We start from the raw sequence: 576716 nt of genomic DNA on the forward strand, positions 1-576716 counted from the left end.
GTAGGAAAACAAGTGAAGCCACTCATCATCCAAGATCAACCTCAGCAATCAACTAAGGAAAAAGCTCATGGTAAAAAGACTGTACCTGAAACAAGCACATCTGAAGTAGTCTCAAGGATAAGAACAAGAAGCCAGATGAATAAGGAAAAAGGTAAAGTTGTAGCAGTCGAAGAAAGTCCAGTGTCCAAGGGAAGTTTAAATGCCTTATTACAGGCTATTGACTTTGAGCAGTCTCTACCAGTTCAAATTGAGTTGATACAGTCAGAACAAGAAAACACCAAGAAAGCCAAGGCCTCAAAAAGGCTTAAATCTGATGAGTCAGCTGAAGAGTTTGATTTTAAACCTAGAAGACCTATGACAAGGAGATTCCAGCAAGTACATGAAGCACTGTCAAGAACAGAGGAAACAGGGGAAGGGACACAACGTTGGCAAAAGAAAAACACAGGCAGAACAGTCATCACATCTAAAGAAGATAATATAGCAGCCATGAAGAGCCAATTAGAATCAGCTAAGCATGAGATTGCCAAATTAAAGAAAGCTGTTAGAAGACATGCAGTCATACACGCAAACTATTATAAAGCTCTATGGAAAGGGAATGCAACTGTAGAAGCCCAGTTGAATTCAGTGGTTGATGGCCATTCACAATTTCACACCTGGACAGTACCAGAAATCAAAGAAGCCAAGTACATCAGAAGGATCAATATGCAACTGAGAGCTGGGAATAAGGTTATGAAGAAACAAATTGAAGAGCTGAAGGCACAGTTAAGCCAGCTTAAAGGACCTGCTAAATGAGTTTTCATTTCAAGTAAGATTATGTTTCAAAAATTTTGATAAGTTTGCTTGATCTTATCTTTCTGCAGAAATCTAAATCCCTATTTGGCCTTTGGAAAGTCTAAAGAAGTTTTTGGCAATCAAGCACTCGATTAATAAAGGTCTCAGGTTAAAAACAAGCTGTTTTAAATAACTCAGCAGTTTCGTAGCGCGCTACGAAAATGCTGAAAGTGATGATTTCAACATAAATCAAGCAGTTTGGAAGTTGAAGCGGGAATTTTGAAAAGGAAATATATATAAGGCATATAAGGCATCATCTAAAACTATTAACATTAAACCAGGACAAGACAGGTGGAGAAGATATGTATTCGAATCCAATTTTAATTTTTTTGTCATAAAGTGAACATATTTACCACAGTTCAAGATATTTCATAACAGCTTGGTGCCTTCACACATGAAAAGGGTGGACAACACATCATGGACGTGGCAATCTTTTCTATTTGGGTAATCAAAGATAAAAGGCATGCTTCTTTGGATTCGAACATTTTGACGCAAATCAAGGACCGACAAACAGGGGTAGTTTCCTATGTTTCAGGGCAATGGAAAAGATGTGTCATTAAAGATCAAACATGGAGCCTTGAACATCCATTACAACCAAACTAAAGGGGAGCAGATGTCAAAGAATGAGAACCATTGTAATCAAGGCTATTATTAGCATAACACGGTGTTAGAATCCTGCTTGATTTAAATCTCTAAAAACTCCAGTCAACACTTTGTTGTATTTATTAAGTAGTTAAAGTTTAAGAGTGGTCAGTAATAGAAGTAGTTTTCGAATTCCCCTCATGCTGGAGGAGGAATCTCGATCAGTTAGAATAAGAGCTCTATATATAGCTGAAACAACAATGTAATCAGGGTTGGAAATTTTATGAAAAAGCTGGTATTTGGCCTATGTAAGACTCATTTTCAGTAATATACATGCTGAACTTTACTTCTCAGGATTCATGAAGGATTTTTTATGTTCAGAATATGTGATGTTGTCCTTTTCTTAATTCTTACAGTGGTATGGATGTATAATCACTCAGAATTCACTGAATGTGCTCTGACTTCCTGTATACATTTATAAACTGTGTGGTCCCATATGAGTTTATGTTCTGAATGTTTAAATGCTGAATGCCCTGACTTCCATGTAAGGTTGAGTTCATTGTTATATTGAGGTGTTGTTGACTCCATAAGCCCAATGGATAGTTTTGTTTAATGTGTTTCCACCATTCATATTTTTCACAGTTGTTCTACAAGAGTTAGCCATCTTATCTTTAATCAAAATCATTAACCCATCAAGAGAGAGCCCTCTCAGGTTGAGGAGGCTAAGCCTCAGCCTAAAGTCGGTTTGAAATAGTTACTTGAAGTCTTCCTGGTCTGCAGCCTTCCAGGGTCTGATTTTGAGATAACATATTCAAAGACGCAGTTATCGACGAAGAGGAACATGAAAAAACATTACAAGATGAGGTGGATTCCCGGAAGGGAAATACCTTACCGAAAGGGGTGGTGTCATTGGAAAAACTGTTTGACCTTTAGAATTGCTTCAGAGGTCTACCAAATGCCAAGACACATATTTCCACCCTCTTACGTGAGAAAATCAATCTCGGGACTGAGTGTGACCCCAAAAATGTTAACCTGGGAACAAAATGCACCCCAGAGGAAAAACAAGCTTTCATCAATTTGTTTCGAAAGTATCGAGATGTATTTTCTTGGACTTACGATGACCTGAAAGTGTATGATACTCAGATTATTCAAGATGTCATTCCTACCAGAGAGGGGGTCAAACCATTTCAGTAGAAACTGAGGAAAGTGCATCCCGCCTTGATAACCCCTCATACAAAAGGAGTTAAAGGAAATTTTTGGACACCCACATTATTTTTAAGGTCAGACACTCGACATGGGTATCTAATCTGGTACCAGTAATAAACAAATCCAGAGAAATACACCTTTGCATCGATTTCTGGAACCTTAATCAGGCATTGGACAAAGATAACTACCCTATTCCATCCATGGAGTAGATCCTTCAAACTATCTCAGGTTCCAAGCTCTTTTCTCTACTAGATGGGTTCTCTGGTTATAATTAGGTCCTGCTCTCAAAACTTGATAGGATTAAGACCACGTTTCGAACGAGGTGGGGAACATTCGCTTTTTGTCACATGCCGTTCGGACTAATAAACAATAGGGAAACTTTCCAAAGGGTTGTGGATATCACTTTTCGGGGGTTAATGGGGCAGAGTGTGGTGGTCTACTTGGATGATGTCACCGTTTTTAAAAAAAGAAGAAGTGATCATCTCCAGCATTTGAAGCATATTTTTGAAAGATGCCAAAAATATGGGATCTCTCTCAACCCTAAGAAGAGCATATTTTCAGTTTCAGAAGGCAATCTATTGGGCCACATAATCACCAAGAAAGTGATCACAGTCAACCCTAACCACGTGAAAGCCATAGCACAAATCCCTTAGCTAAGCACCAAGAAAGGGATGCAATCTTTCCTCGATAAAATTAATTTCTTGCGCAAATTTATTTCAGATTTTGCACAAATTACCAAACCTCTACAAAACATGATAAAGAAAGATACAGTTTTCAAATGGGACTGGGAAGAAAAGGAATCATTTGATCGGATTAAGGCAGTAATCGCGGAGTCACCTTCACTCTCAAGCCCCGATTTCTGCAAAGATTTTATCTTATACACTTTTGCTTCAGATTCGTCACTGGTCGTGGTCCTCACTCAAAAGGGCTGTGAACATGATGAATGTCTTATATCTTTCATGAGTATAGGACTCCAAGGGGCAGAGTTGAATTACCCAGACATCGATAAGCATGCTTATGTTGTCTACAAAGCAGTGAAACACTTCAGGCCTTACATCCTAAAAGACCACGTCACCGTAATGGTCCCCCATCCCGCTGTTAGATCCCTTTCGCACAACAAGAGTTGGGGGAGATAAGAGACAACTGGATGACATCCCTCCAGGAGTACAACTTAGAATTTAAGCCCTCGCACACAATAAAAGGGCATGGTCTTTGTACGTTGGCCACTAAGGCCACATATCTGCAGAGCCCGGAAGCTGACCGATTGGCCCAAGAAACAGAAGGATGGGAGCATGAAATTGAAATGTACCACAACGAACTCCTCAGCTCACATGACTCCCCATCATGGTATGCTGATTTAAAGCAATACCTAACAAAGGGTCGTTACCCGAAACAATGTCCTCTAAACAAAGAAGATCCATCAGACTGAAAGCAGCCTCATATCAGATGGTCCAGGGGAACCTGTTTAGGAAGCATCACCTTGGTGTGTTGCTAAGATGTCTAGAATATGAAAAAGCACATCAGGTGATCAAAGATCTACATGACGGATCGAAAGGAGGTCATTACGCGGGCGACACCATAGCGTACAAGGTTATGTGGGCAGTGTTGGAGAGGTAAATCCCCTCTACGGATAGAGGCGATCCATACTAGCCCAGCAAGGGTCTAGAAACAATCAATCAATGCTGCTATGCATGTTCCTAATTACAATTAAACAAGAGGTAAAGAGCACTTACTTGGATTCCAGCGCTGTCGTTTGATGAAGAGATGCTGCCTTCGCTTTGGCTGGTCACAATCCTCCGCGATCCCCGCGAATAGATACCTGCACACACGAAGAGGAAACAAACACAAGCGTAAAATCTAGTAAAAGCAACCATACATCAGTTAGAAAATATGTAATTCACATTAACCATTGCATAGACAAATGAGAATGGAACAATAATAGCAGTCATCTATTATTAATCGAAACAGAGAAGAGTACAACCAAATGTTCTGACGTCGGTATCCTTCTCAGGAGGGGCCAGTCAGCAAGCGTCTCAAGCATTCACCTTTGGAAATGGTTCTCCCAAGACAAGAAACTCTCTCTCACACAAGCAACACAAAACAACCTTCCCTAAGCTATCAATCACTTCCACACTTAGCACACCAAATACCTATAGTAGCAGCAATCTGAGCACTATAAGCTCTACACAATCCAAGCTATTCCAAACTAGCTGCTCATGGTAATGGTGGAGGTTTATATAGGAGAAGGAGTCTCCTAAAAGGGTGGAAGGATGAGCTTATCTTCAAGGGAAGTGGTTGCAAAGGGTCGAACAGACATGCCATAGAAGGGAGTCGATATTCACAAGACCAACAACCAAGTCTGGAGTTATCTGGAAGGCTGGCTGTTGGAACAAATTCGCCAAAACTGGATCAGCGCGGGTGCATAACTGGTCTGGCGCGCTGACGTCGCAATGTCATAATGTAAAAGGCCATGTCAGCGCGGGTAGGTACACAGAGGGGCTGCGCTGGTCATGAAATTTCGATCAGCGCGGGAAAGGCGTGTGCTTCCGCGCTGGCAGCGCCCTCAGTCTGTTATAAAGCGCCAGTCATCGCGGATATTTTAGAAACAGACGCGCTGATGAGGAAAACTTTGGAAAAGTGGGTTTTGGGCCAATTCAGAAGGCATGAACTTGATTATTGTGAATTCTTGACACAGTAGGGTGACTGACAGGGAGACAGTGACAAATTACTGTGTAACAGATGCCCCCTAAAGCATGAAGACCGAGAGAGTGGGAGGGGTGAAATTCTTTACAACACTTTGCCGAACTGGAACACCACCAGGAAGGACCGAATATCTCTGATAATCAAGTACATGCAGTCTAGGCATGGGCGCAGCCATCCAAAAGACATGCGAAGAGGTCTGTGGAATGGACGCAGCCACCCAGCTAAAGAGACCAGAATAATGATAAGGTATGGTCGCAGCCATCCATGAAGACTCAGGTATGGGCGCAGCCATCCATCAATGAGTCATGTAATGATCATCCACAAAATCGCAACCTGGACTATAACAGACAGAGATCCAGGGTCTCGCGCTCCGTCCCGATCCGAACAAAGTACAAATCCAAGCATGTGAATACAGGAGCTGAAGTCGAACATGCATGGACGTCATATGATTACTAGCCAATGATGAAAACTGTTAACAGACGCGAGAGGTACCACCAATAATGACAATGGTCCTCAAGGTACTATAGGTACAATCCGTGGCGTGTGAATCAATGAGCTGGTGTCGAACACCCACAGAATCATTCGATCGGAGGCCAATGATGTAAACCTCGCGTCGAACACGAAGAACCTGCCATTAGGGCATGCAGGCTCTAAGGCACCTGAAGGGAGTCTCTAAGTCACCTTCCCGGATAATGAGCTGAAGTCGACAGGAAGTGACCTTGATCGAAGGTGGGCCATAATGATTCCCACATCATCGACATGAGACAGAGGTAAAATGATTTGTGTGAGATAGCAGATGAGGTTGTATTATTGCAGAGGTCAACTTCTCTTGAACATACCGGCGGCACGACAGTGGATTTGGCAGTATTTGACATCAAATGAGCAGAGGGTAAGATGACGGTGGAAATGAGCAAATGAGAGGTCAAATAGGATAACCCATACCCACGGAGGTCAATTACGAAACAACATGAGAAAGTCCCACCCGACACGAATGCAGACCAGTGCCTTGTTCAAGAGCGACATACTGCCGACGCAACGATTGCAGTTCCATTTTCCCCACCATTTCTGGCAGGTACCCCGGTTATTTTTGGATGACAAGCTTGACGGGGATAGCATATGCTTGAAGAGTGTCATTTCGACAATGCCCGATGTCATCAAGTGTTTAACGAGCCTGACAAAGGAAAAACTCGGCGTCTTTTCATATTTAGAGAGTTTGAAAAGACAGCGGAAAAGGAAACTCCAGGGGGGTCCTTTTTCGTAGAGTTGTGTCTCTCGAGCCCGGAAAAGTATAAAACAATACCTGAAAGAACCGCCCGACCAGTATGATCGAGGAGTACTTTTCGTGAATAGTGACTTCGACCCGAAAAAGTAAAAAAGCGGTCAGAAGCACGTCGTTTTGGAGCCAATAACGAGTTCGAAACGACAAAAACCCGACAATCTTTTTAGTTTAAACAGTCAAAAAAAGAGCTTTAAAGGCGACCGCCTCTCATTCCTTTTAACGAGTCAAGGGGAAACTCGGCAATCTTTTCATCTTTAAACGGTCGGAAAAGAGCTGAAAGCAGACCTCCATTTTTATTCTCTTTAACGAGTCAAAAAGGGAAAAATACTCGGCAATCTTTTCACATTTTACAAGTCAGAAAAGAGCTTAAAGGTGACTCGTCCTAGAGGAACGAGTGGTATAAAAGGTAGCAACTGGTTCCGGAAATGGTGGAACTGCTCAAAACATGTAATGGTCAAGAGGCTGGCTAATAAAACCACTCATCGCTGCGGTTCCTCAGGAAAGGATAAACAACCAAGTGAGAGCATATGATCGGCCAAAGAGATGGTAGCAATGGAATGAAACAACCAAGGCTCATCTAGCAGAATTTAGCGGATAAAAATGGCAATCACGAGATGTAAATCGGGTATGGGTTCATTTTTACACAAGCTTGAACCGTGGAGAACTTTGCTTGGATTCGGTTTCATGTTTACACAAGCTTGAAATGAAAAACTATGCTTGTTATAAGTTCGCATGCCCCCAGCATAATAATGCAAATCGAGGTACATGCCCCCCAAGCTTCATTGCATTCGACAAAGTGGATGGAATGAAGGTTCACTTTCGAGATCTTGGAAAGACTCGACTGGGATTTTACGAGATCTTAATCAAAGACTCGATCTGAAAAGGGAGTTGTTTCATTTTTTTAATGAGGTTGACACAGTAAAAGAACTATCCTCATAACCCTTGTTTCATGTTTTAACGAGCTTGACACAAGATCAGGAACTATGCTCGAACACCTAGTTGCATTTTTTAAGGAGCTTGACACAGGAAAGCGAACTATGCTCCGACCAGACCTAATTTCATTTTTTAGGGAGCTTGACATAGGAAAGTGAATTATGCTCTGACCAGACCTAATTTCGTTTTTTAGGGAGCTTGACATAGGAAAGTGAACTATGCTCCGCCCGAACTTCATCATAATGAACAGGAAGTCGGGGCTTCCAAGAGTGGCGCTCCCGGTGGGAGGTCAATATCTCGGAAGTCAGGACCCAACGCCCCCAGGACACTATGCACGACGGCGACATTGTTGGATATAGGCACGGGGGAGGTGGCCACGTAGTTGATCTGGGGTGAGACAGATGCAACAAGTGGATGAAAACCAGGAGGGAAGGACAATTGTGCCGAAGGGGCTTGTGGAAGAACGAACGATAATTGATCGATCGTCACTATTCTTCCATCGTGTGGAAAGCAAACCACACGGAAAAGTGAAGAAACAAGGGCTCCCATGGCATACACATAGTCACGACCAAGGAGAAGACTGAAGTCTAAAGAACCTTGGGTAACCGAGACGTCTATATAGACGGTCTTGCCTCCCAAAGTAATAGGAATCTGCGGAAGGATCCCTAATGGTTGACTCGTTCCTCCGTCAAAGGCGGTGAGATTCGGTACGACAGGTACAAGCGATGGGGAACCCAAAGCTCGCCAAGTAGTAACGGGCATAAGACTAACCGATGCTCCTTCATCTAACACAGTGCCAGGCAGTGCCTTATTGAAGGCATAGGCGGTGACCCAGAAAGGCACATGGGATGGAAGGGGAGGGGTAGTCAAACGACTCCAATCAAAGGAAATGACCGAACTACTTGGTGGGGGAACCATATGGTTGCCCCCCTGCTCGGAAAGAACCGACTCTGAATCCTCTGGAGAGATTGGGATAGGAACACCATTATCAGGCTCCGGAGAATTTGACGAGACGAGAAGAACATGAGAATTTGGCTCTTCCGAAACAGAGTGAGCGAGCGGCGGACTCGAGTCGACACTATTTCCGACCAATGGTTGGTCTGGAACAGGCTGGACACAGCTGGGTTCGGGAAGAGGAGCCTGGACAAGAGAAGAATGTGAACCAATCTCATTGTCAGGAGGTGGATGATCTGCAGCTGCAGAAAGACGTTGATATCCAACGGGGAGTTGGGGTGAGGGAGCTGGGAGACTTTCCAAAACAGTGGAGGCTTTATCCATGAGTGGACAAAGGTGAAGGGGATGATTGCCTTCACAAAGTCTGCAGGGGATTCGAATCTTCCCTTTCCCTTTGCCATTCCCAACTGATGAGGTAGCATCGCCGTGAGGTTCAGTGGACGATGAGGGGCGGGCCGGATCACGAGACCATACTTCTAAGATCTTGGGAATGCCAGGACAATCATGAAGAAGATGGTCCTCCTTGCATAATCGACAAGGAAACTTAACCTTCCGCGGAGGAGTGAAAGGTGACCCGACTTCAGGTGTACTGGAGTGGATAGTTGGACTTGAGAGGGGGACTGTGTGTGTAGGCTCTCCCTTAGGGGATTTCTTCTTCTTGGTCTTCCTCTTCTTCTTCTTAGCCACCTGGTTACTCACATCGAGAATTTCACCAGGCGAAGTACAAGAGGATGACGTAGAAGTAGGCGTCGAAGGGGAGAGATCCACCTTAGGATCAACATGATGTTGTTCAGGTGGAGGGACTGATGGACTAACAACCGACACGACAGGGACCAAAGAGGTTGAAAACAACCAGACATGCAACCCAACAGTTAACCCTGGTAGGGACAACGTTGCCATATACGGAGCACCAACATTCCCAAGAGGAGGGAAATGCCCAAGATTCCCGTCAGGAGGGGAGCTTGGGTTGGTGAACCCTGGAAAAGTTGCCATTGAGAAATAAAACGAAACCTACTCAAGCTAACGCACACAAAATCTAACCAGGTAATGTTATCGTGGCCGAATAAATTTTTAAGACACTGGAACTAAACTTGACCTTTTCATGTTTCAAGAGTCGAGAAAAGGACGAAAAGATGACTCCAGTCTCCTTCGAATGTTTAATGAGCACGAAGTGACAAGACGCTCACAGGCACCTCTTCTTTTAAGGAGTCCGAAAAGGATCAAAAGTGACTTCTCTGGAGATTCTAGGCAAAAGGGTTTACCAGGCAATCCGTAAAACTGCTTATACACCTTAGCAATCGTATGAGAACCAAGGACTTTACGTACTGCAGTCAATCTTCCCGAATGCTGTGTTCGGTGCGTTACGGTTCGCAAGGCGGCAGACTCGGCTTCCTAGGGATCAAGGATAAAAGCCTAGTGGGGTCTCCCTATATACGCGACGGTACATGGGAGCACAGTCCGTGTTAGACCACTATCGAGTCACAGAAGGAGGAATCACCCAACCGTAATGTGAAACAATAGTGACTATGTTTAAAGACGCCGGAACACGTCTCTAGCCTAGACCTCTACAATATGAGCGTTATGTTCCAATGCGTTTTTAGCTTAATTCGGTTCATTTTATGGTTAATCTTGAGTTAAGTTTCGATTTCAGGCTCTATCGTATGTTCTCTCACAATTACCTAGATGCAAACTACATGCTAAAGAAAACCATTTTGTTCGATGAATTCTAACTATGAGAAGGTGAAGAATTTTCAAACAAACAAAATGAAATCAAACAATCAAGCAGCCTAATGCAGCTAAAAGCGAGGAAAGGAAACTTTTCTTTTGAAAATGCGAATCAATGAAATGTTCTTTTCCTTTTCAATTCTCAAAAGCAAAGCTACTAGTTTGATTTTCTTTCAATGGCACAAAGCATCTAAATGAATTTGGAGGAACGAGAACACCAAGCCAATCACTTAGTGAAAGCACACAAAGTTCCCAAAACATCCAACAAAGATTTCCAAATCGAAAGGAAAACCAAGTTCTGCACGAGCTATGTGATCTAAGCTCGGCAAGACAAGCAAGGATTCAAGCAAGGAGGAAGTGAAAAATGCTCGGAAACACAACCAGAGAACACTTCAACAATCACTGAACAAGCGTAAAAACAAATCTGAAGTTGGCTGGTCAAACAAGAAAACAAGATCCCGACGGAAGGCTTGACACACACCCGGCCACTAGATGCCCTAGGGCTAGAATGCGAAATCAACGGAAAAAGGCAAACACCCGGAGGATAAGAGCTACAACCAGTCAATTAGAGACTCAACACAATCCAGCAACTGCAAAAGTGATGGTGGAAATACAAACCAAGCAGCGAAAGCAAAAATGAAGGTATTCGCAAAACCAAAAACGAGCAAAAACGAAATCCTATGGAATAAGACTTCGCAAACAAGCGGCTCAGAGTTTAGGTAACGAAAAACAAGTCACAAACCAAGTGGAGAGAAGAGGGGAAAGTCACAGCAACAAGTTCAGGAGGTTAATTTGGACAAAAATGAATTCTACAGGATCAGCGCGGGTAGGCTTCAGCAACTCGGCGCTGAAAGGAGGATGCCCGTAGCAACTTTGCGACGTCAGCGCGGAAGGACACGGATAAAGCGCACTGTCTCAGAAAAACGAGGTCAGCGCGACTATTAATGGTACAGGCGCGATGACAGGGAGATCAAAGAAGCGGGGGTGCGGCGTCGGCGCGGAAGCACACGAATAAAGCGCGCTGTCTCAAAAAACGAGGTCAGCGCGACTGTTAATCGTATAGGCGCGATGACAGAGATAACAAAAAGGCAGGTGCGCGACGTCAGCACGTCTGTTTTCGTCAGCACGTCTGTTTTTAATTAAACCGCGCTGAGGGTAAAAATGAGTAGAATCAAAGCAACAAACTCCCAAACGAAAGGCAGAAGGTCTTTTAACAACCAAGACACTTCTCAGATGGACCCAGGAAGACTATAAGCAAAGAAAAAATCCCCAAATCTTGAAAAAGAGAACAATCAAATTCAAGCACAAAGGATGGACACGAGAGACAAAAGGCTGATCCCCAGTGGAGTCGCCAAATTGTTGGAGAGGTAAATCCCCTCTACGGATAGAGGCGATCCCTACTAGCCCAGCAAGGGTCTAGCAACAATCAATCAATGCTGCTATGCATGTTCCTAATTACAATTAAACAAGAGGTAAAGAGCACCTACTTGGATTCCAGCGCTGTCGTTTGATGAAGAGATGCTGCCTTCGCTCCTTCGCTTTGGCTGGTCACAATCCTCCGCGATCCCCGCGAATAGATACCTGCACACACGAAGAGGAAACAAACACAAGCGTGAAATCTAGTAAAAGCAACCATACATCCGTTAGAAAAGATGTAATTCACATTAACCATTGCATAGACAAACGAGAATGGAACAATAATAGTAGTCATCTATTATTAATCGAAACAGAGAAGAGTACAACCAAATGTTCTGACGTCGGTATCCTTCTCAGGAGGGGCCAGTCAGCAAGCGTCTCAAGCATTCACCTTTGGAAATGGTTCTCCCAAGACAATAAACTCTCTCTCACACAAGCAACACAAAACAACCTTCCCTAAGCTATCAATCACTTCCACACTTAGCACACCAAATACCTATAGTAGCAGCAATCTGAGCACTATAAGCTCTACACAATCCAATCCATTCCAAACTAGCTGCTCATGGTAATGGTGGAGGTTTATATAGGAGAAGGAGTCTCCTAAAAGGGTGGAAGGATGAGCTTATCTTAAAGGGAAGTGGTTGCAAAGGGTCGAACAGACATGCCATAGAAGGGAGTCGATATTCACAAGACCAACAACCAAGTCTGGAGTTATCTGGAAAGCTGGCTGTTGGAACAAATTCGCCAAAACTGGATCAGCGCGGGTGCATAACTGGTCTGGCGTGCTGACGTCGCAATGTCATAATGTAAAAGGCCATGTCAGCGTGGGTAAGTGCACAGAGGGGTTGCGCTGGTCATGAAATTTCGATCAGCGCGGGAAAGGCGTGTGCTTCCGCGCTGGCAGCACCTCAGTCTGTTATAAAGCGCCAGTCATCGCGGATATTTTAGAAACAGACGCGCTGATGAGGAAAACTTTGGAAAAGTGGGTTTTGGGCCAATTCAGAAGGCATGAACTTGATTATTGTGACTTCTTGACACAGTAGGGTGACTGACAGGGAGACAGTGACAAATTACTGTGTAACAGGCAGGTTTCTACTGGCCCACTTTATTCAAAGATGCTCATGACTATGTACGAAAGTGTTCGATTTGCCAAAAGCATGCTGGCAGGTAGGCAAGGTCATCCGCCCACTTATAACGCATAGCAGTTGAGGAACCTTTTCAACAATGGGGTCTGGACATCATAGGTGAGATCAATCCTCACTCGTCAAAGCAGCATAGGTATATACTCACGACCACTGACTACTTCACTGGATGGGTAGAGGCAATCCCACTTCGAAAGGTTAACGACGATGAGGTAATATCTTTTATTCAGCCAGACATCATCACCAGGTTCGGTGTTCCAACCTCGCTTGTTTTTTATAACACTACTTACTTTTCATCTTTGAAATTATATAATTTTGCTCTGGAAAATAGCATAGTGTTAAAACATTCCGCTAATTACTACCCTCAAGGGAACAACTTGGCTGAATCGACCAATAAGAACCTCATTCATATCATCAAAAAAACCCTTCTTTCAAAGCAGAGGAATTGGCATAACGTCCTTAGTAACACTCTTTGGGCTAACCGGGTCACTCCCGGAACCTCAATAAGCACATCGCCGTACTTCCTGGTCTACAGGAAAGAAGCCATATTTCCCCCCAATCTATATTTCCCCACCCTTAAGCTAGCCCAAGAGTCGCGAGGCACCCCTTTCCCATCTATACAAAGCCGGATCGATACCCTGGTGAAACTAGAGGAAGAAAGGTTCAAAACTAAGGAGAAGTTTGTCATTCACCAAGCCCGGATCAAAAGAGGGTTGTATTGGACCCAAAATTCAATAGCCCATTTATCAAACACCTATAATGAAATATAAGGATTCAAAGGCCATTCATCCCTTCGCAATGGCTTTCCTATCCTCTGACACACATCACATGCCTTGCAATATGCCTTAGAATCCTTATGCAACATTGGCTATCATAATCATGCACGCAGAATCTTCTATGTGGTCACTCTACCTGCATAGTGTCCTCCCGCCACTCCTCCATGTGCTTCGGTGAGGATACTAGATTGTTCAAATTCCGGAACATATCGACGTAGTATTTCATCAATACCGATCTTATAAAAGTGTCCCAAACTCACAGAAAAGTCAGCTACACGGACTACCAACTCCTTTTTCTGCTGAGTACAATATCCTTCTAGAGTTGTTCCAGTAGTTAGAAACTAAATTATATAATCAAAGTAATCATCTACAACTTGTACGACAAAGAGTTGCGCATTCGAAAACCCTTCTTCCAAACTAGTTAGTTCTTCTCCTGTCTCAATTTTGGATAGATGACACGGTCCCTCATTCAACCATCCAGGCTTCACAATCACCTCAAATTCATACTCTTGAAATAGTAATAACCACCTGCAGATCTTCCCCACCAACACAGGCTTGTTGACCAGGTACTTGAGAGTGGAGTGATCTGTATACATTTTAAAATATGCGTCCAATAAATAATGTCGAAACTTTTGTAGCATGTAGATCATCGCCAATCCTTCGCACTCTATAGTCGAATAATTCTTCTCATCCTTTGACTATTTCCTACTTGCGAAGTCTATGGGGTGATGTATCTCATCTTTGCCCGGTTGGGTAAATACCGCACCCAACACAATACAATAGGCATCGATATGCAGAGGAAATTATTTCTTCCAATCAGGGAACACCAAAATAGGTGCAATCACCATCTTTTCTTTTAACAAATCTAGACTGCGCTGACACTCTTCATCCCGGTAGAAGGTCATGTCCTTCTTTGGTAATTTTTCCATTGGCATGCTTATCTGTCCATAAGCTTTAATTACCTTTCTATAGTAACTAGTGTGCCGCAACATTGCGTGCAATTGCTTTACATTCTTTGGAGCTTCTAAATTGACAATCATTTCTATCTTCACAAGAACTACCATTAATCCTTACTTGCATACCACATGGCCTAGCAGTATCCCATAAGGCACGAAAAATATACACTTATTCATATTTAGAGTGATTTGGTATCTGTGACAAGTATCCAACATGAGGTGCAGACTTGCAATATGGCGATTTACCAACCCAAAGATAGTCCAGTCATCAAAATACACTTCTAAGAATTTATGGATGAATTTTTTTGAATGCTGCAATTACAACTCTTGAAAATATCGTGGGCACATTCTTAGGCATGAATGGCATTGTTGTGTACTGGAAGCATCCCCACTCCGTTGTGAAGGTAGTCTTGCTGCGATCCTCCGATGCGATCTTAATCTGATGGTACCCTGAGAACCCATCAATGAATGAATAAGCTTCCTGTCCTCCAACATTTTCCAAAAATTCGTCCGTAAATGGTGTTGGAAATGGGTCATGAATGCATGCATCATTGATCTTCCTCGAGTCTATGCATATTTTTATTTCACCCTATTGTTTCTTCTCTTGAACTACCATAGGGCTCACCCAATCAGATTCTTCTACTGGCTCAATAATTCCGGCTTCCAGCATTTTGTCTAGTTCTTTGCATACATTTTCCTTATACTTGGGATTTAGCTGGTAAGGTCTCTGTTTCATGGGCTTCACATCGGGCTTTAAAGTGATCTTCATCACTCCTAGATCCCCTACTATTCCCTTCAGGTCCAAGAACTTGGTAGGAAACAAGTCCTGGTATTTGCACAACAGCTCTGCAACTTTATCAACTGTATCTTCATCCCAATAATATCCTATGTTTGTAAACATAGGTTGCATGTGGGATCTAATGTTTATTTGCCTAGTCTTCAAAGTTTCTAATATATTAGGGTTCCCTGCTTTAGGTCCTTCAACCTCACGTTGTCCTTGAGTCTTTGGAATATTTATTTTTCATGGATCATCTTCTTCTTCTTTTGTAGTCACATTGTAGCATTCCAACACATGGCGCAACTGTGTACTCCAGTCCGGTTGAACCCATTCTACCTAATCTTTAGGCATTCTAAAGGTAGCGGCCATAATTTCCTGAAGCGCTTCATCAATGCACTCGAATCCATCCTCAAATTTGAAATTTAATAAGAAGCTCTCCCTCAAGATATGCCATTCATTCGTCCAATGGCATAGCTTTGTTTCCAAATACCAACTCATCAGGATAGTATCGAGGGTATGACAAAAGATATGTATTTATTAAGGAGTCAGGTAAAAAAGATATGTACCCATTGTGGTTGTGGCTCTTATCCCCAAGCTTTAGTCCACCACACCAAGTGTTCACACAGATCATCATTTCCACTATATTTCTTAGTCATCCAAGTATTAGCATATCCAAACCTCAACTTCATCATTCGCTTGTATTCCTTCTAGTTAGCGAAGCTTTCCTTATGCGTACCCCACCAATGGGAAGGCGTAGCGTGCACTACCAATTAAAGTGCTTGGAATCAATGTTCCTTGAGAACCTCCCTTTCAAACTCATCCAAAAAAATATTACCATTATTTAAGCCATCATAATACGAAAGTTTCCTTACCTCCGTAAATACGCACCACAATGATTTGGTCATCATATTGCAACGTAGCATAGATACTTCATGCAACCAATTCAACCAGTGTTCGAGCTCTTCATCTGAGTCTGAGGTACAAGAGTTGTCTCTATCCCAAGTGATCCATCCATTCGCAATGGGATTGATCCAATCTTCATCATGCGTAGTTATCTTGTAGATTTGATCCAAATCATCGTCCTCTTCATAGTCACGAACTGGCTCAGTGTAGCATGCTCCTTCAGTAGGGTCTAGTGGCACAATAACCCTAAGCACCCTCTTCTCGAATGTCATCCTTCGATTCTTCAAATTGATCACCACATCCATGTCAAAGGCCAAATAAATGCCTAGTAATGCAGGGTAAGGATTGTTGTCATCCTCTATTTCAATTACCTCAAAGTCAACCAATGCACTCGCTCCTTCAATGTCCATTGTTACCCAAACACATGTGCTCCATAGGAATGATCTTCTGCTGATTGGCCATGTGTAACTATATAGGAGACCATTGTAGCGCAGGTCTCCCCATCTTTTCCCATGTCTGCTTTGGTAGTACATTCACATTAGAACCCAAATCCAGGATGACTTGGTCCATTTCATACTCCTCGATCCGCGCGGTTAGCCTCATCTCATGCTCGGTCCGTTTCTTGTGTTTACCTAGTTTTCTCACAACCCATTGTTATGAAGGAATCTTAATTTTTCCTGTACAATTGTCAGTCATCTCCTAGAGCCCTTATACCACCTTCTAATCCATCAACAACTTCATACAAGTTTTGAGAAAAGTGGCTAACAACGAAGGATCCACATCTTGCACTTCACCATTTCCAACCGGTTTTTCCTGAATCCTTGACGTAGAAGCCTCAACAAAGTTCTTCATAGCCTCTATGAAAGTTTCTTTATCCCTGTTGAGGTCAAACCCAACTTCCTTTTCAGCAGCCTTGCACACCTATCCCTCAGTTTTTGGTTGCCTTCCTTTATCTTCTCCTATATCAATACCACTACGCGTTACAATATTAATACTATGGTCTTCTTCACGAGGATCCACCCTCATCATTTGGATATTCTACATAGGTTGTTGTGTGTTTTTCTCTTGCATCTTGATAATCAACACCGGGAAATATTCTATCACATGATCGAACTGTGTGCAATATTGACAGGACAGATGCGTTGGGTTCCGGTAGTCACGCACAAAATGTCTAGCTTCACCAAAGTTATAACAAATAACTTTTCCTCGACCTCTGTTGGCCCCTCCTCCTCTTCCTCTTCCATGGCCTTGGAATCCTCCGCGCGCTGCACCCGTGCCCTAATCCTAAGGCCGATTTTCTGCCTGCATTCGATAGGTAGGGGTCCTTTCCATCATCAACTCGTGACTTCAACAGTTTCACTCATCATGTCCAACCAATTTACAGAAGGTACAAAACAATTTTTGTGGTGTCTAAACAAACTTCTGCAAGAGGTGACAATTATCAGTTGCATGCTTCCCAACTATCTGACAGATAGCGCACCATAATGGTACTCCTGTGCTCGGTCCCGCGATATTTTCAGGCTTTAGAGTCACATGACCTCCTCCAATCAGAGAATTCTAATACATAGGGAAATGATCCTTATCATGTCCCTTGTCCTTACATTTTAGACACCAAACTTCAGCACACAACTCCAATTGAGCTTCCTTTCTTGTTTTAAGTTCTGCAACTCCATGTGTAGACTTGTCAACTGCAACTGAATCTATTGTACTCTAATGTCTGTATCTTGTACTAGAAAGGCTTCCAACCTCATCGTGATCTCCACAACATTTTCTTGTGTTCTTATCTTCTACTGTGATAATGGTAATCTTAGGTGAAGCAACAACAAAGAAATGTACCAGTATCTGTGTTGATCATCTATGATGTTCATATTAACCTGTTGGATCAGGAATTTTAGCCTCTGATCGAAATCCCATGAGGATTCATTTACCCTTTGTTGTATCTCCTTAAACTCTGTGATAGACTGCGCCTGAGACTTAGGCTTCTTAAACTCACTGTTCAATGCTTGCTGAGTCTCTACCAACATTGCACTGGGTTTTGTCTTGACAGAACTTGATATACCAAGTCAACACCCTATCCTGCAATGTTGTGACTAGCTGTGCTTTCTTTAGGTTATCATCAGCTATCTGTTACACTATCCACACAACATTTGCAACAAACCATAATTTCTTGGGGTCTTCGCTCCCTACCCCTTTAAAAATCAACATCTTCATTGTGTTTTCCATGTTGAATGGTTGAGGTGGAGGTGGAGGTGGAGATGGAGGTGAAGGTGGAGGTGGAGGTGAAGGTGTAGGTGTATGCGGTGGAGGTGGAGGTGGAGGTGAAGGTGTAGGTGTATGCGGTGGAGGTGGAGGTTGAGGTGAAGGTGTAGGTGTATGCGGTGGAGGTAGAGGTGGAGGTGAAGGTGTAGGTGTATGCGGTGGAGGTGGAGGTGGAGTGGATGGATGAGGTATCCTCGGGATACTCTAAATCACCAATTGCAGTGCACTTCACAGTGTATTCAGAATAGTTCCTTCATCGTCGCTTGGAGAGGATCCCAATAACGAACGGTATTCAGAGCATGACTCTCCATTCCTTCTGAAGGGTTGTCTGCTTCACGTAGTCCCAAACATCAAGGTAATGGCATAACCCATTTTTCACACAACAACATATTAATCCAAGTTTTTAGAGATTTCAAATACTTACCTCGCAGTCCCTTGAAGAGCATGCACTCTGATTCGCTATAGCTGATGGTCGTATCAATCGTGAGCTCAGTGACGAACCCTCCTATGATACGATCAATCCAGTGATCAACATTCCGCGTGATGTTATTTTCGGAAGCTTCCAAGTGCCTCACTAGCTCTGGAGTTCACACAATAGGACCGTAAAGCCTCCACGTACCCTGACTGTCTACTAATCTCGACAGCCATTCGTGCAATTTGCAAGGGAAGAAAGAGAAAAATATCTCAGTCTCATCTATGTATAGGTATCTATTCAACCACTACTCTTTGAATAACTGAGGGTTTCTGTTCTCCTTAGCTGCAAACGCATGCAACTTCCAATCGATCCACTTCTCAATTTCCTTCTTCGTAGGAAACCACTTATTCGACATCTCAAATTCCTCAGATAGATCTTGGTCTCAACAACAAAACCATTTGCTGTCTTGATGGGGCCTGAGCCAGGTTCAACTTTAACTACACCAACCAACAAAACCCTAACTCCTGGCCCTTTCAGCAACAACTTGCATAGCACAAGCTGTAGTCTCACCTGAAGCAGTCTTGGGGGATGCTAGAACCAGGTTTCTGCATCCAGAGGCCTGTGTGATGGTTTCCCTAATCCCTTGCAGCTTAGATTTGCCTTCGCACAGATCTAATCCTTCTGACAGAAAACCACTGAAACTCTATCTAAATGACCTTCAGATCTTCGCGAAGGTACTTAATTGTACTTATCATGCGTGAATATTACAAATCTACCAGTTTCACACAATAAATAAGCATTAATTCATATTAAACAAATTACAGAGTGCAGATATATAGACATATTAGAAGTAAATAAAAGAACATAGATGTATCATTTTCGGCCCCAAAACAGACTTTATTAGATATAAACATTCAGATACAGACTTATTATTCCTGCGCACTTAGATGCAGTGGCTCATGCACTCATCTTGTGGACTTACCAAGTTCTTTACAAACTCAGCTGCAGGAGCCTTCCCCTTTCGCCTAAGTACAGGAAACAGACCTTTCCTGCCTTAGCACCTTTCCCTTACAATGATTCCTCACTAAAATTTATCTTCTAAGACTCTCTATGACTCAATTTTATATAGCCTTTTCTTTACACTACCATGGTCCATGGACCATGGGAGGGTCTGAAAACAACTCTATTACCTACCCACCAAATGGACTAAATCCCCTTTGACTCTACTTAGCTTCACGCTCCACTTTCCACATTTCACGGAGACTTTACATTCAATACAAAAAATAATACAAAACTGACTCAAAACTTAACAAAATTTACCCCAGGGACCCTATCCCAACAGCACAACTTGCCATCTACCCTCCTTATAGCGCCAAATGTTGAGAATGTTGGAAATCCATCAACCATGGGGGTCTCCCCAATATGAATTCCCAATTAAACCTCACACCATTTAGAGTAGGAGCCCCAAATGGGAAATAAGGTTGGTTTCCATTATCCTTAGGAATTTTCCTTGGTTGCAATTATCAACATAAGAGATCATACAAAAAATATTGGAAACAAGAAATTAAGTTGACATTGTAAGGCATACAACTATAATGTATATAAGTTACTTTCTTATCAAGGAAAGAGAGAGTGACCTTATAGAAGAAAAGTAATAGTACTATCCTAAAATAGACACACAAGAGCATGGAAAGAATCATTGATTAACTTGCAAAAACATTCACAAGATAAAAACAATTATAAAAGAAAATAAAAATTCACATTCAATGAGATGCATACCGAATCCAACGAAATAGTTCATTTTCATTACTATGTGTTAGCATAAACATACACCACAAACAATGAAAGAATAGTCTCGCAATCATTAATGACAAATGCATGAAAGTGTGATGGCCCTAAGAGCTTCATATATTAAGTGAAACTCTCAAGATGCATAATTAAAATGTTGCCGCACTAGCCCCAATAGTGGAACAATAAGTCACTACTTTCTCCTCCAAAGAAATATATTCTCTCCTATGCCAAACTAGAGAAGCCAAGGTGAAATTTCCAAAGTCCCATTCTCTTGAAGCATGAGGATGTATTTATAAAAAAATGAGGTATTCTTCACCTCCCATGTGATTCTTGAGCTCCCTCATGACTCTTTAGCTTCTACTATGACTTTTCAAATTCCTATGTTACCTTTCAACTTCTAATGTCTCTATAAGTTTCTAGTGACTTTTCACATTCCATGTGGGACCCTTGGTCTTCAATACATTTTACATTTTCTCATTTTTTGGAAAGTAGAATAATTACATTCCAAAAATGATGTGGCAAAATACATCGACACATATGACTCTTGTGATGACACTTTGAGAATCCATGACTTAGTGATGGTGACATAAGACTTCATTGCATCAATGCCAAGCTCTTCTCTCTACTGCTATGAATTTGACTTATTCATGATATATACTTGCTTGTTCTTCATCTTCACCCTCCAAAGTGTCTAGAAGAGTGTTAGAACCATCCAAGTTAGCATGATTTTCCATGTCTTTGTCTTTATCCAAGATTCTTTCAGGTTCTTCATGATGGTACCTTTAGTGCTTTTTCTCCAAGTGCTCTCTTATAGCCTCTCCTTGATGACCTACCTTAAGGATCACCTTTCCATGTTGAAATGATAAAATTTGCGGATGAATTTCACTCATGAAAAGCCAACATTAGTTCAGAAACCACCTATTCTACCTTTTCTTGCTCATGGAATAAGTTGACTGAGATGAGGTAATAAGAAATGGTTTTGAGAGAAAGAGGCTAAAAAATGAACATTTGAGGACTCTAAGGACGGAGGGATGATCTCACGCTCTAATGGAACTGTACAATGCAGAGTAGGAGGAAAGATAGAACAAGGTACTGCACAGTGAGGGGTTGCATTCAATAATAAGAAATAAGACTAGCCACTATAATTGCACAACGCTCAATGATTGAGGGACAAGTTGAGTGAATTGTGCAGATGAGGACCTCAATGACCTATAGGTGACCTAATGCTCACTAGAAATGTGTAGTAGGAGGCCCACCAACTGAAGGAATTGCACAGTTGAGAAAGTTAAGGAGGCAAGGTTACACATTGTAACTGCAGAATGCATAGTAGATGAAAAAGAGTCTTAGGAGACTACACAATTGGGAAAGTTGGTGACACATGGAGGCTTCACTATCCACTACAAATGCACAATTTGTAATCTAGGGTAGGAGGAACTAGGAACTAGGCAGTTGACAAGGCTAAACAACCATATTGATGACCTAGAATCCAAGGTTGTTCAATGTGTAGGTGGAGAAGGAGACTATCCTCTAGGAATGTGCAGTGCATAGTTCCAATAGGCAGAGAATGCTTCAATGTGACTTAATATTGTTCAGCATATAGTTCCATGAGGGAGAATGGTTAGCAAGTTTCTGCAAGATAGTGGAAGCTCTAAAAATGACTAGGTGTGGGATTTTTGAAACAAGAGAGGATAAGGCATGAAAACAAGTCCTGAAATAATGGTCTCATACTCTAATAACATCAACAATATCCAAGAGAATTAAAATTACTCAAACTCCACATGCATACCTTGAAGTCAGCGACACTTATTTCTAAGTGCGACAATTAAAATGTAGCTTTGTGATAATTAAAATACAACCTATGATAATAGTGTCAACTGTAACCATATTGCAGCTAGATCTGCAAGGATCTCCTAGGCAACTAATGATAACTAAAATAAAACTCATCACACGCACACCTATATAAACTATGTACAAGTGTTAAAATTGGAAACCAAGGAAAAACTTCATGTGGGTCATATTATTCATGGCTGATAATATTTTTATTAGATTCCTCTCGTTGAGAGGTGTAGGATTGATTTAAATATCATCCGATTCTGATAAGTATTCATGGAGATATGAATTTATTTTGATTATGAAATTATTATCAAGCCGACCTACAACTCATGTAGGCTCAAAAGCCCAACAGTCGCATCTATTCAAACACCAACATTGTGTATAAATACAGGAGGAGTTTTCCTCATTTGGACTCACTCATCTCATCACATCTCTCTCTCTCTACTGCGCAGAAAAGAGTCTCTTCTCTACTGCACAGAAAAGGGTCTCTCCCTCACACATGTGAAGCTGGAAGCTGCTGAAACTAAAGTTGCTGCAGAAGTAAAGATTGACCTGCTTGGACTAGAAGATCTCCTCATTTGAACTGTGTTGTAAGTTCATCTAAACCTCCTCTAAAAGCCAAAAATTTTGGTGGTGGAATCAAGTCAATCTGACGGATGGTTTGCAGGATATCGAATACCCTACTTTGAAGCCGGAAGCTGCCGAAACTGAAACTGCAATTGCAGAAGTAAAGTTTGACCTACGTGGAATAGAAGATCTCCTCATCTGAACTATGTTGTAGGTTCATCTGAACCTCCTCTGGAAGCTGCAACTTTTGGTGGTGGAATCAAGCCGATCCAACGGTCGGTTTGTGAGATATCATCTGCCCTAGTTTGATGATGAAGCCGCTAATGCTGATGCTACTGATCTAGGGTTTGCTACTCCTGATATGAATAAGATTTATTGTGCTATTTCTCTCTGCTGAATTATTGAAGATAAAAGAAGATTTGATCAAAGGGTTTCCCCACACATTGTTGGGTTTGTCCCTGGCTAGCCACCACATCTTGTGTCTCTTGTCTTGGCTTGTTTTCTATCGATCGTTTAATATTCTATCTGCACTTTACTTTATGTACATGTGATTTCTAATATGTGGAATATAATAAGGAAAAGAAGTAAATTATTATAAGCATAGAACATACCATAACTTAACATGGTATCAGAGCTAAGGTGAAGACAAAGCTCGAGCAAGAGCAAGAGCAATCACCGAAAAGAAGATTGGCAAGGCTATCCTAAAAGAACGATGGGGTCCTCAACACTCTTTCCTACCGAAGAAAAGCTCCATGAGAAAGCTGACTATCACAGATGGAAGATGTCTCTCGATCTAACCCTTGAGGATCAAGGAGTGTTGGATCATGTGAGAGGCAATATTGTTGAGCCTTCATCAAATGCACCTCATGCTGCTAGGAACAAATGGAAGAACAGAGAAATTAAAGCGAAGAAGATCATCCGAGACTCTATCAACAAGTGCTTGGTGGCCTACATCTCTAAACTAGACACCTCCAATGAAATCTATGATAGACTGGTGAGTTTATTTAAAGTTAATGATGCAAATCAAGTTTTGTTTCTTAGAAATAAGCTGAGGGAAATCAAGAAGGGTAAAGATGAGAGTATGAGAGCATACTTCATAAGAATCACCGAGATCAAGAACGATCTCCTATCTATTGGGGAGACTATTATTGACAGAGAAATGGCACTCACAACTCTTGGAGGATTACCATCCAAATGGTACGTGTTCACGACTACTCTTCTGAACAATAATGTAATTCTTGGTTTCAAGGAATTAATGGCTAGATGCATTCAAGAAGAAATAAGGGTAGAAGAGCAAGAAATGCCCTTGCCTAAAGGTCCTCTTGCTGCTTTTTCTTCTCATGCTAAGAAAAGAAATAATTCTGGGTCTAAATCAAAAGGAAAGGTTGGATATAAGGGTGGAAGAAAAGGATGATGTTACATCTGCAATAAACAAGGTCACTATGCAAGGGAGTGCCCTAATAGAAAGGACTCACACCGGGACAATGATCAAAATCCCTCTGATGGCAATCAAAGGAATGAAAAATTCAATAGCAAAGGTAAGAGGAGAGCTGGGAATCAAGGAAGAGGACAACCATTCAAGAAGGCTAGAAATTCTAGGATTTATGAAATGCACCTGACCTTTGAAAGAACCTGGTATCCATCTCGGCAATGGAAGACAAAGGCTACAAGGTAACCTTCAGCGATGGCAAGGTATGTGTATCGAAGAATAATGTTAAAGATGCCTTTACTCTTGGGTTTCGTGTTGATTCATTATATCAGGTCGATGGAAGTCCACTAGGAGTCATGTCTTATGACACATCTCTTCAGTCCAAACTTTGGCATCTGAGGTTTGTCCCCCCTTCATTATAAAGCTATACTTGGTATAAGACAAATGGTGACAGGGATACCCGAATTTCGAGTAGATAAATAAGGTGTATGTCCAGGATGTGCCGAAGGAAAGCTCAAAAGGGGACCATTCCCCTCAAGCCAAAGAAAGACCTCCGATATATTACAGTTGGTTCACTCAGGCATATCTGAGGCTGGCATTAAGAGGGAGACTACTACACCACATACTCCTGAGCAAAATGGTGTGGCGGAAAGGAAGAACCGTATGATTTTGGAAGCTATCTCTATGGGTAGATGATGTAACAATGCCTGATGTGGAGGAACCCATGGATCCTATATATCCACCTGAGCCTTCCTCTTATAGGAAGAGGCCTTCATGGCTTAGGGGGATACTTAATGATGTTGAAGGACATGCTGCACCCCGAGGAACCTTCCGTGAAAGTAAGAAACCTAACAGGTATCAAGGGTACCTGACCATCATGAGCACGATCATACAAAATGAGCCTTCATCATTCTCAGATGCCATCAAGCATCAAATAGGAAGGATGCTATGACCGAAGAACATGAGTTTATTATGAAGAATGATGCCTGGGAAGTAGTTCCCAGACCCCGGGACGAGACAACTGTAACTTCAAAATGGCTTTACAAGATAAAGCTGCAGCAGATGGAAGTACGAAATAATATAAGGCCCATTTTGTTGCTCATGGTTTCTCCCAGAAGGAAGGTATAGACTATGATGTGATATTTACACCTATTGCTAGATATACAACCATCTGCTTGATCATAGCCCTTATGGCTTCACAAGGATGGAACCTACATCAGATGGATTTCAAGACCGTGTTCTTGCACAGTTCGATCAAAGAAGAGGTCTATGTGGAGCAACTCGAAGGATTTGAGATTTATGATTGAAAATCTCATGTATGCAGGTTGAAGAAGGCTCTCTATGGGCTGAAGCAAGCACCATGAGCATGGTATGAGAGGATCAATAGCTACTTGATGAAGCTGAGATTCACTAGGAGCGAAGCTGATCCTAACCTTTACCTTAAGGTTGAAGATGAAAAGCCTCTCATACTAGTGTTGTATGTGGATGACCTCTTTCTAATAGGTGCAGACCCTCTCGTTCACAAATGTAAGAGGGAGTTTTCTTCTGAATTTGAAATGAAGGACCTAGGACCGATGCACTATTTCCTAGGACTTGAAGTGTGGCAGAAGCCAAGGGAAATTTTCCTATCTCAAGGAAAATATGTGGTGAAGATTCTAAAAATATTTGGTATGATGGACTGCAAGCCTGTGACTACCTCAAGGATCTTAACTTTAAGAAGTTATATGGTAGTGATGTTGGACTAGATTTTGGATATGCCTCTGAATTTCAAAAACTCATTCGCGTTGATGTTCTTGGTGAACCTCCGTCCGAACATATGTTTTGCAGTTAGCATTGTGAGCTCATATTTGGTTGAGCCTCACTAGATTGGTGCCAAGAATATTCTGAGATGTCTTCAGGACACAATCTCTCATGGATTGAGATACACTGTCGGAAATATGAAACTGCATGATTATTCAAATGCTGATTAGGTAGGTAGTGTGGAGAATCACTGGAGCACTTTTAGTGTTGTTTCTCTTTGGATTCTGCTTCGATATAATGGATGAGCAGGAGGCAGAAGTCGGTTGCCATAAGCACCGCCGAGATCAGATACATATCTACGAGTATGATCTCGTATGAAGCTGCCTGGTTGGGGAAGCTCTTCAGCGACCTATTTGAATTTACATTGGATAGCACTGTGATTCTCTGTAACAACCAGAGGTAGGATTCGATTATTAAGGAATCCCGTATTCGCTGATTGCTCCAGCACATAGACATCATCTGAGATATGGTAAGTCGATGAGCAAGGAGGTTCCATCGCATTAAGATGATGTATAGGTCGATACACCTTGTCAAAGCTATGAGGAAAGATCTAATTTGTTATTTTCCTTAACGACTTGGAGTCGTCAAGAAACCCTTGTACAAGGGTCCTGCATGTTGCATACATTGACCTCTGGGAGCTCTGAGGGCTTCCGGTTCTTACTGGAGCAACATACGACCACAGGGTGACTCACACTCCCCTGGTGGTGTGCACTGGAACAAGATGATTCGCTCTCTTGTGGGACAAGACGATTCACTCTCTTGTGGAACAGGATGATTGTTAAAATTGGAAACTAGGGCAAAAATTCATGTGGGTCATCTTATTCATGGCTGATAATATTTTTATTAGATTCCTCTCGTCGAGAGGCGTAGGATTGATATAAATATCATCCAATTCTGATAAGTATTCATGGATATATGAATTTATTTTGATTATGGAATTATTATCAAGCTGACCTACAACTCATGTAGGCTCAGAAGCCCAACAGTTGCATCTATTCAAACACCAACGTTGTGTATAAATATAAGAGGACTTTCCTCATTTGGAATCACTCATATCATCACATCTCTCTCTCTTTACTGCACATAAATGAGTCTCTTCTCTACTACACAGAAAAGGGTCTCTCTCACACATGTGAAGCCGGAAGCTGTTGAACCTGAAGCTGCAACTGCAGATCAAAAGTTTGACCAGCATTGACCATTAGATCTTCTCCTTAGAACTGTGTTGTAGGTCCATCTGGATCTCCTCTGAAAGCCGCAACTTTTGGTGGTGGAATGAAGTCAATCTGACGAATGGTTTGCAAGATATCGACTGCCCTAGTTTTAAGTCGAAAACTGCCGAAACTGAAGCTGAAACTGCAGAAGTAAAGTTTGACCTATGTGGACTAGAATATATCCTCATATGAACTACATTGTAGGTTCATCTAAACCTCCTCTGAAAGCCTCAACTTTTTGTGGTGGAATGAAGTCAATCCGACGGACGGTTTGTAAGATATCGACTGCCCTACTTTGAAGCCAGAAACTGCCGAAACTGAAGCTGCAATTGCAGAAGTAAAGATTGACCTGCATGGACTAGAAGATCTACTCATCTGAAATACGTTGTAGGTTCATCTGAACCTCCTCTAGAAGCTACAAATTTTGGTGGTGGAATCAAGTCGATCTGACAGTCGGTTTGTGAGATATCGTCTGCCCTAGTTTGATGATGAAGCCGCTAATGCTAATGTTGCTGATCTAGGGTTTGATATTGTTGGTATAAATCAGATTTATTGTACTATTTCTCTCTGCTGAATTATTGAAGATAAAAGAATATTTTATCAAAGGGTTTGCCCACACATTGTGGGGTTTGTCCCTGGCTAGCCGCCACATCTTGTGTCTTTATCTTGGCTTGTTTTCTGTCGATCGTTTAATGTTATATCTGCACTTTACTTTATGTACGTGTGATTGATAATCTATGGAATATAATAAGAAAAATAAGTAAACTGTTATAAGCATAGAACATACCATAACTTAACATGGTGTGAAAGTTGAGGTGAAGACAAAGCCCAAGAAAGAGCAAGAGCAATCACCAAAGAGAAGATTGGAAAAGCTATCCTAAAAGAACAATGGGGTCCTCAACACTCTTTCCTGCCGAAGACAAGCTCCGTGAGAAAGCTGGCTATCACGGATGGAAGATGTCTATCGATCTAACCCTTGAGGATCAAGGAGTGTTGGATCATGTGAGAGGCAATATTGTTGAGCCTCCATCAAATGCACCTCCTGCTACCAGGAACAAATGGAAGAACGGAGAAATTAAAGCGAAGAAGATCATCCGAAACTCTATCGACAAGCACTTGGCGGCCTACATCCCTGATCTAGACACCTCCAAGGAAATCTACTATAGACTGGTGAGTTTATTTAAAGTTAATGATGCAAATCAAGTTTTGTTTCTTAGAAATAAGCTAAGGGAAATCAAGAAGGGTAAAGATGAGAGTATGCAAGCATGCTTTTTAAGAATCACCGAGATCAAGAACGATCTCCTATCTATTGGGGAGACTATTACTAACAGTGAAATAACACTCAAAACTCTTGGAGGATTACCATCCGAATGGTATGTGTTCAGGACTACTCTTCTGAACAATAATGTAATTCCTGGTTTCGAGGAATTAATGGCTAGATGCATTCAAGAAGAAACAAGGGTAGAAGAGCAAGAAATTCCCTTGCCTAAAGGTCCTCTTGCTGCTTTTTCTTCTCATGCTAAGAAAAGAAATAATTCTGGTTCTAAATCGAAAAGAAAGGCTGGATCTAAGGGTGGAAGAAAAGGAATATGTTTCATTTGCAATAAAACAGGTCACTATGCAAGGGAATGCCCTGATAGAAAGAACTCTCACCATGACAATGATCAAAATCCCTCTCATGGTAATCGAAGGAATGAAAAATTCAATAGAAAAGGTAAAAGGAATGTTGGAAATCAAGGAAGAGGGCAACCATTCAAGAAGGCTAGAAATTCCAGGCATGAATCTAACACTGTTGACAAAAAGCAGGCTAAATATTATCTACCAGCTGCTCTATCTACCTCTACTCCTTTGGACTCAATGGGAATTTGGCTCATTGATAGTGGTGCCTCAAGACACTTCACTGGTTACAAAGAAGTACTCCATAATCTGGTAGATAAAGAAACTAACCTGGAAATTTTCCTTGGAGATGACGTGAAATACCCCGTGAAAGGTGTAGGCAATGCTTCTCTCAAATTGAATCAAGGTAATACGATTCACTTACAAGATGTATTATATGTACCTGATCTCAAAAAGAACCTGGTATCCATCTCGGCAATGGAAGACAAAGGCTACAAGGTAACCTTCAGCAATGGCAAGGTACGTATATGGAAAAATAATGTTAAATATGCTTTCACTCTTGGGTTTCGAGTTGATTCTTTATATCAAGTCGGTGGAAGTCCGCTAGGTGTCATGTCTTGTGACACAACTCTTCAGTCCAAACTTTGGCATTAGATTTTCCCACCTTCATTACAAATCTCTACCCGATGTAAGACAGATGGTAATAGGGATGCCCAAATTCCAAGTAGAGAAAGAAGGTGTATGTTCGGGATGTGCCGAAGGAAAGCTCAAAAGGGGACCATTACCTTCAAGTCAAAGCAAGACCTTCGATATATTACAACTAGTTCACTCAGACATATCTAGTATGATGCTTCTGAACTCCTTGGGAGGATATTCATATTATCTCACTTTTACTAATGACTATTCTTGAAAGACCTGGATATACTTCTTGAAAAAGAAGGATGAAGTGTTCTCTTGGTTTCGACACTTCAAATCCCTAATTGAGAATCAAACCGAAAAGAAGATCAAGATCTTAAGAACTGATAATGGGACTGAATATGAATCTAATGAGTTCCATGATTTTTGTAAAGAGGCTGGCATCAAGAGGGAGACTACTACACCATATACTCCTGAATAGAATGGTGTGGCAGAAAGGAAGAACCACACAATTATGGAAGCTCTATGGGCCATGCTACATGATCGAAGACTTCCGAAGTTTCTATGGGCTGAAGCTGCAAACATTGCCGTATATGTACAAAATCGATGCCCTCATCAAGCACTGGGTTCCAAGACTCCTGAAGAAAAGTTCACTGGTAAGAAACCTGATGTTTCTCATTTTAGAATTTTTGGAAGCCCTGTATATTTTCATGTGCTGAAAGAGAATAGAAATAAATTGGGTGCATCTAGAAAGAAGGGAATTTTCGTGGGCTATGGTGAAAATACTAAAGGCTATAGAATCTATGTAGTCGGTCAAAGGGAAGTCATAACTAGTCATGATGTCACCTTTGACGAAGATATGGCTCTCAGCAAGGTGAACAATCTTCCGACTTTGAGGAGCTCTCATGAAGCCGACACTATGGAACCAAAAGGAAAGGATGATGAGTCAATGCCTGATGTAGAAGAACCCATGGATCCGATTGATCCTCCTCCACATGAGCCTTTCTCTTCTAGGAAGAGGTCTTCATGGCTTAGGGGGCTACTTGATGATGTTGAAGGACATGCTGCACCCTAAGGAACCTTTCATGAAAGTAAGAAACCTAATAAGTATCAGGGATACCTGACCATCATGAGCACGATCATACAAAATGAGCCTTCATCATTCTCATATGCCGTCAAGCATCAAGTATGGAAGGATGCTATGACTGAATAACATGAGTCTATCATGAAGAATGATGTCTGGGAAGTAGTTCCCAAACCCCAGGACAAGACAATTGTTACTTCCAAATGGCTTTACAAGATAAAGCATGCATCAAATGGAATTACGGAAAAGTATAAGGCTCGTTTTGTTGCTCGTGGTTTCTCCCAAAAGGAAGGTATAGACTATGATGAGATATTTGCACTTGTTTCCAGATATACGATCATCCGCTCGATCATAGCCCTTGCTGCTTCACAAGGATGGAACCTACATCAGATGGATGTCAAGACTTCGTTATTCCACGGCTCAATCAAAGAAGAGGTCTACGTGGAGCAACCCGAATGATTTGAAATTTATGATCGGAAATCTCATGTATGCAGGTTGAAGAAGGCTCTCTATGGGCTGAAGCAAGCACCCCGAGCATGGTATGAGAGGATCGACAACTACTTGATGAAGCTGGGATTCACTAAGAGTGAAGCCAATCCTAACCTTTACTTTAAGGTTGAAGATGATAAACCTCTCATACTAGTGTTGTATGTGGATGACCTCTTTCTAACAGGTGCAGACCCTCTCATTCTCAAATGTAAGAGGGAGTTGACTTCTGAGTTTGAAATGAAGGACCTAGGACTGATGCACTATTTCCTAGGACTTGAAGTGTGGCAGAAGCTAGGAGAAACTTTCCTATCTCAAGGAAAATATGTGGTGAAGATATTGGAAAGATTCGGTATGGTGGACTGCAAGCCTGTAAATACCCCGATGGAGCTTGACTTCAAGAAGTTAAGCGGTAGTGCTGCTGGACCTATTTTATGAAATGCTACCGAGTATCGGCAACTTGTCGGAGCATTAATGTTCTTAGTGAACTCCCGTCTAGATATATGCTTCGCAGTCAACACGTTGAGTCAATATATGGTTGAACCCCACCACATACATTGGATTGGTGTCAAGAATCTGCTGAGATATCTTCGTGGCACTATCACTTATGGGTTAAGATACACTGCGGGAGATGCGAGACTATTTGGATACATAGATGCTGACTGGGTAGGCAATGTGGAGGACCGTAAGAGCACTTTCGAGTGTTGTTTCTCCTTGGTATCTGCTTCGATATCCTGGATGAGCAGGAAGCAGAAGTCGGTGGCCTTATGCACCACCGAAGCAGAGTATATTGCTGCCAGCATGGCTTCCTGTGAGGCAGTTTGGTTGCGAAAGCTCTTCAGTGAGCTGTTTGGATTTACATTGGATACCACCGTGATCCTTTGTGACAACCAGAGTGGTTGTCAGAGAATCCCATATTTCATGATCGCTCCAAGCATATCGATATCAGATACCACTATATTCGAGATATGGTGCAGCAGGGAACTATAAGGCTCCAACATATCGGTACAGATGAACAGGTCGCCGACATTCTGACAAAACCCCCTGGGAAAGTAAAATTTTTGACTTTCCGAGAGCAACTTGGAGTTGTTCAAAGACCCTCCCATGAGGGTCATGTATGATGCATTGAGCTCTGGGAGATCTAGGGGGGTGCAGGGTGCTTCTTGGAGCAACATATGACCACAGGATGATTCACTATCCCCTGGTGGTATACATGTACACCCCGTGGTGACATTGTAGTAGGATTGATGTGTTCTCCTGTGAGGCATGGATTGATGTGTTCTCCACGGAAATTGTAGCAGGATTGATGTGTTCTCTTGTGAGGCCTGGATTGATGTATTCTCTTGTGAGGACAGGATTGATTAGTTCTCCTGTCGAGGCATCCTACCCATGCAGTCTGGGACTCATGGGAAGTACCTCTCATCTAATCAATGAGTAGGGAAATGAAGTTAGGGACCATAGTAATACCGATGGATGCATCATTGTATATACCATACTCCCTATGCTAGGATGACCTCCATTGATCTGGGATCAATGATACTGGTATGGGACCAGTGGTAGGAGTTATACCATACTATGACACTGACTTCAGGTCAGTTGAGACAGGTCTGGGACCAGTGGTACATACTCCGAGACTGACTTCGTGTCAGTGCAGTATTGGTCTAGGACAAGTGAGAGTGGTACATACTATGACGCTGACTTCGGGTCGGTTGAGACTGGTCTGGGACCAGTGGTACACTCTCTGAGACTGCGATACTAGTTTGGGACTAGTGGTAGGAGTGGTACTTACTATGAAGCTGACTTCGGGTGTTGAGACTGCTCTGGGACCAGTGGTACGCACTCTGAGACTAACTTTGAGTCAGTGGAGGATGATACTGGTCTGGGACCAACGGAGTTGCACTCACTATGATGCTGACTTTGGGTTGGTTGAGATTGGTTTGGGACTAGTGGTACATACTCTGAGACTGACTTTGAGTCAGTATGATACATCCTCGATCATTTCTTCTTCTTCATAATTCAGGCAAAAGAAAAGCAGAACAGAACAATGCAAGAGCAGAGCAGAACAGAGCAAAACAATACAGATCGGTACAAGGCAAAACACGACAAAGTAGAATAGGAAAAATAAAGCAAAGCAGGGCAAGGGACAAGATGTACAGGGCAGTGCATTTGATGGATGAATAGTAATGACCAATAGATAGATTGCAGATGAAGTTCTCCCTAGTTGAGAGGGAGTGTTAAAATTGACAACTAGGGAAAAACTTCATGTGGGTCATCTTATTCATGGCTGATAATATTTTTATTAGATTCCTCTCATCGAGAGGTGTAGGATTGATATAAAGATCATCCGATTCTGATAAGTATTCATGGAGATATGAATTTATTTTGATTATGGAATTATTATCAAGCCGACCTACAACTCATGTAGGCTTAGAAGCCCAACAGTCGCATCTATTCAAACACCAACGTTGTATATAAATATAAGAAGAATTTTCCTCATTTGGACTCACTCATATCATCACATCTCTCTCTCTCTCTCTCTATTGTGCAGAAATGAGTCTCTTCTCTACTGCACAGAAAAGGGTCTCTCTCTCACACATGTGAAGCCGGAAGCTGTTGAACATGAAGCTGCAACTGCAGATCCAAATTTTGACTAGCATTGACCATCAGATATCCTCAGAACTGCACTGTAGGTCCATCAGGATCTCTTCTGAAAGCTGCAACTTTTGGTGGTGTAATGAAGTCAATCCGACGGACGGTTTGCAAGATATCGACTGCCCTAGTTTGAAGCTGAAAACTGCCGAAATTGAAGCTGCAACTGTAGAAGTAAAGATTGACCTGCATGGACTAGAATATATCCTCATATGAACTGCACTGTAGGTTCATCTTAACCTCCTTTGAAAGCTGCAAATTTTGGTGGTGTAATGAAGTCAATCCGACGGACGGTTTGCAAGATATTGACTGCCCTACTTTGAAGCCGGAAACTGGTGAAACTAAAGATGCAACTGTAGAAGTAAAGGTTGACCTGCATGGAAAAGAAGATCTCCTCATCTGAACTACACTGTAGGTTCATCTAAACCTCCTCTGGAAGCCACAACTTTTGGTGGTGGAATCAAGCCGATCCAATGGTCGTTTTGTGAGATATCGTCTGCCCTAGTTTGATGATGAAGCCGATAATGTTGATGCTACTGATCTAGGGTTTGCTACTACTGATATAAATCAGATTTATTGTACTATTTCTCTTTTATGAATTATTGAAGATAAAAGAATATTTTATCAAAGGGTTTCCCCACACATTGTGGGGTTTGTCCCTGGCTAGCCGCCACATCTTGTGTCTCTTGTCTTGGCTTGTTTTCTGTCGATCGTTTAATGTTCTATTTGCACTTTACTTTATGTACATGTGATTGTTAATCTAGGGAATATACTAAGAAAAAGAAGTAAACTGTTATAAGCATAGAACATACCATAACTTAACAATGATTTTCTCTCCTGTGTAGCAGGATGATTAGTTCTCCTATGAGGCCTGGATTGATGTGTTCTCCTGTGAGGATAAGATTGATTGGTTCTCCTATCGAGGAATCCTACCCATGTAGTCTAGGACTCATGGGAAGTACCTCTCATCTGATCAATGAGTAGGGAAATGAATTTAGGGACCATAGTAGTACCAATGGATGCATCATTGTATCTACCATACTCCCTACGCTAGGATGACCTCCATTGATCTGGGATCAATGATACTGGTCTAGGACTAGTGCTAGGAGTTGTACCATACTATGACACTGACTTTGGGTCGGTTGAGACTGGTCTGGGACCAGTGGTACATACTCCGAGACTGACTTCGTGTCAGTGCAGTACTGGTCTGGGACCAGTGAGAGTGGTACATACTATGACGCTGACTTCGGGTCGGTTGAGACTGGTCCGATACCAGTGATACACTCTCTAAGACTGCGATACTGGTCTGGGACTAGTGGTAGGAGTGGTACTTACTATGAAGCTGACTTTGGGTCGGCTGAGACTGGTCTGGGACCAGTCGTACGCACTCTGAGACTGACTTTGAGTCAGTGGAGGATGATATTGGTCTGGGACCAGTGGAGTTGTACTCGCTATGACGCTGACTTCGAGTTGGTTGAGACTGATCTGGGACCAATGGTACATACTCTGAGAATGACTTTGAGTCAGTATGATACATCCTCGATCATTTCTTCTTCTTCATAATTCAGACAAAAGCATAGCAGAACAGAACAAAGCAGAGCAACACATAACAGAGCAGAGCCGTACAGATCAGTACAGGGCAGAACAAGACAAAGAAGAACAGGCATAATAGAGCAGAGTAGGGCAAGGGTCAGACTGTACAGGGCAGTGCATTTGATGGATGAATAGTAACAACCGATAGACAGATTGCATATGAAGTTCTCCCTAGTTGAGAGGGAGTGTTAAAATTGGAAACCAGGGCAAAACTTCATGTGGGTCATCTTATTCATGGCTGATAATATTTTTGTAGATTCCTCTCATCGAGAGGTGTAGGATTGATATAAAGATCATCCGATTGCGATAAGTATTCATGGAGATATGAATTTATTTTGATTATGGAATTATTATCAAGCCGACCTACAACTCATGTAGCCTCAGAAGCCCAACAATCGCATCTATTCAAACACCAATGTTGTGTATAAATACAAGAGGAGTTTTCCTCATTTGGACTCACTCATATCATCACATCTCTCTCTATCTACTGCACAGAAAAGAGTCTCTTCTCTACTGCGTAGAAAAGGGTCTCTCCCTCACACATGTGAAGCCGGAAGCTTCTGAAACTAAAGCTGCAACTGTAGAAGTAAAGATTGTCCTGCATGGAATCAAAGATCTCCTCATTTGAACTGTGTTGTAGGGTCATCTGAACCTCCTCTAAAATTGAAACTTTTGGTGGTGGAATCAAGTCAATCCGACGGACAGTTTGCAAGATATCGACTGCCGTAGCTTGAAGCCAGAAGCTACCAAAACTGAAACTGCAACTGTAGAAGTAAAGTTTGACCTACGTGGACTAGAAGATCTCCTCATCTGAACTACGCTGTAGGTTCATTTGAGCCTCCTATAGAAGCCGCAACTTTTGGTGGTGGAATCAAGCTGATCCGACGGTCGGTTTGTGAGATATCGTCTGCCCTAGTTTGATGATGAAGCCGCTAATGTTGATGTTGTTGTTCTAGGGTTTGCTACTATTGATATGAAAAAACATTATTGTACTATTTCTCTCTGTTGAATTATTGAAGATAAAAGAAGATTTGATCAAAGGGTTTCCCCACACATTGTGGGGTTTGTACCTGGCTAGCCACCACATCTTGTGTCTCTTGTCTTGGCTTGTTTTCTGTCGATCGTTTACTGTTCTATCTGCACTTTACTTTATGTACATGTGATTGCTAATCTATGGAATATAATAAGGAAAAGAATTAAACTGTTATAAGCATAGAACATACCATAATTTAACAACAAGTAACCATGTAGACATACTAAGCATAGTAATGTTTGAGGTAGAGCCTATTACATGGCTCTGACAGTGGATTCCCTTCATAGTCTATTAACTCATAGGCTCCCTTCTTCAGAACAAGTTTAACAATGTAGGGACCATGCCACAACGGTTCGATTTTACCAGCACCTAACTTATCATGGTCTTGATAATAAACCAAAAAAAGATCACCCTCAAAGAAGACATGCAGGGAGAGAAAGCATGTTTCATCAAGTTGGTTAAGTTTTACTAGGCATTCTTCTTCGGCTAAGGTGTCAGGGAGTAACTCAACAACTAATTAAGAAGAGATTTCACACTAGATAGGAAGGACGGATTCAACCCCATACATCAATTGGAATGGAGTAAATTCAGTAACAGATTTCACTAAGGTATGGTATGCCCATAAAGCAGAGAATAGCATAATATGCCAGTTGTATTTGTGTCTTCCCCCTCTTCAACTTGGTCAGTTGAGCCTTGAAATTGGTCAACATCCCTTCACACCAGTTAAACACGGTGGGTTCTAAGCATCTGAGGCACAACTTTAAATGAGGAATGGCCACTACATGGGGTGCTTGGGTCCCCGCTACTTGAGTTACTGTATATGCTAGGGTGCACAATGTCAAATCCCGGTGTTATTATTAATACTAGCATAGCCATGAAGAGCACTAGAAGAATCATAGAGTTAATTCATGTGGAAGAAGATCAAAACAAGTGGGTGTTTCGTCCATATGGGACTACTACATATTTTTTTATCCAGATGGGGCCATACAAAGGAGGTTCTGCTACATTTTCTATAGTTGGGCTTGCTTCCAAGCCTCTCCACATTTTTGGGAAGACACAATTTGAATGTGAATGGATCCCCAAAAATGCATCTGTTGCAAGAATAAAGAGAAAGGCCCACAAAATTCTACCAGACTGGGGCTATGGCATAGTTTACACAGTAGTGGTTATAAACTGTATTTTTTCTCAGAGCGTGGGTGCTGATGGTAGTGGTGGAGAGCTCATTCTTCATGCACTCCATGGAAACAAATTTGGGAAAGATGAGAGAATCATTACTCTCATAGAAGAAAAAGGTACCTACAATGGCTCTATTTACAGTCAGGTTCCTCCATATGATTATCTCTACTATGTTTCCTCGTTGTACGATGACCTGAATCCTCAGAGAATGAGAGAGTGGATGGCTTATCATGCCAAATTTTTTGGGCCTAGATCACACTTTGTTTTTCATGATGCTGGTGGAGTGCATCCCCAAGTTAGAAAGGTGTTGGAGCCATGGATTAGGGCAGGTTGAGTGACATTGCAGGATGTAAGTGAGAAAGAACAATATGATGGGTATTACCATAATCAGTTCCTCATTGTAAATGATTGTTTGCATAGGTACAAATTCATGGCCAATTGGATTTTTTTCTTCAATGTAGATGAATATTTATATATTCCTTGGTGGAAAACACTGGAATATGTGCTGAAGGAGCTCTCTGGCTATACCCAATTTACCATTGAGAAATGTTCCATGTTTGGAAAAACACCAAACTAAACATTCTTAGTGGAACAAGGAGCAACTTCCCAACTTTTGTAATAGTGAATTACAATGATGCACCTGCTTTTGACTTCCCAAGCATCATCAAGAATATCCCATCAATCAATGTTGAGACCCATTGGTCATTCATTTAGAGTAGTTTTTAACTTTCATGTAAATTTAACATTGGATGATAAAGTTTAAAAATGAGTACGACAATTAAATAGGTATTCCCTATTGAATTTGGAAGCTCCTTTCCAATTACAAAATATACACATCTATCAATGTAACTAGTCATAAATAAATTTATTTTGTCCATAATTACACCCACCCACCATTTTTCATCATTCATAATGATATTATTAATGATAATATTTCAAATTATTAAAATTATTAGATTCTTCCTTATTAATAATTATAGTCTAATAATTTCATTTTGTTTTCTATTCATTTCTATTTTTTATTTTTCTAGGGTTTTCAAGGTTCTTCCTTTTGTGTGGACTCTTTTTCTCCCTTGACTCTTCCTTTATTATTTATTGCTTTTTGGCATGATCAATTTTTTCGCACCCTCATCTTGATGATGAACCTCTTAAACAAAGTTCATAACATCGATAACTCCAAACTCCCATGCAATGGATCCAGAAACAACTTCCCAAAACCAAACATATCGACCAAGATAATAGAAATATGCTCTTAGAATTATTTTTAGTTGAACGGGAACAATTTGTGATAATCCATGTTCTAGGGTTAAATTCTCCCCAAAGAATGTATCAAGTTTTCACTATTGAAATGGTCATGGGACCATCTGTTAACGAAGATTTTTGTCAACATTATTTGTCTTGCCTCAACTAAGATCTCTCACCTCCAAGAATTAATTTTTTTTACACCCCAATATTGCAATTGACATCTTCAATGCTTTCATACTTATACCTCCTAGTTGTATTTGTATATCATGCCTTACAAGTTTTTCATGTGATTGAAAAAAAAGTGGGCCCCTTCCTTTATTCTAAAGCCAGAAAAAGAAGAGGAAATCTTTTTATAAAAGTTCATTTAAAAAAGAAAATACCTAAGTGTATAAGGATGGTGTCTCTCTCATGATCTCTCACAAAGCTCTCAATCATAACTGTATTATTATTAAAATCCTACATTATTATCAAAGTCCAATGTGTATCAAGGGGAAAGTGGGCTTATATACTTATCCATCACTCCATCCAAGATTTTTACATGGTCTATCTAAACGATCCCAAGTTCATTCATCTAGATATTTTTGAGTATATATCAGCTCTCATATTAAAAGGTTTAAAGAATCAATGTTGGCTTTCACACGACCAAAACATATACATCCCATACTATGCAACTCATATTATTGGATCATATACCATGAATAAAGAGTGTTGGAGCAAATTAAAAGGGAAAACTAACTGGCATGATGTTGCCTCATTGACACCACATTGGGGTCACTTTGGTAAATCATAGTTATTAATGAAAAAACCCAAAAGGAAAAGAGAAAATAGACACATAGTGAATATTGACATGGAATTTTTAAAGAGGTCTTTGCAGAGTCTAGGGCAACCCATAATTTGTGCTCGACACCGAGTTGTTCTACATGGTTTAAGTGAAAAGTATGTAACGAGTGAATCATTAATTTTAATGACATCTATGAGGCTGAGAAGCTTAAAGGACTTATAAAAGAACAATTTTAATTCATCTTTATATTATTTTTGATGTCGGATCTTCTGCTATGAACCTTGACTAGAAAGTTAGCAATCCAATTGATCTTTCATAAATTCATGTTCATAATACTGATCGTTCCAAGTGGTGATATGACTCAAATTAATATTGGAATAGAAGAGGACATGGTCTATCTTCTTATAAAGGATATCAACATCATTGTCAGTTTAACAACCTATATAACAATGGGGGGAAGCATATGTAAACAGTGAAAGAAAATGTCGAGCACTAATCCCAACGTTGTGGTCCAAGACTATATACACCTGAGAGCTACTCCTCGTGCCATTTTTTTACTTGAAAAAAAAGTCAAGCACGAGAATTCTATTAAAAAATGGGAAAAAGTTGATTTTTCAAATAAACTTATTCCACCTGGAAAATAGGTCTCCACCGGGACTTCAACAATGCATGGGCATTGCCAATATGTTGTTTGATTGCATTAATAAAGGAGATCATTTCCACAACAAATATCATGGAGAAACTACTGTTAAGAACGGGCCTTCTTGTGACGTAGAGATTCACCAGAGGGTGACGAAGGTCAAAATCCTAGACGATTATGGTGAAGGCTATAGACAATGATATTTCGTGGTGAAAGCATGAATAAGGGAAGTGTTTAGCTTGTGACCAAAGAGATATCTTACCTGGGTAACTACTTTTTGTTGATGTTTTTATTGCAACTGAACACCAAAAATATGTGGCCTGGGCACATTTTGTGATTAGGTGTGTGAATTTATAGAAGTAGGGAATCTTTATGTTGATTGTGGATTCTCCAAATACTTTGAGATTTGATAGGTATACATGAGGTCAAATAATTGACTAGGCTATATAAAATATTCTCGAAATATGCAATCCACTTAAACTCAAAGGAAAAAGTATACTTGGTTCCATACTGACTATGGAGAAGATTAGATGAATATCCATGGATTTAAACCAATATTACAAGTGTAAATGGGAGAAATTATACTAACTTATTTTGCCACGTTTGGAAAAACGCCAAACTAAACATGCTCTAAAGGGTCTTCCACCAAGTTAACCCTGCAACTGGACTTTTGGGGTTCCTGAATTTGAATGACAATAAATTACAATCTATGAGGCTACTTCTGAGCTTCCACATACCATTGGAAATACATTTCGTATCTCTTTCCAACAAAGTGGGTCCCAACTACATTTGAGATAATTTTCCATACAATAAATGGCTCTAAAGTCTTTGCACTATTTCCACCTTTTCATTTTACACCTTGAGTTGATCTTCATTCTTCCTACAATCTACTATGCTTTTTCCTTCATCCTCATCACCTTTTCCATCATTGGAAACATATTTCTAACACAAATATTATATAGGTTTAACATAAATGGGGGTATATTTGATTTCCCGAAAGGGATGAATTTTTACACACATGTTTCATAATTATCCAAGTAAATCAAATACAATTTGAATAAGTGCCTTGTTTAGGCTTAATATCTCTAAATGTTCTTATGCAAAGTTATGAACTTCCATTTCATCTTGTTCTGAAATGATTAGGAAGTATCATTATTAACAACTCTCATTGATCATAGATGGATGTCTTAATAGTACACAAGGGAGAAAAAGTATGTCGTGTAACTGATAATTCAATATTGTAAGTGAGTTTAATCACTTAATTGATTGGGTTAGGAGTGATTTTGAGTAGGAATTTGAGGATGACTTTATGTATGGTTGGTTGGAGGTAACTCTAATTGTTATTATGGAAATTTTCATGTTTATGGGAATTGTTAGCGCAGTTGTTGTGTCACGTTTTCAAAGGGAATTCCTCACCAAACTTGTTTCTAATGTTGGTTATGGGCTTGTGGCGGTACCCATTATGGCCATGGCATGAGCAGACACAATTTATTAGGAAAATAATGTGTTAGCTCAAAATGAATTAGAACACTGATATATGTCTTGTACTATACCTGGTGGTTGAGGCTTCCATGATCATTTTTTAGCAACAAAAAACATTTTATTTCTATCCTCATTAACCCTTTGGTACAAATATTTTAGCTTATGAAATGATAGGAAACTATTGGTTGCATATTTATGCTTATGGATGTCAAAGGCTTTTACTTTGTTAAACGAAAAATTCCTTAAGGGATGTTTCTTCCAACATTTGGAACAAAAAAGTGCTGATGCTAACTCTAATTCATCACATTTATGCTTATATTACAACATGCCTAGATAAGAAATGAGGAAGCTAACAATATTATTATTGAAATCTTCAATTAGATTTCCAATCTCAACACATGTCACCCTTCCTCTAGATGAAGTTCATAATTCAGATAGAAATATATTTGGGGCATCTTCCATGTTTTTTTCCTCAAGATTATTATTTACATAGCTCACAAATGTCTATAGTTTATTCCCAAGTAGTAAGGTAGTTGTCAGTGTGGGATTTAGTTCCCATCTTGTTAGTTATTCAAATCTTGTGGGCACCTTTTTGATAACCCAATCCTCTTCAGAGTCATCAATTTTTGGAGGAAAAATACTTCGGCAATAAATATCATTGGCTCCTATCAAATTTAGTGGGTCGATAAATTCATCTCAAATCCCCCTAAAGTGAATGGTTCATTGTCTCTTTTCATAACCTATTCTATTTTTACCTTTATAAATTACACTGGAACCTTTCAACATAATCTTCCAAGTTTTATTTTTTTTAGGGTAATTTTCAATATCTCTTCCCATAAATATATATCCTTGAAATAATATTGATATCTCTTCAAGAGCATTTGCTTAATGTCATCCCATGTACAAATGTTGTCACTGCCAAGTCCCATGAATTAGAATAATGTGCCATTTTTTAGTGTGGTATGGAATTTTTTTAGCTTTTAGGCATAAAAAATATAAGCATAATATATACAAAGGACCTCATATTGAAAATAAAAGTATCATAATATTAGTTTCTATTCCAATAATTTTTTTCAAGGCTAAAGGTGGGACATTCTCTAGTTAAACCAATCTTCTTGGTTCCTAAGTTAGAAACTCAAAAGTAACATGCTCTTATTTGGTAGAGCCTACTCCTTTTTGCCTTATCCATGCTATTCAAAGGATTGAAATTATAGTGATATTTCTCAACTTGTACCATTAATCCTTTAGAGGACATGGCCGCTTTAGAAAATTCTGGTTTTTAGAGTCGGTTTACTTCAGATTCCAACTTTACCAATCTAATGACTAGTTCCTTTATCCTTAAAAGTTTTGCAATAGAAGGAATAATTTCAACTTCAGCTATAGAATTGGTTTCATTATTTATTGCAACATTGGATTCAACAACCTTATTGTGGCCTAATTGGGATGTGGAACTTACCTTCAAACGACCCTGATCTACCAACTTTCCTACAAGGTAGTTAGTGGTTTAGAATGTTATTACTTCACCATGAAATCTCTCTCTTGAATCCCTAATTATACTCACGCATTTTATATGACATAAATTGAAATGGAAGACAATACATATGATATATGAAGAAGAGGTTGTCAATAGTTCCTTTAGTTAATCTCCTTACCTTGTGTTTTCCTAGATGAATGCAAAAGAATTCACTATGCCTTTGGAACCTCCCCAACAATGACATTGAAAATGATAAATAAAATAATCACCCCACTATTAACAATAATAGTGGTTAGATTTCTTGTACATTTATTATCAACCGAAGGATATAAATACTTAGAAGATGTCATTTATATTTGTGTCTTCAGATTCTTAATTTCCTCTAGTCATTTACAATGTGGTTTGCAGAAGGAAAATGTAATTGCATATTATTCTATGAAGTGGAAAATCACATCTATAAATAAGGTCTATTCATACACGTTTTAATAAAATCACCCTTGTTGAATTAAAGAACATTTTGTATTAAATAATAATTGCAAAATCCAAACATACATACATATATTATAGAGTAGTTGGTTGTTTGATTGTAATACAAATTAGTTAAGAAACACAATGAAATTACTCCCTTAGCCTGAAAATCCACTTACTTAAAATAAATCACTCACTTATCATAACACAAAAATACCTAAAGGAAATTTCTCACTTACCATAACATAGGTCAACATAAAGGAAATTAACCCTTATTCCATTGGGTTGCTCCTTGTACCTATTGAACAGATTGTTGCCTTGCACTACAACAAGAGTAGAGTTAAACCAATAGCTCACATGATTTATGAAAACATTGATATGTCAACAACTAATAATTATATTAAGGATATCGAAATCATGTTCTTCAAAATATGCAAATATTTATTCCTTGTTTTTAAAGGCATTGATCTTCTTTTTTACACAATGTTTTCTTAACAAGTAATTTAAAAATAATTAATATAAACATGCTTGAGAATAATAGATTATCAAGCATTTTAAAAACAAAGTTCTAAATTGAAATTCAAGAAAATAACTAATTACTAAAGCAAATCCTATGTAGTCATCACATCTTCAAACAATGTTTCCTTATTCGTGTAACCATTTTCAATAAGGAATTAATGACAAAATTATGCAGCATTTTACATGATCCATACCAACATGTACAATATGTAGCATGTGAATCTCTAGCAAATGGATATGTAACCATTTTCCCACTTACACATTATTTAACAATAAATACCTAATACTATTAAAATCCATTTTTATATATTTGTCTTCCAATCAATGTGATCCTACTCTACTTCAAAACCTAACCCACCACATTGATCTCTCCCAATGACTTCATCCTTGAAATGGGATGGTTCCCCCCCCCCCTTCCCTTGAAATTGTCGCTTTCAACTCTCTGATTACCTCCATCAACAAGAATACTAAAATAGAACCTTAAAGGTTCATAAAAATCTTGATGGGATCCCCAAGCTTGTTGTGAAATCCTTATATTCTTGCAACCTGGCCTTGCACCTAATAGAAAAAGGCTTGAATAGATAGATCACAAGGATCTGGGCATCCCACAAGCTATGTCCATATCGGTTGAAAAAAATTGGAAACCAATAATTAAATGGAAAATTTATTTCTCATTTTGTGGTAGAGGCTTCTTTTCCCTCGTTCGAAGAGAAAGATGGTGGGGATATTATTTTTTATGGTGGACCTTACTTCATGGGCTCCCATGGTATGTATATCAAATGCTAGACATTTGAACTTGAACACAAAGGATGACATCCCATATTCTATACGTGTTTGGGTTTTCTTGCCTCATCTATTGTTACATTGTTGGAATGATGAAACAGTTTGAAATATTGGCAATGACATGAGGAAATACATCGATCGTGTCAATTCCCCTCGAAGAATTCAAACTTGCACATATATTTGTGTTGAAGTAAAACTAAAAAGAATTGCTAGAAGTTGTCCAATTAAATATTGATTCATGGTAACATTTGTAGTATGTTGACTATGAACAACTCCCCTTAAAATGAAAATCGTGTCAAGAGTATGGATACTTCACAAAATACTATCCTAAGTATGTCCCTAATCCCTATCATCCAAAATATAATGGCCAATGGAAATAACCAAAGAATAGGAATTTTCGTCTCAAGGAAAACCCCCTCCAATCATAACTACATTAGTCTGTCTCTCACCTCCTCTCATATGGTGTTGAACTATGTTTTTCCACCCTACCCCACCACACCTGTTTCCTTCTCTAACAAAGGGAAGGATTAAATTAACCCTTCCCTTCACTCCAATATGTACATGATATTATCTCAAACTCTTGAAGACCAACCCAAAGTATTTTAGAATGGGTTCAAGACACCCAGTGATGAAGATGTTTCTCCCCTGTAACACATCCTTAAATTATTCCCCTCTTTTGAAAGCATGGATTTAGACCATGAAGAGGAAATTGATTGTTCTTCCAAGAAATATCAACTTGATATAGATATCCCAATTGTTTTAGAATAAGGGGATAAAAGGGAAATTTCAAAGGATGAACTAAACAAAGAGGACGTTCAAAACAAATAAACTTAGAAATTAGCTCATAAAACAAATGAACACAAAAAGAGGAGATTGTAGACAAGAACAAAAATATTGACACTTTGACTACAATGGAAAAATAATTAGTATGGACATGAGAAACGCAAGGAACAAGGTGGGCTCTCATCCTCCAAAGAGAGGAACCCAAAAATCCTTAATAAATAATGAATACAATTTCTTGGAATTGTGGGGGCTTAGGTAGCAAAGGCATGTTAGACTTAGTAAAGGAATTAATCAAAGCATAAAAGTCACAACTTCTCCTACTCTTGGAGACAAAATTGAAGGATTATGAAAACGTTTGAGAAATCTTTTGTATTTGGAATTGCAGTAATGGTCTTGTAGTCAATTACTGAGGTGCATTTATGGACCTCTGCATCTTATGGAATGTGTCAAACTGTTTCAACTAAACTCTAGTCAGTCTACTTTGCATGGTCTCTTGGTAAATCTAACCCACCTTCCATAAGGAGAAATATTTAAATTATTCAATGTTTATATTCCTATTAGTTATCAATAAAGATTCCATCATTGTATATCTTTAATGGACATGAAAAATAGATAAACTAAAGGGAAATTCATAATATTGGGGGGATTTAATATTGCCCTATATCAAAAAGAGAAGAGAGGATAAATTTCTAAGCTTGACCCATTTTGGGAGCATACGAAAGACCTCATCTCCTCTCTAGATTTAATTACGTCAAAGCTACAAAGGGGAGATTTTCATGGTTAAACAAGTGTTCAGACCATATCCATATCATGGTAAGGATAGATGGATTTCTTGTGTCTAGTACTTTCCTTGAGAAATGTTATTCCTACAAAATATGTTGGAAGTTGTTGTCGTTGGTGTCAAATTCCAATCATTGATGTCAAGTGATATAAAATTTTTTCTAATATTATGATGCCATTGATGTCTTGGTTGCTTACTGAGAGTTAGTTTTCTAGTTTGTTTGTTGATGGTTGGAAGTGTCTCATAGCAACTTCCCTTTGAAGGAATTTTATTTACTGGTACCTTTCTAAAAATACCATGAAAATTGCTTGAATAGATAGATCTCTCAGAGAGATTTCCAATGGTATATGACACATAGTCAAATTTCTAAGGAATGAGGAGAAGAATATTTTTCTAGAAAAGACAATGTTATTGACCAAGGATGACCTCAATGCATCACGTCATATGGGGTCTGGGACCGAAAATCTGTACTTACTCAAGTGGAAGGCTAGATGGGTGGATTAAATAAAATAATTCAAGCGGTTCAAGGCTATCCGTGCATCCGAGATTTGGGAGGCTCAACATGAAATGAATAGTGAAATAGTCAGATCTTGTATTTCCCAGTGCTCAACATGCGGTGGACACAAAACGAAGGGGAAACAAACGTGGTGCTTGTTGGAAGAGACATGTGGAATATTGATGGCATAGCATCATGAGGGAAGAAAACGTGGCACTATACTGGCATGGAAAAGTGATATCGCATAAAGGTGGCAGTGATGTGCCAAACAAGCCAATGACATGGTAGCAAGTAGACATGACATGTGGTATCTGTTAATTTTCTAGTGTTCTATGCTTAACACAATCACTTATTCCAATTCTTCTTCAATTACCAATAAATTTTTAATATAATTCAATCTTCCATCAATAATAAGAAATTGTAGATAGAATATTAAATCAAATGCACAATAGAAGACGGCTAAGAACAATAAAGACATAGTAGTTTGGTCAAAGACTAGGGAAAATCGCCACAAGGGGGAAACCCCTTTCCAAATTCTTCTATTACATTGTCCTCAAATGTTTATTAGAGAGATACAATGTCCAAGTACATCAACAAAGAGTCAAATTTCAAAGCCTTGGCTATCCCAAACATTAATCCAATATCTAATCAAAGATTAGTCAAAAAGTTAAATCTTGTTTAAAGTCAAATCTACAAATTTTGGTTGAAGTCCATATCAGTATTAGTAGCACTAACCAATCAATAGTCAATAGTCAAAGTAAGCTCAAAAATATTCAGTCAACCTTCCGAAAGATGTGGCCTCCTTTCTGTTGGTGTTCAGATATGAATTATAGAATTCACCCTTTTCCCACATTAATTGTCAACCCGCGGCTTGTCTGGTTATTTCAAGGTTACCATGCAAGGCCTATGCAGGCCACAGTTTCCCTACCCAACATTGAGAATTCAATCAACAACATAACAAAGGTGTAACAACAAGTAATAACAGAAACAACAATCAGAGTAACAATAATTTAGGATTCACAACAACACAACTTAATAAATCGTTACAACAATAAAGAAGTAAACATAAAAGAAATAAATTTTTGCACACCACTAATCCAACAACGCCTAGTTAGGAGAGTGGGCCCAACTCCCTGATCAAGGTTGTGGTAAAAGATAAAGAACTAATAAATACTTAAAAGATCAAGATTTGCATTGATCAAAATAAAAGTATAGAAGCCTATTATTACATGCTCAGAACTCTCATATCTCTCTTTAGAGGTGGTTAGATTTCTCAGCCCCATAACCTTCCTTATATAATTCAATGTTACAAAGATAGTATCAATGATACCCAAAGATTACGGCGGTTGTCTGCCTACAAATACATAGTGATAATTGAGACATAAACAGAATACGAAGATAAAAAATGTATTGGTCCAATGGACTTTCTTCGGTGGAATCATCATTGCAGCGAGCATTCAAAGATAACGTTTCCAGCTCCTCAATAACCATATGCTGAATTTTACTCTGCTAATCATCATCCTTTCAAATCTACAAAGAAACATAAGTTAGCAAGTCGCATAAGCAATGCTCCCCTAGGACTATGCTTCATTGATTAATAATTCACAAGGACATGACAAATAGATATACCTTAGTTGCTCAAGATACAATTAACCTTGCAAGGACATGAAAATAGGTGAAGGAAACTGGTAAAAAAGTAGGTAAAAAGTAGGAAAATTTAGCAACCAACACTTTCTTCACTCAAAATCATTGAAAATAGTCCCAAAAATCTGCCCATAAAATACGGTCAATGTCAAACTTTGACCTATGGAAACCCTAGCCGAAATTCTGTAGTCAATGCTGGTCAAATAGCCTAAAAAATATTGGACAATGTGCAAGTCAACTCGTCCTTCCAAGCAAATCCAATATCCAAAGTCAAACCATGCTCAAAATCCCAAAATTCAATGCTAGTCAAAGGCCCAAAAGAGAAGTCAAACTCATTCAAGAGAAACAAAATCTCACTCCTTCGCACATGTGAACTTGAACCTATAATTTTAGAGCTACATGAACTAATCAAGAGAAGATGTGATGTGTTGGTGATGCCTTGATTTGATATTCACCCTATGAGTGACATCAGTTGAAGATTTATTAGCTAAGGTATTACAAACTCATGTGCTGGTGTGTGTGTCCTGTGTTATTGAAGCAACGGATCGATCAGATTGCCAAGACACATACAGTAATATGGAAAGACAACAAAGAAATATAGTAAGAAACACGAAGACACAAGAAATTTAATAAGGAGTTCACCCTATTCTCTAGGGCTACGTCTCCGGTCCAGCTCTCAGTGGTGGCCTTGTTTTATTGTGTCTTTAAGTAGAGAAATTACAATACAGGGACTCAATGTGAGTTCTCCTGAAGCAAGTTTTGCTTGGCAGGGTGGTTCTTGGATTCCCCAAGCCACTAGAGTACACAAAATCTTCTTCTTCCTACCAGCTTTGTGACCTTCTGGTCTACAGTGGAAAGAGCCAAATGTGATGCTCAGTCCAAATAGATTCCTCTATGGGATGGCTTGAATCTTCAAGCTCTCTAGTGCTTGATGCTGCCGCTGGTCAACTCGACCCTCTGTCTCTTCTGCTTTGCTTTAATATTCTCTGTGTCATGTCCTCCTCTCGGGATTCTGGTTCCTTTCTCTGTCTCTCTTCGTCTCTTGGACTTCGACTGACTTCATTGTCTCCTTGATTCAACTATCTCTGTTCATGGCTTTAGCCATTCGATCCCTATGCCCATTCGATTCCTCTTCCACCGTTGTCAATTCAACTTCTGCAGCTACGTTTGGAGTTCCGTGGCTCGGCGTTCTCATCAGCTCACAGGGAGTGGCCACATGTCCTCCTTTAAACGGCACCAACCTGTGTCGTCGATTTGTTTCTTCAGTTACGTTGTGGATGAATCTTTCCTCCAATGTGGCGGTCAAACGGATTCCAAATCCCTTCTAAAACACGGCGTATTCCCTTGTCGATTCTGCTTCCTTCGTCGGGCGCGATCTCAGCCGTATGATCTAAGCCCTCCAGATCTGACGCCATACACACATTTTGCGCAATTGACTTGCTCGACCGATAGCGTGCGATCAACGACGGTTTTCTCTCACCTCTGGTTGCCACACGTCGATCAATGTATGGAATCGCTCCGCTCTCGTCCAAAACCTCTTACCGTTCAAGGGCGCCCCAATCAAAACCACCAGCTTCTAGAGCACGGGTCTCGCCATTGCGTTTTAGCACTCTTTCCTTTTCCGCCCACGGTCCTCCGGTTTCCCCACACGATCGAGTGCTCGGGCTTTTCCTTCACGACCTTGTTCACCCAGCAATGCTCTAGCACTAATCGCGCATCAAATTCCACCTCCTTTTCCCATTTTGGGGCTCCTAGGGCTACTTTGACCTCCTATGCGGTCTCCATGGGCCTCGATCAGCGTGCTTTGACCGAGGTCCTCGTCGTTCCATGTTGGCTGCCATTGCCACTGGTTCAGGGTGTTTTTGATCGCTGTTTTGGATTTCTTTAAAAATTTGTTCGACCTGATATAGTCAAGTTCTTTGTCAGTCTTCTATGGATCCAATTGGATCATTACCTTCCCATTGAAAAAGCTTTTGGACCACCAAAAGTTGGTTTTCAAGCATCGACTAAGTGAGGGTATTGTTTCTTCACTTGTCCAATCTCAATCCACTTTGCACTGCTCAGCTTTGAACCTTTGATCCCAATCCTGAGGTATTCGACATCCCCCCTATGCGTTGTCCTCACCATCCTGTCCAGCACTGTGTCTTCCTGCAATTCGTTAAGATATTCAGGTAGCAGGTCATCAATAGAAGGCAATTGAATCTGCTCTTCAAGGTCCTCAATCATTGAAGGTTCAAACAATCTCAAGCAATCTGCATTTACAACTGAGTAGATGTGCATGTAAGCTGGTAGATCAATGCGAAAAGCATTTTCACCAATATTCTCAAGTATCCTAAAGGGTCCATACCTGATAGGCTTTAGCTTTTTACCTTCACCTTGCATCCTATCCTTGCTGATATACAGCCAAACTTGGTCTCCAACTTGAAAACTATGCTCCATCTAATGCTCGTCATGCCTAGCCTTGTACTTGGCCTGGCTCTTTTCCAGCTGTTCCTGTACTGCCTGGTGGATCTCCTGGATCTGTTCAATCAACCTAGTTGCCTTGTCCACATCACTATGTCCATCAACCATGGTATCTTTACCAAGGACAAAATCCAAAGGAGATCATGGTGTGAAATCAAAACAGGTCTCAAAAGGATATCTCTATGTAGAAGAGTGCTTGGCTCTGTTGTAAGCATGCTGCACATAACACAAGTGTTCATCCAAAAGCTTAGGATGTTTGCTGCAATAACCTCTCAGTAACTAGATCACTGTCATATTTACTACTTCTATTTGGCCATCTGTTTGTGGATGAAAAGTTGTGCTTTTCTTCAACTTGGTGTCCGTCAGTTCTCACAGACTTGACCAAAACTTCCCCACAAATCGGGTGGCTCAATCAGATACAATGGAAGTGGGTAATCCAAAATGAACCCATACATGTTCAAAGAACAATTTTGCAGTCTGTTCAGCTGTAATCTATTTACTACAAGGTATTAGAATACACATTTTGTTGAACCTATCCACAACAACATATAAATAATCATGACCTTTCCTAGACTTAGGCAGCCCTCCAACAAAATCCATGGAAACACTTTCCCAAGGGTGAGAAGGAAATAACAATGGAGTGTACAAGCCTAGTTTTCTGTTGCTGGGCTTGCTTTTAGCACACATGGCACACCCTCTTACATTTCTAGAAACCGTCTCATTCATTTTCGGCCAATAGTAGAATTTTTGTAGCTGTGCAACTGTTTTACTTACCACAAAGTGACCTGATATCAGAGAAGTGTGTGCTTCCCTAATTATCTTTATCCTCTCAATTTGTGGAATGCAGAGTTTCCCACAATGATATAAGAGCCGGTCCTTTATATGATAGTCCAATTCTTCTACTCTTTTGCCTTGACTCAAAGTTGCATATACATCTTTAAAGTCCATATCCTAAGCATATTGTTCTATGTAGCTTCTATGTAGCATAGAATTATGCTTAAGTATGGTGGATGCATTTATAATGGGTCTAGATAACATGTCTGCAACCTTGTTATGTATGCCCTTTTTATATCTGATGACTAAATGAAACTGTTGTAGAAAACCCATCCATCTTTAATGTCTTTATTGCTGCAACTTAGTTTGGGAGTGTATATATTGAAGTAGTTGATGATTAGTATGTATTACTATCTCTTTGCCCATTAAGTAACGTTTCCACTTTTTCACACTCTGAACTAATGCATACAATTCTTTATCATATGTAGGATAGTTAACTACTACATGATTAAAAGTCTCAGAATGATAACATATGGGTTTACTGTGCTGTGTCAACACTGCTCCCATGGCATAGTCACTGGCATCAGTGTGGATCTCAAATGGTCTTTGTAAATCTGGCAGTGCTAATACAGGTGTTGTACTAATTCTCTCTTTCAAGGTGTCGAAGGCTTTCTGATGTTTGCCTTCCCACTAAAACACCTTATTCAATCCTGTTAAAGCATGTAAAGGCGTTGCAATCGAGGAGAAGTTAGAAATGAACTTCCTCAAATATTGTGCTGCTCCTAAGAAGCTTCTCACTTCTGTAGCAGACCTGGGTTTAGGCCAGTTCACAATGACTACCACTTTAGAGGGATCTATTTTTAATTCACCTCCCCTTACTATATGACCCAAGTATTTTAGAAATGTTTTGCCAAATTCACATTTTGAGAGTTTAACATAAATTTTTTCTCTTTTAAAATCATCTAATGTCTGCTTAACATGCTTTAAATGTTCTTCCCACGTTTTACTAAAAATTAGAATGTCATCTAGATACACAATAACAAAATCATCAAGAAAAGGTCTGAGTACATCATTCATTAATCTCATGAAAGTAGCAGGAGCATTGGTCAAGCCAAAAGGCATAACCAGCCATTCATACAATCCCTGCTTTGTTTTGAAAGCAGTCTTCCATGCATCTTTCTCTGTAACTCTGACCTGATGGTATTCACTGTGCAAATCCAGCTTGGTGAAATGAACAACTTCCTTTAATTGATCTAGAATATCATCTATGTGAGGAAGGGGATAATTTTTTTTTATTGTTATCTTATTCAGTGCTCGGTAATCAATGCACATTCTCCATGAGCCATATTTCTTTCTCACCAAAACCAAAATGATTGGTGACCCACATGGTGATGTGCTAGGCCTGATGAACCCTTTCTCGGGCAACTCCTGCACCTGCTTCTTGATTTCAACATTCTCTAAAGCAGACAACCTTTTATACCTATGGCTTCTATAGTTATTTCATCTCCTAAGTTTGACCCCAAATCTTTCTGAATAGCTGCAACAGCCTTCTTCTTCTTGCCCTCAGACTTCTAAGGTCTTAACTCTAGATGCAGAATCCAACAATGCTCATCATCATGCCCATCCTTTTTACAGTGAGTGCATGAAGCTTTGGCTTTCTGTGCAGTGTTAGCCTTCCTTGCTTTCCACTTCTACTTTCTTTTCTCCTTACTCTTGCTTTTAGTGGGTTGGGATGATCCCCCAACTTCTGGATTTCCATTCTTTCCTCTAGCTTCTAGATGAGTAGCTTGTACAAATACCTCATCTATACTAGTGGGATTTGTCACACGGAATCAGTCAAGGGTGCGGACACAACTGACCTTCCTAGAAGTCTAAGACATTCTAATGACAAACAAAACAAACTGGAGCTATCCTTCTCTAAACATACATTATGATATGAGAAATCAAGTGTTTCATTCTTACCTTTGTCCAAACGCTGTTGTAGAAGTCCAAGCTTTGTTGATCCGGATGAGCTTCTCCCTTTCTCCAAAACCTGCAATCACCAACAGTCAAACAATTAAATAGCACTTGATTATAACATAAAACAAAGCATATTCAACACATAGACCAAGGAGTACATGAAATAACCCATTAACAACAAGCTATTGAGAAGAATGGACCAATTTGCATTAAAGGTAATCAAAAGGAACCATTACAACCTGAGCCTTGGTGTTGTGCAAGCTCCTTCCAGGGTCCACAAGAGTTTTCCTCTACTTTGACAAAGCTCACCCACTTCCAAATAGAACAAGTAAAGATGGCAATCTCTCCTCACAAGCTTCTAAATGGGAGTCCTAATTCCTGCAGCATTTACCCTTAGAAATGTATAGCTTTCAACCTTCTTTCCTTCTGGCTCAATGCCTCTTTTTATAGTGCTCAAGAGGAAGTTAATCAGGTCCACCATCAATGGGATAGTCCCCTCTTTGGATGGGATCACTCCCTTATTGATGGGATAAGTTCCTCTTTGATAGGAGTGCATGAACCATCTGGAGGCGCTCAATACACGTCAAACAACCTTCTAGAATGCTCTAGAAATGACCACAAGTAAGTTTTTGAAGATAAAACTTGCGCATTTTAACCTTTTCAGAGGGACGCACCTGCCCCTTTAGATACAGAGCGTCCTTGGACGCAGACCTTATGAACAATAGGTGCGTACCCGCAGGCAAGGTTTGAGAGAACCTGCGTACCCAGAGATAAACATATTTATAAAGACTTTCTCTCTTTCTTGGAGTTTGACATGAATAGCAGAGGCATAAGACTTGCTCAAGAGGGTAGTATGACTGTTGATAGAGCCATACCGACTGTAAATAGCCATGGTGACATTTTTTAGTGTAACAGATTGCCCCCTAAAGTGCGAAGCCTGGAATAGATTATGGTTTTGTATTATCTAGGAAGGGTGAAGCGCTTTATCATTTCGAGGATTATCTCGTGGAGAACCTGGTTGGAACCTGCAATTTTCAACACAAAATACATGGATAAGATTATATCATCACTGAGGTAGGCATTCCCATACTCAGATAAAAACTTTAACTAACAGACTAACTACTCTGATACAGAAATGATTTTGCAGTACATCATAATCATAGACTTTTGTAGACACAGTATGGGCGCAGCCATCTGTTTATGGTTAGTCTACTTAGATAATGAATACAAAACTCCTCGCAGCCTGGATGGTAAAAATTCGATCCAGGGTCTTCATTCCTACTTCTCGAATTGGTACGATTCTAGCCATGCGAATAAATGAGTCGATGTCGAACATGGTAGAAACCACTTGATTACCAGTCGATGATGTGAACTGTTAACAAGCGTGAGAGAGACCACCAGTAATTTCAATGGTTCTCAAAGTACCCAGTACAATCCATGAGATGTGAATGAATGAGTTGATGTCGAACATTTCATGGAATCCTTCGATCGAAAGTCAATGATGTAAACTGATGTCAAAGGCGAGAAACCTGCCATTGATGCATACAGACTTCAAGGCACTGACGATATCTAGGTCATCTCTCTAGATAATGTGCTGATGTCGATAGAAAGTGACCCGTTGCGGGCAAGCCCACAACACGAAATCATTGTTCAAGTTGAAGAAATATTGCTGTAAGGACTGACTCAGGGATGGTCAAATGGATGACAAGTATTTTGCAGATGAAAGTTTTGTTTGCAGACCTCTTGGACACATAACGACACGACAGATGGTTTGGTGTTAAATAACTCAAAGTTAATCCCCAGAACCCGGTTGAAGACTTTCAAAAGTGGTTTGATCGACTGTGAGGTAAAAGATTTCCCAACCCAGGTGAATGAAAAGTGTCGTGTCCAAGAGTGGTAATAAAGTTTCTTCTGAGACAAAAGGTAACAAATAGGCTCATTCTTCTCTCTTTTCCCCCACCATTTCTGGCAAGTACCTCTTTATTTTTAACAAGCTTGAGGAGGATAACATATGCTTGATTATAAGCTCATCCTTCGGATGAGTCCAACCAAGTTTTGATTCGAACCCTAGGAAGGAGTGGTTCGTTCCTGTTTGTAATTGAACAGGTCCTTTACTGTGAAATGTTTAACGAGCCCAGTATAGGAGAAACTCGGCGTTTTTCAATTTTAGAGAGTCTGAAAAACTTAAGGAGACTCCAAGTTGAACTTTTTCGTAAATTTGTGTCCCTCAAGCCCGAAAAAGTATAAAATAATACCTGGGGGAACCGCTTGATCTTGCGACCAAGGAGTACTTTCATAATTAGTGTCACTGACCTGAAAAGTAAAAAGCGATCAAGGACACGTCGTTTTATTTCCGTATCGAGTTTGAAACGACAAAAACACGGCAATCTTTTCCTGATTTTATGGTCAGAAAATAGCTATAAGGGGACCGTCTTTTAATTCCATTTTAACGAGTGTAAAAGAAACGCTCGGCAATCTTTTCATGTTTTAGGAGTCGGAAAAGGGCTTAAAAGGTGACTCTGAGGTTTCACTTTTTCGTAAGTTTTAACGAGTTCGAAAAAGGGATAAAAATGTACTCATGGTTTTCATTTTTTCGTAAGTTTTAATGAGTTCGAAAAAATGATAAAAATGTACTCATATGGCCGACTTTCAATTTAATTTACGAGTAGGAAAAGACGGAAAGAACTCGGCATTTTCATTTGTTTTACGAGAATGAAAGATAGCAAAATAATCTCGGGATTTTCATGAGTTTAACGAGTCTTGAAAATAACCGAAATTGACTCGAGATAGGTTTCATTTTTACAAAAGCTTGAAACAAAGAAAAACTATGCTTCAAAGTAGTTTCATTTTTAGACAAGCTTGAAACAGAGAGAAAACTGTGCTTGATGCCCCCTAAGCGTAACTGCTAGAGTGCATGCCCCCCAGCTTCATTTCATTCAACCAGTTGGATGAAATGAAGGTTCAAGTACGAGATCGTTTGAAAGACTCGACCTAAAACTGTAAGAAAATTATGCAAAACACTGAAATAACTAACCTAAATATACAACTTAACATTTATGAGATCTAGTCAATCTCTCGACTCAAATCTGAACGAGGATTTGTTTCATTTTTTAACGAGCTTGACACAGTAAAAGAACTATGCTCGGATTCGGTTTCATGTTTACGCAAGCTTGAAACGAAAAACTATGCTTGTTATAAGTTCACATGCCCCCAGCATAATGACGCAAAACGAGGTACATGCCCCCCAAGCTTCATTTCATTCAATGAGGTGGATGGAATGAAGCTTTACTTTCAAGATCTTGGAAAGATTTGTGGGAGTTGTTTCATTTTTTAGTGAGCTTGACACAAGACAAGGAACTATGCTCATAGCTACTCTCTACAATCTACCTAACAAAAACTTTACTCTAAAAACCTTGATTCATTTTTTAACGAGCTTGACACAAGACAAGGAACTATGCTCTAAAATCCTTGATTCATTTTTTAATGAGCTTGACACAAGACAAGGAACTATGCTCTAAAATCCTTGATTCATTTTTTAATGAGCTTGACACAAGACAAGGAACTATGCTCTAAAATCCTTGATTCATTTTTTAAGGAGCTTGACACAAGACAAGGAACTATGCTCATAACTACTTTACAATCTACCTTCTTAACCTACCCTTGTTTCATTTTTTAACGAGCTTGACACAAGACAAGGAACTATGCTCAAAAAGTTCGCATGCCCCCAGCATAATGATGCAAAGCGAGGTACATGCCCCCCAGGCTTCATTGCATTCAACCGGCTGGACGAAATGAAGGTTTACTTTCAAAATTTAACTTGAAAAGGGAGTTGTTTCATTTTTAAGGAGGTTGACACAAGAAAAGAACTATCCTCATACCTGATTCATTTTTTAACGAGGTTGACTCAGTAACAGGAACTGTCCTTATAATCCTACTTTCTACCATCTATATAACCTATCCTTGTTTCATTTTTTAACGAGGTTGACACAAGACAAGGAACTGTCCTCGAACTAACTGATTCATTTTTTAACGAGGTTGACACAGTAAAAGGAACTTTCCTCGGACACCTGTTTCATTTTTTAACGAGGTTGACACAGTAAAAGGAACTTTCCTCATACCTGATTCATTTTTTAACGAGGTTGACTCAGTAAAAGGAACTTTCCTCATACTAACTGATTCATTTTTTAACGAGGTTGACACAGTAAAAGGAACTTTCCTCGGACACCTGTTTCATTTTTTAACAAGGTTGACACAGTAAAAGGAACTGTCCTCGCACACACTGATTCATTTTTTAACGAGGTTGACACAGTAAAAGGAACTTTCCTCGCACACACTGATTCATTTTTTAACGAGGTTGACACAGTAAAAGGAACTGTCCTCACACACACTGATTCATTTTTTAACGAGGTTGACACAGTAAAAGGAACTTTCCTCGCACACACTGATTCATTTTTTAACGAGGTTGACACAGTAAAAGGAACTTTCCTCGCACACACTGATTCATTTTTTAACGAGGTTGACACAGTAAAAGGAACTTTCCTCGCACACACTGATTCATTTTTTAACGAGGTTGACACAGTAAAAGGAACTTTCCTCGCACACACTGATTCATTTTTTAACGAGGTTGACACAGTAAAAGGAACTTTCCTCGCACACACTGATTCATTTTTTAACGAGGTTGACACAGTAAAAGGAACTTTCCTCGCACACACTGATTCATTTTTTAATGAGGTTGACACAGTAAAAGGAACTTTCCTCGCACACACTGATTCATTTTTTAACGAGGTTGACACAGTAAAAGGAACTTTCCTCGCCTGCATCCAGTTTCATTTTTTTAATGAGGTTGAGACGGGAACAAACTATCCTCACACTCACTGATTCATTTTTTAACGAGGTCGACACAGTAAAAGGAACTTTCCTCGTACCATCCAATTTCATTTTTTAACGAGGTTGAGAGAGGAACAAACTATCCTCGTTACATTGATCATGGCTTCCAACTAGAAGAAAGACATGTCAATGGACACACCTTGATCATGGCTTCCAAAAGGTCTTCATCCGAAGGAAGAATAGTTTTTTGGAAGGAACACACGTCAAGGGACTCAAAAGGGATAAGAACATCGTGTTCAAATAATCCCATAGAGTTTTCCATGTCAATTACCGGATCTAAATCAACAGTGAGAGGCTCACTTACATCGGTAACTGAAAACATGGGACCGGTTGCCACATAATTAACCCGTGGCAGGGTAGATACCACTTTAGAATCAGGAACATTTAGGGGTGTCATATTACTGGTAGTTGAAACAAGACTAGGGAACGAAATCTGGTCTACAGTCACAATACTACCATTGTGAGGGAAAGACATCACGCGAAAGAGTGTCGATACGACAGCTTTCATTGCATAAACATAGTCTCGCCCAAGGAGTAAATTGAAATCCAAGGGACCTCGAACTACCATAAGATCAATATAGACAGTTTTACCTTCCAAGGTAATAGAAAACTTAGGAAGGATCCCTAAAGGTTCACTAATGGTTCTGTTAAAAGCTTTCAGATTCTGCGTAATAGGCGCAAGCTGAGGGGAACCCAAAGCTTTCCAAACAGTTGAGGATAAAATACTAACAGAAGCACCTTCATCTACCTGAGTACGATGTATGTCCCTACTACCAGCCTTGACAATGATTTGGAAGGGGATGGAGGAAGGAAGACGAGGTTCTGTCAGTCTATTCCAATCAAAGGAAAAGACCTCAGTACTTGGAGGGGGTTCTGTAGATACAGGTGAAATGCCCCCTGGCATAGAAGAATCTGATGTAACAAGAAGAACCTGAGCGGTATGAAGTTCACTCTCCAAAGGGAAAGTGGGATCGACCGAATGTGAAATTGAATCGACCACTTGATCAACTAACAGATCATCAACCTGAGTGACATGAGTTTCACTCTCCAATGGAAGAGTGTGATCGACTGTACTTGAATTTAGATCAATCACTCCGTCAGTTGACGGTAGGTTGGGAGAAAGTTTACGGTAACCAGTTGGAAGTTCTTGCTGTGGAACAGTAAGGTTTTCCAACAATGTTGAGGCTTCATCCATGTGAGGGCAAATGTGAGTTTGATGACTTCCTTTGCATAACTTACAAGGAAACCTAACTTTACCCTTTTTCCCAGGAACCTGACTATCACTGGTTGATGGATCAACGGAAAGTTGATGAGATTTTTCTGACCAAACTTCCAAGACCTTTGGAATACCAGGACAATTGACAAGGAAGTGGTCACCCTTACAAAGCCTGCAAGGGTATTTGGGTTTACGGTGCATGTCGGAATTTTCCTCAACACAACTAACACTTACATCCATGGTTGGTTGGTTGACTTCTTTCTTATCTTGCTTCTTCTTCTTCTTCTTCTTCCCTTTCTTCTTCTTCTTAACCTCCTGGTTACTAGCATCAAGGCTTTTACCAGGCGAAGAGGAAGAAATGGAGGAAGAAAAATTAGGCAAAGAAGGTAAAGGGTCAACAGAAGGTTGGTGATGTTGAGATGGTGAACTCTGTTGAGGTGAAGCATCCGGTTGAGATGGAACAATTGGAGTATTTTGGGCCAACGAAGTTGAAAATAACCATATCGGTAAACCTATTGTAAACCCAGGCAATGACAAAGTAGCCATATAAGGAGGACCAACATTTCCAAAGTAAGGAAAAGTACTAGGATTCTCGTTAGGAGGGGTTCCTAGGTTGATAAATTCCGGAACATTTGCCATTATATTCAACTTCAGTGAATTTTATTAACAATTTTTTAAAACTAAAATTAACAATTCACAATTCACACCTAACAATTAAAATTCACAATTCACACCTATGGTCTCTAAAAGTAAAAACAAACAAATTAACACGCGCTATCAAATCTAGGAGTCAAACCACACACAAACAGTAGCCTTCCGGACCGAAAACACTAGTTGGTGATGAAATCCAACATCACAGAATTCAGTACAGAAGTGGTGGGTGGAACAGTTACCCCGACAACCTGCTTAATGAATAGACTGGACCAAGTTCCTCCACTTTAACCGTCTCGAGTGAAGTGAACCCCCCAGAAAATCCAAGTGAGTATAGCCGACGTCTGCTCCAGGTACAGTGGGATCTTCCCTCCACCGTCACCTTGGGTAGAATCCTAAAGATTATGGTCACTAAGGTTACCAACGGCCATAAGTACACCTGGGGGAACAGTCTAAACTCCGACAGCACGCAAGGGCAGAGTAGCAAGCTCAATCCCCTTACCGGCTCCTTGACAGTAATCCAAGGTTTACCGATAAGTGACCCCTGGCTCCTCGACAATGGTTAATCCGAGGTTTACCGTTTGTAATACGTACTGTCTGGCGTCGTTCCCAACGAGGGAGGATGGATCCCCTCACTGGTTCGGACACGAGCTCGTGCTTCTCCTTTAAGAGGAGCTTTCCCAGAGTGTAAATGTGACAATTGGATTTGATTCTATCACAAGATCAGCTACTTGTTTGGTTTTACTGTCTTGGAGAGTTAAGTACTCACCTACTCCAAGACACTAGCCTAAGCTATGTTGGTGCTTCAGAGCCCTAGAAATGTAAAAATTACTAGATGAATTTTAATTAAGCGCTGTGTTATTAAGGCTGTTATTACTCAAATGGGTAAATGGAGATGAAACCAATGGTGTCATGACCCGACTCAACGGAATGCAATTGAATATGATAATGTAATCTTTTCAATTCGATGAATCCTAACTAAAATAAGGAGAGAGTTTCCATTCACTTCCAACAATGCAAAAAAATTGATCACTAAGAGAAAATATAACAAATTCTCTAATGCACTAATTTCATTAAGAAAAACTAATGCAAATCAATTCCAAACCATTTTTTTATTTTTATTTTTGTGTAAATTCAAATCAAAGAAAACTGATCTAAATCTACGATTGATTTTTCAGAATGTAAACTATGCAATTGTAATCTAAGCACAATTCACTTGAAAAGTATGCAAAGGTAATCTATGCACATTTTTCATTCATATTCCGAAAATGAGAATTCTAATTATGCAAATGTGATCTATGCAAGAGAATTCTCAAACACAAGACGATTCTAATGTGATCTAAGAACCAATCAAGTGCAAGTCGAGAAAATTGGGTGAGAGTTCCAAAGATCAAAAAATAAAAACACTCAAAGGCGATTAACACTCATACACAATTTAGCCCCCCCCCCCCCCCCCCCCCCGGCGAATGAGGGGGAAATTTTTTTGCAAAAACGAAAGCAAAAAGATGCAAAATTGTGAAAGGACTGAGAGAAACCTCCAAGTAATGACCAAAGGAAATCAAATCAAGAATTTCTCAAAAAAGAGATTCAAAACACCCAATTGATGAAAGCTTAAAGCAGGAATGCCAAGGAAACAAGCCTAGGTGAAGATTTATGGCAGGTAACCAGTGGATCTGGGCAGTAAAAACTAAGAAAAAACAAAATCTAAGAGCAAAAAATGCAAAAAATGGAATTTTCTCAAATTTTGGCAGGGGACGCAGGCAACCCGTTAGCACAGGTGCAGGCCCGCTCTGTGCACACAGCAAAAATGCGTCCAGGGACGCACTGTGCAGCGCTCAGAGGGTGCGTCCTACTGAAAAACTCAAGAAAAACCAAAATAAAACTAATCCTAAGCTAACCCACCCAGAGACAAGGTCACAGAGCCAAAACCAGAAAAATAAACCAATTTTCTCAAAGCAAAGTTCACACAAAAGAAAAGACTCTTCTCATCAATGGAATCTATCCCCAGTAGAGTCGCCAATTTGTCACACGGAATCAGTCAAGGGTGCGGACACAACTGACCTTCCTAGAAGTCTAAGACATTCTAATGACAAACAAAACAAACTGGAGCTATCCTTCTCTAAACATACATTATGATATGAGAAATCAAGTGTTTCGTTCTTACCTTTGTCCAAACGCTGTTGTAGAAGTCCAAGCTTTGTTGATCCGGATGAGCTCCTCCCTTTCTCCAAAACCTGCAATCACCAACAGTCAAACAATTAAATAGCACCTGATTATAACATAAAACAAAGCATATTCAACACATAGACCAAGGAGTACATGAAATAACCCATTAACAACAAGCTATTGAGAAGAATGGACCAATTTGCATTAAAGGTAATCAAAAGGAACCATTACAACCTGAGCCTTGGTGTTGTGCAAGCTCCTTCCAGGGTCCACAAGAGTTTTCCTCTACTTTGACAAAGCTCACCCACTTCCAAATAGAACAAGTAAAGATGGCAATCTCTCCTCACAAGCTTCTAAATGGGAGTCCTAATTCCTGCAGCATTTACCCTTAGAAATGTATAGCTTTCAACCTTCTTTCCTTCTGGCTCAATGCCTCTTTTTATAGTGCTCAAGAGGAAGTTAATCAGGTCCACCATCAATGGGATAGTCCCCTCTTTGGATGGGATCAATTTGTCACACGGAATCAGTCAAGGGTGCAGACACAACTGACCTTCCTAGAAGTCTAAGACATTCTAATGACAAACAAAACAAACTGGAGCTATCCTTCTCTAAACATACATTATGATATGAGAAATCAAGTGTTTCGTTCTTACCTTTGTCCAAACGCTGTTGTAGAAGTCCAAGCTTTGTTGATCCGGATGAGCTCCTCCCTTTCTCCAAAACCTGCAATCACCAACAGTCAAACAATTAAATAGCACCTGATTATAACATAAAACAAAGCATATTCAACACATAGACCAAGGAGTACATGAAATAACCCATTAACAACAAGCTATTGAGAAGAATGGACCAATTTGCATTAAAGGTAATCAAAAGGAACCATTACAACCTGAGCCTTGGTGTTGTGCAAGCTCCTTCCAGGGTCCACAAGAGTTTTCCTCTACTTTGACAAAGCTCACCCACTTCCAAATAGAACAAGTAAAGATGGCAATCTCTCCTCACAAGCTTCTAAATGGGAGTCCTAATTCCTGCAGCATTTACCCTTAGAAATGTATAGCTTTCAACCTTCTTTCCTTCTGGCTCAATGCCTCTTTTTATAGTGCTCAAGAGGAAGTTAATCAGGTCCACCATCAATGGGATAGTCCCCTCTTTGGATGGGATCAATTTGTCACACGGAATCAGTCAAGGGTGCAGACACAACTGACCTTCCTAGAAGTCTAAGACATTCTAATGACAAACAAAACAAACTGGAGCTATCCTTCTCTAAACATACATTATGATATGAGAAATCAAGTGTTTCGTTCTTACCTTTGTCCAAACGCTGTTGTAGAAGTCCAAGCTTTGTTGATCCGGATGAGCTCCTCCCTTTCTCCAAAACCTGCAATCACCAACAGTCAAACAATTAAATAGCACCTGATTATAACATAAAACAAAGCATATTCAACACATAGACCAAGGAGTACATGAAATAACCCATTAACAACAAGCTATTGAGAAGAATGGACCAATTTGCATTAAAGGTAATCAAAACGAACCATTACAACCTGAGCCTTGGTGTTGTGCAAGCTCCTTCCAGGGTCCACAAGAGTTTTCCTTTACTTTGACAAAGCTCACCCACTTCCAAATAGAACAAGTAAAGATGGCAATCTCTCCTCACAAGCTTCTAAATGGGAGTCCTAATTCCTGCAGCATTTACCCTTAGAAATGTATAGCTTTCAACCTTCTTTCCTTCTGGCTCAATGCCTCTTTTTATAGTGCTCAAGAGGAAGTTAATCAGGTCCACCATCAATGGGATAGTCCCCTCTTTGGATGGGATCAATTTGTCACACGGAATCAGTCAAGGGTGCGGACACAACTGACCTTCCTAGAAGTCTAAGACATTCTAATGACAAACAAAACAAACTGGAGCTATCCTTCTCTAAACATACATTATGATATGAGAAATCAAGTGTTTCATTCTTACCTTTGTCCAAACGCTGTTGTAGAAGTCCAAGCTTTGTTGATCCAGATGAGCTCCTCCCTTTCTCCAAAACCTGCAATCACCAACAGTCAAACAATTAAATAGCACCTGATTATAACATAAAACAAAGCATATTCAACACATAGACCAAGGAGTACATGAAATAACCCATTAACAACAAGCTATTGAGAAGAATGGACCAATTTGCATTAAAGGTAATCAAAAGGAACCATTACAACCTGAGCCTTGGTGTTGTGCAAGCTCCTTCCAGGGTCCACAAGAGTTTTCCTCTACTTTGACAAAGCTCACCCACTTCCAAATAGAACAAGTAAAGATGGCAATCTCTCCTCACAAGCTTCTAAATGGGAGTCCTAATTCCTGCAGCATTTACCCTTAGAAATGTATAGCTTTCAACCTTCTTTCCTTCTGGCTCAATGCCTCTTTTTATAGTGCTCAAGAGGAAGTTAATCAGGTCCACCATCAATGGGATAGTCCCCTCTTTGGATGGGATCAATTTGTCACACGGAATCAGTCAAGGGTGCGGACACAACTGACCTTCCTAGAAGTCTAAGACATTCTAATGACAAACAAAACAAACTGGAGCTATCCTTCTCTAAACATACATTATGATATGAGAAATCAAGTGTTTCGTTCTTACCTTTGTCCAAACGCTGTTGTAGAAGTCCAAGCTTTGTTGATCTGGATGAGCTCCTCCCTTTCTCCAAAACCTGCAATCACCAACAGTCAAACAATTAAATAGCACCTGATTATAACATAAAACAAAGCATATTCAACACATAGACCAAGGAGTACATGAAATAACCCATTAACAACAAGCTATTGAGAAGAATGGACCAATTTGCATTAAAGGTAATCAAAAGGAACCATTACAACCTGAGCCTTGGTGTTGTGCAAGCTCCTTCCAGGGTCCACAAGAGTTTTCCTCTACTTTGACAAAGCTCACCCACTTCCAAATAGAACAAGTAAAGATGGCAATCTCTCCTCACAAGCTTCTAAATGGGAGTCCTAATTCCTGCAGCATTTACCCTTAGAAATGTATAGCTTTCAACCTTCTTTCCTTCTGGCTCAATGCCTCTTTTTACAGTGCTCAAGAGGAAGTTAATCAGGTCCACCATCAATGGGATAGTCCCCTCTTTGGATGGGATCACTCCCTTATTGATGGGATAAGTTCCTCTTTGATAGGAGTGCATGAACCATCTGGAGGCGCTCAATACACGTCAAACAACCTTCTAGAATGCTCTAGAAATGACCACAAGTAAGTTTTTGAAGATAAAACTTGCGCATTTTAACCTTTTCAGAGGGACGCACCTGCCCCTTTAGATACAGAGCGTCCTTGGACGCAGACCTTATGAACAATAGGTGCGTACCCGCAGGCAAGGTTTGAGAGAACCTGCGTACCCAGAGATAAACATATTTATAAATACTTTCTCTCTTTCTTGGAGTTTGACATGAATAGCAGAGGCATAAGACTTGCTCAAGAGGGTAGTATGACTGTTGATAGAGCCATATCGACTGTAAATAGCCATGGTGACATTTTTTAGTGTAACAGGATTAAACATGAGGATGGTATGCGTCAAGTAGCTGTATAGACCACCAATGTACTTCAAAAGAGTCTCTGGCGAGTCTAATGAGATGCCCAACATCAATGCTCTCTTTCTAAATTCTTGAGTATACCCTTGCACACTTTTCCCCTTCAATTGTTGAAGAGTTTTCCAACTCATCATGGCTTGTTGCATGTAGGCCAATGGATAGAACTTCTTTTTGATTGCAGAAACAAAGTCACTCCAGACATAGATGGTCTTACCATGTCTTTTCATATTAGCTTGGGTTATACCTTCCCATCAAACCAAGGAAATGCCTCCTAGGTGTAGGCTTTCCAGCTGAATATTACTCTTGTCTGAGTTTATGTTCTGTACCCTACAATACACATCAATTTGTCTAATCCAATTGTCCAACTTTTCAGCATTTAGCTCTCCATCATATATAGGCAAATCAACTTTAACATCTAGTTTAATCAAATATGCTTTCTTATTACGGACAGGGCTATTAGGAAGTGTGAGAAATCTTTCCTCTTTCCCCTTTCCTTTGGAGTGGTCATGGCAGTGAGACTCATCTTCTTCTTTATCTTGCTTAGAACCTGATGAATCTTCAACCTTATGCTTTCTAAAGTCTTTATACATTTTTTCTACCATAGACTTTATAGCTAGGAAACTTTATATGAATTGAGGGTCTGGCCCTACAGAACCTTCTTCTAACATTGTCTTTCGCGGATAGACTCTCCCAATTTCAGGATTAGTTTCCACCAACTCTCCTTCTCCTAATTTGAGCTTTGATCTTGTGAGCATTCACAGCTAAACCAACACAAGCTTGTCTAACCTTACAGCCTAGAGCTCTGATACCACTTGATCTGGTATTCACCCTATGAGTGACATCAGTTGAAGATTTATTATCTAAGGTATTACAGACTCATGTGCTGGTGTGTGTGTCCTGTGTTATTGAAGCAACGGATCGATCAGATTACCAATAAACAAACAATAAAATGGAAATACAACAAAGAAATACAATAAGAAACACTAAGACACAAGAAATTTAATAAGGAGTTCACCCTATTCTCCAGGTCTACGTCTCCGGTCCAGCTCTCAGTGGCGGCCTTGTTTTATTATGTCTTTAAGCAGAGAAATTACAATACAGGGACTCAATGTGAGTTCTCCTGAAGTAGGTTTTTCTTGGCAGGGTGGTTCTTGGATTCCCCAAGCCATTGGAGTACACAGACTCTTCTTCTTCCTACTAGCTCTGTGACCTTCTAGTCTACAGTGGAAAGATCCAAATGTGATGCTCAGTCCAGATAGATTCCTGTATGGGATGGCTTGAATCTTCAAGCTCTCTGGTGCTTAATGCTACCGCTGGTCATCTTGGCCCTCTATCTCTTTTGCTTTGCTTTACTGTTCTCTATGTCCCATCCTCCTCTCAAGATTCTAGTTCCTTTCTCTGTCTCTCTTCGTCTCTTGGACTTCGACTAACTTTGTTGTCTCCTTGATTCGACTATCTCTATTCATGGCTTTAGCCATTCGATCCCTATGCCCGTTCGGTTCCTCTACCGCTATTGTCGATTCACCTTCTGCAGATGCGCTTGGAGTTCCCTGGCTCAGCATCATCATCATCTCACAGGGAGTGGCCACATGTCCTCCTCTAAATGGCGATAGCCTGCTTCGTCGGTTCTTTTCTTCAGTTACGTCATGGATGAATCTTTCCTCCACCGTGGCAGTCAAACGGATTCCATATACCTTTTAAAACGCAGCATATTCCCTTGTCGATTCCACTTCCTCTATCGGGCGCGATCTCAGCCATCCAATCTGAGCCCTCCAGATCCGACACCATATGCACGTTTCACGTGGTTGACTTGCTTGACCGATAGCGCGCAATAAACAACGATGTTCTCTCACCTCCGCTTGCCACACATCGATCGATGTATGGAATCGCTTTGCTCTCGTCCAAAACCTCTTACTATTCAAGGGCGCATCAATCAAAACTGCTGGTTTCCAGAACGTGGGTCCCACTATTGCGTTTTAGTGCTTTTTCCTTTTCCACTCGCAGTCCTCCAGTTCCCCCACGCGACTGAGTGCTCGGGCTTTTCCTTCACGACCCTGTTCGCCGAGCCTAATCGCGCATCAAATTCCACCTCCTTTTCCCATTCTGGGGCTCCCAGGGGCTATTTTGACCTCCTGCGCGATCTCCATGGGCCTCGGTCAGCGCGCTTTGACCAAGGTCCTCGTCGTTCCACGTTGGCTGCCATTGCCACTGGTTCAGGGTGTTTTTGATCGTTGTTTTAGATTTCTTTAGAGATTTGTTCAACCTAATACAATCATGGTTCTTTGTCAATCTTCTATGGATCCAATTCGTATCATGCCTCCAAGTGATGCAACATGCAGTCTATTTATATGTGGTTGATGAGGTGGATTTTCCTTGCTCAGACCGACTTGTACCTTTGTGAAGTTGTGCGTTTAATATTAAAAATAATATTTTTCCTTGAGAAAATTGAATTGTTCCAAGGGCTAGAGGAGTCTTCTCAGGGTGAGGAAGGCTTCCCAAAGGAGGTAATTTCTCCCTGAGTTGCCAAATTTTAACACTCCCTCTTATCTAGGGAGGAATTTCTGACTGTGTCATAAATCTCATCTCGAATGTCTCATCATCATTGTCATCATATCATGTCATGTCTTGGCTCTGATCATCTCAACTCATCTATTGAAAACTCTCAAGTCTAAAGAAGAAGAATCATCATTGGGGATATAAATATGCCACCCTATATCCAATGAAAATGGGTGAGGTACAACTTACCATGAAAGGTAAGGATCACAACCATCCCATCGTCTATTGATCTGCACACCTTGATGCTCAAGAGTCAAGTAGTAGAACACATGCATCCCTAAACCTAGGGGAGATACCCAACTTACCAGTGGTAAGGATCGTACACACCTAGGTTACCTCACCCATTGTCCATATGGGTGACAATCCCAACAAGACCAACTTCTGGGTAAGATTCCAATTGTGGTATACTCTGCTAACCTGATAGTGGGAGATACCAAACTTGTCATAAAATACAAGGATCATGCACACCCTACAGTGACAATAGGGGAGATACCCAACCTACCACAAAGGGTAGGGATCATACAAACCTATTTTCCATAGATATCTCAATCCTAGGAGCTCAAATAAGGGGGAAGAGCATAGATCAGTGTCCTCGATCAGCAATGACCCTTACCCGGGAGGGTCACATCCACTAGGCCAAGCTTCTCTTTGAAGACCAAGAAATTCCCTTTCAACAAAGCCTTGGTGAGAATACCTATTATCTTCTCATCAGTCGAAATGTGATGGAGTCTTACAGTTCCTCTCCGCACCATATCTCGAATGTAGTGATATATAATCTTTATATGCTTGGACTTGTCATGGAACACAAGATTATTTACTATTCAAATCCCACTCTTGTTGTTGCAATATATCACCGTTGTATCCATAACCTACTCAAACAACTCTCCAAAGAGATTCCTCAACCATTCTACGTCACAAGTAGCCATGCTAGCTATAATATACTCAATGATAGTCTTGCTAAGGGCAACAAGACTTCTTCCTACTCATTTAAGATATCATGGCAGATGTTGGCATTATGATGCATGTGTTGTACTTGATGGCAAACAACTCATAGAAGATCAACTCACTTATATATATCTAGATGAATCTACGAAAGAGATATCAGATGACAATTCTCAGTATGACAAGTCCAAAGGGGGAGATTGTTGGCATTATGAGACAAGTGTTGTACTTGATGGCAAATCACACAAATGATAAATTATAGTGCAACAAATTTATTTGATAAATTATAGTGCAACAAAGTTTCCTTCATGTAGAGAAAAGTTCACGCACTTTTATGCAGAGAAAAGTTTATTCCATGTAGAGAAAAGTTCACACACTTTTATGCAGAGAAAAGTTTATTCCACATAGAAAAAAGTTCACGCACTTTTATGTAGAGAAAAGTTTATTCCATGTAGAGAAAATTTCATGCACTTTTATGCAGAGAAAAGTTTATTTCATGTAGAGAAAAGTTCACGCACTTTTATGTAGAGAAGAGTTTATTTCATGTAGAGAAATGTTCACGCACTTTTATGCAGAGAAAAGTTTATTTCATGTAGAGAAAAGTTTACGCACTTTCATGCAGAGAAAAGTTCCCTTCATGCAAGAGAAAAGTTCACACACTTTCATGGTTGGTTCATGGTATTAGTCCGACAATTTTTGATCCTATGGTTTTAGTCCTTGGTATTGCATCCAAAAGTGTTGATCTCACGCACTTTCATGGTTGGTTCATGGTATTAGTCCAACAGTTTTTTGATCCTATGGTTTTGGATCGTGGTATTGAGAAATGACTAAGGCTATAAAAGAGGAAGGAGATCATTTGGCAAAGCATCATCTGAATTATTGAATATCTAATAAAATGCTAGATCTGGAATACCGTGATTGGGTTATGGTGCAGATCTGGATCTGAGCTAAAGAGGGATCTCACCGGTTGATGGAAAACAAGATCTAAGGATAGATCGGGATCAAATGGTTTGAAATGAACTATCTCTATATATTTGATTATGCTTATTCTAGATCTGTATACTGACGCTTGTAATGATCTGAACTGGGTATAACTTGAGTTTGAAATCGCTGCAAGTCATGTTTGAATATTTATAGATCCGTACACGGGTTGGCTTTGGTATAAGCGTGTATGTATGCAGGTTTGGTTCATTGTAGTAGCGTATACAATTTGAGCTATGATATTTGAAGTCACAGGTGGTTCTGGTTGTTGATGGGTTCTGATGATAGTTTAAAGGTGTCAGTATTCTGCATATCCTGTTTGGTTGATTGTGTTTAACTTTAGTATTGATGGATGAGAACTAATATTGGATCAGGATCATAATGACTCATATTTATGTGATCTGATGGACTAGATCTGGGTGCTAACACATATATTATCCTTGTATATGTATTGATCTAGTGTTTGGGTGATTCAGAAGATTGATTGATTATGTGTTTCAATGATATTAATGGGTCCAGTATGAAAATTGGATGAAACATGGCCTTTCAGATTATGTGTTCTGCTTCAGGAGTATCCAGTATGAAAATGTATGAAACGTGGTACCTGGAGGAGAGAAGATTGTAGGCCGGTGCCTACGTACTAGTATCTTAGCTAGTACAAGAGCTAAGGGGGTGGTAGCTCCCTTCCAGTAGTAGTTGAAAACTTTGGAGCATTGTAGTAGGTAGCAACCTGCGTACTAGTAAATGGATCGGCTAGTACAAGAACTATGGGGGTTGTAGCTCCCTTCCAGGAAAGACTGAAGAACGAGAGAGGGTTGCAGCTCTCTGCAGGTAGAAGCCTGCGTACTGGTATAAGACTACACCAGTACAGAAATATTGTAAAAGGATTTTCTTATTAAGAAGAAGATTGAGATGACTTGCAGCAGGTGGTTTTCTCCCACATTGGGTTTCCACCTTATATCATGGTGTTCATGTGTGTGGCTTATGTGTGATGATCTGTTCTATTTTACTGCACCTGTTTATTGTTAATATGGTTAATAATGTTCTAATGCACTCATTAAGGATCAACTAACTGAATCATAAGAAGTTGTGGAAGTAGCATATATGAATCTCAATATGGAAATGAAAAAGTTTTATTGATGTGATAATACTGATTCACCCCCCCTCTAAGTATTATTTCCAACAGCAGATCCAAGGATAATACAACACCCTGTTGTGCTCTTCTTGTCAATAACATTTATGGCCCAGTCAGCATTAGTGTAACCATGAAGTCTCACATCTCCGACAATATATCTCAGACCAATATTAATCATCCCATGTAAATATCTCAACACATGCTTAGCAACAACCCAGTGTGCATGTAGAGGATCAGTCATAAATTGACTAAGAGTGTTAACTGCAAAACATATGTTTGGTCGAGTGTTCACCAGGAATATTAGTATGCCAATCAACTATCAATACTCAAAGGGATTTTCCAATTCAAGCTCTACAACTTCTCAACATAATTTATTAAATTTCATCTCCATTGATGTGGCCATTGATTTGCATTCCACCATACCAAATATTTCTAGCAGTTTCATAACATATTTCCCTTGTGAAAGGAAAATTGCATTGGGCCTCTTCCACACCTCTAATCCTGGGAAGTAGTGCATCAATCCAAGGTATTTCATATCAAATTCAGAGGCTATCTCCCTCTTACACTCGAGAATTAGAGGCTCTCCACCTGTTAAAAATAATTCATCAACATATAATACCAAAATAAGGGGCATACCTTGTACAACTTTGAAGGAGAGGTTTGGGTCAAGATTGCTTCTTGTAAATCCAAGCTTCATTAGGTAGTTATCAATTTAGGCATACCAAGCCCTAGGGGCTTACTTCAATCCATAGAGCACTTTCTTCAACCTGCACACGTGGTCTTCTTTTCTTATACTTCAAATCCCTATGGTTTCTCTACATATGCTTCTTCCTGGGGTATGCCATCTAGAAATGGGGTCTTCACATCCATCTAGTTTAGATTCCATCCTTTAATAACAATAATGGAAACAATAGATTGAATAGTAGTATAGTGGGAAAATGGTGCAAATATATCATCATAGTCCTCTCCCTCTTTCTAGGAGAAACCTCTAGCCACAAACCTTGCCTTATATTTCTCGATACTTCCATCTTCCCCATGCTTGATCTTGTACAACCATTTTGAAGTCACAACGGACTTTCCTTCGAGTCCCAAAACCTCTTCCAGTACACCATTATTCATTATAGATTCATACACTTCGGCCATACCATATTTCCATACCCGCTCTTTCACTACTTCTTCAAAGGTGTGTGGTTCAACTTGTATGGTGTTTCTCATAGCCACAACATATCCTTGATATCGACATGTCTTCTTACTTTCCTTGAAGATCCCTCTAGTAGTAACATATCTCTCAACATCTTGTAAAGTATCACGAAGCCAAAGTGGTCTCTTCCTGGCAGGAGGACCACACGAAGGAGGATCCAAGGTGTCCCTAGGTTCCAATGGATCATCAACAATATTAGACTCAAGTCCAAGCACAGACAGTCCTTCTAGAATATCCATGGCATCATCCTTATTTTCAACATTAGCAGGGGAAGGAATGTCCCTTTCGTTTCCAAGGAAAACATATTCATCAAATGTCACATCCCTACTAAACTCTATATTCCTTTTACAAGGCACATATATCCTATAAACTTTATAATTTTCATAGTATCCAACAAGTGTACCTTTATTTTTGGTAGCTTCTATCTTATTCCTTTGGTCCTTTGGCACATGAAAGTATATGGGGGAACCAAATATCCTCAAATTACCAACATCAAGCTTTACACTTGTGAAAACTTCTTCAGGAGTCCTGTCCCCCAAGGCCTGATGAGGAGTCTTGTTTTGAACATAAACAAACATATTTGAAGCTTTACCCCATAAAAATTTTGTCAACTTTTGATCATGCAACATAGATTAGGCATCTTCCATGATGGTCATGTTCAATCTTTCATCTCTCAATTTTGTCCTTATTTATTCCTTCTTTCTTGCAAAAGTCAACGAACTCATTTGAAATGAATTCTCCACCATTATCGGACTTGAAGACTTTGATTCTATACCTTGTTTGATTTTCTATCATCACCTTTAAATCCTTGAACTTATCAAATGCCTCGTCCTTATGCTTCAAGAAGAATATCCAATATTTGCTAGAGAATTCATCCACAAAGATTATATAGTATAGATAACCACCAATATATTTCACTGGCATGATCCACATAGATTAGAATGAATGAGTTGTAAAATTCCACAAGTTTTTCTCTTACTAGAAGGGAATGGTCCCTTTAACTTCCTTCCACTTGCACATCCTAGAAAAACCCCATCATGACTTGCTTAAACCTCAGGCATACTATACATCATCCTTATCACCTCAGGAATGGAATCATAATCAAGTTGAAAAACGTTTGGTGCCATATTTCACATTGATGATTGTTATCTTGTACTAATGATCGGATTGGTCTTCCATTGACTTTATAAATGCCTTCAATTCTTGATCCCAAAGTGAAGGCATCTCGCAAGCTAGACTCCATAGGCCAAGTAACAACCTTTCCTTTTATAAAATTAACCTCCATGCCCTTGTCCTCTAAGGCATATATAGATACCAAATTGTTTTTCAATCCTAACACATATGGAACATCCTGTAGATGTATAATTTCACCATAATCCAAGTGAAATGAAACAAAACCAAATCCATTTATAGGAGAGATAGAATTTTCCCCAAGAATGATCTTCAAATTTTTCTCCCTCTCAACCAGGTCTGAGAGGACTTTATGACACCCAGTGAAGTGTCTAAAGGCCCCACTATCTACCAACCAAATATCAAATGAATCCAGAGGAGAGGAACTAGACAGAACATAAATAAGAAAATAGTCAGATTGAGTAATTGAATTAGTTTCATACATTGAGTTCCTTGATCTATTTTGAGGACAATGGGCTTCATCACAATCAATAGTAGTATCTCTTATTCTTCTATAGTTATACATGTTGTATTTGTAGCCACAAATTTTGTTTTAGGACCTAGAAGCATCATTCTTCTTTAGGAAATCTCAGGCATAGTGACCTCGCTTATGACAATTGAAGCATTTAATATGTAACAAATATTTGTCCCTCTTTGTTCTTCTATTATAATCCCTAGATGTTGGAGTAGGAATTCCTGAATTAGATGGACCTCCTCTTCCTTTCTTCTTCTTGTCTTGAGTAGAAAATGCAGTAGGCTCCCCTTCTTCGTGCTTTTGAATTCTCCCTCTATATATCATTCTGGTCTCTTCTTGAGTGCGCTTTCCAATGAGCTCATCAAATGTGAGGAACCTTTAATTTTTGATAAAATTTGTGATAAATGTCTCTCAGATAGGTGGAATACCTCTAAGTGAAATTAATACCAATTCTCTATTAGAAGTAATTTCACTAGCAGAAAACAATTGATCCTTGAGTTGGGATATCCTCATGAAGTATGATTGCACAATCTCTCTCATATTCATCTTGGTGTCCTTAAGTTAATTTTTCAAATAAAGAATGTGACTCAATTTGTTGACTTCATATATCCTAAACAACTTATCATACATTTCATTGGACTTCTTCAACTTCAAAATATAAAAAATCAAATGTTCTCTTAATAAATCAATAATAATATTCTTTGCTTTGATCTCACCTTTGTTTTACTTGGAGATAACAATGGAAGCATTCTCAAGTAGCTTCGGTACCTTTCCTTCAACATATCCCAAGGCATCATTCTCATCCAATGTCACATCCAACCTAGTTATCCAAACAACATAGTTAGATGAGTCATCCAACTTCTCATCTATCTTGAAGTGTGAGGTAAAACATCTTGACCAAGTCAAATAAGCTTCTTCAAATCAGATTCCTTCAAAGGTGATTTATCTTGTCTCCTTGGGATTGTCTTTACCTCAGCTCTGATACCATGTTAATTTTCCAGTGGTTTATGCTTAACACAATCACTTGTTCCAATTCTTCAATTAGCAATAAATTTCCAACATAATTTAATCTTCCAACGATAATAAGCAACTGTATATAGAACAATAAATAAAATTCACAATAGAATATATGAAAGAAAAATAGAGACACATTAGTTTGGTTACAGACTAGGGAAAAACCCCACAAGGGGGAAAACCCCCTCCAAAATATTCTTCTATTAGATTGTCATCAAATGTTCAATAGAGAGATACAATGTCCAAGTACATCAACAAAGAGTACAAGGTCAAAACCTTCACTATCCCAAAAACCAATCTAATATCCAATCAAAGATGAGACAAAAGGTCAAATAAGGTCAAAATTCAAATATGCAAATTTTGGTCAAAGTCAACAGTAGTAGCAACAACCCTAACCAGTCAATAGTCAATGGTCAAAGTCAGCTCCAAAAGATTCCTTCAACTTGCCAAAAGATGAAGCCTCCTTTCTTCCATCAAAATTGGTCAAACAAATCCCAAAAATTTTCCCATAAAATACGGTCAAAATCAAAATTTGACCTATGAAAACCCTAGCTGAAATTCTACATTCAACACCGGTCAAACAACCCATAAAATCTCTGTCAATGTGTCATTCAACTTGACCTTCCAAACAGATCCAAAATCCAAATTCACACCAAGCCAAACCATGCTCAAAATCCCAAAAGTTGACATTGGTCAAAGTCCCAAGACATAAGTCAAACTTAGTCAACTAAAATAGACTCTCTCTCATTCACACGTGTGAACTTAGACCTGTAATTTAAGATTTGTACGAACCGACCAAGAGAAGATGTGATGTGTTGATGATGCCTCCAAGTTGACATGTGGTCTATTTAGATGTGGTTGATTAGGTGGATTTCACTTTCCCAAGCTAACTTGTACTTTTGTGTAGTTGTGAGTTTGATAATAAAAAAAAAAATATTTTTCCTTTAGTAGATTAAATTCTTCCAAGTGCTAGAGGGGTCTTCCCAAGGTGAGGAAGGCTTCCCAAAGGAGGGAATATTTCCTTAAGCTGCCAAATTTTAACATTATCCAGATGGCAGAATAAGTGGCATCCAAGTGGCGCCAGGTGGTAGTGATATGGCATAAATAATGATGTGGCACTCTGAGCTCATGGTATGTGGAAGGTGTATTCTTATGCACTAACTCACAAAAATATGGATCAACAACTTAAAAATTATCCTCTTTAAGGGGGAAACCTCCTTTACATTACATAAATGAACAATTCTTGGATGATACAAATGACAAGACCTCCTTTGTATATATAGGAGTCTAAGGGGTCACAATATAATTAGATCCTACATAACAATAATAATGTAAGGGCACAAAAATAACATTAGTGGGCTTCTATGGAGCACAACAATAACAATATGGGGGCTACATGGGCACAACAATAACAATAAGGAGGGATACACTAGTATTATAGGGACCTAAAGTGCCCCTCTCATTCAAAAAAGTGTTGTACTCAATGCTTGAGTAGTTCTGGATGATTTTGTATAAAATTATCATCTTCCCATATGGAATCTTCAGTGGGTAAGTTCTTCCACTTAATGAGATAATCTGAAATTGATCGATTTCGTAGTTGTTAGGTCCTTGTTTCTATGACTGCTTTAGGCTCAAATAGGATTTTTCCTTCTTTGTCAAGTTCTGGAAACACTGTTTGAAATGGAATATTGTCACCGATAACCTTATTTAAGCATGAAACATGGAAAATTATGTGTACTCGGGAAGATGTAGGCAACTCCAATTTATATGCCATAGTACCAATCTTTTGCAATACCTTGTAAGGACCACAGTACTTGGGTGATAATTTATAATCCTTCTTATCTTGCTTGAGAGACATTTGTTTGTGTGGTTGTAGTCGTAAAAATACCCAATCACCTACGTCAAAACTTCTTTCATAGTGACGCTAATATGCTTGTTGTTTCATTTGATTCTGCGCCAGAGTGAGGTTCTCCTTTAAGAGTTAGAGAACTTGTTTTTGATGCTCGATATGGTTTTCCATTGGTTAAACCTTATAATTTTTTCTTAAAGATGATGTGATGGATGGTGATGATATCCATAAAGTGACATAAATGGGGTCATTTTTGTTGTAGTACGGAAGGAAGTGTTATACCACCATTCAACTAGAGGTAACCACTTAACCCATTGTGTTTGTTTATTAGATACAAAGAAATGAAGATAGCCTTCCAAACATTTGTTCAGTATCTCAATTTTCCCATCATATTGAGGATGATAAGATGAGCTATGAGCTAATTGAGTACCAAGACAAGAAAAATCTCGTCCAAAAAGTTCCATTGAAAATGGGATCTTTGTCACTTACTATAATCTTTGGATTTCCATGAAGCTTTTTAATTGTTTCCATAAATGTAGTAACAATTGTACTAGCTTTAAAAGGATGAGATAATGCACAAAAGCATGCATATTTGGTAAGTCTATCAACTACCACCATGATGACACTCTTTCCTTCAGACTTGGGTAAACTTGTGATAAAATCCATTGAGACCTCCTCCCAACACTAACTTGGAACAGATAAAGGTTGTAACAGACCCGGGCTCTTAACTATCTCAACTTTATTTTGTTGGAAAACCAAACATTCTACCACACACTTCTAAATATCAGTGTTAAGGACATCCAAAAAAAAAATCCTTCTTGACCCTATGGTAACTTTTTTAAAATCCTGAGTGCCCTCCTAAGGGAGAGGTGTGCAATTCCAAAAGAATCTTTTGTTTGAGTTGGGAATTCTTACAAATATATAAGTGATGTTTGTACCATAATGAATAATTTTTCCAGCTAAATGTATCAGATGTATTGGGATCTTGTTGCAAATTTTGAATGAGTGACTACACCTCTTCATCATTCTGCCATTCATCCCTTTCTTTGGTTATCCACTCAAGTTGGATAATAGAAATGGCACAAAGCAATTTTTCCACATCCTCATCCTTTCGTGAGAGTACATCTGCAACAACATTTTTATTCCCTTTTTTGTAGATGATTTCAAAGTGATAACCCAACATCTTTGTCACCCACTTTTGTTTCTCTTCTGAATATAATATTTGTTCCAAAAATTATTTAAGGCTATCATGATGTGTTCTTACCTTGAAGTGTCTTCCCATTAGGTAAGTTCACCATTGCTTTAGTGCATGTAGTATTGCCAACATTTCCTTCTCATAAATAAGTTTTTGTAAATATGTACCTTTGATTGCATGATGCTAAAAATAAATGGGTCTTCCTTCTTGCATTAAAACAACACTAATTCCATTTCCTAAAGCATCACATTCCACAATAAAAGTTTTTGTGAAGTTCGATGTAGCTAAGACCGGTGCTTGGCACATTGTCTCTTTAAGATGTTCAAAGACCTTTGTTGCTTCTAGAGTCAACGAAAATGCATCTTTCTTCAGTAATAATGTTAGGGGTGCCACTATTCTCCCATAATTCTTAACAAACTTGTGATAATACCCTGTCAACATAAGAAATCCTCGAAGATTATTTATGCTTATGGGGATTTTCCATTCCTTAATGGCTTTAATTTTTTTATGGTCTACCTTAACGCCCTAATGATATACAATATGACCCAAATATTCCAGCTCCTATACTCCAAAGAAAAATTTAAAGGTTTTTACATATAATTATTTCTCCTCAAATAGTTTGAGCACCCTGTCAGCATGTTGAACATGATCCTTCCAAGACTTGTTGTAGATCATTATATCATCAAAAAATACTAACACAAAATTTCTAAGAAACGGTTTGAAAATGGAATTCATCAAACCTTGAAATGTCAAAGGTGCATTAGTAAGGCAAGAAGGCATGACCAAAAATTCATAATGACCCTCATGAGATCTGAATGTTGTTTTCAGAATGTCTCCAGTCTTCATTCTAATTTTATGATATCATGAATGAAGATCTAGCTTGGTGAAGTAAATTTCTTCATGTAGTTCATCCAACAATTCATCAATGACAGGAATGCGAAATTTATCTTTAATAGTGAGCTTGTTGAACTCCATATAATCTGGAATCATATGCCGTGATCCATCCTTCTTCTGCACCAATACCACTAGAGTAGAGAAAGAACTTTGACTAGGTTGAATTATACCAACCTCTATGATTTCTTCAACTACACATTCAATTTCACTTTTTTAGGCATAAAAATATCTCTAAGGGCTGAAATTTGGAGGAACATTTCCTAAAATCAAGTGAATCACATGATCATGATCACGAATAGATGGGAGGCATTTGGGAGTTTCAAACACCTTGGAATGATTGTCCAAGACTTTTCGATATATGGAGAAACGGATGATTTTGATGTTTGAACCACTGGTGAGAATAATTGTGAAATTACACCCCTTTGTTTTTTCTTCAAAAGCTTTGTCATGCCATTAGAGATGATTATCTTTCATGTTTTCCCTGTGATACCCCTTAATTCAACTTATTTTCCTTCCCAAAAGAAATTCAAGAAAAGTTCTTGAAAATTGAAATCTAGCATCCCCAAAGATTGTAACCATTGGACTCCTAGTACAACATCAGCACCACCCATTGGAATGGAAAGCATTGGATTATTCAATACATATTTCCCCATGGTTAGCTTGATATTATGGCACTTTCCACAGAAATTTTTAGTTCCACAATTTGCAACCATCAATTGACACTTTGATGTTGGATATAAGAAGCAATTCAATTCCTTAGCTATCTTACAATGAATAACATTATGGGTACTACCCAAATCGATCAACATTATTAACTTTTTTCTTCTTGATATATCCTTCTATATTGAGATTTTGAGGACTAGTAATTCCTGCGAATGCATTACAAGATATGCTTGGATTCATTTCTTCTTTCTCTGGGGTTAGTTCCTAGTGTATATCCTCCTCTTTTGATGTTTCTTGTTCCTTTTTTCCCTCCTCTTCACAATCTATGTAGAATAATTTCTTCTCAACACACTTATGAACTTTAGTGTATTTTCTATCACAATTGTAACAAAGCCCTTTTTCTCTTTTTTCCTCCAATTGTTGTGGTGTCAATCTTGTAGGTTGCGGAAGACTAACACTTCCATATTTATAGTTGTGAGTGGTAGAATTCCTTATTGGCATAATTTTGCTTTCAAATTTTCTTGCCACCTTGAATGCCTTCTCCAATGAATCTGATTCCCAAAGGTGAACCTCATGTTGGATGTTATCTTTTAAGTCCCTATCAATACATCAATTTTATGCTCCTCTGGAATATCGATTACCCTAATATTCATTTTTTGGAAGTCTTCAATGTGCTCTGCCATTGAACCTTTTTGTTTGAGATTTATCAATTGGATAAAGAATGTGTTTCTCTTTGTATCTTCATAATGTGTTATCATTTCCTTCGTAAAAATTGACCAAGTGACAAGAGGTTTATGAGAAAAAATCCATCTATGCCATACAAATTGATTGGGTTCTAAGTATGAAGATGAAATGCATACCTTTTGTGAGGGTTTCACATCCTTTAGATCAAAATATTGATCCATTTGTAGTATCCATGTTACCGGATCCTTTCCATCAAAATTCCTCATATATATCTTTGGAATGTGGTGGTTCTTAAACCCCACATTGGAGTCTCTAAAATCACAATTAATATTCCTTTTATCTTCATCATGATTTTCATGGATTACCTTGTCACCGCTAGGAAGCCTTTCTAGTAACAACTTTTTCAAACCTTCCTTTAAACCTTCTATGTCTAATTTTAAACCATTCATGTCTCCTTGTAAACCATCAATGTCTCCTTTTAAACCATCTATGTCACCTTTTAGTTCATATTTGGTTGCTCTTTGTGAGAGCAAAATTTGTTGCACTCAGTCCTGTAATTTTTATATATCATGTTGCAAGTCTTCCTCTTCATGTGTCATAGTAGAGCTTTCTGAGGGCTTAACGGGTGTAGAATTATTTTTCTTAGGAGGACTTTTAGAACCCAATACTAATATCTATGCTTCAATATGCCCTTAGAATCACTTCCTTTTTCCTTGATAGTGCATCTACCACAATATTTTGCTTTATTTTTTGTGGATAATTTCAAAGTCATAATCCAACATCTTTGTGACCCATTTTTGTTTCTCTTTTGAAGATAGACTTCACTTCAAGAAGTACTTCAAACTATCATGATATGTTTTTAATTTTAAGTGTCTTCCTATCAATTATTGACATTGTTTCTTAACTAAATGAAGTATGACCAAAATTTCTTTATCATATATGGTTTTCAGTAAGTTATTCCCTTTAATTTCACTACATTCAAAGGAAAGGGGTATTTATTCTTGCATTAAAAGTGCAACAATTCCTTGCCCTAAGACATCACATTCCGCAATAAATATTTTTATGAAGTCAAGTGTTTCCAAGACGAGAGTTGTACACATATTCTCATTGAGTTCTTCAAATGCTTTGGTTGCTTCTTTAGTCTAAGAAAATTCTTCATTTTTCAATCATTTTGTTATAAGTGTTTCTATTTGACCATAATTCTTAACAGATTTGTAGTAATATCTTGCCAATCCTAATAATCCTCTCAACTTATTCAAGATATTTGGGGTTGGCCATTCCCTTATAGCCTTGATTTTGTTCGGATCCACCTTTACCCCACTGTGTGATACAATATGACCCAAAAATTCCACTTCTTGAATGCAAAATACACACTTGGAAGGAATTGCATATAGTTGTTTCTCTTCTAGAAGTGTCAAACCTTTATTGACATGTTCTACATGTTCTTCCCAAGATTTGTTGTAAATTAGTATGTCATCAAAGAATACTAGCACAAATGTTTTAAGGGTGGGCTTGAAAATAGAATTCATAAAGTATTGAAATATTGAAGGTGCATTTGTAAGTCTAATGGGCATAACAAAAAACTCATAATGACCTTCATGTGTTCTAAAGGTTGTCTTTGGAATGTCTTCTTCCCTCATTATAATTTGATGATATCCAAAACAAAGATCCAACTTAGTAAATAAAATTTCTCCATGCAATTCATCTAACAATTCATCAATCAAAAGAATAGGAAACTTATCTTTGATAGTCACTTTGTTGAGCTATTTGTAGTCTACACACATACACCATGAACCATCATTTTTTATAACCATCACCACTAGTGAAGATAAAGAACTCTAGCTAGTATAAATGATTCCCACTTTTAACATTTTTGAACCATACGTTCAATCTCACTCTTTTGTGCATGTGGATATCTATAAGGCCTAATGTTAGGTGGTACACTTCTAGTTTGAAAATGAATAACATGGTCATGTTGTCAGACAGGTGGAAGACTCTTAGGAATTTCTACAAATACTTTAGCATGATTGTCAATAACTTTTTGAAGATCAACTAGAGCAGAGGATAGAGATATTTGAACATCTAATGAACATAATTTTGAAACTACACCATGGTGTCCCTTTTTTTAGAAATTTTGTTATGCTATTAGAGCTTATCATTTTATTGGGTTTCCCTTGGATACCTCTAAGCTCAATTTCCTTTCCTTCTAAGAAAAATATTGTGAAAAGAACTTAGAAATTGAGGGCCATTGTTCCAAATGATTGTAACCATTACATCCCTAATACAACATCAACACCACATGTTTGGATTCGAGTCATGGGAATAACCAATAAATACTCCTCCATATTCAACCAATGTTTTAAAAACTGACTCGCTTGAACCAGAAACTAGTCAAACTGGCTGGATAATTGGTCAATCGAGTTAAACTAGTAGAAAAACTAGGTTTAAGCCTCCTTTTCGCCCAAAATTCACAAAAATCGGTCCTAATCGGTTGGTTTATGACGAAACCACTTGGCTTATGGTCAAATTGGTCAGTTCCATCCTAAACCGGTTGGTTCACTGCCAAGGCCACGAAAGACCCACACATCGCAGTTTAGGAAGGTTCCAGGGTTTTTTGGAGGGAAAATAAGGGTTGTTTCCCTCCAAAAACACCCTCTCCAAGCCTTTAAAAAGAGGCTACCCCTCACATTTGTCTCAAACATCTCATTTGGAGTTTTTATGTGTTTGATTGGGAGATTGGAAAGTGTTGAGGTTTTGTTGGAGTAGTCATCTTGGAGGATTGGAGTTGCAGTTGGAGCTATTTTGGAAATAGTTTGGAGATGTCAGTGGAGTTTGCATTTCCAGGTAAGGATTTTCACTTGAAAAATCCTCATTTCATTGTTGCCCATGTATTATATTTTTTTATGTGTTCTATGCTATCAAATTTTATAGGCTACATGTCCATTTTTTTCCCTAAATTTAGCTTTGGTTTTCCATTTTTCTTAGCTGCAATTTTTTTTAAATGGCATATTTATTTGCAAATTTTCATTATTTCAAGCCAACATAGCTCCAAAATCCAAGGACAACACATGGATTCATTGTGATTTGATTGATGGGAAAATGAAATGCAATAAATCTATTGGAGGTGGTGGTGTTCTTAGATTGAAACAACTCTTGGCTGGGATAAGAGGCCAAGTAAATCCATGTGAAGAACCAAATGAAGTGTTAGGTCCTGTTAGGGAATAATACCTTTCCAAGTTTGAAATTTTTGAGGAGAATAAGGCTAGGGAGAAGGCCATCAAAGATAAAATTGCAAGGAAGAGGGAATTATTATAAGCCATGAAAGAGAGTGGGTATAATGATTATGAGATTCAAGGATCCTCTTCTATCCCTTCCACCAATGACCCCTTTCACTATGTTCCTCCTTCTCTTGGACATCAATCAAAAGGCACAAAGAGAAAAAACATCCATAATTATTTATCATACTCTTCCACCATTGCCTCTTCTAATCCCACTTCCTCCTAGCCAAGTCGTCAACCCACTTTGCATTTACATTGGAAAAAACAATGCAAAGAAACTTCTTATCAATACATTACTAGATGGTGGCATGATGCAGATATCCCATTTAATGTTGCTCACTCACCTTATTACCAAGTTATGTGTGACTTTGGTATAGCTATAGGAAAGGGCTTCAAAGGCCCTACCATGCATGACTTGAGGGGAGCTCTTTTGCAAAAAGAGATTTCTTCCATTGATGAGTATTTGGCTGAGTATAAATATTCATGGCTCAAAACAAGTTGTTCCATCATGTCAGATGGATGTACCGATGGAAAGAACCATACTATCATTAATTTCCATGTTTCTTCCCCTCAAGGAACCATGTTTTTGAGATTAGTTGATGAATCTTATAAGGTGAAGGATGCAAGCCTTCTATTTGAGATTTTAGATGACATTATTCAAGAAGTGGGGGAGCAAAATGTTGTGCAGGTCATCACAGATAATGCCTCAAACTATGTTCTTGCTGGAAATATGCTTGAGTCAAAGTATAGGACCATATTTTGGACTTAATGTGTTGCACATTGCATAGACCTCATGCTTGAGGACATAGGAAAAGTGGAGTGGGTAAAAAAAATGTGGAGCATTCCCAACGAATTACAAAATATATTTACAACCACTCATGGGTATTGATCCTAATGAGGAAAAAAACTCGAGGGAAACAAGATTATTAGGCATGCAATTAGGAGATTTGCAACTCACTTCCTCATGTTGCAATGTCTCAATGCTCAACTGGGAAAACTTGTAGAAAATGTTTTCTTGTGATGATTGGACTGAATCTCGGTGGGCTCGTAGACAAGATTGCAAAGACACCAAAAAGAAAGTGCTTGACAATTAGTTTTGGAAAATGTTTGCAGAGCTTGTGAATATTACCGAACCCCTTGTTAAGATGCTAAGGATGGTGGTTGTGTTGAAAATAACAACAAGAAATGCTAAAAATAGCATCGCTAAAAATAACATTTCAAAATATTCCAATTTTAATTTGTCCTTGAATTAAAATTCGAATTTAGTCTCACCAGTTGTTTGAAAAATAATTAATTAATTCATCTTGAGTTAATTAGTTGGAGAAATTCAAACATAAAGTCTTTGTGAAGTCATGCAACAGTTATCCCTTTGATTGAGGAAGTTATCCCTTAATTAAGGAGATAAGGATGAGTTTTATTTGAGTTGTAACTAGTCAGCTCAATTAACTGAGTTAATTCCAGTTAAATTAGTTCCAAACAGTTGGAGGAACTAATTGTGAGTCCAGTCAGTTAATGCATGCATGCATGAAACTAGTGTACTCCAGATAACTGAATATTCTCTCATAAATAACTCATGCATGTCAGTTCAGATAAAGACCCAGTTGAGATTAAAGGCAGGGACAATGTACTATCAGTTGCAAGATTTTTCCTATAAGAAAATCTCATGCATGCAGAAGGAATATAATTCCTTGAGGATTGCACAGTTTTATGGTGTGTGAGATCGATGTCACACAAGGTTACAGTTGGAGCACCCAGGGAAAACTACGCAAGGAAATAGGAGGTTTGGAGGATAGAGGATAATGCATCTGTGTTGTCTATTCTGTCTATAAGCAGTAGTGAGGGATTGTACTAAGAGCTGGATAGATGTGAGAGCTAAAGCTTTGTGTAATCCTGAGATATTTCCACTTGTATGATAATACAAATATCAAGGATTTTAGTTGAGGCATTCCTCATAGTATTCTCCTGTGTTTCATGTGTTATTTATTCTTCTTCTCTATTATATGTGTTCTATTTGATCTTTCTCAAATCGATTAAGCTTCCACAAGTTTGATTGTAGAAGTAGATTAAGTATTTTGCTTTAGTACATTGCATAATCAATATAATCTACAATGAGAATTTTCTACATGGTATCAGAGCAAAGGTGATCAGAGCTGTGAACAACATACTGAGAAGGGAAAAGTTTAAAGTTTGAAGTTCTTGATTGCAGGTACAAAATCGATTTCTTATCACACCTCAAAGTTCACCAATGGTGTTCAATGGCTTGAGACTCGAGTATGCCCTGATGGCAGCTCAAATTACATAGCATGGAAGGATCACATGGAAGCGGTATTAGAAGACAATGGTTTGAAGGATTTCATTGATAAAGAAATCCCCAAGCCAGCTGCAACTAATGCCCAAGAATTGGCTAAATGGAAGAAGTGTGTGGCGAAAGCGAGGATGATTCTTCTGGAGGGAGTTCGAGACCATATTGTCTTGGGTCTCCATGGGAAGGAGACTTCGTTTTCAATGTGGAAGACATTGAAGGACCTATATCAGAACAACAACAACCAGAGGACGTTGGCGCTCAAGGACAAGCTTCAGAAAATCAAGTGTGAAAAGGGCAACACTATTTCTACATATCTGAACAAGCTCACAACCTGCATAGATGATCTTGGTAGTGTAGGAATAATGACAGCTGATGATGATATGGTAAGCCTTGCTCTCCTCGGTCTTCCAAAGAGTTGGAATAACTACCAGGACTCAATGAATGGAAGAGAGAAATTGTCGAATTGGGAACGACTGTGGTCAAATCTGATGCAAGAGGAGATCAGAAGGAGCACTAGAGATGGTTCTTCATCTAAGCATGATGATGAAGAAAATCTAGCCATAGAAAGTAAGGCAAGGAAGGGGAAAGGGAAGGCTTCCCATTCCAAATCGAGTTCTTCTCATGGAGGGAATAAGATTGACAAATCTAAAGTGAGATGCTTTAGTTCTCATGAGGTGGGCCATTACACAACTAATTGCCCATTGAAGAAATCCAAGAAGGGATCCTCGAAAGGATAAGAAGGTGAGGCACTGGCCTCTCTGTTCGAATTGGATTTTACCCTCATCACATGTATGGTTTCATCGATAGTGGGCTGTGTTTGGTATCTAGACAATGGAGCCTCATACCACATGACCGGCGATAAGAGTTTATTCAATACCTTGGAGGAGAAAGACCTCAAGATGCGCATAGAGATGGGAGATGATGGAAAGTACCGTGTTTTAGGTGAAGGTACAGTTGTTTTTTAGAGGGAGCATGGAGATCCTCTCACCCTGGCTGATGTAAAGTATGCGCCTGGACTGAAGAAAAACTTGGTATTAGTCATTACGTTGGAAGACAAAGGCTATGATGTAGTCTTCAGTAAAGGAAAGGCATTCCTGAGACACATAGCCATAGGTCAGACCAAGAGGATTGGGATTCGAGTGAAGAATCTCTACAAGCTGGAGGTAGATGACTGTGTTGCATTGAGTTTGAAAGCAAAACTGGTGCAAAGCCAAGACATTGGCGAGTTATGGCATAGGTGGTTGGGCCACTTGCATCATGGGGCCTTGAAGATAATCCGGCAGTTTTTACCGAACTTCCCAAAGATAAACTTGAGCAAGTAGACACAAGCAAAGGTTGTACCTTGGAAAAGTACGCCAAGTCTTCCTTTCATGATCGAGACAGTCGAGCTGAAGCAATCTTGGAGCGAGTTCATACAGATGTGTGTGGACAATTCTTGACAGCCTCCACCGCGAAACAAAGGTATTATGTGATTTCCATTGATGAATTTTCTCGTAAATGTTGGATCTATTTCATGCAGAAGAAGGATCAAACCTTCTCAAAGTTTTGTGAGTTCAAAGCTTTGGTTGAGAAAGAATCAGGGAAGAAGATCAGGGTCTTGAGAAGCAACAATGGTGGAGAGTATGTCTCTCAAGAGTTTAAGGACTTTTGTGCAGTAGCAGGAATTAAACGGGAGTTGATGACACCTCATAACCCACAACAGAATGGGGTGGCTGAAAGGTAGAACAGAGCGGTTGTGGGGACATCTCAGGCGATGCTGCATGACCAAGGCCTACCACTTCACTTGTGGGCTAAGGCATGCAACACAATGGTCTATTTGCATAATAGAAGCCCGCATTGCATTCTTGGGATGAAGACACCATAGGAAGCTTTCTCTAGGAAGAGACCAGATGTGGGTCACTTCAGGATCTTTGGCTCGTCGGTATATTGCCATGTGACCAAGGATGCCCGGAAGAAACTTGAACCGACAACAGAGTTGGGGATACTTGTGGGGTACACGAATACACCCCACAACTATCGGGTGTATTTGCCTACTAGTCGGAGGATAGTGGTTCACAAAGATATTAAGTTTGATGAGTAGAAGGCCATGCGAGTTTCCCTTGAGAGCGAGCTCCAACTACAAGCTCTGGAGGAGCCTCAGACTGATGCGGAGTAGCCATAGGCAGAGGTTCTAAGAGTGGAGACATACACTCAAGCAGGTTCTTCCAGAGATGGGCAGAAGCACACGAGAGAAGTTGACAGATTGTTGTCGAATGCGAGAGAGAATGTGGGAGAACCATCTTCTCAGCGCAGATAGAGGAGGTCACCTGATAGGTACATTGGATACATGGCCCTTGTTGGGGAATGTGTTGAGACCAAGCCATCTTCCATTGAGGCAGCAGTGCAACAACCGATTTGGGTTGATGCTATGGTGGAGTATGACTCCATAGTTCGGAACAGTGTTTGGGATGTGGTTCCAAGACCGGAGAACAAGTCAGTTGTGAGTTCGTGTTGGTTTACAAGGTAAAGCAAGCTGCTGATGGTAGTGTGGAGAAACATAAGGCAAGGTTCGTTGCCCGTGTTTTCTCACAAGTCAAGGGGATTGATTATGATGAGACTTTTGCTCCTATAGCAAGGTATTCATCTATCATATCGATGTTGGCACTATCAGCACAGATGGGTTGGAAGATCCATCAGATGGATGTGAAGACTGAATTCCTCAATGGCAAGATTAAGGAAGAGGTGTACATAGAGCAGCCGGAAAGTTTTGAGACCTTCGATCGTGAGTCACATGTGTGTCGACTCAAGAGAGATTTGTACAGGCTGAAGCAAGCACCTTGTGCTTGGTACACCAGATCGATAACTACTTCACTGGGTTGGGCTTCACAAAGAGTGAAGCGGATGCGAACCTGTACCACATCATGGTGGAAGGTAAGGAGTTGATCATTGTACTTTATGTTGATGATATGATATTGACAGGTGATGATCAGTTGATCATGTCTTGAAAGGAGGACCTTGCAAGAGAATTCGAGATGAAAGACATGTGTCTCATGCACTACTTTCTAGTCATGGAAGTGTGGCAGAAGAAGGGGAGTTGTTTGTGTCTCAAGGCAAGTATGCCAATGAGATACTTAGGAGATTCCACATGGAGAAGTGCAAGCCCATGAAGACTCCTCTAGCAGGTAATTGGAGGAAGGAGGATGCTACTTCAGGAGAAGTAGTAGAAGCTACTGTGTATCAGCAGCGTGTGGGTTCAATGATGTACTTTGTGAACACACGACTAGATTTGTGTTATGCGGTGAACCAACTAAGTCAAGTTATGGTTTAGCCTACCAAGCTGTTTTGGAAGGTAGTTAAGCATGTTTTGAGATACCTTAGAGGCACATCTCAATATGGATTATGGTACAGACGGTCAGAGGGAGTGAAGCTACAAGGCTTCATAGATGCAGATTGGGCAGGGAATCCATCATATCGGAAGATCACATTATGAGGAATTTTCAACCTTGGTTCAACTGTAGCTTCTTGGTACAACAGGAAACAGAGGTCAATTTCACTAATCTCAGTAGAGGCTGAATACATATCTACAAGTCAGGCAGCAAGTGAGGCCATTTGCATGCGGAAAATTCTAGCTGGTTTGTTTGATCAGAGGATGGATCCAACTATGATCTATTGTGATAATCAGAGTTGTATCAAACTCTCTAAGAACCCAGTATTTCATGACAGGTCCAAGCATATCGACATTTGGTATCATCATCTCAGGGACTATGTGGCGAGGAGGATCATGTTGTTGCATTATATTTCAACCGAGGAGCAAGATGCTAACATTTTGACTAAGGCATTGTCAAAGTGTAAATTCGAGTTCCATATAGACAAGATTGGGGTGGCAGATAATCCCTTTCTTGTTGAGAGGGAGTGTTGAAAATAGCAACAAGAAATGCTAAAAATAGCATTTCAGAATATTCCAATTTTAATTTGTCATTGAATTAAAATTCGAATTTAGTCTCACAAGTTGTTTGAAAAATAATTAATTAATTCATCTTGAGTTACTTAGTTGGAGAAATTCAAACATGAAGTCTTTGTGAAGTCATGCAATAGTTATCCCTTTGATTGAGGAAGTTATCCCTTAATTAAGGAGATAAGGATGAGTTTTATTTGAGTTGTAATTAGTTAGCTCAATTAATTGAGTTAAGTCCAGTTAAATTAGTTCCAAACAGTTGGAGTAACTAATTGTGAGTTCAGTCAGTTAATGCATGCATGCATGAAACTAGTGTACTCCAGATAACTAAATATCTTCTCATAAATAACTCATGCATGTCAGTTGAGACAAAGACCCAGTTGAGATTAAAGGCAAGGACAGTGTACTATCAGTTTCAAGATTTTTCCTATAAGAAAATCTCCTGCATGCAAAAGGAATGTAATTCCTTAAGGATTGCGTAGTTTTACAGTGTGTGAGAGCAGTGTGTGAGATCAGTGTCACACAAGGTTACAGTTGGAGCACCCAGGGAAAACTGCGCAAGGAAATAGGAGGCTTGGAGGACAGAGGAGAAGGAATATGTGTTGTTTATTCTACTATGAGTAGTAGTGAGGGATTGTACTATGACCTGGATAGCTGTGAGAGCTAAAGCTTTGTGTAATACTGGGATATTTCCACTTGTATGATAATACAGATAGCGAGGTTTTTAGTTGAGGCTTTCCCTAGAGTATTCTTCTGTGTTTCATGTGTGATTGATTCTTCTTCTCTGTTATACATGTTCTATTTGATCTTGCTCAAATCAATTAAGTTTCCGCAAGTTTGATTGTAGAAGTAGATCAAGTATTTTGCTTTAGTACATTGCATAATCAGTTTAATCTGTTAGTGTCAGTCTTTACAGCCTTCCTCCAGTGATCAAATGTGCTCTTACAAAGTGATTTTGAAGTGTCAAGGTCAAATTTTGTCATTTCAGTGAGTCTTCAAGCAAAATTTGGTCACTAGGCATTAGGTCTAGGGTTTGTCCAAATGTCAGTCCATGTCATCATTCAGCTGAGCCTATCATCATTCAGAGGGTTTTCATTGTCATGTCAGTGTCTAATGAGTCATTTTACATCTTGTTCATGCTTCAGTTGTGCCTAGGCAAGCTCATTTCCCTCTCCTAGGGTTTTGAAGCCAATTTCTCTTGGGCGGCTAAATAACCGGAAAAACTTGTTTCCTGATGTTCATACACCTTCCCCTATCCTTAAAGTATCTTATCAAACACTTCCCATCCCTTAGATCCGCCAAATTCCTCATTTTTTCACAAACCCTAGTTTCTAGCTACAACTTGGCAATTTTCTAGGTTGGGCCTGTGTTTTGCCCTTTTGGACCCCTTCCCCTCACTCAATCTCTGAGATTCCACTTTCCCCTGCTTCCTAACATCCCTCCCTACTCCCAAAAATTTAGAAGCCCTCTATCCCCTTCATTCCGCTTCATTTCGACAAAATTCCTTGTTTCACACATCGGGACAAGTTGCACTCAAATGATGTTTTAGAGCAATAAAAGATGAATTTTGGAAAACTGAGAGAGGTTTTTGTCCACAACATGCCAAGGAAGAAAAACCTCTTTCACTTTTTTCACAGGTGTCATGGTTTTAGAGAAATTCCAAAATTACAATCGCCGGATCCAAGGAGTTTGACCGAGGCACTAAAACGGAGAAAAAGGCCAACCCGCTCCGTATCTTGGCTGAGGCTTCTCTCACTCACCATGATACTCATTAGTATCCTCCCAGCATCAAGCACAAGAAATTTTGAGGATTTTGAGGCATTTTTGGTATTTTTTGGCATTTTACAGGTTTTGGTCATTTGAGTGGTCTCACCCCCCGCGCGACCACTCATGGGGACAGCTCAGATTGAGGAAAACTCTACATATTTGGATTTTCCATGACAAAATACACTTGGATATGGATGGGTTTCAAATTTTATGGAGATTTGGACCTCCAAAAGCTCAAAATACATGCAAATTTTGACTTTCTACCCCTTTTTTGAGTTGCAGAAAGCTGCCTTGGGAGAAATGATTTTTTAGGGGTCAAATCAACTCCAAATTCATAAATTTCACTTGGGTTGGAAATTAGACTCCCAGACCTTTCCAACGAGCTATCTTGCACCTGATTTGGACACTGGGAAGGCCTTCAACCAGAGCTGAAAAGGGGCGCGACCACTCAGGATCAGGGGCGCGACCACTCAGGGAAAATTGCCAGATTTGACCATTTCGGCCAGCAAAACACTGTTTTTACTCTTGGATGACTTTTGGGCATGTAAATAAGAAACTTTGGTGTAATTTTCATGGCACATGGATGCATTTACTCTCCTTTGACACTTCTAGAACTTTCTTTGATGTAAATAGTGAAAATTTAATGCATGGATTAGTTTCCTAAGTTTTAGAGGCAAGTTGTTTTGACTGCCTATTATCTAGTTCTTAGTTTAGAATTAGTTCAAACTGCTCCTAGGAAGCTGAGCTCGACCCCTAGAGGCGGGGAAAGGAGTTAGATCAGCTATATGATGCCTTCTCATCCTCATTTTGATGGTTGGACTCTTGAGGGAGAAGCTCCTATTGTATATTTTACTTGTATCTCTGCAATTTGAGGAAAAGGAAGACCAGGGTTTTGCAGACATCATTGGGATTCTTGTGGACTATTGTGTTGATGGTGTGTTCTCTTATTGTAATTTTAAGTGTGTTTATGTGTTCCATCTCTTTCTTTACTGCTGCTAATTAAACAAATGAAGTGATAAAGTTTGAATTCATGCTTGCCATGCTCAGCTTTCAAATTTGTTTAATGTTTATGTTTTCCACTGTCTAGAGAGGATTCAAAGTCATTGTTTGCCCTCTTTAGCTTCTCTTTTTCTTCCTTGATCATCCATCTTAGCTAAAGGCATCAGCACAAACTCCTACCTTGCCCCAAAGACCCACCTGCAAAACCTGAGCTCAATCCCCGCACCCTAAATTGCACTCCCTCCAATTGCCACCAAAAACCCCCAAATCAACCTTTTAATCAGTTTACTAGCCTAATATCAGCGTTACCTTGATTGGTCATCTCTTCCCATTGAAAATCTAACGAGATTGACCGGAGAGAGCCTTCTCATACCCCGTAGGGCTAGCTATGAGGTGAAATGGTTTGATGTTGCCTTGAAGGTTTACCTTCCTCAGCCTAGGGTGAAATCTCAAGCGCTAACATAGTGGCGACCATACTGGGGAGAACATCTAAACCTTGGTTCATTGACGTGTTATTTCATAAGTCTTAGACGGAGCCTGAAGTTACGCCAGGTAGCCTTCGAAAACGGTCTTGTTTTACATCAGCGTTAGTAGATAAACGCTGCTTCAGTCAATCTCCGTGAGCTTGTGAACGTAGCGCTTCATTGACTCTTTACCCCAGTACATGTATCAAGTTCAGATCTGATTGTTGATAGTGGACAACGATCAGACACTTGCAAGGCTGAAATCATTCACTTGGCGACTCTAAATCAGTTTTGAAGATCAGATCCAAAGACTCCACTGGAGGATGATCCCGACCAGCAGAAACATGAAAGGACAACATGGACATATCAGGTATTCAAGTTGGAATTTTATCCAAGACATTTTGTTCTTTGTCATAAATTATTTCTTCTCTTTTCCCAAGAATGTCAAGAAGGCTTTGCAAAGTATATTATGCTTGAGAAAAGAGCCTCGGCCTGCAGTTGATTCTTTCCCTTTGAAGACTGTGAATACCAAAGATTTGCATACCTTTGAGCTTGATCAAGATCCTTTTTCCGAATTTTGTGATGGCCATCTTCTAATTGATGAATCCCAAGCAACCAAGACTGATTCTATACCTGCTGTACATACCCCTACACCTTGTAAAATTCCAGATCGGTATAAACCTCTTGTTTTACCTTCTGTTCTTCATGTTTTCCCCAAAAACTATGATCTATACTTGCCGATGTTTGATGGTGAATGTAAGAATGTCAACGCTGAGCAACATGTGCAGAATTTTGAGAATTTTCTAGATCTTTTTGAAGTTGATGAAGAAGATGTTAGTATAAGGCTTTTTGCTCTTTCTTTGCAAGCCAAAGTGAAGAGTTGGTTCAAAACCCTGCCTGATGCAAGCATCTCAGATTTCCAGCAGTTCGTCAAAGTTTTTCTCGATAGGTGGATGATCGGGCAGAACCTTTTCTTGATTGTAGAAGAGTATAACCAGCTGAAAAGATTGCCAGGTGAGACAGTACAACAGTTTTCGGCCAGATTTAATCAAGTTTATTTTTCAATCCCAGTTGATATAAGGCCTACTCCTAGATCTGCTCTCTTGCACTATCCGGGTGCCTTTGATCCGGAGATGGAGTTTCAGTTGAGAGAAAGGGATATTGCAACACTTCATGAGATGCAAAATAGTGCAGTGAATGTAGAGGCACATCTGCTGATCCGAAGGGCAAGGATGAAGGAAGAAGAGATGAAAAACATAGATCCGGCCGAATCAACATCTCTAGAGGTAAAGCTTGACATTTTGGTAAGTGGAGTGGAAAAGATGATGGACAAGATCAATCCAAGGAATGATTATGATGTTCATGGCGCGCTGATTGAAGAAGAACAAGTTGCTGATCCAAAACATTTTGTTTCTTACCCTAGTTGTCGTAGTGATTGTTTTATAGATCATTGTGAAGAAGAGAGAGCTGTTGATATGATGTGTATGTTTGATGATGACTTGCCTCATTATGATCAGTATGATGATGATTATGTTCTTCAAACAAACGCTAATCTTGCAGACGAACCAGCAGCTAGTTTGTGGGAGGAAAAAGTTCATTTTCAGCAGCTTGAATACAATGTTCAGCCATCACATATCAGCTATGACAGTGACGAGGAAAGTGCAGCACAGTTTGAAGTAAGTGGCGGATCTTTGCCTTTTTGTTTTGATTCATGTCAGTTCATCACAGACAACTTCCATGCAATCAGAAATCAATTTTCAACAAGTCTTGATCCAGACCATCTTGAGGGCAATGAAAATTTTGTTCAAGACTTCTCATATTCAGATTTGCAACCTTCGAATGCCATTGGTTGTCAAGTTGCAGATGAAGGCATGGAAGTTGACATATTTGATCAAATGATACAAGAAGGTTCCCTACCTTTTTGTTTTGAATCAATTCAGTTTTTGAAGGGTAGATTGCATAGTAAATCATTTAATGTTGAGGATGAGACAGATGACAAAATTCTTGAGCAGCCTGTAACATCAGATTTGCAGCCACCAAATGAACTTGAAGGGAAGATTACAGATGAAGGTATGGCAACCGAAATAGATGATTTGATGATACAGGAAGATTCTATACCCTTTTGTTTTGAAGCATTTCAGTTTATAAGGCAGAATCTTTGTAAAACTTCTCAAGAAAAAGATGAACAGCTAGAAGGATGTCATACATTTTCAATGGATACATTGCAGCGGTCTTTTCAAGTTTTTCATGATCCAGTTGCTGATGTTTTGGATGAGGTTTGCAGTCAAAGTCTTTCTCCATTGACCACATGTGAGCTTGAAACATGTGCTGATATGAATTTGATCCAGCAGTCAGTTTCTTTGTCATTTTCAGCAGAGGTCTCGTCACAAGGCTCAGATCAAAGTTTGCATTCATGGTATGAGGAAAAGAGAAGTAATCCATTCGATGAGCTAAGTTCCAGTGTGCTTGAATTTCAAGATCCTTATGCAGTGTTTTTGGAGGCGGATAGAGAATTCATATCATTCCACAGATCTGTTTCTAAGTTGTCATGGGAGTTGCCTTTCAGCAGTTCTCTTTTGTTGTTCATAAGCGAGAACTTGTGGAGAATTCGAACAGCAGATCGGATACTTGCTTGGTTACATTGGTTGTTTCATTTCACTTGACCAGGTGATGAATGAAACTGTTATAGTAGGTTTTGATGAATAAGCTCCACTTTGAGCATCATTTTTAGTTGGTCGATTATGTTTAAGTATTGAGTCAGTTCTTAGTTGAGTCATGAGTCCTTTGTTAGTCCATTTTCAGTCTTGTTGTTAAGTTAGTTTGAGTCGGTTTTCAGTCATGCATTTCAGCTTGAGTTTTTGACTCCATTGCCCAATGATTGTAAGGCACTGGTCTGCTCTCCCAGAGGTCTAAGGTTCTTGGCACCTCCAAGGAGCTACCATCCCCATTGGAGCCAATGTTAGTCTCAGTCTTTACAGCCTTCCTCCAGTGATCAAATGTGCTCTTACAAAGTGATTTTGAAGTGTCAAGGTCAAATTTTGTCATTTCAGTGAGTCTTCAAGCAAAATTTGGTCACTAGGCATTAGGTCTAGGGTTTGTCCAAATGTCAGTCCATGTCATCATTCAGCTGAGCCTATCATCATTCAGAGGGTTTTCATTGTCATGTCAGTGTCTAATGAGTCATTTTACATCTTGTTCATGCTTCAGTTGTGCCTAGGCAAGCTCATTTCCCTCTCCTAGGGTTTTGAAGCCAATTTCTCTTGGGCGGCTAAATAACCGGCAAAACTTGTTTCCTGATGTTCATACACCTTCCCCTATCCTTAAAGTATCTTATCAAACACTTCCCATCCCTTAGATCCGCCAAATTCCTCATTTTTTCACAAACCCTAGTTTCTAGCTACAACCTGGCAATTTTCTAGGTTGGGCCTGTGTTTTGCCCTTTTGGACCCCTTCCCCTCACTCAATCTCTGAGATTCCACTTTCCCCTGCTTCCTAACATCCCTCCCTACTCCCAAAAATTTCCCCAAGAATTTAGAAGCCCTCTATCCCCTTCATTCCGCTTCATTTCGACAAAATTCCTTGTTTCACACATCGGGACAAGTTGCACTCAAATGATGTTTTAGAGCAATAAAAGATGAATTTTGGAAAACTGAGAGAGGTTTTTGTCCAAAACATGCCAAGGAAGAAAAATATCTTTCACTTTTTGCACAGGTGTCATGGTTTTAGAGAAATGCCAAAATTACAATCGCCGGATCCAAGGAGTTTGACCGAGGCACTAAAACGGAGAAAAAGGCCAACCCGCTCCGTATCTTGGCTGAGGCTTCTCTCACTCACCATGATACTCATTAGTATCCTCCCAGCAGCAAGCACAAGAAATTTTGAGGATTTTGAGGCATTTTTGGTATTTTTTGGCATTTTACAGGTTTTGGTCATTTGAGTGGTCTCACCCCCCGCGCGACCACTCATGGGGACAGCTCAGATTGAGGAAAACTCTACATATTTGGATTTTTCATGACAAAATACACTTGGATATGGATGGGTTTCAAATTTTATGGAGATTTGGACCTCCAAAAGCTCAAAATACATACAAATTTTGACTTTCTGCCCCTTTTTTGAGTTGCAGAAAGCTGCCTTGGGAGAAATGATTTTTGAGGGATCAAATCAACTCCAAATTCAGAAATTCCACTTGGGTTGGAAAGTAGACTCCCATACCTTTCCAACGAGCTATCTTGCACCTGATTTGGACACCAGGAAGGCCTTCAACCAGAGCTGAAAAGGGGCACGACCACTCAGGATCAGGGGCGCGACCACTCAGGGAAAATTGCCAGATTTGACCATTTCGGCCAGCAAAACACTGTTTTTACTCTTGGATGACTTTTGGGCATGTAAATAAGAAACTTTGGTGTAATTTTCATGGCACATGGATGCATTTACTCTCCTTTGACACTTCTAGAACTTTCTTTGATGTAAATAGTGAAAATTTAATGCATGGATTAGTTTCCTAAGTTTTAGAGGCAAGTTGTTTTGACTGCCTATTATCTAGTTCTTAGTTTAGAATTAGTTCAAACTGCTCCTAGGAAGCTGAGCTCGACCCCTAGAGGTGGGGAAAGGAGTTAGATCAGCTATATGATGCCTTCTCATCCTCATTTTGATGGTTGGACTCTTGAGGGAGAAGCTCCTATTGTATATTTTACTTGTATCTCTGCAATTTGAGGAAAAGGAAGACCAGGGTTTTGCAGACATCATTGGGATTCTTGTGGACTATTGTGTTGATGGTGTGTTCTCTTATTGTAATTGTAAGTGTGTTTATGTGTTCCATCTCTTTCTTTACTGCTGCTAATTAAACAAATGAAGTGATAAAGTTTGAATTCATGCTTGCCATGCTCAGCTTTCAAATTTGTTTAATGTTTATGTTTTCCACTGTCTAGAGAGGATTCAAAGTCATTGTTTGCCCTCTTTAGCTTCTCTTTTTCTTCCTTGATCATCCATCTCAGCTAAAGGCATCAGCACAAACTCCTACCTTGCCCCAAAGACCCACCTGCAAAACCTGAGCTCAATCCCCGCACCCTGAATTGCACTCCCTCCAATTGCCACCAAAAACCCCAAAAACCCCCAAATCAACCTTTTAATCAGTTTACTAGCCTAATATCAGTGTTACCTTGATTGGTCATCTATTCCCATTGAAAATCTAACGAGATTGACCGGAGAGAGCCTTCTCATACCCCGTAGGGCTAGCTACGAGGTGAAATGGTTTGATGTTGCCTTGAAGGTTTACCTTCCTTAGCCTAGGGTGAAATCTCAAGCGCTAACATAATCTACGGTGAGAATGTTCTACAGGATGGGGAAAAATTGGCCATGGGCTACATTTATGAGGCTATGGATCGGGCAAAGGAGAATATACAGGCAACTTACCAAGATAAGTTAGCTAAATATGTCCATATATGGGAGATCATTGATAACTAGTGGAACAATCAACTCCATCGTCCTATACATGCAACTAGGTATTTTTTGAGCCTAAAGTATCATTGTAAAGCTCAGCCGGAGATCTGCAAGATGGGGAGGTCAGAGATGGATTGATTGATTGCTTGGAGTGCATGGTCCCTATCCATGCGGGCCAGTTGGAAATATATATACAACTTTCTCTTTTGAGTATGGCAACTGGTACTGTTGGCAAAAATTGGAAAAGATGGCAAGAGATGTGGATCAACCAGGTAACCAATTCCAATTTGTTTTTCTTTTCAAGTTAAATTGTTTAAAAGATTACAATTCAAATGATCTATAAATACTTGTACTTTGTAAATAAGTAGTGAAATGAAATAAGTTACTAATTAATGTCTTTTTCTTTGCATCACATTCGTGGGAGTCATTTAGCGGCCAATGTCCTCAATTGAAAAAGTTTGCAATTAGAGTCATCAGCCAAACCTGCAATGCTTCAGGTTATGAGCGCAATTGATTAGTTTTTGAGCACATACACACGAAGAAGAGAATTTTTTTGGAAAAAAAATAGTTAAATGATCTTTTCTTTGTGAAATACAACTTTTGACTAAGGTGGAACCAAATGATGAACAAAACACCTGATCTAGATCCCATTGTGTTGGACGATATTGATCCAACAGAGGAATGGGTGTAGGAGACTAAAGATCATGTGTTTGATGTTTATTTTGATATTGACATGGCATTAGCGAGGGATGAAGAATATTTGGTGGCACCATCAGTACCAAGATTAGTAGCCACATCAAGGAAAGCCAAACAACCAATGGAAGGCACTAGTCATGCAACTCAACTAACTCGTGTTTCCATTAGGTCCACTTCTATTATTATTGGTGGCAGTGCTACTGAAGTTGTAGATGAGGCTGAGGCATCCTCAAACTCTGAACCAGACGATGTCTATGTAGCTCCTGATGATGATCATGTGTGTAGTAGTGGTGATGAATTTGATGATTGATCATGTGTAGAGTCTAGAGTTGTAGTCTTGTAGTAAGCCAATGGCCTCATGGCTTGTAGCATTGTTTTTGGACTTTATAGGCTATTTAGAGCTTCATTGCTTATGTATTTTTTTTATGATATGTATTTCACTCGGTGCCATTTTGATATATTCACCTTTACATGGTATATAAATGAGAAAACTTTGCATATTCTGTCTCTATTCGCTTGGAATTATGGTTTTAAATCTTAAAAGTAGTTTTCTTTTCATTAAAAAATAATTATTTAATGTATTTTTAAAAAAACCAATTCATTGAGATCTGATCAGTCCTGGTTTGAAACCCTATTTATTAGGTGGATCGGTCGACTTGATATTCTGTTCTTGGATATGAAAACGAATTAAGAAGTTTTTCTAATTTGTAGTTAATGAAGTTATGGGTACTACCTAAATCAATCAATATTATTACCCTTTTCCTTTTGATATATCCTTCTATCTTTAGGGTTTGTGGAGTACTGATGTCGACTAATGCATGGAAAGATATTGTTGGAGTAGTATCTTCAAGCTATAGATCTTGTGAAGTTTCCACATCTTGATCTTTTTCATCTTCAAACTTCATGTAGAATAATTTATTCTCACTGCATTTATGCCCTTTACTATACTGTTGTCACAATTGAAACATAGTACCTTTTCTCTTCTTTCATCCATTTTCTAAGGAGTCAACCTTGTAATTTTAGGAAAGGGAGAATGGTTTTCTATATAGTTATTAGTGACCAATTTTCTAGTGGCCATATTTTTACTTTCAACTTTCCTTACTAGACTAAAAGCATGCTCTGGAGATTCAAAGAGACACACATCATGTTGGATGTTTTCCTTTAAAGTACACACAAATAGGTCTCACAAGTTATCCTCTAAAATATTCTTTACTCTGAGACTCAACTTTTGAAATAGTTAAATGTGTTATGTAACAAGACCTTTTTGTTGAAGATTTACTAATTGACTAAAGAATGTGTTTCTTTTAATATTCCCATAATGTGTTATCAAGTCCTTTATAAAAATGGACCAAGATATAATAGAATATTTTTTACTCTCACAAAGTAATTGATACCATAAATGTTGGCCTTGTTCTAAAAACATGGATGCAATATTGGTCTTTCGTAAGGATGCCACTTGTTGTAGATTGAAGTATTTCTCCATCTCAAATATCCATGTTACGGATCATTAGCATAAAATTTCCTCACATCAATATTTGGAATGTAGTAACTCCTTAGTGTTGACTTTTTTGTCAAAAAATTACTAATTGACTAAATAACGTGTTTCTCTTAAGATCTCCATAATGTGCTATGAATTCCTTTATAAATATGGACCAAGATATCATAGAATTGTTTTTTCTTTAAAAAATCCATTGATACCATAAATTTTGGTCTTGTTCTAAAAACATGGGTGCAATATTCACCTTTCATAAGTATTCCACTTGGTATAGATCAAAGTATTTCTCCATCTGAAATATCCATGTTACGGGATCATTACCATCAAATTTCCTCGTATCAATCTTCAGAATATAGTAACTCCTTGGTGTTGACTTGAAGTCTTGATGATGTGGATCTTGGATTGAAAATTAATATGGTTCTACGATTCAACTTTTTTCTCTCCAATTGTGATAACATAATCCCCATATGAGATTGATTCTCAACAACATTCTTCTCCTTATTTTCATGATTTCTTTGGATCTCCACATCCCTTTTAGGAAGTCTCTCCAAGATAACAATCATATATTTTTGTATTTCTTCCTTATTTGAATTCACCTTCATTATTATTCCTTCTATTTATCTTTTATATTCCTTCCTTATCTTCATTCATCTTCTTTTACATTTCTCTTTTAATATTTTCTTGAGAACCTGAAAATCCACCTTTTTCAACATACTACCATCTATTTCATTAACTTTCTTCTCGAATTGAGCTAACCTAGCTTCTAGGTCTTCACTTTCTTCATGGGTCATGGATATGATTTCATTAGATTTAATTAGTGTAGTAGATTTCTTTGGAGGCATGTTGCAAAATAATATCCTTCATCTTTGTCACAACAAAAAAATGGGTTCTTCTAATGAACAATTAGGTCACTAGTAAGTTGTGTACCTTAATTCGGATAATATCAGAATGACTGAAGCTTTATCAATATTTCTCTAAGACTTGAGGTCTTTTGGAATTGAAAATTCATTCTGAAATATTGTGATATGTAGTTTTACAATTACATAAGTGTGAACTAAATCCGATGTGCTAATTGAATGTTATAGTAACTTTCCCCAAAACTCACTATTTTTTCGGACTCTTCCCAGAAGCAAACTTGTTTAGCATGACACATGTCCAATTCTTGAAATATAATTTTAGAACATATAAATAAGGTTCTGATGCGGGAGCATGTGACTCAAAGGGTAAAAATCTTCCAAATTATTCCAAAAAAAAAAAAAAAAAATCTACAGGCAAGGGAGTGGGGTCCTTTAGCCTGCAATTTATATGCTTTCTTAGTTAAAAATATAATAAATTCTAGCAATAAATCATGCTATTTGTAACTAAGCCTTCAAGCTTTAAATCATTCTGTAAAGCATGCTTTTCTTTGTATCGGATAAGGACCGAGAGGGCCTATCCTTAGTTATAAATAAAGAGGCAGCAAAGCTCTCAAGAGAGAGGAGAGGAGCGAGCGCCTTAGCATTATTTTAAAGAAAGAAAACTATTCTCTCGGCGTCTCTTATTAATGACTCTGTAATATGCATGCATAGATTATTGGATAGTGTTGACGGTGTTGAATGGTTCTAATTCCTCACGCTGCAATTACTGTATATTAATCATCGAAATCATTTCCCCTTTTTGTTTTATGTTTATACAGGCTTGAAATTCAATTGCGCATATGTCTCTGTTTATACCAAGAACTCTTGCAAATTTTCATTAAGTGGTTGTAGTAGATTTGAAATCTTATAACTATAAGTTCTTACCATATTGGTCCGAGACCATATTGGCGTCGAGAGGTTCGTTGGAACTGTTAGTTGTATGCCGGTTTACAAAGCCTTCCGTCCGAAAGGAGCCATAGCGTGACAAAGGGCCGAGTTCCGAATTTGGGAGTCGAACTAATATAAACTGCGACATATATATATCGCCAGGTCCGTCATTTCGGAGGTAGAGAGTTATTACTTGAGTCGACCAACAAATTTGAGAGCCGAATTAATATAAACTGTAATATATCCATATCGCTGAGTCCGTCATTTCGGAGGTGGGGAAGTGTTGATTGAATCGACCACCGAATAGCGAAACTGCCGAAGTATTAAAGGCTGCATATAAGTGTATCGGGTCCGTTGAGAAGACCATTGTTTGAACGATCGCCGACTTGTATATACATTGGACGAAACCAACATAAAGGGCAGAGATATATAGCCGACTTATATACATATCGACCCGAACAGTATAAAGAGTAGAGATATATATATTCGTCAGTCCATGATATACGAGCCTTTGTCCATGGTAAAGCCCAGCCTATAATCGTCGCCGATATCAAAGAGGAAGGGGAGAACGTACCGTGGGCATATATAACGCAGATATATATATATATATATATATATATATATATATATATATATATATATATATATATATATATATATATATTTTGTGTGCGTAAGTCCTCCAATGGGGTATTTCTTTTAAGTATTCCCTGAAGAGCCACAATTTGTTAATAAAGCACGACAGTGGGGGTTTTTTTTAGAAATGAAATATCAGTTTAATGACTGATGCGCCCAGAATAGAAGAAAGGGAAATTGATCAAGAGATTGAAGAACTTGCGGGTAGATTAGGGAGATTGTCTCTAACGCCTGCACCCTCGCCGTCATTAGTGGTATCAGAGCCATCAACTGACATTGAATTGAATCTCAGGAGCAAAAAAAGGATGGATTTCAGAGTTGGAAGAGGACGAGGACGTGGTGGAAGAGGACCTGCTGTAAATGCTGAACTAATGGAAACAATAGAAGAGTTGCGAGCTAGAGTGGATGCATTAACTTCAGATAGAAATATAGATGATGGAGATGTCAGTGAGCCCGAAATTGAAGCTGCTGAAGAGGAGGAAGCTGTACAGGTTACTCTTGAGATGAGGTTCTTCCAGTCAGTGTTAAAATCTACAGCCAGGCCATGGAACCAATTAGTACCGGTATATCAAGGAGGACTGGACCCAGAAGAATTGATCGACCGGATTAACAACATGGAGAAATTCTTTGATTACGAGGAAACAGAGGATGAGAAGAAAGTAAAGTTTGTTGTCACCAAGTTAAAAGGCCATGCAACACTCTGGTGGGATGGTGTGCAGGCGGAAAGGAAGAGACTTGGTAAACAACCAATCAAAAACTGGAGCCGAATGGTAGCAAAGTTAAGAGGTAAGTTCTTGCCTAGTAATTATCAGCAAACATTGTTTAGACAAATGCAAAATCTTAGACAGAGAGCTTTAACAGTAAAAGAGTATACATAAGAGTTTTATAAAGTAAGCATAAGAGCAGGAGAAGCTCAAGACACAGATGAGAAGGTGGCTATATATATGAATGGCCTCAGGATGGACATTCAGGAAGAGATAAGTCTGTTGTCTCCTAAAATAGTAGAGGAAGCTTATCAGATAGCGCTGAAAGCTGAGGAAAAACTCATAAGGAAGCAGTTTGCCAAAGGGAGAGGGACTTTCAGAGGAAAAGGAAGTCAAGGTGGTGGAAGTCAAGGACTGGCACAAAATATTTTTCAAAGTTAGATCTTAAAAGTGGCTATCATCAGATAAGGATAAGAGAAGGGGATGAATGGAAAACCGCTTTTAAGACCAATGAAGGATTATATGAGTGGAGAGTGATGCCTTTTGGGTTGTCCAATGCACCAAGTACATTCATGAGGCTTATGAATGAAGTTCTTAAAGAATTCATTGGTAAATTTGTAATAGTATATCTGGACGATATATTAGTTTATAGCAGATCCAAGGAGGAACACTTGAGGCATTTAAATTATGTTTTACAGAAGCTGTAGCAAGAAAAATTATTGTTGAATCTGAAGAAGTGTTTATTTATGAAAGAGGAGCTGGTGTACTTGGGATTTGTTATCTCAGCTGAAGGATTGAAAATGGATCCAGAAAAGATCAAAGCAATTGTGGAGTGGCCTTCACCCAAGAGTATTTTTGAGGTAAGGAGCTTTCATGGTCTTGCTAGTTTTTACAGAAAATTCATTAAGAATTTTAGCAAGATTAATGCACCTATTCTTGAGACCATAAAGAAAGATAAACAACCATTTAAGTGGACTACTGAAGCAGAGAGAAATTTTCAGCTGTTAAAAAACAAAATAACTGAAAAGCTTGTTTTGGTTCTTCCTAATTTCAACAAAACTTTTCAAGTTAAGTGTGATGCCAGTGCAGAAGCAATTGGAGGAGTTTTAAGCCAAGAAGATAGACCAATAGCTTATTTCAGTGAAAAGATAAATGATGCAAAAAGGAAGTATTCTTCTTATGATAAGGAGCTTTACGCAGTTGTGCAGGCACTAAAGAAGTGGAGGCATTATTTAATGTCGAAAGAATTTATTCTTTATTCAGATAACCATGCATTGCAGTTTATAATGTAGCAGCCAAAACTCAGCCAGAGACATGCTAAATGGGTAGAGTATCTCCAAGGCTTTCATTTTGTGTTGAAACATATAACTGGACAATCAAACAAAGTCGCAGATGCCTTAAGTAGGAGAAGTGTATTGCTGCAAGAAAGTCAAATACAAGTGGTGGGTTTTGATTTTCTTAAGGAATTATATGAGACTGATTCAAATTTTAAGGAGGCATTTGAGGCTTGTAAAAGTCCTGTTTTGGCAGATAGGAGAAAGTGGCTGGATTATTTTATACAAGATGGACTGTTATTTAAGAAAAATCAGTTGTGCATACCCAACTGTTCAATGAGAGAAAATTTAATCAAAGAGAAGCATAGTGGAGGACTTGCAGGACATTTTGGTAGAGAGAAGACCTTTGAACAACTCAACAGATTTTACTTCTGGCCGAAAATGAAATCTGAAGTAGAGAAGTATGTAAGGAATTGTAAAGTCTGCCAGTATGCAAAAGGAAGGAGCCAGAACACAGGGTTGTATATTCCATTGCCAATTCCAGATAGGCATTGGGATATGGTAAGTATGGATTTTGTGCTAGGATTTCCAAAGACTCAAAGAGGCTATGATTCAATTTTTGTTGTAGTGGAGAGATTTTCAAAAATGGCACACTTTATTCCAAGTTATAAAACTAGTGATGCTTCTCATATTGCTAACTTGTTTTTTAAAGAAATTGTAAGATTACATGGAATGCCAAAAAGCATTGTTTCAAACAGGGATTCAAAGTTCGTTGGACATTTCTGGAGAACACTATGGAAGAAGCTGGGAACTAAATTAAGTTTCAGTTCTGCCTATCATCCACAAACTGATGGACAGACTGAAGTTGTGAACATAAGTTTAGGAAATATTTTGAGGAGCTTTACTGCAGAACATCCAAAACAATGGGATCAAGTGTTACCACAAGTTGAATATGCATATAATGACTCACCAAATAGGAGCACAGGACAGAGCCCATTCCATATTGTTTATGGAATGCACCCAAGAGGAATATCTGAATTAAGGAAGTTGGGAAAAGAAGAAATAAGAAGTGCAGAAGGTGAAGACTTTGCTTCAAGAATGCAGGCGATACATGAGCAGGTGAAACAGCAGCTACAGGACAACAACATTCAATATAAAACCAGAGCAGACATGAGGAGAAGAGAAATGAACTTTGAAGTTGGAGACTTGGTTTTGGCACACCTCAGAAAGGAGATATTTCCAAAGGGAGCATATAATAAGTTAAAATCCAAGAAAATTTGACCATGCAGAATACTGAGGAAATTCTCTGCAAATGCTTATGAGATTGAATTACCACCTGGTGTGGGAATATCACCAATTTTTAATGTTGCAGACTTGTACAAGTATGAGAATGAAGCTGCAGATGATACAACACAAGATCAAGAGACTCCAGAAATTGATTGGGTAAAACAATTACCCGCAGCCAAGGATTTACAGCCAGAAAGAATTCTGGATAAGAAAGTATATAAAAAGACAAGGGGACGAGAATATTTCCAATATTTGGTGAAATGAAAGGGACAGCCGATCGCTGAAGCTACTTGGGTTACAGAAGACATTTTACAGAAATTGGGCAAATCTGTAGATGAGCTCATGGACAGGAGTCCATGATGAATTTTGTCCTCAGGAGTCTGATGCGGGAGCATGTGACTCAGAGGGGAAAAATCTTCCAAATTATTCCAAAAAAAAATAAAAAAAATCTACAGGCAAGGGAGTGGGGTCCTTTAGCCTGCAATTTCTATGCTTTCTTAGTTAAAAATAGAATAAATTCTAGCAATAAATCATGCTATTTGTAACTAAGCCTTCAAGCTTTAAATCATTTTGTAAAGCATGCTTTTCTTTGTATCGGATAAGGACCGAGAGGGCCTATCCTTAGTTATAAATAAAGAGGCAGCAAAGCTCTCAAGGCAGAGGAGAGGAGTGAGCGCCTTAGCATTATTTTAAAGAAAGAAAACTATTCTCTCGGCGTCTCTTATTAATGACTCTGTAATATGCATGCTTAGATTATTGGATAGTGTTGACGGTGTTGAATGGTTTTAATTCCTTACGCTGCAATTACTGTATATTAATCATCGAAATCATTTCCCCTTTTTGTTTTATGTTTATACAGGCTTGAAATTCAATTACGCATATGTCTCTGTTTATTGCAAGAACTCTGGCAAATTTTCATTAAGTGGTTGTAGTAGATTTGAAATCTTATAACTATAAGTTCTTACCATATTGGTCCGAGACCATATTGGCGTGGAGAGGTTCGTTGGAACTATTAGTTGTATGCCGGTTTACAAAGCCTTCCGTCCGAAAGGAGCCATAGCGTGACAAAGGGCCGAGTTCCGAATTTGGGAGTCGAACTAATATAAACTACGACATATATATATCGCCAGGTCCGTCATTTCGGAGGTAGAGAGTTATTACTTGAGTCGACCAACAAATTTGAGAGCCAAATTAATATAAACTGCAATATATCCATATCGCTGAGTCCGTCATTTCGGAGGCGGGGAAGTGTTGATTGAATCGACCACCGAATAGCGGAACTGCCGAAGTATTAAAGGCTGCATATAAGTGTATCAGGTCCGTTGAGAAGACCATTGTTTGAGCGATCGCCGACTTGTATATACATCGGCCGAAACCAACATAAAAGGTAGAGATATATAGCCGACTTATATACATATCGACCCGAACAATATAGAGAGCAGAGATATATATATTCGTCAGTCCATGATATACGAGCCTTTGTCCATGGTAAAGCCCAGCCTATAACCGTCGCCGATATCAAAGAGGAAGGGGAGAACGTACCGTGGGTATATATAACGCATATATATATATATATATATATATATATATATACATACATACATACATACATACATACATACATACATACATACATACATACATACATATATATATATATATATATATATATATATATATTATTGTGTGTGTAAGTCCTCCAATGGGGTATTTCTTTTAAGTATTCCCTGAAGAGCCATAGTTTGTTAATAAAGCACGACAGTGGGGGTTTTTTTTTAGAAATGAAATATCAGTTTAATGACTGATGCGCCCAGAACAGAAGAAAGGGAAATTGATCAAGACATTGAAGAACTTGCGGGTAGATTAGGGAGATTGTCTCTAACGCCTGCACCCTCGCCATCAGGTTCTTTTATTTGTGTCCTGAAATTCTTGAAGATTTCATAGTCTGAAAATTTCCAAAAAAGAAAATATAACAAAAATATCAAGTTGTCATGTTTAAAATTTATTGCATGACTATTCAGAAACCCTAGCTTCCATAGAGTATAAATCTCAAAGTATAGCAAACCAAATTATGAAAATAGAACCAAATATTCCTAGATATTTCTTCTTAATATGGTCAAATTTTTTCTTTATGAAGCCTTACAGAAAAATATTTATAGTACAAATGCCAAATTAAATTGTTTGAGACTGAATTATGGAGCATACATAAACCCTGAGTTCATTAGAGCATATATCCTAAAATATAGTGAAACAATATTTGTAACTTGGACCAAATGTTCACCACGATTTCCCCTCAGCGTGCTCAAAATTTCATGGTTTTAGGCCTCACATAAAAAAATTATAGCGAAAATTTTGAACTAACCTATTTAAGACATAATTTAGAATCCTTTAGAAACCCTAACTTCCTTGGATTATATCTCTGAAACTTAGGCTCCTCCTGACACAAAATATGAGAAATATTAGCAATCAAATATAGAACACCAGAAGACACCAAAACCTTATATTATAACGCAATGCCTACCCCTACTCTCCTCGGGATACTTGGAACATTTTGACCATAAATCCTAGGATTAAAACTTGCAACGCTGAGGGGAAGGCCCCTCCATTGATTTTTCTTGTCATGAAAAGTATTTGAAAAAAAAAAAAACATAGACTACTACCTTGTCCACTCTCTCCACACACATAACAACATAATGATGCTAAAGCAACTTACATGCTTTGGCCCCTTGATATCCTTTTCCCATTTAAGACACCATCCAAGTGCCATGCACCACTGCCACCACCTAACATAATCATAGGATAGGATGGGATAGGGTGGTGAGTCACCCTCTCATTCACAATGAGGGTTCCCACTTCATAAATTATAGCCCAATTTTCCATTTGATCCACGATTTCATTGTTGTGCTTTAATACATGCCACATTGTGACCTCCTTTATTGCCTTCAATTGTGTTTTGTTTCGAATAAGAAGGGAATTGAAAAAATGGTTACTAAAAGGGCAACTAAAATGGATATGCCTAATAATGACCTTCAAATCCCCTAGTATAATTAACTTTTGAATTTGAAGATAAAGAGATAGAAGGTCTCCTTCAAGGACGACATATCTCTTCAGCTAGTTATTCGTAGCATTACCTAAACTCTATCCATAAGATAATTCAAATTTTCCACCAACGCACACTAAAGTCATCTACTTGCGTCTGCCACCCTTATTACAATAGCATTTTGTTATTATATTATAGGGTGATAATAATTTATGGGTTTTATGTATGAGGTACAACCTAATTGGTTTATGTGAGGTTTAATCCTCATTATATTTCATGTTTAAATTTTATGGAGAGTGAGTGAAGGTGGGAATCAATTATATTAGTAGATATCTAGACTTAATTGAGTTTAGCACAATTACGATGACAACATCCACCATTGAGTATATTGTTATTCTATCCCACATGTAAATGAACCTCACAATATAATAATGATTTACTCGAATTAATAACGAAGAGAAACAAAAATTTTAAAAAACTTGCATACTTCAATGTAAATTAATATATTACCAGTTGAGTATAGCAATATAATTTAATATGTTAATTCCTTAATATTAGTAAACATTTATTTTATTTTTAGATAATATTCAAATATAATTATTGATAAAAAAGGATAATTTCTTAAAGCAAAAAATTTCAATTTTGTTTTATATTTTATAAAAGTTTGTATTTATTTTATGAAATTTGTTTCCTTCACTTTAAGATTAATTTATAATTTATATTGATTTATTTTTTTATGGTAATTAAAAAATTATTTATTATTGTTTAATAATTATTTAATTACATTTTATATTTTCCAAATTAATTTAATAACATAATAGCAATATTGATTTATTTTGTCATGCTAATTAAAAAAATATTTATTATTGTTTAATAAATATTTAATTATATTTTATATTTTCAAAATTAATTTAATAACATAATAGCAATATAACAATAAAATATAACTATTTCACAGATATTGTATTAATTTAATTATTTTTTTTGTGTTTCACGAACCTCGAAGATCGATGACTACTACCTCCATAGTGTATTTGTATCAGGGAGATCCAACCAAAGGTATCACTTCATATTGGTTAAGCCACAGAGCCTAACACTCGGCCCCGAGAGTGTCAACAAAATTGAACTAGTAACCTCTCAATAGAAAAAATGCTTTAACAATAGAAACTCGATTAAATTGAACTAGTAGCCTCTCAATAGAAAAATACTTTAACAAAAGAAACTCGATTAAATTGAACTAGTAATCTCTCAATAGCAAAAATACTTTAACAACAAAAACTCGATTAAATTAAACCAATAACCTCTCAATAACAAAAATACTTTAACAACAGAAACTTGATTAATTATATTAACTCTTAAAATTATTTTATTTTTATCAATTATATTATACAACTTAATTATCTATATATATATATAAAATTATTATTTCATTTTTATCCATATAAAAAAAGTTTTTTTTAAAGAAATTTGATATACATTCAATTTACAAGTGTATTTCATTGAGTCAGTAGAAAATGTATTTCTACACCATAATCATAACATATTACATCATACTTTTTATCAATTAGTAATTAAAAAACGAGCCAAGAGTCAATGAGTCAATACATTATAATGATAATTATATAAATATATACATATTTTTAAAAATATTAATATTATTCTATATCAATTAATATTGGTTCGATAGTGTGATTATATAAATTTATGTATATATTAATTATTTATTTAATTAATATTATAATAAATATAAGAAAATATTAATCATAATATAAACCATATATTATATAAAATAAATTTACAAAAGAAAAATGATTATATAATTAAAATATTATATTTTAATGTAATTGTAAAATAATTAGTTTGTATTTCAATTTTAAGTTTATATTTTTTTAATTAACATAATAATAATTAGTTATTTTTTATGGCCATTTAGTATAAGCATGTATCACATTAAGGGAAGAAATTAATCACAATGAAAACATAAAAGTTGAAAATAATCTAGAAATGATTATATCAAGTCTAAATTGTGAACAATAAATATAATGCAAAATTTTCAAAGTAATAATTTTAATAAGTTGCAATCTAACAATTCTGTTGGGTGATTCTAGATTAATGATTTAGGATCCCTTGGATAGTGGATGGCGGGGATTTTGTTTTGTATATTTTTTGGAAATTCTGTTGTAAGTTTATTTTTGATAATGAGGTTAGTTTTCTCATAATTTTTTGTCACTTATGGTGAAAAGAGATATGTATGTAACCCCTAGCACAATGAGCATTGATGATAAGAGATGTCAAATTCTTAAATGCAACTTCTTATTCTAATTTTATAACTATTTTAGTCATCGAAAGGAAGAGGATATGATGTACATTATATATACCCTTTTGTTTTCTCTAATTGTTGATATAAATATTGTTTTATGTATATAAAATGTAACCTTTACAAAAAAGAAAACAATATTCCTTTTAAAAATTATAAAGACTAATGAATACCACAAGAATGTCCCATCATAAAAGGGTTGATTTAAAGTGCAATACGTTGCATCACAACAAAGTTTATTTATGTGTGATATGCCACATCGTACCAAAATATTTTTAAGTGTGATACACATGAAAAACACAATGTGCATAAGACAAAGTTTCACAAGCAAAAACAATCTAAATTCCTCTTGGGTGTGTTACAAAAGCTACATAAAGCATGTCCTCTGAATCATTTTTGGTGAAATACACAAAGTTTTCAAACATGTCACACTGAAGTTTAAAAGAGTTATGATACACATATCACATTGAAGCTTAAGAAAGGTGCCACATCACTGCAATATCTCTTTTCTTCTATACATCACATCAAAACCACATTCTTCCGCAATGAAACAAGTGAGCATTCTTCGTTGCATAAAAAAATTAAGAGATTGAAATTTTTATCCTTGTATCACATCGAACATTTTTTGGTGTGATTTGGCATTGTACAAAAAATTGTTTAAATGTGATATATTGCATTGCAACAAACATTGTTTAAATGTGATATAATGCATCACATCAAAGTTCCTCTAAGTGCAATATGTTGCATGTTAACAAAAACCTCTTTAAGCACAATACATATGAAAAACATAATACAAATAAATAGGACAATTTCACAAGAGAGTACAATCCAAAGTCTTTTGGTGCATTACACAAGCTTCATAAAACATATCAAACTTAGAATCATAACCTTCAAACTCACATCATTGATTATGACATCATTGATGACACTCACATCATTGATTATCATTAATGGCATTATGGCATATATTACTATAAACATCATTATGGGATTCAAAATTGGATTGTTTATGAATGTTTGTTAAAACTGGAATGGATATGACTTTATGTTTTTGGGGTTAGACTAACGCAACTTAGATCCATCTAAACTCAAGAACTAAAGCAACCTAGACTTTCTTTATGACCCCTATTGACCATGAGCCTATACTAGATAAACTAAAAATCCATATTATGCATTTAAACAAGACTAATCATCAGAGGACTAACCAATGTAGGGTATTTAGCATTGGAACCCGACAATTAAGATGAAGGCATATAGGGAATGTGCCTCTCAATTCATGCAAGGCGAGAATTCTACAAATGTATCTGGCAATCAATTAGTTGGAATTATCTATGAATTTCCTAAATCTCCTCTGAAGGATTTTTGTTTCCTGTAAGGGGTGACATTAAAGCATTGGCTATAATTGTCTTCAACATCCAAAATAAGTGAAGATTTTGCAAAAACAGGGTGTGGCGATCTTGAGTATTTCTTGGGTCTAGAATTATACCTCCAAAATCATCCAGAATTTCATGTTTACTGGGTTCTTGGCCTCTAATCTCGACTTCCCACTCACTAATGGCTTGGCGAGCCGAAGGGTGGGTGTCGTTCCTGTAAGAACTAGTTGTTGCAGAGACTCAGCGCTGATTATTCCCTTGGCCTCGACCCCTGGTGGGTCTCAGTTTCCCACGACCCCAGCGTCGGTTGCCCACGACCCCAACCTCAACCCAGCCCCCAACTGGTGCTTGAATTTCAACTGTGTTGTGACGCAAGTCACGCCATTTCCTTAAACAATCAACTGTTGGAGAGTTGGCTGGGGGTTTCAATTAAAATAGGCCAACAAACTTGGTTCCTCGTAGCAAGAGCATCGAGAGGGGTCTTTGACGTTCGTCCAAGAAAAAAGAACTCATAGGTCAAGTGAGGTTGAATACTTGTAGCATCCACAAAGACAAGGACAAAGAAATGATACCACACTCTCGAAATCCTGGACCTAGGCACTGTGCTCGCCTCTGACAATTACCATGGTGATTCTCCCTTGCCACATGTTACCTATAGAGAGTTCTGTGTTTCTGTCTCTCAGTGATCCACCACTTGAAAATGCTTTAGTGACCACCTTCTCATCTACATCCAAATGCCTCCTTCAGCTATAATATCGCTATGACGTCCCGCACATGGGATTACTTTTGTGGGGGTGACCACGCCACGCCCTTCTCTCTTTATTATCATTAACTTCATTACGGTAGCTCAGATCCCATGACAACCCTTATCTCTCACCCTGATTGAAGGTATAATTATAAATATAGTTATTAATTTTATGTTTTTTATTTTTATTTATTTAATGTAATTTGGCCAAATCAAAATATTAGACACAACATTACATTACAATATATCCACTATACTAAGCTAAAAAGCACCTCTCAACGTTATGATAGATAAATGATTATTATTTATTTTTTTGAAACCGTGCATAATATTTAACCTAATTAGATCACATGTGATGATTATTATTCTTGAATTTTAATTATTAAAAAAACAAAAGAAAAATCCGTTAGAAGAATTAGATTAACCATTGATAACTACAATTCGATAATGTACAATGTACATATCTCCTTTTTAAAGTAAACATTACGCGCACACTCCAAGCATGTATCTTACAATCGAATGTTTTTTTGAGATTAATAAAATTATGGTGTTTTAATTATTTTATTTTATATTATTTTAATTTTGTTAATAAATATTTATTTTTATAAATGTTTTTGTATTAATACAATATTATTTGATTGTATATAAATTTTGATATAAACTAATAAAATAATAATTAAAAATTAATAAAATTATAGTATTTAAAAGTTTATTTATTTTATTTTTAATAAATATTTATTTTTATAAATATTTTTTTATTAATATAATATTATTTTATTGCTATATAAAATTTTGGTAGAAATTAATAAAATAATAATAAAATATTATTAAATAAAATGGTTAGTATATAATAAATAATAAAATAATGTATATCATATGATGATCAATGTGGTTAATTTGGAAGAAAAAATCCAACATAATTCAAATCACAAAAGTTTTAATTCTGAAAAAAAATAACGTATATGATGCACGGGTCCTCCAGCATATAACCATACTCAGCAAAATGATACCAGGGTTACCCAACATATACTCACAGTATGCATTTAACAATGCATAAATACAACCGTCCCAGGCAATTAACTCACAAAGGAGTCATATATTCAACCATACAATGATTAAGGCCCTTTTCACCATAGTTCCTTTGTATCAAAACTAATCACCCCGCTTTACACCTTCTATCGAGACTATATCAGCCCTTTAAAACATTCATTATTCCTTATAATGAGGCCTTCCTCAATTTACTTTATCGGTACCGTTAAACTACCATAAACCTTCGTTAATCCTTTAACAAATGAATTAACTACAAACCATACCTTTTTCTGCTATTTCTACGACCCTTGCACAGATTTTGATGCACCCTTATCGCAATCACTCCTCACTCTTTCGCAGGTATTGTTAACAAAAGGCTCCTCTGGCTCTGATATGCGATTAACGCAATATTGGATTTCAAGCCATAGATAGTTGCGTCTATAGTAATATCGGATCTGCGCTTACCATCCACTTCCGATCTCTGAAGCCCCGACGCCCGATCGTCGATAAATCTCGACGCCAATCGCCAATATATCGCTATCGGTGATATCGCAACTCCACTAAACACTGTCGCTGACCTTTACACCTCTGACGCCCAATTGTGATTTAAATTGTGACCATTGATCTGGCCACGATCCAACGGTCCACGATTAATCGTGCACGTTCATTGTGATTCCCCAAGACTCGGTTGCGATTCAATCTCAATGGTGGATCTTCCAAATCCAACGGTTGCTGAACGTTATTACTTAATTCCTATGCCTGCCTATTTACTTTGATCTTACACCATTTTCTTCAGTTCTTATGGATTTCAGGATTTCGATAATGGTTCCTGTTCCTTGCTGTTTCGTTCTGCTGCTACGCGATTAAGTCCCATTTGAACTTGCCCCTGTGATTTATCTATCACAGTCATCCCATAACACTACTTTTTCTCCAACTGGGATCTCACCTAGTTCGCTTCCTCTCTGTGCATTCACAACACTTTTCCCTGCATAAATATACATATGCAATTATCTAATGCACTCAATCTATTAATTAACACTCAATCACGCATTATACAACTTGGAATTAAATCTCTGCACATATATAAGTCCACACATAATTACAAAATGGGACTCTATCTCTTGGCCTCATTTATCTTTACAGTGGCCTTTGATTTACAAATCTGCCCGTAGGCTTCAAAGCCACACTCTATTATCTATCTAGCCTCTCTATCTCTTCTATCAGGCACGTGGGTCCATCAAACATATATTTGTATGGAAACATTGGATCAGATCACATCCTTTCCTTGAATCACTCAACTAAAGCCCTAAAGCTCGCTACATGCATACATATGTGGAAGATAAAGTCTTCTAGAGACTTACCGCTTCCATCTTTTTCTCTGTTTTAAAACAGATTTGTCCCTTTATTTAGCTCGATGGTCCACATCCTCTCTTATCTAATTAAATCACTGAAAGGCCTGAATTACATTAACTTCAGACTAAGGAAAACTATTTCCTAAAAATACATGACCCCCTATGTCTACTATTTACAATGATTTTCCCTTGGGTGAATGCTCCTACATCAGACTCCTAAAGTAGAAAATATTCATGATCTCCTGATCATGTGTCTTCTGATCTTTGTCTTCCTAGATCCCACACTTTTTTATGTAACTATCCACATGATTTGTTCCCTTGTTGCTGCACTTTTGCTGTCTTTTGCTCCATTTTCCTCTTCTTGTCAATTAGGTTTAACTTCTGATTGATCTTTCTTTCTGCTGCTACCATTTTCCTCCATTTGGTCTGCTTCATCATCGACTGCCACATTTCTTCAATCTCTGTTTCCAGTACATCTTTGAACTGGTCCATTTTCTACTTTGTATTTCTGCTTCCTTCTCTTTGTTTCAGGTTGTTGTTGTCTTCTATGCTGACTCTTGCTTTACTTGCTTCGCTGACTCTTGCTTTACTTGTTGCCTCCCTATCATCCTTTCCCTCTTTCATGATTGAATCATGACTGTTTAGCACTTTCTCCAGTAAATTAACTTCTCTATTCCATGGATTGATTTTTTCCACAGAATCTCCTTCTTCCATCTTTAAGTGGCTTAGCTATGCCAAATCTCCTCCAGCATTTGCAACAAAACCTGCACTCACAAAACACTTGCTAGAATTAAAAACACAAGGTTGTTATGCTTTGTTTTCCTTTGGCAACAATTCAGTTTGTTGCATTGTTTTTTCCTCCTCTATCAGCGCATCAGTATGATGATTTGAACTCTCAACTAAATTCGTGAAACTGTCCATTAGTCTCTCTTTCATACCATCTTCTTCAATGATATCTCTCTGCTTTTGTCCACTACAGTGAACTCCTCTTGCAGTGTCAATCTGTTGAATTCTCATTATCACCTCCTTTCTTTTGTGACTGTTATTCATGACAATTCTTTTGTCTTCCTTCAACAATCTCTCTTGAACATCCATTCTCTGTTTTTCCAACTCCCTTCTTTGAAAATCTAATTTTCTATATAACTCAACAACTTTAATTGGAGTATATTTTGGAAATTTTACACAATTCTCCATACCTTCCCTTGTTATGAATAGATAATCAGATGTCCTTTGTCCTTTTGTTAAGTCTTTTGCATAGACTTCTTCTTCCTTAACATCTTTCAGTAGATGTTCTTCTTCTTCACTAACTGTCTCAACAACTCCCATAGCTATTTCAATTGTGCCTATCATCATGGTGAATTTTTGGTCCTTTACTATGTTTTCAGCTAACATAGTTTCTTCTTCTTCAGTACATTTTTCCTTGTTGTCCCTCTATAACTCTTCTCCAAGAGCTATCCTTGTCTCACCATCTTCATTAATATTCTCCTGCATTTGCCTTTCATCAATAACATTAATCAAACTTATGTGATTATCTTTCTGAGACTGTATTTCTTCTTTCCTCATCAAAATAACATTTTGATTCCTCATCTCCATGGAAACTTCTATAGACTCATCCATAGACCTTTTCTTCTATATGTAGTCAAAGTCCTCCTCTTCTTTTGAGAAGTTTTCTTCGTCACCTTTTGCTTCTAGGCCTTCATCTCCTCTGAAGATATCTTCAAAAGGCTGTCTTTCTTCTGCAATATCTGCCATCATACACAAACTATCAGTTTTAAGAATATAAGACCCTATGGTCTCATTTGATGGTTCAACCATCATATCTCCTTGTTGTTCTAAATCATTCATATGATTCAGAAATTCTTCAATGCTCTCTTCTTCAATCTCCTCAAGCCCTTCACTTGGTTGCTTGATAACTTTCCCCAGTTGTATATGAGATCTATTTATCTCATCTTCTTTCAAGACAGAAATTAGATTATGCTTGTCTTCTTCCTCCTTCATGACAATATCAGCAATTTGTCCTTCATTACATGTTTCACCTTCATACATACACAAATTGTCAGTTTTAAACCCATGCGACCCTTTGGTCTCACTTGAAGTTTCAATCTTCAAGTATTCATCTTCAGTCTCTCCCATAATTTCTCCTTGTTCTGGTTCACAAATGGATTCTTCCATTTCTAACTCAACTTCCTTGAGTTTTTTCCTCATCCACTTCACTTGCATTTGTTGTAGCCTTCTCTGTATTTCATGCCACTTCACTAGCTTTTTCCTCGAGACCCAACCTAGTCTCTAGCTTTCCTCAAGCATTCTCCTTAATGCATGGAGTTGTTCTTTTAATTCAGCAACTTCCTGGTCAATTTCCTCTTGACTCATCTTCCTGCCATTTGCCTTGGCATCCTTCTTCTCATATCTTCTATTGTGGCTTCTCTCTGAACCTCTGCTATGACTATCAATAATCATCTTCTTCTCTTCTTTCTTCATGAGCTCCTTTGCAACAAGCCTCTACAACAACTAGTCCTCCTTGTTGTAATCTTACCTTACTCAGCTCTCCTCACTCAGTCTTTTGGTAAGCACAGGTCCTTTTTCTGGAACCTTCTCTTGAGCAACACCTTTGCTCCTTCTAGGCTGCTGCAATCTCTCACTCTCTCTTGAGAACACTTCAGTTGTTCTCTCTGTCCAATCTCTTGTTGGGTTCTTCAAGTTCACTGCTACTTTTCCTTTAGAGTATTCTCCTTACTCTGTCTTCAAGAACACATATGTTCTCTTCTCACAACTTATCTTGTTGTCCCTTACTGAGATATTTTTATCTACAACAAACAATCTTCAATTCAACTTTGAGATAAAACACACTATCTTACATTCAAGATCTATGCATGATATTGCTTCACCATTCTTCTGCACTTTGAATGGCTTGTCTTCTGTTTGGTCTCCAAGTCCTCTTTCCTTCAGAACTTACATTAAATAATCTTGCTTTCTCTTTGATCCGGATTTAAACAGGAACGCAACAAATTACAGAGATAACCATATACACAAAGATGCAGCGGAAATAATACTTCATTTCATTAATGGAAAATACTGAAATATGCTTACAGACAGAAATGGAAATAAACTAGCTAGGGCGATGGTAGCTTATCTCTGAGAAGAGATGTGATGGCTACATGCCTCTGAACTGTGTTACAATGAGGCTCAAAGGCCTATTTATTGTTGAGAAACAATGGAAAAACCCTTAACATTCCAAAACCTAACCCTAGGAGATGAAACGCCAAACTGTGGGCCCCGTTTGGGGGTAAGTTGGTACATCAACTTCCCGGGGTTGTAACTTTGGCATATGATCTCCGTTTGACGCGTACAATAGCTCATTAGAAAGATCTATCCGAGCACTATCATTGTTGGAACGGGCAACACCAGTCCATTCCATGGACTCCATGGACTCGTGTTGCCCCCGGAGTCCCCAAAAAACGTCGTTTAGGGCCTCAAAACGGCTCCGGAAGTTCAGGACCCGAAAAACTGCTAAAAATAGTAAGTTGTGCTACAATTAAGGAAACTGAAAATGCTGAGAAAGACAATGGTGGGGGTCCAGGTGGACTTGGCAGGTGGCCACCAATATCCACCTGGATCATTCCTCCCCCCTTAGGAAGCAATGGTCCCCATTGCGTTGAGCTCCTCCATGAGATGAGGAAACTTCTGCTGAACTTGTTCCCTGGTGAGCCACTTGCCTTGCTGAAGGAGTTGGCCCGCTTTGACAACTCGATACAGTTGGATATTCTGTTGGCGAGTGTTCTTGATCTGTGTGTCCATGATCCGATCAGTTGCAGCTTGTTCCATGCAATCTGGATTTAATTCTATTGGTTTGAGCTGTTCTGCAATGTCGGATGTGTCTAGCAATGGTGGAAAGTATGGCCGAAGGCGGTCCACATTGAATACTGGGTGCAGGCCAAGGAATGGGGGAATGCTGAGCTCAAATGCATTGTCTCCCATAGCCTTAGTAATGGTGTAAGGACCATATCGGAGTGGTCTCAATTTCCGATAGGCTCCAGTAAGGCGTTCCTTTTGCAAATGCAACCAGACTTTGTCGCCCACCTGAAACTTGTGTGGCACCCGATGTTGATCATGTCGCTGCTTGTACTTGGCATTTGATTTCTCAAGAATGTCATGGACCTGCTGGTGAATATGTTGGATGCGCTCAATGAAGCTGGTGGCCTTATCTGTTTCGGACTGGACATGAGCTGAATTCATGTGAGTAGCTGCAAGTGGCATGGCCACATCAATGGGGCATAGTGGCTGGAATCCCAAACCCACCTGAAAAGGGCTATGGCCAGTGGAGCTGTGAAGAGCTCGGTTGTAGCTGTGCTGAACGTAGGGGAGGCTCTCGTCCCATGTGCGTGGATGCTTTGAGTTATACATGCGCAGAATGTGCACAATCATCCTATTGACAACCTCTGTCTGGCCATCAGTTTGAGGATGGAAGGCTGTGGACTTCGTGAGTTTGGTGTCCAGCATTGACCAGAGACTGGACCAAAAGGTGCTGAGAAACCGACTGTCCCGATCTGAGATGATAGACTATGGGATCCCAAAGTGCACCCACACTCGTTCAAAGAAGAGTTTAGCAGTGGCTTCTGCTGTGATATTCTTCTTGCAGGCCATCATAATGGCCATCTTTGAGAACCTGTCGATGACCACAAAAACACAGTCATTTCCATGCTTAGTGGAAGGAAGGCTTGACATGTAATCCATGGAGATGGATTCCCAAGGTCGACTAGGGGTAGGCAACGGGGTATAGAGGCCTTGCTTCTTAATGGTCGGTTTGGCAATGGCACAGGCAGTACATGATCGGATGTACTTCCCAACATCCTGTCGAAGATTCGGCCAATAGAAATAGTTTTGCAATACTGCCACTGTTTTCTCGACCCCAAAATGCCCAGCAGCCCGACTGTAGTGTGCTTCCCAAATCATCTTGGCACGCTCGCTTGAAGGAACACAAAGGTGACCGAGGTGGCATAATAGGGCATCTTGGAGGTGAAAATCTGCAACCTGCCGACCCTCCAAGAGTGTCTGGTATGTGTGGCCGAATTCTGGGTCGCTTTTGTAGAGAAGTGGCCAATCAGAAGTCTCGTGCTCACAAGAGTTGAGCACGGTGGTTAGCGCCATGATCGGTGGTCGACTGAGGCAATCTGCAACATTATTGGTGCTGCCCTTTTTATACTTGATATTCAAGTGAAACTGTTGCAGGTATGTAGACCACTTCTGATGGCGATCATTCTGCAATTTCCCTTGGGTCTGTATGAACTGCAGAGGTCGGTGGTCTGTGTGGATGACCGTTTCCTTCCCCAAAATGTAATGCTTCCATTGTCGGCAGGCCTGTACAATGGAATACATCTCTTTATCATAAGTGGGGTACTTCCGGACTGTGTCTGAAAGTGTTTCACTGTGATATGCCACTGGATGTCCATGTTGAGTAAGGACTGCCCCAATAGCATAGTCAGAGGCATCTGTCTCGACCTCAAATGGTTGTTGTAAATCTGGTAACGCGAGCACTGGTGTCGTGCAGAGGCGATCCTTCAACTCCCTGAATGCCTTCTGTTGAGATTCAGACCAAAAGAATTTTGCTTTCGCCCCGCCCTTGGTGACTTGACTCAAGGGCCAAGAAATATGAGAAAATCCCAACACAAACCTGCGGTAGAAGTTGGCAAGACCTAGAAAGCTTCGGAGCTCTGTTAGAGTGGTTGGAGAGGGCCAATCCCGAATGACTTGGACCTTGGCTGGATCGACATGCACCCCCTGTTCATCAATGATGTATCCCAGATACTGAACCTCGGTCATGCCAAAAGTGCATTTCTCCAAATTGGCACATAGCTTGTGTTGCCGCAGTGTTTGGAGAACCTGTCGGATGTGTTGGAGGTGCTCTTCCCAACTCTAGCTGGAGATCAGAATGTCATCCAAGTATACTACTACAAAGGAGTTGGTGAATGGCCGCAAGATGTCATCCATTAGCCTCATAAAGGTTGCAGGAGCATTCATCAATCCGAAAGGCATGACCAACCATTCGAAGAGGCCCTCCTTGGATTTGAAGGCAGTCTTCCACACATCTGAGGGTTCAATTGGTACCTGGTGATATCCTGACTTCAGATCGATCTTGCTGAAATATTTCGCCCCCTTTAGTTGGTCTAGGAGGTCATCAATCCGCGGGATCGGGTACCTATTACGGACAGTGATCTTGTTCAGCGCCCGATAGTCAATACAGAGTCTCCACGTCCCATCCTTCTTCTGTACCAACACTATCGGGTTCCCACAGGGCGAAGAACTCGGACGGATGTGACCTTTCTGCAGGAGCTCCTGAATCTGCCTCTTGATTTCATTGTTCTCCAGAACGGAGCGCCGATAAATTGGTCCATTGGGTAGCGGCGCACCTGGGGTCAGATCGATGGAGTGCTTGACTTGACAGTGCAGAGGAACCCCTGCCGGGGAGGTGAAGATGTCTTCGTACTCCTCCACAATCTTGTCCATCTGTAGCTGCCGTGCAGAGGGACCCCATTTGGAGGCCGCGGCCACTGTCTTCTTCTTCCCTTGAGGGCGTATCATCAGGAAAACAAATTTCCTGGTTTTGGAAATGATCTTACTGCACTGTTTTGCAGTAATCAAAGAGATGGCGACAGGTGGTGCTACCTCTGGTATCCTGAACAACTTATTTCCCAATGTAATAATAACAACACGGGGCCTTGATTCATACACAGCATGTCGCTTCCACAAGTATGGTTGTCCTAGTAATACGTCACAAACTTCAAGGGGAGCAATGTCACACAATACCTCATCCGTGAAGGGCTTGATGTTGTATGGAAGGCGACACTGTTGGCTCACGCGAAGATCTCGCCCTTGGTGAAGCCACCCAATGGTGTATGGTTGTGGATGTGCTGTGGTCGGTAAGCCCAACCGCTTCACGACCTCTGCCGAAATGAGGTTCTTTTGACTCCCGCTATCAACAATGAACTGTATCAGGAGCCCTTTACCCACATCTGGGAGTGGAAGAGACGATCCTCCTCCTCTGGATCTTCGGGTTCATTTTTCTAGATCTTTACGGTAGCAACAGTGGCGCTGGGATCCACATCAATGATCTGCTTCCCTTTTTCATACCCCTTATCGGGTTCTGACTCAGAGTCGGAACATGCATCTGATTCTGAAACCTTTAGCTCAGCCACCAGTGACTGCTTGGCCCGACACTCACTTGTGTTGTGAGTGGAGCTCTTATGGAACTCGCACCATTTTCCAGTGTCCTTTCTCGGCTTCGCGGCGTTGCTCTTTGCTTGCAGCTTCGGCTGGTTGTCTTGGGCTGTCCCGCCTTGGCTTTGTCCTTTGTTCTGTGGTTTAGGGGCACCTTTCCCCTGCTTTGGATTCGCAGATCCAAAGTCTTGCTTCTTTTGTTTAAACTTCTGCTCGACCTTGATGGCATACCGGTATGCTGCGCCGAGCGAGGGGATGTTTAGGAACTGTATTTCTTCCTGGATGTACTTGTGCAGGCAGCCACGGTATTTGAGTATCAAATGTTGCTCCGAATCCTTGATACCCACTTTGTGCGAAGGGTATGGAAAAGATTGGTGAACTCCGGCACGTCTTGGTCCCTTCCCTGCCGCAGCGTGGTCCACTTTATGTATTCATCCTCATAGCTTCCGACAGGGTAGTACTGCTCCTTGATGGCATCCCGGAACGAATCCCAGGTGGGTGCGGCTGAAAATAGTGAGCCAGTACTTTCATCCTTCTCCTCGCAGTAGGTTTCCCACCAGTCCTTGACGTGCGGGGCTGCTTTGAGAAGAGCAAAAACAATCTTTTCCCGACTCGAAAATTCATGAACAGAAAAATAACCCTCTAGCAGATTTAACCATTTATCTACGGCATCGGCGTCTATCTGACCCTCGAATATGGGGATTTCAAAATTAACTTGTACCTTAAAGGGTGTGGCGTTTCCAGAGGAGCTGCTGGAAGCCGATGCGCCGCTTCTGGGTAGCCGCTGAAGGATCTGCGCAAAGCTGTCCATCATCGCGTTCCGTTGTCGCTCGAGCGCTTCTTCGAGCAAGATTTTGATGGGATCTCCTACCCCCTCGTCTTTCTTCTCGTCCGCCATGGGAGGGCGTCGGGATTTGCGAGGCTGGTCTTGCAAAGGTTCAACTAGTTCAAGCCCTAACTCCTTATATCCCGACCTTGTTGGGGACATGCAAAGAAAAACAGAGAAAAAGCAGACCGCTCTGATACCACTGATCCGGATTTAAACAGGAACGCAACAAATTACAGAGATAACCATATACACAAAGATGCAGCGGAAATAATACTTCATTTCATTAATGGAAAATACTGAAATATGCTTACAGACAGAAATGGAAATAAACTATCTAGGGCGATGGTAGCTTATCTCTGAGAAGAGATGTGATGGCTACATGCCTCTGAACTGTGTTACAATGAGGCTCGAAGGCCTATTTATTGTTGAGAAACAATGGAAAAACCCTTAACATTCCAAAACCTAACCCTAGGAGATGAAACGCCAAACTGTGGGCCCCGTTTGGGGGTAAGTTGGTACATCAACTTCCCGAGGTCGTAACTTTGGCATATGATCTCCGTTTGACGCGTACAATAGCTCATTAGAAAGATCTATCCGAGCACTATCATTGTTGGAACAGGCAACACCAGTCCATTCCATGGACTCGTGTTGCCCCCGGAGTCCCCAAAAAACGTCGTTTAGGGCCTCAAAACGGCTCCGGAAGTTCAGGACCCGAAAAACTGCTAAAAATAGTAAGTTGTGCTACAATTAAGGAAACTGAAAATGCTGAGAAAGACAATGGTGGGGGTCCAGGTGGACTTGGCAGGTGGCCACCAATATCCACCTGGATCACTCTTCCCTTCAAGGAATCTTATGTTCCTGCCTACTCCAAGCCTCTGCTGGAATGCTACAATCTCCCAGAACTTCCAAAGTTCCCCTTACAGTATTATATTGCAACCTTATGCACATTACCTTCTTCAGTGTGCAACCTCCTTTTCATAGAAATCTCCCTCGTTCTGATTACAATTCTGCTCTGGTATAAATATGCTCTGATACCACTAATGATGCACGGGTCCCCCAGCATATAACCATACTGAACAAAATGATGCCAGGGTTACCCAACATATACCCACAGTATGCATTTAACAATGCATAAATACAACCGTCCTAGGCAATTAACTCACAAAGGAGTCATATATTCAACCATACAATGATTAAGGTCCTTTTCACCACAGTTCCTTTGTATCGGAACTAATCACCCTGCTTTACACCTTCTGTCAGGACTATATCAACCCTTTAAAACATTCATTATCCCTTATAATGAGACCTTCCTCAATTTCCTTTATCGAGACTGTTAAACTATCATAAACCTTCGTTAATCCTTTAACAAAGGAATTAACTACAAACCATACCTTTTTCTGCTTTTTGTACGGCCCTTGCACAAATTCTGATGCACCCTTATCGCAATCGCTCCTCACTCTTTCGCGGGTATTGTTAACATAGGCCTCCTTTGGCTCTGATATGCGATTAACACAATACCACATTTCAAGCCATATATAGTTGCATCTATAGTAATATCGGATCTGCCCTTACCATCCACTTCTGATCTCCAAAGCCCTGATGCCCGATCGTCGATAAATCCTGACGTCGGTCGCTGATATATCGCTATCATCGATATCGCAACTCCGCTAAACACCACCGCTGACCTTTACACCTCCAATGCCTGATTGTGATTTAAATCGTGACCATTGATCTAGCAACGATCCAACGGTCCACGATTAATCATGCATGTTCATTGCGATTCTCCAAGACTTGGTTGTGATTCAATCTCACCCATCGAACTTCTAGATCCAACGGTCGCTGATCGTTATTACTTAATTCCTCTGCCTGCCTATTTACTTTGATCTTACACCATTTTCTTCAGTTCTTATGGATTTCGGGATTTCGATAATGGTTCCCGTTCCTTACTGTTTCGTTCTGCTGCCGCGCGATTAAGTCCCGCTTGAACTTGTCCCTGTAATTTCTCTATCACGGTCATCCCATAACACTGCTTGGTTCTCCAATTGGGATCTCGCCCGGTTCGCTTCCTCTTTGTGCATTCACAATACTTTTCCCTGCATAAATATACATATGCAATTCTTTGATGCACTCAATCTCTTAATTAACACTCAGTCACGCATTATACAACTTGGAATTAAATCTCTGCACATATATATAAGTCCACACATAATTACAAAATGAGACTCTACCTCTCGGCTTGATTTCTCTTTATAATGGCCTTTGATTTACAAATCTGCCTGTAGGCTTCAAAACCACACTCTATTATCTATCTAGCATCTCTATCTCTTCTATCGGATGCATAGGTTCATCACACATATATTTATATGGAAACATTGGATCGGATCACATCCTTTACATGAATCACTCAACTAAAGCCCTAAAGCTCGCTACATGCATACATATGTGGAAGATAAAGTCTTCTAGAGACTTATCGCTTCCATCTTTTTCTCTGTTTTAAAACAAATTTGTCCCTTTATTCAGCTCGATGGTCCACATCCTCTCTAATCTAATTAAATCACTAAAAGGCCTAAATTACATTAACTTGAGACTTAAAAAAACTATTTCCTAAAAATACATGACCGCCTATGTCTACTATTTACAATGATTTTCCCTTGGGTGAATGCTCCTGCATCAATATACTATATATGCACAATAGTATATGAACATTTTCTAAAATTAAAAATAAATAAATATAGAAAAAAATTAATATTTAGATTTGTTTTTTGTTTTGTTTTGTTTTTGTTTTTGTTTTTTGTTTTTTGTTTTTGTTTTTTGTTTTTTTTTTTTTTTTTTGGTGTTCTTTATCCATAATGTTTGGTGTATTTAATCTATGCCATGTTTTCTTCTAAGGTCTTCTTCATACACAATATCAAATGTACTTAATTTATGAGTTGTAGATAAGTTGCCTTGTGTGGGGTTTAGTCTTGATTGGGTCCTAGTTTCAAACCTTATAGGGAGGAGTTGAGGGTGAGAACTATTTGTTTAAGAAATAGATTGTCCCTTGAGACATCAAGGCTAGATCATGGGGAGAGATTAAGAATAACACCCATTTGCAAAGAAAATAAATAATCTAAAAAAGCATCCAAAATCTTCCTAATATTGTAAAGTATAAAGATTAAAAAAAAAACATCTAAAATTCATTAAATATTATCAAATATTTTATCCTAAAATACAATGTAATATTATCAAATATTTTATCCTAAAATACAATGTTGATAACATTATATTAAAATCTAAAAAAATAATAAATAAATATATTTATAATAATAAATATTACCATAATTTAATTCATAATTCATAATTTAATTTCTATTATTTTTTCCTTTCTAAATTCTTAAAACTTATTCAACAAAATATTAAAATACAATATATAAAATTAATAATTTTATTTAATCATAATTATTACGTGTGTAATACTATATTTATTTAAAATAAATTTATATATAATGATTATAATAATATAAAAGAGGTTAGATTATTAAATTTTTAATATTAATATTATCAAAAATTATTTCAAAATAATCATATTTTCAATCAATTAATACCAGGAAAGGGAGATTCCAAATAGTTAAATCAATTTATATAGTTTTATATGACAATTAAAATATAAAAATATTATTATATTTTCAAATTTTAATCTATTTCTTTTCCAAAATGAATATTATCATAAACTTTTATGGATTTCTGTTCATATTGTAAGCTATAAGTAGGGAATGGGAAATGGGAATTTTTTTAAGTAAAAAATTGGATGATATAGAAAATTAGATTTATCTTTAATACATTTAAGTGACATCGATTTGTTAACATGACATAGAAGCCATATTTTTTTATTTGACATTTAAGCAATTATTAAGTAAGAAAAATGTTGATTTCATGGTTTCAAGGAGGGAAGAACTAATTTTCTTTAGGAAAAATAATCTCAAATTATTTTGGAAGGAGCTCTAACCGAAAAAGATACAAATTGGAAATAATATTACAGCTTCTAAATGGTTTGACTATGCAAGACAACTCTATGAGCAGGTTCCCAAGGTTGACCCTCCCCCCTTGGTCAACATTGATATTGAACTCTTCACGATACAAGAGGTAGAGATGGGTATCAAGAAGTTGGGTGTTGGAAAATCAAAAGACTTAACTGAACTCCAAGCAGAATATCTAAAGAGGGCTCCAAGATTCTTGCATCTAACATTACAAAAATCTTCAACAACATCATACAACAGGGGCTCCCCGCAGATTGGACAACTAATCTGGCAATACCTCTTTTCAAGAGCAATGACGTCAATAATCCCTCTAATTATAGGACCATCATGATAAACCCTTTGTTTGCAAAGCTATTTGGAAGCATGCTAGAAAACAAAATTAACAAGTGGGCAGAAGAAAAAGATAAGCGTGCTAAAGGGTAAGCAAGTTTTAAACCTAAACATTCCATAGTTGATTATTGTATAACTTTAAGGCACATATTGAAAAAGTTTGGGAGAAAAAGAAAGAAGTCTTTTGTTGCTTTGTTGATTTCAGAAAAGTGTTTGACTTGGTTCCTAGGGATAAGCTTTGGCACAAAATGGAGGAAATTGGGGTTCCTAAACATTTGAGAGTAGTTGTGCATAGGCTATATGAAGAGGTGAAAGTCAAAATTAGAACTTTAGCAGGCATTTCTGAAAGTTTTAGGAGCAATATTGGGGTCAAGCAAGGTTGCCCACTGTCTCCTACCCTTTTTGGTTTATATATCGACAAGCTTGAGGAGTGGTTAAATTCGCAAGGGGGTGATGGTATTTATTTGGGAAATTTTGTTATAAGGCTTCTTTTGTATGTAAATGACCTTCTTCTTATTGCTAAATTGGCTCTTGGTTTGCAAGAGCACTTACTATCCCTTGAGCATTTTTGTAGAAGTGTGGGGATGCAAGTCAATATCAACAAAACGAAAGTAATGGTTTTCTCTAAGAAAAGAAAACATAACTAGCATAAGTTCTACTTTGAAGGCAACATTCTGGAAGAAGTTACGGATTACAAATACCTTGGAATTGACTTCAACAAAAATCTAAGCTGGAACGATTGTAAAAAGAAAAGAACTTTGGGGGGTTGGAAAGCATTTAATGCTTTTCAAAATAGGTGTAGAGAGGCAGAGTTATGGGACTGGAAAACCACTCAAACTCTTTTTGGGCTTCTAGTGATTCCGGTGATTCTATATGGTTGTGAACCATGGGCCAGTAATACATTTGACATTCAATGGAGACAAATTGAAAAAATTCAAAAGCGTTTGATTACAAACAAATTTAAGATTAAACGTGCAGTTCCTTATGCTATCTTGTTAAGTGAAACAGGGACTGCTCCTATTGAAGCAATTGCTATGGTGCCAGTCATAAGGTATTTTAAAAAAATGAGCAAATGGAAGAAGGTAGATGGCCTAAGGTTGTCTTTAATGATAGATTGTGCAAGAGCCAAAAAACTTGGATGCAACAAAATAGCAAATGGTATAGTAAATGGGGTATTTGCTTGAACATGTATCACATAAACAACAAAGAGATAAATCTTTTGCTATGGAAAAGTTCCACAAGCGTACTTGGGATAAAGAGCTAGGAAGAAAGAAAAAGTACTATATTGAAGTGTTTAATCCCACTCATAGTCATCAACCAAAAGCATACATAGAGGCCAATATCTCTTGGAGAGCCAAAATTCTTATTGCTCAATTAAATATTAATTCTCATCAACTCCATTGTGAAACAACACGCTGGAAAAGGCCAAAGGAAGTGTGGGAGGAAAGAGTATACATTTTTTGTTCTTCCAAAAAAGTGGAAACAGAAAAACATTTCATTTTAAAATGTGAGACCTTCAAGGACAACAGGGAAAGTTATGCAGATATGCTGGGAGCGAACTCTTGGGATAATCTATTTAGCGAGGGGTTTGTCGAGAATCTAGGAGCATTTATTTTGAAGCTTCACAAAGAAAAGGTCAAATACATCAAGCAGATGAAGAAGCAATCTATCCCATAAGCTATCTTTAGCTTGGTGGATGTTAAAATAATTTCTTTCTTCTTTCTTTCTTTCTTTCTTTCTAATTATATAAAATCTCAAAAACAATTTGTAGGAGAATATGAGTATTTATTTAATGTCGCTTTTTTTCCAAAAGTATTATTCTTTTAAACTATATATCATTATTATATTAATAAATGTATATTAATAATTTCTACTATTTTTAATTATTAAATGTGTTTAAATTGATTACATTTTATTAATATGTTATTAAATTGGTAATATTAACCATGTGATAAAATAGTGATAAAAAATATCAAATAAGTGCTACATAGTATCTAGTCTTTACCGCTTAGTTTAAATGTAGTTAAATTAGAGTAAAAACAATAAAAATGTAATGGAACAAAGCCTTTGACTATTCCATTCAAAAGTGAAGCATTTTACCCAAAGAATATGTCATGTAATTGATTGTACCATTGAATTCCTTGAGTATGAGTGAATGGGGTAGATTGATTATTGTAGTGTGAAATTGGCCTTTAGTGTGATAACTATAAATAAACTTCTACCTGATAGAGTTATATTAAAGAGTGATATTAATATATATAATTCTCAAGATCAATGTCTTGAAAGTTATATGTAGCATCTTAGAGAGTAGTATACATGTGTATTGATGTTATTCGCACACACTAGTGTTATGTAATTAAATAAAATAGAGACTGAAAAATGCATGTTATCTTATTAAATATGCCAAAAAGTGAATCTCATATATTTGCATTGACCCACCAATAAATGAAAACTTTGAGCATGGGTTGTACTTTGTAGCCTCATCAACCTACCCTCAAGCCATAACTTTATGTAAAACGTAGTTTGAAAGTATATCTATATTGTGAAATGTAGACAATGTAGTAATTATAAATGTTTTTTTAATAATTTATTAATATACTATTATTTAAGAATGTGTTTATTTTAAAGGTTACAAGTTTAAATTTAAAAAGGTGAAATATATAAGTGATGAACTAGATTTTTTATTTTACAAATAAAGAAAATTCATAAAAAAATAAATTGTCTTTGATGTTATTATTATAAAAATGAAAAAAAAAAATATTAATTTAATAATAATAAATATAAATAGTGAATCCAATTAAAACATATTAAACCAAAAATAATTAAAAAGAATGAAGTATCGACTTTACAAAGTTTAAACATAAATGAAAAGATTAGTTTAATCTCATTTTAATATAATTGCTAAATTAAAAAATGATTTTTTTCATAAAAAATTTAATGTCATAAATGTCATCCATAAAATGTTAATTAATAGTAAAATATGAAAGGATTAAATTAAAAAATTAACTTAGAAATAAATAAATAGGTTAAAAATGAAAAGTAACTGTTATTTTAACTCATCATTAACTATCATCCATAAAAATTTAATTAATTGTTGTGTATGCAATCGTGAGCGTACGCTACATTTGACTTCAGACAAACTCACTTGAATAGCCAAGTGGACAGCGAATGTCACATGCTTCAGATTCGAGTTTGAGTTTGGCAATGATTTGATTCAGTTTGAGTTTGAATTTTTGATGAGGTTCAAATGAGGTTTGTCATTAGGATCGTGTGTATAGCCATTGACCTGGTCCATAGAACAAAACTCATAACTTCTATATGGAATTATAGGATAAAATAGTAAGAAATCAACATCAATAAATATCAGAAATGTTATCACGGACATGGAAACTGCAAGGATAAATTACAAGCTTGAGTTGTGACATGAAGTTATGAGTTTTGATCTATGGACTTCGTCAATGGCTATGAGATTCAATAAGGTTTGTCGAACCTCAAAAAATAAATTAAGGTTCGCCAAAATTCGAACCTCAAGGTTAAAGTTTGATGAACCTTATGACCTAGGTGGATAGTAGGTAGGAAAGGTACAAAACACTCATATGAACTATGGCTTCTCATTTATGTAAGGTGCAATACATCCATTTCAAGATGTAAATCGGGTTTGATGAACTTAAACGTGCATGCCTCCAGAAAATAATGATGCATTATATCTAATGTGTCAGCGATTCATATTTTATAAATTAATAATGGTTGACAATATATCGCTATCATTACAAAATAAAAATAAAATCACTTAGAATAATCAAAATTGAAAAATAAAAAATAAAAATAAAAATAAAATCGTTTTATAATATAAAAATTGTTATTTATTTTTTTAGTTAAATATAACACATTAATTAATGATCAAGGATTGAACGAATGCATCATTACTTACATGCTGCAATAATAATAATGTCACTATCAATAAACATTCATTAATTTAACTGAATTTCATGTAGCCATGCAATTACTTACATGCGGCAAAATAATAATAACGTCACCATCAATAAACATACATTAATTTAATTGAATTTCATGTAGCCATGCAATTTATTAGAAATATCGACATACTTCACCATCAACCAACAAAACATCTATTAAGTTGGATTTAAATGAGTCATATGATTTAATTCCAAACACATGCAAATTATAATTATTGTTACCTACAATTTTGCATATATTTACATAAAGCAAATGACTTAGTATAAAACAAATAATAAACAGATTATTAGCCATTAAATATCGAATCCCTCATTAATTGGTGAGTGGACTACACTAAAATGACATCTGACTTAAAAAAAATTATTTTTATAAAATAGTGATTATGTTTAATATTGATAGTTATTGATAACAGATTAAAGTTTAGCCATTAAATGTCGAATGCTTCATTAATTGGTGAGTGGACTACCCTAACATGAAATCTGATTTCAAAATATTTATTTTTATACAATAATGATTATGCTTAATATTAATGGTTATTCATAACTGCAAATTATACATTAGGGTAAATTTGAGGGGTACTCTTATCCGTATGTAAATTTGTATGATATTTTTCTAATTGCTTTTATAAGAAATTTGATTTTTATTTTTGCTCACTATTATACCTGCAATTGGTAGGACATAACATATTAAGTTTTTCTTTGACTTGCTATTAATTCCCCCTGATTAAAAAGATTTAGAATTTATACAAAGTTTAACATTATCAAGTAAAATTTAAATTCATTTATCTGAAATATTATTGGCTGAAATATTGTACCTCTTTGTGTAATGATGACATCACTAGTGTGTCAACTACATAAATTTGTAGAATTTCCCACTGTAGATCAACAGGTTATGCAATATACTAAAGCAAAATACAAGATCTACTTCTACAACAAACTTGCGGAAGCTTAATCGAATATGAGCAAAATCAAATAGAACACATATAACTGAGAATGAGAAATCAATCACACATGAACACAGAAGAATACTCTAGGGAAAGCCTCGGCTAAAAGCCCCGATCTCTATATTATCATACAAGTGGAAATATGTCTGGATTACACAAAGCATTAGCTCACAAGCTATCCTGCTCTCAGTACAATCCCTCTGCTACTCATAGATAGTCAAAGGCTTCTCATAAACCTTCTCCTCTACCCTCCAAGCCTCCTATTTCCTTGCGCAGTTTCTCCTGGGGTCCAATGTTGCCACCTGTGTGAATAGACCTCTCACATTGCTCATTAAACTCAGAAGTAACTACACAATCCTGAAGGAGATAATTCCTTCTGCATGGATGAGTTTCCTATATAGGAAAAATCCTCCAACTAATAGTACATTGTCCCTTCCTCTGATCTCAACTAGGTCTCTAACTAAACTGACATGCATGAGTTATTTATGAGAGAATATTCAGTTATCTGAAGTGCAGCAGTTACATGCATGCATGCATTAACTAACTGAACTCACAATTAATTCAACAAATTGTTTGAATTAATCTAATTGGACTTGACTCAGTTAACTGAGCCAACTAATTACAACTCAATATTACAACTCATCCTGATCTCCTTTAATCAAGGGATAACTTCCTCAATCAATGGAGAAACTGTTGCATGTCTTCACATAGACTCCATGTTTGATTTCCTACAACTAATTAACTCTAGATGAATTAATTAATTATTTTACAAACTGCTGCTAAGATCAAATTCGAATTTTTACTTCTCAATTTTAGTTCAGGGACTAACTAGAATTGGAATCTATCCTGAAATACTATTTATAGCAATGTTATTTTAGCATTTCCATTTTTTCATTCCTTGTTGCTATATCCAAGACTGGTACTTGAGATGTTATTTATAGCATTTCTATTTTTAACATTTCTTGGCAAATAGCATTTCTATTTTTAACATTTCTTGTTTCCATTTTCAACACTCCCTCTCAACAAGAAAGGCATTCAACTCGAACCCGATCCTAAACCTTTGGAATGTTTTGCATACAACACTTCTCCCAAGTGTTGTTGCTCCAACAACTCTAGAAACAAAAAAAATCTCCCAACTAACCTCCCTATTGGGCTAGAAACATCCTCTGATGTTTAAGCTTCCTCTGCCGCTAACAAGTGCTCCCTTTGTGACAGTTGAGCTGCTGCAACACTCCATGCATCTCACACCATTGCACACCTCTCTGTGCCATCTTGCACTGGTGCAACACTCTTGTACCTTTCGCATTGTTGCAGCCTGCTAGCTCTACACTGTCTTGGGATTCCTGCATTGTAGCTCTCTCTGCCACTCCATCCGTATTTGTCTCTTCCCACTCAGCTAGTCCTGCTACTCCTCATCGGGGCTCCTGCAGCAAGGTCTAATCAAAGAGGTTGGGTACGTCAATGATCCTACCCCTATTCCAACCTTCTTGGGACTATCACTCCACATCGCCCCACCTCCAACCTGGAGGTATGGATGATCCCTCTGCCCACTTGGCTCGAAATTTACCCCTACTGGAGGTCTCTGCATGAATGGATGCCTCCACTCAGTCTCCTCTCAGCTTCTCCAATTGTGGCTGCTCCACAACCTCCTGAAGCTGCTTCACCAATTGTGGCTCCTCCACAATTGTATGAGACTTCTTCTGGTGCTACATGTTGAGAGGTAATGTACTCTCCCTCTCAATCACCAAGTCTCTAACAATTGCCTTACTCCTCAAGGCTTTGCATGCATTTTTAACCTGAAGAGCACACAAGTTCTTGACTCGTGAACCGATCTGCTTCACCTGTCTTGTGGTGATGTGTCGAAGGAAAACCTTTCCCTTACTGAAGACTACATCATAGCCTTTGTCTTCCAGCATTGCGATAGACACCAAATTTTTTCTCAGTCCTGGTACATACTTGACATCAGTCAAGGTAATGCAAGCTCCATGCTCCCTCTGAAAAACAACTGTGCCTACACCTAAGACACTATACATTTCATCATTATCCATCGCTATGAGTATTTGGAGATCTTTCTCCTCCAAGGTATTGAACAAAATCTTGTTGTCGGTCTTGTGGAAAAAAGCACCACTGTCAAGAAACCAACCACATCCCACCATGGATGAAACCATGCATGCGAAGAGGGTGAAATCCAACTCGAACTGCGAGGCCAGTGCCTCACCTTCTGATCCTTCCACGGATCCCTTCTTGGATTTCCTCAGTGGACAATTTGTAGCAAAATGGCCCACTTCATGACAACGAAAGCATCACATTTTGGATTTGTCAAACTTCTTCCCACCATGGAAAGAACTGGATTTGGGATGAGAATCCTTCGCCTTACTCGCTAAGGCGCAATTTTCTTCATCCTCCTTGGATGAAGAACCATCTTTAGTGCTTCTCCTTATCTCCTCCTGCATCATATCCGACCGAAGTCGTTCCCAATCTCGCAGTTTCTCTCATCCATTTACTAAGTCTTGGTAGCTATGCCAACTCTTAGGAAGACCGAGGAGCGCAAGACTCACCATGTCATCATTGGTTTTCGTGATCCCTACACTTCCAAGCTCATCCCTACAGGTGGTGAGCTTGTTCAGATATGTAGAGATTGTGTCACCCTTTACACACTTGATTTTCCGAAGCTTATCTTTCAACGCCAGCTTCCTCTAATCGTTGTTGTTCTGATATAGATCTTTCAATGTTTTCCACATCAAAAATGGTGTCTCCTTTGTTGGCCTAGGTTGTCATCGATGTCAATATGGCAATATTTTGGATACTAGAGGATGACATGAAGCCAAGGGGATGCAGAGCAGATTCATGTAGAGACAGGAGCAAGGCCATCAGGATAGCCAAGCCATAAGCAAAAGGAGTTACTAGAGGAGCCATATTAGAAGAGCGTTGCATGTAATACATGCCCACGAAGAACCTACATGAGTAACCACATATATATATAATATATATATGCCAAAACAGAGTTAGCGGAGCTACAAGAGCAAACAGAGCATACATATATGCCATATATATGCCAAAGAAGAGGAGCAAACAGGAGCAGACAGAGCCACTAGAGGAGCAGATGGAGACGAGAGGAGCTAACAGAGCACCACCAGAGGAGCGATATATATGTATATGTCAGATATATATGCCAATGAAGAGGAGCAGACAGAGCCAATGGAGGCATGCAAATAAGTCATCGGAGAGCTTATATGCATGCAGGTAACAGCTATAAATAACCTTCGGATGCACAGAGAAATTAAGGAGCACGGTCTTTATGGCGGGTAGACGAACTAAATGGAGGAATGAGGCTGACCGTCGGATTGCGCAGATGGACGACAGATACAACACGACAGGCAGATCCAACGGTCGCGGGGTGCGGAAGATGCATAAGGTTTATCGGGTAGGGAGAGCAGGCTTAAGCAGTAAGCGGTAATGCTCGCACCGCCCTTGGGAGTCAAGTGGTATTCGTACACGGGCTCACAATTCCATTAGAACTGTGACGCGTGGCGGCAGGGAACAGTTGAAAACCGCTTTATCGCGAGTTAACACGTAGGCGGTTCACGGGATCAGGAGGAGCGAACATCGTCGGATCGCCTGATGAATGATCAGACGGTAGGTTTAACTTCACGTGTTTTTTGACTGATGTGACAGGAGAACGGCGTTACAGTGTGTCAAGTGGACCATTGCGATCGCCGATAGCAATTATCGCATCGGGAATTCAGAGCGGAAGTCATACAGTGGTAAGCGGCCCCTTTGCGATCGCCGATAGCGATACATATATATGCAGACCCATCGCAACATTGCAATATACGTTAATCTATTATCGCATCCGCCCATCGCAATGCTACACAGAGGGTTGTCCGACTAGAAGCGTCGATTGCGATAAAGCATGTGGACCCGATTAAACATTATAACATGGCTTAATATAATATCGCGTCCAATGGTGGATCGACTGTCAGCCATCAGCGATGTCATGAGCCCGATGTATAAAGGACCCCCAGAAGTCTTAAACGCTGATTGCGAATGCAAGAGCGGACCTGATGCTATATTGCGATTTGGCTTAATGTCTTATCGCGTTCATCAGCCATCGACGATCAACCATATGCTGCGACTGTCGATTGCGATTTCACTACGGACCCAACATAGGTATAGATACGGGTGCAATGATCCTTGAAGTACGCCCTTTAGCACTTTCACCTGTTTTTGCTCATATTTCCTGTGTAATTGATATTTGGCCTCGGGGTTTGGAGGCAAAAATGCAATACAATAACGCTCCCGATAGTTTAGGAGGTTGAAATAATGTCGATGGCGATTACAATCAGGACGTTGCTGTCCGTTAAATGAAGCGGCCCCTGCGTATGCCTGCTATCATGAGAAAACAAGAGTGTTGTTACAATTTTCTGAATATGTGTCCTCTGCATATGACTCGATCCTCGCCATTGATTCAACGTGTCCTATGAGCATGAATAGACAAAGGAAACCGAAAGATGGGAAGCTGAAGAAGCAAGCGAGCACAGAGGAAATGATAGCGAGCGTTGAGGAAGTCTAAGAGGCGGTGTAAGAGGAAACGAATGGACAGAGGCACGGGAATGCATAAAATAGTGAAAACAGAGGACTGTGGAGGTGGTTGGTGTTGCGAAGAACAAGAATATGAGGTAGCAGAAACAGCAGAGGTGGTTAAGCATTGTATGAAGTTGCTGGTGAAGGTTGCTGCAGTTGTTGAACACTGTTGAAGCAGTTGGAGAAAACAACAGAACAAAAAGAGGGTCCAAAATAACAGAAAGAGGGCCACAGGGCTAACAGGACAGCAGATAGTCGAAGGGGAGAAGTAGCTAGCAAAGAACATAAGCTTGAACAAGAAGTTGTTCTTTATGCAGAGCTTAGTGCAGCTAACAGTAGATTGACTAGAGCTGTGTGAAGACATTATCAGAGAGCATGAAGGCTATTGGAGACTATGCGTGGGCAGTGTGCAGAGTTGTAAAGAATCATTCATAAGAAGACTGGTTGTCATTGATATTGTAGTTCGGAGACTACAATGAAGTTGTAAATAGACAGAACTCAGCAGAGAAGAGTTCTGAGAGCAGAACAGTATTATCAAATGAATCTTGACAAGTAAGAAGGATTGGAATCCTTGGGGCTGGTGCCTCAAAAGCAAGAAGGATAGGAGTCCTTGGGGTTGGTGCCTCAAAAGCAAGAAGGATAGGAGTCCTTGGGGTTGGTGCCTCAGAAGTAAGTAGGATTGGAGTCCTTGGGGTTGATGCCTCAGAAGTAGGAAGGATTGAAGTCCTTGGGAGTTGGTGCTCTTAAGTCCAAGATTGGTGTCTTGGCAAAATAGAGTTGGTGCTCTAGAGGTTGGAACCTCACCAAAGTCCAAGTTGGAGCTTGGCAACTAATTGTAACCATCTATATATTGTATCTATTTTACTGCACAGTTTATATTAATAAAAGCATTTATTCTTGCTGTTCGTCTTGTGTTCTGAATATATATGTTTTAACAGGTAAAACAATAGTGGGAAAAAGAAATACTGATTCACCCCCCGTCTCAGTATTTCCAACATCCTTCCCATGGAGGCTCGAGACAATGTGGTCTCGAACTCCCTGCAAGAGGATTCTCCTTACTCTAGCCACACATTTCTTCCATTCTGCCAATTTTGTAGCATCAGATGTTGACGGCTTGGGGACTTCTTGATCAATGAAGTCCTTTAGATCGTTATCCTCTAATACTGCTTCCATGTGATCCTTCTAGGCTATATAATTCGAGCTGCCATCAAGGGCATACTTGAGTCTTAAACCGTTGAACGCCATTGGTGACATTGAGATGTGATAAGAACTCGATTTCTATATTCAGGAACCTCAAACTTTGAACTTCTCCCTTCTTGTATATTGTTCTTCGCTTTGATCACCTTTGCTCCGATACCATGTAGAATTTCCCACTGTAGATCAACAGATTATGCAATATTCTAAAGAAAAATACAAGATCTACTTCTACAACAAACTTGTGGAAGCTTAATCGAATATGAGCAAGATCAAATAGAACACATATAACTGAGAATGAGAAATCAATCACACATGAACACAAAGAATACTCTAAGGAAAGCCTCAGCTAAAAACCCCAATCTTTGTATTATCATACAAGTGGAAATATGTTCGGATTAACAAAGCATTAGCTCACAAGCTATCCTGCTCTCAGTACAATCCCTCTGTAGCTCATAGACAATGAAAGGCCTCTCACAAACCTTCTCCTCTGCCCTCCAAGCCTCCTATTTCCTTGCGCAGTTTCTCCTGGGGTCCAATGTTGCCACCTGTGTGAATTCACCTTTCACACTACTCACTAAACTCAAAAGTGACTGCACAATCCTAAAGGAGATAATTCATTCTGCATGGATGAGTTTCCTATATAGGAAAAATCCTCCAACTAATAGTACATTGTCCCTTCCTCTGATCTCAACTGGGTCTCTAACTGAACTGATATGCATGAGTTATTTATGAGAGAATATTCAGTTATCTGAAGTGCATCAATTACATGCATGCACGCATTAATTAATTGAACTCACAATTAATTCAACAATTTGTTCGAATGAATCTAACTGGACTTGACTCAGTTAACTGAGCCAACTAATTACAACTCATCCTAATCTCCTTTAATCAAGGGATAACTTCCTCAATCAATGGAGAAATTGTTGCATGTCTTCACATAAACTTCATGTTTGATTTCCTACAACTAATTAACTCAAGATGAATTAATTAATTATTTTACAAACAACGGCTAAGATCAAATTCGAATTTTTACTTCTCAATTTCAGGGACTAACTAAAATTGGAATCTATCCCGAAATACTATTTATAGCAATGCTATTTTTAGCATTTCCATTTTTTCATTCCTTGTTGCTATATCCAACACTGGTACCTGAGATGCTATTTATAGAATTTCTATTTTTAACATTTCTTGTTGCCATTTTCAACAAAACTCACTTCAGTAAATAAGAAAATTCAGTCAATGTTTTATATAGAATTCCAATGGGTGTGGACATGTCATGTAAATCTCAACCCTTAAGCTTTAGGCCTCAATGTTCATACTTTAGGCTTAAGTGTGTACAATGTAGGATAACATAGTGTGAGTGAAGGAGATGAGTTTTTCTAATAAGTAAAAAGATCCACTATGGATGAGTCTATGCTTATCTTGTAGTCTCGTCTTAAAGTCTTAGTATTGTGGGTGTCACATGGTGCAATACTTATCGAGTCTCAATCGATAGAATCCCTAACTTCTTTTGTTTTCTATAATTTTATTTGAAATTGATTGTATTTGTGTCGATACGTGTAATTTTTTATGTCACACATCAAATTCACAATTTGAAAAATTAGGTAACCATCATTGTATAGATTTTGAAATGGCCAATATTTGATGGTTAAATAACAAAATACAGGTAAATACGCGTCAAATTTAACCCCTAATATAGATAACTTTATAAGTGATATTTCTTTATATATTGTTGGAAACTTGGTTATACTGAAAGAGGGGGTGAATCTTTATAACATTGATTTGATCATTACTAACCAATTTGTACTTCTTATTAAACAATTAACTTATCCATTAATTAACCAACATAACATATGAGCACCAGATCAAAAACACAATACATGAAAAGACAAACTCAAGCCACATCAACAACAAAATCATAACATATGAACACAAGGGATATTAGGTGGAAAGCCTTCCGAGAAAAAAAACACCAAATGTTTTGTCGTCTTATTATCCCTGTCAATCTTTTTTTACAATGTATTGGCACCAACTAGTATACGAGCACTAACTTGTGAGATATGCAAGCACCCACTCGTTTTTTACATCAACTTGTGTAATCACCCACCTATAGGATGCTTCAACCTCTCTTTTCTTCTACAAGCTACAACTTGTTGGGAGCACCCACTCCCTCTTCTTACAGAGTCCAACCTATTCTTTTTCGGGCTACTACCTAAAATGAGACACCAATCGCCTAATAGATGAAGTTTTTAATATGATGGCTTACATGGCCTTTACTTCTGAATTTTTCCTTCTCTTTAACTCTATTATGTACTATGTCTTTGCCTCTTTTACAAATGTTTATCTCCTCTGCTCCTCTTCCTCAATTCTGCTTCACATCTGCTCCTCCTCTTTCTCTAAATGAAAAGCAATTCATGACGTAGTTCTCACAAAAATCCACCAACTTATTGTGTTGCATTCCAAACATCTATCTTTATATAACTAACCGTTGCTTTGTATTCCAATGCAAAATTTGAGATTGGAAAGGGAAATTGAAAAGTTGTCTCTTTGTATTCCAAAGATCTCTTTATGGTCCACAATTCGTTTCACATTATTCCAAAATTTGAAGATCAAAAAGAATAATTGTCCTCCAAATATCATTAAATGATTAACATCAACAATTGATGTGAGAAAAACTGCATTATTTAACTCCAGCATAGTATTCAATGTCAATATACTTTCAAATATAGGATATAGGACAAAGCACTTGAATCAATCGAAAGATTGGGAGTGGGAACAACGCACTGCAAGTTTTCTTCAGTTTCCTGCAAGTCTCCAATGGTAGCTAGCCATGGCTCTAATACCTTCCATCTAGAGAATATCTTTGACATCATGATGACATCACCAATAACCTCCCTCTTCGACATTGATGGCAACGTTAAACATTGCTTCTTCATTGCTCAATTTTGTTGATTTGGTCCATCCCCTTTGGTCCTAAGAATTATTTCTCCTTATTTCTCTTGGACAAGTGCACCATTTGCAATGTTTGTTTATTACCTCCCCCTTTAACATCAATGACGAGGTATTTTTCGTCTCTAATAGAACATCCATAAGATCTCAATATTGACTCAACTATGTTGTCTGCCTTCCCTACACAATTGGGAAGGCTCAGCAAGTCAAACAAACTTTGTAAACTTTGAGACCCAACAAGGCAATAATAATAATGAATTTAATCTAAAAATAAACAAGCATACAAAATTTGATCAACAAAACATTATGCCTCTTTCTCTTTTGTGACATCTGAATACTCTGATGCATTAGCATCCTTTGTTGTTTCCTTGCATTCTTTAGTTGGATTAATAGAATTTTCTACAAATTTGCAAGACCTGGTCCTAATAACATTTTAACCATTTTCCCTCAAATTCGTTTTCATTTAAAAGGTGGGGGAAATCTTTCGGTAACCATGGCACTAATAAAGATTATCCAGTCACATGCCTGGTCCTAATATGGCTCTTCCTTCACCAATATAGTCGAGAGGATGGTAGTTTCTATTGGTAGGTTAAGCATGCATATTTTGATTATTCTAACCTATGTGATGTGAGGCCCGCTAATGTGAATCACGATCAACATGATGTGAATGTGAACGAAGAAATCCTTCTCTTTCTTGTATGTAAGTCATGTGGTATTGATGCCACCTCACACTGTCTCCATCTTGTCTCCTCACAACTCCATAAATAGAGGGTCTATGTATTTGTCCTGGTTCCGAAGGGGCATGCTGTACAGATCATCCTGATGAAACCAATGGTATGCCCATTAATTTGAACCTTCTACTGTGGGAAATTAAGCCCCATGCAAGGCAAAGGCAACAGATTGTGGGTGATTATAAACATGACCTCCATGAGGACCTTGAATAAGGCTATGAGAATGACTAAAATTGGTTGTCACTGGTGGAGGAGCATTGCCATGTATTGTGTGTAGATAAGACCCCTCGGAAGTGTAACCAAAATGCACAAGTGATCCATTCCTTTGTAGCCTCTCAAGTTTTGTTCTAGGTAGTCTTAACCTTTCATGTGAATGTGTAGTTGGATCACCAACATTTTGAGGCCCATTCTGTGTAGGAAATGTTGCAGTGTTGTGCCAATTATGATGATGTGTTTCAACTGCAAGAAAGGTATGTGAGCCAAATGAGTCACTCAATCCCAATATTTCATTATGATTAAGTATATCAATATTAGTTAGGTTAGTAGAAGCTAGAGGACCATTGACAAGAATTCAGAGGTGTTTGGCCTGAGAAATACCATGAATGTAAATGGCTATTGACTGAACCATTTGAATGTTCACCATATAGGGCATTCCCTGTCATATTTGAATACGTCCCTAGTGGAGGCTTAATTTCCTCTAGAGATAGAGATTAATGTGATAATGAACCTTGATATGGATGCCATCGAAATCTAATGGGCATTTCATTATGATTCACATCATACAATTCTTCATTATCTGTAAAATTCTCAAGAATAATCTCTTCATAAGTATTACAACAATTTGTGTAAAGCCACTATCCATTCTTAATATTCCTACAACTTGGACATTGCACTACTCCTTTAGCTAACTAATAAACCAATACAATCTAGATGAAACAGGTGGCTACACTTGAGTTTGGAAATTGACTTGTCATCCTTTTTTGTAGCTGTGTCCAAACAGAGGAAATAGGAAATGAAGTCCTGAGCAGAGTAACACGGGCCCCGAGCCCTGCTTTGGCCCTTTACTGCAAGATTCCATGGTTTATGATTTTTTGTTAATTTTTAGGGCTAGATTGTTCTTTGTTGTAGATAATTGCATTTTTTATTTTTTTCAACAATTTACAAATTACATTCACCCTATTAACATCATATCACCATTAGCAATTATGTAGAGAGAGAAATAACATCAACAATGCATTGGAACATCAAGGAACAATAGAAGAAAAGAATACATGATAGAGACACCAAGATTTAGGTCAGAGACCAAAGCAAAACCCCACAAGGGGGAAAACCCAACCAAATTCTTCTTCTTAGATATTCATCAAATGTTCAACTAAGATACAAAGTACAATAATATCATGAAACATTAAGTCTTTCATCATTAATCACATTAGGGCACCTAGGGCCAATACTAGATCATCCTAGATCCTCATAAGATAGCAACAAACATACCTCTTAAGGAGGTATTTAGGATCCCTCCTATTATTGTCACAAGAATTAATGTCGACAAGCATCGCATATCCCTATCTCAAATCATATCACTATCACTATCACCATAGAAAGGAGATCGCATAGGCCGCAAATATGCCACAAAAGTGTGAGTTCAATGTGTTAAATGGAAGAGGATAAATGTCAATTTATAATTGATCCATCGTATGAAGGGACGCAACCTTTGGGTCAAGGTGACTTGCACATATATGAGGTCGACATGTATTTTGGAGAGAAACATAGATTCAAATTAACATTTAAATATATTTTCCACACGATTTGCAGATTACTTGCCCAAGTAAATTTGAGCCACATTAAATAATAGAGAAAGAAGAGCCAAACCAATTAATAATAATTTCCTTTATCCAATTGAATTCGTCCTTAGGGAAATATGGGATTCTTTTCGGGTAGTTGGGTTTCTCATGGGAAATTCATCCCATAGCTACCCAAAATTCAACAATTTTTACCCATCGCTCGCACCAAAATATACTTGCAATTTTCCTGAAATTATGTTATCGAACATACAAAAGTGGCCACTAGTTCTTTAAGAAAAATATGTAACCCTCTTCAATGCCTTCTTGAGGCTTGGGATTCCCCTGATTTCGCAGAAGATAACCCAAACATCTGCTACCACATAACATAAGCTAATTCATATTCCGTGTCTACTCTAACATAGGGTACGTAACACATCCACAGGTTCGCATATTGATAATGCTTTGTTCAATCATGTCATTAACGTATAACACTCCCACTACTATTCAATGTTGTCAATCAGGCATATATAACTTTCCACATAGTTTGCAGACTTGTAACGTCCCACAGGTCCATAATTATGTTAACACTTTAGACCATATCTTTCTAACACACAACTCAGGTCCATTGACTAGGTAACGTTCCCACTGTCATAACATATGCCTCAAGTCTACTCACCTTCATGTTCACTTAAGGCTGCATAACGCAATAGTATCATATAAAATATGTATGTTAATTTACAATTTCATATAAATGGCATAATAGGTTCTTGAATATTTAGTTCACTCTATATTGTTTAAGCTTCCTTTTGAATCGATGATAAGGAAGGTCTAGTTGGTTGGTTAAGGTCCTTAATCATGAAAACATCACCTAGTACAATTTTCTTGTCCAAAATTCTAGATGATCTCTTGGAATTGATTCTCTAAAAAAATTTGGTAAAATATGCTCTTAATGCTGCTCTGATTCTCAGAGATCCTTGAACTTCATCTTTCTCCCTTTCCTATTTGGTCGCCACGTTAATTTGGATCAGCTTAAAATGGCAAGTTTGTGTTGAAAAATGGTAGCTATGGTTGGTATTTTCAATGGCAAATCATGGAAGAAAAATCACATTCTGTTGTTTGACCAAGTTGGCCTGAAGTGCACAAGTTGGCCCCTCATTTGGAAAAGCCACATCCTAACACACATAAATACAACTTCGTTAGAGCTCAATTAGCACACATCACATCCATCCATTCAATTTGAAATCAACAGAAGGAGTTCACACATGTGAAGGAGACAAAAGGAGACATTTTGTTCTACATTGACCAACATCTATTCTCCTATTTCACCAATGTTGACTTGGGAGAAATTGCCTCTGTTGACTGAGCCTTTGATTGATATGAGAAGGTCGAGCTTGGCTGAGGTTCATTGACTCTTGGTGGACTGAGTTTATGTTCTATTTTTGGGTTGTTAACTGCAAGTTGACCACAAATCAACTTTTCCCTTTGACTGAGAACTGTAGTTTCATGTTTGACTCAGGTTTGACTAAATTTCAACCTCTTGTTCAGAGCTTCCACAGGCTGAAGTGACTTTGACTAAAATTGAATATTTTCTCTCTCTGTTGACTAGTTTGTCTTGGATCTTATTGAGGTTAGAAAATTTGGAATCTTGTTGGAATATTTTGATGTACATTTGATGAACTGAATTTCTCTCTCATAAGGAAAGATTGGTTGGGTTTTCCCCTTGTGGGTTTTGCCTTTGCTGCAAGCTTAATTTCTGGTGTCCCTTGTCCCTTATTTTATTGTTCATTGTGATCTCTATTGCTTTATTGATTGAAGTGAATGGTTGAAACTTTTCATGTTTAATTGCTTAATGATTGGAATATTATAAGAACTCAAATTGTACCATTGGAAGTAGTTATCAATTTGAAAAATTGTACTAGCCTTGTTTACACTAGTAAAATCAACATGGTATCAGAGCTTTGGTGAAGGGAAAGAGCATTGAGATCACCTTGAAGGGCATTGAGAAGCATTTTGAAGAATTTGGGATTATATTCCATGTTTTTGGTTGGTCATCTTCATCATGAATTCCTTCATCAAGTCTAAGAACAAGCTTGAAGGAGCTATAACTTACAGGGCATGGAAGGCTAGGATTGGCCTAGTGCTTGAATGGCACAAGGTATTTGTTGTTATTAAAAGAAAATTTACTGAACCAACTGGTCAAGCAGGAAAAGACAAATTTCAAGAAGATGACATTTTGGCAAGGAGCATCATCATAGAATTTGTTAGGGATCATCTAATTTCCTATATTGTTGATCATCAAACTTCCAAGGAGATATCTGATGACATTACTATATTGTACACTATCAACAACATCAACCAAACTATAATTTTGGGGGGTCAACTTTTCATATCAAAATGATAGATATTGACATTGCAGTGTCATATTTTGAAAGGATATCTCAAATAACAGATCAACTCAAAGTTATTGGAGAAGTATCCGATAAAGAATTGGTAAATATGGCAATGGGTAGTCTACCTGAATCCTGGGATCCTTTTGCAACAAGTATTAGTGGAAGAGAAAATGGCACCTACTTTTGACAAGCTTTGGGCTACTCGAACTCAAGAAGTCAAGACTCGCTTCCAGAGGGAAGATTCCAATTGAAGAATCTCAAGCCTTTGTAGCCCACTTAAAGCGTAATAGAAGAAGATCTAATTTTGGAAGATTTCAAAGAAGTTCTGGAAGAAGACCTAATTCAAGACTTGTTCTGAGATCTACTCCAAGAATGGGGAACCTGCTCCACCACGAAGACTTCATCCTCCCTCTCAAGATAGAAGAGAATTGGAAAATCTTCAAGGTTATCGTTTCCAAGCATATGGAAGCTATCAAAATGATTGTCCTCAAAGGAATCAAAGGGGTGACTATTAAAGGGAATAATGATCGAAAAAGGAAACAAAGGCACCATGCTTCTGTAACTGACCTTGATGAATCCTCTCATAAGAGGAGGCCTACAAAGAATGATTTTGATGATGAATACTCAATTTATTTTTCTTTCATAGGTTCAATTGCAGGTCATGATGAAATATGGTTGGTGGATAGTGGTGCCTCTAGGCACATAACTAAAAGTCGTGAGAACTTCTCTGAATTGGTTGAAAAGAAGATAGCTCAAAGACTTGAGCTTGGAGGTAATGCCAAATACGATGCCAAGGGTATTGGTTCATCTTCCTTCCAATTGGAATCAGGAGGTAATGTATCTATAGACAATATTTTATATGTTCCTAGTTTGAAGAACTTGTTGTCTATTTGTTAATTTTAGATAACAATGGTATGTTCTATGCTTAAGACAATTTACTTCAATGTTCCTTTAGTAGCCCAATGACAAATTCCAATTATATCCAATAGCAATCACATTAACTTATAAACATTGACAGTAAATGCAGATAGAACATCAAATCATATGTACAAGATAAGTTAAGACAAGAGGACACAAGATGTGGCAGATGCCACGAATAAACCCCAATGTGGGGAAACCCTTTGATCAAATATTCTTATTATTCTTCAATAGTTCAGCAGAAAGAGAGAGAGAGTACAAATATCATAAATGTAAGCCCAAAACAAATCTGCCAAATCAGTAGACAAACCAGCAGTCAATGCAGGCCTAACTAGAACGTCAACGATGGTCAAAACTACCCCAAAATGTCCTCTAATCATCTCAGTCAAGAGCAGTCCAATTCGGCCTTCCAAAAGAGTCAAAATCAACCCAAAACAAATCGGTCAAACCTAGTCAAAGGAGAGAGAAACACTTGTAATTTTCTGCAGTCAAATTTGAAGTCAACCTGAAGTCAACGTTGGTCAGCATGTCCCAAACTTCTTGATTTCTATGCCAATAAATGCGACCTAGAGAAATCAAACTTCTAGCCCAAAAACTGAGGTCAACGTTGGTCAAATCACCCTAAGTCAATGTTGGTCAACACCCTAAAAACTTTGCCCTGTTTTACCCAGAAAAAACTCGATCTCCTGCCACACATGCAAAGGACAGAAAGAGAGTTGCATGCCACACGTGCGAAGAAGAGAGAGAGACCTCCAAGTTGTAGGAAATAATCAAGAGAGAAGATGATGTGTTGAGATGATGTCTAAATGAGGAAAACATCACCTCTATTTATACAATTCGTTAAGGGTGAGGAGACCCATCCATTCGGCTTCATGACCTTGCATTTTACTGTGGTTGACCTTGACAATTTGTCCATAAGAGATAAATTCATAATTCCATTTCTGCTTGTCAAAAATGAGATGATCTTATATCAAAATTGTACCTCTCCGGAAGAGGAATCCAACGCAATAATCATCTCCATAATATGAGTTGTCTTAAGGTGGAAATTGGCCCTAGTTACCAATTTTAACATTATTTCATCTCTTGAGGACAAATGATATAGAATTTCTTTTTTTGATGGACAAGTTCTAATTTGGAAGAAGGATGCATATTTTGAATCTACTAACATCACTGGTGTATGAATTGGAGGCCTATATCGTCTCGTTTGTCGCTTAATCCAAGCCTTACTACACAACACTACTGATCTTTCTAAACTATGGCATCGAAGCTACGTTCATGTTTATTATAAAGCTTTATCTAGATTTAAAGATTTTGTTAAAGGTGTCCCTGAAATTAAGATTGAGCATGATGCAATTTGCAAGGGATGTAACCTTAGGAAAAATATTAAAGGAACATGTACTAGCGTGATAGTAGATCCAACGTAATTTTAGATCTTTTGCACTCTGATGTTTGTGGGCCTATGTTTGTCAAGACCTTGGATGGAAATTTGTATTATGTCTCTTTTATTGATGATTACTCTCGTAACACATGGATTTATCTCTTGAAATCCAGAGATGACGTATTTGAGAAGTTTCAAGAATTCAAGGCACATGTTGAAAATGTTGTAGAAAGAAGGATCAAGACCTTAAGGTGTGACAATGGAGGAGAATATGTGTCCAAAAAATTGATAGCAATATGCAAGGATGTTGGAATTAAGAGGGAGATGATAGTTCCCCACTATCCTCAACAAAATGGAATTGTCGAAAGGAAGAACATGACTAGTCATTAGGGGAGTTTTGAGGTCTAAAATGGGCCTCATAAGGAAATTATAAAATAATAGTGGAAATAATAAAAAAAGAATAGATTACACCATCAAATTTTAGAGGGAAAAAAAGAAAAACCATGTTTCAACTTGTATTTTCAACTTATCTCCCTATGGGTTTACTCAAATTCTGAGCGGCAACACTTATTGGATGCAAATTTTGATTCCTCATCTAAGGAGTACCCATGTTGCATACTTTCGTTGGACCCTTCTACATGAAAAATGAGAAATACATGAAAAATGTGATTGCAATTGTGTCTTTTCATGTATTTCTCATTTTTCGTGTAGAGGGGTCCATCGAAAGTATGCAACAAGGGTACTCCTTGGATGGGGAATTAAATTTTGCATCCAACGAGTACTCCCACTCAAAATTTGCTTAAAACCTTAGGGAGATAAGTTGAAAATAAAAGTTGAAAAAATAGTTTTATTATTTTATTATGTTTTAATACTTTTATTGTTTTACTCCAAAAATGGTGAATCATCCCCCATGGTTGACATCATCATATTGAATCCTATTGGTTCTTATAAAGTTTATTTTGGTTGTACATTTTTCTTAGGACGCCCATTTTAGACCTCAAAATTCCCCTAATGATGGAGGCTTCCAAGGCCATGGTTCATGATCAAGAGTTGCCGATGTTTCTTTGGGGAGAAGCTGCAAGAACAGATGCTTATGTTCAAAATAGATGCCCACATCGAATCTTGGACTGTAAGACTCCTGAAGAAGTCTTCACAATTGAAAGACCCAATGTGGAACACATGAGAATCTTTGGTTCTCTTTTTTATGTTCATGTGCCCAAGGAGAAAAGGACAAAGTTAGAACCCTCCGGCAAGAAAGGATCTTTTGTTGGCTATAGTGAAAATTCAAAGGCCTTTAGGGTCTATGTTCCAGGACATTTTTCTATTAAAACTTGCAGGGATGTTATCTTTGATGAAGATGTTTCTTTCTGGAATTCCAAGGGTTCACACTTGGGCTCTCATGAGGAGATACAGGTGGCCCCAAAAGAATGTGAAAGTGAAATCTAAAGAACTTGAACAAATGGAACAAGATCCTCATGAAGAATATGATGACCATGAACATGTTGAATATCCAAGAGCCATTGTACCTAAGAATAGAAAGAGACCTACTTGGGTTGAAAGAACAATGAAGTTGAAGGACAGGTTGCAACTCGTGGGACCTTCAAGGAAAGAAAGAGGCTGAAAAGTTATTCTAGTTATGCAAAAATGATGTGCAAGATCATTGAGTATAAGCCATCCACATATGAGGAAGCAACTACGCATCAAGTTTGGAAAGATGTTATGATCAAAGAGTACCAATCTAGAGTGAAAAATGATGTTTGGGAAATTATGCCAAGGCCTGAAGGGAAATTTGTTGTCTTCCAAATGGATCTACAAAATCAAGCATGCAGTTGATGGAAGTGTCGAAAAGTACAAGGGAAGATTTGTGTCCCGAGTATTCTCTTAAACAGAGGGAGAGAATTACAAAGACATGTTTTCTCTCGTTGCCAAGTATGCTTCTATTAGATTTGTCATTGATCTTGCTTCTATTACAAGTTGGAAATTGCATCAACTGGATGCCAAGACTGCTTTTCGGAATGGAGTCATTAAAGAGGAAGTCTATACTGAGCAACCTCAAGGTTTTGAGGTTCATAATAGAGAAACACATGTTTGCAAATTGAAGAAAGCCCTGTATGGGCTGACACAAACTCCTCATGCTTGGTACTCTCGTATTGATGGCTATTTTTCTAGTCTTAGTTCCAAGAAGAGCGATGTTGATCTGAATTTGTACTTCAAATTTATTGAAGGTGAGCCCTTGATGTTGTTGTTGTATGTAGATGATTTGTTTTCGACAGGGGCTGAAGTTTTCATTGTCCAGTGTAAGAGGGAGCTTATTTCTAAATTTGAAATGAAGGATCTTGGTCTTATGCATTATTATTTGGGATTGGAAATTTGGCAAAAGCCTGATTGAATCTTTGTTGTCCAAGGAAAGTACACTATTAAGATCTTTCGGAGATTTGGCATGATGGATTGTAAGTCCATGGACACTCCTATGGTGATGAATTTGAAGAAGATTTGGGACTGTGACTCTAATATGATTGATCCCTCTAAGTATCGAAAATTGATTGGCTCGTTGAACTATCGTGTGAACACTAGACCTGATATTTGTTATGTTGTGAACACATTGAGCCAATTCATGGTTGAGCTCTAACAAGTGCATTAGGTTGCAACAAAACATATACTGAGATATTTGCTTGGTACCATTGAATATGGTCTGAGATATGATTCTAATGGAAAATGGCAGTTGCATGGTTTCACTAAAGTTGATTGGGATGGAAGCTCTGATGATAGAAATAACACATGGATTTTATTTTAGCTTGGACTCCGTTATGATTGGTCAGGGAGATTGATCTTGATATAGAGAGAGAGAGAGACTTGTAGATTTAATCTCTCCCTTGGGCTATGGTTGAGGGACCTATGGATTGGTCGGGGAGATTGACCTTGAGAGAGAATGAAAAGTACCTCCCTCACTAACATGGAATGTAGAAAAATGGTAGCTATGGTCAGTGTTTTCATTAGCAAATCATGGAAGAAAATTCACATTTTGTTGTTTGACCAAGTCGGCCCCACATGTGGACAAATAGAACTTCGTTGGAGCTCATTTCGCACACATCACATCCATCCATTCGATCTGAAATCATAGAATGAGTTCACACGTGCGAAGGAGACAAAAGGATACTTTGTGCTCTGATTTGACCAACCTCTATTCTTCTATTTTCCTAACACACATATAAATAGAACTTCGTTGGAGCTCATTTCGCACACATCACATCCATCCATTCGATCTGAAATCATAGAATGAGTTCACACGTGCGAAGGAGACAAAAGGATACTTTGTGTTCTGATTTGACCAACCTCTATTCTTCTATTTGACCAACATTGACTTGGGAGAATTTTCTTTTGTTAATCGAGACTTTGACTGGGCTAAGAAGGTCGAGGTTCACTGAGGTTCGTTGACTCTTGGTGGACCGAGTTTCTTTTCTGTCTCGGGGCCATTGACCATAGGTCAACTCTTCCCTTTGACCAAGAATTACAAGTGTCTTTTTTTACTGAAGTTTGACTAAATTTCAACCCTCCTGTTCAAAGCTTCCATAGGCTGAAATTCGGTGTTTTTGTTGCAGACTTAACTTTGACTGAAGTTGATTATTTTCTCTCTCCATTGATTGGTTTGACTTGGCTTTTATTGAGGTCATAAAAATTAAAATATTGATGGAATACTTTGATGTACTTTTGATGAACTAAATTTCTCTCTCATAAGGAAAGATTGGTTGGGTTTTCCACTTGTGGGTTTTGCCCTAGTTGCTAGCCCAATTTTTGGCGTCTCTTGTCTCTTGTTTTACTGATCATTGTGATCTTTATTGCTCTATTGATGAAATTGAATAGTTAGAATTTTTCATGTATAATCGCTTAATGATTGGAATATTATAATAAGTCAAATTGCATCATTGGGAGTAGTTATCAATTTGAAAAATTGTACTAGTCTTGTTTGCACTAGTAAAATCAACAGGTTGGAGTGTATAATTTCTTCCCTTGCACGACTTTCATTTATATAGCAATGAAAATTATAGGAGCGGTCTACCTCAAATAGCTTATGCAAGTGGCTAAGCTATTTGGGGTGGAAGAGTGTCTAATGCCTAGTTTTGTGGAAGAAAGAAAGATGGATCTCTGATAATATATCCTCCATGCTTTCCTTTTCTCTTGCACTAATCTCACTGAGCTTACACTCCCATTACACTTTTTCCATCAAGATTCCAACCCATCTCTTGACTTCAATGATCTCATTACTTTTTACTTTGTTTCTGTGGATTTCACGATGACTAGTTAGTCTGCTTAATTTCTCATTTCCTCCATCCTCGTAACTCCATAACCTTAGCATAATCAAATGCAATGGCCTACAAAATCCTGATGTCTTTTCCCTCAACCTGACATATTTAGTGGGGCTAAAGAGTTACTCCATAGTCAGTTCAATATTATTCAACACGCCTCAATGCTTCCTCTGCCTTGGACTTTGGAAATCCCACGTCAACCATCATAGAAGTGGCAACCTTGTGTGCTTCCTCCATGTCATTTTCTCGCAAGCAATAACTACTTTGGCTCTCAAATGGACTATCAAGTTATGGGTTCAATATATGTTCCTTATATGCAGCATGGGTCTTCCATTATGCACAAAATAGAGTTATTTCAAACTACTTTGAATCTCGATTTATAAGGATTAAGTAATCATAGATTCAGCCCTAGGCACATAACCAACAAGCAACTTGAACAAGTGCCTTGTTTTCTTCCTCGTTCAACTTGTTTTCTTCATTCATTTCCTCATTCAACTTGTTTTCTTCATTCATTTCCTCATTCAACTTGTTTTCTTCTCCAAACTTTTGTAGGGTTTTCAAATAACTTTTGTTCTTTGATTTACTTAGGAGCCCACTCTATGCCACTTCTACAATCTCATGTTATATGTTCAAAATTATGACATTGATAGCATTCTATATTGAACTTAAATAATGGAGCAATTGAGTTATAATTTTTATTGTCATCGTCGTTCGAGATTCTATCTTGTCTACCTACACACTTACTTCTAGAATTTTGATGATAACTTTCATAATCATTTATGTGGTATTCTCTACAATCTTTTTCTTTATGACTGAAATTAGTGCATGAATTATAATAACCATAAAACATCCTTGGGCACCTGCATGAGTAGCATTATCTTGACGATCTTCTAAAGTTGTTATGTCTTGGAGGAGGTCTAATCTTCTGAAAATGCTTATTGTTTCTTGTATTGCGCATAGTTCCCTTGAGAGCATTAACATAGCTTCTTGAACTAGCAATACTTTCATCCTTCTTTCGACTTTCATTGTGATTTTACTTTTGAAGGATGATGGCTTCCAGTTTTTCTTCATACTTAACCTTTGGAAACTTGGAGCTTGCCTCACCTGTATAACCAAGACTTGTTTTGTCGTATGGTGATCTCTGGTGACTAAGGATGTCATCTAATACTTGTGTTCTCTTCAAATTTTTATTGAGCTTTTCTACCTCAACCCTTAGTGAGACAACTTCTTTCTCACACTTTTCGCAATCCTCTTCTTTCTTCAACATTTGGATTTTCATTACTTCTTTGACTCTTCTTGCTTCTTCAAGTTGGGTCTTCAAGGAAATGATTTCTTCTTCAATTATTCCTTCAAGGTCATGATTATTTTCTTCAGCGTCTTGGATCTACTTTTTAAGCTCTTTGTTTTCTTTCATGACTCTGTTTACTTCTTCCAGAGCACTAATTAGCTCCCCCTCAAGATCAACTTCACCTTCGAAGTCTTCCTTGCTTTCGATATTTCTTCATCATTTTTGTATTCTTGATCTACATTTTCTTGTTTTGTGATCACGAGAGAGCCTTCCTTCAAGTAGATATTTTGAAGCTTTTTCCAAAGCTCTTTGGCTAATGAGCATTGTCCCACTTTGACTCTCACAAAATTTGATAGGCCATTCAAGATGGCTTTCAATGTTTTTGTGTTGTTTTCCCTTAACTCTTTTGCAGTTGCTTTTGTTGATGGCATTTTTGAGGTTGTGTATTTTGTAAAAATTGAATCAAAGACATCAAACCCTAGAGCCATCAAATAAAATTGCATTCTTGAGCTCCATGATACATAGCTTGTTCCTTCAAACAAGAGGGGTTTTCCAACTTGATCAACTTTTGAATTCATGACTAGGGGAGAGATTCCTTCAGAGGGTTTGGAGGATTTCCTTCTTGATCATTCCATCTGTGTTCTTGGGATCTACTTCCAGTTGTTAAGTTGTGCTTGAAAGAACCTACTCTAATACCAATTGTTGCAAACTTGGTTATATTGAGGGGGGTGATCAATATAATGATGATTTCATCATTATTAACCAAATTTTACTTCTTATCAAATAATTAACTTATCCATTAATTAACCAAAAGAGCATATGAGCATCAAATCAAAAACAAAATACATGAAAAGGCAAACTCACACTACATAAACAGTGCAATCATAACATATGAACACCGGGGATTTTAGGTGGAAACCCTTCTAAGAGAAAACCACCAAACTTTGTCTTCTTATTCTTCTTGTCAATCTTCTTTTACAATGTACTGCACCAACTTGTATGCAAGCACCAACTTGCGAGATATGTGAGCACCAACTCGCCTTTTACATCAACTTTTGTAGACACCCACCTACAAGAGGCTTCAACATCTCTTTTCTTATGCAAACGCCAACTTGTTGGCAACACCCACTCCCTCTTCTTATAGGCTCCAACCTGTTCTTTTTTAGGCTACTATTTGAAAGGAGACACCAATCCCCTGATACATGAAATTTTAATATGTTGGCTTACCTTATCTTTACTTATGAATTATTCCTTCTCTTTTACTATGTTCTATACTATGCATTTGCATCCTTTACAGTTGTTTACCTCCTCTGCTCCTCTTCCTCAAATATGTTTCACAAATGCCCATCTTCCTCTTTCCCTCTTTGCCCAGCAATTCATGAAGTTGTTCTCACATAAATCAATCAACTTATTGTTCCGCATTCCAAACATCTATCTTTATATAACTCATTGTCTCTTTGTATTCCAACGCAGAATTTGAAATTGAATAGTTGTCTCTTTGTGATCCACTTATTCATTTCACATTCTTCCAAATTTTGAAAATCAAAACAAAATAAATAGTCCTCCATATATTATTAAAAGATTAACATCAATAATTGATGTGAGCAAAACTACATTATTTAACTCCAACATAGTATTCAATGCCAATATAGTTTCCAATATAGGATATAGGATCAAAGCACTTGAATCAATGGAAATATTAGGAGTGGGAATTAAGAGATTCTTAACATGAACATGAAGTTTTGCTTATTTTATATGGAGATTATTAACCTTTAAATAGGCTTTGCTACAATACTATGGGTTAATATCATGACTTATCAATACCACATATTCATTTTATAGTCAAAATATAATATAATTTAATTTAATTTTATAATGTTTTAAAATTAAATTGAAAAATAAAAAGGGACACTACCTTTAAGACAAATTTTAACCCTTTATCCTGATTACTACTAAAAATATTCAGTAAATATTCCATAAAAGTTAAATTCCTACTATCCACCTATTAATTATTAATAATTAAATTAAAATTCTAAAAATCTTATTTTAAAATAAGACACCTCTCTCTCTCTGTATATATATAAATATTCCAATTAGTATCAAAATCATTACTATTCCAAATATATCACTTAATTAAAAAAATCTTTAAATCATACAAATTAATAAAAATTATTAATTCATTTAAAACTATCTTAACTTGTCACATCTTCCTAGCACATCAGGTTGAGGATGGGCCTTGTTACCAAGGCAACCCACAATCAAGCACCCACAGTCAAGCCTCACGGGAGGTGGTTGTGCCATGTGCTAAGAGAGAAGACATGTTAAAAAATACAGTAAGCTTAAAGCTAATGTGGCTAAGGCCGAACGCAATCCCCAGCTAACTTTGACGGATGCCCATGCCCCTGAATCGCAGCTTCAAACCTAAAAAATTAGAGACAAACAAAAAAATCCATATCAACTCACCATTTTATACCATATTTATTTATTTATATTCTTTAAATTTATTTCTATTCTTTTTATAAGTTACGCTGACTCTCGACTTGTACGCTTAACTCGTAAATCATCCGTACGGAAATCAAACTCTCGCAAGGTCACGTTATCTGCCCTCCATACTACCCTATAAACATTTGGCCAATCTTTTGATCAACTTTCAAGTTCTGCATAATTAAAACTTCAAGCTCCCACGTAGGTGAATCTGGTGACTAAGGTTCGAGGTGGTTCGAGGTGAATATATATATATATAAACAGCAAAAATATATATATGATATAATTGTAAAATATTCTATTATTTCTTAAATATATATATTATAATTTTAAAATATTTTATTATTTCTTAAAAAAAATGAGTAATTATCTGTTTAAAAGTATTTATATTTTTTTATAAGAGATAAATCAATTTAATTATAGATCAATCATTATATTTTTTTAAAAGGATTAATAAAAATAATTTTATATAATCAAACATATTAATACTATTAAATAATAATATTAGATAATATTATTTTATTATTTTAATCAAAATAGATAATAAGTCAATAATTGATAATGTTATTATAATTATAGTTATTATTATATGATAGGTTTATGCTAATTATATGAAAAATATGCACATTCCTATGAGGATTAATAATTCATTCAAGACTCTTTTTAAATGGGGTGCTTCAAGGGGCACAGGGGCGGAACCACATTGTTTCCGTCTCACAAGCATTCAAGCATGAGAACATGGCAATGCATTCCCCCCAAGTTGATCAAGGCTCATTCATTCCCCTAGCGTTGCATGGCATTTAACAGTATTATTTCTTAAATATATATATGATATAATTTTAAAATATTTTATTATTTCCTAAAAAAAATGAGTAATTATCTGTTTAAAAGTATTTATATTTTTTTATAAGAGATAAATCAATTTAATTATAGATCAATCATTATATTTTTTTAAAAGGATTAATAAAAATAATTTTATATAATCAAACATATTAATACTATTAAATAATAATATTAGATAATATTATTTTATTATTTTAATCAAAATAGATAATAAGTCAATAATTGATAATATGTTTGATAAAATAATCTTGTTATTATAATTATAGTTATTATTATATGATAGGTTTATGCTTATTATATGAAAAATATGCACATTCCTATGAGGATTAATAATTCATTCAAGAATCTTTTTAAATGGGGTGCTTCAAGGGTCACAGGTGTGGAGCCACATTGTTTCCATCTCACAAGCATTCAAGCATGAGAACATGGCAATGCATTCCCCCCAAGTTTATCAAGGCTCATTCATACATTGTTTCCATCTCACAAGCATTCAAGCATGAGAACATGGCAATGCATTCCCCCAAGTTGATCAAGGCTCATTCATTCCCCTAGCGTTGCATGGCATTTAACAATATTATTTCTTAAATATATATATGATATAATTTTAAAATATTTTATTATTTCTTAAAAAAATGAGTAATTATCTGTTTAAAAGTATTTATATTTTTTATAAGAGATAAATCAATTTAATTATAGATCAATCATTATATTTTTTTTAAAGGATTAATAAAAATAATTTTATATAATCAAACATATTAATACTATTAAATAATAATATTAGATAATATTATTTTATTATTTTAATCAAAATAGATAATAAGTCAATAATTGATAATATGTTTGATAAAATAATCTTGTTATTATAATTATAGTTATTATTATATGATAGGTTTAAGCTAATTATATGAAAAATATGCACATTCCTATGAGGATTTATAATTCATTCAAGAATCTTTTTAAATGGGGTGCTTCAAGGGTCACAAGTGCGGAGCCACATTGTTTCCATCTCACAAGCATTCAAGCATGAGAACATGGCAATGCATTCCCCCCAAGTTGATCAAGGCTCATTCATTCCCCTAGCGTTGCATGGCATTTAACATTTCTCTAATGACAGATGATGCAAGCTATATAGGACATTTTTTATGAATCGATTCAAGTGGTAAATCTTCATATCTTTGCCGCAAATGGTTGGTTGTCCTTAGTCACCAAACACCACAGTCTTGGGTGGCCTCCCCACGCTCCATCATCATGTCAAGCAAGGGCAAACATTCATGTTGAAAGGTGATGATACTTAGCACACAAGACAAATCCATTTGCGGCTTCAAGGTGATTTGAGAGGTGAATTATGGTTTCTTATGGCTTAGCTCCATTCAGTTTAAACTGCGTTGCTTCAGGGAACTCCCCTAGCATTTTATTTATCTCTTAATTACAAACTTTTTACTCTATTGTTTTCTAAACTCCTCAGAGCATCCTTTGGTTCCTCCAACCTTTATAATGTTGGGTCCCTATAATACTAGTATATTCCCTTATTATTATTGTCATTGTAGCCCCTTATTGTTATTGTTCTGCCCATGTTGTCACCATATTGTTATTATTGTGCCCCATATATAGAGTCTGCTCGTCCGCTTGATGTCAATGTCTTTGCTTTTGCTTAAATGTTTATATTTGGATGACTCTCAAGTTTTATACATCGAATATTTAACGGGGATTATCATTGATGCATTCTAAAAATGAAGAATTTTGAGGAAAAATTGATGATGCAATTATACAAGAAGTTATGCTTAACTTTCAACATGATTTAAATAGATATGCAATTGTCTTAACAGTACTAGTGTTGTGTCTACTCGTTGAAATTTACATGTTTATGCATCAGATATATATATATATATATATATATATATATATAGAGAGAGAGAGAGAGAGAGAGAGAGAGAGAGAGAGAGATAACAATTTCATTAAGGGTGGACTCTTGAATGGTGAACCTGATTGATGTTGTTAGCTCCTGGAGAATGTGACTTGATTTCCCACTTTGATGATGCTTTTGTTCTTGCTGCTTCTTTAACTGCTTCAAATTATTGACACGTTCATAAGCCTTGTGTTCCTCTTCGTTACTCCTCCTTGCTCCTATAATCTCCCCCTTAGATCGTGTTCAATTTCATATAATTTGTAGTCTTTTAGGTTCTCCTTTTGAAGTCAAATTAGTGAAGAGAGTCTGTAGGTACTATCCCTAGCTTGTTTCTCAGATATTCAAATGGTTCTTTAGCAAGGGGTTTTGTAAATATGTCTGCTATTTGTTCCATTGTGGGTATGTACTCCATCTTCATTGATTTCTCAGCCACTTGTTCTATGAGAAAGTGGTACTTTATAGAGATATGATTAGACTTTGAATGGAGCAAAGATTTTTTGAAATGTTTATTGCACTTGTATTATCGCACTTGATAGATATAGATTCACTAAAATTTACCTTCATCCACAATACTTGTGTGCAATAGGCTGCAACTGCTATGTATTCAACATTCGCGGTAGATAGAGAAATTGATGTTTGCTTTTTGCTTAGCCATGCCACCAATGATTCTCCTAGGTAGAATGCACCACCGCTTGTACTTTTTTTGTCATCCACACAGTTCGCCCAATTTGCATCTATGTATGTTGTCAAAGTAAAATCCTTATCTTTCAGATACCATAAACCATAGCCTGTAGTCCCTTTCAAATACCTTATTATTCTTTTTGTTGCTAACAAATGGCTTTGTTTAGGTGTTGATTGATACCTTGCCACTAATCCAACTGCCAACATTATATCCGGTCAAGAAGTTGTTAGATATAATAGACTTCCTATTATAGATCTATATAACTTTTGATCCACATCAGGTGATTCATCATCTACACATAGTTTACATCCCATAGTCATGGGGGTTGAGACAGGTTTACAAACTTCTATTTGGAATCTTTTCAACATATCTTTTAGATACTTCTCTTAAGAAATGAATATGCCTCTAGGGCTTTGTAGGATTTGGAGCCCTAGGTAGAATGTAAGTTCTCCAATCATATACATTTCGAACTCATTCTTCATCTCTTCAGAAAACCATTCTACTAGACGATACGTGTTGCTTCCAAACATAATATCATCCACGTACATAACTATAATCAGTAACTCATCTTCATCAGCCTTAATGTATAGATTACTATCAGCTCCTTCCTCTCTTGAACCCCTATTTTTTAAGGTACTTGTCTAGTTTAGAGTATCATGCCCGACGTGCTTGTTTAATACCATATAGTACTTTCTTTAACCTGCAAACATAATTAGGCTTATCTGCCAATGAGAAACCTTCAGGTTGTTCCATATAGGCTTCTTCCTCAAGATCACCATTTAGGAAAGCAGATTTCACATCCATTTGATACACCTTGAAATTATTGTAGCATGCAAAGGCCAAAAACATCCTGATTGCCTCCAATCTCGAGATTGATGCAAAGGTCTCTTCATAATCAAGTCCTTCTATATGTGAGTAACCTTTACACACGAGTTTGGCTTTGTTTCTAACAACTTGACCATGTTCATTCATCTTATTTTTGAATACACATTTTGTGCTAATGATATTCTTTCTGACAGGTCTTAGTGTTAGTTCCCAAGTCTTGTTCTTCTCAATTTGGTCTAATTCCTCGTTCATAACATCTATCAAGCTTTTGTCTTTACTTGCCTCCTCGAAGTTCTTTGGCTCTATCTATGACAACATGGCTATATGAACTTGCTCAGATTCTTCTACTAGTTGCCTCCTTGTTTGTACTCCAATTTTATCTCCAATAATTTGATTTTTAAGGTGATTCGTTTGAGTGTATCTTGAAGGTCCTTTTGGATGAGTCTCAGTATCATCTATTTCTTCATCTTGTACTTCATTCTCCTTACTGATATGATGATGATGATGATCTAGAGGATTGATAAAACATGTGTTCTTGTTCTTATTGGGTAGCTCTTCATCAACCTTTACATCTATGCATTTCACAATCTTATTCAGTGTTTTATTATAACACTGGTATCCCTTACTTTTTGACGAATATCCCAAAAATATTCCTTCATCATATCGAGTATCAAACTTTCCCATCTTTTCATCATTATTTTTTATGTAAAATTTACTTCTAAATACTTTAAAATGTTTGATTGTTGTTGGTTTCATGTGCCATAGTTCATAAAGTGTCTTATCACAATTTGGTCTAAACTATGCCTTATTGAGAATATGTACATTTGTATGCACCACTTTTGCCCAATAAGTTTGAGAAATGTTTATGTCTTGCATTGTGGCTCTGACTATTTGTTGAACAGACCTGTTTTCTCTCTCTGCGACTCCATTCTGTTGTGGTGTGCCTACAATAGTATATTGTTGTTTCATCCCAAATTCATTACATAGGTCTGCAAACTCATCTGATATAAATTCACCTCCTCTGTCTGAACTTATGCACTTTATCTTGCACCCTGTTTGATTTTCTGTCAATGCCTTAAATGTTTTAAGTTTCTCAAATGCTTCTGACTTATTTCTTAAAAATGCCACCCATGTTAATCTTGAATAGTCATCGATTATCAGCATGAAATATGTTCTCCTCCTGGTGCTTCTATTTTGGAAGGCCCGCATAGATCCATATGAATTAATTGCAGGGGCTTACTGCTTGATAGTTTATCTTTGACTATGAATGATGTTTGTGTTTGTTTGCCCATTTGACATGACTTGCAAATAGTGTTTTGAGGCCTTTTTATTGTTGATAGATCTCTGACTGCGTTCTTCTTGCTGAGTTCGATGACATGATCAAAGTTGAGATGCCCCAGTCTCTTATGCCATAGCCAAGATTCATCTTGTTTGTTGAAGTAGCATTCCTCATTCTCTTCTTTAAAGATATATACATTATTCTCAGTTCGAACTCCTTTAGCCAGATGTTGACCTGATTTCACAATCTTCAGCTCTAAAGAGAACATCACAACCTTTGTCACAGATATGCCTCACACTCAACAAATTATGTTTTAAACCATCTACAAACAGTACATCTTGAGCCCTTCATCTTCTGTCGTTCAAACTGATTGTACCCTTTCCTCTAATCCCTCCTACTTCATCATTACTGAATGTGGCATTTCCAGTTTTATTTCATTCAGGGAAACAAACTTGCTTTTATCTCATGCCATATGTCTAGAGTAGCCACTATCCACATACCGTTTATTATTTTGATCTTGAGCGTACAGAACTAAGTCACACTTGTTAGGTTTCTTTTCTTCTACCTTCTTTCTCTATTGCATGCATCCAATTGTTTTATACATATTATGAGATGTTAATATACTGTGTTTAAGCTTACATTCATATGACGTGCCCAAAGTTGTGACAATAGAAACATTCAGTGATGTCAAGAAGTGGAGAAAATGCATTTTTGTCTAGTTTCATATTTGTTTTAATGTTCGTGAATCCATTCTTTCTCATCTTAAAATTTCCAAAATCAATTCCTCTGACATAGGCTCTACAATTTATGGCTTTATGCTCAAATTTTTTACAGCAATAACAAAATCCATAAAACAAATATTTGTATTTAGTAGTGGATGTTGTTTGCGAATCTAACCAACTTGACATTTGATAATTCTGTCTTTTGACGAAGTGTGGTTTCTGATAGGTTGTGTACTGATTCTCCATTTCCTTTGCCTTTTGTACTACACCAGTAGTGTTCCTTTGCAGTTGTTCACTTGATGTTGAAGTGTTGCTCAAATTTTTATTCTTAGGTTGATGAGAGTTGTTATTCTTTCTCCTAGCAGCTTTTACAAAGGTGAGTGTCCTTTTATCCTCTGCCTTAGATTTATTGGATTCTCTTTCATAACCTAACCATGTCTTTATGAGCCGAGACCTCTGAGAATTCAATATCACATGCAGTTTTTCAGATCCTTTTCTCTACTGAATATTTATGTTTAGTTCAGTTTGCGCTTTCTCTAGCTTTTTCTTTAGACATACCACCTCTTCCTCAGTCTTTCACCAAGTTTTTCCCTTTTATCTGTTGCAGTAAGATGTCTTCCACCTTCTTTGCTTCTTTAAGTTCAACTTTCAACTTGATAATGTCTTATGAATTTGATTCTTCCTTTACATATTTTAATAGGATCTCTTTTTGCTTTCTATTCTTTAATTTAAACCTTTCTATTTCATCTAGGGCATTGATTGACTCCCCTTCAAGATCTACCTCACCTTCCTTTTCTTCCTCATATTCCTGGTAATCGTTTTCAAGTTATTCCAAGGCCATCAGTATAAATTCACTCGTTCCATCTTCACTAGAGAATTCATTAGAACTTTCAGATCCACTGCTATATTCTTGAGCAGATAAAATTTTTCTTTTTGAATTGTCTCTATTTCTGCATTTTGTTATACTTGTTCTTCTCTTTCCCTTTAAATTGATTTTCCTTTTTTAAAAGAGCATTTTGATGCATAATGTCCCACTCTTCCACAATTAAAACACTTAAATGGAAATTTTTCTTTATATTTACCTATGTCTTTCTTCAATCCTCTGACGAATTTTGCTTCTTCTTCATCAGAACCTGAGCATGATCACTCATTTTCTTCTATGGGCTTGTTTACCATGAAAGTTGCCTCTCTACTAGTTACCTTCCCCTATCGAATTCTTATCTCATATGTTGTCAAAGAGCCACGTAGTTTATCTATGTTCAAGGTATCAAAATTTGTTGTTCCTTCTATAGCCGAAACCTTAGGATTGAATTTAGAAGGTAATGACCTCAAAACTTTCTAAACTATTAGACTTTTGTTGATTGTTTCACCTAGACTCAGCATGATATTTACAACTTCATCAACTCTTAAAAAGAATTTAGTTATAACTTTGTCTTCATTCATTTTTAACGTCTCAAACTGAGTTTTATACACTTGTAATTTGGCCATATTCACCTTTTTATCTCCATGAATATTTTCTAATTTATCCCAAATATATTTCGTTGTCTCACAATGCAATACTTTGATAAATTCAGACTCACATAGACCACTCAGAAGTGCATGCATAGCTTTTGCATTAGCTATAAAGTTCAGTTTGGCATATTTGTCATTAGTTGTTTCCTTTGGTTCTTCATACCCCATCAACACAACAGACCAGACTTCTATTCCTAGAGACATTAAAAATGTCTTCATTCTTACTTTTCAGAAGGCACAGTTTGTACCAGTCAATAGAGGGGCCTTATTTGTTGAGCATCCTTCTTGACTAGCCATTTTACTTACTTAGGACCTCCTTCCAAGTGTTAGATTGCTACTGAAAAACTCGTCTCTGATACCAATTGATATTTAAGATGGAATATCACTGGGAGGGAGGGTGAATCAATTATTTAAATTCTTTATTTTTACTCAACCTAATCTTCTTCTTATGTAGTTAATGATTTATGTTTGTACTCAATAGTTATTGAATTCTTTTTGCAAATTTCAAGGAGAGAGGTTTGCAAATTTGTTTACCAACAATTCAAAGCATTCACACAACATGCTAGAGTTAAACACATAAAGGCACCAGATATAAGTGGAAAACCCGAAGGAAGAAAATCACGAACTTTAGACTGAAAGTGATGTGAAAGCAAGCTGCAAGTCCTTTTTACATCAGATTTTTGTAGGTTCCAACCTACAAGAGGCTCCTACCTCAAAGGAACTTCCAACTCCCACAAGTTTTCTGCAGTCTACAACCAACAAGGGGCTCCTACCTCAACATGCTACAACATGTTCTCTTTCAAGCTGCAACATAGAAAAGAACATAAATTTCTTAAGTCACAAATGCTAGTTACCTCATATCCAATTTTTCTGTCAAGTTTTACGTTGAACAACTTCTTCTTTTCACTCTTCTTCTCTTCTGCTACTACTCATTCTTTCTCTGATGCAGACCACTTCCATTCAAAAAGAAAATCATCAAATTCATTCCACATTGTATGTTTTATAAGCAAGCCCTCTCGGTTGTTTGTATTCTTTGGAGGAATATGAAATGAAGTATAGACTCTTGAACTTCCAAAATTGTTCACAAGCTTGTCTTTTCATTTTCAATTCTGAAAATTATTTGTAATATAAGATAGAGTTAAACTAACAGCTCATTCAGTGATAATTACAAGAGACAAATCAAATTTGAATTATCTACATTTTCTTTTCAAACAAATATATGTATTTCAACTTTTATCTCAATGTTTAGCATTCACAATGATTACCATATCTTTTTCACTTCACATCACTTTCAGCCTTTTATATTCAACATTCAACATTTATGTACACTTTCCATTCAACAGAAATCATCACCAATGTGCTTGTGACATCAATAACATTTATCGGCATTAATCAATCAGCTTAATCTTGACATCTATGCCAATATTGCCAACAACAAACCAACCAACAAAAAATAAAAAACTAGCTTTAAATATTTGTAAATGTTTTATACAATGTTTCCCTATATCTAATGTTGGGGGTCATTCTAGTGTATATCCATTTCGAATTCCTGTGTCCTCGTCATGTGCAACTTAGGCTAAGAGAAACTAAGATTTGTTCTCGGATGGAAAGAGGCACTAGTTTGTAGGAAAAAGTTAGGATCTTAGGGCCCCACACTTTGCCTTTTTTGTTTTTATCGTGTTCTTTGTTTTTAACAGCAATGGTCTTTTTAAGAATCCACCCGCTTGACATTTCTTGCAAAGCAAGAAACAGACCTTGAGAAGATCCTCTGTGTTTCCAAAATGGAAATCTATCCCAGGTGGATCTGGATGCATGGAAACACAGACCCTGGATCCTCAATAGTTAGATCTGGTAACACAGGACAGATGTTGCCTCTTAAAAATTACTGAAATTCTGCACAATTTTCAGTTTCAAAAACATCAGAACAAGGGGAATAAATAGCATCAGGCCGGCTTGTAACCCTTTTTTTCTTTCAAGAACTTTTCTGTTCAAACTTCACCATAAATACTTTAAGATATAGGAGATTGCAAGCTTTGATACAAAAATGCTATTTAATTTCCATTTTAGACCAGTAACAAAAGAATGTTACATCAATGAATAGTTGAATGATAAGACTACAACTCCACTATAACTCTACAACAAATCATTCAAAAACAGAAAGAATGACTTATTGCCCATACCTTAACCAACTGATACAATTCCGCAATTGATTAAGCAACAAGCCCAATTTCTACTATTCCAAATTAAGCCCTTGAAAACAGCATCATACAAATCATTCTGAGAAACCTATTGATTCTTAGTATAGTTCTCCAAGATAATGTTACAGCGATTCATGGTGCTTGCATCAAGAAGATTGTGATTCCAAAGTTTGACCATAAACAACCTCCAGCACCTGCCCAGATAGTTTCATCAGAATTAGAAGAATAGAAGAGAAACCCAAAGTTTCACTCTATATAACTAGGCCACGTTGTTGATTCAAAATAAGGAAAGCATTATAAAATTACCATTGGAGAGCTCCAATTCGAGCAAGATCCTGACCATGATGCTTAGAAAATGCCTCACATGCCCAAGATATGTGGCCATCTGCTAGCACACTGCAATGTGAAAGTTGGTATTTAATGTTTATGCTTAAGTGTGAGTTAAATGTTCTCTCTTTCAAACAGCACAATATATCGCATGGATGATGAGAAAACTTTGGAGTGAATTTCTATAAAATTGTAAGAAAAAGGTTCCTGATGTGTTAAGGATGAGTGATTCCTTACTGTTGCTTCCTAACAAAAGAATTCCAAAGGTGCATAAGCTTCTTCTCATGCTTTGTCACATCTACAAAATCATCAAGCATCTGCACCCATAGATATTTTATCAGATAACATTTTTTAAGCATTTCAGTTCATGTGACTCAATGGTTCAAATGCACAAGGCAGCCTTCATTTTCCTATGCCTAGCATAATTCTGATAATATGCACTGACATTTTCCTCACTAGAACTGCCTTATCTTTAATTGCTGATGCCCATAATACTCGTAAACAACTACGTTTCTAAAATTAAAAATGATTTTGATTTCCAGAATTTAATCCAATGTTCTGAGAATTATTTTTAGAAAACATTTCTTTAATCGTAAGCAGATGCAAATATTGCTTTTGGAGATGAAATCCTTCACGTGAGAACTTCAATTATCTCACTGTTGATGATTTCTTACCATATTACTGAGTAAGGTTACTGTAAACTTTAACTGGTTTTCACTTTTTAAGTTCTTTCTATGAAATATTATGTAAATTTCTTATAACGGAACCTGATAATATTTCTGAAATTCTTTCTCAATTCCATAGTATTTCTCACTTTAAAACAGAAATGGTGTCAATCTCTCAACTAAAATAGCATTTTGTTTGTTATTACATGAAGTAGATCAACTGGCAGTTTCTTGTATATAATTTTTGAAGTTATTAATATCTCTTCGTAAATTTGAGATGTTTGATTCAACTTGTATATTAATAGCTGAGTAATTATGTCCAATTGAATTTAATTTAACATAAATGACCTTAAGCGCAACTCCTACTTACAAACAACCAACAGTTGGTTGATACGGTAGTGAATTTTCAATTAGCAAACAAATTGTGTATCAATTGGCTTTTCTATTGTTTCCAAAAGTCCCAGAGATTATTCTGAAACTTGCAAATACTGCAAAAAAAAATAAGAAGAGATCAGTGAGATAATATATATTACCCTCCTGTCTTCAAAGTCTGCAATGTCATCATCAACTTCATCTTCACTATCTCTATCTGATAACACTTGCGCCAAGGCCATTGGCTTCATAAAATAGACAAAAGAGTCAGAAATGTAACAAAAACTTTATTCAAGAAGGCTACGCAAGTGAAATTTTAAACAAGATAATGACAATTGAATACACTGTGGTCCCCAAATAAAGATGCACATGGAAGCTATAAAAGTACACGTTTATTTCGTTATTTAGGTGTTAAACTCATTGAAATATGCTACATAGCTAAATTACTTGAAATGAGGAAAAGTTTCTGAAACGGGCACAAGCTTCAGAAACACCACTTTTAAAATTTTAAGAAAAAGGGAAATGGTAGTAATACACACACACAGTTAATAAATCCATATCTCAGTAGTTAAAACTTAATATACAATGCTGGGCCTTGTCGCTTATATGGGAGATGATCCATAATGGTAGGGGTAAATAAAGATTAGGTAACTGGCAACAAAATTTACAGGAAGAGATGAGATCATAGCGGGCTATCTTTAAACAGGAGGAAGAAATTCAGCAGCCACACTGAACTCTTGGGTTGAAGTGGTCAGGAAAAGGGAACAACCTCCCCTGCCCACCATGGTTGAAAGGGTAGTATAGGGAAAGGTTGAATAAGGAATTCCTCCACCAAGCGTGGGAACTTAAGCTTAGAGTACATGGGCTCACCCCTTCCATGGCCCCATCAAATCCCCTAGAGAGAAACACCTCTTTCCTTCACAGCACTTTAGATTTGAAGGACCCCAACCTTGAGCATGTATGGATGGTCCCCAAATCCACACTCTTCCTCTATTTCAGACACAGAGAGACCATTTCAGAGCCTTCCAGGCGAAGAGAAGATTGAATTCTCCCCCACCCACACAGAACTTTCTTAATAGTTAATACTGACCTCACCAAATCCCAATACACAGAACTCAAGTTATCTAGGGACCAAGACACAATTGCATGATGAGAAGGGAAGTGGGTAGTTATTCATGATCTAAAGGCCAACATCCATGATTTGTCCCCTCTCGGATTTCTCCCACCCTTGGGCCAAATGACAATCTTGTTTAGTTGGGGGACATAGTAGGGGGAGTTGGCCAACAATATCCATTGGCTCATGGAGTTATAATGGTGCATTTTGGTATGCACTAGGTGCACTTCATGGCGCAGGTTGGTCCCACGACCTCTTTTTCCTCAAAAATATGCATGCCAACACCATGTCGATACCACCATAGACCCATGTGTACCGCTGGGCATGGTCATGTCACCATGACACTAGATCTTACAGTATCAAAGGGACTTGGGAGGTTTCCTGTCAAATACTAGACTATTTCCAAAGTAGGGTTACTATGGTGTCATCAGATGAACATGCCAAATTTTTGTGGGTCTAGTTCAATGTTTTAAAACTCCAACTCCGGTTCAGAAACGGAGTGTCGGCTCCAACTCCAACTCCGACTCGGTATCGACTCGGTCGGTTTGATTTCAATGACTCAGTTGTTGTAAAAAATACATTAAGTATTTATTTTTTATAAAAACACATAATTTTAAATATTTTCATTCATGTTTCCAAACACAAAGCTTTAGAATATAGAGAGAAGACAACATATCATCAAAGTAGGCTTATGAATATATCCATTATATCAAAATGGCATCCAGTGCGTTGTCCAATACATACATGAATGATGATATAGATATCAAAACAAAAACACATAACCAAGGAGGCTGGAAATGGCCTCTATAACAAAAGTAAACTGCAAAACATCACTAGTCACCAGTACTACTGGCTACTGCTAGAGGACCCAACATCATTTGGCTCAGACTCTGAATCAGAGTCAAACAGGGAAACCCATGGCTCCTCATCATCATCATCTCCAACTGCAACTGTAGCAGTAAAAGTGGTAGCACTAGTAGGTTGCGCAGCAGCGACACGCTGAGATAGATAAGATATGCGCTTCCATCGTGGCTGAGTAGAGGAAGTGCCTGCAACTAGAGGACTTGGGGCTAGGCCTGAGGCTGGTACAAGTGGAATTGCATTCAACTAAACATTTTATTCAACTAATGCCTCTGTCTATAAATCCAAATTAAGATCCTCATCAGAATCAAACTCTGTTGGATGACTCTCCACTACCCAATCTGATGTTGGATCAATATCTTCCAACACAATGGGATCTGAATCAAGTCTTTTGTTCCGCAATTGGTTGCGTCTAAAGCGGAGGTTGTATTGGACATAGACTAGATCATTTAACCATTTTTTATCCAAACGGTTTCTCTTCTTCGTGTGAATCCTCTCAAAGATAGACCAATTGCACTCACACCTAGTAGCACTTGAAGTTTGACTCAAAATATGAATTGCAAACTTCTGCAATTGACGACAATGGCTACCAAATGCCTCGCACCATTGTTCTGCAAAAAACATAGTGGTGTAATGAGTTAGCTCAACAAAATTACAAATTATATCCACTTTGAAATTATAAACAATTTACAAAATAAGAATTTAAAAATTGAAATTGTTTGTTTACCGAGCTCATCTGCTTCCCTTGCAATCCTTGCTAGTTTCTTGCCAAAGGTACTTGTGGCTTTGCTGAAACAAGTGATCTATCGGTGTATCTCCAGCTTATCACTCTCCATAGGGACCATGCGATCAATGCAGTCAATCAATACCATATCCAACCTCCCCACCCAAAGCTCCTGCCTCCAGAGCTTTATAATGATACCTTGGGTTTAAAAAATACCCAGCTGCATGTATAGGGCGATGGAGTTGATTGTTCCATCTTTCATCAAAGATTGCCCAAATGGGCCCATACTTAGCCACTCTATCCATGTATGTTGTCTTTATTTGCTCCTTTGCCTGATCCATAGCCTCATAAATGAAGCCCATAGCCAATCTTTCCCCATCCACCAACCGCAACACCTTAACCAATGGCTCAGCAACCTTCACAAACTCTGTTGCCCTTTTCCAAAATATTTCTTCATTAACTTTCTTTTTCAAATCTTTACCATCCTATTTGTGAGACCAATGGCTTTCATTCCATTCATCACTGGAAAACAACTTTTGCAAATTTCTATTTTGGGAAAGCATATATTGCAATGTCAAAAAAAGAGTTTCAAATCTAGTGACGACAGGCCTAATAATATCCCTGCCCCCTATGTGTTTCCTCATCAGGCTCAAAATCCATGAATGATTGTAGATACATTTTGTTATGCTTTTGGCATGCTCTACAGTGTTCTTGACCCAATCTAATTTGCCAATATCCTCAAACATGAGGTCTATGCAATGTGTAGCACATGGGGTCCAAAGGATGGTTTTGTGTTTTTCCTCTAACAGTTTACAAACAAGAACATAGTTAGAGGCATTATCTGTGATGATTTGAACAACATTAGCCACCCCCACCTCCTCAACAACCTCATCCAACAGCTGAAACAACAATTGTCCATATTTCACCCTATCAAATGCATCCACTGATTTTAGAAACACGGTTCCCTGTGGGCAAAAGATAAGAAAGTTTATGATGGAACGGTTCCTTTGATCAGTCCATCCATCTGACATGATGGTACATCCTGTTTTTTCCCATGAGATTTTGAAATCTTTCAAATACTCATCAATGGAGGAATTTTATCTTCGCAAACGAAGACCCCTTAACTCATGCATAGTAGGACCTTTGAAGCCCTTTCCAGCAGCAAGTATGGCATCAAACATAGGTTCATAATATGGTGAACGGGAAGCATTGAAGGGGATATCAACATCATACTACCATCTAGCTATGTAATCACAAGTAGTCTCCCTCAATTATTTCTTCAAATGGTCATCTAAAGTGGGCTACATATGACTTCTACTAGCTTGAGGACCATGTGCATCTGATGGAGAGGAAGTTGTGATAGTGAAATAACGTTTCATATTCATATCACCCTTCCTTTTCATTTTACCCTTACCCTTTTTTTCTTGCATGGACTCCAAAGTGGGAGGAACATAGCAGAAGGGGTTGGATGTATTAGTACAAGGGATAGATGAAGAGCCCTCAAAATCGAAATGGGGGTTGGTAGCCAACATTTGTTGTATACTCTTCTTCTTCCCAATTTCAGCCTCTATTTCTTTTTGCCTAGCTTTTCCTTCTTGAAACTTCTCAAAGCTATTTAACAACTCCTTCCTAATCTCCCCAATTTGTACTGATGGTGCTTCACATCGAGTAATTTGGCCTCTAATACTAGCCAAGTGTTGTTTCAACCTATGAATTCCCCTAGGACCCTCCTTAATCTTTCTATGACGAAATTTGCAATAAATTTGATTATCAACCATTTCAGCATATGCCCAACTAGCATCTTTCACTTTAGGAGCCATTTTTTGACTTGGAAATGAAAGGAACAATCTAAAAATGAAAAAAAAAAAATAGCATTACTTCAATGTTCATTTCTTTAACAAAAAAGACTCTTTTCAATTTCCAGATTTGCACAAAAAAATAAAAAAGCAAAAACAGATTTTAGAAGTGAAAAAAAAGTACCTCTAGGCACAAACTGCCTCCTCAATGCTGCTCCAACAAACGAACTCATCAACATTGCTCCAATTGCTGCCCAAGAAGCTCCTCACAGCTGCTCCAATGCTTGCCCAAGACTCCTCACTGTTGCTCCAAAAACAAACTCTACAACTCTTCACAAACTCCTCACAAATTCTCACACAAATGAAATGAGATAGTTGTGAGGAAATGAGAGGGGTTGGGTAGCTTTTATAGGGTTGGGAGAGGTAAACGGACCTCAAAATCACCCTAAAGAAAATTAGAATTAGCTATGGGGTCCAATTTCCCCCCCAAAAGACCTCACTGGTAGTGCATGTGTGTGGGTGACCGAGCCGGTCGAGTTATCACAGGCTCGGTCGAGCCGGCCAAGTCAGTGACCAGCCCAGTCGGCTCAGTAACAAATCGGCCAGCAGTTCTATTTCATCCACCGAGCCGACTCAGCCAGGCCTTGGATCAGTCTGGCTCTACTGAGTCAGAGTCGGCTTGGCCGTTTCTGAAAACAATGGTCTAGTTCTATCAATACAACCCCCTTCTTTGAGACAATTACATTGCAATTTGCTACTTCCGGCTAGCCTTATTGTACTTTTCAGTACATAGGGAGTCTGGGGGAGACCCTTTCCTCGATATCAATGTGCAAACATCTCCCACTACTCCACACTTAGTGAGGTCATTCTTCTCATTGACTTCAATGTCCACACTAGAGACCTACAAGTACTCTTCACGACAAGGTCAAGGATACACTTTTCCTCCAAGAGCTAGAGCTAGAATCTGCGAATCTTCATAGGAGTTCACAAGATAGGAATGGACCCCACACAAGTTATAAGAGACACCTCTTACAATGGGGTGAATCCCATACCTTATTGATCCTAAACCAGCTCCCTTGTTTTTCAAGCTTTAGGAACCTGTATTTGCTTCCCCATAGTACAGACCAATGTTGCACAAAGTGGAAGTGTTTTTAGGAAGAAAAGTGTAGGAAGCATCATTTTCCAAAAATCCTAGGAATCCAAGCATCTCAAAAGCATATATATATATATATAGATATATATTGCATTTTGTTTCAGAAAAACATTCAAAATGCCAAATTAGTTGTAGAATATATGAAAACATGTATATTTATACACAAATCAAGATAGAAATGGCATCCATAATACATTGATCATTAATTATTCGAGCATCAATCATATAGATTCTAGCAATTAGAAACATTTAACAAACATCAAATTTTTAAGCATATAATAGAAAGTAGACTGTAGATAATTAAAACATTGGAATAGCTTATGATTGATCTACCAACTACCAACATAACCAAAGTTGCAAAGTTTAAGCAGTAATGTTTACAAAATAGGCCATCAGACATCTATACACTTAAGCGTGAAAACTGATAAGTCCATATTCAAAACACTAAATTTTAATCTAACATCTATAGACTATGACAAACAAAATAGAGAATCTATCTACTATTCTCTCCTCCTTATGGTGCCACCACCACTACATTAGCCTCCACATGGTGGGAGTGAAGCAACTAGTGGTTGTGTAACAGAAGAGGAAGCCTTTGCTATAGCTAGAGTCCTAGACATGGGAACTATGGCACTAGATGGAGGTGGCTTCTCAACACAATCATCATCATCCCAAACAAGAGCATCCTCCAATTGCTCTAAATATAACATTCCATCCTTAAAATTATCCTTTGTATTTTTGTCCCAAACCTTCAAGTCTTGATTTGTCTTTGCCTCCTAAAAGTAATGGGACAGCAATCACAAGTTATAATGAACATAAACCAAGCTTTCTGGGCATTTTACATTCTACCTATTTCCTCTCATATTGTGGATGAAACTATAGGTGCTCCAACACCTCTCTACAAAAGAAATGTTCACCACCTATGAGAGCACCCACAATGCCAAATTTGTAGTCATGGAACAACACCGCCATGTATGTTCTACCACTCGCGAGAAGAGAGATTCCCCCAATCTCTGACTGCATGGTTGGTCCAAAAGGGACCATTGGAAGTGATGCAGTGGCTCAATTGTTGTTGTATGGTGTCACATTCCTCGTTAGGGACCATTTTCTCTCATGCTTTCAAATAACTAGCCTGAACCTCTAGATCTTGTTGTATTTTTTCTTGCTCTCCCCACCATGTGTTGGAGATGAAAGACATGACACATGATAGTATTTAGGAGTAAGAACATATGCTTAGCACTTCCCATTGTTTTTCCACCTTTGTACAAATATGGTTATACAAGTCAACATATTTAGGCTCAGCAATGTCTTTAGTATGCCCCAACATGCTATCCATCTGCTCCTACACCTCCCGAATTATTCGTCGATCTGAATCTGCAAACCTGATCATGTAATAAATTGGCTTCATCCCATGCAAAACATATTTAACTTGCGACCAAAATGACTGTCAAGAACAATGTCTTTCACTAAATTAGCACCATCTCTATCAATGCTCATGTCTTCCCATGCATCACTCATCACCAAAGCACCCAAAGATTGCCTCACCCTTAATAGGCACCTAAATGTGAGGTAATAGCTTGCAAATCTAGGTTTTGCAAGCTTAAGTACCGACAACTTGGACTAAGTGCCATAAAAGTAATTCACCCTTGTATGCCCAATGATAAATTTAATGAGATGCTTCCCTCTCTTGTATAGTTGATTAATCCATTTGCATTCCCTATGCCTAATAATACCATGTATCAAAAGGTTCAATGTGTGCACCAACCACTCGGACCAAAATATGTGTGGATATATCGCCCAATCATTTTTCCTACTCACTTACAATTTGTTGCATTATCAATGGTTACTTGAACCACATTATGAGTGCCAACATCATCAATTGATTTCAATACGAAACCTGCAATATTTTGAAAGGATGAAGTGATTGAGGAGTCATAGACAATAAGAAACATTGCACCGTTAGCAAAAACACCAAGAATATTTATCAAATGTTGGTTTCTAACATTTGTCCAACCATCTGATACAACGGATACTCTGGAATTTACCCACTCATCTATAAATTGTGTCAAAACTCTATGAACTTTCGATATTTCTCTATCTAATCAAATAATTCTAGCTTTCTCGTAGTTGGGGCCCTTGTATCCTTTATGGGTATCATTGAAGCCTTTTACCATATCATGCCAATATGGGGAGCGAAGCACATTGAATGGCGCAACACAAGCACAAAGAAACCGCACAATTTTTGCATCCACCTCATCTCTCCTACCAATATTAAGAAAATTTTGCTATTGTTCTTCCAAATTCATAGGTTCCAGAAATTCCATCATGAGAAGGTGGGTGGCCACCAAATTTAGAGGTTGCGCTTGTACTTGCATCAAACTGAAGTTTTTGTTTCTTCATAGCAAGTGAAACGCATTTTGTTTATGTAGCCTCCTCTATTTGGATGTATTTTTTCCTTTGTTCCATTGATACATTTTGGCAAATATTCATCCCTACACCTTTTTTCTTTTCAACAAATAGCAATTTCTCACAAAGATGCCTCCTCAGACGAGTATATGAGCCACTATAAGGTTTTCCATTATGACAATCATGAAGGCAAATAAATTTGACACTTCCACCACCTCCCCGCCCCCACAACTATTGTCACAAAAGGCTACAAGGGTGTTAGTTCATCTTTTGGATTTCCCTGTTTCATTTGAGACAACACTTCATGCTCTTCCCCATGAGACCCTTCCTCATCTTCATACATTGTATCAACAGTGTGACCACTATCCTCTTCTATTTCTACCCTTCAATGCCTACCCCCCACCAACACCATGAAGCCCACAAATGTAATGAACACCCAAAAGAACACTAGTTTCCCCCCTAATTAAATGGACAACCAACAATAGAATAAGGGAGAAGAAGGAATGGGAAAGAGTGCGAGAAGGAAGAAAAAAACAGAATGAAAAAATACAAGAAAACGAGCAAGTTGGGGTTTGCTCTTACCTATTCAACTCTTGAGAAGTTGAGGTAGATGGCAGCGTTTCTCTACTCCTCCAATCTCCTCTTTCTCTTCTCCAATCTCTCCTTTGCCCTCTCCAAGCTCTCACAAATCTGCTCTTCTTTTCTCATTCTACTCCTCCAAGCTCAACATGGAAAAGGCCTTTTAACCTCAATCCCTCTCTCTTCTCAACCTTAAAACAACTTACCGCACCTTCCTTTACCATGGATCCCACCAACAAATTAGCCAAAAAAAACGCACCCCACCAAAGGGCACATGTGCCTAGCAAAAGCGGTTGTGAAGCTTTCAGGAACCATGCTTGAAGTGGTGTGGAACGATGCTTTGCAAATTTGGAAGCTTCTCACTTCTGATTTTCTAGGAAGCCTATTTTTGCAGAGAGAAGTGCTCTTCAACAATGAGCTTCGAGGACGCTTCGCTTTGAAGCACGGATCCTACCCCTAATCAAGAAGGGGGTTTCTTCCTGCAACACTAGTGTGAGGACCAATATGGTTGACTCTGTCCTAGCCAACCAAGCCCTTCTCCCACATCAAATACCTCTCAGTTTCCCTCCCACCCTAGCAAACCACGCCCTCCTCACCCTTTTTGCCTCTTTACTTCCCTCCCACTTCTCCCACCCCACAATCCACCCTGCCACCCCCCACCCCACCTTTCTATGTATAGAGATTATTCTGCATCCTATACCACCTGCCTTAACGAGTTGCTCCCCCTATTTCCCACTTCGAGTCATTGGATACAAGCACAGCCAAATAAGGGATACTTTCCTTGATCATCTTGGAAGCAACCCTTGATTCTTATTCCCAATCTACTCCTTATCATACCAGAAAACCTACCATTGGTTGCTTCCCCATGAACCATTGGTTTGATGATGAATGCAAGAGGGTTGTTTGACCTAGTTTGACCATAGCATTGTTGGTCTGTTCAACCATCATAGTTGACTAGTAGTATTAGGTGTATCTCTTGTTGAACTGAAGGAATTCTCTAAGGAAAAGGTTGGCTTTTTCCCCCAAGTGGATTTTCCCAGGGTAAATCGTGTGCTCTTTCTGCATTGTGATCTCTACTATACTTGTGCTTTTATGGTTGAATTCCTAAAGTGTAATTTCTTAATGATAAACTGGAATTGCAAAAAGATCTATATCATTAAAGTAATTATCAGTTTTCATAAATTTGTGGTTGTAACTATTGCACTTGAAAAACCAACATGTTACCAAAGCTTTGTTAAAGGAAAGGACATTCAGATCACCCTTGAAGATCACTAGTAAAAGGGAAGAGCATTGAAAAAAACCTACATCTACAATCTATTTTCTTATCTATGACTATGGGTTCCTCTATGAAGTCAGAGAACAAATTGGAAGGAGCTACAAATTTGAGGGCTTGGAAGACAAGGATTGACCTTGTTCTTGCAAAGAATGAACTCCTGGGTATTGTAAAAGGCAAAGTCATTGAACCTTCTGACAATGAAAGAAAAACAAAATATGAGAAAGATGACATCACAGCTAGAAGCATCATTGAGGACTCTATTAGAGATCACTCAATTCCATATGTTACAAATTTTGACTCTTTAAAGAAGATGTATGATTGCCTAGTTGCATTATACACCATCAACAACATTGTTCAACCAATGAGCTTGACGAATGAACTTTGTGATGTTAAAATCTCAAAGAATGATATTGTGGCTTCATATTTGATGAGAATCTCACAACTAAGAGATCAATGTCAAGAAATTGATGAAATAATTTATGGAAGGGAACATCTGACTACAGTGCTTAATGGTTTACCTGAATCATGGGACTCATTTGCATCTAGTATACGTGGCAGAAAGGAAACTCCAAAGTTTGAAGAACTATGGGCTGCATGTGCTCAAAAAGAATGTATGCTCATATCAAAAGGAAAGATTCAAAGATCTGAAGAAGGTGAATCACAAGCACATGCAATATGCTTCAAGAAGGTTGGAGGAAGAAAGAAGTTTGGTTTTCGAGGAATAAATGAGGGTAGAAGACATGAAGGTAGAAGACTTGCTCCTCAAGGAAAGAAAGATATGTCAAAAGTTCAATGCTATCATTGTCACAAATATGGTCACTTTAAAAACCAATGTCTTGAAGGATCGAATGATAGAAAGAGAAAGGGAAAGCAACATTCTACCATAGCACACATTGATGAACTTCCAAAGCAACCTAAGAATGAAGACTCAAGTGACAAAGATTTCTTTTACTTTTATGCTCTGACATGTTCTATTGCAAATAGCGATGATTTGTGGCTAATAGAGAGTGGTGCCTCAAGACACATGACAGGAGATCATGACAACCTTACAAGTCTAATGGAAAGGAGACTATCTCAAAAGGTAGAGGTTGGAAATAACAACAGTTATGCAGTCAAACGCATTGGGAAAACATCTATTGAGTTCGAATCAAATGAAAACGTTCATCTCAGCAATATCCTATATGTACCAAGTTTCAAAAAAAATTGATTTCTATTTCATGTTTGGAAGACAAAAGAGATAGAGTAGCATTTGTTGATGGCAAAGTTCTTGTATGGCCAAAAGGGTCAAGTATAGGTTCTACTAGAGTGATTCAAGTTCATGAAGGAAGGTTGTATAGCCTCTTGAAACAGTTTGCTCAAGCAATAGTGCATAATGACAATAATCCATGTGAGCTTTGTCATAGAAGATATGCTCACCTTCATTATAAAGCTTTGCCAGCTTTAAATCAAATGGTTTCAAGTGTTCTAGAATTGCAAATGGAGCATAAGGAAGTTTGTAAATGATGTGCGCTTGGGAAGAATGTCAAGAAGCCTTTCTCCAAGGAGCAAAAGTAGGTCCAAAGAAATTTTAGATCTAGTTCACTCTAATGTATGTGGTCCAAAGCCAATGAAATCTCTTGGAGGCCCTCAGTAGTATGTAATCTTTATTGATGACTTCTCTCGCAAGACATGGATTTACTTCATGAAGACCAAGGATGAAGTCTTCAACAAGTTTCAAGATTTTAAGGCTAAAGTGGAAAACTTGAAGGGGAAGAAAACCAAGATTCTATGATCAGATAATGGAGGAGAATATACTTCCAAGGAACTCATTGTCTTTTATAAAGAAGCTAGGATTAAGAGGGATTTGATAGTCCCTTAAAATCCACAACAAAATGGAGTTGTTGAAAGAAAAAAACAGAACCATTGAAAAATTTGTTATGTTTTTATGGAATTAAGCATCAATGAAAACAGTGAATATTTAAAATAGAAGTCGTCATCGAATTTTGGATGACTAGACTCCTGAAGAAGCGTTCACAGGATAGAAACCACAAGTTGGACATTTGAGAATCTTTGGGTGTCATGTTTACATTCATGTACCTAAAGACAAAAGGAAGAATCTTGAACCTTCAAGAAAGAAGGGAACATGTGTTCGATATAGTGAGTCATCAAAGACCTATAAAATCTATGTTCCTGAACAGTGACAAGTTGAAGACAGTAGAGACATTACCATTGATGAGAATGTTTCCTATTGGAAGTCTAAAACAAGTTCCTATGGATTCTAATAATGATGAAGAACATGAAGCTCCCAAGAAAGAAGGCTCAAATCCATCCAATCCTTAAAAACATCCCATAGATCATCAAGAAGATCCGTAAGGGCCTAGCAATCAAGTGGGTCCAGTTATTGTTCCTGAAATCAAGAAAAGGTCAGCTTGGCTTACATCTACTTTATAGGAAGCAGAAGGACATGCAGTGCCATGTGGCACCTTCAGGAAAGCAAGAGACCATAGAGGCATTCTGGATATGCAACATTGATGACTATTCTCATTGATTTTGAACCTTCCACCTCTGAAGAAGCATTTAGCCAACAAGTTTAGAAGGATGCGATGTTGGAAGAATACCAATCGATTATGAAGAATGATGTATGGAAGATTGAGCCTAGACCTGAAGGGAAGTTAGTCGTAACCTCCAAATGGGCATACAAGATTAAGCATGCAGTGTATGGCAGTATTGACAAATACAAGGCGAGATTTGTGGCTAGAGGGTTCTCCCATAAAGACGGAGAAGATTACAGTGAGACTTTTTCTCTAGTTGCCAGGTACACTACTATTAGGTTTATTATTTCTATTGTTTCTTCTAGGGGTTGGAATTTACATCAGATGGATGCAAAGACTGCTTTCTTGAATGGTGTGATTGACAAAGAAGTGCACATAGAACAACCTCAAGGGCTTGAGGTTCATGGAAAAGGGTCTCATGTTTGTAGATTGAAGAAAGCCTTGTGTGGACTTAAGCGAGCACCTAGAGCCTAGTATTCACGAATTGAAAGCTTCCTGACAAGACTCGGTTTCTCCAAAAGTGATGTCAATCTAAATCTTTATATCAAGGTTGAGAAGAATGAACCTATGATTCTATTGTTGTATGCTAATGATTTATTTCAGATCGGTGTCGAGCATCTCATTATTTCATGTCAGAGGGAGTTGGCTTATGAATTCAATATGAAGGATCTTGGGTTGATGCACTACTATTCTAGGCTAGAAGTATGGCAGAAGCTTAGTGAAATCTTCCTTGGTCAAGGAAAGTTTGTTATCAAGATCTTGCAAAAGTTTGGAATGATGAACCATAAATCTATGGAAACTCCCATGGTGACAAATATAAGAAAGTTGAGAGACTCAGAGTCAAATTTGGTAGATCCATGCATGTATTGAAAGTTAATTGGCTCTTTGATGTATTTGGTTAAAGCCTTGTCAGACATTTGCTTTGCAGTAAAAACTTTGAGCCAGTTCCAGGTGGAAACAAGACATGATTATTGGATTGTAGTAAAGCATGTATTGAGATATTTGTTGTTGATTATGGTTTGAGATGTCTCAAATAATGATATACAATTGTAGGGTTATACAGATGCAAATTGGATAGGGAGTGTTGAAGACTAAAAAAAGTACATCCAGAGCTTGCTTAATTTGGACTCTACTATGATTTTGTGGATGAGTAGGAAGCAAACATTCGTTGAACTCAACGTTGCTGAGGCAGAATATATTGCAGCCAGCTTAGTGAGTTGTGAAGCAGTGTGGTTTCGAAAGTTACTCGCAAGACTATTTGATTAGGTGCTAGAACCAACCATAATATATTGTGACACTCAAAGCTATGTAAAGCTTATAGAAAAATCCATTTTTTCATGGCAAGTCGAAGCACATCGAGGTCATGTACCACTTCATTTGTGACATGGGGAAAAACAGAGCAGTGAAACTGAAGCTTCAATGCATCTCCACTGTTGAGCAGATCGTTGATATTCTTACAAAGCCTTTGTCCAGAGTGAAGTTTGTATACTTTAGGGACTAGTTTGGACTTGTTGAGAATGCTTCCCTTAGTGAAAGGGAGTGTTGATGAGATAGCATCAGGGACAAGCATTCTCCCTGTGTCAGCGATGTTGACCAGATCAAGGAGAGTGGCTTGTTGATTTACTAGTGCAACCAAGACTAGTTTAGTTTTTCACAATTGATAACTACTTCTAATGATGTAAACGATCTTCTTTTAGCATTCCAATCATTAAGCAACTATACATGAAAAACTTCAACCATGCAATTTCATCAATGGAGCAGTATCGATCACAAAAAATAGTAGAACAAGAGACAAGAGACCAAAATTAGGCTCATAGCCAGGGAAAAACCCACAAGGGGAAAACCCAACCAAACTTTCCTTATGAGAGAGAAATTATGCTCATCAATAGTACATCAAAATATTCCAACAAGATTCTAAATCTGACCTCAACAAATACGAAGTCAAACCAGTCAATGAAGAGAGAGAAAGTCAACTTCTGGTCAAAGTTTGATCTACAACAGTAAGGCTAAATTTCAGCATGTGGAAGGTTTGAACAAGAGGGTTGAATTTCAGTCAACCTTAGTCAAACAGTCTCCCTATAATTTTCAGTCAAATGCCTCAGTAACACCTATAGTCAACCCAAGTCAACGAGCAAGAAATATATATCAAGATGCAATCAAACACAGTCAAAAAATTCCTAGAATATTCGGCCTCTCAAGACAGTCAAAGAGCTCGGTCAAAACAAAAGCAATCCTCCAAGTCAACGCAAGTCAAACAGAAACAAATATGTTGGTCAACGCAAAACAGAAATCTCCATTTGACTCCTTCGTACATGTGAACTCCCTCTTGCTATTTCAAATCAAATATGTGGTGATGTGTGTCCAAATGAAGTCCAACGAACCTCTATTTATATGTGGTTTCAGAGGTGCCTTTTCTCACATGTGGGGCCGACTTGGTCAAACTTGAAAATATGAATTTTCTCCATTAGTTGCCAATGAAAATAACGACCATAGCTACCCATTTTTCAACACTCCCTCTTAGCTAGGGAGGTACTTTTCATTCTCTCTCAAGATCGATCTTCTCGACCAAACCATAGGTCTCACGGCCCATAGCCTAAGGAAGAGATCACAAGTACAATTCTCTCTCTGTGAAGATTGGACTATCATTGACCAATCCATAGTCCCACAGCACATAGCCTAATGAGATCACAAGTCTCATCATAAGGAAATATAGCATCAAAACATGTCCCATCAATCAAAATCGTTCATGAGGCCATACTCATATGTACAACTTCCATCTCCCAAAGCAATCCACAAGTCTCACAACCACAGCCTGTGGGAGGAATCCCTTTCTCAATCCCCGGCTATATAGTCTTACGATCAATGACCTAAGGGAGAGAACTCAAGATCAATCTCCACGACCAATCCATAGGTCTCACAATACCTACATAAGGGAGAGATCACAAACTCAATGTCCCTGACCAAACTGGTCTCGCAGTCACCATGACCTAAGGGTTCACTTTATGCCTCAGAACCAAGCTCCCCGACTAGACTCATTGTTAATTTATGGTATGTTCTATGCTTAGAGCAATTTACTTCTTTTCTTCCTATTAGCCACAGATTAGCAATCATATATACATTAAGTAAAGTGCAGATAGAACATTAAACGATCGATAGAAAACAAGCCAACACAAGGGACACAAGATATGGCAGCTACCCAAGGACAAACCCCAATGCGGAGAAACCCTTTGATCAAATATTCTTTTATCTTCAATAGTTCAACCGAGAGAAATAGTACAAAATCAGAATTCTGTAATTTTATATCAGCAGCAGCAAACCCTAGATCAGCAAAGTCAAACTTGGTCAAACAGCTTCGGATTGACTTCTAGTCAAATTGAAGAACTTGGTCTTCAACAACAATAAGTAGCAGCCCAAAACAATCCTCAAAACATGGTCAAAACAGCAGTATATATATCAGCTCCTGCAGTCAACCCTGACTAGTCAATGCTGCCCCAAAATAGTGGTCAAACAGAGGTCAATAAGGCTGATCTGAACTGCGGCTAGCAAGAGAGAGACTCCCCACACAAATCCGCAGTCAAGGGAGCCTATACGCTGGTCAACACAGTCCTCTAGCACCCAAAACATGTTGCTATACCTTCCTGCGTCCTCCTTCATCCACATCACAGCTTGCTGCCCTAACTACGTCCTCTTTCTTCTTCCCACGTGAGAGAGTCTTCTTCTATCTATGCATACCCAAGAGACTAGGAGAGAGAAGAGATGTGGAGATGAGATGATGAGAAAATATATCAACCTCTCTTGTATTTATATGAATCACTGGGCATGTGTGTCACATATTTAACTGTTGGTTGACCTTGACAATTTGTCAAGTAAATACAAATAAATTCATATCTCCATAAATACTTGTCGGAATCAGATGATCTTTAGATCAATCCTACACCTCTTGACAAGAGGAATCTAGGAAAAATATCAGTTGCCATAAATGAGGTGACCCACATGGAGTTTGGCCCTAGTTTCCAATTTTAACACTCCCTCTCAACTAGTGAGAACTCCATCTGCAATCCGTCTGAACGTCGCTACTATCCCAGCCATCAAATGTACTGCCCTGCACAGCTTGGCCATGCTTTGCTCTTCTCTACTCTGCTCGAACTATGAAGAAGAATAAATGATCGAGGATGTATCATACCATCCTCCACTGACCCGAAGTCAGTCTCACAGTGTGTTATAGAACTCTCATTGATCCCAGATCAATGGAGGTCATCCTAGCATAGGGAGTATGGTAGATACAACAATGCGTCCATCCATAGTACTACTAATGGTCCCTAACCCCATTTCCCTACCCATTGATCAGATGAGAGGTACTCCCCATGAGTCCCAAACTGCATGGGCAGGATGCCTCAACAGGAGAACTAATCATCCTATCCACAGGAGAACGAATCATCCTGGCCCACAGGAGAACTAATCATCATGTCTTACAGTCGCCACAGAGAACTAATCATCTTGGCCCACAAGAGAACTAATCATCCTGTCCTATAGTCGCCACAAGGTGTCACAAGGGAAGGTTGAACCTTTCACCCCGTACGTAGTGCACCACCAGGGGATGGTGAGTCGCCCTGTGGTCGCATGTCGCTCCAAGAAGTACCCCACGCCCCTGTGGAGCTCCCAGAGCACAATACATCATACTCGACCCTCATAAGAGGGTCTCTGAACGACACCAAGTCGTTCTCAGAAAGTCAAGAATTTGACCTTTCCTAGGGGCTTCGCCAAAATGTCGGCGACCTATTCATCTATACCGATATGTTGGAGCCTTATTGCTCCCCGCTACACCATATCCCGAATATAGTGGTACCTGATAAGCTTGGAGCGATCATGAAATACAAGATTCTTTGATAAACGAATCCCACTATGGTTGTCACAGAGGATCACGGTAGTATCCAATGTAAATCCAAATAGCGCACTGAAGAGCTTTCGCAACCAAACAACCTCACAAGAGGTCATACTAGCAGCAATGTACTCTGCCTCGGCGGTGCTCAAAGCCATCGACTTCTGCTTCGTGCTCGTCCAAGATATCGAGGCAGATCCCAAAGAGAAACAGCACCCAGAAGTGCTCTTTCTGTCCACCACACTGCCTACCCAATCAACATCAGTATATCCAAGTAGTCTCACATCTCCGGCAGTGCATCTCAATCCATGAGTGATTATGCCACGAAGATATCTCAACAAATTCTTGGCACCAATCCAATGTGTGTGGTTAGGCTCAAACATATGTTGAATCAACGTGTTGACTGGAAAGCATATATCTGGACAGGAGTTCACCAAGAACATCAATGCTCCGATGAGTTGACAATACTCGGTATAATTTTGTAAAATAGGTCCAACAGCACTACCACTTAACTTCTTGAAGTCAAACTCCATCGAGTTAGTTACGGGCTTGCAGTCCACCATACTGAATCTCTCCAATATCTTCACCCCATATTTCCCTTGAGATAGGAAAATCTCCCCTGGCTTCTGCCAGACTTCTAGTCCTAGGAAATAGTGCATCAGTCCTAGGTCCTTCATCTCAAACTCAGAAGCCAACTACCTCTTACATTTGTGAATGAGAGGGTCTGCCCCTATTAGAAAGATGTCGTCAATGTACAGCACTAGTATGAGAGGATTGTCATCTTCAACCTTAAAGTAAAGGTTAGGGTCAGCTTCACTCCTAGTGAATCCCAGCTTCATCAAGTAGCTATCGATCCTCTCATACCACGCTCAGGGTGCTTGCTTCAGCCCATAGAGGGCCTTCTTCAACCTACACACATGAGATTCTCGATCATGAATCTCAAATCCTTCGAGTTGCTCCACATAAACCTCCTCTTTGATCGAACCATGCAAGAACGCAATCTTGACATCCATCTGATGTAGGTTCCATCCTTGCGAAGCAGCAAGGGCTATGATCGAGTGGATGGTGGTATATCAAGCAGCAGGTGCGAATATCTCGTCATAGTCTATACCTTCCTTCTGAGAGAAGCCACGAGCGACAAAACGAGCCTTATACTTGTCCGCACTTCCATCAACTGCATGCTTTATCTTGTAAAGCCATTTCGAAGTGACAACTGCCTTGTCCTGGGATCTGGGGACCACATCCCAGACATCATTTTTCATGATGGACTCATATTCCTCAATCATAGCATCCTTCCATACTTGATGCTTGACAGCTTTTGCGAATGACGAAGACTCATTTTGGATGATCGTGCTCATGATCGTCAAGTATCCCTGATGCCTAGTCGGCTTCTTACTTTCCCGGAAGGTTCCCCTGGGTGCAACGTTCCCTTTAGCATCATCAAGTGTCCCCCTAAGCCATGAAGGCCTCTTCCTAGAAGAGGAGGGCTCTTGCGGAGGGGGATCAATAGGATCCATAGGTTCTTCCACATCGGGCATCATCTCATCTTCCTTTTCCTTCGGTTCCCTGGTGTCAGCTTCTTTAGATCCCCTTAGAGTAGGAAGATTGTCAAATTTTCTAAGAGCCATATTTTCGTCAAAGGTGACATCATGGCTAATCTCAACTTCCCTTTGACCAGCCAAATAGATTCTATAGCCCTTAGTATTTTCGCTGTAGCCCACGAAGATTCCTTTCTTTCCAGATGCACTCAATTTATTCCTTTTCTCCTTCGTCACATGAAAATATACAGGACTTCCAAAAATTCTAAAATGAGGTACGTCAAGTTTCTTACCAGTGAACATCTCTTCGGGAGTCTTGGAACCCAATGCTTGATGAGGGCATCGGTTTTGTACATATACGACAGTATTTGCAACTTCGGCCCATAGAAACTTTGGAAGTCTTTGATCATGGAGCATAGCACCGACAGCGTCCACAATTGTACGATTCTTCCTTTCCGCCACACCATTCTGCGAAGGAGTATATGTTGTAGTAGTCTCCCTCTTAATGCCAGCCTCTTCACAAAAGTCATGAAACTCATTGGATTCATACTCAGTCCCATTATCAGTCCTTAAGATCTTGATCTTCTTTTCGATTTGATTCTCGATCAAGGCTTTGAAGTGACGAAACCAGGAGAACACTTCATCCTTTTTTTTCAAGAAGTATATCCAAGTCTTGCGAGAATAATCATCTGTAAAAGTGAGGTAATATAAATATCCTCCCAAGGATTTCAGAGGCATCATACCGGATATGTCTGAGTGAACCAACTGCAATATATCGGAGATCTTGCTTTGTCTTGAGGGGAATAGTCCCCTTTTGAGCTTTCCTTCAGCACATCCTGGACATACACCTTCTTGCTCTAATCTGAACTCGGGCATACCGGTCACCATTTTTCTCACAATGGGTAGAGCTTTATCATGAATGTTAGCAAAACATCGATGCCATAGTTCGGACTGAAGAGATGTGTCACAAGACATGACACCCAACAGACTTCCTTCGACCAGATATAATGAATGAACTCGAAACCCAAGAGTGAAAGAATCTTTAAAGTTCTTTTTCCATACACATACCTTGCCATTGATGAAGGCCACCTTGTAGCCTTTGTCTTCCATTGCCGAAATGGACACCAGGTTCTTTTTGAGATCAGGTACATATAATACTTATTGTAAATGAATTGTATTTCCCTGATTCAATTGAAGAGTGACATTCCCTACGCCTTTCACGGGATATTTTGAGTTGTCCCCAAGAACAATTTCCAGGTTGGTCTCCTTCTCTATCATAGTAGAGAGAGCTTCTTTGTAACCAGTGAAGTGCCTTGAGGCACCACTATCAATAAGTCAATTTCCCAGCCAGTCCGGGGAAGCAGTAGTAGAGAGGGCCACTGGTAGATAATATTCATCTTGCTTATTGTTAACATTAGATTCATACCTGGAGTTTCTTGCCTTCTTGAAGGGTTGTCCTCTTCCTTGATTTCCAGCATTTCTTTTACCTTTACATGGACCTACCATTCCTTTGATTGCCTTGAGAGTGATTTTGATCATCGTCATGGTGTGAGTTCCTTTTATCAGGGCACTCCCTCGCATAGCGGCCCATTTTGTTGCAATTGTAACATCAACCTTTTCTTCCACTTTTTGGTCCAGCCTTTCCTTTGGATTTAGCCCCAGAATTGTTTCTTCTTTTAGCATGAGAAGAAAAGGCAGAGGGATGGCCTTTAAGTGCGGGCATTTCTTGCTCTTCCATCCTTGTTTCTTCTTGAATGCATCTTACCATCAATTCCTCAAATCCAGGAATTACATTATTGTTGAGAAGAGTAGCCCTGAATATATACCATTCAGGTGGCAATCCTCCAAGAGTTGTGAGTTTCATTTCCCTGTCAGGAACTACTTCCCCAATAGATAGGATATCATTCTTGATCTCGGTGATCCTTAAGAAATATGCTTGCATACTCTCATCTTTTCCCTTTTTAATTTCCTTCAACTTATTTCTAAGGAACAAAACTTGATTTGCATCATTAACTTTAAATAAACTCACCAGTCTATCATAGATTTCCTTGGAGGTGGTCAGCTCAGAAACATAGGCCACCAAGCGCTTGTCAATAGAGTCCCGGATGATCTTCCTTGCTTTGACTTCTCCCTTGGTCCACTTGCTTCTAGCAGCAGCAGATGCATTTAATGGAGGCCTCAACGATTCTGCCTCTTACATGGTCCAACACTTCCTGCTCTTCCAATGTTAGATCGAGAGACATCTTCCATTCGTGATAGTCAAACTTCTCACGGAGTTTGTCTTCAGCAGGGAAGTGTGCTGAGGACCCCATGACTTCATTAGGATTGCTTCAACAGCCTTCGGTGATTGCTCTTGTTCTTGCTTGGGCTTTGTCTTCACCTCAGCTCTGATACCATGATAATTTATGGTATGTTCTATGCTTAGAGCAATTTACTTCTTTTCTTCTCATTAGCCACAGATTAGCAATCATATATACATTAAGTAAGGTGCAGATAGAACATTAAACGATCGACAGAAAACAAGCCAAGACAAGAGACACAAGATGTGGTGGCTACCCAGGGACAAACCCCAATGCGGGGAAACCCTTTGATCAAATCTTCTTTTATCTTCAATAGTTCAGCAGAGAGAAATAGTACAAAATCATAATTCTGTAATTTTATATCAGCAACAGCAAACCCTAGATCAACAAAATCAAACTTGGTCAAACAGCTCCAGATTGACTTCTAGTCAAATTGAAGAACTCGGTCTTCAACGACAATAAGTAGCAGCCCAAAACAGTCCTCAAAACATGGTCAAAATAGCAGTCAATATATCAGCTCCTGCAGTCAGCCCTAACTAGTCAACGCTGCCCCAAAACAGTGGTCAAACAGAGGTCAACAAGGCTAATCTAAACTGCGGCTAGCAAGAGAGAGACTCCCCACACAAATTTGTAGTCAAGGGAGCCTATACGCTAGTCAACGAGGTCCTCTAGCACCCAAAACGTATTTTTGTACCTTCCTACGTCCTCCTCCTTCCATGTCACAGCTTGCTGCCCTAACTGCGTCCTCTTTCTTCTCCCCACATGAGAGAGTCTTCTTCCTTCTATGCATACCCAAAAGACTAGGAGAGAGAAGAGATGTGGAGATGAGATGATGAGAAAATTAATCAACCTCTCCTGTATTTATATGATTCACTGAGCATGTGTGCCACATATTTAACTACTAGCTCACCTTGACAATTTGTCAAGTAAATAAAAATAAATTCATATCTCCATAAATACTTGTCGGAATCGGATGATCTTTAGATCAATCCTACACCTCTCGACAAGAGGAATCTAGGAAAAATATCAGCTACCATAAATGAGTGACCCACATGGAGTTTGGCCCTAGTTGGCAATTTTAACACTCACTAGCCTCACAGTCAATTAACCTAAGAGAGTGGCAATCTTCCCAACCAATCCATAGGTCTCACAAGTCACGACCACAGCCTAAGGAAGATTGTCGATCATATGATGCTATACAATCAGTGCTCCCTCTCTCTCGAAGAGGGGTTCTCAACAACTCCAAGTTTCTCAAAATATGCAAACTTCATCCAAGACAATTGCTTTGTTAGCACATCAGCAACCTGCTTATCAGTGGGGACATACTCGAGCCTCACAACTCCCCTTTGGACAATATTCCATATGTAATGATACTTGATCTCGATGTGCTTCGACATGTCATGGAACACCGGGTTCTTGGAAAGTTTCACACGGCTTTGATTATCACAATCAAGGTTGCACGAAACGGGGAAACGGGGACGAGTTTCCGAAACGGGAAGCGATACGAAACGCGACCTCCCCAAATTTTGGAAACGGGGAAACGCGAATATATATATATATATATATATATTAGGACATTTAAGAAATATGTGCAATCATAAAGCATATATGATACATTCTAATTTATTACATTATGATAAAATTGTCAATTGTCAATGCATAAACTATAAGTATCTAAATTTGCATCACATTTACTCATGAATAATCACATAATGAAAATAGAAATATCCAAAATCAGCCACGAGAAATTTCTAATTTCTTGTCTCGTGCTTGATTGGGAGTCTCCTCCTACATAGTCGAACAACCTTAATGCTCTTGATTAAATACAAGTTTCATACCCTAGTACCCTACATTCTTTTGATTATTGGGAGTCTCCCTTGCATAGAGGGTTTGGTTCTCTTGATTAAATACAAGTTCCATACCCTAGTACATGATAAAATCCAAGGGAAACATTGCAATCCCCCCAATCTTGAAATCCTGAAAAACAGATAAGTCTGCTGGATTTTGAGTGAGATCTAAAATTCTACTTTCTCCATATGAAATCCAATGAGGGTGAAACCACTCTCAAACATCCTGAGTCATTTCATGGTAATGTTAAAAATTTAAGTAAAAGGATGAAAATGAAAAATAAAGGAGAATATCACTTTTACTTTAAGAATTTAACATTACCATGAACTGCTTATCAACACTAGGGCAAAAGTTCACTTTTATAACTTTAGACAGGCATCTGGAAGCAACTAGAAGTCACTAGGCTAACGTAAGAATAGATTAGAAAACAAATAAAATAAAATAAAACACAAGTAAATGCTGAAACGTGGGTCATACGGCCCTGAAACGCGTTTCAGGCCGTACTGGCCACGTTTCAGTTTCGTGAAACGCGGCAGTACGGCCTGAAACGCGTTTTAGGGCCGTACCAAACGCGTTTCAGTGTTTCGTACCCGTTTCCGTACGGAAACGCCCTTCTGCCCCACGTTTCCTGCAACATAGATCACAATATATAATGGTTGATTCAAGCACTTGATCAAACAAACCAACAAACAACTTTCAAAGCCACACATCTTCACAACAGGTTGAACATGCAGCTATATACTCAGCTTCAATTGTACTAAAAGCAACAGAAGTTTTCTTTCTACTAGACCATGAAATCATAGTGGAGCCTAAGCCAAAACAAAATCCAGAAGTGCTCTCACTATCATCAAAGCTACCAATCCAATCAACATCAGTAAATCCATGTGATTGCTATTCTCCATTAGAAGCATATCTTAGACCATAATCAATTGTGTCACGCAAGTATCTCAATATATGCTTTGATGCAACCCAATGCATATGTCGGGGCTCAACCCAAAATTGGCTCAACATGTTCAAAGCATAGCAAATATCAAGCATGGTGTTCACAAGATAATTCAACGAGCCAATCGATTTGCGATACATAGAGGGATCAAACAAATCAAAGTCATGGTCCCAAATCTTCTTCAAATTCGTCACCATAGGAGTGTCCATTGACTTGCAGTCCATCAAGCCAAATCTCTGAAGGATCGATATACTGTAATTGCCTTGCCCAACAAAGATTCCATCAAGCTTTTGCCAAATTTCCAATCCCAAATAGTAATGCATGAGTCTAAGATCCTTCATTTCAAATTCACAAACATGCTCCCTCTTACATTGGACAATTAGAACTTCAACCCTTGTTAGAAATAGATCATCTACATACAGCAACAACATCAAGGGCTCACCTTCAACAACTTTGAAGTACAAGTACGGATCAACATCGTTCTTTTTGAAGCCAAGACTCAACAAAGAGCCATCAATACAAGAGTACCATGCACGAGGGACCCGCTTTAGCCCATAGAGGGCTTTCTTCAATTTGCAAACATGTGTTTCTCTATCATGAACCCAAAAGCCTTGAGGTTGCTCAATATAAACTTCTTCATTAAAGACCCCATTCAAAAAAGTAGTCTTGACATCCATTTCATGTAATTTTCAACCTGCAATAGAAGCAAGAGCAATGTCATATCTAATAGATGCATACCTGGCAACAAGAGAAAACATGTCTTCATAGTCCTCTCCCTCTTTCTAGGAGAATCCACAAGCCACAAACGTAGCCTTGTACTATTCAACACTTCCATCAATAGCATACTTGATCTTGTAGATCCACATTGAAGATACAAAGGACTTTCCTTCAGGCATTGACACAATGTCCTAAATAGTGTTCTTCAATATTGATTGATATTCTTCAATTGTAGCATCTTTGCAAACTTGTTTCTCAGTTGCTTCTTCATAGATAGATGGCTTGGACTCAATAATATTGCAAATCATTGTTCCATAACCAAAATACTTCTTCAGCTTCTTGCTTTCCCTAAACGTCCCACGAGGTGCAACATACCCTTCAACTTCCTTCAAAGTTCCTTCAAGCCAAGCAGCTCTTTTTCTAATCTCAGGTACAGCGGCCCATGGAGATTCATCAAGTTTATGATCATCAGATAATTCATGAGGGTCTTGATCAATGGGTTCAAGTTCTTTAGACTTCGATTCCACATTCTTCAGAGCCACCTACATCTCGTCATCAAAGTCCAAGTGCGAACCCTTGGATTTCCAGAAAGCAACATCCTCATCAAAGATAACATCCTTGCAAGTCTCAATAAAACATTGTCCTAGACCATATACCCTAAAGGCCTTCGAATTTTCACTGTAGCCAACAAAAGTTCCTCTCTTTCCAGAACGTTCTAATTTTGTCCTTTTCTCCTTTGGGCACATGAACATAAACAAGACAACCAAAGATTCTTAAATGCTCAACATTTGGTCTCTCACCTGTGAAGACTTCTTCAAGAGTCTTGTAGTCCAAGATTTGATGTCGGCATCTATTTTGACCATAAATAGTTGTTCTTGCAACTTCTCCCCATAGAAAAATCGGAAGTTCTTGATCATGAAGCTTGGCCTTGGCAGCTTCCATAATGGTTCTATTCTTTCTTTCGACAAATCCATTTTGTTGAACATAGTAAGGAACTATCAGCTCCCTCTTAATTCCAGCATCCCTATAGAAATCAATCAATTCCTAGATACATATTCTCCACCATTATCAGACCTTAAAGTCTTGATTCTTCTTCCTGTAACATTCTCAACCTATGCCTTCAATTCACAAAACTTTTCAAATACTTGATCCTTGGATTTTAAGAGGTAAATCCATGTTTTGCAAGAGTAATCATCAATGAAAGAGACATAATACAAATTGCCACCCAAGGTCTTGTCAGACATAGGCCCACAAACATCAGAGTGCACAAGATCCAAGATTCCTTTGGATATACTATCACTGCTAGTACATCTTCCTTTAACATTTTTCCCAAGGGCACATCCTTTGCAACTCCATCATGCTCAATCCTAAGTTCAGGTACACCTTTAACAAAATCTTTCAATCTAGACAAGGTTTTATAATGTATATGAGCGTACCTTTGGTGCCACAGCTCATAGAGATCAATGGTGTTGTGTAACAAGGCTTGAATTGAATGTCCAAGGAGACGATATAGGCCTCCAATTCACACACCAATGACCTTGGCAGATCAAAAGGAGCATCCTTCTTCCATACTAAAACTTGTCCATGAACAAAAGAAACTCTATATCCTTTGTCTTCAAGAGATGATATGGACAACAAATTCTTCTTCAAACCAAGAACATATAAAATATTATTAATGGATACATTACCTCCTGATTCCAATTGGAAGGATGACGTAACAATACCCTTGACTTCGTATTTGCCAATATCTCCAAGCTCAACCCTTTGACCTATATTCTTTTCAACTAATTTAGAGAGATGATCATGATTCACAATCATGTGCCTAGAGGCACCACTGTCCACCAATCATATTTCATCATGACTTGCAATGGAACTTGTAAAGGCAAAATAAAATGAGTATTTAAAACTAAGTTGCAGGAAACGCAGGTACAGGGTCCGTTTCCGTACGGAAACGAAACGGAAACGCGTTTCCGCGTACCGTACGGCCTGGAAACGCGTTTCCGGCCGTACGGCCACGTTTCCCGAAACGGAAACTTGGCCGTACGACCGGAAACACGTTTCCAGGCCATACGTGCCACGTTTCCCCCAAAAAAACACTTATTTTTTTTTTTTTTTTTTTTTTTTAGGGTTTCCAGGTAGTAAATGTGATGTAAATTTAATCTTAATGTTTAAATGTTTATGTAAGTAAATGTATCATTCATGCTTTATGATTGCACATATATATAATAATAATTTTTAAATATTTTATATATATATATATATATATATATTCGCGTTTCCCCGTTTCCAAAATTTGGGGAGGTCGCGTTTCGTTTCGCTTCCCCATTTCGTTTCGCTTCCGCGTTTCCCCGTTTCGTGCAACTTAGATTTAAAATCATAATCAGATTACTCTCCAGATAGGTAGAGTGAGCTCATTTAGCATCATGGCCTAGAGTGAGGCCTTTGAATTTGGGACCAGATTGTTCAAACAGATCAAGTGCGTCCCTAGGGGTTCACCATGAGTTAGAGAGATTGAATAGAATGTTGCTGAACCAGGACTAGTTTGTATATCATGGATACTGACCAAAATCATGGTGAGTAGTTAATGTTAATGATGTACCATGTGTCACAATTGTTGACCAGATTATGGTAACTTGTTGATGTTGTCGATTTACAATGTGTCGTAGTTGTTGACTAGATTACGGTAACCAGTTGATGTTATTGATTTACCATGCGTCACAATTGCTGACCAAATTATGGTTATTGGATTTGTTATAACCTTTTCGTAAAGAAATTCGTCAACATGAGAACATCTAGTTAGTCATTACGAATACCTCCCTAGCTAAGAGGGAGTGTTGAATTTTGTAGCTAGGGTTGGTCTTCATAATTTATATTTCATCCCTTCAAATATATAATGAAAATGTAAGACATGTCCTTCACGTCATTATTATTGATTAGCCCTTGAAAAGAATAATGTAAGACATGCTTTTCATGTCAGTTCCAAAAGAGAAAATTTTGAATTTTGAAATTTGAATTTTTTGCTCCAAACTTTTCAAGTCAGCCCCAGTGAAGAGACACCCATTCAGATAGGCAAAAAACTAAATATAGAGCATTTGACCTCCTCCACAAGGCACCATTCAACCTCTCACTGAGATATTTTGGGCATCTCAACGAAGAAGAAGAACGATGAAGTAGGACGAAGTGTTAAATTTTCTTAGGGCTATATTGTTCTTTGCATTGATAATTGCATTTCATTATTTACATATTAAATTCACCCCACAGCATCATATCATTATTCAGATTTACAACATTATTCAGCAACATACGCAACTATATAGAAAGAACAATATCATCATCAATGCAACGGAACATAAAGGAACAATAGAAGAAAAGCATTCATACATAGAGACGCCAAGATTGGCTGGAGAGCAGGGAAAAACCCTTTCAAATTTTTTGTCTTATTAGATTGTCATTGAATGATTCAGCAAGAGAAAGTACAATGATCCATATCTTCAACCATAACCCTATCCAGTAAAATCAACCAAACAACATCCCTGATATGAACCCAACAATGCTAATAATCAAAACCTTGATTCAAAAGCCTGAGGTCAATTGTCAATGTTTGTGGTCCACTGTCGAACTCTGTGGTCAACTGACAAAATCTGTGATCAACTAATAAAACGAAACCCTAGGTCCCAACTGCATGCAGAGAGTGATCTGTGTGTGGTTGAAACCCTCCAACCGCACGCATCAGCCTACATGAGCATGCGTGTCTGCGGTTATAGCCAATAGTTGTTTGTGTCAAGCCTGCAGTTTATAAACCAAAACCATAGCATGCGTGCGAGCTTCAGACGCTACAATCTCGAACCTGTTTGAGCAAACTTCCATGAACCATCTCAGACCTGTGCGAGCCAAACCAAAGAAAGAAGAAGAAAGATCATAATGATGATATCCAAATGAGGGTCACTTGACTTGTATTTATAGCCATCCATGGGTGTCCAATTTCCCTTGTGGGCCACCCTATATTTTTGTGCACGTGGGATTCAATTCAAAAATACACTTTGCCTTGTCTAAATTGAACAATTCAATAGTCAAAATTGGTCTTTTTGAAAAGGGGAATCTATTTCCATGATTGGAATTTGTCACTGAACTACCAAATTAACACTCCCTCTCAGCTAGGGAGAAATTTCAACTGCATCATGTAATCATCACAAGTATCTTGTCATCAATCATATCCTATCTTCAAGTATCTCGTCATCAGATGTCATTATTATTCATCTTGGTTTATCTTTGCTTATTCTTGATTATCTCTTGATTCTCAGCTCATATGTTGAACATTCTCGAATCTAAAAGAAGAAGAATTTGACATTGGATGGGAGCCTAAGCTACTACCCTCTATCTATCAAGGAGCCACTACTACCACCCAGAATCACTGCCAACGAGGAGCCCAATGCTACCACTTGGGAAACATCAGAGCTTATAATCAGGGAGCCCCGCTCAACCTGGAACCTCATCGGGGAGCACATCTCAAACTGAAATCCAATGACAATGAGGAAGGTCCTATTGGACACTCTCACCTCATGTCCATGACAGTGGGGAAGGTCCTATGGGACACTCTCACCCCATGTCAAGCAATAGGCGAGATACCACTTACCAAGCAAGGATCACAACCATCCCATGATGCAATCAATGGGTGAGATACCACTTGTTATACGAGGTAAGGATCACAACCATCCTATTGTCTGTTGATCTTCCCAACAATGACACTCAATAGTCATGTGGTAGAACACTTGCATCATAATCAACTTGGGTTGTACACCTCCAAGCACTCTCAATACGTTGGCCAGACGGGAAATGGCATTCCCAACAAGCCCAGCTTGTGGGTATGATGCCAACTGGGGTATACTCTGCATAGACCAAGATAGGGGAGCAACATCTCTGATCCTATGGGTAACAAATAAGGGTGATACCCTATTGTCCAGAGATCCCTGAACCCCGGGAGCCCTCCATCTCAATTCCTCACCCTGAGAGCTCATACAAGGGGGAAAGAGTCAACTCAATGTTATTGATCAGTCCTGCTCTCTGTAGATCAAAAACATATCATCGTGCTCATATTTGGTACTAGCTTAAACAACTCACTGAAGAGTTCAATCATAATGTCTCAATAGCAGTAGTTTCCTATTCATGCAAGACATCAAATCAAATATTATATTAGAACAAATATATATCACAAAAAGGATACCTTATTCATCCTCCCTCTCACGGAGGCAACAACCAAAATCCTAACCTTGTTTTAGACAGCAGCATTGTCTCAATATATGAAGATATCTCAGTCTCAGCTATATAAAGGATTCTCTACCAATCGGATCCCACTCTTTATCATCGTAATGTATCATTGTCACATCCAAAACCTATTTAAAATAGTTTTCCAAAGTGTTTTTTCAACCTGTTTCACTGCTAGCCATGCTAGCAAAATCGTACTCAACCTCAGTCGTGCTTAAAGCTACAGACTTCTCATCCAAAATATCATGGCAGATTTCATACTAAAGTAGCACCCAGATGTGCTCATCTCATCAATAACGATCCCAAACAACATCAGTACATCCATGCAATCATATATCATACGAATAATATCTCAAACCAAAAATTGATCGTCCCATGCAAATATCTTGAAGTGAGCTTGGCGGCAACCCAATGTGTATGAAGTGGCTCAATCATGAATTGACTCAAATTCTATGCAAAACATATATATATATATATATATATATATATATATATACAGATGGGTGTTCACACAGAACAACAATGCTTCAATAAACTAACGGTTTCCAAGTCAAGTTCAGCAATATTTCTACATAACTTCTTGAAATTCAATCGGTCCTCGGAGTGTCCAAGGATTTGCATTTCCACTTTCCAAAAACTCTTCAATAGGTTCTCAATATATATTTTCTTTTCCAAGCTTCAGAAAGCTATTCACCATGTCATGATTCTTCATTTCGAACTTCAGAGGCCAACTCCCTCTTACTTTTATCATCAATGGCTTGTTACCTATCAAGAATAGACCATCAGCGTATAAAAACAAAATAAACGTCATACCTTCGACCACTTTTTGAAGTAGAGGTTTGGGTCAGCACATCTTACTTGCTTCACTAGGTAACGGTCAATGCAGATATACCAGGCTCGACAAGTTTGCTTCAAACCATACAATGCCATCTACAAACATTATACTAATCAAACCAATATACTCAGCCGCACACAAACCAATATTGTGCAATCAAATCAACTAAGTCAGCGTATCAAGCCTTAGATGCCAGATCAAAAACTAGTATCATAGCCATAATAGTCACTGCCAATATCAACTAACAAACTCTTCGGACTAGGTGTTAGGTAGATCTCACATCCAAATACCAAGTTATGACTTCATCTATTGTCATGTCAACAAATTGTTATTAAGCAATTTCAAACTCCGTCAGGTGATCCACATAATCATAATATGAATTATTTTATGCATCACGGATAAGTCATAAGTTTCATGCATTAATTGTGAGATTATTGCATATTGAATCACAATTGTTTATACTTCAACCAAAGCCAATGATGCCAATACTTCCAACATAAGTCACTGAAAGTCACTATACCCGTATAGCACTACCATCAAGGCAAATCATCAGTTATCAAATTAAAAACCTGATTTGTTGTCATTGTGAATTCAATCAATCCATAAGCCAAAGCATATCTATGAACTATTAAGCATCATGTGAAAACTCCAATATTGCTCATCTATATTAAACCAATAAGCCAAGTCTTGTTAAACCCTTGCAAATGTTATCAAATCCTATCATATACTAGCTTCAATGATCAAATCAAAATAACATACTTGATAAGCATATTTTGGTCCCCTGCAAACAAAAGTTTACTTAACCCATTCACATTCTCTATAGTAAGTCAAACATTCAAAATTCCCTTCTCATAGAACTTTCTATTGTCTGCTTTGTATCTGTAGGATTGTCATACTCCTATTGCTCTCTTGATTTCATGCATAAAGCTTCAATTTTTGTGACCTACAAGCACAAACGCACCCATAGGCCTTCTTTCGTGTGGTTGGTGTTGAAGAATGTAACTATGTTTGGTCTTCATAAATTGTACTTGAGTCAAAATGTAATATACTTGTCAAAAGAAAGGAAAAAATAATTTTTATTATTATTAAATTGACTTGTTAAAGCATGGGTTTCATGGTTGGGTCAATTGTCATAGGTTAAGCCTCCATTGTAGGCTTTAGGATTGGGTCAAAGCCCATATTGTCATGTTGAAATCCTCCTCCATCAAGTCTCCTTCAAGACGACCTCAAAAGAATCTCCATCAAGTCGGCTTCCATAAGGTGATCACATGTCGGCCTATATAGACACAATTGTTTGAATACTCATGTCGGCTCAATTATATTGGACAACCACTCTATATACAAGCACAGGGTCTTCGCATTAACTTCACCACACAGAAGTTCGGATAAGGGTTTCATAGACATATGTTTCGGTAACTTTACAGTGAAAAGTTCGGATATCACAGTGTGCACAGTTCATATAACTTCATGAAAAAGGCTTCGGTGCTATTACAAAAGGTGAGGTTCGTTATCATTATTGAGATGAAATCGTATTACAGTGACTAAAGGATTTGGTGCTATTACAGTGACCTCAATTCAGTTCTCTCACATGACCACAATGACCTCATCTCAGTGCTATTACAGTGACTTCCGTCCAGTGTTATTACAATGGTGCTTTCACAGTGTCTCAGTGCTTCTATAATGGTGCTATCACAATGGACGAAGGAGCTCAGATTGGTTGCAGAGGTGATCTCTTGAAAGACATAAGTGTGAAGAAGACTGACTGTTGAAGCATGATAAGGTTGACTTGATGGATGGAGCTAGTCTCAAGTCTAAGCTGTAAGGGTCTTGGTCGTCTCATCTTGAATCTACTAAAGAAGAATTTTGACTGGGCTTTCCCCTAGAGTGGGGTTTTTCCCAGGCAACGTGCCTACATCTTGTGTTCTCTTCTATTTGTTTGTTTCGCATTAGTCTTGATGATAAGAAAAGATAACTCGAAAGAACAAATAATAATAAATTATAATGAAAAACATCACAAGATAATGTCATAATAAGAGATATCGTGTAACTGCCACTCCTTGGATTTCTCAACATGGTTTCAGAGCTATGGTTAAGGTCAAAAGGCAGTTTGAAGACCACTCATACATCTTTGAAATTACAATGAGCTAGCTCAAGACACCTTGAAGAAGAAGAAGAAGGTTCAGATGTCTCAATGATGGGCCCCAATATGTCACAGTAAAGAAGTTTGAATCAATCTCAGAGAAGGAGTTTTTGGTGTAAATCAAAGTTACAATATAGGAACAAAGCTCGATAAAATACTCAAACAAGAATTCGGATATTGGTATACACAGCAAGCAAATGACAGCTATAACTCGAATTACATCAAGGTTCTCCAGAAGACCGAAGTCTATATAGTTGGACTAAAGTGCTTATGAATTACATAAAGCGTGACGTCAAATTAGAAGGCTACCTCAGAAACTGAAATATAACCAAAACTACACTGTTGACTGTATCCTACCATGACATCAAGGACCGAAACTTGATAGTATTGAAAGACTTTGCATCAATTATTGTATAGGAATTTAGATCAATCACAGTAATAAAGGACTAAGTCATATCCTTGCTGCCACCAAGGACCATGGTATGTCTATGTTGTCACCACAGAAATAAAATTGACTGAAGTATGACCGAAGCAAGGAAAGGAACTCGATACAGTTACCCGTGACCAAGGACAAGGCCATCTCCACATAACTAAAGAATCTGAAGTCTGTTCTAATTCAAGTCTTGAGGAAATTCAAGTAAGTATTGTCAAGATGCACATGCAAGTCTAATGAGTTATCAAATCAGAGGTATGTAATCACAAGGTACATATATAAGCTTTTAAATTTTCAAATGATCCTTGTTTATAACTAGTCTAGGATTAAGAGTGTACTCTCTAGATAACATATTAGAACCTTAATCCTCTCCCTCTAGGATTTACAAGTAATCTAGGATTCCAAGCAAAATTCCTTGATTGAAAGAAAGAATAACTTTTCATAGAATTCCATCCTCCATGGCTATGTAGGAAATCTAACTTAAGAAATTAAATCATGTTCTTGGTATCACATGTTTTGCTTGTAAGTATGTATTACAGGTATAAAAGATCATGGCTTAGTACAAAGAAGGCACTTCAAGGAATCCTTCCAAGGTTTGTTAAGAAACATCTCCAGGCATGTCCATACACTTTACGAAATTCTCTTAAAAGTACGTTCATCTTATTTTGCATCAGATTACTAACATCGTTATGTCTAGTTGTCTCGAATCATAATGATTCTTGTTTTGGGTGATTCATCACTTGATAAATCTACCCTCCTTACATCTTTAATTGTTCTTATAGAACCCTAAACAGGTTCTCTACAAAACTGTAACCTAAGCGTATAATAATGTTAATGTTTGAAACCCTAAAACTGCTTAGGGTTATTGAGAAATACTATTTGAAGCTTTTGTTGATGATGTCATGTTTGGGGTTTTGGCATGATCATGAAAACCCTAACTTGTTAGGATGTTGTCTGAAACCTCGAACCTTTGATGTTCTGGTAAAGTAGGGTTTGCTATGTTCTGAATTGAAACCCTAGATCTTTAGGGTTTGGTTAGGTCTATAAGCAAAACCCTTGCTATGTCTTTAAGGTCCTAGGAATGAAACCCTAGGTCTATATGTGTTTTTTTGGTTGAATCCCTAGCCTGGTCTAGGTCGGTGTATGCTTTATGGTGTCTGACATATGTTGCTTATGATTGATGATGAATTACTAGATATGTGTGTCGACCTACTTATCATTGGTCATAAGTCTTAGGGTTTAATGATTTAATCTAAGCCCTTGTCTGAGTTTGATGTTCTAGGATGATGTTGTTTGGTAAATCTAGGGTTTTCCAGTTGAACCCTAGTGGTAGTTAAATTCTCAAGTATGTGTGATATGACAATCTGAGATCTATCTATATAGTGATTGTTGAAATTGTGTAAATGAGAAAAATCTGGGGTTTGCAACAATCCCTGGTGGATGCTATTCATGTTATTTATTGAGCTGTGATTGGTCATATATGAAATCTAGGGCTTGTATCAAACCCTAGTAGGAAGTCTAACATATGAATTATGAAAGTTGTTAGATACTTTGAAGATCTATATTTGCTTGAATTGTTTTTAGGGTTTTCTATAGTAGGGGATGTCATAACATTGGAAGAAACATTGAAACCCTAGATGTAATGAAAGTTGTTATATAAACCTTGATGAAGTAGTATAGGGTTTATGACAAAGTCCCTAGCAAAATGTTGAAGAGTATGTCTCTTGTCTGGTATCCGATACATATAAAGCTGAAATGCTTCCGTAATTCTGATATGGCTAACTTCATGCTTCTATATTTTTGGTTGTACTTGCTATCTAAGTTCTGCAAGTACATAATCTTTAGATGGTGAAGACGATCAAAAGAAAAGTTGATGTCATAAGTATGATGTGAATGGTAATGATAACTCTTATGAGATGGATAGAAGCCACAAAAGATTCTCTGAGATCTCCCTGACTTGAAGAGGGAGCCTGGATAGAGAAAATCTCCCTGCTTGAGAGGGAGAGCATAGTTTTTATTGGAGAATGAAGTTTGAAGGATATGTTGTCGTATGAAAGAAAAGTATCTTCTGTCAAAGATTTAGTTGATAGGCCTACTGTGTTGAGGAGAGACATCAGGAAAACCCCAAAGGTTTGTGTATGTTTATGAATATCTGAAAGTATATTATTTATTAGGGTCATGTTTGTACAGGTAAATCTCTCGAAGGTTTTGAAAGCATGTTGGTTACCAATCAATTTAATTGGGAGAGATTTGTTGTCCTTGATTTGTTGGATCAAGGGGTGTTGAGGCTTTGTTAGTGAAGCATTCCCAGGAAGGACATCTAGTCAGCGCTTTGTGTTGATGTCTAGGTCCCGAAGTTGGATAGGTGATGTTGGTTATAGAGCTTTGATTTTGGATACACACTTGGATCCTTGGGTTGATGGTTAGCAAGTCTGATGGTACCTATAGAAGCTGAAAGCTTGGTTCCATCTTAGTCCCACCCAAATAGATTGCCCTGGTGAGGAATATAGTTCGTGGCATTGTGGTGCCCAAATTGTTGAGAGATCAATGGATAGATTGCCCTAGTCAGGAATCTAGTCCATGGCATTGCAGTGCCTAAACTTCTTCGTAGATGATGTATTTTGAGATCTTCCATGTACCTCTTTGATTATATGTAACTATGAATACCTCCCTAGTTAAGAGGGACTGTTGAAGAATGTAACTAGGAGGTCTGATCTTCATAAGTTGTACTTGAGTCAAAATGTAATATACTTGTCAAAAGAAAAGAAAAAAGAATTTTTATTATTATTAAATTGACTTGTTAAAGCATGGGTTTCATGCTTGGGTCAATTGCCATAAGTTAAGCCTCCATTGTAGGCTTTAGGATTGGGTCAAAGTCTATATTGTCATGTTCAAATCCTCCTCCATCAAGTCCCCTTCAAGATGGCCTCAAAAGAATCTCCATCAAGTCGCCTTCCATAAGGTGATCACATGTCGGCCTATATAGACACAACTATTTGAATACTCATGTCGGCTCAATTATGTTGGACAACCAGTATATATACAAGCACATGGTCTTCGCATTAACTTCACCACAGAGGAGTTTGGACAAGGATTTCAGGGACATGTTTCAATAACTTTACAATGAAAATTCACATATCACAGTGTGCACAGTTCAGATTGAAGAAAAAGGCTTCGGTGCTATTACAGAAGGTGAGGTTCGTTGTCATTACAGAGATGAACTTGTATTACATTGACCAAAGGATTCGGTGCTATTACAGTGACCTCAATTCAGTGCTCTCACATGACCACATTGACCTCATCTCAGTGCTATTACAGTGACCTCTATTCAGTGCTCTCAAATGACCACAATGACCTCATTTCGGTGCTATTATAGTGACCAATTTGGTGTTATTACAGTGGGACTTTCGCGGTGTCCCAGTGCTACTATAATAGTGCTATCACAGTGCATGAAGGAGCTTGGATTGGTTGCAGAGGTGATATCTTCAAAGACACAAGCGTGAAGAAGACTGACTGTTGAAGCATGACAAGGTTGACTTGATGGATGGAGGTAGTCTCAAGTCTAAGTTACAAGTGTCTTGGTCATCTCATCTTGAATCTACTAAAGAAAGAATTTTGATTGGGTTTTCCCCTGGAGTGGGGTTTTGCCCTGGCAGTGTGCCTACATCTTCTGTTCTCTTCTATTTGTTGTTTTCCCATTAGTCTTGATGATAAGAAAAGATAACTCGAAAGAACAAATAATAATAATGAAAAACATCACAAGATAATGTCATAATAATAGAAATTGTGTAACTGCCAATCCTTGGATTTCTCAACAGAGGGGAGGCTTATAACCGCACTCTTAAGCCTTCTTCTGTGCGATTTGGGCTTTTAGACTAAGAGAAACCCTCTCTTCTCAGACCAAAACTTGTTGCAGACCAACAACATCAGATATTTGACTAATTGTCCAAAAATCTTACATCAAAAATAAAGAATCTCCTATACATTTAATGCAAATGATAATAGATGTAGGGATCTTAAGAAGAGTTTATCCCTCTTAATGAACAGCCACTTAAGTCATCAACCTGTCTATCATAATACTGTCATGCATCAGCATAACTATTAGATCATAAAATCAAACTATATCAAGTTCTAAAACATATATTCATCATGGTCATAACATGTTAGCATCAGCTACTTCATCATCACGTATGAACATGAAATCAAACTTTCACCAAGGGTTAGAGTCATATGATTAGGGCAGCTAACAAGTGTATCATCATACTTCAAGGATCATAATCACTTCATCACTTATTTATTATATTATCCAATCATCAAGCCAAAGAATCCAATTTTACCATATGTCATAATTACTAAGATTATCAAAACCTAACCACGGTCAACAAGAAGATCTTGAAAATCAATCTTATTGTTACATTTTTATCATCAAGGTTGTCATGCTTATCACAAGAATTAACAATAGTATCAAGTCACCATATATCAAAAACAATGTATCTAGCTTGCTTCATAAAATCAAGAAATCCATCATGTCAAAAGTGTAAGATACTTAACAAATATCAAGTGCACCAATATACCACATGTGCCATAAATAAAACTTACTTTCATATGCATGTATGAGTCATTCATGAAGGTGAAATTACCATCATACCTTAGGGCTTACCTGCCATCCAATATTACAGTTGAGACAATATACTATACATACCTTATAACATTTAGATACCTTTGCACTTTGTATCACTTACTTGTCATGGGCAATTGTGGCTATTCTCTTCCATTACTAGCCATCTTTTATTGCACCTCAAATGATCCTTGAGAAGGATCCACTTATCACATCTCATCAGGAGGTTAGAAGTATCTAAATACTCAAATATACATGCAAGAAGTATAATCAATGGTCAAATCAATAAATCTAAACAAAAGTAAAGACATAAATAAGTAACATAAATCGAAAGAGTACTTGTCTTCAGTGAGAGGTGATCATCTCCCTGTTGAACCAGCGTTCAAGAGTCATGATTGTCCATTGTCCATATAACATTGTTGCCTTCAATATTTCAACCAACTTCATCAGCAACCAAACCTAATTGAGACTATCTCATTTACTGCTACATCAAACATGTCACAAGTGTCAGAACATCTCACTTTGATCATGTTAGGGTTTCAAAAATCAAGCCTTTATCATATTCCAGGGTTTCTTTCAAACCCTAACCTCATAACATCCATCAAACCCTAATAACCAGAATGCCTACGATTTCCTTCAAACGCTAGCCTTCTTTTAGGTCTCCACCATCTTCTCTTGCTTCCAACAAAGGTGTCTTTATAGGGGTGATCTTCAATGACTTTTCTTCAGCCCAGCTCTGATACCATGTTAAATTTTCTTAGGGCTATATTGTTCTTTGTTTTGATAATTGCATTTCATTGTTTACATATTAAATTCACCCCACAGCATCATACCATTATTCAGATTTACAACGTTATTCAGCAACATATGCAACTATATAGAAAGAACAATATCATCATCAATGCAACGAAACATAAAGGACAATAGAGGAAAAGCATTCACACATGGAGACACCAGGATTGGTCAAAGACTAGGGAAAAACCCACAACGGGGAAAACCTTCAAATTCTTCTCCTTATTAGATTGTCATTGAATGATTCAACAAGAGAGAGTACAATGATCCATCTCTTCAACCATAATCCTATCCAGCAAAATCAATTAAACAACATCCATGAGATGAACCCAACAACGGTAATAATCAAAACCCTGATTCAGAAGCTTGAGGTCAACTATCACTCTTTGTGGTCAACTACCGAACTCTGTGGTCAACTACCAAAATATATGGTCAACTGATAAAACCAAACCCTAGGTCCTAACTATACACAGAGAGTGATGTGTGTGCAGCTAAAACCCTCCAATAGCACGCATGAACCTGCATGCCTACCGTTATAGCCAAAAATTGTCTATGTCAAGCCTACAGTCGGAAACCAAAACCCTAGCACATGTGCGAGCTTCATACCCTACAATCTCGAACCTGTGTGAGCAAACTTTCACGAACCATCTCAAACCTGTGTGAGCCGGAACCAAAGAAAGAAGAAGCATGATAATAATGATGGTATCCAAATGAGGGTCACTTTACTTGTATTTATAGCCATCTGTGGGTGTCCAATTTCTCTTTTGGGCCGACCTGTCCTTTTGTGCACATGTGGGCTTCAATTCAAAAATACACTTTCCCTTGTCCAAATTGAACGCTTCAATAGTCAAAAATGGTCCTCTCAAGAAGAGGAATATATTCCCATGATTGGAAATTGTCACTGAGTTGCAAAATTAACACGAAGAAGGACAAATTAAACTTTAGCATTTCTCTCTCTTTCCTTGACTTCACATATGTGACTTTCTGGGCATATTCTGGGCAGCAAGGCTGAAATTCTAGGCAAAGCATTCTAGGCAGCAAGGCTGAGTTTCTAGGCATATTTTTGGAGGCAAAAATTAAGCCTAGGGGGATCAAAGAGGACCAAAGTTGTTGGGCAGATTGTTGAAATTTCTAAGTCTAACCTATTAGAAATTCTTCATGCACTATCCGGTTTATTTCACCTACTTGTTTAATTACTTAACAAGTTATTTAACCATATAAATACTGAAAACAAACACAAGTGCAGCCACAACCATCTACAAATCAACAACTGAAAGAAATAGACAAACACACAAGGGACACCGTTATTTTTGGACAATCATCCCCGGAAAAACCCAACTTGGGAAAACTGGTGCAGCAGTTCTGAGGGTTTTATTATTAAGCAGCTTTCTTGAGTACAACTAGGTGCCAAACTAGCTCACCCGACAGAGAAATCAATCTGGCAGTAATACCTCTCTTTGAAAGCAGATATTCGGCAAGTCTGCTCCACGAAAATCTCTCCAACGCCTCTCTGAGGCTCTGCGTCAACCCTCCTGGCCTCTGCATCAGCCTACAACCCTCTATGTCAACCTAGAACCCTTTGAGCTAGCCTACAGACGCTCTGCGCTGCCACTCTGGCCCTCTGTGTCACTCATACAAGCCCTCTGGCCCTCTGCGCAGTCACTTTGGCCCTCTGTGTGGCTCCTGTTGGCTCTACGTAGCCTTCTCTGCTTCTGTGCTAGTCTTCTGGCACTATCTCTACGTCTTTGCTATGCACTCACTGCCCCTCACTGCAACTCAGATCACTGGTTCAATTTCTCTCAGTAAACCCCGCTCCAGAAAATCGAACTGACTAATCAACTTGGTGTGTCAAATGTCTCTAACTAACCCTCAAGCCTCCTCTTATACTTTTTCTGTTGAGTCTTCAACGATCGAGATTAAATCTCTAATCAACAGCTAAGATTAAATTTGGTTTGATCCATGTCATTTAGAACCTTCCCACCCAGTTTTATATTAATACCCATTAATATTTTTATTTTCCTAAGTTTATACTTAGGAACCCATTAAAAATATTAATTATTTTAATATATCTCGACCTGGGTGGAATTTTCCCAAACCATTTCTGGGTCTTGAAGATCTCATGTGCTTTAGCCTCTCCACCAATTTTCATGGCTAGAGTACATATGATGCCACCCCAAATCAACAAAGATGAGTGCGTTGACAAGAGGGTTGTTTGACAAGGTTTGACCATAGCATTGTCAGTCAATTTGATAATCATAGTTGACTAGCAGGCTTAGGTGTATCTCTTGTTGAGCTGAAAAAATTCTCCAAGGAAAAGGTTGTTGGGTTTTTCTCCCAAGTGGGTTTTCCGAAGGTAAATCTTGTGTTCTTTTTGTGCATTGTAATCTCTATTATCCTTGTGCTTTTATGGTTGAATTTCTAAAGTGTAATTGCTTAATGATAAACTAGAATTGTTAAAAGAAGATCTACATCATTAGAAGTAATTGTCAGTATTTCAAAAAATGTGTGCTTGTATCTATTGCACTTGAAAAAACAACAGACCTCACATTTAAGAAGTTTAGAATAAGTTTGTAGGAAGGTTGACGTGAGAAGGAGAAAAAATTTCTAGATTGTTTGTTGAGCCAACTTTGAAGAACTACCCCAATGACCTAACCTATTCTTTGAAGTATTTTGATCAATAAAGTGGAAACAACTAATGCCATTTAGGAGGACATGGGGCATTTCATAAAATGCATGTTGCCCTGATCAATCCGAAGGATTGATTGCACATCGTAACAACCCATTCAGATGATCTTTTCGATGCTTTGGAAACCCTTATGTGGTCTTGATGTCTCCACTTGAAAGCTCCACATTCATTTTGTAGGAGGGTTTGGAAATTGCTCGCAAAATTGGTGAAATAGTACCTGTCACCATGATGCCCTCCTTGGTTAATGACACATCGGAGACATTGTGCCCACATTGGAGAATATTTTTTGGGGTTTTGTACCCACCTTAGAAGCTTTTAGTAGGAGATTTGAAGACTTCTTGGATAAGCTACATTTTTGGAGGGCCTTTGGACGCTGGATGTCGTAAAAACAAACCCCCCTTACCCTTCATTTATGGATAAGGATCATATTTGAGGGCTTGTGCCCCTTGATTTTTGTACATGTGTCAATAAAAAGCTCAAATTTTGTGTAATATAGATTATTTAATTGTGAAAAGGGCTTTTGACCCCTCCTTAGGCTAATTTAGGGGAACTTCGCCAAATAATGATATTTTAATGTAAGGGAAGTTGATTACCTCTTTTGTAAATTATTCTGGCATGGTTGGATTTGGAGGAGAAATCCCTTTGAGGGTTTGAATTTTTTGTGATTTTTCTCATGTAATTTGCTTACGGATAGAAAAGTCAAGTTACCTTTCATGGTTAGAATTGTGATGTGATGTGATGTGATTTTTTTTCATGCATCCTTATGGTGGATCTTAAATGATGCATGGTGAAGTAAGTTAGTTTATTTGCTTTATCTTCGTATTATGTTCCATGGGATAAATTTTCATGTGCTTTGTTTATTTGGTCTTTGCTTCATTGTCACATGTTAGTTTATTTGGTCCTTTGAGTTCCATATCATTGATTTATTTTAATCATGTGGTATGGCCAAGTTTCCCCTCTCCTAGACCAAACACATTATTCATCCAATTCAAAAATTCGAGAGCATTTCTGATCCAGTCAATTACTAAACTATCATGGTGCGTCGTACATTCTCCCAGATTTACACCACAATCTCACAACGATGCCTTTTTTAGGAGTTGGAGTGCCATCAACTCAGGGCTAGAGGACAAGCGGGTTTCTGCCCCACATACCAAACAATTCATCGCATCTTCACACCCTGATCCATTGGTGAGGATGCTTGTCATTGTTCTTCAAAGGTTTACAGTTGTTTTGTAGAGTTCCCAAAAGTGTTTGGCACAATCCCGAGGGAGGAATTATTTCACAAACTCTACAACATTGGTCTATATAAGACTACTAGCAACCATCATGGGACTGTGTGAGTCAGTTTTAGTATGCCTCAAGATGACACACGGCCTTTCTAATTTGATCTAGAGCACCACTAGATGTTAAAATAGGGGTGCCCCCTCTTACCAACCCTCTCTGCAATATATAACGATGGGTTGGAGTACTTCATGAGCATATCGAGGATGGGAAAGGTTGTCTTCTACATTAGGTGTTGATTTCCCTACTCTTATTCATTGATGACATGGTCTTGATGACCTCTACTCTCAAGGGCTTATAAAGACATAATGGCACACTAGCTAGTTTTTGTGACCTTCGACAATTGATGATCAACATGGGTAATACCAATGTTTTGATCTTCAACGCATCGAATTGCTCTCTTACAAACTTACATTTCTACTATTGGGAAATAGAGATTGAGATCACCACATCTTACACTTACCTTGGCATAAAGTTCACTAGGCCTTGTTTAGGTTTGTAGTAATCCCTCTAGCATTTACTCAGGTCACACCCTGGCCCTCATTGAGGGATAATGCTTCCAAGGACATTTTTAGCACATCCCAACCAAACTATATCTAATGGAGGTAGTTATCACACCCACAGTTCTCTATAGCTTCAGGATCTTAGGGGCAAGATTGTTCTAGGAAAAATAGACTAAGTTGAAGAGAGTAGAAACCTTACTTCTCAGGTGCATCATCCACTATAAGCAAATGATTCTACAACCCATCATTCAAGAAGAGTTTAGCGTCCACCCTTTCCACATCGAGGTCATTTTCCACTTGATCTTTTTCCTTCGTGGAGTCTAATCTCTTAGAGACTTCGCCACAAAGAGAGAGATGTAACCCTACCCTACACTTTGCTCATTAGAGGCTCTTGCTTCAAATCATCCCTCAAGTAGTTTTTGAGGTAAGTTCTCAAAGGTGCCACGACTTCTCAAGCCAATTACTATCTCCCTAGAGCACCTTCCCCATTCAAATTCTCCCTTTATGTGTCAAGCCATCTCCTAGTAACTAGATAGGCACTGAGTCAAGTTATTAGAGAGGATATCTACAAATTGTACATTCGAGTCACCTGGACCTCACCTTCAATAGGATTTGGCTCAAAGATGTCCTTCTACATAGAGCACTCCTGCAGCCATTAGATGCACTCGCTCAATATCCCTTTGGGACTACTCCAGGTCGATTCCCATTGACTTTGAATAGAGACAAAACACCATATACCACAATCTAATAGGATCTACCATGTGTGCCACCTTCAGGAGCCAAAGATGCAGATGCACCTTGTTTCTAGGTGTCTCCAATACTATGAGATCAAGGGATTCTATCACTACCCCTATCGAGACTTAGGAGCCTCCCTCTCTACTTTCTTTTAATACTAAGATCAGAGAGGCCTAGCCCTCTTCATCTAGGAGATCTTCACCCACATCTAATCTCTTGCACGCCATGCCCCACCCTTGGATGACCAAGCCGATCATCTCATACTTTACTATTGATTCATCAAATCAACGCAGCAAGTGACATGTAGAGTTCCAGAGTGCACTAGACAACAAAATGCCAATGGTGAGACCAACCAATGGTATCTAGACCACCTCATAGGTGCGGACTGTACACTAGGCCACACATTCTCAGAGCATTAGAGAGACCAATTCCAACCTGGTCCAGAGTAGAGCACCTCCCTCTCGTGAGATTACCTCCCGACTCTAGAGGAGCAAATAGAGATCCATTGGAGTTTCCTTCTTTTGATCTCAGATGCTAGAAGTATCCATCACTCCTACATTCCTGCCTGAATCAGAAATCCAAACCACCTGATGGTTCTAGGGGGCTCTGATAGCAAGCTAGTGCCTAATTCAGCCCCCTTCGCCCTCAGCCATCAAGCTCAGTAGACCTTGACATCTTCGGCCTTTACCACCATACCTTTGACATATCTTTGTCATAGTTTTATATGTATGTTCTAATTTTATGCTTATGTAGGTCTCTCTACGAGTTGTGCTTGAACTCCCACACCACACTCATACTAGCCATACTCTCCAATCCCATTGACCTACCTCTGTGGTCATTCGTAGCACATAAATAAAATTATCTTATCTTATCTAATTTAACACAGCATATTTTTTCCACATAGTTTTTGATGAATTTCCAATGTTATTATGAGTTAGAAGACATCTCTGAAGTCCTGGAATTGAACAGAATGACGAAGAAGGGCAAATTTAAGGAAACTTGGAACCAGTAAGGGAATTAAACATCAAAAACAGGAAATGTGATAACGAGTAGAAAAGAAAGAGAGGGAGACAGTTAAATGGAATAGGATAGAATACTTGAATATAGATGCATTGGTTTCCACTGTGTTTACGTTTTTCTTAACATTTACTTTGCTAAGGGGACTGGAAAGGAAAGAGAACAGTGCCTATATCATGAAACTGAAATGTCTAGCAAATGCCTTGGAAACATCTCACAGAAGTTTCCATTTTCAGGCCGAGCAAGGTTTCCAATGGGGTTACGGGGACATCAAAAAAATGGTACACTTCCAAAGCATTTCCATGCAGAAATAACCCCAAAGAGGAAGTTTTCGGTAACAGATCTATAAGCTTAAATATTGTCATTTTGACTGCACTATATTAAATCAGTCTCAGTTTCAACATAAGCAGCTTCTTAATTCATATTTCCTACATAAGCTATGTTTTCAAGGAGGGATAATCAAGTGAATAAATCCAAGAACAAGCCACTCTTAGAAACAAGAAAGAACATGTCTCTTTTATTCTTTGGAGTAAACCTGTTACCCTAGCTGTTTACATGTCGGACATAAAAGTTATTTTCAGAAAAGTTATAGATACTCTCAAGATGGAACCAATGTGGACATTCTGGTTCTCCAGGCTTATGTGGGAAGGGAGATCTTTTGTTGCCACTCTTTGACCTTGTGATGTACATTTCTATTGATGCATGATAAAATATATGATGCATTTGTAGAAAAGGAAAAGCAAACTATTAAACTAATTGAAACATATTAAATAAGCTTAAATGTTGTCCTTTTGGTTGCACCACATTAAATCAGTCTCAAATCGAAATTATAAGCTCCCACTTTACTTTACCTGTGCTCTGTGTGAATGAAAAAACTGTCGCTTTTGGAGAAGTATACGGCTGCAGGAATACCCAAGAATCCATATAAGAATATTAACATCGAAATGTCTAAAATCCAACAAAGAAAGCATGTATGATGTATCTGATCAAGAAAGTCACACTCTGGTTTTGGGTTCATGTTTTTTTAACAAGGCTCAACAATATCTCCATTAGTGAAACAACAAATTAACTTTCTGATTAAAACTTATAAAAGATATATGCAAGCAACATACCTTCGTGGTTCAGCTCGCTCAACAGATATTTTCCTTGTTTTTCCAAACTGCAGCCTGGGAGGTGGTGACAGGGTGCTTGCATCAGTTTGAGGACCACATTCACTAGTTCCAGGTGTCACCGTTGCAGCCAAGCATACACCATTTGATACAGAATCCCCAAATCCATGCTCGACAACTGAGGTCACTGTTTCTTGCCTTTCAGATGACAATGCAATATCTCCATTGGAGAGATTATTTTTTTTCTCTCCATCTTCCTCAAAAGAAATTATCCTTGCGTGACTAAGCTGAGGTGGTTCCTTTCTTGCAGGCAATGCCTGTGCTATAAGGCTAGCTTGTTCTTGTTCTGTGGAATTTTGTACCTCTGAATTTAATTCACCAGGTGAGCGATTATGAACAATCCTTGGTGAAGATGGCTCCTTTGATGTAAAGATACCATTTGAAAAAGGTCCAACAGAGGTGTCAAGTGAGTTCATTGCAACACAATTCGTCAAAGTATTTTGGGATCGGCATAAGCTGGCTGTTTCTGGTGAGTTTAGCTTTTCAATTTGGCAGTGAATGTATGTTCGACTAGGAACAGCTGTCTGGCGTCTCTTCAATGGGTTGAATCTTGAGCTGCAGAAAAGTGAACAAAGTAAGAAGTTGGAAAATTATGTGAAAACGTAATTTATGATTCGTCTAATGTCAGCATTTATTCCCAGCTGACTTAAAATCTCTGAAATAATATTGGGCAGTTAAATTTACCAGAAACAGAATGTTTTAAATCGAGCTTCATTGCCATCTGAGTCCAAAATGTTGCCCTGTAATCATGCAGACTGAAAATGATAAGGGAAAATCATATCATCATCTAAGCAAGCACTGAAATGATTGCAATATGAATAATCAAACCAAATTACCACCATTCATATTTCCTCATTGTGTAAGCTATAAACAACTACAACATGTCGAGAAAAAATTAATCTGTACCATAATCAGTTGCAATAGAACAGGTAGGTATTGGTATCAACTAGGTTGGAAACAATGTGCATCCCCTTTCAGGTATACTCCAGAAGATATCATAATTAAACAGAATAAATTGTATGTCATTCTCACAGTTGTCTTCAAATTAGAACCATAGTTCTCACTCTGAGGCAGAATAAAGCATAATATAATTGAAACAAAATACTGGAAAAGTCAGACAGTGGAAATGCCAATATCAATCAGGAAATCATCAACTCTTTAATAAGAGTAGAGAAGCTCAACCAAATCATCGATATATCAAACCAGAGCATGTCCTCAGGTAAAGCTTAAGTTAAAGGCATGCATACTTTACAGACCCATTTCATAGATGACTAAAAACTTCTGAACATTTAAATTTCATAACATAGTCAGCAGTGTTAGTGAAGAAATGCCTGTGGTATTTTCACATTCCAAAATCATCACTTAATTCAAGAGTATATATAAGAATGTATTAGAATATTATTCAATATTGCAACAACGATCTCTTAAATACAAATGTACAGGCTGTAAGTGGTAACGAGTGGAAAAACAACACCATGATTCTATCATCCACAAATTCATGCGTCTATTTGCCAACATGTTACGAAGTTTCTGGACAGTCACATAAACTGAGAAGTTCTCAGGTTTCTGGATGGTAATATAGTCACATCAAGCTAAATTGCTGTGAAGGTTTAGCAATGTTACAGAACAAGTAAATAACCATAATTGAACACTGAATTGGCATTTTGTGACAAGAAACATAGCAGGGTGTAATTCCCCAGACAAGGTACATTTACATAAGAAAGAACAACTTTATCAAGAACTATAAGATACATAAAAAACAAGCCAATTTGGAGACATCACAGAAAAAGGTAAGACCACACCACAGCACTGATCAGGCTTGTTATCTCCAACATCTACACACAAGACAAGTCCAATCTGCTAGGCACAAATCCTAGGGCCACTCTTTGGAAGTCCTACTGACTGTCACATCAGTAGAACCTCCCTGCACTTTAGGCCAGTTATCCTGCGGCATAATGGGAGATTCCCTAAGATCAAATTAGTCATCTGTCTATTAACACAGATCTGAAAATCACATTAGTGATTTGTGTGTTAATGATCTTCTGTAATTAAAGGGTGAGAAGACAAGTAAGAATGAGTGCCATGTCCTTTGCACAAATGGAATCAAAGCACTACGTGATGAAGAAGTTGGTAATATGAAGCAGAAATCAGCAAGTTAGGTTATACACGAACATCACCACTCAACTCAATAACATTGATGCAAAAAACTATAAGATAAGCTCATTAAGATGCTTTATCATTTATCAGTTTAAAACCAACCAGCATATGATGCAATCAATAAAGCAAATAGATCAGCAACAACCATCAAATAAAAGTAAACGCAGCCTTAATCTCCGTTGACAACCATTGATTACATCAAGGTGCAAGGAGGGCATGGGTACCATTACTGCAAAATCTAGTAGGCCCAGTGCAAAGCCCCACTAAGCAAATCTAGACCTTACGGCAACAAGAGATCGGCCATCACTGTCACCTCAGCCACCTCTCTCTAGCTCGTTAGTGGTGAATTAAATCCCACAAGGCAGGCTTCCCTATAAAGATCACCTAAGATGTTGAACAAGAATGATTTACGGTGATGCAAGGTCTAATGATTGGGAAAAGATACTAGCAGAGAATAGAAGGCTAAGATAAGTTAGTATTAAAAAAAAAACTCAATGATATGGCATGCAATGTCATATCACATCTAGAAGAAATAGCCTTCCACATATAGATCAACAAAGGGACAAGGCTATCAATTAGGAAAGCAATTTTTAGGGTAGGTAAGTGATATTTTTATGGCTGAAACATACATGGAACAGCAATAAAAGAGATGATGTCAGCCCTAATCATAGGGTTTTACCATGCAATTAATACCAAAATTTGTCTTTTTCAATTTATTAAATACAGCCCCTATCAAGAGGGAAAAAACACATCAAATAAAATTGCTATTAAATACAATTTGAAGAAAAACCCTAACCCTAACCATAGACACCTAGAAATTAGAGATAAGAGAGAAAATATGTACAAAGAAGAGGTTGATCAACACCTACTAGACTAGTGCCTTGATCTGATTGGGCACTATAGTCTTTTACGAAAAATTCTATGAAGATGGCCTTGATGAAAATGGCAAAGTAAAAACCTTTACTTAGAAACCCTAGCAACTTCCTTAGAAGATTTTAAGTTCAAGAGATGCATATAACAAAATTCTATTGAAGGATTCGAGGAAAACAATATAGCATACCATGAACAATCAAGATTTTAAGAAAACTATTGCAATTTTGACATGGCACACATGGAAACCCTAATTCACATATGATAGCATGCAAAAATGGATGAAGATCAACAACAAACTTACAAAATTCCACAAGAATCTCTTCAATCAATCCCAAAGAAGGCTACTCATGCAAAATTCCTGCTCAAAAGACAATTTGCTCCATAAAGTTACATTGCGACCAAGTAGAAAAAACAAACAATAGCTAGTGTGCACTTCCAAAAAGAAAAATGTGTGATGAATGATGATCATGAATAAGTGAGTGAGACTTCCCTCTATTTGTATGAGGGAAGCCAAGTCTCACTTCACTTTATATAGGGAGCCAATCAGTGTTATCAAAGTCGATGTCACTAACCGAAAAACACAGGTTAAGTATCGAATCAACTGATTCTTGTATGGAACCATCCAGTTTGGTTTTGTTGGAATTTCTAAGTCTAACTGTTAAAAACCCTTCATGCACTTTTTTGATTTATTTCTACCTACTTGTTCTAATTAATTAACAAGTTATTTACCATGTAAATACTGAAAATAAATGCAAGTACATGCTCAACACATTATAGATCATCAATTGAAGGAAACAAAACAAGCACACAAGTCACACCATTGTTTTTGGACCAATGTCCCCGGAAAAACCCAATGTGGGAAAACCGGTGCAGCTATCTGAGGGTTTTAATTATTAAGCAGTTTCAGAATAAAATCTAGGTGCCAAAACTGGCTCACCCAATAGAGAATAATCTCGACAATAGTACTTCTCAATCGGAAACAGATGTTCTGGCTGAAACCCCGGATAAACACTCCGACAACTCCCAACTCTAATCTGCCCCACGAAAACCCCAGCGTCATCCTCTACGGACTACGTCACCCCTTTCTGGCCCAGCGTCACCCTAGCATGCCCTGCGTCAGCCTCTGGAGGCACTGCATCAGCCATTAGGGCCTTTGTGTCACCCACGTTGGCTCTCTGAGGCACTGCGCGACTCCTGGCTGTCTCTGCGTGAGCCTTGGCTGCCTCTACGTGAAACTCTAGCTGGCTCTGCGTCCCTCTCTCTCGACTTCTGCGCTGATCCTCCTGATACTATCTTTGCCTCTCTGCTTCTGTATTCACTGCCCCTTGACTGCAACTCTGATCACTCTATCGATTTCCTCAACGAACCTTGCCCTAGAAAATCAAAATCTTGATCAACTCTATGTGTTCCCCAAGTGACCCTCAAGCCTCCTCTTATACTTTTCTCGTTGACAATTCAACGACCAAGATTAAGTCCCTAATCAATGGCTAAGATTAACTCTGGCTTGATCCATGACTTTTGGACCCTTATAACACAGTTTTATATTAATTCACATTAATATTTTATTTTCCCTAAGTTTAGACTTAGGGACTCCATTAAAAATATTAATTATTTTAATATCTCCCAAACTGTTTAGAATCTGTCCAAACCATTTCTGGGCATTGGAGATCTCATATGCTTTAGCCTCTCCACCAATTTTTTTGGCTAGAGCACATCCGATGCTACTCCAAATCAACAGGTTTTTTCACAGAACCGGCCAGTGCGATACCAAACCGACCAGTGTTGTACAATGCTACCAAGGACCCTTTGAATGCAATTTATTGAAAACAAAAACAACAATAATTTATGAGTGGGGAAGCCTAGTATTTGACCATATTTTGCTAATAATGCGAAACAATTAATGGTAATGTTAAATTCTTTAAGTAAAAGTGACATTCTACTCTATCTTTCATTTTCATCCCTTTTACTTAAATTTTTAACATTGCCATTAACTGACTCAAGATGTTAGATAGTGCTTCAGACCTCACTGGATTTCATATTGAGAAAGTACAGTATTAAATGCCACTCAAAATCCAACAGACTTAACAGTTTTTCAAGATTTCAGGATTGGAGGGATTGCAATGTTTCCATTGGATTTTGTCATGTACAACGGTATGGAACTAGCATTTAATCTAAGAGCACCAAGTCCTCAATGTACGTTCATGTTAGTGGCATTGATTATTGAACTCCCCTATCATGACCCTACTCAAACAAAATCTTGACTTGACATGCTAAGCTTTTTCTATCTTATTTTAATGCTTAAAGGGTGATATTGATGACAAAGGTCCCAATATAGGCAATGATTTGATGACATGTAAGTATTTGTTGTAAAATTATTTTTCTTGGATGTTAGAGGCCATCTAGGGCCTGTTTGTTGATATCTTTTTTATTCAAAGATGGATTGCACTCTGTGCTATTTTGGTTATGAGCACCCTTACTTCTATTTAAATGAGAACTTTTGCTTATTTGTGTATAAATGGCCCAAATTCGTCTGGATGCACATGAATACATATATATATGTGTGTGTGTGTGTGTGTGTGTGTGTGTGTGTGTGTGTGTTTTTGTTTAAAATTTGAATTTTTTTGTGTTTTTGTTTGACCAGTTTTTTAATCCGATTTTTTTACTAATTCTTGATTTGCGGGGCTACCGATTCAGTGAATGGGATTGGTTCTGATAACATCGGTGCCAATCCCAATGACAAATAACTATCAACCCAAAGAATGGAGATGAATAATCAAGACAGATTGAAAGTAGTAAGCATGGTTTTACTCTAGGCACACTACATAAATCAATGCCTTCTAATAGTGCCCTTCTTAAATCATAAGGACTCATAGGAGGTCCTACTAGACTAGAGTCAAAGAACAACCTCCCTAGTCAAGTGTGTGAACAAAGATACAATCAAGAGTGGTCAATCATCTAGTTTCCCTTTGATTAATATTAATAGGCTCATAACATTAAATGAAAGCAAATGATTGCTAGAATGGTTAGAGTGCCTGTTAATAGATGACCCAGCTTCCTTCAAGAAGAATGCTAGATGGGTGACAACACTGACTAGAGAAATAGATGGAGAACTCTAGCATCAAGTCGTTTAAAGACCATCATAGGGTTGTTGGTTGGTTGGCTGTCAAATGAGGAAATCCCTTGTATGTGCTAAAATTATGTTAATCGACAGCGAATTTGAAGAGAATAATTTATTGTGCATGTGTATGAGATCGAACAATTTTGTTTCTGCTATTTTTATACTTTCTTTACCTATTAAAATTCCAGCAATGCTTTTATTCAGTAAATCTCTAGTTAATAAATTTATAGCAAGTGATATGCTAGGTAATAAATTGCCAGTAATTGGGGTTGATAAAAATAACATGGTATCAAAGCTTTGTCTTTGAGAAGAAGGCCAATTTCTAAGTATTTCATAGAATCTATATTCAAAAAATTAGTTGAGACTAGGGAGGCTAGACTATTTCCTATGTAGAAAAAGGTTAGTTTTCTCGAGGCCCAGTAAAATGATTAACATGTCGGTAAATTTTTATACCCAAAAAAATATTTTATTGACAAGCACTGAAAACTCAAAGAGAAATTAACAGAGCTAAGCTTCTAACAAATTATGCACAATAGACACAAGAAATCCAAGCAAATAAACTTTTACATAGAAATTACCCTGGAAAACCCCAGTGTGGGAAAAACGAGCAAAGACGGATTTTATTAGGCTTCAAAGAAAATACTCAAGAAATAATTACAGCAATAGACCAAGAGAATGTATAGCCAAAAATGGACACAAAAATCATCCCTTTCTCCTTTGCAATGGTATAGCCTGAAGTATGGCCTCCCTCCAGAAGAGTATAGTCAATTTTCTTCAGCAGATCTCAGCCCAAGGTTCAAATTCTCCTCTGACAAGAAACTCGGCCCTTATACTCAACCTCTCTCTCCTACAAACATAGCCTAGGGTTTGGCCCCTCTCTCATTGCTCAGTACAGCCATGCTAGGACCCTCTTTCTCTGAACAAGACAACTCCTCCTCTCAACACATTGGCGTTGCTTCTTCTCACCCAAATCGGCTCTCTTCTCTCTCACTCAATGTGATCTCTAATGTGTCCTTCACCCACACGTTCCAACAATTTATAATTTCTCTCATAACCCCATTTCCTCCTTGAGATCTTTAAAGAAAAGATCAAAGGCCAAAATTTGATCTTATCACTTTCTTTGATTTTGTCAAATGGAAATACTAATTTCTAATGTTATAAACTTTAGAAATCTTAGTTACAAAGACAATAAAATCTAATAAAATTGCTTATCATGATTTTCCTAAGTTTGGACTTAGGAAGAATTAGAAAGTGTATAAATAAGTAAATTTTCAAGATATCTTTCGCATTCCTGAACATGAGGGCTATGCAGAGACACCTATTTGAGCTACAATTTTAACACTCCCTCTTGCTAAGGAAGGTGTTTTGCACCACCCCCAACTTGTCCCTAAAGAATTAAAACTTTCCCTTCATCAAGGTCTTCGTAAGAATGTCTACAACCTGCTAAATTGTACGTACATATTGCAACTTCATTGTGCCTAGTGGTACTCGATCTTTGTGTTTCGACCTATCATGAAACACTAGATTTTCAAAGAGCTTGATACCACTGTGATTGTCACAATGTATCACAGTCGGCTCCAACCACTTATCAACCAACCCCATGAATAACTTATGAATCCAAATGGACTCACATGATGCCAAACATATTGCCCTGTACTCAGCCTAAGCAGAACTTAGTGCAATTGACTTTTGTTTCCTGTTGAACCAAGAAATAGCTCTAGACCCCAAGCGGAAACAACAACCTGAAGTACTTTTCCTACCAACTACACTACCTACCCAATCAACATTTGAATAACCCACTAGCTTCACTCCATCACCCTAGACATTCCCATACTCCACAATACCACACAAACACCTAAGTATGTGTTTCGCTACCACCTAGTGCACTCACTTTGGCTCAATCATTAATTGACTGTGTATTAGTAGCAAAACAAATATCCAGCCTTGTGTTGACCAGATACATAAGAGAGCCAATCAGCTACTTGCATAAATGGGGTCCACCGCCTCCGACTTGGAAGCATCAATTTTCCTCCAATTGATCACCATCGGCGTAGTAATAGGCTTGTAGTCCTGCATTCTCAATTTCTTCAAGATCTCCACAGCATACTTCCCCTATCCAACGAAGATATGCCCATTTATCTACCACATCTCCAGCCCCAAAAAGTAGTGCATCAACCCCATATCCTTCATCTTGAGCTCTGAAGCAAGATCCCATTTGCAATCTACAACGAGATTCTCTAAACCTGTAAGAAACAAGTCTTCTACATATAACACAAGAATGAGTGGCTCTCCCTTAAACAATATGTGGTAGAGGTTTGATCCAACATCACTTTTAGTGAAGCCCTCCCCAGCAAATAGTTGCCTATCCTAGAATAGCAAGCACGTGGTGTATGCTTGAGCATGTATAGTGCTCTCTTCCACCTGCAAACATGGAAATCCCACACATGCACCTCATATCCCTCCAACTACTCTATATAGACCTCCTCCTCAATCACACCATTAAGAAATGTTGTCTTGACATCCATTTGATGGATCTTCCAACCCATCTCTACAACAATCGAAATGACGACCTTGATGGAGGGGTACCTAACTACAGGGGTGAATGTCTCATCATAATCAACTCCCTCTCTTTGAGAGAACCCCTTACCCATGAATCGAGCTCTAAACTTCTCAACACTACTATCAACAGTGTTTTTGATCTTATATACATCCACCGAGATCCCACCAATGATTTCCCTTCAGATCGTGGCATAACCTCCAATACAACATTCTTCATCATGGAAGAGTACTCTTCCACCATGGCATCCCTCCACACCTGTTGCTCAAATGCCTCCTACACACAAGTCCAGGGTCCTACAATCTGTAATGGTTGTCTCCCATCTTCCTTTTCTTTTCTCGCTCTTGAACCTTTGCTACAATTGCCATTGAGCCACAACAATTTCTGAAAGCATGTCCTCCTCAAATTTCACATCCCTCTGCACCATTATCTTCCTGAGTGCAGGAATGTAGACTATGTAATCCTTTGAGGTCTTGTTATATCCAACAAAGATACCCTTCTCCACAGTAGCCTCAAGCTTCGTCCTATTCTCTAATGGAACGTGGAAATAAAACAAGCACCCAAAAGTGCGAAGATGCCCAACCTCTAGTTTCTTTCTTATGAATGCCACTTCAGGGGTCATCCTCCCCAACACCTTGTGTGGACTCTTATTTTGCAGATAAATTGTCATGTTACACACTTCTGCCAATAAAAACATATGCAGATCTTAATCATGCAGCATTGCTTTCGCTACCCCGATAATCGGTCTATTCTTCCTCTTCAATACTCCATTCCACTGGGGGCTATATGGAACTATCATCTCCCTCTTACTTCTAGAATTTGCACAAAACTCCTTGAAAACATTCGATCTGTACTCACCTCCATTGTCAAATCTAAGCACCGTGATCTTTCCACCTGTCTTATTCTCCATAAGAGCTTTAGACTCTTAGAACCAACTTAAAACATTGTCCTTGGTCTTCATAAAATAGATCCAAGTTTTCCTAACATGGTCATCTATGAAGGTCACATATTAGTTGAACCCTCCAATAAACATGGTTGGCATGGGCCTACATACATCTAAATGGATCAAGTCCAAGATCCCCTTGCACCTGTTGTCACTACACAGCCATTGCACACTTCATGGAGTTCTATAGTGAAATTAGGGAGCCTGGTCATAGCCTCCCTGAGCACTTTGAGTGCTTCATAGTGCAAGTGTGCCATTCTCCTATGCCACATCTCTTTGGTTACTATTCTTGTTGCTCACCAACTCTTTGGTTAGCTTGTTCCTTCTCACTCCAAGCACCTTTGTTGTGCTGGAGTTGGAACCTTTAGGACAAATATACACCTTTCCATCTCAAAAAATCACCACATAACCTTTGTCCTCCAAGGCTGAAACATAAATCAGATTCTTCGTCAAATTTGGAATGTATAACACATCCTTCACTAGTAGAGGCTCCCTGGATTCCATCCAAAACATAACAGTTCCATTGCTGTTGCCTGTGCTTGGCATTGTTACCAAGCTCAATGTGCAAGTCCAAACTATTATCCTCCGACTAGTAAAATAGCAGTGTTCCACAGGCATGCATTCCCCAGAGTGGGGTGCACACACCCCACGCATCCCACGTACCCAAGACAGGGGGATGCTTGGGGAAACATTTCCCCACGTCTCCCCCTGGGCAAACGTTTCCCCACGTCCCCCTTTTTGGGAGATGTGGGGCGACGCGAGGGGAACGTTTCCCTAGTGTGGTGGACGTGTCTCCCCAAAAGGGGTGCTTCTGGGTGCACCCCCTCAGAACGGGGACGCCTAGAAGCACCCCTTTCGAGGGGGGGATGCCCAAAAGCACCCCTTTGAGTTTTAAGAACGTTTAACATTCAAGCCTATGGTCCTATTATTGCTATGCAATTCATGGTAATGTTAAATTCTTTAAGTAAAAGTGGCATTCTCCTTTATCTTTCATTTTCATCCTTTTACTTAAATTTTTAACATTACCATGAAATGACTCAGGATGTTTGAGAGTGATTTTTACCTCATTGGATTTCATATGGAGAAAGTAGAATTTTAGATCTCACTCAAAATCTAGCACACTGAACATATTTTCAGGATTTCAAGACCGAGGGGGTTGCAACGTTTCCATTGGATTTTATCATGTACAAGGGTATGGAAATAGAATTTAATCAATAGAACAAGCCCTCTATGAAACTTGATGTTAGTGGCAAATCCTAAATCATGACCCTATTAAAAATTTACCCATCACTCAAACAAAATCTTGACTTGACATGCTACATTTTATCTATCTTATTTTAATGCTTAGAGGGTGATATTGATGACAAAGATCCCAATACAGGTAATGACTTTCATGATATGTAGGTATTTGTTGTAGCCTAGAGCTTGTTTGTTGATATAATTTCGATTCAAAGATGGATTGCACTCTGTGTTGTTTGGGTTATGTGCACCCTTACATGCTATATAAATGAGAAATTTTGCTTATATGTGTATAAATTGTTTGGATTCATATGGTTACACATAATTATATATACCTTTTCTTTAAAATTTGAATATTTTAGGTTTTTTGGTCGATTGGATTTTTGTTCTAGTTTCTTTACCATTTCCAATCCAGTTTTGATTGATTCTAGGTTTAGTGGGTTTTTTGATTCGATCGCTTCTTCGGTTCCAAAAACATTGGTACTTTTGTTATCCAAATTGTACAGGCTAGACGCGACTATGCTCAGGGCAAGGGTTGTCACTCAAATCCCTGCTCTCTCTGTCCTAACTATCTCCCTACAGCAAGCTATCGGGGGTAGTCTCCTATGAAATGTGAAGATGAGAGACTCATTGGCAACCAACAAGTCGGGGAGACACCACTGAATGGCCCAGCAAATTGGTAAATTTAGCAAGTCTCAATATTAGATTAGATTAATTTGAAAAGACCAATGCCTTAATGGAGTCAAATACTTGCTTTATAAAAATTATTTACCAAGTAACCTGATGAACATTTATTGCCTTAGTATGGTTCACTATCCTAAATGAGATGCAAATCCTAAGATCTAATAAGTGATTGAGCCTTCGGCTCAGTGAGTGAGCCTTCGGCCCACCTTCAGCCCACCTTCGGCCCACCTTCAGCCCACCTTCGGCCCTCCTTCGGCCCACCTTATTGCTACTGTTGAGTTTTTTCAGATTCTATAAATATTTTGGCATTATATCGGCATTATATCGGAATTTATTTGTGGCTTAGAGGGGGTACTACTTATATAATTTTGGGCCGAAGGTGGGCCGAAGGTGGGCCGAAGGTTGGCCGAAGGTTGGCCGAAGGCTCACTCACTGAGCCAAAGGTTGGCCGAAGGCTCAATCACTTAGTGAGATGTAGAATCTTGGTTTATTTCAAGTTAAATGTCTATTAGATTAATCATTTCCCTTAGTTGTTTTAAAACTGGTATTTTGAGTAGGTTATGAGAGAAAAACCAAGAAGAAGCAAGCTATAGCTTGATTAATGATCCCTTCCCTGGAGTTCTAACCACCCAATGCCTTTGGCGCTGCGGAAACTGTGGCTCTGACGACTGCAAGGTCACCGTGTTAACCACTAAAAAGGGTCTAGGCTTCGCAAGTTGGGTGAGAGAGGTGGTCCTATCTCTCTATCGACCAAGGTTATGCTTGAAATCAGGTGAATTAATGCAAAACTAGGCCTAAGATGCAAGTGCACAATATGAGTGATTAATCTTAAGGTGAGACTATTAAGGTTCTTAAGTACTTAGGGACAAATGATGATTTTCAACTTGGCACAATGAAGTACCTAAACAATAAATAATGACAATCTTCACCACAAGAGAGTGCTCAAAATAAATGGTGCCAGAAAATGTTGCCAAGATTACCAATATACAATAAACAATATCAATGCTTCCTTCAACAAATAGATAAGGATCTCTATGCGCGATTATCAAATCTTCAGAATTATAACAATGGAACTCCAATATGCCAATTAGATATACAAGAGAAAGATGGACACAATTAGAATTACTTCGAGAGTCTTCTTATCACAATTATGATTATACTTAGATTAAGTGCTTTAAGAGTGAACAAGATTGTACATCCACAAGAGATATCTATTTCCACGATATCAATGAAGAGCAATGTGTTCAATTGTCCAATAAATGATAGCAATGAGAAACTAGAGCATTAATCCACAATGCTAATTTTGAAACTGATTAGCCAATCCCATCAAACAATTACCAATTCAATTAGAGCATTTGTGTTTGTTAATGCAAATGAGAGATATGCTGATGCAAGAGTGCAAATGGATGCCAATGATGCAAGAGATGCAAAAAATGCAATGAAATGCAAAATGGGACAGGCGACCAATGATTGCAGCAATAAGAAATGCACCCAATTCAACGAGAAAATACTTATACAAGATGCAAGGAATAAATTTCAAATGAAATTAGATGACATTTAACACTTTTGCCACCACTGTAATTTTTATATCAGACTTTTTTGCAGTATATATCAGACGTCAAGTTATTATAGCAGAATTCACAAATGACCAAGTAATGCAAGCCCAATAAGTGCAAATGATAAAACAATCAAAAAACATGACTGCTAGCTTGCCCTTATACCACTGCTATGTTATTTTACCACTATTGTAGGTGAATTTATATGGTTGTAGCAAACATATCAGATCTGGAAATTAACCTAACAGTCCACAAAAATTCACTTATGTGCATCTAAATTGACTTTAGATTAACTCTTAATGCCTTAGGTGAATTATTTAGTAAATTTAGGCTTATTTTAAATGTGTTTAAACTTTAGGCCCTCAATATGCTCGTCATAAAATGCTTCAGAATTCAAAATGAGAGGAGTAACAAGAATGAAGGATTATACATCCACAAGAGATATCTATTTCCATGCTATCGATGAAGAGCAATGTGTTCAATTGTCCAATAAATGATAGCAATGAGAAACTAGAGCATTAATCCACAATGTTACTTTTGAAACTGATTAGCCAATCTCATCAAACAATTACCAATTCAACTAGAGCATTTGTGTTTGTCAATGCAAATGACAGATATGCTGATGCAAGAGTGCAAATGGATGCCAATGATGCAAAAAATGCAGTGAAATGCAAGATGGGGCAAGCAAGAGACCAATGATTGCAGCAATAAGAAAAGAACCCAATTCAACGAGAAAATGCTTATACAAGATGCAAGGAACAAATTTCAAATGAAATTAAATGACATTTAACACTTTTGCCACCACTGTAATTTTTAAATCAGATTGCAGTATATATCAAGACCTCAAATTATTATAGCAGCATTCAAGAAATGACCAAGTAATGCAAGTCCAATAAGTGCAAATGATAAAACAATGATAAAATATGACTGATAGCTTGCCTTTATACCACTGTTATGTTAGTTTACCACTATTGTAGGTGAATTTATATGGTTGTAGCAAACATATCAGATCTGGAAATTAAACCAACAGTCCACAAAAATTACTTATGTGCATCCAGAGTTGCGGGGGAGCGCTCCCCCCCCCGGTCGCTCCCGCTCCCAATCCGCGCTCGGGCGGGAGCAGCTCGGGAGCGCGCTCCCAATAAAAAAATTTCCGCTCCCTGCCAACATCGGGAGCATCGCTCCCGGAGCGAAAATTACAGCGATTTGGCCGATGACGGGAGCGATCCAGCAGAACAACTAAAAAATAAATAAATAAATAAATCGCGGACGCCAAAAAAAAACAAATTTAAAAAAAAAAAAAATTATGTTTTAAAAACACAATGGGTTAAAAAAAATTTCATTATCACTTGAATGAGAGCAAGAGCAAAGGAGCGAGGAGAAGCGAGGAGCAAAGAGCAAGCCTGCAAAGAGGTAAGTAACTTAGTAATTTAGTTAGTTTAATTTAGTTAGGTAGTAATTTAGTTAGTTTAATTTAGTTTATTTAGTTTATTAACTATATTTAGTCAAAAAATCATAAATATAAATTAAATTAAATTAATTTGCAGATGCAAAAGCCTACAAATATCAAACATCATGGACCTGGCCATATTTCTTGGCATTTTCCTCTTCTTGGTCCCTTTTATGGTTATTATGGTGTTGGAGAGTAGGAAACGGAGGGGCCAAAATGAAGAGGGGGATGAAGAAGCTGGAGAAAGTGGATTTGATGAAAACCCCGGTGAGGAGGAGCTGGAGGAGGGTGAACATGACTCTCAAAAAACTAAACAAGACCAAACCCCATTGTGGAAATATGTTAACAGGCCTGAAGCAGGGAGAGGGGGTGGAACCACTAAATTTCATTGCCCCCATTGCAACAATGATTACACAGGTTCATACACCCGTGCCAGAAAACACCTCTGCGGGAAAAGGCCATGGGATGGAGACAAACAAATAGGAATCAAAACTTGTCCAGCGGTGTCAGCAACGGATAGAGCCAAATACACAAGGGAAGAGGAGGAAGCCCAATACAAATCAAAAAAATCAAGGGGTTTCTTTGAACCAAGCTCACAATCACAAGCAAAAGAACTCCTTCAGCATCCTCCCAAGGCAATGGATATGGAGGCACAGGGTCATCAGCGTTAAGGCGTAGAACCATATCAGATTTCCTTGATGAGGGGTGTAGGAATGATGTGGATTCAAAGGTTTACAGGTTTCTCTATGCATGTGAGATACCATTCAATGTTCTTCGCTCACCTTATTGGCACAAAATGGTTTCTGCCATAAATGATGCCCCTAAAGGATACAAGAGCCCTAGGTATGACAAGGTAAGAACCGTTGGACTTGATCATGAAAAAGCAAAAATATCACATTCTTTGAATAGAATGACAAGTTCTTGGACTGACCATGGGATGTCCATTGTATCTGATGGATGGACAAATGTAAAAGGCAAGCCATTGATAAGTGTTCTTGGTGTGTCTGTTAGTGGTGCCATCTTTCTAACTGCACATGATTACTCAGACAAGTTCAGGACCGCCATCAACATTGCAGAAACATTACTTGAAACAATTGACCGTATTGGGCCATACAATGTCATCCAAGTCATCACTGATAATGCTCCTAATTGTAAGGCAGCGGGAGCAATTATTGAGGATAAATACCCCAACATATTTTGGTCTGGATGTTTGGTTCACACATTGAACCTTCTGATGCATGATGTTGTCAAGAACAAAAATGCACAATACAAATGGATTGGTGATTTGTACAAGAAAGGAAAACAAATGATAAAATTTATTACAAATCATAGCAATGCCCATGGCCTTTTCCGCAGTCACTCGAGATTAGAGTTGTTGAAGATTGCGAAGACCAGATTTGGTAGCTATTACCTCACCTTCAAGCGCCTTTTGAAGGTAAGAGAGTCATTGGCTAGCATGGTATCAAGTCCACATTGGCAGGTATTAAAGGAAAGGGCTACAAATGCAGCTGACAGGCAAGGTTTTGAACTGGTGGAGGAGGCCGCTCTTGATGGTTAGTTTTGGACAAGTGTGAGGCAAGTATTGGATTTCACCAAGCCCATTTATCACATGATTTGGTTTGCAGATATAGACAAACCAGTGATTGGCGAGGTGTATGAGCAGATGGATACCATGTTGGGGCAAATAAAAGATATTGTTCATAACAGAGATCCTGACTTGTACAAACAGATTCACGATTGTGTGTGTGAATGGTGGAATAGACTTAATCTTCCACTACATTGCTTGGCGTATATCCTTACGCCAAAATACTACTCTACATCTTGGTTGGGCCAACCCGCACCAGGGAGTGGGATTAGGACCAAACCCCATTTAGATGCAGAGGTAACTAGTGGATATTTGCAAGCATTAGAAAAGTTGATACCTGATAGGGAGGAATGTGCAGTTGTGCACCTTGAAATAGGAAAATACTTCAGTGACACTGGTTTGTTTGGTACCTTCCATGTAATGGAATACAGAGACAGATTTGATGCTCTCACATGGTGGGAAACATATGGCGACCATGGACTTTTGCCAAAATTGGCGAAAAATGTTCTATCACAGGTTGTGAATACTTCTTCTGCAGAGACTCAGAGAGGTGTTGGAGCACCTACAGCTTCATACACAATGTGAAAAGAAATAGACTCAATGAAAACCAAGCAGAAAGCTTGGTTTATGTGCACTACAACTTGAGGTTGTTGAGTCATTACTGTGATCGGGCATATGAGGATCCCACATATAAAAGTTGGGACAATCACCCAGAGGATGACAATTTGGAGGATGGTATAGTGCATCTTGAAGAACTGGAAGAGGAACTTATAAGGGATGAAGATGAAGCAACTGCAGCTGCAGCAGCCATGCCACCTCCACCATCCAGTAGCAATGCTCGAGGTCCGAGTCTTGTTCCTTTGCTGTCGCCACCTCCATCTACACCCTCACGTGGACGGCATGTGCCTTCTAGTTCTGGTCGTCGGTTTGTGCGGGAGACTCCTAGAAGACCACTGCGACTTGCTTATACTCCTGGAGACTCTCGTGGCAAGGGCCACATGTAGATTTACAGTTTACTTGTCTTTTCTAGTTTCTATTAGTTTTCATAATTGTTGAGTCTTGAGTCCTTGACTCTTGACTCTTGACTCTTTCATATCATAATGATATTTTTTGTAAACAATATATGACTGTGACAATGAAAATTTGAAATTTGAAGTTGGCAATTATAACTCATTGGTAATGATTGTGAATTAAGAATATGATGCTTTGTGAAAGACTAAAGTTGTTTCATTTCATTTCATTATTCATGTTTCATTTTATAACATTTCATTTCATGTTAACAGTTAGAAGTTAGGACTTAGAAATATCTAAGATATTATTTCTTGTAATGGTTAAACTTAGCTTACAAGTACAACTTTGGTGATCAATGATGATAAATGTTATATACTGAAATTTCAATTTTGAAAGCTTGAAGTTGAAACTTTAAGATTGAATTTGATAAATCATGATTCACGAGACTCAACATGTTGCAGTTGTAATATGTATTTTACTAACTTGTGGACATGGTTGATGAAGATTATAACTTCTAGAATCTAGATGATTGATGTGATATGGTTCAATGATCAATTTATGGCTTTTTATGTTTTTTATATCTAATTCATCATTCTACATGTTTTTGCTGACATATATGTATCAAAAATTAAAAAATATAAAAAATATATATATTTTTAAAAAATCACTCCTGGATTCGCTCCCAAACCGGGAGCTTCTGAAAATGGTCGCTCCCGCTCCCGTTTTCGCTCCCGCTCCCGCTCCCAAGTAACATTGTGTGCATCCAATTTGACTTTAGATTAACTCTTATTGCCTAAGGTGAATTATTTGGTAAATTTAGGATTATTTTAAATGTGTTTAAACTTTAGGCCCTTAATATGCCCTTGTCATAAAATGCTTCAGAATTCAAAATGAGAACAGTAATAAGAATGAAAGATTAGAGAGCAAACCAAAAGGCCTAGTGGCCTTGTTGAAGGTTAGAAAGGCTCCCAATGAACTTGGCTATCTGCAATCACCAAATGTTCATTGACTATCTGTAATCACCAAGTTAGCTCTAGAATCGTTGCAAAACCAAAAGTTAGAGATGAAATACTAATGCAAAGTCAACCAATGACTGAAAAATGGTTGAATGAGGGATACGACGAGAGGCTAGGGCTAGGAAACAACAACACTAGAGCTAGAAAGGGAAAGTTAAAGGCTAGAAGGCCCAAGCAAGGGAAACGATGAGGGGCAAGGGGTCTATTAGACCCACAGCTAAGGGAAATAAGCCCCTTCGGGCTAACGTAGGGCAAGAGAAGGTCCTAAATGGGTCTGCGGCTAAGGGAAAGGCCTTTTAGGGCCTGCAACAAGGGGGTGATGGGAGGCCAAGAGGGCTAGAGGCCCTCTAGCGGCCACGGCAAGGGCTAAGGAGAAGAGTTGAGGGCCAAACAAGGCAGCCCAAAGCTGTGGCTAGGCCAAAAGAAGGGGGCCTAGATTATCCAAAGAGATCAAAGAGAAGCTCAATAGCTTCTTTATATAGAGAAACACCTCCAAGTGGAAAATAACCGCTAGTTGGTTTGATCCTTGTCAAAATAATCTCGACCGTTGAAAATAACTTTATCATCTTTTAATCTCCACCGTCGAATTTTTTATTTTGAGGGAAAATTTGAATTTCTCTTAAAAACCATTTTTTATTACTCCAAACATAAATATTTTGGATTAATTTCCTCAAAATTTTGACTTTGACTTAACCACTAAAGTCCAAGGGCTCAAATTTTCTTAAAATGTCCATTTTTCCCTTAGTGGGGGGCTTCCAAAATTTGACTTCTTTTTGACATACGAATTTTTTTTTTTTTTTTCCACTTTGAGCGAAATTAATTTCTCTATAATTATTTTTTGACTCAAAATTAATTAATTTTCTAGCTTAGGATTTTTATTTAATTTAGCCAGAAAAATTAATTAATTGACTCTAGAGGGGATTAACGATTTTTTCCACACTCAAATATTTTAGCCATGGTGTTTGACTGCGAGGGGCCATGCACTAAAATATATTTACATCAAATAATTTCAAATTCAACCCTTAGAAGTGGAAACACACATTTAGACTACACCCTCAATAATTTACCCAATTCTGTGACATAATATGATCTAATACGAAACCAAGTGTGTTTGTAATAAAATAATTTAGCCATGTTGTTTGACTGCAAGGGACCATGCACTAGAATTTTCCCAAACACACTCTTACAATAGACTCGATATAACACTAGGACTCACCTAAGACCTTGTCAACAAATTTCACCCTAGCTTTGAGGTTTAATATAGAAGAAAAACTTTGTCGATTAGGCGTGTTTACAAACACACATAATATGGGGAGGCTAAAAAACTTCCTAGGATGAAATACTTTGCCAAAATCAGAGGCTTACCTAAGTGTTGGTACATAATTAAATGGTCATACTAGCATCATTTACAATAAAACTTGCAGAAATTGGGTTTACAATGATATAATCATGTTGGTTGATGACTTTGATCTTTGAAAAATTCTCGACTTCCTCGTACATTGCTTTCTCGTAACGTTGACCAAATTGTGTATAACAAGTATCTACTATAGTCTGTTTTTCTTAGTACTAATTAGCTTCTAGAATGATGAACGATGAATTTAAAATTTAAATCAATTTATATTTTAGAATGGTGAATGATAGATTTAATTTTTAAATCAATGTAAATTCTAGAATGATGAATAATGAAAATGGATCAATGTATTTCATTGTTGATATCGTGGTGTATGGATGAATGATAAGTATGAATGATGCATCTACTAGTATGAACGACGAATATGAATCTATGTATTTCATTGTTTAATTCAATTATGTATGGATCAATATATTTATGCTTTCATTATTGAATATAAATTTGAAATATATATATATATATATATATACACACACACCCGACATCTCGCGGTCCCCCCTAAATTTCCCTAAAATTTGAGGGTACTCCCACACGTCCCTTTTATGCGTCTCCCTGCTCCCACGTCCCCCCTTCCCAAAGTCTTCGTAGAACATTGTAAAATAGTCTCGCACTCCAATCAAGTGACATGAAGCCCTATTGTCAATATAATGCACGATGGTGTTTGTTGAACAAGGGAGACACACAATGAGTGAGAACTCATACTCAAATCTAGCTGCAAACTCGTCCATCTGAGACATAGCAGTGACCTACTTCTTTTGTTTTCCCTTTTTCTAGTTAGGGGGCTAGCTGCAAAATGTCCTAGCTGGTGGCAAGAAAAGCATTTCACTTTGCTAGCATCGAACTTCATTTTATTGCCCTTCGAGTTAGCTCCTTTAGTGGATCATTTCTTGGCCTTTCCCTTGCCCTTAGAGGTTAGGACCAAATTCTCTTCCTCCTCTCCCTTCTTCTTTTCGTCTCCACGCTAAGACCCTTCTTGGATCTCCTCTTGTGTGAAATCATACCACAACATTTCTCAAGTAGGAAGATGCTCTTGTCCTGTGATGCATTTTAAAACAACATCCCATTGCTTTGTACAGCCATTCAAGGCTATACGCACCAGTTCAAATTCAAGGATTGTCTGCCCTACAACTGCCATATCATCTTGCACCTGCATGAGCTTCATAAAGAAGGAAGCCACATTCTCTCCCTTGTACATCTTGGTGCCATAGAGCATATCCTCTAGCACCATCGTCTAGTTTTGGTTGTCACTCCGATACAGTTTGGTGAGTGCATCCCACATCTCTTTGGAAATCTTTTTGTCACACGAATAGGGAATCAGGTGATCTATCACCTTGTCGAAGATAATCCTCTATTCCCTTACTTGTTTCACCTCATCGAGATCTAGCGCAACAGGATCTAACCTTGGCACAACCACCATGAAGTTAGCAAAGCTCCATAACATGTTCTCCCTGAGAACAATTGTGATCCGAACTTTTCACTGAGGATAGTTTGAGTCTCCTTCTAATGTGTCTTCATACCTGACACAAGTTGCCATGGTAAATCAAACCCTTGAAGAATTGTTTGCTAAAAACCATAGAAAGACCACGAACCCCTTTAAGCTTAAACTTGTGTAATACTTGAATTTCTCTCAGAGGCCTTTTTCTCCATGTTAGGGTTCTCTACGCCCAACAAAATGATTAATGTGCCAGTGACTTTTGATACCCATAATTTTATTTTACTAAAAACACAGAAAACTCAAATCTGAAATCTACACAAAATTAACAGAATTGAGCTTCTAACAAATTATGCACAACAGAAACAAAAAATCCAAGCACATAAAGTTTTAGAAAGCATTTACCCTAGAAAACCCTAATGTGAGGAAAAACCAGCAAACAGGGATTTCATTAAGCTAGAAAATACTCAGGAAATAATTACAGTAGCATATCCAAAGAGTGTGTTAGGGCCTATAAATATAGTAGTCCAAGAGTGTGTTAGGGCCTATAAATATAGTAGTCCAAGAGTGTGTTAGGGCCTATAAATATAATAGTCCAGGTATGGTTATTTATCCATTTATCCCACAGGGATATTGTAAATTATTTTTCATTTTAAATTTTTAGTCTTCAGAAAAGAAAAACATAAAAGAAAAGACAAAATATAAAAAGGAAAAAATAAATAGCGCGCTAGTTCAAATGTCATTGTTTATTAAAAAGTTTGTTTTAAAAGTTTAGAATAAAGTTGATATGGCGTTTGTCGTTTTTAATAAAACAAATGCACTTCCCGACGGCTGCGACCGTCCCTGTCGAGATCAACGGCGGGGACAACGTTTGGACCCCCCCCCCCCCTCCTCGAGCTTTCGGGACTTAACGAAAGGGAGGGGCCTGAAACGCAGTTTCCAAATATACCGCCATAGCTACATGTCCACTCACAAAGTTTTCGAGGGTCCCCTCTTGATACCATTTACCACTCCTGCCCCCCCTCAAAAACCACCATCTGATGCTCCCTTCCTCCAGTTCATTCCCACACTATCCACCCATGCCATTTGTCACTCATCCATTTGTCCACATCACCTACCCCCACATCATGTAATAGTTAGTTTTTAAATCTCACGCCAACGTATAAATTTCCCATTAATGTCCATGCTCCAAAAATGGTAACAATCCCATTAAACGCCCTCAAATTCTGTTATAAAAATCCCGCCTCGAACTGCAAATTTCCCTTTTGACAATTGTTTGATTTACGTAGGTTCAGCTTAAAGAATCTCTGAAGACTACCAGCCCCTCTGCAAAGTGATCTATTTCTGAAAATCTCAATTAACCAGTTCATTACAGCCCAGTAACTCTATTTCCCAATTTTCCCATTCAAATTAAGATGTCTCTGCATAAAGGAAAGGGAAAGATGCCTGATGAGAATCCTATGGTACCCCATGTCCCTGATTTAGATAAGATTCCTTTAATTGATACTCAGTACAAGATAGTAGAAAATCAATGTGAGTTTGATCTATATGAGTTGCATAATTGGGCAAAACAGAAATATTTAGACCAGAGTGATGATTTAAACATCTGGGAATCATTTCTACCCCAACTTACTCTTCCCCAAACTCATATTTTCCATGAATTCGCTACCTAGGGTCATCTCAGGTACCTCCCCAGCCAGAAAGCAGTAATTGCTCAGAACAAGGAAGTCTTGTTTTCAATTACCCCAGAAAGCATTTGCCAAGCCCTTCAGATAAATCCCCAGACCTCTTTACATCCCTTTTCTACTGATGCATTTATGGAGATATACAAAAGCTTACTTTCCCCCAGCGAGCCCATATATCTGAATGTTTTATGCCTAAGAAATCTGAATTGCCAAGAACAAAACCCCCATACTTTGCTTCTATCTTCCCTAAGATGTCAAGAAAAGTCATTTCCATGGTTACTTGTTTATTGGGTTATCATATAGACCAATGGGTTGATGTAGTAGTGTTAGGATTTTTATCAGTTTTTGCAGTTGGTCGGAAGCCTTCAATTCTTTTCAATTACAATCAGTTCTTATCAGATGTTATACATGAGCAGTTTCTCAAGTTCATAGTTGAAGGTATGTTCAAACAACAATCAATTTTAGTATATCTGATGTTATTTTACCAGGCAGACAAGTTCAAGGTCCAATTACAAAAGATGGATGATCAGGGTACCCCATTATCATTCATTTAATGGACATCTTTAGTCAGAAAAAAACTCGGAGGATTATTCATTTATAGATTTTGTGGATAAGTTTCTACATACATCCTTGTGTCTACTCAGCAGTGGCGTTATACCAAGAATTTCACTAGAGATCAAGAAGGTTTTGCATCTTTCAGAATAGTGAAAAGTTGGAGACTGGTATTTATAGAAGAATTATACAGAAATTAGAATCTAGGGGTGTGAGCTTCCTCCCTATAGATTGCGAGTGTTTGTGTCAGTGATAATCTTTGCCCTGGAATATGCTAGACAGATGTTAAATATGGATGAATTGCACTATGTATCAAATAAAAAGAAGGCACATTTTAAATTGAAGGCAAATATTGGGCCTTGTATTGTAAATACTAGAGTGACAGCAAAAGAAGTGGAGGAAATATTAAAGTAGATAAAATTTAAACCAAGCTTCACATGGTCTTATGATCCTTTGCGGATAATTTCAAAGCTGAGAGTTGAGCAAAAGAGCACTCCATATGCATATACACCTAGGTCAGAGATAGACTAGTATGCTAATTAGGAAGTTGAAGAGCAAATAGTCAGTCAATCATCTCTGCAAACTCCTATTCCAAAAGACAAAGAAATCAAGAGGCTAAGGGAAAGTATGTCCCCTACAGATTCAGAAGCTCAAGCTACAGATTTTTGTGTTTTCAAGAGAAGGAAGAAGGATTCAAAGACCACTACTAAGATTGATAGTAATACTGATCCTCAAGTAATAAATATTCAAGAAGAATCCCCAATTGAAAAGGATTTGCAAGAGCAGAGTACAATTGTTTTGACAGGTACTCCTACCACTTCTTTCCCATATGTATAGGAGACAACTAAGTCTCCTATCTCTTCTATATCGTAGATTCCAGCACAATAGAGTATTTTTGCAAGATACAGGAAGATCAAATTGAAGAATGAAGCTTTGATGGTTTCAACATATTTAGAGTTTTGGAAGCAAACTGCAACCACCCAACACAGATTGCTATCTACATTTGACACAGAAAAGGGGCAGTTCCAAATGGCCTTTTTGGAACCTACAGTGCCAACCCCCAGAAGTGTAGAAGATTACAAGGCCTCAACATTTTCTATTGATACCAAGAAGGTTCATGCAATAGATCATAAGCAAGCAGGTGAGATGATTTACTCACACTGACCAATTCAGCGATCGATGCCTCCAAGTTACAAACATCTCTAAATAATATGCACTCACAGTTGAAGATTGAAAGAATGTTTTCTCTGGCTAAAGACATTGTAATTAAAACCTTAGAAGATTTAATTATCAAACTAGGATATGATCATAGTGATGTCAAGGCAGTCGAGGAGATAATTAAGAACAAAAATGCAGATATTCAAGCCCTCAGGAAACAGCTTAAACTTCCAACAACAGAGCACCCTCAAGCTAAAAAAGTAACCAATCTGGAAAGTGGAAAAAGAAAAGTTGTTCAAAATAGTAGTTGAACAGAATGTTCAAATCCAGAACAAGACATTGAAGCACTATTGAAGGAAAGGGAACAATTGGAAGTAGCAGGTACATCAATAGCAAGTACATCAGCAGAAGGTAAATCAACACAACAAACAACACAAGCATCAACTGCAAATTCTTTTGAGAATCTAGCCCAAGCTTTAGGAGAATTGTCATTAACAAATAAGGAAATGGCGAAGTTAACAGCAGCACTCACAAAGATGGAGCAAAGAAAGATCAAAGCAGACAACGCATACCTAGCAGAGGTACAAAAGAATTTTAAATTAATTCAACAAATTCAAAAATATGAAGATCAGTCCCTTACAACTCAAATGTTAGCAGAAGCCAAGCACAATATTTGGCACAATATTAATGCAAATATTACAAAATTGTGGCCATCTATTCAAATCATTTTTGAACAAGAAGAGTTGGTGCATAGAGTTAAGCTAGTAATTGAATAGACAAAAATTGAAATTGAGCACAGACCAGCAGAAGCACACAGGATTATAAAAATGTTGAATTCCAAAACTAAAGATGAGCTTGAAGAGCTCAACATTCACGATAAAATAGATGTTGTAATGGAAGTCAAAAGAGTGTTGACAAAGAAAAACCTTATGGTGCAATCAGAAAATAAGTGCAAAGAATTGGAGTTACAAGTAAAAAGATTCGATAGAAAATTTAATGTATTGCAGGAGAAGGAGCTCCCAGCCTTAAGAGCTTCTAATGGCAAATTGATTCCATTATAAAAATATCAAGATCATGTTGAAAAGTGTAACTAGGTTCGGTCTTCATAATGACATGTAAGTATGATTTTATGTAATGAGATGTAAATAAGAAAAATTAAAATTATTATATTGACTTGCTTCATGGGTTTAATGAGCAAGAGATTTTGTTTTTGAGTCAAGACTCCCATTGAGAGTCTTTAGGATTTATTTGCCCTCTAGTCATAAAATGTTAGAGTCATTATCATCTAATGAAGTCATGTTACACTTTGTAAAAGGTCAATATTGTCTATGTAAAGTATCCTCCAAGAACTTGTCATCTATCCTCTTCAAGTCAACCTACAAACGATGGAGAAACTGCTAGATGAAGTCGGCCTAAGCTCAAGTGAACATGTCGACCTAAAGGACATGTGTGGAGGTGTATAAATAGCCTAACTCGACCTCCATTAGAAGCAAGCAACTCGACAAGCTCTCGATCAAAGAGAACTGCGAAGAAAGGGTGCAGAAGAGAAGTGTGAAGTAAGGGTCAAGAGATGTACGAAATAGAAGTGTGAAGAAGATAGAGCGAAGATAAGGTTTCTTTTGGGCAATACAAAGGAGGTTCTTCTGGGGAATGCAAAGTTAGGGTTTCTTATGGATCAACGAAAAGACTTTCTTCTGGAAGTGTAAAGATGAGGATTCTTATGGGGCAGTGTGAAGAAGGTTTCTTTTGGGGCTGTGCAAAGAAGGGTTTCTTCTGGGGCAGTAAAGGGAAGGATTCTTCTAGGAGGCCGAGATATCTAGGGACCGAGTTTCTCTAGAGGAGACCAGTGAAGACCTAGAGACTGCGATTCTCTATAGGAAGTCGAGAAGGAGCAGTGTGAAGAATATGTTGAAGACTCTAGGGCACATGTAGTTAATGAGATTCTTCTGGACTTGATAACTATTTGTGAGGCATTTTAATTTTCTTATTAGCACGATCTTCCCTTTGACATTATTATAGTGTGTGTTTCTTATTTCATCAAATAGTTACCACAAACAAAGAGACAAGAACACAAGAAGTTGCCATTCTGCCAGGGCCAAAACCTCTCCCTCTTGGAGAGGAAACTCCGCACATAATTCTTCTTATAGAGATACCAATTGACGAACACCAAGACCATGACCCTTGACTTACTATGCCACTCCAAGACCAAGACACCAATCCTCTTCTTCGTCGTTGATGAGCTCATCATAAATTCATTACTAAGATCTTCCTCATTGCTATCATTACTGAGAACATTATTGTGCCTTTACTGAGATACTCATTATGACAGTGAGATCATTGCTTCTGCACCATTACTCCATCTTCACATTGTCTCAACTACACCATCATTATTGTATCATCTTGTTGCACTACTATAGAGATCTTCCTAAGATCATAGTTGTGACTATACTTAGATCGTGATTGTGTGTTGATGTTATGCCAAGACTATACGATCCTCTCCTCTCCATTGTAGATACATCAAGACTGTGATTGTGTATATATACAAGTTGAGACAGAGTATGACTGAGGTTCTTTGTATGCATTCTGAGACTATAACTTTCAAGACAATAGTCATTGAAAACTAGAAGACATCGTGTGCTCACCACCGAGGATAACAAAGGTGTCCGAAGTCCTTTTTCCCACAAAACATCACAAAGAGACCAGAGATTATGTGTCACTATGCTTGCCACCGAGATCTTGTCACTATGCTTGCTCGAGATTATGTGTCACCAAAATTTCAAAGTGATCTGGAGTCCTATGATCTAAAGTTTTGTGATCCAATATGTCATCTGACATTCTGTAGTGAACTTCCAAGAAATCTCAGACAAGTCCGAGATTCTTCTTGTGCTTTTGTGGATACCCCAGCTGGGTATATATAGGTGTTATGTCTTCATTTTGAGCCAACTTGTCCAGGTGTATCGTTGTGTCTTTTATATGAGCCGACATGACATCAATATATATATATATATATATTTTGAGGTCGACATGATGTCCTCTTCATTGTTTTGCTTGCAGTCTTCTTCTTTGAAGGATGATGCTTGTCTTGGAGGGTTACTTGACACTAGGTTGACCCATGTACATTACATAAATGCTCAAGAAGAGCTCTTTGACATTATTTTGATTCTTTGACTTTGCTAGACCTATGGAATGAGCAAGAAACTCATTCATACAATTTATAAAAATAATATTTCTTTTTCTTGCCAAGTACAAAGATCAAAATTATATTGACAAATACTGAACCTAGTTACACTTTTCTTCAATAGAATAGAGACCAAGTATCTTTAGAAGGAGCCGAGGAGAGCAGTTCTAGATTAAGAAGAAAGTCGAAGAAAGGAAGAGGCGGAGCATCAAGGATAGTGACAAGGTTCTTGGAAGGATACTAGAGTCAAGGGTTTGTGTCATGGTCTTGGTACTCATCAATTGAAAATTTAGAAGAAGAATATTGATCGGGTTCTCCTCTCAACAGGTGAGAGGTTTTGGCCCTGGCTGAGAAGCCTATATACTATGTCACTTGTCATGTATTGTGCATATTGGTAATTGTCTTGATGAAGAGGACGCTTTAATAGGCTAACAAAGAGAAGACTATAAAGTAAAACTACATCACAAGCAATTATCTAGAAGAGAAATTGTTAACTTTGAATGCCCTACATTTCTCAACAGATCAATTATGTAATATTGTTGAAGATGCATCTAAATTTGTTATAGTCTAAGGAACTATAAGTGGAGAAGCTTTCATTGAATGCCTACGGCATGATCTCTTTATTCAGCATGAAATCCATCATCTAATTCTGAACAAGCCAACTTTTGAGACATACACAAAAGTAGATGAGATTCAATTTTATGGTAAATTTTGCCATTCCAAGTGAAGAGCAATGGGATAAGTTACTAGCACTGGTTGAACAGAGATAAATAGAAATCCTACAGTTTTGAGAGTAGGCAAACAGCAGAAGCACAAAAGTAGCTACAGTGAGCAACAGTTCACTTCAAAGTCTAGACAAAAAATCAGAAATAGTCTAGATTTCCTATTACTTAGTTTTATTTTGGAAATATCTACATGTTTTTAGTAGATATTATTTTGTAATAAATTTTATTTGAAGTACAAATTGATTCGAGACAAAGTCTATAAATATTTTGTAAAAAGACTTAGTAAGGGTTGGATTATGCAAGAAGAAAAGATTTTTCTGTAACTGTAAGCAGACAAATATATTTTTGAAGTAATCAATTCAGTCATACAGAGGCATTTTGGTTTCAGGATTCTTGTGTCAAGCAAATGGTGATGTTTCCCTCTTTGTAAATTTGTTTCCTTTCAAGTTTCACATGAATGTTTTCCTTCTTAAATTGTTTACAAGAAGATTAAGGGCCAAAATTATTTTCAGTACTCTGCTCTAGCTTGTTAAACAATATCAATGTTTTCTTTCTGATATTAAGTATAGAATTCATCTGTGTATGCTCTATATTTAATTGAACTTAATTCTTATTCATCTCATTCACACCACAACAGCTCTACGAGATCCAGGAGTTTTCCTACCTTGCCCTGTTTTCTACTCCTCTGTTTATTTTAATTGATTACTGAAGACCTTATGACTCCATGCCCAATGGACTTCTCTTCCATTTTACAACCAAAACTTTAAAAAATCTATCTTGTCCTTTCATACCTAGCCTAAAATTTAAACACTAAGATTGAAAATCATACAAAGAGAGACCTCTCTCAAGCTAGAAGGGCTAGATCCCGGCTTTGAAAATGGTTTGTGTTTACCTTTGTAATTTTCCTCCCCAGCCTAAGAAAACTACGAAGTGCTAACAGAGTGTACAACCAAGAATGGACACAAAAATTGGCCCTAACTTCTCTGCAATGGTACTAATTAAAGTACGGCCTCTCTCCAGCAGAGTACTGCCCCTTTTCTTCAACACATATCAGCCTAAGGTTCAGCCTCTCCTCCAGTGGGAAACTCAGCCCCAATGCTCAGCCTCTCTCTCCTAGAAAAAGTGGCATCTATACAAAATTGTAAAAGTGGCATCTATACATGTGTCCATGTGAGTAACAGGCAATAGGAAACACCATACATGCACGACACAAGTAGACGGCAATAGTTGTACGCATATGAGACAGTGATGGGACACGAAAGACAGTTGCGACCATACACAGTGTTACCGCTCAAACTAGCAAGGTATTCCTAAAGGGGCAAATGTTAGAACAAGGGCAACAAATGGAGATTTTGCCCACTGTCACATCAGCTAAGGCTCCCTACTATTTACATACTTTCACCGATGGGAGGGGACCCGATATATATGGAGTCACAAATGAAGGATAAATCAACAAGTGGATATATAGTGACCCAAATAATCCCTTTCTATAATAGGCTAAAGAATAGAGCTTGCTTTCTTTCTAAGCAAGGTACAATGTCTTCTAGGAGAAGGATGGGAGGATTTGGGGGTTAGGTTTAGGGAATATGACTTGTGAAAGAGGAGGATGCAGCTCTCACATCAATGGGACAACAGGGGCTACAGAAGAGGAAGAAGAAAGATATCTCCAAGGTCAAGGGCTTCAACTGTGGGGAGCTGGGACATTATACCTCTCAGTGCCCTAGGAAGAAAGGCACGGGAGAGGCTTATGACTCAAAGGTTGCTCCATCAAAGGCAGAGAAGGATGTCGAGACTGATGATGATTGTGCCATGAGTGCTCATGCGCCTCTAGAGAAGAGGTGGGAGACATGGAGCTATAGTCAAGAGGACTACAGAGTGGGCAGGATCCTTGAGGTGCGCAAACTCTTGGATCACATACGGCTACAGGAGCCCTTAACGACAGCAGCATGATGACAGGTGTCGAGTGGAGCAAGGTGTGATGAAGCAACAATGGCAGAGCTAGAGTGTCGAAATCTGAGGCAGCGCAGTGGAGGTTGCAGCAGTGCGAGAGGCACAAAGGTGTTTGTAGCAGCGAAGTGGTAGCAGAGGGAGCACAAGATAGCAGTTGAGGTAGCTTCAGCATCACGAGGCTTCCACACTGGCCAGGTTGTCAATGATTGGGTGAATTCAATTACTTACTTCTCGGTAACTGAGTTGCAGTGCAGCAGTTAGCAGTGGCAGTGCTATGGGCAGCATGGGCAACATTTTTGAGAGGGAGTTGCAGTACAAATGTAGCAGTGGCAGTGGCAGTGTCATGGGCAACAGTACAGGAAGCGGCAGTGTAGTGGATGTGGGGCAACAGGCCAAGCATCAACACAGAGGACTGATGCGGAGAATCAGTGTGATGCTTCTATGGTGAAGCATTGCTAGAGCACATTCCTCGCTAAGAGGGAGTGTTGATTTTCGGTAGCATTGGATGTGCTCTAGCCATGAAATTTGGTGGAGAGGCTAAGGCACATGACATCTCCAAGACCCAGAAATTGTTTGGAGAAATTCCACTCGAATGAAGAGTTATTAGAATAATTAATATTTTTAATGGGTTCCTAAGTCAAAATTTAGAAAATAAAAATATTAATGTGTATTAATAAGAAATGGGTGAGAAAGTTCTAAGTGGTGTGGATCAAGCCAATTCTAATCTTAACCGTTGATTAGGGACTTAATCTCGACCATTGAAGACTCAACAAGAAAAGTATAAGAGGAGGCTTGAGGGTCAATTGGAGACACACCAAGTGATCAAAGAATTCAATTTTCTGGGGCAAGGTTTGCTGAGGAAATTGAGTTAGTGACTAGAGTTGCAGCGAGGGGCAGTTCAGCAAGGGATTTTCATCCAAGGCTGAAAAATACATAGCAGAGAGGTAGCGCAGTGTCAGGAGATACAACGCAAGCCCTAGAAGGGTTGACGCAGAGACCAAATAGTTGACGCAGAGGACGCAAAAGGCTAATGCGGGTGACGCAGAAGCCGTAGAGGCTGACGTTGGGCCTCAAAGGCAGCATTGGGGAGATTCTGTGGGGCAAACTGGGAGCAGATTCGCAGACACTGAGCCGGGAGAGGGTGACACAGCTCCTGGAGGAGTGACGCAGGTCCAAAGCAATGCTTGGAGCAGCTTTCATTGTCCCGCATAAGGAACAGTTGGAGTTGTTGTCGGGTTTGATCATCCAGTTGTTGATTTGACGGAATATCTGTCTCCGGAGGAAGGTACTACTACTGAGGAAATTCTCTATTGGGTGAACCATTTCTGGCACCCTAGTTGTATTCACGAAATCTTCTTAATAATACAAACCCTCTATATGTTGCACGGGTTTTCCCGAATTGGGTTTTTCCAAGGACAATTGTCCAAAAATAACGGTGTCCCTTGTGTTATTGTCTTTGTTTATTTCAGTGCATGATCTGTATATTTGTGAAGGCTGCAATAGTGTTTACTTCGATGTTTATGCAATTAAATCACTTGTTAATGTAAAGAACAAGTGGGAGATTGTAAACCAGTAATTGCAGTAGGGGTTTCTGATGTGTTAGATTCAGGAATTTTCAGAATTATGACTTATTAAAGCATGGGTTTCATGCTTGGGTCATCTTGTTTTAGGTCAAAGTCCCCTTTGAGGACTTCTAGGATTTATTCTGAGTCATTAGAGTCATTGTACATTAAAAGAGACCCTTCTTGGGCATTCAAATCATGTAAAAAAAAATGTTTTTTAGTCAAAATGAAGTTAGTCTCCTCCACACCAAGTCAACCTCAAGAAGGGTAATTCGACCTCATTGGAAGGCTATATATACAAGGCAGTTCGAATTCATTTGGAGCAATTCACTCTCTCACACATAGTTTGATATCTGAATATGGAAGCTAGGAAATGTGAAGTTGGAAAAGCACTGCAAAGAAAGCTGGAAAAGAGTGTGAGTTTTTGGAGGAAGATAGAAGACACAAAGATCGAAATTTTGGGCCAACTCTCTCTCACTTCTGAGGTGTATCAAGGGAGATCAAGGTTTTCCTAGTCTATTCGAACTTGTTGTTGCTGCTACCACTAGGTCAAAATTGCTACTGCATGTTGATGTTGCTAAGTCGAACTTGCTTTTGAAGGGTTATCATCTGCAAGAAGGATTGAGGGTTGGCTTGGTGGGAACGAAGTCTTTGTCTAGGTCAAAGAGCCTTGGATTATCTCAAGAAACTATTAAAGGAAGAATTGTTGATTGGTTTTTCCCCTAGATAGGGTCTTTTCCCTGGTTGTATGCCTACATTTGTTGTCCCCGTGTTTTTGTTTTGGTAATTGCTTGATGAACTAAAAGACAAAAAAAAAACAACATAAAAATAAAAGAATCACAAGTAATTATCTATATAAGAAAATATTTCTTCCTTTCTGATTTTCTAACAATGCATTGTGAAAGAAGGATTCAAACTTGAGAGAGAGAGAGTTGGACAGACTTGAAGAAGATTGTGAGAGACAGAGACTTCGAGAGCAAGAGCAGAACTTGAAGGTTGATTCAGTGTTTGCATACTTTGTTGCTACCAATGATTTTCATGCTACAACTTGCTTAGATTTGGGTGAAATTACTCATTCTCTTGATCTCTCATTGTACTCCGTATCTCTACTGAACAATTGATATCTAATAGAAGAAGAATTTCGTTAGGTTTTGCCCTTGTGAGATTTGCCCTACTTATTGGACCTAAATTCTCTGTGTCTTATCTTGTTATTGGTTGTCTTCAATTGTGCATATGGTTTATGTTCTATCTACAATTGCTTAACGCAGCAAAAGAGGTTTTGGAATAAGTAATTGTTACAACATAGAATATCACAATTTTAACAACCATTATGTTCCAACTCAAGTGAGGAGGAACGTAGGAAGCCAAGGACATGATCTTTGTGCTATAACTAAAGAAGAACTTGCCCTCAGTCTCATCGATGGAGGACAGAAGATGTGAAGTCATGTTCAAGAATGGGCATGTGCTCATTCCTCAAGAGGATACAAACCTTGACACAACAGTGGACATCGAGGTTAGAGAGGGCAACTTATATAGGCTAAACGAAAAGCTTGTTCAGTCTTCGATACCTAACAATGACAACATATGTGAGCTGTGGTATAAGGGGTTGGGAGACTTGCACTACAAGGCACTCCCTACTCAAGGAGATTGTCAATGGTCTCCCAAATTTGAGTATTGAGCAGCAGGATATGTGTAGAGGGTGTGCCCATAGCAAGAATGCCAAGGCTACTTTTCCAAGCAGCAGAGTAGGTCCAAGCGGATCATGGACCTCATTCATTCAGATGTATGTGGACTAATGTCAATGGCTTCGATGCAAGGAGCACTATTTTGTCACGTTAATTTATGACTATTCCAGGAAAACTTGGATCTTTTTCATGAAGCCCAAGGAGAAGGCCTTCAGGTGGTTCCTAGAGTTCAAGGCTACTTGGAGAACTTGACAAGAAAGAATATTAAGGTCTTAAGGTCACACAATAGGGGTGAGTACACCTCCAATGACTTCAAGGATTTCTACAAGAAGGTAGAAATCAAGAGAGAAAGATGACAGTTTCATAGGACCCTCACCAGAATGGGGTTGCAAAGAGAAAAAATAATTCCATCATCAATTCTACCAACGCTATGCTACACGACTAGGAATATGCATATGCTTCTTTGGACAAAGGCATGTAACATTGTAATATATGTGCAAAACAGGAGTCCTCACAAAATTTTGGGGGACAAAAATCTTGAAGAAGATTTCACAAGAGTGAAGCCAGAGATAGGACACTTGAAGAACTTTGGTTATCCAATATACATCAATGTGCCTATGTAGAAGAGTACGAAGCTGGAGCCTTTGGGATAGAAGAGGATATTAGTTGGATATTGTGAGACCTCAAAAGCTTATAGGATATTCATACAAGCGTAGAGGGAGATGATTGGGAGCAGAGATGTGTTGTGGCTAGCAACAACCCCCTTCTTATTTAGTGTTATTCCTAATACTAAATAAGTGGGGACCCTTAGTTAAAAATTTAAAAATCAATTAGTGCTTAAATTTCCTTTCCCAATAAAACTTGCCATCATAAACTTAGGAAGACCCCCTTGAAAAATCTAAAAATCTAAGTTCTATGATAAGGTAAGACAAAAACCTTTCCTTAGGAAATATCGCATTGCAAAAGGATAATAGGATACCTCCTTACAAGCCGAATTCCAACATTGCGAGATCGCGATACGCGATAATAAACAAATATCGCATCGCATACATCAAGCACAACTTACATTGAAACACCTTAAATTGCCAATATGCGATGACGCATATCGCAAATCGCATTTCGCAAAAAACAGATTAACGAAGACTGTCATATATCACGTTCCAGCGATCTACGATATTGCGATTTCGCGATACAGCGACAATGCGATAATGCGATATAGCGAGCTATCAACTCTGCGATGTTGTGATTCTGCGATGTTGCGATCTGCGATATTGCGAAGCAAATCGCAAAATTGCTTCATCACAGATCTTTCGGGCTCGTGATTCAAAAAAGTATTTTCCATAAACTGACACCTGGTTATGCGCTTTAATGCTAATAAATGAGTTAGTTGCCAGTTATTAATGGAATATGGTTTCGTGCTTATCGAAAAATCATCTCACGTAAGGTGGTATATTTGATGCGTCTTCGGCATTTAAAACTTTCCCATCACCCTTCCTTATCATTATTCTCACTTCACTTGTGAATTGCAGGAGCGGAGAACAGAAAACGATACAAAGCAGTACGCAGGATAAAATGGGAAAGAAAAGCAAAGCTCCGAGCTCTGAAGAGAAAGAAATGGCGCCCTTGTATACAGACACAGCCTGTAACAGAGACGCTGGTATTGCTACATGGGAAGGCATGTATAATCTGCTTGAGGAGGAGAATCCCAGAGTAATGGAAGTTACTGCTACTGCGGGCTCACATAGTTCTTCTGAGACATCCATCACAGAGCTAGCTTGCTCATTCTTGCACCAAATAGCAACAAAGCCCAAAATTCTCCCATACACGGACATGGTTAAGTGGATATTGGACAGCGTTGATAACAGAAATAGGCAGTTTAAGACTCAGGGTCAAGAGCTTACGGAACCATTATTTTCACAAAATTTGAACTTTATATTCGCTAAAAGAAAAAAGCGCAAAAGGCGAAAAACGCATCAAGGAAACCCGGATCAAGAAACGGAGGCAGTTTCCGATCGCTGAGAAAAATTTCTCGAAAATGAAAGCTTCTAATTGCTCAGTCACCTGCAAGCCCCAAAAATTGCAAGAAAGCAACGATAGAGACAGACTAGAAAGAGAAGGCCCAAGAAAAAGCAGAAGCAATCCAAGGGTTAACCAAGTTGAACTGGGATTATTACTGGGCATACTTGGTAAAGCCACATAGCCAGTGGATGACTCTCAAGTGTATCATCAATTTGGCCGAAAACATGGCGCTAGCTCTTGCCGATTCTGTTTTCTCAGCTCAACTAAGATCGGAAGTCGGCTAGCCGACTCTTCTCAAACAGATGTTGAATGCATGCGATTTCAAGGACCAGATACAGAAGTAGTTTTAATTTTAGATTCAATTTTAGTTTTAATTTTGTTTTATTTTTCCTAAAATGAGGACGGCCATTTAAACCGCATCCTATATTTTTGTAATAAGTTATTTTTAAATTTAGTTAGTAGTATTTAAACCCTTCTCATGCATTTAGAGAAGGGTCCTGAAATTTGTCAAAAACTTATCCCCAAAACATGCACTTTTGTACCCTCTGAGGAGGTTTTGATGAATGAATGGAATAGGATTTATTGATATTCGCATTTGATATCTGCTACTGATGTTGCACTTTTGTACTCTTAGTGGATGTTAGATCAAGAAGAAATAAATCATTATCACTTGAAGCTCATGAGTAGGACTAGCTATAAATGGTACTTCTATCTCTTAACTATGTATGCCTTTGTGTTAAAGTGATATTCATGTCCAGTTGTTTATATATTGATGCATGAATGTCTGAGTTATCATTTGGCACTTTTGTACGGTGATAGCTATTTATTTATGCTTTGATGTTTAAGTAGCTTATTATGCGATATGTTTTTCACAACTGTTTCATCTAACTTTTTATACGAAGTGGTTCATCTTTATTGAATTCTTTTCTCATAACAGTTGAATAATCTTTATTACCAGTTGTTATTTGAAATCATTTTAGATCGCATAAAAGAAAGATTACGCCCCGGGTTAGTGTAGACATAGATATTTCTGCTTATTAGAATACAATTTCTACATTATTAGATTAGAGTTAGAGTAAAAGTATTCCATTTAGAAACTATTAGAAAGAGAAATATCAATCCTTCACACACACACATAAATTGGGAAACTGGTCCCATATCCCTAGTCGGACCCACTATACCAAACGGAAAAGGAGCTGCTAACCAAGGTCCGGACCGGGTGGGTATTCCCCTTGTTGTAGACCCGATTTTCGGGGCTTCAACATATTTGGCGCTAGAAGGAGGGCCCTAAACTGTGAATGGCAAGCAAATCTAAATCTAAATACCATTCTGAGAGTAAATCGCCCTCACCATCTCCCCCGACTTCTCCATTGCATTTAGAATCTTTAAATCCCTAGTCAAAAGGCGTTAGAGCAACAGCCGCTGCTACAAACCCTGACATCTCAGAACAATCTACTATTGAACCTCCTAAAGTTGAATCTTCGATTCACAAACTTCAGTGATTTTATATATCTCCTCAAAAATCTGATAAATCTCAAGGTAGTGTGATTTCGCAATATAACCCTGCTCATCATCTTACCAAATTAAAGAGCTAAAAGTTCGGTGTTCAGCCAACCGAGTTACCTCTACCTACAAGGAAAAGAGCAAGGAAGTCTCCTAAAGTTTCCGATAGCGAGACTCTTTCATCATCATCATCCATCTCAACCTCTTCACCGCGAAGTCAACCATCCACTCCTCCACTTCAGATCATTGTCCATCAGCCCACTGGAACTTCCGCAACTCCTTCTCAACCATCTGGAGTCGTAATATCGTCATCTTCTCAACCGCAAGGATCATCTTTTGCACTTTCCTCTGTTAGTAGTTCAGCAATGGCCTAATCTCCAATGAATAACCCAGGGGCAGTCTTAATGCCTGCACCTTTGAGTCAGCGAACGGCCATCCTGAAAAATGGTTGCCCAAGTTTAATCCTGAGGCAGGCATGCTAGCGAAAGAACATATAAATAACTTTATGCTATCCATAAATCTCAATGGAGTTACCAACGAAGACGTTGTTGTTCGACTTTTTCCTTATACTCTGCAAGGAACAGCCGAATCATGGTATTTCTCATTACCATCTGGATCTATTACTAGTTGGGATATCTTCCAAGAACAATTCCTGACCAAGTTCGGTGATGACAGGTCTACGGCGACACTGATCAACGATGTGTCTTACCTTAGGGACGAGTTGAGAGAGCCTATCAAAGATTTCAATTTACGTTTCAATAAAATCTTAGACAAAATTCCTACTGCTTCCCAGCCTAGCGAAGAAGTGCGAAGCGAATGGTACATCACTGCTTTACCATCAAACATAGCAATCTTTGTTGATAGAGCTAACAAAACAACCTTAGTTGAAAATATGAAAGAAGCAATAGCAGTAGAGAAACGTATCATGGCCCTAGAAAAGAAAAACGCCATAGAGGAACGAAAATCTAAGAAGGTTTCTTTCAAATAAGATCCCAAGAAAAAACAATCGAAAGATCCATTCGATTTAGAAGGATTACAAAAAGTTTTGAAGACCATGTCTAACAAGATGGTCGACATTAAGAAACAAGTGGCAGAAACTTCTTCTAAAAAGCCATACAGGTCTTTTAAAAGAAATTCTTCAACCGATTCCAAACCCCCTAACACAATCATAAGTGCTGAATAAAAAGAAGAAGAAGAGGAAATCACTACTGAAGAACATACCGATGAAGAAGTTGTAGAGTTACAAGGCATGTGGGATTTCATCCTCCCAGATGAAGAGGATCAAGAGGCATTCCCAGTTAGTACTCGCAGCAGAAATCAACTTGATCCTCCTCAACCTACACATAAGCCAAAGAGCGCAAGCTCAATGACCAAGGACAAAGTCGCAGCCAAGAAAGCATCACCTAAAGCGACTCAAACCAGCCCAGTCCAAACAGACGCATCAACTCCATCTAAAACGCTAATCGTTTCGGATGAAATGGAGTATAATATCATAGAAGATATGAAAAAGACTAGGGCCAATATTACTTTTTTTGAATTAAGCAAGTTAAAACACCAGCAAAAGGTACTTTTGAAAGAATTACATGCTATACCAGTGGCACCTTTACCAACCGTTGTAATTTCTCAAGCTTCTCATGACATGGGAAGACCTCCAACTAATACGATTAATAAGGTTGATCCAAACGATATTGCCTTAATTGGAGGAAGATCGAGATCTCATACTCCCCCATTTCTCCTTATGAAATTTTCAATAAAAACGTGCATAATTGCTTAGTGGATTCTGGAGCTTCGTCGAATATTTTACCAAGATCAATATGTGCAAAATTGAACGTTCAACCACAGAAATCCGTTGTGCGCATAGTCCAATTAGATCGATCGCATGTCAAAGTGATTGGCGAATTAAATCAGGTTACCATAAGGCTGTCATCCAACCCAAAGGTATGTCAAGTTATCGACATTTTAGTTGCTGATATTCCGGAATTTTATGGCTTAATTCTTAGCAGAGATTGGTCAAAAAAACTTCACGGATACTTTGCAACTGACTGGTCGCACATCTGGCTCCCTTACAATGGTAAACCAAACCAAATAAAAGTTGAGCGCGAACAACATCAGAAATATATAATAACAGAACTCGAGGGAGAAAATGAACCAGTAGCATATAATTCTAACATCATAGGCAACTATTCAGTAGATTCTTTCCTAGGAAATTTTAATGCTCATACTTCACCTTACTTAGAACATTCTGTTTTATCTCAAGTAGAAAATTTCTCTCAAACAGATAGTTCTAAATGTATTAATTTTATAGATAGTCCTGTAAATAAATCTTTGTTTTGGAAACTATTTTTTGATGGTTCTATGTCTAACGAAGGAGCAGGAGCAGGATGCGTGTTAATAAGCCCAAAGAGAGATAAAACTATGCTAACTTGGAGACTTGAATTTGAATGCACCAACAATACCGCAGAATACGAAGCTTTAATCCAAGTGTTATACAAAGCAATCGGATTAGACTTCAAATACCTTCAAGTTTTCGGAGATTCTGAAATTGTAATTAGACAGGTACGTAATACTATACACTGTTTATCGGGTCATTTAAAGCATTACCAATCTTTAGTTCAAGATCTGACTGAACACTTTATAGCATTTAATATTTCATCAATTCCCAGACTCTAGAATGCTAGCGCAGACCTCTTAGCCAACGTAGCTTCCAAGCTCATTCCTTCAGAAGATTTTAGCCCTGACCGATTTTCAATTGAGTTAATTTTTAGACCATCTATTCCTGATAACATTACCAATTGGAGGATTTTCAACGACGATCCTGATATCGTGAGTTTCCTCACATCTGAAAGATCCTACACCAATCAAATAATTGACGAAGACCCACATGACCAACAATTGCAACAGGATAGTACTAACAATGCTATACCTAAATCAGTAGTCAAATTAGAAGACCTTTATGATTTGAAAGATCGATTCAAAAGATCTACCAATTCAAAACTCCAAAGTTCAACTTTGAATTATGAATTAGTAAATCTAGGAACTGATGCCAAACCACAGAATATCAACCTAGGCCTTGGCCTATCCCTTGAAGAAAAATTAGCATATATCCGTCTCTTGAGGCAATACAAAAGTGTCTTTGCTTGGAATTACAATGAACTCAAAACATACGACACCTCCATCATCCAACATACTATTCCAATGATCAATAATGAAAAACCTCTCCAACAAAAGTTGAGAAAGATCCATCCCAATTTAGAAAATCAGATCAAAACTAAACTCAATAAGTTGTTGAAAGCCAAAATAATTTTTCCCGTTAGACATTCTAAATGGGTCTCCAATATGGTACCTGTTAGAAAGAAAAACGGAGATATTAGAATCTGCATTGACTTTCGAAATCTTGACAAGGCCTGCCAAAAGGATAATTTTCCTTTGCCCCCCATGGAACAAATACTGCAGGCAGTCGTGGGCTCAGAATTAATGTCATTCTTGGATGGATTCTCAGGATACATTCAAGTGTTGGTGCATCCCGATGATCAATTAAAAACTACATTCAGAACTAAATGGGGCACATACGCATATCAAAAGATGCCATTTGGATTGATTAACGCGGGTGCCACATTTCAGAGAGCCATGGAAATCGCATTCAAGGGGTTAGTTAATAAATCAGTGGTAATCTATTTGGATGATATAATTGTTTATTCCAAGAAACGAAACAACCATCTCAGAGATTTAAAACAAATCTTCCAACGTTGTTTAAGGTATGGGATTTCACTTAACCCGAAAAAATTCTTTTTTGCATTAAGTGAAGGAAAACTTCTAGGATTCATAGTGTCAAAATCTGGAATTCACATTGATCCTGACAGAATCAAGGAAATTTCCGCAGTACCCCTACCTCACAACAAGAAAGCCATGCAATCTTTCCTTGGACAAATCAACTTTGTAAAGAGATCTTTTTCCAGACTTTTCAAGAATCGTGTCTCCTTTACAAGAAATGATTAAAAAGAACGCAAACTTTAAATGGGGCCAAGACGAACATGAGGCATTCAATTTGATCAAACAAGCAATTATTAATGCTCCATCTTTAGCAACTCCAAATTTTTCCGACCCTTTTATTTTGTATACATTTGCCTCGGATAGATCATATGCTGCGATACTCACTCAAGCAAATCAAGAAAAGGCAGAAGCCCCAATTGCTTTTTTCAGTTCCAATTTACAAGGAGCTGAGTTGAATTATTCAGATGTGGAGAAACAAGCTTATGCTGTTTTCAAAACAATTAAATATTTCAGACCTTTTTTACTCAAAACACACACTAAAATCATAGTACCATTTCCAGCGGTAAGAAATCTTCTAGTACAGAAGGATGTGGGTGAGAAAAGGGCCAATTGGGTTACTGCTTTACAGGAATATGATGTAGAAATCAAAGCAGCAAGTATTGTAAAAGGTCAATGCTTTTGCAAAATGCTCGCAGGATCGTCGCTAATGTCCGAAAATCCATCTGCAGAGGTACAAGTGTACGAGGTAAGCCTAAACGATGTTGAGTCATTATACATTGATATTATTTATTATCTAAAGAATGGATATGCTCCTTCAGACCTCGATCATACCAAGAAAAGAGCTCTAAGGTTAAAAGCCAAACAATATCAACTCGTGAATGATGTTCTTTTTAGAATAAATTATGATTATGTTCTCCTTAGATGTCTTGAGAAATCTGAAGCTGAAAAAGTATTGCAAGAACTCCACGGTGGGCCAACAGGTGGACACTATGCCGGAGATGCAACTGCTCACAAAATTTTACGCGCAAGCTATTACTGGCCCACATTATTCAAAGATGCACATAAATACGTAAGGAAATGTCAAGTCTGTCAAACCGTTGCTAGGAAACAAAAGAAACCATCCTTGCCACTGCAGCCAGTTACCATTGAACAGCCTTTCGATCAGTGGGGATTGGACGTAATAGGTGAGATCGTTCCTCACTCTTCTAAACAGCATAGATATATCCTTACAGCAACAGATTACTTTACTAAATGGGTAGAAGCAAGACGGCTAATGCTGAAAATATCATCGAGTTCATATATCAGTTCATAATCACCAAGTTTGGGTTGCCTTCCGCTTTAATGTTTGATAATGCATCATATTTTTCGGTAATGCAATGACTGAATTTGCACTCAAAGGGGGTTTCAAGCTTAATACTCTGCCAATTATTACCCACAAGGGAATGGGTTAGCTGAATCTACAAATAAGAACTTTATTAGAATCATTAAGCGAACCATTGACCAAAATCATAAAAATTGGCATAAGACTTTAATATATGCTTTATGGGCGGATCGAATAACGCAGAAAGCCTCAATTGGTATTTCTCCCTTTAATTTAGTTTATGGGAAAGAAGTGGTTCTTCCAACACATCTGGCAATTCCCTCTCAAGCCTTGGTTCAATATATTGATGAAGCACCAACTTCTTCCTTACAACTAAGGCAGCTGGAATTAATTAAATTAGAAGAACAACGAGAACGGGCTAAGATAACTCCTGCTCATCATCAAGCATTAGTAAAAGCCTCTTTTGATTCCAATATGATATCCAGAAAAGATTTTCAAATGGGAGATCTAGTTTTAAAATGGGACAAGGCTCATGAGGAAAAAGGTAAACATACAAAATTTCAAAAAATGTGGCTTGGTCCTTTTCAAATCATAGAAGTCATAGGTCTGTCTACTTTCATGTTACAAGACTTAACAGGGAAAAGAGATTCTTTACCTGTTAATGGTCAGATCCTCAAAAAATATTTTCCATAGAAGATCATTCTTCTATTTTTGTAAAGTAGTTGTTTTTCTTTTCATAATAAAATCGGTTGTAAATGGTTACATTTGAGATTCACGAAAAAGACACAAATTCTCTTTTAGATTTTGTTTTTTCACTTGTATAAATAGAATTCCTTCTGAAAAATTAATCATTATTATTGAAAGATACAGTTAAAGACTCTAGACCTACAAATGATATTAGTTTCAACTATATAAATTTTGATGAAAAACTACCTTTAATTAGAAATTGTTTTATTTCAGTCAAATGAAAGGTACCAATAACAAAATGAAAATTCTCTGTAGAAAGGCTCTTTCCAAAAACTCTATCATTGTTGTCCAGAGTTGTCTTAAGGAAACAATGACTTCCTCCCCACCTAGGAAACTACAATTTTCAGAGAATTATCCAAAGATACATTTAACTTAAAGAATAAGAGGTCTCATCACGAGCCGACTTATCATAATCATAGATATTATAGCTTGCTGACTTTGCCAATACCGCATACCACAACAGGGCAATGACTCAAAATTGTTAAAATCAAAAGACAAGGGGTCTCATCACGAGCCAGCTTGTTCAGCGAAGTTAATAAATCAGTGAATGACTGTGTCATGAATTGGCTACCAAACCAAGACATTGTTCTTTAAGGACAAAAAGAAAGTGAAAGCAAAAAGTGTGGAAATGGATGTTTCTTTGAAAAGTTGTAAATTTCTCTAAGTAGGATACAGGATCATTGCTGGATAACAGGTAACCCTGTTGAAGCTATAAATGCTTGCTGGTAGCAGAGGCTCTACCTACGACAAATGAGCATATTTAAAACTGATTTATAGACAAGACTTTGTTTTTATCTTTATAAACCAAGTAATGACTAATGTAGATATAAGGACTAGCTTGAGGGAGTAAATAATCAAAGTTGAGAAAAGAAGAAACAAAATATCATTGATAGGTAAAAGCATAATGTACTTAATCTTTCTATAATAAAGTTTAATTTTCTGGAAAATTTTCTGTTTTGGAAGTTTTGAAAATTCAAAAGAAAAACAGAGATAACTGGTTCTTCCAAGTGAATCGCCAATTGTTGTGGCCAGCAACAACCCCCTTCTTATTTAGTGTTATTCCTAATACTAAATAAGTGGGGACCCTTAGTTAAAAATTTAAAAATCAATTAGTGCTTAAATTTCCTTTCCCAATAAAACTTACCATCATAAACTTAGGAAGACCCCCTTGAAAAATCTAAAAATCTAAGTTCTATGATAAGGTAAGACAAAAACCTTTCTTTAGGAAATATCGCATAGCAAAAGGATAACAGGATACCTCCTTACAAGCCGAATTCCAACATTGCGAGATCGCAATACGCGATAATAAACAAGTATCGCATCGCATACATCAAGCACAACTTACATTGAAACACATTAAATTGCCGATATGCGATGACGCATATCGCAAATCGCATTTCGCAGAAAACAGATTAACGAAGATTGTCATATATCACGTTCCAACGATCTACGATATTGCGATATTATGATTTCGCGATACAGCGACAATGCGATAATGCGATATAGCGAGCTATCAACTCTGCAATGTTGTGATTCTACGATGTTGCGATCTGTGATATTGCGAAGCAAATCGCAAAATCGCTTCATCGCAGATCTTTCGGGCTCGTGATTCAAAAAAGTATTTTCCATAAACTGACACCTGGTTATGCGCTTTAATGCTAATAAATGAGTTAGTTGCCAGTTATTAATGGAATATGGTTTCGTGCTTATCGAAAAATCATCTCACGTAAGGTGGTATATTTGGTGCGTCTTCGGCATTTAAAACTTTCCCATCACCCTTCCTTATCATTATTCTCACTTCACTTGTGAATTGCAGGAGCGAAGAACAGAAAACGATACAAAGCAGTACGCAGGATAAAATGGGAAAGAAAAGCAAAGCTCTGAGCTCTGAAAAGAAAGAAATGGCGCCCTTGTATACAAACACAGCCTGTAACAAAGACGTTGGTATTGCTACGTGGGAAGGCATGTATAATCTGCTTGAGGAGGAGAATCCCAGAGTAATGGAAGTTACTGCTACTGCGGACTCACATAGTTCTTCTGAGGCATCCATCACAGAGCTAGCTTGCTCATTCTTGCACCGAATAGCAGCAAGGCCCAAAATTCTCCCATACACGGACATGGTTAAGTGGATACTGGACAGCGTTGATAACAGAAATAGACAATTTAAGACTCAGGGTCAAGAGCTTACAGAACCATTATTTTCACAAAATTATAACTTTATATCCGCTAAAAGAAAAAAGCGCAAAAGGCGAAAAACGCATCAAGGAAACTTGGATCAAGAAATGGAGGCAATTTCTGATGCGCGATTAGCGCCTAGCGCATCGCTGAGAAAAATTTCTCGAAAAGGAAAGCTTCTAATTGCTTAGTCACCTGCAAGCCCCGAAAATTGCAAGAAAGCAACGATAGAGACAGACTGGAAACAGAAGGCCCAAGAAAAAACAGAAGCAATCCAAGGGTTAACCAAGCTGAACTGGGATTATTACTGGGCATACTTGGTAAAGCCACATAGCCAGTGGATGACTCTCAAGTGTATCATCAATTCGGCCGAAAAGATGGCGCCAGCTCTTGCCGATTCTATTTTCTAAGCTCAACTAAGATCGGAAATCGGCCAGTCAACTCTTCTCAAACAGATGTTGAATGCATGCGATTTCAAGGACCAGATACAGAAGTAGTTTTAATTTTAGATTCAATTTTAGTTTTAATTTTGTTTTATTTTGCCTGAAAAGAGGACGGTCATTTAAACCACATCCTATATTTTTGTACTAAGTTATTTTTAGATTTAGTTAGTAGTACTTAAACCCTTCTCGTGCATTTAGAGAAGGGTCCTGAAATTTGTCAAAAACTTATCCCCAAAACATGCACTTTTGATGAATGAATGGAACAGGATTTATTGATATTTGCATTTGATATCTGCTACTGATGTTGCACTTTTGTACTCTTAGTGGATGTTAGATCAAGAAGAGATAAATCATTATCGCTTGAAGCTCATGAGTAGGACTAGTTATAAATGGTACTTCTATCTCTTAACTATTTCTGCCTTTGTGTTAAAGTGATATTCATGTTCAGTTGTTTATATATTGATGCATGAATGCCTGAGTTATCATTTGGCACTTTTGTACGGTGATAACTATTTATTTATGCTTGATGTATAAGTAGCTTATTATGCGATATGTTTTTCACCACTGTTTCGTCTAACTTTTTATACGAAGTGGTTCATCTTTATTGAATTCTTTTCTCATAACAATTGAATGATCTTTATTACCAGTTGTTATTTGAAATCATTTTAGATCGCATAAAAGAAATATTACACCTCGGGTTAGTGTAGACTTAGATATTTCTGCTTATTAGAATACAATTTCTATATTATTAGATTAGAGTTAGAGTAAAAGTATTCCATTTAGAAACTATTAGAAAGAGAAATATCAATCCTTCACACGCACACATAAATTGGGAAACTGGTCCCATATCCCCAGTCGGACCCACTATACCAAACAGAAAAGGAGTTGCTAACCAAGGTCCGGACCGGGTGGGTATCCCCTTTGTTGTAGACCCAATCTTTGGGGCTTTAACAAGATGTTAAGTTCAACAACAACTTGGCATATAGGCAGTCTCATCAGTTGCCACCAATAGTGACGAAGGACAAGGAGCAAGAGGCTCCGAAGGGAGAACAAGCAACAGAGACTTCCAGTTCCTAGAGTTAGCCATCATGTGGGGAGGAGTTTAGCTCCTTCCAATTCTATCAAAAGATCCAAGTGGTTTGAGCAGATATTGAGGGATGCTAAGGAGCATGTGGAGAATCCTAGGAGAACATTCAAGGAGAGCAAGCATCCAAACAAGTTTCTGAATTACATGGCACTGATGAATAGCATCATTTTAAAGGCAGTAGACGAAGAGGTTTAGATGAAATCATGGACAAGGATGATGCATGGGGCATTGTGCCAAGACCACGGGAAAAACCAATTCCAGGTGGCTCTTCAAGGAGTACCTTCCTCGCTAAACGGGAGTATTGAAGATAGTAGCATTGGAAAGGTACTTCCACATAGTTCTAAGTGTCTAGGTGTGTCGAAAGTCTAAGTGTCTAGACATGTGGAAGTTGTCCAAAGCATCTTTGTCCTTAGCAAATTACTTTAATTAAAGGAATTATTAAAATACTTTCCTTTTTCTAAGAAATAATGACTTAATCTAATGAAATGGAAAACTTATTTGCATTACTGAATTAGATTAATTTCAACCATTGATCTCAAGTGAGGTTGGGTTTTAGGGCATATCTAACATTCAAAATCAATCACGTTCTATAACCTTTTTCCAAAAGAACAAGCGACAGATAAACTGTCTTTACTTTTTCAACTAGATCTATTATATATTTTCAGTCCTACAAAACTTTTATCTTCATGTAGCCTTCATTGTTTCAATGAAGATCTGAGATAAGAGTAAACTGGATACTTTCATTTTTTTATCATATTATCTGTTATAACACACACGAATGGATATCAGCGTGTAATGCTTTTCATTAATATGATACACTTACAAATACATGATTTATGACTTTTGGATTGATCTGCCAAGAGGTCTTTTCGACACCCAATGAATGTTCCTATTCACTTGTGAATCTTCATAATCATTCTCAAGTGAATATAATAGCCCTTATAGATTATGTTTCCAACAGTATCAAACTAGAATTTTACAGTTTTTTCTAATGTCAAGTAAACAAAATTTCAGCAGTAATAGGCCAAATTATATATTTACAACAAAATAAAGCGGACACTGGACTATACAACAGTGGGACTCCACACCTATATCAATTTTGTATGCTATGCTCTTAATGATTGCAATAAATCCATGTTAGCATCAAAATTTTCATAAAGGACAAATACCTCAGATCTCCAAATCTCATTCTTGACAGAGACATTTACTGCCTGGTACTCTTCAGTTACCTGTGAAACAACTAGATTAACTTTAATGAGGAAGCAAGCGCTATTTTAGTAAGAAACTGCAAAGCTCTTTTTTGAGGTAGGTTACTTCGGACTCAATGGTACAAGTATATTCTTCAAAGATAAAAAATTATGTTTAATTGCACATTTGCTATTTAGTTACCAACCCAGAATTCAAAGTTGAATAACTCATGGCAAGAAGTCAAATGTCTTCTTAACCCCTGCATAACAAAAGAACACAAGTTTTTAAAATGGCTAGCCTAAAATAATTGTGCAGTTGTGTAGTTCAGTGATTGAAATATGAATAAGTAACAAACAATTATTAATTAACAGTAATCTCTTGCAAAAGCATGGATCAGTGGATTCCAACAGCAACAATGCAGACACTAAAGAGGCCCTATAAAGGCACAGAAAGAAAATGGCAGTGTATTATTCACCGTAAAACTGGCGCAATGAACCAAACAAAAGGGGCAGGAGAAATCTTCAGTAACTGTTCAGAGAACCAAGAAAGAGTTACTATTATTTGAAGAAAATAATGACATCAAACCAAGCAAAAAACCTCATTTTGTTTAGAGAACAGAATAAAGCAAAGCCTTCTAATGGGAAAGTCAATGCATAACACACTGATAAGTATACCAAAGGAAAACATTCAACAAAAGATTACCAATAGCAAGGATTGACAGGTAATCGAGAAATTATGTCAAATACAGAAAGGTACATCAAAAAACAGTACAAGATCATAGATGGATTGTTTGTGCTGCAATCCATATATGTTGCCTGACCATGATAGAAAATAGAAGTTACACACATAACTGTATCAAAATACCACCTACAATTAACCTAATAGACAAAAATTTCTGACTGGGACCGAAAATAAGGCCAACTTCAAGAAATCCCAATTACTCTTTATTATGAAATTGGCCAGCTGCACATGTAAAATTCACACTGACTGTTTCCCACTTTCCCCGTACAAAATAATTCTAAAGGGATTTCCTCCATTCTACATAATCACCGTTACTGCACTTGGATTAGTCACTATATACATTCATTTTGGTCATCAAAAACCATGGAATTGTAACGTGTGTTATCTTTCATGCTACTCCAAAAGTGCTTACGCCATGTTTGGGGGTACATTACGTCTGTTCAGCCCCTGGATGGTCTGAAATGGATTGATTCATGAGAGATGGTACATAATACATCTATTGAAATTCCTTGGAATGAATGTTGATAACATTTTGGGGATCCACTAGAGCAAAGGATATAGATGTTTGAACATCTAATAAACACAATTGTGCAGTTACACCTTGCTGTCCCGGGTTTAGCAATTTTGTCATTCTATTAGAGCTTATCACTATATTGGGCTTCACTTGAATAACTCTAAGCTCAATTCCTTTCCTTCTTACGAAAATCTTATGAAAAGATCTTGAAAACTAAGGCCTACTGTTCCCAATGATTGTAACCATTGGACCCTAACAAAACATCAACACCATCCATTTGGATTGCAATCAAGGGACTATCCAGCAAATACACCACCCCCAACACCCCCCCCCCCCATATTCAGCCTAATACTATGACACGTCTTTGAACAATTTATGGTATCTCCATCTGCAATCATTACTTGGAATTTTGGTGCTAGATATTCTTGAAAATATCGAGCGGGGGAGTTGAATCACTATTTCGTTACTTTTGACAATATTTTACTTAGTTAATCTTGAAATTGAATTGACATCATATAATCAATCCTCCACAATGTATGAACACAGAGATTAAAGTGCAAATTAAAAATTGAAGAAGATTAGATAAGATCATTTTATTAATGTCCAATGAATAACCACAAAAGTAGGTCAATGGGACTGAAGGATACATCCAGTAGAAGTACAATGTGGGAGTGCAAATGCAACTGCTAGAAAATGCCAAAGCTAAAACTAGCATAAAATGAAATATAGGAGACAAATAGGACAGCCTCAAGAACATGTATATAACTGAATTAAAGGCCCTCGGTGATGTAGAAGACAAAGTGAATAATTCCAGGGTTGGAGGTCGATGATGTCAACAATGCCCAAGTCTAATAGTCGATGGAAATGGGGGCAACAGTGATGTTGGCTCGCTAACAAAGTCCTCCTAATCTGATAAGGTGTTTGTCTACACGATCTTGGGGGGGCAACAATGTAGGAACAAGGGATACTCCTAGCATCCAAAGTCTAACGAAAGAAGCTCTAGATAAGTCTCTGGCTATTCCACTAAGGCTAGGCTGTGAAAATTCCTACACTAAAGGAACCCCTACTACAGCAAATCTAAATCTACTTCACCTACTTGATTTTAAATTACATTCATCAAGTTATTCTTCTAAATACTGAAGCAAATTACTTATACAACCTACACTAACTAAATATTTGATCTCATGAAACAGAAAACAGAGCAAAGAACAACATACATAGGACACACTTATTTTTGGACACAATAGTCCCCGAAAAAACCCAATGCGGGAAAGTCGGTGCAGCAGTTCTGAGGGTTTATTACTATGCAGGAGAAATATCTGAATACAAATCTAGGAAGCTCATCTAGCAATCCTTTACAAAGAAAACACTGGCAGAAAATCTGAGTGAGTTTTACCTCACTTCACCCGACAGAATTCTCGCTGATCCGACACAAGACTGGCTAACCCCGACTATTTCTGCGTTGGCCCTGTGTAGCCCCTGCACTAGACCTGCATCACCTCTTCTGCCCTCTGCGTCAGCTATCCCAGTTGTTCTGCAGTTCGGGTTGTTCACGATAGTTCCGGCTTCTGCGTGACAGGCAGCTTTTCTACTCTGTGTTGGCCCTTCTATCTCTGCGTCGGGGCTGCGTGGGCCCAGACTGGCCCTGCGTCAGCTCTCCCGACTACAGCGTTGCCTCACTGTCAGTATTCTCCAGAAAGTCTTTCTCCCGGATTCTCATTGCCACTCTATTGTTGAATAATCACTTAGTTCGAATCTCTCAGCTTCCTAACCCCAGAAATCGAACTCTAGATCAATTCTCTCTCTATGTGTGTGTTTTTCCAAATGAACCCCAAGCCTCCATTTTATACTTTCCTGTTGAGCCTTCAACGACCGAGATTAAATCTCTAATCAACGGCTAAGATTAAAACATGACTTGATCCGCCTTCTAGATCATTCTCGCCCATATTTTGATTAATACCCATTAATATTTTAATTTCCCTAAGTTTAGACTTAGGAACTCCATTAAAAATACTAATTATTTTAATAAAATAAAATTCGAGTGGAATTTCACAAAACAGTGCATGGGTTCTTTAGAAATCATGTGCCTTAGCCTCTCCACCAATTTTCAAGGCTAGAACACTTCTAATGCTACCAAAAGCTTACATAGACAGGAGTCCATCATTGGGAGGCACCCTGCTCTGGGTGTGAGTGAACTGATGTGTTGTTTGGCACCTTCGCAACGATCTCGAGTGTTAAAATGGGTAACTAGGTTCGGTCTTCATAAATATGAAATGTACTATTGATTCTTCTATTTGTATAAAGAAAGAAAAATTATTATTATTATTTTGAAGCATGGGTTTCATGCTCAAGGTCAATTTATTTATAGGTCAAGCACCCATTGACTGCTTCTAAGATGTCATAGAGTCAATAAGTCAACTGAGTCATTGTCATATACGAAAAACCCCATTAGGCATCTTGTATCATGTCAAGAAAATTATTGTAAGTCAAGAAATGTCAAAAGACACCCTCCAAGACAATTCGGCCTAAGCAGAGGACAAGTCAGCCTCATAAGCGCTATTTGACCTCCATAAGAAGCCTATATATACAAGGTGTTCGGCCTCATTGAAAGAGCATCCAACAAGTTCATACAAGCTCAAGAAAGACAAGGAATAGCTAGCGAAGAAAAGGAGAACAAAAGAAGAAGAAAGTGACGTATTTTAGGACTATTTTAGGCCATCATCATCCACATGCGCGAAGAAAAATTGGGGCATATTTGACTGCAGTAAGACCGAATTGTAGAGTTGTCAAGAAGCTAATATTTTGGTACCAAGAAGACCTACTTTGGAAGTGGAGATATCTAGAAAGAGGAAGCACATCAAGCGAAGTTGAGAGTGTTAAAGTTTCTAAGTTTACTCAACTTAGAAACCCTTCATGCACTTTTTCTGATTTATTCGTACCTACTTGTTATTTTTGTTTAACAAGTTATTTACAAAGTAAATACTGAAGATAAACACCAGTGCATGCTCAACATATTACAGATCAGAAACTAAAAGAAACAAGAACAAACACACCACATGACACCATCATTTTTGGACCAATTTCCCCGGAAAAACCCAATGCGGGAAAACCGGTGCAACTATCTGAGGGTTTTCTTATTAAGCAATATCAGAGTACAATTTAGGTGCTGAAACTGGCCTACTCAACAAAGAATTTCCTTAGCAGCTATACCTCACAATTTGAGAGAAATCCCCTGGCTGAAACCCCGGAAAACCCTTTCCGCAACTCTTCAGCTCAAAACTACTCCTGCAACCCCAGCATTTGCCAATCTAGATTGTGTTAGCCCCTCTCCCTCTCACACTGGCCTTGCGTCAGCCTTTCTAGGACTGCGTCAGCCCCAGGAGGCCCCGTGTCAGCTCTGGGAGCCTCTGCATCAGCTGCGTTGGCCCCTCTGGTGCTCTGCACAGCACTTGGCTGCCTCTGCGTGGCCCTGCGTGAGACCTTGCTGGCTCTGCTTCACCCTCCATTGTTGCGCTGCTCTCCCGGCACAATGTTTTCCTTCTCTGTTTCTCTGTACTCAATTCCCCTCAGTTGCTCTCCCGATCATTGATTCTATCTCTCTTAGCAAACCCGCTCTAGAGAATAGAATGACTAATCATCTTGTGTACTCTCCAAGTGACCCTCAAGCCTCCTCTTATACTTTTCCTGTTGACATCTCAACGGCCGAGATTAAGTCCCTAATCAACGGCAAAGATTAGATCTGGCTCGATCCATGTCTTTTGGACCACTCTAACACAGATTCATATTAATACACATTAATATTTTATAGACTTAGGGACTTCATTAAAAATATTAATTATTTTAATATCTCCTAATCTGTTTAGAATCTGCCCAAACCCTTTTTGGGTATTGGAGATCTCGTGTGCCCCAACCTCTCCACCAAATTTCGTGGCTAGAGCACATCCGATGCTACCCCAAATCAACACTCCCTCTTAGCGAAGACTGTGCTCTAGCAATACCCCTCATTGAGTATTACTCTAATCATCCGGCATCGGTACCTGTGCTAATGCTAGGCCTTTCTGCCCACAATCCTCTGCACGGCTGCCTCCTGTACTGCTGCCCATGATTCTGCCACTGCCACTACTGCATCTGTACGACAGCTCCCTCTGCATCTGTGCTGCTACTGGTCCTTTCTCCCAACACTGCATCTGCACTGCACCTCCTTTCATCATGTTGCATCGTGCTGCCCGCTACTGCATTGCAACTCAGTTACTGAGAAGTAAGTAACTGACCTCCATGTTGGGCTAGAAACACCCTTTGATGTTGAAGCTCCCTCTGTCGCTAACAAGTGCTCCCTCTCTCTAACCTTTGCGCTGCTGCAACAACTCTCCTGCATCTCGCACCGTTGCACACCTCTCTGTGTCGTATTGCACCAATGCAACACTCCTGTGCCTCTCGCACTCCTGCAACCTGCTAGCTCTGTGACGTCTTGGGATTCATGCACTGTAGCTCTCTTTGCCGCTCCATCCGCATCTGTCTCTACCCACTCAGCCAATCCTGTTACTCCTCGTCGAGGCTCCCGTAGCAAGGTCTAATCCAAGAGGCTAGGTACCTCAAGGATCCTGCCCCTCATCGCATGTAGTCCGTCTAACTACATCTCGATGTCTCCCCACTTCCGCTCAAGTGGCGCGTGTGCACTCATGGCACAATCATCGTCTGTCAAAACTTCCTTTTCTGCCCGTGTTGGCGTTGCCTTAGTCTCGGAAGACTCTCCCTTATTCTTCTTCCTTAGGCACTGGGTCGCATAATGACCCATCTCCCCACAGTGGAAGCACTTGATCTTGGAGAGATCTTTCTTCTTTCGCTTCTCCTGCTTTCCCTCAGATGCTAGGGCCACATCCTCCTCCTCCTCCTTGACCTTGATCCCTTTGCTGCTGCTACCTATCTTTGACTGTCATTTGATCTCTTCCTGGCGAAGAGCTGCCCACATCTCGTCCCAAGGTAGGAGAGTCCCTCTGCCCAAGATGCTCTAGACGAACACTTCCCACTCTTTTGAGACAACATTCAGGGTTGTCCTCACCATAAGCTCCTGATCCGGTGTCGCTCCTATAGCAGTGAACTGATCTCAGACCTTGTTCAGTCCTCCGAGGAAGGAGTCAATCGTTTGACACTTCTTCGTTTGATACGACCTCATCTGGTTCTCGAGCAGCATTCTTCTCTGCACAGAAGTATGCTGGTACATGTTCTTGAGAGCCTCCCACATCTCAACTATCGTTTCCTTCTCGGCTATATGTGGTACCACATGATCCCCAGTCAATGATAATGCACTTGGCCCTCGCCATTGCCTCTTCATACTTGTGTCAGTTATCATTGGGGTCGACTGGGATAGCTATAACCTTCAAGGCGAAGTTCTTGACACAATTCTTGTCAAGCACTGATAAGATTTTGACCTTCCAGACTGCGAAGTTCGATGCTCCGTCCTGTCTATCCTGGTCTCTTAACCCGTATAGTGACATGACGCTCCTCTACTTCCCTCCTGGAAATTCTTTGATCGACTCCTCTGAGTCTCTACTTCCCGTGTGGAAGTTCTCTTCTGGACTCCCTTTCAGTCCTGATTTCCCTCCTAGAAATCCTTTTGTTGCTTGCCAAGATGACCCCTACTCTGATCGTCTTGCGTAACTACACTGTTGATCCAAGTTCCTCGACTAGAAACCCTCGGTAACAACTCCTCTAGCTTTTCTCTGTCAAGTATTGTTCTGACTACAATACCTCACCAGCTCCACTCTCCAATATTTCCACAGCCTTCTAGACTCCAGCAACTGCCTCTCTGTGAACTGTGTCAGCCCCACTCTGCCTCACGCTAGCTCTGTGACACCCCAGATGGGTCTGCGTCAACCCTGGGATGCCCTGCATTAGCCCTCTGGTCCTCTCGGTCCGCAACGCTGGCCTCTCTGAGGCTTTGCACAACTCCCGTCTTCTTCTGCGTGGCTCTAGCTGGCTCTGCATCACACTTCTTGGCCTCTGCGCTGCTAGAAACAACTTCTGTCACCTCGAGACAACTATTCTCTGTTGTTATTGCTCTGCTCGGCTGATGTCTCTTAGCCCTCCTGTGATTTGCAATCACGCTCTGATACCATGTTAAAGTTTCTAAGTTTACTCAGCTTAGAAACCCTTCATGCATTTTTTCTTATTCATTCCTACCTACTTGTTATTTTTCTTTAACAAGTTATTTACAAAGTAAATAGTGGAAATAAACACCAGTGCATGCTCAACATATTACAGATCAGCAACTAAAAGAAACAAGAACAAACACACCACATGACACCATTATTTTTGGACCAATGTCCCCAGAAAAACCCAATGTAGGAAAACCGATGCAACTATCTGAGGGTTTTCTTATTAGGCAATATCAAAGTACAATTTGGGTGCCGAAATTGGCCTACCCAACAGAAAACTTCCTTAGCAGCTATACCTCAGATTGAGAGAAATCTCTTGGCTGAAACCCCAGAAAACCCTTCAGGCAGCTCTTCAACATAAAACTGCTCCTGCAACTCCAGCATCTACCAATCTGGACTGCATTAGCCCCTCTTTGTCTCATGTTGGCCCTGCGTCAGCCCCTCTCTGTCTCATGCTGGCCCCCTCTCTGTCTCATGCTGGCCCTGCGTCAGCGTTTCTAGGCATGTGTCAGCTCCAAGAGGCCCTGCGTCAGCTTTGGGAGCCTTTGCGTCAACTGCACTGGCCCCTCTAGTGCTCTACACAGCACTTGGTTGCCTCTGCATGGCCCTGCGTGACCCCTTGCTGGCTCTGCGTCACCTTCCTTGGCTTATGCGTTGCTCTCCCGACACAATCGCTGCTTTCTCTATTTCTCTGTACTCAATGCCCCTCAGTTGCTCTCCCGATCACTGATTCTATCTCTCTTAGCAAACCTCGCTCTAGAGAATAGAATGACTGATCATCTAGTGTACTCTCCAAGTGATCCTCAAACCTCCTCTTATGCTTTTCCTGTTGAAATCTCAACGGCCGAGATCAAGTCCCTAATCAACGGCTAAGATTAGATCTGGCTTAATCAATGTCTTTTGGACCATTCTAACACAGATTCATATTAATACACATTAATATTTTATTTTCCCTAAGTTTAGACTTAGGGACTCCATTAAAAATATTAATTATTTTAATATCTCCTAATCTGTTTAGAATCTGCCCAAACCCTTTTTGGGTATTGGAGATCTCATGTGCCCCAACCTCTCCACCAAATTTCGTGGCCAGAGCACATCCAATGCTACCCCAAATCAACAGAGAGAAGATCATTTCAGCCATAAATCCACCCACGTGCGAAAATCAAAAAGTACTGGCAAGCCAAAAAAGTGCAATTCTGACGCAATGACTGAATTCTAAAGTAAGGGCCAAAAATTGCAGTCAATGAAGTACAACTGAAGCAGTTTTGGAATAGTCTGACTTGGGTTGACTTTGTGAAAGACAACCTCATCAAAAGAAGTTCATTTAGTATTGGAGGGGTCTTTGACAAGGGTCTTAGGTCTTGGAATTCATCATTTGAAGATTCTAAAAGAAGAGAAGAATTCTTGTGGGTTTTCCTGTCAAGAGGAGAGGTTTTGGCCCTAGCTAGCAGCCTATATTTTGTGTTCTCTTGTTCTTTTGATATTCATAGTTTGGTAGTTGTTTGATGATAAGAACCCAATAATAATCAAATAAAGAAGCTAACTACAAGTACATCAAATTGAAGTAAAAGAACATCACAAGCAGCTATCAAAGTAAGAGAAATCATCATCATCTAGCTACCCTTGATTTGTCAACATCGACGATACCAATTGGCCTCCCAGAGTAGGGGTTGAGGGTAGACTTGAGGTCTCATTGTTCTACTATCTAAAATACTATAGAACTCAACTTGTCGCTTATTGCTCTTATTAGAAGGTGTAGGAATTTACAGTGTAAGTTCCTTAGACAGAACACCAAAGGACACTGCTCACAAACAGATCAAAGATCAATACACCAGTATTCTTGACGTGGTTAAAACCCTCAAAGAGGGAAACAGTCCACAGCCTGAGCCAACACAGCCCCTTCAGACAATTTATTAATAAAAGAATGAAAATTTACATAAGCTTCTCTTATGAACGGTTCCCCTACAAACGACCCTCCATGCTCTTTAAATAGAGATCATGGACCAATCGGGGGTTAAGCCACGAATCAAGTGTCGGTAATACCAAGAAGAGAATGAATCGTGGATCACTACCTATCGTGACCATTGGATTGTAAGTTACAAAAGTACATAGTAAAGAAACACACTTTACCTAACTCTACACTAGACCAAGTTATACTTAACTATTTCCTATGTGTCGGAATATCCTAACATCCCCCCTTAAGAACAACTTGCGATAGGATTGAAGGATGTACAAATATGACACAATAGGAGAAAGAAGGAGACATTAGAGCCTATCCCCATTAAGTGACAACTTCCTGAACTCCAACCACTAATCGAATTTTAGTAAACTTCGCCTCTGTGAGAGCCTTTGTAAAGATGTCTACAACTTGATCGTCTGTTGAACAATATTGCACTTCAAGAACATGGTCGTGAATGAGCTTTCTGATGAAGTGCATGTGCAGTGCAATGTGTTTGTTGCGCTGATGTTGGACTGGATCTTTGCATAGTTGAATGGCACTTTGATTATCACACCAAAGTGTAGTCGGATGCTGTTGTTGAAAGCCAAACTCTAACAAGATCTGACGAAGCCACAGGGCTTCCTTACTAGCTTCTACGGCACCACGATACTCTGCTTCTGCTGAAGAAAGAGAAATGGCACTTTGTTTCTTGCAAGCCCATGTAATAGGTCCTGAACCAAGAGTGAACACATAACCTGCAGTAGACTTCTGATCATCAAGGTCACCAGCCCAATCAAAATGAGTGAAACCAACCAATATAGGCGATGCTTCTGCACTCTAATGAATCCCAAACTGAACTGTACCTTGAACATAACGAAGTATTCTTTTAGTTGTTTTCCAATGACTTTCATGTGGGTTTTGCATAAACAGAGCAATAAGGCCAATAGCAAAGGAAAGGTCAAGACGAGTATGGGTCAGATACAAAAATTTTCCTACAAGTTGACGGTATAAGGTAGCATCAACTTCAGGGGAAGTACAAGTGACTGAAAGTTTGGCTCCAGACTGAAAGGGAGAAGGGGTTGGCTTACAATCTTCCATGTGAAAATGGCGTAGAAGATCACATGCATACTTGGACTAGGAAATGGGAATACCTTCCTTGGATTGCAAGACTTGAAGACCAAGAAAATAATGCAAGTGTCCTAAGTCTGTCATTTCAAACTTCTTTTTAAGGTTGGACTTCACATGGTTTATAAGGTTGGGATCACTACCAGTAAGGATAAGATCATCAACATAAAGAACAAGAATGATAAGAGACTTGCCCACTTTCTTGGTGTAGACAGTATTGTCAGAATGACACCTAGAAAATCTAGTTTCTAAAAGAAAGCTATCCATTTTGGCATACCAAGCCTGAGGGGCTTGCTTGAGACCATAAAGGGATTTCTTAAGCCAACATACAAGGCTGGAGTCTGTTTGTATAAAGCCAGTAGGTTGTTCCATATAGATTTCTTCATGCAAGTCCCCATGCAAGAAGGCAAATTTAACATCCATCTGATGGACTTCCCATTTGAAAGAGGCAGCAAGGGAAAGAACAAGGCAGATAGAGTTCATTTTGGCAATAGGGGAGAAGGTTTCAGTATAGTCAATGCCTTCAACTTGTGAAAAACCCTTAGCAACAAGACGAGCTTTATGTTTATCAACTTTTTCATCTGGGCCATACTTGGTTTTGTAAACCCATTTGTATCTAACAAGTTTTTGTCCCTTTGGAAGGGGAACAAGATCCCATGTATCATTTGCCAATAATGAATGATATTCTTCATTAATACCTACGTCCCAATCTGGACGGCCTGAAGCTTCTGCAAAAGTGTCAGGATCATAATTAGTTGAAGCTTGAGCCAATAAAGAAGAGGCTCTATTGAACTGAGAACGTGTACGTCGTTGATCTGTAGGATCACCGACGAGAGCACCTGCTGCATCCCAAGTAGCACGGACCCAGTTTGGAAGCTGAGGAGCTGAAGGAGGATCCTAAGAAGGTGGGGGAGGATTGTCATCCTCGCTGTGAAATATTTTCAGAGGTAGAAGGGATAGAGAGAGGTGGCACACTCGTCGAACTAGGCTCGTAGGCCGATATATTTTCAACGAACATTACATCTCTTCTAATGATAACATTTTTGGACTTAAGTGGAATAAGTTTGTATCCTTTCACATCTTCAGAATATCCAACAAAAATACATTTTTCACTCTTAGATTCTAAAGCTTTATGTTTCTCATCTCGAATGTGGGCACATGCTTCACTTCCAAAAACACAAAAGTGACTTACATCTGGTTTAATTGAGCTCCATGCTTCTTCTGGAGAGATATTCTTCAAAACCTTAGTAGGAGTGCGATTTATTATGTAATTTGCACAGTTAATTGCTTATGCCCAAAAATTAAGACTAAGTCCTTTAGATTGAAGCATACAATTAGCCATTTCCTTTAAGGTGTGATTCTTCCTTTCAGCTACACCATTTTGTTGTGGAGTATATGGAACAGTATGTTGTATTTGAATTCCATTCTCAGTGCAAAAGTTGATGAATTTATAGTTAACATATTCTCTGCCATTATCAGATCTTAGCTTAAGAACTTGATGTCCAGATTTTTTCAACAAAGGCCTTAAAGGCCAAGAACATGTTAAATACTTCACTCTTGAGTTTTAAGAAGTATACCCAAGTGCATCTAGAGAAATCATCAATGAAATTTGAGAAATACTTGTGGCCAGAGAATGAAACAACTGGAAGTGGACCACATAAATCACTATGCACAAGTTGTAAAGGCGCTAAGGTGCCAAGAGCCACATTTTTCAAAACTATCCCGATGATGTTTTCCGAGTACACATCTAGAACAAACACCATCTCTGCAAGATACCATTGGAAGACCTGTCACCATATTTTCTTTACATAGATTTTGAAGGGAGCGATAGTTTAAGTGACCAAATCGCTCATGCCAAAGTTTGTTCACTTCATCATTATGAGCAACAAATACCGAGGGAAGATTTGATGACCCAAAGTTGTTAAACTTATACAACCTTGTAGAATCATCAGCAATGCTAGTAGCTAAAATTTGTCTAGGATCTCTTAGGTCCTTAATTACAACATTGTGAGGTGAAAATTCAATGATTCTACCTTCACTTGAATGAGTTATCTGATATACAAATAGAAGGTTGCAGGATAAGGTTGGAACACATAATACATCATTAAATTGATCATTGTCTATATGAACAGTTCCAGTCCCTACAACACTAAGAGATCATCACCAACATATATATTTTTAATATTATAATCATTTAAAGAAGAAAACATAGCTTTTTTTTTGCCATGTGATAAGAAGCTCCAGAATCAATGAGCCACTCATGAGAATTAGAAGAAGAAGATACATTCAGTTCATATCCAAACCGAGATGTTTGACAACCACATGCAGAAAGTATTATTCCTAAAGATGAAGTTGAAGTTGAAGAGTGCTCCAAATGGATGTTACGCTTCTTCATTGCTGCTTCCAAGGCTTCCATCTTCTTAAAGCATTTGGATTCTAAGTGGCCATCTTGATTACAAAAGTGGCAATGTCTATCAGTCTTCTTCCCTTGTTTTTATTTGCCTTATCATTTTTGTTGAAATGATTTTTCATTTTGAGACTGAAATTGCTTAGGACCCTTGTTTGGTTTAGGACCATTCTTTTTAGGATACGGCTTCTTAGGATTATTTGAATTTGGTTGTTGTTGGGCGGCGAAGGCTTTCTTAGAAGAGTTTCCAAGATTAAGAAGACCAAGGTGTAAGAGTTTTTCTTGTTCTCTTATTAAAGAATCACAAAAGGCATCAAAGGAAGGGGACTTGTAGTCTTGTCCTTGAGAAATGAAGGCTTCTCTTGTAGAATGGAAAGCGGAAACAAACACAGAGTAGGCTAGTCCCAACTTAGTAAGAATGGAATAGATAAGGTTACCATCTTCTTTCTTAACCTTAACAACTTCCAAGAGAATTCTAAGGGTCTTGAACTTGGACAAAAAATCTTCAATGGAAGAAAAATTATTGGGGTCCAATGTAAGCAACTCATTTTCGAGTTGGTGGGCTCTAAGTTCATTTTTAATTCCAAACACTTTAGTGATCTGATTCATTGCTTCATTAGGAGTATCAAGTTCTGCGATATGGAATCTAAGGTCTGGAGAAATAGACATCCCTATCAACCCACGTACTTGATCTTGCCTATTTTCCCGTTTGGCTGCCTATCTTCATCTTTCGGTTTGGTTTCTTGGCCTGAGGCTATTCTGTAAAGACCTTTACTTCTATTTTCCACAATGTAGGACCACCATTGGAAGTACTTAGTGCTGTCAAGCATAACTTGGCATGGACTTTCCATCTTAACAGAAACTGAAGCTATGGATGCTGAAACTAAGTGTTCCAATAGAAAGATTTCGAAAAATTAGGCTGATTCAAAAAAAACGGCTTTCAGATGAAGAGGTTATGGCTTTTTGAAGAAAAGTTTTTGAAGATGTTGACGAAGTGCGGGAATGTGTGGAAATGAATGATAATGTTATATTTAAAAAAAATTGCCCCCTTTCCAAACTTAATCTAATTAGCTCAACAAAAAGAAAGACTTGAACTCAGGACCTCTATTCTCATAAAGTAACTTTGGACCAAGTGAGCTACATTAAAAGGTTAGTAATTTTTGGAAAAGAGGAAGGGGGGGTTTTTTTTTTTAGTCACCGAAGCTTTGGAGTGTGTGCTTGCTTGAGAAAGCTCTTTTTTGCCTACAAAACAAAAACCACAAAACCCAAAACGGACATACAAGAAAAAAACAAACCTTATGGTTTGAAGTTAGCTTTACCCGAAAACTAACAATTTTCCTCAATGTTTCTGATTTTTTGAGATCACACTAAGGCGCGGCAGAAAAGAGCATACGCATGAGAAAATTCCTTCCTTTCTATTTCTAATTTGCCCAAATCGCACAAAGTCGTGGGGCAAAGAGCATATGCAGAAATGAAAGGTATAGATCCAGTAATAAAAAACAGAGAACTAAATAAACTGAAATAAACAGAGAAAATAACTAAAAACTGCAAATAAACATTGTATCCCTGTAGATTTTAAAAATGACGTACCTAGGGCTACCGAAAACCTTTTCGCATCAAACGAAAGGGGTTCCTCACTGGAACAGATGCTCCTAACACAATAGAGCAATCCTCTAGGCCTGAAAGCAGTCAGTAACAGTAGATCTAGGAAATGACAATCGGATGCAGTTCTACCGGCTTCAGATTTGGATCACCAAGGGATGCGAACCTCAAATCGCTCTAATACCATGTAGGAATTTACAGAGTAAGTTCCTCAAACAGAACACCAAAGGACACTGCTCACAAACAGATCACAGATTAATACACTAGTATTCTTGACGTGGTTAAAACCCTCAAAGAGGGAAACAGTCCACGGCCTAAGCCAATGCAGCCACTTCAGGCAATTTATTAATAAAAGAATGAAAATTTACATAAGCTTCTCTCATGAACGGTTCCCCTACAAATGACCCTCCATGCTCTTTAAATAGAGATCATGGACCAATCAAGTGTTAAGCCACAGATCAAGTGTCGGTAATACAAAGGAGAGAATGAACCGTCAGATCACTACATATCGTGAACGTCGGATTGTAAGTTACAAAAGTACATAGTAAAGAAACACACTTTACCTAACTCTACACTAGACCAAGTTATACTTAACTATTTCCTATGTGTCGGAATATTCTAACAGAAGGATCAACCTAGAAGTATGATGTGATCATCTGGATCGTCCCCAAGTGGGGCAAGGTATGTAGGATATGAGATATGTGTCTAAATATCTCCTTGATGAAGGTAAAGAGGGATCCTCTTGAATCTCTATAGAGGCAATGGTAGTGCACTTCAATCTCGTAGTATAGGGGGAACTTAAACATGAGGTGCCATGACATACCTATCAAATCTTATCAAATCTTGGTATATGGTGGTTAATCTCCGCTCGCAGTTAATGAGAACCAATCAAAAGTTGCCTTGAAGGGATCTTCAGTGAGTATATCCAATGTATGTGCATGTATGGGGGGCAGATGATGATGCCATATTGTAATTCAAGGAAATTCTCAAGGTAGAAGGAATTCATCAGACCCAAGCCCATCACGGGGGGAGTCCAAATGACCTGAACGTACAATTTGTAGACATCCTCTCTAATGGACTGATTCAGTACATCTCTAGGCAAGATGAGATGGCTTAGTGCAACAAGGGAGAATCTGAAGGGGCAAAGACGCTCAAGGGAGAATCTAAAGGGGCGAAGACGCTCAAGGGAGATTCTGAAGGGGCAAAGACACTCAAGGGAGATAGTCAAGGAAGAAATAATTGAAAAAAAATATTTAATTTATTACAAGCTCTTGTGAGTGACATGGATCCTCTGTAAGCACCAATTTACAAAAATTGCAGGCTCCAACGTATCAAAAAGATGAGGACACCAATCCTTACTAAGCACCAACTTACAGTAACTGCAGACTACAACTTGAACTCGACCTTTAATACACCAGAACTTGGCCTTCAAGACACTAGGACTTGGCTTTTAGACTAGGCCTAAACTAGATCTTCAAATAGTGGAACTCAACCCTGAAACTCGACCTTCAAATAGCAGAGTTCATCCCCCGAAACTCAACCTTCAAACAACAGCACTCAGCCCTGAAACTTAACCTTCACAGGGATAGAACTCAGCCCTCAAATTAGAACTGCATCTCGACCTTAAGAGAAATCTAAAACTCGGCCTCTACAGGCTCAAAATTCGACCCTCAAGACAGGCTTAACGCTCGTCCTTCTCACCAGAACTCGGCCTACTCGGCCTACAAAGACACATGTACTTGACCCTCAAAAATAGGCCTCAAACAAACCAAAATCCATTCCCAAGAACAATGCAAAAAACCCTTCAAAAGATGCGCCAAAACCGTTCCACATAAAGCTACTTCAACTCAACTTCACTTCAATTCTTATTCGTTCATGAGGTATGAACTCCAAACCTGCACCTTCGCTCTCCTAAAAACAAAATCGAATGCTTGAGTCGAGTGGTTAAAAATGCTCCTTTTGACGCTTATTTATAGTGTGTTTGGACACTCAGATAAGGTCGACTTATCCGCTCGCTAGGCCAACTGGTGCAACTAGCAGAATGTACAATGAATATTCAAAAATTCATTTCTCCTCAACCATTAAGCGTTAGAAGGTGTGTCATATATTATTGGAAAGTTCTTGGAATAAGCCTTCCAACCATATATCATATGCCTCCATTTGAGCTAGATAATTGGAGTAAAAATGCCTTCAAAGATAGGGTATCCAAATCAGGCTTGCTTGTACTTTGGTTGGGTCACCTTGACAAAATATTTCATATCTCTTCATTCTAATGGAATTAGAGCGAGTGCCATATATCATTGGAAAGGTCTCGAAATATGTTACTTGATATGTAATTTCCTCTTTCATTTGGACATCTTTTAACATCAATAACAATCATTTTCAACAATCTCCCCCTTTGTTATTGATGACAATACTTTGACATATGCTTCTTTTGATGACTACTCCTCCTGTTTGCATTTTATTCATACTTCTTATCAATTGTTCCCCCTGTTTGCATTCTCTTCATACTTCTTATCAATTGTTCCCCCTGTTGCAATCTCTCCCCCTTTGACATCAATAGCAAAGGGTGCTCCCCCTGAGTTTAGCTTCCTTTATTGTAATAAAGGAGAGATCACTCCCAACTTCTGCCTAAGATATTCAAAAGTTTCTCTGAAAAAAGTTTTGGTAAAGATGTCAACAATTCATTCTTTGGTGCCAATAGATTCCATCTTGACACCCAAGATGAATATCGTTTGTTTTCGAGTGCAAACAGGATTTTTTAGATATCGATTGCACTAGTGTTGTTGCAAAAAATAACAATGGGTACAACAGTTTGTTGTTGATATGCATTCAGCTTCAACTGTAGAAAGGCAAATTGATGACTGCTTTCTACTTGACCAAGATACGAGGCAATCTCCGAAGAAAAATGCACTCCCACTAGGGCTCTTTCTATCATCAATGCTAACTACCCAATCAGCATATGTCTATGTTGTTAATATGAAATTTGTACTCTTGGGATACAAAAGCACAAAATCGAGTCTTCCCTTTAAGTATCGAAATATCCTTTTTACCGCTTGCATATGTGATTCCTTTGGTGCTGATTGAAATCCTGTAACCATTCTAACTACCTACATAATGTCTGGTCTCAAAGTTGTCAATTATAGTAGACTCCCAATCATAGATCTATGAAGTGTTGAATTGACTTCTAGAGATTCATCATCCTTGCCTAACTAGAATCCAATAGTCATAGGGATACTCACTGGTGCACATTCTTCCATTCCAAAACACTTGAGCATCCCCTTGAGGTATTTAGTTTGCGCAATGAAATTTGAATACTCCTTCATCGGTTTGAGGAACCTATAGTCCAAGGAAGAAGGATAATTCGCCAATAATTGACATTTCAAATTCCTTGGACATTTCCTTGACAAATTCATGACTCATCATCGTTATTGCTTCCAAAGATGAGATCATCCACATATACAAGTGTAATCAATAAGTTGTCATTTTCAATCTTGATGTATAGATTACTGTCAACGACCCCTCTTTTGAAACCTTGTTGCTAAAGATAGTGGTCCAGCCTAGCATACCAAGCTCTTGGAGCTTCCTTTAACCCATAAAGAGCTCGCTTAAATTTGCACATAGTCTTTATTTTCTGACAAGTCAAAACATTCTAGTTGTTCGATGTATACTTCTTCCTTTAAGTCTCCATTTAGAAAGGTTGATTTAACATCAATTTGACAAACTTTAAAGCCTTTCAAACACGCAAATTCCAAGAACATTCTTATTTCTTCTAATATGGCAATTACAGCCAAATTTTCTTCAAAGTAAATTCCTCCAATTTGTGCATAGCCCTTACAAACAACGCTTCCCTCATTTCAGATAATTTGTCCCTCTTCACTCATCTCGTTTTTAAATACCACTTAGTTCCAATTACGTTTTTATCTTTTATCTATAGCACAAGTTCCTAAGTTCCATTTTTCTCAATTTGATTCAATTCTTCTTCCATAGAATTTACATAATGTTGGTCCTTATTGCCTTGTGCAAAGTCCTTTGACTCTATTTTGGATAGAAAAGCAAGATTGTCTTTTATTGGTGAATTAGTCATTCTTCTCCAGGTTTGTATTCCTGCATCAACATCTCCAATAATTTGGTTCTTTGGGTGATGTTTTTGCACAAATTTAATAGTTGTCTTGGTTGGAGACTAATGTCCCTTTACTTGTTCTTCCTTTGTAGTAATCTCTTCTTGGTCCACGTAGATGGTATCTTCTAAATTCTCATTTGTTTGTTCTGCTTCTTTATCTAGCCAAGTTTTGTCTATTCTTACATCAACACATTCCATAACTTTGCATAGTCTTTTATTGTAGCATTTGCAAGCTTTTCTTCTTGTTGAGTATCCAGGGAAGATTCCTCGTCTACTCTAGAATCACATTTGCCCAATTAATCAACATTTATCATCATATAACATTTGCTTCCAAAAATTTTGAAATACTTAATTGAAGTTTGCCTGCCCTTCCATAGCTCATATGGTGTCTTGTCTTTGTTAACTCAGAGTTGTGCATTGTTCATAATGTAAACAACTACAGCAACAACTTTCCAAAACTTATCTGGCAATTTGGCTTGTAGCAACATTGTTCTCATTATTTCTTGTATTGATCTATTCCTTCTTTCTACAACTCCATTCTATTGTGGAGTTCCTGCAATTGAAATTTGTCTCTTAACTCCATACTTCTCACAGAATTCATTGAAATCATTTGAGGTAAATTCATTTGATTCTTAGATTACTTTCATTTTCAACTAAGGCTTTGAATGATTTGAAGGTATATAGTGCTTCTAATTTTACTTTAAGAAATGAAACCCAAAACATTCTAGTATAATCATCAATAAATAACATAAAGTACCTTTCACCTTGCAGGGTTGGTGTTCTTGTTGGTCCACAGATTTGTGTGAACAAGCTCTAGTGGCCTTGATATCGAGCACTCCTTTGACTTGAAGCTCACTCTTGTATGTTTCCCATGTTGGCAAGATTTGCAAATGTCACTTGTTGGTTTCAATTTTGGGTGTATCTCTCACTACTCGTGTTCTGCCGATTTTTACCAAATTGTCAAAGCTCAAGTGTCCTAGCCTCTTATGCCATAACCAACCTCATATTTTTGTCCAATGTAGCATTTCTCTCCTTGAATTTCATCGAGAATATCAATATATACATTGCCTAGGGACCTTACTACTCTTCCCACTAATCTTACCAAGTTAGTCTTCCTTATTTCACAATATTTAGCATGAAAAAGTGAGATCATAACATTCGTCGCACATATGGATGACACTTGAAAGATTATATTCGAGTCCTTCAGCGTATAAAACATTTTGTGCTTTAATCCTACCATTGTCAAGGCTTACAATACCTCTTACAATGATTCTTGTGGATCCATTGTCTCCAAAAGAGACATCTACTCACTTTTCTTCTTTTAGAGTAATAAATTTCTTTTGACCTCCAATCATGTGTCTAGAGCACTCGCTATGAACAAACCATTGACTTTGATTGTCTTGAGCATACAAAACTAGTTCGCATTTTCTTGTTGTTGGTTCTTCCTATTTTCTCTTCCAAAACCATTCTCTTGATCTTATAGGGCAGTCTCGTGCCACATCTCCAAAATTGTTCCATCTATAACACTCTATCCTATACTTGGATAATGGTGCAAATGAATTATGAATTCAACAATCATCAGTATCTCTGATTCCAATGTCTACGAGCTTATTTTCAAAGGTTTGATAAGAACCTCTTTCATACACATTTTTCACATAAGCTTTACAATCTCTTGCTTAATGACCAAAATTTTTGCATGAAAAAACAGTGACCCGCAAAAATAGTTTGATATCTAGCTGAGTATGGTTGCCTTGAAGGAATAGTTCTTCTAAAATTGATCTGCTATGGAGATGATCCAAATCTTTGCTAGTCATTTTCCCTTATCATATTGTTGCCTACATTGTGAATAGACCCCTTGGGAGCATCAACATAGCTTTTTGGTGTAGAAGTCTTTCCATACTCCTCTTGACCTTGTCCTTGCTCTTGCAAATATTGGAGCTTTCAAGATTTTCCTCAACTTGCATACCTGGTGACTTGGTATTTGCATCTTCTTTGTATGAGGTCTCAAGCATAAAACCAAGACCATCTTTTCATATGGTGATATTTGACTCCTAAGAATAGAATTCAAGGTTTGAAAGCTTTCCATGTTTTTGTTCAACATAACTACATCTTTCCTTAATCGGACAAATTCTGCTTCAAGCTCTTCACAATTTTCTCCATTTTCTTTTGGTTGATTGTTCAACATTTCTTCCACTCTTTTTGCTTCCTCTCTTTCAGTGTTTGATTAAGATGATTTCCTTGGATAGTCTCTTTTGTTGAATGGTGTTGTCATTGATGCCAACGTCGATCCTTGAACGCCCCTAATATACGCCATGGATTGCATTAGTTGGAAGCTCCAATGGACAAGAAGCCCCAAAAAAAAGCAAGAACCTGCAATGTGTCCATGATGCCCCATGTTTGATGAGGATTTGGATGGAAAGATCAATGTGTTTGGACTCAAGCCCATCGTCATTTGATCTCTTCACCATGCCAATTCAAACGATATGTGGCATGCCTTGTGGTTCTCCATTGGGGCGATATGCTCATTTAAAGTTGAAGCCACGAATGTTGATCAAGGAGCCCAAATTGAGTGTTATATGGCACCTCTTCTATTGGAGAATATTGGCATCTTAATTCAAGAAAAGTAAATTAATTTATCTTGGGCATCATCTTAGGCATCATAGTCAAATTCACTTGGAAAGGAATACCAAATTAATTTGAAATCAAGTCAGCCCTAATTCTTTTGGCTCCAAAATTCAAAATTCAAATTGAAATTTGAAGTCAGCATCCCTCCAATTTTGTACAAGTCGGCTCCCTTAATGATACCCCTTCAACATCTATAAATGGCAGTCGAATCCTCCACAAAAGGACAACAACTCAACACCTAATCTTCTGAGATTTTGAGCAAGCTCTGTCAAGCAAATCTGAAGATAGGAAGTCAAATTTCTGGGTTAGTTTTGAAGATATTTCGTTGGAGTTTCTGTGATCATTATAGGCCTTCTTGACCTTCCTTTCGCATACATCTGTGATTGGTTCTAGGATACTCGCTCAGGGTTTTTCAAGTAGGTTTTTGGATCTATTTTTGTTTTGGTTCTGGTTCGTCGTGGGTAGACTTGTCTGAGATTTTCAGCCCTCTTAGGGCACAAATTTGTGGCACATTTTGGCACAGAGTTTTGACTTTTCGGCCCTCTATGTTAGGGCAATTTCTCGGCACAGTTTTTTTGGATGCAGTGACAATTCTGAGGCTTGCACCAGCATTGTACTAAGCCTCCTTCTTTATGCAAAAATTCAGTCTAGTTCTATGACGTTTTAATCAATTGCGGACTGTGATTAAAGCATGTTTTGATGCGCTAAATCTTCATTGAACTTGAGATCTGCTTTCAGCCAAAATTCTGAGGAATATTTGCAAGTCTGTCCAAGGACTTATCTGCATATATTCGTACGATTAGGGCATGATAAACTCGGATTATTTTATGAGGTGGAGACTAAAACTCTTTTACGGCCATTCCTGAATTCTTTTTGTGGACTAATTGAGAGTTGTTCCTGAGGTTGTTAAGGACTATTCTAGAAGGCTAATTCGGACCTACATTCGTTGATGTTTGTAGCCCTTTTGAGGTGGAACCCAGCACTGACAGAGTTCACTTTTCTCAAGATAAATCTAAGTTTTTGTTGATTTCTGCTGTAACATTTCAGGACACGTTAGTAGAGAAGTTTGGCCTTGATCTGATTTTTGTTGGTGGTCTAATTTGAAGTCTTCAATCCTCCTAAGGTACAAAACCAGTGGTACATTTTGGCACTTTTCTTGGTTGTCTGGGCAGAATATTGATGAAGGAAATTGTACAAAGTTTCAGTCGTGATCAAAGCGTAAATTGTAGGGTGAAGTGTCATGCTTTTTGAACTGATTTTTGAAGTGCCCTCTATGTAAGTACCTTAGTAATTTAAGCCCTAATTCAAGTGTTGAAATACTGAGACGGGGGTGAATCAGTGTTTCATTCAATTGTTATTATTAATGCCAGTTAAGAATTTCTCACAATTTGAACCAGAAAGAAAATAAAAAACTTTATTGAAAAGTGTTGAGGACACCAATCCTCTTTACAATAGTTACAAGCTCCAACTTGTAAAATTAATTGATTTTAGGGCTCCAACCCTAAGGACAGCAATCCTATTCAACAAAGAGATCTTGTAGGACTTAAACCTTAGAATAAAATGTTACCAAATTCAATATTACTGGGTTATCGTTATTCTCCAAAGATGCACATGTCTGAATGCTCATCAGATCAATTTAACTGGACAGTAAGTTATCTTCATCAGCTGGCAATGGTCATAAGTTTGCTTGTAATACTAGAGGCTGCTTCAATATCTGAGCTTCAAGACTACTAGTCCTTACAGGAACTATATATTCAATGCCACAGATGTAAATGGGCAGGGATGCTTCAACAAAAGAATTCACAATAGGTTCGAATAGTCTCAGCTCCACTGAACAGTGCCTGCCTGCATTGTATAAGGGCCCAAACAAATCCAAAGAACCAACTGATCACTGGCCACAAGTTCGAGTAGATCATCACAAGTCTGAATACAGGTCCACGTAGAAAAAGAGGATCACAAGTCATAACAGGTCTGAGGAAGTAAAGAGCATCACAGGTACAGGTCCGAGGAAATAAAGACCATCACAGGAACAGGTCCGAGTAGTATCTGAGGTTTAGCATCACAAATCAGAGAAGCATTTAATATCACATGTCCGAGAACCATTTAACATTACAGGTCTGAGTCTATTATATCTCTGGTCTGAGGACAGTGGAAAGTAAAGAATTTATAAACTGAAAACCACTACTCTACAGGTCTGTTGAAACAAGTAGTGTGAACTCTCACCAAATATTGAAAACTCGACCCTTATCTTCTTAGTTCTTCAAGTTCATGAGTTGTGAACTACTTCTCTGTCTTGCTTGATCAAAATTGGATACCAGAATGAGTGAGACGGAGCCATATTTATAGTGGATTTTCTTAATCATGAAGGGGCACGTCTATTTGCAAAGATCATGATCCTACACAAATCGGCAAGTATGATATAATATTGCAACTTAAAAAATTAATTTCTCTCAACTATAAGGAGTTAGAAGACAAATAAATGCTCGTTGGAAAGAGGACAAAAATAATATTTTCCTTTCGTAGGAGTGTTTTCATGGGGTTCCTTCCATTGGAGGGTTCAGCCATGTTTGAGGGTTTCTTCCATAGGAGGGTTTTCAATGATCAAGATAGGACCTTCTACATCATCATCATAGTTGTCAATGATCATATAGCTAGGTCTAGGGTTCTAGGGTTAGGCATAGGGTTTCATAAAAGGTTTAAGGTACATTACCACCAATGACAATTTCAATATCTGTGACAGTTCAAGAATCCACAGGCATCTTGATGGATCACACTTTGTGATTAAAAAGGACTGATCAGAATTTAAAAATGCAAGGGAACCACTACCAAACAAATTTGGAGTTGAGCAAAGGTGTTGAGGGACAAAAGGAAACTTTTTGTTGATTGTCTGAGGCATAAACTCCGAACTATCTAAAGCAATTTAAGGATGTTCTTGAGGTTTGTTTTCGTTCAAGTTTTGAAGGCTAATTGTCACAGCAATTTAAGGCATATCCGGTAACAGAACCCTGGTACTTCTTCAAATACCTTTCAGAAAGGTTTTTAACTTTTTAGAGATTTGATTTCACATCTATTAGGGCATCATTGTTTTGAGGACAGTTTCGTTAAAGCACTAGTTTTGTGAGTGAATTCTTGTGATGTCCCCAATTAATAATTTTGCCAAGGGAATTCTCAATTTTGCAATTTTTGGCAGTGAATAAATATTTGGCATATTTATAGAGATGCCACCCCCAAACATTAGAAAATCCAAGAAATTCGATGAGAAGTGGAGAGTGGGGGCCACTCCAAGGGAATACGCACCCTTTCAAGGAATTCAAATTGGGTGAGAGAGGGAATTTGATGGCTGGAGCCCACAAGGAGAGTGAGGGATGCCTAGCTATAAATTGGAGGTGAGGCTCTCATTTTAGGGGCTTTTTGATCATTTGATAAACTTTGTTGTTGCTCAAGTTGTTCAACTTAGTCATAAGTGATGTTGAGCACTAGAGTTTCCCAAGGAGGAAACTCACCCTTCTCTTTGGTGGACTATGAGCGCCACCATGGAGGTTTCACCATTGTCTTGTGGAGGCAAAGACAGGCATAGCACAGGTGCCACGAATTTTTTGAGCTAAACTGGGACACAGAATCAGAGCTACGCTATCCTTTGGGGAGTTGGTGCCGAGAATTAGAAGCCACACCATTTGCTGGACACTACTTGCAGAATTTGTTGGAGGAGAGGAGAGAATTACAGAGTAGAAGTGAGCCCTTCTCACAAGTACGAATTTCTCTTGCTGAACCTACGCAGTTACTACCGAGACCTGTGCAATAACTGAGAGGGAGTTGTTGTGGGTGGTCTTGGTCAGAGGTATTTGGAGTAATATTGTTGTGTTGGAGTTAGAAGGGATCCAAGGGGATATTTTCCACTATTTTGGAGGGTTGTAAAGACGGAAATCCCCACAGACCGAAATTCAATGGTAGTGGAGAAGTGCTAGGAATTTGGGGTCAATTTTGGGGAGAAAACCCTTTCTGAGTTTTTCGGGGTTTTTGACAAGGATCTCATATCTAAATTTGCATAATTTGATGGGCAAATTTGAGGGGTAGAACAGGGGTCCCAACTCAACCAGCAACAAGAGGAGCTAGGGGAAATTTGGACAGAAATTCTAAGGTCAACATTTGACCAATTCCTTCATGGCGTTTTGTGGGTTATTGGTGGAAAGCCCAGGATTGATTCCCAGATTTTTCCAAGCATCGAAGGAGGCCCTAGCCGCAGTTCTTCACAGCCATCAGTATATTTCTGGGCAGTTTCAACACAGAGCCAGGAGAGAGCAGCAACAGATTTGGGAAGGACTTCTTATTATTCATTTGGGCTTAGCTAGCTTGCCTTGAGCAAGCCCTGACGCACTCTTTCCAGCACCGCATTGTACCCTCTTCATATTATAATAAAATGGCTCTACAACACAATTTTTGGCTTTAAAATGGTGTTATAATGTTTGAGTAATTTTCTGTGTGCTTTTGCTATGTTTGCTTTGTTTATCATTGTAAATTTCCATTAGGAATATTATAGTGGTATCAGAGCATGATCTTGGCCAGTTGTGGGGGAGCTAGCAAGATCATGCAAGTTTTGGCCATGCATGCATAGTGATGGTGAATTTATAGCCACTCTAATGACACAAAAAAGGGAAGAGTACACAGGTGATCATGGAGGACTTGATGAGGCAGAACCAAAAATTTAGGAGGAAAAACCAACAAGTCCTAGAGAGGTTGCAACCAATGGTGGGGACATTGAGTCATACCCAATGCGGAAGCCATGTGCATGCACGCAAAACCCAGCAGTACAACACCCATACGTATGGCCAATTTGGTTGTCCTACCATGCCTCATTTTCTGGATGAGCCAAAGGAGAAGCACGGGTCAAGGACGAGACCATCCTATAGAGGAGGGAAGTTAGAGGGTGAGACCGGGGGCATTTTTGCTAGTGGAGACTGGGCTTTAGATGTCAGGAACCTGAGGAGGAGGAGCATGAGGACACGTAGGATGGTAAGGGGTACATTGATATACCGATTGTGGCGCGGGAGTAACCATTATTGGAGACCTCTTCGATAACGCTAGTTGACACCATGGTGAAGAGAGTAGAACCTACACCTCTAGAGCCATATGCTGATGAGGTGTCGTCCCTAAGTGAGGTGCTAGGAGACACATGGATACCCGAAGCCATGACTAAGTTCCTTGACGGCAGCCCCCTACAGTAGCATGGAGAAAACATAGAGGGGCGTGAGGTAGTCATCGAGGGACAGGTTGTGACCCATGTAGAGCCCATGGTGGAGGAGGACGAGCAGCCATATTTTGGGCCAACCACTGATTTAGACCAGATAGATGCACAGAGTGTTAGCAGAGTTGCAATACTTCCAGACAATAGCTCTCTTCAGTCCTATATAGATGGGGCTTGCAGCATTGCTAGGCTACCTTTATATAGGTGAGGGAGAGAGAGAGGTGGAGTTACCTAGACATATTATATGTGTTGACCAACCAAAAGAGACGAGGCGACATGAGTTGCATCGAATGTTGCGTTTGCAGGTTGGAGGGCTAGTTTAATGTACGGGGGTTTGTGCTTTCGATCGTTTCCTTGGGGTTGGATGGCAAGAGATTATGAGTTGGTACTCGGTGGAGTGGGCTAGGCATATGGAGTTGGTTATAGGCCAGAGTGAGAGTCAGCAGGCATGTTCAGGCATCGAGGATACTGGAGGCCCAGGTTGGCATTGGGATCCAGGTGGGACTACCTACCATTTGCCAGATACACAAATTGACTATGGCATTGGTGGTATAGTTGACCCAGCAGTTGAGCACACACATTTGCTAAGGGAGTTTCAGTCAGCACCAGTGGCCAGTCAGTGTGTGAGGGAACTCCATGGGTCATCGAGTTATGTTGGTTATGTGTGGGGTCATGAGATAATCAGCACACTCTAGCAGGAGATTGTCGGAGGAGGTGGCATTGGCAAGCCACCAGACAATGCCTTGTATGGGGCTGGAGATTCTCCACAATTATGTTGGCCACAAAGGACACGGAGAAGCAGAGCAGTGGTGGCATCGCTACTGGTAACTAGGGAGATTCACTTCTCGGTTCCCTCCAGGATTCATTGGAGGGGAGATCCACTCATTGGATGCAATGGTGGAGGTGATGATGACAGTCGAGTGCGGGTCTACGCGTATTGTCACAGCTTTAGGCCATGACATCCAAGGATGCATAGGAACATACAGTGATGAGCAATGGCCTACAAAGGAGCACGGAGATGCTTGGTTATTTGTTGTAGCATGTTGGCATGCGTTGTGGAGTAGGAGTGACTCCCATCACACCGAGTACACACGGGGAGTGCCAGGTATAGTGATACAGGCAAGATACAAGATGGCCCAGTAGTAGCACAGGGTATCCAGTGGTGTACAGGGATAGGTCGTAGGGTACAATGGCATGTCATGGAGTATGGGGGCACTTGGCGGTATGCAGTGGCATATAGTGCAGCAAAATGGGCTCTTGGAGCGTTGCCTCCAAGAAGACTTATGGACAGAGACGTTAGGTGTATTGTTTGGTGCAGCTCACCCTGGATCAATGAGCATGCAATTCAGCTTCTGGGGACACCATGTTCAGTGGATAAAGATATTTGATTGGGTTGTCAGCAGATCTGAGGCAGAGAGAGGGATATCCATAGGATTACTCTTCAATATCCCTGTAGACTCTTGATCATACTCGTGGGGACCTACCCACTCATCACCATCTAGTGTTGCTTACAATCGCAGAGCGTTTGTTTGTTTCCCCTTGATGCTTTCCGTTCAGGCAACAGGACATGGGAGGCCCACCTTAGGCAGTTGGATGAGGGACCGCGTGTCATGGGCAGCGAGGATACTCTCCAGTTGAGACATTTCGTGGAGGCACAAGTTGACGAATACAGGCTTAAGGATGGCATGGTTTATTGCCGAGGTAGAATAGGTTCCATTCCTGGGCTCACACTTGGGGAGTCGACTACGAGGGAGTTGCATGATGCACTTCTGGAGAGACAATTTGAGGCATTATAGGAGCATGAGGGAGAGTGGGTGGTTGACTTTGTCTACAAGAGGGTACCCAGACTTCAAGCAGTGTCCAAGTGTATCACCAAGAGATGGGATAGCGAATTTCATTGCATGGTTTGGCAGGAACAGGGCCGATTTGCATGCTTGGGACAGATTCATGATACTTGGGGTCAACTTATGGTATACATACAGGGGTTAGAGATGAGGACCGAATGGGCCCTGGCAGGTAGTAATGCTACGCAGCGACGACCCATGAGGTGTAGGAGTTGTGGACCTCTAGTATGGTTATGGGAACCAGGGATCCAATTGATGTGGGGAACATTGTTGATTTGGGGTAGCATCGGATGTGCTCTAAGCAATGTTTTAAAACTCTGACTCGGACTCCGACTCGGCCGAGGGTCGAATCCGACTCCGACTCCGACTCGGCATGGACTAGGTCAGCTCAATTTCAATGACTCGGTCGTTGTAAAAAATACATTAAATATTTATTTTTTATAAAAACACATAATTTTAGAGATTTTCATTCATGTTTCCAAACACACAACATTAGAATATAGATAGAAGACAACATGTGATCAAAGTAGGCTCATGAATATATCCATTATATTTAATGGCACCCAGTGCACTGTCCAATACATACCCGACGATGATATAGAGATCAAAACAAAAACACATAACCAAGGAGGCTAGAAATGGCCTCTACAGCAAAAGTTTGTGACCAGTACTACTGGCTACTGCTAGAGTTGCCAAAATCATCTAGCTCAATGTTACTTAGGAGCAGGAGCGAAAACGGGGAGCGGGAGTGAAAGCGGGGAGTAGGAGCGAAAACGGGAGCAGGACTGACATTTTCGAAAGCTCCCGGTTTGGGAGCGAATCCCGAAGGAGTTCGACAACCAATGTCACTAACATCAAGGTACATAGAGGGATTGGTGCTCTTGATTAAATACGAGTTCCATACCCTAATACATGACAAAATTCAATGGAAACATTGCAATCCCCCAATCCTGAAATCCTGAAAAACCGATAAATCTGCTGGATTTTGAATGAAATCTAAAATTCTACTTTCTCCATATGAAATCCAATGAGGCTGGAACCACTCTCAAACATCCTGAGTCATTTCATGGTAATGTTAAAAATTTAAGTAAAAGGATGAAAATGAAGATTAAGGAGAATGTCACTTTTACTTTAAGAATTTAACATTACAATGAATAACATAGCCTTAGTAGGGCAATATGATCAAATACTAGGGTTTGGAGAGGGGAATGGACACCAAAGACCAGCAAACTAATTCATAAACCACTTTGGAGTCCCCAACACTTAGAAAATTTAAAAAAAAAAAATCAAAAAAGGCGTGTTTTTATGGTTCACTGGCCACTGTCAGCTACCCAGCCGAGTAGTTATGGACAGTGTTGTTAAAATCGCGATAAAATCGCGATTTTATCGGAAAATCGCGATTTTTTCCCCTTCCCGCTTAAATCGCGATTTTTATACGAAAAAATCGCCTACTTTTTTTTTGCCGATTTTTACTGAAAAAATCGCGCTTTTTTCAAAAAATCGCGATTTTTTCGAAAAAAGCGCGATTTTTAACGAAAAAATCGTGGGGGCTCAGGACAGCATAGTTTTATAACTTTTTTTGGGTTTTTTCATGCAATGTTTTTTGAAAGAAACAAATAATTTTTGAGTGGGGTAGCTTAATGATCAAGTCTAGGCCCTAGTATGGATATGCTATTCATGGTAATGTTAAATTCTTAAAGTAAAAGTGACATTCTCCTTAATCTTCATTTTCATCCTTTTACTTAAATTTTTAACATTACCATGAAATGACTCAGGATGTTTGAGAGTGGTTCCAGCCTCATTGGATTTCATATGGAGAAAGTAGAATTTTAGATTTCATTTAAAATCCAGCAGACTTATCAGTTTTTCAGGATTTCAGGATTGGGAGATTGTAATGTTTCCAGGTGACACCACCTGCCCGGGCTACCCCTGCCACCAGTAGAGACGTGGTCTACCTCCTATAGCTCCTACTTCTAGTTCTTCAACGTCTAGATCACATCAGACTCCACTGCCATTTCCACCTGCACGGGCACCAGCATCTACATCTAGAGGGAAAGGGAAAGCTGTGGCATTTTCGCGCAAGAGGGGCAGAGGAAATCAATAGGATTAGACTTTCATTTTATTGTATATGACATTATGACATGATGAGATACATTATCATATTTTTTGTTGATATTTTGAGGCTGAGTTGGGACTTACTATTCAGGACATGATTCAATGTTATGTGTGATTTTAGCGCTAGAAATGATATTAAACATCTTATATATTAGTTTTTTTTATCATATTTATGTGTCAATGTATTTATTTTATGTTGTAGATGGTTTAGATATTAAAAAAATTGAAAAAAAATGAATATTTTTGTGCCAAACGCTTTTTTCCCACTTTTGTCGATTTTTTCCGCTTTTTTCCCGGCGCCGATTAAATCCCGATCGCGCTTTTTGCAACATTGGTTATGGATTCGGCCGAGTCGACCGAGTTATGACTGACTCGGTCGAGTCATGCTATGACTCGGCCAGGTCAGTCATAACTCGGCCGACTTAACCAAATTTTCTGTTGGGTTGAAATTTTTTTTTGGCTCGGACCAACTCGGCCGAGTCGGTTCCGAGCCGGCTGGATCTTAAAACAATCTCTAAGACTCAAATTTTGCAAGGACGGTTGGGCACAAGTATTCCAAAGAACCCAGAAAGCGTTTTGGGAAATTCCACTCATAAGTGATTTTATTAAAATAATTAATATTTTTAATGGGCTTCCTAAGTCTACACTTAGGAAAATTAAAATATTAATGAGTACTAATCTAATTAGAGGTGAAACTTCTAGAAAAAGCCATGGATCAAGTCAAAATTATGTTTTAATCTAGGTCATTGATTGCCCAATAGGAAGATATAAGAAAGGACTTGAGAGTCATTTGGAAAAGGAACCAAGCAGATACTCAGTTGCCCAAGAGAAATCGATTTTCTCACTGATCGAAGTTCGGCAAGAGAAAATCGATTCAGAGGGAGAGTTGCAGGTGGAGGAGAGACAGACAGGTTCAGCATCAATCAGGGAGACATGGACGAAGACACAAAGCAACAGAAGGAACAGCGTTGGGCAGATTGATGTTAGGAGAACAAGCGTTGCCCTAAATGATGCAAGCGCTAGCCTGAGTGATGCAAGCACTACGCAGACCAGTGCAGAGGCCAGAGAAATTGACGTAGGGCAAGCCAAAGAGATGCAGAGGCACAAGGAACCTCTCTCTTAGGTCAAACACTTCTTCAGGAACATCTGTAAATATTTCTCAATTCTATACCGCTGGGTGAAATTTTGTACATGTTGATTTTTGTTGAAGCATATTAAAACCTTCATTTGCTGCCCCAATTTTCCTGCTTTGGGTTTTTCCGTGTACAATTGTCCAAAACTAACCGTGTCATTGTGTTTGTATATGTGTCTGCATTTTACTTACATTTAATTTCTGCAATGTTTTAATTGTGAAGGCTGCAGTAGAATATGTTTCGATATTTCCTGTAAGAATACAGTAGATAACTTATCTCTGAACTAATAAGTAGAAAAAGTCATATTAATCACTACAAGAGGATTTCCATTTTAGAAATTTTCACATGGTATCAGAGCTACAAGGAAGCAGAAGAGAAAATTCAGAAGATCCAACACTGAGAAAAGAAGGGAATTCAAAATCCCTGCAAAGGCAGAAATTCGAATCTCCCAGAGGATTGAGCAGTGCAAACCAAAGAGATTGGATTTTGTGGGAAAACTCTCTATGAGTGAGCCGACAGAGAGGTAATTCTTTTCCAGTCGAAATTCATTAGTGGTAGAAGGACAACACAGCAGAAGACTCAACAAGGAGGATTAATTCAGGTGGGACGCAGTTTTTCCTACAGCAGTTGCTGGGATAGGTTAGCGTCAGAAAATGGATACTCAAAATATCCAAGATTTGTCTACCAGATTAGATGAAGAATTTGCATGCTCAGCTAATTCAGCATCAGTGGATGTTTAGTACATTGATAGTGGGGCTTCAACTCATATGACTGGAGTACGAGAACATTTCTCGAGCTATCAAGAACAGATGGACTTCCAAATAACTATGGCAAACAAAACGAAGTGTACTCCCATAGGGAGAGGCACCATAGCTTTTCAAACGGAAGCAAGGACCAGCATCTGAGCCACAAATGTTTTGCATGTGCCAGGATTAGGGATGAATCTAATTTCAATGTCTCAGTTACAGGACAAGGGATATGATGTATGCTTCATCGGAAAGAAAGTATATGTTAAGCATCCAAGCTAGAAAAGGAAAAATAAAATTGGGGTTCGAAGCAACAAGTTGTATAGGTTGCAGCTCGAATAGCCAATGGCACTGATAGGCAGCAACTATAATGGTAAGAAGGAGCGAAATGAATTATGGCACAAGCAAATCGGGCACTTACACCATGGAGCATTGAGGATGCTCAGAGAGACTATTACAAGGGTACCAGTCCTAAGCAATGAACATGATGACTTATGCAGAAGAAGTGTACTAGGAAAGTACACTAAAGCAGCTTTTCCCAAAAGTAACAATAGATCAAAGGATGTATTAGGATTAATACACTCAGATATTTGCGGTCCTATGTCCACTAGGGCTCTTAGTGGTGGCGAATACTTCGTCACGTTTATCGATGATCACTCTAGAAAAACCTGGATCTATTTCTTAAGGACCAAGGAAGGGGTGTTTGATCATTTCCGAGAGTTCAAGGCTCTTCTTGAAAATATGACAGTGAGAAACATAAAGGTATTGCGTTCAGATAACAGTGGAGAATATACAGACAAGGATTTCACATATTTTTGTGCAAAGGAGGGCACCAAAAGAGGGTGGACAACTCCATATAGTCCGAGCAGAATGGAGTGGCAGAACACAAGAACCGAACTATTGTTGGGCCAACCAAGGCCATGTTGTATGATCAGGATCTACCTAAGTATCTATGGGAAAAGGCTTGCAACACGACAGGATATATTCAGAATAGAAATCCTCATAAAGCATTAGGGAAGAGAATGCCCGAAGGAGCACTCACAGGGAAGAAGTCGAAAGTCAATCATCTCAGGATATTCAGAAGCGTGGCTTATTGCCACATTCCACGGTCCAGACAAGAAGCGCAACAAAATCGATCAAACTACAGAGAAAGGGTATCCCGTAGGATACAGTGAGACCTCAAAGGCATATAGAATCTACATTACAGACAGCAAGAAAATTGCAGTAAGATGAGATGCAAAGTTCATGGAAGATAGAGCTTTCAGGAAATCTCGTGAAATGCCTGCAGAAGATCAGTCAGGAGATGTTATGTTAGTCCAATAGCAGCAAGGGCAGCAAGAAAGACAAGGAGGAGAGCATACACCTGGGTCAAGTACAGTGACCAGTACTAGTATTTCCTCAGAGGGAGGAAATGCAAATGCTTCTCAACAGATAAAACAACAAGGTCAAGAGGAAGAATTGGTTGAGCCTCCCACCACCAGTGGTAGAACGAGCAGAGAAGTGCGGCAGACACTGAGGGATGCAGAGGAGTTTGTTGGAGCTCCTAGAGCCGAGAAGAGGCAGCGCAAACAACCAGATAGATACCAAGCATTGGTAGCTCAGGTTGGAGAACCCTCTAGCTTTCAGGAAGTTGTTCAAGACCAAGTGTGGGTGGATGCCATGGTAGAAGAGTACAACTCAATCATGACAAATGATGTATGGGAAGTAGTACCTAGACCGGAAAATAGATTAGTTGTAGGTTCACGATGGATCTACAAGATCAAGTATGTTGCGGACGACAGCATAGAGAAGTACAAGGCAAGGTTCGTGGCAAAGGGGTATGCTCGGAAAGAAGGGATAGACTATGAGGAGACCTTCACCACAGTTGCTCATTACACCTCTATCAAATCTGTTATATCCCTAGCAGCTCAAATGGGATGGGAGATTCACCAGATGGACGTCAAGACATCATTCTTGAATGGGGTGATAGAAGAAGAGGTGTATATAGAACAGCCCGAATGCTTCGAAACTCATGAGAAGAAGTCTCATGTCTGTAGGTTAAATAAAGCCTTGTACAGGCTCACGCAAGCACCTAGAGCATGGTATGGTCGAATTGATAGTTACTTGCAGCAGTTGGGATTTGTCAAGAGTGATGCTAATCCCAATCTCTACTATTTACTGGCAGAGAATGAGCCACGTATTTTGGTACTATATGTAGATGACATGTTTCTAACTGGATCATCTAGGCTCATCCAAGACTGCACAAAGAATCTTGAAGTTGAATTCGACATGAATGACTTGGGATTAATGCATTATTTTCTGGGGATGGAAGTTTGGCAAAAGAATGGGGAGATCTTCCTTGGTCAAGGAAGATATGCTACAGCGATTCTAAAGAGATTCAGAATGCAGGATTGCCAACCCACGGCTACTCCCATGATCACCAATTGGAAGAAAATAGATGCATCAAAGGATAAAGAAGTAGACTCATTGGGTCGCTTATGTATCTAGTCAACATTAATCTAGACATTTGTTTTGCGGTCAACACTCTTAGTCAGTTCATGGTGGAACCAAAAGGAGTGCATTGGGCAACAGCTAGACACATACTTAGGTATGTACGAGGAACCGTTGGATATGGGTTGAAGTACTCTAGAGGAGAGGATATCAGCTTGAATGGGTTCACCAATGCAGATTGGGCAGGTAATTTAGTAGAGAGAAAAAGTACCTTTGGGTACTACTTCAGTGCTGGATCAGGGATGATATCCTGGTGCAATAGGAAGCATAAATCGATAGCACAGAGTTCAACAGAAGCAGAATATATGGCAGCCAGCAAAGCTACGTGCGAAGCCATATGGCTCAGAAAATTGCTTGTGAGCCTATTTAGGAAAAGGATGTTGGCGACCAAGGTTTACTGCGGGTCAAACTCTTTGAGAATCCAGTATTTCATGACCGGTCAAAACATATAGATATTCATTGTCACTTTATCAGAGATTGTGTTCACCATGGGGCAATACAGCTACAGTATGTTCCCACAAGAGAGTAGGTGGTCGATATACTCATAAGCGCTCTCAGAAGAGCTAAGTTTACTCAGTTCAAAGAACAGATGGGTATGATTGAAAACTCATTTCAGTAGCAGGAGCAGGGATGCAATGCAGATGCAATGTTGGGTGGTAAGACCATCAACAGCACGGATGCAAAGGGCACTGCAGTATAGATGTAGCATTGACAGTGGCAATGTCAAAGGCACCAGTACAGTAGCAAAAGTAGCGCAATGGTTGATGGACAACATGTCAAGCATCAGCGACGCAGAGACAATGCTTCAGAGTCAGAGCAGTATGTAGAGAGGCAGTGTATTGTTAGAGCACATTCCTTGCTAAGAGGGAGTGTTGATTTAGGGTAGCATTGGATCTGCGCTAAGCCTCAAATTTTGTAGGGAGGCTTGCGCACAGGTATTCCAAAGAACACAAAAAGTGTTTTGGAAATTCCACCCAGAAGTGATTCTATTAAAATAATTAATATTTTTAATGGGGTTCCTAAGTCTAAACTTACGAAAATTAAAATATTAACGGATATTAACCTAATCAGGCTAGGAAAAGCCATGGATCAAGTCAAAACGATCTGAGCCTTTGATTATGTTTTAATCTAGGTCGTTGATTGCCCAACAGGAAGATATAAGAAGGGACTTGAGGGTCATTTGGAAAAGGAACCAGGCAGATACTCAATTGCCCAAGAGAAATCGATTTTCTCATTGGTTGAAGTTTGGAAAGAGAAGATCGATTCAAAGGAGAGTTGCAAGTGGAGGAGAGACACATCAGTCAAGGAGACAAGGACGAAGACACAGAGCGACAGAAGGAACAGCGTTGGGCAGATTGACACTGGGAGAGGCAGCGCTGGCCTGAGTGGCGTAGGCCTGTCCAGAGGCCAAAGAAATTGACGTTGGGCAAGCCAAAGGGATGCAGAGGCAAAAGGAACCTCTCTCTTGGGTTAGACACTTGTTCAGGAACGTCTGTAAATATTTCTCGGTTCTATACTGCTGGGTGAAATTTTATACATGTTGATTTTTGCTGAAGAATAATAAAACCCTCATCTATTGCACCGGCTTTCCTGCATTGGGTTTTTCCGGGGACAATTGTCCAAAAATAACCATGTCATTGTGTTCGTATATGTGTCGGCATTTTACTTACATTTAATTTCTGCAATGTTTTAATTATGAAGGCTACAGTAGAATATATTTCGATATTTTTTGTAAGAAAACAGTAGATGACTTATCTCTAAAGTAATAAGTAGAATAAGTCATATTAATCACTGCAATAGGATTTCCATTTTAGAAATTTTCACAAACACTCAATTACTTAGTGAGTATGGTGGGATAGTTGGTGATTCGATCCATTATCAGGTTGACACATGGGAGATCACCGAGGTCATCATCCTACGGAAAGGCAGGTGGGTGTTCAAAATTGGGGCTAACCACAGAGTGATAAGTGTAGGCACTGTTGAGTCCTCTTGGCAGGTTGGGCATAGCCTCAATCATCACATATATATGGTCGAGAATTGTAGGAGATGAGGCTCTGGTACGAGTATGTTAGACAGTTAGTCATGACCAGAGTGTCGCAGGGCCTACATGACAGTTTCTTCATGCAATGGGCTTGGGACCCAGGCATCATAGTACTTAACAGTTCAGCTACCTTTGGGGGTGAGTTGAGTTTGACAGGGGTAGATCATTCCAACATTCCATTGGATTTTAGTGATTCTTTATTGGCATGGGGGACTTCACCAGCATGGAGGGATGACCAACAAGGGGAGTTCAGGGGAAGCTCGTGTGGGCAAGGATTTATCTCCACATGAGTTGGATTGTATCTTTGGGTGCCCACCCTTCGAGTACATGAGATGGATGACTCAACAAAGCAGTTGCACGGGGAGACAGACAGGGATTTATATGATCGTGTTGCTTTCTTTACTAATGGTATGCAGAGGGCTTCGGGTGCTTATACCAAATTGGACAGTGAGTGGAGCAACGAGTGCTTCACGTTGACCAGGACAGCTTGGGGTCCTAGTATCGAGGGACTCTTTCATGAAAGAATAGTGTTTGGGACAGGGATGACTCAATGGCACATTTGGGACCCTGGTATCATTTGCAGTAGCCATTTGTGTAAGCTGATAGAGGGGCGTTTGTTCAAGCATTGCTTGAGGACAATCAATTTTTGGTGGGGAGGACTGTGATCTCCCCAATTAATAATTTTGCTAAGGGAATTCTCAATTTTGCAATTTTTGGCAGTTAATAAATATTTGGCATATAAACTTAGGAAAAGTGGGTGAAAAAGGAAAATTTATAAAGCTTCCACCCCCAAACATTAGAAAAGCCAAGAAATTCGATGGTAAGTGTAGAGTGGGGGTCACTCCAAGGGTATGTGCACCCCTTGGAGGAATTCGAATTGGGTGAGAGAGGGAATTTGATGGGTGGAGCCCACAAGGAGCATGAGGGATGGCTAGCTATAAATTGGAGGTGAGGCTCTCATTTTAGGGGCTTTTTGATCATTTGACAAACTTTGTTGTTGCTCAAGTTGTTCAGCTGAGTCACAAGTGTTGTTGAGCACCAGAGTTTCCCAAGGAGGAAACTCACCCTTCTCTTTGGTGGACTACGAGTGCCACCCTAGGAAGGTTTCACCATTGCCTTATGGAGGCAGGGAGAGGCATAGCACAGGTGCCACGAATTTTTTGAGCTAAACTGGGACGCAGAATTAGAGCTACACTATCCTTTGGGGAGTTGGTGTCGGGAATTAGAAGCCACACCATTTGCTAGACACTACTTGCAGAATTTGTTGGAGGAGAGAGAATTGCAGAGCAGAAGTGAGCCCTTCTCACCAGTATGAATTTCTCTTGTTGAGCCTACACAATTACTACCCAGGCCTGTGCAGTAATTGAGAGGGAGTTGTTGTGGGTGGTCTTGGTCAGAGGTATTTGGAGCTGGGTTGTTGTGTGGGAGTTAGAAGGGAGCCAAGGGGATATTTTCCACTATTTTGGAGGGTTGTAAAGACAGAAATCCCTGCAGACCAAAATTCACTGGTAGTGGAGAAGTGCTAGGAATTTGGGGTCAATTTTGGAGCATCAAAACTAGAGAAAACCCTTTCCTGGTTTTTCTGGGTTTTTGAAAAGGATCTAAACAGGGGTCCCAACTCAGCCAACAGCAAGAGGAGCTAGGGGAAATTTGGGCCGAAATTTCTAGGTCAACATTTGGCCAATTCCTTCATGGGGTTTTGTGGGTTATTGGTGGAGAGCCCGAAGTTAATTTCCCAGAATTTTCCAAGCACCAAAGTAGGCCCTACCAGCAGTTCTTCACAGGCAGCAGTATATTTCTGGGTAGTTTTAGCAGATAGCCAAGAGAGAGCAGCAGCAGATTTGGGAGGTACTTCTTATTGTTCATTTGAGCTTAACTAGCTTGCCTTGAGCAAGCCCTGGTGCACTCTTTCCAGCACTTCATGATACCCTCTTCATATTATAACAAAATGGCTCAACAGCACAGTTTTTGACTTTAAAATGGTGTTCTAATGTTTGAGTAATTTTCTGTGTCTTTTTGCTATTTTTCTTTGTTTATCATTGTAAATTTCCATTAGGAATATTACAATTCTACCTTGAAATGATAGTGCATCATTGAAGCAATGTTTATAGTCTCATCCCTAATCAAAGCTTTCCTTATAAGGCTAACTATTGTTGGTGAATTTGATCATTCACTGAACAAGCTCACAGTAAAGGAATTTCTTTTAGACTTGAACACCGGTTCATTCAATCTCAGAGTCCCTCACATCAAAATTTGTGACATCATCAAGGCAAGGTTGATGTCGTGGTAAGAAGCGGCATTTGTGGCAAAGAAGAAGTTTGGATATGTTTTATATCAATGGTATCATCAAAGTTTGCGAACAGATCATATGATTAGAGGCATCTTTTGAAGGCAAGACTCTTCATCTTCAGACAAGTCTAAAGAAGACTTACAATGGCAAACATCTTCAGGTATTAGGGCATCTTCAAGGGGCAATTCCTTTGTTTAGAAAGGATTATACATTTGAGGTAGGCATCAGCAGATTGGAGGTATGTTCAGGCTTAATGTTTGGATACTAGCAATTTTGAAGTTGACCTTTACTGTACCATAATTGATAAGAGGCAGTTTTGAAGTGGAAGCTTGATGGGCACTGCATTGCATATCTGAAGTATTCATCATGTATTGAGGGTTTGATAGTGTTATTGTAAAGTAGTTTTTTTGGAATAGAGAGAGCAAATTGTGTTAGTCTTTCTGTTGGTGCTAGTATATGGCTAAGGGCAGAATGCAGAAGCTATGTATAGTTGTTTTGATTGTTGTGAGGATTTGTTTATATTGTTGAGCAATGAGCAGGTATTGTGTTAACCAAAGTTACTTGTTGGTTGAGAAGAGAAAGAGTGATTTTTTGCTGCTAAGGTTTGACAGTGTTGATGTCTTGAGAAATCTTGGTTGTTGAGCAAAGTTTGTATTTGCAAAGAATTTTATTTTGATATTAAGCACAGGTGGATCCAATCTGAAAATTGTGAAACATGGTTAGTTGTGGTGAACTGAAGGTTGGAGCCTTCAAAGCAAGTGATGGCTTGTTGAAAAGGTTGGCAAGGTGGTGCAAGGCAGAGAGTGTAGTCTCCTTCAGGTTAGAGCCTGAGAACACTTCAGGGTAGCAGGGTTGTGCAAAGCAGAGGGTAAAATTTCCTTCAGGTTGGAGCTTGAGAACACTTTAGGGTGGCAAGGTGGTGCAAGGCAAATAGTGGAGTCTTCTTCAGGGTGGATCCCGTGAACACTTCAGGGCAGTAGGGTGGTGCTAGGGCAAGTTGGAGCCAATGCATGGTGTTGGAGCATCCTTTCAGTCGGAGTCGATAAAACCAAGGCAATGGAGCGCCCTTCTAGTTGGCAATGGTAAGCCTAGGCATTAGAGCGTCCTTCTAATTGGAGCTAATAAATCAAGGCATTGGAACATCCTTAAGGTAGGAGCTTGTAAACCAAAGGGTTGGAGCCTCCTTCAATTGATGTTGAAAATCTTGGAAGTTGGAAGTTCTTATTGATGTAAATTTTGAAGACCTATATTAAGAAGCGTTCAATGGTTTTTCTCCCGAAAGGGTTTCCACCTAAAACTCTCGTCTACTGTCTTGGATGATGTGCATTATTGAATGGTGTTATTATTTGTTCATGTGATGTGATGTTAACTTATGCTTTGAACTAATGGAGAGGATAATTAATGCTTTGTCAGCTCAAAATTAACTAATTGAAGTGAAATATCAATTCATCCCCCTCTTAGTATTTCTAACATTTTGGTCTTCTTCCTGAGGTTACCAATTTCTTCTAGTGCACTAATAAGTTCTACTTCTAGATCCACCATGCCTTCAACACTTTCTCCTTCTACTTTTTCTTTTTGCTCCTCTGATTTCTCAACGTTGGATTCCTCATTTGTTGCTAAAAATAGGATCTCCTTTCTATCATCATTGGAATCATATTCTTCTTAAAAAAAATCATTATCCTCTTTGGAATAGAGATTTTTCTTTTTCGAAGATTTTCCTTTGACAACCCCTTTTTCTAAATTCTTGTTCATCATCACTATCTTCCCTCACTTAGCAGAAAAATGTCCTATCTTACCACAGTTAAAACAGATGAGATGTAACTTACCTTTGAATTTGAATTTTCACTTTAGCTTTCTGACTAGCTGAGCAATTTTTGTATGAGATTCATCACTAGAATAGTTACCAGGCTTGTATTTTCTTAACTTCTTATGTACTTTAAATGTTGTTTCCTTATGTGATGAGTTTCTCGTTCTCATTTCTATGCAATGAGAATTTTGTGAAGCTTGTCCATTTTCAAATTCCCCAAATCTCTTAATTCTCCTATGGCAGAGACCTCGGCATTAAAAGGCTGACAAAGAGACCTCAAAATTTTTTGAACAATTGTTATTTCTTTAACTTCTTCACCAAATCCTTTGAAAGAATTAACCACTCCATCTAGTCAAAGAAGACAAGCAACAACAACGTCTTCATCATTCATTTTCAAGTTTTCAAATTGTCTCTGGAAAGTGTGACGTTTTTCCTTCTTTACTTTGTCATCTCCTTCATCGTTGCTTAAAAACTTGTCCCACATCTCTTTAGTTGATTAACATTGCATAGCTTTAACAAATTCTGAAATTGGCAAGCCACTTAAAATGGAGTTCATAGCTTTTGCATTAGAGACATAAGCCTTTCTCCCATCTTGATCATTTGGAGGAGAGGATGGGACCTTATATCCATTTGTAATAGACTACCAAACTTCGGCACCAAGAGACATCATTTGTGGTCTCATTATTATCTTCCAAAAGACAAAATTTGTTTCATCAAAGAAAGGAATTATTATTGATGCTTCTCAACTGGCCATGGCCCCCTCTAAGATCTTCGAGCTATTAGATTGTTCTTGAAGAAACATGCTCTCATACCAATTGTTGGAAATACTGAGAGGGGATGGGAATCAGTGTTTTGTTACTTTTGACCAATTTTCATTCAGTTAATCTTTAAGTTGAATTCACATCACATAATCCATCATCCACAATGTATTAACACAAATATTAAAGTGCAAATCAAATTTGAAGAAAAAATACTTGAAAACAATCTTTAATTCATTACAATCTCTTGTGAGTACACCAATCCTTTGTAAGCACCAACTTACAAAAATTGTAGGCCTTAAGGCAAACCTGAAACTCGGCCTCTACACAGACAGAACTCGGCCCTCAAGACAGGGCTAAAGCTTAGCCTTCTCCTCACCAAAACTCACCCTACTCGGCCTCCAAAGACACTTGTACTCGACTCTCAAAAACAAACCTCCAACAAACCAAAAACCCTTCCCAAGAACAATGCCAAAAACCATTCAAAAGATGTGCAACCCTTCCACGAAAAGTTGCTTCAACTCGGCATTACTTCACTTCTTTTTCATTCATGAGGTACGAACTTCAAACCTACTCCTTTGCTCTCTTAAACATAGAAACAATGTTTGAGACGAGTGGTTAGAAAAGCTCCTTCTCACACCTATTTATAGTGTGTTTGGACATTGTGTTAGGGTCACCTTGTCCAGTGGCTTGGTCGAGTGGTGCACTAGCAAAATGTATAGTGAATATTCAAAAAGCCATTTCTCTCCAACTGTTATGGGTTAGAAGGAGTGCCATATACTATTGGAAAGGTCTCGGAAATATGCCATTTGACTAATTTCCTCTTTCATTTGGACAACCTTTAACATGAATAAAACCCATTTTCAATAGATAAACAAAGCAATTAATAAGTTTTGTTAATTTGCAATTGATGATGTTATGGGTACTACGTAATTTAATCAATATTGTTACCTTCTTGATATATCTTCATAATATATCAATCTATCTTCAAGGTTTGTGAAGTACTTATGGTGGTCAATCCATGACAAGATATTGTTGGAGTAGCCACTTCTAGCTCCAAATTTTGTGACAGTTCCACTTCTTGATTTTCTTCATCTTCATAGTCTATGTAGAATAATTTCTTCTCACTGCATTTATGACCCTTAAAGTACTTGTTATCATAATTGAAACAAATTCTCTTCACTATTCTTCCATCCATTTGCAAAGCGAGTCAACATTGTTGATTTAGGAGAGGAAGCATGATTTTCTCTAGTTTTAGCAGTGACTAATTTTCTAGTAGCCATTTTTTACTTTCAAATATCATTGCTAGACTAAAAGCATGCTCTAGAGATTTAGGTTCAAAGAGATGCACTTCATGTTGGATGCTTTCCTTTAAAGTTCCCATAAATAGGTCTAACAAATTATCCTCTGAAATATTTTTTACCTTGAGACTCAACTTTTGGAATTATTGAATGTGCTCTATAACTGGACCTTTTTTGTTGAATATTTACCAATTGACTAAAGAATGTGTTGCTCTTAATATCCCCATAATGTTCTATCAATTCCTTCGTAAAAATGGACAAAGATATAACAAAACCCTTTTCCCTTTCACAAGGCCATTGATACCATACATGTTGGTCTTGTTCTGAAAACATGGATGCAATATTTACCTTCTGTAAAGAAGCCACCTGGCGTAAATCAAAGTATTGATCCATCTGGAATATCCATGGTAGAGGATCATTACCATCAAACTTCATCACATCGATCTTTGGAATATAGTAGTTCATTGGTGTTCACTTAAAACCCTGATGATGTAGATCTTGGACTAAAAATTAATGATTATGATTATATGATTCAATATTTGTGCTCTACAATTATGATAGCAAACTTCCCATATGTGACTGAGTTTCAATAGCATGTTTCTCCTTATGTTCATGATTTCCTTGGATCTCCACATCCCTTTTAGGGAGACATTTTAATAGAATGGTTTGTAATTCTTTTATTTCTTCCCAGATGGATTTTTCTATATCTTCCTTGACATTTTGCTTTTCTTACTTATTTTGATTCATCTTCTCCATTTCATCCATCATTTATCTTTTAAAGTTTCCTTGGGAACTTGATAAATCCACCTTTTTAAACCGACAACCATCCATTTCATTAACTTTCTTCTCTAATTGGGAGAAACTAAATTCTAATTCTTCATTGTCTTCATAAATGAGCCTCCAAGAGGTTTAATTGGTGTAGGAGCTTTTGGATCTTTCTTTGAAGCCATGTGAGAAAATAAGAATAATACTCCTCCTTATTACAATGTCTGGCCAGCCAAACAAATGGATCTTATAATCAAAGGTTACGTTACTTGTAGGTTACGTACCTTTAAATCCTAGAATATTTGAAAGGCTGAATTTTTTTCTTGACATACCTCTGAGATCTAGAACACAAGAAATAGAACAAAATAATAATTTTATTGAAGAAGACAGTGAGGACTCCAATCCTCTTTTACAAAAATTTAGGCTCCAGCATGTACAACAAAATCTATGACTTCTTCAAGGCTCCAACCTTGAATGAGGACTTCAATCCTCACAACAAATCCAAGCACCAACTTGGTCAAAATGAGGACTCCAATCCTCTTAGGCTCCAACCTTTCCAAATAGACTTCAAAATCAACTTCTTCAAAATGTCTCCAAAATCAGTTCCAAATACACTTCAAAATAGGTCTACAAGGTCTTCTCCAAACCTGCTCCCAGAATTCTTCAAGTCTACTTCAACAAAGGCCTTCAAAGCTACTACAGTAAAGGCTTCTAAGATTGTTATGTCTTCAAGTCAGCTACAAAGAGTCACCAAGTTATGTCCAAAAGTCCTTAAAGTCAGCCTCAATAAACGGTCAACAAGGCTGCTCAAAAGCCTGCTACAATGGAACTTCAAGCTCTTCTCAGGACTACTTCAAACTCCATTCCAAAGATGCAAAAGGAGTTGATTCAAAATTGAGATCAAGTCTACTCAATTGCAAGGTCAAAGTCTTTACCGCAAGGCTCTGTTGCAAGGCCAAGTTTTCACCACAGTTATAAGTCTGAGTCTGCCACAAATAAAGGTACACAGTCTGAGATCCAAGTCAGCTCAGTCTAAGATGCCACAATCCGAGATTAGGTCTAGTCACATTATGAAATGCCACAATCCAACATGTTACAGTCTAAGATGAGTCTGCCATAGTCTGAGATGCCACAGTCCAAATTTTTCTTCAGCCACAGTCCAAATTCTTCCTTGGTCACAGTCTGAATTTTTCATCATCCTTGTCCAAACTTTTCCTCTTTTTGATGTCACCTCCACAATCTGAGTTTGCCCCTTTACACAGGTTTGATCTGAGTCAAAGTTTATTCATAAATTATGTGCACAAAGTCTACTCACAAAGAATATAGGCCGAATTTTGTGCTTGGTAGACCGAATTCTTCTGCTAAAAATGATGCCAAGATGTGCTCCAAGAATAGATAGTGTTTTGCTCCGAGATCTGGTCAGAAAAACCTTAAGAAACCTTATCCAAGAAACCACGACATTGCCTTCAATCACCTACAAGGTTCATGAGATATGAACCTTTAATCTCTGTCCTCAAGCCGAGTTCTTTTTTTTGCTTGACCGAATTGGTGATCAAATAGAGGAGGGATGACTTATATTAATATAAATTCAATCACACTCAACTGTCAATATTCTTGAGGAGGGGGGGTTGACTTGTACTTATGTACGCCGACTTGACAGTGATCAAAAAATAAGTATTTTTCAACTTGTAAATTCAATTTCTCTTCAACGAGGAGGAGTTAGGAGGCATGCAAGTACTCATAAGAAAGGGCATAAAGTCCTTTTTAAGCCTATGCACTTTTCTTCTTCAATTGGATAGCCTTTGACATCAATAATGATTTGTTAAATTTCCATAAAATTTTACAACTACTTGGTGAATAACTGAAAACAAGGCAACCAATGTTGGAACGAAATTTACTTTCACCAAGATACAGAGTTTCTTAACTGATAAGAAGTACAATCTAAACACAGAGATAAAAGCACAATCACACAAATTGACACACTTGATTTCTCAGGAAACCCAACTGGGAAAACCTGCTTCTTTGTTGTAGTATTTTATTAATAGAGCTTGAGCAATTGAATCTCTTACAAGGCAATCTGTCACACTGAGAACACACTTGTTCTCTTGCTGAACTAGCTTGGACTCACCCTGCAAACACCTGATCCCCTGCTCCTACTTCCTTGTGCAGATCCTGGCCCTATTTCTTAGTCCACTAGGGCTCCTATTTCCTAGCGCAATAGTGGCCATTTCCCAACACAAATTCGTCTCCTATTTCTTAACGCAAATCTGCCCTATTCTTTAGCACAAGAAAGCCTCCTCAATACTGCGCACTAGCTCCTCCAAGATACACACCCACAAGCAAAGATGATCTCACACAAACTTGTGCACTCAACAATGAATAATACATGTTCCTTCGTCCTTCTTTTATAGATTTGATCCATGCTAAATTAGGCAAGTAAAAATTTAGAACTCGAGTTGTGATTGACAAGTTAACTCAGTCGAACTGGTTCTCTCTCCAATCATCACTGGAGTCATAACTTGTACTTTCTTCAATTAATAATTAAAGTCCCAACTCGTTCTATCTGAACTCCAACTGCTACCCAATCTTGTAGTTAAATGAAGATGGCTCCACACAACTGATCCTCCAACACTACGCATGAACTCAAGTCTATCTTATGATTTCAAATCATGCCAAGAGAAAGACAAACTCGTGGTCTTTCTGGCTAAGGCACAAGCCAGAAGACCTTCACTCGCTACAATTTTCAACACAATTAATTTCTCCAATATAGGGAACCAAAGTCTGAAAATTTTACAACAGATACCTAGAGATCTCTCCTCTCTCTCAAAATTTCATGAATTCCCAAAAAAATTATAGTGAAAATTCCAAACTGACCCTTTTGAAACTGATTTTAGGAGCATTCAAGTACCATAACTTCCTCATAGCATATCCCTAAAAGTATAGTGAATTAAGGTCTGAAACTTAAACTAGATGTTCCCAAGATTTCTCCTCGACATGCCCCAAATTTCACCATTTGAAGCATTCCAGAAAGGAGAAAAAAAAAAAAAATTATAGAAAAAATGCCAAAATGAATCATTTGAAGCAACAAAACCTTAGGATCATAAGCTTTGATAACAAATGTTATCAGCCTTGTGCCTTAAAAATGATAAGAAAACAATAATTGTAGTTCTCTTTGAGGGGGGAACCTCCTTTTACAATGAAGACAATGTACGAAATAAGATTTGATGACTCTAGGACTAACTGTCCTTAGTATGTATATAGAAGACAAAAAGGTACAATTATAATAAAATGGGACCATGAAAGGTTCTAGCCTACATAACAATATAACAATAAAAATGTAATCACTCAATATCTAGGGGCTTAATAAGGGGTTTTAGTGTTACCATGGGGCTTATATAAGGCTTAACAATAATTAATAGATTTTGTGTATGTCAAATATAAGTTGAATGTCATGTTCTAGTGCAAGCAATGGTAACATGTTTTGAGGTTCTAATGACTGAAAGATTGATGAGTTAAAGTAGTGTTGAAAAAGCTTTTCTCTCATCAGTATGATACATGACAGCTAGGAGGGAGGCCAAACCCCAACTTTTCCTACTAGTCGCACTTCCCAATCATGCATTTTTTTAACAAGTGTTTGTGCTAGGCTATTTCTAGTCAATGGTGTTGTTGAAGAACCAAAGAGAATCATTTTCCTTAACAAAACCATTCTAGGAAATTACTTTCTTACCATGTTTCCTATCCAAGAAAAAGAATGTGAATAAGATTCTCATGTTGATTTTGATAAATAAAAGCAAAGGTCAGTCTATTGGGGATAGTTCAAAAAAGCCTAAAGGCATGATGTTGACTTTGTGTTTTATCTTTTCATGCAAAGGGGAAGTAAAAGGGGTATAAAGTCGAGATAGCAGACCCAAGTCAAGCTACATTTTCTTATAGGTCTTGCAAGTTGGCTCGACTTCACCCTTTATTCACCATTTTCTTATAGGTAAGGAAATTCATTACAGGGATAGGTGTGGTGCTTTTAAAGTGTGAAAAGAGGTTTGTAAAGGGTCTTGTTACCCCTCATGTTAGCAAGGGCACATACACTTTTCACTTTGCATTATCATTATTGTAAGCCCAAGGTCACAAGTCAAAATCCTTGTAAAAACCATGTGAGTCTTTGTATTTAGGTGTCCTAGGCCCTGTGATGATGGTCGGCCATGGCCAGTCCCTTTGCGTTACATCCCTAGTTCCTTTTGTCCTACATGGGATTGTAGGATTTTAAATAGATTTCATTTGGACTCATGGTTTTTGGGAACCTTCGTTATGTAGGGCTGATCACCAGTGTATGGGCTAGTCCATCCCGTGCCAGGGTCCATCTATGTCTTATCATACAATTACATGAGTCATTGAATCTGCATTTGGCCTTGCTGCAGTATCCCTCAAACAACTCTCAACATGCTAGTCTCACAATTTTTCATCATGTTAACGTTTCCAGAGGCAGTACATATCATAACACATGTTGTCCCAGAAGGAAAAAAACTCAACTTAGTCTCAATATGCTTAACAAAAATCTATATGACATGCCACGTTTGAATTTTTCCAAGATGTGAAGGCATCATCAAGAAAATGGGAGTCAAAGGTGGTGCAACAATTGGTGGGGATTCCAAGTGGCATAATAGGGGTAGGTTTTCACAGAATGAGATATACAATGCATCAAAGGTGATCTATGAAATCAGTCAGAAAAAACCCAAGTGGCATATTTCTCAGTTTCCCTAGGACGTAGGAGATACTCATTTATTGCATGATAACATCACTAGCTGCCACATCGACTCAAGAAACATGGTGTGAATGGACATACAATAATTCAAAATTTAGGTAAAAACATAGCTGAACAAAACCCAAGTAGTGGAATCCTCAAATTCTCAATGGCAATGAAGATCTATCCAAGCGTACCAAATCAACCCTCTTACTAGTTGTTAAAGTCAAACAAGGAGGAATATTGAGGGACAAAACTAGCAAAGCCAAATTCTCCTCTAAAGTATCAAATCAAACTAACAAAGGCCAAGTCAACTTCCTATGAAGCAAATCAAGCCAAACTAAATGGAAAGAGTCACCTAAGATAGTTATTGGGGAAAAATAAGGTGCATGCTGAGCAATTTTGGGCTATTATTCATCATCTTTTACCTTTACGAGGTCAAAACAAAGGGGATGTTGTGCTTGCAAGGGTCAAATGGACCAAGTCAAATTCTTCTTATGGACAAATTCATGTAGTAAAAATATTTTGATGTAATTTAGTTAGTCTCTGATGCGTGGATGACAAGTCAAATATTATTTTTGAGAGAGGATTAACTTGCAATTATCTAGTTGTTACAAATAAGATTATAATAAGCTAACCTCTCCTCTCTTTTAAGTTGTTGATTTTTTAGATCATATTAATGCCATAATTTAGAAATTTCATTTTTGCAAAACATTGTCCCTATTATGAAATTTGGATTTTCCAATTTTTTGTTTATTTGATTAATTTGGTAACTAGGCTATGAATAAAATTATTTCATAACTAGTAAGGATTGCACAAGTGTTGTTGAGAGGCCACATACCCACACTGGGAGGGTGGAGTAGGCATTGGTCTACTTCATCATTATCATTGTAGTTGGATCCTTAAAAGGGATAGCTTCAACTGGGTGAAGTCATTACATCACATAATTGACCTGGAGATTGGAGACACATCACTAGAGGTCTCTCCTAGTTGCATCCAAAACATTTTGAAAGATTTTAGACATAGATGGGGGTGATACACTTTTTTCAAGTCCAAGCCCACCTCACTCTCTAAAGTGCCTGATCAACTTGAACATGATTGTGCTTCACAACTCAGCAATCTTGAAGGTAATATTTGTGACCAAGTTCTTTCTCAAGAACCAAACCTTTTTTTAAAAATCCAAAAACTTTAATAATCTGTTTTAATTAATTTAATTTGCTAGCTAGTTAACCCTTGGGACTTAGCATAAAATACAAATCTATATCAAGAGATGAATATACTTGTTTTTGGGGTTTATCCCACATTATCTTCACAGGTATATTGAGTGTTAATTTGCATATCTGCGTTAAATTACAATCGTAGCATAACATGTTTTGCCTATTTTCCAAGGTACGAGTTTATTTCCAAGTATTATTAAAACCTTGTAGTTAGTCTCTAAATTGATTTTCCAAGATAATATCATGCATTTGGGACTTAAAAAACCATTTACACTCTTACTTACTCCCTGGAAATTATTTCTGCATTTTCACCTAGAGGGGTTTTACCCCATATAATCTCAATAAATAGAATTTCTAGCTTGCTGGAAATTCCAATTTATTACATGTTCAATGCTTAAGGGTGATCCAAAGTGATAAATCTTTAATCTCCTAGATTTCACACCCCTAGATCTTTGATTTAGAGCGTTTAAACGCTATTGGATGGCCATTTTAAGGGGTTGTCACTGTTGTTTTCTGTGTTTTTATGCAGATTTTCCAGCCTGCAATCATAGGACAGTGAGCTAGCCAAAGGCCTAAAGGAAAAAAGACTTATAAATTTGGTTAGTATATTAATTGTAGATGCATCCGAGGTATTTACATGTTATACACGCTCAATGTTGGCTTACATTCATTTTTTGCATACATTACATCTTAAATCAATATAATAGCAAAACCATGTTGAAAATATAATGGTCTATGCTAAAACAATTATTTATTCCAAAAAACTTCTTTCTGCTGCAATATTATTTAAGCAATTGTAGATAGAACATAAACCAAATGCACAATAGAAGACAGCCAAAAACAAAATGAGACACGGAGAAGTTAGGTCCAATGACCAGGGCAAAACCCACAAGGAAAAAACCCAACCAGATTCTTCTTATATTAGATATCAATTGTTCAGCAGAGATACAGAGTACAATGAGAGATCAAGAGGATTCTTCTTATATTAGATATCAATTGTTCAATAGAGATACAAAGTACAACGAGAGATCAAGAGAATGAGTAAGTTCACCCAAATCTGAGCAAGTTGTAGCATAAAGATCATTGGTAGCAGCCGCGGATGCAAACACTGAATCAACCTTCCCTTCAACTGGATCAACACTAAAACACTGAAGCATTGAATCAACCTTGGCTCACCAAGTTTTGCTCTTCCTCTCCAACTCTCTCTCTCAAGTTTGAATTCTTCTTTCACAATGCACAAGTAGTAGTAGTCAGGGGAGGAGACATAAGACACATATATAGGAGGAGCAATGAATTCTTGTCATAAAAGAGGAGGAATGTTGAAGTTTCTAAGTTTACTTACTTAGAAACCCTCCATGCACTTTATCCAATTCTTTCAACCACGGTTGACCAAAAATTATGCCAATCTTTGAGTTTAACATAGTTACAACACGGAATTGAGAGACGCATTCACAGTGGTCAATTATTACTTGTAAATCATTAATTTCATACTCTTTTTGGCCAAAAATATTTGTTCTCTCCCTTATGCTTGACTCTAGTATTAATAGTGGATTCGTGAATTTAACATTGATATATTTTTTCTCGTCACTTGTCTTGATACCGATATTAATCTCCTTCCCTTGGGTATTTCTTTTAATATAATTAATTTACAATCTGCAATTGAAAGACACTTATAGGAAAGTTCCCTTCCTTTGTTTCTGGATTATAATTCGTTCTTTTTTCTTCCGTAATTGATTTATAGATGGAACTCATATTTCTTTCTTTCTCGAAATCCTCGCTCAATTTATAATAATTCAAAAACTTAATTACAACTTCAATAATTTTTTATATATTTAGGATAAATAATACCTTAATTTCATTTTCTTTTCTCCTTTGAATTTAATAAAGGGTAATATTTTATTAAATCACCTATGTATATATAACTTTATATTATAGATCACCCTTTTTTCTATCTTTGATGTGAAACTTTGTGACTTTGGAATTTGGCCTTCTTATATATATACATATATATAAAACATTAATATTTATATTTTATAATTAATTTCCTTAACTCAAATTGACCTTTATAAAAATTTGATAAACCTTGTAGAACTTTTTTATATAGATATAAAGGGTCACGATTTTTCCAAGGTGTCTGTTGTATGGACGTGCTTGTACGGATTGTGCAACAATGTTTGTCTTCAATTCTATTTTGTTGTATGTCAAATTTTTGGCACGAACAACTAGTCGAGGAGTTGGTACAGACGATCAAAATTGTCATGCCCCTACACATGCGGTAGTCTTTCAACCGCTTATAGCGAGGTGCGGCACCACCGAACACTTTCTTTTCACCAATACTTATGTTCATGGACTATACCTTAACATTAGATACTTAGTTTTATTTTCTTTCACCAAGTATTATTATTATCCTTTATACTAATGAACACCCTTACACATTCATTATCCACAGCAATTATAAATATACAACACAATTGCAACAGTATAAAGGGAGGGGCAACTCCCTGAATATGAGTCTTGCCCGAATTCAATATATTTTCAATCTTTCCTAAAATACAAGTACACCTTGGGAACCCCAAGTTTTATACTTAGCCAAAATTCCACTCGGCAACACCTTCGTGCAGCCAACCGAGTTCACCGTTTCACCACACAAGTCTCCTTGCCCGAGTTGGGCGGGCGCGCCCTCACACGGACCGCCAACCAAAACTCCTCAACCGAACTTGTGTTACCCAGCGAGCGGGCGCCTTCGTGCACCCTCCACCCGCACTTACAACCGACGGGCAGGTGCCTACACACACCCTCCACCCGAGTTATCAACCGACGGGCGGGCGCTCTCACGCACCTTTACCCGAGACTTCAACCGACGGGCGGGCGCTCTCACACACCTTTACCCGAGACTTCAACCGGCGGGCGGGCACCTATACACACCCTCCACCCGCATTTACCTCCGAACGATGGGCGGGTGCCTTCGTGCGACCCACGACCCGTGTTACCACCGCAAATGGGCGCACCGTGTGACCTGCCTACCAACCGAACCTTCAACCCGTGCAGCTCATGCTGTTTGCCCGGCGGGTGGGCGCATCCAACCGATGTTCGACCTGCGCCTTAAGCCAGCTCCTCCACGGTTACTCCTGCACCTTCGCACCTCAGCTCCTCGCTTGAATGCTTGTTCGTTGTGATTCGATTGATTGATCGAATTATGCTCCATGCTCCATCCTACTCCATATATATGGGCGGCTGGGCGAGTCGTGCCACTCGGCCGACTTGTCCAACTCGTTCAGCCGACGCCCTCATACTTGCAACTCGTTCGCCTTCGTTTGGTCGGCCCGCCCATCACACAGGACCACCAACCCATCCTTCGCCCGAATCTTCAAGTCTATGAGGTCGGCCCATGGGTGATGTCAACTCGTCCCCACGGTATAAACTCGCCTTGACCAAGATTCCCACGCGCATTTGTCACACGCTCACTCGTATGCCTTAGCCATAGCTCGTCTCTTCGCACTGGATGTGCGTCCTACCCGTCGCACGAACCGCAGGTCCTTACATCCTCCACCTGAAGTCATTGTCGTCCTCGACAATATATACCACCCTGGCAATCATCCTGTCACCAACATTTTCATATCCAAACAAGCTTATCCATGATACCAATCAGTCCATATATCACAAACATCCTTGCAACATATGTAAAACGACCAATTCCACCATGTGTCGTCCCTTTCCGTAGTCTGCCTGCCAAGATACTTCCCAACGCTGTCACGCCTCTGTACACTGGTACCCATCATGACTCGAACTAGTTGGGTAGCTAATCCAACCATGCGTCCAACCCATAAGATGCACATCCTTATGCCATCATTAGTCTTTCCCTGACTTCCGCCACATCTCAGACTCATAAAATCTACTCAAAATCCCATGCTCAGGTCCATGGAAACTCCATCCCATCTGCAACATGTTCAGTTCATGGCCTTGTTGTACAAGGAGCATACAACCTCTCCATCGGCTCATACAACATCTCCATGTCACCAGCCTGATGTCCATGACTCTAGTTGTCCATGATGCTCAACCAAGTAGTCTCATCCCAACATCTGGTCATCTGCATCCAAGTCTGCAAATCTGTCATAAAGAAGCCCCCTCCAAGGCCCCTTGCTAAGGTGGTGCAGCCCCTTCCAATCAAGGTCCCTACACCAACCCATCACCAAGGTTGTCTATAGAGAAAGGAGGGTTAGGAAGTTTCCTCCCTGACTCTCATCCACCCATATGTCAGATTGATACTGTGTCCTCAAGTATCTATGCACAGCCTCAACCTCCTCACATGTACACCCAAGCTCACCAAGCTTGCCTTTCATCAACTGAAAGTCATATATGCCCATAACATACCTGCAAAAGTCCACTATACCAGCCGGATCTCTACCTGCATAATCCTCTCCGACCACCGCTTCTGAAGTAGTACTCAAACTCCCTTCATATGCAACTCCATTGTGAAGATCATCAGTAGAACATGTCTCTGTCAAGTGCTCCAAGATTCGTGAGATTGACCTCTCACTACCTTCCTTCTTCCTCGCTCTTGCAACGAAGTCAATCAACTTCCCTTCCTTCGTTTTTTGAGTCATACTCCCAAGTCCTCTTTGCTCCACATCCTCATGCTTCACATTCGGATCTTTGGGATACAAAATCATAGAATTCATCCTCGGTCTATACCCCAAGCAACTCTTTCTATTCATCAGAACCAACATAGTTCTTCCTCCAGTGGTGATCAAGAGAATGTCCCAGTCTACCATTGGTATGGCTTGTGCAAGCTTCATGAAATCTTGCCCCAGCACCATAGAATGATCATCCATGTCCACGATCCTCAAGTCCAACTTTCCAAACCACAATCCCACTCTCACCTGAGTGTTCTCCATCACACCAGTAACAGCCTTCATGGTAGAGTTGACTGCTTTGAAAGCACTACACTCCCTCTCCATCTCAGCTTTATTCCCAAAAAGACTTTGTTGCCTTCTTACTCAAGAAGCTATGAGTAGCCCCCGTATCCACCAAAGCTGCAAATCTCTTGCCCTTCACGGTCACATGCACAAAACTCAGCTTCAAGGCATCACCTCCTTCTGTCGGCTTTATCTTGTGTCTCACATCAGCAACCTTCTTCAAAAACTCGGCCTCAGAATTGTCCATTGGCTTGTGCTCCAATTTGACATTCCTCCTAAGGTACTTCACTTCCTTGTTTGGCTCTTCTAAGCAATTCGATCCTGGCTCAGCTTGACTTCCTTCAAGCTTGTCCTCCATCGCATTCTGCTTAAGTGCACCAACCAAGTACCCATTGACTACCTTCATGGAACTAAGCTTTTGAACATCCTCTAGATTGTTACGGTAGTGAGTCCCCAACTTGTCAATATAGTCGAGCTCATCCTGCTCAATTACAACAACCTTCTTACCAAGAAGTTTCTTCTTTATCTCTCCCTCAAGCTACTTGATTTCGATCTCCACCATGGCACTTTTCTTCCTCAACCGGGCTCTTTCATCCAAGAGCTCTTGAAGATCAAGACCATTCCATCGGATCTCCTTGTCAAGTTCCTTGAGTTCACCATCCATCGTACTTCCGTATTGGGACTTGAGTTCTTCAAGTTCCTTCCTCAGCTTCGAACAGCTTTCCCGAATCTTCACATTCTCAGCCTTCATCGAAACCCAGTCAGAACTCCATCTACTCACCTGTTCCAACACTTTGTACTGGAGAGCTTCACCTGTATTATGGCTAGATTCACCTTCCATAGGTTCATCTACCACCTTCACCATTTCAGCCTTCTCCACATTCCCCAACCTTCACTAAGTTCCTGCAAAACCGAACCAGTTTTTGTTTCACTTGTGTGAAACCAAATTCCTTCACTTGCAAGTACCTGTTTCCACTGTCACCTCTTAACGAACCAGCGCCAACCGTGAGCTCTGATACCAACTGTCACGCCCCTACACTTGTGGTAGTCTTTCAACCGCTTATAGCGAGGTGCGGCACCACTGAACACTTTCTTTTCACCAATACTTATGTTCATGGACTACGCATTAACATTCGATACTTAGTTTTATTTTCTTTCACCAAGTATTATTATTATCTTTTATACTAATGAACACCCATACACATTCATTATCCACAGCAATTATAAATATAGAACACAATTGCAACAGTATAAAGGGGGGGGCAACTCCCTGAATATGAGTCTTGCCTGAATTCAATATATTTTCAATCTTTCAAAAAATACAAGAGGGGCAACTCCCTGAATATGAGTCTTGCCCGAATTCAATATATTTTCAATCTTTCAAAAAATACAAGTACACCCTGGGAACCCCAAGTTTTATACTTAGCCAAAATTCCACTCGGCAACACCTTCATGCAGCCAACCGAGTTCACCGTTTCACCACACGAGTCTCCTTGCCCGAGTTGGGCAGGCGCACCCTCACACGGACTGCCAACCAAAACTCCTCAACCGAACTTGTGTTACTCGGCGGGCGGGCGCCTTCATGCACCCTCTAGCCACACTTATAACCGGCAGGCGGGCACCTGCACACACCCTCCACCCGAGTTATCAACCGGCGGGCGGGCGCTCTCACGCACCTTTACCCGAGACTTCAACCGGCGGGCGGGCGCCTATACACACCCTCCACCCACGTTTACCTCCGAACGATGGGCAGGCGCCTTCGTGCGACCCACAACCCGTGTTACCACCGCGGACGGGCACACCGTGCGACCTGCCTGCCAACCGAACCTTCAACCCGTGCAGCTCGTGTTGTTTGCCCGACAGGCAGGCCCATCCAATCGATGTTCAACCTGCGCCTTAAGTCGACTCCTCCACAGTTATTCCTGCACCTCAGCTCCTCGCTTGAATGCTTGTTCGTTGTGATTCGATTGATTGATCGAATGATGCTCCATCCTATGCCCTCCATATATATGGGCGGTTGGGCGAGTCATGCCACCCGGTCGACTTGTCCAACTTGTTCAGTCGACGCCCTCATACTTGCAACTCGTTCACCTTCGTTTGATCGGCCCGCCCATCACATGGGACTGCCAACCCATCCTTCACCCGAATCTTCAAGTCTATGAGGTCGGCCGTGGGTGATTTCAACTCGTCCCCATGGTATAAACTCGCCTTAACCAAGACTCCCACGCGCATTTGTCACACACTCGCTCGTATGCCTTAGCCGTAGCTCGTCTCTTCGCACCGGATGTGCATCCTGCCTGTCGCACGGACCGCAGGTCCTTACAAAAAGTGTCAAGAAGATGATGGAAGGCGTTTGGGAATAAACACGGTCTTGTTGGCTAGGGAACAGCGGAACACGACGGCACAAAGTTTCATACAGAGGAACACGATGGATATGACGGAACAGAGTTCCACGTAGAGGGCAAACAATTCCGATACTAAGTTTTATGGCACTATACGGAATATGTATTTTGCTGCTATAATTTATAGAATAGTGAATGGGTCAAATGGGTTTGCACAATGGCAACAACGACCGGATAATTTTTTGAAATGGTGCCTTATTGGGTAGCACTATACTGAGGTGAATGGAAATGGGTTGATGGCTTCAAGGGAAGACTGCAATGCTCGGCACGATTTGTCTGGAGGTCTTTACAACAGGCGAGAGGTGGTGTGTCTAGCAATAGGGTTGCTACAGTGATTAGGTGTTGGCGGTTGTGAACTGCAAGAATGGTGTCTGCAGCTATGAATGCTAGTGGTGGTGATGGCAGTCAGAGCCTATGCAGTTCGTATGATGCCGCTGCGTGGTGAACAGTGGCCTGGAGAAAGTCTACGTCGCTACTATTTTTTTGCGGGTTTGGTTTGTATGTTTTTAATCTCTTTTTTATATATTTTTATTTGTATATTTTATTTTATTTTATTTTAATATTGACCATTTTTTTCCAATTTTTTGTGAAACACTTTTCTTTTTATTTTTTTATAAATATATTTGTTTTTTTTTTTTATTTATTTTTTTTTTCTTTTTTTCCTTTAATGGCCGAAAGCTAATTGGCTAAAATGGAGAAACTCCAAATTCTACGTAGTTAAACGCTTCAACGACAACAAGGTTGACGAATGGGTTGATGGCCAAAAGCTAGATCAGAGGTGGCTCTAATACGAATGTAACGAACAAAGTTCGTATACTCAGAGGAATGCTCTGATACCAATGTAATGAACAAAGTTCGTATACTGAGAGGAATGCGTTAATACCAATGTAACAAAATTCGTATACACGGCAGAGTAAGCTTCAAAATACTTCGAAGAAGTAAATATCCATTGTAGGACAAGTAATGTATATTAAATATTGTATATGAATTGATATGAGATGATTACAAATGAGAATGAGGTGCCTTTTCATGAATAGTCATGTCTCTAAGACATGCCTCTTCATTACTAACTAACTACCTATTAGTTAATTAATTATTATTTATTATTATAATATTTATATTTGTTATTATTATATTTATATTTATTATTTTTATATGAATTATATTCATAACACCCACCCGCGACTTAGGTTAAACAAACAATATAAAATTGTGAGGTTTTTTACCCTACCCTCTCATCCTTTCGTCGCTTCACCCCCTGTAATCATTCACACTCTATAGCTTCTCCTCGTTGTGCTCGAGTTAGTCACCTACAACATGACATCCCCCCTAAACTTGGTTATAGGCCTAGTGCAACACCCCTTACCCACATTTCGATTGCAATCAAGGGTTTTATCAACAGTCTTATTGTGCTCGAGGGTTTCAACAACAGTCTAATAGCAATTGCAAGTATCACGGACTTCATCCATAGTGTTTTCACGGTCAAGAGCTACATCCACAATCTAGTCATAGTCGCGGGCTTCTTCTCTATTCATCACATAATCACTTTACTTCAACCCTTCTCTCTATTTTGTGCTAATTATTTTGGCCCTTATCCCTATTTTGGATGGAATGTTTCAACCCTTCCCTCTATTTCAAGCTAAACTTGATTCAACCCTTCCTCTATTTCAAGCTAAAGCTTGGTTCAACCCTTCTCTCTGTTCAACATCAGGCTAAGCATTTTTGCATTTCGTAGCCTCCATGGTATAGTTATTTATTCCATAACTAATAAAAAAAAAAACCATATTATTGATATTCATAAGAATCAAATTATACAAAAAAGGCCTAAGAACCAAAAGTTGTCCTGGAATTACAACTAAGATCTATTGTTGACCATTTTGAGTCTATAGATATCAAAAAACAAAATGAGAATGGATCCACTCTTCATTACATGATCTTGCATTGTTAGTCTTGGAACTACCATGATAGGTTCATCTCAAAGTCTTAAACATATCATGGATGACCTCAATACATCATCCAGACCACCTCCAAGAGAGAATCCCCACCAAGAGATTCTAAAATAACCAAATATCCAACATCTAGAAAAAAATTTCTTTTGAATATATATGTGTGTCTGTGTATTATTGCCATCCCCAAAAAAATTTGGGCCTGCACTCTAGCCATCCTAAAAACTCATCCCCGTCATCCCCAAAGCCAATGCAATGTAGCTTCCACTAAGGGTACTTTGGAATCATATTGCTTTAGTTAGTGGTAACCATGCAATATTAGAATAAGGATTGCAATTTGAAAGATAAAACATCTCATTCTAATGTTCAAGACAATAGAAACTTGACAATTGTTGAGATACCTAAAGGGAATATTAGCATAGTTAAAAACCTAACAAAAAACAGTGAAATCTATGTGTTCCTATGGAAATTTTGAGAATCCATGCTTATGAGAGATTTAAAAATTTCACCTCATCAACTTGAGGCTTCTCATATTCATTTCCTATGAGCTTTCAGCCTTATGGCCGAATCTGAATATAAATTATAGAAGCATATATTTCACTTATGTCCAACAAAATATATTAGGTAACCCAAGAACACAAACACTAAAACAATGTACTTCAAGGGAACCAGATTTCCAGCCCTAAGGGCACAATCCCCAACATATAATAGATCTGAAAATAACTTATCAATGCAGATTTAATGCAGCCACAAATATGTCATCTTAGCATCTATTTACTTATCAAATTACTCAACAAAAACTGCTCAGTGTTCTGTTAAATCTACACACAACCGACATCAAAAACAACTTAATTACCATGAGAACATAAGCTGAAAATCAGATATGGAAATACAGAGTTTGGACAACAAAATACACTTCATATATGCAGCAAATGAAGTTACAAGTACATACAAACATTTTATCACAAGCAGGTACAAGATTGTTCTTCAAGTTTATCACAAGCTACATCCCTCCACTACACCCAAACTTTAGCTGGGGCTTCCATCATCAACAGAAAACCCTAACCAAAAACCATGGCCTTGCAAGGCATCACACAAAGATAATCCTAGGCACTTCAAAGACAGCAACACCAACAAGTCCCCTCTTGATCTTCCTCCAAGTATGCCTCACACAAGCTCTCCAAGCAAAGCACTCCAAGTCTCCTCTTGGGATTCTTTGTCACAAACCGTACCACCTTTCTCGCTTGCATCAACACAAGTACAAAGACGCAAGACATGTTCATCAACAAGATACAATGGTTTAATGAACTCCAATTTGATTCCCGCACTAGGGTTTGCATCCTACAATCCCCATATCGTCTTCTCTTGCATCACACAAGAACCAAGACCTCTAGACAATGTTACAATGGAATATAAAGTATACAAAAACATGAGCTCTGAGTCTTCTTCAAACTAAGCATCACACTAAACTCCAAGACTCCTCTACTCTTGCACTCAATGTTCTTGCTCTGGGGTTTACATCACACAAACCCTACATCTTCTTCTTTTGCATCTCACAAGTGATATGATCCAAGCTCATCCATAGCACCAACAATTATCCTCATGACTCTAGATTTTACATCACAAACCCTAGTTCTTGCTCCCTAGAAGAATATTTCAAGATAATTACAAAGATATATTAATAAGTGCATCAATAGAGAGTAATGACAAAGGCTATATCCACCCTTAATGGAATATGTGAGGGACGCCAACATAAAACAAGGACTAGGTCCACAGAGGTAACCCTAGACAAGGCAATACAATGATGAAAAATGTCAAATGAGGATTTTACCCAACCCTGAGTTGGTGCACCCTCCAAGCATGAAGTCCCTTAGGCCCAATGCCCTCCTCCAATATGGTGTGATATCTAATAAGTTGTTATCCTAATGCTCCCTCTTCCATGGTGGTTCATGTTGATTTTTGGTAGCATCGGATGTGCTCTAGCCATGAAAATTGGTGGAGAGGCTAAGGCACATGATATCTCCAAGACCTAGAAATCGCTTGGGGAAATTCCACCCGGATGGAGAGATATTAAAATAATTAATATTTTTAATGAGACCCTAAGTCTTAACTTAAGAAAATTAAAATATTAATGTGTATTAATATAATATGGGTGAGAAAGTTCTAAATAACGAGGATCAAGCCAAATCTAATCTTAGTCATTGATTAGGGACTTAATCTCGGCCATTGAATCGTCAACAGGAAAAGTATAAGAGGAGGCTTGAGGATCAGTTGGAGACACACATAGTTGATTAAGAATTCGATTTTCTGGGGCAGGGTTTGCTGAGAAATCGAGTTAGTGATCTGTTGCAGCAAGGGGCAGTTCAGCAAAAGGCCGAGAATACATATCAGAGAGGCAGAGAAAATGTCAAAGAGACAGCGCAGAGCCTTGGAAGGCTAACGTAGAGGCTGAGGAGGCCAACACAGGTGACACAAAAGGCCAAGAGGCTAACGCAGAGGGCCAAGAGGCTGACGCAAAGGCAGCAGAGGCTAGCAAAGCCAACATTGGGCTGAAGAGGTAGCCCTGAGGAATTTTCGTGTGGCAGACTGGGCGCTGAGAGGCAGATGCAAAGTCGTAGAGAGTGACACGGTCCCTGGAGGGTGACGCAGTTCCGGAAGGAAGCTTGGAGCACCTTTCGCTGTTTAGCTAAGGAACTGTCGAAGTTGTTGTGGGATCAATCATCTAGTTGTTGATCAGCCGGAATATCTGTCTCCGAAGAGAGGTACTTCTGCCAAGGAAAATCTCTTAAGGGTGAGCCATTTCTGGCACCCTGGTTGTATTCAGAAACTACATAATAATAAAACCCGCATATCTGTTGCATTGCTTTTCCCGCATTGGGTTTTTCCAAGGACGATTGTCCAAAAATAACGGTGTTCCTTGTGTGATTGTCTCAGTGATTTCAGTTTCTGATTTGTATATGTGTGCATGCTGCATTTGTGTTTATTTCAATATTCATATGAATAAATAACTTGTTAATGGAATGAACAAGTACGAGATAATAAACCAGATAATGCAGTAGGGATTTCCAATGTGTCAGACTTGGAAATTTCCACAGTTCACTCTACAATTGTCCTCATGCAAGTTACTCTTCCTCTAGAAGTATGCCACATCATCTTGTAACGAACAATCCTCAACATGTGTGCCATGGTAGTTACTTGCTCTGATGCTTCACCTCAACATATGTGTCTAGTTTCACAACCACTTCTGTGAAGTAAGCTCCTCAACCTGAGCACCTTCAAGTCAAGGAACGAATGTCCAAAGTATGTCACATGCTCCCATGTTCCTAGGGCTCAGTTGTCTCCTCGAAGTGCTTAGCACTCATCCTCCTATGTATATACGTCTCCTAATCAAGCAACCGACCCACCACCCAAACAATTTTTTTGCATCCAATGGGTATGGATTAGACATCATGCCACATACAATAACAAGTGTTTTTATTCTGAAGGCAAGCCTACTCAACAATATTGTTGCAGTATTGCATTTTTGTGATATTGCTGGAAGTTGTAAAGACATCCCCTGTAAACTTGGAACTTTCTGATAGATTGTATTACAGTTAGACTTACATTGATACTGCCGATGATGCAATTTAACCTCATGAATGTGGCAGCAAATTCTTGACTGTGATATTCCACAGAAAAACTGAGCCTGCACAACTATGACCTGTGAACTGGCAGCAATCTTGGATAACATACCTTGATGAGCAGTGACCTATGTGTTGATATTAACAATGACTGGTGACAGAACATTCATAAGTGACCTTTGCTACTTTGCACATCAATAACCTTTAAGTATCCTCCAGATGTTTACTTCAAGTAACCAACAGTGTTTCCAAGGTAGTGACTTTGTATGGAAGCATGACAGTGACTTGAATACTTGAGCAGAATGCGATGGGGAGCATATCAGTGGCAGTATATGTGATCCTGTTGTCAATGACAATTGTTATGACAGTTCTCTTAATACAAATTATGGGGAGTATGGTACATGCAGTATTGATGATAGTGACCCTTAACATTACCTTAACAATAATATTGACATATTAGCATAGAAGTATCCAGACAATAAATAGCGGTGTGGCTCATAAAGTGACAGTGAAGTGAGACAGTGTTACTTGTGCCAATTAAGCAGAATGATGAGGCAGCATGACTGAATGTGCAGCAGAGATAGCAGCAATGGCAGTCGAAGTAGATCGTATCAGTGGTGGACAGTAACAGTAGCAGAGGCAGCAGATAACAGTAGGGTACAACAGAAGCAAAAGAAGAGGCAGCAGAGTGCAGCAGCTGAAGCAGAGAGTGTGGAAGCAGCAGCAGAGATGGACTTGAAGCAACAGCAGAAGTAGACTAGTTACAGCAGCAGATACACGAGCAGATAGAAGCAGTGGACATTTTCAGAGAGGGAACAGTCAAAGCAGAGGCAACAGTGGCAGCAGTTGAAGTGGATGTGACAGTGGCAGCAGTTGAAGTGGATGTGACAGTGGCAGCAGAAGCAGCAGGGCAATTATCACTCTGTACTTCATACCTGCAATGTTATCTCAAACTTGAAACAAAGTAGGGGTTAGGGGATCCAGAGGCACGCTGGTTAAAGAGGTGCTAGTCTGATTGGAACCTCACTCTTCTTTCATACGAAAAGCATGGAGGTGCTTGTTGCTCCACCAAGGTTTTGTTGTCAAGTCCAAGCTTTATAAAGTTGGTATTACAACTACAGGATGCACACTATACACCAGGGATGCAAAAGGTGAGCATGTCCCTTTGAGACGCCATCTATGAAGACATTTTGTCCATTGGTTTCAAGCTAACCTAACTTATGCTCTACAACCCAACTTTTGTGGAAAGGTTCACCCCAAGGAGATACTTGGATAAGGATAGCGGCAAATCCAAATGGCACATAATTTGGATGTCCACTCTTAGCTTTTGGTGGAAATACCGATGTCTTGTTACTTTTAAGGAGGAACAGTCTTTTCCTGTGAGAATTGAAGCTTCTTAAGCAGGAATTGGTTTTGCTTGTTCACGTCAACTTCAGTTTTTCCATAAAGATGTTGGCCCCCTTCCTGTTGGGGCATAGGCTCATATGCTAGTATTTCTGCCTGTTTAAGCATGGCGTCATCCTTTTAATCCAGTTGTTAGATTGCTATAACTCCCTTTGTTCCAAGGCATAATACATGACACATTTTTCATTAGAAAATTTCAAAATAAAAAGTAATCTTAGTCTTGTGATGAAACAAGAGGAGATATTCATACTTTAAGATTTTCTAAAGAATTGCAGTTTGAATTCTATGTCCTCACTGAACATTCAAAATTCCATATTCCCAAAAGCCCTTGAGAAATAGATTTGCAAGTAACTGGTAGGTATAGGAACAGTATAGATTATCAAAGGAGCACCTTACCTTCTGTCTTCTGCAATGTATTGTTATAATACTTATAATTGAAAATCACATTTCCAGCCCTCAATCTGAGAATACCATATAATTCCTGGGTTAGAATTTTCAATGAGGATTAACCAAGCATATATCTAAAAGCAAGAAGGCAAACGTTAAAACAGTTGAATAAAATATAATCCAAGTTATGAACATAATCCAAATTGACAGCTGCTGAACAATCATTAATTTATGAAAAACAAAAGATAAGCATTTAAGTTTGAAAAAATGTACATGGAAATACATTTGCAGAACACCTAAAGTAGTTAAATTTCTAATAATATACAACAAAACCAAAGAGGATAGATTTTGCATATGTGGTGAACATCAGGAAATTCAAAGGGAAGCGATCATTTAAAAATATCAAGCCCTAAGGTGCAAAGGATTGTGACATAGATCATAAAATGATGTAAAAAGGGCAATGCAAAATCGACCATACAAACAATGAGAAAGGTGCCATGTGTCCTAAAAGCCTAACCATATTTTTTTTAAATACTGACAAAGCTATCCCTGACTAGAATGTGATAGAAAGAAATTTAATAGACCAACCTCCAAAGCATTTCACATATGAAGAAATTGCTCCTAAAATTATTTTCCATTCCAATTTCTAATAAAATTGACTAAATATAAGCTCACAGATTTACACCTATTCATTCATGGAAAAACTTTCTACATTACAATTATATCAATGATACTTCCTCAACATTAGTTTGATGCATGAAAAGTATTGTTTCACCTTCTTAGAGGCATGCATTCAATATTGCAAAAGGGAAAAGAATTACAGATTTACCGAATAATGCGGGACAACAAAGATGAAGGAATGTCGTTGAAGGAATAAGAATTATATGAGGACTTCTCTCTTGGTCCCAACTCTTCAGCTGAGATTTCCACTCGTAACCGCATTGCCGAGGTCTTCAAAATGAAGACAATTCAAACAAGTGAAAAAGCATTGTAAAATTACAATTCAACAGGCATGTCCTCTGTGAAAAGATTGCTTAACAAATAGTTAAAACATAATAAAGAGTGCAATAAACTCACCAAATTAGTCAACTTATTGGGTGCCTTGAATACCAGATGGCGACTTCCATTATCCAAAAAAGCATGCTGCAATATACACAAGCTAAAGCCTCAATAATCTCAATATAACCACATAATAATGGTACAATTCACGTTCAGAAAAGCTAGAACTTCAAAGTTCAAAGTTTCAAACTGCAAAACATATAATAGCATTTAATATTCAAATAAAGCAAAATTAAAGTTTATCATGAAAAACATAATCAAAGCTGCTAAAATCACTATCCATCTATGATGCAAGGATGTGTTTGGGTGCAGGTGCAGGAACAATAAGGAAGAAAATGTTTTGAACTACAGGTGCAGGTATGGGTATACATACAATGGGGATAAAATTGGTTTTAACTGCAGACACGGTAGTACATCAATTTTCCTTTGTAAAGGATGAGGTCAACTAGGTTCCTTGCTACACTGGATGCCTAATAATTCTTCTAAAAATGAGAGGCATGCTGAGTATAAAACTGTAATATCATCATGCATTTTGAGTTAATAATGTGTTGACTAAATTCATTCATTGTTGGTAGAGAAAAGAACACAGTGCATTCCAGAAACTAGCTGAAAAACAGATTCCTCAAAATGTTTCCCAACTTAACTTTAAGAATCTTAGAATTCATATTACACTCCAAGATGATTCAGATTAAACAAATATATACCTCAAGGATGCTGCCATGTAATTCCACAGCAGAACGCATATCAGCTCTGTGCCCCAGTTTCAAAGGTAAAGACCTCTCCCAGGTACTACAAAGTGAACCCATATCCAATCTGCCCCACAGAACTTGCCCACTGTAGTTCACTGAGTAACAATAGAGTAAAAGCTTCAGATACAGAAAATTTGCAGAGCAAACATATTATTCTACCATATATTAAACCTTGCTGCTTAAAATAATTGTAGACTCGACCAAAAGATAACAAGTTAATTACTCCCTTGCCAAAACCTTCCAAAAATGTAAACCAAATGAAAATGGGAAATAAAAATAAAAAAGTGGTCATTCAAAACATGTTGATCAAAGCCATACACTTTTTCAAGAGGGTAAGGAAAATTTGTACACCCATAAATAAATAATAAAAGTGAAGAAATCAGATTTGCAAACAAACTCACAAAAAACGCAGTCTCATAACATCTCTTCTAAAGCTTTAGAATAGACAGCACTCCATATATTTATCAAGGTTTCTTACTACTCAGAAAAAGATATATGTTCAAAAATACAAACAGAAGCCTAAACTATTTTAGCAGTCAACATTTTTCATGTGCTATAATTTGTAGGTTGGTGGCTAGTCACAGACATTTACCAGCTAGTATGCAAGGCATAGGATGTACTGGTGCATAGCAAAGTGTGTCACAGAGCTGCTGAAAGGCTCATGCAGTGTCACGTTTGTTGCTCTTTGTGTCAGTCATCTTGAATATAAAGAGCAAGATTAAACTGCTAATTTGTATTTTTTGCTAGAAACCTGTGATTCAATTAAAGACAGTTAATTGTGCTAATGGGGCCCAGAAGGTTTCTGGAAGTTGTCATGGACAGATTTCAGAATTGTGATCATATTGATATGGTGTTCCAAGGCGTAAATCACAACAATCTGTATCATAACATCACATTCAACAGAATCAAGGACAAGCTCAATAGAAAGTGTAACACAGCACTTCCACAAAAGTAGGTGTTGCACTGGAAATTTGTCACGGTCCACTTAGCTCTCCCTCTCTGCCCACAATCATCCTAAATCTCTCCATATTTCACTACAATAATCCTAAATGTTCAGATTGGTAAAATTTAGTATAACACAAGAGAAAGCAAAAGAGACTGAAGAAGAATGAAGAAAGAAGGTTCAAAGTTCAAACTAACTTTGAAGTTTGAACCTTAGTGTTTTCCTGGAATACCCAAATGTAAGCTTTCTACTCCTTTTTGAAAAAAATATCATGGAGCAAAGAGTTACATCATGGAACTGGAAGAGTTGCAGCAATCTAACAACCAGATTACAGGGAAATTCCTGCCATGAGTAGCCCAGAAATGCTAACATAACCTGTGACCCAATAGGAAAGGTTTCAACTTTCAAGTTTCAACATCTTTAGTAAAAAGCTTAACTTGCTTTTAACAAATAAAGCTAATTCCTACCTAAAAATCCTCAATCCCCTTAAGCCAATGGGGGGGGGGGGGGGGGGTTCCTCATGATGAAAAGTAGCCTTACATGTGCATTTCCAAGTGTCCCCACGGAGATGGCCTTTCCCAAACAGCAGGCCAGTGAAAAAAGTGAAATTCATCTTGAAACCATGCCCAAAAGGTCTTTGCAGACAGCCATATCCAAAATGCATGCTTAACCATTTCATCCCTACAGCAAGCAAACGGCTGCTGTACTTGTAACACCAACATTTTCAAGCCTGTTTTTGACAGCCAAACCTCGGTGTAGCATAAGCTACCCCAATATTTTGCATTGGAACAAAGATTGAGATTTCCAAATAGACTGGCACCTCCTTATCCAACGTGATTTCAGATCCCTTACCCATTTCCATCTTTTGTTTAATAATGGAAAATGTTGGAGATGTACCTTTCAAGTTCTAAAAAATCAATGAATTTCATATCCTATTCAAAATTCAGCAGACTTAACAGTTTTCGAGAATTCAGGATCAAAGAGATTGTAGCATTTCATTAGATTATATCATGTATGAGGGCATGTGACTGGCATTTAATTAAGAGCACCAAGCCCTATACGTGCTCATGCACCCTAGTGTTGGTGGTGTTAATTGTTGAACTCCTTTGTCATGGCCTTAGCAAAAAATTACCTTTCAATCAAGTCAAAATCATTGATCAAACATGTTAAGCTTTTTCCACCATTTTTTAAGGCTTGGATTAGGTAGTTTCATCAAAATTGGGCAATGTTGACTAATATCCCTAGACAATTCAAGTAGAGGCAAAGGCAAGACAAGAAGAGAGGAGTCCAGATTCTAGATGGTTGATGCTCGAATAATTAATCATTGATGTACAATGGATGCCATATCTATCTCGATTTATGTACAAATATGCATGTTTTCATATCTTCTACAACTAATTTGGTATTTTGGATGTTTTTATTAATATAAATGCAAAAATATATATAAAAATATACAGTGTTCCACCAAGTTTCCAGAACGGGGATACGCACAAGGGAGACGTATATAAGCAACCCCAAATTTAGGGAGATTTTGGGGAAACAGGAGGACGTCAAAGTCATAAAATTTATAAAATTATAAAAAAATTAATATATACAAATAAAAAATAAAATCCCAACAATATGTCAAATCTAAGTTAGTAAATAATAATTCTTAATAATTATGAAATGTACATCTAAATATAATCATCATTTCATGTTAGACTATTATGAATCATAATTATCATCAATATAAAATTGTAAATCTAAAAGTAAATTACTTAATTGCATCCATCATTTGACATTATGCAATGTTCCATATAAATTCATCATTTGGCAATGGTCATTAATATTATGCAAGGTACAGCTAAATTAAATTAATCATTTGACAATTGAAATTACACAATCGAAAGTAAATTAATCATATGGCAATGACATTATGCTGAAGTCTAAAATAGCCATAGAATACTAAACTAAAAGTAAACATAGAAATCAGTGAAATACTAGTAAAATTCTCAAAAAATACTAAATAATAAATCACAACTCCAATCCAGTGGCTCCAAGTCACAAAAAGAAAATCGCAACTCCAATCCGACAACTCCAAATGTCTCAGGCCCCCGACTAATGGTAAATCTGAATCACAACAAATTGCAGATGGAAAATGTCGAGTAGTGGCAGTAGGAAAATCTCGAGCGGCAAGGTAAAATGTTGAGCGACAATAGAAGGAAAATGTCGAGCGACAAGGTAAAATCATAGGGTTAATGAGAAATGAATGAGAAATGTGAATGATTATGTTTTAAAGTTTTAATTTATCTTTTAGTTTTTATTTTCATTTTTTAAAATTATATTAAAATTTGCATTTTTTTATGTTTTTAATTGTTATTAGCAAAAAAAATTGGGGGCTTGAGGGAACGCTTTTCGTCACCAGGAAAAAGTCCCCCCCAGAGTTTCCCCGAGTTTCCCCAAAAAAGGGGATGTGGGGAAACGTTTCCCCAAGAGTTTCCCCGTCCCGAGAGCGTGGGGGAGCAAGGAAGCGCGTCCCCCACCCTGGGGGGTGCGTCCCCATGGAACACTAAAAAAATATGTATATATATGGTAGATGCTTCGCTTCCTATATTTTTGGGAAATGACGCTTCCGCGTATCCGCTTCCAAAAAATGTTCCCACTTTGTACAACATTAGTCTCTTGTCATTTCTCTTGGTTGTCTTCTGTTGCATATTGGATTTATTGTTCTATCTACAACTGCTCATTGCTATTGGCAGATTAAATTTGTTTGAAAGTGATTGCTAATTAAAGAAAGGATTGGACTAAGTGATTGTGTTAGCATAGAACAGTGGAAAATTAACAAAAGGAATTTAAAAACAATCAAGCAGCTATCTATGCATTGGGAACAACAAAAAAGGCTAAAGAACAAATAGGAATTATGAAGTGTGGTAGCATCAGTAAAGATTGTGAAAATTTCATCTATTGCAGCACTAGAAATTATTCTTCTAATTGTTAATTTAATTTAACAATATATTTGCCCACACAAACAACAAATAATTCTCTCACAAATAAACTATGGAAGAAAATAGCGCTGGAAACTGAGAAACTTCTAGCACACACAATAAAAATGACAATTGTTTTTGGACAAATGTCTTAGGAAAAACCCAACTTGGCAAAGTCGGTGCAGCAGATGACGGTTTTATTATTATGTAGTAGTGAAATTCGAGTACAATATATGGATGCCCAACTAGCAATCCAAACAGCAAGAAAATCTTGCCAAACTTATGTAAGGGAATTACCCTTCGTCCACAAACAACCCTAGCACAACTTCCCTTCAGAAAACTTGTCCTCTTGGACCCTCTGTGTCGACATCTACTTAGTGCTTGCTCAAGCCCTCTGTCTTCTAGCATCTAAACTATGTCTGATGAAGTTGTTATGTTTGTCTCTGCTGAGGAAATCGCTTCTCTGGCAATCTGGAACCTCTGTCCGGCCTCTAGAACTGAAAATGGTTTCTCCACTAGCTAAATCGAGTTGCTCTTCTAAAGCAACTACGCAGTCCTCTGCACTGCTTCACTAGGAATAACTTGGCCTCCTTGTTGTTGCCTCTCTGGATCTGGAAAAATTCCTCTAGACCGCTGTCTCTGCCCCTCACTGTCTCTGCTTCGATTTATGGCTCTCTGGCAACTGCTTCTGCTCTCTGGAAATCGATCCACCAAGAAAATCGAACTACTCAAGTGTATTCTCCATCACCACATCGATCCCTTCTTATATCTTCTTGTTGGGACTCCAACAACCAAGATTAAATCTTAATCGATGGCTCAGATCATTTTTGTGTGAGTTTCTAGACTATTCTTGCCTTGACTTAATTAATTTTGATTAATTAACCAGTTTTCCTAAGTTTAGACTTAGGAAACATTAAAAAAATAGGTTAATAATCTAATTAATTCATCTCTAGGTGAAATTTCCAAAAACGATTTTTGGGTTTTGTAGATCTCATGCATTCTAACCTCTCCACCAAATTTTGTTGCTAGAACACATCTTATGCTACAGAAACTAACACTCCCTCTTAGCAAGGATCGTGTTCTCTCTAGTGCTACACACCCTGCCACAACACCCTGTCTCTGTATCACCTCCTATCACGTTGTTGATGTATGGCTACTACTGCCCACCAACTATTGCGCAACTCTGATGCTACATCTGTGTTGTTGTTGACACTACCATACTGCTGCCAACTCTGCATCTGCATTGCAACTAACTCTCGTCTGTTGTTGTTGCAACTGCAACTGAGAAGCATCAAACTGAATCATTTGTGTTCAATATGATTCATCTGTCTCCCGAGTCTTTGACTACTAATAGCATATGTACTGTCACTAAAGACTTTGTGTTGCTGCCAACTTTGCACTAAGCCACCTGCTCTGATGTTAACACTGCACTGCACTTCTTAACATCAGACTGCCACTAGTCTGCAACTGTCACTCTGGTACTAACTGCATCAACAGCCATTGATCCATGATTCCATCCTGTTACTGAATACTATGGGTCCCCCATAGCCAGGTAATGATCCATGAGGTGTACTCAAGGACCCTGCCCATCTTTGTAGCTCTCTAGGGCTACAATACCAAATCACCCCGCCTCTCTCCTGGAGGTATATCTGTGAACATCACAAAATCTTCCTCCAACATGGAGGACAACCTATCTATCTCAGCATGTGTTGTCGCCTAGTCCTGCTTCTCCTGCTTGTCCTTCTTCTTGAGATGACATTGGGTACTGCAATGGCCAAACTTGCCACACCTGAAGCACTTGACCTTAGATAGGTCCTTCTTCTTCTTTCTTTTGTTCCCCCTGTCCCTGACTGGGACCCTTCGATACAAGGGCCACATTCTCCTCCTCCTTCACACTCTCCAATCCTCTAATGTTGCTTCTGCTGATGGAGCTCTTTAACAAAGCTCGCCTCAACTCTTCCTGTTGCAAATCAGCCCACATCCTGTCCCATCTTGGCAAAGTGTCCTCTGAGACTTACCAATCATGTCCCATCAACCCACACCTGCCAATCCTCTGAGACACTGTTTAGTGCCAATGCACTAGCTTTGATGGTTGAGGCGCTTACCCAACAGCTGCCAGTTGATCTCGAACCTCATGAATCCTGGTGAGCAAGGGATCTATGCCTTCTCCCTTCTACATCCTTATGCATCTCAGTTTTTCTTCAAGGAACATATTTCATTGCTCGAAAGTACCTTGATATAGCATGGAGAGAGCTACCCACATCTCTTTGGTTGTACGTTTATCTGCCAGATGTGAGACAATATGGTCTCAAACTCCATCCAAGATCAATCACTTCGCCCTTGCCATCTCCTTCCTGTATTCTTTCAGTTGATCCGCATCCTGGGGAACTGCCAACACATTATCTATGTAGGTTTTCAGGCCATATTCATCTAAAAGAAAGGACATCCTAGCCTTTCACATGACGTAGTTGGAAGATCCATCCAACCTATCCTGATCTCTAACCCTTGTTGTGGTGATCTCTGAATTTGTCGAAAGCTCCCTCTTTCCCTCTGCTTGGTTGTTGCTTTGCTACTTGGACTCCCTCTTGGAATGCGCAGATCTGCTAGCTGCTACTGTCATTTTGCCTAGAAAAATCGAACTTCTGAGACTCGAAGTTCCTTGAGAGATATTTTCCCTCTGTTGTGTGTGCTTTTCTCTTCCACCTGACGTTGATTCTGCTATTGCAAAACCCTTTGCATCCAACCAAGGAATCTACTCAGCAAAAATTTGAGCTATTACTTCTCCCTCTAACAAATGGAATCACTAACCCAGGCAACTCGACTTTATTGCTACCCTGCAATTGAAAATCGAATACTTGCCCCAGCAATTCGGCCTGCCCGTTTGAGCACTGCACTGCCTCTAAGAATTTCGTTCTGCTGCTCCCTCTGAGCAACGAAATTCTTTCCTTCACTATTGAGCTTCCTGACTGATCACTCACGCTCTGATACCATGTGAAAATTTCATCTTGTGCTGCAACTGGAAATTATTCTTCTAATTGTTAATTTAATTTAACAATTTATTTGCCCACACAAACAAGGAAAATTTCTCTACTACAATTTTCACAAATGAACTGCAAAAGAAAATAGCGTTGGAAACTAAGAAATTTCTAGCACACACACAATAAAAATCACGCAATTATTTTTGGACAAATATCCCAAGAAAAACTCAAACTGGGAAAAACAGTGCAATAAATGAGGGTTTTATTATTATGCAGAAATGAAATCTAAGTACATTCTATGGATGCCTAACTGGCAATCCAAACAGCAAGAAAATCTGGACAAAATTATGCAAGGGAATTACCCTTCTTCCACAAGCAACCCTAACACAACTTCCCTTCAGAAAATTCGTCCTCTTGGACCCTCTGTGTAATGCTTACGTAGGGCCTCTGATGTCTAGCCTCTAAACTGCCTCTAATGAAGTTGTTTTGCTTGTCACTGTTGAGAAAATTGCTTCTTCAGCACTCTGGAACTTTTGTCCAACCTCTGGAACTGAAAATGATTTCTCCTCTAACTAAATCAAGTTGCTCTTTTGAAGCAATTACGCATTCCTTTGTGTTGCTTCACTAGCAATAACTTGGCCACCTTGTTGTTGTCTCTCTGACTCTGGAAAACTTCCTCTGGATCACTGTCTCTACCCCTCACTGTCTCTGCTTCGATTTCTGGCTCTCCGACAACTGTTGCTGCTCTCTGGAAATCCTTCTGCCAAGGAAATCGCACTGCTCAAGTGTATTCTCCATCACCACATTGATCCCTTCTTATATCTTCCTGTTGGGACTCCAACGGCCAAGATTAAATATTAATTGATGGCTCAAATTATTTCTGGATCGATCTGGGTGAGTTTCTAGACTATTCTTACCTTGACTTAATTAACCAGTTTTCCTAAGTTTAGATTTAGGAAACTTTAAAAAAATAGGTTAATAATTTAATTAATTCATCTCTAGGTGGAATTTCCAGAAACAATTTCTGGGTTTTGGAGATCTCATGCATTCTAGCCTCTCCACCAAATTCCGTGGCTAGAACACATCTGATGCTACAGAAACTGTCAAAGATGTATCAACGAGAGCAAGTTAGCTTTCCAAATGGGAGGTGTAAAAATGAGATAAGATTACTGGAACAAAAGGGATGTAGTCAATTAGAAGCCAGGGAGGCAACATGGAGACTCGAAAGAAGAGCATTGTAGTAAAGCAATGGAACAATAAAACCATTTTTTGTTCACAAATATGCTCATCAACAAAAGAATGTCAAAACTATATGGAAAATACCAAGGATGGATGGATCTATGGCATACAAATTTGTGGAGATGCACATCTGGGTGTGGAGCATTTCCAAAAAAAAATTCACAAATATGCAAATCAACAAAAGAATGTCAAAACTACAAGGTGAATACCAAGGATGGATGGATCTATGGCATACAAATTTGTGGATATGCACATCTGAGTGTGGAGCATTTCCAAAACATTTATGAGGAAAAGTAAGCAACTATGGCCAAAGTGGTGAAAATGAAAACTTATTTTCCAATATTCAAAACTAAAGAATATAACTAGATGCTAGTGCGCGAGATCTCAAAGAATGAGCTTCAAATGGTCATCCACAATTCTAGAACGACACGACAGGGAATAGTTAGTTCGCCCATAGGATTCTTTCTAGGTTTCAAAGAAATAATTGGAGGGGACCTACTAAGAGAAATAAATGAATCCATAACATGTAGGAGAATATTATTTTCGCTTTCATAGCATTAATCCCAAAGTTAGATAACCCAAATTAATTTGACTTATAAAAACCTATTTATTTAGGTACTTATAGTTATGAGATCATTACAACAATAACTACAATAAGAATCAAGAGGTTGTTATCAAAATCTCTCTCTAGTGAGCAATTTGGCTTTTTATTTGGCAAGCAGACACATGAGCCAATTGGGTTAGCTCAAGAAGGACTATATGCAATAAAACTAAGAAACTCCTTTCTATGGTGATCAAATTGGATCTATCCCAAACTTATGATAGGTTAAGTTGGATGCATTTAAAGATAATGCAAGCACACCTGGGATTTGACACCCCAATACTCTATGAACTGGAATACATGTGTGAAGTATGTATCTTTTGCAATTTTAATAAATGTGTCAACCTCAAAGTTCTTTATGCCAGAGAGAGAGCTTAGGCATGAGTGCTCACTCTTGCCATAAAGAACTAAATATTCAAAAATCTACAGTACCTCTCTCTAGTTTAGACGATGATAAAGATGGATTTATAGCTCAACTATTTCAATATCAATAGAAAAAATTTCAAGAGGGGATTAAGTACTTAGAAATTTATCTCATGCCAAATGATTATGGTAAGAGAGATTGACATTGTCTTGTAGATAATGTTTAAAAGAGTTTTTATTTTGGTATAATCGATCACTTCCTCGAGGATGTAGACTCATTTTAGTCAAATTTGTCCAAGACTATGAAACCCGATTCGACCTTTACCCCCTACGTGTCCCGAGTAGGGCGAATCAAACACAATTCGGTGGTACATGTGTCCTCCAATCGAAACACGTGTCCCCTTGAACGACATTTCGCACGGACCATAAATGGCGTTTTTGGGCCATTTCACCTCACTATTGAGTGTCAATCTTGTTGTGAGTGTTTAGGAGCGAATAGCGAAGGATTTCGGAGAATTTTGGAAGTGATTCAACCCACAAATAAGTGCATTTTGTTTCTATTTTTTTGTATTATTACAGCAGTTTGCATGTGCATTTTTTTGACAAGTTTGTGCATTTCTTTTACAATTTTTTGCATTTTTTCTTTTTCTTTTTTACAGCATTCATGGCTCAATCAGTTGCAACAGGGAAGGGGCAAAGGAAGGGGAAGAATATCCCCATTGGAGATGCCCCTCATGTTCCAGTTTCATCAGGGTTTGCAAGTGTTCCCTCTATTGGAAGTGGGGCTGCAATAGTAGCTTCAAATGTTGAGGGCAGACAGCAGGCTCAAGATAACAAATATCCCTTATGGAAGTATATCACAAGAGAGCAAGGGCCAGGCAGCAAGTTGAAGGGAGGAGGCAATGTTGCTTGGAAATGCAACTATTGCAACAATCATTTCATGAGCAGATATTACCGTGTGAAATCTCATTTAGTGGCCTTACCAGGTTGTAGAATTATAGCATGTACACAAGTGTCTCTAGCTAAGAGGAAAGAAATGGAAAAAGAGGCCAATGTTGGTATGGCAAAGGTGGCAACAACATCTAAAAAAACCAAGAATGATGATCCCTTTCCATTCTTGAGGAAAAGCAACAACAAATTTCCATTTGAGAGTTTTGGTGGGGGACAAGTAGCAAAACGAAAGGCAGTGGCACTTGGTCCAATGGACAAGATTTTTCAGAAAGAGAAACGGGAAGAGATTGATCTCACCATTGCATTCTTTTTCTATCAAAACTTCATATCCTTTAATGTTGCATGCCCACTTTTATTTATTGAGATGTGCCGAACTCTAACTCAAGGGGCTCCATCAGGGAATGTGCCTCCTGGGTAAGAGAAGCTTCGAACCACATTGTTGACTAAGGCAGAGAAAGAGGTGGACAAAATGCTTGAGCCTATTAAATCAGCATGGCCAACATCTAGGGTTAGTATTATTTCTGATGGATGGACAGATCCAACACGCCACCGACTCATCAACTTCATGGTCTCTTCCTTGAATGGTCTAGTTTTCTTGAAATCAGTGGATGCACTTGGACAATACAAGGATGCACAATATATGGCTGAGTTGTTCATTAAATTTATGGAAGATTTACGTGTTGATTCTTGTGCGCAAATCATTACAGATAATGCACCTGTTTGCAAGGTTGTTGGCATGATTGTGGAAGCTAAATATCCACAAGTATTTCGAACATTTTGCATTGTTCATTCCCTAAATTTGTTGAAGAATCTAGGGCACGAGGTTAATGAGATTCTTCTTTTACGTGATAACTATTAATGTTTAACTTGTTAGCATATTCTTTAACATTAGTGTGTCTTGTTTAGATCATTAAATAGCTATCATAACAAAGAGACAAGAACACGATGTTTGAATTCTGCCAGGGCCAAAAACTCTCCCTCTTGGAGAGGAAACCCACACACAATTCTTCTTATAGAGATACCAATTGACAAACACCAACACCATGACCCTTGACTGACTGGGCCACTCCAAAACCAAGACACCAATCCTCTTCTTCATACTGTTGAGATCATCATCATTGCACCTTTTTCGAGATCATCACTTTGTCTGCACCACCGAGATCTTGATTGTTGTTGCATCTCGAGACAGAGTATCACTATAGGATTAGATCCTTTTCATAACAATGATCACCATGATCCCTCTTCTTCCTTTCATTGAGACTATGAATGTACTTTTCTTGCATTGAGATCATACTTATCAATGTCCAAAACTGTCATCTATGTGGAACTGCTACAGGACATGATGACCATCCAAGAAACACATGATTACTTTACTCGCTCGAAATTCTAAGTTACTACGCCACCCGAAAAGCTTCAAGTATCTTTCTTAACTATGTCTTCTTCCGAAACTTCAAAGGTATGCCGAGATCACTGTAATATGAGGAGGCCGAGATACTTCACTGTAATTGTCATCAAATCAACAGAGGTATCTTCTTCCTGTAATGTGGATCCATACGAAACGTTGCCCTGTATCAAACTTTTGAAATTCCTATACCCAAACAAATTGCTTTAGAGAGAAGTGCGAGTTTTTGTTCATCTTATTTGCAGTTACCCTAGGTGGGTATATATAATGGATATGCCTCCATAATGAGTCGACATAACCAAGTGATCTGTTGTGTCTCTTTTGCTAGCCAACATGAATTCAATTTAAATTATTTTCCTGGCCGACGTGACAGAGTTTTTCATTGTTCTGCTTGCTTGTCTTCAAGATGATTGTGCTAGTCTTGGAGGGCTGCTCTAGACACTAGGTAGCTTCATATACATTTACAAATATGCACAAGAAGAGCTCTTTAACATGGTTTTGACTCTTTGACTTTCCTAGACCTACGAAATGAGCAAGAAACTCATTCATATAATTTACAAAAATAATATTTCTTTTTCTTGACAAGTATAAAGATCAAAATTACTTTGAAAAATATTGGACCTAGTTACACTTTTCTTCAACATAATTTAACACTTAAATCCATTGCTTTTGATGTGCTTTGGATTGGAAGTATTATTGAGGATGAAAGGCATATTCGCAACTTTGTACAAAATCATACAAATGCCCTCATAATCTACAAGGAGTACACCAATCTATCATTGTTGAAGAATGCAGATACACGGTTTTCCTCTTCATTCATCATGTCGAAGAGGTTGAAAGAGGTCATCTCATGACCACTCTTGGGGCCATGGTTATCTCAGCATTTTGGTCTTTTTGGAGAAAGACAGATCAAGGAGCCTCAAAAAGAGTGAAGGACACAGTGTTCGATGATGCTTGGTGGGAGAGGGTAGATCTACTTATTAAGATCATGGACCCTATCATTTATTTGTTATGATTTGCAGATACAGACCAACCCATCTTAGGAGAGCCTTATGAGGGATGGGATTCCATGACCGAGTCTATGAGGAGCATTATTTTACAGAGTGAGTGTCCCGAGTATGAGACATCATCAGAGGTCTTCTTCACCACCATACAGGATATTCTTGTCAGCATATGGGACAAGAATTGCACACCTTTGCATTGTTTGGCTCACTCATTGAACCCAAAATACTACACCGATGAGTGGTTGAATGGTGGACATTCCCGCAAAATTCCCTCCTCACATGGATGGTGAAATTTCACAAGGGAGGAAAGATGCATTGAGGCAGATATTTCAAGATAGAGCATCCCTTGATGAGGTGGAGGTTGCCTTTGCAAAGTTTTCCACTAGCACTGGTCAATTCACAAGATATGATGTGATTAGAGACAAGGGGGCTAAGAAGCCCTATTCGTGGTGGGCAACTCATGGGGCAACAAGCCCTCCTCTACAGCAGTTAGCCATGAGGCTCATCTCTCAGGTGACTTCATTTTCTTGTTGTGAGAAGAATTGGAGCACAAATGAGAATTTGTATAGTGTTAAGAAGAGCAGGCTCGAGCAGTCCAGGGCATAGACAGTGTTGTATGTGCACACCAACCTTCATCTTATTTACAGGCAGAGGAATGAGTGATTGAAAGGAAAGACAAAGATGTGGGATGTCTTTCCTGATGATATGGGTTTGGATAGCAGTGTTGATTTGGCATTGGCCAAATTGGATCTTAATGAGCCAGTGCTAGAGACTGTCATTTTTTATGATGGTGATATTGTAGAGGGGTCATCCTCCACACCAGCAGATGCAGAGATGACATTGGATATAAAGGAGGAGCATGCAGCAGAGGAGAGCAGTGGTGACCATGATGATGACAATGATGTTGATTTTGATGATGATGATTGATGACTCATGAGCTACCTACTGCCTTGAGGCTTGTAGTTGTTTTGTATTTTCTATTTCTATTAGCCATTGGCATTGCTACTACCTATGTAACACAATTTGATTTTGATGACCTAATGAGAAAACTGCAATATCTTATCTTTCTCCTATTGCAACATTGATAAATATGTAACAATTGTATTTGTATGCATAATGTTACTTTGTAAAACTTACATCTAGATGAAGATCTATGCTTGAGTCAATGAATTTGTATCGTGAATGAGAATTTGTGTAAGAAATATCTATTTCTTAATATATATATATATATATATATATAACGTGTCCTGTTCCAGGGGGTCAACATGCACGTGTCGGACACTTGAATCTTCGTGTCCTTCATGTCCTGCCTCCCCGTGTCAAGTGACTTAGGTCCTAGAGGACATATGCCTATCTATCACTTGTCAATGTTTGTTCCACAAGGAATTCTGGAAAAGATTAGACAATTAAGTTATACATTTTTATGGTCTGATCCTAAGGATAAGAAAGAAATTAGGCTAGCAAAACAATTACACTCCCAAAAGATATGGGAGGAACAGGACCAAAGTGTTGATTTATGATAGCATTGAATGTGCTCTAAGCCTCAAACTTTGCAGGGAGGCCAAGACACATGTATTCTAGAATACCCAAAATTGTTTTGGGAAATTCCACCCAGGGCCAGTTTTATTAAAATAATTAATTATTTTTAATGGGTGCCTAAGTCCAAACTTAGGAAATTAAAATAATTAAAGGGTATTAATTAAACTAGGGGTGAAACTTCTAGAAGAAGACGAGAATCAAGTCCAAATGATCTGAGCCGTTGATTAGAATCTAATCTAGGTTGTTGATTACTCAACAGGAGGATTATAAGAAGAGGCTTGATGGGCATTTGGAAAATACATCAGAGATAGATCAAGAGATTGAATTTCTCAGAGAGGGCGGCGCAGCAGTTGCTAGAGAAGCGATAGAGGAGATTTCTTGCAGTGAGGGGTAGGGATAGTTCCAGAAGAAGATTTCTGGATAAGGGAATACATCGCAGAGGAGGCAAAGAGAGAACCAGAAGAGGTGAAACAGAGGCCACGTTGGGCAACGTAGAGCCACGCAGAGGCAGCACAGAGCCTCAGAGGGAATCCGCAAATTTGCTGGAGAATCGATTTCCAGAGCCAGAAATCGAGGTGTGTGACCGGAAGGGCAAAAGTTGAAGTCTCAAAGGTAAATTGATTAGTCGAGACGAGTGACGCAGTTCCCAAAAGTAGTGACACAGAGCAGCGCAGTGATTGCGCAAAAATTGCACAAAGGCAGCGTGGGGTTGGCCATTCAATTGTTGGGTCAGTCTTGGATCATCAGTGATAGTGTGAGGTATATCTCACTCATCTCTCTGTCAAACAGATTTTCTGTATTGGATAGCCAACAAGGCATCCAAAGATTGTATTCAGAAAACTACTGCTTAATAATACAAACCCTTAGTTGTTGCACCAGTTTTCCCGCATTGGGTTTTTCTGGGGACATTTGTCCAAAAATAATGGTGTCACTTGTTTTGTGTATTTCTTTCTTGCTCAGTTCTTGTTTCCACATATAAAATTTAAGTAGTGAAGGCTATAGTTGTATTTACTTCAATATTTACAGTAGAACACAGTAAATAACTTGCATGGATTAACAAGTAGAAGAAGTAACATCAGTTTGTTGCAGTAGTGATTTGGGGTTTCTCGGATTTTCACATGGTATCAAAGCACAGGTTAAGCAAGAAAGCAAACAGAAAGAGCCAACGTTGAAGAGAAAGAGGGAGATCGAAGCGTTGCGTAGGCAGCAAATTGAATTCCTAGAGGGATTACGCAGTCTAGGCTAGGAAGGCAAACTTTTTAGGAAGTTCTCTCTTTGAGTGAGTCGACAGAGAGAGATTTCCAGATCGAAGTTTGCTAGTATCAGAGGGAGCAATGCATAGTAGTTTTCTAGTAAGACGCAGTTTTCTGCAGCAGTTGCTAGGGCAGAAAAACGTCATAAGAAGGAAGGAGACACTTTTGAGGGAATTTCTTCCTCGGAGAATTCCTAGCCAAGGAATTCAATTTATCTATTGCTGAATAGCAATGGAGAGGAGCAAATCTACTAACTCCAGCAGGGACTGCATAGGCCAACCTAGTGTTGCGCAGAGGAGAGAGGAGGCAATTCAACATTTTCACTGGCAGAGATGGCAACTAATGGGTTGAGAGATCAGGATCGGTTGGATGGTGCATCCAACTATGCGAACTGGAAGGCAAGGATCTCATGCCTTCTGGATGAGCACAACCTCAAAACCTATGTCGATAGCATGGTAGTTGTACCCATAGATCCAGATCCGCTCAAGAAGTACAAGTGCGAGATGTTAAAGGCCAAGTGGTTGATCCTCGACGGAGTGAGGAATCACATAGTGTGTCACATTGTTGGCAAGGATATTGCTCGAGAGATGTGGGAAGCATGGGCTACGCTATACAAAGGATCTTCCAAGCAGCGGAAGATGTACTTGGAGCAGAAGATGAGAACCACAATGATGCAGAAGGGGGAACGCATTGATCCATTCCTAACGAAGCTTCAGGAAATTCGAGACTCGTTGGCAACTGTGGGGTCAACACATCAGCCTGTCGAGATGGTGAGGTTGGCCCTGAATTCAGTCTCAGAAGAATGGCACGTGTTTGTCTAGAGCAGTGTTGCACGAAGCGCCCCCCCCCCCCCCCGGTTCCAAGCCCCGAAGCGCGACCCGTACGGAAGCGCCTAGGAAGCTTGGCCGGAAGCGCGCTTCCGAAATTTTTAGACGCTTCATGGAAATTTGGAAGTGCTGGCGCTTCTGAAGCGCCGAAGCGCGCTTCGTACGGCGCTTCCCAGACGCTTCCCAGACGCTTCCCAGGCGCTTCCGTACGCTTCCAGAAAAGCTTCCGGAAAAGCATTTAGAAAATCGTTTTTTTTTTCAATTTTTTTTTAAATTTTAGGTGAGTTTGCTTGTTGGGGGTGGGTCCACCTTGGGTTAGGGTGACAAATGAAAGCAAAAAAAAAATATAAATATAGCAGATGCTCCCTCATGGTAATGTTAAATTCTTAAAGTAAAAGTGACATTCTCCTTTATTTTTCATTTTCATCCTTTTACTTAAATTTTTAACATTACCATGAAATGACTCAGAATGTTTGAGAGTGGTTCCAGCCTCATTGGACTTCATATGGAGAAAATAGAATTTCATATCCTATTCAAAATTCAGCAGACTTAACAGTTTTCAGGTATTCAAGATCAATGGGATTGTGGCATTTCATTAGATTATATCAAGTATGAAGGTATGCGATTAGCATTTAATCAAGAGCACCAAGCCCTATATGTACCCTGGTGTTGGTGGTGTTAATTGTTGAACTCCTTTGTCACGCGGCACGCCCTTAGCAAAAAATTACCTTTCAATCAAGTCAAAATCATCGATCAAACATGTTAAGCTTTTTCTACCATATTTTAAGTCTTGAATTAGGTAGTTTGATCAAAATTGGGCAATGTTGACTAATATCCCTAGACAATCGAGGTAGAGGCAAAGGCTAGACAAGAGGAGAAGAATCTAGATTCTAGATCATTAATGTACAATGGATGTTATATCTATCTTGATTTATGCAAAATATGCATGTTTTCATGTCTTCTACAATTAATTTGGTATTTGGGATGTTTGTTTTGAGTATAAATGCAAAAAAATATAAAATATATATATATATAGCAGACGCTTCCGCGGACGCTTCGCTTCCTATATTTTTGGAAAATGACGCTTCGGCGTCCCCGCTTCCAAAAAACGCTTCCGCTTCGCTCCCGCTTCGTGCAACATTGGTCCAGAGTATCCTGGGCAAAGAGAGATTGTCGGATTGGGAAGGGATGTGGGCCACTCTTCAGCAGGAAGAGATGAGGAGAGACTTACTCAAGTGCAAACTTGATAGCAACAGCAGTAGTGAGACGAAGCCCAAGGAGGTGGAAGAGAATGCAGCCCTTGCATCTCTGGGGCAGTAGGAGCAGCGGAGGCGGAAGAAGGACGTCTCGAAGATCAAATGTTTCTGGTGTTGTGAATTTGGTCACTGCGCTACACATTGTCCTCTCAAGAAGAAGGACAAAGATGAGAAGCATGATCTGAAGGCTTCATACACAAAGATCGAGGAGGAGGAGTTTGCCATGGTTGCCCAAATACCTCCAAGGGAGAGGTGGGGTGATCTAGTACTGTATTTCGAAAGAACTGCAGACGGGCAAGATCCTTAAGGAGTCAACCTCTCGAATCAATACCTTGCTATGGGAGCCCATATCAGAAGTAGCAGGATGGACCAGTGTCAGTTGGTGAAGAGGAGTGACGGAGTGACAAATGCAGTGGCTTGGAGCACCAGAGACTGAGCAACGTAGAGCAGAGTTGGCAGCAGTGTAGTTGGCACAGTGCAAAGTCAGCAGCAGCACAGAGGCTTCAGAGGGTCAATGCAGAGACTAGCAACAGTGAGAACTCCAACAACATATGCATCATATTGAACACATGTTCAGTAATTTTGGATGTTTTTCCGTTGCTGCTGCAGTAGCAGTAGCAATTGGAGAAGGTTGCAGAGCAAGCACAGCGTTGGGAATGAAAGGGTTAGCAGCAGCACAGATGCAGAACTTGTGAGCATTGCAATATAGATGTAGTGTTGGCAGTGGCAGGGCCAGGAGCAATATAGATGCAACATTTGCGTAGTAGTTGATGGGTAGTAATGTCAAAGATCAGCAACACAGAGGGAGATGTTACAGAGTTAGGGTGATGCTTCAACAGGTTGCATTACTAAAGCACATTCCTCGCTAAGAGGGAGTGTTGATTTTTGATAGCATCGGATGTGCTCTAAGCCTCAAAATTTGCAGGGAGACTAGGACACATGTATTCCAGAATACCCAAAAATCGTTTTAGGAATTTCCACCTGAAGAAAGTTTTATTAAAATAATTAATTATTTTTAATGGGTGCCTAAGTCTAAACTAAGGAAATTAAAATAATTAAAGGGTATTAATTAAATTGGGGATGAAGCTTATAGAAGAAGACGAGGATCAAGTTGAAATGATCTGAGCCATTGATTAGAAATTAATCTGGGTCGTTGATTACTCAACTGGAGGATTATAAGAAGAGGCTTCATGGGCATTTGAAAATACATTAGAGAGAGATCAAGAGATCGAATTTCTCAGAGAGGGCAGCACAGGAGTTGCTAGAGAAGTGATCGAGGAAATTTCTTGCAATGAGTGGCAGGGATAGTTCCGGAGGAAGATTTCCTGATCCAAGAATACATCGCAAAGAAGGCATCAAGAGATCCCGAAGAGGCAGCGTAGAGGCCACCCTGAGCAACGTAGAGCCATGCAGAGGCAGCGCAGAGCCTCAAAGTGAATCCGCAAATTTGCTGGAGAATCAATTTCCAAAGCCAGAAGTTGAGGTGTGAGCCCGGGAGGGTAGAAGTCGAAGTCTCAGAGGCAAATCAATCAGCGGAAAGGAGTGAGGCAATTCCCAGAAGCTGTGACGCAAACCAACACAGTGATTGCGCAAAAACTGCACAGAGGCAACCTGGGCTAGCCATTCAGTTGCTAGGTCAGTCTTGGATCACCAATGATAGTGTGAGGTATATCTCACTCATCTCTCTGCCAGTCAAATTCTCTATATTGGATAGCCAGCAAGGCATCCAAAGATTGTATTCAAAAAACTACTGCTTAATAATACAAACACTCAATTGTTGCATCAATTTTCCCGCATTGGGTTTTTCCGCAGACATTTGTCCAAAAATAATGGTGTCACTTGTGTTGTGTATTTCTTTCTTGCTCAATTCTTGTTTCCGCATATAAAATTTAAGTAGTGAAGGTTGTAGTTGTATTTACTTCGACATTTACAGTAGAACACAGTAAATAACTTTCATGGATTAACAAGTAGAAGAAGTAACATCAGTTTGTTGCAGTAGTGATTCGAGGTTTCTCGGATTTTCACACGAAGAACATAGAACATACTTTCTTTTAACAAAGAAGTAATAGCGAAATGTGTCTGGAGATTAATTTGAGGTAAGGGACTATGGTGTCAAGTTATTACTCGTACATGCATACATACATATCCCCAAGCTTAGAGGAAGAATGGATTAGGTGTCCAAATAAAAAGTGGCATAACTCTTCAATGATCTGGAAGGCTATGAATCTATCATTCCCAATAATTGGTCAATGGTTATTATTGAGGATAGGAAATCGCATGAGACTAAGGATTGACAGAAATCCATGGGTCGGTTCCAGTGAAGGTCTCAAATTATTTGAAGGTTTGATTGAGGTTCTCCATAGAAAGTATATATTATTACTCCATTAAGTAACCCATACAAAATTAACCATAATTTGGAGGCAAGAATGGAAATAAGCCAATATTATAGGTTTGGGAGGGAGAGATATTGAAGAAATGGAAAGATACATTTGTCCTTTTAGGTCTAGTCATGCTAAAATAAGGGATCATGAAGATGAGCTCATCTGGGGAAAACCCCTACAACAAAAGTCTACATTGTTAAATTGGGTTATCAAATCATATGTGAAGTTGAAGAGAGGGGGATCAAGCCTAGTTGTGGAGGGTTATTTGGAAATTTAAATTCCTTCTAAACACCTAGATATTTATGTGGTTTACCCTGAATAAGAAGGCTCTTACTAGGGAAAATATGCAAAAAAGAGGTATGCATGGCCTAGGATAGTGCATTCCATGTAAGGAATTCAATGAAACTATTGATAATATGCTAATGTCTTGCTAGTATACATAGTATTTATGGAAGTAAATAGAGAGAATGATTGGTATGAGGAAGATATGAGGTGGAAATACAATCGAAGAAGGATTAAACAACTGGTGTAATAACTCTATTATTAAAAAAAATATGCATTGCTTTGATTTGTGCATGGGAGATCTAGTTTTCACACAACTCAGATGGTTTTGAAGGGTAAATGATACCTCCAACTCAATATGTAGTACAAAGTATGTCTATTTTAGATGGCTCCCCATATGCTACAAAGATCAAATGACAAAAACAAGTATTCAAGAAATAGATTGATAAGAGTGGCGCATGGCCTTATTTTGATGGGGCTTCTCAAGGGGATCCTTCTTTGTATGCAGTTGGTGGAGTCATACATCTAGATGATTGCCATGTTATATCTTTTAAAGCTGATTTAAGGAAGGAAACAAACAATAAGCCTAAGTTGATGGCTAGAAAACTGCTAATAGTATTGTCAATTGAAAAAGGCGCCCAAGAACTACAAATATTTGGCAACTCTTTTGTTGTGGTAAATTAGATAAATGGGACAATTCATTGGCAAATTTTAATCCACAACCTATTTATTAGGAGATTCAACATCATCATCTTTTAATTCATCATCTTTTCACCATTTTTATAGAAAAAGGAATGTGGTTGTTGATGGCCTTCCAAAAGATGGACTCCTCATGAAGGAGGTTGGATTATTTAGAAGCAAGTGGACAATCCACTGAATTGTTAAATTATGCAACTAGAGTCAAATTCCACTTTGGACAGCTCATTTGATGGATATAATTATTGTATTAAATCCTTCTTTTCGAGAGGACCAAAATCGACCTAAAGATCACTCAAATCGGACAAGGAAAAGTGTGTTTTTGAATTAAAGCCCACGCGTGCAAATTGTCAAGGTCGGCTTCAACATCATGTGGGCTCATGAAGCCCAATAATCATGTCTTTTCACCCACATGGATTCATATAAATACAATAGACCTCACACTTCATTTCGCATCTCAACAACACAACATATCTTCTTTCTATCCTCTTCCTATTGGTTCATATAGCTCGGATTTGGAAGGACTCTTCTCACATGTGCGAAGGACAAAAGACACTTTTGATTGGGCCGAATTACAAGGTTGTTGTAGCATGTTGACTGGCATTGACTTGGGCATTACTGGCATGTTTTGACTGTGTTTTAGTGAATCCTTTCTTTTCTAGCAGGGCGTAGCTGTTGGTGGTAAATTCAAGGCATTATGTGATGTTTGACTGAAGCTCTAATCATAGACTTTGACCACAGGCTACTTCTCTATGTTGACCAAGTTTGACTGCTCCTAATTGAATTGTTTTGGGCTCAATTCGTTCAACTAAGAAGGCCGCATACATTGCTCCAGGACCAAGCTACTTTGAAAACCCTTTGACTATTGTCCTGTCTCTAGTTAGGGCACACTTTGACAATAGTTGACTGTCCTTGACTTGAGCAGAGGCAAATTGGATTTGACTATAGTGGACTCCATCTCTCTCTTGGATAGTTGCTTGGCATATTGACATTATTTGGATATTGAAATTGGATATTGATGATGTACTCTTTCTTTGTTGAACATTTGAAGACAATCTAATAAGAAGTTATGCAAGGGTTTTACCCATAGTGGGTTTTGCCCTAGTCATTGACCAAATTTATGTCTCGTCTCTTGGTTGCCTTTCATTGTGCATTTATTGTTCTATCTACTATTGCTCTACTATCATTGGATAATTGAAGAAGTAAATTGTTAAATTGGATGCTATTGCATATTGTTGAAGTAATAGTTGCAGTATAGAACAAATTGATGAAAAATTAACATGAATATGTTAGTCCTTTTAACTAACATGGGCATATAGTTTATGATATCTATATGTAAAGATGTAAAAGGACTATTAATTTTATTATCACTATTTCATATCATTCCAAAATAATTATTTAGACTCAATATTTTGATAGTGATATGGGATATTTTTCTTGATAACATCCAGATGGAACAGCACACACACAAACACGCGCGCACACGCGCACATATATAATGTTCTCGGGAAATTAATTTATTAAGAGACAAAGTAGCCTATCAATCCCCATAGGCTATAGTCCTGGATAAAGGGGAATACCCCAAAATATCCTATGTTGGGCAAGTTTTGGGGTAGTTGAGCAAATAAACCCAAAGTTGGGGTTTGGAGCAACGTGGAAAATGTCGACCTCAAGAATAAATCGACAGGGGTCCAAAAATTGAAAAAGTCATTAAAATTAGGAGGTTTTCGAAAAACTCGGCAGAATTAAAAAAAAAAATACAAAAATATTCATTTTTTATTTTATTTTTTAGCATCTAAAGTATCCACAACATCAAATAAATGCAATTCCATGTAAACATGAAAAGAAAGCTAATATATAATATGTATATGAAGTCTAGTGTTATATCACATATCAAAATAGTGAATCAGGTCCTAAATCTTGAGTCCTAACTCAATCTTAACTCTCAAGAGTCAAAATATCAAAAAAATATAATAAATGTATATCATGAGTAATCTACATGTCATAGAGTAATCAGTCATTGAGATCCTCTGCCCCTTTTACAAGAATAGGGAATGGCTTTGCCTTTTCCTCTAGGGGAAGAAGGCCCTGCCCCTGGGGCTAAAAATGGAACATGTCATCCTCTAGAATCAAAAAAAAGAGGTGGCCTTTGTCCTCTACTACTGCCCATCCTAGATGGTGTCACCTCCTCCTCCTCATCCTCCTCCTGCTCAGCCTCCTGGCCCCACTCCTCCTCTTCCTCTACCCCTAGTTGTCCCTCCCCTGCAAATGCTACCTCCTCTGCCTCTAGTGCCTCTGGATCCACATTTAACCAATCAAGGATCGAGTCCATGACAGGCCTCTCAGTCTCAACCCTCCATGCAACAGTGGTATCAATATTGTCCAGTGAGATGGCTTCCACATCAAGAGTTTTCTGAAGTTGTCTCACCCACAATCGGAGATTGTAGTAGATGTAGACCATGCCAATGAGGCATTGGGACTCCAATCTGTATTAGGGTCATGGATTGTAAATTAGTACTTAAAATTTAAGCATTAAAAATAATAAAATGAATTCAAAATTTTAATTCGAAATTTTTTTACTTGTTGCGCTTTTTGTTGTGTATTTTGTCAAATACACTCCAGTTGCGCTCACACCCAGAGGAATTGCATGTTTGGTTGAGCACTCGAATGGCAAGCGTTTGGAAATGGGGTACTCTGCGACCATAGCTTGTCCACCAAGCCTCTACAAGTTAAAAGAAAAATGAGAAACATTAAAAAAAAGTTAAAACATTGAAATTCTAAACTTGAAGAAAATTATGAAGAGAATGAAATATGAAATTTGAAAGTTGAAACAAACTGAAGCTTACATGGCATTTTGATCATCCTATTCTTAATAGCCATGGTAAAACCAGATGTACCACCCGCCATCCTATATATCTCCATTTCTTTAGAAATTTCTTCACGTTCTTGCTCAGATGCCACCATCCTCTCAATACAAGTGAGGAATCCATCAATCACCTCGGCATCAAATTTGGAACCACATGAATAAGAAAATGTGGGGTTGAGGTAGATACATGCAGCATGAATGGGGCGATGGAGGGTATTGTTCCATCACTCATCAATCACTCTCTGTACCAGCTATTGTTTCTCTAACCCCTCATCTCCCTAATCTTCATAATAGGCATGAATGGCTTCTTTGGCCCTATCCATGCCCTCATACAAGCAGCCCATTGTGGGCTTGTCTCCATCAACCAACCGAAGAACCTCCTCTACTCTTGTCCAAAAGCTCTGATCATATGAAACTAGTTTGCATGTGCCCTCTCCCTCAAGTTTGTGGCTAATAGATAAAGCACACCAATCTTGTGAAAGAAACATGCTCTTCACATCCCCACATAAAATTCAACAAACACTGAAGAGATATGAAAGTAGTGGCAAATTGTGTAATGGCAGGATGCACCAACTCTTTGTTGTTGGTGAATCTTCTCATTAAGCTAAGCATCGATGCATGTTTATATATAAATTTTGTTATGCTCCTAGATGATTCAACAATATCCCTCACAACAGGAATCTTACATTTATCCTCCAACATCAAGTCAATACAATGAGCAGCACATAGTGTCCAAAACAAGTTAGGATACCTCTCACTAAGCAACCTTCCAGCAACAACATAATTTGCAGCGTTGTCCGTTATGACTTGGACAACATTTTGTGGAACTACTTCCTGAATGAAGATGTCTAACAAATCACATAATAAACATGCATCTTTAATGTGTGTAGATGCATCAACAGATTTCATAAACATTGTCCACTTGGGACAACTAACCAAGAAGTTAAGAAGGTTCCTACCCTTCTAGTCAGACCAACCATTTGACATGATTATGCATCTAGTGTCTTCCCATGATGCCCTAAAATCCTCCAATCTAGCAGTGCAATCAACCTTTTCATTTTGAAGAAAAGGCCCTCTCAACTTTACGAAGGTAGGGGCTTTATACCTCGGGCCAACAACAACAGCAGCATAAAACATAGGTTGGTAGAATGGGTTGGCTTGGAAATGTTGAAAGTAACATCACTCCATAAAAGACACTTACTGACCAACCTATTAGCTTCTCCTTTTCCTTTTTAAGTGTCGATTTGATACCAAGTTGTGCACCGGGTGTGGTTCTAGGAACAAAAAAATATGAGAAAGCTAAGGGGTTGGGACATGTGGGAGTGCAATGCGATGTTGAAGAACCACTCTCACTTCCCCCCATTATTGAGGCCCCTACAAGATGCCTCTTTATCACTGCCCTGATGCCTTTGTCCTCCTCTTTACCCATCAATGATTTAATGGCCTGCCAGATGATTTTCGAAGTTGGATTTGGACAAAGTTGCATCTTTTGCAGCAGAATTTGCCCTAGAAGGAATTTTAATCTGTTGACACCCCCTCACATATGCTTGCCACACAATTTGCAAGTCAAATACATTCTATTGATCCCCCCACATTCAGGTATAGGATCAGGTTCACCATATTCCCACATAGGGTCCAAATTCCTCGGCATTTTGTTTGAAACTTTAAACCTGAATTTGAAACTAGGGCACAAAAAATTGAAAAAAATTAAAAATTGTCCATCACATAAGAAGCAAACACAAATGTAATTGTTGATTTTAAATTTTAAATACCTCTTCTCACTCACTTGAACAGACTCAGATTCACTAAATAAGGGTTTGAATTTTTTATTCTTGAAAGTTGAAACATGTAAACAAACTAAACATTTTTAAGTTTTGATTCAATCCAGATTCTAAACAATGTTTTCATTCAAATCTCTAAGCAAAAATAAGCTAAAAACAAACTAATAGAAAGATTTAAGAAGCCATTTGTGTAACAAAGACTGAGAGAGAAATTATAATACATAACTGGCAACAACAAATTGGCACCTTGAGTCTCTCACATTGAGCAGTGGACAAATCTCCAAATCCACACCACAAAATTAGTTTATCTCCTATTAGGGAATGGCAAACACCTCCTCTGTCCACAAGGACAAATGGCAGAAAGAAGAGTTAAAAACTAAGAAACTAGATTCGCTCAAACCCCTGGTCGTGTCCTGAATCTGACGAATCCGACACGTTTACTCCGATCATGTCCCAGCTTGTCCGACTTATGGGATTCGATGGGACACATGTCCCTCGATCGTGTCCCAACATGTCTTGGTTTCATGATACGAATCTCTATTGTGGGACACGAATCACTTGCAAAAGTGTGTCGCATGGCCCATAAAGCCCACTTTTGGCTCATTTCTCCCTCATTGTTTTGTGTCTCTCTTGTTGTGGGTGTGTGGGAGCAACTACCAAAGGGTTTGGGAGCATTTTGGAGGTGATTCAAGCAACAAATAAGTGCATTTTGCTTCTATTTATTTTGCATTTTTATTACAATAGTTTGCATGTGCATTTTTTTTACAAGTTTACAGGGAAGGATGCATTGAGGCGGAATTTTCAGGATAGAGCATCCCTTGATGAGGTGGAGGATGCCTTTGCAGAGTTTTCCACTGGCAATGGTCGATTTGCAAAATATGATGTGATTAGAGAAAAGGGGGGTAAGAAACCCTATGCTTGGTGGGCAGCATATGGGGCGACAAGCCCTCCTCTACAACAGTGAGCCATGAGGCCCCTCTCTCAAGTGAATTTATCCTTTTGTTGCAAGAGGAATTGGAGCACATATGGGAATTTGTATAGTGTCAAGAAGAGCAGGCTTGAGCAGTCCAGGGCAGAGACAATGGTGTATGTGCACACCAACCTTCATCTTATTTACAAGCAAAGGGATGAGTGGTTGAATGGAAAGACAAAGATGTGGGATGTCTTTCGTGATGATATGTGTTTGGACAGCAGTGTTGAGTTGACATTGGCTAACTTGGATCTTAATGAGCCAGTGCTAGAGCCTATCACTTTTGATGATGGTGATATTGTTGAGAGGTCATCCTCCACACTAGCAGATGCAGAGATGACATTGGATACAGAGGAGGAGGATGCAGCCTAAGAGAGCAGTGGTGACCATGATGATGACAGTGATGTTGATTTTGATGATGATGATTGATGACTCATGAGCTACCTACTACCTTGAGGCTTGTGTTTGTTTTGTATTTGCTACTTCTAATTGCCATTGGCCTTGCTACTACCTATGTAACACATTTTGATTTTGATGACTTAATGAGAAAACTGTAGTTTGAAGTTTCTTGTCTTTCTCCTATTGGATCATTGATGAATCTGTCACAATTGTATTTGTATGCATAATGTTACTTTGTAAAACTTACAAATTTTAAATTTACAATGTAGAATCTAGATCTATGTCTAAATTTGTATCATGAATGAGAATTTGTGTAAGAAATATCTAATATATATATATATATATATATATATATATATATAATGTGTCCTAACATGTCTTGTTCTGGGGGGTCAACATGCTTGTGTTGGACACTCGAATCTTCGTGTCCTGCATGTCCCGTGCATAGTTGCAGGAAGCGCCCCCCCCCCCGGATCCTAGGCCGGAATCGCGTCCCGTACGGAAGCGTTCCGGAAGCGCCAGCCGAAGCGCGATTCCATTTTTGCCGAAGCGCGATTCCGAGTTTTTTGAGCGATTCCTAGTTTTTGAGAAGCGTTGCCCCCGAAGCGCGCTTCGGAGGGCGCTTCGGGCCTCCGGAAGCGCCACGCTTCGGGCCCGGAAGCGCACGCTTCACGAGCGCTTCGGAGCGCTTCCGGAAAAATCCGCGCGGGCAAGGAATGACACTTCAATTTTTTTTAATTTTTTTTAAAAGTTAACTTAACTTGCAATGAGGGGGTGGGTTAGGGTGAGTTTAGGGTGAGTTTAGGTGAGGAATGAAAAGCATAAAGCTCCCATTCATTCCTCATTTTCTCACTTTGAGTTTATGAGAGTTGGAGAAGAGAAGAGAGGAGAGGAGAAGAGAAGAGAGGAAAGGAGAGGAGAAGAGAGGAGAGCTTGGAGGAGTGAAGAAGGAGGAGCTAGGAGAAGGAGGAGGAGCTTGGAGCAAGAGCTTGGAGGACTTCATCTACAAGAGCTAAAGAGGTAAGTTCAAACCCCAAACTCCCTTGTTTTTTTGAAAAAAAAAATTGTATTTTTCTCCTCCCTCTCCTACTCTTTCCCATTGTTTCTACTTGCTCCTTTATTTACAGGTTGTCCACCACCTATATCCATATTCCAAGATGGTGTTCTTTTGGCTTCTATGTATCATTCCACTCTTGGTTTTAATGATGGCAAGGGTGAGGAATAGAAGGGAAGAGGAAGGGGATGAACTTGGTCCTAATAGTAGTGACCCAATGTATGATGAGGAGGAAGGGTTTGAAGAGGAAGGGGATGAACTTGAAGGGGACACTGAAGCACAAGATGGGAAAGGTACATCAACACCCTTGTGGAACTATGTGACCAAACTTGATGGGGGAAAGGGTGGTGGATCTTACAAATTTGTGTGCCCTCATGGTTGTCATGGAGGAAAACCATATTGTGGTTCATATACCCGTCTGAGGAGGCATCTTTGTGGGGTGCTGGACAGTGATGAAAAAAAGGGTTCTGTGGGGGTACAAATTTGCCCAAACATTTCAACTGAAGAAAGAAGAAAATACATCCAAATAGAGATGGCTGCACAACAAAAAAACAAGAAACAAAAAACTCATTCTGAATCAAGTGCAACCTCTAAATTTGGTAGTTGCCCATCTCCTCATGGTACTTCTGCAACCTCTGGAGGTAGAAGAACAATAGGGGATTTCCTTAATGTTGCTGGGAGGGATGATGTGGATGGAAAGATAGTATGTTTTCTTTGTGCTTGCGGTGTACCATTTAATGTGCTTCGCTCTCCCTATTGGCATGACATGGTAAAGGCCATCAATGAAGCCCCAAAAGGATACAAGGCCCCCAACTATGAGAAAGCTAGAACAGTGTTATTAGAAAGAGAAAAAGCTAAGGTTCAAAGAGCTTTGACACGTTTTACACATGAGTGGGTGGATTCTGGGGTATCCATTGTATCAGATGGGTGGACAAATATTAGAAACCAACATTTGATAAATGTTCTTGGTGTTTCTTCTAGTGGTGCAGTATTTATTGCATGTCATGACTCCTCCTCCATCAGTGCAACTGCACAAAACATTGCAGATCTCCTATTGAAATCAATCAAAGATGTTGGTCCGAATAATGTGGTTCAAGTGATCACAGATAATGCAGCAAATTGTAAGGCAGCAGGAAAAATTATTGAGCGTACTCATCCACACATCTTTTGGTCTGGGTGCCTGGTTCACACATTGAACCTTTTGATGCATGATATTGTGAAACACAAAGATTGTGGGTGGATTGCTGAGGTTTACAGGAAAGGGAAGCAGCGCATTAAATTCATCACAGGGCATACAAGGGTAAACTACTTCTATGGCACTTACTCCAAGTTGCAATTGCTTAAAATTGCAAAGACAAGATTTGCTAGTTATTACCTCACCTTTAGGCGGCTAGTGAGGGTGAGACAAGCTTTAACTAATCTGGTGTGTGCTGAAACATGGGATGAAATTAACACTGACACAGATGGTGCTAATGCAGTCAAGGACACTGTTCTTGACAGTTACTTTTGGTCACAGGTTAAATATGTTTTGCAATTCACCAAACCAATTTATTACGTGATCAAGTTTGCAGATTCAGATCGACCAGTAATTGGGGAGGTGTATGAGCAAATGGATAGCATGTTGGGGCAGATTAAAGACATTGTTGAGCCTAGAGATACCACCTTGTACAATTATATTCGTTTAGAGGTGCAAAACCGATGGGAAATGCTAAATATTCCATTGCATGCATTAGCATATGTTTTGACACCTAAATACTATCATCCATCATGGCTTTCAACACCAGCACCTGGGGGGGAAGCAGGAAAAAACCACACCAAGATAGAGAGGTTCACGAAAAATATATGGCTGCATTGAGTAAATTAATCCCTGATGAGGAGGAGGCTGCATTGGTACAGAGACAGGTGAGCAACTATACGCTCAACACTGGTCCATTTGGGAGCATGCATGCAATTCAAGATCGAGAGACTTTTTCTGCTCTTGAGTGGTGGAACATGCATGGAGGGGGTACTCCACTTCTACAGAGTTTGGCATTGCGGGTGCTATCACAGGTGGTAAACACTTCTTCTGCAGAGAGGTGTTGGAGCTCTTATTCTTTCATCCACAGTGTTAAAAGGAACAGGTTGAATTTAGACCGGGCAGAGAGCTTGGTTTATGTTCATTACAACTTGCGATTGTTGTCCCATTACTGTGAAGATGCAAAGTCTAATAAAGACTTGTTGATTTGGGACAAGAATCCAGAGGAGCCCAATTTGGAGGATGGAGTGTTGCGACTAGAGCAATTAGAGGATGCTCTTATCCAGGTATGTCCATTGTGGTATGAATTTTCCAATTTTCCCTTATAAAGCATTTCTCTAATTCATGTTTTTAATTTTTTTGTTAACTAGTGTTTTTTTTTTTTGCATGAATTTTTTGAGCGATTCTAGGATGATGATGACCGTGTTGATATGCCACCACCCCCACCCCCATCTGGTCCCTTGGTTCCTAGGTTCCATGGTTCAACACCAACAGCAGGGGGTTCTTCTTCATCAGTTTCAGTGCCACGACTTACACAGGGACCATCTTCTTCATTGCCACCACGTGGAGGCCCGCCATCACGTTCTATTCGTGGTGGAAGGAGGAGAGATTAGTAGATATATTCACAATCTACTACTTTTTGTCATAGATTACTCATTAGACTTGTAGACTTGTGAATTTGAATTTTGAACCTTTTTGGCTTGGCGGTGACCAAGTGACATATTTTGTAAACATTATTATTTGAATTTTGGACATGACAAATGTTGACAGTTGCTCACTTGCTAGATAAATCATAATATGCTCTATGTTTTATGTTTTATAATATGCTTAAATGTTTTATGTTTTATAATATGCTTAAAAATTTGATGTATGTTTGTAATAGCTAGAATATAGATGATTGTTGTACATACTAGTAACTACAATGGAATCATGGATGCCATATCTATCTTGATTTATGCAAAAATATGCATGTTTTCATGTCTTCTACAATTAATTTGGTATTTGGGATGTTTGTTTTGAGTATAAATGCAAAAAAATATAAATATATATATATATAGCAGACGCTTCCGCGGACGCTTCGCTTCCTAGATTTTTGGAAAATGACGCTTCCGCGCTCCCGCTTCCGCTTCCGCTTCGCTCCCACTTCGTGCAACATTGGTCCCGTGTCAGGGGACTTAGGTGAAAAATGAGTGTTATTTTCAGACTTTACCCTCACTTATTCGAAGCCCAGGTGGACTTCATGAATTTTTGGTTTGACTCCCAATAAAATCGGCTGGCCCAAAAAATCGGACTTTGACGATTTTATCGCGACTTTTTCCACACTAGTTTGGAGTGAATTTTAATCTATTAATTAAGAAGAGAATCCCCTCAAGGAAATCTATAAATACAAGGGAGCTGAATTCAATATATTATCACTGATTGGATCATTTTATCTTTGTTTGTTTTTAAGTTTGAGGCTCTGAAAGTTTTAAGACCCCTTCTCCTCTATCAATTTTTGTGGTGAAAGTTTCCACCCTAGATGACTCAACTCCATCTTTCCTTTCTCCTTTTGTTCTGGCACAGGAAATACCATCTTGAGGCAACGAAGTCATTTCTGTTTGTTCTTGTTTTACTTGTCCTGGCCACAAGAAACTCTTCAATTAAGAGCAGTGAAGTTTGTAAAGGATCTGAAGGAGTTCACTTGGTACTTTGGGCAGAACAAAGATCTTTGTAGATGGTTTCTTGAATAGTTCAAGATTCTCTGAGGCAAGGCCAATACTAGATGTCACTCCTGGAGTTGAGTCCTAAACCAATTGGAAGAATCTAAAGCTCAGAAATCCCTCACATGGGCATCTTGTAGCAAGAGGTTAACACTCCATGAAGACTGAGCTAAGAAACACCCTCGCATGAACATCTTGAAGCAGCAGATTAATATTCCATGAAGGATCAGATCATCTAAAGGATTTCAGAAGACTTGTTGACTCTGCGCAAATAACCATATGTAAAGTAAGGTATGTAGCCACAAGAACTACAAAGGAACGAAGTCGCGGATCACGAAGCGACCAACGAGTAATATCACGAAGTTGCAGATCAATAAAAAGAATAGGCGTAGTTTCTATGCAAATAACCATATGTCAGTGAGCACAGTCAACGTGAATTACGGAAGACCAACTGCAACGTACCACACACATAGTCAAAGGACCAATTAGAATTGCATGAATGACGAGAGTTCACTAGAGCACTCGATCTTGTAGAGCCCGAAACCTCCAGCAGAACCGGGATCGGTGCAAGGGTCCGATCATACGGAAGCAGTGATTACGTGTGAAATTATGAGGTGTTTGTTCATACAAGCTTGCATCGTGGACTGGTAAATTATCAGGATGTTCAACTGAATTTTGTTTTCTCCTTACTCTACATGGACTATATTATATACGCATATGTGAACTATTTCAACGCGGGTTTGTTGAACAGTCATATTGCACTGTGATTTGTTGCTTGTATAATGAAGAATATGACCCACTGTGATTTGTTGCTTGTATAATGAAGAATATGACCTATTGTATCACAGAACTGCAATTTTATTGAGCATTAGTGTTGCTAATTTATTGTTTAGACCTAATTGATTAATTGTTTAATTAAGAAGTCGCATTGTCAAATGAAGAATGCTTTATTGGTATTGAATTAAACTGAAGATAAATTACCTGCAGCCCTAATGCCCTAACAAACCCTAGGATAAAATTACCCTCACCCACTACAATATTATCAGAGCAGAAAATCCTGCCAGCCTGGATGGTATTTAAAAAATGGAACCACCAGAGGCAAATTTTTGGGAAAGGCAAGCAGAGTGTTGGAGGAGGCTTGAAGAGCAGCAAGCAAAAACTACCAACAAGTTGCAAGAATGAAACAGGCGATTAGAATAATTTAACAAAAATGCCACAGTTGAAGCAAAGGCAAGGGCATGGTCATGGTTATACAAGAAGCAGAGAAGCGGTCGCAAGGATCTAGTAAAAGAAAAAAGGAAGCACGATGAAGATTTGCAAACATATGCTTCAAGCACTGAATATAGAGAAGGTACAAGACATGGCCAACAGCCTTTAATCTACCTGCTGGAGTTGGTGGACAGTGCCCATCTACACCATATATGCATCAAGGGAGTAAATTTGTGCCTGGTGTGCATCCACGACAACCAACTAGTAGTGTTGGAAACTTGGACCTATATCACAAGCAACAAGATCACTGATTCAAGGAACTGCTCCTAATCAAATTTACATGACCTCCGCTATTCAGCCTGCCACACCTTTAGGTACACCTGCAGGATTTCTAGGACAAGCTCACTTGTCAGTTCTACCGTACTCTTATGCTACAAATCTGTCGGGTCCTACTCCCATGCAAATTCCAAGACATCACACAAACCCTATGAGTTCAAGTATGGCACCGCTAATTAGTCAAAGCCCTCATGGTGGCACAGTTTTTTCAGTGTCTACATACAGACATTAGAAAAGCACTTGCAGGATCTCTCCCCGCAGGCTTCAGAACACTAGAAATTTTATGGAATTAAAGAAAGAAAAATTGGAGATAGAGGAAGAATGCCCAGTGTCTACCTTCACTGGCTCTGAAGGACAGGTTTGTGAATTAATAAATGAGGCTAGAAATAGAGAAATAAATAACGGTGTATCACGAAATAAAGAATCTCTTCACGAGGCTACTATTAATGAACCGCGGTCCCAAAAGGATGACATTTTGAAGGCCCTGGACCATGAGGAAACTCCTGAACAAAAGGGTGAATATTTAAGGCATAGTCAAGTTGTTTCTCTACAAGGTGATAAAATGAAGAGAGGACCAATCATAGCTAAACATATCCATGCTCAAGGTAGAGATTATAAAGGCAGTGAAAAGCAGCAGTGTGAGCCCCTTATAGAGCAAAAGTTAAGTGGCATGTCAGCCTTTAACAAGATTAACATTACTCAGTCTACTAATGGCATTCACAGGCAATTAAATATAGCAGGCTTAGCTTTGAATCTCTTTAAATGGGCCAAACGACAAGAAGATCATCATGCTGACATGCTATATAAAAAACCACAAAATATTCACAAAGTATCTACTTATGAAAGGCTAGATACTAGAAGACACACAAACTTCACAACAAAAAGAATAGACAGGAGTAGTGAAGCAAATAAGTTGCAATATATTCAACATATTTTGTATGAAGAGCATGTTTTTGATAACATTGTCGTCTTCCCAGGTCCAAGATCACCAAAATGTGCTACAGGCATAGGAATATGTATGAGGATGTTGTATAAATTCAAGGACATTCCCATCTTGGGGATTTGTCTGTGTCATAAAGCCCTGCGACATGTAATTGGTGCTCAAGTTATACATGCTCCTGAGCCTATTCATAGTCGCCTTAGTAATATTGAGCATACAGGATGCCAACCTTTCAATGGCATCCTTTCTGGAGCAGGTTTTGGATTCAATGTTGTACACAATGTTATCAAAACCGAACCGGTGATCGAACCAAAAAACCTTGTGGACTAGGATCAGACCAGAATCGAAGAAATAAATAAATAAATAAAATAAAACCAGTTTACCAAAAACACAAAATATTCATATTTTAAAGAAAAACATATATATTCATGTGCATCCATATGAATCCAAACCATTTATAAAAAAATATGCAAAAGTTCTCATTTATATAGCAAGTAATAGTGCATATAACCATAGCACTTAGTGCAAAACATCGTTGAACCAAAAAACATCAAGACGCAAGCTCTAAAAGCCCTTTATAGTCCAAAATAACATGATAGTATGATACTACAGTCTACAATACTACAGCTACAACCTACAAGTGCTAATTGTTAATGTCATCATCAAAATCATCATCCTGATCAGCCTCCTCATCCTCATTTGAAGAATGAGTAGAATCCAAGTTTGCAATCATTGGATCTTCGTCATTGATATAACTCTCTAAGCATTAAAATAACATAGAAAAAGTGTAGCATATCAAGATAAGATTTTGTTTGAGTGATGGATACACTTTAAGTAGAGTGACGAGTCATGATAGAGGAGCTCAAAACCAGTACCACTAACATCAAAGTACATAGAGGTATTGGTGCTCTTTATTAAATATTGGCTCCTTACCCTCGTACATGACAAAATCCAATGGCAACGTTGCAATCCCCGCAATCCTGATATCTTGCAAATTTATTAAGTTTGCTGGATTTTGAGTGAAATCTAAAATTCCACTTTTTCCGTATGAAATCCAATGAGGTTGGAACCACTCTCAAACATCCCGAGTCATTTCATGGTAATGTTAAAAATTTAAGTAAAAGGATTGAAATGAAAGATTAAGGAGAATGTCACTTTAAGAATTTAACATTACCAAGAAATGCATAGCAATAATAGGACCAAAGGCTTGAATATTAGGTTGAGGACCATAGGCTTGAATATTAAGTTGGCCTAGGGGAGAATTAGAAGTGGGCCAACCAAATCAAAAAATAAAAAAACAGCAATTTTTTTACGCTAATCTAGGAAGGTACAAACTGCGCAAAACCAATCCTAAACTAGTCAGTTCAGTGGAATGGGTTGATTCAGTACCGAACCGACTGGTTCAGTGGAATAGTACGCCCATTCCTATTTGGAGGATTGTTTCAAACTAGTTTTGGGCCAAAAATGGTCGGACCAGTTGGTTCCACCAGTTCCAGTCCAGTTTTGATAACATTGATTGCACAATATCATTGATTGGTACTTGATGCAAAGACTCCTCCCAGTGATCTTATTCCAATTGCCCGAACATCCTGTTGAGATGCATTAAATGCAAACCCTGTTGTGCATAACAGTCGGGCAAAAAATGTAAAATCAAACTCTCTAAACAAGGAGTATCTAAAATTTATTGATGAGATGGGGATGCCAACAATTAACCATGCAAATTTTGATGACTCAAAATGTATTGACAACATGAGATACACGAAAGCGTTTATGGGTGTAATGCACAATAGAAGGCCCCATTATGAGGTACAGTTCCATCCAAAAAGCATTGCCACTGGTCATGGGAAGAAGATATTTAAAAGCTTCCGAAATCTAACAGCACATCATTGGCTCAATTTGTCAACAACACTAGAAAAGAGGGTATCACTTCAATTTCCTTTACGAAGACAATTTAAAGGGCTTGAATCCAAACTTTTGATGGACTCGAAATGTGGGTCAAAGAAAGGATTGGATGCATCCAACAAGCCAGACCACATTTTGGATTATAGGGATGGAAATAAAGAGAGAACACCAACTACTTTGAGGCTGGTGTGAAAGGAATTGGAAGGCATTGCTACAAAGTTTGGAGGATCAGCAAACATTTTTTGTGTTTTATTTGGCAATGGCTTGGCAGAAGATAAAGTTTGGTTAGACATCTCTATTGAAGACCATGGCAGGGCACGATTTTCTTTCATGGGTGGAAGAAAGGGATTGTTATGGCGGTGTATCACGTTCAACCTATCTGACCAAAGTAAAGAAGTTGGGCAGGCTAGTGGATTTCTTTCAGTTGAAGATAAAAAAGATTATGTTGTACAGAAATTTCTGAAAAGTGGAACTTTCTTCTTTTTTAAGAAGGAACTTCAATCTTTTACTTGTCAAAAGGAAGTTTATGAAGTCCCACCTTTCTATTTTTGTGGAGGATATGTTGAATATATTGGGTATGAACGGAAGATCAAGTGTGGCACAAAGTACAACCACAATAAGTCACAAGCTCCTGATGAATGTTTATTCCTTGCAAATTGTCTCATTGTGATTGATCACTACACTGATGATGTGTACATGTTGTCACTGGTCCCAAGCATTGAACCACAAACTGAAATAGATATGCAAAATATCCAAAGAAAGAATGCCTCTACAAAAATCAACTTAAATAGATCCCCAAAGAATCTGTTGAAAAATGTAACTAGGTTCGGTCTTCATAAAATGTATGTCAAAAGAATATTTATTATTGTTACAATGACTTATTAAAGCATGGAATTCATACTTGGGTCACCATTTTATTAGTCGAAGTCCCCATTGTGGACTCCTAGGATTAATAAAGAGTCACTAGAGTCATTGTGTATTTTATGAGACCCTTCTTGGGCTTTCGAATGATGTAAAAAGGAATTATTTTTTAGTCAAAAATGAATTATGTAGCCTCCACACCAAGTCGGCCTCAAGGAAGGCAATTCGACCTCATTGGAAGGATATATATACAAGGTAGTTCAACTTCATTTGGAGCATCTCTCTCTCACTCACATAGTTCGATATCTGAAACCAGAGGCTAGAAGCTGGGAAAAAGTGCAAAGGTGAAGGAGGCTAAAAGAGGTGCGAGTTTGGTCAAGGAAGAAGAGAAGAACAAAATCAAAGTTTTGTTGTCTCTCTCTCTCTCTCTCTCTCTCTCTCTCTCTCTCTCGTGTGGGCTGGTTTACGACATCGAAGTCTCCTTCTCAAGGTCGAAGTTGTTGCTAATGCTGGAAGCTGCCAAGTCAAAGTTGCTAGGGTCGAAGTGTTGTCGTTGCTAGGTCGAAGGTTGGATAGAAGAAGGAGAGGTTGGCTTGGTGTGGGAGAGGTCTTTGTCTAGGTTGAAGAGTCTCAAGGAAAACTATCGAAGGAAGAGATTTTGACTGGGTTTTCACCTAAATAGGGGTTTTGCCCTGACAGAGTGCCTACATCTTGTGTCTTGTGTTTTGTCATATTCATGCACATATCATTTGGTAATTGCTTGATGAAAGATAACATAACAAATAAGTAAAAGAAACCAACATAATTCACAAGTAATTATCAAGAAAGCGAAATCTAACCCTAATCCTTCTAGCATTGATTTCTCAATAGAATCATCAATGTTTTTCTAAGCATGGCTCAATTGAGCCTTCTTATTGTCACGAAGATATTTCTTCTAGTTCTCCACAGCACAATTAGATCAAGTCTAATAGAGCATGGATGGAAGTTGTAGAACTGAAGCTTTTACGATCAATTGAAATAATTGGTAAGGCAGCAGAGGCAAGAAGAAAATCTCCTTTATCCATTAGAGAAGGAATTAATAATCAACAAGAAGTCTTCAAATCGCAAAGGTCAAAATACCAATATATGGAAGAAGTCAGAAAAGGCCTCCACTACATCAAAGAGGACCAAAGTGTGTAGCAACAAAACTTGTCATTGTTCTAGGACAAGCAATGTCAAGAAGGGGGGACTATAATGTTCCCGGGAATTAATTTCCTAAGAGGCAAAGTAGCCTATCAATCCCCATAGGCTATAGTCCTGGATAAAGGGGAAACCCCTAAAATATCCTATGTTGGGAAAAGAAACCCAAAATTGGGGTTTGGAATGAATTTTACTCAATTAATTAAGAAGAGAATCCCCACAAGGAAATCTATAAATACAAGAGGGTTGAATTCATTTGATTGTCATTGATTGCATCATTTTATCTTTGTTTGTTTTTGAGCTTGAGTCTCTAAGGGTTTAAAACCCCTTCTAATCTTTCAATTTCAATGGTGAAATATTCCACCCTAGTTAACACAACTTCATCTTTCCTTTCTCCTCCTGTTCTGGCACGGGAAATACCATCTTGAGGCAATGAAGTCTTTCTTTTTTCTTCTTGTTTTACTTGTTCTGGCCACAGGAAACTCTTCAATTAATAGTAGCAAAGTCTGTAAAGAATCTGAAGTAGTTCACTTGGTACCTTGGGCATAACAAAGATCTTTGTAGATGGTTTTCTTATCAGTTCGAGATTCTCTCAGACAAGGCCAAAACCAGACGTCACTCCTGGAGCTAAGTCCTGAACCAATTGGAAGAATTTGAAGCTAAGAAACCCTCACATGGGCATCCTATAGAAGAAGGTTAACACTCGTGAAGACTGAGCTAAGAAACACCCTCACATGGACATCCTGAAGCAATAGATTAACATTTCATGAAGGATCGGATCATCCGAAGGACTTTGGAATACTTTACGTTGACTCTGGGCAAATAACCATACGTAAAGTAAGCTATATAGCTACAACTACAGAGGAACGTAGTCGTAGATCACGAAGCCACAAACGAATAACATCACAAGTAATATCACGAAGCCGCAGATAAATAAAAAGGATAGACGCAATTTTTGTGCAAATAACCATATGTGAGTGAGAGCGAACAACATGAAATACAAAAGACCAATTGTAGCGGACCACACACATAGTCAAAGGTCCAATTAGAATTTGCACGAATGACAAGAGTTCACTAGCAGACTCGATCCTGTAGAGCCCAAAACTTCCAGCATAACCAAGATCAATACGTAAAGTAAGCTCTATAGCTACAACTACAGAGGAACGAAGTCGCAGATCACGAAGCCACCAACGAATAACATCACAAGTAATATCACGAAGCCGTAGATAAATAAAAAGGATAGACGCAATTTTTGTGCAAATAACCATATGTGAGCAAGAGCGAACAACATGAAATACAAAAGACCAATTGCAGCGGACCACACACATAGTCAAAGGTCCAATTAGAATTTGCACGAATGACAAGAGTTCACTAGCAGACTCGATCCTGTAGAGCCCAAAACTTCCAGCATAACCAAGATCAATGAAGGGGTCCAATCAGGAAGTAGTAATTACATGTGAAAGTCTGAGTTGTTTGTTAATACAAGCTCGCATCATGGACTGATCAATTATCATGATGTTCAACTGAATTTTGTTTTCTCCTTATTGTGTGTGGATTATATTATATACGTATTTGTGAACTATTTCAACAAGGATTTGTTGAACAGTTATATTGCATTGTCATTTGTTGCTTGTTTAATGGAGAATAGGATCTATTGTATGACATATATGTGATTTTATTGAGCATTAGTGTTGCTTATTTATTGTTTGAACAAAATTGATTAATTGCTTAATTAAGAAGTTGCACTGTCAAATTAAGATGCTTTACAGGTGTTGAATTAAACTGAAGAAAAATTACATGGAGCCCTAATGCCCTAACAAACCCTAGGGGAAAATTACCCTAGCCACTACAATATATATATTTAGAGAGAGAGAGAAAGAGAGACTTATCCATACTTGCTCTCCCTGAAAGGGAATTTTGTGCAATGTGAAAACACATTTGTGAAATGCAATTTCGTTGTTCTTATTAAAGTTATGAATTTTTTCAAGGAATAAAAAAGATGCATGATTTCCACCCACAAACACATATATTCCAAGGAAATCTTGTGGGATCCTCTCCCTCTTCCCCAAAATATCTAGATGGAGGGTGGCTCAATTGCCAGTGACAATAGTCGATGCCAACAAGACTAAACCAAACTAAAAACATATTCCTCATGGAAAACTCTACCTTGAAACAAAATATTTAAACGAAGTTAACCCATTGGGCTATATATAGATAGATAGATAGACATCAGCCCAGTGGACTGGCTCAAGTGGTTGAGTGCTTTGAGCTTCATGCAAGAAGTTACCAGGTTGATTCCCCCAGCGAGCTACCTTTCTCACATGCCTCACTCAATGTCCCTACTAGGTCAAGCAACGTAATCAACACAACTTTACACTAGATAACATTTGTGAAATGCAAGTGAGAGCCCAAGGGTATCCCCATAAGGTTTTCTTTGAAATATATATAACAAGATTAGCAATGTAGATAAACAATGGAATCAAAGAACCTTTGGATGACAAAGCAATCTTGTTCATGCTATGCACTATTAGTTTTTGTAGCATCAAATGTGTTATAGCCACGAAATTTGGTGGAGAGGCTAAAATACATGAGATCTCCAAAACCCAGAAATCGTTTATGGAAATTCCGCCTAGAAATGACTTAATTAGATTATTAACCAATTTTTTAATATTTCCTAAGTCTAAACTTAGGGAATGTGGTTAATTAATCAATATTAATTAAGTCAAGGCAAGAATCATCTAGAAACTCACATGGATCGATCAAAAAATGATCCTAGCCATCGATTATGTTTTAATCTTGGTCGTTGGTGCTCCAACAATCGATTATAAGAGGAGGTCAATGTGGTGATGGAAAATATACTTGAGTAGTTCAATTTCTTGGCAAATTGATTTCCAGAGTAGCAGCAGTCAATTGTCGGAGAGAGCTAGAGATCGAAGCAGAGTGTGAGGGTCAGAGACAGTGAGGCTGGAGGAAGTATTCCAGATCCAGTGAGTGCATTTGCAGAAAGGCAGAAGAGCTATAGAGAAGCTGACGTAAGGGTTGCGCAGTAGATTCTAGAGGCAAGTTCAATTTGCTGAGGGAAAGACGTCTTCAGTTCCAGAGGCCGAGAACGAGTCCCAGAGTGTCGGAGAAGCATCTTTCCAACCAGCAGAGAGTAGAACGACTGCATCACAGAACAGTCAGGGGTTTGACATCAAGCGGGTTGTGCAAAGCAGCGCAGAGGCTGACACAAAGGGTCAAAGGGTCGAGTTTCTGAAGGCAAATTGTGTCGAGGATTGCCTGTGGGGTGAGGAAATTCCTCACTAGAATTTCACCAGTATTTTTCTTTGTAGGATTGTCAGACTTAGGCATTCTATTGTACTCAGAATTTCTCACCGTTGCATCATAATAAAACCCTAAGCTATTGCACCAGTTTTCGCAGGTTGGGTTTTTCCGGGGACTTTTGTCCAAAAATAATTGTGTTAATTTTATGTGTGTGTGCTAGCATTTTTCAGCTTCCAGCGCTTTATTTTTCCGCTGAATTTTATTTGTGAAGGCTGCAGTGTATTTATTTCGATATTTGTCGTAGCAGATAAATTTTAATTAATAAACAATTAGGAGAAATAATATCATTAGTTGCAATAGGGTTCCAGTTTGGAATTTCACATGCACGAGGCAAAAGGGGCGTATGTTTCACACAAGTACATCGGCGGTAGTATACTGTATAACAGTACACTAAGAGATAGAGCAAAATATTTAGTAGAAGTTGTGACATTGTATAAAAAAATTTGTGAGATACCTTCCCCTTTCATCTTGTAAACCAGTATATGACAAGGTGTACTATTAAGGCGTTCCTTGTATAAAGGTCACTAATTCAAACCCCGACTTACACATGTCTACAAAAGGGGCAAATGTAGGGACGTAGAGGTTATAATGTAGTGGTTAAAATTGACCCCACATCATGCAAGTACAAGTCCGACCGAGTCGTCAATTCCTCCAAGCACTCTATATATATATGGTTTGTGGCAACCTTGTCACAATCTTCTACAGTTAAGACACAGACAAGATAACGAAGGGAAAGAGGACAACTTTGTATTGTAATGATAAATTAGGGAGACAGGTGTAAGTGATGCCAACAAAGTCAAAAGGAGGAGCTGGAAATGCTATCAAGGAAGTGGACAAAGAAATTTCTACCCTCGAGGCAGGGAGCATTGCATTTCAACAGAAAGATGAATCACAATCAAACTCATGACTGCAAGAAATAGCTCCACCGATATGAGTATGGAAATTTATTAATAAGGATCAAGAGGTTTTCTATGCACAAGGGAAATAAATCCAAACTGAAGCACATCACATTAGAGTGTATCCAGACTTAACATAGACTATAGTATCCAAAGAAATTGGTAATCCTTCCCTCTTCATAATGATACCATGTTAATGCCATGAGTGTCAGAAAATGACAACTAAAATCCTGTAATCCAATCTTATTGTATGTAAAAATTCGGTGTGGGAAATTTAATGAGCCATTTAATTTAAATGTGAAGGACACCAAAAGAACTATATTATATAGGCAATAGTACTAGAAAAATTATGTAAATTATGAATATTTTGATGTGTTTTTCTGAGGAAAAGGGTATATCTAATCACAACTAATGATTAATATGTTGGAAACACTGAGAGGGAGGGTGAATCAGTATTTCTTACTTTATTAATACTTTTCGAGCATTAGTTAATCTTCAGTTATTATTATTATTGTTCAGTAAGAGCAGTAAACAACAATGCAAAAATAGAGACAATAGGCACAAGATTTTTAGGTGGAAAACCCCCTCCAGGTCAAAAACCACCGAACGTTTTTCTAATAAGTTCTTTAATCTTCAACCCCAACTGAAAAGAAAGCTACGACTTCCTAGAACTCTAGAAAAGCATTTTTCTCCAACTCCCACAAGAAGGACGCCACAACGCCCTGGTTTTATCAGCGTTCAGTTGAATGGATGCCCCAACACCCTAGCGAGACACAACTCACCCTAGCACCACCATACCACCCTGAAGTGTTTACAGGCCCCAACCTGTAGGTGACTTCATTCACCTGCCTAGCACCACCCTACCACCCTATAAAGACAAAAATTAAATACAAAAGTGTGGACTCCTGTACCAGGGACAATGATCCACATTACAACAATAGTATAATGATTTTCTTTCACTGACCAATAACACTAGGACGTAAACTACCCTTGACTCAACAAATCTAGATCCCTTGACTCAACTGAAATAAAAGCCCTTATCCCAAAACAAATTTGCCTTCTTCAACTCCAGGCAATGACACAACTTTTTACAATTACAATGTTTGACTTCAATTTACAAAAGGACTCTAGGACAAATTTTACAGTATGTATACAAGACTGCTTTCCCAACTGTTCTTGTTGATGAACCTTGCTGCTGCTTAGTTTGTATTGTCATCACTACTTCTGCCTTCTACTGTTCTGAGGCTTTTGCTGATGTTGCTTCTGCTCTTATTGTTGTAGGAGATTTATTCTTAATAAAACACGTTATGTTGCACTTCTTTAAATAGCATCATGCCACCTTCAAATGTTCAAGTAATGAAACCTTAGACCCTGCTGCTCTGCCCTTACTGCTTTACTGCTATAGTGCTTTGTTCTGCCTTAAATAAAACACTGCTCTTTCCACACTACCTTTGATGATTAGACAATTTGATGCCCAAAGTCCTGTCAATGCTTCACAATTACAATAAAATATGCTTGAAATAGTTCAACTTTTGCTGTAGATTATCAAGATCTTTTGAATCACAATTTACTTCTGATTCACTTCCCAAGGCTACTTCAATTTGTAAGTGGTTTATGCATATAGGATCGGTCACATAGTGTGAACAAGATCTGAATACTTCTTATGTTGGATCAGGCACTGAAAATGATGTCACTGTAATTGCATATCTTAGAAGACTGAAGCACCTGCAAACAAGAACCACCCAAACAAAGAGACAAATAGCCCATGCAACAAAAGGATACAATGCAAATCCCAACCAAAAGAAAAATTGTACAAACCTGTTTTGCTTTTCTGAAATTTTTGCAAGAAGAGATCCAGAATATACTACAAAATTTACTATGCAAAAATTCTGTTTACTATGATTATCCTAGTGTGAGATTAGTAGATACATACCACAGGTAAATGAAGCAGGTACGAGTGGTTTTAGCAGCCCTAAAACACCATTAAATAGCCTTACTGTTTGACAATTTGCAGTCCTGTTCAAACAGTTTCCTACAGGTCCAAAGCTAAATGATTTTTGCCGTTGCAAGTTTCAAGACTTGTTATGCTCCGCAGAATTATGCAATCAATTACTTCACAAGATCATTTATTTAATTTGCAGCAGAAGAGATCTTTTATTCTTCAGATTATAGGTGCCGAAGTCCTGAAGAATGTGCCCTAGCCTCAGATATTAATTCCAGACTTTAGTGAGCAAATCAAGCCACCTTTCTGAGGTTGAATGGAGTCCTTCGCATGGTCTTCAAACCTGTACAAAATATCCTTGGATGTATCCCAAACAAATCACCATAATGAAAAAAATGACGAACCCCAACCCAATGATCTCTGCGTTATTTGTTCAAGGTGGCCGAGAGTTTCAGGTGTCCGAGAGTTTCAGGATAGTCGTTTTGTGCATACTCCAAATGAGAGAGGTAAGGCTCTCCTTTTATATATCTAAGAGGGCTCCAAAATATGAACGTTGGGAGGTTAAGTAAGGGCTCCATAAGTTGGACGTTGGAGGAGCATTATAGGAAAATCTCCATGAGTTATATGTTGAATATTAGAGAGGGTTTCAATAATGAACGTTGAAGGACAGGAGGGCTTAATGAGCTAGACGTTGAAATTAAAATATTATTTTCTTAAACTAAATAATATATATTAGCTTAAGCCTTAAGCAAACGAAAAGTTACATGTTGACTGTGTTTAGAATGTGTTATAGTGTTTTGGAGAGGGCTTCATTAAGTGAACGTTGGAGAGCTTAGAAGCTTTAATTATTTTGAAATATTTAATTTTTCTAACCTGCTTTACCTTGAGTTCTAAAGAAGGAAATCTTTGGTGTCCTTTGAATTTCCTATATAATATTTGTGTCAAAGAGCTTGCTTAGAAATATTTTTAATTTTACTAGAATTTGAAGTCAATGATTGGCTTAGTGCATATGGTCCTACCCAAGTGTGAAGTCAATGATTGGTTTACTATCTTTGGATTTACAAGGTGAGATTACGGTGAGAATCCCTGTCATATATTGACAACCATTGGTGAATAAGGAGTCGTGTCTCTACCCCTGGGGTTTTAGCCCACAAAACTGGGTCTTCAACTTCAACCTCAATTTTCTCTCAAACCAGGAGGAACCACGAGGCGTACCATATATCAACAGAAACATCTCATCGAGGAGAATCTATCTAGAAGGATCTTGACACAAGATTCCATGAATTGCCATGTCAAATTTTCCATGGAAGATCGAGGTAGCTCCTGGTGCTACTTGGGTTGACATCAATGACAACCACTTATCAACATAAAATTTACTACCTAGTGTGCAAGTCAAAAGCTTCGAGAGAAAGCCAAAATAGAAATAAGATAGTATCGATAGTGGCATTAGCAGAATCCATTCACGATATTTAATCTGCATGTTGTGTTACGCATACATACCATATAAGATATACCATCATATATGGCATACATGCCATATAAGATATAGTACCATAAATCATTATATCTCTCACTCTATTTAAATGAAGTCCAGAAGATATACTTATTTCTCTCTTCTATGAATACAACCAGTGAAGTTCATAAATGTAAAATTGCACATGAAGAGATTAAAAGCACCTAATGAGCATAATTGCAGATCCTTCCCATTGCAAACATTCCTAGGGCCCACTGCACAAAAGGAAAGATTAAAGGATCAGGAATAGTCCAGAATAGTCTCACATACCCCAAGATTGATAAACAATTTTCAATCTATAATATATGCACCATTGGACAGGAAAAAATTGAACAAACCCAATACAAAAAAAGATAAAGAATACATGAAGTATAAAAGGGAGTTGAAAATACCACAACTAACGAATAAAATTGTAAGATTATCAGTAACCACATCCTCTGAAAGCTTCGCAATCTCAGGTAAAATAAAACTAACTGAAGATTTCCCATTACACCCTGGTTGAGTTGGTGCTTTGAGTAAGCCTGTGTGACTTGAGCGGAAAATAGCAGAATCCTGTTCACAAAACCACTACCTCTTAACAAATTGCATACAAGAAAGTGCATAAACATTAACACAAGCATTTTCTCAAGGAAATGAGAAGCAAAAAAATTGGAGCCTGAAGAAGGAATTTCCTCCATTATCAGTAAAAGACTGATTTTATTTCAGCAACTGTTAAGCTACCAATTATTGAGTATACCTCTGAAGAATTCGTTTGACTTGACACCAATACATACAAAGGCCAGATGTTTTGCCTCTGCCCTTCAATCTCGGAAAAGTCTAAGAAAGTGATCGTCATTTTGATCCTGAGGAAGGAGAATACAAACTGCATTATCATAAATCAGCATTTATTACTTAAAAGCAACTATATAATGATGGCCTTAGGTAAATACTTTATTCTTACAGCAAAATTATTTGCTATTGTCAGAATTCCTTTTTAGCTATCCATCAGAATTATTATAGAACGGAGATTTGCCTGAACATTAGTTGAATAGCATGTTATCTAATAGAAACAAATAATGTGAATTGCTGATAATTAGATTTATTCAAAATGGTGTACACTGTAATCTTCTTTTCTCTAGTGCTTTAGTAGTGAACTAGATGCAATCCAGGTTTCAGTAAAGTTTAGGGTTAGATAAGTTTGCTACAAAACCACGCTGGTCTGATTTCTTTTTCTTTGAAGATTAAGACGCCTCTGAATAAAGCAAAGGACCTGCAAGAAAGATAGTCCCTGACATCTGGAAAGTACATCCAAAGAAAATTCCCAGGTATTTCTCAATAAAGTTCCCAAATTTAAGTAAAGATGGTCAATATTCATTCATCATTGACAACGTTTATTCCCAAAAATATTATTTATTTTATAGTTGATAGTTATATAATAGCATTTCCCCTTACAGAGCTCTTAGTGCTCATAGTATCTTCTTGGATGAGGAAATCACATAATCTCAAATCACGAAGCTTAAGCAATTTATGGAGAAGGGAACAAATAGCACAAGAAGTGGGGAAGTGAACAGTCAATGAGATATCAGGGCAATTATCCATAACTCTCCTCTGAGATGGACTAGCATTGGGTTCCCAAAATGACAAGCCTTTGGAGTGAAGCAAAGGGTTTTGGAAATTACAGCAAGATGTTGGCATTAGACCAGGATATTTTAATCTTCCCCTGGGTAGTTTATGATGCACTTAGACTTGCGGACATATTCTTCATGATAGAGACCCATGCAAGCACCCTTAGACATACCCATGGCACCTTTAATTATCACCCCATAGGCAAAAGACGAAGAGCTTTGTAAGGATCCACAGATTGGGAGGCATAGCTTGTCTTTGATGAGATTTCCTTCAAGACAAAGTTTGATGCTTGGCTCGGATGAGTTCACCAAATTCATGTGAGTCCAAGTTAGCGGCATATCCCCATCCCCCGATACAATTTGCAAATTAATATTTCACACCTATTTCTTCAAAAAAAATCTTCATTAAAGACTCTAATGGAATCCTTACCACAACCTATACGCCAACATTATCCAATACTCATCTCTTAGGAGATCATTTTTGGGAGATTTCAATACTTGTATCACAACATGTTAGATTCCCCTACATAACAAATCAAAGGATGCTCTTTGCCTCTAAAAGATTTAGCCAGCTTCAGCCATTTTGCACAAGATCTCAAATGATGCAATGGGATCCCTCTCAACATCTGGCAAATGCCTCTTGCATCTCAAAGAACCCCATGAATTATTGATCCAAAATGGTATTCCCTACTTCCCTAACCACTATAGTTTCACATGTTTCCCTCATGCTATAGGAGATAGTGTGGTAGACCAACTACGATACGCTTCACTACATCAATCAATGTTTGCTACTCTAATACCTATAGCCAATCATGTGCTCCTTTCCTTTTCACATTAACCCCCCCACCCCCCAACTCACTAAAACCACCATACTCTTCAAGGATGAGTAACAAAAGACCTACACAGTCCATGTTAATGAGTTATTCCCCCTACCAACTTCTGTTACACTAAAAAATGTCACCATGGCTATTTACAGTCGGTATGGCTCTATCAACAGTCATACTACCCTCTTAAGCAAGTCTTATGCCTCTGCTCTCCATGTCAAACTCCAAAAAGAGAGAAAGCCTTTCTAAATGTATTTATCTCTGGGGACGCAGGTTCTCTCAACCTTACCTGCGGGGACGCACCCAAGGTTCACAAAAGCTGCGTCTTTGGACGCTCTGTATGTAAAGGTGCAGGTGCGTCCCCCTGAAAAGGTTAAAATGCGCAAGTTTCATCTTTAAAAAGTCACTTGTGGTTATTTCTAGAGCATTCTAGAAGGTTGTTCGACGTGTATTGAGCGCCTCCAGATGGTTCATGCACTCCTACCAAAGAGGAACTTATCCCATCAATAGGGGAGCTATCCCATCCAAAGAGGGGACTATCCCATTGATGGTGGACCTGATTAACTTCCTCTTGAGCACTATAAGTACAGGCATTGGGCCAGAAGGAGAAAGGTTGAAAGCTATAGATTTCTAAGGGTAAATGCTGCAGGAATTAGGACTCCCATTTAGAAGCTTGTGAGGAGAGATTGTCATCTTTACTTGTTCTATTTGGAGGTGGGTGAGCTTTGTCAAAGTAGAGGAAGACTCTTGTGGACCCTGGAAGGAGCTTGCACAACACCAAGGCTCAGGTTGTAATGGTTCCTTTTGATTACCTTTAATGCAAATTGGTCCATTCTTCTCAATAACTTGTTGTTAATGGGTTATTTCATGTACTCCTTGGTCTATGTGTTGAATATGCTTTGTTTTATGTTATAATCAGGTGCTATTTAATTGTTTGACTGTTGGTGATTGCAGGTTTTGGAGAAAAGGAGGAGCTCATCCAGATCAACAAAGCTTGGACTTCTACAACAGCGTTTGGACAAAGGTAAGAACGAAACACTTGATTTCTCATATCATAATGTATGTTTAGAGAAGGATAGCTCCAGTTTGTTTTGTTTGTCATTAGAATGTCTTAGACTTCTAGGAAGGTCAGTTGTGTCCGCACCCTTGACTGATTCCGTGTGACAAATTGGCGACTCCGCTGGGGATAGATTCCATTGATGAGAAGAGTCTTTTCTTTTGTGTGAACTTTGCTTTGAGAAAATTGGTTTATTTTCTGGTTTTGGCTCTGTGACCTTGTCTCTGGGTGGGTTAGCTTAGGATTAGTTTTATTTTAGGTTTTCTTGAGTTTTTCAGTAGGACACACCCTCTGAGTGCTGCACAGTGCGTCCCTGGACGCACTGTCGCTGTGTGCACAGTGTGGGCCCGCACCTGTCTTAACGGGTTGCCTGCGTCCCCTGCTAAAATTTGAGAAAATTCCATTTTTTGCATTTTTTCTCTTAGATTTTGCTTTTTCTTAGTTTTTACTGCCCAGATCCACCAGTTACCTGCCATAAATCTTCACCTAAGCTTGTTTCATTGGCATTCCTGCTTTAAGCTTTCATCAATTGGGTGTTTTGAGTCTCTTTTTTGAGAAATTCTTAATTTGATTTCCTTTGGTCATTACTTGGAGGTTTGGCTCAGTCTTTTCACAATTTTGCATCTTTTTGCTTCTGTTTTTGCTTCTCATCCTTGGGGGGGCTAAATTGTGTATGAGTGTTAATCGCCTTTGAGTGTTTTTATTTTTTGATCTTTGGAACTCTCACCCAATTTTCTCGACTTGCACTTGATTGGTTCTTAGATCACATTAGAATCATCTTGTGTTTGAGAATTCTCTTGCATAGATCACATTTGCATAATTAGAATTCTCATTTTCGGAATATTAATGAAAATGTGCATAGATTACATTTGCATACTTTTCGAGTGAATTGTGCATAGATTACGATTGCATAGTTTACATTCTGGAAAATCAATCGTAGATTTAGATCAGTTTTCTTTGATTTGAATTTACACAAAATAAAAATAAAAAAATGGTTTGGAATTGATTTGCATTAGTTTTTCTTGATAAAATTAGTGCATTAGAGAATTTGTTATATTTTCTCTTAGTGATCAATTTTTGCATTGTTGGAAGTGAATGGAAACTCTCTCCTTACTTTAGTTAGGATTCATCGAATTGAAAAGATTACATTATCATATTCGATTGCATTCAGTTGAGTCGGGTCATCACACCATTGGTTTCATCTCCATTTACCCATTTGAGTAAAAACAGCCTTAATAACACAACGCTTAATTAAAATTCATCTAGTAATTTTTACATTTCTAGGGCTCTGAAACACCAACATAGCTTAGGCTAGTGTCTTGGAGTAGGTGAGTACTTAACTCTCCAAGACAGTAAAACCAAACAAGTAGCTGATCTTGTGATAGAATCAAATCCAATTGTTACATTTACACTCTGGGAAAGCTCCTCTTAAAGGAGAAGCACGAGCTCGTGTCCGAACCAGTGAGGGGATCCATCCTCCCTCGTTGGGAACGACGCCAGACAGTACGTATTACAAACGGTAAACCTCGGATTAACCATTGTCGAGGAGCCAGGGGTCACTTATCGGTAAACCTTGGATTACTGTCAAGGAGCCGGTAAGGGGATTGAGCTTGCTACTCTGCCCTTGCGTGCTGTCGGAGTTTAGATTGTTCCCCCAGGTGTACTTGTGGCCGTTGGTAACCTTAGTGACCATAATCTTTAGGATTCTACCCAAGGTGACGGTGGAGGGAAGGTCCCACTGTACCTGGAGCAGACATCGGCTATACTCACTTGGATTTTCTGGGGGGTTCACTTCACTCGAGATGGTTAAAGTGGAGGAACTTGGTCCAGTCTATTCATTAAGCAGGTTGTCGACGTAACTGTTCCACCCGCCATTTCTGTACTGAATCCAGCGAGGTTGGGCTTCATCACCAACTAGTGTTTTCGGTCCGGAAGGTTACTGTTTGTGTGTGGTTTGACTCCTAGATTTGATAGCGCGTGTTAATTTGTTTGTTTTTACTTTTAGAGACCATAGGTGTGAATTGTGAATTTTAATTGTTAGGTGTGAATTGTGAATTGTTAATTTTAGTTTTAAAATTGTTAATAAAATTCACTGAAGTTGAATATAATGGCAAATGTTCCAGAATTTATCAACCTAGGAACCCCTCCTAATGAGAATCCTAGTACTTTTCCTTACTTTGGAAATGTTGGTCCTCCTTATATGGCTACTTTGTCATTACCTGGATTTACAATAGGTTTACCGATATGGCTATTTTCAACTTCGTTGGCCCAAAATACTCCAATTGTTCCATCTCAACCGAATGCTTCACCTCAAGAGAGTTCACCATCTCAACATCACCAACCTTCTGTTGACCCTTTACCTTCTTCGCCTAATTTTTCTTCCTCCATTTCTTCCTCTTCGCCTGGTAAAAGTCTTGATCCTAGTAACCAGGAGGCTAAGAAGAAGAAGAAAGGGAAGAAGAAGAAGAAGAAGAAGAAGCAAGATAAGAAAGAAGTCAACCAACCAACCATGGCTGTAAGTGTTAGTGGTGTTGAGGAAAATTCCGACATGCATCGTAAACCCAAATACCCTTGCAGGCTTTGTAAGGGTGACCACTTCCTTGTCAATTGTCCTGGAATTCCAAAGGTCTTGGAAGTGTGGTTAGAAAAATCTCATCAACTTTCCGTTGATCCATCAACCAGTGATAGTCAGGTTCCTGGGAAAAAGGGTAAAGTTAGGTTTCCTTGTAAGTTATGCAAAGGGAGTCATCAAACTCACATTTGCCCTCACATGGATGAAGCCTCAACATTGTTTGAAAAACTTACTGTTCCACAGCAAGAATTTCCAACTGGTTACCGCAAACTTTCTCCCAACCTGCCGTCAACTGACGGAGTGATTGATCTAAATTCAAGTACAGTCGATCACACTCTCCCTTTGGAGAGTGAAACTCATGTCACTCAGGTTGATGATCAATTAGTTGATCAAGTGGTCGATTCAATTTCACGTTCGGTCGATCCCACTTTCCATCTAGAGAGAGAATTTCATACCGCTCAGGTTCTTCTTGTTACATCAGATTCTTCTATGCCGGGGGGTATTTCACCTGTTTCTATAAAACCCCCTCCAAGCACTGAGGTCTTTTCCTTTGATTGGAATAGACTGACAGAACCTCGTCTTCCTTCCTCCATCCCTTTCCAAATCATTGTCAAGGCTGGTGGTAGGGACATACATCGTACTCAGGTAGATGAGGGTGCTTCTGTTAGTATTTTATCCTCAACTGTTTGGAAAGCTTTGGGTTCCCCTCAGCTTGCGCCTATTACGCAGAATCTGAAAGCTTTTAACAGAACCATTAGTGAACCTTTAGGGATCCTTCCTAAGTTTTCTATTACCTTGGAAGGTAAAACTGTTTGTATTGATCTTATGGTAGTTCGAGGTCCCTTGGATTTCAATTTACTCCTTGGGCGAGACTATGTTTATGCAATGAAAGTTGTCGTATCGACACTCTTTCGCGTGATGTCTTTCCCTCACAATGGCAATATTGTGACTGTAGACCAGCTTTCGTTCCCTAGTTCAACTACCAATAATATGACACCCCTAAATGTTCCTGATTCTAAAGTGGTATCTACCATGCCACGGGTTAATTATGTGGCAACTGATCCCATGTTTTCAGTTACTGATGTAAGTGAGCCTCTCACTGTTTGCTCATCTTCCTTTGATTTAGAAACAGTAATTGACATGGAAAATTCTATGGGATTACTTGAACACGATGTTCTTATCCCTTTTGAGCCCCTTGACATGTGTTCGTTCCAGAGTATTCTTCCTTCTGATGAAGACCTCTTGGAAGCCATGATCAAGGTGTGTCCATTGACATGTCTTTCTTCCAGTTGGAAGCCATGATCGGTGTGTACGAGGATAGTTTTTTCCTGTATCAACCTCGTTAAAAAATGAAACAGGCTAGCGTGAGGAAAGTTCCTTTTACTGTGTCAACCTCATTAAAAAATGAATCAGTGTGTATGAGGATAGTTCTTTTACTGAGTCAACCTCATTAAAAAATGAATCAGGTAGATTTTAGGATATGTAGGTAGATTATAGAAAGTAGGGTTTTGAGGATAGTTCCTGTTACTGAGTCAACCTCGTAAAAAAAAATGAATCGGGAATGAGGATAGTTCTTTTCTTGTTTCAACCTCCTTAAAAATGAAACAACTCCCTTTTCAAGTTAAATATTGAAAGTAAACCTTCATTCCATCCATCTGGTTGAATGCAATGAAGCCTGGGGGGCATGTACCTTGATTTGCGTCATTATGCTGGGGGCATGCGAACTTCTTGAGCATAGTTCCTTATCTTGTGTCAAGCTCGTTAAAAAATGAAACAAGGATAGGTTAGTTAGGTAGATTTTAGTGAGTAGTTATGAGCATAGTTCCTTGTCTTGTGTCAAGCTCATTAAAAAATGAATCAAGGATTCTAGAGCATAGTTCCCTGTCTTGTGTCAAGCTCGTTAAAAAATGAATCAAGGTTTTTTAGAGTAAAGTTTTTTGTTAGGTAGATTGTAGAGTAGTTATGAGCATAGTTCCTTATCTTGTGTCAAGCTCGTTTAAAAAATGAAACAAGGGTTTTGAGGATAGTTCTTTTCCTGTGTCAACCTCACTAAAAAATGAAACAACTCCCTCAAGTCTTTCCAAGATCTTGAAAGTAAAGCTTCATTCCATCCAACTCATTGAATGCAATGAAGCTTGGGGGGCATGTACCTCGTTTTGCGTCATTATGCTAGGGGCATGTGAACTTATAACAAGCATAGTTTTTCGTTTCAAGCTTGCGTAAACATGAAACCGAATTCGAGCATAGTTCTTTCCCTGTGTCAAGCTCGTTAAAAAATGAAACAAATCCTCCTCTACTTGAGTCGAGAGTTTGACTAGATCTCATAAAAGTTAAGTTGTATATTTAGGTTAGTTATTTTAGTTTTTGCATAATTTTCTTACAGTTTTAGGTCGATTCTTTCAAACGATCTCGTTCATGAGCCTTCATTCCATCCAGCTTGTACTTAGTTGAATGAAATGAAGCTGGGGGGCAGGCACTCTAACAATTATGCTTAGGGGGCATCAAGCACAGTTTTTTCTCTGTTTCAAGCTTGTTAAAAAATGAAACTACTATGAAGCATAGTTTTTCTCTGTTTCAAGCTTTTGTAAAAATGAAAACTATTTCGAGTCAATTTCAGTTATTTTCAAGACTCGTAAAACAAATGAAAATGCCGAGTTCTTTCCGTCTTTTCCTGCTCGTAAATTAAATTGAAAGTCGGCCATATGAGTACATTTTTATCATTTTTTTGAACTCATTAAAACTTACGAAAAAGTGAAAACCATGAGTACATTTTTATCCCTTTTTCGAACTCGTTAAAACTTACGAAAAAGTGAAACCTCAGAGTCATCTTTTAAGCCCTTTTCTGACTCCTAAAACATGAAAAGATTGCCGAGCGTTTCTTTTACACTCGTTAAAACGGAATTAAAAGACGGTCCCCTTATAGCTCTTTTCTGACCGTAAAATCAGGAAAAGATAGCCGTGTTTTTGTCGTTTCAAACTCGATACGGAAATAAAACGACGTGTCCTTGATCGCTTTTTACTTTTCAGGTCAGTGACACTAACTATGAAAGTACTCCTTGGTCGCAAGATCAAGCGGTTCCCCCAGGTATTATTTTATACTTTTTCGGGCTTGAGGGACACAAATTTACGAAAAAGTTCAACTTGGAGTTTCCTTAAGTTTTTCAGACTCTCTAAAATTGAAAAACGCCGAGTTTCTCCTATACTGGGCTCGTTGAACATTTCACAGTAAAGGACTTGTTCAATTACAAACAGGAACGAACCACTCCTTCCTAGGGTTCGAATCAAAACTGGGTTGGACTCATCCGAAGGATGAGCTTATAATCAAGCATATGTTATCCTCCTCAAGCTTGTTAAAAATAAAGAGGTACTTGCCAGAAATGGTGGGGGAAAAGAGAGAAGAATGAGCCTATTTGTTACCTTTTGTCTCAAAAGAAACTTTATTACCACTCTTGGACACGACACTTTTCATTCACCTGGGTTGGGAAATCTTTTACCTCACAGTCAATCAAACCACTTTTGAAAGTCTTTAACCGGGTTCCGGGGATTAACTTTGAGTTATTTAGCACCAAACCATCTGTCGTGTCGTTATGTGTTCAAGAGGTCTGCAAACAAAACTTTCATCTGCAAAATACTTGTCATCCATTTGACCATCCCTGAGTCAGTCCTTACAGCAACATTTCTCCAACTTGAACAATGATTTCGTGTTGTGGGCTTGCCTGCAACGGGTCACTTTCTATCGACATCAGCACATTATCTAGAGAGATGACTTAGAAATCGTCAGTACCTTGAAGTCTGCATGCATCAATGGCAGGTTTCTCGCCTTTGACGTCAGTTTACATCATTGACTTTCGATCAAAGGATTCCGTGAAATGTTCGACATCAACTCATTCATTCACATCTCATGGATTGTACTGGGTACTTTGAGAACCATTGACATTACTGGTGGTCTCTCTCACGCTTGTTAACAGTTTACATCATCGACTGGTAATCAAGTGGTTTCTACCATGTTCGACATCGACTCATTTATTCGCATGGTTAGAATCGTACCAATTCGAGAAGTAGGAATGAAGACCCTGGATTGAATCTTTACCATCCAAGCTGCGAGGAGTTTTGTATTCATTATCTAAGTAGACTAACCATAAACAGATGGTTGCGCCCATACTGTGTCTACAAAAGTCTATGATTATGATGTACTGCAAAATCATTTCTGTATCAGAGTAGTTAGTCTGTTAGTTAAAGTTTCAATCTGAGTATGGGAATGCCTACCTCAGTGATGATATAATCTTATACATGTATTTTGTGTTGAAAATTGCAGGTTCTGACCGGGTTCTCCACAAGATAATCCTCGAAATGATAAAGCGCTTCACCCTTCCTAGATAATACAAAACCCTAATCTATTCCAGGCTTCGCACTTTAGGGGGCAATCTGTTACACTAAAAAATGTCACCATGGCTATTTACAGTCGGTATGGCTCTATCAACAGTCATACTACCCTCTTAAGCAAGTCTTATGCCTCTGCTCTCCATGTCAAACTCCAAAAAGAGAGAAAGCCTTTCTAAATGTATTTATCTCTGGGGACGCAGGTTCTCTCAACCTTACCTGCGGGGACGCACCCAAGGTTCACAAAAGCTGCGTCTTTGGACGCTCTGTATGTAAAGGTGCAGGTGCGTCCCCCTGAAAAGGTTAAAATGCGCAAGTTTCATCTTTAAAAAGTCACTTGTGGTTATTTCTAGAGCATTCTAGAAGGTTGTTCGACGTGTATTGAGCGCCTCCAGATGGTTCATGCACTCCTACCAAAGAGGAATTTATCCCATCAATAGGGGAGCTATCCCATCCAAAGAGGGGACTATCCCATTGATGGTGGACCTGATTAACTTCCTCTTGAGCACTATAAGTACAGGCATTGGGCCAGAAGGAGAAAGGTTGAAAGCTATAGATTTCTAAGGGTAAATGCTGCAGGAATTAGGACTCCCATTTAGAAGCTTGTGAGGAGAGATTGTCATTTTTACTTGTTCTATTTGGAGGTGGGTGAGCTTTGTCAAAGTAGAGGAAGACTCTTGTGGACCCTGGAAGGAGCTTGCACAACACCAAAGCTCAGGTTGTAATGGTTCCTTTTGATTACCTTTAATGCAAATTGGTCCATTCTTCTCAATAACTTGTTGTTAATGGGTTATTTCATGTACTCCTTGGTCTATGAGTTGAATATGCTTTGTTTTATGTTATAATCAGGTGCTATTTAATTGTTTGACTGTTGGTGATTGCAGGTTTTGGAGAAAAGGAGGAGCTCATCCAGATCAACAAAGCTTGGACTTCTACAACAGCGTTTGGACAAAGGTAAGAACGAAACACTTGATTTCTCATATCATAATGTATGTTTAGAGAAGGATAGCTCCAGTTTGTTTTGTTTGTCATTAGAATGTCTTAGACTTCTAGGAAGGTCAGTTGTGTCCGCACCCTTGACTGATTCCGCGTGACAACTTCTCATCCTTGGAGTCAAATTCATGCAAATACGATTGACTCTCGTCAACAACTCAAGAAGTGGCCCTTAACTCATAGACTCACACCTCTAGTCTTTCATCCCACTCCTCAGAAACCAAATCCAAGCACATGCACAAGTTGTATGATGATGGGCACAAAGCCATCATAACTAGCACCATTTTTTCACAAAATTATCTCTCTTCCACCAATACAAAAAACTTATCACTATATTAGTATTTACCCCCATCGTAAAACCACCTCTTCATTTCACAAAGGAGACATGATTTGTGTGCCTCACTCCAACACTTCCTTGAAATCATTATCCAATCAAGCCGTTTTGTTTTCAATTTCCTACGAATTCCCATTATGGGGGATCAAACAGTGCAATCACTTGCCTAATCTCAGTGATAATGGGGGGAATCCCATAGCTCTATTCCATTGCCCTGCGTTTGCAACTATCCAATGAACTTGAAAGGTAAGATTTTCGAGGTAGAGGACGCATAAGCTTAGTACCAAGACATCAAAGTATGGACCATATCTTCTCTACACATGCCATTTTTTAGGAGGCAAGACACCACTTTTGGAAACTTTTGCGTTGCTTTCTAGACTTTCGAAAAGCTTTTGACTCAATCTAGTGGGAGGCCCTATTCTAGAGGCTCAAAGACATTAGTATCTCAAAATTCTCATTGTTGCTATCATCAATCCCTATGAGGTCATCCTTAGTCACCTATGCACATTACATGAAATCAACTTCATCAAGAAAACCATTGAAACGAAGCAAAGATGCCCCCTCCCACCCAGCTTATTTGGGATATACATTACCGATTCAGAATCACTCTTCCATGAGCACATCCAATAGGCCACAAATCTCTAATTCACTATATCTTGATGAAGCAGATGATGTAGTTCTATTAGCTAGATTGTTCAAAAAAGAATTGCCAACTATGCCATCTTCAAAAGGTCGAGACTGAGAAGCATTTCCTTTTTCACAATCCCCTTTATTATGAGATCCAAGGGTGGTTCCACTATTTGCTTAGGCAATAATGGACTTTTCCAATCTCTTTGAATGTTTCAACTTATGTTGCTAAGCTCTATACATGCAAGAGGTCCTTAGACTCCAACCCACCCAAGTGATCACTTCCCTTTTCTTTAGTGTCCCTTTCTACTAACAATACCATGAGACAAATTGTTAACAATGTGGCTACCCATTTTGTATTAGTGCGGGCTCGAGGAGCTATTCCTGCCTCCTAGAGGCCCCATGTCATTGTTATTACAAATTCCTTACTAATAATGACATGAGACCACCCAAGACTCAATAATGGTCAACCTCATCCAAACAACAACATAGTGCACAGACCAAATTGTCTTTTAGCTCCTCCAAACAACGCCCTATCTAAATTTCCCTCCCTTCTGTTGAAAAATGTGTAACTAGGTTCGGTCTTCATAAGTATGAAATGTATTCTTGTATATATAAAATGAAAAATAAATTATTATTATTATTATTGGAACATGCGTTTCATGCTCAAGTTCTTTTATTTTATAGGTCAATCACCCATTGAGTGCTTCTAGGGTTTTTCGTAGGTATAAGAGTCATTATCATATATGGAAGACCCTATGGGCACAATGTAAATTGACAAAAAAAAAAAATTGTCTTGAAAGTGTCAAAATACCTCCAAGATCAAGTCGGCCTACATAAAGAACCACGTCCACTCTTGAGGAAGCTTATATATAAGAGGAACTCGTCCTCCATTTGGATCACACACTCACTCATCTCTCATGCGAAGAAGCAGAAGGAGAGGTCGAAAAATGGAGTGCAAAGAAGAGGAAGTCAAAGAAGTCGAAGTGTTTTGGTCTTATCTATTCTTCTAAGAAGATCGAAGTTAGGGTTTCTGCATTGGAATCTTTTGGGGTTTGATTTTGAAGCAGAAAAGACAGGAAGGAAGCGAAGGTCTCTTAGGGCATCTCACTAGCCCTAGGACTCAAGTCAAGGCAAGAGAAGTCAAGCGGAAGGTTATTAGAGGGAGATTGAAGTCTCCTAGTGAAGCAACATCAATTGCAGCAGTTACTGGGGAGCAGAATTTCGAATCTACTGGGAGGTCGAAGGCATTGCAGCAAGAGGTCGTGGTAAACTTGATCTTGGAGGGTATTTGCCTGAGTCTAGGTCATGGTATTCGTCAATTGAAAGATCTGAAAGGTAAGAAGAGATTTACGAGTTTGCCCCTCAAGAGGAGGGGTTTTGGCCCTGGTTGCAGCCTATATATTATGTCACTGTCCTTAGTGTTTTGATAGTTTTTTTATGTATTGCACATTGGAATAATAAAGAACAAACAGTTATCAAGTTAAGAGAATTAACATATTCATTGCCCTATTGAATTCTCAACATGGTATCAAAGCTTTGATTCTCTAAGGGCATCATGAAGATCTCCTCAACTATGAAGAAGGTCATAAAGAAGATTGCAAGCCATCTCAAGAAAGGTATCAAAGAAGCATGGAGTTTCTTATTCTCTTCAAAGAAGGTATCATTGAAAGAAAGGGATGAAGGTCTCTTCTCGACTCTCTCTAAGACATTCCAAGATGAAGACATCTAGGTAATTGATAGTGGTGCATAAAGGCACATGACTGGCCACTCCCACTGATTGAAGAGTTTATCAAAAGGAAAATCCGCTTACTCTATGGAACTTGGAGACAATAAAAGCTATCTGGTGAAAGGCATTGGATCTACTTCCATAAAACTCGAAGATGGAAGCAACATCCACCACAACAACATTCTATTTGTTCTAGGTCTGCACAAAAAATTTACATTCTATTTCATGCTTAGAAGACAAAGGAGATAGAGTAGCCTTCATTGATGGAAAAGTAGTTGTTTGGGCAAAAGGCTCAAGCATAGATCAAGCAAAGGTTATTGGTATCCGAGAAGGAAGGCTTTACAGATTAATATCTCCCGTAAACCAAGCCCTAGTTCACATTGAGATTAGTCCATGTGAACTTTGGCATCGAAGGTTTGATCATCTACATTTCAAAATACTTCCAGCTTTAAATGCCATAGTATATGGAATACCGAATTTGAAGGAGGATCATGAAGGTGTTTGCAAGGGATGTGCAATGGGCAAGAAAACCAAGAGACCATTTGGAAGCAGTGCTTTGCGGTCAAGAGAAATCTTGGATCTCATTCACTCTGATGTGTGTGGCCCTATGACTCCAAAATCACTTGGAGGCCATCTATAATGTGTTACATTCAAAGATGATCATTCAAGAAAAACCTAGGTTTACTTAATGAAAACCAAGGATGAAGTATTTAGTTATTTACTAAATTTCAACAATTCAAAGCTAAAGTGGAGAACCTTACAAAAAAAAGAATCGAGATACTAAGATATGATAATGGAGGAGAATATACATCCAAAGAGATTATAGCATTTTGTAAAGAGTGTGGGATTAAGAGAGAGTTGATAGTTCCATACAATCCCAAACAAAATGGAGTCGTAGAAAGAAATAACAAATCCATTGAAGAAAGTGTAAAAGCAATGTTACACGATCAATATCTAGCTAAGTTTCTTTGGGGTGAAGCAACAATGACAGCAGTCTAGACTCTACATTCAAAACCGACATCATCACAGATCTCTAGATAACAAGACTCCAGAAGAAGTATTCACTGGGAAGAAGCCATCTATAGATCATCTCTGAATCTTTGGGTGTCCTATGTATATTCATATACCAAAGGACAAAAGAGAGAAGTTGGATCCCTCCAGTATAAAGGGTATATTTGTTGGGTATAGTAACTCATCGAAAGCCTATAGAATCTACATGAAAGATGGACATCACATTGAAGTTAGTCATGATGTCATATTAGATGAAAGTATAGCATTCAAGAAGTCAAAAGAACTTTCTATAGATTTTGATGATGAAGAACTTCCGATATTTGAGGAGGAAGTTGACAAGGAAGGAGACTGATCACACCATGAAGAAGAAGGGCCTAGTGAACCTGTTCAACCGGTGGTCATTCCAGAAACAAGGAAAAGACCTAATTGGTTTGAAGTCCACATTACTTGATGCATAAGGTCATGGGGCAGCACAAGGGTCATTTAGAGAAAGTAAGAGACACAATATGTTAGAAATATTTATTTCTAATTGTGGATTGTTTGCTGAGAAATACACAGAAGTTTCTAAATATATATATATATATATATATATATATATATAATTGATTGATAATAAATGAATGATGAATACAAGGCTGAAGCAATGCTCCTTTAATAGGAGCTGACTGGCCATGCCTAATCAGAGAGAAATGTCCTTTGGGACTAATGTCTCTTCATTTAACTAATTAATTGTTAATTAATTAACTATAATTAATCATTTATTTATTTAGATAATATTTTAACATTTTAATCTTTTTTATGAATTTAAATTCATAACATTGCCTTCCCCTTAAGATGCTTTGTCCTCAAAGCATAGGTAGGTTTGGGTGTTGATGAAGGAAACATTTTAATTCCCAAGAAGAGTTTTCCTCTGGTAACCTCTTCCATTTGATGAGGTATTCCTTTATTGTCTTGGACCGTAAAACCTTTTCTCAAGTAGTGAGTATACCTTCAGGTTCAAGGACTATTCTTCCTTCTTCATCGGTCTGTAGTATTTATGTTTGTGCTATTTGGTTTTGCCCTAATACTCTCTTGAGACTTGATACATGAAGGTATTATGGATTCGGCAATTGTCAGGTAACTTTAATCCATAAGCTACACTACTTATTTTCTTAATTACCTGATATGGCCCATAATATTTAGGTGATAATTTATTCTTCCCTTGTTGTTTTAGTGATGGCTGCTTATAAGATTGGAGTCTAACAAAGACCCAATCTCCCTCCTTAAACTCTCTTTCAGAGCGGTGTTGGTCAGCTTCTTGTTTCATTCTATTACGAGCCATGGTTAGATTTTATTTTAGTAAGTTGATGATCCTTTGACTTTCTCCTAGGTGGTCTTTAACTGCTAGTACCCTGGAATCAAGAACTGCAAAGTCTTTCCATCTGGGTGGCTTGTAACCATATAAGGCTTGGAAAGGTGTAGCCACTGAGTCCATCTGTTTTGTTTATATGTAACGAAACAACGAAGGTATGTTTCCAAGAATTTATTAACAATTTTGGTTTGCCCATTTGTTTGAGGGTGATAGGCCAAACTCATGTTGAGGATATTCCTGCTTGGTGCCAGAATTCCTTCCAAAATTTTCCCTTAAACATTAGATCTCTATCGTTGACGATGACCTTAGGAAACCCGTGTAATTTGTAAATATTTTTACAAAACACATCAACGATTTGTTTAGTTGTGTCTGTCTTTTTAATAGCCATAAAGTGGGCATATTTAGTGAGCCTGTCAACTACTACAAATATTTTATCCTTTCCGTCAGATGCAGGTAGTCCTTCAATAAAGTCCATCGAAATCTCCTCCCACTTCTGATTTGGAATGTGTAGTGGATGTAGCAATCCTAGAGTTGGAACATTTTCGCTCTTGTTCCTTTGACAAATATCACATTCTGCAACATATTTCTGAATTTCCTTGCTCATGCCCTTCCAATAGAATGATTGTCGGATGTTGTAGTAAGTCTTGTAGAATCCGACATGTCCGGCTACAAACGAATTGTGAGACTCTTTTAGTATTTTCATCTTAAATTTGGATGCGAGTGTTAAGTACATTCTACCCTTGTACCGTAAGATGTCATTCTTCCACTCAAAGTTGGTATACTGACTAATATTCTTAATCATGGAGTCACAATCCTCATCCTTGGCATATTCAGCTCAAATTTTCTCCAACCATTCCAGAACAACTATCATGGCAGCACATGTTGTGTGGTCATCATCCTTACGTGAGAGTGCATCAGCTACAACATTCTCCTTTCCTTTCTTGTGCAATATTTCTAAGTCAAAAGTTGACAACTTCTCCATCCACTTCTGTTGTTCTGTTAATAATGTCTTTTGTTGAAGTAAGAACTGAAGACTGTTGTGGTCGGTTCGGATTGAAAATTTACTCCCAAGCAAATATTGGCGCCACTTCGTTAAAGCATGTATGATGGCGAGCATCTCCTTTTGGTATGTTGATTTTAAGCCTTCTCGTTTATTAAGTTTCATGCTCTCAAATGCTATAGGGTGGTTGTCCTGCATTAATATGGCTCCAATTTCGAATCCAGAAGCATCACATTCGACTACGAACGGTTTGGAGAAGTCAGGAGTCGCTAGCACTGGTGTGGTTGACATTACTTCCTTTAAATTCTCAAAACACTTGTCTGCTTGGTCATTCCACTGAAAAGCATTCTTCTTTAACAAATTGGTCAGGGGTGTTGTCAGATGTGCATAGTTTTTTATAAATCTTCTGTAATACTCGGTTAAACCTAAAAATCCTCTCAGCTTGGATACGTTCTTGGGTTTGGGCCATTCTTTGATTGCCTTGATTTTGTTGGGATCCACTTGGACTCCTTCCCTAGATATAACATGTCCTAAGTATTCAACTTCCTTTTTCCCAAACATACACTTTGATAGCTTGGCGTAGAACTGGTTCTTCGCCGAGTGGAGGGTTCACTAAAAAAATAGCATCCATCTTATTTACCCATACAACGGCGCCCTTATAGTTCTTCACGTCGTACTTAGGTAATTCATTTTTTATTTTATTAAGATGGATCCTTTCGGAAGATTTAGTATAATATTGGCTTCCTTCGAAGTGAATTTGCGGTATTCGCTGCATCTCATGCCTCAGGAGTCATGCTCTGGGGAAGTCTCACCTTCCGGAGTCTTGGGAATCTGTGTAACTAAAGGTGGATCAGTCTCTCCGAAATGTCGGCTCATCAAGTTTTTTAGGTAAGAGATATCGTTGGCCATCTGGTCCTGCTTACTAACTGACTTCTCGATGTTATCTAAGCGTTTATTTAACTTGCTGATGTCCTCTTGAATTTTTTTCATATCGTCATTGTTGTTGCTTGCCATTTTGTTTCGTTTTTTTCTTGAAGACCCAATTTTTTTTAATTTATATATATATATATATATATATATATATATATATATATATATATATATATATATATTCAATTAAGTAATTAAACTATAGTACTATACTTTATAGTTTTTAGTGTTCATACAAAATCGATTTGTTTTTTTGAAAACAAGCAGCTGCCAACGGATTCGTTTTGAGTCACGTCCGTTGATCGTAACCTTACCCGTGCTTTTCTCGACGTCACACCGTGGCCTCTCCTGTGCCCCCGCTACTTCAAAATTGTGGCATCGTGGCTCCAGCGACGTCAACCCACAGCGTTCAAGACGACAACAGAGTACCCACGTCACGGAGTGTTGGTCCTCTACGCCACGGAAACCCGCGGGTGTCGATTGTGTCTCGGAACGACTATTCCTTTGTGTCACTGAGCCGGGGAACCGCAGACGCCGCCTGTTTGGCCATGCAGCAGTGAAACAGCAGACAGGCCGGTGATCGGAGGCTCGTAGAGCCTAACGGCCAACAAGTCGTCTTGGGTGTAACCAGACGATTTTTGGCTCTGACACCACTGTTAGAAATATGTATTTCTAATTGTGGACTGTTTGCTGAGAAATACACAGAAGTTTCTGAATATATATATTTAATTGATTGATAATAAATGAATGATGAATATAAAGCTGAGGCGGTGCTCCTTTAATAGGAGTTGACTGGCCATGCCTAATCAGATAGACATGTCCTTTGGGACTAATGTCTCTTCATTTAACTAATTAATTGTTAATTAATTAACTATAATTAATAATTTATTTATTTAGATAATATTTTAACATTTTAACAATTTTTATGAATTTAAATTCATAACACAAGAAATATTCTGGGTATGTTGCATACATGACAAAATTAATAGAAGTTGAACCATCCACCTTTGAAGAGGTTGTAAAACATCGAGAATGGAAGGATGCCATGAATGAAGAGTATCAATCTATAATGAAGAATGGAGTCTGGGAAATCGTACCTAGACCCGAAGAGAAATCTGTGGTTACTTCCAAGTGGATCTATAAGATCAAGCATGCAGCTGATGGAAGTATAGATAAGTATAAAGCAAGATTTGTGGCTAGAGGATTCTCTCAACTTGAAGGCATCGACTATGAAGAGACATTTGCTCCAACAGCAAGATATACAACGATTCGATCATTAGTCTCTCTGGCAACATCGATGGGATGGAACATCCACCAAATGGATGTCAAGATTGCGTTTATAAATGGCACTATAGATGAAGAAGTCTACATAGAACAGCGCTTGGGATTTGAAGTCAAAGATAGGAAGGCATATCTTTGCAAACTGAAGAAATCATTATATGGCCTCAAGCAAGCACTAAGGGCATGGTATGCTAGAATGGATGCATACCTACAAAGAATAGGCTTCACAAAAAGCTATGCCAACTCAAACCTTTATATTAAGGTTGTAAACAATGAACCTGTAATTATTCTTCTGTATGTAGATGATCTTCTCTTGACAAGTGTAGGTGGTCAAATTGAAAAATATAAGAGGCAACTAGCAAGCAAAATTTACCACGAAGGATCTTGGGCTAGTGCATTACTATTTGGGACTAGAAGTCTGGCAAGGACCGAATGAAGTCTATTAGGTCAAGAAAAGTATGTGATCGAGATACTGAAGAAGTTCAACATGATGGGCTATTGACACCTAATATTCATGATTGGGTGAATTTTATGTAAATAATTAAATTAGGAATGTGAACAGTCATCGGGAGATGAATTGAACAGTCACTCCCTACTGTATATAATGACCTACCTATGGAATAATAGACGAATCAGTTTTTGTTTTGTGGAGTTATTGCCTGGCCTGACATGGTATCAGAGCCAGCTCCTTTTTTTAGCCTTTATGTCCTTGTAACTCTTGGTCTGCTCCACTGCTCCCCATATAATTCAGTAACTGATTACTTGCTTCTGTCTGCCATCCCTACGCTCTCTGTACCTACGCTCTTTGTCTGACATTCATCTGACATGGGAACGTTTGCATTGTCCTTGTACCTGCGCTCTCTGCCTGGACATGGTATTAAGGCGATGCGCATGGTAATAATTGAACGTTGTTTGAACGCTGGTCATTGAATGTTGTTGTAATAATTGAACGCTGGTCATGGTAATAATTGAACGTTGTTTGAACGCTGGTCATTGAACGTTGTTGTAATAATTGAACGTTGTTTGAACGCTGGTCATGGTAATAATGGAACGTTGGACATGGTATCTGACCTGGTATCAGTTTCATATGTTTGAATGAAGGAAGTTTCATATATTTGAATGTTGTTATACGCATATAGTTTCTTTTTCAATGAAAACACTGCTGTTGTTAATACGCCTGAGAGATATTAACACTGCGGGTGAGAGATATTAACACTGCGTGTAAATATTTGAGACAGCGTGATATGCCTGCTCATGTTTTGTTAATGAATCTGATACGCGTGGCTATTGTGGTGATAATACCTAAGATGCGTGGAGATGTGCTGACCTTTTCATGCGTGGAGATGACAACAAAAGAGAAGGCATTGGGGATTTTGGTGCTTTGAAGAATGCAATCGAATGAAAGCTGATAATTTTTCAGGGTTTAAAGATCCGTTCCACACTTACGCTTCTGTATTTTTCTCCAAATTGTAAATATTACATCGAACTAATTGACGTATGTGTGTATGCCTCTGCAAATTGGGTGAAATTTCTGTGCACATTTTTTCACTTTCGGCCGAGAGCTTGTGCTTCTGTCCCTACAGTTGGGTCCGATTTGATTTCTGGTGCCATTTTTCCGAGGGGTTAAAGAACTTTTACACAGGAGTATTTGCCAAGGTTAACCGCTGTAAATTACAGTTCAAAGAATGCGTTGACCTACATGGTCATGACCATGGTATTTATATATGAAGTTTATAGGAAATTTATATAAGATTTATATGGTGAAGTTTTATGAGATTTATATGGTGGATATATATGAAACTTATATGAGGTTTATGTGAGGTGGATTTATATAATGATGGATTTATATGGGTCACATTGTGGATTTGAAATCTTCTAAGAATGCCCTTTTGAGTACATTTTTACTCTGAGAATGCCCTTTTGAGTACATTTTTATTGTATATTGGTAGAAGTATTTTTTTCTATCAACAAAAGATTTTTACAGAATGCATTCAATCATATCCATGGTAGGAATAGTTCTCACTGGCAAGGACAACTATCCTGAATGGTCCCGGATGATAAAACACACCCTCATCTTCAATGAGTTGTGGAAAGGAGTGTGTGTCGGAGAAGGATACAATGACCCAGTACAGCCTACCTCAGACAAAGAGCTCGTCATTTGGGAAAACAAGAACAACAAAGCCTATGCATTAATCACAGCATCTGTAAATGAAGAGGTGAGTCGCCATATTTCGTCATATTCAACTGCCTTTGAAGCCTTACAAAAGCTGAAAGAACTCTATGACTCACATTTTGCACTTGAAGTTGTTCAACTCATGATTAAACTCTTCACTCTTGAACTGCAAAAAAATGATCCTCTTGCTCTTGCATCTGAAGTAAAGTCTATAATGCATGATATCAATTCCACCAAGGTTGAGCTGGATATCCCTCTTATTGCTTTTCTCAAGGCACTTTATCCTACTTATTCCAATTATCTTGAGTCTTTGCAAGCAAATGGAAATCTCAAAGATATAACCTTTGATTCTCTTGTGAAAAAGTTTGCTGAAAGAGAGAAAGCTTTTGGAAAGAGGACAGCCCCTGAATCTTCTGAAGAGACTGTGTGCCTTGCTCATAAAGAAAAGGATCCTGCTCAAGATTCTACAAGAGGAAGAGGTGGACGAAGAGGAAGAGGAAGATATTTCAGAGGCAGGGGGGGCAGACATTCTCAAGAAGAAAAGGCAGATCTGCACTGCATTCGCTGCAAAAGAAATGGATCACATGATGCCTCTACATGCAAGCTACCATGGGACAAAATTGAGCAGAAAAGAAACCAACAGAAAGGTAAAGCTGATGATATAGACAAAGGTAAAGCCCCTGAATCCGCTCACTATGTTGAGGCACAATGTAACATTGGAGTAAATGAAGATTTGTTTAATGCTTCACTTGCTTCATGGAAAAATTATTGGTTGCTTGATTCAGGAGCAACCTGCCACATTACTCATAGAAAAGATATTTTGAAGATTTCACTGACAATGTTGATGGAGCAGTATACTTTGCAGATCAATCAAAAATCAAGCCATCAGGGCTTGGCACAATCAAGCTTAAACTGCCTGGTCTTCCAGACTTTCTTCTGGATCATGTTCTATATCTCCCACAGCTCAAGAGAAACTTGTTGTCCTTGATCGACATCCGCCAGCAAGGTCACTCCATTCATATGTTTGATGGCAAGCTTGAGGTAAGAAAAGCATCTGACCACTCACTTGTCATGAGGGGAATGGAAGAAGAAAGGCTTCTCAAACTGCAAGGAACCTCTGCTCATGCACAACATTTCTCATACATTTCTCATCATGAAGAAGGTACACTTCCATCAAGTTTATTATGGCATGCTAGATTTGGACATTTGAACTATGACAGTCTCCGCTTGTTGAAGAAAAATGGTGTTGCTGGTTTGCCTACAATTCCTAGGAAACTTAAGCAATGTGATGCTTGCATTCTAGGAAAGCATAGCAAACAGTCTTTTCATGATTCACATTCAAGAGCACATAGGAAACTCGAACTTATTCATTCAGATTTATGTGGTCCAATGCTTGTTCCTTCTGCAAATGGAAATAAATATATCATGACATTTATTGATGACTACACCAGAATGTGTTGGGTTTATTTATTGAAGAACAAACCTGATGTCTTTCAAACATTCAAGAATTTTCATAAATGGATTGAAAATTATGCACAAAATCTCATATTGGGTCTATTCGCACTGATAATGGAAAAAAATACACATCAAATGAATTTGAAAACTATCTTCGCCAACATGGGATCAAACATCAAACAACTGTGCCTTATAATCCCCAACAGAATGGTGTAGCTGAAAGAATGAATAGAACAATCTTGAATATGGTACGATCCATGCTTTTCTTCAAAAATGTAAAGATAATGTTTTGGGCTGATGCTGTTCTCTGTGCTACATATATAAAGAATAGATGTCCATCTAATGCTATAAGAAACAAGACTCCTTATGAATTGTGGTATGGACATGTTCCTTCGGTAAAACATCTCAGGGTCTTTGGTTCCACCTGTTATGCTTTGATACCAAAAGTACATAGAAACAAACTTGGTGCTAGAAGTCATAAGTGTATCTTCCTGGGGTATTCAAACACTTCCAAAGCATATCGCCTCTCTGATGAAGTAAATAAAAAGTTTGTTGTATCTAGAGATGTAATTTTTCTTGAATCATCCAAAACTAACAATGTTGTTGAGCGGCAACTTGATCGCTTGGATAGATTCGCAAAAACAAAATCATTTCAAGAATTTGATAATCAAATTCCACTTCTTGAAGGGGGGATTCCTATAATAGATCAACATGTGGAATCTTCTTCTGAAGAACACTCTCCCTCGCATGAAACTCCAACAACAGGTGATGCTTTAAGTGATGTAATTGATAGAATTGGGAGACTCAATCTTGATTCAGTCCCAACTCAATCAACAGAGCAGCCTGGACCATCTCAGAAAGGTTCCCCAAAGTGGTTGACGAAGACACTTGAAAGTGTTCATCCTGATGAAATTGGAAAAACAGGAACCAGAAATTCAAACCGACAAAATGGAGGCAATGTAGATGACTCTAATTCACCTGTTGATATGGATGTTTCTTATGATTGTGAATTGAACTTGTCTACAAATTTTGAACCGACTTTTCAAAGAAGCTGCTTTTCATGATGAATGGAAAGAAGCGATGCAAAAGGAGTATAATGCCCTCATAAAGAACAGCACTTGGAAGCTGGTTGATCCTCCATTTGGAACCAAACCAATTGGTTGCAAGTGGGTCTACAAGGACAAGTATAAAGTTGATGGCTCACTTGACAAGCACAAAGCTAGGCTTGTGGCAAAAGGTTTTGCACAGAAAGAAGGGGTCGATTATGAGGAAACTTTTGCCCCCACAGCAAAATGGGCTACCATCCGGAGACTCTTTGCACTAGCAGCTCAGAACGGTTGGAAAGTCCATCAAATGGATGTAAAAACTGCTTTCTTGAATGGAGATCTAAAAGAGAATGCTTTTATGTCCCAGCCTGAAGGATTTGTTGCGAAAGGACATGAACATAAAGTATGCAAACCTGTGAAGTCCTTGTATGGCCTCAAACAAGCATCGCGAGCCTGGTATGAAAAACTCACTGAGCATCTTCTGAAACTCAATTTCAAACATTTTGATCTTGATGATGCAACTTTATTTGTCAAGAAAGTTGGCAAAATAGTTGTATATCTTGTGGTATATGTAGATGATCTTTTGATGACAGGGAACAATGAAAGCTACATTGCATCCATAAAAAAGGAATTGGGGAAAAGTTTTGAAATGAGTGACTTGGGCTATGTTCATTACTATCTTAGCATTGAAGTAACCCAACATCCAAAGTCCATATTTCTTTCTCAAAAGAAATACATTGGAGATCTATTGAACAGGTTTGGCATGACAGAGTGCAATCCTCTTACTACTCCAATGAAACAAAACTTAAAGCTCACATCTATTGAAGGAAAGGAATTTGAGGATGCAACAAAGTATAGACAGCTTGTAGGAAGTCTCAACTACCTAACTACTACCAGACCAGACATTTCATTTTCTGTTGGAATCCTCTCCAGGTTTACGCAAAAGCCTTGTGAGGGAAATTGGTCTGCTGCAAAAAGAGTTCTAAGGTACTTGAAGGGAACTTAAGACTTTGGAATCAAATATACACAGGTGGACGACTTCAACTTGATTGGATACTCTGATTCAGACTTTGATGGAGACAAAGAAACTGGGGTATCAACTTCAGAATATGCTATGAGTCTTGGATCAGGAGTTGTCTCCTGGAGATCACGCAAACAATCAGTTCCAGCAGATTCCACAACAGAAGCAGAATACGTGGCAGCAACTGAAGCAACAAAAGAAATTGTGTGGCTCAGGAAAATTCTTGAAGATTTGCAGGTAAAACAAGTACAATCAACTCCACTCACGATTGACAACACCTCTGCAATAAAGTTGGCCAAGAACCCAAAGTTCCATGATCGAACGAAGCATATCAATACTAAATATCATCTTATTCGACATCATGTTGAGGCCAAAACAATCCATCTCCGTCATTGTTCCACAAATGAACAAATCACAGACATCTTCACCAAAGCACTTGGAAGGGAAAAGCTTGAACGATTCAAAATGATGCTTGGATTCACCAACATCCCTTCAGATTAAGGGGGGGAATGTTGACACCTAATCTTCATGATTGGGTGAGTTTTATGTAAATAATTAAATTAGGAATGTGAACAGTCATCGGGAGATGAACTGAACAGTCACTCCCTATTGTATATAATGACCTACCTATGGAATAATAAACGAATCAGTTTTTGTTTTGTGGAGTTACTGCCTAGCCTGACATGGGCTGTAAACCTATGACCAATCCGATGATCACAAACTTGAAAAGAAAATTAAGTTATGAATCAAGCCCTGTGGATCCTTCCAGATATAGACAACTCATTGGTTCACTGATGTACTTGGTGAATACTCTACCGGACATATGTTTTGCGGTAAATGTACTCAGTGAATTCCAAGTAGAGCCGAATCATGATCATTCGATAGCAACAAAACATATTCTAAGATATCTGCAAGGAACCATTAATCACTGTTTGAAATATGATAGAAGGAATGATGCTCAATTGATTGGATATACAGATTCTAACTGGGGAGGCAGTGAACACGATGGTAGAAGCACTACGGGAGGATGTTTCAGTTTAGGATCCTCCATGGTCTCATGGATGAGCAAAAAGAAACACACTGTTGCATTGAGTAGTGTTGAAGTTGAATATGTTTCAGCATGTGAAGTAAGCGGGGAAGCAGTATGGTTAACGAAGTTGTTATCCGACATGTTTGAAGAACCGATGAACCCTACAGTGATACTTTGTGATAACACCAGTTGTATTTGTTTGTCTGAGGATCCAATGTTTCATGGAAAGACAAAGCACATCAACCATAAGTATCACTATATTCGAGAGCTAGTACAAAATGGTGTGTTGCTGCTACGGTATATCTCCATTGATGAACAGGTCGCTGACATATTGATGAAATCACTTCCGAACATGAAGCTTGTATACTTAAGGGACAAGCTTGGTTTGGTGGATTTGTACTCCCTAATTAAAAGGGAGAGATAGACACAACATTCTTGTCTTCACTTGGGAAGAAAGAATGGAGGATTGGGTAACCACCTGGCATTCGATACTCTTTGAGAATGTGGTAGGGCATTCAGGACAAGAGTAGTCGTGGACCGATATTCTTTGAGGATTATCTACCCAAGATAAGAATAGTCCAATGGGAGGTCATACTTTGTGAACACTCAGGTGGGGTATGTACCTTGGGAGACAATGATGATGGTGTCTATACATCAATGGTCTCGCCAGCGTTGTGCTCTGATCTTGTCGAAAGATAGAGTTGTTATTCAAGGCCTTATTATGTAACAATGTTGGTTAATATGATGCTACACAGATGGGTTACCAATCTAACTCTTCTTATGAGATCTCTTCACATTGAGAATGACCATGTACCTCTTATGAATACCTCCATTGTTAAAAGAGAGTGTTGAAAAATGTGTAACTAGGTTCGGTCTTCATAAGTATGAAATGTATTCTTGTATATATAAAATGAAAAAGAAAATATTATTATTATTATTATTGGAGCATGGGTTTCATGCTCAAGTTATTTTACCTTATAGGTCAAGCACCCATTGAGTGCTTCTAAGGTTTGTCCTAGGTATAAGAGTCATTATCATATATGGAAGAGCCTATGGGCACATTGTAAATTGAAAAGAAAAAATTATTTTGTCATGAAGGTGTCAAAATACATCCAAGATCAAGTCGGCCTAAAGAGTTGTCAAGTCGACCTACATGAAAAGCCATGTCCACCCTTGAGGAAGCCTATATATAAGAGGAACTTGTCCTCCATTTGGATCATTCACTCACTCATCTCTCACGCGAAGAAGCATAAGACGGAGAAGTCGAAGAAGGGAATGCGAAAAAGAAGAAGTCAAAGAAGTCAAAGTGTTTCGATCTTATCTATTCTTCTAGGAAGATCAAAGTTAGGGTTTCTGCGCTAGAATCTTCTCGGGTTCGATTTTGAAGCTGGGAAAGAAGGGAAGGAAAGCAAAGGTCTCTTAAGGGATCTTACTAGCCTAGGACTCAATTCAAGCCAAGTGAAGTCAAGATGAAGGTTATTAGAGGGAGATTGAAGTCTCCTAGTGAAGCAGCAACAATTGCAACAGTTACTGGGAAGCAGAATTTCAAATCTACTGGGAGGTCAAAGGTATTGCAGCAAGAAGTCGTGGTAAACTTGATCTTGGAGGGTATTTGTCTAAGTCTAGGTCATGGTATTCGTCAATTGAAAGATCTGAAAGATAAGAAGAGATTTACGGGTTTTCCCCACAAGAGGAGGGGTTTTGGCCCTGGCTTGCAGCCTATACATTGTGTCATTGTTCTTAGTGTTTTGATAGTTGTTTGATGTATTGCACATTGGAATAATAAAGAACAAAGCTAATAAGTTAAAAGGTAACACAAACAGTTATCAAGTTAAGAGAATTAGCATATTCATTGCCCTACTGAATTCTGAACACCTTCAACCTCAGATGTTAAGGGAGTCAATGCTCCTACTAATATGCTTGCATTATTTGCATTCTAGATTTTTGGTCCATTTATCCCAAATCTGTTTTCCATTATCAATGCTTGGTCTGTCTAAGCTTAAAGTTTGTATTGCACTTGTCTCTGCTTAGAGGAATACTTTAATATACTTCATACATATTTCTTTATTTAAGATCCGTTTTTTCACACTCCCTATTACTTGACACTATTGTACTAAAAAATCTCATTTACCTACTTTTGTGGTGAATGTTGGACATTAATAAAATTATCTTATCTTGTCTCATCTTATTAGCCTCCACCCTCACAAGTTTACATAGACTAGACAATTTTTTCCAAATTTTGTCATCTTTAGCAATTGAAAATCGTTCATGGGAAAACCAAGGTTATGATCTTCAATTGCTCGAGGAAAGATCTACCACATTTTCATTTCTTCTTCGAGACAATGGAGATTAACATCACCACAACATACACATATTCAAGGGTTCAATTTTTGGACCCAATATCGAGCTTAAGTAGGCTCTCCAAACCCCAACTAATGAGTATAGGTCCTTCACCCTTTCGAAGAGGCATTGCTACCAATACCATTTCCAAAACATCTCATCTAAGTTGGACATGATGCACTCCATCATTAGATGCATAGTTTGGTATGGCTCAAAGATGTGGGATCTTAGCCTAGCTGAGTTGCAATGTCCCAGACTAAGAGAGCCCAAATCCTTTTGTTTCATCTCATTATCAAATGCAAGGGGATGATTCCCTATCCCATCCACCAAGCAAAGTTTGCAACACATCCCTTCCAAATATAGATCATCTTCAAACTAGTAGTGTTGTTGCAATCACCTCCATTGTTTTGTTAAGTCAATTGACAACAAGAACCAATAACGATACTTTTCCTTCTACTCCTTTGAGGCCATTTCCTAATCACTCCCCTACGAAGAGTGCACTACAAGTTCTCCAAGGCTCCATTTTTCCTTCAATCAAATGGCATATCAATAGACCAATTTCCCCAGTTTAAATACTCTGTAAAATCCCCTAGCTACCTCCTACCTAACAAGCATAAGATGAACGAGATTATCAGGGATGACATTCATGGGCAATATATTTAGATTACTTGTATCATCCTTCCAAGGTATTGAAACCCAAGACAACCTTTTACGTAAAGACTTCATGAAGCTAAGAGACGACCTCATCATTAGGCCCCCCTTACTCGTTCCAACATTAAATACATAGGTTCAAGATTCCCCTAGACCCATTCCAGTTGGGCTCTCATCACCTTCAAGTGGCTGTTAAGCACCAAATTCCACAAAGAGAACACTTATTATCAAACAAGGGAAGGATTCACCTTCAAATAGAGCCTTTAAAGGCCTTACAATATTCACCCCAAACATGACATTCAACACCTTATTGTTAGAAATGCCCTATGTAAGCTTTCCTTGCTTCCCTTTCTTGATGGACTAAAGTATAAAATATAAATATATGGTTGTCCTAATAGTAAGCTAGGCTAATTCACCGTCACCTTGCCTAGCTAAGCGTTGGTGTAACAAAAGCATACTTGCTTATTTCCTTGGCCAAACCAACTAGTAGAGATTTTATCGTATCAAATTCAAGGGAAGGAAAATGGGTAGCATAGGGATTATGCCTGCTTTGCCACAAACAGGAGCTCGAGACAGAGAAATTTGTATCCAATTTCCATTAATAATGTGAGATACACAGGTGATTCTACTACTTATTTAAAGAATCGCATAATTTCCTCTCCACATTCTTCAATATCTAGACGAGCAATGCTTGGCTTTATATATAGGAGAGGCCTTCAAACTTACATCTCTCATCCATTAGCCATCTCCCCCAATCATCACATCTTTCTTTCTAGTGTTCATATGGGTAGGGGCACCAAGAGGCAATTCGATAGCAATACTATTTCAACTTTCAAATTTGTTAGACCTCGAGGAGTAATTCGATCCCAACAACAAGTGCTTGGCACAGTTGTCAACCTAGATTCCAAAACAGATTACGTGAGACCAACAAAAAAAGCACTTACTCTAGATCCCAACACAAAGCCACCTCTTCTACATATAGAGAATATTGACTAATTTCATCTCCTCCAACGAGTACTCTATCCAAAGTTTATTTTCTTTGTTCTCTAACGGTAAGAGAGATACACATTTGACAGTGTATACTTCAAAGTATGACAACATCCCCTCTTAATCTTAGTTTATTTTCTTTGTTCTCTAACGGTAAGAGAGATACACATTTGACAGTGTATACTTCAAAGTATGACAACATCCCCTCTTAATCTTCAGGCAATAGACAATTGGAGACTTAAGGCTATTTTATTTGTACCCTTTCCCAAGGCAATGTGTTCCACTTTGGTTGAGTCATTAGAGTTTAGACCTTATATATTAGATTTGCTTTTGTTTCCAAAGGAGTGGCCTAAGCACTCCCAATTTCTATCGGCACTTTTGTACAAAATAGTCCATTGACCTAGTCTTATCTACTTAGAGAATTCTTTACAATTAAGGAGTGATTGAACCGAGAGGCTCATTCTACAACCCAGTATGAGGGGATGTGTAAATTTGTATGTTTGTTCGTGCCCCTTTAAAATAAAATTAAAAATTAAAAATTATGTTCTAAATAGAAAAATAATGTTCGCTATAATTTTAAAAAAATGAATATGTTGAAAAGTAATTAGAAGTAAAAAAATGTGTGAATTAGATGTTTAAATCTAATTCACACATAACCTATTTGAAGATTTATTTTAACTAATTTATGTCGATATCAACTTCATATATATCTATATAAACAAACAAACAAACAAACAAACAAAAATTATGGTTAAAATTTTTATTTGGTCCTATTGACCACTCCATGTCAACTACCCCATAGCTATACATATTTTTGCGCATGGATTTCCATCGTGTCCGAGCACTCAGATGATCCACAGATCCATCATTATCAGCTATATGTACGTTGGAGTTTTGTAAACCCATTCTGCATTTTGTAATGTAAATGATCCTAGTAAGAGAAATGTACGTAACAACCTAGGTAAATTTATTTTTTTGATGATGATTTCTATCCTAAGAGGTCTTTAGTCTCACCGATTCATATGTGTTTCTAAACACAGATGATCAGCAGAGTTTTTCCCTCCAGCCTCACCCCAAAGGTAAGGTGGATTTTGTTGTCGGGATTTTAAATGAATCCTAGTGTTATTTATCGAGTCTCTGTAAAAGTCATTTGAGCATAATTCTAACTATTTGGTTAAGTTATTTTATTACAATTCGCTTAATCTACTAGATCATATTTTGTGTCGCAGAAATGAGTAATTATTGAGGGTCTATAACGAACGGGTGTTCCCCCTTAATGGGTTAGAAATGATATATTTCATATAAAAAATATTTAGTGCATGGTCCCTCACAGTTAGACACCATGGCTAAATATTAGAGGGTTGGAAAAATTAATAATCACCTCATGAGTCAATTAATTAAAATTTCTGGCTAAAATAAATTAAAATGCTAAAGCCAAAAATTTAATTAATTTAAGTCCTAAGAAAAATTAAATTCTCCAACATTTAAAATTCGTGAGTTTTAAAGTTTTTAATTTTTTGAGGTCCCCGACCAAGGGAATATTGAAAATTTCAAGATATTTTGAACCCTTGGGCCATAGTAGTTAAGTCAAAGTCAACTCTTTGAGGCAATTAACTCAAAATAATCATTTTTGAGTTAATTAAAAAAAATTAAAAGTGAAATTCGAATTTCCTAAAAAAGTAACTTTATTTCAACGGTGATGATTAAAAGATCATCTGATCTTCATTAACGTTTGAGATTGCTTTGATGGAGATCAAGCCAACTAGCCGTTGGAGAATATTCCTTTAAATGAGAAGCCTCTCTCCATTATTTGCATCTGATTTCTGAATCGTGTAATTGCTCTAAGAAAGCTCTTGTAACTTTTTCTGGTTAATAAAACGCAAAGACTTTGGGGTTTCAGATCATGGTGTTCCTCCTTCAGATTTATGTGGTAATATTGTTCTTAATACTTGCTGCTTTTATTTGCATTTGTTGGTTAATAGCCTTTGAGGATTGATCTGTGTACACGTATCTTGCACAGATTTCTGGGTTTTTTAGAATATCAATTTAATTTGATAGTAGCAGGTATCTCTATGATCATTTTATGATCATTTTTTAAATCTATATTAATCTAACAAGCAATTTAAGTGTGCAAAAGTTATCATTCAGAATTTGGGCATTTGGGGAAGTCCTCAACTGGACCGACTGATTCTCAATTTACAGAATCCAAAAGAGCCCATTATCTTTTTAATTTCTGAAGTCATTTTATAGAATATTTTACTTGCAGGGTTTTTCTTGGGCTTGTGCCTCCTTAAAATTTCAAATTTATTTCTAAATATTGTGCAAAAAATTGTTTAAATCTAGCTAATAGAGGGCTTTGATCTGAAGATCTTTTAGATCTGTAAAATATTATTGTAGATTTGTAAATAACAAATTTCTAATTCATTGGGGTTCTGGGTATTTCATATTTTTGTATATACATGCTTTGTGGTTTTATGTCTTTTATTTGTGCAGGAAAAAATCTGAAAATTGCAAGTAATTTTTGTGGATTCCAAGAGAGATCTACGCCCCAAAGAGCATCTCCATTTTGTTTGCAGGTTGAGGAGAAATTTCAGAAGGATCGTGGGCAAATTTTTTTTAGGGCCTTGAGGCCCATCGCTAGTCATCTCCAACCTCATTCTCGGCCTCTATCATTCCACCCTCAGGCCTCTCATATTTGAAGCCTTCTTCACCATAATTTTCTCACTAAATTTTTCCTAAAATATAACAATTTTTTCTCAAAATTTTCTGAGTATGGCATTTGGATTGGAGAATTTTCAGTGACATGGGCAGCCCATCTTCAAGTGTCTTCAAGACCCTAGGGGCTGATTGGTGCACATCTTCTAAACCCTTACCTTTTTTATTGATCTAATTGAAAGCAAGATTAATACTGGCATAAAATTTTAGTTATCTGAAATTTAGCAGCAAATTAGTTTGCATCTTTCACTACATTACATTTCAAAACTATAATTACTTTCAAAAACTTTCGCATGCTATTTTCTGAATATTATTTCATTGTTTTTTTAGTAATTTTCTAAGTTTTTAGATCAAATACATCAATAGATCAGAAAGAATTAAACTCAAAAATTTTCTGAATTTAGCAGCAAATTTAATTTACATTTTTATTGTTGTTTAATTGCAGAAATAAAAGTTAGTTTCAGTAAATTTTGCAAATAAATTTCTGCAAATTGTTTTACTGTTGTTCAGTAGTTTATTTCTGAGTTTTTAAAATCTAATACATCAATAGATCAGAAAGAATTAACTCAGAAATTTTCTGAATTGCAGATATCAATATGTCATTTAAAATTTTACGTTGTTATACATAGAAATTTCTAAATATTGCATGGTTACAGGACTATTGTTTTATAATATATTGTTGATTTTAACATTTGATGTAAGAACAGATTACTGGACTAATATTTCATTAATGTGATCTGAGTTTAAAACATTTAGTTTAATTTCTGAAGTTCATTTGTTTTTTACATGCTTATGCAAGTAGGACTAATCTAGTTTTACTTATGCATCTAATGATCTTGGTTGGGTATTTCATACAAATTAATTTTTGAATTTAAAGGTGTTTTATTCCAGCATTTTACATTTCAGTCCATTGTGCATTTCAATGATTATTTGCGCAGATTTTACATTTTGAAGTGTTGTTATAAGTACCTGCTTTCACATTTAGATCGCCACTTTTCTAAGCCTCAAGTTAAGTAACATTTAAAACATATTTCATAAATAATTTTAGGCTCTCATTTAACTGAAATTAACCAAGTCCTTGCATTTCACATAGTTTTAATTTTGCATTTGCATATGAGACAGTCGAGTCTTTTCAGCAGCAGTTTCTCATCTTTTACTTGAACCTTATTTTCTTCGCAAGATAGTTGACTCCACAAGGCACTAGTATCACTTTTTTCAAATCATTTTAAATCCTTAAAATCTTGCGCAATCTAAAACAAGTATTGGTTGCTTAGTTGTGTCTCCCAGATTGGATGGTCCCCAACTAATCTTTCATTTTTCCATTTCCATAGGGTCTACCCCCCTTAGTCTGATATTTACTTGAACCTTATTTTCTTCGCAAGATAGTTGACTCCACAAGGCACTAGTATCATTTTTTTCAAATCATTTTAAATCCTTAAAATCTTGCGCAATCTAAAACAAGTATTGGTTGCTTAGCTGTGTCTCCCAGATTGGATTGTCCCCAACTAATCTTTCATTTTTCCATTTCCATAGGGTCTACCCCCCTTAGTCTGATATTGGGAGACAACTCAAACAGAGTGATTGGGGATCAGTGTGACAACCCCCAATCTAAGTCGTTGTCGCAGTGCTTAGACATTTTGTGCGACAATGGGTCCTATATATACTCTATTTAGCATTCAAAAATGCAATTTAAACAATGAAAAATAACACATTGTATTTTACACTATAAAAAAGTTTGCACGTGAAGAAATTTGATATTTCAACAAGAGATTTAAATAAACTATTTGAAGATTTACATTAACTAATTTATGTCTATATCAACTTCATATATATCTATATATAGAATAAAAAAATAAGTTTTTATGTATAAAATTTTTATTTTGTCCTATATATACTCTATTTAGCATTCACAAATACAATTTAAACAATGAAAAATAACACATTGTATTTTGCACTCTAAAAAAGTTTGCACGTGAAGAAATTTGATCCCTCTTCATGTTAGATCCGTAGTTAAGATGGATCTATACTGGACTTATTGTCAACCCCAAGAATACTTAACATCGTCGGTATCATGGCCTCAAGCTCCCACTCAAACATTTCACAATATGTTCTACTCAATGTATCCCACGAAAGCAAAGGCGGCAAAGATAAGACAAAATATTGAACCAACAAGGGTTCAAGGATGATATAAGGTCTAATGACTAAAGAAACAGGTGTCAACTAGACCTTGGAAAGGCTAAGATAAGAGTTACTAAAGTCCAACTACACTTTTCCAAGACCTTTATAATTTAGAAGAATGCTACTATAAGTTAGGGTTTGTATGATATCGAGGTTTAGGGCACTTAATGGCATATAGAAAGTCTATAGAATAGCATATAAGTGATAGGATCAACAAAGGATCAAAGGCTATGGAGGAGGCAAGCTAGGGTTAAGTAAACAATGGTTTTAAATGATTGAAAATGCATATGACAGCGATTAAAATCAAGATGTCAGCCTGAATTTTAGGCTGAAAAGGATACAATTAACACTAGATTTTAACTTTTATGTTTATTAAAAGCACTCCCTTTCGATAGGGCAATAACAAATGGGCAATAAATTGCTATCATATGCATATTTAAGCTAATCCTAACCCTAGATACCATAAATTTAGGATAAAATAAGCAATTTAAATGACCTCCATAAGTCTAATGCCTTCCCTCAATTGGGCAATGGAGTCAATGATGGTGAGGTAAATGATAGTGGAACATGGATGAGGTGGGTGGAGGACAAAAATGCCTCTCATAGAAATCCTAGCAACTTTCTTTAAGTGGAGATTTAAGGTCAATGGATGCATGAACCAAGTTCCCTTGATGGATTCTTGAAAGACTAATTTTGCAAAGCATAGCTAGGACTTATTTTGACCACACACTAAATAAGTCCTAGCTATATTTTGCAGTTTTCTTTTCTTTAGTTGTGGGTCTACATATTTTTATCATTCTTTCAACTACATCAACCTCTTGGGGCAAATTTTTAGGCTCTGACTCGAAGATGTGGATAAAGGGTGCCATTCTAATGACAAATGACAATCAACCCAAAGAATGGATGTGGATAATAAGGGAAACATGAAATGTGGTACGCATGGATTTCCTTGGGCACACTACTTCAATTAGTGCCTCCTATTAGAGCCCCTCCTAAATGAAAGACCTCATGGGAGGTCAAACTAGACTAGAGGTGAAGGATAACCTCCCAGGTGGAACATGGGAAAAAGTGTACAATCAAGAGCGGTCAATCATGCAGCTTGGCCTGTGATCCTAATTAGTATGCCCTACATTAACTGAAAGCACATGATTAAAAGAATGGTTATTGTACCTTCTTGCAAAAGACCCACCTTCCTTCAAGAAGCGTGTCAAATGGGAGAGAGCATTGATCGAGACATAAGTAGAAAGCTCTGATGTAAGGCTATCTTTGGGCCATGATTGGTGAAAAGTGTAGCTAGGTTCGATCTTCATAATGACGTGTAATTGTGATTTTATGTAATTGATGAAAAGAAGAAAATAAAATTATTTTTGTAGTACTTGAATCATGGGTTTCATGATCAAGGAATTTTATTTTAGTTAAGGTTCCCATTGTAAACCTTTAGGTTTTGTCATCTAGTCATAAAATTCAAATTGAGTCAATGTCATGTATGAAGGACCCTTCTTGGGCGTGTTACATATTTGTATATGTCATTAAAAGAGTCAAAAGACCCTCCAAGGCAAACACAAGCATCTCCTTTCAAGTCGGCTTCAAAAGAATAATGAAATCTCTCAAAAGGACACGTCGACTCACCCTTAGTTCATGTCGGCTCATTATGGAGGCTCCAACGACTATAAATAGGCAACTCAACCTCATTTCAGAACACAATTTCAGTGAAGCAAGTCTGAAAATCAAAGGTGCATAGATCACTTGGGAAGGAGACTTATCATCAGCAAAGAAGGGAGAGAAGGAGAGCGAGGTCTTTGGTATCATTTGGATTTGTTTTGGGACACACGTGCGAAGAAGGAAGAGGACATTTGTTGCAGAAAGAGCCAAGAGGAATTACAGTCCTCTTAGGTAGCCGAATTGGAAGTAGGGAAAGTTTAAGAGGAATTCAAGGCAAGCTAGAAGGAGTCCCTATGCAAAAGAGAAGGCCTAATTCAAGGAGGCCGAAACTAGTGAAGGTTTGAAGCAGAAGGTAGCCGAAGTTGAAGAGAAGCTAAGAAGAAGGAAGGAGCAGAAGGTTGACTATCATTGTCTAAGGATCTCATCAAGGAGGCTTTGTGTCTTGGTCTTGGAGGGGCAAATAGGTCAAGTGTCTTGGTCTCATTATTCGTCAATTGAAGTCTCTATAAGAAGAAGAATTTGTTCGGGTTTTCCTCTCAATTAGGAGAAGTTTTGGCCCTGGCCGATAGCCTATATTCTGTGTCTCTTGTCTCTTTATGGTTTATGCTTTGGTAGTTGTTTGATGAAGAATAATATTATAATAACGTAAGTAAAAGAAGATCATAATCTAAGAAGTAAAAAGCATTCACAATCAGTTATCAATAGAAGAGAAATCACTTAACCTTGATGCCCTAGATTCCTTAACATGGTACCAGAGCTAAAGTGACTAAGTCAAGGAAGGGCATCTTATCAAGGGACACTCAAGAATTAAATCTTGAGGAAGGAATCAAAGCGAAGATCATCTTGAAGTCAATATCTACAAAGGAAGCATCTTAACCCTAGATCAAAGAAGAAGTCTACAAATAAGTATTGGGATCATCATCAAGAAAAGAAGGCCAAAACCCTACATCTAATCAAGTTGAAGAGATCTACGAATCAAGGTAAGCTTGAAGTTTATTTATCCAAGAAAAGGCACTTCAAGAACAAGATCATATCATCATCAATCAAAGAAGCATCTTGGGGATCCACTCTCAATCAATTTGAAGTTGAAGTATCTTGAAGACTATTCATTCAAAGGAAGTTAGATCAAAAGGCATTGTCATCAAGATTCTAAGGCGATCTCTCTCTCGTTGAAGCAAGGTCCTTACCATTGAAGACATCACCAAGAAGTCATCATTGATCTTCATCAACAAATACATCACCATCAAAGGATCCAAAGAGATCTCACTCTCTGTGGGATCACGGATCATTCTTCGAGAAAACTCCCTTCATCAAGGAGAAGTTTTCAATTCTCTGTGTCATCAACATCGAGGAAGCGGCAAGGAAAAGGAGCATCCTATCAAGTAAGTATATTTATGTCCACATTTGAATCTGTCAAAATGTATTTTTGCAAGGAAAGCAACAAATTGGTTGGGGCTTCAAACTATCTTGCATGGAAGAAAAGGACAGATTTGAATCTCATTAAAAATGAGGTTATGGAACATGTAAAAGAATCTATCGCTAAACCACGAAAGGAATATGCTCAAGCTCTTGCAAAGTATATGAAAGGGGAAGTTAGGGCTCAAAGTGAGAATCTATCGAGGATCCCCTCATCTGATATGTATCAAAACTCGAAACTTCAAAGAAATCTAGGACAAACATGTAGAGTTGTATTCCGTGAGCACTGTTGGAAAAGTCATCTCATAAAGGCAAGAACTCTACAAGCTGAAGATGTCAAAGGAAGATGGAATAGCCTCATACTTTATGAGAATATCTTAAATCTGGGATCAACTACAAGATTTGGGAGAAGTCATGTTTGATAGAGAAATGACTACAATTGTAATAAATGCACTACCAAAGGAGTGGGGTAACTTTACTTCAAATATTTATGGGAAGAAAGAAGCTAATTCATTCCAGGATCTATGGTCACTGTGCAAGATTGAAGAATCTAGACTAAAGGCCAAATCTGATGTAGGAGCAGGTGAACAAAATCAAGCTTATGCTACAATGACAAGAAGAAAAGGAAAATTTGGGAAGTTTGGTTCTCGAAAAAAAAAAAGCGACGTGGCTAAGATTCAATGCTATGGATGTCAAGAATATGGGCACTACAAAAAATATTGTCCTAAGATCAAGAAGGACAATAACAACAAAGGAAGAGAAGAAGCCTATATCACCGAAGAAATGGAAGAAGCTGAAAAGAAGAAATCCAAGAAAGAGGAAGTAAAAGATCTCTACTATGACTAAGATAGTCTTCCTCAACTAAGTTCTTTTCCAAATTCCTAAGTCTTATGTTGTAAGATATGGCTATCATGATCATTGTTTTCAGAAAAAGTCGAGCTGACTCTGACTCGGCCGAGCCAGACCAAGCCAAGGCCTAGTCAGGTCGGCTCGATGGATGAAACAAAACAGTTGGCCGATTTGTTACCAAGTCGGGCGAGCCGGTCACCGACTTGGCCAGCTCGGTCACCCACGCCAACACACGGCCAGCGAGGTCTTTTGGGGGGGGGGGGGCAATTGGACCCCACAGCCAATTCTAATTTGCTTTAGGGTGATTTTGAGGTCCATTTACCTCTCCCAACCCTATAAAAGCTACCCAACCCCTCTCATTTCCTCACAACTATCTCATTGCATTTGTGTGAGAATTTGTGAGGAGTTTGTGAAGAGTTGTGGAGTTTGTTTTTGGAGCAGCAGTGAGGAGTCTTGGGCAAGCATTGGAGCAACAGTGAAGAGCTTCTTGGGCAGCCATTGGAGCAACATTGAGGAGTTGGTTTGTTGGAGCAGCATTGAGAAGGTGGTTTGTGCCTAGAGGTATTTTTTTTCACTTCTAAAATATGTTTTTGCTTATTTATTTTTTTGTGCAAATCTGGAAATTGAAAAGAGACTTTTTTGTGAAGGAAAGGAACATTGAAGCAATGTTATTTTTTTTGTTTTGATTTTTAAATTTTTTCCTTTCATTTCCAAAAGTCAAAAAATGGCTCCTAGAGTGAAATATGTTGCTTGGGCATATGCTGAAATGGTTGGTAATCGAATGCATTGTAAATTTTGTCATAAAAAAATTGAGGGTCCCGGGGGCATTCATAGGCTGAAACAACACTTGGCTGGTATTAGAGGCCAAATTACTCCATGTGAAGCACCATCAGTACAAATTGGGGAGATTAGGAAGGAGTCATTAAATAGCTTTGAGAAGTTTCAGGAAGAAAAAGCTAGGCAAATAGAGGCTGAAATTGGGAGGAAGAGGAGCATACAACAAATTATGGCCACCAACCCCCATTTTGATTTTGAGGGCTCTTCATCTACCCCTTGTACTAATGCATCCAACCCCTTCCACTATGTTCCTCCCTCTTTGGAGTCCATGCAAGAAAAAGAGGGTAAGGGTAAAATGAAAAAGAAGGGTGATATGAATATCAAAAGTTATTTCACTATCACACCCTCCTCTCCATCAAATGCACATGGTCCTCAAGCTAGTAGAAGTCATATGTAGTCCACTTTAGATGACCATTGGAAGAAATAATTGAGGGAGATTGCTTGTGATTACATAGCTAGATGGTGATATGATGTTGATATTCCCTTCAATGCTTCCCATTCACCATATTACGAGCCTATGTTTGATGCCATATTTGCTGCTAGAAAGAGCTTCAAAGGCCCTTCTATGCATGAGTTAAGGGGGTCTCGTTTGCGAAAAGAAATTTCCTCCATTGATGAGTATTTGAAAGATTTCAAATGCTCATGGGAAAAAACAAGATGTACCATCATGTTAGATGGATGGACTGATCAAAGGAACCGTATCACCATAAACTTTCCTATCTTTTGCCCACAGGGAACCATGTTTCTAAAATCAGTGGATGCATCTGATAGGGTGAAGATGGGCAATTGTTGTTTCCGTTGTTGGATGAGGTTGTTGAGGAGGTGGGGGTGGCTAATGTTGTTCGAATCATCATAGATAATGCCTCTAACTATGTTCTTGTTGGTAAATTGTTAAAGGAAAAACACAAAACCATCTTTTGGACCCCATGTGCTGCACATTGCATCGACCCCATGCTTGAGGATATTGGCAAATTAGATTGGATCTAGAACACTATAGAGCATGCCAAAAGCATAACAAAATGTATCTACAATCATTCATGGATTTTGAGCCTAATGAGGAAACACACAGGGGGCAGGGATATTATTAGGCCTGCCATCACTAGATTTGCAACTCATTTTTTGACATTGCAATCTATGCTTTCCCAACATAGAAATTTGCAAAAGTTGTTTTCCAGTGACGAATGGAATGAAAGCCAATGGTCTCACAAACAAGATGGCAAAGATTTGAAAAAGAAATTTAATGAAGAAATATTTTGGAAAAAGGCAGCAGAGATTGTGAAGGTTGTTGAGCCACTGGTTAAGGTGTTGCGGTTGGTGGATGGGGAAAGATTAGCTATGGGCTTCATTTATGAGGTTGTGGATCAAGCAAAGGAGCAAATAAAGACAACATACAAGGATAGAGTGGCTAAGTATGGGCCCATTTGGGCAATCTTTGATGGAAGATGGAACAATCAACTCCATCACCCTATACATGCAGTTGCGTATTTTTTGAACCTAAGGTATCATTATAAAGCTCTGGAGGCGAGAGTTTTGGGTGGGGAGGTTAGAGATGGATTGATTGACTGCAATGATCGCATCATCCCTATGGAGAGTGATCATCTAGAGATACACCGACAAATCACTTGTTTCAGCAAAGCCACAGGTACCTTTGGCAAGAACCTAGCAAGGATTACAAGGGAAGCAGATGAGCTAGGTAAACAAACAATTTCAATTTTAAATTCTTACTTTGTTAAATTTTTATAATTTCAAAGTTGGATATAATTTGTAATTTTGTTGAGCTAACTCATTACACAACTATGTTTTTTGCAGCACAATGGTGGGAGGCATTTGGTAGCCATTTTCCTCAATTGCAGAAATTTTCAATTCGTATTTTGAGTCAAACTTGCAGTGCTACAAGGTGTCAGCGCAATTGGTCCGTCTTTGAGAGGATTCACACAAAGAAGAGAAATCGTTAGGATAAAAAATGGTTAAATGATCTAGTCTATGTTCAATACAACCCTGGCTCAGACGCAACCAATTGCTGAAGAAAAGACCTGATTCAGATCCCATTGTGTTGGAAGATACTGATCCAACATTAGGTTGGGTAGTGGAGAGTCATCCAACAAAGTTTGATTCTGATGAGGATCTTGTTTTGGATTTACAGACGAAGGCATTAGTTGAATAAAATGTTCAGTTGAATGCAGATCCACTTGTACCAACCTCAAGCCCAGCCCCAAGTCCTCCAATTGCAGGCGCTTCCTCTACTCAGCCACGATGGAAGCACATATCTCATCTATCTCAGCGTGTAGTTGTTGCGCAGCCTGCTAGTGCTACCACTTCTACTGCTACAGTTGCAGTTGGAGATGATGAGGAGGAGGAGCCATGGGTTTCCCTGTCTGACTCTGATTCAGAGTCTGAGCCAGATGATGTTGGCTCCTCTAGCAGTAGCCAATAGTACTGGTGACTAGTGATGTTTTGCAGTTTACTTTTGTTGTAGAGGCCATTTCTAGCCTCCTTGGTTATGTGTTTTTGTTTTGATCTCTATATCATCATTCATGTATGTATTGGACAGTGCACTAGGTGCCATTTTGATATAATGGATATATTCATGAGCCTACTTTGATCATATGTTGTCTTCTCTCTATATTCTAAAGCTTTGTGTTTGGAAACATGAATGAAAATCTTTAAAATTATGTTTTTTATAATAATAATAAAAAAAAATTTAATGTATTTTTTACAACGACCAAGTCGTTGAAATCAAACCGGCCAAGTTGATAACAAGTTGGAGTCGAAATCGGAGTTTGATCTGACCCTCGACCGTTTCCGAACCACAGTCGAAATTTTAAAACGTTGATCATGATTCACTAAGAAAAACGATGGGATGCATCATGGCATCATAGAAGCATTGAAAGTAAGACATCATCAGAGAGGAGCATGAAAGACGATTAAAATTAAAATCTACGACAATCAAATATGAAGAATATAGCTCTTGGGAACCTCATTGGAAACATAAGTGGCACTTGTGGAAAGGAAAAAGTCATCCAGGACAAAGCTTATCATACATCAATCAAAAGGAAACATCTGCTGGATGGGGATACTCTAGATCCTCAAGATTCTCTAATGGAATCTTCATCGAAAGGTTCACCAATCAAGAAAGGAAGCAAGTGTTTCATCAAGAATTCCAAACTTGTGGAATTCATGGGATGATGGTATGATGACATAAAAGGTGAAGCATATCAAGGGATTGAAGCTCTTTCAATCAAGGAAGTTGTTGCAGGAAGTCTGGATGACCCAAAATCAGGTATGTATGCTTATATTCAATATTTAAGAGTCATGTCATATGGTTGCAGGTAACATAAATCAATGCTCTATCTTGAGAGCATGATTAAAAAAAAAAAGATCTCCTCCTCCGAAGGGATGTAGGAATGCATGGGTCACGCATTCACTAGATGAAATCAACATAATATGTCCTCGTATGTAATATGAGGTGGTTGACATTAATTGGAGGAACTTTGATTGGAAGTTCCTGAGAATGAAATGTGTAAAAAAAAGAAGGAAAAGATCGTGGAATATGCAACCATGGTGAAGGCAATCAACATCCAAAGACCAAGAGATCTGACTAGGATATCTCCAAGAAAGATATGTAGACTCTGATGAAGTCTGGAAAAAAAAGACCCTTGACAATATATATCTTTGGGAGATGTGTCAATGTATATGCAGGATGTTGATGCAAACTAGAAGATGTCATGATGAAAGACCATCACAAAGGTAATTTTGATTTAATGTTCATTCCTTTATGTTTGAACAATATCTGGATGGGCTTATGCGGGGCTGCTGAGGAAAGATCTATGGATATATTCCACCACCGATGCCCATGTAGTAGGATGAAAGATCCTTAAGGAAACATGGCGTGTAAGAATGTAGCATGGCATGAAGGAAGGCCAGATATGGACTGATGGATATTTATCAGATTTATCATCAACGAATTATAAAGAGATTTATAAAGAGCCGAGAGGAATTACAATCCTCTTAGGTAGCTGAATTGGAAGTAGCGCAAGTTTAAGAGGAAGTCAAGACAAGCTAGAAGGAGTCCCTATGCAAAAGAGAGGACCTAATTCAAGGAGGTCGAAACTAGTGAAGGTCTGAAGCATAAGGTAGTCGGAATTGAAGATAAGTCGAGAAGAAGGAAGGAGCAAAAGGTTGACTATCGTTGTCGAAGGATCTCATCAAGGAGGCTTTGCGTCTTGGTCTTGGAGTGGCAAATAGGTAAAGGGTCTTGGTCTTCGTATTCGCCAATTGAAGTCTCTATAAGAAGAAGAATTTGTTCGGGCTTTCCTCTCAAGTAGGAGAGGTTTTGGCCCTGGATGATAGCCTATATTTTGTGTCTCTTGTCTCTTTATGGTTTATGCTTTGGTAGTTGTTTGATGAAGAATAACATTATAATAACATAAGTAAAAGAAGATCCTAATCTAAGAAGTAAAAAGCATTCACAAGCAGTTATCAGTAGAAGAGAAATCACTTAACCTTGATGCCCTAGATTTCTTAACAATCATAGGGTTGTTGATTAGCTAGCTGCCAAATGAGGAGAAAAAATTTCTCCTATGGGTTACCCACTTTTGGTGGGTAATAGGACTCGACAAAGAGTTATTAACAATAACATGAAGATCCCCCACAAAAAAGTGTTTACACCCCTCTAACATCAACCTCATCAATTAAAGCTTTATGTTATATAGTCATAACATCTTCCAACTTTAAAACTTTGTCAACCATCTTTGTGCCCAATGTCTTTATGGTCACTAACCTACCTCTTTCCATGTGACCCACAGCAAAAGCAACTAAGGTGACAAAGCACCCACCACAGTCAAAACCAAGTGCACTCCATTGAAGACAACCCATTTAGTAGCCACTCACAAGGAGCACACAGAAAGAAGGCTATTACTCTTGTTCTTCTCATTTTTAGGAACTCAAGAAGGGAACTATAAGAAAAATTCATGCAAACAAAAGTGAACCGCAAAAAACAAGACTCAAAGTAGAACCCATGAATAAAGAAACCAACACAAGATAAGGCATGCAAGGGACTGTAAACAAAAATCGGAGCAAACACCCAATCAAGAATGGTTAGCCATGAATACAGAGCAAACAACCACGCAAAGAACCCTTGGCATAGGTGTTAGGGAAAGTGGGCAACACAATCAATACACTAAACAACATTGACTTGTCTAAGAACTCAATATGAAGGCAGCACATACAACATAGACAGAGACCCAAGTTACAACTCAAGGCCATGGACATCAACTATCCTCATCTATCTACCAATTGGATCTTCATTAACATTGATTTCAAAAAACACATGATCAAATGTACTAGCCCTTCACCTTAGCCTTGTCACAAGCACTGTACCTCACCCTATTTCTTTTTGGTCTTTAACAAAAAGTTGTTTGTAGTAAATTCAATATGCCTACCCATCACTTGGATGAAATTAGAAGATATAGGGCTTTATCACTTAATCTAACAAGGTCACCCATTGACCCCAACATTGTATGTCATGGCAATTGAAGTCCTAAGGTACTTGGAATGCTAACAACGGGGAAAATTGGGAATTCAACACTACAAGCCAAACAAAAGGAATAAATTAATGGCCACTTTGTTAACAATGTTCCTTAGCATCAAGGAGGAATGTGAAGCAAATAATATTTTGTACTACTTGGACACTATACAATGTCAAACTCCAATATTCAATGGACCAAGATTATGTGCTACAAACAAAGCCCAAAGGTCACCAAAATAGCTAGAAAATTTATGTTTAACAAGGATTCAACTCAGCCAAATCTTTAAATTTATGGGTATTCCCTTCACTTTCTAGGCCTCCCTAAAATAGATTTCTCAAATAGTAATTCAACAACATGATTCAGTGGAAAGAGTCAAGTCAAACACTCAATTGATGTCTCCAACCATGCATGTATTACACGTTATATTGGCTTTTATAGAGTAATTGGATCCTAATTCACCTAGAGTCCATGTTCAACACCCATGAAGTTCAAAAAAAAGATCATGTTGAAATATGTAATTAGGTTCAGTGTTCATAATGTCATCTTGATTTTTGTATTTGATGTAAACAAGAAAAGAAAATTTATTATTATTATTTTTATAGCATGGGTTTCATGCTCTAGATCAAATTGGTTTTAGGTCAAGTACCCATTGTGTGCTTCTAGGTTTTTATCATAGAGTCTAGAAGTCAAAAGAGTCATTCTTATCTATAATAGACCCTTTTGGACATTTTGTATCAAGTCAAAGAATTTATTTAAAGTCAAAAAGTGTCATAGTCTCCCTCCAAGACCAAGTCGGGCTACAAGAGAAGTCGGCCTACAGAAGACAACTCGACCTCATTATGGTTATTTGAGGCTCACAAGAAGCCTATATATAAAGGAACTCGGCCTCATTTGAAGATCCCACTCAAGCAAGTTCGATCACAAGGAAGAAGGAGCAAGACAAGAAGAAAAAAACAAGGAGAAAGATCAAAAAAGCTAGGAGAGATAAAATCGAAGTTTTGGGCCTCTATCTCTCACACGTGCGAAAACTAGGGCATCATTTTGTTGCAGCAAGACTGAATTGCAGCCATCTCAAGAAGCCGAAGTTTAGTGTCAAGAAGATCAATTTTGGAAAACTAGGGCATCATTTTGTTGCAGCAAGACTGAATTGCAGCCATCTCAAGAAGCCGAAGTTTAGTGTCAAGAAGATCAATTTTGGAAATCGAATACCTAAGGAGAAAGCACCCTAAGCGAAGGAGAGAAAAGGTCTATTCTACCATCTTTTCTTCACATGTGCAAATTAGGGTTTTTGCAGTAAGGCCGAAATTTACAATGAAAAATGTTGCAAGTCCGAACTTGTGATCAAAAAAGAAGTTGCAGCAATTTTGGAGAAGCTTGACTTGGGTTGACTTTGTGAAAAAGAAGTTCATCTACAAGAAAGTTGACTTGTTCTTAGAGGGGTCTTGGTCTAGAGTTTAAAAGGTCTTAGAATTTGTCATTTGAAAATTCTATAAGAAGAGAAGAATTTATGGTGGGTTCTCCTCTCTAGGAGAGGTTTTGGCCCTGGCTAGCAACCTATATCTTGTATCCTCTTGTTCTATTGATCTTCATAGTTTGATAGCTATTTAATGATAAAAACACTTTAATAATCAAAAGAAGAAGAACCTAATTATAAATACTACAAGTTGAAGTAAAGAACATCACAAGCAGTTATCAAAGTAAAGAGAAATCACCCTAATCTAGCTACCCTTGATTTCTCAACACATCCATGCAAAAGATGTGATAAAATTTCAGAATAAGTTTGAGGCAACATACATTCTAGATTCAATTTTACTCGGAATTCAAACCAAATTAATTGCCAAAATTCAAACTTTTAATCGAATTTTAAATTTAAACAAATTTCATTGCTAAACTTCAACAAATTTATTCACCTACCCATTAAATTTGCTTTTTTCAAACTTAATGGATTAAATTTGGTGAAGACTTAAGATTGGAGTCTTTGTTGTACATAGAGAGATCTTAAGGATTATCAATGTACACACATAAGATCAAGCTCTTTTACACCTCATGGCTAATAAGATCCTTTGGACTGTCTAAGCATGAAAAGTTGCTCTAAAAAATAGCAATAAATCAAAAGCCCCTTGTGCAAAATGAAGAGATACAACCTACAGTTGATTCGTTGTAATTTCCTCTTCGCTCTCACACAATCCTCTCTCTCTTTCTCGCTCAAAATAATAATACACAGCCGCAATACAATTCCCTCGTATAAACCGAGGGTTGCATTCTAGGGAAAAAATCCCTAAATTAACATAACTTCTACTGTCAGATCATTCGCCTAATGATCGGCCCAAATTGACTACGAAATTACAATATTTTACAAGCCAGTTTTTCATCTATTTTTAGCTTCGGGGGCGCTGCCCCTGAATCCCCACCAGGGGGGGCTCATAAAAGTCGCCATTGCCCTCCCCTTTGACGGCGATTAAATGGGCGGCGTTGCCGCATCGATAGGAACAGGGATCCAATGTGGTTGAAACAAAAAACCTATGAACAATCAGGAAGATAATCAGGCTCTACACCCAACAATCTCCCACTTGGAGACTGATTATATAAACTCCATTGTTGCTTGACTTGCTGGATAATGACTCCACTTGCACCTAGTTGTTTCTCATCTTCACCATCATAAATGAAGACCAATTGAAACTTAGCAGAATCTCAGTTTCTCCCTGGTTATAAATTTTGTTAACATATATGCAGGATTTTGGCTAGTGTATATCCTTTCCAGCTTCAAATTTCCATTTTCCAACATCGACCGTATGAAATGGTACTTGAGTTGTATATGTTTAGTCTTGGAATGAAATGTTGAGCTCTTTGCAAGATGAATGGCACTCTAGATGTCACTATATAACCTGCCCATCTCCTTCTTTCCCAATTCATCCATAAACCTTTGTAACCAAATCATTTCTTTACTAACCTCTGTAGCAGCAACATACTATGCTTCCATTGTTGAAAGTGCAACAATGTTTGCAATTTTGAAAACCAACATTTGTTCCACCTACAGTAAAGATCTCTATCACCTGCCATATCTACATCAACATATCCTTGTAGAGCAATGTTTGAACCACCAAAGCATAGTGTTTGATTTGTGGTACCTCTCAAATACTAAGAATCCACTTCACTGCCATCCAATGCTCTTTTGTTGGATTGTTCATATACCTGCTTACAACTCCCATTACATGTACAATATCAGGGCTTATGCAAACCATTGTATACATTAAGCTTCCAATTGTTGATGCATATGGAACTTTACACATAATCCATCTCTTCCTAAGACTTGGGACACATCTCCTTACTTAGTTTGAAATGGCTAGCCAAAGGTGTACTAACTAGTTTTGCATTCTGCATATTAAATCTTTCCAACACCTTTTCTATGTACTCACTCTAAGACAATGTTAATTTGTGATTTTTCCTATCTCTAGTTATTCTCATACCAAGGATTTGTTTTGCAACACCCAAATCCTTCATTGCAAATGAATTTGTCAATTTTCTTTTGAGCACATTTATTTCTTGTATGTTAGACCCTATAACAAACATGTCATCTACACACAATAACAATATAATATCTCTGCCATCATTTTGCTTTTTAAGATAAACACAATGGTCAGGGTGACATCTAGTATAACCTTGTTCAGATATAACCCTGTCAAATTTCAGATACCACTGCCTTGGAGCCTGTTTTAGGCCATACAAGCTCTTTTTCAACCTACACAGTAGTTTCTCCTTCCCTTTGACCTCATACCCTTGTTGCTGCATATAGATCGCTTCCTCCAAATCCCCATGGAAAAAATTTATATTTACATCTAACTATTCAAGATGCAAATCTTTTGCTACCACTAAACTTATAATAGTTCTGATTCAAACTCATTTTAACAACAAGAGAAAAAATTTCATCAAAGTCTATACCTTTCTTTTGTGCAAACTCCTTCACCACAAGTCTAGCCTTATACCTATGTTTACCTCCATCTTCTTCCTTCAACCTGTAAACCCATTTATGTTGCAATGTTGTTTTACCTGCAAGTAACTTGACTAAGTCCCGAGTCTGGCTATGCATCAAGGAGTCCATCTCTTCTTCCATGGCTTGCTCCCACTTCCTAGTTTCTACCTACATTGCTTCTTCATATCTATTTGGTTCACCAGAATCAATCAACAATACATAATATAATGAAGGAGAGTATCGTTCAGGGGGTCTAATTATCCCAATAGATCTTCTAACACCACTTTCAGGGGTTTGAGGTGTCTGTTGTTGTTGTCATTGTGGTTGTTGATCATTATGATTTTCAGGCACCTTTACTTTTTCTGTGATCTCATCAAGCACTGTGTATTCTTTGTTTTCTTTTTCCTGTTTCTTTTCCTGCATCTGATCCTTATACAAGACCTTTTCATTGAATATGACATCTTTGCTCCTAATGATTTTGTGATTTTTATAATGATATAAACGATAACCAAAATCATTAACACCATATCCAATAAAGGTACATTTCTTTGATTTTGCTTCAAGCTTTGTTCTATTTTCTTTATTAATGTGGACAAAGGCTTCTTAACCTAAAGTCTTTAAAAATGAGTAGTTTACCTTTTTACATGTCCATGCCTCCTCTAGAATACCACCATCCAAGGAACTTGAAGGCCTTTTGTTTATTATATAAACAGCAGTATCTACAGCATCTGCCCAAACTTGTAAAGGTAATCCTGCATGCAATCTCATGCACCTTGCACGCTCCATGATTGTCATGTTCATCCTTTCTGACACACCATTTTCCTGTGCTGTTCCTGGAACTGTCTTCTCTCTGCGAATTCCATGCTCTGAACATTATTATCAAACTCTTTGTTGTAGTATTCACCTCCATTGTTTGATCTGAGATACTTCAACTTCTTTCCTATCTCATTCTCAACGAAATCTTTCCATTGCATGAAAGTATCAAAGAACATTAGATTTATTTCAAATACAATAAATCCAAGTTTTCCTAGTTGCATCATCAATAAAAGTAACAAAATAGCGAGAGCCACCGAAAGATGATACTTGAGCACGTCCCCATACATTTGTAGAAAGAGACCTAATTGGTTAAAGTCTACTCTTCTAGATGTAGAGGGACATGGATTCGCCAAGGGTACGTTTAGGGAAAATAAGTAGTGTTAAAATTGCCAACCAGGGCCAAACTCCATGTGGGTCATCTTATTTATGGCAGCTGATATTTTTCTTGGATTCCTCTCAACAAGAGGTGTAGGATTGATCTAAAGAATATCTTATTCCAATAAGTATTCATGGAGATATGAATTTATTTGTGTTATGGGACAATTCGTCAAGGTCGGCCAGCAACTAAACTGCCCCCTCTTGTGCTCCACATTTTGGTATAAATACAAGTGCCTTGCAAGTCATTTGTACACACAACTCTCTTGAGATTTCTTCTCCATTTGTTTTGGGATTTAGTGGAAAGAAGAATCTCTAAGGGATAAACGTTGTCCTAAAGAATGCCCTAAACGCAGTCCTCGATGATGCCCTAGCAGCTCTAAGCATGACCTAGATCTAGGACGTAGTCAACCCTAATCCAATACGTTGTCAAGGAAGACGCAGTCATATTATGAAGAAGACAACACTTATCCTCTACGTTGTCAAGGAAAACAGAGCTCATCTACTACATTGTCCCAAGGGTGACCCTAACCGCAGTTATGGAGATGCCCTAAATACGCAGCCATGAAAATGAAGGCAGAAACACTATCCGCCAGTTTAAGGAGGAGAGATGCCCTTATCTTAGTTTCTACGCTGCCTAATGGAGATGGTACCTAAACGCTGTCTTAGAAGAGAAGTTCTACACAAGTAATGCCATCTCTGTCATGGAGCTGTCACACTTAAACGTTGAGGTAAAGAAGCCACCTCCAGCTATCCTTAACGTTGTTCTCTAATTGTTGTTTTGATTGTCATAGATTGTTGTCTTAATGGAAGCATATTGTTGTCACCTAAACGCTAAGAGGAGAAGACATTGGCATCGCTATGTGCTAGGCCGTAGGCCATAGCACTATAGCTAGCCACCTTGAATATGACAGGTGGATGTATAATGCAGCATAGTGCACAATGGGAGAGCAAAGGTACAATGGTATGACAACAATGGAACATGGTGCAGCATATGGTACAGCAATGGGACAACAATGGTACAATGGTACAACAATGTGACAACAATGGAGCATGGTGGAACCATGATGCATGGATAGCAAGACAGCAAGGCTACCATATGCACAGAACAGCATTGTTTTGGGCATGACTGTTGGGTATAGCAGTGCAGCAGTACAACTAGGATAGCTAGGCAATGGTACATACATATTTGGAGCAGCGTATGTTATGTTGTCGTAGGGACAGCAGCAATGCTGGGTTGCTGTAAGTATATTGAGATAGCAAGCCGTGATGGGACAGCAGTACTAGCAGCAATGATATTGTCGTTGTGCAGCAGTCGCACAATGGGACAGCAAACATGGACATCATGGTTCAACAATGGCACATGGGATAGCAGTGTAGGATAAGGTGCAACAGTCATGAGGTCCAGCATTATGATGATGGGTGCAGCATGGTACAGCACGGTGAGGTGCAGCATGATGACGAGATGCAACAGAATGATAGGTGAAGGAGTCACCTTGGAGAATCAGTTGAAGCAGCATGTCTTCAACTGATCTCATGTATCATCTCTTAGAGATGATCTATGCTCTCATCTAGATAAGTCAAAGTGTTGACTTCTATTGTAAATGTACTCTCTCTCTCTCTCTCTGTTGAACTATTGACGAACATATAAGAAGAATTGATCAAGGGTTTCCCCACATTGGGGTTTGTCCCTGGCTAGCGCCACATCTTGTGTCCTCTTGTCTTCGCTTGTCTTCTACAATTTATGTTTATATTCTATCTGCAGATTACTTTAATGCTGATGTGATTGCTAATCTGGAAAAGATATTGAGCTAACTATGAAAATTGAAATAAATTGTTCTAAGCATAGAACATGCCTAAAATTAACAGGTCCCCATACATTTGTAGAAAGAGACATAATTGGTTAAAGTCTACTCTTCTAGATGTAGAGGGACATGGAGTCACCAAGGGTACGTTTAGGGAAAATAAGAAGCTTAAAAGATATTCAAGGTATGCAGCCTACATGACAAAGTTAATTGAAGCAGAACCATCCACCTTTGAAGAGGTTGTCAAATATCAAGAATGGAAAGATGCCATGAATGAAGAATATCAATCAATAATGAAGAATGGAATTTGGAAAATCGTTCCTACACCTAAAGACAAATCTGTGGTGACTTCCAAGTGGCTCTACAACATTAAACATGTCGCAGATGGGAGTATTGATAAATATAAGGCAAGATTTGTGGCTAGGGATTTCTCCCAACAAGAAGGCATTGATTATGAAGAGACATTTGCACCTACAGCAAGGTATACAACTATATGATCGTTGGTCTCTTTGGCAGCATTGATGGGATGGAACATCCATCAAATGGATGTTAAGATAGTATTCCTAAATGGTGTTGAAATGTGTAACTAGGTCCAGTCTTCATAAATATAAAATGTACTTTTGATTCTTGTATATTATAAAAAGAAAAGAAAAAGTATTATTGTTGTTTTTGTAGCATGGGTTTCATGCTCAATGTTTTTTATTTAGAGGTCAAGCACCCATTGAATGCTTCTAGGTTTGTCCTAAGGTCAAGAAGTCAAAAGAGTCATTGTCACATGAAGAAAACCCCATGGAGACATTGTAACTTGTAAAAAAAAATATTTTTGTACTTAGTGTCAAAATACCCTCCAAGTCCAAGTCGGCCTGGCAACTAAGAAGTCGGCCTCATTAGGGCATGTCGTCCTCCTCGGAAGTTGTATATAGGAGGGAACTCGACCTCCTATGGGCACTCTCTCATCTTCTCATCATCTTAGCGAAGGAGAAGCAGAAGAAGGCTAACGAAAAAGGATGAAGGACGAAGTACAAAAGTTTGGTTTGTTTCTCTCTCTCACACAAGTGTGAAGAAGGAAAGGCTAGGGTTTGGATGCTGCAAGATCGAACTTGAGGAAATTGCGGAAAGGTGGAAGGAAGGTCTATTGGATCATCTACACGCCCTAGAAGAAGGAGAAACCCAAGCGAAGGTCAAAGGAAGCCTTGGAAGCCCTGAAATTGCTCACACATGTGGAGGCAGCAACTGTTGCAGGGGCTGGGAATTTCAAACCTGTAGTAGACGCCGAAATTGTGCAGCTGTAAGATATTTGACTAGGTATGACTTGGACAAAGGAAGCACATCATCAAGGAGGTCAAACTTGGTCTTGGAATGGTATTGGTCTTGGTCTAGAGGTATTGGAATTTGTCATTTGAAGAATCTCTAAGGAGAAAAGAGATTTACGGGTTTTCCTCTCAAGTGGAGAGATTTTGGCCTTAGCTTGTAGCCTATATCCTATGTTCTTGTGTATTGTTGATCTTCTTGTTTGGTAGTTGTTTGATGATAAGAACAACAAAATAATATAAGAAGAAGCTAATAAACGAGAAAAATAAAAATACATCACAAGTCGTTATCAAGTTGAAGAAAAATCATCTTAGTTGCAACCCTTTAGATTTCTCAACATGGTATTAGAGCTAAGGTTCACAAAGGGCATGATGAAGATCACTATATCCTTGAAGAAATCTTTGAAGCGGTATTCTATGGTAGCAAGTCTGTTCAAATTGGCAACTAGGGCCAAACTCCATGTGGGTGATCTTATTTATGGCGGCGAATATTTTTCTTGGATCCCTCTCATCGAGAGGTGTAGGATTGATCTAAAGATCATCAAATTCCAATAAGTATTCATGGAGTTATGAATTTATTGTGTTATAAGACAATTCGTCAAGGTCGGCCAGCAACCAAATAACCCACAAATGTGTTCAACATTTTAGTAATAAAAGGAGGTGACTTGATAGTCATTTCTACACACTTCACTCTTGATTTCTCTACACTTGTTTTGGGCTTTAGTGGAAGAGAAATATAAGAGGATGAAGCCCTAGGAGCAGTCAAAAGGAGAAGGACCTACACTGCCCTAATGGATATCAGATCAAAGCCATGGAAGGGATCTCTACGCTGCCCTAATGGAAGTCAAACCGCAGCTATGGTAGATACACTAACCTAGAAGAGACCTTACCTTTAACGCGGTCATTTTAACGCAACTATGGAGGAAACTTCAACAAGATATATGTTTCCCTAGCCGCAGACTATGATGCCCTAGACGCAGGCCTACGATGCCCTAGACGTAGGCCAGTTCTTGCTGGAAGAAGGACTGAGGAATTCTGCTATAGGAGGTCGAGTTCTAAGGCCAAGAGGGCTAGCTACTAGACCAAGTAAAGAAGGAACAAAATGCTAGTTGTCTGGGCACTTTTGGAGGGACCAAAAGCCTAAACAGGAGGGTTGTAAGTGGTGTAATGGACAGCGAGTAAGGAGGATTTGTTTGGGAAGAAAAACCGCAGTCCTGGAAGCTTAGACAGCCAAGTTTTAGGGCTATAATAGTGGTTACAAGCAACCCTAACTAGAGGGCCGAGATTACAGAGGAAGGTACAGAATTCAAGGACAAGGAGGACAGCAGATTGTTGATAAGCAAGGTATGGTTGTTCTATTGTTTTGATGCTTGTTGGGTTGTTGTAGGTTACAATAGGACAGCGACAACAACTTGCAACAAACACATGGCAGCAATAGCATGGTGCTACAATTGGGACAGCAACATGGTACAACAATGTTCAATGGGACACCAGCATGTTGGGACAACAACAATGATGGGACAGCGCAATGAAATGCTAACAAATAGGACAACAATGACAGCAGCAACAACAAGGTGCAGCAAGTACATGGTGGCAAGCATGGTGCTACAAACACATTGGGACAGCTAGGCTATGATGCTTGGTGGAGCATGGTACATGGGACAGCAAGCAATATTGTGCAGCAATGAGATGCAGCATGACGGGTACAGTGAAGTACAGGATGAGGCAAAACTGGTGGGTGCAGCAAGATGATAAGGTACAGCAAGATGTTTCAGTACAGGAAGGTGCAGCATAAGTCGTAGCAGTATGATGATGAGGTCCAACATAGTGATGATGGGTGCAACATGGTGCAGCACAGTGAGGTGCAACATGATGACGAGGTGCAGCACTATGATGGGTGATGAAGTCGCCTAAGAGAATCAGTTGAAGCAGTATGTCTTCAACTGAGTTCAGCTACATCATGTATCATCTTCTTAGAGATGATTTATGCTCTTATTTAGATAAGTCAAAGTGTTTGACTTCGGTTGTAAATGTACTATCTCTCTCTCTCTGTTGAACTATTGAAGAACATATAAGAAGAATTGATCAAGGGTTTCCCCACATTGGAGTTTGTCTCTAGCTAGCACCACACCTTGTGTCCTCTTGTCTTGGCTTGTCTTCTGCAATCTATGTTTATGTTCTATCTGCAATTTACTTTAATGTTGATGTGATTGCTAATCTGGAAATGATATTGAGCTAATTGTGAAAATTGAAATAAATTACAAGCATAGAACATACCTAAAATTAACATGGTATCAGGGTTGAGGAGAAGACAAAGCCCAAGCAAGAGTGAAAGAGCAATCACTGAAGACAGTTGGGAAAGGACAAAATGCTCAATGGGTTCCTCATCCCCCTTCAAATTCACTAAGGGTGAAGTCAAAGCAGAGAATATTATCAGAATGGCGCAATAGAAGCTTCTAATGGCCTACCTTAAGATCACTTCAATGGGAAGTCCGGATCTCAAGGTGGAAGGAAAGAAAGATGCCTTGTTTGTAATAAGTTCGGCCATTATGTGAAGGAGTGTCTAAGGTAGGGACACATCACTTGATGATGATAACAATCATTCCAGGGACATATTCAATGATCGGAGAAATGACAGGTAATGCAGGTCATCAAGGAAACGGCCGACTCTTCAAGAAAGCAAGGAACCCCAGGTATGGAGAATCAAATATTGTTTCTGATAAGATAAAGAAGTGTTATCTTGTATTGGCCCTCTCCTTCAGACTCTTTGGGAATGTGGCTTATTGATTGTAGTGCTTCAAGGCAATTCATCGAATAGAAGGGTGCTCTCTCTAATTTGGTAGAGATGGAAACAATCGTGGGATTATACTTGGAGTCGATGCCACCTATCCTAGAAAGGGTGTAGGGAATGTTACCCCTCAATTGAATGAGGGTAACTCGATTCATTTACGAGAATCTCTTTATGTACCTGATCGCAAGAAGAACCTGGTGTCCATTTCGGCAATGGAAATCAAAGGTTTCAGGGTGGCATTCATCGATGGCAAGGTACGTGTTTGAAAGTAGAATTTTCAAAGATACTTTTACTCATGGGTTCAAGGTTGGCAATTTGTATCAAGTTGCAGGAAGTCCATTGGGGACCATGTCAGTTGACACATTTCATCTATAGCACCGAAGATCTACTTTACGGGACCCTACCCAATGTGAGTCAGATGGTGGCAGGTATGCCTGAATTCAAAAAGAGCATGAAGGTAAATGTCTGAGATGTACCGAAGCAAAATCTTACAAGGGGACCATTCCCCTCATATAGCAGGTCCACAGCTTTGGAACAACCCGAGGGGTTTGAGATTCATGATCAGGAATCTCATGTATGTAGGTGGAAGAAAGCCCTCTATGGCTTGAAGCCAAACACCTCGGGCTTAGTATGAGAGGATTGATAGCTGTCTGATGAAGCTGAGATTCACCAGGAGTGAAGCTGATCCAAACCATTGCTCGAAGGTTGTGGATGATAGACCTCTCATAGCGGCCGGCACCTTCTAAGGACGACCTCTTTCTGACAGGTGCAGACCCTCTCATTTGCAAAAGTAAGAGGGAGTTGGATTCCAAATTTGGAATGGTAAACTGCAAGCCCGTGACTACCTCGATGGAGCTTAACTTTCAGAGGTTATGTGGTAGTGATGCCGGACCAGATTTGGGAAATACCTCTGAGTTTCAAAAACTCATTCGCATTGATGTTCTTGGTGAACTTTCGTTCGAATACATGTTTTGCAGTTAGCATGTTGGGCTCATATTTTGGTTGAGCCTCACTAGATTGGTGACAAGAATCTCCTCATATATCTTCCGGACACAATCTCTCATGGATTGAGATATACTGTCGGAAATATGAAGCTGCATGATTATTCGAATGCTGACTGGGCAGGCAGTGTGGAGGATCTCAAGAGCACTTCTAAGTGTTGATTCTCTTTGGGTTTTGCTCGATATCCTAGATGAGCAGGAAGCAGAAGGCGGTTGCTTTGAGCACCGCTGGGACCGAATACATAGCTACGAGTATGACCTCGTGTGAAGCTACCTCGTTGCACAAGCTCTTCAGTGAGTTGTTTGTACACATGACGGATACCACCTTGATCTTCTGTGTCAACCAGAGGGGGATTCGATTGTTGAGGAATCTCGTATTCTATGATTGCTCTAGCATATAGACATCAGATACTACCTTATCTAGGATATGGTACATTGATGAGCGAGGAGGCTCCATCGCATTGAGACTGATGTACAGATCGCAGACATTCTGCTAAAGCCGCGGGGAAAGGTCAAATTTGTCACTTTCCCGAATGACTTGGAGTCGTTGAGAGACCCTCTTATGAGGGTCTCGCATGATGCATGCATTGAGCTCTGGGAACTCCGGGGGGCTTGGGGTACTTCTTGGAGTAAAAAGCGACCATAGGGCGACTCACCCTCCCCTATTGGTGCGCTGTGTACAAGGTGAATGGCTCAGCCTTCCCTTGTGATACCCCATGGCGACTTAGGGACATGATGAGTGGTTCTCCTGTTGAGCCATCCTACCCATGCAATCTGGGACTCATGGGAAGTACCTCTCGTCTGGACAATGAATAGGGAAATGGGGTTAGGGACCATAGTAGTACAATCGATGGACGCATCATTGTATCTATCGTACTCCCTATGCTAGGATGACCTCCATTGATCTAGGATGAATGAAATTGATCTGGGATCGGTATGAGTAGTTTGAGACACTCTCTTGTGATATTGATCTGGGATCAATGAAACTGACTTCCAGTCAGTAAGATTGGTATGACACACTCTCTTCATATGGGACTGACTTCAGGTAAGTAGAGAATGGTATGAGACATCCTCGATCAATTTTCTTCTTCATGATTCAGCAGAGCAGAGTTCAACAGAGTTCAGCAGAGCTAAGCATTGTAGGGCACTGATGGCAGAGATAGTACACTCTGGCAGATGGATCAGCGGATGAAGTTTTCCCTAGTTGAGAGGGAGTGATAAAATTAGCAACTAGGGCCAAACTCCATGTGGGTCATCTTATTCATGGCAGCTGATATTTTTTTGGATCCCTCTCATCGAGAGGTGTAGGATTGATCTAAAGATCATCCGATTCCGATAAGTATTCATGGAGTTATGAATTTATTGTGTTATAAGACAATTCGTCAAGGTCGGCTAGCAACCAAATAACCCACACATGTCCTCAACGTTTTAGTATAAAAGGAGGTAACTTGATAGTCATTTCTACACACTTCACTCTTGATTTCTCTCCACTTGTTTTGGGTTTTAGTGGAAGAGAAGTCTAAGAGGATGAAGCCCTAGGAGTAGTCAAAAGCAGAAGGCCCTACATTGCCCTAACGGAGATCAGATCACAGCCATGGAATGGATCTCTACGTTGCCCTAATAGAAGTCAAATCACAGCCATGGTAGATATGCTAACCTAGAAGAGACCTTACCTTTAACGTGGTCATTTTAATGCAGCTATGGAGGAAACCTCAACAAGATATACGCTGCCCTAGCCACAGGCTATGATGCCCTAGACGCAGGCCTACGATGCCCTAGACGTAGGCCAGTTCTTGCTGGAAGGACCGAGGAATTCTGCGATAGGAGGTCGAGTTCTAAGGCCAAGAGGGCTAGCTACTAGACCAAGTAAATAAGGAACAAAACGCTAGTTGTCTAAGCACATTTGGAGGGACCGAAAGCCTAAACAAGAGGGATGTAAGTGGTGTAATGGATAGCGAGTAGGGAGGATTTGTTTCGGAAGAAAATCCACAGTCCTGGAAGCTTAGACGGCCAAGTTTTAGGGTTGTAATAGTGGTTACAGTCAATGCTAACCAAAGGGCCGAGCTTACAGAGGAAGGTACAAAATTCGAGGACAAGGAGGACAGCAGATTGTTGATAAGCAAGGTATGGCTATTCTATTGTTTTGATGCTTGTTGGATTGTTGTAGGTTACAATGGGACAACAACAACAACTTGCAGCAAACACATGGCAGCAATAGCATGGTGCTACAATTGGGATAGCAACAAGGTACAACAATGTTCAATGGGACAGCAACATGTTGGGACAACAACAATGATGGGGCAGCGCAATGACATGCTAACAAATAGGACAGCAATGACATTGTGCAGCGGTGGCACAATGCGACAACAGCAACAACAAGGTGCAGCAAGTACATGGTGGCAAGCATGGTGCTGCAAGCACATTGGGACAGCTAGGCCATGATGATTGGTGGAGCATGGTCCATTGGACAGCAAGCAATCATTGTGCAACAATGAGATGCAACATGATGGGTACGGTGAGGTACAGGATGAGGCAGCACTGGTGGGTGCAGCAAGATGATAAGGTACAGCAAGATGTTGCAGTGTAGGAAGGTGCAGCATAAGGCACAGCAGTATGATGATGAGGTCCAGCATAGTGATGATGGGTGTAGCATGGTGCAGCACAGTGAGGTGCAACATGATGATGAAGTGCAGCACTATGATGGGTGATGAAGTTACTTGAGAGAATCAGTTGAAGCAGCATGTCTTCAACTGAGTTCAGCTACATCATGTATCATCTTCTTAGAGATGATCTATGCTCTTATTTAGATAAGTCAAAGTGTTTGACTTCGGTTGTAAATGTACTATCTCTCTCTCTCTCTCTGTTGAACTATTGAAGAACATATAAGAAGAATTGATCAAGGGTTTCCCCACATTGGGGTTTGTCTCTAGCTAGCGCCACATCTTGTGTCCTCTTGTCTTGGCTTGTCTTCTGCGAACTATGTTTATGTTCTATCTGCAATTTACTTTAATGCTAATCTGGAAATGATATTGAGCTAACTGTGAAAATTGAAATAAATTGCTATTATCCATCCATCAAGAGCTCAAGCAAGGTATCAAGCAAGGTATTAAGGCATTGAAATATTGAGCTCAAGCAAGGTATCAAGGCATTGTGGAATCTCCTATTACCCATCAAGAATAGTATGACCAAGACTTATACAAAGGACGAAGGGTTATTCTCAACACTTACAGGCTCATTTGAAGATGAGAATATTTGGGTAATCGACAGTGGAGCATCAAGACATATGACAAGTGAGCACAAACAACTAATAGAGGAAAGTTTTCCTACTCTGTTGAACTAGGTGATAAGAAGAGTTATCATGTAAGAGGAATTGGATCAACCTCGCTCGAGCAGGACAATGTAGCAAACATCCATCTCAACAATATTATGTTCATACCAGATTTGCAAAAGAACTTACTTTCTATTTCATGTCTATAAGATAAGGGAGATAGAGTCGCTTTAATAGATGGAAAAGTTGTGGTTTGGGATAAAAGCTCTAGCATCGAAAATGCAAAGATCATTAGGATTCGTGAAGGAAGACTCCACATATTGTTGACTCCTCTCTCTCAAGCTTTGGTGCACATTGAAGTAAGTCCATGTGAAATTTGGCATAGAAGGTTGGGACACCTTCACTACAAAATCTTACCAACTCTAAATTCAATGGTGAATGGCATCCCTGAACTCAAGGAGGATCATGAAGAAGTATGCAAGGGATGTGCATTAGATAAAAACGTTAAGACACCATTTGGAAGCAGTGCATCAAGGTCAAAAGAAGTCTTGCATCTCATTCATTATGATGTTTGTGGTCCTATGTCTACAAAGTCTCTTAGAGGTCATATATATTATGTAACATTCATTGATGACCACTCAAGGAAAACTTGGATATATTTTTTGAAGTCTAAGGATGAAGTATTTGACAAATTTCAAGAATTCAAAGCTGAAGTAGAGAACCTTACAAAAAGGAGGATAAAGGTACTAAGATTTGACAATGGAGGAGAGTACACATCAAAGGAACTCATAGCTTTTTGTAAGGAGACTAAGATTAAGAGGGAGTTGATAGTCCCATATAATCCTGAACGAAAGAATCGATCAATTGAGGAAAGTGTAAGAGCCATGTTACATGATCAAGACTTGCCTAAATTTTTGTGGGGTGAAGCAACAAAAATTGTTGTGTATGTTCAAAATCAAAGTCCTCACGAATCATTAGACAACATGACTCCTGAGGGAGCATTCACTGGGAAGAAACCAAGTGTAGGACATCTTCGAATATTTGGTTGTCTTGTCTATATTCACATTCCAAAAGATAAGAGAAAGAATTTGGATCCTACAAGCATGAAGGATATATTTGTTGGCTACAGTAACACCTCAAAGGCATATAGGATCTACATAAAGGAAGGACATCAAATAGAGGTAAGTCGGGATGTGATCTTTGATGAAGGTATTGCATTCAAGAACTCAAAAGACCTCTCGATGACTCTGATGATGAAGGACTTCCAATATTCGAAAAAGAATGCACTAGGGTGGAAGAGAATTCAAATCATGAAGAAGAAGGTCCATTGAACCTATGCAACAAATATCATCCTTGAAAGCAGAAAGAGACCAAATTGGTTGAAGTCTACTCTTCTAGATGCAAAAGGAAATGGAGCAGCGAAAGGCATTTTCAAGGAAAGTAAGAAGCCCAAAAGATATTAAGGATATACAGCCTATATGACGAAGTTAATAGAAGCAAAACCATCCACCTTTGAAGAGGTTGTCAAACATCAAGAATGGAAAGATGCCATGAATGAATAATATCAACCAATAATGAAGAATGGAGTTTAGGAGATCGTAGCTAGACTTGAACCACAATCCAAGTGGCTCTACAAGATTAAACATGCAATAGATGGACGTATATATATATATATATATATATATATATATATATATATATATATATATATATATATATATATATATATACGGAAAAATTTGTGGCGGGGGGCTTCTCCCCACAGGAAAGCATGGATTATGAAGAGGCATTTGCACCTACAGCAAGGTATACAACTATATGTTCGTTGGTCTCTTTGACAGCATCGATGGTATGGAACATCCATTAAATGGATGTAAAGACAGCATTCCTGAATGGTACTATCAATGAAGAAGTCTATATAGAACAACCCTTGGGATTTGAAGTAAAAAATAGAAAGACTTATGCCTGCATGCTGAAGAAGGCACTTTATGGCCTTAAGCAAGCACCAAGGGCTTCGTATGCAAGGATGGATACATACCTATAAAGATTGGGCTTCTCAAATATTTCTGTTGATTTGAATCTCTATATCAAGGTTGTGAAGGATGAGGTCATAATCATTCCTCTCTATGTGGATGATCTTCTCATGACAAGTGTGGAAGGTCGTATTCAAGAATGTAAAAAGCAATTGGCAACAAAATTTGATATGAAGGATCTAGGGTCGATGCACTATTATTTGGGGTTGGAAATTTGGCAAGGACCAAATGAAATTTATCTAGGTCAAGGAAAATATGTGATCGAGATGTTGAAAAGGTTTGACATGATGGATTGCAAACCTATGACAACCCCTATGATCACAAACTTGAAGAGGCTAAGAAGTTCTTAATCAAGCCCTGTGGATCTGACAAGGTATAGACAATTGGTTGGCTCACTAATGTATTTGGTAAATACTCGACCAAACATTTGTTTTGCAATGAATATTCTCAGTCAGTTCTAGGTAGAGCCCAAGCATGATCATTGGATAGCAGCCAAGCATATACTGAGATATATGCAAGGAACAATCCACTACTGCCTGAAGTATGATAAAAGGAATGATGTCCACTTGATTGGATATATAGATTCTGACTGGGGAGGCAGTGAAATGGATGGGAGAAGCACTACTGGAGGATATTTTAGTTTGGGATCCTCCATGATATCCTGGATGAGTAGAAAGCAAGAATTGGTTGCTTTGAGTAGTGTTGAGGTTGAAAACATTGTAGCTTATGAAGTAAGTAGAGAAGTTGTCTGGTTAAGGAAGTTGTTGTCCGACTTGTTTGAAGGACTGATGAACCCTACAATGATAAATTATGACAACACCAGTTGTATAAGGTTTTCTAAAGACCTAATATTTCATGGAAAGTCAAAGCACATAAATAACAAGTATCACTACATACGAAAGCTAGTGCGAGATTGAGTGTTGCAGCTACAGTATATCTCCATTGATGACCAAGTAGCTGACATCTTGACAAAATCTCTTCCTAATAAGAAGCTTATGTATTTGAGAGACAAGCTTGGATTAGTTGATATATCCTCCCTAGTTGAGAGGGAGAGAGAGACAATTGTCGTCACTTCGTGAAGAAAGAATGGAGGATTGGGTAAGCATTTGGTTCTCGATATTCTTTGAGGATGAGGTAGGGCATCCAAGATAAATTCCTTGAGGATGTGTTATTCCAAGATAGGAATTGTCCTTAAATGACATACCCTATGAACAATCGGGCGTGGTATGTCCCTTGAGAGACAATGATGATAGTGTCTATTAGTCATTGGTCTCGCCAGCATTGTGCTCTGATTTTGTGGAGAGATAGAGTTGTTAGTCAAGGCCTTGCTATGTGGCAATGTTGGTTGGTATGATGCAAAGACATAAGCTGAAATGATGGCTTATGAGATGGCTCACCAATCCGACTCTTCTTATGAGATCTCTTTAATTTGAGAATGTCCATGTACCATTTTGAATACCTCCCTAGTTAAGAGGGAGCGTTGAAATGTGTAACTAGGTTTGGTTTTCATAAATATGAAATGTACTTTTGATTCTTATATATTGTAAAACAAAAAGAAAAAATTTTATTTTTATTTTTGTAGAAGGGTTTCATGCTCAAGGTCTTTTATTTAGAGGTCAAGCACCCATTTCGTGCTTCAAGGATTTATCCTAAGGTCAAGAAGTCAAAAGAGTCATTGTCATATGAAGAAGACCTCATCAAGCACATCGTAACTTGTAAAAAGAATTATTTTTGTATTTGAAAGTGTCAAAATACCTTCCAAGACCAAGTCGGGCTCATTAGGGCATGTCGTCCTCCTTGAAAGCCTATATGTAGGAGGGATCTCGACCTCCTATGGACACTCTCTCATCTTCTCATCATTTAAGTGAAGGAGAAGCAGAAGAAGGAAGAAGGACGAAGGATGAAGCTTTGGGTTGTTTCTCTCTCTCTCTCTCTCTCTCTCTCTCTCTCACACACACACACACACACGTGCAAAGAAGGAAGGCTAGGGTTTCGCTGTTGCAAGATTGAAGTAGAGGAAATTACAAAAACAAGGTTGAGGGAAGGTCTATTAGGTCACCTACAAGCCCTAGAAGAAGGAGAAACACAAGAAAAGCTCAAAGGAAGCCTTGGAAGACCTAAAACTACTCACATGTGTGGAGGCAACACCTGTTGCAAGGGCCGAAAATTTCAAACCTACAGTAGAACCCGAAATTTTGGAGTTGGGGATCGAAGTTATCCGGCTGGAAGAGATTTGAGTGGGTTTGACTTGGCGAAAGGAAGCATATCATCAAGGAGGTTAGACTAGGTCATGGAAGGGTATTGGTCTTGGTCTAGAGGCCTTGGAATTCGTCATTTGAAGAATCCATAAGAAGAGAAGACATTTACGGGTTTTCCTCTCAAGTGGAGAGGTTTTGGCCCTGGCTTGTAGCCTATATCCTGTGTTCTTTTGTATTGTTGATCTTCATGTTTTGGTAGTTGTTTGATGATAAGAACATAATAATATAAGAAGAAGCTAATAATCGAGAAAATTAAAAATACATCACAAGTAGTTATCAAGTTGAAGAGGAATCATCTTAGTTGCAGCCATTTAGATTTCTCAATAAATGGTACTATTGATGAAGAAGTCTATATAGAACCCTTGGCATTTAAGTAAAAGATAGAGAGACTCATGTATGTAGGCTGAAAAAGGCACTTTATGGCCTTAAACAAGCACCAGGGGCTTGGTATGCAAGGATGGACACCTACCTACAAAGATTGGGCTTCTCGAAGAGTTCTGTTGATATGAATATCTATATCAAGGTTGTGAAGGATGAGCATGTAATCATTCTTATATATGTGGATGATCTTCTCATGACAAGTGTGGAAGGTTGTACTCAAGAGTGTAAAAAGCAATTAGCAGCGGAATTGGATATGAAGGATCCAGGGTTGATGCACTATTATTTGGGGTTGGAAGTTTGGCAAGGACCTGATGAGATATATCTAGGTCAATAAAAATATGTGATCGAGCTGTTGAAAAGGTTTGACATCATGGATTGCAAACCTACGACAACCCCTATGATCAAATTTGAAGAGACTAAGAAATTTTGATTCGGGCCCCATGGATCCAACAAGGTATAGACAGCTCACTGATGTATTTGGAAAATACTCGACCAGACATTTGTTTTGCAATGAATATTCTCAGTCAAATCCGGGTAGAGCCCAAGCATGATCATTGGATAGCAACTAAGCATATACTGAGGTATCTACAAGGAACAATCCACTACTACCTGAAGTATGATAGAAAGAATGATGTCTACTTGATTGGATATACAGATTTTGACTGGGGAGGCAGTGAGATGGATGGGAGAAGCAGTAATGGATGATGTTTTAGTATCCTCCATGACATTCTAGATAAGTAGAAAGTAAGAATTAGTTGCTTTGAGTAGTGTTCAGGCCGAATACATTGCAGCCTGTGAAGTAAGCAAAGAAGTTGTCTAGTTGAGGAAGTTGCTCTCCAACTTGTTTGAAGGACCGATGGACCCTACAGTGATACATTGTGACAACAATAGCTATATAAGGTTGTCTGAAAACCCAGTGTTCCATGGAAAGACAAAGCATATAAATAACAAGTCTCACTACATACGAAAGTTGGTGCAAGACAGAGTGTTGTAACTACAATATATCCCCATTGATGAGCAAGTAGTTGACATCTTCACAAAATCTATTCCTAATAAGAAGCTTGTGCATTTGAAAAACAAGCTTGAACTGGTTGATATACCCTCCCTAGTTGAGAGGGAAAGATAGACACGTCATTCTTGTCTTCACTTCATGAAGAAAGAATGGAGGATTGGGTAAGCATCTAGTTTTCAATACTCTTTGAGGATGAGGAAGGGCATCCAAGATGTAAGAGTAGTCGAAAATGAAATTCCTTAATGTTAATTTTCAGATTGTTCCATGTTGTATCGATTACTTTAGCCCAATTCCACACTTCAATTAGCAATGTTTCCAATTACAATTAGTCTTTCCATTCATTAACAGTAATTGAAAATAGAACAATAAATGCAATGTCAAAGGAGACAATCAACAAATCAACAAGAGACACCAGATTTGGTCAAAGAACAGGGAAAACCCCCACTAGGGGGAAAACCCTTTGAAATTATTCTTCTATAAGATTGTCATAAAATGTTCAACAGAGAGTACAATGAGCCCAATACAATATCATCAACAATACAACCCAATAACATTCAGAAACAAGTTTCCAGTGTCAGATTATATCAAAGATAACTTCTCCAATCTTCGGTCAATTGTATATAGGTTCGGCCAATGGTCAACTATAGTCAAACCCCCAATCGCATGCATGAAGGGTTGTGAGATCAACTATAAGATTCTAGTCACTCCCTTGATGCCTGTGTGCCAGCAACTATAGCTGAAATTGCTCAGTGACAAGCCTGCAACTATAGCCCAGAAACCCTAGATCAGTTGCAAGCCTCGGACCCTGAAATCTTAGACCTTTGCAAACTTCCTTTGTCGACCTTACCCCAGACTTGTGCGAACCAATCAATGAGAAGAAAAGAAGATGCTTGGTTGATGATGTCCAAATGAGCTCTAGGTCTCTTGTATTTATAGGCTTCCATGGGTGTCCAACAATGTCCATCTGATGTTGAGGCCACCTTGTCCAAATGTGCATGTGTAGGTACATAAATCAAAATCCAACTTCTGCTTGTCCAAACGAGGTGATCTTTAGGTCAATTTTGGTCCTCTCGAAAAGAGGAATTTAATGCCATCATCATCTCCATCATATCAATTGTCCAAGGTGGAATGTGACCGCAGTTGCATATTTTAACACTCCCTCTCAACTAGGGAAGATTCCACCTATCCATCTATCAATATGTCATCATGATGTCGCATGTCCCAGCTCTACTCAACTCTATTTGTTGAAACATTCTCGAATCTAAAGAAGAAGGATCATCGGGGAGCAAAAGCTACCACCCTCTATCCATCGAGCTACTACCCAGAATCTCTGTTAGCAGGCTACTACCCGAAAAATATGTCAACGAGCTACTACCCGAAATCTCATGGGGGAGCTACTACTATGACCCCATATTGAGCAATAGGTGATGTAGAGGAGCTACTACTCAACCCATTATATTGCCTACCAATCATCCCAGCGATGACCCTTAAGAGTCATGTGGTAGAGCACCTGCACCATAATCCGAGCTTGGACGAGATACCCAACTTACCAAGAGATAAGGATCACACACCTCCAAGCCTCCTCAACCCATTGGCCAGACGAGGAGGGCCAACCCCAACAAGCCTAGGTATGATGCCAATTGGGGTATACTCTGCAAAGACCGAGATAGGGTGAGTTACTACTCTAACCCTATGGGTAATAGATAGGGTTGAAACCCTATTGTCCAGAGTTCCCTCAACCCCAAGAGCCCTCTATCTCAAATCCTCACCTTGGGAGCTCAAACAGGGGGGGGAGAGTTAGCTCAGTGTCCTCAATCAACGATACCCCTTATCAAGAAGGGGCACATCCCTCAGTCCAAGCTGCTATTTAAAGACTAAGAACTTCCCTTTTGGTAAAGCCTTGGTGAAAATATTTGCAATTTGCTCATCTGTTGATATGTGATGGAGTCGAAAAGCTGCTCTCTGCACCATTTCTTGAATGAAGTGATATCGAATCTCTATGTGCTTGGACTTGTCATGGAATATGGGATTCTCTGACAGATAGATCCCACTCTTGTTGTCGCAATACATCACTATAGTGTCTAGGACCTGCTCAAATAGCTCTCCAAAGAACTTCCTCAACCAAACTGCTTCGCAGCTAGCCATGCTAGCGCAATATACTCTGCCTCGACAGTGCTCAATGCTACGGACTTCTGCTTCTTGCTCATCCAAGATATCATGGCAGATCCAAGACTACAACAACATCCAAACATACTTTTCCTGTCGATAACATTTCCTGCCCAGTCAGCATCAGTGAACCCATGAAGTCAAACATCTCTGATAGAATATCTCAAACTAAGTGTGATCGTCCCATGCAAATATCTTAAAATATGTTTGGCAACTATCCAATGTGCATGGAGAGGCTCGGTCATGAATTGGCCCAACGTATTCACTACATAGCATATGTCTGGACAGGTGTTCACAAGAAACATCAGAACCCCAATCAACTGTCTATACTCAGATGGATTCGCCAAATCAGGTCCTGCAGCTTCTCCACATAACTTCTTGAAGTTCATTTCCATCGGTGTGGTCATGGACTTGCATTCTGTCATTCCAAATCTCTCTAATAGCTTCACAACATATTTTCCATGTGAAAGGAAAATCTCTCTGAGCCTTTGCCACACTTCAAGGCCTAGAAAGTAGTGCATGATTCCAACGTCCTTTATCTCGAATTCAGAGGCTAGCTCCCTCTTACACTCGATCATCAGAGGCTCACTACCTATCAAGAATAGATCGTCAACATATAAAACCAAAATCAGCGGCATACCTTGGACTACCTTGAAGTAGAGGCTGGGATCAGCATTGCTTCTTGTAAATCCCAAATTCATCAAATAAGTTTCTATGCGGGCATACCATGCTCTTGGGGTTTGCTTCAAACCATACAATGCCTTCTTCAATCTACAAACATATGTCTTTCGATCCTCTACTTCAAATCCCCGTGGTTGCTCAACATACACTTCTTCTTGTAACATGCCATGGAGGAATGCAATATTTACATCCATCTGATGAAGGGTCTATCCTTGACTTGCGGCAAGGGCAACTATTAAACGAATCGTTGTATTTCAAGACATAGGTGCAAATATATCATCATAGTCTTCTCCCTCTTTCTGTGAGAACCCTCGAGCCACGAACCTTGCCTTGTATTTTTCAATACTACAATCAACTCCATGCTTGATCTTGAATAGCCACTTCAAAGTTACCACAGATTTCCCTTTCAATCTCAACACAACATCCATATGTCATTCTTCATAATTGATTCATATTCTTCAGCCATAGCATCTTTCCAAACTTGTTCTTTTACGGCTTCTTCGAATGTGGGGGGTTCAGCTTGAATCATAGTGCTAATGGTTGCAACACATCCCTAGTACCTACATGGTTGCTTCCTTTCTCTAAATGATCTTCGAAAAGGAACCTGTTTCTCAACATCCTGTAGAGTGTCACGTAGCCAAAGTGGTCTCTTCCTAGTAGGAGGATCTAAGGGATCCATAGGCTCCATGGGATCATCAACAATATTAGTCTCGGACTCGGACACGGAAGGGCCATCCAAAATATCCATATCATCATTCTTCTCAGGGAGGCAGAGGCAGAGGAAGGTCCCTTGCTTTTCCAAGGGCAACATCTCCATTGAATGTAACATCCTTGTTGATTTCAACCTTCCTTTGACCAAGAATATATATTCTAAATGCTTTAGAATTTTCACAATATCCAACAAACATACATTTTCTTCCTGTAGCTTCCAATTTGTTCCTTTTGTCCTTTGGCACATGGAAATATACGGGACATCCAAATATGCAGAGATGACCAATGTCGAGCTTGACACCTATAAATACTTCTTCGGGGGTCTTGTTTTCCAAAGCTTGATGAGGCACCCTATTTTGAACATATACGATAGCATGTGAAGCTTCGGCCCAAAGGAACTTAGGCAACTTTTGATCATGGAGCATTGCTCGAGTAGCTTCTACTATAGACCTGTTCTTCCTTTCAACTAGACCATTTTGTTCGGGAGTATATGGCACAATTGTTTCCTTCTTGATACCTTCCTTCTTGCAAAAGTCAATGAACTCATTTGACATGTATTCTCCACCATTATCAGACCTGAATATTTTGATCTTCTTCCCTGTTTGATTTTCAACCAATGCTTTGAATTCCTTGAATGTTTCAAAGGCTTCATCCTTATGCCTCAAATAGTATTTCCATATCTTCCTTGAAAAGTCATCAATGAATGTGATGTAGTAGAGATAACCACTAATAGAATGCACAGGCATCAGACCACATATGTCGAAATGAATAAGATGGAAGGATGTCAGTGGTCTTGTTCTCGCTAGAGGGGAATGGTCCCCTTGTCAACTTTCCACTAGCACATCTTGGACATACTCCATCATGTTGTGCTTGAACCTTTGGAATCCGTGAGACCAATTTCTCCAATTTCGAAAAAGCATCATAATGTAGATGAGCCAGTCTTCGATGCCATAAATTGCTTAGATGATTAGTATTATGAACCAATGCTAGTAGTGGTCTCCCAATGACCCTGTAGATTCCTTCATATCTCAATCCCAATGTGAATGTGCCTCTCATAGGTGATCCAACAGGCCAAGAAAGAACTTTTCCCTTGATGAAGGCAACCCTCATCCCTTTGTCTTCCAAAGTGGATATTGATACCAAATTCTTCTTCAACCCAGGCACATACATCACATCATGTAGCAAAATAGATTCCCCAAAATTCAAATGAAATTTGACGGACCCAAAACCTTTAACGGGATGAGTGGAGTTGTCTCCAAGAATGATTTTCAAATTTGACTCCCTCTCTACCAAATTAGAGCGAACTTCCTTATAATCAGATAAGTGATGAGTGGCCCCACTATCAGCCAACCAACTATCCCACGAATCTGAAGGAGATGAACAAGTAAGGGCAGAAATAAGAACATATTTAGATTGATTAGCAACATTACTTTGATACCTGGAGAACCTTGACTTCTTTTGAGGACAACGATCTTCTTCATGGTCACTTGGAGCATCTCTTCTTCTTCTTTCATCTCTTCCATTGCGGTCATCTCTTCTTCTTTGATCATTGAACCTGTTATTGTTGCTTCTAGTAGTATAATGTGGTCCATTGTTCTTCTTGGGGCAATCTCGAGCACAGTGGCCTTTCTTATGATAATTATAGCATTCAATGTTCACATATTCCTTTCTTCTACTTGGATTTCAAGAAGGAGGCTTTCTTGATGGACCTCCTTTCCCTTTCTTCTTCTTCTTGTCATGAGCAATGAATGCAGTAGGCTCCCCTTCTTCATGCTTTTGAATCCTTCCTCTTGATATCATCCTTGACTCTTCTTCAGTGAGTTTTCCAACAATTTCATCAAATGACAAGAGGACATTGTTGTCTCTTATGCCAGTGATGAAGATTTCCCAAATAGAAGGGAGACCTCTTAGAGTCACGATCACCAATTCCCTGTCAAACATAGATTCTCCAACTCTTTGCAATTGATCTTTAAGACAAGATATCCTCATTATGTAGAATTGCACAGATTCTCCTTTGTTCATCTTGGTGTCTTTGAGTTGATCTTTTAGGGAGATGATTTCATTCAAATTGTTGACCTCATACATGCCAGCTATCTTATTACACGTCTTTAGACCTTCTCAAGTTTCCAACATAAGCAAGTAAAATATCTTGTAAACCATCATTTATAATTTGCTTTGCTTTTACCTCACCTTTCTCGTGCTTTTTCTTTATAGCAACAGAAGCATTCTCCAGAGACTCGGGTACTTTTCCTTGAATGTAGTCCAAAACATCATTGATATCAGCTATGATCTCCAACCTGACTTTCCATGCAACAAAATTGGATGTCACCCAACTTTTCATCACACTCTTGAAGAAGGAAGTCATCTTGACTTTGACTAGATAGGCTCTTTCAATTTTCCAAAGATAATTGCTTCAAAGCTTGTCTCCTTTGCGCTTGTCCTTCACCTTACCTCTGATACCGTGTTAATTTTTAGATTGTTCTATGTTGTATCAATTACTTTAGCCCAATTCCACACTTCAATTAGCAATGTTTCCAATTACAATTAGTCTTTCCATTCATCAACAGTAATTGAAGATAGAACAATAAATGCAATGACAAAGGAGAAAATCAACACATCAACAAGAGACACCAGATTTGGTCAAAGACCAGGGAAAAACCCCACTAGAGGGAAAACCCTTTGAAATTCTTCTTTTATTAGATTGTCATAAAATGTTCAACAGAGACTACAATGAGCCCAATACAATATCATCAATACAACCCAATAGCAATCAGAAACAAGTTTCCAGTGTCAAATTATATCAAAGACAACTTCTCCAGTCTTCAGTCAACTGTAGATAGCTTCAGTCAATGGTCAATTATAGTCAAACCCCCAGTCCCATGCATGAGGGGCTGTGAGAGCGACTATAGGATCTTAGTTGCTCCCTTGATGCATGCCTATGTGCCAACAACTATAGTCGAAATTACTCAATGACAAGCCTGCGCCTATAACCTAGAAACCCTAGACTCAAACACTAAAATCTCAGACCTTCGCAAACTTCCTTTGTCGACCTTGCCTCAGATCTATGTAAACCAATCAATGAGAAGAGAAGAAGATGCTTGGTTGGTGATGTCCAAATGAGCTCTAAGTCTCTTGTATTTCTATGCTTCCAGGGGTGCCCAACAATGTCCATTTGATGTTGAGGTCGACCTGTCCAAATGTGCATGTGTGGGTACATAATTCAATATCCATCTTCTGCTTGTCCAAATGAGGTGATCTTTAGGTTGATTTTGGTCCTTTCAAAAAGAGGAATTCAGTGCCACATCATCTCCATCATATGAGGTGTCCAAGGTCGAATTTGACCGCAGTTGCATATTTTAACACTTAAGGATGTGTTATTCCAAGATAAGAATTGTCCTAAAAGGACATTACTAATGAACACCCAAGTGGGGTATGTGCCTTGAGAGACAATGATGATGGTGTCTATTAGTCATGGGTCTCGCTAGCATTGTACTTTGATCTTGTGGAGAGATAGAGTTATTAGTCAAGGCCTTGCAATGTGACAATGTTGGTTGGTATGATGCAAAGAGATAAGTTACAATGAGAGCTTATGAGATGGCTTACCAATCTGACTCTTCTTATAAGATCTCTTCAGTTTGAGAATGTCCATGTACCATTATGAATGCCTCCCTAGTTAAGAGGGAGTGTTGAAATGTGTAACTAGGTTCGGTCTTCATAAATATGAAATGTACTTTTGATTCTTGTATATTGTAAAAGGAAAGAAAATTCATTATTGTTATTTTTGTAGCATGGGTTTCATGCTCAAGGTCTTTTATTTAGACGTCAAGCACCCAATGAGTGCTTACAAGGTTTGTCTTAGGATAAATAAGTCAAAAGAGTCATTTTCATATGAAGAAGCCCCCTCGGGCACATTGTAACTTGTAAAAAGAATTATTTTTGTATTTAAAAGCGTCAAAATACTCTCCAAGACCAAGTCGGCCTGGCAGCTAAGAAGTCAACCTCATTAGGCATGTCTTCCTCCTTGGAAGCCTATATATAGGAGGGAACTCGACCTCCTATATATAGGCTATCAAAGAAGGAAGAAGGACGAAAGTATGGGTTATTTCTCTCTCTCTCTCTCACGTTCGAAGAAAGAAAACTAGGGTTTTGATGTTGCAAGGTCAAAGTTGAGGAAATTGCAGAAAGAAGGTCGAAAAAAGGCCTATTAGATCACCTACAAGCCCTAGAAGAAGGAGGAACTCAAGCGAAGGTCAAAGGAAGCAATGGAAGCCCTAATATTGCTCACACATGTGGAAGCAGTAACTTTTGCAGGGGCCGAAAATTTCAAACTTGCAGTGGAAGCCGAAATTTTGTACCTGGGGACCAAAGTTGTGCAATTGGAAGAGATTTGATTAGGTTTGACTTGGACAAAGGAAGCACATTATCAAGAAAGTCTGACTTGGTCTTGAAAGGGTATTGGTCTTGGTCTAGAGGTCTTGGAATTCATCATTTGAAGAATCTATAAGAACAGAAGAGATTTGTGGGTTTTCCTCTCATGTGGAGAGGTTCTAGCCCTAGCTTGCAGCCTACATCCCGTGTTCTTGTGGATTGTTGATCTTCTTGTTTTGGTAGTTGTTTGATGATAAGAACAACATAATAATAAGATAAGAAGTTAATAATTAAGAAAAATAAAAATACATCACAAGCAGTTATCAAGTTTAAGAGAAATCATCATAATTGCAACCCTATAGATTTCTCAATAGAGTTTACCCTAGGAAAACCCACATGGGGGAAAAGCCCAACAACCTTTTCCTTAGGGAGATCATCAAGCTCAACAAAGAAATATTAGTCAAATACAAGCTCAAATAGACTAACAACATAGCTAGGTCAAACCTGGTCCATCTCCTTCCTAGTCAAGTCATCTTCCCACAAATTTTTTCTGATTAGATCTGCTTAGAATTAAGTCTTGTGCCTTCCTCTGAATTCGGTCCTCCCATAGAAAAATTTATGTCCCTTCACAAAGGTTCAATCCATCACAAAGTTTAAGCCTTTGACATAAAAAATATTCATCCTTCCACATAGATTCATCCTTCTACGGAGATTCGGTCCTACACTTGAGAAAGACATTCACTCTTCACTAAGCCTTGAATTCATCCTTCCTTCCTGATCTCAAAGATACTTTTTCACTCCCTCAATATGGGTCTTTGCTTGCCTCAGATGAATCTTACACAAGAGATCTGAATTGCTCTTGGAGGGAGGTCTAATGATGTCTATATATACAGCGATCCAATAGGCCGAATGGGTGCCTTTCTTGACAGAGCCGACTTGAACACTTTAAGGGGGCCAACTTGACTAGGAGGAGGTCGACTTGACTTTTTAGGAGCCAAAACATTCAAATATATTCTTTTAAAACCAATATGAAGAACATGTCTTTTAATATTTTTTCTTTTTGAGCCAAGCATGAAGAACATGCTAAACAATAGTTATTATATATACATCAAAAATATAAATTATGAAGAACGACCATAGCTACAAAATTCAACACTTTCTTCTTCTCAACCAAATCAGCCCTCTTTCTTTCACTTGATGTGATCTCTGATGTGTCCTTCACTCACTCAATCCAACAATTTATAATTTCTCTTATAACCCTATTTCCTCCTTGAGATCTTCAAAAAAAAAAGTTCAAAGGCCAAAATTCGATCTTATCACTTTCTTTGATTTTGTCAAAGAAAGTGATAAGACAACCATAATTAATAAAATTAATTATCATGTTTTTCCTAAGTTTGTACTTAGAAGAATTAAAAAATGCCAAAATAAGTAAATTTTCAAGATATCTTCTACACGTCTAAACACAAGGCCTATGCAGAGAGACCTATCCAAGCTAAAATTTTAATACATGGAGCTACTAATATGCTTTCAAAATCTAAGAAAATGCATAAAGGTATATCTATGCCCAAAACAAGTTCATATATTCAAAGTAAAGCCTGGATATCATTAGAATACGAAAAAGATGGACAATGTTGGTCTTAAGAGACATTAAACATACACACAAGAATAATATATGGAGAAAAATTGAATGGGAAACTGAATCAAATACACAGCAAGAACAGAAAAAAGTTATGTGGTAAAACCTTCACAGTGTGTCAAGGAAACCTCCACGGGGCAAGGGATTGGAAACTTATTAATCAAATATGATTCTCCATGATACAAGCCTCTCGGGCAATCACCAATTAATATGGGCTACTCCATTACATAACTCCTTTTCGTTACAAATCTCATTATAAAACTAACAGACAGTAAAAATAATATTTATCCACAATTACATCGTTTACATTACATTGTTGTCACTTTTCAACAATCTCCACCTTGACAACAATTTTACTAATCCCTTGCCCATGCCCATTCATCATCTCTTCTACAAGCCAAGAGAAGCCAAACACCATCGCAACTTCTCTACTGTAACTGGCTTCGTGAATATGTCTGCACGATTCTCCTGTGTGTTGAAATTTGGTACCGGAGGACAGGTGGTTCCCTTAGGCTTTGATCTTTGCCCTAGGGAAAAGTGTCCAAAAGAATTTAATTTTTCTCCTAAAGTGACTTTATAATTTTGTAAAGTTAAATCTAATTTAAAAGTGACTTTAAGTGATAAAGTTACTAAGTCTAATTTTAAAGTGACTTTTATAAAGTCAATGAAAAATTAGAAAGGAAAAGTGACTTTGGAAATAAATGACTAAGTGGGTCTTTATTAAAGTGGGGTGAATTAAAAAATAAAAAGTGAGATTTAAATGAGCATTTAATCTCAGCCATTGATCTAAATCTATTTCAGCCATTGAATTTAGATATCACCCAAAAGTCACTTGGGTCACCCAAAAGTCATTTGGAGTTATATTAAAGGAGGAAAAGGAGGAAAAGATCACATTCGATTCGATTCTTTCATGAGCAGATTGGGAGAAGGAGAGCAAGAGAGCAAGAGAGATTTTTGAGCAGGGAGGAGAAGGAAACCGCAGCTTGGCACACATTCCAAGGCAGTAGTTGAGCAAATTTGTACAGCTGATTCAGCACACAGTGAAAGGCAGATTTTGGCACGATTTTCGAGGAGAGGTTTGCACAAAAATCGAGGAGCAGTTTGCTAGTTTTTCTGCACGCAAAACGAGGGCCATACAGCAGCATTTAATGCTGAAAGTGGGCACGAAAATAGAGGAGACCGTACAGCATTTATTGTTGTCATGTTTGCTGTAATTTCCAATTTGCTGTGAAGCATGGGAAAAGAGATAAGTTGTAAATTTGCTTGTTGATTTTTTGCTGAAAATTTCTCACTGTAAAAGGCAATTTTCAGAAATAAAGAAGAGCTCTCAAACTGGTTTTCCCCAAGAGTTGTAGGGGGTTTTTCCAGGGTCACATTGACCAAAAATCTCAGTGTTTAAATGTATTTTAATGGCTGTTTATTACTGCTGATTTTTATTTCTGCAATTTCCAGCATTCTGTAAAATTTCCAGAATTTGTGTTTTCAGCAAATTTATTTTTTTCAGCTTGTTAAATGTATGGTTATGGGAAAAGGCATTTAACTATATGGAAGAAATAAGGAGAAACTGAAAACCAGGGTGGGAAAACAGAAATTTCTATTAAAAAATGCCAAAATAAGTAAATTTTCAAGATATCTTCTACACGTCTAAACACAAGGCCTATGCAGAGAGACCTATCCAAGCTAAAATTTTAATACATGGAGCTACTAATATGCTTTCAAAATCTAAGAAAACGCATAAAGGTATATCTATGCCCAAAACAAGTTCATATATTCAAAATAAAGCCTGGATATCATTAGAATACGAAAAAGATGGACAATGTTGGTCTTAAGAGACATTAAACATACACACAAGAATAATATATGGAGAAAAATTGAATGGGAAACTGAATCAAATACACAGCAAGAACACAAAAAAGTTATGTGGTAAAACCTTGACAGTGTGTCAAGGAAACCTCCACGGGGCAAGGGATTGGACACTTATTAATCAAATATGATTCTCCATGATACAAGCCTCTTGGGCAATCACCAATTAATATGAGCTACTCCATTACATAACTCCTTTTCGTTACAAATCTCATTATAAAACTAACAGACAATAAAAATAAGATTTATCCACAATTACATCGTTTACATTACATTGTTGTCACTTTTCAACAATCTCCACCTTGACAACAAATTTACTAATCCCTTGCCCATGCCCATTCATCATCTCTTCTACAAGCCAAGAGAAGCCAAACACCATCACAACTTCTCTACTGTAACTGGCTTCATGAATATGTCTGCACGATTCTTCTGTGTATGGACCTTCTTGAGAGCTACTTTACCGTCATCGATCACATGTCTCACAAAATGATACCTTAAATCAATGTGCTTGGTCTTGCTATGATAAGCTGGATTTATAGCCAAATGAATAGCACTTTGACTATCACAAAACACACTCACTTTCTCCTGCGTCCTTCCAATCTCATCAAGTAGACCTTTTAATGAGATTTCTTCTTTATTGGCATCTAAAACAGCTTCGTTAGTGGACAAAGCAATTGTTTCTTGAAGCTTTGACATCCAGCTAATTGCTCCACCTGCAATAGTAAAGACATAACCTGTAGTAGATCTCCTTTTGTCCAAATCACCTGCATAATCAACATCCACATATCCACAGACTAATCCTTCACTTCCATTAAAGATGACGCAATGTTCATGTGTGCCTCTCAAATACCGAAGCACCCATTTCACTGCTCGCCAATGTTCTTCTCCTAGATTTGTCATGAACCTGCTGACAACTCGAACTGCATGTGAAATGTCAGGGCTCGTAGATACCATCGCATACATTAATTTGTCTACTACATTTGCATATAGTACATGAGACATATACTTCTTTTCTTCGTCAGTTTTATGACTCAAAACCAAAAAAAGTTTAAAATGGGAAGCTAATGGAACATTAACAAGTTTCACATTGTTCATACTGAACTTTTCAAGTACTCTTTCCACATACTTTTGTTGTGATAACCAAAGCTTTCCATTTTTCCTGTCTCTGTGTATCTCCATGCCCAAGATATGTTTTTCCACTCCAAGATCCTTCATATCAAATGTCCTAGAGAGTTGAGCCTTTAACCTGCTAATCTCTTCCATGCTTTTGCTCGCAATAGGCATATCGTCAACATACAAAACCAAGATAATGAATATGCCACTGAAATTCTTGAAGTATACACAATGATCATACTCATTTCTAGTAAAGTTCTGGCTCACCATGAAGAAGTCAAACTTCTTGTACCATTGCCTGGAGATTGCCTCAGGCCATACAATGATTTCCTGAGCTTGCAAACTAATCTTCTGCTGCAACCTTGTACAAAACCTTCTGGTTGTTCCATATAAATCTCTTCATTCAAATCACCATGTAGAAAGGTTGTTTTAACATCTAATTGTTCTAACTCAAGATCAAGTAATGCAGTTAGTGCTAACACAGTACGAATAGAAACAAGTTTTACGACTGGTGAAAAAATCTCATGAAAGTCAATACCTTCAACCTGAGAATACCCTTTTGCTACCAGCCTCGCCTTATACCTCTCGATACTGCCATCAACATTTCGCTTCAATTTGAAGATCCATTTACATCCGACAACACTTCTCCCTTCAGGAAGTTCTACAAGATCCCAAGTTTTGTTCTTGGCTAAGGAATCCATTAACCCTTTTCCACTTTTTGCTATCTGCATCATCCACTGCTTCCTAATAACAAGAAGGTTCCCCATCTTCAGTAATCAATGCAATAGATGAAGCAGAATCTTCATACCTTTTGGGTGTTTTTCTTTCCCTTGTAGACCTTCTTAGAGTGACTCGTTGTTGAACTAGTTTTGGAACTTCAACAGTTTCCTTTGCATCTTCTTCACCTTTTTCTTCAAAAGTCTCTCCTTCCTTTCGACTTTCTGAAAAAGGTTTAGCCTCCAACTGAATTTGTTGATTCGGCAATACCTGTTCCTGTTCAATTTTTTCAACATCTGATTTTAGAAGAGAAGATTCATCAAATGTTACATCTCTACTAATGACTATCTTCCACGAAGAAGGATCCCATAACCTGTATCCTTTCACCGCATAGTCATACCCAACAAAGACATAACATTTTTCTTTTGGGTCTAACTTTGAACGTTGATTCTTTGGAATAAGAGCATAGGCATCACAACCAAAAATCCTTAAATGTGAATAATCACAAGACTGGCCCGACCAAACTTCTTCAAGAAGTTTACAATTAATGGCATCTAAAGGTGATATGTTAACTAAATAACAAGCAATAGATATTGCTTCTACCCACAACTCCTTTTGCAAGTTAGCATTGTTGATCATGCTTTTGGCTCTTCCATAAGAGTCTGATTCAAACGTTCAACAACGCCATTCGCTGAGGAGTATAAATAGCAGTTTTATGTCTAATAATCCCTTCATCCTTACAGTATTGTTCAAATTCTGGGGAAGTAAATTCACCGCCATTGTCAGTTCTTAAACATTTAATTGATTTGCTTGTTTTCTTTTCCACCATAGCTTTAAATTGTTTTAAAACGTTAAATACATCAGCTTTCTTTTTCAACATATAAACCCAGACTTTCCAGGAGAAATCAACAATAAATGTTAAGAAGTATAATGCACCTCCATAAGATACAGTAGGATATGGTCCCCAAAGATCAAAATGGATATAGTTTAAAATTTCTTTACTATTATGACTTCCAATTTTAAATTTATGTTTACATTCTTTACCATATACACAATGCTTATAAAAATCCAACTTCAAGGATTTCAAATCAAGAAGCAACTTACGATTCACCAGTACCTGAAGACACTTCTCGCTCATGTGACCTAGTCGCAGATGCCATAGGCGAGTACCTTCTTCTACCTTCTTTGATACAGTCGTTGCTTCACTGACTTGAGTACTTCCTGAGTCTGTAAAGGTTTTCGATCTTCTCAACCTTCATAACAACCAGAGAGCCTTTTGAATCTTTCAGCACTCCATTCTGACTTGTAAACTTGTAACCTTCTGAGTTCAACACTCCCAAAGAAATCAATTTTTTTCTCAATTCGAGTACATGTCTAACATCAATTAATGTTTTAATTGTATCATTATACATTTTAATCCTGATATTTCCCATCCCAACAATCTGACAAGATACATCATTTCCCATAAACACAGAACTACCATTCACAACTTCATATGAAGTAAACCAATTCCTGTGCAGACTCATGTAATGAGAAGCACCATAATCTAACAACCAATTTTCATAATTCTAAGAGACATTACAAACAGGTAAAGCTTGATCTACCATACCTAATTCAGCAGATAAAACTTCATCAATCATACCTGAATCAACTTGATTTGCCTCTTTCTTTTGGTTTTCAGTCTCCTTTCATTTCCAACAGTCTTTCTTGAGGTGTCCAATTTTGTTGCAGTACCAACATTTGGCTTTACACTTTTTGCCCTTTGATTTTGATCTAGAAGAACTCCTTGCTTTCTCCCCTCTTTCCTTTGACCGGCCTCTGGCAACCATGGCTTCTGGCGTGGAGGTTTCAATGTTGGACTTCATCCATACTTCTTCAGATAATAGAACTCCCACAATTGTATCAAATTCCAAAAATTTAGTTGTGCTCAAAGTGATAGAAGTTACTAGTAGTCCCATGGCTCGGGGAGAGAACACAACGGCGTGATAGCTTTGTCTTCTTCCTAAAATTTAACTTCTATATCTAACAATTGGCAAATAGGTGTATTAACATTTAAATGTTTTGCAATTTTTGTACCCTACTTCATCTGCAGACTGTACAATTGCCTTTTCAAATAAATTCTATTGGTTAAAGATTTGGTCATATACAAAATTTCCAATTTTCCCCATAAACCTGATGTCGAGGTTTCTTCAACAATGTTGAAGAGAACTTCATCTCTCAGGTACAACCTGATGGTACTGAGAGATCGAGCATCCAAGTCCTCCCAATCCAAATCTGTCATGCCAATGAGTTTCTTCTTCACCCCATCTAAAGCTTTGTGCAACCCTTGTTGCACCAGCAAATCCCTAACTTTCAGTTTCCATAATGCGAAATTGTTCTTGCCGGTGAACTTCTCCACCTCAAATTTAGCATTCATCATTTTTGCCATTTCTTCCTACAAATCCTTTTACTAGGGTTTCAAAAAAAATCTGGTTTCCCTTCTTTCAGCTAGGGTTTCTTAAAAAAATGGTTTCCCTTCTTTTTTTAAATATTTCCAAACTTTCCAAAAAACTTCAAACCCTATTCCAATTTTTCTATATCCTTTTCAATTCAGAATTTTAGATAAAAACTATAAAATAAAAAATAATAATAATAATTGAAAAAAAAAATTCCCCTGCTCATCCTTAGTTTAGAATTTCAGAAAAGATTTCCCCTTTTTTTCTGATTTCAGAAAACTTCAAAAAACACTTCAAAGAAATCCTTCAAAAAAAAATGTGTTAATGCTCAAGGAATCATCAACCATCCAAAAAAAAAATTGCTATAAAAAAAATAATTGACCTTCATTTCAATCCTCCAGACAAGCGGTTCAATTGTGATTCAATGTGCACGATGTGTTGTTTCTTTCTCTGACAGCGGCTCGGCTGCAATGGCTATGGCCCTTAATTTCTTGGCCTCTCCTTTTTAGGGCTCGGCCTCCAGAAATGCGCAAAAGTGGCTTCTGATAAGCGGTAGCGACTCTTGACTAGCAGACTCACATTCACAGCGGCCTTTTTCTTCTGTCTTCAACCTCTACTCATGCAGGCAAAGCTTCTTCAACTAGCAGTGGGCTCACAAGCAACGTTCCTTTTTCACTGGTGGCAACAAGAAGTCGTTGGTTTGGAGGGTCCCCGTAATCCTTTCTTCTTTACGGCTAAAAAAAAATCGCTCTATGTTTGCCACGATTCCCTTTCTTCCAACTGCAGCGACTTGGCGGTGGCTTGACCAGATTCTTGTTGACTTCAAACAACAACTGCAGGGTCTTTCTCTCCCTTTCGACTTCAACCAAGGGCGGACAATTCTTCAGCAGACAGTGGTTCTAACAGGCCACGATTCTACAGAGTGGCAACAGCTCACGATTCTCCACAGCAATTTGGTGGTTGTAGTTTTTCTTCAAGTGGCAAAGGTCTACATGTCGGCTTCTATATGGTCCTCACAAAATCATCAAAGCTTTGATACCACTTGTTAGTCTTGAGAGACATTAAAGATACACATAGGAATAATATATGGAGAAAAATTGAATGGGAAATTGAATCAAATACACAGTAAGAACACACAAAAGTTACGCGGTAAAACCTTTACAATGTATCAAGGAAACCTCCACGGGGCAAGGGATTGGAAACTTATTAATCAAAGATAATTCTCCATGATACAAGTCTCTCGGGCAATCACCAATTAATACGGGCTACTCCATTACATAACTCCTTTTTGTTACAAATCCCGTTATAAAACTAACTCACAGTAAAAATAAGATTTACCCACAATTACATCATTTACATTACATTGTTGTCACTTTTCAACAGACAAGGTAAATTAAAGTAACAACCAGCTACAAACATCGAAATAATTTTATGATCGTTTTGGAATATTCCATTCAGGACCTGACCCTGTCATTTCCAAAATAAGAAACCCGTAACTATTGAATTGTTCCCCCTGCTATAATTAAAGAGTAGCCGTCCTGAAGTCTCCTTTGTCATTCTACTTCTATTGATAATGCAAATATCAAATTAAATTAAAAATAAAAATAAAAAATTGCAACACAAAAAAGCATACCGCCTTTGTCTTTTTGCTTGTATTTTGTACCGCAAACATCGTTGAAGAAATAAGGGCTGCAAAACATTAAATTAACAATATTTTTTATAATCATAACTCAAGTCAAATATGCACTCTTAGATTGTTCATTCATGCCTTGTTGAACAAAAGGTTAAATGTCCTAGCATATCTGCTGAAGCAATTATATAATCTAGAAAAGACAAGGAATTCACTCAAAAACAGGAAATTACATGTCTTAAAGCTCGACGTTGAAGAATGTTGTAGAGTTCCACAGGCTTGCAGTAGACCGACAAGCTTTCTTCAGCAGCTGCTGCTTCTTCAGCTGATAAATATACCCTGGAATTTTGATAGCCTATCTGCTCAGCATTCCTTGCAAAATTGTGATTGCGTGCAGGGTTCCTGAAATATACTTAAAACACAAAGTCATATTCTAAGCCTTATATTGTTTTTTAAATTGGTCCACATTAAACATTCAAAACCTTACAAAAATATCTGCATCTCTTGTGACATTTTATTCAACGTAGCTTATGAACATCGACTTCCAAACAATGTTAAAATTAGTTTAAAAACAAGCATTTTTCACAGCTGACAAGAGACCAGAAAACAAATACTTGATTATCAAGTCTGAGGTTATAGTGCCGCAGACCCTCCTTTAATCCTTATAATTGCAAATTAGGACCTCAAAAATATAAAGGATTCTCTGGGTAGTGAATGGTGAAAAGCTATGAATGGTATTAGAAAATGTTGTTTCTAGACGGTAGATTATGGTGTTCGGAGTGCTGTTATTACAAAAAGGGAAAATAAGATCTGAGATGACCTGATTCTTCCACCCATGGATGTTAGTTACAATGGGCTCAGCTTTCAGTCTTTAGCCTTTCAGATAAGGCCAACGATAACTTAGAACTGGCATAGACCCTTCTTAACCCTGTATGTATTAAGCATGGAGAAGGATCCAAAAAACCAAGGTGCAAAACCCCTTAGCATTGAAAGCTTGAGGGTTAAGATCGATCTATGCTAGTTTGACCTTTTATATATTTTTTAGAATGATTTTATTTTTGACATTAAAGGTCAGATGTCAGTTATAATTTTCTCTTTTAGTAATGCAGATGATTTGACAAGACACGTCTCTTCACTTTTAGTTTATGCAGATGACCTGTCAAGACACATCCCTTCCACCCCTGTAAGAGCACCACGCTTCTCTCAGTGCAATTACATGCATGGCCCGGTTGGTCGAAGTGTCATTTCTAGGTATAGAATGCAGGTGAGCTTAGTTACCAAAGGCAGAAGTAATATTTTCATTCAAGTCATAGCATTAGAATGACTGTGAAAGGGGTAAGCTAAATCGAAACAAAGCCTCGTACTGCATTGGATTCGGAATAGGTAGGTGACTATGGACTAGTCAGTACATTTCTTTTAACAACCATAGAAGATATGCTTGTGTGCCAATTCACGGGCTATTGAAAAATGACAGGTGGAGTTTGAAGCCAATGTTGTTAAAGAATGCACCACGTAATGTCTGATTAACTAACAAATACGCGCCACCCTGTAATTGCGCGACCTCATAAAATTTCACTTAACATAGTTGGTATTTGATAGCAGTTGTAACGGTAGTGATGCAGACATCAGAGGAAGGAGCAAGAAAGGATTTCTTCAAACGTTTCAGCCTTATTATACCAGCAATCCAGAGTACAGAAGAGCCAGAATGATCAATGGGCCAATGCCAATATGGGTAGGGCGTATATCTTCTCCAGAACATGCAGAGGCATGGTAACAGGTATTTACCCACCCTTCATCCCGTTAAGGGGAAGACGATTTGGAAAGTGCCGGAGGTCACCGATATTACTAAAGGCGAAATCGTGAGCAAGTGATCTATGGAGAATCAAAATTGGTAAAATTGGTAAGGAGGGTGCAGAACTTCCAATCCACTATGATAACGTGGTTTGAGACCTCAGCTCGGCCAGCTCAAATCAAAAGAATCTGGTGGAAAATGGGTGAAAATATCCACGTGTCACGGAACATGTGGGGCATTTGCCCTATTAGAAATTTCCATGGCATTTTAAGTTCTTTGTATCATCAATCTGTGTTATAAAATATTTTTAAACGAACACAGTAAAGTAAAAAAAAAATGCAGCGGACTGGAAGTATCAATTCTTATAAGAAATGGAGAAAAAGATTCCAGACCTCATGGCGAAAGCAGATGGAGCTGATGACGAAAGAGAAACCCGAGCATCCACTTAATCAAAGTGGAAGGCAGACTTGTGGAGATCAGAAATGTTGCAACGAGCGTTAAAAGTGGCCGGCGTTGGATGAGTTAAATTTGTCCCCTGCAACGGCCTCTTCGCACCCGCTTTCAAAATGGCGAAGGCCTGCAGGCTTCCAGGATAATCACACCGCCTAAATGCCATCCATTCTATATATACATGCCCAGGTTCTTAATTTCGGCACTTCTTTATTTATGAGTCTTCATCTCCCTCCAAATCATTTCTCGGAATATATCTCAACAACAAAAGCAACCAATAGACAAGCGCGGACTGTTCAAAAACAAAAACACGGTTAGCCATTAAACAAAACAGATTTAATTAAGAGCTCATGCTTAGTCTGGATTGGTGTTGACATTTTCTCTTCATTATTACCCTAGTTAAAACACATCATTATTTTTTTCTCGTTGTAATTAAATCACATTTTTATTTTAAAACACATCATTATTTTTATTTTCTCATTGTAATTAAATCACATTTTTATTTTCTCATTTTAGTATTAATTGCTGTGATAATATTAATTTCTAATAGCTATCCTTATTGACTAACCAAAGTATATCGCGGGTTATTCGTTGATTAACAAACAATCAATCGTCAATTTTGTCTTAATAGACTAAATTTCATAACATTTTTATTTAGCTTATGCCTTTTAAAATATATTTTAAATAATAAATATTTATTTTTCAATATTATTAAAAAATATATAATTTTAAAAAATATGATTGGTTTATAAAGATTTTATTACAATTTTTGCACAATATAATGTCTTTTTAATATTATTAAAAAATATAATTTGAAGGTTTTATTACAATTTTTACACAGTGCAGTGCCATATAGACTAGTACAACCACATTAAAAATATTAATATGGTTGATATAATCGGAGACTTAATAATTGTAACTAAAAAACTATTGCAACATGAAGAATGTTTTATTAATACAGCTTGAGTGGGCCTAATGGTTAAGAGCATGTGTTTCCTCCTAAGAGGTCACAGGTTCAAAATGAGAGGGGGGTAGTTAGCAGTCAAATAGTTGCGCGGAGGTGGGTCCCTTGTCCCACAAACAAGGGGGTCTCATACACCAATTTGGTGTTTGGCTTGGCTGTGACCTTAAAAATGGATATTATTATTATTATTATTATTAGAATTGGTGGGTATGAATGTTATAAATAATAATAAGGAACTTACTAGAATTGGAATAATCATAAATCCCTGGGAAATGGGTGTTTGGCTTGGTTGTGACCTTATAAATGGATATTATTATTATTATTATTATTATTATTATTATTATTATTATAAAGGTTATGGGTCAACTTTAACTTAAGACAAAAAAAAAAAAAAAAAAAGGAATTTCAAATGAATGTTATAAATAATAATAATAAGGAACTTATCTTGGAGGAACTTATTAGAATTGGAAGAATCTTAAATCCCTGGGAAATTGGTGGGTATGAATGTTATAAATAATAATAAGGAACTTAATAGAATTGGAATAATCTTAAATCCCTGGGAAATTGGTGGGTGAAAAGCCACTTGGCACGAATCTAATTTTTTTAATTTATTAAAAGCCAGTGCAACCTAACAAACTCTTTAATACACTACATTAGTTGATAAGCATTAAGACTAAGCATATGCTCCCTTAATAATCAATCTAGACCCTCAATTAAAAAAATACAAATAAAAAAGTCAACATATCCTCATCCACCTTAAGTTGAAAAAAGAAACCTTCGGCACTAACCCTCTCACATATTTATGTTATGATCTTTAGATATTTGTGCACTAATTTTTCATGGTTAAGTTTCATAGAAAAACCACCCAAAATTAAAATCCTTCAAAATAGCTCATACTCACCTAAATAACATATTTACCATCAGTGTTCACCATGATTTAAGCAAGCATTTGCATAAAAAAAAGATAGGAACGAAATGTAAAAATAAAAATGTTAATGAACCCTTTAGCACGCAATTAAATTCAATTTGATTAGAACTTGAGTGTGAAGGATTAATGGACCATTTTGCTAAATAAAATTTGATTTATATAAATGAATGTTATAAATAATAATGAAGAACTTATCCTGTGGAACTTATTAGAATTGGAATAATCTCAAATCCCTATGAAATTGGTGGGTGAAAAGCCACTTGGCACGAATCTAATTTTTTTAATTTATTAAATGCGAGTGCAACCTAACAAACTCTTTAATACACTACATTAGTTGATAAGCATTAAGACTAAGCATATGTTCCCTTAAGAATCAATCTAGGCCCTCAATTAAAAAAAATACAAATAAAAAAAAGGGTCAACATATCCTCATCCACCTTAAGTTGAAAAAAGAAACCTTTGGCAATAACCCTCTCACATATTTATGTTATGATCTTTAGATATTTGTGCACTGATTTTTCATTGTTAAGTTTCATAGAAAAAACACCCAAAATTAAAAGCTCATACTCACCTAAATAACATATTTACCATCAATGTTCACCATGATTTAAGCAAGCATTTGCATTAAAAAATAGATAGGAACGAGATGTAAAAATAAAAATGTTAATGAACCCTTTAGTAGGCAATTAAATTCAATTTGCCGTTTTTCTAAAAATATAATTAGAATGAATGTAATGTAAATGTAAAGATAACAAGAGTCTGATCTTGGGTCTGAGCGATGGAGGCGTTTCTGGCATTTAGGGTTTCAGAGAAAGTTTTCTGCGCCGTTGCGGCCCCAAAAGGCCTGACTGACCATGGATCGGCTAGTCGCATGGCCGATGGATATCTTGGAATCGGTGTCTCTCTTCGGTTCTGGGCCGGATCTGCTGGGGAGAAGTTGCGTTATGTTTCGAATCAGAATAACCTGCAACTGTTGTGCCATCCCTCTTTCAGGATGCAGGAGGTTTATCTCAGAGCGGCACCAGGAATCATTTGCTCGGAGCTTTTCACGCCAAAACAACAGATTTTTACCCTGTATTTTAATGATACGCACTCCTCAGTGAATGCTATACATGGGTATGGCAAATCTGAAAACGATCATGGAGAAAAGAGGCGTCCGGCAGTTACCATGCCTCAGTTCGAAGTGCTATGGTCTCGTGGCAAATCTGAAAACGATCATGGAGAAAAGAGGCGTCCGGCATTTACCATGCCTCAGTTCGAAGTGCTATGGTCTCGATCTGCGGACTTAGGGCGGTTTTTGATTGGAAGAGTCGCAGATCAAGTAGGGGATGGGAGTAAGGAAATGGTCATGCGATGTATGGAGTTTCTCTTGCTCTTTGCAGCGCCGATCTGGGCCCATATTCTCCCGACGATGCGTCTTAACAGAGGGATCAAAGAGCAGATCATGCAAAAGAGCTACAGGCAAAATAGGAGCCCCGATCCGGCAAATAGCACTTCAGATCGGGCAAAAACTTGCAGATCCGGGGTGGATCTTACTGATTTGGCAAAATCATTAGCAGATCCAGACAAGTTCAAGAAAAATCAATCAAAATCTGGGTCAGATCTGGAGGCATGCTTACAGCCAGAGCAGGTAAAAATTTCTTGTTTTCAGATTTTGATCAAACCCCCTCAGGGAAAATCTCGTTTAGTTTGGGTTCATGCAGGAAGCACATCACTGCAGCTGAAACAACAGATCTGGGCTGAAATGGGTTACCCAGTTCAGACTCAACATCTGATCAGTGGAAGGAGGACTCTCCAGGATATCAGAACGATTGATAGCTATGAGATAAGTCCTGGATCGACCATTACATTAAATTTCAGATTGAGAGGAGGGGCCATGCCTCAGGGACAGCCAAGGGCTCCACCTCAAGGACAGCAAAATGGAGACAAGGGGAAAAAAACTGCATCCTACAAAAACATTCTTCAGGGCAGCAGAGAAGCAGGGCCATCTTCAGATCCAAGCAGAAACGTACCCAGGCCATACATTGTAGATCAGGCAGAACAGACCCCAGCCATAAATCTAGATTCTACAGGGCTTGACGATTTCGTCCAATCCTATGAATCACAAGCTCTAATCTGCCGATTTAACAGCTATTGGCCCAAACCCTTGGATCTATTCCATTGGATTTTTACCAGATGGACCATGGAATGTGAGATCCACCTATGTTCTAAGGGGTTTTTTATCGTAAAATTTACATCCCAGGAGGTCAGAGATACAGTCATCAGTACAGGCCCATGGTTTTGGGGAACTTCGGGGCTGTTTATGACCCCATGGTTCCCGGATTTTGATCCAAACAAAATGACAGTTACCAAAATGCCAGTCTGGGTCAGACTATACAACCTTCCTTTGCACTTCTGGAACGAACGAGTCTTGGAAGGCATTGGAAACAGTATAGGGAAATACATTAAAACAGACCTGGAAAGGATCGATGACAGGATCTACACTTTCGCACGTATTTGTGTGGAAGTAGATTTAAGTAAAGGGCTGCCGGACAGTATAAAGCTAATCTACAAACAACAAAACTGGCAGCAAGTACTTGACTATGAAAACACGGCCTTCAGATGCAGGCTATGTAGGCAGACCGGACACCTGCAAATCACATGCCCAGAAGCAAAGAAAAACAACAAGAAGCAGAAAGGGAAGCAGAAGAAAGGCTGGCAATTCTCACCCCCAGATTCTGAGGAAGAAGAGTCAGAAGCAGAGGAGGAAGTGACCCCTGCAGAGAAAACTGAGATATCACAAGAAATGGAGAATCAGAAGGGAACTAGTCTACATGACAAGACAGAGATACCAATGGTGGATCCAAGCACGGGAGGCACCAAACGACATCACCACTCTGATACTTCAGACTCAGATAAAGAAACCATCCCACAGAATACAGAATCTCAGATAGTCATAGTTTCGACCGAACCCTCTCAAGGAGAATGGCGTAAGGTCGAAAAGAAAAAGGGGAGAAAAACGTGAAGCATGAATCTCATTTGCAGCTAAATTTTTTGTTCTGTTTCTCCTTTTCTCTCTCCTTCCTCTATTCACATGTCCTCTCTTTTCTTTTCTTTTGCACGTTAGTCTCCTAACGTTGCGGGGGTGCGAATGCACTCGAGCCTTAAAGGCATTTGCTAAAATTGTAACTTTCATTATTTTTTTAATAAAAGTTACTGCTTTTTCCTTTGGAAAAAACAAATATAATTAGAACTTGAGTGTGAAGGATTAAGCTTTCGTGCAACACTTGTTTTTATAATAATAATATATTTTTGGATACTCCAAATTGGAGTATGAGATCCCCTTGTTTGTAGGACAAGCAACTATTAAAGTCTACGAATGTGTGCATGTCGCCCTCTATATGACCTCTTACAAGGAAACACATGTTCTTCACCATTAGGGTCATTAAATCCACATAATGATAACAAAGGTTGTTATATGGTTAAGAATAGCATTACAAAGATTTTAATGATGGACTCAACTCCACTATTAAAGTTGAAAGTATTAACCTTATCATATGCAACAACACTTCTAAGGACCCCCCAATTTGGTTTAACCTTATAAGGTTCTAAAAGTCTTATATGGTCGCAAGGAAGTGAGGTCCTAAAAGGCCTTTTATTTATTCCACCTAAAGAGCTCTGCATAAGTCCATTCAAGCTCTTTGTTCCTTCCCCTCAAAAAAACCTTTGCATAAGGTCCAATGTTGCCTAAGTTTTGGAAGTAATTTTGCAAGTCTGATTAGCAACCCAACATTATGACTATAATGCCACTAATACACACACATAAAACATCCTAGAAAATTTGAGGGAAAAATAGAAAATTGATGGTACAAGTGCAATGCATTTACGATTCCATTGATTATGCACGAATAAACCACAACTATGGCTAAAAAAACAAGTAATTGCATAAATTTTGAGAGGGTGACCTAAGCAATGATGAGCTACATGTGTGTTGATGGCCTTGAAACTTGACATTGGTTGTCAACATGCTCGCAAATCAATGGACTGCTTAAAGATAGCTTAATGGAGTATTTTGGGCAAGAAAATATCTAAAGAAGGACAAAATCATGAAGTTCTAAGAATGCCTTCTACTTAAGTTTCAATAGTAATTAATATCTTGTTTTACTCCTAGTAACTTAGTCCAAATATGTATTTTATTTATATAATATTTTTTGATATTTTTTGTCTCATTTATCTCATTGTAAACAACACATAAGCAACTTAGTCAAATTAAATCATGCACCTAAATTTAATTTTGTCCATAACCCTAGGAGACGATGTTAAAGAGTACACTTTCCAACAATTTTGGATTTCAAGTCTAATAGAATATAATACATGCAATGTATATAATTGTGTTGATCTCCTTTGTGTTTGTATTCTTCCTTTATTATGTGTTAGTATCTACATTGTTGTCCAACTATGCATGTATCGAGTAGTATCAAAGCCTAACAACTAGGACATTTTGAAGTTCTACATTTATAATTTTCTTGTTGGTTCCCCTTCTTGGAATTTTCATTAAACACTCGTCTTCAACATGCTCATTTCATTTTGGCTCTAACAAAGCATTACAAGACTAGAAAATATGCAACCATGAATTGTCATCTAGACATTACACCAATGCAAGAACAATGAGTTTGATTGGAATATAATTGAGAAATACACTTGTATATGATGGAATGGGAGATGCATGATACTTTATGTATTTACTATGAAAAAAGGGTAAAAGAAGACAAGTTAGTTTGGATGTTAGATGTTGCATAAAGAGCCACTCCAAATTTGCATTGGTGCACCTAAAGAGAGAGTTTATACAACTAGGAAGACATGTAACTTGCTACATATTATAGGTTCTCACCTCCTCCTAAATTTCAAGTGCATGTGACACACAAGTATGGTGATGTATCATAAGAGATCTCATAACTATCTACCTAGGGAAGAAAAATCTTGATATCTATATGGATGATTCTATCTAGAAGTAGAGAAGAGAAGGATGTTCGCAAAGGCTTTGTGTTCACATATTTGTTTATAGTATGGGACCAATCCTTAAAATTTCACATCTACAAGAGGAAGTGACGTGTTAGACTAGTGATTAGGAAGTATCGTGTTAGTGCTTTTGTGTTACCTTTAGTTATACAGTTAGGACTCTTAGATCACTGTTGTGTTAAGGGGTGTCAAGAAATATTTTATTTTGGAATATCACTCTAGGATGATAATCCCCTTGATGTGTGTCCTCAATATCAATATTTGGTTATGGAGTTGTTGTGACCACAACTACCACCCTACCAAAACCTGCCTTGGTAGCAATTTTGAATGGGTCCCCTAAAGCTGATCTTCCACCTCTCCAAATGATTTGTTTTATTCCAGAGACTTTAACTCGTTGTCGAGCCAAATCTCCAATTCCTAATGGTTAAACCCCTCTTTAAAAATCTGCCACATGATTCATTTCTAGCCCTTCCAAAACCCTCCATTCATTACCTCCATCGTAACCCTTCCTAACCCTCCAAAACCTTCTACCGTGCCTCATTCCCATTATAACTCTTTATAATGAAAATCCTTCATCAATATGCATAAATCACCCCTTTTACTTAACCGCAACCAACATTAAAACGCATTGAATGCCCCATCGCATATCGCTATCAGCTGGGTCCTGGGCTTATGTATATATAGCGCGCTACCATCTTCCGGACCCGATGGTTTTATTAACCATGATATACATATATCGGGTCCAGAGCCATATCGCAATATCGCAATCGGCCCGGTCCAAAGCCTTTGTATAAGGCGTGCCACTGTTTACCAGACCTGCCGATGATTATAGACCAGAGCGCATAACATTTCAGGTCTGGCCTTATGGCCGGACACAGGGTTTTCCCATGTATTCTTGTGTTTTGGAAAAAACGTTGAAGTCGAGACTTTTCAAAGGTAAATCATACACTCTGGACCCGCCAGGACTATTAAGTGTCATATATATATATATATATATATATATATATATATATATTGGGTCCACCTACCCCGATCGCTTATCGCAATCGGCGGAGCCCGGGGGTCATGTAGTTAGCGGAGGGGTGATAGCCGAACCCGATGATATTTATAAGCCCCGATACATAAAATTTGAGGTCCGGCCTAAGTGATCGGAGCGGGATTTTCTTTGCATTCCCGTGTTTTACAAAATTCCCGATATAACAAAGGGAGCAGGTTTTTAGTGTAAAGGGCGGGCCTGTAGAGTCCCGATAGTGTAATCGCACATCGGGGAAGTGGAAGGCATGCATATTGAGACCCTCGGAGGGGTCGATACCCGATTGCAATTAAGTGAAGCCCTCGAAAACCGTGCCAAGCCTATGGATTGAGCGGGAAACTATGTGTTGCATGTGTTTTGTGCGTAAATCCTTTTTCACACTTGTGCCTCGTAGTTTTATAAAAGTTAATGAAGGCAGCGTTTATGTTTTGTTTGAACATTTCTGTTATATTGCTCACGATCATGAAGCTAATGATAACTATCTCTGCAGGCGCAAAATAAAGGATGCAGGAGTGGATTCGAAGAGTCATGAATGCAGAAGCGTTGTGTCTAATGATCCGGCCTTAGGCGCTCTAGTTCGGAATCCCACGCGTTGCATGCGCATTCTAAAAGCAAAGTTATCCCGGTTTTCATCATGGGGAGGCAACACACAGTCGCCCTTTTTATCAACATTTGTACACTTCCTCAGGAAGAAGGACGCTACAACAAAGGTGGCTTCGACGTGTCAATGATCTCATCGACCGTTCTCCTTTGTACATTTTTGATCCATGTAGTGAAAAGAGAGGGGAGTGAAAAAATCTGGGGAGACAGGGGGGTCAGCTCCTGAAGGCATAAATATTACCTTCGTAGATGAGACAAGGGATTTTTTCATTTGGCAGAACAGCTTTTGTTTATTGTGAGTAAGGAAGACTGTTTGGGTCAGAGAAGGAGCCTTTTATCATATTGATTTTTCTCTTCTTTATATGTTATGAATCAGGATGTTTTTGAGAGCATAAATATGAATGTGATTTGTGTTTGTGCCCATTGACGACTTACAGTTTATGATTAGCTTTGGTTGTTTGAATGTGATTCTTCATCATAGTTAATTCATGAGCAGTCCCTAATTTGAAACTATGTTAAACATTAGTTGCAAGCTTTAATTTCATAAAATGAATGTGTATTCTTGTATGAGTGATTGGATTGCAATTTAGAATTGATGCAGCCTTGTTCTTATGTGAACCAGTAATTGATTAATTTATACTTGGGATTCATATATGATGTTTAACCTCTCTTTTGTCATGCTCCAGTAGGATAGATTAGGATATGTTGAACTAGATTAGAGTAGTTAGAAGTAGTGTAGATAGGATTTAATTCATAGAGGTTAGCTGTTTTATTTTGTTGATTTAATTGAAGTCTTCCTCCCAGAAGCAATCTTTCAACTCATTTAACAGTTTACGGGATCCCTTAAAACCCATTGGAACTAGCCATCCCAAACGAAAGCAAGTCTAATTGGGGCTTGCGATCAGGTTAGTTCCCCTTGTTGGTATAGCGAAAATTCGCCATGTCAACAGGAGTATAGGGATTTTTATTGCAATGAAGTAGTTATGAGTAGATCTAAAATTAGGCAAGAATATGATAACAAGGACAATTTGGAGGAACTATGCTACCTTGCCTTTAGGCAAATAATAGGGAAACTTTTGTTAGGGAAAAAAGGAACACCAGTGATAACAAAATATATCACGAACCCCTTGAGAAAAGGAATTTAAATATTAGTATTGACCCTTAGTCCAAGTTAACCTCAATTGGAGATTTTTAGAATGAACACATTGTGTTAGAGGTCATGGCCTTGCCATAAGAGTATCTTTTTTTTTTTCCTTTTAAGATTTATAAATATGAAATGTTAAAATAAGAGCTAGGAAAGAGATAAATTGAAATGAAACCTCATGACAAACCTACCAAGAAAAATCCTCATGGATCTAACCCTCAAATCAAGCAAAAATATTTCCACCATTGGGCAAGGTTCAATTCCCACAAGTGCTTCCCTGCAACCATGGGGGCGCCTTGAGGTAGTGGTCAAACACCTGATTGTTCCCAAAGAGACCATATTAAATTGTTTCATGACCTGTGCACATATAAGTGGATTAAAGCCCACACCCATGTCCTCCTTTTAAAATTTTAACAGGTGGTAGGAGTGAGCGGGGGGGTGATTTATCACCTTGATAACAATGAGGAATATCGATTTTCTTGGGATTAGGCTGTTGGGCCTTAGTTTTGGTCTTATTTTTGCTCAAAGAAACTTACTTACCATCTATTTTCCATCCATTTTCCCTTTATTTATCCCATTTTGATGTATATTTGATATCCATTTAGGTATTTAATTTTAATTTTTCAATTTCTAAAGTTTTTATAAAAATTTGGTTTTTTAGTGCAAAATTGGCAGATTCAGAAATTCCCATAATAGCTCTATGGTTGATATGGTTGCAGGACACTTGGGCACAAATGGAATACATGGATGGATAGCTTGAGAACTAGGACTAAGCCAGCAATGCTTAGTTTGAACAGAACAAGCTTTATTAGGCCCATTTGGTGCTAGTCAATCATGACTAGTCATTCAGAAATCCCATAGAAATAAGGCAGTTTTGAGATTCTATAGGATTGGTCATCTTTCTTGGGATGGGAGTAATGAATTCGACTTAGATAGGTGGATGAGAGTAGATGGGTTTGTTTGAGTGAATATAGATCAGTTTATTTCATGAGACTTCTTATTTAAAGCCAAAACTTTGATGGCTTATGTATTGACTTATTATATACTTTTATGTTGTGACATCTTGGGATTGAGGAGTTAATTTGAAGACTTGTGTTATTATTATTTTGTTGTTCAATGCTATGGATGTGTGACTAAATTTAAGCTTCTGATATCGCCTCTCAAGTGTGCAAGGCAAAGGTGGAGGGCTCCCATTCCAAGCTAAGTACACTTCCTTGTTAACTAGTTTTATTTTCTTGTAATTTGGTTATTGTAGAACTGGTTTTTCAAAGCTTTATTTCATATTGCTTTATGGTTCATGCATAGTGATTGATTTCATTAGTTAATAGCTTATTCATCACTTTATTGAGTTGAAAAAACAGGTGTTCAAGTTGGGCATCCCTTCTACTAAAATGATGAATCAAAACTAGTTTCTTTTGTTTGCATGTAAGTAGTTTCTTATTGAGATGAATAAATTATGATGGAATACCTTATGTGTCTCTTAAGTTAAGAGCTTCTTTCATTAATAATTTATCCATCTTAAGCTTTTGGTTTTAATCTCTGATTCATTAAGTGGTAATTGAGGTGAAAGTGGGACTTCTTTAGTCAAGAACCATTTCAATGTTTTTCCTTTTTTTAAACTAATTGAATTAGAGTTATAGAATGTATTACTTTTAGCTTTTGAATAACTTATCTTTCAAGGTTTGATTACATCTGATCTTCACATATAGTGAACTTGCCTCAAAGCATAAACAACCCGGATTGATAAGAAATAATTGTGTTAATTTAGGTACACAAATTTGCTCAACATTTTGGCGCCGTTGCCGGGGAGGCAAATATCGGCATAGTCAATAGAAAGATAAATTTCAAAACAACAAAAATATTAGTTACATTCCTTTTTAGTTATGTTTCTTTATGCCTAGATATAGAGATCCTCAAGGTAGATTTATCAAAAACCCCCCACAAATAGAGATAGGATCATCAAACACCCCAGTTACTCGTAATCCAATTATTGAGGAATTGGCAGAAAAACAAAGAACTGGACAAAGATTAACTTTGATTGAGAGGCAAACTTTGTTAGCTTAGGAAGCAAAGCAAAAACAATCTTGAACTGCCGGAAAACAAAAAGAAATTATCAAAGGAAAACAACCTGTCTTTCCATCTATAAATCCTCCTATCTTCCAACAACCTGAAACTCCACTCAAAATTGAAACAAATCAACCAATGGCAGAAGAGGGACATGGATCTGTTATTTTCACTCCTGAACAAAGAGCTGAATATGAAAGACAACAAAAAGAATGGAGAAGAAAGAGAGAGGAGGAGGCAAAACAAGAAAATGATAGAAAGATAGAAAACGATAGGAAAAGACAAGAAGATGGTAATGATCAAGAGACTACCTTTGGCTTTCCAATAGTAGACACAAGTGCAATATTAGGAGAAGAAGTGAAAATGAAAAATATTCCACCTTCTGTATTGCCAAACTTTTATGGAATGTTCACAGAATATTCTGATGCATTTATGTTTGAATTTGATATTCTATGTAGAACATATGCATATACTGATGACATTCATAAACTTCATATTTTCCCTACAACACTAAAAGCAGCAGCTTTGAAATGGTTTATGGGTTTAGGAGAACAAACAATAGCTTCTTGGGATGATATGAGATCCGTCTTCCTTAAGAAATATCAAGCTTATTGTAGATCTAGAGATTCAAAGGAAGATGTTTTCAGAATGACACAACAAGAAGATGAAAGTTTAGAAGAATATTTGGAAAGATTTGCATATAATCTACAGAAATCTAAACAACACTCTCTAAATCAAGAAACCGTTTGAACAATCTTTCTCAAGGGTGTAAGGGATGAATAGCTTGACATTTTGAATGTGATGGGTAAAGGAGACATTTCAAACCTACCATTCGACGAAATTGTTGAGTTATGTCAAAAATATTCTAGAGGAAGATCAAAAACAGGAAGAAGAGAAGCAAGTTCAAAAACAGCAAAGTCAGCTACAGGAGGGATAACAAGAGCTGAAATAGGAATTTTATTGGAAAACTTCAAAACAGATCTCTTGAGTACATTAGGGACACAAGTAGATGTGCTAAAGGCAAACAAGAAGAAGGAAGAGCAAGAACAAGCTTTAGCAATATTTTGTTCCAAATGTAGAAAGAAACATCCATTGAGAGAATGTCCTTTGGATAGTGTTCAGGTTTGTAGTCTTTGTACAGAAAATCATTCCACAGAAAATTGTCTAAGATTGAAAGAATTACAAATGAACTCAATGGAAGAAGTGCCAGGAATAGAAGGTTTCTATTATGTAGCACCACGAAGACCATGGCAACCTAGGATGACTCAACAAAATCAGCAACAATTCCCTCATCAAAATTACCCCTATCCACCTCAAAATCCTTGGACCCCTCCAATGCTATGGCAAGCTTGGCATCCACAACAATATTCACAACAACCCGTACAAGGTTGGAGAGGATATGGTTATGAAAACCAGCCACCTCAACAGTATCAACAACAATACCAGCAACAATACCAACAACCATTTGCATATCCACAATATCCACAATCCATACCATTTCAACAACAACATTCTACATATCCGCAATCCATCCCATTTCCACAGCAGAATCCACCACCGTTGTTGACCCAACCACAACAGTTACAGCTACTTACAAATCAACCCGGACCAACTCAATTACCAGCCCAACCAATGGAAAATCCAAATAATAAGGTGGACAAATCTGCATACATTGTAGAGGAAGCAGCATGTTTTCCCACATATTCGATTCTTCCTCTTAATGATGTCCATCTAAGGTCTGGAAAAGTGCTTAAAAAGGATTCTCCTCCAATCATAGAAGAACCAACTGAACAAGGAGAATCACCTGAAACATCACAAACTGAGATACAAATTCAGAAAGGAACAAACATTACAACACAAACACCACCTTATCCTGAAAGGTTAGTGGAACAACAAAACAAAATAACCCTTCCTGAATTTGATATCTTAGATGAGTTAAAAAATGCTTATGTAAAAATTCCTTTGTTAAAGGCAATTAAAGAAATACCAATATATGCTAAAACAATAAAGGAATTGTGCATTAGGTAATCAGAGAAAAAGAAGAAGGATCCTACTACAATCCAAGTCATTGGTAAACTAGCAAGCCTCATGTCTACACAAACCATAATAGAGAAATATATTGATCCTGGTATCCCTATGGTTACTATATCAATAAATAATTTCTCAGTACCAAACACATTAATAGACTTGGTAGCAGCTATAAATGTAATGACAATGGAGACAATGAAAACTTTGCATTTAAACAACATTAGATCAACTTTTACAATCTTAGAACTAGCAGATAGATCTAAAGTTGTTCCTGAAGGAATATTAGAAGATATCATAGTCTCTTTGGATTCATGGGAGTATCCTGTTGACTTCCTTATCTTGCAACCAAAAACAAACTTGGGAGGACATCCTCTAATCTTAGGCAGACCATGGTTAGCTACCGCTGATGCCTTCATAGGATGTAGATCAGGAAGCATGATTATTTCACATGGAGATGAAAGGAAACACATTGCTCTTTATTCACCTGCACAATCAACTTCTTTAGAATCAGTACTTGAAACTCAAGAAAAACAACAAACTAAATCAGTTTTAAGTATAAATCAATTCTTTGATTTTAGAGAAGAAGAAGAGAATGAAGACTTAATGGATCTTTTCATTTCAGAACCAAGTAATTCAGAGCAACTTAGAGAAGTTCAATATGAAGCTGCAAGTAACCTTTTGAATCAATGCTTTCAGGGAACTTGTACTATTCAAACTCTGAGGAAATCTTTTATAGACATCTTTCCTGTAAACACAATCTCCAATCCAACAATAAAAACAATTGAGGTATATCCTGGAAAACATCTAAACATTGGAAATGAATTGCAATCAGCACAAGAGCAAGAGGTAATTGCATTATTACAAAAATATTCAAAAGCTTTTGCCTGGGATTATACTGACATGCAAGGAATCCATCCTAGCACATGTATCCACCACATCTATACAGATGATCAACTTAAACCTGTAAGACAACCTCAAAGACGAATGAATCCCATGATGAAAGAAATAGTGAAAGAGGAACTGCAAAAATTGTTAAATGTTGGATTCATCTATCCTATTTCAGATAGTCAATGGGTTTCTCCACTAGTTATTGTACCAAAGAAAAATGGAAAATGGAGGGTATGTGTGGACTATCGGGAACTAAACAAGGCTACACTAAAAGATCATTTTCCTCTACCATTCATTGATCAAGTGTTAGACTCATTAGCTGGAAAGAAATTTTTCTCCTTCTTGGATGGGTTTAGCGGATACAACCAGATAAGAATAGCAACAGAAGACCAAGACAAGACAACATTCACTTGCCCATGGGGAACCTATGCATATAATGTTTTGCCATTTGGTTTATGCAATGCACCTGCAACTTTCCAACGAGCAGTGCTTGCAATATTTGCTGATCTAATTCATGAATGTGTAGAGGTTTATATGGATGACTTCACAATTTATGGGAACACATATAATGATTGCCTAAACAACCTTGAGAAAGTTTTGAAATGATGCATTGAAACAAATTTGTCATTAAGCAATGAGAAATGCTATATGATGTTGACAGAAGGAATAGTTTTGGGACACCATATTTCTGCTTTAGGAATTAAGGTGGATCCAGCAAAAATCCAAGTCCTAGTAAACTTAATGCCTCCTACAACACAGAAAGAGGTAAGAAGCTTCTTAGGCTATGCAGGCTATTATAGACGATTCATTGAAAACTTAAGTAAAATAGCCCAACCTCTGTTCAAACTATTAGCAAAAGATATTGAATTTCACTGGACAAATGATTGTCAAAATGCATTTCAAATTCTGAAAGAGAAATTATCAGTTGCACCCATTCTTCGTGGGCCAAACTGGTCTTTTCCATTTCATATATCAACTGATGCATCTGATACCGCGATAGGTGCCTCTCTTAGACAGAAAGAGAACTTGTTCACTTATGCAATATACTTTATAAGCAAGAATCTAACACCTGCAGAATTGAACTACACAGTCACAGAGAAAGAGATGTTAGCTGTTATACATGCAGTAAACAAATTCAGGCACTATATAACAGGATATCAAGTTTTCATTCATACAGATCATTCAGAAATCAAATACATTGATGAATAAACCCATCACCAATGGAAGAATAACAAGATGGTTACTGTTATTGCAAGAATTTAATATCACAATACAAGACCGGCCAGGCAAGGAAAATCAAGTGGCTGACTTTCTGTCTCGCATACATTCACCCAACGATTCAAATCTGGTTGCAGATAACTTTCGAGATGAACACCTGTTTGCCATCACAATAAAAACACCATGGTTTGCAGACATTGCAAACTATTTATCTTCTGGAAAGTTTCCAACTCAATTCACTAAAAGCAAAAACACAAAATTGTTAGAGAAAGCTCTAGGTATAGTTGGGTAAATGGTGATTTATTTTATACTGGTTCAAACTTGATCATTAGAAAATGTGTGCGAGAAGATGAAATACTATACATTCTAAGAGCATGTCACGATGAACCATGTGGTGGCCATTTTGCAGATAAACGAACAGCATATAAGGTGCTGCAACTGGGCTATTACTGGCCATCCATCTTCAGAGACTCTAAGAAATATGTCAAGCAATGTGACAGCTGCCAGAGAACAGGGAGACCAATCACAACAGATGAGATGCTGCTGAAGCCACAGGTCCTCATAGAACCATTTGAGCAATGGGCACTTGACTTTGTTGGACCTATCAATCCACCATCAAATGGAAAGAGGTACATCTTAGTATGTACAGATTATGTAACCAAATGGGCAGAGGCTAAAGTAGTGAACAGAGCAACAGAAGATACAGTGGTCACCTTTCTTTTTGAAGAAATCTTTGTCAGATATGGAGTACCTAGACAAATTGTAACAGATCAAGGAACACAGTTTACATCAAAGCTGGTACGAGATCTAACGGAGAAATACAAGATCAAACACAGGAAATCTACACCATATCATCCTCAAGCAAATGGGCAGGTTAAATCAACAAATAAAGTCCTAGAAAATATCATGACAAAAACAGTACAGATGAACAGAAAAGATTGGTCTAAAAAATTAAAAGATGCACTATGGGCCTACAGAATCACATGGAAAACTACAAATGGTTTTAGTCCATACCAATTAGTATATGGGAAAGAGGCCTTATTGCCTGTAGAGTTTCAGATACACACATACAGACTAGCAGCTGAACTAGGACTAGACTTGACAGAAGCACAACAGCAGCGGATCATGGAACTGAATCAGTTGGATGAGCATCGTCAACAAGCCATGGAACATACTACACTGGTGCAACAACAAAGAATGAAGTGGCACGACAGATATATCAAAACAAAGACATTTCGCAAGGGAGACTGGGAATTGCTTTTTGACTCCAAATTCAAAGACTTCAAAGCAAAGTTCACAACACACTGGCTAGGGCCATATGAAATTAACGAAATTTTTGAAAATGGAGCAGTCAAGATCAGGACAATCGACCAGGACTCCACCTCATTTATAGTGAATGGACATAGGCTCAAAGTTTACAATAGGCCTATCAGTAAAGAAGCATTTATGAAACAACTGATAGAAGATACAGAACTGGAACTCATGGCACACCAGGATCAGCCATCTTCCAGTCTTGTAGTTGAATAAAAAAAAAACATATATATATATATATATATATATATATATATATATATATATATATATATATATATATATATATATATATATATATATATATATATATATAATATAAAAAAAAACATATAAAACATATAAAAAACAAATAATTTGTTTGCAAGTGGAAACCAAGCAACTGGCACTTGGCAAACACGAATTCATAGGGGAAAACCAAGGCAACTTGGACGCTATGAATTCATTATTCTTGTTCTATTGTCCTCAGATAATTTCAATGCAGGCACTCTCCACCAACAATTGACTTGAGGACAAGTCACATCTTCAACAAGGGGGAGACTTGCATCAGATCTTTAGCTGGAAAGCTGAAGTATAGAAGGACCTTGTATTGTCAATAGAGGGACCTGAAATAAGGAATCATTGCCGACGGACCTGAAGGACCTGCCAATGTCAAAACAACATGTGCATATTTTGTAAGCAGTGCAGAGGGACCTGGAACAAAGAATCATTACAGAGGGACCTGACTAACAATTCAAGAACCAGAGCATGAAGAACAAGGAGCAGTAATAAAGTTTACTTTTTGATCCATCTAAAATATCTGATCAATTGATTTCATCCCACTTGTACAGCCATCATCCAGGGGAGTATATGTATAAGTCATTTTGTGCTTGAAAATTCAAATTTCTCTTAGAAATTTTTAGTTTTTGTTAAGTTGAAATTAGTACATGAGGATATTCCTTATCATTCATATCCTATATTCCCTATACATATCCTATAACCCTTATACATCATAACCCTATTCCCTTTCATTTCCATACATATTCCCTATTTTCATTAACCCTATTACCCCTAAGTATTTTTCTTTAAGAGCTTAAAGAGACCAAACTGGGACAGCTTTCAACCTGCACATACAACTCAAGCATTAGTGATGGTGATAATTTTAAATATGACCCAAGATGGTCATTTTAAAATTATAAAGATATGCTATACAATTCAAACAAAACTCATGCGTTATATGGAAATCAAAGTTATTATATACCATGTCAAACTATATACCATAGTTCAAATAATGTGAATGCACTATAGTCATATATATAACCCAAAGCGCATATGATATAAGGTTAATACATACGGTATATGAAAAAATGGTGCATAACATATGGTATATGATATAAGTTATAAGTGAAGGCATATGAAAAGGCGCATATGATATATGGTGGACGGCCGCACGCAAACCATATGGCACGACTGTGCATATAAACATTGCGGCGGGGTGTTGTTAAAATGTAATTGCATACACATCATTGCAATACAAGCAATGCTTGAATATCATTGCATGCACACGACGGTGGCAATAATGGTAAACACAGCAGCAATGAATAAACGATATACCCAAAACAACAAACGACCAACGCATAGGTACGGGTTCAACACGGTGGCATGGCAACCGGTTGTCATTGGGCAATACACTGTGCAAAGGTTATGCACATGCCATTCAAATGAAACAATGATTTGGCCATCCTCATGACACAGTCGGGCGATTGGTCAAAAAGGACGGCCATACCAACCACACATTGTAAACACCAATGAATAAGAAGCGCAGTACACCCATGAAACGGTCATGAACCGACTGAGCTCTTGCGTTGTTTAAACCATATTCCTCATTGCCGAATAGCTCAGAGAGATGGTGTTTGGAGCTGCAGACTAGTGAAAAGAAGGGTGAAGTGAGTTTAGGTGAATTTAAAGAAGGAAATCATCCCGGTTCTAACGTTCAGAGATCACCGATTTTCGGGATTCAATTAGGTAATGGAATAGTTGTTTAAGCTCGGCACACAGTGGAGTAGACATTATGAATTATCTGTTATTAATGGTTACGTTACTCTGCCCTTACCACCAGTCAATTGAACGGTTGAACAGGGATTTGGAGCGCCAGATATTCCTCAAGCGCTCATTGATAACAGGTAACGCCGAAACCACAACACCAAATCAGTTGATTCACTGCATAAATCTTGGCATAAACTACTAGTGAATCGCACTACACTTAAATGAGAATGCATTACATGGTTAACACGTTAGGGTTTGGAATTTTATGTGGAGTTTTAACGGCGTGCCTTATTCACAACAAAATCTATGAACAGAGGAGGCACAAAACTTGACTGTTATGGCGTGTTTATGTTGCGTGGCGGTGATTGTTGATTGAATTGTGTGCGCTGTTGAGTGCGCACTGCGCCTTGTTTTGCTTCCACACTTTGTTTTGTTGCGCGTCGTTCCATTAAACTTCAAACAACAGTCAATCCAATATATCATATGAATGAAACGACATCAGCCTTTGTTATGAACCCTTGCTGTCTGCACGTTGTTGTTTTCATTTGAACTGAAACAGGGGATTGAAATGTCTAAGGGCTGAACGAACCATGCCATGTGAAATCTTTGGTTGCAAAATGGAGTTTGATTGTCGAGCCATTTAAAACTAAAATGTGTTGTGTTTTTGTTTTATCATCTGTGTTTTGAGGCCGAGAGTATGTTTATAATCCTCAACCTTTCATGCTGAGGCCAAGAGCCTTTTTGCAAATTTTTATGATATAGCCAAGCGCATTTTTGTAATTTTTTTTATCATGAGGCCGCAAACATGTTTACAATTTCCAAATGTTTTGATTAGGTCGAGAGCATTTTGGAAATTTTAAAAACTTTGATGATGAGGCCGAGATCCATATGCATGCGAAACACTCCTTAGTTTTCTTGGTTGTACATACACAGTAAAATGATGGTTTGATTTTGGCAACAATATAAGGCGATGAGCATACATGGACATTGTCTACATATGTATTTTGTTTTCAAGAACAGAGATTAGCATATTGACAGGGGTATACAGGTGTTTGCTTGCATTGAACAGGGAACTAAAACAGTGCTGTTGCAGAGAGAAGAGTAAACAGTGTTGGAAATAATACTGAGAAGGGGGGGGGGTGAATCAGTATTATCAAGTCAAATATTTCCTTTTAAATTCCAGATGATATACGCTACTTCAGTTAATAAAAACCGCGTATATACGCAACTACAGATAAAGAAACCCGTGTATATCAAGCAGACTTATAATTTGAATTATCTTTCAGATGTCAGTTATTAATCTGTGATTTAGATGCACATAAACAGTACCAGAAACAGTGAAACAGAGCAGAAGACAGTCACACACAAGAACACAAGATATAAGGAGGAAACCCAATGTGGGTGAAAACTCCCTGATGCAATTCGTCTCTATCTTCTTGTTAATTAGAAACTTCTCTTTACAATGTCTTGTACTGGAGCAGACTTTACCAGTACGCAGGTTGCAACCTGCAGAGAGCTACAACTCTCTCTTGTTTTCCAGCTTTCCTGGAAGGGAGCTCCAACCCCCTTAGTTCTTGTACTAGCTTGAGATACTAGTACGCAGGCTCCTACCTGCAGAAGGCTGCAACCTTCTCTTTGCTTTCAGGGACCTCGTTTCATTAATTTTCAGACTGGATCCACAAGTAACATCAATCAAACAAGAATTTCTGCATAACCCAAACTCCTTTTCACCATTCAAAAGCTGAAACAAATAAGCACTTCTCTGACCACTGAACCCAGAACACAGTAACTGTAATCAAACACCAATTCTGAACCCAGAGCACTGTATCAATAAAACAGAAGCAGCTAGAACATAAATCAAGATATATACGCTACTTCATTGTTCATCAACCTGCGAGTATACGCTTCTGTACCACAACCAACCTGCGTATACGCCTCTTTTATTCACAGAAAAAGCGTGTATACGCACCTGCAATTCACTGAACCTGCGTACAGATCTATAAGGGATAATTTATTCTTTTAAGCATTCAGACATTAGTTAACCCAGATTTATAGATCAAGAGAGTGCCACATATAATAGATCAACATTATACAGAGATACCAATGTTCAAGCCTCGAGATTTTGATCCATCAATAGCCCTTATCCTTCTTGCGCTTAGGTTCCTCCTTTTTCAGATCTAGATCTGCACCATAACCCGATCACACGTATTCCAGATCTAGCACAATATTAGATATTCAATAATTCAGATAGTGATTTGCCACATGATCTCCTTCCTCTTTTATAGTTTTAGGCCTTCCACAATACCACGGTCCAAAACCATAATAAACCAATACCAAGGGCCCAAAACCTGGGGTCAACTCTTCTGACGAGATACCATGGTCCACAACCATAGGTTCAAATTCCAAGGACTAACAACCACCAAAAATAAGTTTCCCACCATGTACGCGCTTTTATGTGCATAAAAGTGCATGTATACGCATACGCGACTTCGGAACGTATAAATCGCGTGTATACGCGTCTTCTGTAAGCTATATCTGTGTATACAAGATTTCCTTCATTCTAAGCACCTAAACTGAGATCTGTCACCAAAGTGAGTTGCCATCAAGGACAACACCTGCATCATAGCGCCATACCTATGCCAAAATGCCAACAATCGCCCCCTTTGGACTTGATGGCAACCCCAAGATCCTCAAAATCCTTCTCCCCCTTTGTCATCAAGGGCAAAGGGCTGTGCTCCCCCTTTGTCATCAAGGGCAAAGGGCTGTGCTCCCCCTAAGTACATGTTGATATCTCTGCTCTGCTGTGCTGAACATGCTCCCTCTGACAGTAGGCAAGATCTGCAAAAGATGTTCTTCAAGAAGAACCATGACTTATACATCATAAAAGACCTTCCTAGCACCAAAAAAACTCAATACATACAACCATTACCCAACCAAGTGGGGATCAACCACCCAACCAAGTGGGGATACATCAGAAATTTACACATGACAACCAAACACATCAATCATCCCAGGCATAGTGGGGAAACCAAAAAAAAGCTCGTTACATGACCTTGATAAAAAATATACATGACATGGAGATGAAATATCAGGACTATGCAAATCACCAATAACAACTATTAGCAGCATCTGACAATCACTGTATATATCAGCGATCATGTTCTCCTTCTGATCTTCTTTCTACAGTTGATCCTCCTGAACCAAAAACAGCTTGAGTACTAGAACCAAGAGCTTCTAAGATAATGCCAACAATGCATTATTATAAGATTATTTGCTCCCCCTGAACCGGTGCCAGATGGCCTCTGACAGACCCATATCAGATTCTCTTCAACCAGAGTCTGTCCTTGCTGATTTTCTTCAGAACTCCATATACGCGACTGCACCTGCATAAATCGGCGTATGTACGCGGATACCCCTCATCCAACTCGCGTACACCAACTTTTTCTTTGGAACAGACAAGCTTCAGGAGCAGGATGAAGCATCAACGACTCCCAGCTTCTGTCTGAGATATTCAAAAGTTTCCCTAGGCAGTGGTTTGGTGAGTATATCAGCAACTTGTTCCTTAGAAGGAACATACTCCAATTTGACCTTTTGTTACAACACTTGTTCCCGGAGAAAGTGATACTTGAAGGGTATGTGCTTGGTCTTTGAATGCATGACTGGGTTCTTTGAAATGCTTATTGCACTTGTATTAACACAAAAGATAGAGACAGGTGGAGTACAAGTGATTTGAAAATCCTGCAAGGTTTGCATCATCCAAAGGAGTTGTGTGCAACAAGATGCAACAACCACATATTCCGCTTCAGCTGTAGATAAAGCAATCGAACTCTATTTCTTGTTGAACAAAGATACTAATCTGGAACCCATAAAGAATGCACCGCCACTTGTGCTCTTCCTGTCACCCACGCTTCCGGCCCAATCTGCATCTGTGTAAGCATGAAGAGTGAGATCTATATCTCTAGGATACCATAAGCCATAGTTTTGAGTTCCTTGAAGGTACTTGAAGATTCTCTTGACTGCTTGAAGATGAGTTTCCTTTGGGTTGGCTTGAAACCTTCCAACTATTCCTACTGCATGCATAATATCTGGTCGGGTACCTGTCAAATAAAGAAAACTCCCAATCATGGATCTATAGGTTGGTTGATGCACTACTGCTGATTCATCATTTGCACTGAGGCTGCATCCTGTAATCATGGGGGTACATACAGGTTTAGAATCTTCCATGCCATATTTCTTCAGAATCTGCTTGAGGTACTTGGTTTGAGACAAGAAGATACCGCCTTCATTTTGTTGGATTTGCAGTCCAAGAAAGTATGTCAGTTCTCCAAGCAAGGACATTTCAAATTCTTTCTGCATCACCAAGGCAAAGCTTTGACTCATAGCTTCTTCATTGCTTCCAAAGATAATATCATCTGCATACACAACAAGTATTAGCAATTTGTTATTTTCAATTTTTATATAGAGATTGATATCTGTTGATCCTTTTGAAAAACCTTGTTGATGAAGGTATTTGTCCAACCAATAGTACCAAGCCCTTGGAGCTTGTTTAAGCCCATAGAGAGCCTTTTTAAGTCTGCATACAAGATTTGGATCATTTCCAAGGATAAAGCCATCTGGTTGCTCAATGTACACTTCTTCTAAGTCTCCATTCAAAAAGGTTGACTTCACGTCCATTTGAAATACTTTGAATTTTTGAAAGCTAGAGAGGGCAAGGAACATTCTGATGGCCTCAAGTCTAGCTATGGGAGCAAAAGTTTCTTCAAAGTCTATTCCTTCCTGTTGAGCATACCCTTTGCACACAAGCCTGGCCTTGTTTCTAATAACTTCCCCATTTTCATTCATCTTGTTCTTGAAGATCCATTATGTTCCTATAATATTCTTATCTTTTGGTCTAGGAACCAACTCCCAAGTGTTGTTCTTTTCGATCTGCTCAAGTTCTTCATCCATTGCCTTGACCCAACATTCATCTTTGCACGCCTCTTTTACATTTTGTGGTTCAGTGGAGGAGAGCAATGCTAAATAGCTTGAGGCTTCTGCAATCGTTCTTCTAGTTTGTACACCTGCTTCTTTCTGCCCCAAAATCTGAGATTCTGGATGATTCTTCTGCACATACCTGGATGGACTCTTCTCTTCTATCCTTATCTGTTCCACTGGTGCCTCTTGAGGTTCTTCTTCATCATCAGTTTGATTTGGAGGGTAGTCTTCATCTTCTTCTATATTTTCATAATTTACTTGCCTAGGAACGTTTCCTTTTTTATCAACCACAACATCAATGTTGTCAACAATTCTTCCAAGTCTTTTATTGTAACATATATATGATTTGCTGTGGGGAGAATAACCAAGAAGAATGCCTTCATCAGCTCTAGGTTCAAACTTGCCAAGATGTTCATCATTATTCTTAATGTAGAATTTGCTTCCAAAAATTTTGAAATGTTTTACCGAGGGAGTCTCACCATACCAAAGCTCATGAGGAGTTTGAGTGCTATTTACCTGGACATTTGTTTCGTTGAGAATAACCACCGCAGCATAAGCCGCTTCACCCCAGAAGGTTGCGAGAGTTCCAGACTCATCAAGCATAGCACGAGCCATTTGTTGAACCGTTCTGTTCATTCTTTCCACTACTCCATTTTGTTGAGGAGTCCTAGCTGTAGAGAATTCCCTTCTTATTCCATGTTCTTCACAGAAATCGAAAAACTCATTTGAGGTAAACTCCCCACCTCTATCAGACCTGAGGCATTTAATTTTGCGATCTGATTCGTTTTCAACCAATGCTTTGAAAGATTTGAATTTTTCGAACGCTTCATCTTTGTGCTTCATCAGTCCTATCCAAACCATCCTAGAAAAGTCATCAATGAATAATATAAAGTATTATTCTCCTCGAGGTGACCTTTTCCTAGATGGACCACATACATCTGTATGAACTAGCTCAAGAGGCCTACTAGCTGATCCTTCCTTCTCAGGAAAGTTAGTTCTGGTTTGCTTACCAAACTGACATGATTTGCATATGGTGTTGTCTGGAATTTTGATATCTGGAAGACCACGAACTGCTTGGTATTTGCATGCTTTCCTTATTTGTGAAAATCTTAGATGCCCCAACCTCCTGTGCCATAACCAGTGTTCATCATCCTTGCTCAAATAGCATTGTTGTTGTCCTTCTTCAAATATGTATAGATTATTTGGAGTCCTTCTACCTTTGATCACTGTTTCACCTGTATCAAGATCGCGAACACGACATCCATTTGATCTAAATATTACCTCGGTTCCTTGATCGCACATCTGACTGACACTCAGAAGATTATGCTTCAATCCATCAACATACAACACATTTCCAGCTTTGACCTTTTCTTTCAACTGAGCAGTACCTTTTCCTTTTATGGCTGCAGGGGAATCGTTTCCAAAAGAAACCTTCTTCCCTTTTTCTAATGCAGTATATGATTCAAGTTTTTCTTTATCCCCTGTCATATGCTTCGAACATCCGTTGTCGATATACCATAGATTTTCCTGTCCTTCTGCATAAAAAGCTATCCCACATCTTTCTGGTTGTGGTTCCTTCATTCTCCATGTTTTGGCACTTGAGGTTTGTTCCTTCTGAGTTGTCTTCCAAAACCTACTCCTACATTCAGAATCTTCATGACCAAAGTTATTACAAATAGAACATTCAACTTCATTTTCAAGGGCCGAAAGTTGTTATAGGTCCTTTTCGTGATCCCAGTCATATTCCTTTGTTTTTGGACTTCTCTAGTCATGATTGTTTTATAGGCAACACATTGAGCTGCTTTGTGACCAAAATTATGGCAAGAGAAACACTGGCCATTGAAGAAACTCCTGCGATTATCAAATCTATCATCCAACCGATCGTAGTTTCTACTAACATCCATTCTTGAGGCAAATTGAGAAGATTTTACCTGTGGCTGATTGTAGCTTCTATTTGTCCTTAAGGTAGCTTGCCCCCGATTTTCTTGATAGTCTTTTTTTATTCTTGAGGTAAACTGTCCCAGATTTACTTGATGATTTCTATTAGGCCTTTGTTCGCTCCTCCTTGCTGCATCAAGATAACTTTTGGATGTGGATGCTTGAGATGTTTCTCCATTATATCCCAAACCTGTCTTGATTAGAGGAGAACGCTGCATATTGATAATCTCATCCAGAGTTTCAGATCCTTTAACAAATTTAAGATTAATAGCTTTTGTTTTCTCAATCTCCTTTCTAAGACAAACAATTTCACATTCCAATTTTTCGAGATGTTTTTCCCTTTCAGCCAGTTGACATTGTAGAGAATCAATAATTGCACTTTTCTCTTCTAAGCAAACTTTGAGATCAGACATTTCATTATAAAAACCCTCTACATCTATAACATCCATGTACTCATCATCTTCAAAAGCCATTAAAAGTTTATACTCATTACCTCGTTCATCTTTGTCACTATTTGAGAGTCCATCACTATCTTCATGAGTGTAATAGCTTTTCTTATTTGGATTCTGTTTCTTGTTCCATCTAACAGGTTCCTTTCCTTTGTCAATATTATCTTTATGAGGACACTTGGCAGCATAGTGACCTACTCTTCCACAAGCAAAACACTTGAAAGGTAACTTACCTCGGAATCGTCCAGCACCCCTTTGAAGATTTTTGACAAAATTTGATTCTTCTTCTTCTTCTGACCCATGTCCTGATTCATAGTACTCTCCTTTGCCTGAAGCCTTGAAGGCAGCTTCTCTCCTATCAGATGGACCTCCTTTCCTCATTTCATAAGCAGTTAGAATTCCATGTAGTTGTGACATTTTAAGATGTTGTAGATTCTCCTTTTCTTCTATAGCAGAAACTTTAGATTCAAACCTAGGTGACAAAGATCTTAGAACTTTTTCAACCACAATAGCCTCTTTTATTTCTTCACCCAAATTTTTCATGCAATTAACAATCTCATCCACACGAAGAAAATAGTTAGCCACACTTTCATCATTATACATCTTGAGATTTTCATACTGAATCCTAAGGGTTTGAAGTTTTGCTCTTTTTACCTGATCATCTCCTTCATAGCTCAGAACAATCTTGTCCCATATTTCTTTTGCGGATTTATACTGCATAAATTTGACAAATTCAGATTGCGACAGACATCCCAATAGAGTATTGACCGCCTTTGCATTTGTTTCATATTTTTTCTTCTCAGCCGAATCTGTAGGAGTTGCTGCAGGAAAAGTATATCCTGTATCTATGATATCCCAGACTTCTGTTCCCAAAGATTGAAGATAGGTAGTAACTCTTACCTTCCAATATACGAAGTTTGTCCCATCAAAAACTGGTGGCCTGATTGATGCTTCCCTCTCGTAGTTGCTCATGATGAAGGATCTTCCTTCAAGCGATCAAGCTGTTTCAGAAGGACCTGCTCTGATACCAATTGTTGGAAATAATACTGAGAGGGGGGGGGGGGTGAATCAATATTATCAAGTCAAATATTTCCTTTTAAATTCCAGATGATATACGCTACTTCAGTTAATAAAAACTGCGTATATACGCAACTACAGATAAAGAAACCCGCGTATATCAAGCAGACTTATAATTTGAATTATCTTTCAGATGTCAGTTATTAATCTGTGATTTAGATGCACATAAACAGTACCAGAAACAGTGAAATAGAGCAGAAGACAGTCACACACAAGAACACAAGATATAAGGAGGAAACACAATGTGGGTGAAAACCCCCTGATGCAATTCGTCTCTATCTTCTTGTTAATTAGAAACTTCTCTTTACAATGTCTTGTACTGGAGCAGACTTTACCAGTACGCAGGCTGCAACTTGCAGAGAGCTACAACTCTCTCTCGTTTTCCAGCTTTCCTGGAAGGGAGCTCCAACCCCCTTAGTTCTTGTACTAGCTTGAGATACTAGTACGCAGGCTCCTACCTGCAGAAGGCTGCAACCTTCTCTTTGCTTTCAGGGACCTCGTTTCATTAATTTTCAGACTGGATCCACAAGTAACATCAATCAAACATCAAGAATTTCTGCATAACCCAAACTCCTTTTCACCATTCAAAAGCTGAAACAAATAAGCACTTCTCTGACCACTGAACCCAGAACACATTAACTGTAATCAAACACCAATTCTTAACCCAGAGCACTACAGCAATAAAACAGAAGCAGCTAGAACATAAATCAAGATATATACGCTACTTCACTGTTCATCAACCTGCGAGTATACGCTTCTGTACCACAACCAACCTGCGTATACGCATCTTTCATTCACAGAAAAAGCGTGTATACGCACCTGCAATTCACTGAACCTGCGTACAGATCTATAAGGGATAATTTATTCTTTTAAGCATTCAGACATTAGTTAACCCAGATTTATAGATCAAGGGAGCGCCACATATAATAGATCAACATTATACAAAGATACCAATGTTCAAGCCTTGAGATTTTGATCCATCAATAGCCCTTATCCTTCTTGCGCTTAGGTTCCTCCTTTTTCAGATATAGATCTGCACCATAACCCAATCACACGTATTCCAGATCTAGCACAATATTAGATATTCAATAATTCAGATAGTGATTTGCCACATGATCTCCTTCCTCTTTTATAGTTTTAGGCCTTCCACAATACCATTGTCCAAAACCATAATAAACCAATACCAAGGGCCCAAAACCTGGGGTCAACTCTTCTGACGGGATACCATGGTCCACAACCATAGGTTCAAATTCCAAGGACTAACAACCACGGACCAAAAATAAGTTTCCCACCATGTATGCGCTTTTATGTGCATAAAAGTGCGTGTATACGCATATGCGACTTCGGAACGTATAAACCACGTGTATACGCGTCTTCTGCAAGCTGTACCTACGTATACAAGATTTCCTTCATTCTAAGCACCTGAACTGAGATCTGTCACCAAAGTGAGTTGCCATCAAGGACAACACCTGCATCATAGCGCCATACCTGTGCCAAAATGCCAACAAACAGAGGTTAAGGAAATCATAATTAAGTTGATTGAGAGGAGGAAGGTAAGCTTCTTTGCTTTCAAAATTTCATTTTGAAAACAAACAATAGTTATATTTTTATTGTCAAGATGAAATTAGTAACAACAAAGGAATTCATTCACTGGTTTTTAGAAACAATGTCAATCAGAGTAGAGCCAAAATTTCAGATAGAGAGCTGGGGGAAGGAAACTATAGAAAAACTTTATCAAGCAGGGATGATAAGCTTTTTACAAAAATTTGATGGCCACTCTGAACAGATAACCAGGGACTTTATAAATAACTTCAGTCAAGACTAGACACGGGTAGGAGATGTCATTATTCCTATAACCCAGGAATATCTTTCTCAAGCTTTAGATCTACCCATGATAGGTGAGAAGTATTACAAAGGCCTGCACTTCAAGGAGAAAGCTTGGACTTTCTTTCTTGAGAAGAACCGGAAAGGGACATTTGATAGAACAAAAGGGATACCCAGGGAATGGTTCAATGAACCATGGGGTGAGTTGGTTTTGGTCATCCAGAAGTTTTTGACTTGTGATAGAGGATATAGCGTTGCCCACTTGTATCATGTTAGACTTCTGCAACATATTAAGGGAGAGGATAGAATTAACTTGCCTTATTTCCTATATAGGAGCCTCTTGAGAATGATTGAAACAGTAAAACATGCACACAGGCCTAAAGCAGGACAGATTTACCACCAAGGATTGATCAAAATCCTAGTTGAGTATCAGGTGAGGTCACAGGGCATAGTGTGGAGAGAGTTCATGTCTAAAAATCAATTCATTGAACAGGTTAATGAAGTACAGGATAAAACAGAGCAGGAAAACAGAGGATTGATGAACTCACCCTTGTATCCCAGAACAAGAGTTAAACAACATAATAACATGGCCATGCAGGAAAGTGAAGCATCTATTATGTCTATTCCTAGAAGATTTAGGAATAAAAGTCCCATTGACTTAGACAAGGAAGTAGAAACATATTCCCCAAGACAACAAGAAGAAAATGATATTGCACAAGAAGTATTTGAGAAGGATTCTTCATATGATGATGCAGCAGCAGCATCACTAATGAAAACAACACAAGATTTTGAGAGAGAAATCAATTTGGGAAGAATCAGGGACTTAACTGACCAATTGGAAATTAGCAAAATCTTGGAGAAACAATTAAAAGAGGAAAACAAGGCAAATAAGAAAGATAATGCTAAATTGGTTAAGGCAAATGAAAAATTAAATGAAGAATTGGGGAGACTGAAAAGGAAAAATGATCTACTTTCTAAGCAAGCATTTAAATGGCTAAAGGAAAAGAACATGTGGCAGGTAAAGTATGAAAAACAGAAGGTCAAAGCAGCTTTGTTCAGGGAGAGACATGACACAGGTTTGGATTGTTTGGTCAGGGCAGCACAACAGGAAGCATCTATAGGTACATCATCTACTACAGAGAGAAGAAGGTCAAAGAGGAGTAAGCAAACATGGGGACATGCTTGATGATAAGCAAGGGAGAGATGTTGGGCCTTAGTTTTGGTCTTATTTTTGCTCAAAGAAACTTATTTATCCATCTATTTTCCATCCATTTTCCCTTCATTTATCCGATTTTGATGTATATTTGATATCCATTCAGGTATTTAATTTTAATTTTTCAATTTCTAAAGTTTTTATGAAAATTTGGTTTTTTAGTGCAAAATTGGCAGATTCAGAAATTCCCGTAATAGCTCTATGGTTGATATGGTTGCAGGACACTTGGGCACGAACGGAATGCATGGATGGACATCTTGGGAACTAGGACTAAGCCAACAATGCTTAGTTCGAACAGAACAAGCTTTATCAGGCCCATTTGGTGCTAGTCAATCATGACTAGTCATTCAGAAATCCCATAGAAATAGGGCAGTTTTGAGATTCTATAGGATTGGTCATATTTATTGGGATGGGAGTAATGAATTCGACTTAGATAGGTGGATGAGAGTAGATGGGTTTGTTTGAGTGAATATAGATCAGTTTGTTTCATGAGACTTCTTATTTAAAGCCAAAACTTTGATGGCTTATGTATTGACTTATTATATACTTTTATGCTGTGACATCTTGGGATTGAGGAGTTAATTTGAAGACTTGTGTTATTATTATTTTGCTGTTCAATGCTATAGATGTGTGACTGAATTTAATCTTCTGATATCACCTCTCAAGTGTGCAAGGCAAGGGTGGAGGGCCCCCATTCCAAGCTAAGTACACTTCCTTGTTAACTAGTTTTATTTTCTCGTAATTTGGTTATTGTAGAACTGTTTTTTCAAAGATTTATTTCAGATTGCTTTATGCTTCATGCATAGTGATTGATTTCATTAGTTAATAGCTTATTCATCACTTTATTGAGTTGGAAAAACAGGTGTTCAAGTTGGGCATCCCTTCTACTAAAATGATGAATCAAAACTAGTTTCTTTTGTTTGCATGCAAGTAGTTTCTTATTGAGATTTTGATATTGAGATGAATGAATTATGATGGAATACCTTATGTGTCTCTTAAGTTAAGAGCTTCTTTCATTAATAATTTATCCATCTTAAGCTTTTGGTTTTAATCTCTGATTCATTAAGTGGTAATTGAGGTGAAAGTGGACTTCTTGAGTCAAGAACCATTTCAATGTTTTTCCTTTTTTTAAACTAATTGAATTAGATTTATAGAATGTATTACTTTTAGCTTTTGAATAACTTATCTTTCAGGGTTTGATTACATCTGATCTTCGCATATAGTGAATTTGCCTCAAAGCATAAACAACCCGGATTGATAAGAAATAATTGTGTTAATTTAGGTACACAAATTAGCTCAATATAGGCATTGCCTCAAATAACATTGCAGAAGCATGCACTTTATATCAATGTGATGAGGCTCATTAATAGGTAAAATATATGGAACTTTTTTTTGTGTAAGTGAGAAGATTATATTATATAACAAGTATAATACAAAAACCTGCCGAAGCAGTGTGAGCAGGGATGTACAATATTCCTGGGCTAATCGCTTGCTCAGAAGAAGTGTTACAGATAAACCAAAACGAAGCACACCACGCAGGGTGGCGATGGACAGAACAAAACATTGCTAAACCACAGGAACTACCGTGAGTAGATAGTAGAAGTAACAACCGAGCAACAGACACAAACTAAAGCCGAGATAACAGAGTGAAAAGATAACAGAGAAGCAAGAACCTGAGTCGGAAAAAGAGCTAACATGAAGACCTTAGAAGTGGTAATTCCCCATCTGGGCGATGGTGTCCATGCCGCTGTTCCTGACGTGGCTGTCGACCTTCACCTGCAGTTCTTCCAGGGATGCAGGCTGAAACGCTGCAGAAGTAGCTGGCTGAGCAGCATGGTTCGCACTGGAAGTGGCTTGCTGAGCCGCAGGAGCAGTATTAATGGAATTTTTGAGAAGCTGGATGAGCAGCATAAGCAGACGGTTGTGGGTTTTGATCGATTCATTCACCGCGGTTAATTTGCTGTCCAGGGAGCTATTGTAGTCTGTAATCTTGGCCATCTGTTCTGTGGTGAGATTAACCTGTGTAGTGAGATTTACCTCTGTGACGGATTCCAGCGCCTTTGCAATTAAGGTTTTCATGCGCCAGCTCTCCGCCTGGGTACGCACAAATTGTGTGGCCCTCTTCGCGGGAGTACCGGGGTCTGTTACCCAGTTGACCTCAGCAGCAATTTCCATATCCGAGCGACCATCCTCCTCAAGCTTCGCCTGAGCCTCCAATTCTGCAATTTTGCGCTTGATCCTGGTCGCAGTCCTAGTTTTGTAGCCACCTCTTGCTGCCTGAAGTTCCCTATTAGCTGCCTCGCAGCGACTACTTCCCGCTTTCATGGTGAACCTCTTGTGACTTGCCCGAATTGAACCAGAATTGTAAGCGGAACCACTCTCAACACGAACGCTAAGAACAATGAGGAGAACAGGGCAATTGCCCATGTTTTTATAATGAAAGCAATGATGCTTCCTCAGGAGATTGGAGTAAATGCCTCTGAGAGTGGTGGTACCTTGCTGATGGGTGATCTGAGGAATCGCACAAGCGAGCCTGTCCCTGGAAGAATTGGAGCTCATGATGTAACTGCAAGGCTGACGAGCCGGGCGCCAAGTGTGTGGTGAAAACCTTCTTAAGGGATGGTGGCGCGTGAAGGGAGGTATGCCCCATATGCTAGCATGCCTGATGCTGTTCCTTCGGGCCTTGTTCCACCGTCTTCCACTCAGAATTGCCATTAATGGTGATGAAACCTCTCCATACGGATCCTCTCCATGCGTGCTGAAAGGACGGTGTCTGATGTAATGGATCTCGTCGCTTAATTCGTTATGATCTCCAATCTGCAAGAGCTGCTGCCGCCAGGAGCTCCACCGCCCCCTATGTCCAATCAGCCCATTGAGGGCTTTAGGTTGATAATCCTTGCCGATCTTCTCGTGATTTCGAGACTGTGGCCAGGTGCCGTCCTCGATTAAGGTTGGGTGATCTGGATAAGATCTTTCGCTGCCAGTTGTATGCATGCTTCCTTTATGATTGGGTCATCAAACTCCCGCCAGCATCTGTCAATGGCAATGTTGGGGTTGTCTGCTCCACAGTTTGCCAGATGGTCAGCAAGACCATTCGCCTTTCTTCTGGTTGTTTGAAAGATTAGACCTTTCATCCCCATAACTAGCTCAGCTATGTTTTCCGTAGCTTTGGCAAGCCTCCAATGCTTGGTTGCTTTGCTTATGGCTGTGCCTGTCTGTAGGCGTTTAGCCGCCATAAAATATATGGAACTTAACGCCACTCTCCAACTTATTAAAATCAACTTTTCTCACATTTCTTTACATATTTTATTATATTTTTCTTAGTGAGAAGGGTAAAGATGAGATGTTATGTCATGTGGCCTAATGTGCATTAATTGCAGGATTTGGAGCAGTTTTTGGCTAATTTAAGTGCAGGAACTCGAAGTAGACAAGCAAGAGGGATTTTAGGAGATTGGATCTCCCTCCTTAACTCCTCAATCACTCGAAGATTCCTCCACTAGATCTCATCATCTCGGAGTTACAAGTAGCCAAGCCCACTGAGGTCATTGGCAGCCAAGCCAATGATAGTTGAAGACAAGTTAATCTTGAGTTTGGGAGCCAAGCCTCCCTAATTTTAAGGAAGTTGTTGGTACCTTTAGTTGTATAAATAGGAAGGCTTAGGGCCTCATTAGGATTCGACTTTTTTGGTTGTAGCCAAGAGGTGTCTTCGAGCTAAGACATTGTGACTTATTATTCTTATGTAATTTTGACATTTTGATGAGAATGAGAAGCATTCCCTTGATCCAACACTGAGTTGACTCAAAGGCTTTAATCTCTTGGGCTAGGGCCCAACCCTAGCAGCAAAGGTTCCTCTTTTTGTATATGTATGCTTAGATTACATTCATTGTTAGATGTTGAGGTGATTTATGTTTGTTTAATCTACAAGTATTTGGATGATTACTTAGTTTGCTTCCATTTGTGAATAGATAGATCATTGGTAAAATAGTGAAAGTAAATGCTTCGGAAAAGCTTGTGGTAGTGGCCTCTGCCTCATCTCCCTTATGGGATCATGGTTTGAGGGTTCCATTCTCACAACCTAATAATAGATTTATTGTTTGATCATTGCATAACTTAGGATTTCTTATTGCATAGATAATTGTTTCTCAATTCCTTAGAAGTACCTGCAATTGTCATTTTGGTTTCTTGAGTTTGTTATGGTTTAGAAGCACTTCCATTCATAGACTTAGCCATTAGCCATTAATAACTCTGTTTTTCCTAAATTCAACTCATATTTTCCATATATAAATGAAGTTGTGCATAAATGAAGAAAAGAATGTATGTTGTTGCAGGAGTTTCTGATCTGCAGGGAGACCTCATCTCACCAGCCTCATCCAAGTCTTCTCCACCTACGCTGCCAAAGTCCACCAAACCCTAATCTGAATTTATGTTTTGTAGCAAAGTGGACATCTTCCTTGAGCAAGTCCAACCATCTTGAAGACTTGGGTTGACATTTGGGTAGTGTGCACCTCCGTTGTGCCTTATTCCCCCATCAGACACATTTCCCACACTTCATTCTACCTTTCCTACCTCACTATAGCTTTCAGCTTATTTCCTATAGTAAAACAGGGCATCCTGTAGTAGAACTAGGACATCCTGTAGTACTACAGGAAACCCTGTAGTAGCCTGGTTTAAGACCGAAGTGAGTAGAAATGGTCATCTGAGCTTAGGTTAGGCCTCCACTTGGCTTCGATACCCTCAACACCATTCCAAACATGTTTCCCCATGCATGTCCCGCATGCCAAAGATCAAATTGGTTCAATTAGCATTTACATTCATAAAATTGAAAATGAAAAAGGCTTTTCTGCAATTTCTAGTTAGTACATGCATGCGAAAATCACAATAGTTTTAGGATAATTTCCATGCTTATTTAGTTCAGTTAACTAGATGTTAAATGCAAGGTTAAGTCAGGTCTCTTTGGCAAGAAACATGTGTAGATGCTTAGCTAGATGATTTCATGTCACTTTATAACATTTTCCAATTCAACACTTTCATTTCCTAGAGTAGGCAACATTTCCTTTCTGCATTAAGAATAGTTTTCCCTTTGCTATTTGGTAGTCATACTCCTTCTAGTCAATAGAAGACTGGTTTGAAAAACCCTAGTGGTATATCACCCCAGTTGAAAAGTGACAAGAGTAGACCATTGCATCTACTGTGTATACAACGTTGTCACCTCTAAGTTTGTACGAACCCCGGGTTGATGAAGTAAAGTTGGTAGCCCTAGGAGTTACAACATCCTTGCTACAATACTAGAGCTCATCACAATGATTGTTTCAATTGGTAAATCTGAAAGTCCAAAAAGTCATTGTATTATTGGATTTTGCTTCTCTGGTTTTTCATCTCTATTCAAGGTCCCCCGCGGCCCCCCACCCTGATTTTGATACTAAGGAATGTATTTTACAAAATCCAAGGCCTTTACAACAAAATAGCTGTGAAACGATGCTTCCATGTCCTAAAAATGAATAATTTGGTGGTTGGTCACATGGAGAATAGTGGTGTTAATTTAAAGAAAGGGGATTTAGTTTGGAGAGGGTCAAGGGGATATGCCCCACTTCCCTAACCTTCCCATCTATGACCTAATCAGCGTCAGATTGTTGGCTCTCCCATCATGGGTCTAGGAGAAGCCATGAGTCCTATTTGGGCATTTCATTAGGCAAACACTTATTCCATGTGGACAAACCATACGATTGTGTATCCAGGCACAAGGTGCATTAATTTCAAATGGATTCAGGCATGAGTAGTCCAGAGAAAGGCATGAAATTTCACATAGAATTCGTTGAATAAATTAGAGTAAATATGATGTCAATTTAATGAGAGTTACGACTTGATAATCCAATGCCTTTATTTAGGATATTCACGTGTCACTTCAAGTTTGTTGGTAGTGGGATGATGGTGTTAATGTAGTGGCAGTGTGATGATGAATTCATGAGGGAATTATGCTTAGTACATTGCCTAAGGGATGTGAAATTATGGATGAATATACTTCAGGATAGAAGTGAGCCTCAACATGATATTTCTTACGGTGTCACTCTCAGTTTGCATGCCTCGTGGGTAGCTTGGTGTTCTTATTTAAATGAGGCAAAGGAGGTATTGGACATTTAGAGTGCCCATCTGAAAATAGTTGATCGACAATTGTCTTGGAACGAAAGTAAATTTTATTTTGGATATGGATTTATAGTCTAGGTCTAGTTTTTTATGTTATAGAGGTATAAGCATGGGTTGTGTGTCCATGAGAAGCCTAATCTGGTGAAATTCAGGGCTCACCCCAAGGTTTGGCTCTTCCTTGTTCTTCGGTTTGAGGTTGGGTTGTTTTATTTTCATTCCTCAGTAGAGTTTAATATTATGATGTTTATGCTAAAGGGAGGCAAGGATTTAGTTTATATATGCACAACTTATCGTGTGCTCAGTTTCTTTGGGTGGTGGTCGTCCTGGTCTTGTGGTATATGCTTTATTTCCATTACATGTTGTCTTAAGTTATGGGTGTTGCTATTTATGTTGAGGTTCAATTTTGTTTTGGTTATGCTTGAAGGTTGGCCAAACTTTATTTGTTGCTCTAGTGAATTGATTAATGTCCATGTTATTACGAAGTACAATCTTTGTTTGGTTCATATTTTCTTAGTCATTATCAACAGTTGTCACAATTTGTAGTATCTTTGTTTGATAAGCTCAATGCACCCTCGTTCTTTGGGTTTGTTGCTTCTTTTAGTGAACAGGGCGGTTCATTGGATCTTATTATATTGTGGTGAAGGAAGTGGGGGGTTCAAACTTATGGAGGATGTTGCATAGTCAAATGGGTTATGTTCCTTTCATATTGTTCTTACTCTTCATTCAGAGAGATGCTCAAGAGATCTCTCTACTCCTTTGGTCTCTAGCATATTGGTGGTTCCCATAAATTTGACTGGTCCAGAGTCCCTAGGTAATTGGGAGTTGAAATTTGATACTTTGCAACAAGAAGTAAATTTCATCAGCTTTAAGCTCAATTAATTATCTACCAGCATGGATGTAATCATGAGGTTCACAACTGTTTTGTAAGTGAAAAGTCCACTACTTGGAAGACGAGGTTCTTCATATCACTTATGCTCACACGAGTTAAACATCTAACTCGATTCCAAAATTTGCAACCTTCACAACTAAAAACTAGCATTGAAATTGCATATTTACAGACCCAAGATAACCTAAGAGTCCTGCCACTTTAGGTTCTCAGATGCACTCTCATGCACCTATGCAGGCTTTTCAAACTCGACCTAAGATGACAGACCAAATTGTTAAGAGTTTTATTTTGTTGCAAGAAAATCACACAAGGTGTAGTTGCAAAGCATACACAAACTCTAAAATCATTGACTCTGAATGGAGATAATAGAATTCTCCTTCCATATTTATAGATCCTCGAGGGAGCACAAGGCATCTCCTTGGACCTAACAAAGTACATAGGAATTGTCCTAATAGAAATATCACAATTCATATTTTCCGTAGGTTCTCTTTGAAATGTGGGTCAAACCACAACATAAGTTAGAGAAGTGCTATGAGTTTGAGAGATTCGTCTAGGAACATCTTACATAGTGGAGAATTTTAAGGAATCCTATGGAACCTAAAGTAAAACAAAGTGGATAATTTAACTAAAATCCCATTAGAATAGACTGCCTCTGCATGAGTCAACCAATGCAACTGGATATATTATTACCAATCATCGGTAAAGAAACCACATGTGGGTTCTCCACATGAAAATCCTTCAAGTTTATGAGAGTCAGAAGAATCATTTTGTATAGCTGACTTGAGTACTTGGTCCCATAATATCTTCATTCACGGGCTCCATTTTACTGTTTGGGATTGGATAGAAATTTTCTGAAAAATATTGCTCAACATCGGATCCTTCCAAGAAGGGATAAATATCACATGCAAATTCTCCTTGGAAGAGAGATTTAACTTGAAGATTTAAATCTTCTAGCTCAATCACGGTGCCCACCATTTTTCCTTTTGGATTTAAAATTTGATTTTTGTATTAGACATATTTTAAAGGTTCTAATGGTGTGATTTTCCTCCCAAGATGCTTAAGGATGAATTTGAACCATAATTATCTTTTAGCAACTACTTTCATATAAGCTTATGGATGTAGGATGAAATTATTGCGTCTTTGTACCCCATCATTTCTTGGTCAAAATTTATCAAGGAAAACTTTAGTCCAACCAGTCCATGGATGTCTTACCATATTGTTAGGATTTGCACAAATTATAACCTTTTCCTTTTCTCTTACCATTTGTAAGATCAGAGAGTATGTAATCCAATTCATTGTGCTAAATCATAAATCATATTAGCAATGGATATCTTCTTCATCAATCCATTCCCCGGGTTTTTCTCTAAAAAGACGAATCTAGGGATTATTCAGCTTCCAAAATGCTTTTCACCCCCATTTTCCTAGACAAAGGTCTAGAAAGAATCTTTTGGGCAAGCTTAATATCCATGTATTCTTGTGCTACAGAGTCAGGAGCAGAGAAAAGAAATTTCTTCCTGCGTCTAAAGTCTTCTTCCTTCACCTTCTTAATTTCTTCACTGAATAGCATGAATAAAGAGATATTAGTCTTATTGTGAGCTCTCTAAACAACGTGTCTACTAAAAAATTAAAATATCTTGGTTTATGTATAATATCAAAATCAAAATTTTTCATCCAAACAGCCCATTCTTGTACACAAGTATGGTTATTTGTCAACAAGTTGTTGTTCTTTAGCATGCCTACTAAAATCTTTAAATATGCTATGATGGTAAAATCAATAGAATTCAGGTATAACTTGAAATGTTGTATGGTATTTTTGGCAACCAACAACTCTTTGTGACTTGAAGAATAATTTAATTCCGCTCCTCTGAAAGTGTTAGAGGCATAAACCATAAATTCTTCTTTGTTATCAAGTTCCTAAATGGGAACTCCTCCCCATGTGTTCCATGATGCATTAGCCTTTATTATGTATCTACCCTTTTGAGTATGTAGAGAAAGAGGAGTCAAAGACTGGATTTTTTGTTCAATGTTATGGATGATTATTGTCATTTCTTTTGTCCAGGCAGGACTATGGCTCTCGCCATCAAGTCCAGTAGTTCGGTGGGCTCTCTAAGCCTCAAACTCATTGAGAGCAGTCCCCTTACTCCTAGGATCTATGGGTTATCTAAGATTCACAAAGAAGGGGTCCCTCTGAGGCCTATCATCAATACCATTGGTGGTCCGACCTACCTTCTAGCTAAGTTCCTCGCCTTGAAACTTAAGCCCCTGGTTGGCCGCACTGAGTCCTTCGTGAAAGATTCTGCATCCTTCATTAAGGAGCTTAAAGATATTAAGCTTGACCCTGAGGACATCCTGGTCAGCTTTGATGTGGTCTCCCTTTATACCTGCATCCCTATAAAGGAGGCCTTGGAAGTGATCTATCGCCTAACGGATCCCGATACCGCGCATCTGGTGGAGATCTGTCTCACTTCCACTTTCTTCTGTTTCGAGGGTGAGTTCTTTGAACAGACTTGTGGTGTTGCCATGGGCTCCCCCCTTTCCCCTATTGTCGCCAATCTCTTTATGGAAGATTTCGAAGCCAAAGCTCTAGCCTCGGCTCGTCTCCTTCCTAAGCTTTGGAGGAGGTATGTAGATGACACTAATGTCATCTGGTCCCATGGCCACGAGGAGCTGGATCGCTTCTTCAATCACCTCAACTGTCAGTCCTCTGCCATTAAGTTCACCATGGAAAAAGAGGTCAATGGTTGCCTCCCTTTCCTGGATATTCTTATTTCTAAGAATATGGATGGCTCTCTCTCCCACTCAGTATTCCGTAAGAAAACGCATACTGAGCAGTATCTTCATGCCGATTCCCTTCATTTCCCTGCTCAAAAGCTGGGTCTTCTTAACACCCTTGCTACTCGTGCCCTGAGGATTTCTGATAATAAGAGCTTTGATAAGGAGAGATCCCATCTCCTTAATGTCTTTGTGGAGAATGGCTATAGTAGGCGCCTAGGTCAGAAGGCTTTCCTTAAAGCCTCTAAAAATGCGACAATTAATAAAGAACCGAAGGAGCGCCGACTAGGAGTCCATCTTCCCTATGTTCAAGGAACCACAGACAAAATTGCTCGGATCCTTAAGAGGTATGATATCCCCTCTACCTTTAGGCCCCTCAACACCATTCGTAAGTCCCTCCGATCGGTGAAAGATCCTGTTGACCCTATGGACATGAAGGGTGTCTACTTGATCCCTTGTTCTTGTGGAACCCCCTATATCGGGGAAACAGGACGCTCCATCCATCAGAGGATAAGCGAACATGCAGCTGACCTAAGACATGGGAGAACCAAGTCTTCAACGTTAGCAGAGCATGTGGAAAAGACCAAGCATCAGGTTTGTATTGAGGAGGCCAAGGTTGTTGCTAAGATTGCTCATTTCCATCATCGTAAATTCAGGGAAGCTATTGAGATTGAAAGAAGGCCTAACAATCTCAATAGAGATGACGGCTGGAAAATCAGTAGCTGTTGGATCCCTGCCCTGTCGTCTTAGTTTTCTGTGTTCCCCCTGGAGCCTTCCTTCCTCCTGGGGTTGATCCATTTTGCTCTGTGGTTGCTTTTGGTCTTTTCCCTGTCCCTCCCCTTTTTTGTCGTTCTCTCTATTTTAGTTATTTATTGATTTATATACCCTATATTTACATGTATTTATTATTATTATTTATTTTTTTTTTTTATCTTTTAATTTTTTTTTTAATTAATTAATTAATTTGTTAATTTATTTATTTTTTTCAACTGTCTTTTACCTAACTTTTATCTAAATAACCGAAGATTATTACTTTCATATATATATATATATAAATAATTTAAATACATAAATTATATTAAAGTTTTTTTTTTTTTTTTTTTTTTTTTTTTTTTTTTTAACTAACCCTTAAAAGTATTTTATTTATCTATATATCTTACCTAATTTAACTTATTTCCATAAATAATAATATTAATTAATAATAATATTTTGACTACTAATATTAATAATATATTAATATCAAGGCTATTTTACTAATATAATATTAATTATATTTAATAAATAACTTAATTAAACGAAAAATTACTTATATTATTAATATATAATAACAAATAATTAAATTAAATTAAATAAATTACCTTTTCTAACTAACCGTTTAAATTATTTTATTGATATTTTTAACCTTAACTGTATGATTTTAATTGAAATATATATATATATATATATATATATATTAACATTAATTATTGAATAATTTAAATAAATAAGTGAATTATCTTCTTAAACTAACTACTAATAGTATTTTATTTATTTTGAATCCTAACTTTTATTAATAACCTAATATTATAACTTTAATATATATATATATATATATATATATATATATATATATATATATATATATATATTAATTAATTAATTTTTTAAAAATATTTTTTGTATTAATATTAAAATAATAATAATATTAAATTAATGAATAGTAATTTGCCCTGGGTCCATAGGTCAAAATTAGCCGTTGGAGTCTCTGCTCAGACTATTTAACATGCTAAGCTGGATCTGTTTCTTCAACTTGTCCTGACGATGAACCACACTGGTTGGTTCGAAACGCGTCGACAAATGATTTATCTTGTGATTTTTGCCGAAGATCTTCTCTTAAAGGAGGATTCTTCTTGGGTCTTTGTTGTAAAATATGTATATCAGAGGCTTCCCCTTTATAGAATGGTCTTGTATAATTCAATACTCCCAAAAACCTTTGTGGTTATGTTTTATCTAGTATATGATCTAGAATAATTTTTGAAGATCTTTAGGACATGTTCTTGGAGAAGAATTTGTCCCTTTGCCATTTTATATCCCAAGAATTCAATTTATGTTTTTCATATCTTCATCTTTGGTGCAGAAAGTACTAAGCCATGTTGATATACCATATCATAAAACTTTTGTAAGTTCCTAAGATGTTCTTGTAGATTTTTGGAATAGATTAGGATATCATCAATATATACTATTATCCAAGGATAATCTCTGAAGATGTCTTCCATTCTCTTTTGAAATTTTCTTGGGGCATTTTTTAACTCGAATGGAATTATTGTCCACTGATATTTTCCATGAGGGACAACAAAGGTTGTTTTACGTCAGCCTTATGGGACAATGCCAATTTGATAAAACCCATACTTCAAATCGAACTTACTAAAAAATACATTTCCCTTAATGCAGAAGGTTGGTCCATCATGTAATGGGGCACAAAATCCTCCTATTAGTGCATCTGCAAATTAGTTGTGCCTTGTATCTACTATACAATAAAGAGAATATGCATTCAAGAATGATCTAACTAATGGTTGCAGTCTAAACTTTATTGCACCAAGATGATAATATTTATACTTATGCTTCTTTCCCTAATATATTAGATCTTTGTCTACGATATTTATGTAGAGTGGTTCATCATTAAAAGTAAAAGGTTGGTTTACATAGTGGACTTTTATAAAGGGATGTGAAAAATATTCCCATCCATGAAGTTTGTATACATCCTTGGGATAAATAGGTGTATGTTTACATTCAGTAGATGAATGAGACTTTGATATAGCAATAAGTTCTCTGCTAGTACTATATTCTAACGTAGAAGAAGATTGACGATTGAAGGGATCCATAGTTTGTTAATGATGGAGCGAACCTTGGTGAGAACTAGGAGCAAACTCTTAAGGGAACGACAACTCGATACAAGACTTCAACTAACACGTCCTTAAATTTAGGGCTTTACAACCTCACATCCCAACTAAAACTCTTGAAAACATAGTAACATTGAGCATGTAATAAAATTCCTTAATGAAAAACTTTGAAAGAGATATAAATGAAATTAGAATAAAAACTTATTGGCTTTCATGTACATAACATCTGTGCCAATTGAACCAAGCTTTGATACCATCACGATTGCTAGATGGCTCGTTTATGACCATACGAGTTAAACATAAAAGTTTTGCATCAAAACAACCCATTTTTGTACACTAGTATGGCTATCTATCAACAAGTTGTTGTTGTTTAGCATGCTTGCTAAAATATGTAAATGTGTTGTGATGGTAAACTTAACAAGCTTTGGGTATAACTTGGAATGTTGTATGGTCTTTTTGGCAGCCAACGAATCTTTGTTTCTTAATGGATAATTCAATTATGCTCCTTTGAAAGTACCAAAGGCATAACCACAAAATTGTCCTTTGTTATCAAGTTCTTTTATTATAACTCCACCCCATGCATTATGTGAGGCATCAATCTCTATTATGTATCTACCCTTTCAGCAAGTAAAGAAAGAGGAGGCAACGAATGGACTTTTTGCTTAATGTTCTAGACGATTGTTGTCATTTCTTCTTCCCAGGTAGGAGTCTTCTTCTTCAGTATTTACTACAAAATATGTATCTCAGAGGCTTGCCCTTTATAGAATGGTCTTATATAATTCAGGCTTCCCAAAACCTTATCTAATATATGATCCAGATAATATTTGAAGATCTTCAGGACATGTTCATGTTGAAGAATTTGTCCCTTTGCCATTTTATATATGAAGAAATCAATTTATATTTTATGTATCTCCATCTTTGTTGTAAAAAGTACTAAGCCATGTTGATATACTATATCATAAAACTTTTGCAAGTGCTTAAGATGTTCTTGGAGATTTTGGAACAAATTAGGATATCATCAATATATATTATTATCCAAGGATAATCTCTAGAGATGTCTTCCATTCTCTTTTGATATTCTCCTAAGGCATTTTTTTAACCTGAATGGCATTATTGTCCATTGATATTGTGCACAATGGTACAACAAAGGTTGTTTTATGTCAGTCTTGTTGGACAATGCCAATTTGATAAAACCTAGACTTCAAATTGAACTTACTAAAAATTACCTTTCCCTTAATTTTTTGTAGTAGGGAGGATTTATTAGGTAATGGATACCTAATTGGCTAGAGAACTTTATTTATTGGTTTATAATTTACCACTAATCTTGGTTTTCCTCCCTTTTGGTATGACTACTTGTTAACATAAAATACTCTACAAGCCCAAGCACTTTTAGATGGCTTAAGAAGACCTTTTGAGAAAATATCTTTTATCTCATCTTGGCATATCTTAATTTCCGAAGGACTCATTGATATTGTAGAAGCCTTTTGAGGAATAATTTTTGCCAAGAGATCATAGGGAAGATTTAAAAAATATTTCTCTATGCCATAAAGCATTTGGAGACTCTAAAGTACAATCGTCTCTTATATTTTTGGAGATTTCTTTATGAACACTTCCTGAATGCAATTATGCATAGCAAATGTTATGTTCCATTTTTTTTTAACTCCATCAATGGTGTCAAGGAATACAAAGACTTATTTTGCTCGACATTTTCTTCAGTGATTCTACTCTTACAAACACCATCTTTATACATTAGTGTTCAAATTTGTTGATTTTTTAATTGAAATAACAATCCATGCTTATTTACATCAAACTGATTCGACTAAACATTTGGCTAAAATTAGATCCTAACATGTAGTCATGTGGAATTTCCTATACACCATATAATGTCGCTTCTAATTTTTTTACCTTCAATCTCTATTAGCAAGGGATCCGTTCTACAAAAACTCTTACCTCAATCTTATTTACAATTGTCCCTCTAAATTGGGTTTCTTTCCACAGGTATGCATGAATGGCTTGTTTTTTCATCAGTTTGAGTTGTGCACCAAGGAAATATATCTGGTGTGGCTTTCTATTATCTAAATAAGTCCATACTTAAAAAAAAAACTTAACTCCTATAGAGAATAATGTATGATGTTCTTATTCTTGGCCCATTATCCTTTCTTCATAAGCCATGTGTTTTTCTTCTTTCATTTCAATTCGTTTGTTCTTTCTCTTGTGACCTACTTTATAAGTTGGATAAAATTCTATTTCATCGCAGACCTTGGTTATTTCTTCATCCGAGGAGACAATTTCTTCTAATCTAATGGCTTCTAATAAGATTTTAAGCTCTTTAATTTGTTCTATAGTTGCTTTAGCTATTTCTTTTGTTCTTCAATTTAAACTATAAAAGAGCTTCTTTATCTCTTCAAAATTGTTGCTTGTCATAACGTTTATATGGACCAAAATAAATATCAATATGATTGTGAATGGTTGGATTTGCCTTGTGAGGATAACAACTAAAACTCTCAGGTTTTCAAACATCAGGCTTGACAACTTGTTGTAAGAGCAAATATCTTTTATCTCTTAACTCAACTCTTTATTGAAATTGCCAAACAGGAAGATTATCTAACTTTTATCAGATTTCTTCTTATCTTTCTCGAGGTCTCTTTTGTTTAGGAATAGAAAGCATAACAATATCATCTTATGGGCGGGGAGTTTGCAGAGTTTAGCAAAATCCTTCAAAACTTGGATATTAACAACTTTCAGAAGGAACTGGCAGGGCCTTATCCCCTCCCCAATTTTGTGTATCTAGAAGACAAAATTGATCAATGAGATAATTAGTATTGGAATTAGAAGAAGAATAGGTAGAGTAAGAGTCATTATCTTCATCAGTAGGAAGAAGGATGATGCCATTAGTCCACAAAGGTGGAGAAGTAGAACAAACAAAACATAGATCCCACCATTATGGATTAAGGTATTATGTGAAAAGAGAAAAATATGGGGATTATTTTCTTTCTTGGGAGGCTTATTTGCCTAATGTCCTGGCTTGTGGCAGTTGTAGCAAAGAGAAAAATTCTTGGGGTAGAGCATCTTTTGAGATAAGTCTTCTTGGAAATAGAATGTGTATGCTAATGAGCTTTAGAGGTTTTATATTAAGAAGAAAGAATATTAGGAGCCCAACAAGGCTTAAAAAAATACTTCTTATGTTTTTTCTTCTTGTGTTTGCATCTTTTACAATATAAATATGTAGAGTTAATGCTATGATGTCCTCTATTAAAAGCACCACAACCCTAGTCTGACATTTTCCCTACATTTTTACACAAAGAGGGTGTAAACAAATTATGAAACCTTTTAAAATATTTTGATACCCTATTTTCAAGATAGTGTTCTTGAATAACCATATCTATATGATAATTTTCCATGGAAAGAGTCATGCCTTGCAGTCATATATCTTTGTATTTGAAATATTTCTTAACTGCATCTGGAAGAGCCCTTGGGAAACTACGAATATAATACTTAATATAAGTAGGATCACTAGCTTTGCAAACTCCTACAAGCAATTTTTGCATATAACATAAATATTTATGTTTAAGAGACAAATCTCCCAATCTGTGAGACATGAAGAGAGATTGAATATGCTCTACATTTGATCCAACCTTTTTAGAACTATAAAACTGTATTCCTAAAGCCTCAAGAAACTCAATGTGTGTAGTAGGATAATTTAAGAATCCATCTTTAGTTACTTATGGCAGTCAATGCCACCATTCCCATGCAAGACCAGTAAATCCTATTACAAGGAGATTGACCATATGCCTTGGAATAATTGTACTTTCTTCAACCCTTTTAGCAATACTCCAATTTTCGAGAAGTTGTAATGCTTCTTTAATTTATTCTCTACTCTAAAATCCAATATTGAGCACATGATGTTCTGGAATTGTGGCTATCTCTATTAGTTACTCTAATGCCAAGGTTTCCTATATTAGTTATTTTTTATGTATTTGTAGAGGCTTGACCCATGATTTCATCATACCCTTTAGGGCCTTTAATTTCCAAAACTATAAGATCCAAATATTTTTGTTTATCTGGTAATGTAGAGTTCCACTGGATAACCATAGCCATACATTTTACGTTAATAAGAAAAAAATTACTTGATATCCTGAAATCCCATTCAGGTTGTAGCTCTAGCTCAACTTCGCAAGTAAAAAAGATCAAGAGACTTTTGTCTTCCAAGACTAGGCTTAGAAGTAAGTTCATCTTTAGGGATTTCCTATAAAAAAGGAACAAAGGTGACAAGATTTCTTACTTGATTTTATAATGACTTAGAGTTCTATGACTTTGAAATAGATATTTTCTAGAACATAAAGCATAATATTAAGCTTTTCTATATTTTTTTTATTACTTCAGTGTCACTGAAAACATGAGATACTATATCCAATTTATCTGAAATCTTTTGAAGCTCTGATATTTCAGATTTATTATAAGAAATCATCCTTAAAATATCTTTATGCGTGTCATCCAAATTCTTGGATGTTAAATTTGCTTGGAGATTTAAATAGTTTAACAACTTACATTCATCAGAGACACGTGTATCTGCTGTGAATGACCTTACTAGTAAATATTCTTGTTTGATTTTTCCATCAGACTAATATTGATGTAAATGAATGGTTGGAAGATTTCTTCCTGGAATAAATGAAGGTTCCATCATTGGCAACTTAACTGCCATCTCTGTATTTTCTCTGGGAAGTGTGACAAAGAACATATACAAGCCCACAGACCTAGATGATTCTACTCCATATTCTGATTTTATTTTGTCGATGTAGGCTGGACAATATGTCTATTTTTTGGAATGGCCTATAGGTTTTTTCTTATGATATTTGTAGGTATGTTGCAGAGTTGTTATTTGCAGAGAATAATGGCAAGGACTAGATGACATATTTCCAAAAGAGAGTTTATCTTTAGTGATATGCAAAGGCACTAGACGTCTGAATTTTTTTGTCTTTCAGTTTCTAGCAAATCTTGCCTATATGTATTATATTTATTTTCCCAAGATGTCAGGTAACTCATTCTTGTCCAATCAAATGTAAAAGGTTTGGTATTGGAAGAATGGTTTGTTTAAAGAATGTTGTGCAAATGTGATTTTTTTATTATAAAGGGTTTGAGTGATGGGAGAGTATCATTTGAAAACATGACTATTACCCTACATTTAAATTGACAAATGAGAGGTGAAACAAACATATCAAATCCTTTCGGAAGAATATAAGCTTTGAGCAAAACATATATATAAGGATCATCTAAAGAAATTGCATATTTGGGATAAACCCTGCAAAAGGTTGGTCCATCATGTAATGGGGCAGAAAAACCTCTGATTAGTGGATCTGCAAACTGGTTGCGTCTTGTATCTACTATACAACAAAGAGAATGTACATTCAATAAGTTTCTAACTAATTATTGTAGTCCAAACTTTATTGCACTAAGATGATAATATTTATACTTGTGCTTCTTTCCCTAATCTATTAGATCTTTGTCTAGGAGATTTATGTGCATTAGTTCATCATTAGAAGTAAAAGGCTGGTTTATAGAGTGGACTTTTATAAAGGAATGTGAAAAATATTCCCATCCATGAAGTTTGTATACATCCTTGCGATAAATAGGTGGAAGTTTCCATTTAGTGGATGAATGAGGTTCTGATATATAAATAAGTCCTCTACTAGTGGTAGATTCTGATAGAGAAGATGATTGGCAATATTTAACCATGGTTGTTTTACCAAGAGTATTTTTCGATGACATCTCTACTAGATTTACTTCATCCATTAAGGGATCCATAGTTTGTTAATGATGGAGCGAACTCTGGCAAGAGTTAAGATCAAACTCTTAGGGGAACAAAAACCCGATACACGACTTTAACTAACACGTCCTTAAATTCAAGGCTTTACAACCTCGCATCCCAAAGAAAACTCTTGAAAACATCATTAACATTGAACATGTAATAGAATTCTTTAATGAAAACTTTTGAAAGAGATATAGTTGAAATTAGAATAACAACTTACATGTTTTCATGTACATAACATCTATGCCAATTGAACTAGACTCTGATACCATCATGGCTATCAAATCACTCGCTTATGCTCATACAAGTTCAACATCAAAATTTTGCATCCAAACAATCATATTTTCTAATCGAGTATGTCTATCTGTCAGCAGATAGTTGTTGTTTAACATGCCTACTAAAATATTTAAATCTGTTATGATGGTAAATTTAACAGGCTTCATGTATATTTGAAATGTTGTATGGTCTTTTTGGCAGCTAACAACTCTTTGTGACTTGAAGGATAATTCAATTATGCTCCTATGAAAGTACCAGAGACATAACCACAAATTTCTTCTTTGTTATCAAGTTCTTCTTTTATAACTTCCCCCCATGCGTTCTATGAGGCATTTGTCCCTATTATGTATCTACCCTTTTCAGTAGGTAGAGAAATAGGAGGCAAAGTCTCAATTTTTTGCTTAATGTTCTTGACAGTTGCTATCATTTTTTCTGTCGAGGCTGGAGGATTCTTGTTGAGTCTTTGTTGTGAAATATGCATATTAGTGGCTTGCCTTTTATAGAATGGTCTTATATAATTTAGGCTTCCTAAAAGCCTATATAGTTAAGTTTTATCTAATATTTGATCTGAATATTTTTTTAGGATCTTTAGGACATCTTCGTGGAGAAGAATTTGTCCCTTTGCCATTTTATATCCCAAAAATTGAATTTATATTTTTCCTATATCCATCTTTATTGTAGAAAGTACAAAGCCATTTTGATATACCAGATCATAAAACTTCTGTAAGTGATTAATATGTTATTGCAGAATTTTTTAGAGGATCAGGATATCATCATTATATATAATTATCAAAGGATAATATCTAAAGATGTCTTCCCTTCTCTTTTGAAATTCTCGTAGCACAATTTTTAACCTGAATGGCATTATTGTCCACTGATATTGTCCATGAGGGACAACAAAGGTTGTTTTATAAACCCAAACTTCAAATTGAACTTACTAAAAATTACCTTTCCCTTATATTTTTGCATCAGGGAGGCTTTATTGGGTAATGGATACCTAATTGGCTAGGAAACTTTATTCAATGGTTTATAATTTACCACTAACCTTAGTTTTCCTCTCTTTTGTTCCAAGTGCTTGTTAACAAAAAACCATTTGCAAGCCCAAGCACTTTTAGATGGCTCAATAAGACCTTTTGAAAACAAATATTTTATCTCATCTTGGCATATTTTAATTTCTGATGGACTCGTTAAGGCTGCGTAAGCCTTTTGAGGAATAATATTTACCAAGGTGTTGTCCTTTCTTGACAATTCCTCACTGGAGAAATGTGACAAAGCATCTATGTGAAGGATATGCTTTAAAAATGGTTGGTTCAAGGATAAAAGCCCTTGTTTAAGTAAATAAGCCCTATTCTTTTAAAGATTAACCATAGTGTCAATTTTCAACAGTAACAACATACAATCTTTAAAGACATTGATAGAAGCATGAAGTAGACATTAGACAATTCATATCCAATCTGAATACTTAATTATCTAATGATATAAGAAAGTCTGTAGAAAGATCCTTTATAGGTAAAACATCAATACATATAATAATTGTATAGAAGGGAAACAATCAAATTATGCATAACTAAAACAAATAGAATGTTCGCTTAATTACACCAATAGTAAAAATAACTTTGCTAAGGGATTTAACAGAGGCTAATTGTTAGCCTAGCCTTTCCCAGTTATCTATACAACCATAAATGTATGAAGAAAATGATAATGGAAAGCATGATGTACTCACATATGAACAAATACTGCTATAGGCTGAAAGTAATATTCCTTGATTATCTTCAAAATATTTATTAAGGAATTTAGACTTCTGTGATCCATAACATTGTTTATAAAATCTTCGGCAAAATCACATAACCAATCTTGTGTCGACGCGTTTCGAACCAACCAGTGTGGTTCATCGTCAGGACAAGTTGAAGAACCAATCTGGCTTAGCTCGATTAAATATAGTGTGCAGAGACTCCAACGGCTAAAATTATAATGGCTAATTTGACCTAATGAACCTGGTCAAATCACTAAAAAAAAATTAATTAATATTTTTCTAGAAATAGTTAAAATTGGTAAAAAGGAATTCATTTGTCAATTTAAAATAAATAGATATATTATTAATATTATTTCTATTAATAGAATCTGTAATATAAATGGTTATTATATGTTAAATGATTTATTATTATTTATTATTTAAATAATTAAATAATAATAAATTAATTTAAAATAGATATATTATTAATATTATTCCAAATCTCTAGTATAATATTAATACTTTAATTATAATGGTCATTATATAATGATATATTACTATTCAATTATATTATTAAATAATTAATATTTAATATTAATAATGGATATACTATTAAAATGTTAGTATAAAGATAAATAGATATATTCTTAATATTGTTTCACATATTAAGAGAATCTATATACTCATATTTTAATTATACTGGTCATTAAATAATATATATTAAATGATTTATTATTATTCTATTATTATTTAAATATACGTGAATGGTAATAAATCACTACTCTTTTTATAATTAAGTTACATTAGGTAATTATGTAATAAATTAATGGTCCAATGGTAAGTTAGATTTCCATTATTTATTTCTTTAAAATATATCATATTCATTATTTAAATAGGTAACAATTTATTTACCTAAGGTCTTAGTTACCTCTATTATTGAACTAACATTGATTATTTGACCATTAAGTCTAAAGGATAAAAAAATTTGATTTACCAATATTATTGATACTATTATGAATTAACATTGGCATTTCCTAGGATAACAAGACTAACAAGGATTAATCAGATTCGACCTTATTTTAATGACCATTATATTTAAATAATGAATATGATATATTTTAAAGAAATAAATAATGGAAATCTAACTTACCATTGGACCATTAATTTATTACATAATTACCTAATGTAACTTAATTATAAAAAGAGTAGTGATTTATTACCATTCACGTATATTTAAATAATAATAGAATAATAATAAATCATTTAATATATATTATTTAATGACCAGTATAATTAAAATATGTCGGCCTGGAGTATGCCGTAAAACTGCTTCTGCTTGGCTAAGAGCTCGTCTTCCTCGGACGTAAGGAAACAGGTTAACGGCCCAAGACCCAGAGGCATCTGGCAGGAGTGAAAGCCTGCTCCCTTACGGACCACCAGCGGGTTATTACAGGTGGCGTGGTTTTCCTTGATAACAGTGATGAGTCAAACCGACATTCGCGGATAGCAGCCAGAGATGGCTGTCCTCTCTGTTGGTTTGACACCTGAGTTTGATAGGTTTTGCCACCTTCGGAAAAAAAGTATAATTAAAATATGAGTATCATACTATAGATTCTCTTAATATGTGAAACAATATTAATAATATATCTATTTATCTTTATACTAACATTTTAATAGTATATCCATTATTAATATTAAATATTAATTATTTAATAATATAATTGAATAGTAATATATCATTATATAATGACCATTATAATTAAAGTATTAATATTATACTAGAGATTTGGAATAATATTAATAATATATCTATTTTAAATTAATTTATTATTATTTAATTATTTAAATAATAAATAATAATAAATCATTTAACATATAATAACCATTTATATTACAGATTCTATTAATAGAAATAATATTAATAATATATCTATTTATTTTAAATTGACAAATGAATTCCTTTTTACCAATTTTAACTATTTCTAGAAAAATATTAATTAATTTTTTTTTAGTGATTTGACCAGGTTCATTAGGTCAAATTAGCCATTATAATTTTAGCCGTTGGAGTCTCTGCACACTATATTTAATCGAGCTAAGCCAGATTGGTTCTTCAACTTGTCCTGACGATGAACCACACTGGTTGGTTCGAAACGCGTCGACACAAGATTGGTTATGTGATTTTGCCGAAGATTTTCTAAACTATCTTCAAAATAGTCTGGCATTGCAAAAAATATCCAAATATTTAGTTCAAGAATCAACCCTTTCCCAATCAAAATATACAATATACATAGAGTTTGTAAAAAATATTATCTTTACAGATTACAAGGAAAGTAATTTTTATATCTTTGGATGCTTTCAATAAGAAATTTGATCCGTAAAGAAAATATTCAACATGATTTTTGTAATCACCATTAATTTCTCGATTTTGTTTTTCAATATTTGAATTGGCCCTGATTATCTGTTGAAACATAGCCTGTTCTTCGAGATACTACTATTGATTTGAGAATTAGGATAGAAGTTCAATGAGCTTTTCTCATTCTTGTCCCATTCGATAAGTTAAAGAAATAATCTTTCTATGACTTTCATCCACTTCAATGTATTTTTGAAAGGTTAGATTGACTATGAACAAACATTTAATCTTTCAGCATAAAAACAAACGATTAGATAATTTCTTGAGAAGAATTTGTCCAATTAAAGGTCCTTTTACTCCAATAAACTTTGACTTATCTTGTGCAACCCTGTCAAGTAATATTTGATATGCTTCCTTAGATACAATTTTCCCTGTGAAATTTTTAAGGAGGGTGATCCTTTTTGCTCTAGAAAAGAGAACTTCTTGTTAAACTGAGTCTACATGAATTTACATTTTTCTTTCATTTGCACCATAAAAATTTTCTTAGTTAGAATTTTTTTGGTTTGTATAATTGAATGAATCTTGTCAACAATATCCATTTCTTCTAACTCCTGTTTTTTTTTTAGTTTAATTTTTTTATAATCTTACCAACCTGATTGGGTTTATTTCCAAGCTCATTCTTGATTTCATCTATTTCCCTTTTTGCTCATTCTAACAATTCTTCTTTCTCAACCATAATTTCAATTGATGTCCAAACATCAGACATTGAAGACATGATCTCCATCCATATTCTTTCTTTAGCTTGAATTAAGCATTGAACATTGTTAGCTTGACCCAAATGCCATTCTAGTTGTTTTTGTAACCTGGAATTCTTTTGAAGTTCAACAACTAAGGAATTATTGACTTAAGTTTTTCTTGTTGAGCTTTCTCTAAAGCTTTCTTCAGACTATCAATTTCTTGATTCTTTAAGCTCAAAGATGATAATGATTTTGTTAATTCCTCTGTTGAAACATTCTTTTTGAACTAACTTGGAATGTAGAAGGAACTTTACCTCTTACTTACTTTGTTTCCCTTAGTAGTTGCTCTACCTGTGATTCCAAATTATGCTTCTGTTTATTTTGCTTAATCATTATTGGTAAGAGCAATTCTTTTTCTTTCTCCATCTCTCCAATTTCTTGTGTTTGTGGGTGCTCAGTAGCTGACAACTTTAATCTTTGACGAAGAGCTTGAATGTCAACATTTTGATTCTTTACGATTTCCTGGGAAACATTAATATCATTAGGTTCTAATCCTAGTTTGATCATTGTCCTTTAATGATTTGATTATGGTATCCTCAGCAAAAGAGGACATTCTCTTAATCTCTAATTCAGAATTTGATGCAAATTAGACAAATTGATTGTTGAACTGGTTAAAGTGGAGTAAATCATCTTCCCTATTTGTCTATGGATATCAATTTGGTGAATTGGATTGATTTTCTTTGTGTTGAAAGAATATTTGGAAGTCTTATAATCCTCTACTGATTTAACCCCTTGGATTTTAGGTTCTAAGAAGGCCAATTGAAATTGCCCCTTCTCAGCGTCCAAAGGCAATAGTAATTTATTTTTTGTAGAAGAACTTTGTTTCGAATATTCGCTATAGGTGATTTACTTCAAAGCTTCATTCTCCTTTTTAATTTCCAGAAATCGAGAAAAAATACTTTGACTAGCAGAAGAAGTTGAAGAAGAATATCGTGCTATTGTTTCCATTTGTTGTAAACTATACACATGTTTGTTGAAAATGTAATAAGAAAATCTAAGTTTGACTTTGCCTTGGTCAATCTAGAGTAAATTCAAATTTTTGTTTAAGCATAAATCTTGGAGGTAGTTAACAGATGTGACATGGCTCTTGTCACTCATTTAACTCAATTAATTCGAGTTGGGGAAGTTTGAGTTTAGTTCAGTATGATTGATTGCTAGTTTGTAGCAATTTGTTTTAGTTAATTCGAGTTATTGTGAGTTAAACTAGTTCTAACTGTAGAAAAGAAATAGTGGCCGTCAAGTTGTGGAAGTGGAACTTCAACCACACACAGCGATCAACCAGTTATCTGATCAATCAACCCAAAATAATTGTTGCACGTAGAGTGTTATCACAAAAAAATTATCACCTAGCCATTTCCAACTAGGCGGATCGAAATACACCATGTAGATTTAATTTCACCATAGTAAAATCACTATGGAAAATAATTTAGCAAACCACTTTTATTAAATTATTTTTCTCATTTAAATAAAAACCAATGAGAATAATTAGATAAATCATTATTTATTTAATTTTCTCTAGCAATTATTATTAAATCATTATTTAATAATTATTCCTTGCCACATTTGACTAAATCCCTTAGGAATATTTAAATAAATCATCATTTATTTGAATTCCCTAATTTTTGTTATTAGAATAATTATTAAATCACTTTTTAATAATTATTTTGATTTCACACATTTCTTGTTTCTTGTGAAAAAATTAATAAATCATTTTATTTGTTAATTATTATTTCTAAATAAAGGAATTTAACCATTTTAAATTCTTTTTCCCTCTCCAATAAATATAATAAAGTATTCTAAATAGTTAGATTTGAATTTGGCTAATAATATTTGTTATTCTCCATTTTCGAGATTAACTCCATACTTTTCTATATAAAAGAGGGGTTTCACCCATTCTTCACCATGATCATTATCATCATCAACATTTTCGTCATTTTCTTGAGCTCCCATTTGAGTTCTTTACTTTTGTTTGGGTTTTTCACACAATTGAGTGAGGGAACCTATTTTTGAAGCATAAAGGATATCAAAGGACCCATCCCACGGAGGGGGACTTACAGACCAATTTGTAGATCTCCTTCATCCGGTGTTATCAATAAATATTTATTCATTTAAAATAGTCTTTTCAATTGGGTTATTATTCTGGATACATTATTTTGCTGCTATTCGTTTCAGATCTTGTTTTCTTTTACTGCAAGTTTTCTATTTGTATTGCAAATTTAGAACGATAACAACCATCAACTTATTGTTAGGGTCATCTGTCACCTAGTGACTTAAGTGAAGTATTTTTGGTACACCTTCCAAGAATTTTCACACTAACAAATGGCGACTCCACTGGTTTAATAACCACGTTCTTAGGTGATTGAAATTTCAAAAAATTGAGGGTTTCTTTAGTTATTTTTTCAGCTTCTCAATTTTTATTTATAGTTTTAAACCCTATTTTGTCAAAATTTTGAAATCTGTTGGGTTTCTGGCCTTTTCCACAAGTCACAGGTACCAGCCAAGCAGGAGACGACAAAATCTGTGTGAGATCTTCCGACCGAAACTCCCGGGAATAGAGCACACTTTTTCGCACCTTAAGTGAGTTGCAGAGCGCAAGTTTTGGCTCAAAAACTGCATTTTCACCCAAACACATGTTAGTACCTACGTTTTGTAGCTTTTCTGGATTTTTTTTCAAAATTTTACAGCTTTGTTGAGATTTTTATCTGCATATTAGTTTGGGTTATTCATATTTGTTAATTAGTGTACCTTAGGCCTAGATCCACTTGATTTGTCTCTTTGAGGAAGGAAATAGCCCCCTGAGGTTTAGAGTACACCTCCACATTGTTAAGAAGAGAATTGTTGAGTGAGGAGTTTATGGTTTTCATCATTTTCAACCACTATTTTTTAGATCTGTTCCATTACTTTTCAGATCTCTTGGATAGGTTTATTTTTCCATTTTCTCCCTTTAGAGTTTAGGTTTGCCTTGGCCCCCTTAGGATCCCCTTGAGCATCCTAGGTCTTAGAGCTTCATACCTGTCCTTCACAACAATTTTCACTTCTGATTTTTTCTATTTGTTTGCACCATTTTCAGCAAATTAGGGCCTTTAGATCCCAACCCCTTGACATTAGATCTTTTTAGCCCTTAGATGTGTCTTTGAGTAGCTTGTTTGCCTTCTTTTGTTTAGCTGCTTATTAGCCCTTATGGGCAGGGTTGTGTATGCTTGATTGGCTGTTTATTTTTCTGTCATTTCAAATTCATTTAATGTATTTCAACATTTTACTTTCAGCAGCATATGGCATCATGAAACATGCTTAATTAACGCGTCCATTTGACACATTTTTTTAACACACTCACACCTTAAGCCAATGTGAGCTTGGTTAACACCACCAAGCCAAGAATTTAAATAGTACACCTTAATGAACAAGCACACATATATTAAGCCCACTTGGGAATCAGGGCCTAACAATCTTTGTAGTGTAGGTGTAAGGTCGATGGGATAGGCTTCCAATAACACCCATCGGTGTCTTTTCATTGAGACATAGAAGTTGTCATATTGGGGAGCTTAAAATACTTCACCATCCCACGGCCAAAGCTAGAGTGCGTCCAAAACCTGATTCTAAGGGGGTTAGGCTAGGTCATCGTGCAATCAGTTCTCCTTGAGGCTACCCAACACGTGGTAGGGAATTTCATGCAGTGGCTGACTACCAAGAAGCTCAAGACTCAACCACCCCTGTGGGACGAAGGTAACTGTAGTGACCAATCTTAGGAAAAGACCTTATAAGACTAGCTGTGGGAAGCAGTTGATCCTTTACCCCACCTTTCTTTGGACAACTTTGCTTGCAGGGATGAGATTTCGTCAAGTAAGAAGTTCTTTGGAAGGTCATCTGAAACAATAGATCTAATATTATTTAAGGATTTAGATCACCTATAGGTTAGAGGTATTTTTATTTGATAGGATGTGTTTGATTGTATTAGAATAACATCATTAAAATAGTTAGTTTCCACTTGGCACCACTGCATTAGGAATTTGCTTGTTATTTGTCTCTCTTTTCTTCCTATCATTATCCTTTAGTCTAGACATCATAGCGCCCCCAAGGTGTTTTTCTTGTCGAATTCAAGGCCTTCACCCTCAGTTCCCATTAGGCTATATTACTCCTCCCTGTTGAGTTCGAGTTCATCCTCCCAGTCCTCCATTGAGTCATCATTCTGATTTTGATTTTGATTCTATTGATTCATCCTATTCATATTCTGATTTAGTGTCTACTCCACCCCATATCGTCATTAGGTTAAGCACCAATAGGGGTGTAGGAACCCAGGGCGGTAACCCATGTGCTAACTAGGGTGCCTCCACTAGCGGAACCCCAACAGGTGTGGTCATTCCAAATCCCTTACTTCCTTTTTTAGTTGGTTTAAGTCTCCCAGATTTCAACTATCTTATCAATGATCCCCTTCTTCACAATCCCACATGGGCAACAATGCCTACAAAACTCCCTTCAGACATCCCGAAGTTTGAAGGTAATCATGGAGAAGACCCAACCAATCATGTTCACTCCTTCCATATGTGGTGTTCATCCAATTTTATTACCAATGACTCCATTCATCTTCGATTGTTCGAACGCACGGTCGCTGGAGCTACTGCGAAGTGGTATGTAGACTAGCCCAAGGAAACCCATTCCACTTTAGCGACTCTTACCACACCCTTTCTTTCATATTTCTAGTTACCTCTCTGTTATGAAACCGGTACTGAACTTTTGACCTCATTTCGTCAAACTTATGCCACTTGCCTTTTCGACCATGTTTAGGAATGTCATAAAAGGAGGAACGTCTATAGAGCTCCTGACTTTGAAGACCGAGTCTATATGAAATGGTTTCTTAGATCGTTGTTGGCCCCCATTGCGAAAGATACCACTTCTCACTTTCTTGAGACTAAGGAAGAATATCTAGAGATAAATCTTAAATTTGATCTTATTTATGCCCAGTTAGGTTATGTTTATATTGTCATCCCCAATCTACCTTGCCATGGTGTTGCTAATGCGCCGGGGGAATCCATGCCGCAAATGGCATAGTTGGAACCCTTTCACATCCCCAACAATATGCTCCACCTTAGATGAGTTATGGTCAACCTCAGGGAGGGACCAGTTCCATGTATAATCATCCCTCCCCCAATTCATGGCACCCCTTATCCAGGTCCCAACACAACATATGCATTTCCCCATTTGCATCAACGGATGTCAGGGCCAACTGTTGCACCACCTGCTTATACCAATGTTGCCCCATCTCCATATTATTTGTGTGCATAACCTAACGCTCCATCTCCTTCAGTACCAACACCCCCGCCCCCCATGCCTGCTTCCCCTTTTCCACATCAAGCATCTCCTCCACAAGGATAGGTGTATACTTAGTAGAGTGGACCCAATCCCTTGAACCCCAAGAAAAGGAACAAAGGGAAGGGTAATAGGAATCAATAGCCTCAATGTAATCAAGGCAACTAAGGTCCTCCACCCAATGCCACTTAGGGTCCTCAATCTAACCCCATAACCCAGCAACAGGGTAGTCAACCCAAGTAGAACAAGGGTCTTTGTACGGACAAACCTTGTGCTTTTTGTGAAGTTTATGGTCATTATACCCATGAATGTCCTATATTACCTCAGATGTGACAAGCATGGGAAGCTCAGACGACCTCTTGAGGATCGCAACCCACCGCTCCTCCTCCCCCTCCTCCTTCATCTCAACTGGTCGTGCTTACCAACCCTTTTCCTCACCAAGGGTACATAGCTGCTCAACCACCATAAGGTCAAGCCGCTCAACCAAATCTTCCATCTAGTCACCCCAATTATCAGATTCTCATGATGAATTATGATGAGGTAAAAATCGAACAAGTCAACCTCCAAACTCGATCGTGTGAGTATGACAATCCCTCCGCTAAGTCTGCGACTGAGTCCCAAACCAAAGTGTTCCCCAAGCCTCTGTCGTCACTAAATGGTACCTTACAAATCCATCAACCTAAGGTTGAGGTCATTCGCAAGATCCCTAAATGTTTGTTATGTCGAAATGATGCTTCTACCAAAGTCGCCCATACATATAGCATAATAGATGACTTGGCGCAGTCTCTTGCTGCCATGTTAACGCTAGAAGTCCTCCAGACGTGTCCATCATAATGAAAATATCTATTATCTTCTCTAGGCATCGTGGATCCTTAAGATGATCATATGATTGTCTTTCATGTTGACAAGTCAGATAACCGTCCCTTACCTTCATTTGTTGCTTTCCAAATTCCAGTCTCCATTCGAAATGCCGTTGTCAGCGGTGTATCATTTATGAAGGCGCATCCACCTGTGTAATGGCTACCAGTGTTTGGAAACAAATTGGTTCCCCTGACCTATCTCTGTCCACCATCACTTTACATGTATGGGATGGTCACCCCTCACAGTCACTTGGCTTATATCGCAATTTTGCAGTAAGAGTTGATGGCAAGACCGTTTTTATTGACATCGAAGTCATTGATGTTCCCCTTGACTATAACATCCTTTTGGGTCGTAGTTATATTTGTGCCATTTCAGTTGTCGCATCTGTGGTACACTGTAAGATGTTCTTTCCCCATAATGGAAAGATCATCACAATTGATCAACTCACGTATTATGATCCAAAAGCCCATACTTCTCCTCAGTCAAACATTTCTTCCATGGATGATAATAAGATTATTTCATCTATCTCTCCTAGAGTTTATAAAGATTCCTCTTTGCTTGGAGCTTACTATGGCCCACCGCCTACACCTTCTGATCCTAGCTCATTGAGTGTTTTCATGCTCTAAGCATCATGGGTTGCCCACAAAGGGTCTGGTATGCCCTCACAATAGAATGTACCTCCGCAATCTGTTGTGCCTGACTCAACCATGCCTATCGGTACAACTCCTGAAGGACCACCTCCTTTTTTTGGTGCCTCTCCTAATATTTTTCCGCCACGAACCGTTCGCCCAACCATTAACCATTCAAGAGCAGTTCCTCCAGGCCATTATCCTTTTGGTTATATACCATTCTTGTTTCTACCTTCCAGAGTTTATTATACACCTTTCATGGCTACATTGAGTCTACCTAATATCACCTTAGGGATCTAGTCTGGTATATTGACCCCCCCCCCCGCAAAATACTCCACCTCATCAGTTGAAACCTTACATTGCTTTGACCTCGATCCAACCAGTTGTTCCTACCCCTACCTTTACTTCAGTTCCACAAAAACCTCAATAGGAGCCTACTCCTGTTTCGAAAGCATTTGGCGAGGGGGGAAAGGCCTGAAAGAAGGGAACCTAAGACAAGGCTCCCCCAGCAACTCCAACTTCCCCTAAGCCGCCAAAGCCTCTTCCTCCTTGTGCTTTGTGTGATGTTGTCATTCATGCCACCAATAACTATCCTGAACTCCCTCACATTAAAGAGGTTTTCATTGATACCTTTCCCGATTCTAACATCCTCGAGGTCCAAGTAACCTTGCGTGAGTCAGCTAGGAGAATCTGATCTTTACACACAAACCACCCTTGCGCTTTGTGCGATAACGACGACCACTATTCCCATCATTGTCCTTGTATTGAAGATTTTCGCAATACAATCCAAGTACTTCGCGAATTAGAGGTCGCTTGTAATGAGTCCACTTCTCCTTTCCCTGCGGATTCTGGTCCCACGCCTATTCCAGAACCAGAGGTCTCCGAAGCACCCATTGTGATTCCTCCCCCTGATGTTGAGATGATGGACTGTTGTTCTCCTATCCTCTACCTATCATCATTCATGAGATCACTCCCAGGAACTCCCTAGATGTCCCCTCTCGTGATTCTATTGAACCTTCTTTAATGAACACATCGGTCTCCACATCAGTAGATACTCCATCTACTAGTCATCTGTCTCTTAGCCTTGATGATGTGTATGTGAACTTAGTTTCTCACGAAGAAGCTTCATGTAGCTCTTCCTCGACATGTAGTACTTCTTCCTCCAGTTTTCTTAGCTTCCATTTTGATGAATACATCATGGAAGCCATGACTACTCCAGATTATCATTGGGATGATATGCGCCATTGTGCATACTTCCTTCCGTAACAAACCCATGACCACCATGCTGTGGAATCTAAAGACTTCATTCATGGTGAAGTCGATTAGTTAAAAAATCCCATTATTGCGCCATATGCTTTTGAAGAAGGGAATATGGATAACATTTCCCCCACCATAAAAATCAACATTTCAAGTAAACCAGGGTTTAAAGAAAACATTGTCTTGGGGGCACATTGCACCCCAGAATAAATTGAGGCTTACACCAATCTCTTCAAGGAATTCTCTGATGTTTTCGCGTGGTCTTATTCTGAAATACCCGGACATGATCCTGTCATTGTTTAACATCATATCGACACGTTGCCTGATGCCATTCATGTTTGTTAGAAACAATGACCTATTCACCCTTCCAAGCACAATGCCATCAAAGTCAAAATCGATAAGCTCAAGCCGTTTGGCTTTATCTATCCTATCGAATACACCACATGGGTGTCCAATCCAGTTCCCATTCTTAAAAAACAAGGCAACATCCATGTTTGCACTGACTTTTGTGATCTGAACAAAGATTATCCCAAAGACAACTTTCCCACACCCTTCACTGGCTAGGTCATTAATGATTGTGTGGGGCATGAGCTTCTTTCCTTTATGGATGGATTCTCTGGGTACAATCATATTCATATTCGTCATGTGGATCAGTTAAAAACCGCCTTCACTAGTTTGTGGGGAACCTTTGCATACAAGGTCATTCCATTCGGCTTGAAGAACGTTGGGGCCACTTTTCAGCGCACCATGCCCTATTGCTTTCATGACTTGGCCCACATTATGCTTGTGTATCTTAACGATCTCACTGCTCATTCATGACTCCAGTCGCAACACCTCCATGATTTGTGAATCGTATTCTTGCGATGTCCAAGTATAACATTCGCCTTAACCCCCTAAAGTGTGTCTTTTGTGTTCTTGTCGACCGCCTATTGGGCTTCATTGTGTCTAATGACAATATCACTCTTGACCCTTTAAAAGTTCAATCCATTCTTGAACTCTCTCCCCCTCATACCCTCCTCCAGCTACAAAGCCTCCAAGGCAAGGCTAACTTCCTTCATTGGTTCGTTCCTGATTATGCCACAAGGGCTCATGGGTTCCTTAAACACCTTAGGTATACCATTCCATTTGTATGGGATGACCAAGCTCAACAATATTTCAATGCCCTAAAACATGCTCTAACTTCTTCTCCCTTGATCAGTCCACCAAAATTTGAAAGGGCTCACCGAGTTCTATAATGGGTCTCTCTTTTTTTATGGTAATTTGACACTTCACCCCGAAGCCATTTTTTCCATGAGGTCTCACTTTGCTGCCTCTTAAAACCAAATCTCTTCATTTGAGGCACCCGCACTCTGGTACCACTTTACTTTTGCACCATTCGACCCACATGTCAATTTTCTTCATGGGTAACCATCATTTACTGATGTTTTCATGGTCACCTCCAGGCCTCCCCTACATGGCAGCTTCATCGAGTCACCCTTGTTGATATCACTTGGGATGTATCACCCTTGTACTTATGGAGTCTGTTCTGAGTCTCGTTACAGTGTTTCAGTCGTCGTCGTGTTGCATTTATCATATTTTACCCATGATTGGCCTCCAGTCCTTCTGCTCCATCTTTGTTGAACCTAAGTTTGAGTCATCAACCATCCCCTCCCTAATCGAATCATTCGCTACGAGGTCAACCATTTACTATTACGCTCTGACAAGGGAAGTTGTTAGTCCACCATCCATCATGTTTCCTTCCATCATTATCCTTAGTGTCAGTCCCTCAGTCACTCTACTATATTCCCTCTTGCCTTTGATGAGGATTCCTCATTGCCTTAACTCTGGCGGGCTCTCTTCTATCGACCTCAACACATTTATTCCAGAAGAGTAGTCTAGAGGGCGGTGTACATTGGTTCCTGCTTCCATCTTTGTTCAGTGCCTCAAATCAAGAAAAGGGACTCATTATTTCCCTTTGACTTAGTTATTTCTCACGTGCTCGACATGAGCTCCTTATCACACGATTGAGATTCATACACTTGATAGTTCGCTGATTAAGATGATTGTCCCAGTGATTCCTGGGTGTGTGTGAGATGTTCGAGACCTCATACGGGGGTGGCCCTTTAGGTAGCCCCCCCACATGCTTGAATGACCACAGATGTTGATCCAGCCCCATATGCAATTCTGCATATTGGATGAGTTTCGTTTACGCCGCTTGTAGCAACCACATCATGCATTTGATCCATTCAAATTTCAGAGCCCTTTCTTGTTCAACAGAGCTTCTTCGGTTGCGATCCCCCCCTTCCCATGTCAGCTTGAGGGGCATTATATCTCATGTACTCAAATGTTATTATATTCAGTCCTAGCCTATGTTTTTTCCCAGTGCATTATGTATATGGGATCCATTGTATTATTTTTTGGCCCATTGATGGTAATGTATCATGTGTCATGTATCATGTAGCTCAGTCCCACATTTCTAGGCTCACCATTATTCTTTGTACTCAGTTATCTTGGATAGTATGGGTATGCCTCCCCCGCCTTATTTGAGATCATGTACTACCACATAAAAGGAGAATTCTATTTGAATCGTAGTTCTTGCCTCCTCCATTATTTGTCCATCCTTGCCTTGCTTCAAATCTCTCTCTCTTTCTCTTTCTAACCCCCCTTTTGGTGTCTCGTGGAAGTGTAATCTACAACGTATTTTGGTCATACGATTTGCTCCTAACACTCATACGTGTGGGGGCAATCTATTATCACCAAAAAATGATCACCTAGCCATTTCTAACTAGGCGGATTGAAGTACACCATGTAGATTTAATTTTACCATAGTAAAATAAATTTCACTATGGAAATTAATTTAGTAAACCACTTTTATTAAATTATTTTATGATTTAAATAAAAAACCCCATGAGAATAATTAGATAAATCATTATTTATTTAATTTTCCATAGCAATTATTATTTAATAATTATTCCTTGTCACATTTGACTAAATCTCTTAGGAATATTGAAATAAATCATTATTTATTTGAATTTCTTTATTTTTGTTAATAGAATAATTATTAAATCACTATTTAATAATTATTTTGATTTCACACCTTTCTTGTTTCTTGCGAAATAATTAATAAATCATTTTATTTGTTAATTATTTCAAAATAAATGAATTTAACCATTTTAAATTCTTTTTCTCTTTCTAATAAATATAATAAATTATTTTAAGTAATTAGATCTGAATTTGGTTAATAATATTTTATTATTCTCCATTTTCGAGATTAACTCCATACTTTTCTATATAGAGGGCTTTTCATCCATTCTTCACCATGATCATTATCATCATTAACATTATCGTCGTTTTCTTTAGCTCCCATTTGAGTTCTTCAATCCTGTTTGGGTTTTTTCACACGATTGAGAGAAGTAACCTATTTCTAAAGAATCAATGATATCAAAGAACCCATCCCTAGATCTCCTTCACTAGGTGATATCAATAAATATTTATTCATTTAAAATAGTCTTTCCATTTGGGTTATTATTCTGGATACATTATTTTGCTGCTACTCGTTTCAGATCTTGTTTTCTTTTACTGCAGGTTTTCTATTTGATTTGCAGATCTAGAATGACAACAACCATCAACTTGTTGTTAGGGTCACTTGTCACCTAGTGACTTAAGTGAAGTATTTTTGGTACACCTTCCAAGAATTTTCACATTAACACAAAGAATTCAAATTACCTAGTTGAGATGGAGATTCCAAAGTAGTGTACTATCACTTGTAGCATATTTCCATGTGTACAAGTGGTGCATGTAGACATATGAAGGACATAGAGGAATTGCACAATTCAATAGTGGGAAATTCCTAAATAATAGGGGCCAATTTCTTGGAGGAATAACATAAGAAAACAGGAGCTTAGAGGGATTGAAAATTGGCTACGTGTTGGCTAGAGTCAGTCAATCAAGCATAGGGATAGACTACACTTGTTGGGTGTGCTCAAGCTTGAGTAAGCATATGTATTTCATCTTTATTCTATGATTAATGCAATACAGATTGGAATGGGTTTTGAGTAGTTTCTTTCCCCTAGATAAATCTTTTTGCATGTGTGATGTTTCCTTTTGCATGTCTATGATTTGTGTTAAAGATGGTGAATTAACTTCCGAAGATCAATAGAGTAGCTTCAAGTCTTGTGATTTAGTAAATTTCATGAGAAATTTTGAATATACACATTAATTTCTACATGGTATCAGATTTAGATTCACTGTAGAACAAATATTTTGAAGTTGTTATTGCACGATGATAAGATTTGCAGGATCAATTCTTCAGATCTAGAAGTTTGGCTTTATATGGACTAAGGCTCGAGCATTCCCTTGAGGGAAGCTCAAATTATATTGCTTGGAAGGACAAAATGGAGGCAGTGTTGGAAGATAATGGGTTGAAGGAATTCATTGATAATGATATTCTGAAACCAACAACATCTGATGCTGAGAATCTAGCAGGATGGAAGAAGTGTATAGCCAGGGCGAGGAGAATCACATTGGAGGGAGTACAAGACCATATTGTCTCAAATATCCAAACTAAATAAATTTTGTATGCAATGTGGCAAGCATTGAAAAATTGTTCCAGAATAGTAGTGACCACAGGAAGTTGGTGCTCAAGGAAAAAATTCGAAATATCGAGATGAAGAAGAACAAGACCATTCCACAATACCTAATCAGGTTCACACAATGTCATGATGAACTTGGTCAATTTGGTGTTGCTATAGTAGGGGCTGATTTGGTGAGGATAGTCCTCCTAGGCATTCCCAAGAGTTGGCACAACTACCTAGATTTGGTGAATGGTAGGGAAAAACTACCAAATTAGGAACGCCTATGGTCTGATTTGGTACATGAGGAAATAAGGTGGAATCCCAGAGATGAGACTTCATCCAGGGTTGACGATGAAGATAAATGTTCCTTGGCTGGAAAGGCAAAGAAAGGGAATGGAAGAAATCCCAATCCAAAGTAGAACCTAGTCAAGAGGGAAAGAAGAAAGACTTGTCCAGAATCAAGTGCTTTCGCTATGATGAATTCAAGCACTATGCCATGAAGTGTCGACATGTTGACGATGCTAGACCTGCCAACATCAGGGGATCTCCCCGATATGAAGTCCAAACTAAACCTCACACCGTTTGGTGTAGGAGTCCCATCCGGCACAATGGCATGATTTCCATTATCTTAATTGTTTGCCTCAACTCTTGCTTGTCAACCCAGGAGAGTGGTTTGAATTGTCTTCGAGTAGCGAGGTTCGTGTTCCTGGTGATTGCTAGTGCTACTTGTGTCAATGGTTCTTTCACCGCAGAGGGAGAGGGTGAGAGTGAGTCCCAAGTCGAATGGGAGGAAGTCCCAACTCTATTAGGAACACATAACACAACAGGACGTGCACAACTTTCAGAGGAGCAGTCCACACGGATGTGGCAGCCACAACACACAAGTAAAGATAACACGTACAACACACAACGGATGAGTCTGCATGAGTGCGACGGTCGTTATAGCAAGTTTACGTGAAAGGTATGTCTGATCTCCATCAGGGTAGCCAACATGGGCGAGACAACGTTAACAACATATACAACACATTTTCATTAACATATATGTATTGCAACAAGTGAATGAGTTCAAGTGTTAAACACAAGTTAAAGCAACATGCATTACAAGTGTTCAAGATTAGTCTTACAACAGTTACAATACATGTGTGAAAACGTGTTGGCCTATTAGCATGCTTCTGTATTAAGAGAAAGTTCCAAGACACATCGTTACACCATACATCACCAACCCCGTGTTCAAGGCGTTGAAACCACTACTTCTAAAAGAAAATATTACAAACTCTCAAGGCTATGTGGGAGGAACTGAGGTGAAAAGTCTCCTTCATGTACAAATGAGGGGGTATTTATAGTGAAGGGTGAAACGGACCCTTGTGGCTATTCGACTACCCTCATGACTGTTTGACTTCCATGACTTTTCGAATTTACATGACTCTTCATACCACAAGTGGGTCTCTTAGACTTCCATGTTACATTAAATTGATTGACAGTATGGCCCACAATAGAGATGTGGACGACATGACCCATGACATGACTCGACATGACAATGCTGGTACATTCGTGCTGCTACGGTGTGCATGTCGAGCGACAGGTGCTGCTAGGTGATTGATGTCCTCATGGTGTGTCACAGCTTCACCTCCACATGGCAAAGTGCACAGAGTCTTCGATGGTCATTAGGTTCACTTGATGTTGCATTTGCACGTTTCTCCTTGCTTGCATGTTGGTAATCTTGACAGGTTCGTCCGTTTGCGAAAAGTGCATGTTCGTCCATTCGTCCGTGAGTGAACACATCTTGCATGTTTGCTATGTTCGCGAACACATCTTTGCATGATCATCCATTCACGAGCACATCTCTTCGCATGCATCATTTTTTCGTTAGTTGGTGAACTTATCCTTCTACATGTGCTCCCTTTGCTCATCCCATTCATTTTCGCGCCATGTTTGTTTGTGTACCTGTACCTACAGTCACACATGACAAGACAACATCAAATCCAAAAACCTCCTAGTTTACCATGATGCATGATCATTTCAGATGCAGGTGACTAGGAGAGGTAACAAGGTTGAGAGGAGGGATGGAGGCTCTGGGCACTCCTAATGAAAATTTCGCAATAGTCACTGGGTGATGAAGATGGGATATCTGGATCGACAGTGACTATCCGTGGGGTCTCGCTCAACTAGAGGACAAAACTGCACAGTTTTTGAGAGGAACAGTCTGGGCTTCGGGAAGGCTGGGCAAGCAAAATCTGCGCAATTTCCAAAACGAGCGGGCAGTGGGAGATTGGCAGCCAAAACTACGCAATTCCTGGAGGGAACTGGCAGCTGGATGCCGCAACACTGACAACAAAAATTGCACAATTCCTGAGGGGAACTGGCAGTCATCTACTGGGTCACTAGCAGCGAAAACTGTGCAATTCCTTAGGGTAACTCGTAGTTGACTGTTGGGTCACTGGCAGCAAACACTGCGAAATTCCTGGTGGAACTGGTAGTTAGCTATCAGGAGCTGCTGGCGGGAAAAACTGTGCTGAAGTTGGAAAATTGGCCTGCTAATCACCTCCTCACAGTTTTTGAGCTGAGGGAACTGCTGGGAAGTAGAGGACTTGCTCATGATAACTGCAGAATTTTCTTGGTGGGTAGCTCATCGACTATCGGGAGGGCTGGCTGGAAAAATTGCATAATTTTCTAAGGGAGACAGGGACAGGCACTGGGTGTTTGTCCGCATGTCTGCGCAATTTTCTTAGTCAGCGGAGTGGGAAAGGTTTGCAGCCTCTACGCAATTTTTTAGGGGAGTCAGTCCCGGGGTGGTTGTCGGGTCAAACTCTCTGGTTGACCAGCATGAAGGCCAATTGATTTTCTTACGGGCAGCGCAACTTGAAATGACTTGCTTGGTGCTTGTGCATTGTTCTGGGTGACAATCGATTGAGTCGATGAAGGGGTGATGGTCCGGCTTGTTAGTGTCAATCTTTGAAACCTTCCACCAGTGATCAAATATGCTCTTACATAGTGGTCTTAGGGTGTCAAAGTCAAATTTTGTCATTTCAATGAGTCTTCAAGTAAAATTTGGTCACTAGGTATTAGGTCTAGGGTTTGTTTTCACTCCTTCCAAAGTTTTCCAAGTGTCGGTCCATGTCACCATTCAGCTGAGTGTACCATCATTCAAAGAGTTTTCATCATCATTTCAGGTTCCAATGGGTCATTTTACACCTTGTTCGTGTTTCAATTGTGCTGGGTAAGGCTCATTTCCCTTCCCTAGGGTTTTGAAGGTAATTTCTCTTGGATGATAAAATCATCAAATAAACTTGTATCCTGATGCTCATCCACCTTCCCCTATCCTTAATGTACCTTCTTAAGCACTTCCCATCACTGATATCCCTCAAATTCACCATTTTCCCACAAACCCTAACTTCTTGCTACAATTTGACAATTTTCTAGGCTAGGCCTGTGTTTTTCCCTTTTGAACCCCTTCCCCTCACTCAACATTTGAAATTTCACTTTCCCCTACTTCCTAACATCCCTCCCTACTTCCCAAAAATTCTCAAGAATTTAGAAGCCCCTTATCCCTTTCATTTCACTTCATTTCGACAAATCCTCTGTTCCACACATTGGGATAGGTTTTAATCAAATGATGTTTCTGAGCAAGAAAAAAATGGATTTCGAAAAAGTGAGAGAGGTTTTTTTCCATAATAGGCCAAGGAAGAAAAACCTCCTTCACTTTTTACACAGGTGTCAATGTTTTAGATAAATGTCAAAAATAAAGTTGCCTCAGGAGGGTTGCTGCACCTCTAGAATGTCCTTAGGAAAATCAAGATTTCTCCTAGCTTGGTTGGCCAAATGACTTGCGTGATGAGTGAAATGATAACTATACACAAATATCTTTCCAATGAGCTAGCATGAGCTCAATTTGGAGTTGAGGAAGACCTTCAAAAGTTGACTGCGACAACACTGCATTTAGGCAGCCTCATTTTGCACATTTTGACTAGTCTTTGGAGATTTGACTTTTGGCAGGGAAAATTAACTCCAAATTTAAAAATTCAAGACGTTTTGGAAAGTATACTCAATCATATTTCCAAAGAGCTATCCTGCGCCCAATTTGGACACTGGGAAGGCCTCAAAAATTCGTCTGTAAAAGGACGTTGCGCATCAAATCAGTGGCGCCGCACATCAAATTTTGCAACACAGGAAATTTTAGCTGGCGCTGCGCATTGAGTTGGCTCGGTATTTTGGAAAATGGCTTGTAGTTTTGGATTCCTCATGAAAAAACAATGAAACCTAGAAAGTTTCATAAAATTTGGAGGAGATCTGGGTCACCTAAGAGGCAAAAAAACCTAAAAAGTGCCCTCTCTACCACTTTTTGGACCCACAGGAATCAGTCTTGGGAGAAATGATTTTTGAAGAGGCAAATCATTTCGAAATAAGAAAATTCAAAGTGTTCTAGAAACTGGACATGCAGAGATTTCCAACAAGCTATTGTGGGCCTGATTTGGTGAAGTGGAAGGCCTCCAAAAGCAGCCTTGAAGCGGCGTTGCGCATCAGGCAAATATTTGCCAATTTTGCCTAAAACTCAGAATTTTGCCCAGTTTGACTATTAGTTGACTTTTTCTCTTCTCCTTTGTAAATTTGTGATGGTAAATAATGTAATATGATGTAAATATGATGAAAAATGACTTGAGGGGGTAGATACATCAGTTAGAGGTGGTTTGAGGTTGAATGAATCAATTTCCATAGTTTTAGAGGCAAGTTGTTCCACTGCCTATTGTCTAGTTCCTAGTTTAGATGTTGTTGAAACAGCTCCTTGACTCATAGATTCGATCCTTGATGGCTAGCATAGGTGGCTTGATGCCTATATTATGTACTTTCTTAGTCATTTGTAAGGGTTGGACTCTTGTGGATGCATTGAGCTTTATTGTAAATCATTTCTGCAATTTGGTAAGGAAATGAACCAGGGTTTTGCAGCATTTTGTGGGATTCTTGTGGTAATGTGTCTTGGCATTGTTTATTCCTCTGTTATTTAGTTTCTCTTATGTGTAATGTTCCAGCATCTATTTCTTTCTTCATAACTAAATGAATCAAGATAAATAGGTGTAATCCATTGATATTCAGTGTTATGCCTTGAGGATATATTTAGTTTTTATTGTTTTCTGTTGTTTGAAGAGGACTCATGAACCTTGCATGCCCTCTCCAACTCCTCACTGGTCTTAAACTTACCATCACATCCAATTCAAAGTGCCAAAACACTTGCCTACCTCGCCCCACAGAACCTCCTGCAAATCTGAGTTGATTTCTCAGACCCAAAGCTGCCTTCTTCATTTGATCCAGAAACCAACCACCAAATTCAAACAAAATCCTCTAACCTAATATACCTAGCCTAAAATCAACATTCATTTCAGTCATCTCAAGCCCTAGTTGCTAATATCCTAATTGAGATTGACAAGGAGAGAGCCCTCTCCCGACCTGGTAGGGCTAGCTACCAGGTTAAGCGTGGTTTGATGTTACCCTAGACCTGCCTTCCTTCAGCCCGAGGTAGATTTAGGCACTAACACGGTTGTCAGAGGGGATTCTAGTCGTCAAACCTTCAAAAAAATGGCTTAGTGTGTGAATGAGTAAAAGATTCATATGTGATCCTATAAACACACTTTTACATGACTGCACGACGAGACGACTCAAACCATCTAGACACACATGCTCAACATGACTGACCAATAGTGTGAGCGACAAGTGCGATAGTTGTGATTGATTGTTGGTTGACCGCGATGACGGTTGCATGACATTGTATGTGACTCTATGTGCGAGTGTGACAGATGTTTCCATAGATAACACAACATGTACACACGAAGCTAAGACCTTGATCATAAGTAAAACATGGTCTCAAGCATGACATTGACATCAACATACAAAATCATTCGTGAAATGATCAAGAAAGGTGGGTGCGAAGACTCACACGAGCTCATGGAGTGAACTTGAGTGTGTGAAATCGTCAAGTAACACTCTTAAAGGAGGCTTCGAAATTGGATGTAGGCCAAAATTTTAGAGGGTGGTTGTAGCCGCTACAACACTTGGCGACACACTAGTAGAACTCGAGTTGTTCTGTTTTGGTTCATTGTCAGCATAGGGCCTTGGTCTTTTGGGAAGTATTGAATCGCTGTGCGGGTTACTTCAGCTTCCCCACTTACCCCATGGATATACATGGTTCACCTTTTTCCAACTCAGTTAAACACAGTAAAAAATTCAGCTTGATCACAATGTTTCGAATTCAGGAAGGGTAGATAAGCTCGCGAGTTGAATATTTTTAGAGTATAAGTTTTCATCTCTGGTGTTGCTCCACTGCCAGCAGGCCTAGACAGTACCACGATAGAGTCACGCAGGAACACACACATTTCTCCACTTCTAGCGAGCCTGGGTAGTACCTCGGTGGAGTTTCATGCTTCACCTCTTTGCGGAGGAAGCCTTTCTCTTCTTTTGCCTTTGTATTTTTTTTCAAGAGGACTGTGCATAGGCACTTATTTATTTTTGGGGTGAAAGAGGGATCCCGACTTATTGAGAGCAGAAGAGTTTGTTCCTTTAGAGAAGCATGTAAGACCTCTGACATAGGTTTGCTCGTTTAGATTTCCTCTTCTCCATTTCTACTAGTTCGATGAGCTTGAACACACATAGCAAAAGGATCAGTACAGGCATGGGACTTCCTAGTGTGGACACAAGTTCATGGTTGGACCAAAAATTCCCTTGCAGACGACTTATATTTTTCGTCAAGAATTCATCGATTGAAGGTTATAACCAAGCACAGAGAAGATGAACACAAGACTATCCAAGTGCTGCAGTGTCCCAATTTTCTTCAAATCTCAGCCACATACTCATTCAAAATCCAGAACGTAGTAGATGGCAACACTTATCTCTGGAAACAAAAATAGTAAGGTATTAAGCAACTTAAACAAATGAAAACAGAAATAGTAAGCAAAGAAAACAAAGTGAAAACTATCAACAAGCAAGCAAAGCAACCAAGTCAGAAGGAAAACAGACATGCAAACCACAAAGTAAAGACAAGCAAAAAAGCAAACAATACTACTCCTACATTTATTGGTCGGGGTTATGTGAAATGAAATTTCTAGTGAAGCCACCATAGGCGTACCCGACCTGCAGTCACAAAGATATGAGCGACTAAAATAGATAAAAAATAGTGCGCAATAGAGAATGAAAAAACTTGACAAACTTGCACACGAGAGAGAAGGTCTTGGTTGTGGGCAGAAGAATGTGTCACAAATACCCAACACACATCCTTACCTCTTCCGTGACTACCATTTTTCAACAAACCTCAGAGGCCTCTTACGAGTTTGTGTTGTTTTGCACCAAGTTTCTTAGCGAGTGCGAGGAAGGAATGAAGCTTGTTACTTGCAACACGACTCGCCAAGTAAGATTCTTCCAGCCATTCAACGATTGGATCATAAAATTTGTGATGGGTTGTCTTGAAAGATTCATGATCTTTGAGAATATGGATTCCTCATTTGAGAGATGAGATCACGATGGGAATCTGATACGGATAGATAGATTTGGTCATTCTCATCAGTCATGTCAAGACAGTGAGGGCCTGCTATAGCCATCAACGCATGCCGAGGTGCCTCACTTGCTTGACAGAAGCCTAAAAATAAAGATGTGACATGGTGATGATCATAGTGCATGAAGAAATTGTCAATGGATGTATTGTTGGCAAAATGACAAACTACATGACAGGCACCCAAGATAGAAGAAAAATCAGACTGGTCAGTAGAGATGCCAGATTCCCAGTTTGACATGAACAAAGAATTTTTTTGAACAATTGTGCGAACACTCTAAATGAGGGAACCAAGTTCGTTTTTCACTATACATGGTAGAACACCCACCTACAACTGGTGAAAAAGTGCGCAGGCATCATGGTCATCACATAAATGCAGAAAGGATGACAACACTGTGAATGTATGAAACCATTTGTGGTGTGGTGAAATGAGAGTAACTTGATTTGCACGATAGGCTATGCGCTCGACATCACACAGGGAGATTGCTAGTGTGATGAGTGGGCAAATTTGACGTGACGAAATTTGAAAAAAGGCGAAGGAGCTGATTACGAGAGAGAACATCCAATAAGTATGATTCTAGATGAAGATAGTCTTTGAGATGATCAACTTCGTTGTCCCATAATTGAATAAGGGACGAACACTCCGAACCCGAATTGGATGTAAGAGAGGTGCATGAAGACGAACATGCTGTAACAGACTTGTGGATTCGATCATTAGTGAAAATCTGAAATTTTGAAATATCACACCCATAATAGTAAATATTATTTACAAGGGGATCCATGTCGAGTGCAACCATGCAAATAAATGGATTGTGCATGAGAAACGAGATCCGATTTGGTTTGGTGGGCTTACTAGAGTCGCGAGGTCCTGGCATAACCATCAACAGTCATTGAAGTGCCTCAACTCCCTGGCACATCCTGAAACTTTCTAGAATTGAAAACTTGTATTTTGAGATGTGAACCAGATCATGCATGTCTTGCGAATGGCTGTTGTTACTGATTTCAAAACTTCTCCTAGGATGACAACCAACTCTGTCATAGGCTTCATCAAAATTTTTAGCAAGCTGACTTGACGAGTTGTCTTCATAGAACACACAAGATGATGACGAGTGGGAAGAGTCCTATGTGTTGAGACTATTTTCATCATGGACAACCTCATTGCCTTGTGTTGATCTAGGAGATTATTCATAAGATGAGGAAGCAAGAGAACACAGAGTGTCTCTGATGCATGTTGATGTGCTGTGAATGATAGGACACACAGGCAAGTGAGGTGCAAAGGAAGCTTCGATATGGATGTCCGCTTTGACCGGTGCACATTCTATATCTGAATTAGAGTGTACAGGAGATGACAATAGATCATATGATGTGCTTGGGCGTTCATCACAACATACGGAAGCGTGGGAGTGATGACAACCCAAGACTGGAGGTTGATCGAAAGAATTGATTGTGCATGATGTTTCACCAAGATTCGCGGATTGATCAAGAATGGAAGCTCAATGTTTTGAGAGGAATTGATTGTGTCTTCACCGTCCTGCTCCTTCGCTTGTATGATGAGACTACCTTGCACATGACTGCAACTTGAGCCAGCAGCTCGAGAATCAAGAGAGTTCGCGTAGCTAGCTTGTGAAGTAGATCGCTCAAGCGAGTCATGGTGCAAGGAGTCATGGCTTGTAGATGATGGAGGATGGCAGAGATGCAGATTAGACTCAAGACTTGGGTTATGAATGGTGATGTCCTCTTGCGGAATGGAGGGATGAGTTTTCACCATAGGATTTCTTAACCATTCTAGAATTTCCTTCGTTGGGGCAGGAGACAACCAAACAGATGGATTGGGAACATGCTGCGCAGATTCTTCAACTTTGCAACCATTGCGAGGGGGTACATGTTGGGCAAATTTCTTAGCTTTGCGGTTGCTACAAGGAGGCACCCTCTTCAAGACATGAGGTGTCTCATGATCTGCAAGAGTTGAGGAAGAAGGGAAATCAAGAGGTTCACCATTTCGGGAGACATGAACAAAGCGTTTCATCTCTTGGCTCATGAAGTCAAGGTCCACAAACCATTCAGGAATTTCGTGACATAGGTGAAGGAAGCGGGTAGCAAAGTCTTATTCTAATTCACTAGGCTTCATTCTTAAACGAGAGATTCTTTCATAGACATATTGGTTGTCAAACTCATCGAAGGCTTGATGGAGCTCCTTGAGGAAAGTGAGAAGGGAATGGATGGAAGCAGGTGGCAGGGTATGATACCACTGATTAACACGACCTTCAAGGGTGAGGAAGAAGAGTACGCAAACAATATCATCACTATCAATTTCATGAGATTCACATAAATGAAGAAAATCATAAATGTGCTCGTTATGGACGTTCTGTCCTCACTGTCAAACTTTAACAAGGACAAGTGATCGAGAAGCTCATCGGGGATTGATAATTGATTGAGGGAGAAATGAGAGAAACACCCCAGGAGCACGAATTGTGTATTATTCATTGGGTAAGAGATTCAACCCAGATGTACGAGCTCAACTTGTCATCTGGCCCTCCTTCTAGCACCAAAATGTTGACGGTGTTGGACCCGCCAACATTAGGGGATCTCCCCGGTATGAAGTCCCAACTAGACCTCACACCATTTGGTGTAGGAGTCCCATCTGGTACGATGGCCCAGTTGCCATTATCTTAAATATTTGCCTCAGCTCTTGCTTGTCGGCCCAGTAGAGTGGTCTACTTTGTCTTCAATTAGAGAGGTTCGCGTGCCTGGTGATTGCTAATGCTACTTGTGTGAATGGTTCTTTCACTGCAAAGACAGAGTGTAAGAGTGAGTCCCAAGTCGGATGGGAGGAAGTCCCAACTCTGTTAAGAACACACAACACAACAGGACGTGCATAGCTTCCAGAGGAGCAGTCCACACAGATGCGACAGTCACAACACACAAGGAAAGATAACACGTACAACACACATCGGATGAGTTTGCATGAGTGCAACGGTCGTTATAGCAATTTTACGTGAAAGGTCTGTCTGACGTTCGGGAGGGTAGCCAACACAGGCGGGGCAATGTTAACAACATATACGACAAATTTTCATTAACATATTTGTCTTACAACAAGTGAATGAGTTCAAGTGTTAAACACAGGTTAAAGCATCATGCATTACAAGTGTTTAAGATTAGTCTTACAATAGTTACAATACATGTGTGAAAATGTGCTGGCCTGTTAGTAGGCTTCTGTATTAAGAGAAAGTTCCAAGACACATCGTTACACCATACATCACTAACCCCATGTGTGAGGCATTGGAGCCACTACTTACTCCTCAAAGAAAACATTACAGACTCTCAAGGCTATGTGGGAGGAGCTGAGGTGAAAAGTCCCCTCCATGTAAAAATGAGGGGGTATTTATAGCGAAGGGTGAAACTGACCCTTTTGGTTGTTCGACTACCCTCATGACTATTTGCCTTCCATGACTTTTCAACTTTACATGACTCTTCATGCAACAAGTGGGTCTCTTGGACTTCCAAGTTACATTACATTGATTGATAGTATGGCCCACAATAGAGATGTGGATGACATGACCCATGACATGACTTGACATGATAGTGCTGGTACATTTGTGTTGTTTCTGGTGTGCATGTCGAGCTGCAGTGCTATTGGGTCATGGATGTCCTCATGGTGTGTCACGACTTCACCTCCACATGGAAAAGTGCGCAAACTCTTCAATGGTCGTTGGGTTCGCTTGATGTTGAATTTGCACATTGCTCCTTGCATGCATGTTGGTAAGCTTGATAGGTTAATCCGTTCATGAAAAGTGCATGTTCGTCCATCCGTCCACGAGTGAACACATCTTGCATGTTTACTTGTCCGTTTGTCTGTGAACACATCTTTGCATGATCATCTGTTCATGAGCACATCTCTTTGTATGCATTGTTTATTCATCTGTTGGTGAAGTTGTCCTTCTGCATGTGATCCCTTCGTTCATCCTGTTCATTGTCACGCCATGTTTGTTTTTGTACCTGTACCTGCATTCACTCATGACAAGATGACATCAAATCCAAAAACCTTCTTGTCTACCATGATGCATGATCAATTCAGATGTAGGTGACCGGGAGAGGTAACAAGGTTGCGAGGCAGGATGGAGGCTCCGGACACTACTGATGAAAACTGCACAAGAGTCACTTGGTGACAAATATGGGCAATCCGGAGCGACAGTGACTGTCTGCGGGGTTTGGCTCAACTGGAGGACAAAACTGCGCAGTTTTTGGGAGGAACAGTTTGGGCTGTGTGAAGGCTAGGCAGGCAAAATCTGCGCAATTTCCATAACGAGCAGGCAACCAAAACTACATAATTCCTGGAGGAAACTCGCAGAAAAAACTGCATAATTCTTGAGGGGAACTAGCTGTCAGCTTCTGGGTCATTGGCACGAAAAAATGCACAATTCTTGAGGGGAACTGGCAGTCGGTTGTTGGTCACTGGCAGCAAAAACTGCACAATTCCTCGAGGGAACTGGTAGTTAGCTTAGCTGCTGGCGGGAAAAGCTGTGCTGATGTTGGGAGGTTGGCCTACTGATCACCTCTGCATGGTTTCTGAGCTGAGTGGACTGCTGGGCAGCTGAGGACTTGCTCATGAAAACGACACAATTTTCTTGGTGAGCAGCTAATCGACTGTCCGGAGGGCTGTATGCAAAAACTGTACAATTTTCTAAGGGAGATAGGGATGGGCACTGGGTGCCTGTCTGGCATGTCTCTGCAATTTTCTCAGTCAATGAAGCAGGCAAGGCCTGCAGTGCAATTTTTGAGGGGAGTCAGTCTCAGGGTGGTTGCCAAGTCAAACTCTCCGGTTGACTAGCATGAAGGCCGATTGATTTTCTTATGGGCAACACAACTTCAAATGACTTGCTTGGTGCTTCTGCGCTGTTTTGGGTGACAGTCGATTGAGTCGATGGCAGGGTGATGGTTTGGTCGTAAGAACTTCAACAAAATGGCTAAGTTTGTGAGCGAGTGAAAGATGCATATGTGATCCTGCAAACACACACTTACATGACTTGACTATGAGACGACTCAAACCATCCAGACACATGCTCAACATGACTGATCAACGGTGTGAGCGAGAAGCGCGACAATTGTGATTGATCGTTGGTCTACCACGATGACACTTTCACAACATTGTATGTGACTCCATGTGCAAGTGCGAAAGATGTTTTCATAGTGAAGACATGTACACACGAAGCGAAGACCTTGAGCATGACCAGAACATGGTCGCAAGCATGACATTGACATCAACATACAAAAGCTTGGGTGAAATGATCAAGCAAGGTGGGTGTAAAGACTCACACGAGCTCACGGAGTGAACCCGAGTGTGTGCAATCATAAGTAACACTCTCAAAGGAGGCTTTGAAATTGGATGTAGGCCAAACTTTTTAAGGGTGGTTGTAGCCGCTACAACACCACACAAGAAGACAAGAAATAAGACCTCAGGAAGAGCAGTAGGTTAAGCCTTGGCTTCATAGATTGAGCTTGAATTTACTCTCATTTCATGCATGGAAAACACATTTATGGGGAGTGTGTGGTACCTAGATGACGATGCCTCATTCCACATGACATAGAATATAGATTTTTTTATTGATTTAGAGGATAAGGATCTCCATATGCACATCGAGATGGGATATGATGGAAGCTACAATGTGAACGCGATCAGTACAATCACCTTTCAGAGGGGGTTGGGAACCCATCTCAGACTCAAGGATGTGATGTTTGTTCCTTATCTAAAGAAGAATCTTGTCTCTGTTGTAGTTTTGGAAGACCATGGTTATGATTTCATCTTCAGAAAAGGAAGAGCATTCCTGAGACACATAACCATGGGACAGGTGAAGCAGATCGGGGTTCGTGTGAAGAACCTCCACAATATTGATGTGGAGGATTGTGTTGCTTTGAGCACAAAAGCGGAGAAGGTGCATAGCCACGATTTCAGTGAACTTTGGCGTAGAATAGTTGGCCATTTGCATCATGGCGCTTTGAAGATCATGCAAAAAATAACCACAAGCCTCCCCAAACGAGCAATAGAGCAACATGATACATGCAAGGTTTTAGCTTGGGGAAGTACACAAAAGCCACTTTCCATGATCGGAATCACTGAGCACATGCAGTCCTTGAAAGGATCCACTCTGATGTTTGTGGACCTTTCTCGACAACCTCCACTACAAGGTACAAATATTTTGTCAATTTTATTGATGACTTCTTAGGGAAGTGTTGGATCTTCTTCATGCGGAAGAAGGATGAGACTTTATATAAGTTTGTGGAGTTCAGGCACTAGTTGAGAAAGAAACAAGCAGGAAGGTGAAGGATCTCAAGAGTGATAATGGAGGTGAGTACATGTCAATTGAGCTTAAAAAATTTTGTGCAAAAGAAGGCATTCGATGAGAGTCGACAACACCCCACAACCCACAACAGAATGGGGTGGCTGAGAGGAAGAACTGAAACATTGTGGGAGCAACGAGGGCAATGTTTCATGACCAAATCTTACCTTTGCACTTATGGGATGAAGCATGCAACACAATGATCTATTTTCATAACAAGAGTCCTCATCAAATTCTTGGCATGATTATATTGCAGGATTCTTTCTCAGGGAGGAAGTCAGATGTGTTGCACTTCAAGATTTTTGGAGCCTCTATTTATTACCATGTCTCCAAAGAATTAAGGAATAATCTAGAGCCAACAATATAGTTGGGGGTATTTGTGGGTTACATCGAAACTCTCCACAACTACCGTGTGTACTTTCCATCAATCAGAATGATAGTTATGTAAAGGAATGTAAAATTTGATGAAGGCAAAACCATGGTGTGCTCTCTTGAGAGGGAGCTTCATATCCCACCATAGGAGGATCTTTTAGCTCCAAAGGAGGAGCCTCAGGATGTTTTGTAGTAGCCACAAGTTGAGGAGCAGAGAGTGGAGACAACAATTCAAGCAGAACCATCCAAAGAATGTAAGAAGAAACGAGGGAAGCTAAGAGACTTATGCAGGATGTTAGGGAGAATGTGGGTGCTCCTTCAAATCACCGTAGGCAAATAAGGTCACTAGATATGTACATTGGTTACATGGCACTAATGTGAGCTAGTAGAGACTAATCCATCCTCTTTCGAGGAAGAAATAAAGAAACTAGTATGGGTTGATGCAATGGTGAAGGAGTACGAATCCATTGTAACGAACAATGTTTAGGAAGTGGTACAAAAACTAGTAGACAAATTAGTATTGGGTTTGAGATGGAACTTTAAAGTGAAGCATGCAGTAGATGAAAGCATAGAAAAGTACAAGGCCAAATTTGTGGCCAAGGGGTACTCTCAGGTTGAGGGGATTGACTATGAGGAGACCTTTGCTCTTGCAGCAAGGTACTCATCCATTAGATCAATCGTTTCTTTAGATGCATAGATGGGGTGGAAGATTCACCAAATGGATGTTAAAATAACATTCCTCAATGGATTTATTGAGGAGGAGGTGTATATCGATCAACTAGAAGGCTTAAAGTCTTTTGATTGAGAGCCTCATGTGTGCAAACTAAAGTGTGCATTGTATGGTCTCAAGCAAGCACCCCATGATTGGTACACCAGGATCGATAACTATCTCACCATTTTGGGCTTCACGAAAGTGAAGTGGATGCAAAACTCTATCATATTTTGGTAGAAGATAAATTGTCGATTATTGTTTTATATTTTGATGACTTGATTTTGACTAGTGTTGAGCAATCGATTAGATCTTGCAACGAGGACCTTGCAAGAGAGTTTGAAGTATGGCAAGGTGATGGGGAACTGTTTCTCTTAGGGAAAGTATGCCAATGAGATGCTTTAGAGGTTCCACATGGACATGTGAAAACCCATGGAAACTCCTCTGGCGACCATATGGACATTTGCAAACCCATGGAGACTCCTTTAGTGACAATTTGGAGGAAAGAGGACGCCACTTCAGGTGAGAAATTGAATGTGCTTTTTTATCAGTAGTTGGTGGGCTTAGTCATGTATCTTGTGAGCACATGACCAGATATGTGCTTTGCAGTCAACCAATTGAGCCAAGCTATGGTTAGGCCAACGAAACTGTTTTGGAGGGTAGATAAGCATGTTCAACAGTACCTTAGAGGCACTACCTAGTTTGGACTATGGTATAGATGGACAAAGGGAGTGAATTTGCATGACGTCACAGATGAAAATTGGGTACGGAGTCCATCAGACCGAAAGAGTACATCAGGTGAAATTTTTAGTGTTGGGTCCATAGTGGTTTCCTTGTACAACAAGAAGCAAAGATTTGTGGCACTCAGCTCCACATAAGTAGAATACATGGTTGCAAGTTAAGCAACATGTGAGGCCATCTGGATGAGAAAGATACTTGTTAGCTTATTTGGTAAAATGTTGGATACAACTGTGATTTATTGTGATAATAAAAGTTGCATCAAACTCTTTAAAAATCTTGTTTTTAACAATTGATCCAAGCATATTGATATCCGGTATCACCATCTACTGGATTGTGTGTAAAGGAAAATTATTTTGTTGCAGTACATTCTGACAGAGGAACAAGATGTTGATATTTTGATAAAGGCCTTGTCAAGAGGGAAGTTCGAGTTCCATAGGTGTAGGATAGGGGTGGTTGATAATCCCTTTCTTGCTGAGAGGGAGTGTTGAAAATGCAACAAGAAAATCTCAGTTTGACTTTGCCTTGGTCAAACTAGAGAAAATTCAAATTTCTATTTCAACAAATTTCTTGGAGGTAGTTAACTGATGTAACATGGCACTTGTCACTCACTTAAATCGATGAATTCAAGTTGGGAAAGCTTGAGTTCTGTTGAATATTATTGACTACTAATTTTTAGCAATTGATTTCAGTTAATTTGAGTTATTGTTAGTTAAACTAGTTTTAATTATCAGAAGAACTAGTGGAGGTCAAGTTGTGTAAGTGTAACTTCAACCAAACTCAATGATCAACTAGTTAACTGATTAATCAACCCAAAATAATTGTTGCATGCAGAGAACTTGAGTTACCTAGTTACGATGGAGATTCCAAGGCAGTATACTATTAGTTGTAGCATATTCCCATGTGTATAGGTGGTGCATGCAGTCAAAGGAAGGACCTAGAAGAATTGCATAGTTCAATAATGGGAAATTCCAAGGCCGATTTCTTGGAGGAAGAATGCAAGGAAATAGGAGCTTGAAGGGATTTAAAATTGGCTAAGTGTTGGCCAAAGTCAGTTAGTCAGGCAGAGGGATAGACTATACACATGTAGGGTGTGCTCAAGCTTGAGTAAGCATATGTATTTCATTTCTATTCTTTGATTAATGCAATACAAATAGGAAGGGGGTTTTGAGCAGTTGCTTTCCCATAGATAAATATATGTGCATGTGTGATGTTTCATTTTTCATGTCTATGATTTGTGTCCTAGATGGTGAATTAACTTCCGCATATCAGTAGAGTAACTCAAAGTCTTGCGATTTAGTAAATTTCATGAGTAGTTTTGAATCTACACATTAATTTCTACAAGGTTCACTTGAAAAAACAACTGTTAAGGGTGTAGATATTTGTGTTGACATAGTCTCAGACATTGCTTCTTCAGTTTCCCTTACTTTTTGCGTTTTGTACACTATGAAATTTGCTCCTTCTAAATCTAAAGTGGAACGTGGAATATCTTCAATAATCCTCTTGAGTTTATTTTCTCTTTGTTAAGGAGTTGCTAAAACATTAAGTTTTACAAACTGCTCTATCTCTTGTTGCTCTGGTAATTATTCTAGGGTACATTCTTCCCATAATTCTCTATTAGCATATTTTGTAATGTTTTGTTTTGGTGAATGAACATAAGGAGTAGAACATTGTTGAATTAAGATGGATGAAATATTACCAATTGGATCATAAGGCCAACACTTTACCTTTGTAAATTTAACTTGTTCCAAATCAACTTATTTATTAGTTTCCTTGGTGTTTACAACAAAAGGTCCTATCTGTGCCTTAAGCTTGAAAAGAGCCTCTTTCTTTCTTGGTAGAAAAATCATATGATCAATGTTCAAAATTTGTCTTGTAAATTCAAGTGAAAAGATTTTCATTGGGAGAAAGACTCGTAAACGATATGGAGGGAGCTCTCATCCATGTAACCTTGTTTTAGTAAATCTTTGAAACAAATACCAATCTCCTGATTATGTTTGCTCACTAAGTTGTAATATGTGTTTGATCTTGTATAAATTCCTTGTAGATTCAAACAGCTAATTGTAATTCACTAAGACAATAGACTTGAATCTACTCTACTCATTAGCGGAAACAATTAAACGATCGAAAAATCATGATGCATACAAGAGAAAGTATTCAATCAACACATTACACAATGATTTCCTGGGGAAAACCATAGCCAAAAACCCCTGCTATTTGTATATTACATTAGTAAGAAAATATGAGAAGATTACAATGCTTTTCTCAAGGCAGAGCATCCTCTGCACTATCTCTATCTGTCTCACATCTTCCTAGACAAGTCTAGGTCAATACTTAAACAAATTTCTACTTGCCCAAGTCCCTATTTCCTTGCATTGTTTTCTTGGGAATTATCCCCCTATTAATTGTGGAAATTCCTCAAAGAAATTGCGCAATCCATCATGGGCCTTCCTCTGACTGCATGCACCACCTATACGATTCAGATGATTATACAGCTAATAGTACATTGTCCCCGAACTCCAATCTCAACTGGGTAACTCTGAAATCTAACACGCATGAGTTATTATGAGTGAATATTTAGTTAACTGGTTGATCAATGCAGGAACACCACAATACTAGACCTCCCACTAGCTCCTCCAACAATTGGAACTGGTTTAACTGAATTAATTAATTACAACTCAAAATAAACTCAACCAAGGCTCCTATAATGTAGGAGACACTCAACATGCCTCAAGTTAGACCCTCAACTCAAATTAACTGAGCCAACTAAGTCAAATTAACTTAGTTAACTAATACAAGTTTTCATGTGATGTGGAATTACAATTTTATTCCTAATTTAATTAAGGGACAAAATTAAATGAGGATTTTCTTGTTGCATTTTCAACAGATCTCTGGTAAAACCCTTGGGACTTCACTATTGTTCAATATACTGTAACACATTTATAAAAATTGATCCACAAAGTTTGAAAAAGAAAACTCCTTAGAGTGTTTCCTAACCAAAGATGTCTAATGAAAGATTGACCATAAATTCCCTTGCATATCCTTCTTTTGAAGTTGTATCTGAAATAACTTACTTGACTGATGAAATAGGAACAAATACACCAAAATTGATTGATGTTTAAAGGATATTACAATTCCAAAGTTCATAAATTATTCATGAATGGTGTCTGAGAGATACTGACTGAAATTGAAGTACATAGAAGGTCTCTTTCCTTGAAACAAAGTTGATAGAAAACCTAACACCACTTCATCCACAACATTTCATATAATAATAAACAACACAACATTGATATAATTTGTCTGGAAATCTCTGGGAAGATATTTGAAGGGTAAGGAGGGTTTTGTTGGGGAATGTTAGGTCCCTTTAGTAAAATGGTTCAAATATGAAAGTTATTGGTCGGGGGGTTAATTTTTGATAGGTTTCCAACAATATTTCACTAGAAAATGAATGAATTGAAATAGGAGAAAAGACCTGTAGAGGTTATAAAATCGACTCAGAAGTGATATAAAACAAAATATCTTCATTTTTAGCAATCACAACTCTTTTACTAGGAAAAAATCTCTCTCAACACCATACATCAAATTCTAGAAAATGATGGTGTCATTCAAAATACAAATTGGGGTAGGAAAGATTCCCAAAGGGAAAAGTCATCACTACGGTCTTGGAATCTTTGGAATGCCCAATTTCTTAGCTCATAGAGGTTGAATTCACATTGTGTTTCTACAATTTTAGCATCTAGATCAATTAAAGGCATTTCATCGATTTTAATCGAGGTAGAGGAAATTGGGATTTTGGATTGAGTTTTACCAGACTGACTCTTTCTCTGACTCACGTTGAAAATCTATATGAACTGAAGTGAGAGAGTAAAGTGGATGTTACCCAGTGAATTAACGAATTGATTGTGCCATGTTGCTGGGATTATGTGCAAAGACCTTTATCGCTCCCAACACAATAAATAACCCAATGAACAAACCAATATAACCTTTGTTGATTGCTGCACACTACACCTTTTTGAACTTTTCGAAATAAATTATGATTTGCATCAAAATGCTTTGATGTGACCTCAAACCTTGTGATATTACTGGGGGGGGGGGGGGTCCGATTTTGATCCTCATCCATTGATATATGCATGCACATCTACATCGTGCAAAGAAGCACATGTTTTATGCAAGTGCTTTATTTACAATATAATCAAATACTTTGCAAAAAAACATTTATTTGTGTTTTTTATTTAACATATAGCACTTTATAAACTATAGGATATATATCATTAATATAAATTTCGAGAAAAAAAATAAAACATATTTACAATTTTTTGTGGAAATTTTTGTGGAAAAATAATGTTACAGCACAAGGGATCATAGGGAATATTTACAAAATATTACTCTCTATGCCATAAAGCATTAGGAAATTCTGAAGTACAATATTCTCTGATCTTTTTGGAGGTTTCTTTAAGAACATTTTCGGAATCCATTTATGCCTATCAGATGCTACGTTCCATTGTGTTTAAGTCCATCAGTGGCATCAGAGAATACAAAGACTTATTTTGCTCCTCCTTTTCTTTAACAATGCTACTCTTACAAACACCATCTCTGTACATTGGTGTCTGAATTTGTTGATTTTCTAAATGAAATAACAATTCAGGCTTTACATCGAAATTTGTTGGAGGTAATAATAGGGGGTGAATAAATATTTCTTATCAATCATTATTTTTAATCTTTCACAACATTAATTATGTTAGAGAAAGATTTCGGCGTAAATCACATGAAGAGTCATTTGTCGACGCGTTTCGAACCAACCAGTGTGGTTCATCGTCAGGACAAGATGAAGAAAACAGATCTAGCTTAGCTGTATTCTTCATCTTGTCCTGACGATGAACCACACTGGTTGGTTCGAAACGCGTCGACAAATGACTCTTCATGTGATTTACGCCGAAATCTTTCTCTAACTTAATATGGATCACAGAAGCCTAAACTCTATTATTGAACATTAATTATCTTGAATATTTCATGAACATAAATAGTAAACAACACCATTCAACAATGCACAATAATCAATATAGTAGACACAAATAGTTTAGGTGGAAAACACCCTACGGGTCAAAAACCACCAAACGCTTCTTGATATTTGTCTTAATAAACAATTACATCAAGTTTTCAACTCTAGTTGGAGGAGGCTCCAACCACTTGATTTAGGCTGCAACCTATATAATGCTCCAATACCCTATTTACAAATTGCAACTGGGAGGATGCTCCAATTCCATAGATCTTAGGCTCCATCCCGATGGATGCTCCAACACCCAGTGTACCAATTGCAACTGGACGAATGCTCCAACACCTAGTGTACCAATTGCAATTGGATGGATGCTCCAACACCTTGTGCATGCTACAACCTACCCTAGCGCCACCCTGCTACCTTGAAGTGTTCTCAGGGTCCAACTTGAAGGTGACTCTAATCACCTACCTTGCACTACCCTGCCACCCTAATTAGCTAGTGGACCACATTTCACAATTTTTAGATTGGATCCCTATACACTCAAAATCAATATAAAGAAAATGTAATGAATGTTCTTCTACTTTGCTCAGTATGTATATCAATGTCAAGTACTTGTAGTCTCACAACAAAACCTAATCAATGTACTTCAAACACTTATTCACCAAACTTGACTCTGCGTAATCACATTGCCAAATCAAGACAGTAAACAAACTGCATATAAAACCCTGGTTGTACCAGAACTTCAACAAATTCACTGCTTTGCAATAAGTAATCAATCTGATCTTTGTATCAGTCAATCCTGCAATGGTCAATGTCCTTGTATAGCAACAGCTTATGCCCTCCATACAAACACTAATTCTCACAAATAAATATGCATTAGAAGATTCAAGGAGAAATTGCCCAAGCCAATGTTGTTGTATTGGTGTCGGGAGTTGTTTCAATCAATATGTCATTCGTACTGAGACTCAGTCCTAGATGTCTTAGGTCTATTTTAAGACGTTCCTATAATTGTCTCAAGCTCCGCCTAGTGAGGCCTACTAGCATATGTCTTGTAGTTGGTTAGATATAGAAAATGCCTTTATTGTCCTCAAGGTATTGCTTGGCATGTAATGTCACTGTTGTGTCATTAATGGTTGTACAACAAGAACAATCAAAATTGTAGCTCATGAAATAGTGATACAAGTCACATTATCATCATATCACAATGTGTCACGTGATGTACACAACTATTGTCACCTACTACTATTATAGAGTAGAATGATTGTTATACGACATGTTTACTACAGTTCAATAGAAGAACATCATAATCAATCATCAATATTGAATTGCAAACTCACACTGTAAGGGTACTAATAATGGTTGTAACTATACATTGTTTGTCAAACACTACAATCATCAAAGTTTCACATTATCAATGGTTTGCCCGTACCGTCTAGATTGTCACTATAGGGGATATTGGGACTCTTAATTGCTCAACTATGTTGGTATTGTTTTAGTGACTATGATTGCACATGTGCTACTTTTTCTTTACACCTTCAAGTCGTCTTAGTTCAGTGCAAAAATCGACTTATTTTTTCATGCACAAACAAGTATATACATGGATACCTACTTCACTATAGACAAGGAACAACATGTTGCTATGTCATCACAAGTTGACACTTGACATAGTAGTTGTTTATACATGCCTTGTAGAAATATGTGTATGTATATTGAATTCCTTGCTCAAATATAGTCAAGCTTCACAAACCTTGTTTGTTGAAGACTTATACTCAAGAATTTACCTTTACTGTGGTTCAAGCAAACACTATACAATTTATGGCTACAAAATTTTAAAGAGAATGAACCAAACCGCTACTTGGATTCTTTAAAGTGACCTTTGTATGTCAGCTCAAGTATAGAGGTTTCCAGCATGTACAAATATGAACAGGCCTCGACAAAATTATCCACGATTTGATCTTTGAAGCAAGTGTGTCTCTTCCACAAAGAGATCTGAGTCCTTATGCTAATAAAATTATCTTCCAAGATGATGAGAACATAATCTTAAGCAATCATAGAGACTTAGGTTTCAATAATTGATCATAAGGTCGACTTTAACACACTGAGAGTTCTAAAAAACATTTTCAATGTCATGGCCTGATCCTTGTATTGATACAAATGTGGCATGAGGATGTCACTTCAATCTAGATGAATTTGATTTGGTGCTCAGATGGATTTAGGACAACTCCAATAGATGTGTTGATTATTATAAATCATAAAACCCTTCCAAGTTGAATTGTCAATGTAACACACAAATATCTATAATAACTTTGATTTTAGACCTCCTTAGGCTCTTGAACTTCATTGACTATAATATGCAAAGAAAACCAATCTTTGTTGATCTGTGATGTCAAGAATTGGGCTCCTCAGAGAAGTTGAAGCATTCAAGTGCTAAAATTTGCCGCAATTTTTCCTTAATAGAGAGTCAAGGTTCTATTCAACTTTGTTGTCCTATAACGTATAATAAATAACCCTTCGAACAGTATTCTTGACTTTATAATAGGATTTTTTGTCCTATAATGAGGACTCAAATGAATGCCCTAACCACATAGATTCAATACTTTAGAATGATGGAGACAAGTGACATCTGTTACCCAAGGTTTATTGCCCTAGAAGGCTGAGTGAGTGTGTCTACAAGAACTCCCAAATGAATCCAAATAACCAAAGATAAACAACAAGAAAACCTAACCCTATATGTCTCGTTTTTTTATATAGGAGCTGAATTTCAGAGTAATAATCACTATAGATATTTTTGTTAAAGTACATAATGAAGAGGACTAATCAATGGTATTATATAATTTCTTTTGGCATGAGAGAAAACTTGCAAAGATGAACATTGGAGGATATTTAGGAAAATGGATTTCTTGAAAGTTTGAGCTTTACTTAGACTGACATCCAAGGATGGGACTACTGAGATTTAATTTCTTTTGACTTAGGAAGGGGATTCTAAGGGCAGCTTATTTGCACACTTGGACATGTTTAAACCCTTCATACAATGGTTGATCCTTAAATCTAGATAAGAAACCCTTAGCTCGATAAAATGGCTAATGATGATTTTCCATATCACCACTCCTTGGGTTTTTAACCCATTAACTGCAGTCGTCAACTTCAAATGTGAATATCTCTTAATCTAGGAGGCCTCTCGGGGCATGCCACATATAATTGGAAACATTTAAACGAGGATAATCCAATGATGAGGATCTCCAAGGAAACCTTAGTGATTTGCTGATTCAAAAATCCTGAACAAGTTCAAGGTACGTCCTTAGTCCAAGGAACCTAAACCCTAGAACAAGGGTTTTCAACCATCCAACGATGGAGCCTCCAACTTGATGTAATCTAGACAAATATAAGAGCATTCATTAATAGTTTGGCATCAATGACAGATGTTTAGTCAAATGCAAACTCCAAGGTTGACATCAATGATCGCACCATTCAATAATATTCCCCTTTTTCATTGATGGAAACACACATACTCCGTCTGCGAGTAAAAATCCCTGACTTCATTCCTCTACATTATTATCCTGAATTCTCTCTGCCTTTGACATCAATGGAAAATGGTGACTGCCCCACACAATCTGCGTGATTCTATGGACCTGCAAACTGTCTATGCTTCTCCCCGATGAAATGTCTTCTTTTCTCTTCCTGCAAGATACTTGTTAGTCTTCGAAATGATTTCCTCAATGCTTGTTGCAACAACAAATCTCCCCCTGTCATGCTATGCTTCATATGGATTTCCATAATTTAGACCTCTAGTAATTTTGCTCTATAAACTTATTTTTCCCCAGTTCACAATGTTGATGACTCCCTTGACTTCTTCAAATGATATACCTATATTCCTATTTTTCGATTTTAAGGAGATGAAAATCACTGTGGACTTGTATTCCTTTAACCTTTCTTCTCTCCTTGAACCTACTATAATGTCATGAACTTGACACATTTGACTTGAAGTTGTTATTTTGGCCATAATACTTCACATATGTCAAATATAGACCTTTCAATAGAAAAAACGTGCAAACATTACTGCATAGACTCCCCCTCTTCAAAATTCAATGAGTCAACAAGCCAAAATTTTCAAAAAAATGTATCACCAAACTTTTTGGCTGGATCTTCCTAAATCTTGTCATCGTCCAATGCACATGTTGATTCTTCATGCTTTTTTCCCCTTATGAATCCTGAAAGCATGACTACTGAGACTTTCTTATATGCTTGATATTCTTGTACCTATTTTCTTCTCCAAACCTTCATGTAACTAATGTTAAATTTATGATTCATGGTTGATTCCATCTTGCACCTGCAATCCTGGGCTATGTGCCCATAATTATGACATTTGTAACATTCGACATTGGGTCTGAATACATATATCTTGCTATCAAAGTCATTGTTAAACCTATCTTGTTATCCTACAAACTTGCTTCTAGGGTTTTGATATTGCCCTTGATAATTATACATGTCATAAGCTTTACAATTCCTAGCCATATGCCCAAATTTAGTACATGAAAAACAATAACCATTAAACAAATTAGCGTACTTGAATGAGTTATCTTATCTGGATGGTCTTATATATTTTTTCTTCCTCGAAGGTGGTGGTGTACTATTTTTTTGACCTTTGTCATTTATTTCTTCAACATTATTCTTTGCAACATTTTTAATCTTCTTCGGACTTTCATATTGATTAGTCTTTTCATCAATCTTACCTTGCGAATCCTTGGAGGTTGTGCCTTTATCACATGGAGCTTTACTTGCTTCTTCTACCTTCATCTTAAACTGAGCCGATTCTTGACCTTTCTTGTCAATAACCTGCAAGTGTTCTTTTTTCCAATCCTTGAACTTGTTGATTTCATTAAGAGCTGCATCAAGTTCTTCTTGCTTTTGAGCAAGGTCTTCTTGAAACTTACTTTTCAATATTTGTCTTCTTCTTTCTGCTTCTTCTATTTGTAGCTTTAGAAGAGTGACCTTTTTTGCTTGTTTGTTGAGAACTTGTATCTATTCCTTCTATTTTTCATTTTAATTCCCAAGCTTGTCTATATATGCAATAGTTGTATCTCGTTCCCTTTGCTTATGGTCAACTTCAGATAAGTACCTTTTATCAAATTCCTTCAATTTACTTGGCAGGTCTTTCTCTTTCTTTTCTACTTCCCGTGCTTGGAGTTGTAAGAGAGCAACTTATTCCTTGAGTGTGTGATTTTCCTTTTCCGTGTTCTTCCATTCTTTGTTACTTTCTTCAATTCTCTTCTAAGTGATTATTCAACTTTATGGCTTCTTCCAAATGCACTTTAAGGCTGATGATTATCTCATTTCATTCTTCATTCTTCTTATTGAGGCTTCTAGCATGTTATTTTTCTATCTTCAGTTTGGATTTCAAAAGTTTGACATTTTCTTTTTCAGCCTTAAGCTCCTTCATAACTCATATAATTTCTTTTTGAAATTCGATCTTGTTCATCTCTTCATCTTCTTCTTTGGGAGATTCCTTCCTATTATTAACGTTAATATGATCTGGAATTATTTCAATACCTAGAACTTCCTTTGAAAGCTTTGCAACTTGCTTCTTTGACTTTTCCAATCCATGTACTCTAAGATCTCCATTCCAACTGTTAAGTTGCTACTGAAGGAACCTGATCTGATACCAATTGTTGGAAATACTGAGGGGGGGGGGGTGAATCGATAGTTTTTATCAATTAGTATTTTTTAATCTTTTAGATAATTAATTATCTTTAATATTTCATCAACATAAATAGTAAACAACACCATTCAACAATGGCCAATAATCAGGCCAGTAGACACATACATTTTAGTTGGAAAACCACCTTTGATTCAAAAACCACCGAATGCTTCTTAATATTTGTCTTAAAAAATTATTATATCAAGTTTTCAGCTCCAACCCCATGATTTATAGGCACCAACCTGTAGGATGTTGCAACACCCTGTTTACTAGTTGCAACAGAGAGGACACTCCAATTCCCTACATCTCAGGGTCCAACCTGATAGATGCTCCAACACCCAGTGTACGAGCTGCAACTGGACGAGCACTCTAATGCCCTATGCAGGCTACAACTTGCCCTAACGCCACCCTTCCACCTTGAAGTGTTCTTAGGCTCAAATTAAAGGTGACTTCAATCACCTACCTTGCACCACCCTGCCACCCTAAACAACCAGTGGACCACATTTCACAATTTTTAGACTAGATCCCCCTATGCTAAAAATCAATATAAAGAAACTATAATGAAGGTTTTTCTACTCTGCTCGATATGTGTATCACTATAAAGTGTTGAAAGCCTCATTACTCAACCTAACCATTGTACTTCAAACACTTATTCACCAAAACTACCTTTGCTCAATCACAATGCCAAGTCAAGACACTGCACAAGTTGCATATCAAAACCTCGTTGTACCAAAACTTCAACAAATTCATAGCTCTACAATAATTAATCAATATGATCTTTGTGTTATTCAATCCTACAATGGTTAATGTCCCTGTATAACAACCATCGATGCCCTCAATACAAACACTGCAATGCTCACGAATAAATACGCATTATAAGATTCATGGAGTAGTTTCCCAAACTAATGTTGTTGTACCAGATCCAGAAGTTGTGTTAATCAATATATCGCTAGTACTGAGACTTAGTCCTATATGCCTTATGTTTGTTCTATAACCTTCCTCTAATTGTCTTAAACTCTGGCCAAGGAGGCATATTGGCATATGTCTTGTAGTTGGTCAGATATAGAAAATGTTTTTATTGTCCTGTTGACGGTGCTGGACCCGCCAACATGTCAGGGGATCTCCCAGGTAAGAAGTCAAAATTAGACCTCAAACCGTTTGGTGTAGGAGTCCCAGTAGTGGGTCGTACAGTATCGACTTGACCGTGGTTTCATACAGAGGCAAGTAAGATGTCCCTGTTGGTAGTGTGACATATGCGGCAAGTCAAGGAAGGTGCATGAGCGGTTCTAACACACGGAGGGTGAGGTGAGTGTGCCCCTTGGAAACCTGTGAAAGCATGTAGTTAAGAAGGGAACACATGAGAAAAGATGCACCACAAAATTGAAGGAAAGTAAGCTAGCAATCCAAAGTGATGGTTAACCCAACAACCTATTTCAGTAAGATTCATACATACATATACATGCATGCGTAAGCAAATAGATACATATATCATTTAGAGTAAACAAGATAGCTGAAATACAATACAACATATGCATGAAACGGGCTGGCTCTGTTATATTAAGAAGTGTAAGTTTCAATCATACAATACAACCATGACCAACCACTAGTTCCAACAGCGGAACGTTACAGTCATTGTCGCCTGCTCCTCCAAAGAGATATACTAGCTCTGCACAGTGGAGAAGCTAAGGTTCATTACAATACTATCCAAGCTTTCTCTAATATACTCCTATCGTAAGCTTGGCTGACCAAAAGCCTATACAATGAGTTATGAGGGACTATATATAGCAAAGGGTGGGGTGGCCCTTGACATTCCCCTTTGCGAAAGTTCATCTACCCTCATGACTCTTCATCTACTCTATGACTGTTACATCCAACTATCGACACTTGAACTTCCACTTGAAAAGACATTACATACAATCTGCACATGTACCCAGGGGAGACAAAATAGGCTCGAACAAGTCATGCAAGACATCACTATGACTCAGACAACTATGGGAAGACCAACTCTTCAACATCCTCTCAGTGGACGATAGTAGTGAACTGATGCCAAGATCGGTAGTCCACGATGGTGTCCGTGTACTCTAAGGTGACATCTTTATGGAAATGAACTCTTGCCTCCATAACATCCGGGTACACTGCTCGAGCTCATCTGTCCAACTTGTTTGATAACATGTGCATCATTGTCCTGAGTGCGGCTGGACCAATGACATATTGATGCATGGTGTCTGCATTGATCGCCAAGTCTGGGCTGGTGGCTATGCACATTAACTCGTCAAAGTACGAGTCAAGCTCCATTCGAACCTGTTCCTTTGTCTTTGCCTGAGTGAGTGTCCCAATAGATGGGATCGCATGTGCGTGCACAACAACATCCATTCTCCTGAATACCCATGCATGGAAAGCCTGCAAACTAGTGATGAGCTATGGGAGAACTTCATAGTTTCGGATCTGACTATGGATGCGTGCCTTTAGCTCGACCAATTTGGGCTTCATCATCTTGGGAAAGTGTAATGGGGCTCCCTTGTATCTCATTGTCCATGTTTGCATGTAATCAACAACAACATGCACGTTCGACAAGATACATGCTCTCCTTGCACATTGCTGCTGCCAGCCATTGAGATGGACAACTGCCTTATGCACGGTACCAAACTTGGAATACAATGGTCGCATGACTGTGTCAAGGGACAATACTTCATCCAATATTGCCTTCTTCAACTCTGCTCGGGTGGATGTTGTAACCAATTCTCCTCCCTACTTGGCCATCTATAACTCCTTAGCCATTCGCTCGTTCTTAGCTATCAAGAAGCGAACACTCGAGCTAGTGGTTTTGGCATATTCTTTGGTAGCATCGGCCAATGATGTTGGATGCTTGTGCATGTCAGACACGATCAATCGTTCCTTAAACTATGCAGGAGATGTGTGATCATCTGGAGTCGACACTATGCGAGATTGCACAACTCTATGTTGGGGCTCATCGAATGAGATGTTGTGCATCTCTCCCTTTGGATTGTCTCCAAGGATTTTAGTGTCTCCTTGGTCGCTTGGGACTTGCTCCGCTTCTGGATCCGGTGAAGCTGGTGGGTCGACCTCTTGGTGGTGAGGCATGAGGTCGATGTCTTGCTCTAACTCCTATTCCTCCATGTATGTATCCATCTGCTCAAGTGTTTGTTCAATCTATGGAGCGAAGTCTTGCTCCTACGACTGCTCACCCTATCTGCTTGGTGCCAGTTGTTCAGATGAGTCGGCTACCTGTATGGGAGTAGTTTCATCTGTCTGTATACGTTGTGCCCCTTGTTGTACTTTTTCATGTTGTGCTTCCTTCTCATGTCTGCACAACTCCTATTCCTTCTCGAGTTGCTCCTTCAACTCATGCAACTCCTTCTCTATTTCCTCCATTCTTCATTTTTCTCTTTGCCTTTGCATGTTCCTCCTATCATGTTGTTGCCTCTTCGCCTCTATTGCCAAAGGTGCTTTCTACACAAGTGGGTCTACTCAGAACTTGCAACTTTGTTCTGCCTCAGCGCTATTGACAATCTTCCTCTTGCCTTTTGTCGCACACTGGTATGTTTACCTCTGCTGCTGGTGCTCTCCTGGATGTTGCTTCATGCTGCTTCGCTGACCATTCCACAACGATGCTGACCGGTTCATTGGGCCAGGAGAAGCTGTAAAAAGATCTCCATGGGTCCTCCTCTGCCCAATGACATGCCCTGTGGATCCACTGAAACTATACCCTCGTGCAGTGATCTTTTATAAAACAATGCGGGTCATACGGGTTGAAGCTTCGGGCGTCGAATGGATATTTCTTGATCTCCTTTGCTTCGACATCTACATGCTTGAAATTTTGGATCTCGTATAACCTAATCTGCAACGGAAGAGTGGTCTAAGGTGCCTTCTCCTTCTGGTATAGCCCAGCTGGCAGTCCTGTCGAGATGTGGTATGATACTTCTTGCATGACGAGCTTGTCCAAGGAAAACTTCGGTTCTTGCATGACGAACTTGTCCAAGGAAAACTTCAGTAAACACATGCGGAGGCTTCTTTGCACTGTACATCCGTATGAAGGTTCCAGACGGTGAGGCATACCAATATGCTATATCGATCAGTGTCTCCATTGATTCCTTTGACATGCAAGGTGGATCCTGTTCGAATATCATCTTGTACATCGGGGTGACAAAATGATCTAACAGCTGTGTGATAACTCCTTTGAAGCTGCACTCAGAATTTTTTTACAATAAGTGTTCACAGAGTTTTCAAGTGATGTCCATGCCCACTTCAAGCCCGGGAACTCCTGAGGGGCACATATTACATCCAAGATGTAAGCGGACATGTATATTTCTGTTTGCTGACCCTTGGGCAGTTGTCGAGCTCTTGTTACTTGTTCCTCACCCTGTGAGAAAACATGTTGAACTAGTTGCATGCTTTACCTTCACTGGCCAGTTGGTCCAACGCGATTACCCAACTCTGCGGGAAGGTTTCCGTGCTCTCTTAGCCATACAAGTGACATGTAAAGATGACCAAGTATTGATATGCCTTCCACAATATCCTCATCTTGTAAACTTGGTTGGGGGTCATCCTGAATTTTGCCAGCTCCTTCACCCAGTTCTTCAAGATATCGCTGGAGTTGGCATTGCTGCTGGGTATGCTGAAGGGTGCTTCCATGGTGACCACTGGCTTCGACATATGATACATCTGTTCATAATCCTGTGCCCTCAAGGTAGAAATATCCGTCCCACTGGCACTGCTCAATGTTATCATCTCAGGATTAGTGTGCAAGACGATCCAATGTATCATGTCTGTGCATGGGAACACGGGATACCTGCATGCAATCCAGTACAAGCCGGACTTGTGAATGTTAACATAGACCTGGCGGTCTTCGAGGTCTTCCCAAAATGTGCCTACGAATGCATCATTGACCTCTTGTGATTTCAGCTTGATGTCCTTGTCTACAATCAGTTTGGTGTCTTCATAGATAGACAAACTTGTAGACACTCGCTCAACTACTGCTCCAATTGCGCTTCCGTCGGTGTCTTTTGATCTTGCTCTTTGGGAGGCCATTGATCTTGGACTACTGAGAGGCAGACGAACACTTGCTAGATCTAGAGACATGGTGACATGCATGGAAAAAAATCTGTAAGCTAAAACCAAAGCAAACTTGAGGAACAACATGCAACATACCTAGGGATTGACTGGTAAGGGTTGCACACTTTTTCTTGGGAGGTTGGGATACTGGCTGTGGGAATTGTGCAAAAGGTAGTCCAGAATTCTGGGAGGCTGGCTGGTTGCTAGAATTGTGCAATGCGCAATCCAGACTGGCCTATCGGCTACTGGGATTGTGCAATGTGCAATCCCAGCTGACAAGGGTTGCAGACCCAGTGACTGCATTGTGCAATTTTCTGGGCCAACAGTAACTGCCTCTCAGAATTGGCACTGGGCATAAATGCGCATTTTCTGAGAGGAAGGCAGAGCCTTCCCTCTCAGGATTGCGCAATGCTATCTTGGTGAGGTAGAGTCCAGGCCAAGGTTGCCCAGACCTACCGATGGGCAACTGAAAGCAAATGGAGATGTGAATGCCTCGTGATATTGAGTGTAAGTAAGTGAATGATCATGCATGCAAATAGTAAATGTGAGATTCAGAAAATGGAACAACATGCATGTGTGTGAAGCGAGTCGCCAAATCGGCGACCGTTCGTGCAAAAAAATGTCATGCATGCAACAATGTGACAACAGTGAGATGCTAGCGAAAACTGAACCGGTGCTAATACAAGCTAATATGCATGCAAACGGCAACAAGCATTCACATAAATCAAGCATACATCACTCACACAAGCGAAAACACAAAAAGCGACAGAAATGCTGCAAAAGACAAGTTAAGCGAACTTACCCAGAAATAGCTGAGCTGGATGTGTCGAAGACTCCTGGATGTGTTGTGGGATGTCAGAGCTCCAAGATCGATGTGAAGAAGTGAGCTCTGAAGCGTCGAATAAATAAGTTTGAGGCTCATGACGCGCATGCCAAAAATTTAGGAAAAAGCGACACTTGGAGGAAAGATTCTAAAATGATCTTTGCATGTAACCTCTAGCTACTAAAAATAGATCCCTAAAATCTAGGGATGTTTTTTTGCATGTTGATATTTGCTATTTCGTGAAAAATCATCCCATGCATGCAAGTCAAGTTTTCTCGGTCCCGGGTGGAACCGGTCAACTTGATGGCACATGCAACAACCTGCTTCATTGAGGGTAACTTTTGCACAGTTTCTGGGAGGAAGATGGGCTTGTTGCTCAGAGGTATTGCTAAATTTCTGGGCTTAGAAGTTGACTGCTACCTTGGATTGCGCAATTTTTGGGCTGAGTAGTCCTACTGGGCCAAATTGCGCAGTTTTCACTGGGAAGGTTGACTGGTAGGATCGCAATTTCTGAGGCTAGCAAGCTATCAGTTAGGATTGCACAATTTCTGGAGGGAAGGATGGTTCCCCTCTAGAATTACGTAATTTCTTAAGGGAGATGCTCATCCAACAAATGGACCAAGTCCGGGGAAGCAGCCTGTGAGGGGAATGCAACAAGCTATCACGCACACGCTGTCTTGCTGCTAGAAAACCATTGGAGCTTGTGTACTTGACAGTGCAATACATGTTCTTGAGGATGGTTGGTAGGGAGGCTCCAAAACGAAGCTAAGGAAAAGTTTTTGAGGGTGGTTGTAGCCGCTACAACATGTCCTCAAAGTACTAGTTGACATGTAAGGTCACTATTGTGTCATTAATGGTTGTATAATAAGAACAATGAACCCTAGTTCATGAAATAGTGATACAGGTCACATTATCATCATATGACAATGTGTCATGTGTTGTACACAACTATTGTCACCTACTACGGTTATAGAGTGGAATCACTATTATACCACATGTTTACTACAATTCAATAAAAGATCATCATAATTAATCATCATTGTTGCATTGCAAACTCACACTATAAGGGTACTAATAATGTTTGTCACTATACACTATTACACTACAGTCATCAAAGATTCACATTATCAATGGTTTACCTATACTGTCCATCTTATGACTATAGGGGATATTGAGACTCTTACTTGCTCAACTACGTTGCTTTTGTTTTAGTGACTATGATTGCATAGGTGCTGCTTTTTCTTAACACCTTCAAGTCTTCTTATTTCAATGCAAAAGTCGACTTCTTATGTCAGTCACAATCAAGTATATACATTCAAACCTACGTCACTATAGAAAAGGCATAACAGGTTGTTGTGTCATCACAAGTGGACCCTTGACACAATAGTTGTTTATACAAAACTTACAGGAATATGTTTATGTATATTGAATTCCTTGCTCAAATACATGCAAGTTTCACAAACGTTGTTTGTTGAAGCTTTATACTCAATACTTTACCTTTAGTGCGGTTTAAGAAAACACTATATAATTTATGGCTACAAAATTTTAAAGAGAATGAACCATACAACTACTTGGATGCTTCAAAGTGACCTTTGTATGTCAGCTAAAGTATATAGGTTCCAACATGTACAAATATTAACAAGCCTCAGCAAAATTATCCACCGTTTGATCTTTGAAGAAAATGTGTCTCTTCCATAAATAGATATGAGTCCTTATGCTCACAAAATTATATTCCAAGGTTCCAAGAACATGTCTTAAGCAATCACAAAGACTTAGGTTTCAATAATTGATCATAAGGTTGACTTTAACATAATGAAAGTTCTAAAAAATGTTTTCATTGTCATGCCTAGATCCTTGTATTGATGCCACTGTTGCATGAAGATGTCACTATAATCTAGAAGAATTTGATTTGGTGCTTAGATGAATTTAGGTATGCTTTAATAGATGTCTTGAGTATTATAAATAAAAAACCCTTCCAAGCTGAATTTTCACTATAACCCACATAGATCTGTAATAAATTTGATTTGAGATCTCCTTAGGCTCTTGAACTTCATTCACTGTAATTTGCAGAGAAAAAAAATATTTGCTAATATGTGAGGTCAAGAATTGGGCTCCTCAAAGAAGTCAAAGCATTTAAGTACTAAACGTTGTCTGCGACCTTTCCCTAACAGAGAGTCGAGGTTCTATTCAACTTCGTTTTCCTGTAATGTACAAGAAACATCCCTTCCAATAATTTTATTAACTTTAGAATAAGCTTTGATGTCCTATAATGAGGGCTCAAATGAATTCCCTAACTGCAGAGATTCAATACGTCAGAATGATGGAGGCAAGTGGCATCTGTTTCCCTAGGTTTATTTCCCTAGAAGGTCACATGAGTGTGTTTGAAAGAAATCCCAGATGAATCCCAAATAACCAAAGGTAAACAAGAAGAAAACCTAACCCTAGATGTCTCATTGTTTTGTACAGGTGCTTAATTTAAGAGTATTAATCACTATAGTATTTTTGTTAAAGTACATAATGAAGAGGACTAATCAATAGTCTTATATATTTCCCTTTGGCATGTGAGAGGGCTTCCAAAGATGAACATTGGAGAATATTTATGAGTATGGTTTCCTTGAAAGTTTGACCTTTATTTAGAGTGACATCCAAGGATTGGTCTCTTGAGATTTAATTTCTTTTTGATTTAATATCTTTTGACTTAGGAAGGGGTTTCTAAGGGAAACCAATTTTCACTCTTGGACATGTTGAAACCATTCATACAATTCATGATCCTTAAATCTAGATAAGAATCCCTTAGTTTGATAAATTGACCAATGATTAGTTGCCATATCACTACTCCTTGGGGTTTCGACCCATTGATTGGGGTCGTCAATTTCAAACGCAATTATCTCTCAATCCAGGAGGCCTCTTAGGGTGTGCCACACATCACCAAAAACATTTAGACAAGGATAATACAATGAGGAGTATATCTGAGGAAAACTCAGTGATTTGATACTTCAAAAACTTTGATCAAATTTGGGTCAAGAGAACCCAAACCCTAGAACTAGGGTTTTCAACCATCGAATAATGGAGCTTCGAAATTGATGTAATATAGACCAATATAAGAGTGTTCATTAATAGTTTGACATCAATGACAAGTGTTTGGTCAAAATCAAACTCCAAGGTTGACATTAATGACAACACCATTCAACAAAAGTAGTTGGACTAACCATTTTGATAAAATAAGATCCTAAAATGCACTCATGTGGAATTTCTTATACACCATAAAATGCATCTTCTAATTTTTTTACCTTCAATATATATTAATAAGGGATATGTTTCTCCAAAAACTTCTACCTCATTCTTATTTACAACTGTCCCTCTGAGTTGGGTTTCTTACCACAAATATGTGGGAATGGCTTGTTTTCTCATTACATTGAGTTGTGCACCTGTATATACTAGTCTTTCTATCTAGTGTGGATTATTATCTAGATAAATCCATACTTTTATAAATAAATTAATTCTTATAAAGAATAATGTAGGATATTCTTGTTCTTGGCCCATTATCCTTTCTTCATCAAGCTTGTGTTATTCTTCTTTAATTTCAATTCCTTTGTTCTTTTTGTTGTATCATGCTTTATAAGATAGATCAAAGTCTATTTCATCATAAGCCCTAGTCATTTCTTCATCTAAGGAGACAATTTCTTGTAATATAATGGCTTCTAATAAGCTTTTAAGTTATTTATTTTCTATCGTTATTGTTGCTTTACTTATTTTATTTGTTCTTCAATCTAGACTAATAAAATATACTCTTTATCTCTTCGAAATTGTTGTCTGTCATAATGTTTGTATGGACCAGAATAAAGAACAACATGATTGTAAATGTTTGGATTTTCATTGGAAGGAGAACTAATAGAACTATGAGGCTGTCTAACAATAAGTTTGATAACTTGTTGTAAGAGCATATCTCTTTGAGCTCTTAACTCAATTATTTACTGAACTTGCCAGACAGGAAGAGTATCCAATTTTTTTTGGATTTCTTCTAATATTTCTTCCTGACTCTTTGTTTAGTAGTAGAAAACATAAAAATATCATATTGTGGCCGAGGAGTTTTCACAGTTTGGTAATATTCTTCAAAACTTGGATATTGATAATTTTCAGGGTCTTATACCCTCCCTAATATTTTAGATCTAGAAGACAAAGTTGATCAGCAAGATGTTCAACATCGGAATGAGAAGAAGGTTAAGTAGAGGAAGAGTCATTATCTTCATCAGTGGGAAGAAGGATGATGTCATTAGTTCGTGGAGGTGGAGAAGTAGAATAAACAAAATAAAGATCCCACATTTTGGATTAAGGTCTTCTATGAAGATAGGAGAAAGATGGGGGCTTGTTGCATTCTTGGGATTCTTATTTGCCCAATGTCCTAGATTGTGGCAATTATAGCATGGAGCTCTTGGGGTAGAGTGTCTTTTGTGATAAGGATTCTTGGAAATAGAATGTGTACAATGACGAGATTTAGAGGTTTTATAATAAGAAGCAGGAAGATTAGGAGCCCAAAGATACTTAAAAGAATACTTCTTATATCTTTTCTTCTTGTGTTTGCATCTTTTACAATAGCAAGATGTAGAATGAATTCACTGATGGAATCTATTAAAAGCACCGTAATTCCACTTTGGCATTTTCCATAATTTTTTACACAAAGAGGATGTAAACATATTATGAAACCATTTAAAATCTTCAGATACCCACTTTTCAAGACAATGTTCTTGGAAAACTGTATCTATATGACAATATTCCATGGCAAGAGTCACACCTTACAATTAGACATTTTTGTATTTGAAATATTGCTCAATTGAATATGGAAGAGCGTTTGAGAAATTGTGAATATAATACTTAATATAAGTAGGATCAATAGCTTTGCTAGCTCCTATAAGAACTTTTTGCATATAACAAAAATATCTATGATTAAGAGATGAATTTCCCAATATTTTAGACATGAATAGAGATTGAAGATGTTTTACATATGATACAACCTTTTTAGCACCGTAAAATTGTTGGAATTATAACACAGGTGTTGTGCTTGATGGAAATTCACTCATATGACAGATCACAGTTCAGGCTCTCAGAATGAAAGAAAAAGATATATACGCAGGTTATACTCAACCAAGCCACATATACATGCGGGTTCTCCGATCAAAAGACACATATGCGTGTGCATGCACTTTCACGCAAGGAAAAGCGTGTACATGTGGGAAACTTTATTTTTAGTCCATGGTATTTAGTCCTTGGTATTTGGACCTATGGTTTTGGACCATGGTATCCCGTTTGAAGTGTTGAACCCAGGTATTGGATCCCAAGTATTGGTTCTAAGTGGTTTTGGACCATGGTATTGAGTAAGGTCTAAGACTATAAAAGGGGAAGGAGATCATTAGGAAAAGGCACTCAAGGATTGAATATCTGATGAAGAGCAAGATCTAGAATACTGGTTATTGGGTTATGGTGCATAGCTGGATCTGAATCAAGGAGGAACCTGAGTGCTAGAAGAAGGATAAGTCATATTGATGGGTCAAGATGTTAAGGCTTGAATAGAAGTATCTTTGTGTGATTTTGATCTGTTACATTTGGCACATGACTTGATCGATAAATCTGATGGTCTGGGTATAACTTATGTATGAATAACTAAAAAGGGTAGATTATCTTTTATAGATCTGTACGCAGGTTCAGCATAGAAAAGACGCATATACACACTGGTTCGGTAATTTAAAATAGCGTATACACATGTTGGCCTTAATATAGTAGCGTATGCACGCCGGTTGCACATATTGAAGTAGCGTATGTCTCATAAAATATGTTTTAGCTACTTCTTTTTATTGTTGTAGTGTTCTGGGTTCAGGATTGGTTTCTGGTTACTGTTACTATATTCTGGTTACAACATTCAAAGAAGTGATTGTTTGATTCAGTTTTGTTTGGTGAAAAGGAGATTGGTTGATGCAGATACATTTGATGTTTGATTGATGTTATTGATGGATCCAGTCTGAAAATTTATGAAATGTGGTCCCTGGAAGAAAAGAGAAGGTTGTAGCCTTCTGTAGGTCAACACCTACGTACTAGTACATCAACTAGTACAAGAGCTAAGGGGGTTGTAGCTCCCTTCCAGGAGAAGCTGGAGAACGAGAGAAGGTTGTAGCCTTCTGCAGGTAGAAGCCTGCGTACTGGTATAAGACTGCACCAGTATAGAAATATTGTAAAAGAAGTTTCTTATTAAAAGAAGATAGAGACGAATTGTAGCAGGTGGTTTTCACCCACATTGGGTTTCCACCTTATATCTTGTGTTCATGTGTGTGATTGCATGTACTGTTTAATGCACTTGATTACTGTTTTATGGTCCTGATACACAAATTAAGATCAGCTAACTAAATTAGAATTCTACAAGATATACGCGGTTTTCTCTAAACACAGTTGCATATATAAGCAGGTTTAATTAATAGAAGTAGCGTATAACAATTTGTTTATGGAAATGAAAAATTGTGAAATTGCTAATACTGATTCAGCCCCCCCCCACCCTCTCAGTATTATTTCCAACAATTGGTATCGGAGTAGGTCCTTCAGAAGAAGCTTGATCGCTTGAAGGAAGATCTATCATCATGAGCAACTACAAAAAAGAGGCATCCATCAGGCCACCAATCTTTGATGGGGGCAACTTCGTCTATTGGAAGGTAAGAACCACAACCTATCTTCAATCTCTTGGTACAGAAGTTTGGGATATTGTGGAAGGAGGATACACATTTCCATCAGCAACTCCCATAGATACGACTGGTAAAAAGCAGTATGAAACAAATGCAAAGGCTGTCAATACGCTATTGGGGACCCTATCTCAGCCAGAATTCGTCAAGGTTATGCAGCTCAAAACGGCCAAAGAAATATGGGACAAGATCATTCTAAGTTATGAAGGAGACGATCAGGTAAAACGTGCAAAACTACAATCTCTCAGAATTCAATATGGAACTCTTAGAATGCAAATTGATGAAAGTGTGGCTAATTATTTCTTACGTATAGATGAGATTGTTAATCACATGAAAAACTTGGGTGAAGAAATAAAAGAAGTTACTTTAGTTGAAAAGGTTCTAAGATCTTTGTCTTGTAAGTTTGAATCAAAAGTTTCTGCCATAGAAGAAAAGCAAAATCTTCAGAGTATTACTATGTCACAGCTGCATGAAATCCTAACTGCTTTCGAAATGAGAAAAGGGGGACCATCAGATAGGAGAGAAGCTGTATTCAAAGCTTCAGGGAAAGGAAAATACAATGAGTCAGGGCATACATTAGAAGGAGAGGAAGAATCGAACTTTGTCAAGAACCTTCAACAAGGTTCTGGAAGATTCAGAGGTAAGCTACCTTTCAAATGCTTTGCTTGTGAAAGAGTCAGTCACTATGCAGCCAAATGTCCTCATAAAGATAAGCTTGATAAAGGTAAGGAACCATCTAAATGGAATAGAAAACAGAACGTAAGTAAGAAGAGTTATTATACACATGAATACAACGATGGAATTTCAAATAATGATGAAGATGAACATGGTAATGATTATAGACTTTTGATGGCTTTTGGAGATGATGATTTCTTGGATGCTATAGATGAAGATGATCTCTATGAAGAGATTTCTAAACTTAATATCTGTTTAGAAGAAAAGAGTATGATCATAGATACTCTGAAATTCCAACTTGCTGAAAGGGAAAAACACAATGAAAAGTTAGAATGTAAAATTGTGGGACTTACAAAAATATTGAGAAAACAAAAGCTCTTAATCTTAGATTTGCTAAAGGATCTGAAACTTTAGACGAGATTATCAAAGTGCAGAGTTCTCCTCTAATCAAGATAGGTCTTGGATATACTGATGAAGCATCTCAAGCACAGAATCCATCCACCTCCAAAAGTTATCTTGATGCAGCAAGGAGAAGTGAACAGGTTGACAATCGTCAGCAAAGGCATAAAGCAGATCACCAGGTAAATCAGGGTCAATCTACTTCAAGGATGAACATAGATCACCAAATAAATCGGGGTCAATCTACTTCAAGGATGAACAGAAGCTACAACCAACCGCAGGCAAATCATTATCAATTTGCCTCTAGAATGAATGTCAATGGAAACCATAATCACCTGGTCGGTAGATTTGATGATCACAGGAATTTCTTTAATGGCCAATGTTTGTCATGTCATAAATTTGGACACAAAGCTTCCCAATGTGTTGCCTACAAGACCATCATGATTCGAGAAGCACGAAATCAAAGGAGTGTGACTTGGATCATGAATAGGACCTACAATAACTTTTCTGCGCTTGAAAATGAAATAAAATGCTCTATTTGTAACAACTTCGGTCATGAAGATTCTGAATGTAGGAGTAAGTTTTGGCAAACATCTCAAAAGGAGAAAGCTCCATTGGATCCCAAAACATGGAGAAAGAAAGAACCACAACCAGAAAAATGTGGTATAGCCTTATATGCGGAAGGACAAGAAAATCAGTGGTACATCGACAGTGGATGCTCGAAACATATGACAGGTTGTAAAGAAAAACTTCAGCCATATAGTGCCTTAGAAAAGGAAAGGAAGGTCTCATTTGGAAATGACACCCCCGCACTCGTAAAAGGTAAAGATTTTGTTCTTTTGAAGGAAAAAATCAAAGCTAGAAATGTTATGTATGTTGATGGATTAAAGCATAATCTATTGAGTGTTAGCAAAATGTGTGATCAAGGAAATGAGGTAATATTTCGATCAAATGGATGTATTGTTTGTGAGCTTGATACAGGAGAAACAGTGATCAAAGGCATAAGAACTCCAAATAATTTATACATACTCAAGGGAGGACAACAAAAATGCCATCTAAGCAAGAATGATGAACACTGGCTATGGCACAGAAGATTGGGGCATCTAAGCTTCCCTCAGATAAGGAAAGCATGCAAATATCAGGTTGTTCGCGACCTTCTTGACACGAAAATTCCAGACAATACAATATGCAAATCATGTCAGTTTGGTAAGTAAACCAAAACACATTTCCCTGAGAAGGAAGGATCAGCTAGTAAGCCACTTGAACTTGTCCATACTGATTTATGTGGTCGATCAAGGAAAAAGTCACCTAGTGGAGAAGAATACTTTATATTGTTCATTGACGACTTTTCCAGGATGTGTTGGATAGGACTTCTGAAGCATAAAGACGAAGCTTTCGAAAATTTCAAAGCTTTCAAAGCCTTGGTTGAAAATGAATCAGATCATAGAATCAAATTCCTCACGTTTGATCGAGGAGGGGAATTTACCTCGGATGAATTTTTCGACTTTTGTGAAGAACATAGAATAAGAAGGGAATTCTCTACTGCAAGGACTCCTTAGCAAAATGGAGTAGTGGAAAGGATGAACAGAACGGTTCAACAAATGGCTCGTGCTATGCTTGATGAGTCTGGAACTCCTACAACCTTCTGGGGTGAAGTTGCATTTGCTACCGTTACTATTCTCAACAAAACAAACGTCTAGGTAAACAACACTCAAAATCCTCATGAAATTTGGTATGGTAAGACTCGACGGTAAAATACTTCAAAGTTTTTGGAAGCAAATGTTACATCAAAAGGACTAATGAAAATCTTGGCAAGTTTGAACCTAGAGCAGATGAAGGAATTCTCCTTGGTTACTCTTCTCGAAGTAAAGGATATAAGTGTTACAATAAAAGACTTGGAAAAAATGTTGAAAGTATTGATGTGGTGGTTGATGAAGCAGACGACAATTCAAAACAGATAAAAACCAAAGATTTTGAAGATGAAGAGGACTATCCTTCAACTTCAAATCAGACGAATGATGAAGAAGAAACCTATGAGGCACCAGAAGAACAGATAAGGGTAGAAGAAAAGACTCCATCCATGTACGTACAAAAGAATCATCTAGATACTCAAATTTTAGGGCAGAAAGAGGCAGGTGTTCAAACAAGAACTATTACAGAAGCTTCAAGCTATCTAGCATTGCTCTCCTCCGTCGAACCACGAAATGTAAGTGAAGCATGCAAAGATGAATGCTGGGTCAAGGCCATGAATGAATAACTTGAGTAGATTGAAAAGAATAACACTTGGGAATTGGTTCCTAGATCTAATGATAAGAATGTCATAGGGACCAAATGTATATTCAAAAACAAGTTGAATGAAAATGGAGATGTTATTAGAAACAAGGCCAGACTTGTCTGTAAAGGGTATGCTCAACAAGAAGGTATAGATTTTGAAGAAACTTTTGCACCGGTGGCTAGACTTGAAGCCATAAGAATGTTCCTTGCTCTTTCTAGCTTTCAGAAGTTCAAAGTATATCAAATGGATGTGAAATCTGCCTTTCTAAATGGAGACTTAGAAGAAGAAGTGTATATTGAGCAACCAGATGGATTCATCCTTGGAAATGATCCAAAACTTGTATGCAGACTCAAAAAAGCTCTCTATGGTCTTAAACAGGCTCCAAGGGCTTGGTATTATCATTTGGACAAATACCTCCATCAATAAGGTTTTTCAAAAGGATCAACAGATAGCAATTTATATATAAAAATTGACAATGATAAATTGCTAATACTTGTTGTGTATGTTGATGATATCATCTTTGGTAGCAATGAAGAAGCCATGAGTCAAAACTTTGCCTTGGTGATGCAGAAAGAATTTGAAATGTCCCTCCTTGGTGAGCTCACATATTTTCTTGGTTTACAAGTCCAAGAAAATAGAGACAATATCTTTCTATCACAAACCAAGTACCTCAAGCAGATCTTGAAGAAATATGGCATGGAAGATTCGAAACCAGTATGTACCCCTATGGTAACAGGATGCAGCCTCAGCGCAAATGATGAATCAGTAGTAGTACATCAACCAACCTATAGATCCATGATTGGTAGTCTGCTCTATCTGACAGGTACCCAACCAGACATCATGCATGAAGTGGGAATAGTTGGAAGATTCCAGGAAAATCCAAAAGAAGCACACCTTCAGGCAGTTAAAAGGATTTTTAAATATCTTCAGGGAACACAAAACTATGGCTTATGGTATCCTATAAATATAGATCTCACACTTCATGCATATACAGATGCAGATTGGGCAGGAAGCGTGGATGACAGAAAAAGCACTAGTGGTGGTGCATTATTTATGGGTTCCATATTAGTATCTTGGTTCAGCAAGAAACAAAGTTCAATTGCATTATCTACAACTGAAGCATAATATGTAGCTGCTGCATCTTGCTGCACACAACTCCTTTGGATGATGCAAACATTGTAAGACTTTCAAATCACTTGTACTCCACCTATCTCCATCTTATGTGATAATACAAGTGCAATCAATATTTCAAAGAATCCAGTCATGCATTCAAAGACCAAGCACATACCTATCAGATATCATTTCTCCGGGAACAAGTGCTTGAATAAAATGTCAAATTGGAGTATGTTCCCTCCAAGGAATAGGTTGCTGATATATTCACCAAACCACTACCCAGGGAGACATTTGAATACCTCAAACAGAAGCTGGGAATAGTTGATGCATCATCTTGCTGTTGAAACTTATCTGTTTTAGAGAAAAGTGGTTGTACGCGAGTTTCATAAGGAGCATCCGCATACATACGCTTGTTTCTGTGGATATAGTCGCGTATATGTTGATTTGAAGAAAAACAGTGGGCCAGACTCAGGATGAAAAGAGTCTGATTTGGGTATGACAGAGACCATCTGGCACAGGTTTAGGGGGAGCATTTACTTCTAATGATACATTGTTGGTGTTATCTTAAGAAGATCTTGGTACTACTTCACAATTGTTTTTGATTTAGATGGAATAGGTGCAGAGGGAGATCATGGTTGCTGGTCTGGATGATGATTGACAGATGTTGCTGATGATAGTTGCTGATGACTATCATAGTCTTGTCTTAGATATTTAGTCTCTATGTCATGTATTTCTTTGATTATCAAGGTCATGTAACAACCTATCTTGTTTCCCCACTATGCCTGGGATGGATAATGTAATATTCTTGTTTTATCATGTATAAACTTTTAGTGTATCCCCACTTGGTTGGTGGATGAGTCAATCTTGGTGCATCCCCACTTGCTTGGGAGATGGATGTATGTATGAGTCTTTGGTGATAGGAAGGTCATTTATGATGTATAGAGTCACGTTCTTTCTTAGAACATCTTTTTGCAGACCTTGCTTACAGTCAGGGGGAGCATGGACAACATAGCAGAGCAGAGATTTCAACATGTACTCAAGGGGAGCATAACCCTTTTCCATTGATGACAAAGGGGGAGAATGACTTTGAGTGACTTGGGGTTGCCATCAAGTCCAAAGGGGGAGATTGTTGGCATTATGACACACGTGTTGTCCTTGATGGCAACTCACTCAGATGATAGATCACAGTTTAGGCTCTCAGAATGAAAGAAAAAGATATATACACAGGTTCTACTCAACCAAGCCATGTATACACGCGGGTTCTCCGATCAAAAGATGCGTATGCGTATGCATGCACTTTCACGCAAGGAAAAGTGCGTACATGTGGGAAACCTTATTTTTAGTCCATGGTATTTAGTCCTTGGTATTTGGACCTATGGTTTTGGACCATGGTATCTCGTCAAAAGTGTTGAACGTAGGCATTGGGTCCCAAGTATTGGTTCTAAGTGGTTTTGGACCATGGTATTGAGTAAGGTCTAAGACTATAAAAGGGGAAGAAGGTCATTAGGCAAAGGCACTCAAGGATTGAATATCTGATGAAGAGAAAAATCTAGAACACCGGTCATTGGGTTATGGTGCATAGCTGGATCTAAATCAAGGAGGAACCTGAGCACTAGAAGAAGGATACGTTCTATTGATGGGTCAAGATCTTAAGGCTTGAATAGAAGTATCTTTGTGTGATTTTGATCTGTTACATTTGGCGCATGACTTGATCGATAAATCTGATGATCTAGGTATAACTGATGTCCGAATAACTGAAAAGGGTAGATTATCTTTTATAGATCTACACGTAGGTTCAACATAGAAAAGGCGCATATACACGTTGGTTCATTAATTCAAAATAGCGTATACACAGGTTAGCCTTAATACAGCGGTGTATGGACACAGGTTCCACATATTGAAGTAGCGTACGTCTCATAAAATATGTTTTAGCTACTTCTTTTTATTGCTACAGTGTTATGGGTTCAAGATTGGTTTCTGGTTTCTGTTACTATATTCTGGTTACAACATTCAGAGAAGTGATTGTTTGATTCAGTTTTGTTTGGTGAAAAGGAGTTTGGTTGATGTAGATACATTTGATGTTTGATTGATGTTATTGATGGATCTAGTTTGAAAATTTATGAAATGTGGTCCTTGGAAGAAAAGAGAAGGTTGTAGCCTTCTGTAGGTCAGCACCTACGTACTAGTACATCAACTAGTACAAGAGCTAAGGGGGTTGTAGCTCCCTTCTAGGAGAAGCTAGAGAATGGGAGAAGGTTGTAGCCTTTTGCAAGTAGAAGCCTGCGTACTGGTATAAGACTGCGCCAGTACAAAAATATTGTAAAAGAAGTTTCTTATGAAAAGAACATAGAGACGAATTGCAGTAGGTGGTTTTCACCCACATTGGGTTTCCACCTTATATCTTGTGTTCATGTGTGTGATTGCTTGTACTGTTTATTGCACTTGATTACTGTTTTATGGTACTGATACACAAATTAAGATCGGCTAACTAAATTAGAAGTCTACAAGATATACGTGGTTTTCTATAAACACAGTTGTGTATATACGTAGGTTTAATTAACAGAAGTAGCGTATAACAATTTGTTTATGGAAATGAAAAATTGTGAAATTGCTAATACTGATTCACCCCCCCCTCTGAGTATTATTTCCAACAAAAATTGCAGTCCTAAAGAATCAAGTAGGTCATTGTCTATAGTAGGAGAATTTAAGAATTCATCTTTAGTTACTTGTGGTAGCCAATGCCACCATTCCCATGCAAGACTAATAAATCCCGCTATCCGAAGATTATCACTTGGAGTAATTGTACTATCTCCTGTCCTTTAACAATAGTCCAATGTTCAAGAAGTTGTAATTCTTTTTTAATTTCTTCTCTACTATGACATCCCATATTGAACATAGGATGTTTTGGTATTGTGGCTATAAGTCTATTCATTCCCCCAGTGCCAAGGTTTCCTATATTAGGTATTTTGGATGTATTTGTAGAGGCTTCACCCATCGTTTCATGATACCCTTCAGGGCCTTCAATTTTCAAAACTAGAAGATCTAGATATTTTTGTTTATCTGGTAGTGCATGGTTCCATTGGCTAACCATAGCCATATATTTTAAGGTAATAAGAAACAAATTATCTGATATCCCAGTATTCCATTCAAGCCGTATCTCTAGCTCAACTTCACGAGTAAAAATATCGAGAGACTTTTGTCTTCTATGACCAGCCTTAGAAGTAATTTCATCATTAGGGATTTCTTGTCAAAAAGGATCAAAGGTGGCAAGATTATTGACTGGCTTCGGGAATGAATTAGAAATTCCATGACTCTAAAATAGATATTTTCTAGAATATAAAGCTTAATATTAAGCTTTTCTATAGCTATTTTATTGCTTCAGTGTCACTCAAAACATGTGATACTATATCCAATTTATCTAAAATCTTTTGAAGCTCTTCCCTTTCAATTTTTTTAGAAGCAATAATCCTTAAAAAATATCTATGGATGTCATCCAAATTCTTGGATGTTAAATTTGATTGTAGATTTGAATAGTTTAATAAATTACACTCATCAGAGGCACTTGTATCTGTTATAGATCACCTAAATGGTAAATATTCTTGTTTAATTTTTCCATCAGAGAGATACCGACGAAAAGGAGTGGCTGGAAGATTTCTTCCTAGAATAAATGAAATTTCCCTTGGTGGCAACTTGATTGTCATCTCTGTATTTTCTCTAGGAAGTGTGACAGAAAACATTAACAAGCCTAATTTGTAATATATTTTCCTAAATGTCTTACAAATTTTTTCTTATGAGATTTGCAGGTATGCTACAAATTTGTTATTTGCAAAGAGTAATGGCAAGGACTATATCAGATATATCCAAAAGAGAGATGATCTTTAGTGATATGCAAAGGCACTGGATGTATTAAAATTTTTTGTCATTCAACAAAGCTTGCTTATATGTATGAGATATTTGTTTTCCCAAAAATTCGGGTAACTCATTCTTGTCTAATTAAATACAACATGTTGGATATTGGAAGAATGGTTTGTTTCAAGAATGTTGTGCAAATGGGATGTTTTTTCAATAGAGGGTCGTAGTGATGGAAGAGGATCATTCATAAATTTAATTATTACCATACATTTTAATTGACAAATGAGAGATGAAACATACATATCAAATCCAGAGAGAAGAATATAATCTTTGAGCAAATCATATCTATAAGGATCACTAAAGCTACTGCATATTTGGGATAAGCTGTGCATAAGGCTGGTCCATTATGTAATGGGACAAAAAATCCTCCTATTAGTGCATTTGCAAATTGGTTGTGCCTTATATCTACTATACAACAAAGAGAATGTACATTCAATAAGGGTATAACTAAAGGTTGCATTCCGAACTCTACTACACCAAGATGACAATATTTATACTTGTGCTTCTTTCCCCATTCTATTAGATCTTTATCTAGGAGATTTATGTGCAGTGGTTCATTGTTAGAAGTAAACGGCTAGTTTACAGAATGGACTTTATAAAGGAATGTGAAAAATATTCTCATCCATATGTATACATCCTTGGGATAAATAGGTGGAATTTTCCATTCAGCAGATGAATGGGGTTCTGAAGTAGAAATAAGTCCTCTACTAGTGCTATATTT

At 38.4% G+C, this 576716-nt stretch overlaps 1 protein-coding gene and 1 pseudogene across 1 annotated transcript; one reads left to right on the forward strand and one right to left on the reverse strand.

Moving 5' to 3' along the window:
* Positions 1 to 37563: 37563 nt before the first annotated feature.
* LOC149150783 (galactan beta-1,4-galactosyltransferase GALS1 pseudogene) lies at positions 37564 to 38097 on the forward strand (annotated as a pseudogene).
* A 130239-nt stretch (positions 38098 to 168336) lies between these two features.
* On the reverse strand, positions 168337 to 461954 carry LOC149150784 (polycomb group protein EMF2B-like). Its single transcript, XM_089439288.1, has 20 exons — positions 461651 to 461954; positions 459700 to 459868; positions 459470 to 459525; positions 376282 to 376387; positions 375938 to 376097; positions 375710 to 375760; positions 329937 to 330076; positions 329251 to 329316; positions 329003 to 329124; positions 328183 to 328247; positions 264259 to 264311; positions 263989 to 264042; positions 263765 to 263824; positions 216687 to 216742; positions 215946 to 216557; positions 215685 to 215733; positions 170028 to 170111; positions 169067 to 169146; positions 168809 to 168898; positions 168337 to 168696 (listed from the first exon to the last, which is right to left on the reverse strand). Exons 1-20 carry the CDS (start codon positions 461653 to 461655, stop codon positions 168591 to 168593), a joined length of 2184 nt encoding a protein of 727 aa, XP_089295414.1. The 5' UTR covers positions 461656 to 461954; the 3' UTR covers positions 168337 to 168590.
* Between the last annotated feature and the right edge of the window lie 114762 nt (positions 461955 to 576716).

The sequence above is a fragment of the Pinus tabuliformis genome, chromosome 9, assembly GCF_031772625.1.
Source record: "Pinus tabuliformis cultivar Carrire ecotype Pingquan chromosome 9, CPIR1, whole genome shotgun sequence".
In the NCBI taxonomy this organism is placed as follows: domain Eukaryota; kingdom Viridiplantae; phylum Streptophyta; class Pinopsida; order Pinales; family Pinaceae; genus Pinus; species Pinus tabuliformis.

Coding starts and splice junctions, on each gene's coding strand:
- LOC149150784 (XM_089439288.1), bottom strand. Junction 264,043..264,258: donor TTCATTGCGCCAGTTTTACG/GTGAATAATACA, acceptor TTTGTTATGCAG/GGGTTAAGAAGACATTTGAC. Junction 216,558..216,686: donor TTTAAAACATTCTGTTTCTG/GTAAATTTAACT, acceptor ACTTTTCTGCAG/CTCAAGATTCAACCCATTGA.